Source organism: Ambystoma mexicanum, chromosome 4p (assembly GCF_040938575.1).
Source record: "Ambystoma mexicanum isolate Mex_15411 chromosome 4p, UKY_AmexF1_1, whole genome shotgun sequence".
Classification (NCBI taxonomy): Eukaryota; Metazoa; Chordata; class Amphibia; order Caudata; family Ambystomatidae; genus Ambystoma; species Ambystoma mexicanum.
Window position 1 is genome coordinate 306,413,996 of NC_090927.1, and position 576,716 is coordinate 306,990,711.

The following is a 576,716-nucleotide window of genomic DNA, read 5'->3' on the forward strand; positions in this document are numbered from 1 at the left end:
GACAGCCCAGGCTGGTTACAACTCAGCAGTGATCGCTGGTGCCTGGCGTCCCTCACACGCCGGGTCCGCTCTGCTGTTTATTCAAGGCCACCAGCGTGTTACTGTGCCGGCAGCAGATCCAGCTCCTCCCCGCCTCCTCTGTCTTTTTCAGCCGGCCCCCTGCAGATCACTGCATGGCGAGGCGTATCCGCCGGGCATCCGCGGCGACCCGGCCCGCCCACGCCGCAATTGCTGGGCAGGCTGCGTGCAGTTTGCGCAATCCTGGTAGGGAGGAAAAGAGGATCAATCTGGCTGCAAGCGGGTGGGTCAGGCTACCAGCATATGGGCTCCGGACACTGCCCTGCCTCTGGGCCATTGCCCTGATGCGTCTGTTCACCTTCTCAACTTCCATTTGAAGAGCCCTATTCATGCCACAATGCCATCATTTTTTCATTAATTCCTCCGCCGGGAGGTGATTTCACCTACCCACATTTCCTCCGGCAAATCTCTCTGTGTTCCGCTCCAGGAGGCTGTATTTATTTCCGCACTCTGCCTTATCTTATAGAACAGGATTTTTGCACAGGATATTGCCGGCGGCCACAGGATCTCTCGAGGCTCACGTCCTCATCGCTCACCTGCTGGCCACGCCCCATATCAGGTCTCACTTAACGCTCTTTTAATTATTCCACAGACAGCGCACCCATTTATGGACATTCCTCTGTATGCATGTGGCATCTACTACTCAACGCGGTCTGCGAACTGTCATGATTCCTGCCCCTCATGTCCCCAGCCCTCCAAGATGTCAGGCTGGAGCAAGGCCACGATCACCTACATGGCCCTCAAGGGCCTCTCCATCCCTCCAAAGACCCACTTGGAGTCAGACTTGGCGCTTGTGGCACCAGACTCACTCACTCCCATAGGATAACATTGGGGATTGGGCTTGTAATGCATTGATGGGGACAAGATGGATGCCCCCACATATTTTAGTTCCAGAACTGCATGTGCAGTCTAGTCTTTTGGGTGTGGTTCAGCCCAGAGACACCTGGGATATCTAGAGACTATTTAAACCACACCCAGGCTGAGAAGCATGCTTTGTGTTTTCTGCACCTGCAGCGGGACACACACCGTGTTCGGATCAGTCTCCACTGGGCATGCATCTTTCTTCTGCACTCAGCAACTGCAAGAACAAGAACATCGTTAGGAACAGCCTTACCTTGCAACGCTTCTCCCCTTCATTCAACGCTCCTTCTGTTCTGCGGGCATCTTCGGCGGTGTCATTCCCATCCCGGCACGCCGCTTCCTAAGGAAGAGGAAAAGAACAGAAAAAGGCATAAGTAACCATTCTACAGATCTTCGCTTATTTTTTCAAATACTGTACAAGCTTCAAACGCTTACCTGAATCCCAGCCGCTCTGTGGGAACTTTGTCTCCGGAACTTCTCATCCATCTGCGAAGGGGGGAAAAGACACTCCAGGTTAGCATGGAAACATCTAGAGGCGCCGCATACCGAACTTACTCACTGCATTTGTTCCTCATAACCGGCATCCACGCGGAAAACGTTGTGGCACCTAAAAGTCACAGAAAAAGAACTCACTTCAATACAAATACGAAAAAGGTGCATCGCGCATTGCGCTCTCACTCACCTTCAGTGCCACTAATCTCAGCAGCACGCTGCCACCCCCGGACGCCGGCCATCATCTAAAGGAGGAAAGGAACAAAGTCAGAGAACTGTTCAAAGACTCGTTATGCTTACCAGTCGGACTCTTGCCAGTGAAGTAAATAGGCACCAACGAGTCTACATCAATCAACGCACCCCTGCGCTGAAAGCAGGATGGAGAGCACACCATCCAAGAAAACAAGGTGAGCTATGGATCAAAGGGAAGGGTTGGACCCCGGGGAAGAAGGGGTTCAAGCACACAGAGACAATAGGGGGTTAAACTTTACCAATCCTGTGTTTCAGGCCCAGTCGCCAGTCGAATAACCTCCATGGAAGGGTTCGAGGTCGTAAGAGGCCAGGACAGGCTGAGTGACGTCCCCGTGGATACCAGGTGAGCGTTACACGATACCTGTCACCACATGCATCCCCAAACGTCATCATGTAATCGCTCCCCTGCAACGTGACTGAGTGTCTGCAGACAGTGTCCATCACCGTGGACAGTTTGAAACTGCATTTTCAGCCAACCTCCAATATTTCAAATTCATAGTTTACCCCTCCACAGCTCCTAGACCCATTCTTACTTGATCTGTCAACTTTGTACAACTTTCCAAGGCCTACCTTTGGCTCAGTAGTTAGTCAGCAGATGGTTCCTCTAAAGGGACCCACCCACTACATTTAGTCATTCATTATCTGGCACACCAGCAGACAGAATCTTCCAAGAGAGCTACTTCCAACAGACATCCAGAAGTTTAACAATAGTATCTCTCATGACCATCCTTCCTTCCCAGGGGCCACCACGACCACCACTACCACCAAGTGAAAGGCCTGAGAACGGCAAAAGGCATGGTGATGTGGACGAGGATAACGAGGAACAAGAAGAGTAGGTAGAGGAAGTGCCGACCTCCAGCGCCAGGATAGAGTCATGGGTCTAGCAGTTTTTTACCACCAGTGTGGGAGTACCAAGTCTCAGGCTGCCCAGGTGAATTGCATTCAGTGTGGGGTCGTACTCATTCACGAACAACCTCAGCAGTACTTCTTCGGTGTCACCTCCATCCAATGCCACACCAAATCTAACCACTCAGGTGCACAGAAAAGCAGTTAACTCCCTCTACTCCATCTTCCTCAACCACTTCTGCCACCACACAAGGTCCTCATGGGGAGCAGAGGATCCCGCCAGTTCCTTTGCAGGCCATACAGGAGGCTGTTGATCTTTACCTTTCAAGGGTCACAGTTCTCTGTATATCCTGCAACACACCACTCTTCAGGGGAGCAGTTTTAAAGTGCTTTCGAAGCCACAGTCAAGGAACACGAGAAACACTGCTCCTACCTTATGTTTAAGGCCCACCCAACATATTCCCCTGTCCACCTGCCCCCCTGCATCTGTGGTTGCTACCCCTTCCCTCTGCCACTTTACCTCCTCACCTCTCCGACAAAAACTCACTGCATTTGTTCCTCATAACCGGCATCCACGCTGAAAACATTGCGGCACCTAAAAGACACTGAAAAAGAACTCAGTTCAATACAAATACGAAAAGGGTGCATCGCGCATCGCGTTCTCACTCACCTTCAGCGCCACTCATCTCAGCAGCACGCCGCCATCCCCGGATGCCGGCCATCATCGAAAGAAGGAAAGGAACAAAGTCAGAGAACTGTTCAAAGATTCATTATACTTACCAGTCGGACTCTTGCCAGTGAAGTAACTAGGCACCAACGAGCCCGCATCAATCAACTCACCCCTGCGCTGAAAGCAGGACGGAGAGCACACCATCCAAGAAAACAAGGTGAGCTGTGGATCAAAGGGAAGGGTTGGACCCCGGAGAAGAAGGGGTTCAAGCACACAGAGACAATAGGGGGTTAAACTTTACCAATCCTGTGTTTCAGGTCCAGTCGCCAGTCGAATAACATCCAGGGAAGGGTTTGAGGTCGTAAGAGGCCAGGACAGGCTGAGTGACGTCCCCGTGGATACCAGGTGAGCGTTACATGAACACCCATCACCACATGCATCCCCAGACGTCATCATGTAATCGCTCCCCTGCAGCGTGACTGAGTGTCTGCAGACATTGTCCATCACCATGGACAGTTTGAAACTGCATTTTCAGCCAACCTCCAATATTTCAAATTCATAGTTTACCCCTCCACAGCTCCTAGACCGGGCCTCATTTGAATGACAGCTCGTACCAAAAGTATCTTTGAAAAAGCAACCCAGGGACTGTATTTTTCATTTCCACTGGAAACGCAGCTATTTCTTTGCAACAAGCATCTAAAGAATCAGCTGTCCAGAGAAAGACTCTAAGCAGATGCTTGATAGATTTATCCATGCTGCAAACAATCCCAGCACTCAAGGGAAGAATTAGAGCAGTCTAAAATGTGTATTTGCTGCAGATGAAAACCGAATTTAAAGAAATAACTTTAATGTGCTTTTTCCTGAACGTTAATTATTAAAGAATGTAGAAGTATTTGCTGCTGTTAAAAATCCACTTATAAACTGTTTAATTCCATAGATTTAAAGTAAAGATTTAAAAGGTGACACGCAAAGCTCAACCCAGTCTGAGTTGGTAAACTGTATAAAAAAAAACCTGCTCTGCAAGTTGCTAGTCCTGAGAAACAGTGACACCTCAACTGCTGGAACAGGAAAAGGCTAATTTCTAGATTGGGGCTTTGAATCCCCAGGACAATGGGGCTTTTCAAGTCACATTAGACATTTGTCTTTTCCCCAGGCTAAGACAATAGCAGGGTAAGACACTCGCCCTTCCAGTGGGAGGGGCAGGAAGCTTCAATCACAAGGGAGGGGCCCTTCATTCTGCTTCAAAGGATTAACATTTGCTAACACTTGGGAAAAAGAAAAAAAACTAACAAGTGACATTTGGTGTTTAAAATGCCTATTTTGCAACTGAACTTTCAAGACATTTAACTTTGCCACAGAAATGAGGAAAAATCTGAAAGTGGGTAGTTTTAAACATCCTTTTATGCTGTTCATTTGAAGACTTGGTAGGACTCGGTACTGCATAAGGAACAGAAGTTATGAAGAATGACCGATTGTGCAGAAAGTATTAATGTTGCAAACATAACATTATGCACACATATCCCAGGGGTAAATGTGCATCTATGTACAAATTTGGGAAATGTTAGGCCAAATCTTTCATGGTTAAAATTGCCAAAATGTCGCATAAAGACTAAACCAGGTCCTACAGACTTGGGATTTGGATCGAAATGTAACCCACAAAATATGTAACCTGTGCATTCAATTTTCTTAGAGGTCATAACTACATAAATATGTATTTGTGGGAAAGTTAGATTTTGGTCCCAATAGCTAGGGGAGGTTTCCAGACATTGTAAAAATCATCCCATAAACATGACATCCTTTTCTGTCATCCAATCAGTGAAAAGCAAGGCGGAGATCATGCTTTTGCCCAATCCTAGCATTAGGGGTGTGGACAGTAAGACTTCCCCTGCCATATACTTTAGTGATGTCATTTGGCAGGATAAATAAGGGAACCTCACAGCACACAGGGACACTGATTCCTGACTTCTTCCTGATTTTCGGCGTGACGTATTATTCCTGCTTTCTCCATCCTTGCTCCTGTATCCTGATTTTCCTTAAAAAGCTAAGGCCTCAGCATTGCTGAACTCCTTTTCAGCTAGGCCTCAACATTCTGAAACAAATCCCAAAACCCAAGGGAAGCATTTTGATCCAGTCTGGCCTGCTACTACTAAATGCATGCCTACTGAAAAAATCGCCATCCCACTGATCTCCAGTCTCCAGTAACCAGTGTAGTCCAGTGCAGTCTCCAGTCCAGAGCAGTCCGGTGACCAGAACCAGCCACCTGATCCTGTTCTACCCGAGTAGCCCAGCTGTCCTTGGTTAGATCTGATCCGTGTGATGACCAGAACCCTAGACGGTCAAAAATCCTAAAGTGGACTGTAAGTATTAATCGGAAGGATAGAAAATCATAGCAAACCTTACCTTGTTTTGTTCCATCCCAATCATTAAACAATTCTATCCTTACCTTAAGAACTTGTAATATTGTCACATCCATTCTTGAAACCTTGACTTTGATTCTTTGTGCTAGTGCTAACTCCTTTAAATATTTTTGTCTTGTGAAATCCCAAACCCTCATCCTCCCTCGGGTAATCGGACTGAGTCTGCCAGGGTGGACACAGAGGTGCTGGGGTTGGTTCCACGGATAAACTCTAGAGCTTAGAACATAACTATCCTTGTAAAAGTTGATTACTGTTTTCTTTTTCTCGCCTTTATTTTCCAAAAACACCTCTCATTCAACATTGTTTAACTCACTCAATTTAATAGCTAGAGACTTAATTTCAACTCTGGAGTATACCTAAGACCTGTAGCTACATCCCAACCAAAGAAACCACACTCAGAATAAGTGTATGTCACCCGTATTTCTTAAAAATCGTTTGGTTAAATTTAGGCGGGAATCTGCATTTCTGCAAAGTTCTACACGTGCGATTTTTGTTTTAAATGATTTCCAAACTTCCATTTGGATTCAAAGTGTTTACTTTTGTTCAAACCATGGCTCATGATTGTTAGTATCTTTTCAATGAGGCTCCCATAGAAATATATACTGATTTAAGGATTTTTGCACACTTTTCATTGTTTTGCTAAGCCATTTTTGAATGTCATTTTAAAAGTGTAAGATTTCAAATCCGTGTTTCTCTCTTGTTTGGGGAGGGAAGGTAGTATTAAAATTCTGTCTACTGTTCTTTATTCCTGACTACTTGCTGCTTCCTTATATCTATTCAGAATTGCTTATTTGTGTGTTGAGGATTATTTCAGGAGGAAATCCTAACATAAGTGCTATCTTTCTAAAAAAGCCAAAAGTGTTCTATTTTTCTGGTGTTTTCCTTCTGTGTTGCTAAAAGTGAATTTACCTGCCTTATTGTCACTACATTGGTGATTGCTGCTCCCTATTCAAAAATATATGTTTGATTTGAATTTTAAATAAATAAATAAATATTACCTTTACTAACCAGCCTGATTCCTGGTCCATTGTGCCCTGGGGTATTTTGAGAAGGGGTGTGATATGAGTGGTATAACACTCAGAATATTGAACCTATAGACATAATAAAATAAGCATTTCAGATGTGCGCTGCATACTAGGCTGAGACCAGGGTGTACCGCCTGATTGAAATACTTAACAAGACAAAACAAATTTGAACGCTGTCACATTTGTCTTTCAGCTATCCGAGGTAAAACAATCTTCAAATGTGGAAACAGTTCCATCAACTATGAAAATGTATCCTTCATTGCAAACTGTAATGAAATTCCAATGACATAACCCAAACTATTGCCACCACAGTGAACTAAAATGACGTCCGGATGCTTTAAAGAAACCATACTCTCATAAAACGGGAGCAATTCCACCCACTTAATTCCTCAAACTCCAAACCAGGAAACTTCAAATTCTTAAAATCCAAGATTCCCAGGCAATTTACACTGCTCACAGTACACCTTAACCCAATGGACCCAAGAATCGCCCACCAATCAGACACTCTGCTTTCTTAAAGCCATATCCATAGTCCCTGCACACAATAAAGATAGCTCTTGCTGCCTAGTCTTCCTGTACACCACACCCACAAAACCAGTAGTCCCTTTCATGTATAGCATCCTTAAAATTCCCGGATTGCACAAATAGTGTCCGTGGACTACCATGTTTTCCACAGACGGCATGACCAATTGAAGGGATCGGAAGGTTTAAACTGAATTTAAAGCATTTATTTTACAATGATGGCTCTTAAAATAGCCTTTTTTGGGGGTGGGGTTCAATATTATTTTGTTTTTCTCATTTTGATATCCTACACCTAGGAGATTCTTTAGTATACACTCCACATCTTCTTTTCTAACTGTACACATGAACTTTTTCAATACATTTGTAACATTCCAAAGAAAAATTGGATTTGCCGACATCAGTTGAATGCACTCAATCGCTCTGAAAAGTATTTACACCATCCAACTTACCATTTTCATTCTCAGAAGCCCTAAACCATATATAAAAGCACATACACCTTTATTGAGAAGGTGCCTGCCTTCTTCCATTTGTGGAGAAAACAAAAGTGGACATCTCAATATTTTCCTTGGATTCATTTGAGAAAAATAATCTTTGCAACTGGATACAGTTCCATTAGACTTCTCAGCATATTCTTTATGGCAAGCTGCAAAGATTTTGGGCTTATGTAGCCCAAACTGTTGCCTCCATAATGCACAACAATAATATTTGGACGTTTAAAGTGAGCCATACTCTTACAGAATGGCAATAAGGTCACCCAGTTTAACCCACAAACTGCATACCACAAAACTTCCACTTCTTCCAATCCAATAGTACCAGAGAGGCCACAAAATTCAGTGTAACCCTTTAATGTAAGCATCCAATCCAAAGAAAGCATTCTGCCATTGTTTAACTTGAACATGCCTTCCTTCCTTATTGTCAATGTTGATACACCTTACTGAAAGATGTGTTACCTCTATTACAACTTCCAGCAGTTGATGCATTTTAAAGGAATCTACAGTTTAAGTGTGGTACAACATAGCATTGTATAGATTTGCCATTACAGAATTATCAGAGTACAAAGTGTGTTATTGAAATGTGTATATATATCTGAACCTTATTTTTATATAAAGAACTGTGTTAGCACATAACACAGTGTGTGGACATTCCTTTGTGGGGGCTTGGGGACTAAATGTACTTAAGAGCCATTCTGATCGCCTCATGAGAGCTTAAGCCTTGGTTGCTCGTCCATAACTACCATATAGATAACCTTGGCTGGGTGCTCTGTGTCTCTACCCCACCATATAGCGGGCAGGAATACAAATACCCCCTCCAGTCTATACACTGGTGGAAGCAGTGGGCTACTAATGGTTTTAAGACTCAGTATGTAACCTTCCACCTACAAAATATCCACACTTTGTTGATTTGAGGTTTAGTTGTGTATACTAATATAACTACATTACAAGCAACGGAATCTTTTGCAAATGGCAGATTGACCAGGATGAGCTTAGACACTCGCCAGAGTGCTTGTCAAGAAAGAGACATCGATTTTACTGATAAATCTAGGGCAGAGTATATAGCTGCCCTTGTTGATTACCAGGCAGATTGTGACACACATGATGTAAATGGGGTAGGCTCTGATGGGGTCTTTAGCCCTCGTGAAGTCACAGATGTTGCCACTTGGATTGCCACCTCTCCTGTCACTTCTATTCTGAACCCCATCATTGTTTTTTCAGGGAATACCATGGAACTTGAGTTATTAGAGATGAAATTGGCCTTTGAATACATAAAGCTGGAAACTGAAGCTGAATTGAAGAAAGAGGAGTTGGCACAGCAAGTGATACTCAAAGATAGTGTTACGTATTCCACGCAGAATGACAGCGCTGGTTCGTCCGTGGCGTTCACTCGAAGAAGAGCACACTCACGAGCTCCCCTCTGGAATCGATACAGGTTGCCATGGCGCTTGTTTGCACGCCGGCGCGTCTTGTGTCAGCTGACACCTTGCAGGCGTAAGGAACGTGCACCTAAAGCACGCCCCTCTGTACTTTAAAGCACCGCTACTCGTACAGCTCTCTGCTGCTAATTGTAGCGTTACTCTCCTTGCGGTTACGTTCCGTATTCCCTTCTGACTTTCAATTAGTGCTCTATTTTTTGATCTTCTGGTTCCCGACGTTTGGCTATTCAATTTGGACTGCATTTGGATACTCCTTTGGTTTGGTTACGCCCGCTCCTTCACTGACCCGGACTTCTTCACAGACTGCCTGCCTTTTTTCCTCAGTGACTTCCTGGTACTACGGTCCACTAAAGTAATTGGTTGTCCTCTGTTCTCATCCACGGCCTCTTTCTGGTTCCTGAGGCCATTTCACTTGCTGCTATCCTGAACTGTGCAGTCTAGTAAAAAAACACTCTGCTGGATTTTTCTGTCATCCTTGACTTTGGAACCTGGTTTCTACATCCTCTGGGACTTCAATATTCTACAGTGATCTACTCTCCAAGTGCATATTGACGCTTTCCGGTACACGTACCAACCCATCACTAGTGCGTCCCTCGTGCCGCCCTGGTTACTCTCCTGTACTAACCTACCTTTTTATTATTTTGTCCTTTCGTTGTTTTCCCTCTATTCGGACTTCATTCAATCCTGCCAATTTCCCTTCAGGTCTGTGTTTGAATTATTTATCTATTTATTTCTGGGATGCTGTGGTGTATTACATTTATGTAGAGGGTAATAGTTTATTTCTTTTGTAGGTTAATCCTATAGCAGAGTCCACTCCTCAAATCCTATCTAGGTACTCCTTAGTACTATTTGTTTTCTTGCATTCCTTCATACCTTGGCTCCTCTAACCATCTTTGTATTTCTTTGCAGCATTGGTTGGCGGTGTGTGTTCTCCCCCCTCTTTTAGGTGATTGGCAATTCTGCCTGTTCAGGTTGAAACAGCAGAAGGGCACATCGCAGAAAAGAGCCCCTCCTTGAGGAAGCCTGAATCTTAGAATTCAGGGGGTGTCTGGTTACCAGAGACTGTCTTGTGAATATCTGTGGAAACTACCGTCTCCAAGGTCGCCTATCTACAGGCAGTGATCAATTACCGGAGCGGTGAGTAACAGAATTAGCAGCCTTATAATGTCCACAGAGGCTAGCGATGCCTTAACACAAATAGTGCAAATGGTCACGGATCTGAGAACCGATCTGACCAATGCTCAAGAGGCATTACGCCAGTGCATGGACGCTATCCAGGCCTTGGTGACCACTCCGGCTCTGCAGGCAACCAGAGCTGGGGCTATGCCTTCGGGATCTGGTTTTCCTGAGCTCCTACTCAGGACTCGGCACCCATCATGCTTACCACACAATTCCCTCTGGCAACGCTTTCTGGGAGATCCTAAACAATACAGGACTTTCATTAATCAGTGTAAATTACACTTCTTGTGCCGTCCTGCTTCTTTTCCCACTTCTAACACTAAGGCTGCGTTTGTCTTGTCACATTTGGGTGGCACTATTAGAATCCAACAGTCATGTGCTTTACAATTGTGACGCCCTTCTTACTATGATGAATAAAGTATTTGACACGTTACACTACTCAAGCTACTGATCTGGAGTTACTAAAGCATAGACAAGGGAACAATTCCCTCTTGGTTTATTTAGCTCACTTTAATCAGTTGGCAGCTGAGACAGATTGGCCCGAAGAGAAGAAGACTGCAGTCTTTTATCAGGGTCTCTCCGACGAATTGAAGGACATACTCTCTTCTGTTCCTATCATTCCTACTGTTTTCGGAGAATTCCTTGATTTAGTCTTCCAAATTGACACTCGCAAAGCTGAACGACAAGCCGAGAAGAAATCTACCCTGTTTGTCTCAGCACCTGCAGAAACTTCTTCCTCTACACTACCTGCACCTGAACCAATGCAGGTTGGTGTTGTCAGGGGTCCGCTGACCCTCGCACAACATGAACATCGCAGGTCTAATAATCTGTGCATGTATTGCGGGGCCTCTGATCATTTGTTGCCGAGTGTCCTAAAAAACCCAAAAGAAAGGCGGGAAACGCCAAATCCCGACAGTAGACGGAGTCCCTACGTCGGGAAAAGCCACTCTGGACTCTCCTTTGTCTAGTTCAACTCAGTTGATTCAGCTCCCTGTCCGTTTTACCGTGAACCAGGGAGGAACATTCAAAGCAATGGCAGTGATAGATTCGGGAGCAATGGGTAATTATGTGGACCAATGCTTTGCTTCTATGTCTGGAATACCACTAATTCGCAAAACTACTCCTGAACTCGTTAATGCAGTTGACGGGTCGATTCTTGTCTCCGGTATGGTGACACATCAGACAGTCCCTTTGGTCATGTGTACCGAAGAAGGCCATACAGAAGAGATAACTTTTGATGTTATTAAAGCCCCTGCTTATAAGGTCATTCTGGGTATTCCATGGCTACATTACCACAATCCTGCTATTGACTGGTCAACCCACTTGATCCAGTTTCCATCTACTGTCTGCAATACTCGCTGCACTTCATTGCATGGAATCAGTCAGGACAGCCCAGCTAGAGAGCTAGTGTCCTCTACTATGCATGTCGGGGCAATTTCTAACACGATTACCTCAGTGGTCCCCACTCAATATGCAGAATTCGCAGACGTCTTTGACAAAGGGATGGCGGAGGTACTACCTCCACATCGGATCTATGATTGCCCAATAGACCTGATACCGGGAGTGAAAATACCCACAGGTAGAGTGTACTCGCTCACCCTAAAGAAAGATGCTGTATTGAAGGAGTACATCGACAAGGCACTTACTATGGGCTTTATCCGCCCTTCGAAGTCTCCAATGGCGTCTCCGCTTTTCTTCGTCCCGAAAAAAGAAGGGGATTTACATCCTTGTATTGATTATCGTGCACTAAATGCAGCTACCATTAAAAATCAGTATCCTCTTCCTCTGATTTCGGTCCTCCTCAATCAACTGGGCTCGTCAAAAATCTTCACTAAGTTAGACCTCCGAGGGACCTACAATCTAGTGCGCATGAGAGAGGGGGACGAATGGAAAACTGCATTTAAAACACGATACGGCCTATTTGAATACCTGGTGATGCCATTTGGTCTCTGTAATGCCCCGGCTACCTTCCAGGCATTCATGAATTACCTATTTCATGACATCTTAGATCAATATGTAGTTGTTTATCTGGATGGCATATTGATCTATTCACAGAATCTGAAGGATCATATCCAACACGTCAAGACAGTTCTTCAGCATCTAAGAGACCATCATTTATTTGTAAAGGCTGAAAAATGCATTTTTCATGCATCTGAAGTTGAATTCTTAGGATACGACCTTACTGATCAGGGAGTTCGTATGAGTGAGTGTAAGATTAAAGCTGTCTTGGAGTGGCCGGTGCCCAAGAATATCAAAGCTTTGCAATCGTTTCTGGGTTTCTCCAACCTTTACCGGCGTTTCATCAATAACTTTTTAACATCTCTGCACCTCTCACCTCTTTGACCAGTGCTAAGATGCCCTATGTTTGGACACCAGAGGCTCAAAAGGCGTTCGATCAGCTGAAGTCTGCCTTTACTACAGCTCCGGTTCTTAAGCATCCTGAACCGGATTTTGCTTTCTTTGTGGCAGCGGACGCTTCAGGCTACGCGATGGGCGCTGTTTTATCACAACAATGCCCACATTAAGGCAAAGTGCATCCCATCGCCTATTATTCCCGCAAGCTGACGCCCTATGAAAGGAACTATTCTATCACGGAACGTGAACTTCTAGCCATTAGAGATGTCTTCCTGGAATTGAGACACCATCTTCTGGGGGCTAAACACCCTGTTACGGTCTACTCTGATCACAGAAGTCTTCTGGCCTTCAAGTCAAGGAAGTGTCTCACTGCCAGACAAGCGCGTTGGCACTTGTTCTTTTCACAATACTGTTTTGTTATCACTTATCGTCCTGCTAACGCTCAGATATCCGCTGATGCTCTTTCCCGTCTTCCTACGGGGAACCATTGCCCGCGGCCCGAGCCAATGCTTCTACTGCCAAACAAAGTCATCTGTGGGTGTTCAGTTCAACCTTCCTTGCGTTCTATCATAACTGATTGGGTTTCTGCTCATCCTTCGGAGGTCAATGACCTCAACTTGGAACTGGTGCAAGGAATGCCCTTTATTCAGGGGCGCGTCTTTATCCCACTGGGACAGGCCCAGACCTTGGCTCTTCAGTGGTCCCATGATTCTCTGATTGCAGCGCATCCAGGGGCTCAGAAAACCTTGGAGGCATTACGGCGTTGGGCCTGGTGGTCCACCATGTCTAGAGACTTACAAGACTACATCACAACTTGTGCCATCTGTGCTCAATGCAAGTCTTCGAGAGCTAAACCTATGGGTTTGTTACAACCTTTACCGATTCCATACAAACCCTGGCAGATGGTGTCAATGGATTTCATTGTTGATCTGCCGGATATACAAGGACTCAACACCATATGGGTAGTTGTTGACTATTTTACTAAGTATGCCTTGTTCGTGCCTTGTTCCGGATTACCGTCTGCACCTGGGTTGGCTAGATTGTTCATGATGAATGTATTTCGTTTTTTTGGACTGCCTTCTGTCATCGTCTCTGACCGGGTTACGAAATTCACCTCGCGGTTCTGGAAAGCTCTTACTGCTTCCCTTGGTATTGAGGATAGGTATTCGTCAGCGTACCATCCTCAAACGGACGGGCAGACTGAAAGAACCAATTCCACCATTGAGCAATATCTGCATTGTTTATGTCTACAGTTTCAGCAGTCTTGGCTCACGTCCCTGCCACAAGCGGAATTTGCTTATAATAACTCTATGCACAAGTCCACTGGGGTCTCTCAATTTTTTGCTCTGTATGGGTGTCATCCTAGGACGCTTCCTCTTGAGCTGACCCTGCCTGGTTCCAATCCCGCGGCACGTGACTGTGTACGTGATCTGGACCAAATACATTGTGATGTCCGATTACATTTGCTTCGTGCTCAGGACCATGCCAAAAAAATCTGCGGACCTGCATCGTTCTCCAGCACCGGCCTACCAGATCGGCTCAAAGGTGTGTCTTTCCTCTCGTAATTTGCGGATAGCAGGGAGGCGTTCTCTACTGCCTCGATTTGTGGGTCCTTTTGTTGTCTCTGCGGTCATCAACCCTGTTGCGGTCCGATTGTCTCTGCCTCCTTCCTGGCGCATTCACCCTGTTTTTCATGTCTCTCTACTCAAGCCCTTCATCCGCTCTACTAGATTGCGTAAACGGCCTCTTCCCATTCTGGTGGATGGTGAAGAGGAGTATGAGGTCTCCCGCATACTGGACTGCCGGTTTTCGGGGGGTACTGTGCGGTACTTGGTGGATTGGAAGGGTTTCGGTCCTGAGGATCGCACTTGGGAACCTTTGGCCAACTTGTATTGTCCTGATCTTTTGAGAGAGTTCCACTCCGCCAGGGGGTTGCCGGTGCCTTTGGGGACAGATACTGTTACGTATTCCACGCGGAATGACAGCGCTGGTTCATCCGCGGTGTTCACGCGAAGAAGAGCACACTCACGAGCTCCCCTCTGGAATCGATACAGGTTGCCATGGCGCTTGTTTGCACACTGGCGCGTCTCGTGTCAGCTGACACCTTGCAGGGGTAAGGAACGTGCACCTAAACCACGCCCCTCTGTACTTTAAAGCACCGCTACTCGTACAGCTCTCTGCTGGTAATTGTAGCGTTACTCTCCTTGCGGTTACGTTCCGTATTCCCTTCTGACTTTCAGTCAGTGCTCTATTTTTTGATCTTCTGGTTCCTGACGTTTGGCTATTCAATTTGGACTGCATTTGGATACTCCTTTGGTTTGGTTACGCCCGCTCCTTCACTGACCCGGACTTCTTCACGGACTGCCTGCCTTTTTTCCTCAGTGACTTCCTGGTACTATGGCCCACTAAGGTAATTGGTTGTCCTCTGTTCCCATCCAAAAAAAAACACTCTGCTGGATTTTTCCGTTATCCTTAACTTTGGAACTTGGTTTCTACATCCTCTGGGACTTCAACATTCTACAGTGAACTACTCTACAAGTGCATATTGACGCTTTCCGGTACATGCACCAACCCGTCACTAGTGCGTCCCTCATGCCGCCCGGGTTACTCTCCTGTACTAACCTACCTTTTTATTATTTTGTCCTTTCGTTGTTTTCCCTCTATTTAGACTTCATTCAATCCTGCCAGTTTCCCTTCAGGTCTGTGTTTGAATTATTTATCCATTTATTTCTGGGATGCTCTGGTGTATTACATTTATGTAGAGGGTAATAGTTTATTTCTTTTGTAGGTTAATCCTATAGCAGAGTCCACTCCTCAAATCCTATCTAGGTACTCCTTGGTACTATTTGTTTTCTTGCATTCCTTCATACCTTGGCTCCTCTAACCATCTTGGTATTTCTTTGCAGCATTGGTTGGCGGTGTGTGTTCTCCCCGCTCTTTTAGGTGATTGGCAATTCTGCCTGTTCAGGTTCAAACAGCAGAAGGGCACAGTGCAGAAAAGAGCCCCTCCTTGAGGAAGCCTGAATCTTAGAATTTAGGGGGTGTCGGGTTACCAGCGTCTGTCTTGTGAATATCTGTGGAAACTCCCATCTCCAAGGTCGCCTATCTACAGGCAGTGATCAATTACGGGAGCGGTGAGTAACAGATAGGGACCTTGAACCCAAAAACAAAGACACTGAATGTCAGAGGATACAACTAGAGAAAGCTAGAATGGAGAGTTTAGCCAAACCAGTTGAGAGTGGCAGGTCCCCTGCCACCAAGTTTATGAAAGATTTGTTTGGTGGGTATGTGGAGGGTTCTGATATCCTCCAATGGATAGAAGCATTTGAGAAGGCTTGTGGTATCCCTGATGTTGATAAAAGAGATTGGGCTAAGTGTTTGTTAAGTAGAGTACCTCAGACTGGTTATGACTGTATTCTGAAACTGAGTGTGGAAGAAATGGGCCAGTATGAGTGTATGAAAGCTACTGTGATTGCCAGGTTTGGTAAGACACCTACGCAATAACTTAAAAGGTTCAGGAAATGTAGCAAGAGAGAGAATGTGTCTTAGGTTGACTGGGTGAGTGCTGTGCATATGAACATGATGGGGTGGATTGATGGATAAATGGTGAAAACCTTTGTTGAATTGTCCCACCTTTTGTTTTTTGAGCATTTTTCTGAAGCCTGTTCACCAGAGCTGCATCGGTACATTGCTGACCAGAAAATTTTGGATCCCTTTAAGCGGGCCCGGCTGGCTGACAAGTGAGTCTCCCACCGGGTGTCCCCTAAGGATCCCGGTGGGAAGGAAAAGGACAAAGAGAAAGGGACCTTCCAGAAGGCCGAGGAGTCCCATAAGCCATCACAGGCGAATAAGCCTAAACATCCCTCTCCCTAAACCTAAAAATCTAGTGGGGATAAGTCTCATGGGGGTGGGAGCAAGAGTAATGGTTCTCCTGCTGTAAAGCAGGCTCTCAGTGGATTCAGTACCGTACCCCACATTCCTGGCACTTGTTGGGACTGTGGGGCTCTGGACAACAAGAAGAGTGAGGTCAAGTGTAAAGGTAAGGCACTTGGAGTCTAGGCTGTCAGCCTGACCTAGCCATGCTTCATGGTTAAGGTGGAGGCCACTGTCCTCCCCTCTCTACAGGAATCATCTTTGGTGCTCCTGCAGATATTTCCATAGTGTCCCTTGTGGCCTGGGACCAGTACACAGAAGTACTGGCTACTATCCCACAGAATACTCACAGATTTTTGCAAAGTGTCCTCCTTAATGGCCAGCCTTCCATTGGTTTGAGAGACACTGGGGCGAGCAGGACAGTGGTGGACAGGACCCTGCTCATGCCAAAGGATATTGTAGGTGCTCCTCTGAGAACTACCAGGTTAGCTGGTGGGCCTCCTAAATTATCTCCTGTGGCCCTAGCCATCATCCAGATGGAGGACAAGACAGCAAAGCTTCCCGTCCTGGTTAAGGACAATGTGCCTGCCCACATATTGTTGGGGAATGACTTAGTGGAGTTAGGGTTGATATCTGATGGACTACCCCTCACTGCTGCAGCAGTCACTAGGTCTCAGGTCACTCAGGGTCTGAATGCTAGTCCGTTACCCATGCCAAAGGGGAGATCCAAGGAAAAACAGAAAAGCAAGAGGACCACCTCTGTGAAGGGGGCTCCTTCTCTTCCTGCTGTTTCAGCAACACCCACAGGGGTCCACGCTCTGGAAGGCCTAGGCCCAGTGGTAACCCTAGACTCAACTCCTGAAGGAGAAGAGCCAGAAGACCTACCTCAGGGAGAGGTGTTCAACCCAGAGGATCACCCTGACCTTCAGTGCCTGCTGGCTGAAGCTGGGCCCTCTAGGGGAGACTTTTGTAAGGGTCAGAGAGAGTGCCACTCTCTTGAGCATCTAGGAAAACAGGCCCAGGCACAAGGTTAAGCGCCTAGGTCATTCAAGATCTATTGAGAGGGTGAGCTCCTTTGTAGTGAGCCCACTAAGCCTGAATCTGGTGCCCTCAAAAGGTTGGTGGTACCCAAGGTTTACAGGCCCTTCCTTCTGCAGTTGGTGCATGAGGTGCCCTTAGCTGGTGATCTTGGCAGTAAGAAGACCAAGTAAATGCTCTCTGCACATTTCTACCGGCTCAGGATGGGAGTAGAAGTGGAGTCCCCCTGACGGACCTGTCCCACTTGTCAGTAGTCTGGCAAGGAGAGGGTAGGCATTGACATTGCCGGTCCCTTGGACCCTCCCACATCAGGTGGACACAGGTTCATCCTGGTACTGGTTCATCATGCCACCAGGTACCCTGAGGCTATATCCCTTCAGACCATAACTGCCAAGGTGGTTGCCAGGGCTCTCCTGGGCATTTTCTTCAGAGTTGGTTTCCCTAAAGAGGTGGTCTCTGACAGAGGATCCAACTTCATGTCTGGTTACATGCAAGCGATGTGGAAGGAATGTGGGGTAACATAGAAGTTCTCCACCTCCTACCATCCCCAGAGCAATGGTCTGGTTGAGAGGTTTAAAAAGACTCTCAAGGGCATGCTGGGTGCTTTGGAAGAGCCCCTAAGGAGGAAATGGGATCTCCTACTACCATGGCTGCTGATTGGCGATAGAGAGGTGCCTCAAGAGGGTGTTGGTTTCAGCCCCTTTGAGCTTCCCTTTGGACATCCAGTGAGGGGGCCCCTTGCCTTAAGCAAAGAAGGTTTGAAAGCCACCCTTCCAGGTTCTGCCAAGCAGGTGGGGGACTATGTTTTAGGCCTCAGAAGGAGGATGGCAAAGATGATGGGCCAGGCATCAGCAAATCTTAAGGCAAGTCAAGAATTAAATAAGTACTGGCATGACCTTAAGGCCTCACAAGTGGATTGGACTCCAGGATAGGAGATCCTTGTGATGGAGCCTACCATGGCTAGAGCTCTGGCAGATAAGTGGACTGGGCCCTTCAGGATAATCTCCAACTATCTGGTTGACATGGGAGTCCCTGGGGTAGTCCCTCAGGTATTCCATGTTAACAGGCTCAAGCCTTTCCACAGAAGAGAGGAAGTCTCATGTCTTCTACTAGCTTCAGAGCAAGAGGAGGATGAGTGTGTGTCCCTTCCAGATTTGCTGCATAGCAACCCTCAGGATGGCTCAGTGGAGGGAGTACATCACTCTCCTGATATGACACCAGAGCAGCAGAGAGCCTGCAGGTATTTGCTCAGGCAGTATGCCCCTCTGTTTTCACTGACACCAGGCCTCACCCACGAAGTTGACACTGGTGACAGTGTACCTGTCAAAAGCAGATGCTATAGGATGTCAGACACGGTTAAGAACCACATCCAGGCAGAGGTCGCCAAGATGTTGTATCTGGGTGTAATTGAACCCTCAACCAGTCCCTGGTCCAGCCGTGTGGTCTCTGTCCCAAAGCAAGTTCCCAGGCAGGTACCAAGGATTGGAGGTTCTGTGTGGACTACAGAGGAGTCAATGCAGTGACCAAGACTGATGCACACCCATTGCCCAGGGCTGATGAGCTCATGGATACCATAGGTGATGCCAAGTTTGTAAGCACCTTTGATCTCACATCAGGCTATTGGCAAATAGCTCTGATGGACCATGCCAAAGAAAAAACTGCATTCTCAACACCTGAGGGGCTCTACCAGTTTAGATTCATGCCTTTTGGGTTGAAGAATGCACCTGCCACCTTCCAGAGGTTGGTCAATCAGGCACCCAGTAGACTGGAGGCCTTTTGTGTGGTCTATCTAGACGACATTGCTGTCTACAGTTCCAACTGGGATGAGCATTTGACTCATTTGATTGGATAACGTGTTGCAGGCCTTGAAAAGGGCTAACCTCACTATCAAGGCCACCAAGTGCCAGATAGCTCAGGGGAAGGTCACTTACCTTGGTCATGAGGTAGGAGGGGGTTGAATCCAGCCACTCCCCAGTAAGGTACAGGTACTCAAACACAAGTGAGAGCTTTTTTGGGCCTCACTGTGTACTACCTAAACTTCATGGCAGACTATGGCACCATAGCTGCCCCTCTGAAAGCTCTGACATCGCCCAAGCAACCTAGGAAGGTTAATTGGACTGAAGACTGTCAGATGGCCTTTGCTGGTTTGAAGAAAAGTCTGTGTAGGGCACCTGTGTTGTGCGTTCCTGAGTACAGCAAACCCTTTATTGTTCAAACTGATGCCTGTGACACTGGAATTGGAGCTGTCTTGTCCCAGTTAGACAAAAAAGGGAGGGAACATCCTATCATCTTCATCAGTAGGCAAGTCAAAGGTAGAGAATGTAGGTGCGCTTCTGTTGAAAAGGAATGTGTCAGTATAGTTTGTAGCCTTAGGTGTTTTAGGTCTTACCTTACTGGGTCTACCCTCAAGAATCCAAACTAATCATAAGCCCTTAAAGTGGCGTATGCAGATGAAGGGTGAAAACCATAACTGCTCAGTTGGTCCATTAGCTTGCAAGGGCTAGACTTCACTATTGAGCATAGACCCGGGAAGCGTCATGATAATGCAGATGGCCTTTCCAGAAGATATGTTGACTGTCTGGATGGGGGTGTCAATCTCGTGGTGGATTAGACCACCCCAACCTCAGTCTTGGGGTGGGGGGCGACTGTGATGCTGGAAATGCAATGGATGGATAGGACTTCCATGTCCTTGTCCTGTATCCTTGTCCTGTACTCCCTTACCATGTGTGCTCTGTGTTATTTTCTGCGCAGGAATCCAGTTAGGACACTTGGCAGTGCAGCTCTTCCTCTTTTTGTTTGTGGTGAACAGAGTGTCAGATTCCATCGGCACTGATGGTCTCTTTGGCACAGGTGGCGCCATATCTCTGCACTTCACAGCTGTTCCCCCAAGATGGCGTTGCAAGCCACAGGCACCACTCTAGGCTTCTGCAAGGGTGACGTGGTCTGGTCTCCGCCCCGGCTGCTTGCAGTGTTTATCTGGGTCCCGTGTCCGGGACTGCGGTGCATTGCTACTCCGCTTTTCCCGGTGGCTGTGCTATGTAAGTTCGTGCCTCTCTCTCTCTCAGAATATGGCTGATTCCTGAACTTCTATTCACATTTACCTTTGTTTCCTTCTTTCATTAGCTCATCAGCACACCCTGCGGAAGAACTCTCTCTTTCAGCCTTTGCTCGCAGCTAGCAGTTCCCAGCTTGGAAACCACGCCCTCTGTGGTACGTTTTCTTCATCATTCCCGCGATCCCTCTCTGAACTTCTCCCAGGTCTAACGGCTTATTTTCCCATTACCGTTGGTCTACTTTCTGAGGTATTGACAGATCATTCACTACCGGTTCGGAAATCGCCTAAGCCACTCCCCATTCCGGCAAGCAGTTCTCGGTCACCCGACTACATCTCTGATAGTATGTCCTGACTCCCTTCGCCTTGATTCTTATTTTCGATTCCTCCTCAAGTTAACTCTTGACTTCACTCGTCCCCTATTACCAAGGGGATCAGATACAAGCTACAAAGCCCACTGCGCTTCCCTTCTCCTCCTGGGACAGATATTTAAATCGCAGTTAGGAAAACCTCTCACACTTGGTAGGCAAGCTTCCCTTCACATATTACCCTTACTCAGGTTCTGGTACAAACCATTTCACTGCAGTCCTTAATTGTTATCATCCAAGTACAATTCATCTAGCCTCCAGATCCCATATCGAGCTGGAGCATAGCTTGACCCATACCTCGGTACCTGGTAATCTTCCTTTCATCTCTGGTATCAATTCCCCCGTGCCCAGTTCTCTGTACTAACTCTCGTCTTCTCATTACAGAACCATCAGAAGGGATTTCCAGACCTTCGCAGCTACAGTCATCTCAGCGTCTGACATATCTCCAGCTGAACACAAGAACAGAGTTTTCTTCCCCACAAGGGTTTCCCTGGAATCTCTGTCCAGCCCTGGCTTTAGTCTGGGGTTGGATAGGGAAACCAGGTAGATTCTCATATCTACAGGTTGCTCTACCTATCTAAGGTTGGTGCCATTTTATTCTTCACGATACTCATCTGTTATCAGCAGAGTACAAAGTATATACGGTATCACACAGAAACCCTTGGGATACCCTTATGGCACACATGAAGTCCTGCCCCTTTCCCTGATTGGCTGTTGGGTGGAAGACCCATATATGGTATTGTGGGGAAGTCTAGGCCAGACTGACTGGAGCCTTCCCAGTGACTGTATATTGTGGGTACACCCTTGGGGTGGGACCTGTGTGAATAGAGTGTGTGAACAATATGCATTCTGTGTTATGGGTTTCTGGTTTCTGTGTGTGTGACACAATGGGCCTCATCAAGAGTTGGGCAGTAACGCCGGCGGTATTACTGCTGGCGGTATTAGCCCTTCCGCAAAAACCCCCGGCGCTATTAGCGCCGGATCACGGGTTTGGCGGTAATGGAATTCCCCATTCCCCACTGGGCCCATTCGGGAATGCCCCTTTCCCCATTGGGCTCAATGGGAAATTTTCACGCTCTTACTGCCGGCGGATTTCCCGCCGGTGGTAATAGCACGAATTTTCGGCGGATTTCCCCCCAGCTCAGAGTTCTGGAGAAATCCGCCGAAGCCCTGATTTGGCGGATCCTTAAATCCGGCGGTAATAGCGTGACCGCCGGATTTAAGGGTTACCGCCAAACTCGTGATGATGCCCAATGAATGAGACAGCCCTGCCTGAAACTGACAAGAATGCAGTATAGTGTGTTGAAAGGCTGGGTACTTGCCCCAATCCACATTCCTTGTTATGGGTGTCTGGGTGGAAGCAAATGGCCTGAATGCCTGTGAGCTGGATTGGCTGCCTGCCTGCATGAATGCCCTTCTATGTGATTGGCTGACTGAGCCTGGCACAGCCTGAATGAATGAAGGACAAATGTGTATATCTGGGGACCTCTCACTTACCAATTTGTTCAGAAGCTGTAGTCGAAACTTGAAGCCCAGCTGGAAAAAGAAGATTGCTGCTGTATTTTCTTCAAAGTAATTGAAAAGCTGTCGAGTCTGTCAAGAACTGATCCGAGAGAGGACCTGGCTAGGAGTACTCTCCCCGAGCTGCAAGGGATAATCGTGCAAAACTGCTGTTCTTCATCGAGGCACACTGGTAGCCAGTTCTGCAAGTCTGACGTCTGGAGAAGGGGTCTGCTGAGAATCCTGAAGAGAGCACCTGGACATCGAAGTCCATTGATGTCGACCAGGGTTTGGAAGATTTCCGTGACCACTGGAAGCCAGTTGAATCATGTCGAACAGAGCAGGGACATATTGACGCTGTGCTGCTTGATGCCCGAAGCCGAGAAAGATCCACTTTTGCCTAAGAACATTTGACAGAGGGATCCCTTGCCTTCAATGTCGACCACTTTGTACTGCCGGAGAAATTCGAGGTGGCCGGCCGCCGAGGAAAGTTCGCCGGTGGGTTTCCCACCACCAGAAGCCAGTAAAGCTGTCCCGAGGACACTGACGGAGTGAAGATCTGAGGCCCAGCCTGTGGTCGAGTCCCAATTGCCGAAGCTATCCAGAGGTAGGTGCTGCGGCTGAAGCACCGATGGGCCAGAGGACCGCTGAAGCAACTCCCGACGCCGCTGCCGGGCCTGCATCCATCACTGAGTCTTATTTGCAGCACTGAACACTTCGCATCTAGGTTTACCACACGCTTCATCTTCCCAGGACTTCCATGATTGATCGTTGAAGAGCACAGCGAAGGTCGAAGCTGCAGCATCATCGCAAGTCCTCCACTTTTCCTTGAGGTTGCCCAGTGGCTCCTGCTTGAAAGGGAGTCCATGCTAGAAACACTTCCACTTTAGGTTACATTGGGGTGGTTGAACTGTTTAACCCATAAGCAAGGCTTACTGAGCATTTTAAGGACTAGGCTTGTTAATTCTCTTATTACAGGTTGCCCAGGTGGGGAATCCCCATTCAGAATTGTGCATCCATATCCAAAGAAAGCATTCTGCCATTGCTCAACTTTAACCCACCTTCCTTCCTTACTGTCTATGTCGATACACCATACTGAAAGATTTGTATGCTCTATTATAACTGCCAGCAGTTGATGCATTTTAAAGGAATCTACAGTTTAAGTGTGGTACCACATAGCTTGGGCACTCACTGTACTTAAGAACCAGTTTGCATCACCTCCTGAGAGCTTAAGCCTTTGTTGCTGGTCCATAGCTACCACACAGAGAACCTTGGCCGGGTGCTCTGTGTCTGTAGCGCACCATATAGGGGGCAGGAATACCCCTCTCCAGTCTTTACAAAGACGTTATAGATGTCACATGCTTTTAACAGCTGATGAACTTGAGCTATGGCTGGCCGAAATTGCACACAGAATAGGAATTGCTAAGGGCAGCCTTTTTGTTTCTTAGGATAAGACGTCTTGCCATTCCTTTGACCCAGCTGTTCAGAAGGCAAAGTGGAAATTGCATAGAGAGTTAAGGCACATTGGTAAAAATAATGATTCTGTATTGTTAAAACTAGCTGAGGCAAAGAGAATAAAAAATAAATACCGAAACTGGGTGAAAAGAACACACATGCAGGGCCTTAAGGAAAAATTGCAATGTATGATTAATGCTATGAGAAGCGGTAACTCAAGATCTATTTGGAAGGTGTCAAAGCTAGCTATGGGTGAATCGGCTCTCAGGGTCTTAAATCCAATTGATGATGATACCTGGGTGTCGTACATTGAGTGTAGAATATTTGAGCCATGTAGGGAGGAGTCAATGACAGTTGAAGGAATACAAGCATGGCCTTTGTAATTTAGTTAAGACAGTGCGAGGAAACTCATTATGAAGTTGAAAAACTCTAGGGCGCCTGGGTCAAATGGGTCGGCCTCCGTGGTGCTGAAAGAAGACACAGCACTATGTTCAAGAGCACTCGTAACATTATTCAATAAAGTATGACACAGGCCGGGTTCCGGCATCGTGGAGGCGGTCAATTGTGGTCCCTGTTTAAAAGGGGGTGATCGGTTACTCCTGGAGAACTATCGATTGTTGTAAACTTCTAGACACCAGTGGTAAGATATTTACCTTTTGTGTTTAGACCATCTTCAAGTCTTGGTCACTTACAGCAATATTCTTTACCCATTTCAAACTGGTTTCCGCCCAGGCTCTAGCACCACACAGAGTATCAGACTCTTGGACATCTTTATATCACATGCAAGGTCAAGCTTGGGGCCATCACTATATATTGTGCTTATCGACTTCAGGGCAGTGTTTGACCAGGTGGACCGCAACATTCTTTGCTTAAAATTAAGGAAGATGGGCTGCTCACATTGGTTGTTAGAGATAATCATAGCTATATACTCTGACACAACTACACTGCTTTGATTGAATGATGAGGGGCTGCTTTCCAACTCAAATAAATAGAGGCTTAAAGCAAGGGTGCATGCTTGCACCACTGCTTTTTAACCTGTATGTTGCAGATCTACCTGCACGTCTGGCAGTGAAGTCAAAATGTCCCCCAAAAATTGCTCGGACACTATGATTGCGCGATCTGAATGACACCTGGCCTATTAGGATCATTGTCTGTCTCCCCTTGTTCCCCCTCCTGCCTCGTCGCGCCTTGAAACACTTGTGTATAGGCGCATTACAAATGCCATATCATATCATATCACTAGTATCATCTATGCTCTACGCCGATGACTTGTTTTTTTTTTACCAATTATTTGTGGGAATTAAAGCAATGTGAGAGGAACTGGGTCATTATGCAGAGGAAAATGGACTAACAATAAATTTGTCAAAAACCAAAAGCATGTTGGTATCTCCAAAAAAGATAAATAGGCCTACGTTAAATACTACTTGCTGTACGATCGAATATACAGACACCTACATGTACCTGGGGCTTCAGATGTCCAACGGTTTGGGACATAAAAATATAAAAGGGGAATAAAGCAAGGAGGGCTAAACAGATCACATTGCTAGTTCGAAGATTTGCAAATAAATATGCTGGCTTTTCATTCTGCGGTATACTAGTCCTATATCGACATTGGTTTTGCCTGTCCATGCTGTACGGTTTGGAGGCACTTGATTTAAAAGACGTGAAATGACTTAATGTTATTGAGAATTTTCTTTTGGCATACTGTTTTATGCTTACCTAATTCTACCACGATAGAGTACATTCGTCTTGAGCTGGGCCTGCTTTCTTTAAGACTCAGCTGCTGAAACGTATAGGCACATTTGTTCTGAAACATTCAGAGCCTCCCAAAGAATGATCGTATGGTGTGAAGGGTGAATCACTGCCATATGTGAGCAGCTTAAGATCATTGCCAGGAAGGAGGTGATCAGGGACTATTGTCCCCACTATGGATAGGCAGATGATCGGAGCCGATTGTGGGTCAGGATTTACGCAGTTTCCCTTATTGGAAAAAGGAGGAGCGAGACCACAGTATATTCCATGGCCGCAGATGGATAAGGATAATTCAAGATGCAAACTCCCCAGTTTAACAGCAGGTGCAGTAAAATGGATTTATGAATTAGAAAAGATGACAGGAGGAAATACTCTGGCAATAGGGGACATTAAGGGTCTCCTGGCAGCCATTATTGGGGAACGAGCTGATGACATTTGGAAGAGAGCAGGCTATTCAAGTTTGACAGCAGAGAATACAATGCACAATGGAGCGCCGTATAATAATTGTAGGGCAGATGTCTGGAGAGCTCTTAGGGTGCAGTATCCTGACACATCAGACATGGGTGCAATCGTGACACATAAGATGAAAGAAGACGAGGATCTGCTAGCTTACATTCAGGACATTCAGGAACACTGGACTCTTGAAACGCAGGAGCCGTGGGGAAAAACAGTGGCAGTATTTTACCACATTTTTATGTCAAGTATTGCCCGAGCAGGTACAGAGGCAACTCAAGAAGTTAGTGGGAATAGAAGCACCGCCATGTGCAGAAATACAGTCGACTATAGTGCATCACTGTCGACTGTTGCAAGAGAAGAATAAAAAGAAGGACGAGGCTAGAAAGCTTGAGGAAGCCTAGCTAGTTTAGAAGAAATTGTCAAAATATGCGGCGATAGAAGCGGCGGTATTGCCAAGTGGAGAAAGGCTGGGAGTACAGCAAGCAAAGGGTACATCACAGGCGAGTAATCAGCACCCAATGGACCAATGAGGTTATGGGTTTGTGCCACGAGGTAGAGGCATGGGTTATAGAGGAAGGGGTGGATCCCAAAATAATCTAGGTGGGTTTCAGAAGGTGCAGAATGAGAATCAGAATCAGGAGGTTCAACCAAGGGGGATTAGTCAGATGGGCTCCTCCTATATGTTGGACATGTGGGATTACAGGGCACATTGCGCGCACATGCTGGAGTCAAGGGTACATACAGAATGGTCAATTCTCAAAGAGGGGGGACAGCTTATCCTCCAGCATATAGCTCACAAGCTAGGGAAGGGTTTGCCCAGGATCAAACAGTGTATCAGGCACAAGCGCTGCAAATGCAACAGGTACAGCAGCCACAGAAATTACAGCAAGCACCATTGAATCCACCGCAAGGACAGTCGCAGCATGCCCCCATGCAGATACAGCAGAATACAAACACAGGACAATTATTGACACCTAGAATAGGGGTTGCCACTGTGGTAGGAGAAATTCCTTTCACGGGTACAGGGGTATGTATGTATCCAGTTCAGGACAGCTCACAGGACGACTTGATGTGTTCATGTATACTACAGGGAAAATACCCAATGTCGGGAGATGCCATGAATGCTCAAGGATTCTCTGGAGCGACGAGTTGAGTTCCTTTTACTGATGAAATAGAGTGTGATATGTCTGTTCCATTTTTGTATTCACGATAGACGCCAGTTAAAATTTTAGGAAGAGACTTAATGACAAAGCTTAACATGAAGATTTCTTTTACTAATGAAGGGATAGTATGTTCCACTCCTGGAATACACTACATAAATGTGGGCAAATTTATATTGCCATTTACAGGGCAAATGGCTCTGCTAGGTGTACCGATAGAGCCAGAGGTTTTCCTTTATGGAGTAAGCATTCTGTTAACATGGCTACCTGGCTTAGTGGGAAAGACTAAGAGGATAGCTGATTAATTTTTGTTTAGGCCACAGATACCTATGGATGAAGAGGGGGGACAAACTATCCCCCTAGAGTTAGATGCAACCATAGTACGAGGGGAAATGGCGATGCTCGAAGGAACAGATGGCGAGGGTAGACCATGGAAAACAGTGATTGCTATTGGGGAAGGGTGTAGGTTGACTGATGTCACTGACGATGACATGTTTAGATATGATCCATCAGATGATGAAGTAGTGATGTTTATGAGCATCACATATTGTATTAGAATAGAGAACAGATCCCACAGCGCATGGCGATAATGTGGCAGAGCCCAACATTTTTTGATGAACACTTGGAAAAGGTGCCGAGCGCCTTATGGACTACAGGCCCTTATGACATAGGCCTATTTAAGGGGGTAGGAGAGGGGCAGGAGAATAAAGCTGAAACCAGGTGCAATTTTACCTCGAGTAAGACAGTACCCAATGTCTCAAGAGGCAGATGAATGTATTTTTAAAAACTTTCTCAGCACTGATGGAACAAGGTATCCTGGTGCCATAAGGATCATTGTGTAATACCACGGTGTATCCGATCAAGAAATCAAAGGGAGGGTCGTGGAGATATATACAAGATATGAGACTGATTAACCAGATTGTAGAGGAAGAGTTTCCTTAAGTTCCTAACCCAGCGATGATACTATGCAGTATCCCAGTAGAAGCGCAATATTTCACAGTGATTAATTTGAACATTTTGTTTTTCTCAATTCCTCACAAGACTTGACTACATTTTCGTTCTGCCAAATCATATGAAACATGCTCGTTTGCCTCAAGGGTACTGTGAGTCCCATTGATCTTTAATAGGGTCCTGCAGATGGACATAGGCAATATTGATTTTAAGAGAGTGTTGTGATACAGTACGTTGATGACATTTTGATTTGCAGCACTACAGAAGATGAATGCAGGCAAGACTTGATTCAGTTAATGACTATCCTAGCAGACAAGGGATACAAAGTAGACAAAGAGAAGTTACAGTATTGTCAAGAAGAGGTGTTGTACAAAGGCCAGTTGATCTCGTATGAGGGAAAGAAGGTAACACCTGAAAGAGTTGAGGCGATCATGAAAACTGCAAAATCTGCATCAGTGAAGCAGATGCAACAGTTTTTGGGACTATGTAATTATGTTAGAGCACGGGTGTTTGACTATAGTTTATACACAAGACCCCTTTTGCAGGTTCTAAAGAAAGTACAGGTGAAAAAGGAGAAAATAGAATGGACTGAGGAAATGGAGGGGGGATTTGAAGAGTTGGAAAATGCAATTTGTACATCTCTTGTTTTAGGAATTCCCAATTATGCTGAGGGTTTTTTCTTATTTTCACACACAAATGGGACAGTCATGACAGCAGTGCTTACGCAGAGGACTACACTAGGATACAAGCCTCTGGCATATTATAGTGGGATTTTAGATCCAGTTATGAAAGGGCACTTCCCTTGCGAACAGTCATTGACAGCCGCCGCGTTCGCAATTGAGAAATCCACGAGTATTATACTGGGTTGCTCTTTGACACTTTTTGTGGAATATGCATCCCAGAGAGCTTCGGCATACGAAGTAGTGATATCAAACCCAGCAATTAAAATTGTCAGATGTAAAATAGTGAACCCTGCCACCTTTGTAGCTGAGCCAGTGGCAGAGGGCGAGCATGTGCATGTCTGTGTAAATTATATAGAGTTTTATGATGTTATACGGCGCGTAAAAGAAAACGTATTGTCAGGAGGGAAAATTCTCTTTATTGATGGTTCTTCGAGAATTGATCAAACAAGTGGGGAAAGGCATTCTGGCACATCTGTAGTGAGACACAGAGCAAATGGTGAGTTTGAGGTTGTAGCAAGTGCAAGACTACTGTCTCACTTTTCAGCGCAAGCAGCAGAATTGGTAGCGCTTATCGTCACGCTAGAGAATCATGCAGGGCAGGAGGTGACGGTGTACAGTGACTCTGTCTATGCGATTTCAACCGTACACGCAGGGCTAGCACGTTGGAAAAGGAGAGGCTACCTCCGTGCGGACGGCACTCCAGTGCAACACTCGTCTTTATTGGACAGGCTTATTAAGGCACTACAACTCCCAGTAGCCATAACAATAGTTAAAAGCGCAGCGCATACTAAACAAACTGATTTTATCTCTTGCTGGAACAAAGCCGCAGATGCAGAAGCCAAAAAGGTTGCATATTCCCGAGTAGTCACGATTATGGTAGTGAATGAAGGATTTAAGCATTTACCAAGAGCGCAATTAATGGAGATCCACAGTAGTGCACAACAGGAAGAGCAGGAATTGTGGAAGTGAAGGGGGTGTTCTTTGGCCCCCACAGAAGCATTATGGTGACAGGATAGCACTGGAAAGCCAGTGATGCCAGTAGCATTGCTCAAGGTAGCGCTTGAACAGCTGCACTACCCTGCGCAAGTAACTAGGGAGAGTCTTGCTGCAACAATTGTAGAAGACTGTTTTGCACCAATCCTGTTAGAACACGGTGCATTTTATGTAGTAAATTGCATCGTATGTCAAATGTTTACTGCTGGGCATGCACTGCGAACGATTAGAGGAGTAATTCCTCAACCTAATGGTCCTTTTCAGCATTTACATATCGATTATGTTGATATGCTGCAGGTGTGTAATGGATACAGGCATTTAATAGTGGTGGTGTGTCCCTTCTCTAGGTGGATAGAAGCAGGTCCGTGTACACACCGTGTTGCCACTTGCACAGTGAAGTTTTTAGTACATGAGGTCTTTCCAATATGAGGAGTTTGTGAGGTGCTGAGATCCGATAATGGGTCACATTTTGTCAATTAAGTATTTGAACAGATAACTCTGTTACTGAACGTTAAGGATGACAACCTCACACCCCATGAGCTAGTGACAGGAAGGCAAATGAGAATGCCTTCAACTCCTCCATCGAGGAGTAGAAGTGATGCCCAGAGTACAGCAAAAATGTTAGGAATGAATTGAATGAATATTTGACATGTATGACCGCTAGTATCTCTGTCATTTCAGAACAACTCAAGCGCCAGGGGGGTCGGTCACAGAACATACATAAAAACCATTCAACAACCGGCTCTTCAAAAATATTATCAGTACCTAGACTGTTTCTTGGTGGCACCGTGCTGTTCAGAAACTTCACTAGGAAGTGGCACGGGCCAAGGTTCGATGGACCTTTTGTAGTTGAAAACGTTAATCCTTCAGCAGTGAAAGTTCAAGGCAGACGAGCTTCGATCCATCTGAACAATGTGAGCTACATATTGGTGAGGCTGTCGGACCCCCAATGATGGATTCAGAAGCAAGACAAGAAGATTTTCAACGTGTGCAGACTCGATCGATAAGAAAGAACAAGGACGATAAACCAACAAATTGAACAATAAATGCAGATTGCATTTGGACTGTAGCTTGGACACTCCTTATAGATATTATAGCAGGCATGCAAACTCATTGCTTGAGCCACAGCAATATTTGAAAGTGAACTTTAGAAAGTTGTTGATGCATCAGAAATATGCCTGAACTGGATTTCAAGTTCGGATTTCATAATTGGAAACCTGAGCAGTACCCCGATTCATTTTTCACTGAGCGTTTACTTGGCTAGCCCTATGATCCTGACAACGGAGATGTCCATAGACTTCTACTTCCTCCTGTTTTTGTGTTTATTCTTCAAGCTTATCCTACCCTTGTTAGAAGAGATGTGGACATTCACACTTTCTTATATGATCCTAAGAATAGCCCAGTGATTAGAAGGCTGCATGACATACGTATGTGCCACCATGCTTAGTGCCTTTCATTTTCTTTTCTTTAGCATTCCCTATTACATTGACGCTCCTGTTAAGATAGGGACTACTATGATTCCTCCTCCTACTACAAGTACTGTTCCTGATTTATTTACTGCCACTAATGTAGAGACTCCTATGGTTCTCCCCAGGGAGAGAGCTCTGTTTGATACACTTCATGATTATTTTATGAGCACTGATTTAGAAGTAGTGAGAAGCAAGAGAAATGCAGAGGAAGATAACAAAGGCATAAACACATATTTAGACAGTACAGCACACTTGGGTAAAAACATGTGATATCAACACATGAAAAAGGTGGGAGGGAAAACATCTAAGGAGAGTTGATATGCTTGCACTCTCATACCTTATGCACCATGGATGCCACACAAACTTTAATTTCTAGAGAAATCCCGGAGTATGATGCCAGATGGATTGTTCATCTTGCAGCATGTATGACTAGAGGACAGTTCCAAAGATGTTGGGCTACTGTGCGATGGAGATCAAAATGGTCATTTCCATTCCAGGATGATTATATCAAAACTACACAGACGGAAAAGGAACCTGTGTGGAAAAGTAAGATGCTTACCTATCCTGAGAAAGGACATGAAGAGGTAGTAGTTGCGGAGATGAAGAGACTGAATTGCCCGAATAAAGCAGAAGTAGCAGGATGGCCTGGATGCTGGGAATGAACACATGTCTTAGTTTATGGACAAGTGATATCCACAAAAGGGTGGGAAGGAGGCCTGATGTCCTGCACAGCTCATCTATTAAAGTCAGAATATTTGCCAGAAGTACAGAGAGTGAACGATGCTTGTTTAAAGTCATGGGCTAACCATGCCAGACTGTTGACATGGAAGATGAATCAGGCACATTATGCTTTCAGAGAAAGGGAAAGAATTATGTTGGAAGAAATAAAGGCTGAAAGACTACAGTTGATGTTATAAGAAATGGAGCAGGAACAGCCATCCTGAAGGATTGATACTGGGCTTGTGAATCAACCATTAGTGATTATTAAAAGTGGCCTGAACATTAGAGAATTTCCAAAAGCAGATGCCCATTTGAGGAAGAGAAGATCATTCGAATTCCTCAACCGGACAAAGAGGGAGAATTACTTTTCAGCAAAATCAATAGAAGCCTTCAATTCCATTCCATAAACAGGTTGTTTAGCCAGACTTCTGCAGTATTCCCGACTATCTTTATGGCAGGGATCCAGACGATGGCCAATGCAAAGTGGTTGCAAATCACTTGCTGGGAGCTCCTGCTGATTATCAACATTACCATAAAGGGATTCATCACTATCAGGGAAGAATTGAGGGCCATACGGCTGATGACCCTCTAGAATAGATATGAGCTTTATATGATCACATCAATGGATGGAGGAGTTTATGACAAAATCAGGCCATCATGTTGCACGTTCATACCTTCTCATGATGACTAGAATGGGACCTTGACAGAGGCCATAACTTTGCTGACGAACATTGCACGATCAGATGGAAGATTAGACAGAAGATATTGCAGATGACAGTTGGTTTGCGTCGATCTTCTCATGGGTTCCACAATGGATGACAAAGATATTCAAGTTTCTTGCAGCAGTATTAGTGATGATAATGTTTGGATTCTGAGTGATCAGGATAATAATTACACAGTGAAAGAAGACAGAAAAGAGGGCCATAGGAATGTAGATCATGATCGATGTTGAATCAGGGTTTGGACCCAAGGAGTTGACAGATGAAGACATCTGAAAATATGCAGAGGCCAGCATTGTAGCACCTGAGGGAACAAAATTCCTGTATCCAAGGAATCACAAGAAATATGTAGGCCGTTGGGTCTACTGTAATCCAAATGGCCAGTGCAGCTACATGACCTGGAGCGTTGATGAGCATGTGAAATCAGCAGGATCCCTGAAGGGTGTAGGAAAGATCTGGACCCCGGAGGAGCACTTCTTCAAGAGAGGACGTCTAGATGTGAAGATTGGTGAAGGTGTGGTTGATAGATCAACCAGAGGTGGGAGTGTAGAGGAGGTGCCAAATGCCTCTACAGGAAGTCCCACCCCGATGCTACCTACATGTTGGGAACCAGAAGTTGCAACATACACAATACCAGTGACTGTGGCTATTCCAAAGAGAGTCTTCGAGACAAGCTATCCACTGAGAAAACCCTATCTGATGTATCCTCTGAGAACTGACAATCTCCTGGAAGAGGTCCCCAAAGGAATATGAAAATAAGAGGAAAAGAGGCTGGTGATGTCACAGGAAGTGAGCGTGACGCACTGAGAAGAATGGTCGAAGAAGAGAATGTATAGACCTTATAGAATCTGATGATGAAGTAAAGAATCATGAAGACTTCCCTATGCGAATTGGAGATTGCAAGTGTGAAGAAGCACCGCAGAAAATGCAAGCTGTTTTATAACTGGACAGATGCAGCAACGCATGTAGACTAAGTAATCATAAGGCTGGCAATATCTAGTAAATAGACTGCAGGTGGTGCCGCCATTATGTAGAATCTGGATGTTCAATGTCACCATTTCTAGTAATATCAAACCCATGGAGAAAGAAGGATGGATAGCTATGTGTGTGTCGCAGCAAGGAAATAAACAGAAGCTCGAAGGTAGACCGAGAGAGGCTGTTTTGCCTGATGTCAAAGGATTAAGCAGCCGAAACTGGTTATCAGTCCTTGAAGAACAGTGAATGTGAGACGCTGAGGCATCCCTTGTTAAGTTGCGAAGAAAGAACACTATGAGTGCCAAGTTTGTTTATTAAAGACAATTATATGCTATACCAGGGGCAGATTCACGGTCTCCTGTCACATGAGTTCAGAATGGAAATAGAAGTGGGCATGCAGACCTGAACCTTGATAAGAACATGCTCACACTCCCTTATATTCCCAGAGAAGAAAAGCTACTACAAGGCTGAGTTCAAAGACAATCTTCATGGCAGAAGGCACGATAGTTGAAAGATATGAGGCTAATTGGGTGGGGAGACATAGTCAAGTCCACCCACTGACACCTAGGGTACCAGTTTACGTGCTGCTAGTGAATCTAATATTCCAGAGGGTACAAGTGTGACAACCAATTGTAGAAGGCCATATAACAAAGGGCCTTATAGTTTTAGAGCCACTGATGTACTGTGTATCTAGTAACTGATGAAGATGACTTGCACTAGGGGTGGGCATAAGTTTTCCACCTGACTGTAGAGACCCAATCACAATCAAATCCGTTATAGAAAGTATACTTAGATGTTCCCCTTGAGCCAACCACAATCCCACGTAGATCTTTTCTAGGCTGCCACGTAGTATGACGTCACATATGATGGGTTTTTCCTATAAAAGTAATGTTTTTTATGCAATGCATTGAGATCATGCTGTGCGACGTCCATTGATGTCCGTTGTAACTCCCTGTTTTAGACAATTGAAAATAAAACAGTCAAGAGACAGACATTTTGCCAACTTCCTGAGTCGATCTTGTTATTTGGTGTAAAAGTTATTCTACATCCCTTCCATTGTTAGATGTGTTACCTCAGTTAAAAGGACCATACGGGTTCACTCTGTTAATGGATAACTACTCAAATATTATTACTGTGTATTACTTTAGAAGAGTTTTAGACAAACATGATGTAATGAATTGAAAGTTGTAATGAGCTGAAGGAAGTAAGTGTAAAAATATGTTATATGTAACTGTGTGATATGAATGAAATGTTGTTTGTTTCAGTTTGCATTGTAAATGTTTCTTTGACACTAAACACAGTGTAATACATAAATTAAATAAATAAATAACAACATCCCTAAAGAACACCATGGGCCTCATTATAGGTTTGTCGGCCTGGAAACAATGGTGCAGGTAAACATACTGGCACTGTTGTTTACGGACCGTCAAACTACAAGTCTGTCTGCCGCAGCCGCTGTGCCCGACAGGTCTGAACCTGCCGGGTGCAGCGGCCACGGTAGGCAGATTTGTCACAGCAGCACCGGCACCATTGTTAACGCTGCCGGTACTCCCGTGTCCCAATTTCCATAGAGTGCCATAGGACTCTATGGCAATGGGGATTAACAAAATTGCCAGTGCCTGACTTCCCGGCCGCCAGACTTGGAAAAGCCGTGTGGCACCGGGAAGTCAGGCGCCGGTAATTCATTTCGAGTCTGGCCACCGGCAGGGTTACCGCCGGACTCAGAATGAGGCCCATGGTGTTGTTGTAAAGTCCAGGCCAGACTGGCTGGAGCCTTCCCAGTGACTGTATGTTGTGGGTACACCCTGTGGGTGGGACTTGGGTGAATGGAGTGTGTGACGAATATGCACTTCTTCTTGTGGATGTCTAGTTTCTGGTGTTTGACACAATGACTGAGACAGCCCTGCCCGAAACTGGTATGAAGTATTGTGCAGTGTTGAAGGGCTGGGTACTTGTCCAAATACACATAACTTGTTACGAGTGTCTGGAGAGAAGTGAATAGCCTGAATGCACTGTGCACCTGATTGGCTGCCTGCATGAATGCCCTTCTGAACTATTGGTTGCCTGAGTGTGACCCAGCAGAGTGAATGGGAGAACACTGCTAAAAATTCTAGCAGTGAGAAGTTCCCAGATATACTAGTTGTTCAAACTAGTATATCTGGGAACTTCTAACTGCTAGAATTTGTGTTCAGAAGCTTCCCACTACAAAGGGAACACATCAGGAGTGGCTGAGGGATGGGGCAGTGACAAAACAGGTGGAGAAGGGGTTTGGATGGTCTGGGTCTCATTTCTGTTTTCTAGTTAAAGCATTTTATTTACTTCTGAAAAATATTCTCATTGGGAATGGGGATTTAGTCCCTAAAAAAAATCAGTTTGCTCTAAATAAATAGGGAGAACAATACTCCAACTGCAAAATCTTATGTGGAGCACAGGGTCTACTCCAGGATTGGTTTAAGCAGGCAGCAATGACTTTCTTTGTAGCACCATATGGGTCAAATATGTGGCTGATTAAGTTTAGGGAGAATTGCATTTCTAGGGCTGGAGAAGTGATAAGGAGCTACCATAGTCTAGTGGTATGGCAAACGTGTACCAATTTCCTTTGCAGACCTAAAAGCAATGGTTAGTGTAGCTTAATGATACCAACACGTTTGCGTATACACAAACACACCATAAATGATGCATACATACGAGATATACACACACACACCTTTTATCAGTCGCTCAGTCATTTACTTCAAGACTTCCCCTAGAATCTATTGAACACATTGTAAGATGGCAACGAAAGCAAGAAAGTTGCCAAATTGAGCGTTACATCCTGGGGCGAAGAATTTTTGGGACTCGCTTTTACGGAAGCAAAGCAAGCCTCTGAAACATGGCAGAAACCTAGCTGAATTTCATGTAGACAACTTGTGGCGCCTTTGCTCGTGGGGAATTGTTCCACACTGACATGTTTGCATGACCTATCTCACGCAGAGGCAACTATAAATTACTTTCAGTCATTGTCGTCGCCCCGCATTCAGCTTTATGTACCCTGCGCTTTCTAATCGCCCACCTTTCACACCACTTAAGTCACATCTTCAATAATGATGCACCTCCTACCCACCCATTACCTACACACACAGCTTTGCCTGCAGCAAATTTATGTTACTCGTCCTTAAAGGCAGAGGACAAACCGTGGCTAGAGCATGGAAATGTGGTGACTTGGCAATGGGTGTTATACCCCAAGCATGCTATTGAAATAAACAAACACAAACCAGCACCTGCAAGTTAGGTCAGAAAGATGTAGGGCTGTACCGAATAGCATATTTAGTATTCGGCAGAATAGTTTGTCAACTATTCGGCTGAAGCCGAATATGAAGCCGAATAGTTGCTTTATTTAATAAATCATGTTCCAAACTTTAAAAAACACACTTATTAAAAAACAAATAAAGCACCATTTTAAATGCATTCTATACTTTTATTTCTCTTCATTGTAATTAATGTAGCATCTTTAATTAAAGTATAAAAGCCAGAAATAAAGCAGATTTAACCAAAATGAAGGGACCAAATGTACAGAAGATTGTTGCATATTCAGTGCCGAGGCTTGACAAATGCAAAAGGACTGCCTTTGTGAATCAGATGCATTGCATTCTCTATCCAGTTGCAAAGTCGATGTGGTCGAGTTTCGAAACTTCTTTGCAGCTAACATAGAAATGTATAAAATGGTTCATGTCGGCTCATGCAGGACACAAGTCAAGAGGAAATCTGAAATGCGTGAACTCCATCTCACAACTATTCACCCCACCCAAACAAATGCTGCTCACTTTTCACTTATCCTAGCCACTCTTTCTCGTAAATACACAAACACATGATAAAATATCAGATTATGTTAAACTCAGGACTCAAGTCCTTAAAAAAAGAAAAGGGGGGACTATGACGTACGTAATGGGAAGTGACATAACAGGAAATGAAAGTATCTATGCACATTTTTTCAGTTTGTTTTTTCCAACTGAAAAAAGTGCACATTGCATAGAAACATTTGCCAAAAGAAAATATGTTCCTGTATTGTTGCAGGCTAAGTATAAAAGATGAGAAGGTTTTTTTGTCTAAGAATCTGTAACAAAACATGCCCTAAAGAGCAGATTACAATATAAGATATTTTTTCAGCTGTGTGATAGCAGTTTGTCTGGTCTAATTCTATTCAGTTTTGCAAACTGAATCTATATTTGCCTTTCTGAGTTCATGTTGCATTGTAGTCAAATGAGAATGTCAAAGTATTCGGCAAGAGCCGAATAGTTAGGAACTATTCGGCCGGAGCCAAATAGCTTTTTTTAGCCGGAATTCGGCCGAATACTTACTCGAAGCCGAAGTTCGGTACACCCCTAGAAAGATGTGAAACTAGAGCATTCCCAATGGGGCCCAGGTCTGAACCCAGAAGGTGGGGGAAGGAAAACAAATGTGCCTTTTTCTTGCTGTGTGGGAACGATGCCAGGATAAGAAAAAGGGGACGATTGTGAATGTTCCACAAACTAGAGTAATGTTGTAACATATAGTTACTGCCGGAATACCGTGAATTGAACGAATTAGAAATGTTTGAGGGAGAAAAAAACGAAAGTCATTGGAATGAAAATGACTTTCGGTTTTCACTCCTCTGTACATTTCTGACAACCCACTGCCCCCCACCCTCTTACTTACCTCTTGACGGCACACCTCCTTGTGTGCCACCGTCTCCTGCTTCCTTCTGCAACGGTGGTTCCCTTCACTTAGGTGAATGGGAGCCGGCGCTGCAGGGTTCTCTTTTTCCCAAATTTTATTGAATTGGGAACGGGGAACACCGCCGCAATTCTCAATGGCATTATAGTGAACAAGGGTGCAGGGGACACCCCCACATCCGCTGCGGCTCTTTATTCAAAATGGTTTGCTGTAGTAATTTTTGTACAGTGGATTTTTGAATAAATCTCCCATTCATTTTTTTTTATTCGATTAAATCTGCCGATACCATTACTGCCCACTTTGACCTCTGCTCCTTACTGTAGCATGTCTCCAAAATAGCAGCAGTATCCGAAATATTTTGGTAGTGACTGAAGAAAATGCCAGCAGCTTGAAAATAATACATGCTAACGGACACACTTTACGTATATCATTTGCAAGCAATTTGAGAGCCTTATCAGCAATTACAGAGTGTCCGGTGTTTAGGGACATTTCCTGCTAAGGTTAGAATTTCCGGATTTGGGCACATGCACACACAGAACACAGTGCTTTGTACTGACTCTTTCATTTCAAGGACTCACACAACCTCTTCCACTGCAAGGTTTGAATGTGTGGTGCGTGAACCATCTCAGTAGCGACCCCAATGTTTTATTCAGCATTGGCACCTATGGTGATCTGTGTTAGGCAGAATTATATGCAGTACCCTTTGGGAACACCACACACAATTAAGACTACAAGTGACAGTACAAATTCACCTTTGGTACAAGCCTGTACTATACAGTAAAGTGGTAGTGATGACTCAGCAGCCAGACTTATCTCAAGAGTAAGTGAGCAGTATCAATAGTTACACAAAGGATAGCAATTACTATGATTCAAACAAACACTGACTCAAGGTTTCTGAGTAAAAGAATATACTTTTATTTACACATCACTTGTAAAATATTTCACTAAAGTAAAGCAGTTTAGAAATCACACTCTTAATACACCACACCACTCCCAATAGATTCTGGACAAGCTAAGCTCAAAAATGAAGTGTGAGCAAAATGGCACTCCAATAATTTAAAAGGGAGGGAAAGACAAAGTTAGACAGAAATTGGGCAGCACGAACAGGTAAGTAAGCAGGGCAATCTAGAAAGAGGAACTACAGTGATGGAATCAAATCAAAAAGGCTCAGGGCCAAAGTCAATAGGACAAAAGTTTTTTGCTCAAGATCACACAGTTCAGGGTAGTTCGCAGTTAAGTCTTTGCCAAGAGTTCCAGAAGAGGTTGGTCGGCAGAAACGTTAGTTTAAAGAGTAGAGAAGGACAAGCCCTCAGATTGCCGAAAGGTTTAACACACCTTCACTGCGGCTGGACGAAACGAACAACCGGATTCAAACAGTACCTTAAAAATGGAGAAGAAGCTGTAGCTGAGGCGGACGTTATTGGCAGGTCCTGCAGGCTCACAGTTCCTGAAGCGATTGTCGGGCTGACACAAAGTAGGAAGACTGGAGGGGCATGCACTGCCCAGGGAAGAAACCAGCAGCAGAGCAAAGCAACAAAGAAAAAGGTGCGCTCCTTAAAACCCAAGCTGGGTCCGACCTTCCTGGCTATCTGGTTCACTGTAGCTCTGCACAGCAAATTCTACCAGAGGAGGGAGGCCTGGCTTGGAGTTTGGTGAACTGGTTGGTCCCACCAGCTCAAGGGGAGAAGATTCCTAGACGATCTTCCCGTTGTTGGAGTATGAAGATACGGACCTGCAGCAGGGGTCGTTGTAGGGGTCCTCTTCTGTCAGCTCCTCTTCGGTTCTTTCATTCCAGTGGCGACGCTGCCTTTCCAGTCCCAGAGACCTGCTTTTTATGCAGTTTTCCCCCATTCACACAGCCTGGCTGTCATTCACACAGCAGGGTGGCTGTCCTGCCAGGACAGTAACCACAACCAATCGGATCAGTGTGCGACATGGGTCTCCAAGGACACCCTGTGCAGGTAGTCCTAAACCCCTCCCTCACATCCTGTCCCCCCCCAGACATACAGGCACCTAAGGAGGGCTTCTGTGTGGAAGCCCGTGAAAGGACCGTGAACAAAGGAACCAAACCTGCTTTGGCGCGCAGAGAAAAACACGAGAAAGACATTTTCAAAAAGAAATGGCGAATAAACCCAGCCTGAACCGTATAAATATGTATATTGTCTAGCGGGTTTAAGTTCGAGGCTACCAAGATTGCCTAAAACAATACCAAGGTTATTTAAGATAACCGCGGTAGGAAAAATAGGGTAGTTACCACTGCCACCAGCCAAGTCTTAATGAAAAGGGAGCGAAACAATGCTCCAAGAAAAACAGACAAAAAGGGATAAGTATTAACCCTTTTCAGTACTCTATGTAAGGTAGTTTGTACTGGGTCTGTGGATTTTAGAGAGACTAATAAAGTCAATGGCAGCTTTACATGTTCTGGGAGAGAGTAGTCAGTTCCAGAAAATGGAGTCTGAGTTGGGAAGTCTAAAAGACAACCCTGTGTCACTGCACTGAAGGTGCTGTGTAACACACAGTAAAAAGATGATGCATGTGGAGTAGGTGAGGCTCCACAGTCTATGAACACAGGGAAATGTTAGACACACAGCAAAACACATGTAAGAGTTGGAAAAAAAGGCTCACACTCTTGCCAGGTGGGAAAAATAAATCTTAGAAATCCAGCAAAGCTGCTGAGGGACTCAGTGGGTAAGGGAAATTAGCCATGCTGGAGAATTCTCCCTAACAATCCTGCAGAGTCCAGTGACTGAATGAGCACCTGCCTGAGCAGTTTTCTTGTACACCAACGAGCACTGTGAGGTCTTTCAAGAGTATTCAATTCACAAAAATCTCTAAGGGCAAGTTAATCTGTAGTGTACATTCTACAAAAATAATCAATTTAATTTGCAATAAATACATACAACCCCGAAAATAAACATAAGCCTATCAGACTGACAAACACTTCGTTTTGTGTCATTTAAGTGCCCGAAAGCAGTGTAATTGTGAGGGAGGTTATATGCAGTACATGTCACTGAGGGCATAGTTATTCCCAATTAAATAAGACCCGCCACTGAAGTAACTATCCCTTAGCTTACTCAATCGGGGTGGTCACCAACATGAGTATCTTCACAGGGGGAAGGTGCAGTAATTTATGAATAAATCACTGTGGAATTAATCGTCCTGTGGAACTGTCATGAAGTTTAAAAGGCACAATGCTAACTCGTTTTGAGGAAGCTTAAAACATGCACTCCTCAGTCTTCCTTGCTAAGGCATGCCCACGCATTGTGCCCTTTTGTAACTTACCAGGATGGCTGTTGAACATTTCCTGAACGGGGCACTGCAGTCTTTTTTTAAAATGTGTGATTGTGTTTTTGTTTACAGGACACTTTTCACAAATTTACAAAGCATAAAAAGGACAAAACAAGAACAAAATCTCAATTTACAGAAAACACACAGTAAAAATAGAAAACAAATTAACATTTCCTCAAGTTCATAGAAGATAAAAGGTACAAAGTAATCATAAATTCCGCAGTACATTAAAGAAAACAGATGATTATCAATTAACAACATTTAAAATCTATACCGTTCAGAAAATGTACTAGTGCAACACTCAATTATATATTTGTTCCCCACATCAGTCTAGACCAAAGCAATTCTCTGGAATATTCGGAGCAAAAACTCTCCTTTTCCTTAACAAAAGCAGTCAGTCTAATTGTACGTAGATCTTCGTAGTCCAATATCCAATGTTTCAGAGTTTCAATGACAACTTGACATTTGCAGAAACAACAATTTTGTAGAGGCCCGACACCCTGAATTGGCGTAGTCCAGTACCTAGTTCTCTCCCTAGTGTGGAATTGATTGAGCTTAAAGCATAAGAAAACCTATCGGGTTCTATGACAAGGAAAACACATATATAGGTAGATCCCCCCTTTTTTCTGGGGAACTTCGCATATTCTCTATGAAGTGAATAGTTAGACAAGGCCTTGCTAGTCAGCTTTCAGTCATCCTGGAAAAGTTTAAATTTCACTTTATCTGGATTCAACTTAAATTATATGTCTGATGTACCGATTTGTTCCAATAATTCCCTCATGCAAATCCTAAACATATTCACAGAGGGAACTGAACCACATTCTGCCAAAAGTTGAAAATCCACAAATAAGTAGTTTTCTGGAGGCCTCAAGAACTGGGAGTAGACCAAGAATTGTTTCCATTGCTGTCGAGCATGAAGTGATACAAGTTGGCGAATTACTGGATTAGGGATCGATGATGTCACCCCTAGTACATTCTTCCACAAAAGTCCTTGCAAGGTATCAAGAACAGGCCACCCAGAAAATATTTGAGTGCTGGTAGAAGAGAGAAACCACACACTCCCCTTCTAATGGGAGCTCAATTGGATTAGTTTGGCCTTTAGAGTATGTTTCCACATCTTAACTGAAGATGCATAGGTCATATTATACCTGAGATAACGGATAGAGGCCACCCTCTCCACTTGACCAGTTCCCAGTAACCGCCGTTTGACCACAGATTTGATAAGGCTAGAGAAAACAACCACCTTGGACTTGTCCCCATTTACCACCAGATTGTTAGACAGGGCAAACTCATAACAAATATTAAGCTTGTATTGGAGTCCTCGCGCCGTTCTGTCAAAAATGAGTCTATTTATGGCCCGTACTGTGTCCTCCATAGTCCATGGGCAGGGCTCATCAAAGATAGGTCATTCAAAGACTACGATAGGGGACAGCCAAGAGGGGAAGAGTACCAAATGTATTAGCATAAAAACAGACCCATATGCTTTCTTGTCTAGATTCCACCCTAGAATCATAGGCATAATCCCGTATTTTGTTTATACAAGACCAGAATTGTCTATTATCGGAATGAAAAATAATCTTCATCATAAACGGATTGTCTTGCCGCTACAGGTCATATTAGAGTACTTTAAACAGATTCCTGTGTCTAGTAGCCTCTGCAGTCCTACGTTTGCGAATGTCTATGAAATTCACATTCGGAAAGTCCCAAACCCCTCAGATGCTTAATAGCCTGTCTCTTATGTCTCTTGAAGTCCCTAATTCTAGGGTCAAATTGGTGAGTGTGGGTACTGAGGGGAGGAGAATCCTACCACTTGCGGCCAAACTAATGCCCTCAACAACGCATCTGTCCAGGGGCCTATTGCCAATAGTTGGCAAGGAATCATAACAAATGGAGTTTATATCCCCTATATTGCAGGCCTGCCTCAAGTAGCCCATAAGGCGACCATAGGTCCTACTATCCCATCTACAAGATAGACCACTCCTAGATTGTTTTACAGGAATCAACAAGGGCAGACCATCACACCTGTATGCAGATGCCAGCATGATAAAGTGAATAATAAGATGATCACTAATTCCTGGATCCAGCAAACACATAGGGGTACACCTAGACTTCATAGAAGAAGACACAAAAAAGTAATCAATCTGACAAGTATTAACAGGAGTGATAAGTGAGGAGGCGGCTTCAATTTGCAAAAGATCCCAAGAGGTCATAAATGAATCCCAGTCCATACCCCGCTTGGGATTAGCAGAGCATTTACGAGGTATGGCAGATTTGCCATTATGTATCTGCCCTTCTGCACAAAAGGCATTAAAGGAATAGTGCGTTCAGAAATATTATTGTCCCGAGGGTTTGGGCATGTGTTTTTAAGCATACGTTCATCGATCGCACAAAATTTCCAATGCACCTTACTGTAGTTTTCCTCTTTTGTACACATGCAAAATCAGGCAGCAGGGCGCAGCCATCTTGTGATAATCTTATCCATTGCCGCATCGCCCACGGTGGACTGCCCTGGCGGCACTAAATCATATCCCCCGCCCCTGAGCCTGACATCACCTAGTGACAAACCTAGTGATATTCTCCGCCTTTCTCCGTGACATTACTGGGCATCGTAGCCAAATGCGCCCAGTCATCACCTAAGTGACGGACGTGACGCAGAACCCGGAAATCAACACACATCGTCTCACAACACAGTGCGTCACTATTCGGAATATAAAACTGTACTTTAAAAGGAAACAGCAAGACTGTACAATTTGTAAAGTACTTTTATTTCACAATAAACGCTCCGAGAACATCCGGCTATTGCCATATTCAATCAAATTGGATTTTTTTTTCTTTGCTCTCGATCCGAAAATGTTTATCGTGAGTCACGCAGTGTTCCTTTTGGGTACACAAGGTGTTCGTTTTGGGTAAAAGAAGTGCTTTGGTCGAACGGTGAATTGCAGGTCTTGTGCATCAACTTGGGGCTAGACCACCGTAAAGGATGTTATGGCTCCTAATGGCTGGTACCGGGTAAGGGCGATTGTCCCAAAACAGAGTCACATATATCCAGTTATTGACATGTAACTGCAGCTGCTGGTTGAAGAAACCATCAGTTGGTATCTGGAATCGATGACAATCGCAGAATGGCAGGATGTACCTGTTTGGAAAACATAATAGAAATGTGTCTCAGTAGTCGATCTTTATTACAATTTATCATTTTACTTATTAATTTGGCATCGAGTTAAAACTAACGATTAGCACAGACGTGAAACAATGTGAACAGAGAGAAAACAATGTGGAAAGTACTACACAATTTGCTTCCGAGGATAGTGCTATGGAGTATGTTCAGCTCTAAACGGGATAGGGAAGCTGATGCTACAATTCGAGGTGCACATAGATGGCATTTTAATTAAATATTAGCGTTGAACCTGGGGGAACCGAGTGGTGGTCTACATGCATCTCAATGCTGGACTGCCCATGTGCCCGGTAGAAAGACCAGTACACACAAAGGTTGTACTAGTGTTTCATTGCAATATGCCACACAGAACAAACGAGTACAATGTAACCCAGCAATAATGGTCAGCTAATGATAAGTTGATGCTCTTTCGGGTATAAAATCGTTAAAAGTCAAACTTACATTATATTAGGCATTTCCATTCTCTTGGCGTAACGCAGACCGTAACGCAGACTCCGTTTGCATCAACGATTTTTCATGAACTGAACTTACATGTTCCTTAGTCCAGTTTTGGAATGGAGAACCTTATCATATCTTACATTATTACACCCCTCCTTTGATTCATTTCCTTTCGGAATGGCCCCTTTCTCTTAAGGTCAAAAAACGATTGAACCTTATACTGTGTGTGCAATTCATGGGCGTCCTCAGCTCGCAAGCAAAAATTAAAAGCTGGTGACCTTCACTCAGGATGAAGATACATTCTTAGTTTGCAACATCTTGGTTCACTGCATCCATGAGAACTGGAATTGTGATGCAGGGGCACAGGAGGAAAAATGTGGGGGCTGTCCTTGTGGGATGTATTAACCCACTCATCCGAGCCCTGCAACAGTATTGTGCATTGCTGGCAGCAGAAACATCAGAATGGCCACTGGAAAGCATGCTGCTCGCTCAAAACCAGCCAAAAATTTGCAGTGAAAATCTGAAAGATAGGCTGCCATCCCCTTTTGCCTATATTAGTGAGCACAGGAGACCACTGCCACAAACCACCATTGGGCTACCCACAAAGTAGCCTGAAACCACTTGGAAAAAGCAATGCTGATTGCCAAAAGCAACACAGAGCTGTTTGGGAATCAGTTTCTTGATTGTCAAAAATGTGCTAAAATCATGGCTCACAAATCACCAAACAGATCCAACCTTTTTGTTGGGTGTTCCACATTATTCTACTGCAAGAATCCACATCAATACAATCTCAGCAAGGATCATATGCTATCAAGCTAAATCTCCTTTTAAAGATACTGATGTAAAGACAGCTGTCAATAATGGGTGTAGTACTGTTGCTCACCACTGCCAGAAGCCGGCGTTTTAAACTATTTCTTTGTAAAAGTTAAACATGGAACCCCAAACAAGGCCAAATAAATACTGGCTATCAGAAGCCTAAGGGGTAGAGACAATGTAAAACTATATTCTGAAATGACTTGAAGGAAGCAATTGTTTAATATATGTATTAAAAATGTGGGTTATATTGTAAGAAAAGACAAATTGTAGACATTGGTTTCAGAGTTAAAATGTGTTCCCACACTGGGATCTAACAGAGTCCACACCTCACCCCTGGACAAAATAAGCTTCTTTCTGTCCATTGGAATCCTTCATACCTGGCCTTCCTACCAACAGGAGAGGAGGAGATTTCCCCTGCTGGCAGGAAAAAGAGACAATGGATTCTTTCAGCTGAATAGAATATGCTGATTTGGGTGTGCCTGGTCAACAGTTGCTCTAGCAAGAAGGCAGGCCATGTGACCATCTGACTCACCAAGCTTCTGGGGGCAGACCAGACTGAGGTATGAATTCAATTGAGAGCCAATGTATGTTTTATAAAATTGATTATAACAAATGTTACCGAGCTGACAAAAATATGAAACTTTGGGATTCTTAAAATGACAAATTCACTCACGGTTCAAGACTAAGCTGGACGCCGTACGATGTTCTGAGACCAAACCCAGGGATTTATTAATATTGTAGATACAGTGTTTATGCTAGAAACATAAGAACTTACAGTAATATGCTCAGAGAGGGTGTGTATGTCTGTGTAAAATTTAGTGCAGAACCAATATTGGGAAATTCACCAAAAAACGAAATTAAGTCATCATTTCTGAACCCAAGCTCGTAGGAACATGGGGCTTGAACAGAGACCTGCCTTAATTCATCTGTGAGGTGCATATGTATTCTCAACAACTTGTGTATCTGGGAAATATGTTTTTGGGGAAAAATTGATTTTCTAAGTAAAGCAAAGGGGAGTTTCTTCACTAGATTGTAAAACACAGCATCACTCTGACTGATTCTGACACGCTAATCCTTTCTCCAGTCCGGTCACAGGGAATCCTCTAACCTATCAAATCATTAGGGGGTTGGGCATGTAGAATCAGCCTTCCCACCCACTTTGGAAACACATAAAAAAGAGACTGCTTAGGACAGGCAAGCACACTCATTTTTCCACTTCAACTGATTCTTGCGCAGCACCCTGCCGGAAGACTCCAGATCCAGACAATATCCAGACTCCAGACTCCAGATAGATCCAGAGACCAGACTCTAGAACCAAGCTCTAGAACCTGAAGCAGAGGCCTAACCCAAAAGCTGAACTCTTCTCAGCAGGCCTGTAGAATCTAGCAACTTGATTCTCACATTCAACAGCCGGGCTGAGCTGTTCTATTCTAGCCAAAAACCCTGTGCTAGGACCGAGGTCCAGACCCAGAAAGCGGCGCTGTATAAAGAACCCGTCAGACCCCGACCAGAGGCTGTGCTGTGAGCAGAACCAGTGCCTGAGACAGTCCGGTGGCGAGTGAAGTCCAAACCTGACCAGATCGGTGACGAGGCCCATTTCCATTCCATTCCAAAACTAGGAGTGAGTATCTAGTCTAGAACTGTACAGAACCAATCTCTTAGTTTAAAGTAATCTTATCCCATCCATTTCAACCTGTCCAGAACTGCATTAGAATTTTGTGTCCATCCTGTGATTTCGCATCTGTAAAAGCGCCATCTGTCATTCTGAAATCTTGACTTTATTTCTGAAAATCTACCTTCACAAAAACGTCCGTATCTTTTGAACCGCACGTCCTAGGATCCTCAACTTTCCAACAAACCTAAAACGACATTCCAATTCCTTATAGTTTTTCCGTAATCGCGATATACGCACGCGGAAAAAGTGCCGCGAAATTGCAATTTAGCTCAATTTCACCACATGTTAAAAATCGCTGCATCTTGCTTTCAACTGCTTAGAGTCGTTTTCAACCTGGTAATCACTCCTGAATCATTGCTAGTGTTGACCTGAACCAATCTCAAGTAACTTTCACTCAACCTAAATCTCTTTTAGTGAATTAAAATCAATTTAGTAGATTTCCTTTTCATTGCAATCACATTTAAAAGTATTTTTGCCTGTTTTAAAATCATACCTGTTTCTCTAAGCTTGCTGGGGGGAACTGGAATTGAACTGCATTCTTGATTGTATTCCAGAAACCTGTGTGCCCTCATTTCCATCTCTTCATATTGCATAGGGGGAGAGTGAGTAGTCACAGGGGAAAAAGTGACCATATTATCTTTTGATTGAAATCATATCAAGCCTATTTCTGTGTTGCTTTATTTCTCATTATTGCATTTCCTTGAATCACATAAGTATTCTCTGCTACAGTATCTTCCATATTCATACTCCTAAGTGATTTAAAGAGAGTGTCAATTTTATAATATTACCCATTGTTGATTACCGTCCTTATTCATAAGTGTGCTATTCAAATATTATTTTATTCATAAAAGTGTGATATATATATTGTTTAATTCTTCAAATAAATATTTTAATTTGCAAAACAAACCTACTCCTTGGCTCAGTGAGGTCAGGGGGATTCAAAAAGAGGGGCGTTATATAATGGTTCATCATCCAGATTTAAGAACTATGACATAAAAATATATAAATAAGGGCTTCCATTGGGCATCCTATCCTAAGCATTGACTTAGTTGGATTGCTGGATTGAAGTCCCTTACAGATTGGGGGCTCGTTGAGGGACTTCTGGATTTGATCTACCACTTGTGCAGCTCAATACAGTGTGCTAACTGACAGGATACATAAATCCTGTTGGGCTACCATGCTGTGTTAGGCTGTAAAAGCACCCCTCAAAAAGGAACGCTCTCAGGAAACGGTCTGTTTTGCAAAATAAAATAATAAACTTCTGTAAGTCAGGAAGGAAATCAATTTCCGGAATGGCGACATTGGTAGATATCAAGATATCGAGAGAGCACCTCTTACATAAGCTATTTGTAAGAGGTGAGTAGACTGAGCAGGACCAGAATGTGTGGTTGCAGGCAATCACACAACAGGTCACTGCAACAGGGTTAGATATCTGGAAAGATCAGGGTCCCTTACATGTGGCCCTGAGTGAACTATATATGGCTCCGAAGGCCAAATATGAGCATGACAAGATTGTCAGGATAGCAGCATATTTATATATGGGAGCCATACAGGACAAATGTGCTGAAGGCCAAGATCTAGCAAATAGGCAACTGATGGCATTAGAGAAGGCCCAATCTGACCTGGACTCTTCTGAGCAGAGGCTGCAGAGGAGCCAGGAGTCAGAAAATGATAGTAGACAGTATATCATTAAAATCAAAGAGGACATGGGTATCCTGCAACAGGAAAGGGCAGACCAGGATACCAGAATTCTGGCCTTGCAGAACCTAGCCACCTAGATAGAGAAAAGGCAGAGAGCAACAAATTGATTTTGAAAGACCTGGACACCCAGGCAGAGTTTGATGAGGAGCGCCAGAGAGCTGGTGCCCTTCAAAGGCAGAGGGACGACCTGGCGGCACAGATGCAGGCTCTTACTCAGGAAAGGGACACTTTAGGCCAGGAAATCTGCCACTTAAAAAGGAAACTGGAAGAAAATCACCTGGCCCTCCAGGGACTGGGTGACCTCCAAAAAGAGCATCAAAACCTGTTGGAGCACACCAGGAGGGTGGAAGATTCTCTGGCAAGAAAAGAGCAGGCCAGTAGGGATGGGACTCAGGAGGTAACCCTCCTGCAGCAAAGACTGGCCCAGCACTCCAGGACCAACCAGGAAGCACAGAGGGAAAATGGGGCTCTCTGTCAGCACAATGATAGGCTCCAGCAACAGATAGCCATGCAGGAGAGACTGATAGAGTCTAGTAAGGCCTTGATTGAGGAACTGAAAGCACAGGCTCTTGCAGGGCAACAGGGAGCAGGGGCTGATAGAGATGAGGTTTGGTGGTAAAGGGAAACACCTGAGCATAACTTCAGGAGCCCTAAAACCAGAGGCCTTCACCTCTCCCAGTCCCTGGACTCTGTCACCCCATGTTCCCTGGTGCACATGAGCCCAGGGCCACGGGGCTGGCAGATTACTATCCAGCCAGAAGTATGGGGCTCATAGGCCAGTACCTCCCAGGAATGGATGGGCAGGCATCCGGGTATGGGCACCCAAGTGCAGTGCAATTTAGTGGGGAACCCCGGGAGAGTAGGCCCTCTAAGGGCATTCTGAAAACCTCTGCCCAGTTAGGTCAGTGGGGGGGTACCCATCAAATCCGGGCAGCAAGGAGGAATCTGAAGACTCCTCTGAGCGTCCCAGGACACAAGAGACTAGATCCCCACATTCTGCCAGCCATTCTCAGGCTCGCAGAATCTGGAAAAACCTGGAAGATCAGACAGGCACCTCTGGGAGCAGTGCTTCTGAGTCAGAGGATGAATGGACCAGGGTTACCCGAACCAAGAAGGCCAATAAGGCAAAAAGGGCCTTGCTTAAGGACCCCTTAAAACAGATCAAAGCAATAAGGAGCGTCATCACTCCTTACCATAAGAACTCCAAGTATTCTGTTTGGGTATACTTGGAGCTCTTTGAGCAAATGATGGAGACTTTCCATTTGAAGGACAGCAGTAGCTGCATTCAGTATGTAAAATGGACATTCTCCCCAGAATACTCCAGTTTCTTTTTGGGACTGGAGGACCAAAATCATTCAAGATGGTCCACATATAGGGCGGCCATCTTGAAACAATTTTCTGTTCACCGAAATCCCCAAGAGGCTCACAAGGCAGCCTACAATTTGCAATGTGGGGAGGATCAGGCCCCACAAGAATTTGTGCAGGAGTTGAAGCATGCCTTTGCACAGACTACCAAAAGGGTGCGCACGGACAGTAAAGAATTTGTAAATTCGTTTTTCCATGCCTTACCCAAATACATCATGACCTAGCTAGTAAGAGATTTTCATGAGAAAAGGTCACTAGACTGGGTCATTGAACAGGCCACCCGAATCTATGAGGTGCAGAAGCCCATAGAAAATATAAATAATGCCCAGAAATGCCCCAAACCAACCAGCACCCCTGCTGCTGCAAAGGTGGCAGAGGTAAAGGTTGCCCCCATTTTGGATTTGGAGATGGGGGGGCCTAAAAACTTGCCTGCACAGAATAATTCCAAGCCCAGAAGGCCCTCGGGCCAGTCACAGACAGGGAGTCAAGGAGGTAGTCCCACAAATGGGGTCCCTCACTCCCCTGACTATGTAAGGCCCTGCTACAAGGGAAACCGACCCATCCTGGGTTATGTGTGGACTCCTCCAGCCCAAGGGGGGGTCCAGCCAAGCACCTAACCCAGGGAACTTCCCTCCTAACTTTCCCCAGGAGGGCAAAAATTCACCAAATACTGGGCAGAACTTTTTCCCCAGGTACCCACAGAACTTCCAACCCCAAAGTCATCCATCCTTCTTTCCCCACTTCCCTGAGCCCAGACCACCTAATCCGGGAGAGAGGAGGCCAAGGGTGGAGGGGTACCCAAATCTTCCCAACCCAGGGTACTACCAGAGAAGGGATAGCTAACCTTCCCGGGATCAGCCCAGGGGAGAAAACAGAACCCTGTATCAGCCTGAGCGGGTTTCACAGCTCGAGCGCCAGGTCCAAAACATGGCACAGGATCTGGGTCGCATGCTGAGGGCTCAGCAGAACCCTCTGATGAGCATGCCGGCACAGAATGCCCCAAACTCTGACCTGGTGCTCAAGAACAATGACGGGGGAAGCACCCTGACAACCCACTGGTTCCCGGGAAGGGGGGTGTAAAGCCTTGGAGGAAGCTTCCTTCCCCACTTGCAAACAGCCCCTGGAAACCCAGGAAGCGGAAACAAAATCTCCTACCCCTGAGAGTCTGTCACCCAAGGAGCAGAGGGGGGGAGGAGACCCAAACAGACCCACTTTGTGGAGGAGATACAGATCTTCCAATTTGAGGGAGAGGGATCCTCAGAGGATCCTGGGAAAAGGATCTTCTCCTTCAGAGATGGGGGAACTCCTCCCAAAGAAAAATGGGTCCCAAGGGATTCAAATCCATACTGGGTAGATGTGGGGACTGAGCTAGCGCCGCCCATCATCCCATCCCATCCCAGAACCAACAACATCAAAATCCCCTGGTTCAAACCCATCCTGGTGACTGCCTCCGAAAAGGGGGTGGCAGCCCAGAACCGTAACCAGGGGAACTCAAAACGTCCCCTATCTCCAGTTGACAACTTTTTCTTTCATATTCCCAAGACTCCCCACAGAATACTGCCCAAATCTCTTCTTGCTCAATGTCCAAAACCAGAAAATTAGCCCATCAGTTGTCCAAAAATGTGCATTATCTGTGCCCCCTTGCGGAGAAGGAGGGAAGATACTATGCCCTGGTACAAGTACAGGGGCAGGGAACAATTTTGGCACTGGTGGACACTGGATCCCAAGCTACCCTTCTGTCCAAAAAGGCCTTTGATGAACTAAATTCAGGAAGGGGAGAGAAATACCAAATTCCTCTCACCCCTCTTCCTGGACAACTTCAGAACTTTGACGGGAAGGAAATTCCCGTCGAGGGGACCGCGAATTTGGACATTAAAATTGGGCGACACAAGGTGAAACACCCGGTCATAGTAGTGGCTCCAGAGGGCACCCCCTGTTTACTAGGGAATTACCTCCTGAGAAGGTTGTCACCCCTAATAGATTGCGTAAACAAGGTCCTCTGGACCCAGACTAGCCGACCAATAAAGTTAAAACAGAGTGTCAACCATGTTAGTCTAAACGGCACATGCCACATGGTTAAACAAAAATCTGACCAAGTAGAATTTCACTTCCAGAACAACCAAATTCCAGACCTGACAGTAATAGCAATAGGACAACAGACTGGCGATGGGGGGGGTCCTCTCTATTTCTGAAGATCAACCTTCCTTCCAGTTTAAGGTGGTATTCCACACTGGAAGGAAACACTCTGAAATTCTTTACCAATCCACAATCAGACATTCCCACTCCTATAGTCCAGAAAGATGTGAAATCAGCTCAGAGCCTGGCTGATATTCAGCAAATTGGAGAGCAGTTGTTCATCCCTGTTCAGTTAAATGAAGAGAAGGACTCTGTTCTCGCCCGAGTGTGTGTGAACAACGGTAAGAGCTTCATCAGCGAAGCCATGTTACGCCAACTCCAAAAAGATCCAGCCATTCCCAAACTGATAATTCAAACTGATAGACAAATGGGAAATGGATCTGGAAGCACCCAATTCCAAACACCTCCTACCAAGCAGGTGTATGCTCAAAATCTCCATTGGTAACAAGAGCATAGTCCATAATTGTTGGGTCGTGCGAGACGTCACTGCCGCCTTTTACTTAGGCAGTGACACTCTCAATCGCTTTGCCATTAGTTTGGACCTAATAAACTTCAAAGCTTGGTCTGGATTAGCGGATAATCCCATGGGCTTTGATGACCAAGAAAAAGCATTTAGGTCAGCTCAACTGATGCCTTATGCAGTTGAAATTCAGATTGGAGAGGAAGTCACCATCCCAGAAAGGACCCGACAATTCTCCCTGGAAGTGAAAGTTAAAAGAGGACAAAAATTGAAAAACCCTGATGCTTATATTCATCTTAATACTTCTCTTCAACAGCAAGGGTTGGGGGTAAACCCAACACCATTAGTCAATATAGAACATGGCACCATCCCAGTAGAGGTGGATAACAGCGAGTTAAGGAGTATCACTCTAGCCGCAGGCACCATTATTGGAATGGCGGTTGATGACCGACATTTTTCCATTGATTTAGGAAATGAACTGTTAGGACCAATTCCCAAGGACTGTTTTGACAGTGACAGTGATGACAATATAACACCAGACAGGATCTTTACCCGGCATGGGGGGAACTTCCTGGTGTATACTTCCTTCCCTTATGGTAAGGAAGATGTGACTTGTGACTTCAGGAGGGATGAGGTGATTTTTCAGGTCCATGAGGGCTGCCCTTCCCACCTGAAGCCACCAGTCCAAATCAGCACTCTGACCAGGGACTTCTCCACCCAGCTGGAGGAGGCCGCTGAGATAGCGAAACCAGAAGTCTTTCCAGGCTTCAGGCAGATGGTTGAAGAGAGAGTCAACCTAGCTGATGCCTATGTGACTCTGGAGCAGAAGCAAAAGTTGAAACGAGTGTTCTTGGATTTTCAAGATCTCTTTGCGGTGGACTCATATGACTGTGGTCGCACCGACATCCACACAACAACAATTCCCATGGACCCTGGCATGACTCCAGTGTTTGTAAAATAGGCTATACTGTATAATACTTACCTCCTGATGAATGTTCCACACTTTGTCCTATGGAACAGAAACATGTCGAGACACATCTCTGGATTGTAAACAGGGATTATATTTCATGACATATTGATCCATATGTGGATGGGTACCGCACTTTTTGCTTGACAAGTACCCACAGTGGTCGTATTTTTCTGGTAACATTTCTGTAAAATGGCCATATAAGCCTGTTACGTATTCCCTATTGTTGTTTTTGCACATTGGAAGTTATATATATCTTTTGTCACTTGGACCAATTTATTTAATTGGATGTTTTAAACTTGACGATTTCTTCGTTATTATTAAAATTTGATACTATTTTTTAACTATATCTGGTCCCTCCTATTGTCTTGCTTAGAGTGTTAATGCAAGGCACCTCCAGTACCTGACTTTTAACTTTGTCTCCTTATACATTGACTATTATCCTCCCGGATATAGACAAAGCATACACTGCTAATTTTTTTATTAGTCAGTAGTATACCGGGTTTCCTCCCTTTATAAGTAATACCTCAATTCCCCACACAAAGTCTTTGAAGAAGACAAGTGTGAGGGAATGCCCACTGTTTATGTGGATGGATGCTCTTACCATGTTGATAACAACGGGGAAAAAGAACTTGTGGCCGGCGTAGGGAATGCATGGGTGAATGAGTCCCCAGAACCCTCCGCTGGGTACAAGATTGTCCCTCGAAGTAGTCAAGTGGCAGAGTTGATGGCTGTGCATCACGCCATCCTCACTGCTGTCCAACATCAACTCCACGAACTGGTCATAATCACAGATTCTGATTATGTACGGAACGGGTTAGTGGAGCACCTGGTTAATTGGAAAACCAGAGGCATGTTATGTGCTAATAACAAACCCTTGAAACATGGGAAGTTAATCCAAAATATTGATGATCTGGTCACCTTGAATGGGATGACCATCTACAGGAAGAAGATCAAGGGTCATTCCAAGGTAGAGGGACCAGACAAAACTGGAAATGACTTAGCTGATCAGCTGGCCAAAACCGGGGCCATCCAAGGGGAACTAATAGAGATCGAGTCCCTGTTGGGGGAAATCCAGGTCACTGCCATCACTAGGTCCCAGACAAATGCTCACAATGATCTTTCAACTGCACAATGGAGTAAGGAAACCCCAGATGCTGATTTGATTACGGCTCAGAAAGTGGATCCAATAATTGATAAGTTTTACCAACACATTGACGACCATGAGAACTTTCCCCTGACGGATACCGATTACATTGGGAAAGAGGACATCAGAGTGTTGATGAAATGTCCAATAATGTTCCAAATCCAAGACGGTCTGTTGGTAAGGAAATTCCTAGCTGGCCATGATCAGTGGGTGGTTCCTACCTCATTCCGAAGCCTGATGTTAAGTCACGCCCATGATGTGGCCACAGCCGGTCATAGGGGGTTTCATACAACACATGAAATCTTAAGAGAGGTTGCATACTCGCCACACATGGGGCGGGACCTTGACCAATACTTGAAGGGGTGTCTTGTGTGTGCACAATTTCAGCCAACATCCCTCACACACCGTGCGCCTCTCCAAAAGAGGGGGATGACACTGCCATGGTCAGATTTACAAGTCGACTTTATAGGGCCCGTGATTCGCTCCTCTAGGGGGAACAAGTACATGCTGACGGTGACATGCCTGTTTACTAAATGGGTGCAATGTCTCCCGGCCCCAAACTGCAAGGCAGAAACAGCAGCTGTCCTGATGATCAATCACATCTTTTCGCGTTTTGGACTACCCCAAAGGATTGAGTCAGACAGAGGTAGCCATTTCACCAACAAAGTAATGACAGAGGTGTGGGAGATACTTGGGGTTAAAAGGAAGCTACATATTGCTTATCGGCTAGCCTCTAGTGGAGTAGTAGAACGTTACAACAAAACTATTGTGAGCATCTTAAAAAGTTTGTGGCAGATTCTGGGCCAAGTTGGGATATCCGATTGCCTCTTGTCCTAATGGCCATCAGATCTACCCCTTCATCTGCAACTAAAATGTCACCATTTGAGCTGATGACTGGACGCAGGATGGTGCTTCCCCGGCATCTGCTTTACAGGACCCTAGAGCAGACATTGATCAATGCCTCCACAACTCATGAGTTTGTTGAAAATTTAAGAAAACACCTTCAACATGCTTTTGCCTATGCTCAGCGAAATCTAGAAAGATCAGCCGATAGCATGAAGACCCACTATGACTTGAAGACTACTAGGAAAGAATACAATGTAGGAGACCGGATTTATCTATAGAATTTCCAAAGGAACCAGGCCAAACAGTGGACATTTCTGCCTACCTGGAAGGAACCTTTTGAAATTGTAGACAAGATCTCACCAGTTGACTACAAGATCTGCATCCCCAAAGGCAGTTTGGCGGAGGGGCAACACAAGTGGGTCCATATTAATCAACAAAAGTGTTGCCACCACAGGCACACTCTGCAGCAACTGGAGGAGTCCTCTGGAACCCCAGAGGGGGTCGCTCCAGATCAATAAAATTCCAAATCTAAAACCATTCCACACATAGGGCCTCATTACACGGTATGCGGTAAGGGTTTACCGGTACCGGTAAGGGCACCGGTAACGGTAAACCCTTAATGCCTTACTACGAGGTCCCTTTGCCGGACCCGACCTCAACGGCTGGTTTTACCAGCCATTAAGGAACAGGCCCGCAAAGGGACCTTGGTGCTAATTACGGTACTGTATTTTGCGGTACCGTAATTTCCTCCTTCCCCATTCCCATTGAGCCCTATGGGGGCAAAAATGGGAATGGGGAAGTGCCTTGGTGAATGGGGAATTACCGGCCCCGCTCACCTTGGAGTAGGCTGGTAATTCCGCCATCCACCAAGGCGGACACAGTAAAATACCGGCGGCATCCATGGCGCTAATGGCGCCATGGTTACCGCATACCGTGTAATGAGGCTCCTAGTCTGTAAAATACAATAACACGAATGTAAATGTCTCCTGATTTATAAAATGTATATGTTCACCCCACTACAATAATAGTGGTGGGGAAATATCTACAAATATGTTTCTGCCTTTTGCTTTGTCATCCTAGGTGAGGAGAGAGAGAGAAACCATGGAGACTGACCAAGGAGGACGATCCGGGGACCGGGAGCAAAGATCCGAGGGGCCCAGGCTATCACTCGATACTCCCATCAGGACTGGCGAGGAGAACCGATCGATCGACCCCTGATGGAGGAAAAGATGCTGAACTGTGCTATTCAGACATCCCAGTCTTGCGAAGTTCCATCAATGAAAGAGTGACAGCCATCGCAAGAGGGGGGCTTGTGGGATGTATTAACCCACTCATCCGAGCCCTGCAACAGTGCTGTGCATTGCTGGCAGCAGAAACATCAGAATAGCCACTGGAAAGCATGCTGCTTGCTCAAAACCAGCCAAAAATGCGCAGTAGAATTCTGAAAGATAGGCTGCCATCCACTTTTGCCTATATTAGTGAGCACAGGAGGCCACTGCCAAAAACCACCATTGGGCTACCCACACAGTAGCCTGAAACCACTTGGAAAAAGCAATGCTGATTGCCAAAAGCAACACAGAGCTGTGTGGGAATCCGTTTCTTGATTGTCAAAAATGTGCTAAAATCATGGCTCACAAATCACCAAAAAGATCCAACCTTCTTGTTGGGTGTTCCACATTACTCTACTGCAAGAATCCACATCATTACAATGTCAGCAAGAATCATATGCTATCAAGCTAAATCTCCTTTTAAAGATACTTATGTAAAGACAGCTGTCAAAAATGGGTGTAGTAATGTTGCTCACCACTACCAGAAGCCAGCTGTCACGACCCTAGCCCAAACCCCCCTCTGGAAAACCAATTGGCCAGGTGGAGTCAGGACTCGGGCCTCTAGAGCCTGGCATCCTCTTCAAAAGCCCTCATGGGGCCAGCCCTGGCACCTATGGCGCCAGGCTCATACACCATGAACAACAATGTTCTTGGGAACTACTTTATTGTATTGTCAGCTAACATGGAGGCATCCACATAGCTTGGTTCCTGAGAACCAATCTATGCGGTCTAGTGTTTTGGGTGTGGCAGGCCTGGAACTACTTTCCCTGGTACTACTTTACCTGGGCTATATAAACCACACCCTGACTGCAGAACATGCTTGTGTAACTTTGCAGCTTGCAACGTGACGCTCACCGTGTCCAGCTATTCCCTCGAACCTCGGAGAAGCAGAATCTGCAAGGAGACAAAGGGAACATCATTAGCAGCAGCATCTTACCTGCAGTCTTCATCTTTAAAACACTCGCAGCTACTGAGAACAGCTTCCTCGAATCTGCACGCCTCCCGGACAGAACGACCTGAAAGAGGAAGATAGAGGCAAGAGACATTTACAAATTATGAACTGCTCAAAAAGCTTACCTGGGGGGTCGCCTCTTGGCTGGCACCACTACGGACATTCCACTCGCGCTGAAGAACACAGCGACCTACAAGGAAGGAAAACACAGGTTAGCAAAGGCAAGACTTTGCAGCGCTGCGCATAGCGCTTACTTACTGCATCATAGCGCTCTTAATGCGCCATCATTTACCAGCGGGGCTCAACCAAGCCAGTTCGCCGCGCTGAAGCTCTGCATACCTAAGGGAGAAAAAAGAGACATTTTAAACCAAGAAATGCATGCAGGATAGCAACAAAACTAAAGAACAGCAGTAAGACCTACCTGAACAATTTCAAACGTGCCAGCGTCAGTGAAGTAACTGGACCGCACTCGCCCATGAAAGATAACGCGCCCCTGCAAAGAAGGCAGGACGGAGAGCAGGCCTAATTCTACCACAAGGTGAGGAGAGGGCACCAGAGGGACTGAAAGCATACAGGGTTGGAGGGAGGATATTTTTCCCCAGTCGGTCAGTCTTGAACACAGTCCTCCTGTATTTTCAGGCAGAACCTTCCCCGCAGACCACATCAGGGCAAAGCTGAGAAGCATACCAGCGAGTAACCCAGCTGGGTGGCGTCCCTGTGGATACCAGATGAGCGTAACAGAACACGAAACCCACCATAACAAATCCACCTGGGCGCCATGGAGACATCAGAAATGGACCAATTGGCCCAATTACTAAGAGGGCTTTGTGCTGAGGTTCATTCTGCCCGACAAGAGACTAATGCCCTCCGGAGAGACCTAATAGTGACCAAAGAACGCACTGAAGAGATTAGCAGGCAATACTTGCAATCACAGGCAGGACAGACACCTCTACCTTGAAGCAATCCAACGATGCAAAACCCCGCTATACCAACCACTCCGGTACAGATCACGTTACCTGGAACAGTGCCCCTGGCACCACCAGAAAGGTTCTCATGCGACCCATGGAAGTATGCGGCATTCATCAATCAGTGCCGCCTTCATTTTCTTTGTAGGCCTGGAGCATTTACAAATGACCAAGCTCGGGTAGCTTTTGTCTTATCATACCTGAGCGGTAGTGCAGCAGATTGGTCAGTGCCGTTGGTAACCCATGACAATCCTCTATTACATGACTTTGGGGGGTTCCAGAGAGAAATGGAAAAACTTTTTGCTCGCCATACCCAGGAACAAGCAGTAGACAATGAACTCTTGTCCCTCCAACAGGGGAATCAGGACTTGTTAACGTACATTGCGACCTTTAACAGAGTGCTTGCCGAAGATAGGTGGCCAGAAAACAAAAGAATCACGTTATTCCATCGAGGCTTATGAGGCGAATTAAAGGACGTCTTAGCACAGGTGGTTGATCCACCTAGAGACTGTGCAGAATTCATAAATCTGATCGCGCAGCTAGACCATCGTTTGCAGGACCGAAAGGCAGACCGTTCTAAGACGGACCCTCGGACCGTGTATGTTCAACCAAGGGAAAACACACCCCGTGTATCCGAAAATGCTGTAGAACTCATGCAGATTGGAGGGATACGGCCTCCATTAACAAAACAAGAGCGAGACAAAACAAGAGAACAACAGCTTTGTTTGTATTGTGGGAAACCAGGACATTTCCTGAAGGACTGTTCAGTAAAACCCCCAAGAAGAACAGTCGGGGCCACAGAGAAGGATGAAGCTAAGGAATCTGGAAACTACCAAGCTCGACAAACGTAGAGGTCAGTTTGTCGAGTGAGAAGAAAGAGTTGCTGACCTCACACTTTGCAATACCAGTGATCTTAATTAACCAACAACAGTCGTCAAGAATGCATGACGTTGAAGCATACATCGATAGCGGAGCAGTTGGAAATTATATTTTAGATCAAGAACTGGCAGCAGAGATGGGGCTTCCTTTGTGTTCTGAGCCAACTATGGACAAGGTAACCACTGTGGATAGGACAGAAATCACTTCCGGACCAGTAACCCAGTGCACAGCCAGGGTAACTTTGCTGTGTCAGGACGGACATCGGGAGTCTATTTCATTCGATCTCATCAAGGCACCACAGTTCAGACTAATAATAGGGATGCCATGGTTGGTTGCTCACAACCCTTTGATAGACTGGCGGGCACGAAAATTAACCTTCCCCGGTGAGTGCTCCCCGGCCTGCTATTACCAAGAGGAGAAACCCGACGTCTGTATCCCCATGACTCCCGGAGCGACAGTATCAACCCTGGGAGCAACTAATACCTTGCCAAGTGAATACCATGATTTCCAGGATGTTTTCCGAAAGGACCAAGCCAATACATTGGCGCCGCACAGGCCCTATTACTGTCAGATCGACCTTGTTCCTGGTGCACAAATCCCTTGCGGCAGGATCTACGCTCTCAAAGAACCAGAAAACCTTCATTTGAAATCCTATTTAGACCAGTACCTTGCAAACGGGTTTATCAGTCCTTCGAAGTCCCCCGCAGCCAGTCCTTTGTTCTTCATACCGAAAAAGGAAGGAGACTTGAGAACCTGTATTGAATACCGCGCATGGAACCAGATCACCGTGAAGAACCGCTACCCCTTGCCACTTATCCCTGAGATGCTAGACCAAGTTAAAGATGCCCAGATTTATACCAAATTGGAACTTCGAGGAGCGTACCACCTGGTCCGAGTCAGAAAAGGAGATGAATGGAAAACCGCCTTCTGTACTAAGTACGGCTTGTTTGAATATCAAGTCATGCCCTTTGGGTTATGCAACGCTCCTGCGGCATTCAAATATTTCATGAATGACGTCTTAAGGGAGTTAATTGATGTGTGCGCCTTAGTGTACATAGACGACATCTTAGTATACTCAGCCTCGGAACAAGATCATGTCAGGCACGTTCGTTCAGTCCTCACCAAGCTCCGTCAACATCGCTTGTTTGCAAAGCTTAAAAAATGCTTTTTTCACGTCACCGAAGTAGAATTTCTTGGTTTTATCCTTACTCCAGGAGGCATCAGAATGGACGTGCATAAGGTAGATGCCATTCTGAAATGGCCTCCACCGACATCTCTGAAAGGGGTACAAAGCATGCTGGGCTTTGCGAACTTCTACCGCCGGTTCATCCCAGACTTCTCTCAGGTTGTGCACCCAATCACAGTACTATTACGAAAAAACAATAAAAAGTTTGCTTGGACCGAAGAAGCAGAAAAAGCCTTTCAGGAACTTAAACGAAGGTTTACCTCCGTTCCAATCCTGCGACATCCTCGTCCAGACCTCCCTTATGTCGTTGAAACTGATGCGTCCAGTCTCGCAATGGGGGCTGTCCTTTCAGAGAGAGACCCGGAAACCGGCTAACTACATCCTGTGGCCTTCTGGTCGAAAAGGTTCTCACCTCCAGAGATTAATTATGCCATCACGGACAAGGAACTCCTGGCTATCAAATCCGCCTTTAAAGCCTGGAGGCACAACCTTCTGGGGGCCAGACACACCATTACAGTCATCACAGACCACCGAAACCTGCAATATCTCAAAACAGCCAAGGCCCAGTCCTCGCGCCAATTACAGTGGGCCCTTTTCTTTGCCGAATATGATTATGTAATCACATTTTGACCAGGAGTCAGAAACGGAAAGGCGGATGCCTTATCTCACATGGGCATAGATGAAATAGTATATACAACTCCAGACCCAGTACCTATTATACCTGAAGACAAACTCTTGGGTATCACGACAGTCTTAACACAAGCAGAACTACGAAAAGAAATCCAACGGACAATGAATCCTGATGCCTACCTTGCATGGCAAACTCAAGGAGAACAATATACCATCAAGGACCACCTACCCTTTTTTAAGGATCACCTATGTGTACCCAAGAAGGAATTACAACAGCATATTATTTCAAACTATCACAATTCACTGATCGAAGGGCATCCGGGGATCGCCAAAACCCTAGCTAAGGTGAAAGAGAACTTTTGGTGGCCTACCTGGTGTAAATAAATCACAGAAACAAAAACCATCTGGTCTCCTACAACCATTGGACATTCCTCCAGTTCCATGGCACACTCTTTCCCTTGACTTCATCACTGATCTACCTCCAAGCCAGGGGTTCAACACCATCCTTGTAGTTGTGGATTTATTCTCGAAGATGGCCCATTTTATTCCTCTCAAAGGCCTCCCAGACGCAGCCACTTTAGCAAAAGTGTTCCTGGAGGGCGTGGTTAAGCTACATGGCTTCCCTTCGGTTCTGGTCTCTGATCGAGGCAGCCAGTTTGTTCCAAACTTCTGGAAAAAATGCTGTGCAATGGCGCAGATCGACGTTCGGCAATCTACCAGTCACCATCCCCAAACGGACGGCCAAACCGAGAGAACCAATCAGACACTCGAGCAATATTTACGGTGCATGCTGCACCACGAACAAAGGAATTGGAAAGACCTACTATGGATAGCCGAATATGCATATAACAATTCTTTGCATTCAAGCACAGGACAAACACCCTTCTATTTCCTTCATGGCAGACATCCACGTACCTCTGAACTAGACCTTCCAGCCGGCTTGGAAATGCCAGTGGTAAAGACTCTACACGCAACCATTACTCAGGCTTTCAAAAGGGCAAAGGAACACCTTATTCATGCCAAAGAAAAACAAAAGAGATTCACCGACCAACACCGGAAAAGGGCCCCTGATTATCAAGTAGGAGACAAAGTTTGGTTAGCTGCTAAATTCATACCCATCAAGGGAACCCGGACCTTTCATCCCAGATTCCTAGGACCCTATACCATTAAGGCAATTATCAACCCAGCAGTCGTGAAACTGGATTTACCACCTAATCAACACATCCACCCGGTATTCCATGTGTCCCTCCTGAAACCAATGCAACCCGGCACACGGATTGGGACACCACCTAAACCCATACTTGTTGACGGAGAACCAGAATTCAAAGTCAAATATATCTTGGACTCTAAATACTCTAGGACCAAGCTATATTATCTCGTCGATTGGAAAGGATTTGGACCACAAGATAGATCCGGGGAGCCCAGTGAGAATATCCACGCACCACGTCTAATCAGGAAATTCCATCATAACGCCCCAACCAAACCTGGGCCAGACAGAAGGAACACCATGGGAGGGGCCTTAGGGGGGAGTGCTGTCATGACCCTCGCCCAAAACCCCCTCTGGCAAACCCATTGGCCAGGTGGAGTCAGGACTCGGGCCTCTAGAACCTGGCATCCTCTTCAAAAGCCCTCATGGGGCCAGTCCTGGCGCCTATGGCGCCAGGCTCATACACCATGAACAACAATGTGCTTGGGAACTACTTTATTGTATTGTCAGCCAACATGGAGGCATCCACATAGCTTGGTTCCTAAGAACCAAGCTATGCGGTCTAGTGTTTTGGGTGTGGCAGGCCTGGAACTACTTTCCCTGGTACTACTTTACCTGGGCTATATAAACCACACCCTAACTGAAGAACATGCTTCATGTTACTTTGCAGCTTGCAACGTGACGCACAGCGTGTCCAGCTATTCCCTCGAACCTCGGAGAAGCAGAACCTGCAAGGAGACAAAAGGAACATCATTAGCAGCAGCATCTTACCTGCAGTCTTCATCTTTAAAACATTCGCAGCTACTGAGAACAGCTTCCTCGAATCTGCACGCCTCCCGGACAGAACGACCTGAAAGAGGAAGATAGAAGCAAGAGACATTTACAAATTACGAACTGCTCAAAAGGCTTACCTGGGTGGTTGCATCTTGGCTGGCACCACTACGGACATTCCACTCGCGCTGAAGAACACCGTGACCTACAAGGAAGGAAAACACAGGTTAGCAAAGGCAAGACTTTGCAGCGCTGTGCATAGTGCTTACTTACCGCATCATAGCGCTCTTAATGCGCCATCATTTACCAGCGGGGCTCAACCAAGCCAGTTCGCCGCGCTGAATCGCTGCATACCTAAGGGGGACATTTTAAACAAAGAAAGGCATGCAGGATAGCAACAAAACTAAAGAACAGCAATAAGACCTACTGTCAGGATTAGTCAGGCGAGTACAAAGGCAGCAAATATGGCAAGGGAAATGTGCACCCAGGAACAACGACGCAGGTATGCTAGAACCCAGGAGTGCAAATAGAGTGTGACATCAAAACCAATATATGAAAAGGGATGTGGGGTAAGCACCTGACCGCGAGGAAAGTCGGCAAGCACCTTACCCCCAATTGCTGTTACAGGTACTGACAGCGCTAAACCCACGTGGAGGGCCAGCAATGACAGGATCTGTGTACTAACACTCTTGATGGTATTACATAAGGGAACTTAAGAACTGTACTCACGAGGACGAGATACACCTCTTGAATGTCAGCTAGCCCACGAATCCTGTTGATGAATCTGGGACCCAGAAAAGGCTATAACAGCAATGGGAGAAGTAGGGAGGTCCAGAGGACAAGGACTGAAGGCAGCCGGGATGAGGCAGGCTGCCGGGCAGGGAGCCCAGAGGACAAGGGCTGAGGCTGGGAATCAGCAGAGCGAGATCCGCTGCAATGTAGAGAGCCCGGCAGGGCAAGGGCGGAGACTGGAAGGCAGCAGAGCGTGATCCGCTGCTATGTGGAGAGCCCGCAGGGCAAGGGCGGAGGCAGGAAGGCAGCAGAGTGAGATCCGCTGCAATGTGGAGAGCCCGGCAGGGCAAGGGCGGAGACTGGAAGACAGCAGAGCGTGATCCGCTGCAGAAAACTAAATACCTAAGTTGGAATAGGGATTACCAATTAGTGGGGAAAACATAAGCATTCACACAGGAGCTAGCTACCACCGCACACCACACCTAATGATCAAATGGGAAATGGATGCAGAAGTGAAATGGAAAACATGGAATGGATCCTCTAGAAAGTAAGGATCAGGAGCAGGGAAAAAACGAAATAACCTATGCAAACTTCTCCCTACCCCTCCAAGGAAAAGACAGGAAACTAAACTAAGAGGAAGGCTAAGGCAAATGGGTAACAGCAGCAAAGGACAGAGTCAAAGAAATATAGAACACAGACAAACTGGGCTGCATCTAAAAGGGGAAAGCACTGAAAATTGCTGCCTGCAAACAGGGGAAGACAAAAAGGGAAATCAAGGGAGCAGAAATCAATTAGCGCATGAATCCGAAATTCAGGGCGGAGGAAACAAGAGAACGGGAACAAGGAAGTAGGTACAAAGGCAAGGAACCAGGGACCAGGGACTAGTCAAAAACAGGAACACTGCAAACGATGACCAGCGCTGGACTGAAGTGAGACTGAGGCTTTTAAAGCTGTTTAACGAGCACACGCCTCAGGTGTGCTGACTGCTGCACCTGCAGCCACAGGTGTTGCCTATCCTCCACCCAACCTTGTCCTGCAAGGGTGGAGGTGGAGCAGTGGGCCAGGCATTCTGGGAAGCACAGTCATTTGGTTAAAGAAGCATGCTGGCTGCCAAAAACCTGGAATGGATCCGGAAGGGAAGTAGTTTGGAAAATAGGGATTTAGCGCTCCCAATTCATTACAGCACTGTGGCATTAGGTTCGGAGGAAATGTCCAGCAAGGAATAAGCCCCAAAACATGCCCCCAAGTGGCGGGAACGGGAGCGAAGGGAGCGAGTCGTGACAGTATACCCCCTCCTACGGCCCTCTTCGGGTGCCCGCCACCCGTACGAGACTTCTTCTTTCCATGATGGGAGTGCTTTTTCTTTGGAGGTGGCACTGATGGAAATGGTGACTTCTGGTGAGGAAGAGACTCATGGTTCGAAGAAAGGCATGAAGAACTTGCAGGACCTGGAGCAGAGTTGGAAGGTCCAGGAAGCTCAGTCACTGGGATTGGACCCTTGTAAGTCTTTGAGGAGGGAGGCAGGCTGGTGCAACTTGCCTTAGACGATGGTAGAAGTTCTGTTAGCCTTTCCGCCGAGAGCGGACATGCGGGAGGTGAGGAAGTTGCTGGCTTCAGGAAATGTTCATGTTCAGCCATTAGAGAAGGTGGCGGCTGAGGTAGAGGTTCAGATCTTTTTCTGTCATCCATCTGGGGAAAGGCTTGTGGTTGAAAATGATTAAGGTTTGACTGCACATATTCTACGCCTTGGATGCCTGGAAGTCCCATGGGTTGTACGAGGCTGGTACTCCTGGTGACAGTCGTGTAGCCACCTTGTTTCACGTGGGATACCACAGCAGGGATGTTTGGCATCCTGATAGGAGTGATAGACGCAGTACTTGGTATTTCAGGCAGACTCGCAGAAGGAGTAATAACAGACGCATCTTGAACTGCAGCAGTCATTCCCTTCCTTTGGCTACTAGCACCCGACTGGTGCTTCTTGGCGGAATTCTGTTGCACAAGTCCTGTAGGTAATACGCCGGTCTGTACCACCCCTTGTGCACACCCAAGTGAGTGGTTCTGACTCACCACTTGGTCCAGCTTGATGACTCTGAAGCGGGAGCTGGCAAAAGTCTCAAACTCTGATGCTGCATCTTTAGGAGGCACTGATGCTAAAATGAAGCAGTTGGAAGAATCGTCTTGTGGAAAAGGCAGGCATTCTGGTGCTCCTCCTGAAGCAAAAGAAAGGCAGGCTAGACGTTCATCGACTGTAAATGGTAGGGATTCAGGAGGAATCGCTGGCGCAGAAGAAAACACAGCCGAATCTTTTGATGTAGACAGGTATGCCTCTGATATTGGCAGCGAGGCTATGCAGGATACAGGTGTCTCATGATCTGAAGGCAAATACTCTGTATACTCCGGGACTGAAGACATGCTCTTTTGATGGACTACCGGAGGCTCTAAAGCTGAAGGATGATCTGCAGGATGAGTCACTGTAGCTGAAGACAGGCAGGTCAGGGGAAACCTTGAGGCTGAAGGCATGCAAGCTGGAGCAATCTCGGTTGCTGGATACAAACATGTCCAGGTCTTTGGGACTGGCTCTTGAGTAAATGGCAGACATGGCTGCGGTTCATTGGTTGAAGACAGGTGTGCCAAAGATGACGGCAGGGCTGTGGATTGAATTATAGAAGAGTCAATGGTTGTAGGAGGACACACAGAAGTCTCAGAAGTTGATAGACACATCAGTGGCTCAGGAATGGAGGGCACCTTTAGGGCATTAGACTCCTTGGCTCCAGTAACCAAGGACTGAACCGTACCCTTGCAGTCCTTTTCTTTAGTGGGTGACACAGAGTCTCTTTCTTTGTGGAAGTCAAATTCAACCAGTGGAATCACCATAGTAAAGTCTCTGTTAATCAGGATTTCGTCAATTGTCCATTCCTCTGTCTTAGCTTCTGAAAGAGGCAGATTAACAATCAACAGTTCAGGAATCGCCTGCTGGTCTTTTGGTTCTGTATCCTGTGGAATGAGTTCATCAGAACATGAAATCTGTACTGTCTCTGACTGTTCGTATTGATCAGAATTGGCAGAAGGAAGAGTGAACCCAGAGGTAACGTTGTTTTCCACATCAGCTTTAACATCTACTTCAGTCTCAGCAGCTGTATCAAGAGCAGGGCCTAAGCCTAGGGTAGTGACTGAATCTGTGTATGCCACCATTGTGGATTGTGTTTGGGAATCAGAGGCTTGTATGTGTGCTAGCTCAGAATTATGAAAAACTGCTACACAGGGTATTTTTGGTAAAGGAGTGGCTTGTAACTCTTCGGCTAACTGCAATCCCTGATAAACAGCAGAACAATTGTTAGAACCCGTGCCTAGATTAAGCGCTGTGCTAGACGAAAGACCTTCACTCCCAATAGATCTAACATATCGACAAATATCATGGTTTACCAAAGTCTCTACACTCAGGGGCTGAACAGTGTTCACTTCCTCCACATCAACAGATAAAGTCTGAGGTGTATTCAGTAAAGAGTGTAAGGTTTTATTTTCCTCTTGTGCAGAAATGAGTTTTTGTCTTAACTCCTCAAGTTTAGCTCTTAGCATGCCCTGCATTAACTGTACATCACTATCAGTAGGCACAGGGGGAAGCATAGTGGCATCAGGACTGGATCCTGCACTAGCAATCTGAATATGCATCGATTGTACATTGTCCTCTACTGCTTGCAGGTTCTGTGATTTATAGTTTGTCTTTCCAACTTGGTCTGTGTTTCCCTTAAACAAACTATTGACTTTAGACCTCTTGGCATTAGGGACTACAGTCTGTACCTGTGCAACAGAGTATGCGTTAGACTGAGGGTAGAAAACAGAAGTTATGCAAGAAATCCCTCCATTCTTTATGTTGGTATCATGAAACTGTTCTATCTGAGGTGAAGCACAACTGGAATCATGGGGTTCAACAACAGAGGTACTCTTGTATAATAAGTCTAACAGTGTGTTGTTTTCTGCGGCTAAGGCTTGTGCTGACATAGAATCGGGATCAAAACCAAAGATAGAACTAGGAGCAGGCCATGTAGGATGTGCCATCCTATGGGAAAAATACTTTGCACGTAAATGCCCATTCGTGACAAGGAGTTCATTGGAGTCAGGACTAGTGATTTGATTGTCACAGGTAAATGTAGGGGAAGCTTTCTGTACAAACTTGTTAGAGGCCTTGCTGCCTTTCTTTCTTAAACTTGCCATATTCAATGGGAATTTTGGGCTGGTCATACTGTCAGGATTAGTCAGGCGAGTACAAAGGCAGCAAATATGGCAAGGGAAATGTGCACCCAGGAACAACGACTCAGGTATGCTAGAACCCAGGAGTGCAAATAGAGTGTGACATCAAAACCAATATATGAAAAGGGATGTGGGGTAAGCACCTGACCGCGAGGAAAGTCGGCAAGCACCTTACCCCCAATTGCTGTTACAGGTACTGACAGCGCTAAACCCACGTGGAGGGCCAGCAATGACAGGATCTGTGTACTAACACTCTTGATGGTATTACATAAGGGAACTTAAGAACTGTACTCACGAGGACGAGATACACCTCTTGAATGTCAGCTAGCCCACGAATCCTGTTGATGAATCTGGGACCCAGAAAAGGCTATAACAGCAATGGGAGAAGTAGGGAGGTCCAGAGGACAAGGACTGAAGGCAGCCGGGATGAGGCAGGCTGCCGGGCAGGGAGCCCAGAGGACAAGGGCTGAGGCTGGGAATCAGCAGAGCGAGATCCGCTGCAATGTAGAGAGCCCGGCAGGGCAAGGGCGGAGACTGGAAGGCAGCAGAGCGTGATCCGCTGCTATGTGGAGAGCCCGCAGGGCAAGGGCGGAGGCAGGAAGGCAGCAGAGTGAGATCCGCTGCAATGTGGAGAGCCCGGCAGGGCAAGGGCGGAGACTGGAAGACAGCAGAGCGTGATCCGCTGCAGAAAACTAAATACCTAAGTTGGAATAGGGATTACCAATTAGTGGGGAAAACATAAGCATTCACACAGGAGCTAGCTACCACCGCACACCACACCTAATGATCAAATGGGAAATGGATGCAGAAGTGAAATGGAAAACATGGAATGGATCCTCTAGAAAGTAAGGATCAGGAGCAGGGAAAAAACGAAATAACCTATGCAAACTTCTCCCTACCCCTCCAAGGAAAAGACAGGAAACTAAACTAAGAGGAAGGCTAAGGCAAATGGGTAACAGCAGCAAAGGACAGAGTCAAAGAAATATAGAACACAGACAAACTGGGCTGCATCTAAAAGGGGAAAGCACTGAGAATTGCTGCCTGCAAACAGGGGAAGACAAAAAGGGAAATCAAGGGAGCAGAAATCAATTAGCGCATGAATCCGAAATTCAGGGCGGAGGAAACAAGAGAACAGGAACAAGGAAGTAGGTACAAAGGCAAGGAACCAGGGACCAGGGACTAGTCAAAAACAGGAACACTGCAAACGATGACCAGCGCTGGACTGAAGTGAGACTGAGGCTTTTAAAGCTGTTTAACGAGCACACGCCTCAGGTGTGCTGACTGCTGCACCTGCAGCCACAGGTGTTGCCTATCCTCCACCCAACCTTGTCCTGCAAGGGTGGAGGTGGAGCAGTGGGCCAGGCATTCTGGGAAGCACAGTCATTTGGTTAAAGAAGCATGCTGGCTGCCAAAAACCTGGAATGGATCCGGAAGGGAAGTAGTTTGGAAAATAGGGATTTAGCGCTCCCAATTCATTACAGCACTGTGGCATTAGGTTCGGAGGAAATGTCCAGCAAGGAATAAGCCCCAAAACATGCCCCCAAGTGGCGGGAACGGGAGCGAAGGGAGCGAGTCGTGACACCTACCTGAACAATATCAAACGGGCCGGCATCAGTGAAGTAACTGGACCGCACTCGCCCATGAAAGACAACGTGCCCCTGTACAGAAGGCAGGACAGAGAGCACGCCTAATTCTACCACATGGTGAGGAGAGGGCGCCAGAGGGACTGAAAGCATACGGGGTGGAGGGAGGATACTTTCCCCAGTCGGTCAGTCTTGAACACAGTCCTCCTGTATTTTCAGGCAGAACCTTCCCCGCAGGCCACATCAGGGCAAAGCTGAGAAGCATACCAGCGAGTAACCCAGCTGGTGGCGTCCCTGTGGATACCAGGTGAGCGTAATACCGGCGTTTTAAATCATTTCTCTGTAAAAGTTAAACATGGAACCCCAAACTAGGCCAAAGAAATACTGGCTATCAGAAGCCTAAGGGATGGAGACAATGTAAAACTATATTCTGAAATGACTTGAAGGAAGCAATTGTTTAATGTATGTATTAAAAATGTGGGTTATATTGTAAGAAAAGACACATTGTAGACATTGGTTGCAGAGTTAAAAAGTGTTCCCACACTGGGATCAAACAGAGTCCACACCTCCTCCCTGGACAAAAGAAGCTTCCATCTGTCCATGGGAACCCTTCACACCTGGCCTTCCTACCAACAGGAGAGGAGGAGATTTCCCCTGCTGGCAGGAAAGAGACAATGGATTCTTTCAGCTGAATAGAATATGCTGATTTGGGTGTGCCTGGTCAACAGCTGCTCTAGCAGGAAGGCAGGCCATGTGACCATCTGACTCACCAAGCTTCTGGGGGACGGACCAGACTGAGATGTGAATTCAATTGAGAGCCAATGTATGTTTTATAAAATTGCTTATAACAAATTTTACCGAGCTGACAAAAATATGAAACTTTGGGATTCTTAAAATGACAAATTCACTCACGGTTCAAGACTAAGCTGGACGCCGTACGATGTTCTGAGAGCAAACACCAGGATTTATTAATATTGTAGATACAGTGTTTATGCTAGAAATATTAGAACTTACAGTAATATGCTCAGAGAGGGTGTGTATGTCTGTGTAAAATTTGGTGCAGAACCAATATTGGGAAATTCACCAAAAACGAAAATAAGTTGTCATTTCTGAGCCCAAGTTCGTAGGAACACAGGGCTTGAACAGAGACCTGCCTTAATTCATCTGCGGGGTGTATATGTATTCTCAACAACTTGTGTATCTGGGAAATATGTTTTTGGGGAAAAATTGATTTTCTAAGTAAAAGCAAAGGGGAGTTTTTTCACTAGATTGTAAAACACAGCATCACTCTGACTCATTCTGACACGCTAATTCTTTCTCCAGTCAGGTCACAGGGAATCCTCTAACCTATCAAATCCTTAGGGGGTTGAGCATGCAGAATCAGCCTTCCCACCCACTTTGGAAACACATAAAAAGAGATTGCTTAGGACAGGCAAGCACACTCATGTTTCCACTTCAACTGATTCTTGCGCAGCACCCTGCCAGAAGACTCCAGATCCAGACAATATCCAGACTCCAGATAGATCCAGAGACCAGACTCTAGAACCAAGCTCTAGAACCTGAAGCGGAGGCCTAACCCAAAAGCTGAACTCTCAGCAGGCCTGTAGAATCTAGCAACTTGATTCTCACATTCAACAGCCGGGCTGAGCTGTTCGATTATAGCCAAGAACCCTGTGCTAGGACCGAGGTCCAGACCCAGAAAGCGGCGCTGTATAAAGAACCCGTCAGAACCCGACCAGAGGACGTGCTGTGAGCAGAACCAGTGCCTGAGACCGTCCGGTGGCGAGTGAAGTCTAAACCTGACCAGATCTGTGACGAGGCCCCTTTCCATTCCATTCCAAAACTAGGAGTGAGTATCTAATCTATAACTGTACAGAACCAATCTCTTAGTTTAAAGTAATCGTATCCCATCCATTTCAACCTGTCCAGAACTGCATTAGAATTTTGTGTCCATCCTGTGATTTCAAATCTGTAAAAGCGCCATCTGTCATTCTGAAATCTTGACTTTATTTCTGAAAATCTACCTTCACAAAAACGTCTGTATCTTTTGAACCGCATGTCCTAGAAACGAAATTTAACTTATTCTTATGTCATTTTAAAGCTAATATCCTCAGCTTTCCAACAAACCTAAAACGACATTCCAATTCCTTATAGTTTTTCCGTAATCGCGATTTAAGCACACGGAAAAAGTGCAGCGAATTGCAATTTAGCTCAATTTCACCACATGTTAAAAATCGCTGCTTCTTGCTTTCAACTGCTTAGAGTCGTTTTCAACCTGGTAATCACTCCTGAATCATTGCTAGTGTTGACCTGAACCAATCTCAAGTAACTTTCACTCATCCTAAATCTCTTTTAGTGAATTAAAATCAATTTAGTAGATTTCCTTTTCATTGCAATCACATTTTAAAGTATTTTTGCCTGTTTTAAAATCATACCTGTTTCTCTAAGCTTGCTGGGGGGAACTGGAATTGAACTGCTTTCTTGATTGTAATCCTGAAACCTGTGTGCCCTCGTTTTCATCTCTTCATATTGCATAGGGGGTGAGTGAGTAGTCACAGGGGAAAAAGTGACCATATTATCTTTTGATTGAAATCATATCAAGTCTATTTCTGTGTTGCATTATTTCTCATTATTGCATTTCCTTGAATCACATAAGTATTCTCTGCTACAGTATCTTCCATATTCATACTCCTAAGTGATTAAAGAGAGTGTCAATTTTGTAATATTACCCATTGTTGATTACCGTCCATATTCATAAGTGTGCTATTCAAATATTATTTTATTCATAAATGTGTGATATATATATTGTTTAATTCTTCAAATAAATCTTTTAATTTGCAAAACAAACCTACTTCTTGGCACACTGAGGTCAGGGGGATTCAAAGAGAGGGGCGTTATATAAGGGTTCATCATCCAGATTTAAGAACTTTGACATAAAAATATATAAATAAGGGCTTCCATTGAGAATCCCGTCCTAAGCATTTATTTAGTTGGATTGCTGGATTGAAGTCCCTTACATCCTTGCTCGATGATCGTGGCGCTGCTGAGGGGTAGGGGAAACTTGGCAATGACAGAATACACCCTACTCCAAAATTGGAGTTGAGGGTACACAAAAAGGAGTCAAAGTGTGTCTAGCAATAGCCCCACCTCTGCTTATGTCACGGCCTCGTTCCCTTATGTAGCTTAGGTCTCATCCCTTGTGTGGGACGAGCAGTTATTCAGCTATTTGGGCAACTATATGGTAATGCAAGTTCCGACCCGCAAAGTTTCTTTCACACTATTATCCATCTGGCCCTCCCACGATCAGTGAAAGTCCCACAGTAGCTTGACGAAACTGTGAACTGTGAAAGCAGTGTTACATTGTAAGGCAATTGTAAAAACTGCACTAGTTGAAAAAAGAAATTAACAAAGAGTATACATTTTAACAGACAAATTGGATGCTTTATTTGGACACTTCATAAAAACATTGTTGATCAAAAAAACAGATGGTAATCATTTGTACCTGGATTTGAACTGTTCCACAAGCTCTGCTTTAGGTGGACAGGGCACGTTGGCAATGTTTTGTGGCAATGTATGTGTACTCGGAACAAAATCGCACGCAATTCCATGATTATGCATCTCCAAAACATTAATAATAAGATCTTTCACAAAATCAAATTCCATTTCCTCACATACTGGCTTGACCACCCATTTTTTGCTTCTTTTTGTAAAGGCCATAGTGTAGCGATGCATCGCAAGGTTTCCCGCAGTCCTCGATTGTTCACGGCCTACATTCCCGTTATGCGCTAATAACGCTAGTAATGTCCTATATTTCATCCCTTGAATGCCGAAATGCAATCTCTTTGGCCTGTACTTTAGGCACATATGGTGGAACACCTCCAAATCTCCCATGTGACAGAATGCTGTGAGTCCCTTCAGATCGCTTGATAGAGTTTGATCAAACACAATCTTCTCAAGGGCTTTGTGTGGAGGCAAAGATGGAATCAACCACTTCTTCTTCCGGTCCTGCTCCGGCGTCAAAGGGCCATGTTCACATTGGTTGAAATGTTGGTTTTCTGTCCAAGAGTGAATGTTGGAACAGTGGTGCATCAGTGACTGCCATTTTTCTAGTAGAATTTCCACAGACCCATCACAAGTTTTGGAGCTCCACCAAAGATGGTTGCTGAAAGACTGGGACCACTGTGAAATACTTTCGGAACCTTTTTTTTCCCTGCAGCTGAGATTTTTTTATTGATGGATTTGGCAACGTGCCATACATCAAATTGATGGTGAATATTTGGAAACTGCTCTCTCATTGTCTTGGCTATTGAAACATATCTGTCTGTGGCTATGAGGGCGATTTGCATTCCCCTCGATTGTAGATCTTCCAGTGATTTCTGAATACAAGTTTCTCCATGGCCACTGAGGATTTACATTCGGTCACCTGCACGACCACCAAACTCACAATTCTTTTACTTTCCATGTACTGAAAGTGGCATGTGCAGTACTTTGCTGAAAATCCGGGGCTGTCCCACTGTCCATCGGCAGCTAGCCTGAACCGTTTTTCGGAGCATGTACTTTAAATAGACAATTGCTCAATTTCCAAGCTTCACTAATGGCAGGGAATAGATATTGATGTTGATATTTGTAGTACTGCACTTTAGAAATGAAATGGAGTCCCACAAATTGACAGAAACTGGAAACTTAATGAAACTAGAGCCACTGAAAAGTAAAGCTGCTACACACAGTAGAATGCCAGCTAGCAGTTTCCCCAGTATTGGTTGAGCGGACCATGAACATTTCTCATGGAACATTTCACAGGTGGCATGTATTTTGAGGTTACTGCCTTGTGATACACGAGTCACATTCACTAATGGCTTCCCACATATTTCCCCTCTCACTGAATGTACACATTTCAGCATCTTTATAATCTCCATCAAGCTTCTGTCGAATACTATGTATTTGGACTCCTTTATTAGACTGTCATCCGGCATTAATGTTGTTTCTCACTGAACTGTGGTTGACAAATCAGCCAAACTGGACATACTGTAGTCAAGATCTTTGTCTAGTTCCTCGGTCAATTGTATTGATGCTTCAGTCTCTGTCATTTCAGCGTCTGTTGCTTGAACCTGAATCGGAGAAGAAATCAATGTCGACTGGTTTTTGGGTGGCCCTTTTTTGGCAGGTGTGGATTGTGTCAAGTGGTATGCGACTAATTCAAAAGCATCTTCAATACATTCAGTTTCATCTTCATCTGGTGGAGCAGACGCATTGTCCAAAAACACTTTGCTGGCTTCGCTGGTCACATTAAATTCATTTTCTGGCCATTGGGCAAATGCATCTCGAGTCTGAACATGCCGCACCTCAATTAATAGTTGCTCCATGGTGAAATCAGTTTGGCAAGCAGCATCTCTCATTTGTGTCGCTGTCTGTGTCTGCATAGTCCGTACACCATTGGGCAAAAAAAAGCATATTATGAAGGCCCCAGCACAAAACACTGGTTAAAAATTGAAATTGTTTATAAATTACCTTATTTTTCTTGCTTTTCTTTGAAACATTCTTTACTGTAACGTCAGCAACTGCAAGCTGGTCCACCAACCCGGATCCACGTGCCTCCTCTTCTATATCTGGATCTTTTATACATCCCTAGAAAAGAGTATCCATTTAAAATAAGTCATTTGTTAAGTCATTTGTATTCAAAATCAAATTATTCCTTCGCACACATGGCTTGCACAGATAAACCCGTACATCGTGTACGTCATTTAGTCAAAATATACATTTGGGATTTCACCTGCTTGATGGCTAGTTTACTCGATCAAAGTTGACTGTCCGAAGCGCACTCTTCGAAATGTTGCACTCAAGCAATTTGCAAAATAATACTAATACTGTCACAGTCTAATAGTATCAGATCTAGGACCGACTTTCTATCATTCGAGGGAAATGTCAGTACGCATACGTCTGGCCCTGGATCAACTACAAGGGATGATGTAATTGTTGTCAAAGCTTCATCATCTACTTGTAACACAGTACTTGTATTAGAATGGTTGAAAAAATGTGAATTTTAACACACACAATGTGACAGAGACAATGGTACATATCTATAAAAAACACAAATGAAACATTGTGTAAACGAATGACACGATATGTAAATATGATGAGATTATCTCATTCGATGGAACTGTCAGTACGCATACATCTGGCTCTGGATCAACTACAAGGGATGATGTAATTGTAGTCGAAGCTTCAGCATCTCCCTGAAACACAGTACTTGTATTAGTATGGATGAAACAATTGAAATTGAACACACACATTGTGACACAGGCATTGGTACATGTCAATAGCAATCCACGAATGAAACATTGTGTAAATGAATGACACAGTACGTAAATATGATCAGATTATCTCAAATTCCATGCATAAAACAATTCCGGGACTTAAAAGTTCGAAGTGGTTGTTGACTCCAGGCAAGACATGGATGCTGAATTTTGCTCCTTCATATTCAGTGCATAGTCATGGAGTTGTAAAGGGAAAATATTATTTGATTTAGAAATGCTAATCTTAAAAATTGGCATGTAAGTAGACAGATTACGAAAACATTATGCTTATTTCAAAGGACACTATAGCATAGTTATCTGTGCCCATAAATCAATTTTCTATGAGGCTTCTAAAACCAAGGACAGATGTTTAGCAAAATGGTCTTTATTTAAAAAGCAATATAATCTTACTAATATGAAAAGTATTATAAGGGACAAAAACACCTAAAACACCAATCTGTCCATTTAGTTACCTGTTCATGACCCCAAGGGCTACAGCTAAATCCGGAACCGTGACTCACCTGAGGGTGCATGTGAACGAATAGAGTCGATATTGCATTTGGAAGCAATTTTCGAGTCGTTCTGAGTGAGTTGATTCTTCTTTGTGTACATGGATGGGTCGTACATATTCTGGGTAAAGTGCAGGCTGCAGATGCAGAATCGATCACCCCTCTTGTCCTCCAAGACAACTTTGACTGTACTTTCAAGCTCTTCCAGCGCATACCCGCAATATCTGACCCATTCTCTTATTCGATCTACAGTCTTTGGGAATACATGCATTGTAGTGCCTTCAGATTTCTCATGGGTCTGAGAAGGGCAACCGAAAATCGCACATGCAGGCATTGTAAATTCTGCAACAACAAAAAAAGGTCAACATTATTCGAAAATTACTTTGCATAAAAATGTGAGAAAGAAGGATAATACCATACATTCTTCTAAGCAAGGTATGTGTTGGTCACCACAGCAAAACCAGTGTAGCGTGGGCAGCTGTATTATAGGATACCTTTCATAAACAATTCTTTGAGGGTGACGAAAATCAGAACATGTTACTCGTCCCTTGAATGTACTATCGTGCCTCAAAAGGAAACATGCTTACAATATTGACAAGGTCCGCTAAGGATGCAATTTGATGCCAATTGACACTGATGACAATTGATATATCGATAACATAACAAATTAAACTCAAGTCAATGGCAATGAGACAAATGAACATAACACTACTGGGTACGTTCGCTTGAAAAAGATAGAAATTTAGAGATCAAGGAGATATGATTAGGAGACATGCCCTTACCTTGACCAACAAACAGTTAGATTCAGCAAGCAGGGTAGTTAGTGGCAGGAGAACAGGGAGGTGTTCACAGGTTGCACGACGACGAGTAGAGTCGCAGTGGTCACAGAAGTTCTCAGGCAGCACGACGACAAGCAGATTTGCAGTGGTCACAGAAGTTCTCAGGTAGCCCGTTCACAAGTTGACTTGCAGTAGTACTGAAAGATGCTCTCATTATAAATATCAAGTGGTTTATAAAGAATTAGAAAAGAGGGTGTGTATGTGAATGAATGACATGTGTATGGATCCTGCCTGGAGACACGGGGTCTGTATAGGCCATGTGTAGAATGGCGCCTGTGCGGCAGATACCTTTGAAGTGCTCATGCTGTTTGGCACCTTGGCCGTTCCCGCCCCTGCCAGCCCCCTTTGGCAGCGCAAATCCACTGGTGCCAACTGCCTTTGATAATGGAGGGGGGATGGATGGGCCTGAGGCATGCAGACAAGGGCCGGAACACTGCTGAATGGAGACACACTTGATTCACTGAAAAACTGAAACAACCATTGATAAAAATTCTGTAGTGCTTTATTTTGTTTCTTAGTTTTATGGCACAAATGTATTACACATTATAAAGTTCAGGTTGCAGCACAGTGAGGGAAAATCCCCTGTATTGACCGCTGTCACTGGGGAATATGTCTCTAATGGCACCAACGGAACAGGGGGGTATTACTCGTCGAACGCGGTGTCCAAGCCTCCCATGATGCCACCATGTGTATGAACAATAGGCCACCAGCCTGTACCACCTGTGAAAGAGAAAGATACAAACTGTTTTTAAATGACCAAGATAAGTGTATTAAACCTTAGTTGCCAATGACAATTCTTGTATCCAATGGCATTGTTGCCAGTGCAAATGCTACCTAGACACTGTACAATATTGAACGACTATTATACGGATATTACTAGAGAATTGCAAGACTAAATTGGTTTGACAATGATATATTGAAGTTACGACAATATAGGAGACAACATTGAAATAGTAGTGGCCTAAGTGACATCACAACCAGAATATACTTACTTGTTACTTGGATTCCGAGGGCGAACTGTTGCGCGAAGTTTGTGCATAGGCACCATCAAAATCCTCAACACGGAACGTGTGAGACAGGCTACCCTGAAGTCTGGCAGCTCGGTAATGCATTGCGGCCGTGGCTCGCCTTGCGATATTTAGGACAAGCATCCAGAGTTTTCTCGGCAGCAGCAGTTCTCGTCCTCTGTTGGCATTAGCGCACACCAATTGCAGGTACACCAGGTGGAAACCCCGTCCATGCGGCTAGGACGAGGCTCTTCATCTGTTGAATCGACCTCCCAACTGTCGTCCTAAGCCCCATCATTTCCGCATCTTTCTCTTTCGAGTAATTCCGCCTCAGAATACTCCGGCTCGTACTGGTAGGGCTGTATTGTTGCCATTGTGGGGGAAACAAACAAAAATAATTTATAGTAATGGTACTGGTATCTGTTTGCACGAGCTTCAAGAAATGAAGGTAGTTGACCAGAGCACAGAAACGAGACACAGAATACTCAAAGAAATACAGTGAGAGGAATGGAAAAGAAAATCTGATGTTGTCTGTTGTGAAGCGATCTGTTTAGACTTATTGAGGAAAGAGGCGTCCTGCCATTTCCATGGCGACACGTCATTAGCTGAGGCGCAGAGAATGTTGACACGAGACGTGCTTTGGCGTCGTGAAATGGCCGGTACGCGTCTAGTGATGTCAGGCTCAGGGGCGGGGGATATGATTTAGTGCCGCCAGGTCAGTCCACCCTGGGTGATGCGGCAACGGATAAGATTATCTCAAGATGGCAGCGCCCTGCTGCCTCATTTTGCATGCGTACAAAAGACGAAAACTACGGTAAGGTGCATTGGAAATGTTTGTGCAATCGATCAACGTATGCTTAAAAACACATGCCCGAACCCCCGGGACAATAATATTTCTGAGCGCACTATTCCTTTAAAATCACCTTCAACAATCGTAGCATGCTGGTATCCATCGGCCAGCCAACCATCAAATAAACTAGTCAATAGCTCCAGAAAATCCTGGATAGGATGTTTAGTAGGATTCCAATAGACATTGACCAGCGGTACATCTCCTATGTCACCCAAGAATCAAGCATGAACTGCCTGGATGCCCTTAGACATATACCACACTGAGGAAGAGGCTGACATATTAACATCAATTGCAACAGCCATACCCCCACACGAACACCCTATCCCAAAGGAGGTGGCCGGACAGGAGAAAGTGGAATAGCCATCCATGTCAAAGTTTCCCAGACACATGGTTCCAAGACAGCAGCCTAAGATTACTTATGCCAGGATTGTGTTGGTCTAGCACCATAGCTACAAAGGTCTTAATAGCAGCCTCAGTCCAAGGCCAATCTTGATTTTCCATGGATCTGTTTGTTGTGGCTAATTCTGACTGCGTCGTGGCCGACATTCATGAAGCAATACCATCAGGAACAGATGTAGACAGCCGGACAGATTCAGGTGGGGACAAGTATAGTTTAACCATTTCATCATTTGCAAGTTGGCATATGTCATAGACAAGAGTGTGAAATATGGCTCTCTGTTCCCATACTAAGTTAGAAACTATTTCTGAAAAGAATTTGGAGACCATCCAGGTGTTACCATTTATCGACAGGGAGATTAAATCACTATCCCCAGAGTGAAGTGATCTAAGCGATGGAATTTGTATAAATAGATCTAGGACACCAGTCCTATTCAACCTCTTAGGACCATGTTTGTGTTTGTCACGATGCCTGCCCCCGGAAAGCCAGACCAGGCCCAGCAACCCCGGAAGCAGGCATCATGCCACGTGAAGCATGCCCAAAAACCCCAGTTAGGGGCTCTTTGGCTACAGTCCTGGCGCCTATGGCGCCAGGCTCATAAGAATAAAGTCAGTCCTGGCGCCATGGGCGCCAGGCTCTTTACAGAAATCTTACCTGTTGCAGACCATGCTGCATACCTACCTGATGCAGACCATGCTGCACGAAGCCACAAGCCAAATGAGGCTTAAAGGGACTACTTTACCTCAGGGACTCCTTTCCTCTCGGGTGGGGCTGTGGAAGAATACTTACCTGGGACTTCTTCCAAGGCTATTTAAGCCACACCCGGACAGCCACACATGCTTCGCGTTATTCTGCTTGCTGCAGCGTAACGCTCACCGTGTCTTCAGCAGCTCCAGTCTTCAGCCACGCCCGCTTCAGCCCTGGAACACCTGGAACAAGAAAAGGAGAAGGAGAAGAGGTCAGAACAAAACCCTTACCTAAATCCTTGATCCAGCACATCGTCGATCTGGAAGAGAGAAGCCTTGTCAGGTGCATTGCCACGCACCTCGCAGAGCCGCGCTGAACTCACCAACCGGGGCTGCATTCCTTTACTCCATCGCGAATCCAGCATCTCCAGGCCATTCTTCAACACCTGGGGGAGACAAGAACAGATAGGTGAGCAAGGGCAATACAAACCACCCCCAAAGACTTACCTGATTACCACAGGGGGGTACTCACCTCATCTCGGGTCGGCGCAGTCAATTCCGCATCACCGCCGCACCCCGGCCTCTAAGGGGAAAAAACAAGGACAATACAACCTAACCCCAAAGACTTACCTGATTTACCACAGGGGGGTAGTCACCTCATTTCGGGTCGGCGCAGTTAATTCTGCATCATCGCTGTACCCCGGCCCCAAAGGGGAGAACCACAATAGACTTACCAGGATCTTACCAATTGCCACTTGGAACTCTTCTGGTAGTTTAAACCCGCAACCTGCAAGGAATCTGGCAGAGTGAAGATCAGACTTTTGAACTCTTACGAACAATTGGACTTAGAGTCAATACTGGAACTCACCAATTCCTCCACGCCAGTGAAGTAACTGGTCGTCTACGCGCCCCTGCGCTCGACGCAGGATGGAGAGCTCATCTTTCCAAATCTTCAGGTGAGATTAAACAGGAACTTCAGGAGTGTTCTGTGGGCAGACAAGGGTAGTGGGAAGGCGGGTTAACGCTCAGATTACGGGAGGTTAATTTCCTTTCGCCTTTGCAGAAAGATATTAGTACGAGTCCAACAAACGAAGCTAAGTGGGTCTGTCCAGTCTGTCATCTCGGCTCTATGTGTTACTCTGGTGGAAGCAACAGCGGGCCAGTCCAGATCGACGCCCCCGTAGGAATCAGGTGAGCGTAACAGAACGCGAAGCCTACCCACAAATACCCACCTGGGCGTCATGGAGACCTTGGAAACCGATCAGTTGGCCCAATTATTAGGGGAACTAAGGGCCGAAGTGCATTCCGCCCGCCAGGAAACCTGTCATGATCTCTGCTTCCAAAAGGTCAGGGTTTTCCCAACTCCCTTGGAAGCAGATCCATAACCCGGGTTCTGAGTGCCAACCAGTCCCAATTGGGACCTTTTGGACCCAGTCCTGGCGCCAGTGGCACCAGGCTCATAAATATGCCCAGTCCCAGCGCTGGAAGCGCCGGGCTCATAATGCTTGGGTGGACTTACCTGCAGCAGACCATGCTGCTTACTTGCCTGCCAGTTGAGTCTCTGATCCTCTTCTGTTTGGAACTACTTTTCCTGTTGGGTGGGGCTGGAGCCACTCCCTAGATTCAGAACACTGGAACTCTTCTGGAAGGCAGGAACTCTTTTCTTACCAGGAACTCTTTTCTTACCTAGGCGTGGCTGTGGAAGGAGACACCTAAGCACTACAGGAGGCTATTTAAACCACACCCGGTGGATGAATCTTGCTTTGCGTTATTCTGCAACCTCTGCAGCAGAACGCTCATCGTGTCTTCTGCATCCGGTCCTGGGCCTAAGGGAAAAGGCTTACCATCCTGAATCCAGTCTTCAGCAACACCTATAAAGACAAGAAAGAACAGGTTAGCATTCCGGCATCTGAAAGGCAAAGGAAGGCAAAGGCTTACCTACTCTTCGTGCGCTCCGGAGGTCTTCACACTGCATTCCGGCATCTGAAAGACAAAAGCTTACCATCTCTTTGCACGCTCCGGAGGCCTTCGGCGCTGCATCCCGCATCTGAAAGACAAAACAAGGTGCGTTTAAAGACATTGGGGAACTTTAATACTCACGTGCCATTACTCCTTTCCACATCTAATCCAGTGGGTATTTCGGCACCCTGCAGCCGCTCCGAACTCGTACCTGCAAAATAAAAAGACAGTTAGAGCGCATCGTGAAGCAGGCAACAAGCGCTTACTTACGTGCTTCCAGGCGCTTCTATTCATCACACGGGCTCCATCTTCAACTCACTTCAGCCCGTCATCCGCCATCGCCGGAACCCTGCAAAACAAGAGACATCATTACTAAAGACTTTAAAGACATTTGAATGACTCGAAACTTACCGTTCGTGCAGTAAACGACGGACAGCAGTCCTCTGAAGTCAAGAGGCCTGCGCTACCTATTCAGTGAAGAAACTGGTTACAGCACCCTGCCCCGAGGCAGATGGAGAGCTCGGCATTCACTTACCTAAGGTGAGAGCGTTAACCTTTGGGGGTCTACAGGAGAGGAGAAGAGGAAAGAGATAGGGACACCCCAATAACCCCAGTTCATTAACCCCATATTTTCTATCTGCAGACATCTTACTCTACACGTCAGGCATACAGTGCACAGAGGTCCAGCCCAAAGAGCCAACCGGGTGCTACACATCACCTTTGAAGATACGGTAGTCGCCCAGTCAAGACCGGCGCCTCTGCGAGAATCAGGTGAGCGTTACAGAACGCAAAGCCTACCGCAAAACTCTCGCCCAGGCGCTATGGAAACCTCGGATACTGATCCCCTAGCCCGGTTACTTGGGGAACTAAGGGCAGAAGTGCATGCAGCTCGTCAGGAAACGAATGCTCTAAGAAGGGAACTAATTATTTCCAAGGAGAGAACAGACAATCTTGCTAGACAAGTGCTACAGTCACAAGCCGGACAGACCCCGTTACCCGCATCAGGGGCAAATCTTCCTTCAACAGCCTCTATGAATCCAGTGCAGATCAACCTACCTGGGAATGTACCTCTGGCTCTGCCCGAACGATTTTCTGGTAACCCAAAGAGGTTTGCAGTATTTATCAATCAGTGCCGGTTGCACTTCTTATGCCGGCCAGCAGCCTTTCCAACTGATCAAGCTAAAGTAGCTTTTGTACTTTCGTACCTTAGTGGCAATGCGGCAGACTGGTCAATCCCTCTAGTTAATCAAGATGATCCGGTTCTCCATGATTTTCAAGCCTTTCAGCTTAGTATGGAAAAACTGTTCGCAAGACATTCACAGGGGCAGGCCTTGGACAATGAGCTTCTTTCGTTGCGACAGGGTAATCAAGACCTTTTGGCTTATATTGCATCTTTCAATAGACTAATAGTGGAAACTCAATGGCCTGAGGACAAAAGGATTACGCTGTTTTATAGAGGTCTACGTGGAGAGCTCAAAGACGTTTTAGCCCAAGTAGTGAATCCCCCACAAGACTGTTCGGATTATATAGACTTGGTCGTTCAAATAGATCACAGGCTGCAGAACAGGAAGGCCGATCGTTCCAAGTTTGATGCTCGAGTACTTTCCAAACCGCCAGCTCCTTCCAAAGGAGTAGACTCCGGGGAACCCATGCAAATAGGGGGTCTGAAAGGTCCTCTAACACAAAGGGAGCGGGAAAGGAGGAAACAGTTGAAATTATGCCTATATTGTGGAAACTCAGGGCACTTTCTTCGAGACTGTCCGGTGAAACCTGCCAAGAAGGCAGTAGGAGCTGCAGTTACCAAAGTTACAAACTCTGAGCAGGGAAACGACCTCGCCCGACAAGAATAGAGGTCCTCTTGCCGAGCGTGAAAACCAGTTCCGTGACCTCGCATTTCGTGATACCTATGGTCCTCATTAGCCCTGATAATCCGGATCGATTACATGCAATTGAAGCTTACGTCGACAGCGGTGCCATCGGCAATTATGTGGATCATGAAATGGTTTTGAGGATGAATCTAACTCTTTGTCCCAAGGCTGTAAAGGACGTCATTACTACGGTGGATGGTACGGAGATAGCCTCCGGGCCAGTAACGCATACCACTCAAGAGGTGACGCTAGTAAGTCAAATGGACACCATGAGAAGATCGTGTTCGATGTGATCAAGGCCCCTCAGTTTCAGATTATTCTAGGAATACCTTGGTTAGAGAAACACAATCCTCTGATCGATTGGCGAGCAAGAACGGTCCAGTTTCCAGAATGTGTCTCAACTTGTCACCCTCCACCTGGTGTTGCACTGGCCGCAATTTCTTCAGAGACTTCCCAGTTACCTCCCGAATACCTAGAATACCAAGATGTTTTCCGGAAGGATCAGGCTAACTCTCTACCTCCTCATAGGTCTTATGACTGCCAGATAGACCTGATACCTGGATCTACTCCTCCTTGTAGTAGAATTTATGCCCTCACCGAGCCTGAGAACCTTCACCTTCGACAATACCTGGATCAATACCTGGCAAACGGGTTTATTCGTCCTTCCAAGTCCCCTGCTTCTTCAGCTTTGTTCTTCGTTCCAAAAAAGGAAGGAGACCTTAGAACTTGTATCGATTATCGCTCCCTGAACCAGATCACCGTTAAGAATAGATATCCGTTACCTTTGATCCCTGAACTCCTGGACCAAGTCAGAAAAGCATGCATATATACAAAGCTGGATCTTAGAGGAGCTTACCACTTGGTACGAGTAAAAGAGGGCGATGAATGGAAGACGGCCTTCCGCACCAAGTACGGGCTATTTGAATATCAGGTCATGCCCTTCGGACTTTGCAATGCCCCGGCCGCCTTTCAATATTTTATGAACGATGTCCTCAGAGAGCTCAAAGATGTATGTGTTGTTGTTTACATTGACGACATCCTCGTTTATTCTTCATCGGAATCTGAACATCGGAAACACGTGAAAATGGTCCTCGAAAGATTGCGTCAACACAAACTTTTCGCTAAGTTGGAAAAATGTGTTTTCAACGTGACTGAAGTTGAATTCTTGGGATTCATATTATCACCTGGCGGAGTGCGTATGGATTCAAAGAAGGTCGATGCAGTTCTCAAATGGCCATCACCATCCTCCGTAAAAGGTGTGCAAAGCATGTTAGGCTTCGCTAACTTTTATCGCAGGTTTATCCCCGAATTCTCTCGAATAGTCCAGCCCATCACTGCCTTGTTAAAGAAAAACAAACGTTTTGAATGGTCTACCGAGGCGGAACAAGCTTTCCAGGATTTGAAGACTAAATTTATCTCTGCACCAATCTTAAAACACCCTCGCCCCGAACTCCCCTACATCGTGGAAACTGATGCTTCAAGCCTTGCCATGGGGGCAGTTCTATCACAAAAGGACCCGGTAACCAATCAGTTGCATCCCGTGGCATTTTGGTCCCGCAAATTCTCGCCTCCTGAAATCAATTACACGATTACTGACAAGGAACTTCTGGCTATCAAGTCTGCCTTTAAGGCTTGGCGGCATTATCTGCTGGGGGCCCGACACACCGTTACTGTGATTACGGATCACCGAAACCTGCAATATTTGAAAACCGCAAAAGCCCAATCCTCTAGACAACTCCGTTGGGCATTATTCTTTGCCGAGTTTGACTTCATAATTACCTATCGACCTGGTACAAAGAACGGTAAAGCTGATGCCCTTTCTCGGATGGGAGTGGAAGAACACTTGATCAACCCTAAACCTGTACCAGTCATTCCCGAACAAAGAATTCTGGGTGTAATCGCCACCGAATCCATAGAGGAAGTTAAGGATAAAGCCAGGCAACTTGTAACTCCAGCAGACATACAGAATTGGCATCTGCAGGGAAAGGACTTTGCAGTAAAGGACAACTTATTGTATTTCCAAGAACGATTATACCTACCCAGCACAGATTTACAGAAAAAGGTAATCTCTTGTTATCACGACTCTTTAATGGAAGGTCATCCCGGTATGGCCAAGACCTCAGAAAAGATCAAGCGCTACTTCTGGTGGCCGTCTTGGAAGAAAGATATCAGAGACTTTATAATGTCCTGTGGAGTATGCGCCCAAAACAAGAGTCAAAAGGAAAGACCAGCCGGCCTCTTACGCCCTATTGACATCCCACCTCGCCCTTGGCATACGCTTTCTATGGACTTCATCACCGATCTACCTCCATGCTCCGGATACAATACGATTCTAGTAATCGTGGACTTATTCTCCAAGATGGCGCATTTCATTCCGCTCAAAGGCTTGCCAACAGCAGCAACTCTGGCCCGAGAATTTCTCGAAAACATCGTCCGACTGCACGGTTTTCCTTCGGTTCTAATTTCGGATCGAGGTAGTCAATTTATTTCTCATTTTTGGCGAAGTTGCTGTCGGTCGGCTCAAATTGATGTGAGACTATCGACCAGTCACCACCCTCAGACCGACGGACAAACCGAGAGGACCAATCAAACTCTGGAACAGTATTTACGCTGCATGCTGCAACAAACTGAAAAAACTTGGAAAGATATCCTTTGGATAGCCGAATATGCCTACAATAACTCTGTCCATTCGGGAACTGGGAAAACCCCGTTTTTTCTTTTGTACGGCAGTCACCCCCGGACCTCGGAGTTGGATCCCCTCCAAGATCTTGAAACACCAGCAGTAGACTACCTGCATTCTACAATCACCCAAGCCTTTAAGGAAGCTGTTTCTCACCTTCAAAGGGCTAAAGAACAATACAAGAAAGGAGCAGATCAACATCGGAAGGAAGCCCCTCACTATCAAGTAGGGGATCAAGTCTGGTTATCCACCAAATATCTATCTCTAAAAGGGCCACGCACATTCAACCCAAGATACCTTGGTCCCTATTCCATCACTACCATAGTAAACCCAGTAGCGGTCAAGTTGGACTTGCCCCCGCACATGAAGATACATCCGGTCTTCCACGTCTCTCTATTAAAACCTGTGCAACCTCAAACCCGACTAACCAAATCTCCAAAACCTATCCTAGTTAATGGAGAACTCGAGTTTGAAGTCAAAAGCATTCTAGACTCCAAGATCTCCAAATCTAAACTATTCTACCTAATTGACTGGAAAGGCTACGGCCCCCAAGAGAGATCCTGGGAACCTGCTGAATATGTCCACGCTCCTCGCCTAATCAAAAGATTTCATCGAACATTTCCTGACAAGCCAAAACCCCCGGAGAAGCCCAGTTTGGGAGGGGCCTTGAGGGGGGGTACTATCATGATCTCTGCTTCCAAAAGGTCAGGGTTTTCCCAACTCCCTTGGAAGCAGATCCATAACCCGGGTTCTGAGTGCCAACCAGTCCCAATTGGGACCTTTTGGACCCAGTCCTGGCGCCAGTGGCACCAGGCTCATAAATATGCCCAGTCCCAGCGCTGGAAGCGCCGGGCTCATAATGCTTGGGTGGACTTACCTGCAGCAGACCATGCTGCTTACTTGCCTGCCAGTTGAGTCTCTGATCCTCTTCTGTTTGGAACTACTTTTCCTGTTGGGTGGGGCTGGAGCCACTCCCTAGATTCAGAACACTGGAACTCTTCTGGAAGGCAGGAACTCTTTTCTTACCAGGAACTCTTTTCTTACCTAGGCGTGGCTGTGGAAGGAGACACCTAAGCACTACAGGAGGCTATTTAAACCACACCCGGTGGATGAATCTTGCTTTGCGTTATTCTGCAACCTCTGCAGCAGAACGCTCATCGTGTCTTCTGCATCCGGTCCTGGGCCTAAGGAAAAAGGCTTACCATCCTGAATCCAGTCTTCAGCAACACCTATAAAGACAAGAAAGAACAGGTTAGCATTCCGGCATCTGAAAGGCAAAGGAAGGCAAAGGCTTACCTACTCTTCGTGCGCTCCGGAGGTCTTCACACTGCATTCCGGCATCTGAAAGACAAAAGCTTACCATCTCTTTGCACGCTCCGGAGGCCTTCGGCGCTGCATCCCGCATCTGAAAGACAAAACAAGGTGCGTTTAAAGACATTGGGGAACTTTAATACTCACGTGCCATTACTCCTTTCCACATCTAATCCAGTGGGTATTTCGGCACCCTGCAGCCACTCCGAACTCGTACCTGCAAAATAAAAAGACAGTTAGAGCGCATCGTGAAGCAGGCAACAAGCGCTTACTTACGTGCTTCCAGGCGCTTCTATTCATCACACGGGCTCCATCTTCAACTCACTTCAGCCCGTCATCCGCCATCGCCGGAACCCTGCAAAACAAGAGACATCATTACTAAAGACTTTAAAGACATTTGAATGACTCGAAACTTACCGTTCGTGCAGTAAACGACGGACAGCAGTCCTCTGAAGTCAAGAGGCCTGCGCTACCTATCCAGTGAAGAAACTGGTTACAGCACCCTGCCCCGAGGCAGATGGAGAGCTCGCATTCACTTACCTAAGGTGAGAGCGTTAACCTTTGGGGGTCTACAGGAGAGGAGAAGAGGAAAGAGATAGGGACACCCCAATAACCCCAGTTCATTAACCCCATATTTTCTATCTGCAGACATCTTACTCTACACGTCAGGCATACAGTGCACAGAGGTCCAGCCCAAAGAGCCAACCGGGTGCTACACATCACCTTTGAAGATACGGTAGTCGCCCAGTCAAGACCGGCGCCTCTGCGAGAATCAGGTGAGCGTTACAAAACCAATGCCCTCAGGAGGGAATTGATAGTGTCAAAAGAACAAACTGATGATTTGGCCAGACAGCTATTACAAAGCCAGGCTGGACAAACACCTCTACCTGGACTCGGGGCCAGCCCAGCTCTGGTGCCACCGAGTAACCCGGTGCAGAAAAACCTTCCTGGAGCCGTTCCCTTGGCTCCGCCTGAAAGCTTTGCCGGAGACCCTAAAAGGTTTGCTATGTTCATGAATCAATGTCGCTTACACTTTTTATGTAGACCTGGAGCTTTCCCAAACGATCAAGCCAAGGTAGCTTTTGTACTGTCATATCTCAGCGGCAGTGCAGCGGACTGGTTCATTCCGCTAGTAAATCAAGATGACCCGATTCTTCGAGATTTCCAAGGTTTTCGAACTAGCATGGAAAGACTGTTCGCCCGACATTCCCAAGGACAGGCTTTGGATAACGAACTTTTATCCTTACGGCAAGGTAATCAGGATCTTTTATCTTACATTGCAACTTTCAATAGATTAGTTGTGGAAACCGAATGGCCTGAAGCCAAGCGAATTACATTATTCCATCGAGGGCTTCGGGGAGAACTCAAGGATGTTTTAGCCCAAGTCGTGAACCCAACTTTAGACTGTGCTGAATATATAGATTTTGTGGTCCAGTTAGATCACAGACCTCAAACCAGAAAGGCTGATCGAACCAAGTTTGAAAACAAGGTCTTGGTTAAAACCTACGTACCCTCGAAGGGGGTAGATGCCTCAGAACCCATGCAAATCGGGGGGGGTTAGAGGAAAGGGAAAGAAGACGGCAACAGCAATTATGTTTATATTGCGGAGCTACTGGTCATTTCCTTCGGAACTGCCCTGTAAAACCACCCAAGAAAACTATAGGAGCAGCAGACGAAAACCACTTGAAACCTGACTCGGGAAACGATCAAGCCCGGCAAGCGTAGAGGTCAGCTTGCCGAGCTTAAAGAAGGACACTCTGACCTCGAATTTCACCATACCCATGGTCCTTATAGATCCAGAGCAGCCATCACGCATGCACGCGGTAAAGGCGTACGTAGATAGTGGAGCCATAGGAAACTATTTGGACTACGGATTGGCTTCCAGGATGAATCTACCTCTCACCCGAAAGACCACTACCGATGTCGTCACCACTGTTGATGGAACTGAAATTGCCTCTGGGCCCGTAACTCATTCCACTGCAGAGATAACTTTGCTGGGTCACGATGGACACCGAGAGGTTATGGTGTTTGATTTAATCAAGGCTCCACAGTTTCAACTGATACTGGGAATCCCTTGGTTGGAAAAAACACAATCCCTGTATTGATTGGCGAGAGAAGAGACTATCCTTCCCAGAATGTGCTAACACCTGTTACCCAAAGAGAACTCTAAATTCAGTACTGGCCCCAATAATCCCAGCTGCCATACAATTACCTGCTGAATACCAAGACTTTCAGGATGTCTTTCAAAAGGAGCAGGCAAACACCTTACCACTGCACAGATCGTATGATTGTCAAATAGATCTCATACCAGGAGCACAACCACCTTGCAGCAGAATCTATGCCCTCACGGAACCTGAAAATCTCCACTTGCGCCAGTACCTAGACCAGTATCTTGCTAATGGCTTCATCCGCCCGTCCAAGTCCCCTGCATCTTCCGCTTTGTTCTTCGTGCCAAAAAAGGAAGGCGACCTTAGAAAATGCATTGACTACCGCGCGCTGAATCAGATAACTATCAAGAATCGGTACCCATTGCCTTTGATCCCTGAACTACTAGTAAAGAACGCTTGTATATACACAAAACTAGACCTTCGGGGGGCATATCATCTGGTACGCGTCAAAGAGGGTGACGAATGGAAGACTGCTTTTCGCACCAAGTACGGATTATTTGAGTACCAGGTGATGCCTTTCGGACTGTGTAACGCACCAGCAGCCTTCCAGTTCTTCATGAACGATGTCTTCCGAGAGCTCATCGATGTTTGTGTAGTCGTTTACATCGACGATATCTTAGTATACTCCCTATCAGAATCTGATCATGTAAAGCACGTCCGAGCAGTCCTAGAAAAGTTACGCCAGTATAAGTTATACGCTAAACTGGAAAAGTGCATCTTTCACACTACGGAAGTAGAGTTTCTTGGATTTATTCTGACCCCGAAAGGAATCCGGATGGATACACGGAAGGTGGACGCAATTCTTAATTGGCCTTCGCCAAGCTCAGTCAAAGGAGTTCAAAGCATGCTCGGCTTTGCCAATTTCTATCGCAGGTTTATCCCGGACTTCTCACACATTGTACATCCCATTACAACACTATTGCGAAAGAATAAACGCTTTACATGGACAGAAGAAGCCGAGAACGCCTTCCAAGAGTTAAAAAAGAAATTCACGTCCGCTCCTGTATTACGACACCCGCACCCAGAGCTTCCCTACATAGTGAAAACAGATGCATCCAGTTCAGCTATGGGAGCAGTGCTCTCCCAAAAGGATCCCGAAACTAACCAGCTGCACCCAGTGGCGTTTTGGTCAAGAAAGTTTTCGGCTCCCGAATTAAATTATGCTATAACCGACAAGGAACTGTTGGCCATCAAGTCCGCCTTCAATATTGGCGGCACTATCTGCTGGCCGCCAGGCATACCATTACGGTTATCACTGATCACCGCAACTTACAATACCTAAAGGTAGCCAAGGCCCAATCTTCACGCCAACTCCGTTGGGCATTGTTCTTCGCCGAGTTTGATTTTGTAATAACCTATCGACCAGGTTGTAAAAATGGAAAAGCTGACGCCCTGTCCCGAATAGGAATGGGAGAAACAGAAAGAGCTTTAGAACCTGTACCCATAATTCCTGAACAGAGGATCCTTGGTCTGACATCCATACACTCTCTGGAGGACATTCAAGAAAAGGTCCATCAACTCTTTGATTCCGATGCCTTACAGGGCTGGGCAAGGAAAGGCCCAGAGTATTCTGTCACCAACAATCTACCTTATTACCAAGGCCGGCTATTTTTGCCACTAGAGGAACTACAGAAACTAGTAATTTCTCATTACCACGACACCTTGATGGAAGGACATCCTGGCATTGCTAAAACTGAAGCCAAAATCAAGAAACATTTTGGTGGCCCACCTGGCGAAAAGATGTCAAGTTGTTTGTCATGTCTTGTTGCATTTGCGCTCAAAATAAAGGGGAAAAGAAAAAACCCGCTGGATTATTACAACCGTTAGACATACCACCTACTCCTTGGCATACCTTGTCATTAGACTTTATCACGGATTTACCCCCGTGCAAAGGTTATAACACCATTCTAGTTATTGTAGATCTTTTTTCTAAAATGGCCCATTTCATTCCTTTAAAAGGAATACCTTCAGCTTCAATCCTGGCCAAGGAGTTCCTTGAAAATGTTGTCCGTCTACATGGCTTTCCTTCTGTGTTAATTTCAGACCGGGGAAGTCAATTTATTTCACATTTTTGGAGGAAGTGCTGCCAGCTGGCACAAATTGATGTTAGGCTTTCAACCAGCCACCATCCCCAGACCGACGGTCAAACTGAGAGAACCAACCAGACTCTTGAGCAATACCTACGTTGTATGCTACATCAATCTGAGGAGGATTGGAAGGACATTCTTTGGATCGCCGAGTATGCATACAATAATTCTGTACACTCAGGAACTAAACAAAGCCCTTTTTTTTACCATATATGGTCACCATCCTCGAACCTCAGACTTAGATTCTCCCCAGCATTTAGAGATGCCTGCGGTGGACCATCTCCACGCTGTTATCACACAAGCCTTTATAGAGGCGACTGCACATTTACAAAAGGCTAAGGATAAATACAAGAAGGATGCTGATCAACACAGGAGTGAAGCACCGCAATACCAAGTAGGGGACCAAGTATGGTTAGCCACCAAGTACTTACCACTCAAGGGAACACAGACTTTTAACCCCAGGTACTTGGGACCTTATTCTATTAAGGCTATTATTAACCCAGTGGCCGTCAAGTTGGACCTGCCTGGTCATATGCGTGTTCATCCTGTTTTTCACGTGTCTCTTTTGAAGCCTGTGCAACCAGGAACTAGACTAACCACCCCACCTGAACCAATCCTCATAGACGGGGAACCCGAATTCGAAGTCAAGAATATTTTGGACTCTAAAAGGGTGAGATCAAAACTCTTCTATCTCATTGATTGGAAAGGTTATGGTCCACAAGAAAGATCTTGGGAGCCTAGTGACCATGTGCATGCAGCTCAATTAGTGAAAAGGTTCCACCAAGAATTTCCAAACAAACCAAGGCCGAGAGGGAGAACAGCTTTAGGAGGGGCCTTGAAGGGGAGTGCTGTCACTATGCCTGCCCCCGGAAAGCCAGACCAGGCCCAGCAACCCTGGAAGCAGGCATCATGCCACTTGAAGCATGCCCAAAAACCCCAGTTAGGGGCTCTTTGGCTACAGTCCTGGCGCCTATGGTGCCAGGCTCATAAGAATAAAGTCAGTCCTGGCGCCATGGGCGCCAGGCTCATTACAGAAATCTTACCTGTTGCAGACCATGCTGCATACCAACCTGATGCAGACCATGCTGCACGAAGCCACAAGCCAAATGAGGCTTAAAGGGACTACTTTACCTCAGGGACTCCTTTCCTCTCGGGTGGGGCTGTGGAAGAATACTTACCTGGGACTTCTTCCAAGGCTATTTAAGCCACACCCGGACAGCCACACGTGCTTCGCGTTATTCTGCTTGCTGCAGCGTAACGCTCCCCGTGTCTTCAGCAGCTCCAGTCTTCACCCACGCCCGCTTCAGCCCTGGAACACCTGGAACAAGAAAAGGAGAAGGAGAAGAGGTCAGAACAAAACCCTTACCTGAATCCTTGATCCAGCACATCGTCGATCTGGAAGAGAGAAGCCTTGTCAAGTGCATTGCCACGCACCTCGCAGAGCCGTGCTGAACTCACCAACCGGGGCTTTATTCCTTTACTCCATCGCGAATCCAGCATCTCCAGGCCATTCTTCAACACCTGGGGGAGACAAGAACAGATAGGTGAGCAAGGGCAATACAAACCACCCCCAAAGACTTACCTGATTACCACAGGGGGGTACTCACCTCATCTCGGGTCGGCGCAGTCAATTCCGCATCACCGCTGCACCCCGGCCCCTAAGGGGAAAAAACAAGGACAATACAACCTAACCCCAAAGACTTACCTGATTTACCAAAGGGGGGTACTCACCTCATTTCGGGTCGGCGCAGTTAATTCTGCATCATCGCTGTACCCCGGCCCCAAAGGGGAGAACCACAATAGACTTACCAGGATCTTACCAATTGCCACTTGGAACTCTTCTGGTAGTTTAAATCCGCAACCTGCAAGGAATCTGGCAGAGTGAAGATCAGACTTTTGAACTCTTACGAACAATTGGACTTAGAGTCAATACTGGAACTCACCAATTCCTCCACGCCATGAAGTAACTGGTCGTCTACGCGCCCCTGCGCTCGACGCAGGATGGAGAGCTCATCTTTCCAAATCTTCAGGTGAGATTAAGAGGGAACTTCAGGAGTATTCTGTGGGCAGACAAGGGGAGTGGGAAGGCGGTTAACGCTCAGATTACGGGAGGTTAATTCCCTTTCTCCATTGCAGAAAGATATTCGTACGAGTCCAACAAACGAAGCTAAGTGGGTCTGTCCAGTCTGTCATCTCGGCTCTACGTGTTACTCTGGTGGAAGCAACAGCAGGCCAGTCCAGATCGATGCCCCCGTGGGAATCAGGTGAGCGTAACAGTGTTGGTAAACCTCCCTCCCGATAAGCCTGTGAGATGCAGATTCCACTTGATTAATGATTGTCTCGTTGTGTTTTGAGGCTACACAACCTATCCCCAATTCAGAGATTGACTGAGTTGATACCTCGCTGAGGGCAGACATAGAAGACACTCGAGGTGGCTGCACAATGAACCCCGACCCGAGCCCCTCCACAGAGTGGTTCAATACCACTGGAGCTGACTCCGCCACATGTACTGTTGGCAGAGGTGGATTATTACCCGCAAGGTCATTGGGGTTTATATTCCATAATGAGGACAACTTGGACTGGACCTCATTGACCATTGCCTCAATACGACCAGGATCAGGGTTAGCTAGATTACTGTGAAACAACACATTTAGCGGGTTGGATACCAAGTTACTGTGCGCTATTCACCATACCTTTGTTTAGATTTGAATTTGCCTAATACCAGCTGCGAAAATCCCAAAACCTGAGAACCACCCACTAGGGTTCTTAATGAGTAAACGTATAAGTATAGGTCATTTGAGACAATAATCGCGCTTGGTGCTGCTTTAGATTAGACAGGTTTTCAGAAAAAAGAACATATCATAGTGTAAGACCAATGTTAAATTTCATTTGCAATTCGGAAGTCAGAATAAGTCTATCAATATTCGAATCCGTTGTGGTTAGGTAAATGATATTTATTTCCAAAGTCTCTGGGCAAACAGCCGACACGTGTTTCGACTAGCTTGGCCGTTCTCAAGGCTGTACATTTTCAAGAATTTATGAAAGACAAAGACATATTGGTTGTATGATATCCACAATATAAACAAATAAAATGATATGCAATCCCCACATAGAGAGAAAAAAGAGAAGAAAAAGTGTCACATACCACACAGGATGTTCGGGTTATGGGAAAACAAATGTCATGGTCAATAATTAGAGAGAAAAGATAACCAATAAAATATAAATAAATAGTACAAAACATAAACATTGTTCATTATCTCATTTTCTAATAATAGCATGGTATTGTTTAATGATTGTTGGTAAGTAGCTTGAGGGAGTTTCCGTGTGCGGAGGCAAAGAACCATTTACCAAAAGGTAGATCATGAACAATGGTGCTAACCAGTTGTGTGTTTATTGCGATCACCAAGGGTGAATAATGTATTGGTAATGCATGCAATACCATGCTAATGTACACATTCACCCACTGGGGCCTGTGTTATCCATGAGATTATTGATCTGGTGGATGCTAGTGCTAGAGTTAAGTATAACCAGGTGCCCTAAAATGAAAAATGTTAATAATATGATTAAAAGATGAAGGGGCTTACCCTGTCCATTCCGTTTTATCTCCTATCTGGAAATAAAATATGAGGCATTCATTGAGCATGTTGTACGGCTATCAATACAAGTTGGTGTCACAAAACAAATTGTTTGTTAATGATCAGGTCTGTAAATAAACACATACCTCAGGGATCAATCCATCCCATTCAGTTACTTCTGTTCCTAATTTGCGAATACCGTCTTATTAGGAGGGTACTGAAGATTTGCCGTTATATATATGCAGTCGATTTATCTTCAGATTGCCAGACGGTATTCGCAAATATCCGCAACCACCAGCAAGTTACAGGGCTTCAGGTAATGAGGATCCACTGCTCCAGACTCTCAGTCCCATTTCTCATGTATAACTGCTAATGTCGCAGTATTGGCCCTCACCACAGTGGAAAACTAGCTCTTGCTGTTCATTCAATACCATAAGCTCTTTGTTCATGTTGGAGGAAAATTGGCCCCAGGTTTCATTTTTTGTGGGCATAAAACACTCAACCGGTGGAGGTTTTGTCCAAAAATCCCCTGTCAGGCATGATGGAGACCTCTGTTGAACAGGTGCCCTAATCAGGGGTAACCCAACAGTTGCAGAATCCAGAGACTCAGGGGCCACATTTCGGCCAGCATGTAATCCATCATTAGCCACAATATAGCAACCCAAACCCATGGTTTCGGTCAATAAAGCTTGGCACTGTACACCCTTGCACCCTTGCAGCCAGAACCGGTCCCCAAATCCAATAAACCAGTATTGATCACACCATCCCCACCCAGATGGTACTTATTGCCCGCATCTATAGCGGTCCGGTGGATTACTATTACATTGGACTCCAATTGCCCCTGCCATATATTTCCCCTTTGCATACTAGCGACAGACAGCTTGGTACCCTCACAGCCTGATAATAGTTCACAATCTGTAATTTCTTTGCAGTTTGTAGGTCTCCCAACATGCAGGCACCTGTAAGAATCATCATTGTACTTGTCCTGGACAGAGTCACTAGGCACCTCATCCAGATCAAATTGTTCCATTCTCACACCATCATTCAAGTGGTCGTCAGCAGAGTTTGAGGAACCATTATAATGCAACAAATGGGATTCTCTCGATCCAAAAACAAACAGCTAATCAGAGGAATGACTTCACCACCCAGATGGCCACTACACCTGGCCACCCGTTGTTTAGGTGTCAAAGCAGGAACGGCCACATGGAACCATTCCCGCTTACATAGTGGCGAATTGTTAGGGCCACTTAAAATAGATTGCAATGTTTTAGGAAGAATATTCACCTGGCCAGATGCACCAGAACGACCGCCCCCCTTTCATCTGTCAAGATCTCCTCTGGGGCATCCATTACAACCATAGGTTTAGACATAGTTTTATGTCGATCATTCAGTTTTGTTCCAGAATTGAGCGTGGAAGTAGTTTGAGGTGGTGGAACGGAGATGGTCACTAGCCCCGACCTAAAAGTACGTTGGGCCATATTTGCTTCAATCAGGTCAAAGGTACCCTACATCCCGCAGTCACTGATTACAAGCTTAGCTGCATACATTAAGGGCTATAAGATATTTAAACCAGCCCTGGGCCTAAAAGAATATTCATTCTTTAATTGGCTCAAAGGCACTCCAAGGCCCACAGTCACTGATTATTATTCAAAAAAGAAGAAGGAGAAGAAAGAGGACAGAGGTGTTACCACTGCATGTGTTACCAAAGTTTAAAAAGCTCCTGTATCAGCCTTCAATCCTTCAAACACAGAACACACTAGGCGTGTGTCACAGTCACTTATGCGTCCCCCCAAAACACTCGGCTCAAACGGCTAGAAGAGTCACAGTTGCCAACCCCACAGACACCGAGTGCTTGAAAGAGGTATTCCAATAGCCGTACACAAAGCAATTGAGGATCAGTTCGCGGTTGTAGAGCAATCGCATAGAACAGAACGGTGCAGATAACCATGAGCAGAGTTCTGAATTCGTAGGATCCCATATTTGCTATAATCGTTGGACAAAGACCGATCTTCGAGGGGAAACAGAGTGTAGCTGGAGATCCGGGTGTCTCCACTCTCCTTCCTGACACACCTGAACACCGGAACACTTTGCCACACTTTCCTTTTTCTTTTTCCTCAGGTGAAAATACAGCATGTAGCAGCCAGAAAGAAAAGGGTAATTTTAGTGTCAGAAAGCAGTAGCTTGGAGAGAAAGTGTTAAACCAATATTGCAGTGTTCAGGGCTACGTAGAGTGTTCAAGGTAACAAATGTATATTTGGGTGAAAAGAAATGACTAATTCTATGGCATGACAGGAGGCTTCATACTATGCATTATAATCTTTACTTCTGAACCACAGCAGCAAAGAAAAAACTTTTACAAACAAAAAAGATTAAATAATAGAACTAAATAAAGTTCATAGTAACTGAAGGGGAGATCCCCAACCCAACATGGAGGACAGGTCATGCCCTGCAGATGACCAATAAGCAAGGACCCTCCTCTGTATATGTCCTTTACTCAAATACCAACTCCTCTTTCTATGCTGCTGACACCACAGCTAAGTCACTCCTTCTAGTTGTGCCTTGCATGCTAGTCAGTAGTTGGCATCATATATTGTGTTTTATATACATTTTATATATAATATAGTGTGTAGAGTGTAGTGTTTACCTTTAGTAACACTTTACTGCTTTAGTATAATTAATTTTGTTTTATTTAGGAGTGTTGAGGTCGCGTGGGGCTGCCGCTTTATTATTAGCGGTTTTCATTGGGTGGCAAGTGCAGCTCCGCTCCGACAGAGTTTTTCTTCATGGGTTCTTCAAACCCGACGCGCGCTGGCCTGCTAGAAACCTTTGCTTCAGGCCCGGCTCATGTTGGTCTTCTGCGCTGAGTAGCGCTGGTCAGCCAGCCCACTCCAGGCCCACACACACACGGGTCTGTCTGCAGTTTTTCACTTCAGACCCGACGTGTGTGGGCCTTTCTGCCGTGCCGCAGCGCTGGTTGGCCCGCACCTTTGCAGGCCTGCATGCGTGGGTGTCTCAGAAGCTTTCGCTTCAGACCTGACGCATGTACGTGTTTCCTGCAAACTATTTCCTTGGGATTTTTTCAGCCTGGTAGGCCCTCCCATTACATTTTGCAATGCACACGGGCCAGACAGAAGCTTTTGCTTTAGGCCCGACGTGCGCACGGCATTTAATATATATTTTAATTTATTTTAATATTTTTAGGTGTTATTATATAGTTATATATTTTAATATATATATTTATGGGTTTTGATATGTTTTGTAAGATTGTCTTCAACAAATTCACTAGGTCGCCTACCCCTGCCCACGTGCAAGCCCGACAGGCGGAGGGGGAAAGCCATGATTGTGGCTCTCCATTGTAAGGCATGGTCGCCCTGGTGCTGCAGCCTTTTGAGCCCGGGACTCCTGGAACATAACTGTTAAGAAATAGTGACAGGCCACGCACTCTGTTGCCAGTCAAGTTTTCCTGCTTTTACTTCTCCTCTAAAGACTGGTAACAGAGCGCCTGCCTTCACATCTTTAAAGATTGTTCTGGGAATTTTTGGCACAGCTACTTCGCCTTGCTATAGGCATTCCAATGCCTGCTCAGCTTCAGGCTTTGCCTGAATTCTAGTGCGAAGTTACCCCCTTGTATGCTGCTGGGTGCCACACCCTGCTAGGTTGAGCAGCTTGGATGTGCGCTTGTGCATTTTGTTTCTCTGTAGCGGCGATAATATGAGCCGTGTTTAAAGAGTTTAACCCTTACCTGCTGGGTTTGCGGTTATATTAGATACAAATAAAGATTACATTTGATTTTTTCTTATAACAAAAGTGAAATGTTGGAGAAAAGGTTGTTTTAGACCTGTAAAGGGTTTTCCCTGCCTAACCAACCATTAGTACATTTAATAGACCTATAAAGGAGTTCTCTGACTCTCATCCTTCCCGTTAAGTGTTTTTTCTTCTTCCCAGTTCAAGCTCCCTGTAGATGCATTAGTGTATCCAATAAAGGTATAGGACAAATCAGTCCTCCCCTTCCCCCCTGGTCCCCATTCCCCACCATAGTAAGGGGTCAGTATAGTGAATAGGAGAAGTACCGACTGTTCCTCCTTGGATCTGATGGTTGCTTCCTGCAATCCCTTTTTTCTTCTACTGATAGCCCAGTATGGGATTAGCCTCCAGTAAGGCGCAAGAGTAACTTGGACCCTATTTATTCTCCACAAAATGGGTCAGTTTTTCCTTGTTGGGGGGGTTTACAATATTTCATCCTTTTTTCTTAAAAGGTGGTTTTCTCTCCAGAAATAGATCACTTCATGGTATTCTTTTGGTCCTGTACAAAGGGACAGACCCCAAGTAAAAGGGGGTAGATAAGTACTTGACGCAAGGAAAGTTATTAGATGTGTTGAGTCAGGTCCCCCGGACTTGGGATTGGCAGTTTGCCTCTTGTTGTTGTACAAGTACTGCAAGCTGGATTTGGGAAAAGATTTGCCTGCTCGGCATCACTAGCGCCTACATTTCCACAGGATGGCGTAAGTTCTTTCTCATATCTCTCCATCCCAAATTGTCATTAGGAAAGGATACTGTTTAAGATTTTTGCCCCTCAGGGGAATAGAGCATGCTCCTTTGGCTGTTTCTTCCAGGGCTCTACCCATTCCAGGTAAGGCGCATCAAGGGGTGCGCACATTTACTCCTCTGCTCGAGGGGCACAAACCCAGTTTTACCCTTGAAGGAGTTGGAGCTCCATTAGGGAGGTTGTACCGGTAAGGGTGCTGCTAAGCCTAGGTTACCTCCAGTAATACCTTATATGCTAGAGGTTTTTTCTCTTTCCTCACAGGTTTAAGAGGCAGGCTAGTCAGGTTTTTCTTCAGGTGGGAGGTGTTCACCTTAGATCTTCGGGGGTTGCAGTGAGTAAAAGGGGGTTGTTTTCATTTTCTTCCTCGCCTCTTCCCCTAGTGTCCAATAAGGTCAAGCATGATTGATAGTTGTGGAGGTCAGTGACCTCATTTCTTGAAGGAAAGGTGGTACCAGCGTCGTTCACAGCTTTCGGTTTCTAATGAAATAGATATGGTCCCATTACCTGAAAGGGTTCGGGGGTGTTTTTTCAACCAGTTATTAACTTGCAAGTCCTAACTTCTATTTTTAGTCTTTCATCTCTTCAAAATGGAAGGGGTTCATCTGCTCGTTGACTCCCTTCTCCCGGCGGATTGTATGATCAAGTTAGTCCTCAAGGATGAGTGCCGGACGTTTCCTGTTTCTCCTCTTTGTCAAGAGTTTTTTCTTCAGCTCCATTGTGGAGCTCGCACTTGCCAATGTCCCTCCCTTTGGTTTGGCAATTTCTTCCATGTTTCACAGAGTTAATGGAAAGAGTGATGGCTCACCTGAAGTCCTAGGGGTTTCGGATAGTATCTCTTTGGCATAATTCTTGGTTTTAACTTATAGATCTAAGTCTATTTAGAATATGGTGGAGTTAGCAGTGTCCCTTCTACAATCATGGTGTTGTTTTTGTTATAAATACAAGAGATTTAGAGGGTAATTCATAGAATTCAGCGCACAAGTGGCGCATGCGGCTGGCGCACAGTGTGCGCATGCGAATTTCTGCGCCAGCCGCGTGCGCTAAAATCCATTTCCGCGCACAGCGTATTCATGGATATTTCCAAAACCAGCCGTGGTTCAGAGTGGCGCAGCGACCCTGCAGCAGCGCCAGTTACGCCCCCAACCCCTCCCCGTGCGCCATGCACAGCGCACAAATCCCGTCCATGGCGTACAGGCCCCCAACCATGAAAACGCCTGTAAAACTCCCCGTGCACCCCTCCGAATACATGTACCCCGCTGCACGGGGAGTGTCACACGCAATTGGAGCGGGGTAAGTGTATAACAGGGGTTTGCGGTAAGTTTCACACGCGAAATGCCCCGTGCGAGTGGGGTACGTGTATTCCTGGAGTGCGCAGGAATTTTCACACGCGATAGGCCCTGTGCCAGTGGGGTACGTGTATTCCTGGGGTGCGCGTGAAGTTTCACAGGCGAAATGCCCTGTGCGAGTGGGGTACGTGTATTCCTGGGGTGCGCTGGAAGTTTCACACGAGATTGGAGCAGGGTACGTGTATTTCGGGGGTGCGTGGGAAGTTTTACACGCGAAATGCCCTGTGCGAGTGGGGTACGTGTATTCCTGGGGTGCGCGGGAAGTTTCACACATGATTGGTGCGGGGTACGTGTATTTCGGGGGTGCGTGGGAATTTGCTCACGCGATTGGAGAGGGGAGCATGTATTTCGGGGGTGCACGGGAAGTTTCACATGCGAAATACCCTGTGCGAGTGGGGTACATGTATTCCTGGGGTGCATGGGAAGTTTCACACGCGATTGGAGAGGGGTATGTGTATTTTGGGGGTGTGCAGGAAGTTTCACATGCGATTGGAGAGGGGAACGTGTATTTCGGGGGTGCGCGGGAAGTTTCACACGTAAAATGCCCTGCGCGAGTAGGGTACGTGTATTCCTGGGGTGTGCGGGAAGTTTCACACACGATTGGAGCGGGGTACATCTATTTCGGCGGTGCGCAGGAAGTTTCACACGCGAAATGCCCTGTGCGAGTGGGGTACGTGTATTCCTGGGGTGCGCGGGAAGTTTCACACGCGATTTTGCTGTCAGAGCGGGGTATGTGATTTTCGGGGGTTCACAGAGAGTCCTACACGTGAATTGGCAGTGTGGGTCCTCCCAGGTGTTCCCTCTACACCCTCAACGTCCCTGCAGGCAGCCCACACCACAGGGGACTACCCTGCACCCCTGGTCATGTCCCGCAGGCATCCCATCCACCATGGGCATGCCCCCCAGCCAAGCCACATGTCACCTTGCACTACTGATCACCAACTCATGTTCCCCAGCACCCCCACCCCCCAGCAGTCAGGGGCACCTGCCAGCAGGCCCCCACACATGTTCCCCAGCACCCCCACCCCCCAGCAGTCAGGGGCACCTGCCAGCAGGCCCCCACTCATGTCCCCCAGCACCCCCACCGCCCAGCAGTCAGGGGCACCTGCCAGCAGGCCCCCACTCATGTCCCACACATGTCCCCCAGCACCCCCACCCCCCAGCAGTCAGGGGCACCTGCCAGCAGGCCCCCACTCATGTTCCCCAGCACCCCCACCCACCAGCAGTCAGGGGCACCTGCCAGCAGGCCCCAACTCATGTCCCCCAGCACCCCGACCCCCCAGCAGTCAGGGGCACCTGCCAGCAGGCCCCTACTCATGTCCCCCAGCTCCCCCACCCCCGAGCAGTCAGGGGCACCTGCCAGCAGGCCCCCACTCATGTCCCACACATGTCCCCCAGCACCCCCACCCCCCAGCAGTCAGGGGCACCTGCCAGCAGGCCCCCACACATGTCCCACAGCACCCCCACCCCCCAGCCGTCAGGGGCACCTGCCAGCAGGCCCCCACACATGGCCCGCAGCACCCCCACCCCCCTCCCCACCCCCCAGCCATCAGGGGCACCTGCCAGCAGGCCCCCACACATGGCCCGCAGCACCCCCACCCCCCAGCAGTCAGGGGTACCAGCCAGCAGGCCCCCACACATGTCCCCCAGCACCCCCACCACCCAGCAGTCAGGGGCACCTGCCAGCAGGCCCCCACTCATGTCCCCCATCACCCCCCACCCCCAGCAGTCAGGGGCACCTGCCAGCAGGCCCCCACTCATGTCCCCCAGCACCCCCACCCCCCAGCAGTCTGGGGCACCTGCCAGCAGGCCTCCACACATGTCCCCCAGCACCCCTACCCCCCAGCAGTCAGGGGCACCTGCCAGCAGGCCCCCACACATGTCCCCCAGCACCCCCACCCCCCAGCAGTCAGGGGCACCTGCCAGCAGGCCCCCACACATGTCCCCCAGCACCCCCACCCCCTGCAGTCAGGGGTACCTGCCAGCAGGCCCCTACTCATGTCCCACACATGTCCCCCAGCACCCACGTCATGACGATCCACCATCATGGCCCTCATGGCCACCCACACCACACCCCACGCCACCCCAGCCCAAATACCCAAACAAGTATTACATCCACCCACAGAGAAATGGCCATTACATGATACAACCCGAATGGAAAGTATGTACATGAACACATGTCCGTCACACACACACAATGGGTGCAAGTGAATGTGAAAAGCCATATCATGACATGCATGAAACCAATGAGAGAATACCACACATCGAAGTATGAAACAAAAATGTATTGAACACAACATGAATGTAATGAAAAAAAAAATTCAATAATGGGAATAAGAAATAAAATGCAGCATGTCCGGAAAAAAAAAAAAATGAAATCAGAATCCAAAGAACTCCAAATGAAAATTTGTCCAAAGTCTCAATCCAACAAAGCAAATCCAAGGGAAAAAAATATATGAAATCCATTGCGCCATGGTGAAATAAAAATAAAAACGAGAAACATCCACTGTTCAACTATATACAAATCACCAATCCAGGGTCCATGAGCCCAACAAACGAAATGAAACCTACAAAAAAACCTACCTAATAATGAACTATATACAAAAATGTGGTGCATTGTCCAAGCGGCCCAAAATAAACAAAAACAGAAAGGAAACCTAACACTATCTAACTATTTACAATGGCAGCGGGCTAGTCCGACGTCTCACTTATTGATGTCCCGGGCCAGGGCATCATCGAACTCCCGCTCAATGTCCTGGAGGCAGTCCTTTTCCATGGCCCCAAGTGTTCGCAGGGACGACGACATGTTCACCTCGAACTCCCTGCGAATTGCCTCGAGGCACTCGGCCCGCCTCAGGACCCTCCACATGGAGTTCTCCGCCCTGACCATTGTGACCCGTGCCTCTTCCGCCCGCTGCTGCTCCGCATCTATGGCGTGGCCCAACCGCTGCCACACAGAAGACACTTGAAATCCGGGGTCCTCCTGCCCTATGGCCGATGCCTGCCCCTCCGATGTTGAAGGCCCCGAGCCATCATTGCTCCCACCATGTTGCTGCTGCTGTGCCTGTGCCTGCGCCCTGGCTCTTGCTGCCTGCACATCCTCCTCCGGCTGGGGTGAAGTTGTCGTGGTGGCCACCCCTGCTGGACGTTCGACTCCCGACTGTGGCAGGGATGTGTCCTCCACCAGCCTGGCTGCTGGGTCAGGGGCAGCTCCACAGAGTACCCAGGTGACACATGGGTCGGAAGATGGCATGGAGGACGACTGGCGCGTAGGGGGTTCAGGTGAGAAGGGAGTCGCAAGAAGGTCCAGCACACAGAGGAATCCAGCACCAGTGACCCGTCCCAGTAGGTCAACGTGGTCAAAGAGGCATGCGAGACGACGTGCAGTCTCTCCACGAAAAGACTGCAGGTCACCTTGCATGCCCCGTTGACGCAATGCTATCCCACTGTAACGCTCACCTGGTTCCCACGGGGGCGCTGGTCTAGTCTGGATTGCTGTGGCCTCTTCTAGCGTGATGCGCAGGACCCGGAACACCGATTGGACAGGACCTCCAAATCGTGCTTGCCTGGCCCGTAGGAATATCCTTCTGCAGATGAGAAAGGGGATTAACAGTCTGCAGAATAGTGTGCTAGCTCCCCCCTTTCCCTCTTCCCCCTACGTTCCTCTCTAACTTCCTCCAAACCCCGGTTTAAGCTCACCTTATGGTTTGGAAGGATGAACTCTCCATCCTGCTTCTGGTGCAGGGGCGCGTGTTCGTCCAGTTACTTCACTGGTTTTCAGAATGGCGCTGGCAAAATCCACTTGACTTTCCTGAGCGATGCGCCGTAAGTATGAAAGTTCAAAGTTCAAGTGAGGCCCCCTTTATGTTGTCTTTCTAACCTGTGATCTGTCCTTTATTTCAGGTGCAGAATGAAGGCGATGCGTCGAGGGGTTAAACTGCCGAGGTGAGTAGTGATGAGGGCGATCCCTCTAAATGTCCTTATCATTCCCCAGAAATGTCTCTTGTCCTTTCCCCATAGGGGCCGGGGTACGGTACCTGCCAACGGGGCGGCACCGACCCTAAATGTGGAAGAAAAGCCGGTAAGTATTATGGCTGTTAATCAGGCTTTCCTTCTGTGTTCCTTCTGATCACCTTTTGTTTCTTCCTCTCTCCCCTAGGTGCAGAGATGTGGCGTCCGATGCTGACAGCCTCGATGGAGCCAGGAGATGTCTCGAGGACAGGTGAGTTAAGCGTGGCGCTGCAGCGAGCAACGCAATGCTTTTAAATGGAAGTCTTTCTTCAGGGATGCTGGCGAGAAGATTCCGGATGCAGGTAAGAAGTTTGAAATAGTCCTTGGTTTTTACCTTTCTCTTCTCTTCCTTCCTTGCAGGTCTTCCAGGTTCGAGGCGGGCGTGGCTGGAGTCCAGGAGCAGGAGCAGACACGGTGAGCGTTAAGCTGCAGGAAGCAGAACAACGCGAAGCATGAGCTGCTGTCTGGGCGTGGCTTAAATAGCCTCCAAAGAAGTCCCAGGTATGTATCCTTCCCCAACTAGGTATGTATCCTTCCCTGGCCACGCCCGAGTGAAAAAATAGTCCCTATGAAAAAATAGTCCCTTTCAGGTCTCAGGGAGGCCTGAAGCGTGCAGCATGGTCTGCATCAGGTAAGTGCACAAAACACCTCCCTTTATGAGCCTGGTGCCTATGGCGCCAGGACTGATGTCCAACATGAGCCTGGCGCCAAAGGCGCCAGGACTGAGTCCAAAGAGCCCCTATAAGGGGCCGCTGGGCTTTTACCCGAGGGCATGATGCCTGCTTCCGGGGGTGCTGGGCCTGGCCTGGTGCTCCGGGGGTAGGCATCATGACAGCACTCCCCCCCAAGGCCCCTCCCAAGGTCGTTCCTTCTGGAGGTTTCGGTTTGTTTGGGAAATTCCGATGGAACTTTTTTACCAGCCGAGGTGCATGTACGTGATCACTGGGTTCCCAAGACCTTTCCTGAGGCCCGTACCCTTTCCAATCAATTAGATAGAAAAGTTTTGATTTTGAGATCTTAGAATCCAAAATGTTCTTCACCTCAAATTCAGGCTCCCCATCTATCTGAATCGGTTCTGGTGGCTTTGTTAATCTGGTTCCTGGGTGCACTGGTTTCAAAAGTGACACATGAAAAACGGGGTGAATCCGCATGTTAGCTGGTAGATCGAGCTTGACTGCCACTGGGTTGATTATAGCTTTGATCGAGTAAGGGCCTAAATACCTTGGATTAAAAGTTCGAGGCCCCTTGAGTGATAGGTGTTTGGTAGCCAACCATACTTGATCCCCTATTTGGTATGGAGGCGCCTCTCTTCGATGCAGATCCGCATTCTTTTTGTATTTACCTTTCGCATGTTGCAAATGTGCAGTTGCATCCTTGAAGGCTTGAGTAATCGTAGAATGCAAATGGTCCACTGCGGGCATTTCAAGGCTCAGAGGTGAGTCCAAGTCTGAAGTACGAGGGTGATGTCCATATAGGGTATAAAAGGGGCTCTGACCAGTTCCAGAGTGTATCGAGTTATTGTATGCATATTCTGCCACCCATAAAATGTCCTTCCAATTACCCACCGATTGGTGCAACATACATCGTAGATATTGTTCAAGGGTCTGGTTCGTTCTCTCCGTCTGACCATCGGTCTGTGGGTGGTGGCTGGTCGAGAGTCTTACGTCGATTTGTGCCAGTTGACAACACTTTCTCCAAAAATGAGAAATAAACTGGCTTCCCCGATCGGAGACTAGTATGGACGGGAATCCATGCAAACGGATGATATTTTCGAGGAATTCTTTAGCAAGAACAAAGGCTGAAGGTAATCCTTTCAACGGAATAAAGTGGGCCATTTTGGAAAATAAATCCACCACGACCAGAATAGTATTGTAACCATTACAAGAGGGCATGTCCGTGATAAAATCTAGTGACAGGGTGTGCCAAGGTGCTGGTGGAATGTCTAAGGGCTGAAGAAGACCGGCGGGTCTTGTCTTTTGACCTTTGTTTTGGGCACAAACTCCACAGGACATCACAAAAGATTTAATATCCTTTCGCCAGGAAGACCACCAGAATTGTTGTTTAACCTTTTCCTCTGTTTTGGCAATGCCAGGATGTCCTTCCATCAGGGTATCATGATGATGGGAAATAACCAGTTCTTGCAATTCCTTTTCTGGCAAAAATAAGCGTCTTTGGAAGTAAGGTAAGCCATCCTTGACTGAAAAGTTAGACCCCCTTTTGATCCAATCCTGCAAGGCTGAAGAGTCCAGGAATTGTTTCACTCGTGCTTGAATGTCTTCAAGGGTTTGTAAAGTGGTTATCCCCAAAATTCTTTGTTCGGGAATTATCGGCACAGGTTCTCAGTTTGTGTCTATTTCTTCCATTCCAATTCGGGATAGAGCGTCCGCCTTACCATTCTTATAGCCGGGGCGGTAGGTGATTACAAAATCGAACTCAGCAAAGAACAAAGCCCATCGGAGCTGTCGAGACGATTGAGCCTTGGCAGTTTTTAAATATTGTAAATTTCGGTGATCAGTGATCACGGTGATGGTATGCCGGGCGCCGAGGAGATAATGCCGCCAAGCCTTGAAGGCGGACTTAATGGCTAATAGTTCCTTATCGGTGATCGCATAATTTATCTCCGGCGGCGAGAACTTTCTGGACCAAAATGCTACGGGGTGCAGTTGGTTGGTTTCAGGGTCTCTCTGAGACAGGACAGCTCCCATGGCTAAGCTGGACGCGTCAGTTTCGACTATGTATGGGAGATCGGGACGCGGGTGCTTCAAAATAGGTGCGGACGTGAACTTAGCTTTCAACTCCTGAAAGGCCTGTTCGGCTTCCTCGGTCCATTCAAAACGTTTATTTTTTCGCAAGAGTGCAGTGATGGGTTGCACCACATGTGAAAACTCCGGGATAAACCTGCAATAAAAGTTGGCAAAACCAAGCATGCTTTGGACACCTTTCACCGAACTAGGGGATGGCCATTTGAGGATGGCATCCACTTTCCGTGAATCCATTCGGACCCCTTTAGGTGTCAGGATGAATCCGAGAAACTCAACCTCGGTGGTATGGAAAACACATTTTTCCAGCTTGGCAAACAGTTTGTGCTGGCGCAGTTTTTCTAGGACGGCCCTGACATGCTTTCTGTGATCAGATTCCGAAGAGGAGTACACAAGAATGTCATCGATATACACGACAACACAGACATCGATGAGTTCCCGAAGGACATCGTTCATGAAGAATTGGAAGGCTGCAGGCGCGTTGCACAACCCGAAAGGCATCACCTGGTATTCGAATAGTCCATATTTTGTACGGAAGGCCGTTTTCCATTCGTCGCCTTCTTTTACTCGTACCAGATGATAAGCCCCCCGGAGATCTAACTTGGTGTATACGCAAGCGTCCTTCACCTGGTCAAGGAGTTCAGGGATCAGAGGCAGAGGGTAATGATTTTTAACAGTTATCTGGTTCAATGCGCGGTAATCGATACAAGTTCTAAGGTCGCCTTCTTTTCTAGGCACGAAGAACAAAGCTGAGGATGCCGGGGACTTTGACGGGCGAATGAAACCATTGGCGAGGTATTGATCTAAATATTGTCTCAAATGCAGATTCTCTGGTTCAGTAAGGGCGTAAATCCTGCTACAAGGGGATTGTGCACCGGGCACCAGATCGATTTGGCAATCGTACGATCTGTGGGGAGGTAACGTGTTGGCCTGTTCCTTTTGGAAGACGTCCTGAAAGTCTTGGTACTCTGGAGGTAGTTGCACGGGGACAGAGGTTACTGATGCTAGATTAATCTTTGGATTTTCTGGGTAGCAGGTTTGTGCACAATCCGGGAAGGTTATTCTCTTCGCTCGCCAATCAATTAGAGGATTATGTGTTGATTCCTAGAATAAGCTGAAACTGTGGAGCCTTGATTACATCAAACACAACTGCCTCCCGATGGCCATCCGGACCTACAAGTGTCACCTCAGCTGTGGAATGTGTTACCGGTCCAGAGGCAATTTCGGTTCCATCTACTGTGGTGATGATATCTTTGTTGGTTTTAGGACGCAGAGGGAGGTTTATCCTAGAGACCAATTCTCGATCCACATAGTTTCCTATAGCCCCGCTATCGATGTATGCCTTTATAGCATGGAACCGTTTAGGCTGTTCCGGATCTACGAGGACCATTGGCACAATGAAATGCGAGGTCTGAGAGTTAGTTTTCAAGCTCGGCAAGCGGACCCCTACGCTTGCCGGGCGTGGTCGTTTCCCGATACAGAGTTTCCATAGATTTTATCAGCGGCTCCTACCCCCTTCTTGGGCGGCTTAACAGGGCAATCTCGTAGAAAGTGTCCAGAGGACCCACAATAAAGGCATAATTGCATCTGTCATCTTCTTTCCCGTTCTTTTTGAGTTAGGGGTCCTTTAACACCTCCGATTTGCATAGGCTCCGAGGCATCAGCCCCCTTGGGGTTAGCGTGGGTCTTGGCCAACACCCGGGTTTCAAACTTGGACCGATCTGCTTTTCTGTTTTGCAGCCTGTGATCCAATTGGACCACTAAGTCTAAATATTCAGTGCATTCTTGGGGCGGATTTACAACTTGTGCCAGGACATCTTTAAGTTCTCTGCGTAGACCTCGATAGAATAACGTGATTCTTTTATCCTCTGGCCAACCAGTTTCCACAATTAGTCTATTGAAGGTTGCAATGTAGGATAGAAGGTCTTGATTGCCCTGTCGCAGAGATAGAAGTTCGTCATCCAGAGCCTGTCCCTGGGAGTGTTGAGCAAATAACCTTTCCATGCTTGTTTGAAATCCTTGAAAATCACGAAGAATCGGGTCATCTTGAGTTACCAGTGGGACTGACCAATCGGCAGCACAGCCGCTGAGATATGACAACACAAAGGCTACCTTGGTCTGATCATTAGGGAAGGCCCCAGGTCTGCATAGGAAGTGCAAACGACACTGATTCATGAATACGGCGAATCGTTTGGGGTCCCCAGCAAAGCGTTCAGGTGGGGCCAGCAGCATGTTTCCAGGTAGATTAATCTGCACCGGGTTACTGGAAACCACAGGAGCGGGGTTCCCCCCGGAACCGGGTAAAGGAGTTTGTCCAGCTTGACCTTACAAAAGCTGTCTAGCCAGGTCATCAGCTCTATCCTTTATTACAATCACTTCCCTCCTGAGGGCACTAGTCTCTTGATGAGCGGCGTGTACTTCGGCCCGTAATTCCCCCAGTAATTGGGCCAACTGGTCAGTTTCGGAAGTTTCCATAGCGCCTGGGTGGGAATTTGTAGGAAGGCTTCGCGTTCTGTAACGCTCACCTGGTTCCCACGGGGGAGCTGGTCTAGTCTGGATTGCTGTGGTCTCTTCTAGCGTGATGCGCAGGACCCGGAACAGCGATTGGACAGGACCTCCAAATCGTGCTTGCCTGGCCTGTAGGAATATCCTTCTGCAGATGAGAAAGGGGATTAACAGTCTGCAGAATAGTGCGCTAGCTCCCCCCTTTCCCCCTTCCCCCTTCGTTCCTCTCTAACTTCCTCCAAACCCCGGTTTAAGCTCACCTTATGGTTTGGAAGGATGAACTCTCCATCCTGCTTCTGGTGCAGGGGCGCGTGTTCGTCCAGTTACTTCACTGGTTTTCAGAATGGCGCTGGCAAAATCCACTTGACTTTCCTGAGCGATGCGCCGTAAGTATGAAAGTTCAAAGTTCAAGTGAGGCCCCCTTTATGTTGTCTTTCTAACCTGTGATCTGTCCTTTATTTCAGGTGCAGAATGAAGGCGATGCGTCGAGGGGTTAAACTGCCGAGGTGAGTAGTGATGAGGGCGATCCCTCTAAATGTCCTTATCATTCCCCAGAAATGTCTCTTGTCCTTTCCCCATAGGGGCCGGGGTACGGTACCTGCCAACGGGGCGGCGCCGACCCGAAATGTGGAAGAAAAGCCGGTAAGTATTATGGCTGTTAATCAGGCTTTCCTTCTGTGTTCCTTCTGCTCACCTTTTGTTTCTTCCTCTCTCCCTTAGGTGCAGAGATGTGGCGTCCGATGCTGACAGCCGCGATGGAGCCGGGAGATGTCTCGAGGACAGGTGAGTGAAGCGTGGCGCTGCAGCGAGCAACGCGATGCTTTTAAATGGAAGTCTTTCTTCAGGGATGCTGGCGAGAAGATTCCGGATGCAGGTAAGAAGTTTGAAATAGTACTTGGTTTTCACCTTTCTCTTCTCTTCCTTCCTTGCAGGTCTTCCAGGTTTGAGGCGGGCATGGCTGGAGTCCAGGAGCGGGAGCAGACACGGTGAGCGTTAAGCTGCAGGAAGCAGAACAACGCGAAGCATGAGCTGCTGTCTGGGCGTGGCTTAAATAGCCTCCAAAGAAGTCCCAGGTATGTATCCTTCCCCAACTAGGTATGTATCCTTCCCTGGCCACGCCCGAGTGAAAAAATAGTCCCTATGAAAAAATAGTCCCTTTCAGGTCTCAGGGAGGCCTGAAGCGTGCAGCATGGTCTGCATCAGGTAAGTGCACAAAACACCTCCCTTTATGAGCCTGGCGCCTATGGCGCCAGGACTGATGTCCAACATGAGCCTGGCGCCAAAGGCGCCAGGACTGAGTCCAAAGAGCCCCTATAAGGGGCCGCTGGGCTTTTACCCGAGGGCATGATGCCTGCTTCTGGGGGTGCTGGGCCTGGCCTGGTGCTCCGGGGGTAGGCATCATGACACCCACTCAGGACAGACTCAACACGGTCCCGGATAGCCACGTCCGCAGGGAGAGGAAGGCCAGTTGTCGTGCGCTCATCCCCTCCCTGAAAACGGGTCTGGACGTAGGCATCCCTGCTGGTACCAGATGATGCAGTGACAGGATCAGGCACAGGATTACACACAGGCACCTCCGCGGCGGCCTGTGCTGCCTCCTGTCCCTGCCCCTGCACTGCACCACTAGCACCAGTAGAATCCCCACCTCCAGACCCCATGTGTGTCCCTTCCGCGGCCTCCTCCTCCACCAAACCCCCCCACCAACCTGGATGACTCCGTGCCATCTTCCTCCGTTGGACTCTGTGGGGTCTCAGCTGCCCCTTCTGCTGAAGAGGAGTCCGCCTCCGACCTCTGCCTCTTGGACCTACCCTCGGCAGCTGTGGCCTGGAACTCCCCGACGAGATGACAATCTGGGAGGGGAGCCGGGCCTTGTGTCTCCGGCTGGTGGTGCGATCCCTGCCGCTGTGCTCCACAGCACCCTCTCTGCCCTCTTCATCAGTTGACGCTGCAGACAGGGAGAGATAAAACACAGACATCAGGGCACTGTACAATGGGCTGATGCACACATGACAGTTGCACATGAGTGGCAGTGTCAAACTTCAGACATGGCATCACACTCCACGACACACATGTCATTTCAAGTCACACACATGAGCATTTCCACAGCAATATTGCACCAGGCAGCAACATCCATACACATACAACAGCATGAACAGCCGAAGGTGAGCCTGACATCACATGAAACACAGGGAGTGCACTAGACACGCACACACGCCACCACACTTACATGCATGTCTACATCTCCTCCAACTGTCGTAGTGATGCGATCGCCATACATGTTACATCTGGCATTCAGCCTTCTACATATCAGTGTCACGTGCATCCATGTTGCATCACAGTTGCACACTTGTCAAATACACACACATGCACATGTACACAGTGCAGATACATGCAGCAGGAACCACCATCCATGTGTGACACCACAACCATGCCAACGTACATACACAGAAATTCAAACCTGTGTGCTACCACACCTGCATTTGCACAGCATGCTCACCAACACATACACCATAGATGTGTCTCACACCTAAGAGGACTCACATGTGGCAGCCTCACGCCCCTGTTCATACACATCCCTACATGGCCCTACGAAAACACATGTGCAACCGGCACACTACTGGCACACCACCACACGCACAGCATCCAATCAGTATGCATGTATACTTACCGCTCGACTCCAGATGGGTCTGCCTCTCAAGGACCTGGACGTGGAGCGCTGGACATATGTGTTCCAGGACCCTCATCTGGTGGTCGGACAGGTGGCCCCGGCACCCCTTGGCATCCTCTGCCTTCAAGAGGCGCTGGGCCTTGTTGAGGGTCCTGGACCTGAAGTCCTCCCAGCGCTTCTTGACATGGTGTAAGTCGCGGACTGCCACCCCCTCCGCGTTGATGGCAGTCACGATGTCCATCCAGATCCTGGTCCGTCCTTCATTGTCAGCATGCAAACTTCCAAAGATGGCATCATACTGCCCCAGGACTTGCTCCACCAGGACACCAACTTCCCTGGCACTGAAGCTGGTGGCCCTCTGCCTCTCTGGCTGGGGGTTGCCAGTGGTGCCAGATGGTGGTGTGCCCGACATGGCAACCCCAGAGGCAGGAGTGGGTGGGCAACTGGGTCCTAGGGCTGGGCTGTGGAGCGATGGTATCCCAGTCGGGAGTCTTCGGTATCAGCAGGGGTGGTCACAGCAACTGCACCGCTGGCTGACGTGCAGGCAGCAAATAGCAGGGCACATGGGCAGCAGGCAGTCAGGCAGCGGCAGATGGCAGGTGGGAGCATGCTCGGGCTCTGGGGGGATGTAATTCGGCCTTCTGGGCAGGAGCGTTATCTTCCATGTGTGACGCTGTACGTGTGGGCCGCTTTAAAAGTTACATGTAGGACCCCATTCCCTTGTACGTGCTTTTCGTGGAGAGGGAGTGGGTGAATTCTGTACTTCTTGTCGGTTCACACGCGATTACTTCACAGCGTTTCAAGTTCATACTCCCGGTTACCTCTGACAGCATTCTTTATTTTTTTTGGGCTTGTTCCGTCAAACAGCGTTCACTTCTTCTTTTGTCCTGTCTCCTCAGACAGCGTACAGTTCTTTTTTTGGCGGGGGTGTTGCCTAAGCGCACAGACGTGTTTTTTTCACGTTATTTTTCCAGGCAGACGGTGAGTCGCACACGCATTTACCAACTGTGCTTGTCCCGTGTGTTGCGTACCCCTTCAGAGGTCATTGTAGGCTGCGTGTAACACGTGTACGCTTGTTTTTGTGTTTCTGGGTGCCACAGCGTAGTGCGGGTTCATTTTTCCACGCACGTGGTCTACGAGGGGTTGCGTGCATGTTACTTTTTGTTTTTGGGGTGCCTGTGCGTTGCGTGACCCATCATCTTCCCCCAGGGGTCACAGACAGCCTTGCTAGAGCACTAGGGTACGAATTCCATCTAGTACCCTACCCCTTTCACCCCCAATTGCCCAGGACAATTGTTTACTGCAACTCCCATACACACAACAACATCAGTGCCATGGTTAGAAGGCGACCTAGCGGTAAGGGAGCAAAGGTGGCCGACCTCCAAAAGGTGGGCGTGGTAGGCGCGGTAGGGGAAGTGGCCAGGATTTGCAGGGTGCCCCTAGACCCCCATGTGTGGAGGACCAATCAAGGACACCCATGCCCCCCCCTGGTTGAGGGAAACGTGGCTGACACCATCCCAGCTCAGCCCTTGTTGGACCAGCCCATTGTGGCACCTGAGCCGGCACAGGATGACTCCTAGGCTGACTTCCAGGTCAGCAAGTCTAAGCCACGTGTGTCGGTGCAAGTTGGTGTCACCAGGCCACATGGATCTGGGGCAGCGATGTCATCTGGTGCCCCAAGTATGCAGGGTGGGGAGGCTGCAGGGGCAGCTGCAGCTCTATCCACCCCAGCTCTGAGTCTCCCAGCCGGGACAGTGTCGGTCCTGGTCCATCAAACTGACGTTGCCCCTGCCAACATCACACTTCAGCCAATGCCTGCACCAAGACCTATGGTCATTGTGCCTTTGCACACTCCCAGTACCCAGTCCACCTGCGGTTCTGCCCCTATTGACCAGAGCGACGCAAGCCACTCAGGCTCAGCTCCACCTTTGAAGAAGAGGAAGAAGGATACTCTGGCACTACAGGCTGAGACCCCAGGCACGGCTACACAGTCCAGCACGTCAAGGAAGCCTAGCTTTAATGACCCCAAACTTGATGCACTTGTGAGCTATGTGTCGGCACATAGCCGCGAAATGTTGGTGACTGCAGGGTGCAAGACCACACCTGGTCAACGTAGGGCACACTGGCAGACCACCGCGGACCACATAAGTGCCCTTGGATTTGTGAGGCGCACAGCTGATGATTGCTACAAGCGGTGGAATGACCTGAAACGCAGAGCACAGAACAAGCTGGCCGCAAATCATGCCGCTACTCTGGTGACTGGCGGTGGGTCTCCACAAGAGGACAACAAACTCACTGAACATGAGTCTGTTGCTGGGACCTTCGTCACAGAGGAACAGATCCAAGGTGTGGGAGAACTACCTGATTACGACGCATTGTCCGGTGAGTGCCCATGCGTGTGTGTGTAATCCATGTGTATGTTGTTTGGGTGACGGGTTCTGATTGAGTGCCAGGTGAGGGTGTGTAGTCCTGAGTGTTATGGGTCACCCATTTGCTTCCTCCCATACATTCACGTGCCTTGGATTTGGGTATGACTGTATCCCTTCTGCCCACATTTGCCAATTAGGCCCACATTAGTGCACTTTACCTTGAACTGTCATCTTGCAACTACATAGTTCAGATTTTGTAAGTGTCATTCAGGCTGATTGTTTCTACTCTACATTGGAACCCTCCCGTCCCCTGCACACTTTCAGGTGTTTGGACAAAGTCCACTACTGTATTTTGGTGTTAATACAAAGAAAATGTAAACCAGGAAACCCAGTTGTGTGATTTTCGAGTAAAATTTATATCTTGAATATCAAATGCATATTATTTCAAAAGAAGAAACATTACAGATTCAAGAAGCAAACAGTGCAAAAATAGGTCACAACAAATTTGAGGAGATAGTGGAATCCAATTCATGTGGCGACGCGTTTCGAGGATACTTTCCTCTTCTTCATATAGCCAAGATTGAATTCTTAATACAAAAAAGAGAAAAAGAGGAGAACATTTGTACAGGTTTTTTACCTTAGAATAGTTCATATTATTCATACTACACATTTCGATGTCATCTGTTAACAAAATCAGTGTCATTGTTTGAATATAAACATACTGAAGTAAATGCAATCAACCCTGTATCCCCAGGGCACATTCATTTATGTTTCAATTCTGGGTGATGGGGGAACTTTTCAAACCGACGATTCGATAACAGTGTGGGAAGGCTGGTAACTCAAAGTGTTTAAAAAGAATAAAGTTTGGTATAAGAAGCCATACGAGGCACAATATAGAAGAATAAATCTGAGTAAAGTAAATTACCAGAGAGCAGTGTGTTCAAGAACACCGGGTACAAATAGGATCATGGATAATGAATCAGGCAATGTGTAGACCCTCCGCGGGTAAGTTGAATCACTACAGTCAAAGGAGACACAGGCAGAGATGTAAAAAAAACATGTAAGTCTAAAGAAAACGGAATTAAATGAGCATTAAACAATTAGCACTTGTTAGAATATTATACCTGTGAAGTGCGCAGGAAAAAGGTAGCAAATGGGAAGAACCCAATATTCAAAGAACGTGAGAGTCAGATGGTCTCGGGATCATTCACGCGTGAAACTATGCAATTCTAATTAGCGATCTACATAGATAGGCACAAAACTCTAGAAAAAATAATAACAGACATCGAAGATATAAATGAACGGCATGTACTTAATCAATACTATCCGAATCTAGGATAATAGCTGGCCAGTGAAATACCTTAAAGTTTTTGCATTGAAGCTACAATGCGCATACTGTCATGCAAAACGGGCTGACAACGCAGATTCTCGGATGTGCGGATCAGAAAGTGTCAATCAGGATGAAAAGTGGCTCTAGCGTAAAGAGGTTAGATGCAATTGTTCACGACAAGCCCAAGTATACGAGTGGAAGTCTGTAAAAGATGAGGCGAAAAATTAACCCGGCTCGAGGGTAAGTTCATAAGTCAAAGTAATATCCCAGGAGGATAGAAGATAAACTGCTGTAAGCGCTTACCTGCATGGGGGGAGACAGTTCAGAACGACTGCTGCCGCCGGTCAACGCGTCCTACCATTACAACAATGGAAACGGCGCAAGTTCTAAGGGATCTTGTTTACGGCATGGACATAGAAAAGGGACTGATAAAGTCACCTCAAAGGTCGGCCATCTTAGAATGGACTATGTGCTCAATGGTTGAACCTTCAATGATTAACTAAAACGTAACAAAAAGTGATATTGGTAGAGGGGGTAAAAAAGGATGGTCCACAAAGGTGTGACCTAAGTAAAATTCAAATAGCGATGTAGAAAATACTACAGAGTGAGGGAAAAACTACCCAATAAAGATAGGGATAGGTGAGGATGTGTCACTGTAATTCGGGACATCGGAATGAAAGGAACTTAACCCACCAGTACCCCAATGAGAGGGTGTTTTAATAGCTCACAAGGCTAATCTGCATAATATATGACTTAAAGATTAACAAAATAGACACGATTTTAGTACATGGAATATCATATGAAGTATAACACAAAGAATTATTTGTATATATGCATATATACATTCAGTGCAACCTTTGGTAAAGCATATATCAAAGGGATATCAAGGAAATCATACAAATCAATTCAAATTTCAATCAAATGTTACTTATTAACAGTTAAAATTTCCAAAAAGAATGAACTCAGCATGGTTTGGTCATTACAAAAATCATCACGCTAGTACTGAAGGTCTAATATTCCCTGTTCACAGGAAACAGTTTAGAGTAAAGTCTTCATTAAGGCCCCAAGGTTGTAGGGAGCCCATTCTTTCAATCCAATAGGCCTCTCTCTGTAGTAGAAGGGTTTGCAAATCACCGCCCCTTGTCGGGTGTTTGACGACTTCAAGTATCTGAAATTTGATTTGGGCAATAGAATGTTTCTCGGAATTGAAGTGCCGGGCTACTGGTGAGTATTGGTTCTTACATCGTATATTTGATTTGTGTTCTGTTAATCTTAATTTTATGGGTCTTTTTGTCTGGCCAATATACACCTTTCCACAGGGACATTTCAGCAAGTATATCACACCTGATGATAAACAGGTGGAGTAATCTCTAAGTTTAATTTTTTGTCCAGTTCTCGGGTGGGTTACCACATCATCTTTAATAACGTTGTTACAGTGTGTGCATCCCAAACAAGGGAAGGTGCCTAACTTTTTGGTAGTTAAAAAAAAGTTGCTTGTCCTTAGGTATTTTCTCTGCCTTTACTAATTTATCTATGATATTTCTGCCCCTTTTGTAACACATCATCGGTGGGGTCGGGAATAGTTTCAGTAGAGTCTGGTCATTATGAAGGATGTTCCAATGTTTCTTTATACTCCTTGAGATCTGAAAATTCTGTCTTGAGAATTTTGATACGAATAACAATGGGGTGTCCTTTCCACTGGGTTTTGTGTTTAACAAATCGGTGCGTGTAATCTCTGACGCTCTGTTTTTAGCAACTTCTAAAACATCTGGAGGGTAACCTCTGTTCTGAAATGTATTCACAATGTTAGTACATTCCTGTGTTAGAACTTCTGGATCGGAAATAATCCTCTTGAGTCTTAAGATTTGACAGTACGGTAAGCTTTGAAGCATAGCTCTAGGATGGAAGCTAGAGTAGTGCAACAGATTATTTGCGTCCGTTGGTTTGTGGTATATGGATGTTGTAACTACGTTGTTACTAATTCTCAAATTAACATCCAAGAAGTGAAGGTATGGGTTACCGATTTCCATGGTGAACTTGATTCGAGGGTGCACTGAGTTGATGTTTTCAAAAAATAGGTCCAATTCTTCACGTGTACCACACCATATGCCGAAAATGTCGTCTATGAATCTGTTCCATGTCAGGATGTAAGGGGACCATGTGGGGTGTTCCAAGACATTTTGGCTTTCAAACTGAAACATAAACGTATTTGCATAGACGGGTGCCGTCGATGATCCCATCGAGGTCCCGGAGGTCTGCAAGAAGTATTTGCCCTGATACCTGAAATAACTGTTGAATAGGATAAGTTTGAGCAACTCCAAAAGGAATTGTGGGTTGCCCTGAATCTCTGGGTTGTTAAGTAATAGCCATTCAACAGACTCTAAACCTTCGCCATGGGGGATCGAAGTGTATAGGCTGCAGACATCAAGGCTAAAAAGAATACAATCTTCACTGATGACTGAAAAATCTTTAAGACCGTTCAAAAAATCCGTTGTATCCTTTAAGTAGGTAGATGTTGCCTGTATAATCGGTTGAAGTAGTTTGTCAATGTAGATGGCCAAGGGGTCGAATACACTCTCCGTTCCTGCTACAATTGGTCTGAGGGGAGGATTATGTTTGTCCTTATGTATCTTGGGGAGTCCGTAAAAGACTGGAGTGATCGGATGGGAGTTGGTTAGAAATTGATATGTCTTATCACTAATCCACTCGTTTTCCTTTGCATCAAGTAACGTTCTGTTTACCAATGTTCTAATTTCCGGTAGTGGATCTCTATCCAGTACAGCATAAGTATCTGTATCATTAAGAAGTTCAATGCATTTCTTATTGTAGAAGGATGTATCCATAATCACTATTGCACCACCCTTATCTGCTGGTTTGATGGTGATCTCCTCAATTTTAGCTAAATCATCAATTAAATCCAATTGACGATTCTTAATATTGATAGGCATTTTTCTCTTGTAGTTAATTTTGCTTAAATCTTGAAGGACACTTTTCTCAAACAAGTTCAGAATTGAATTTTGAACATGAGGATCAAATGTGCTTTTTGGGCGAATTTCCAACAGGTCATCATGGGTCGGTTCAGGTATTATTTCTGGTTGAGTATCGAAAAAGATTTTAAGCCGTAGTTTTCTCAGCAGTCTATGTAAACAGATTTTCTCCTGAAATAGCGAGGTATTTCAAGTGGGCACAAAGGAGAGTCCTTTATTAAGTAAGTTAAGTTGTTCTGTTGTTAGAGACTTACTGGAGATATTTACTACCAAGTTGTTAGTCCCTATTTGGTTTTCTTTTTTGCTTGTGGCTTTCTTCCCTCTCCTGGTTTTTCTCTTAGGCCTAAAAAAGCCCCAGTAGAAGAATTAGGATCAGTTTCTTTGTTTGTCGGGGAACTTGGTATTCTTAGTGCTCTAGACCTGTTAGTATCCTCAGATAAGTCTCGTTGATTGGTTTCTTCCGATGTAGGCCTCTGTATAGGTTCGCCAACGCTGCTGTCACTACTGTTGCCAGAGTTTGTTGAGCCTGTATTATGTTGTCTATTGCGGTTGAAGTTCCTTTGTTGGTAATATTCCTGCCAATTGTAGACTATATCATTTAGACAGTCAAAAGTATCTCTCTTAAATTTACGCAATTTTCTTTGTTCAATTTCTGTTTTGTAGTTGACCAATTTTAAATTAATGTCCTCCAAAATTTCTGTCAGATCTTTTGCTGTTTTGAGTTTGGATATTTGTTCTTGGACAGTCTTAATTTCAGAGTCGATAGTTTCAAGGGATTTAGATAATTCTTCTATTGTTAAGAGAATAAGGTCCAAGGAACACTTGTTTAGGATTTGATCCCACTTCTGTACAAATGCTTTATTTTCACTACACAGCGTTGGGCTCAAGTAGACTCTCAGGCCTCTGGGGATTTTTTTAGCTTTATAGTATTCAACCAGTGTACTAGCATGCAGTTTTTGGGATATTTCCAGTCTGATAAGTTTTTCAAGTTTTTGTATTGATTTTTCTGGATTATCCTCACTTTGTAATGTTTTTTCTGTGGTTTTATGAGACCTAAGATACGTTTTGCTTCTTCCGCACTAAAAGCTAGTGTGGTAGCATGCTTATCAGTTAGCTCATTCAGTCTGGAAAAAGACATTCTAGGTAGGGAAAATAGTAAACAATGGGTGCAACCAATATTTTGTGCCACACTAGATGACTAGTGAACAAAATGACAAAAAGGTTGATTATTGATGCACACCTCAAAATCAATGGTAATTATAAACTCATTCAAAAAATGTTAGAAGTTGATTTTAGATCGGGGGAGGAACTGGGGCCATGGCACCATAGGATGAGGATTCAACATTGGAACCCTCCCGTCCCCTGCACACTTTCAGGTGTTTGGACAAAGTCCACTACTGTATTTTGGTGTTAATACAAAGAAAATGTAAACCAGGAAACCCAGTTGTGTGATTTTTGAGTAAAATGTATATCTTGAATATCAAATGCATATTATTGCAAAAGAAGAAACATTACAGATTCAAGAAGCAAACAGTGCAAAAATAGGTCACTACAAATTTGAGGAGATAGTGGAATCCAATTCATGTGGCGACGCGTTTCGAGGATACTTTCCTCTTCTCCAAAATCAGTGTCATTGTTTGAATATAAACATACTGAAGTAAATGCAATCAACCCTGTATCCCCAGGGCACATTCATTCATGTTTCAATTCTGGGTGATGGGGGAACTTTTCAAACCGACGATTCGATAACAGTGTGGGAAGGCTAGTAACTCAACGTGTTTAAAAAGAATAAAGTTTCGTATAAGAAGCCATATGAGGCTCAATACAGAAGAATAAATCTGAGTAAAGTAAATTACCAGAGAGCAGTGTGTTCAAGAACACTGGGTACAAATAGGATCGTGGATAATGAATCAGGCAATGTGTAGACCCTCCGCGGGTAAGTTAAATCACTACAGTCAAAGGAGACACAGGCAGAGATGTAAAAAAAATATGTAAGTCTAAAGAAAACGGAATTAAATGAGCATTCAACAATTAGAACTTGTTAGAATATTATACCTGTGAAGTGCGCAGGAAAAAGGTAGCAAATGGGAAGAACCCAATATTCAAAGAACGTGAGAGTCAGATGGTCTCGGGATTATTCACGCGTGAAACTATGCAATTCTGATCAGCGATCTACATAGATAGGCACAGAACTCTAGAAAATATGATAACAGACATCGAAGATATAAATGAACGGCATGTACTTAATCAATACTATCCGAATCTAGGATAATAGCTGGCCAGTGAAATCCCTTAAAGTTTTTGCATTGAAGCTACAATGCGCATACTGTCATGCACAACGGGCTGACAACGCAGATTCTCGGACGTGCGGCTCAGAAAGTGTCAATCAGGATGAAAAGTGGCTCGAGCGTAAAGAGGTTAGATGCAATTGTTCATGGCAATCCCAAGTATACGAGTGGAAGTCTGTAAAAGATGAGGCGAAAAATTAACCCGGCTCGAGGGTAAATTCATAAGTCAAAGTAATATCCCAGCAGGATAGAAGATAAACTGCTGTAAGCGCTTACCTGCATGGGGGGAGACAGTTCAGAACGACTGCTGCTGCCGGTCAAAGCGTCCTACCATTACAACAATGGAAACGGCGCGAGTTCTAAGGGATCTTGTTTACGGGCATGGAAATAGAAAAGGGACTGATAAAGTCACCTCAAAGGTCGGCCATCTTAGAATGGACTATGTACTCAATGGTTGAACCTTCAATGATTAACTAAAACGTAACAAAAAGTGATATTGGTAGAGGGGGTAAAAAAGGATGGTCCACAAAGGTGTGACTTAAGTAAAATTCAAATAGCGATGTAGAAAATACTACAGAGTGAGGGAAAAACTACCCAATAAAGATAAGGATAGGTGAGGATGTGTCACTGTAATTCGGGACGTCGGAATGCAAGGAACTTAACCCACCAGTACCCCAATGAGAGGGTGTTTTAATAGCTCACAGGGCTAATCTGTATAATATATGACTTAAAGATTAACAAAATAGACACGATTTTAGTACATGGAATATCATATGAAGTATAACACAAAGAATTCTTTGTCATTGATTGTCACCTGGTATGTGCCAGGGCTGTGTGTACTCCACAGGGGTGTGATTTTATGTGAAGTAATTAGCCACCAGCTGTGTACGGGCTGCCTCACCACGTGCCCTTTCCCCTCCCATGCGCAGCGGGTGTGCATGTGGTTGGGGATGTGGGGGCACCACCATGTCCACCGGCAGGCCCCGGCGTGTTGCTACGTTGTGCAGGACACATGCTGCCACTATGATCCTGCACACTACTGGGGGAGCATATAACAGCTGCCCACCAGAGCGGTCAAGGGAGCGAAATCATGACTTGAGCACTCTGAATGTGCCCTCCACTATGCCCCGGGTTGCAATGTGGGCTGTATTGTACCTCGGGTGGCGTGGTGGGGTTCCGAATTGGTGTCATCATGTGGGTGCTCAGAGGGTAGGCACTGTCCCCTGGGGAGGTGGTGATGGGTATCATTAGTGGGGTTGTGACATTAGTCAGTATCTGACATATCTGACATGCATGCATGTGCAGTGGCATTTATACTCACCAAGCAGCCATGTATCGCCATGCCGCCCAGCTACTAGGTCCCGGTTTAGGGTTGACATTCTGTAAATGAAACTGTCGTGGGTGGACCCTGGATAGTTGGCATATACTGAGGTGATGATTCCAGTGCACGTTGATGGAATGCCAGTGCTTGTGGTTTCTATAGATGTGCTCAGATGCCCTGGGGGGACGTAGAGCCACATGGGTGCAATCAATGGCACCTAGCACTTTGGGGAATTGTGCCACCCCATAGAAATCCTGGACGGAAGCCTGCCTTTCTGCAGGTGTTCTGGGCAGGTATATGTGCCTGCAGACTGATGGGCGTGCAGTCATGATGGCCAACACCTGGTGTAGGCAGCGTGACTGTGTGGCCTGTGACACCCCCCCCACTATAGCACTTATCTGCTGGAATGATCCAGTGGCCAAGAAGTGCAGTACATTGAGGACCTTCTCCAGGGGGCTGAGTGCTTGGGAGCACAGGGTGGGTGATGTGAGGTCATCCTCCCACTCACTCACCAGGTTGAGTATTATGTGAGGTGGAAACCTGTACCTCCCATACACCTGGTCATCAGGCATCCCAAAAAGGCTGGTTCTGGGTGTAAAAATTCTGGGCCTGACTATCCTCCTCCTCCTCCTGCGGTATCCCACGACCACTGCTGCTAGGAACGGTATATTCATCTTGGCGTCTGAGCTTGTTTGTTGTTTGCATGTACTTTTATGCTGCGCAGGTCCACGTTCACCTGCTTCCTGCTGGCGTACGTGTTTCCGGATTAGCGCGTCTTTTTTGGCATTATCCCTGTTTGATTCCATGAATACGTGTTGTAGAGGCGCGTGTGGGCGTTCCGCGCATTTGCCTCCTGTACTTCCCCCGTGACGCCCACATTTTCACGCGTTGTTCCCCATTCTGCGTGTTACGCCCCCTGTTCCGCCTACTTTTGTTGTGTGCGCTGCGCTATGTCCGCTTTCGCTGTGCGCTTAGCGCACGCTGTTTGGAGACGTGTGTGTCAGCGTGCGCCACGCAGAATTTTAGCGCACATCCAGGGATTTACACGCGCACGGACTCGCTGCGATGTTCGCACTTGCACTGCGATTCGCACGCTTGCGCCGAAAATTTCAGCGCACATTAATTCCATGAATCGGCCTCTAAAGCTCCACATCTTTATCCTTCCGGATGACAGACTCTCCTTCGTAAGGGAGTAATCTCTTCTCCTCTTGAAAGGGAGGTTTTCCCTCAAATAGCTATCTGGATGGGCAGATGGTCAGTTCCATCTGAGTCATTGTTCCAAACATCTTCGCAAGAATCTGTTTTTTCTCACAGTGAGGTTTCTGTTCCCTGAAGTCACATTGGAGCTCCTTCAGTGGCTCAGGCTCATGAGTGCCTGGAATGACACAGCTCTTTTTCCTTTCCCTCTTCGGGTGTCTTCCGGGGTCAGATACCAGCAGACTGGGCTTAGGGTGCCTTGATAGGAGGTTTTCACAGGCAGAGGTGGCCCACTTTAGTGAAGAAGCTGCATGTCAGCCTTCTGGAGTTGTTAGCGAACTCTGTTGCAGTCAAGAGCCTTTCTCTCGGATCAATGCCAGACATCTCCGATACAGGAGCAACATAATATTAGACAGAACTCTCTCTTTGCCAAGATCTTGTACTTTTGGGTTCCGATTTAGTGGTTCTCTTTCCCTTGTGCCTTATATGCTGGGTTCCACGGCTCTACAGTTAGAATGTGGATCCCAGCGCACTCCTTTCAGACTGTTTCCTCCGGGATTGGTTGGTTCCTTTTTGGTATGGTTTTCCTCCTTTGCCATGAAAGCACGAGTTCCTGGTTCAGCGGCGCAAGCAGATGACAAAGCTAGTGTTGGCCTTCTCGGCGGTGATCCCCAACCCTTTAGGAATTGATGGTGGATATTACTAGTATCGTCCATCTCCACCTGTGTCCTATCTCTCTCCCGACAGTTTTCTCTTATGAGCGGTTCCTTCAGGGTCTTCTCTCTCTTGTTTATTAGAACATGTGTCATCTTCCTGGTGCTTCCAAGGGCTTTCGCAGGACTCTATCTGTGTAATCAAGGACTTCGGTCAGCCTTTAATAAGTAAGAGTACCTTTCAGCTTGCAACCGCTGGGTTAGTGGGTGTGCGGCTCCATTTTTTCAATTCCGTTTCTCCCTTACAGACAGTAGAAATAGGTATCTTCTGGTGGAGTTGTTTAGAAAGGTTAACATTACATGTCAATGAATGCATTTAACTGCCACTTTCTCAACGAGATATAGGGACATTAAGGGTGAAAACAGTGGATAGGCAGTGTTTGGTGCGCAGGGCCTTCAAGTCTATTGTCATTGGGGTTCCACCTAAGCTGGGTGTTTTTTCTTCTAGGGTGTATTAGTTCGTTTTGTATTTTCTAATGAAAGATTGCCTGTACTACAACTATTTTTCCAAGTTATCCATGTGGGGTTTTTTCTTTTCCTGTTAAGATGTTTTTTCCGGTATCAGTCCATTAGATATGGACAATATAATGTTTTCTCCCCGGGGGAATCACTTTCTTTATTGCCAGAAGGTGTAAGCATGTGGTTTCCTCCATCTCTTATCCAGGATTTTCCGGAACATTTTAATGTATGAGTTATTAAGTCTTTCTAAAAATGCTTAAGTTGAAATACAGAGGCTCTTAGCCTCCTAATACCTCTCAGCTGCTATTCCTGTGGGAACATTATTGCGGGGTCCTTCCCCCCTTTTTTGACCAGATAGATCAAGTAAGTTATGCGGAATGAGGGAGTTAATTACTCCTTTGGTTCTTCAGTTAAAGGTGCTATGATGTTTAGGATGTTCTCCTGGGGGGGGAAGAAAGTATCAAAGCAGCTGATTGGTCAAGGGAATTATCATTAGAATCATTTTATTTTATCACAAGTGTATTGATCATGTTGGGTTTAATGTGATGCCAGGGCTTGAAACTTGCATAATACTAAGCCTCCTTTCATGCCATAGAATGGGTAATTCCCCTCACTAACGTGAGAGGGGGTTTAGATTCTATTAAAGACAGGAGGTGGGTATTATCCCACCCACCCTTTTTCTGTTTCTTATTAGACCCACCCACCCTTTTCTGTTTCAGTTTGTTTCAGCTTTCGGGTGAGAGGTCCTATCAAGAGGAGTTTCGTCGCAGTTTCAGGTGCTGGACAGGTTGAGATCCCTCCAGTGTCGCTGGATGCTTTTTCTCCGCACTACGCAGTTGGATCATTGCGGTGGGCGTCTGGTGCAAGACAGCGGCAGAAAGAGGAGTTGGGATTTGAGTAAAGGACATATATAGAGGAGGGTCCCTGCTTATTGGTCATCTGCAGGGCATGACCTGTCCTCCATGTTGGGTTGGTGAGCTCCCCTTCAGTGACTGTGAACTTTATTTAGTTCTGTTATTTAAACTTTTTTGTTTGTAAAAGTTTTTCCTTTGCTGCTGTGGTTCAGAAGTAAAGATTGTAATGCATAATACTCGCCTCCTGTCTTTAATAGAATCTAAACCCCCTCTCACATTAGTGAGGGGGATTAGCCATTATGCCATCACAGAAGCCCAGAACAATCGCGACGTTCATTTCTTCATGAACCAGTGCAACAAAGTAATTCAGAAGCTCCATGCTCCCCGCGGCACAGTTCAAAAGTGAAGGATTGTAACATGCCTCTGTTCACAAGTCTTTGGTTGATTAACCGCTCCAGCGCACTGCAGTCCTTAACTCAGAAGCTGCCGTGCCGCCAGTCTCCTCCTCGGAATGCGCCCTCTACCCGCCTGCCCGGGCTTCATGCTTCATGCTCTGATAGGGCACCTGATCGAGATCTCAGGCAAACATACCCTCTGAGCCATGCCCCACAGCTCCCAGACAAGCCTGTCCCCAGCTCTGTGTCATATTAACTTCAGTAAGGAAGGGAAGTTACATTGCCAGGCTCTGTTCAATCACAGAACAAGCACTGTCTGGAATTCAGCCTCACCCCGGAAAAAACACAACATTCAGGAAACACTGCCACCGCGCGCGGACTGTACCATTCAGCACTGACAGTTTCACAAGAACCAATGAAGATAATGCAAAACAGAAAGAACACGCTCTCGCCCAGAGTTAAAAAATAAATGTACAGTAGCTATTTGAAAAAAGATTATGCTCACATGCTTCAAAGTATCATCTTATTTGGAAGATGCATGGCATATTTACCATTCAAAGATGGCCAGCATGTTTTCAGAGAGCTTCCTTAAAGACAGTCATCCAAGATGGTTGCCCCCCTGGAAGAGCTCACACAAAATGAAAGAGTTCCGAGATGGGCAGGAATGCTCTGATTACTTACTTACCTGTAATCTGCATTACTCCTAGCCTACTCTTCCTCATCACAGTACATACCTCATGAGGTCCCGCCTCTGATACAGGACCTTCTTTATTTCTTTCATCATATACCTTCTCCCCTTACTGAGTACTCCAGTTCATTAGAGCATGGGCCTCTCCCCGCAGTGAGGGAGAGGAGGGTTGTCCAGTACTGTGGTGAGGAAGAGTAGGAGTAGGAGTAATGAAGAGTACCAGTAAGTAATCAGAGCATTAAATCCACGTGCACTCTTCCTCGTCCCAGTACTTACCTCATGAGGAATACCAGAGCAGCAACAGAGTGAGGTCCCAAAGAGACATACAGAGACAGAAGTGCAGTAACAAAAAGCACAACTTTAATGACCCCAAACTTACACACCAACAGACAAAACTCCAACCCTAGCAGATCCATCAGCGGAGTGGGAGACATTCAACCGATAGTGGTTGATAAAGGTATCCTGATCAGCCCACGTAGCAGCCTTACATATTTCTTGCAGGGAAACCCCTTGCGATTTTGCACGGGAAGCAGCCACACCCCTGGTATAACGTCTCTGAACATGGTTGGGCACAGGCAAACCACAAGCCAAGTATGCCATGGAAATGACTGTACAGATCCACTTGCTAATGGATACCACACCCTGCAGAGCCAAATGTAACCAAGAGGCTTTCAGACTGCCGACATGGGGAAGTCCGAGCCAAGAACTCCAGAACTGACTTCCGCACACCAATGGAATGCCAGGGCACCTCCTCCGGAGGATCTGCGGATCCTGAAAAATCGCCAGAAAAACCAGATCTTGCAACATGTGAAATTTAGACACAACCTTGGGAAAAAACCTAGGATCACATCGCAACACAACAGAGTCAAGAAGAATTCTCAAAAAAGGGGCCTGACACAACAAACCCCCAAGCTCCCCCAACCTTCGGGCAGATGTAATCGCTATCAGAAAAGCAGTCTTCAACCTGAGGTGCTTGAGATCAATCTCAGACATGGGCTCAAAAGCACGCCCTTGAACGGCCTGTAAGACAAGAGGAAGATCCCAGGGGGGCAGACCCTTATAGGCACACAGCCGGGCGACAGAGAGACCCCTTAGAAACGTACCCACCAAGACCTCCCCCTTCAGACGGCTATCAGGACACCCCCCCCCAAGAGGACTTTTATGGAGGCCCATTGGGAGTGAAGAGTGGAGACAGCCATGCCTTTGTCAAAACCCTTCTGGAGGAATTGGAGAACCGCCGGCAACCCACACTGGAGGGGTCCAGAGTGACCACACCAAGCCCTAAAATAATTGCAATGCCTCCCATAGGCTTTCAGAGTCGAAGGCCTCCGAGCTTTAAGGATTGAGTCCACCACAGGACCCGAGAAACCTTGGGCAACTAACCGGGACCTTGCATTCACCAAACTGCCCATTGAATCTGCCTGGCCTTGAACCCCAAACCCGCCTGCAGTGGACAAGGCCACTTTGGAATCAACCAAGGAGCCTGGGACCACAGTTCTAGAAGGGAGGCAAACCAGCTGCCCTGAGACCAATTAGGAGCAACCAACAGCACTGTCGGCCCACTGTCCCTGATGCGCTGAACCATCTGGGGAAGGAGTGGAAGAGGAGGAAAAGCTTAAAGGAGACCCCGAGGCCACGCAATATTCAGGGCATCCACACCCCACGTACCCCTGGTCGGAAATCGGGAGCAGAAGAGAGGGACTTTCGCCAAGACCTGAGAAGCAAAGAGATCCAGTACTGGGTGCCCGACCCTGTTGTAGATCTTGGCAAATGTCCATATCTAGCCTATGTCCATGAGCTTACTGTACTGAACCTGTGCTCTATGCTATTTTTCATCTAGCCTATGTCCATGAGCATACTGTACTGAACCTGTGCCTACTTGATTACCGCTCTGCGACAGCACATGATTACTACAATTAGCCTGTGTCACTGTGACTAGCAATTTACTATTACACTGCCTTAAGCGCACAGATACTGACTACCACCGCAAGCACTCGCCACTCCTCTACCTCTTGCTTACACAAACCAATGCATCACGCTACACTAGCACATATAACAGAAACATTACAGTGCTCACCAAATGGCCCTTTAAACATCACGCCCTAACCCTGCTTTAGCAACCAGAACCTAGCCATGCCACAACTCACATTAAGTCTCACAAGTTTACTACTCAACCTGGCTGCATTTACCTCACACACAATGGCTACACCTACTGGTGGCACCAATGGACCTGTCCACAACAAACACCCACAATCTTAACACCCAAACCTTGCCACAGAGACATATTCTTAAATTTATCCATGGCTGCCAGACTACCTCTATCAGACAGCATCATGCCTACTACTTTCTTGCCCCAGCTAGACAAAATAGCCACTAAACTCAACAACTTCACCTCACCTACTCCTACACATGCCACGTTACCGACTCCAGCAAAATGGATCAAACTATATGCCTCCAGACCCACACCCAACCAACCTTGCTCTACCAAATCTAGACATTCCAGACTTGGCTACAGACTTACCAGAGTCAACCACTCTTTATCCAAAAGCACCAATAAAAACCTTACCAAAGCCTCACCTATATTCCCTAAACTAGCATACATACCTAACAAGATTGCCTCACCATGCAACAATAACATGACAACTAAAACAGCGTCTGAGAGCATAACCTCCCTTAAAGGGGGACTCATCAACACCAGATTTCTAACAGCCCACGCACTTGACATCTGCGACCTCATAACTTCAAACAAGCCTGACTTCCTAGCTATTTCAGAGACTTGGCTCCAGCCCACAGCTGGTCCTTTGCTCTCCCTGGCCATGTTACGCTCACCTGGACCCCACAGGGGTTTCGATCAGACCCGGACAGCTGCGGTCTCCTTCAACGTAATGCGTAGTGCAGAGATGACTGTCCGGACTGGCCCGCCTAGTCTTGTCTGCTGGACCCGAAGAAGTATTTTCCTGCAAGTGGAGACAGGGATTAACCACCTGTGGGTTTTAGTGATGGCCTCCCAACTGTTCTCACTCTCCCCCACTAATCACCTCCGATATCCCCTTAGTAACCTCACCTTATGTTCGTAAAAGATGAGCTCTCCATCCTGCGTGTCTTGCAGGGGCGCGTAGATACCAGTTACTTCACTGGTTTGAAGGCGTTGGGAGAGTTCTGGTAAGTATTGACTCTGAAGTCCCTGGCGGGATTGGTAAGTATCAAGTTCAAAGAGTTCAATGTGCCCGATGTTCACTCTTGTCCCCTTCCTTCCTTAAGTTGCAACTGGGTTCGTGAGAAGAAGGTCTCGTAGCTGCTGCTGGCGTTCAGGTAAGTGTCTGTGTTACCCAACGCTGTCCGGTAACTATTGCATGCGTTAACGTGTTGTTTTTCTTCCTCTTTACAGATGCGGCATATGAAAATGTGAGGAGTTATGGAATAATACCGCCGGTGGTAAGTCTATGGTGGTAAGAGGTTGTATTTGTTGATTCCCTTGGCTCACCTTGTTTTTTCTTGTGTCCCCTAGGTGCCAGTTTACGGCGAAGAAATGATGGAGACAGTGCCGGATCGAAAGATGCTGTGAGAACTGGTGAGTATGGTGCCATGCTGTAGCTGGCGAAGCGATGCTTGCAGGACTGATGTACTTTCCAGGTCCGTAGATGAAATGGTTCTGGAATTAGGTGAGGAATTTGAAATAAGTTTGTTTTCTAACCTTGTCCTTTTCTTCTTCCTTATTCTAGGAGCTCCGGATTCGAGGCGGGCGTGGCAGAAGACTAGATGCTGGCTGCAGGCACGCAGGCGTGGCAGAAGACTGGATGCTGGCTGCAGGCACGGTGAGCGTCGCGCTGCTGGATGCAGAATAACGCGAAGCATGTGCTGCTGTTCGGGTGTGGTTTAAATAGCCTCCAAAGTAGTTCCAGGTAAGAAGTTCCCTAGAGCCACGCCCGAGTAAAAAATAGTCCCTGTAACAAAATAGTCCCATCCAGGCCTCATGTAGGCTTAGTTTTACAAAGGTAGCGGCCGCCCCTCTCTCGCAAGAACAGACATGATAACCTGTTCAGTGGTTATTAACCACTTGAGAGTTCGCAGCCACTGCTTTTACTCACTGTGCCTTTCACAGATGGGTAATATCCATTTGCATATCAGTCTTTGTCCTGCCCAGGGGCAGTCCAGCACCGAAATACAATGGCAATTCCAATCTGAACGAGAGTACCACCAGCAACCCCATACACGTGTTTCACCCTTGTTGGGGATCATCAGTGAGGTGAAGCTGATGCCTCTCTAAGCACAGTGAGAGGGAGACCACGTCTGGTTGCCCCCAGGAGACCTAGGGTTACCAATCCCAGGTTCCTTATAAAATAGTTTTACAAAGGTAGCGGGCGCCCCTCTCTCGCAAGAACAGACATGATAACCTGTTCAGTGGTTATTAACCACTTGAGAGTTCGCAGCCACTGCTTTTACTCACTGTGCCTTTCACAGATGGGTAATATCCATTTGCATATCAGTCTTTGTCCTGCCCAGGGGCAGTCCAGCACCGAAATACAATGGCAATTCCAATCTGAACGAGAGTACCACCAGCAACCCCATACACGTGTTTCACCCTTGTTGGGGATCATCAGTGAGGTGAAGCTGATGCCTCTCTAAGCACAGTGAGAGGGAGACCACGTCTGGTTGCCCCCAGGAGACCTAGGGTTACCAATCCCAGGTTCCTTATGAAATAGTTTTACAAAGGTAGCGGGCGCCCCTCTCTCGCAAGAACAGACATGATAACCTGTTCAGTGGTTATTAACCACTTGAGAGTTCGCAGCCACTGCTTTTACTCACTGTGCCTTTCACAGATGGGTAATATCCATTTGCATATCAGTCTTTGTCCTGCCCAGGGGCAGTCCAGCACCGAAATACAATGGCAATTCCAATCTGAACGAGAGTACCACCAGCAACCCCATACACGTGTTTCACCCTTGTTGGGGATCATCAGTGAGGTGAAGCTGATGCCTCTCTAAGCACAGTGAGAGGGAGACCACGTCTGGTTGCCCCCAGGAGACCTAGGGTTACCAATCCCAGGTTCCTTATAAAATAGTTTTACAAAGGTAGCGGGCGCCCCTCTCTCGCAAGAACAGACATGATAACCTGTTCAGTGGTTATTAACCACTTGAGAGTTCGCAGCCACTGCTTTTACTCACTGTGCCTTTCACAGATGGGTAATATCCATTTGCATATCAGTCTTTGTCCTGCCCAGGGGCAGTCCAGCACCGAAATACAATGGCAATTCCAATCTGAACGAGAGTACCACCAGCAACCCCATACACGTGTTTCACCCTTGTTGGGGATCATCAGTGAGGTGAAGCTGATGCCTCTCTAAGCACAGTGAGAGGGAGACCACGTCTGGTTGCCCCCAGGAGACCTAGGGTTACCAATCCCAGGTTCCTTATAAAATAGTTTTACAAAGGTAGCGGGCGCCCCTCTCTCGCAAGAACAGACATGATAACCTGTTCAGTGGTTATTAACCACTTGAGAGTTCGCAGCCACTGCTTTTACTCACTGTGCCTTTCACAGATGGGTAATATCCATTTGCATATCAGTCTTTGTCCTGCCCAGGGGCAGTCCAGCACCGAAATACAATGGCAATTCCAATCTGAACGAGAGTACCACCAGCAACCCCATACACGTGTTTCACCCTTGTTGGGGATCATCAGTGAGGTGAAGCTGATGCCTCTCTAAGCACAGTGAGAGGGAGACCACGTCTGGTTGCCCCCAGGAGACCTAGGGTTACCAATCCCAGGTTCCTTATAAAATAGTTTTACAAAGGTAGCGGGCGCCCCTCTCTCGCAAGAACAGACATGATAACCTGTTCAGTGGTTATTAACCACTTGAGAGTTCGCAGCCACTGCTTTTACTCACTGTGCCTTTCACAGATGGGTAATATCCATTTGCATATCAGTCTTTGTCCTGCCCAGGGGCAGTCCAGCACCGAAATACAATGGCAATTCCAATCTGAACGAGAGTACCACCAGCAACCCCATACACGTGTTTCACCCTTGTTGGGGATCATCAGTGAGGTGAAGCTGATGCCTCTCTAAGCACAGTGAGAGGGAGACCACGTCTGGTTGCCCCCAGGAGACCTAGGGTTACCAATCCCAGGTTCCTTATAAAATAGTTTTACAAAGGTAGCGGGCGCCCCTCTCTCGCAAGAACAGACATGATAACCTGTTCAGTGGTTATTAACCACTTGAGAGTTCGCAGCCACTGCTTGTAGGCTTAGACTCTTTTGCAGCATGGTCTGCATCAGGTAAGTAAAGTCTATGAGCCTGGCGCCGACTGATTTCTATGATGAGCCTGGCGCCTAAGGCGCCACGACTGAACCCAGACAGCCCCTAGCCGGGGCTGCTGAGGTTTAAACAAATGTCTGGATGCCTGCTCCCGGAGCTGAGGGCCTTGGGCCTGATGCCCGGGGGTAGGCATCATGACAGCACTCCCCCCCAAGGCCCCTCCTAAAGTTGTTCTTCCCCCTGGCTCCGGTTTGTCTGGGAAGTTCCGATGGAATCTTTTCACCAACTGAGGTGCATGAATGTGGTCGCTAGGTTCCCATGATCTTTCTTGTGGTCCGTAGCCCTTCCAATCGATCAAATAAAAAAGTTTTGATTTAATCATCTTGGAGTCCAGGATATTTTTTACCTTGAATTCAGGTTCTCCAACTATCAAGATAGGGTCAGGTGGTTTGGTTAATCTTGTCCCTGGTTGAACTGGTTTTAGAAGTGAAACATGAAAGACAGGATGAATTCGCATATTAGAGGGTAATTCCAATTTGACGGCCACTGGGTTGATAATGGCCTTAATGGTGTAAGGTCCCAAATATCTAGGATTAAAAGTCTGAGTTCCCTTCAGAGGTATGTGTTTTGTAGCCAGCCAAACTTGATCCCCAATCTGGTATTGTGGAGTTTCACTTCTATGTTGATCAGCATTTTTCTTGTATTTCTCTTTTGCTTGTTTCAAATGTTCTGTGGCTTCCTTAAATGCTTGTGTAATAGTAGAGTGCAAATGACTGTCAGGCTGAGATCCTGGTGTCTGCAGAAGCTGCTGAGCCCCCGACAATCCACCCAAAATGTGGCACTCTGAGCTGATACTATAAACTGCTCAGTTTACCTCACTTCCAGGGGAAAGGGGGAAGGGACAAATTAACAAACACCAGGCTGGAAGCTAAGACTAGCTGGTTCTTCACCTGTGGTAAAACATAAACATATAATACACCTTGTTATTCATGAGGCACTATACTAACCTTAAGTATCAATATCCTTTACCAAATAAAGTAAAAACCATACCTGGAACTTCTCTACAATATGCCCAGAGAAGTGATAAGCTGACTAGACTTCCTTACTAGTTGACTTGAATCTCAACGATCATTCAGCCTTCTTAGTAGGTCCATGAATGTGAAATTAACTTTGCAGGTACTCTTCTTTAAACTCAAGAAGCTTGAACAAAGTCTTAAGTTCATTAAAAGTAAATGGAAGTTCTAGTGTTCATGGAAAGTATTTATATTTCTTCTTATAAATTTCTTTTTAGAGTGTTTTTACTTAAATTAACAGTTCTTGAAACTTGCGTCAAAAATCTCACGTGGAAATCTCTTGAACTCCAAACTGAGTGAAGATCGTTGAAGCGCTGTAGATTAAACCGCAGGAAAAAACCACACGCGCTAAATCGAAACCACAGAAAAAATCCACACGCGATTAAACGAAAGCACGCACACGCGCTGAAGTTCAACCGCGGGTAAAAATCCACACGCGCTTAGTCCAGGATGCGAACACACGCGCTGACGACAAACCGCGGGTAAAAATACACACGCGCTTAGTCCAAGATGCGAGCACACGCGCTGACGAAAAACCGCGGGTAAAAATCCACACGCGCTTAGTCCAATATGCGAGCACACGCGCTGACGACAAACCGCGGGTAAAAATCCACACGCGCTTAATCCAATATGCGAGCACACGCGCTGACGACAAACCGCGGGTAAAAATCCACACGCGCTTAGTCCAAGATGCGATCACACGCACACGCGCTAAAGTCGGAAAAACGGGAAAAATCCACACGCGCTTAAAACAAGATGCACACGTGCTGAAGTTCAACCGCGGGTAGAAAAAACACACGCACAAGAGTATCACGCGACACCAAAGAGCTCGCGCTAGATACTCAAGCGAAGTCTCTCACGCGCAGGCTTCTGTTAACGGAAAAACCACGCGCTTGATAGAAAACATAGCGTAACAAAGCCAAACATGCGACAGCAATAAAGTTCTTAGTAAATATTTTTCATATGAACTTGAAAATCAGATTAAATCTTCTACAATGACATTATAGAAAGAGTCTTGAGTTTTAAAAGGACTTATCTTGTGAAGAGTCTTTGAAACCTTTCCTTTTTCTTGGATAACTCGAAATCTTCTTACTCCTGTTCAGTGCCAAAATGAATCTCCGCAAGATTCCTGTTTGCTTTTCCAAATAAGCCACTCGACCGCTTGAAACTTGAAACCCCTGAACAAGTTAAGCAGGAGCAGCTTAATACGCGACCTCTCAGCTGGGCAAAGACGATGAAAGGCAGTTTAGAATGTTCATTGTCTTCCCTATAAACAATCACCAGCCAATCAGAACTTAGACTGAGGACCTCCATCTTGGCTTGGGGCATTCTCCATAGACTGCAATGAATGTTAAGGGCAAAATTGGCTGTTTTAAAATTAAACTCATAATAACTTCCAAAAACCTTTCTATACTAATTTTCCCCAGACCTAATGTCTCAGATTATGTCACTGTATCCTAACAGTACCTGACAGTACCCCCCTTCTAACGCCCAGTCCCTGGGCCTTTTTTCAATGGAAATTTCTTATGGAATTTTTTAACCAAATGAGGAGCATGTACATCACTTGCTTTCTCCCAAGTGCGTTCTTCAGGACCAAAACCCTCCCAATCAAGGAGATACTGTAGCTTTCCTCTCACTATTCTAGAGTCCAGAATTTTCTTAACTACAAATTCTTCTGAATCATCTTCCTCAAATACAACTGGTGAAGGAGTAGGTGTCAATCTAGTTCCTTTAACCACTGGTTTCAACAAGCTAACATGAAAAGTTGGATGAGTTTTCATATGTCTTGGTAATCTAAGGCGAACAGCCACTGGATTTATCACCCTTTCAACCACAAACGGCCCTACAAAACGAGGGCAAAACTTATTTCTTCCCTTAATTCTCAAAAATTTGGTTGATAACCATACCAAATCTCCCTCCCTATACTGGGGACTAGTCTTTCTTTTAAGGTCCGCAAATCTTTTATATTTTTGTTTACTCTCCACCAACACCCCTTTTGCCTTCTCCAAATTTCTTTTCATGATCTCTAGTCTCTTTTCCACTTCCGGGTTTTCAGCATCATAATCGATCTCTATACTAAGAAAACGAGGATGAAAACCTCGTCCCAAATAAAATGGAGACATTGAGGTGGCATCCTTACTACAGTTGTTATATGCAAATTCTGCCACCCACAACATATCTACCCACTCTTCCCCTGTCTGTAGATAACATCTCAAATATTTCTCCAACTCCTGATTTATCCTTTCCACTTGCCCATTGGTTTCGGGATGGTAACCGGATGATAGGCATACCTCAACTCCCAATCTCTTACAGAAAGCTCTCCAAAATTTAGAAATAAATTGAGACCCTCTGTCTGAGATGACCTGACTGGGAATTCCATGCAGTTTAACTACTTCTTGTAAGAAACTGTGAGCTAAACTATCAGCGGTAACCTCTCCCTTCATTGGAATGAAATGTGCTTCTTTAGTGAGTAAATCCACTACAACCAATACTGATGTACACCCCTTATCTAGTGGTAGATCCGTGATGAAATCTAAAGACACTGAATACCAAGGCCGCGGTGGAACTGGCAACGGTTCCAATAACCCAGAAGGCTTTCCGATGAGGTTCTTAGATCTAGCACAAACTTCACAGGTCTTAACAAAATTAAGAGTATCTTGTCGAATTTTCTCCCACCAAAAATGTCTTCTGACCAACTCCAGTGTTTTTCGATATCCTGGATGTCCTGCCAGAACTGAATCGTGACATTCCTTCAAAATCTTTTCTCTAAGTTCAATAGATGGTAAATAGAGTCTGTCGTCCAGATAAGGTAAACCATCTTTAATCTTGCGAGCTGGATCCAAACGAACCCAATGTTCAAGTTGTCTCTCAGATATGGATTCTCGTACTTGTTTAAAGATTTCGTTTTCTTTCTCAATTCCAGCAAGAACAAAACGTTCTGGAGCGATCAGAGGAAGTGACTCACAAACCGACTTAACTTCACTTTCTGGAAATTGTCGTGACAGAGCATCTGCTTTTTTATTTTGATTTCCTGGCTTAAAAGTAACTATAAAATCATAATCTGCAAAAAATAAAGACCACCTTAGTTGTCGAGGTGTCAGAGTTCTTGCTGTCTTCAAAAAGAGTAAGTTTCGGCGATCGGTTAATACTGTCACAGTGTGACGTGCTCCTTTTAAAAAATGTCGCCATTCTTCAAATGCTGCTTTGATAGCAAGAAGCTCGCAATCTGAAATGGTATAATTTTCTTCCGCTGGTGAGAACCTCTGAGAAAAGTAGGCCACAGGATGCAATTGTCCAGTAACATTATGCCTCTGCGACAACACTGCTCCCATTGCCACATTGGAAGCATCAGCCTTAACGTCCCAAACAAAAGGAACTCCTTTCTTCAAAAGTCGAGTAATTGGAGTCACCAAACTGGAGAAGCCTTCAATGAATCTTCGGTAAAAGTTGGCAAATCCCAAAAAACTCTGGATCTCCTTCACCTTCGTTGGAATAGGCCAATAACGAACCGCTTCCACCTTTTTCGGATTCATTTCCAGACCACTAGGAGTGATCACAAAACCTAAAAATTCCACCGAATTCGTATGGAACTGACTCTTCTCCAATTTAGCGTAAAGATTATTCTCTCTCAATTTTCTCAAGACCTGTCGAACGTGAATTTTGTGTTTCTCCAAACTTTGGGAAAAAATCAAAATATCGTCAATATAAACAATAACAAAAATATCAAGAAATTCCCGAAGAACCTCATCGATAAAAAATTGAAAAGCCGCTGGGGCATTGCAAAGACCGAATGGCATCACTTGGTACTCGTACAGGCCAAATCTGGTCTTAAATGCCGTCTTCCACTCATCCCCCTCTTGAACTCGTACCAGATGATAAGCCCCCCTTAAATCCAATTTAGAAAAAATGGTGGCACCTTGAATTTGATTTAACATCTCAGAGATGAGAGGGAGCGGATACCTATTTTTTACTGTCATTCTATTTACCGCCCTATAATCTATACAAGTTCTGAGGGAACCGTCAGATTTTGGCACAAAAAACAATGGTGAGGCAGCCGGCGATTGAGAGTGCCGAATAAAACCCTTAGCCAAATTTTCCTTTAAGTATTCTTTCAAATAGTCATTCTCTTTTTCTGTCAGGGCATAAACCCTACTGCTAGGTAAAATAGCTCCAGGCTCCAAATCTATCCTGCAGTCAAACAGTCTATGAGGAGGCAACTCTCCAGCTTCCTTTTCATCAAATACATCCCAAAAATCTTGATAACAAGTAGGAAGTTCACCCACTACTGCTCCAACATCAAAACCTACTGCCCCTCTTTCTGCAAGTGAAAACGAAACAGAATTCACAAATCTTTCTTCCTCTCCATGACTTTTCTCTAAGAAACAATGTTCCTTACAAAAAGTTGATTCTAGGGATACAATTCTTGCACTCCAATCAATTCTAGGATTATGCAGAGTAAGCCAGGGCATACCCAAGATTATTTTCAAGATTGGAGCATCAATTAATTCAAAAGAGATAGTTTCCTTATGACCTCCAGTTAACTCCATCTCAAGTACCTCTGTATTATGAGTGATTGGACCTGAAGAAAGAGATGTACCATCAACTGCCCTTACCTGCTCAACTTCTTTCTTAGCCACTAAAGGAACACCTAAACTCTTTGCCAATCCTCTGTCCATAAAATTTCCTGTAGCCCCTGAATCAATAATAATTGGCCCAGAACCTAAGATTTTCTTTTCAAACATTAAGGATACGTTCACAGTTATATGAGGAACAGCTGACTGTATCGTGTTAGCAACTTGTTGTACTCTGCCTGAAGAATTGAAGATCTTCTTGGAGGTAAAAGGACAGTTTTCAAGGAAATGACCACTCCTACCGCAGTATAGGCACAAATTATTCTCCCTTCTTCTTGTCTTCTCTTCCTTTGACAACGGACCTCTCACCCGACTCTGCAGCTCATTTCCCTTTGTCTTAACTTCCCTGTTCACCACCTCAACCTTAGATCTCTCTACTCTTCCTGGAAACCTAACTTCCCCCTGAGAACGTCTACGCTCTAAACGTCTTTCTGTTAAACGAAAATCTAACCGAACCACCAAATCAATTAGAGCATCTAAAGTAGTTGGTCGTTCCAAAACACCAGCCAAAGCATCTTTCAATTCATCTTTTAAGCCCCGATAAAATAAGGAAGCCCTCTTCTCCTCTGGCCATCTACTCTCTAAAATTAAAGTTCTAAATTGAGTGATATAAGAAATCAACTCCTTTCCTCCCTGACGCAACTCCAGTAGTTCTCCATCTACCTCTAGAGATACCTGTCTCTTATCAAACATCTTTTTAAATTCGGCCTGGAACAGGGAATAATTATTCAAAGCCAAACTCTTTTGACTCACCAAGAGACTTCCACACGCAGATGCTTCTCCTGATAAATAAGATAATGTAAATGTGACCTTGGAAGCATCCGTTGAAAATAACTCGGGACGACTTAAGAAATGTAATTCGCACTGAGTCTGAAAAATTTGAAACTTTCTCGGATCTCCCAAAAAACGCTCAGGAGCAGCCAAAGGAACAGGCATAACTAAAGTTCCTAAACCACCCACCACTTCCCTTGAAAGTCTATGTTCTTGTTCTTCCCCTACTCTCACCAGCTCAGGTGGGTTTCCTGCACCTTCCGAAACTTCCTTTTCTTGTATTTGTGTTACCTTTAAATTTAACTCATCTATTCTTTTATTAAGATTTGAGTATTCTCGATGAGCCACCCGTAACTCTTCTCTAATTTCCCTAACCATTTCTCCCAACGCCTCCATGGCTGTCTCGTCGGGGTTCATACAGCTTGGGCAGACTTTTTCTTTTTTATTGGCCTTTCATTCTGTCAGGCTGAGATCCTGGTGTCTGCAGAAGCTGCTGAGCCCCCGACAATCCACCCAAAATGTGGCACTCTGAGCTGATACTATAAACTGCTCAGTTTACCTCACTTCCAGGGGAAAGGGGGAAGGGACAAATTAACAAACACCAGGCTGGAAGCTAAGACTAGCTGGTTCTTCACCTGTGGTAAAACATAAACATATAATACACCTTGTTATTCATGAGGCACTATACTAACCTTAAGTATCAATATCCTTTACCAAATAAAGTAAAAACCATACCTGGAACTTCTCTACAATATGCCCAGAGAAGTGATAAGCTGACTAGACTTCCTTACTAGTTGACTTGAATCTCAACGATCATTCAGCCTTCTTAGTAGGTCCATGAATGTGAAATTAACTTTGCAGGTACTCTTCTTTAAACTCAAGAAGCTTGAACAAAGTCTTAAGTTCATTAAAAGTAAATGGAAGTTCTAGTGTTTATGGAAAGTATTTATATTTCTTCTTATAAATTTCTTTTTAGAGTGTTTTTACTTAAATTAACAGTTCTTGAAACTTGCGTCAAAAATCTCACGTGGAAATCTCTTGAACTCGCATAGGGATCCAAACTGAGTGAAGATCGTTGAAGCGCTGTAGATTAAACCGCAGGAAAAAACCACACGCGCTAAATCGAAACCACAGAAAAAATCCACACGCGATTAAACGAAAGCACGCACACGCGCTGAAGTTCAACCGCGGGTAAAAATCCACACGCGCTTAGTCCAGGATGCGAACACACGCGCTGACGACAAACCGCGGGTAAAAATCCACACGCGCTTAGTCCAAGATGCGAGCACACGCGCTGACGACAAACCGCGGGTAAAAATCCACACGCGCTTAGTCCAATATGCGAGCACACGCGCTGACGACAAACCGCGGGTAAAAATCCACACGCGCTTAATCCAATATGCGAGCACACGCGCTGACGACAAACCGCGGGTAAAAATCCACACGCGCTTAGTCCAAGATGCGATCACACGCACACGCGCTAAAGTCGGAAAAACGGGAAAAATCCACACGCGCTTAAAACAAGATGCACACGTGCTGAAGTTCAACCGCGGGTAGAAAAAACACACGCACAAGAGTATCACGCGACACCAAAGAGCTCGCGCTAGATACTCAAGCGAAGTCTCTCACGCGCAGGCTTCTGTTAACGGAAAAACCACGCGCTTGATAGAAAACGTAGCGTAACAAAGCCAAACATGCGACAGCAATAAAGTTCTTAGTAAATATTTTTCATATGAACTTGAAAATCAGATTAAATCTTCTACAATGACATTATAGAAAGAGTCTTGAGTTTTAAAAGGACTTATCTTGTGAAGAGTCTTTGAAACCTTTCCTTTTTCTTGGATAACTCGAAATCTTCTTACTCCTGTTCAGTGCCAAAATGAATCTCCGCAAGACTCCTGTTTGCTTTTCCAAATAAGCCGCTCGACCGCTTGAAACTTGAAACCCCTGAATAAGTTAAGCAGGAGCAGCTTAATACGCGACCTCTCAGCTGGGCAAAGACGATGAAAGGCAGTTTAGAATGTTCATTGTCTTCCCTATAAACAATCACCAGCCAATCAGAACTTAGACTGAGGACCTCCATCTTGGCTTGGGGCATTCTCCATAGACTGCAATGAATGTTAAGGGCAAAATTGGCTGTTTTAAAATTAAACTCATAATAACTTCCAAAAACCTTTCTATACTAATTTTCCCCAGACCTAATGTCTCAGATTATGTCACTGTATCCTAACAGTACCTGACAATGACTAACTGCGGGCATTTCTAAGTGCTGAGGCAAATCGAGTTCTGAGGTTCGAGGGTGATGTCCATATATGGTATAAAAAGGGCTTTGTCCGGTTCCTGAATGTACAGAGTTATTGTATGCATACTCAGAAATCCATAAAATATCTTTCCAATTGCTTTCGTTCTGGTGTAGCATGCAGCGTAGGTACTGTTCAAGGGTCTGGTTGGTCCTTTCCGTCTGACCATCGGTCTGGGGATGGTGACTTGTTGATAGCCTCACGTCGATTTGTGCCAGTTGACAATATTTCTTTCAAAAATGCGAGATAAATTGACTACCTCGGTCAGAAACCAATACGGAAAGGAATCCGTGTAATCAAACAATGTTTTCGAGGAACTCCTTGGCCAGAATCGAAGCAGAAGGTAACCCCCTTAAAGGAATAAAGTGGGCCATCTTGGAAAAAAGATCCACAATAACTAGGATGGTGTTAAATCCATTACATGGAGGTAGATCTGTAATAAAGTCTAAAGACAAGGTGTGCCATGGTGTAGGTGGAATATCCAAAGGATGTAAAAGGCCAGCGGGTTTTTTCTTCTGGCTTTTGTTTTGGGCGCAAATGCCACAAGACATCACAAATGACTTTACATCTTTTCGCCAAGTGGGCCACCAGACTGTCTCTTAATTTTCGCTTCAGTTTTTGCGATACCTGGGTGCCCTTCCATCAGGGTGTCATGGTAATTGCAGATGACTAGTTCTTGTATTTCCTTGTGTGGTAGAAATAGTCGTTCTTGATAGTAAGGTAGAACATTGACGACTGAGTAGTCCGGGCCTTTCTTTACCCAGTCCTACAGGGTTGCTGGATCGAAGAGTTGTTGGATTTCTGAATGAATATCTTCTAGTGTCTGTATAGTAGTTATGCCAAGAATTCTTTGCTCGGGAATTATTGGCACCGGTTCCGGGTTTGCATATGCTTCTCCCATCCCTATTCGGGATAAGGCATCTGCTTTGCCATTTTTGCAGCCTGGTCGATAAGTGATCACGAAATCGAATTCGGCAAAGAACAATGCCCATCAAAGTTGTCGCAATGATTGGGCTTTGGCTGTTTTTAAATACTGCAGGTTCCGGTGATCGGTGATTACGGTAATAGTATGCCTGGCACCAAGAAGATAGTGCCGCCAAGCATTAAAGGCGGATTTGATGGCTAATAGCTCTTTATCGGTAACCGCATAGTTTAACTCAGGTGCTGAGAACTTTCTGGACCAAAACGCTACTGGGTGAAGTTGACCGGTTTCAGGATCCTTCTGGGACAGGACAGCTCCCATGGCTAAACTGGATGCATCAGTTTCTACTATGTATGGAAGCTCAGGGCGTGGATGCTTTAAAACAGGTGCTAATGTGAATTTCGCTTTCAGCTTTTGAAAGGCCTTTTCAGCCTCTTCGGTCCACAAGAAGCGTTTGTTTTTTCGCAAAAGTGCTGTGATGGGGTGTACAACATGGGAGAAGTCCGGAATGAATCTGCGGTAGAAATTAGCAAATCCGAGCATGCTTTAACTGGGTGATGGCCACTTGAGAATTGCGTCCACCTTTCGAGAGTCCATTCGGACTCCTTTTGGAGTCAGGATAAATCCAAGAAATTCAACTTCCCTAGCATGAAAAACACATTTTGCCAATTTTGCATATAACTTGTGCTGGCGTAGTTTCTCAAGGACTGCACGCACGTGCTTAACATGGTCTGATTCTGAGGAGGGGTACACTAGAATATCATCTATGTATACAACGACACAGACATCAATGAGTTCACGAAGGACATCGTTCATAAAGTACTGGAAGGCTGCTGGTGCATTGCACAACCCGAAGGGCATCACCTGATATTCGAATAATCTGTACTTGGTGCGAAAGGCAGTCTTCCATTCGTCGCCTTTCTTGACACGTACCAGATGATATGCCCCTCGGAGATCTAACTTAGTGTAGATACAAGCATCCTTTCTTGGTCTAGTAATTCGGGGATCAGAGGCAATGGGTATCGTTTTTTTACCGTAATCTGATTTATTGTGCGGTAATCTATGCATGTTCTAAGGTCACCTTCCTTTTTTGGCACGAAGAATAAAGCTGAGGATGCAGGAGGCTTGGAAGGACGAATAAAGCCATTAGCAAGGTATTGGTCCAAGTATTGCCGTAGGTGACGATTTTCAGGTTCCGTGAGGGCGTAGATTCTACTGCATGGGGGTTGTGCACCGGGTAGGAGGTCGATTTGACAATCGTATGATCTGTGTGGAGGTAATGTATTGGCCTGTTCTTTTTGAAAAACATCCTGAAATTCTTAGTATTCCTGAGGTAACTGCACGATTGGGTTAACGACTGTAGCCAGGCCTTTGTTCAAAGTTTTCTCCGGGTAACAGGTGTGTGCACAATCCGAGAAGGTTATTCTCTTCTCTCGCCAATCTATACAAGGATTATGTGTTTCCAACCATGGCATCCCCAGTATTATCTGGAACTGTGGGGCTTTGATTAGATCAAACACAATAGTCTCTCGGTGCCCATCTTGACCCAACAGCGTCAGCTCTGTAGTGGAATGAGTTACAGGCCCTGAGGTAATCTCAGTTCCATCAACTGTGGTGATGACATCCGAAGTGGTCTTTTTGCAAAGAGGTAGATTCATCCTTGACACCAATTCGTGGTCCATATAGTTTCCTACGGCCCCTCTATCTATGTATGCCCTTACTGCGTGCATACGTGATGGCTGCCTGGGATCAAGTAGGACCAATGGGATGATCAGATGCGAGGTCTGAGTGTCCTTTTTTAAGCTCGGCAAGCGGACCTCTACGCTTGTCGGGCGTGGTCGTTTCCCGAATCAGGCTCTATGTGGCTTTTATCAGCAACTCCTACCACCTTCTTGGGTGGTTTTGTAGGGCAATCCCGTAGAAAATGTCCTGAGGTTCCACAGTACAGACACAACTGCATCTGTCGTCTTCTTTCTCTTTCCTTTTGAGTTAAGGGTCCTTTAACCCCCCCGATCTGCATAGGTTCAGATGCATCTGTTCCTTTGGGGCCAACGTTGGGTTTAACCAATACCCGGTTCTCGAACTTAGCTCGATCAGTCTTTCGGTTCTGAAGTCGGTGGTCTAGCTGGACCACTAAGTCTATAAATTCTGTGCAATCCTGAGGTGGGTTCACAACTTGAGCCAAGACATCTTTGAGTTCTCCCCGAAGTCCACAATGAGACAATGTAATTCTTTTTTCCTCCGGCTACCCGGTTTCTACCACCAACCTATTGAAGGTTGCAATATAGGTTAGCAGATCCTGGTTACCTTGTCGTAAGGATAAAAGTGTGTTGTCCAGGGCTTGACCCTGTGAGTGTCTGGCGAATAGTTTTTCCATGCCCCTTTGAAAACCCTGAAAATCCCGGAGAAGAGGATCACCCTGGTTGACTAATGGAATGGACCAATCCGCTGCGCTGCCACTAATATATGACAATACAAAGGCTACTTTGGCTTGGTCATTTGGAAAGGCTCCTGGTCTGCATAAAAAGTGCAAGTGGCATTGGTTCATAAACACGGCGAACCTTTTGGGGTCCCCAGCAAAGCGTTCGGGTGGAGCTAACGGAATATTTCCTGGTAAAACCAGTTGCACTGGATTGCTTGATGAAACGGGGGTTGGGTTTCCCCCATATCCAGGTAGGGGCGTTTGCCCAGCTTGGTTTTGCAGTAGTTGCCTAGCCAGATCATCCGTGCGCTCCTTTCAGACAATCAGTTCTCTCCTGAGGGCATTAGTCTCTTGGCGAGCGGCATGTACTTCCGCCCTAAGTTCCCCCAATAATTGGGCCAGTTGGTCGGTTTCCGAGGTTTCCATAACACCCGGGTGGGTATTTGTAGAGAGGCTTCACGTTCTGTTACGCTCACCTGGAACCCACAGGGGTGTCGATTGGACCCGGACAGCTGCGGTCTCCTTCAACGTGATGCGTAGTGCAGGGATGGCTGTCTGGACTGGCCCGCCTAGTCTTGTCTGCTGGACCCGAAGAAGTATTTTCCTGCAAGTGGAGACAGGATTAACCACCTGTGGGTTTTAGTGATGGCCTCCCAACTGTTCTCGCTCTCCCCCACTAATCACGTCTGATATCCCCTTAATAACCTCACCTTATGTTCGTAAAAGATGAGCTCTCCATCCTGCGTGTCTTGCAGGGGCGCGTAGATACCAGTTACTTCACTGGTTTGAAGGCGTTGGGAGAGTTCCGGTAAGTATTGACTCTGAAGTCCCTGGCGGGATTGGTAAGTATCAAGTTCAAAGAGTTCAATGTGCCCGATGTTCACTCTTGTCCCCTTCCTTCCTTAAGTTGCAACTGAGTTTGTGAGAAGAAGGTCTCGTAGCTGCTGCTGGCGTTCAGGTAAGAGTCTGTGTTACCCAACGCTGTCCGGTAACTATTGCATGCGTTAACGTGTTGTTTTTCTCCTTCTTTACAGATGCGGCATATGAAAATGTGGAGAGTTATGGAACAATACCGCCGGTGGTAAGTCTATGGTGGTAAGAGGTTGTATTTGTTGATTCCCTTGGCTCACCTTGTTTTTTCTTGTGTCCCCTAGGAGCCGGATTACGGCGAAGAAATGATGGAGACAGTGCTGGATCGAAAGATGCTGTGAGAACTGGTGAGTATGGCGCCGTGCTGTAGCTGGCGAAGCGACGCTTGCAGGACTGATGTACTTTCCAGGTCCAGAGATGAAATGGTTCCTTAATTAGGTGAGGAATTTGATATAAGTTCGTTTTCTAACCTTGTCCTTTTCTTCTTCTTTATTCTAGGAGCTCCGGATTCGAGGCGGGTGTGGCAGAAGACTGGATGCTGGCTGCAGGCACGCGGGCATGGCAGAAGACTGGATGCTGGCTGCAGGCACGGTGAGCGCCACGCTGCTGGATGCAGAATAACGCGAAGCATGTGCTGCTGTTCGGGTGTGGTTTAAATAGCCTCCAAAGTAGTTCCAGGTAAGAAGTTCCCTAGAGCCACACCCGAGTAAAAAATAGTCCCTGTAACAAAATAGTCCCATCCAGGCCTCATGTAGTCTTGGACTCTTTTGCAGCATGGTCTGCATCAGGTAAGTAAAGTCTATGATGAGCCTGGCGCCTAAGGTGCCAGGACTGAACCCAGACAGCCCCTAGCCGGGGCTGCTGAGGTTTAAACAAATGTCTGGATGCCTGCTCCCGGAGCTGAGGGCCTTGGTCCTGATGCCCGGGGGTAGGCATCATGACAGGCCATCCTGGATAAATACACTATTATCAGGCAGGATAGGACATCCGCAAAAGGCTGAGGCGTCGCCTTTATTGCTAAAACAGCACTAGGACTAAAGCCCAGCCCTAATCAAACATTCCCATCTGGAGAACTCCTTTCGACCAAAGTACCTATGTCGCCCACGCAAACCAAAACTATTCACCTGATGTATAGACCACCAGGTCCCCTATCTTCCTTCGAGGAAGACACGACCCTACGCCTCACAGCCAACACCAAGGCAGGATCTCAAGTGATGTTTCTGGGAGACCTCAACATAGGTCTACATGACCCCAAAGATGCCAACGCACTAACCATTGCCAACAGTATCTGAGCTAGGCATTACACAACAAATTTCCCAACCTACTCATAACAAAGGCAGACTACTACATTGGATCACTGACATCAACATCCTCTCCAATCAGCCATGTGCTTAGTCTGACCATCACGCTATTCTCTTTACTCTACAGGAGGTCAACCACTCTAATTTTGACAGGTCTGTGGCACCTCCTAGACTCTCAAGGAATATGCGCAACATAACTGCTGAAAAGTTACTCCCGCTTCTTTAACCCCTCATTACCCTCTCCACCACAAACGTTGACCCAACCTCTTTAGTGAATTCCTATAACACTACTATCCTGAATGCCATTAACAAGATCGCTCCCTTAAAAATGCGGAAAGCTAAACTGCGCTCGCATCTGAACACATGGTTTACTCCACTCCTCAAAACCTTGCATAAGAACAAAAGAACTGGAGAAGCCTTATGGAAAAGTCTCCCCTCAGCTTCTCACAAAGATAACTTCTCTATAGCTTCAACCAACTATAAAACATCAGTCATTCAAGCAAAAAGTGACTCCTACCAGACCGCTGACATCTTTTGAGAAATTCTTGACGACCAATGATGGTTCAAAGGGCCTCATCTCGCAACTGTATAAGATCCTAGATGGGGCGATTCCGAGGCCGCATTGAGCGTTTATGGGCAGGTGGGAAGGCATCGTGGGCAGGGAATTGGAGCAGTCGGATTGGGAAAGGTTATGGGGGAAGATCCCTAAACTGGTGAGAGCCTCACAAACCCGGGAAACTTGGTATAAGATATTGTACGGGTGGCATTATACCCCAGCTCATCTGTGTAGGATCTACCCAGGGTCATCGGGGAAATGCTGGAGGGGATGTGGTCAGGAGGGCACTGTGGAACACATCTGGTGGGGTTGCCCGAAATCAGCCCTGTTCTGGGAGGACGTTAAACGAGCGATGGAACAAGTGTTTGGATCGGAGGGAAGCATACCCCCGGAATGGTCTCTATTAGGGCTGAAGCCAACAGTAGCAATGAGTGGTCCAGGGGGCAATGACAATTATCGCTCAGAGATGGAAAAGTCCAGATGGCCCTCTGTTCCAAGATTGATTGCGTAAAATTTGGGAGATGGTGGCGTTGGAATGGGCCTCATACGCAATCAATAATGCAACACAGAATTTTGCGAGTGAGTGGGGAGAGGTCCTCAGCTTTCTGAGGGACGACTTCAGGATTGGCTGGTGCCCACAACGTTTGAGGCTCCTGGACTTGGAATAATCCTGCACGACCATTTAGAAGGGGTATTGAACTGCGCACTCTTTGAGGCAGCACCAAGGGGAGGGGGGCAGGTAGGGAGGGGGGAGTTTTGGGGCTTGTTATACTTGTTGAAAACTTCAATAAAGAGAATTAAAAAAAAAAAGTGACTCCTACAATGACCGAATCTCTAATGCCAAATCCAATACAAAAGAACTATTCAGCATCCTTAGAGAGCTAGAATTGCCCGCCGCTCCACCTGTAACTTGCACTAACGATTTCACATGGTGCACCAATATTCAGAAAGCTCTCTCTGACAAAATTGAGCTTCTATAAAATAAAATTGAGACAAAGAAAACGAGTCTGGCCACTAATACACCCCTTCTCGCAACTCAAGTACACCTACCTGACAAACAAGACTTGTTCAAGTTCTCCCCCCTCATCACCAAGGATGTTGAGGACTTAATCATGATCCTGAAAGCTTCTAGATGCCTGGGCGCAGGCCTCCAGATAAGGTGGGTACTGGGCCTTTTTACGCATGAAACTCCTGCAAATACGCCAGCTTTTTTATTTTCCTGGGTACATTTACACACAGGTTTAGAGCAGAGGGCAGTGCAAAGGTCAGGTTACTTGGCAGAACCCAGAAGGCTTCTTTTGATTTTTATCTACATGGATGTAATTGCAAGCCACCTCTGAAACAGAATGTATTTCTCTGAAGCCTTTCAAAAATGACCATGCACACTGTGACAAAAGGAATGGTTTCTTTCCATTCAGCTTTAGAAGCACTGTGCATAATTTCCTAGAATTCTAGGATTGTATAATTAATAAGATTGAAAATTAATATTTTGTAAAAAATTATGCTTTTTTTCCAGTGAAAGCAAACCAGTATTGCACAATTGTATTTTTCAGAGTTCGGGTGCTCTGTGCATAATCATGCAGATGCAGATCATTTTTACACTGATAATTTAATTTACACTCTAATTATAAGTGTGTAAAATGATGACTATGCACAGTCTAGATTATATCCATTCAACCTTGTAGTCAATGGGGTACATTACTATACATGGTCAGTGGCAGCAGAGTCTTTGCTCAAGGGTGAATGATTGTCATTACACCAATCACATGTGTTCTAGCCTCTCAAACCTTCAAGACTACAATTAAAACATCCAAAACCTGACTCTCCAGGGAGTGCAAGCGCTGTTCAAAAACAAACTAATGGAAGTAACAAAACCTGTCTCTGTGATAATCCAGATAGGTGTTTAACTTCATGTAGTGCTTCATGAATGGTTCGTCCAACATCTAGTTACTGTGATTATTATATCTCAGTCGATACTTAGTTAACCGACCTCTAAAGGATGTTAGCAAATAAGATAGCTCAGCCGGTTGAGCACCCATTGCTGCAATCTGTGCGTGATCTGTAGGTTGCAGGCTCGAATACCGGCAAGTCCAACTCAGCCTTTCATCCTTTCGAGGTCGATAAAGGAGTAGCGATTTTGGTGATAATTATGATAAATATGTTCTATGTACAGCGCTTGCCCAAAAGCGCTATATAAATAACCATTTGACCATTAGATTAGATGTAGAATTTAGCATGGAGTCATTGCCTCTCTGCACTGTTATATCATAACATTGGCATAATATTAGGTAGTAATAGCTCCAGAAAATGAGGACTCATTAAACATCAAATGAAAATTCTGCTATCAAACCTCAAAACACACAATGCAATTCATGTTTGCTTTACTGTGTAATTGGCTAGGTTTTGGTGATTTCAACATTTAAATATATACAGGAGAGATCAAATGGCCAGACCTTAGAGAAAAATTGAAAGGTGTATTCTGTCACAATGCAGAAAGCTGCCGTACGGTAATGATTTCCATACAGTTTGTGCATGCGTCGGGAGGATGTCGCATACATTTTACTCTCTTGCAAAGGAGAAAAGTCATTTTTACTCTCTTAAAATCACATTTACTCTCAAAGTTTAAAAACAGGGAGTAAAATACTCTCACCTCAAAATCTTATCTGGAGCACTGCCTGGGCGATGCCTGCCCAGCATCAATTATTAAAGAGTCAGCGAAAGATCTTATGCCTTTTATCACAGCTCTAATCAATGCCTCCTTTCCAACTGCTTACCTACAGATTCAGCATCATTTGGAAAGCAAACACTTCCTAGGACTCCATCAATCAGGTATCCGACCTCGATATGGCACGGAGACAGCCTTATTAGACCTAGTAACACAAATGGAGATCATTAAATACAAAGGCAATTTAGCACTCCTTTTGTTACTAGACCAGCTGCCTTTGACTTGGTGGACCACAAGGTTTTATGTAATCACCTTTTATCTGCAGCCCATTTCTCTGACGAAGCCACCACCTGGATTCAAACTTTCCTTAACAATAGAACTACCAGAGTATTCTCACCCACTACATCTGCGACATCAGTCCCTGTCACCTGTGGAGTCCTCCAGGGATCATGCACACCCCCCCACACTCTACAACATGTTCACCAAGCCCTTCTTTGATGACTTAGACCATTTGGGTGTCTCCTACACAAATTACACAGACGACACCCAAATCCTTATCCCTATCTCTGGTGACTATACCATTGACTCCAATCACCTTAATGACGTCTACTTAATCATCCAAGCTTGGATTGCCAAACATGGACTATGGGCCTCATTCCGAGTATGGCGGTAAGGGATAGCGGCCACCGGTAACGAGACCGGTGGCGGTAATCCCTTACCGCCATACTCCGAGTTCCCTTTGCGCCCTCGCCCGTAACGCCTGCTTTGAAAGGGGTTAAAGTCGAGGGCGCAAAGGGGCCTCCAAGCCAATAACGGTGACCGTAATGAACGGTCACCGTTATTTGCATCTTCCCGATTCCCATTGAGCCCTATGGGGCTCATTTGGGAATGGGGAAGAGCCTTGGTGAATGGGGAATTACCGCCCCCGCCAACCTTGGAATGGGGCGGTAATTCCGCCATCCACCAAGGCGCTGCCGGTCCGGGTACGGCGTCAACCAAGGTGTTAATAGCGCCATTGGTTAGCGCCGTACTCGGAATGAGGCCCTATGTCTTAATGACGACAGGACAGAGTTTCTTCTTATAGGTACCCAAACCAGACTCAACAGACTTGACAAACAATTCAATGTATTCAATATTGACTGCAACAATATCACGGTCTTCAAGTATGTAAAAACCTTAGGCATCTAGATTGACTCCTCCATCTCACTGACAGCGCGACTGCCTCCACCAGTGCTTACACGTGCAAGTTAATCAATGCCTGCAGACCATTTCTGACCACCCACAAGTAATTGCATCACCTTAGCCAGGGCCCTCGTCCTATCCAAGATAGACTACTGTAATGCACTCTTTCTAGGTACTAGCCTTCACAACCTAGAAAAGTTACAAATCTTATAGAACAACGCACTTAGATCAGCGTCTAACCACCCTAGATCACACCACATCTCTGCGATGAGACGCAGTGTACAGAGGTTATCTGTCTCTCAAAGAATCAGACTTAAAACTCTATCTCTTACCTTCAAATGCCTACACAACCTAGCACCTAAGTACTTGTGTGATAAATTCATACAGAAATCCTCGGACCGACCTACTAGATCCTCATATGCCAATTGCCTGATCATTCCGAGGTTCAAGCTCCAAAAGCAAGGCATAAAATAAGCGGTGTTGCATAGCAATTTGGTATGCGATTCTCTAAGTTTGCTAATCAAATAGACACTTGTGTAGCAAAGATAGCTATTTAAGTTGCCCTCTTCAATGAAAGCACAGCAAGCCCTGCATTCCTCTCTTGCCCTCTGTGCTCGCTTCCCCCTCTTTTCTCTGCTCTCTTCAAGTCCTAATGGAGAGGAAGTGCAGCAGTAATCATCTCCTCCAGTCTTAAGTGCCGAAGGCATATGTGGGAGTGCTAGGCAAGAATTTATTTATCAAATAATTGCAAACCAGAAATATTCAGGATGCTACTTTTATTAAGCTTTCTATATACTGTCTGGCAAAGACCAGTATGTGTCAACTTTATATATTTTTAAAGGACAGTCCTGCAATTTCATTCCTAAAATGTAAGTTGTTACATAATGCATGATTGGAGTATTGATACTGTAAAACACTGATCATCTCCATGCTTTAGAGTAAAGTTTAGGTTAGTGTATCTAAATTTAATTGTCAACTACATTTCATTTTGTTGGGGAAGGTGCAACATATTGACGAGTGAACACCTTTGAAAATGTACATGATCGAATGCTTTTGAGGGCAAACTTAGTTCTGTAACCTGCAGGTTGCATACATCTTGCAATTGGTGATCATTATGCTCCTTTACATACTCCTTGACATTTTATATTATCACCCAGTTGTTTTATACCAGGTGCCCTGAAATTGAGATGACCGCAAACTACAATATTCCATCTAGTTTGCCCAGTTATCGGCCTACTACGCAATCCACTCTGCTAAGTCTTACATAATGAATAAACAAAGCGAACAAAATGCTTACGCAAAGTAGTGATCAATAGTTCCATCCAATCTGTACATCTACAGATCTATTGCAATACCAAACACTGTAGTTAGCCTCCAGAGCTTGCTTTGCTTTATGATTATGAATGTATTATATATTATCACCTGCAGGAGACAGCTGGCCAAACTGTTTTCAGAGCCTTTTTATCATATCTATGTATTTGTGTCCATTCATGCAGCTAACCGTTAACATTTTATAGACACTCAGCTGTGGCTCACAAAGTCTTTTCGCCCCTACTCGCATAGTCGAGCACCTTTTATGATGGGCCAGTAGCATTTGCAAGAGATGTTTGAAACATTTATGTAACATTTACTTTGTTTGCAGTAAATGTCAAACAAAAGTTTCACTGTGCATGGCTGGCCTCTGGGTGGCATTGGTGTGCCAAACAAAGGGGGTTTGTAGTGACATGCACCTTTGTACACTAATCACATTTTAAATTTGTTGTCCTCCATTGCTATGGGTGGAGTGTGGGTCATAGGTTAAATGGGGAAACTAAGTTAGCCAACCTGCAGGTCTAGCTGAATTTGATAGAATCTGCAAGGCCTGCCTCCGCTAGCTAATGTGTTATTTCAGCGGTATGCAAAACTGCTGTATTGGTGCTCATTTCATGTCTTGGGTACTAATAACTTCTGATGACATTAACAATATTAGTACAAAATTGCTAATGAAATGGGTCTGATTGCTAATCAAAAAAATGTTAGTTAGCAAACTCTGCTAATCAATTTTGGAAAACTAATTTATGCCTTGAAAAGGCAGGAGGCAGAAGTTTCCCAGTCCTTGCATCTAAAATATGGGATTCCCATCCAGCAACCCTCAGAGCCGAACCTTCCTTCAGTAAATTCAGAAATAATGTAAAAACCTGGCTCGCACTGAATGAACCCTAAAAATGGTGTACTAAAGGCACTACCACCCGCCGCCTCTATGACCCTGTGAGAGAATTCCCCACACCTTGCCTAACTTGCATTTCTCTCTGTATTTTATGTTACACTCTGCCTCACCTGCATTTAAACCTGCAATGTTCGTGTTCGTGTTCCTTGTGAAACACATTGTATACTGGCATGGGTATCAGGCAAATAGTTGGGGCAAGCTGGGTGGAAGCTTGGCAGGCCTGGCGTAGACACACAAAGAACCCATAGCAGATCCATCCTTTACTTCCTTCCTAGTGTTTGTAGTAACTTCATGGTTACCACTTTCTGTTGCCAAACAGGAAGTGCATGACAAACCATGAGCTCTCTAGTGTTTGGGTGTGGCTGGCTATATAAGCCACACCCATGAATCTTCCAGTGCTTCGTGTTGCTTACTGTGAGCTGCATCAGCAACACACTCGCCGTGCTCTGGATCAGCCAGCTTCTGCTTACCTGCTCCGGATCATCCTGCTTCAGCTTACCTGCTCCGGATCATCCTGCTTCAGCTTACCTGCTCCGGAACATCCTAATTCTGTTTACCTGCTTCGGATTCTTCTGCTTCAGCTTACAGGTACTCTGTGTTTTCTCCACGCCGCGGCTATCTCCGGTCAAGAGGGGACTTCAACACCGTCATCTATAAGAACAAATAAGAACAGCGTTAGCACGCGCACTGCAATAACGCTGCACATACTCACCAAATCTTCCTGCGACGCTGGTATCCAGGTCAGTTGTGCGAGCGCACAAACCCCTGCAAAAGAAAGAAGAGACATTAGTCATTGTGCTCACCCTAATAACGCAGTATATACTTACCAATATCTCTGTGCAAACTTACCAGACCGCCAAGTCTCCGGTAGCGCTGAACCTGGACTCGAGGCGCTAATATCACGTAATCCACTCCTGCAAGGGAGGAAAAAGGAGACATTACCAGGCACACTCGAATTTAAGGCGCTGCGCTTACCTACCAGCAGCTGACTTCAGCATGCAGAGCTACTCACCCAGAAAATACCTAGGCAAACAAAGAGAATACGAACAATTCAGGACACTAAACAGTCTCTGCGCAACTTTCACTTGGAAAAGACTTTCTAGCTGGCGCCTTGAACACTCAGTCTCGCTGTGAAGGCATATAACAGCGTGTGGCATCTGAACTCAGCCAACAGACATTGGCATCATCCATATGAGCGAATCGCGCCCCTGCGAATGCAGGCTGGAGGGCGCACCTTACTAAATATCAAGGTAAGCCCTTAGGGGACATCACAGCACACCTTAAAGTAAAGGGAAAGGCCCATGGGAATCAGGTGAATTCAGGTCTGAGTGTTTACCTTGTATTTGACAGGAATCCCTCCTGGTGAAAACAGGGGAAGTGAGAACTCAGGGGTCAAGGGAGGCTCATCCATCGCTCCTGCAGAGACACAGGTGAGTGTGACAGAACATGAAGCCATCCTCAATACCTCTGCCCGAGCGATGGAAACCTCAGAGGTAGACCAGCTTTCCCGATTGTTAGGTGAACTATGGGCCGAGGTGCATGCAGCCCGCTCTGAGACAAATGCACTAAGGCTTGAACTGGTAGTCAACAGGGATAAAACAGATGACTTGGCAAGACAGCTCTTACAGACCCACGCTGGTCTAGCACCCCTACCAAGTGGAGTCCCTCAGGGACAGTCTACCGTGGCACCTATAGCCACACCCGTTCAAGTATTGCTTCCAGGCAACATCCCTTTAGCACTCCCGGAACGCTTCTCTGGAGATCCCAGCAAATTTGGAGCATTCATGAATCAATGCCGCCTACAATTCATATGCAAACCAGACACTTTTCTGAATGGCCAAGCTAAAGTAGCTTTCGTCCTCTCTTATTTAGGAGGGCACGCGGCAGACTGGTCTGTCCCGTTAGTGCTTAGGTACAACCCTTTACTGAGAAATTACCCAGGTTTTCAGCGTGAACTGGAAAAACTATTTGCCCATCGGACTGGAGGTCAGGCCCTGGATGATGAGCTACTCTCTCTGCGACAGGGTGGTCAGGATCTTGCTTCATATGTCGCCACATTCAACCGCCTAATAGCCGAATCAGGTTGGCTGGAGGAGAAATGAATAATGTTATTTTATCGAGGAATGAGAGGAGAATTAAAAGATGTCTGGGGGCAAGTAGTTAATCCTCCCGAAGATTGCAGTGAATACATCGGCCTAACTATGCAACTAGACCACCGGTTACAGGATCGCAAGGCCGACCGAACCAGATCAGAGCATAGACCAGTGTATGTCCGACCAAAGGAAATGCCCCATCGACAGGCCTCAGAAACACACTCAGAGCCCATGCAATTGGGTGTTCTCAGGGGACCACTCACCAAGGCAGAGAGAGAACGGAGGAGTCAGGAAAAATGTTGCTTATATTGCGGCCAATCTGGACACTTCCTCCAGAACTGCATGGTTAAACCTCCGCGGAAGACAATGGGGGTACTAGATAACACAAGGGAAGAGGCAGGCGTGGTAGCGGAAAACTCCAACGCCCGGCAGATGTAGAGGTTGGTATATTGAGCCAGGAACAGAGCACTCAGATCTCACATTTCAGTATTCCTGTGGTTTTGGTAGACCCTGCAAAACCCACCTGAATGCATGCCCTCAAGGCTTTCATAGACAGTGTGGCTATTGGGAACTACCTGGACATAAACACCGCAAGGACCTTGGAATTGGCATTCCACCGTAAGGACACCGTTGAAAGCGTGACAGCTGTGGATGGCACACAGCTCCTTTCGGGACAAGTAACACAGTGTACTTCCATCATCACGTTAATCTGCCAAGATGGACACAGGGAGAGCATTCGATTCCACCTTATCACTGCACCCCAATTCCAATTCGTTCTTGGGATACCGTGGTTAGAGACGCACAACCCAAAGATAGATTGGCGAGCTCGAACCTTACTCTTTTCCACAGAGTGCGCCTCTTGCTACGACAACTAAGGAATCCAAGGAAGCCCACTGCTAGCTACACAGGAAAAGATAGCAGGTTTAGGCTTGGTGGCCACTTTACCAAAGGAATACCAGGAGTTCCAGGATGTGATCGCGAAGGAGCAAGCTAAGACATTACCACCACATCGAGTTTACGACTGCCAGATCAATCTGCAGCCAGGAGCACAAGTACCGTGCAGCCGCATTTATGCCTTAACCGAGGAAGAAAACGCTCATCTACGGACCTACTTGGACCAATACCTGGCCAATGGCTTCATTAGACCATCTAAGTCACCAGCCGGCTCCCCACTCTTCTTCGTACTGAAGAAAGAGGGGGATTTAAGAATGTGTATTGATTACCGGGCCCTAAATCAAGTCACCATAAAAAATAAGTACCCGTTACCTCTGATACCAGTACTCATAGACCAGGTGAAACAAGCAAAGATTTTCACCAAGCTAGACTTACGTGGCGTATATCACCTGGTACGCATGAAGTAAGGGGATGAGTGGAAAACTGCGTTCTGTACCCGCTATGGCTTGTATGAATACCAGGTTATGCCCTTTGGGCTTTGCAATGCCCTAGAGGAGAGGCGTTCCAGCATTTTATGAATGATGTGTTACGGGAACTCCTCGATGTCTGCGCAGTCGTCTACATTGATGACATTCTGATCTACTCCCCCACTCCCCAAGAACATGTAACCCACGTGCGGGCTGTACTCCACAAACTGCGTGAAAACCAACTCTACGCAAAGCTAGAAAAATGCTCCTTCCATGTCACTGAGGTAGAGTTTCTGGGATATGTATTGACACCGCAAGGGATGAAGATGGACAATAGAAAGGTGGAGGCAATCCTCACTTGCGCCTCACCCACGTCTGTAAAGGGAGTACAAAGTTTCCTAGGGTTTCCTAGGGTAGCGCTACTCACCCACAAAATACCTAGGCAAACAAAGACAATACAAACAATTCAGGACACTAAACAGTCTCTGCGCAACGTTCACTTGGAAAAGACTTTCTAGCCAGTGAAGAAACTGGCGCCTTGAACACTCTGCCTCACTGTGAAGGCATACAACAGCGTGTGGCATCTGAACTCAGCCAACAGACATTGGCATCATCCATATGAGGGAATCGCACCCCTGCGAATGCAGGATGGAGTGCACACCTTACTAAAGATCAAGGTAAGCCCTTAGGGGACATCACAGCACACCTTAAAGTAAAGGGAAGGGCCCAGGGGAATCAGGTGAATTCAGGTCTGAGTGTTTACCTTGTATTTGACAGGAATCCCTCCGGGTGAAAACAGGAGAAGGGAGAACTCAGGGGTCAAGGGAGGCTCATCCATCGCTCCTCCAGAGACACAGGTGAGTGTGACATATACCTTGCTAATTGACTTTACTCTCACCATGTAAAAACATATTCTATGTCACCTGTATATACCCTTTTCCTTGTATGCAATTGTAAATTACCTATTTTATGTAACTGGAAGATATGCGCCCAGATGCCTAAGGGTTTGGCGTGCTATATAAATAAAATACAAAATACAAATACAAACACTGGGCCCGACAGAACCAATTCCACTGAGGAGGGGAAATGACATCTGAGCCGGTCCACCCAGAGATTGTCCACCCCTCTAACATGAGTGGCCCTCAGGGACAGCAGGTGTGCTTGCCCCCCATGCTGCAATCTGGGCAGACAGAGCATTCAAGCAGCGGCCAGACCCACCCTGGTGGTTGACATAGACCAATGCTGTGGTATTGTCCGTCCGGACCACCACTGCATGACCCTCCAGGAACTGCAGAATGGCAAACAACTCTTTCCAGTTGGTGGACCGATGAAGATCCTCCCAAGCCCACAAACCCTCAGCCGAGAGGAAACCCATCAGAGCAGCCCAACCCCACCCGCTGGCGTCTGTAGTAAGAATGGTCTGCATGGGCCGAACAAGGGCCAAAATCCCGCCCAGAGATTCTGAACCTGCAACCACCATAGCAAGTCGGCTCTCAGACCCTGCAACACCGGAATCATGGCCTCGTAAGCCTGAGCCACCTGACGCCAATGGGCCAGTAGGTAAGAAACCAGGGGACGGAATGAAGACAAACCCAAGTGACTAGAAACATGCAAGAGGCCATGTGCCCCTGCAGCATTAGCAACAGGCGACCTGAGACCCACCGCCGCCAGAGAACCCTGTCCAGGACGCAGGACCCTCTCCGGAGACAGAAACACCCGCCCCAACCTGGTACAGATCCTAGACCCGATGAATACCAGATCCTGGGACGGCTCCAGGTGGGATATCTGCCAATTCACCAGAAACCCCCAGTCTTGCAATGCCTGGCAAACTAACCAGAGATGTGCCAGGACCATCGGCCGGAGGTCGACCTTGATTAACCAATCGTCTAGGTAGGGAAAAATCTGGATGCCCCTCAGTTGGAGGTGTGCCACCAGCTTGGTGAAGACTCCAGGGGCAGATCGCACCCCACACGGGAGCACTCTGAGCTGAAATTGCTGAGTGCCCACAGCAAACCAGAAGAACTTCACATGGCAAGTCAGGAGAGACATGTGGTAATAGGCATCCTGGAGATCCAGGGACGCCATCCAGTCCCCTCTGTGCAACATCGGAAGAATGTTCTGCAAAGTCTCCATCTTGAACCGCTCCTTTCAGACAAAACAATTCAAAGACTTGAGATCCAGGATGAGACGAAACTTCCCTGAAGGTTTTGGCACCAGAAACAGCCTCGGATAAAAACCCTGGCCCTGCTGTTGAAGAGGAACAGGAACGACCGCCTCATTGAGCAACAATTCTAACAGAGCCGATGCCATTGCCAACTTCTTTCTCCGGGAGCGGGGAACAGCAGTCCATACCATACAAGGCAGAGGGGGGGGGGCAGAAGACCTGCACCAATAAGGGAGACCAACCAATCAATCCCCAGGCAACCAGCATATGCACTTCGAGGCACCAGGAGGTGGTCCCAACCTGCCCCTGGGAGCCACGTGCACAAGCAACAAGTCACCATTTAAAACCAGAAGCGACAGCCACCAGGGAGTGAGCCCCTTTCCGTAGCCCCGGTCTCATTAGACCCGGGGCAGTAACACTAATCTCACCAGGCCTTCATGCCCCGTATGAGCCCAGGAGAGATGGCTCGCACTTCACCGGCATCCAAGCCCTGCAGGGAAGCCAGGAGAAGGCCACCCCGTACAGGTCACCGAAGCCCCATGATCTAGACTGACAGGGGGCCAGCATCCGAAAGAGTAAAGGACTGGACTACTGAGTGAGGGGAGGAGTTATATGAAGAAAGAAATAAAGAAGGTCCTGTATAGGAGGAGGGCCTCATGAGGTAAGTACTGGGACGAGGAAGAGTGGACAGGGAGGTAGTGGGTGGGATTAGCCATAGGGATTACATTGGCTATGGGAGGGATTACAACTGTGTATCCCTCCTCAAATATCATCTTCTTTGGAAAGCATTACAGACCCTCATTCAAAGCCCATATTTGAAGCTCTTAAATTAATGAGAATAGTTTCAGTTTTATAGGTATTGCATTCAGCGCCACCTAATAGCCCAAACTAAAGATAGAAAAGGGATTGCCTGGTAATGGCAACACCTTCTGATAAAGTGCACCAGTTTCCTCTGCGACAATTTGGGTAAATAGAAAATGTGTGTATTTTACTAGAAGGTATTGCTGTGCCCGCTCCCACATTCCAACCTGTTTGCTTTGACTTTACACCAGCTGAAGCACGACTTCTCCATGTCACTTTTTCCAAGCACGTCATAGAATGGTGTTGATGAATATTGGCGGGGAGCACGTCACTCAGGCCAGATCTGAAAAGCGCTCAGACTCAGGCTCTAGGTGTACTTCATTTTCACACTTTATATGTGAATTTAAACTAGGTATGGTCAATCCCTATGCTAGTACCATTCTAGCAGGTGCCGCAAGGCAGATTAGTTTTGTGGTGTTCCTCGGGGAACCAGGGAGTAGAGTTTGTGATTTACAGGGGGCATAAGGTCTGTCAACCAATAATTTGATTTCCCCTAATGTATTAAATGTTTTTTCTGTGCATTTGCTACGCTCACCTGGTCTCTGCGGAGGCGTTGGGGCACGGTTGCAGCCCTCCCGGGGGTGAGGTCGCTCGGGTCCGACTTCGGCCTCTGCACTTATGTGGTGACTGGTGGTAATAGGTGATGCTGCTCAGAACTGCGCCTGCGTGGAGAATAGGGGGCGTGAGTGTGCCAGCTTGTGCGCCTGATCCCCTTCCAGACCCCTTCTCCCAAACCGTGGTACCCGTGGGATGTGCTGTCCCGGGAAAGCTCACCTGATGATTCGTTTTGGCGAGCACTCCATCCTGCTGCTTCTGGCAGGGGCGCTTGTATGATCTGGACCGAGTTCCTTCACTGGAACCTTGCACGTGGTAGTCCAGTCATGCTGCGACTAAGCCACTATACTTCAGGTAAGTGTTCCTGTTTGCCTTTGTCTTTCCTCGTCTGTTTTTGTTGTATTGTAAAGTTTGTTGTCTTGTATTGCTGACCATTCCACTTTTGATGTTTGCTCTTTTGCTTTCTTCCCTTGCAGGTGATGTTGCCGGCCCGGCAGAAGCTGCGGAGCTCGAGGCAGCAGCCGGAGGGAATGAGGAACAAAGCTGCAGCGGTACCATAGCTGGTAAATTGTTAACTAGGGGGCGTGCGGGGTTCAAATATGGTGCGGCCCTAGGACAGATGTTCTAACCTTGTCTTTCTTCTTCTTCACAGGGTCCGAGTTCGTGGATGTGGAGTGCGGTGCTGCAGCGTCGGGATCAAGTTCACTGGATGTCAGGAGATGAGTCTGCAGATGAAGCGATGAAGCACCAGTTTCCTGGAGTTGAGTATGCAGGAGAACGCCTGGTTTCAAAGGTAAGTAAACTGGTCCAAGCGGCAGCGAGCGTCACATTGCACACGAGTGCACAGTAACACGAAGCACCAGCCTTAAGGATGGAGCAGCTTATTTAGCTGAGCTTCTGAAGCCACGCCCACCAGGTTCAGCCTGCCTGTCACACCCTGCCACACCCGATGAGTCAGCACATGAAGACCAGGCCTAGGGAGCCACACCCAATGAGTCAGCACATGAGGATGTTCTCTGGAATAAAGGCTTTCAGCTCCTGGAAAGTTCTTGTAAAATAAAAGCACTCCTGCACTGAAATAAAGTAAAAGTACTCCTGCACTGAAATAAAGTGTTCCTGCTCACATCTATATATGAGTATGGCACCAAAGGCGCCAGGACTGAGTCCAGCCAGGGCCCCTGTGTGTATGGCTCCCAAAGGGACATAAGTGAGTCAAGTGACGCATTGCCCCCATCACTAGATGGTGTGTTTTTTGTGTTCTGGGGCCTGTGGCCATGACAGCACTCCCCCTCAAAGCCCTTCTCATGGGTGGTTCCCCCCTGTCCCTGTTTTAGTGGGGTTATTGTGGTGGAACTGCCTGATTAATCGCGGAGCGTGGACATGCTCACTGGGTTCACAGGTTCGATCTTGGGTTCCATAACCTTTCCAGTCTATAAGGTAGTATAACTTGGACCGTACCATCTTAAAGTCTAGGATCCTTTTAACTTCATATTCTGGTTCTCCTTCAACTATTTTGGGATCCAGTGGAGTATCGATCCGCGTACCTGGTCTCAATGGTGGGAGACATGAAACACTGGGTGGATCCACATGTGGGCCAGTAATTCTAATTTCATGGCCGTAGGGTTAATCACAGCCTTGATAGTGTAGGGTCCCAGATATCTGGGACGGAACTCCAGTGGTCCTTTCAGGGGGATGATTTTGGATGCTAACCAAACCTTGTCTCTGACTTGGTAGTTGGGAGCTTCCCTTCGGTGTCCATCGCAAACTGCTTCTGTTTCTCTTTTGCTATGGCTAGATGCTCTGCTGCTTCCTTAAAAACCTGGGTGATGGTTTTGTGTAAGGACGTTACAGCGAGCATTTCTAATGATTCGAGTGGGTCAAAAACGGATGTCCGTGGATGTCGACCGTACACTACGTAGAATGGGCTTTGTCCCGTACTGGTGTGAATGGAGTTGTTATATGCATATTCTGCTAACCAAAGTATGTCCTTCCAGGTATCCTTGGTTTGTTGCAGCATACACCTTATGTATTGCTCAAGGGTCTGGTTAGTCCGTTTGGTCTGGCCGTCAGTTTGGGGGTGATGGCTTGTAGATAACCAGAGGTCGATTTTGGCAATTTTACAACACATTTTCCAGAATGCAGAGACAAACTGAGTTCCTCGGTCTGATATCAATATGGATGGGAACCCGTGTAGCCAGACAATCTGTTACAAAAACACGGTAGCCAGAGTAGAAGCAGTTGGGAGACCTTTCAGGGGAATAAAGTGGGCTGTTTTGGAAAACAGATCTACGACGACTAAGATGGTATTGTATCTGTTACAGGAGGGAAGGTCTGTAATAAAATCCATTGATAGCGTATGCCAAGGTGCTGGGGGTACTTCTAAAGAACGTAGCAGACCTGCAGGACTTTGTTTTTGGGACTTGTGTTGTGCACAGGTGCCACAGGTTGCGATGATCTGGACAATGTCCTTTCGCCAAGTAAGCCACCAGTAATTTTTCTTTATTTTAGCTTGGGTTTTGGCTATTCCCGGATGCCCTTCTATTAATGAATTGTGATAGTTTGCGATGATTTGTTTCTGTAATTTCTTATCCAGGATGTACAATCGTCCTTGGTAGTATTGATATGCAAGTGATTTCAATCAGGCACACACCCAAGTCTCGCCCAGCATGTAGTGCGCAAATGAAACCCTTATTTATTTTTATCTATAAGTTCAGTATTCTAAGCGATATACCACTCATTTTGTCAATCTGGAAAAATGAAATACCCTTCATTTGGATGATAGACGTATCTTGATGGCCGAAGGCCAACCGTCTTATGCACAGAATTATAGAAATACAGACTGCTATGCTTGACCAACAAGCGGCCATTTTAAACGTAGCAAGAATCGCCATTTTGTTTGTTAACCATTGCTCATTGCTTTCTGTCTAAACTGCTTTGCAGCCCGCAATTCTTGCGAATTCTGCTTATTCTGCTCAACTGTTAACATTGTTGTCTGAATATGAAAGGGCAAGGCCGCGGACTGAGGCGTTCGTTGAAACATCTCATGAGCAGCCCAGGAAGGAATGCCCACGCTCCCGCTCTGTAGCCTTGAGGGAGAGCTGCAGGGCATTTAATCATTTCACAGCTGCCAGCCAGTCTCGTACTGTGGTAGAATATGTCGAATAAAGCAGCTAAAGGCTTGAATTATGCTCTTCTTACGGCCCCCCTTCACAAAACCCTTTAGAGCGTGTCGGCTACCAGGACACGAATAGCATCTCATAGATAGCAAAGCTTGGAATGTGACTCTTCCCCCGTGTGCAGCTTGCTTCCAAGAACAGAAGCACCATGTTCTGTTCAACAACTAGAAGATGCCTCCGCACTTTCTAAATTGCACATTGTTACTAGAATAGACATCGAAAGTGTCATAATTGTCATACTCGTCGGAAATGTCCATCATCATCCCGAGTTCAAAGAAACTCAATAGAAGGGGAGTGTTAAACATGACATAGCTGATTGTATGATATGCATTTTGTATATATGTAACTGATGTACGTAATTCGCTCTCTTGCGTCCCTTGAGGTCTAGAGAATACACGTCGCGGGGCGTGAGACCACAGTTGGCCAATTGGGACTATTTTGCTTGCAATAAACCCTAGTATTGGGAATTTAAACCTCGTGTCTGGCGCATCCTTTTGTGTATGGTTATTGCCTTGTTTCCATATCACGAGGGACCCCTAAGGGCCCCTTTCAAGGTGGCGCCCGAATAGGGACCCTCCCCCACTTGCCCCATCGTATACGTTGTAACGGAGTAAAGGCGGAGAATGGCGAGGACGGGACGATCGAGCCGGGATCAAGAGGTGTACGGGGTGCCCTGTAGAAGTGAGGAGAGATTCCTTCGCAGATCTGCACACATCTGATCCCTGATTGACGTACTGGGCCAGAGGGCAAAGGAGGCGAGGGTCCCGAAACGAGGCAAAAGCCAAAGAAGCACAGACACGACGTTGGGAGAGGTTGCGTCAGGACACAGGCGACTTGTTTTATCAGGTGAGTCATTCCCCGATTCAAACGAAACCCTGATTATTGGTAGAGTGTTGATTTTGCAAATTCAAACATCCAGTGTAAGGTTGGTTTACCAAGGGGAAGGTTAAAAACATGCCTGGAGTACTGTCCACTTTAGCGAGGCTTTTCCGCTGCGGTAGACAGTCCTTGGAAAATGGCCAAAGTGCACTGCCGGTGGAACGCCGGCTTATGACATGTATGCAAAATATGGTCTGGGTGCGATAATATTTTGTGAAATTTGGCATAGGCAAACTAGAAAGCAACAGGACCATCAGTGGCCGATTAATGGTAGCTTTGAGATTGCGAGGATAGATAACTTAGAAAGGGTGTTGATAAGGGAAAAAGCGCGACCCGCAGCTTTTGAGACTATCAAAGATTGGAGGAGGGAAGCAATGCTCTGACTTAGGAGTAGAGAGAAGCATGCGCGTAGGCACAAATCGAAGCTTGAGGTCGCAGAAGAAAAGGAGGAGGAGGAGTGGACGGCAAGTCTAAGACGGGAAGGGAGACGTGAGCAAATGAACATAGAAGGAATATACCCGCAGCAGGAACTACACATAGCAGACGAATTAATGCAACATTTGTTAACCCATACGGGTCGAGGCCCAAAACCAGGATCAAAACCAAACACGCCAGTCGTGACTGCGCAGGCCCAACGAGTAGCTCTCATATCCCCTCCCGCAGCTCAAGCACTTCCCCTCACGCAAGCATTAACCCACGCCCCACCCACAGCTCGAGCCCTCCCACAAGCGCAGACCACAGACGCGCAATTTCCCAGCACCCACCAAGGCCCTTCACAGATGCCACCTGTGTCACTTGTCCCATCCGCACCTCCCGCTCCAGAGATTCAGCACCATCCGCCCCTCCTGAAGTCGAAATTGACACCGGGGAGGCGAGAGGCGGGGTTGAAGGAACAGGATTTGGACGGGTAACTCGCAGCGCGATCAGCAAAGAAAAAAAGGTTTAATTACAGCAAAAGGCAGAAATGTACATAGAAAGAAATGATGGGACGGCAGCATTGGCCTCATTACATGGGTACCGAAGAAGCAACGAGAGACAGGTAGTGTTGGAATACCTGGGTGAATTTTTGGTGGGAAAATGGAAAAAGATACTTGGGAATTTACCGCCACAGCGATTGTTAGATTTGAACAAGTTAGCACGCAGTGAGCAAAGAGATGAAGATGTAAGAAAACATGTGTACAAACTCATTGAACTGAAAAATGAAATGGAAGATAGATATGCTGAAATGTTTGCTACACCTGAATATAGTCATGAGTGTATTAAGAAAGGTAGGAAGGAGGCGTCGAGGTTGTATATGCAAAAATCGAGGCCGACAGTTTTTCCAGGTGGTGCAAAGCATATGCCGGCACCAGGACAAATAGGTGATAAACAAAGATTGCAGGCATGGGTGGGGGAAACAATGCGATGGATGTCGAACAAAAGAACGTCAGTGGAGGAAGTAAGTGAGATGTGTAATGAGTACCCATTGGAGATGAGAAAAGAAGCGATGCGAACGATGGTAGGGGTGTTACTACAGCAGGTAATTGGATACAATAGAGGTAGAGGAAATGCACAAGGCAGGGGAAATTTGAATAATATGCATGGGGTGTCATTGGGATTAAATCAATGTGCGTACTGTAAAGAGGACGGACACTGGCGAGCGCAATGCCCGCACCTACAGAATAGAGGTGGGTTTGGCCAGAGAAGGCCTCATAGAGGACATCAGGGGTCAAATGGCCCAAGCAGAAATAGCATGCTGAAGCAGCAGGGATATACCAACGGAGGTAATCAAAACCAATCCTATGGTCAAAACCAAGCTCAACAGAACCAGGCATTGAACCAAAGTGTTCCGAACCAAAATCAGGGCGGGCAGGGCCAAGAGAGAAATGATCAGAGTGGAGGACACCAAGGGGGAAATGGGAATATTTTTGATACACAGCCAAACACGTATTATAGCAGCAGCGGTGACTACACATCGGACGATGTGTTATTTTCGCAATAGGACAGCCCACAGCAGGGGTCGGAACCAATGTCTATTCCCGTGAATCAGAGAGGACCCTATGTAGAAATGAGAGTCGGGAATAAGGAGCACCGTTTAAAGTGTTCGATAGACCACCACTTGGTTCCGGAGATCCCACTGTCGGGGCAAAAAAAAAGTGTTTCTGTAGGGTTTCTGTAGGGTTCGCAGGTACACCAGTAATTAACCCCGTGTCCGAAGCTGTCCCAATTACAATAGGACCATTTATGGAACAGTGTCCATTTCTTCTGACAGAAAATTGTGGGGAGAACTTGCTAGGATTGAACTTGTTGAGAAAATTGGGGGCAGTTATACATTGTACGGCAGATGGGGTGTTCCTCACGATTTGGCCTCACGATGCACCGGTGACGGAATTTATGTCAAAAGCGTTACCAGAAGAGCTAAGTAGAGTACCAACCTGTCTGCGGTCAATGCATGATAACGATGTAGGATGCTTGAAAATAGAGCCAGCAAAAATAACTTTGAAAGAAGGTGTTACATTACCACGAATTCCCCAGTATAAAATTGCTGTTAAAGGTGAGAAGGGATTAAAGAGTATTGTTACTGACCTGGTGAGATTGGGGGTGGTTGAAGAAATTGCAGGTAGCACGTGCAGCAGCCCGATTCTTCCAGTTTACAAGAAAGGATGCAATAAAGTACCATATTGTTTCATAATTGATCTGCGCGCATTGAACAAAGTGGTAGACCCACAATTCCCTTTGGTCCCAGATGTCACAACAATACTGACAATGATACCGGCCACTGCAGAATACTTTAGTGTAGTTGATTTGTTGCGTTCTTTAGCATTCCAGTGGATAAAAGCAGTAGATATCTGTTCGCGTTCACTCTAGGAGGTCGATCATTCACATTCACACTCATTCCACAAGGATACACAGAAAGCCCGAGCATTTACAGCAGAGCACTAAATGAACAGCTAGATATGCTAGAACTACCAACAGGTTGTGCACTCTTGCAGTACATAGATGACTTGTTACTAGCTGCTGACACAAAAGAGATCTGCAAAGAAAGTACTATATTACTATTGACACACCTAGCGACCCATGGTCACAAGGCAAGTTTGAAGAAATTCCAGTATAATCAAAAGGAGGTGTCTTATTTGGGTTACCTACTTTCGAAAGAAGGGAGAAGATTAACACCAGAACGCATAGAAAGTATTTCTAGTATGCCTATTCCAAAAACTCAAAAAGGAGTGAGAGCTGTAAATAGGCATGGCCTCTTATTGTCGGCAGTGGATCAGTAATTTTGCATTGATTGTGAAGCCGATGATAAAATTAACTAAAAAGGATGCAGTGATGCCATTACAGTGGGATGAGGAATGTCAGAAAGCGTTTGAACAATTGAAAGTTGCATTATGTTCCGCGCCAGTTTTAGGCACACCAAACTACAAGAAAATATTTAGACTATTTGTGAGCGAGAGTGAAGGATGTGCATTGGCGGTTTTGACACAGGAACAAGGTGGAAGAAATAGGCCGTGCGGCTATTATTCTTCCACGCTGGACCCTGTAGCGCGCGCACTACCACGATGTTTGCGATCTGTTGCAGCGGCTGCTGCGTCAGTGAAACAAATGGAAGGATTGGTATTGGGGCATACTTTAATTCTGATGGTGCCACATGCCATAGACGTTCTATTAAACAGAACACTGACGCAACACCTCACCTCTGCTAGACTAACAAGATATGAGCTCATCTTGTTTGCACCCCATATCCAAATTATGAGGTGTAGCGCATTGAATCCTGCAGAATTAATGCCACTGCCCATAGCAGAAATTGGTGACAACGAATCACCACCCCATGATTGTTTAATGGTCACTGAAGAAGAGACAATGGGAAGAGTTGATTTGAGCGACACCCCTCAGAAAGAGCCAGATGGAGAGTTGTTCTGCGATGGCTCTTGTTTTAAATTACCTGATGGCACATCAACTGCCGCATATGCAATTACTACCCTAGAGAGTGTTGTAGAAAGCAGAAGAATCCCCTACAATTCGGCACAACCCGCAGAAATAATAGCACTGACCCGAGCCTGTGAACTCTCTGAAAATTTGAATGTAAACATATATACTGACAGTCAGTACTCATTCGGGGTGGTTCATAACTTTGGTCGACTCTGGGCTGAGAGGGGTTTCTTGACATCACATGGGGCCAGGATTCAGCGTGGGCCTTTGATTGTACGATTGTTGTCTGCACTCACATTTCCAAAGCGCCTAGCTATAGTGAAATGCGAGGCGCATAAAAAAGTAACATGTAAAGTGGGAGAGGGAAACGCATTTGCAGACATGATTGCGAAACAAACAGCCACTGATTTGGGAAATAAAATGATGACAGTACAGACTGAGGAAGTACCTTGTATGATAGAGAATGGAGTTGCCATAGTCAAAGAAATGCAGGCTGAGGCCACGACCGAAGAGATTCAGGGGTGGGCTGAGGGCTCTGCTGAGTTAGATTTGGAAGGATGTTGGGTGGACAAAGAGACCAAGAACAGGATGTTGCCAAATTGTTACGTAACCGCAATGGTTACAATGGCGCATAGCCCTACCCACATTTGCGCGAAGAAGATGGTACAGCATTTATCCACAGTATGGAAAAAATGAGCACATAAAAAAGAATGCAGAAAGGCTAGTGCAGAATTGTATTACGTGCCTGCAACACAATGTAGGGAAGGGAACCGTGACTCCAGTAGGTAGGTTTGGCCCACCCTCTATGCCATTCGAGGTGATCTATTTTGATTTCATAGAAATGGAAAGGTGCCAGAACTACAAATATGTGTTAGTGGTGATTTGTGCATTTAGTAAGTGGGTGGAGGCATATCCTTTAAAAGACTGTACTGCCATGTCAACGGCAAAAGTAATGTTGAAGGACTATTTCTCCCGGTTCGGGCTGCCCCGTGTCCTGTGGTCAGATAACGGCCCACACTTTGTGGGCGCAGTAGTACTACAGATCTGTGCCGGTCTATGGATTGACAAGCAATTCCACAGCTCCAGGCATCCCAGTTCTGCCAGGCTTGTTGAGAGACATAACAGTATCTTAAAGTCAAAGATAGCTAAAAATTGTGCTGGGAGCAAGTTGAGTTGGTTGGATGCATTACCCCTAGCGCTATTGTGCATGCGCACGTCTGTGCAGGCTAAAACTGGGCTCTCCCCCTATGAAATTATCACGGGGAGACCGGCAAATGTATGGTGCGCACCGCAGCCCAAAAGATTATGTGAGGTCGAGCATCCTGTGTTAAGCACATACTTTGGCCTTTTAATGCAGAAATTGCGTTTGATTCATCAGCAGGTGCAGGAGGCGTTACCAGTGAGGTACACAGGCCCGGGGCACGCGCTGGAGCCAGGAGACTGGGTGCTGCTGAAAAATTTTGAACGGAAGGAGTCATTAGCACCCAGGTGGCGTGGCGTGGCCCCTACCAAGTACTTTTGGTGACACAGACGGCCATTCGAGTGGACGGTCGCAAGGCATGGATCCATGTGACACATGCCAAAAGATTCCCAGGACTGCTGACGGAAACAAAAGAAACTGTTGCCAGTCCACTGCCACAGCATCAGCCCGAGCGAGAAGTGAAAATTGAAACAAAGCCTAAGCGAGAAGTGAAACTCGAAACAGAGCCTGAGGAGGCTGCCAGGAAGGGGAAAGGGTGAAAAGCGCCCCAACGTTGCTCAGCAGAAACAACATCACTGCCGAGCGACACAAACTCTGCATTGCAAACACGAGCAGAAACAACGCGTGTACCCCTTTGGCGCCCACCAGTTTCTGCAAACGCACCAAGGCCAGAGAAAGAAACTACATCATTGCCACAGCGCTCATCGCTGCCCATCATTGTGCCGCAGGCTGACACTGAGCCTGATACTGGAAGTGCAATGGCACTATTCACGGATCATATAATACCAGGAGTGAAAAGGTATAATTTGCGGCCTCGACAGGCAAAGTGATCCACAGATCATTGGTGTTTTTCTTTTGCCTTCGGTTCCACTCACAGATGGAGTAGGAACCAGGAGCGCAGAGGAGAGAAGTGTGAGAGTTGTGCAAATCGGACAATTCAAGACTCACGGCTCCTCAGTGCGCTCATAATAAAGTACATGTGTCAGGAGTCAGAGCAGGACAAGCTGGACGCACATAAGTACTAAGGCTGATAGAGTACATGTGTCCTAAGCCAGAGCGGGACAAGCTGGATGCACATAGTACTCTGTCAATAAAGAACTGTTCAGAAATCGTCTGAGCAGTGGGAGAAAGAACAATTAATCTTGCTCGGAGGGGATAAGTGATCTAGGCTGTGAAAGGGCTGGCAGAATTGAACTGTGACATTTTCATTGAACTTTTGGCATCAAGAACGAGAGACATTTGCAACGAACTTTGCCAGCAAGAAGAAGGACGATGAAGAATAAGTCAAGATCGGTTTCAGCCTCCTCCTGCACCCCTGCTGAAAAGATGATAGTTTTAGAGACTGTAAATTTAGGAAAAAAGCATGGTAAAAGGAATAAGGTGCTGATTTGGACATTGGTCCTGTGTTCTCTAAGTATGGTAGTACCAACAATAATAGCTATTACACTATGGTTCCTGGAGTCTGCGCACCCATTAGAAACACTTTTGCTAAAAGCAGCTACTGAAAGCCCGGTTCATGTAATCACTGGTACTTTTTTTTTTTTTTTTTTATTGTTATAACTGAACTGAATCAGCTTTACAATATTTCAACATTATCAATTCTACATTTCCATATTTCTAAACAAAAAAAATATATAAAAGGTATAAAGAAAAAAAAACAAAAAGGTACACATATACCTGCATACATTCAATAGGGTTAAATTGACTATCACCGTTAGACCATACATTAGAAGGGGTCATCTAATCAAACATTGTAAACATTGCAAACACTGCCGTAAGGATTTTAGTAAAGTAAAATAAGTAAAATAAGAGAAGGGGAGATGACATAGTTTTTAAAATTAAAAACACTTGAAATAGTTACACTTAAGTCGCAACGGAATAGAGGTCAGAGACACCTCATGCCCCTTTAGCACTTCACTTTAAAAACCAATAAAATTGCTCCAAGCTGCCTTACAATTTGATTCTTTACAAAAACCTTTCAATTCTTAGGTTCTGATTGGTAGGATCATGCCCATCTCTGCAGGATCAACATCTGTTGGTGTATATGTACTTAACATTTCAGATATGCGGACAATAGGTCATCTTTTAATCAGTTTCCTAATAAACATCAGCTTTACTAAAGTGTGCTCATCTAACTATTTCCTCATTATTCTCTTCAATCGGGGTTTTCTCCCTCATTTTATCTTTCTTCCTGATTACTTGTCATCTAATCTTAAATCATTTAAGAAAGAAATAGTAGCAAGCGTTAAAGTGGTTGTACGTCCACAATAAATTAGCCACCAACGGGATTCTGTTGTAATTTGTGTATATTCATACAGCAGTGGTTTAAAATACAGCTCCTGTTTTTGTTTAAGAGCTACACATTCTGTGAGAAGATGGCATAAAGTTTCCGGTATATCATTAATCTTACAGAACCGGCATACATTTCTCTCATTTGTTATCAGTTTGCATTTGGCTTCCAAATTTCTTGTCTCATATAAGTTAAACCTCAATCTCATGAATTTCTTTCTGTGTTCATACGTCGGAGATCTGAGTAGGTACGGTTCCACTACAGCACACCTTTTATGTAAGAAGGCGTTTTTCGGGAAGTCGAGATAACTCATACATGTCTCTCGGGTGCGAGACCAATCTTGAATAAATATCTTAGTTTTTACTCTGCCTGGGTTCATAATAAGATCGTCTAGAGAGAGTTCAGCTTCCGCAAGAGCTTCAATTGTGATATGGCGCCATTTCATCATAAACTGATCGTTGGTTGTAAATACATAATCGGCAAGCGTGTTTAACAGTTTATGTCTACCAGAGGCTAAAATGCATTTCCTGAATAGTGATATCATTTGCCAGGTGTAACGCGCATATAGAGATATCAGCCCTATTTCAGTCCTAATCCAAGCTATAGGTACACATTTTGGTAGACCTAGAATTCGTTTCCAGAATTTACTCTCATAGCGCTGCCATATATTTCTTACTATATAAGGCTTTGTTTCTGATCCATAGAGTAACACTGGGGTTACTTTCTGCTTAAAGTATGTTAGCGCCGGGATAATAGTGAATTTACCATATTTGCCCTGAATAATTAGGGCCTGTGAGATCATCATATCCAATTTCATATTAAGGTTCTGCAAGAATATTTTGCTACTTGGACCATCAATAACAACTCCTAGATATGTATATTGCGTTACTCTTTCTAGAGCCTGGTCTTGTAAGCTCCACTTAAGTGTTTTTTGTTTCTTATTTCTAGGTCTTCTTATAGTTGGATTACAGATCATTACTTTAGTTTTATTCATGTTTACAGTTAGCATGTTCTTAGTAACATATCTTGCAAGTGCATCAAGCAGGTTTTGTAGGCCGCGGGGTGTCTTTGATATTAGTACCAGATCATCTGCATACAGCAAAGCGGCAATTGGTTTCCCTGCCAATTTTGGAGCATCGGACATTACTTCCTTAAAGGCTTTGCATATATCCGAGATAAAAAAATTAAACAGGGTTGCTGCCAATATGCAGCCTTGTCTTAGCCCTCTATAAGTTGTAATATCCGAGGTAAGCAGGCCTTGTAAATTCAGTCTCACTCTTATGGTGGTTTCAGAGTGTAGCATATTAATCAGATTGATTAGGTACAAGGGACATTCTTCACGGTCTAATTTATCCATTAGTATAGATCTTACCACTGAATCAAATGCCGCTCTAAAATCGACAAACACAAAGTAAAGCGGTTGTTTTTGCATACTGTGATGTTGAATTAGAGCAGTAATTGTCATCAGATTTATTGACGTCCCCATACCTGGTACAAATCCTGTTTGATGCGGATCTTGTTTCTCGCATGCTTTAACCCAATTGTTAAAGTCTCTCAGGATAAACCTACAAAAGATTTTACCCGGTATGTCCAAAAGTGCTATGGGTCTATAGTTAACAGGTTTGGATCTATCGCCTTTTTTAAAAATAGGAACCACCACGGACGATTTCCAGGATTTTGGAATACAGTTGGTTTGTTGTACGTGTGTAAAGATATTATATAGTATCATGGCCCAAATCTCAGGGTGCTGTTTCATCATACAATTGGTTAGGCCATCAGGGCCCGGAGCTCTTGAATTGGTGGCTTTTAAGATATACATCAATATATCTTCTCTAGTTATTTGTAATAACTTCATATTATCGTTTGCTAACACAGGGCTATTTTGCTTGACCTTTGGATCAGCATAGAGCTCTGTGTAGTATTGAACCCACACTATTTCAGGTACCCCATTGATCTGTACCGGGCCCTGTTTCAAATCTGTAGCCGCATTAAGAAGGGCCCAAATTTGGGCTATATTTTTAGTCATAATTTCTTTAAGAATTTCTTCCCCATCAGTCTGGTATAAAATGCATCTATGTAGGCGTACCCATGCTGTATATGCACGTTGAAGCTTACGAATTGTATCGAACCTTATACTTATTGGCAGTAATAGTGCTACTTTCTTATCTCGTCTCAATGTTGCTTTCCGTTTTTGCACCTGTTCATTTGGACAATGTCTGGGCGCAAAATACGTATGCGTACGTGTCGTCGCGTGCACTCTAAACATTTGGAGTGTAACATTATATGGCTCTTTAGTCCACAAGTTACCCATCTGTTTTCCCAATAGTTCTTTGTTCAATTCAGTCAGCGAGAGGTCATTCCACTTAAATCGTGTTCTAGAGTTGTTTGCTGTTAGATGAGTTACATAGCGTTCTGTTTCTGTAATTAAAGGTTCTTTTATACAATTCCATTGGACAGTTAACATGAAGTGATCACTCACTTTCTGTGGTATCACTTTAAATGTAACAATATTTTGGAACATAGTTTTATCAGTATAAATGTAATCAATAGTAGAGCCACTAGACCCCCTACGCCAAGTTTGACTAAAAGGTATATCATCAGGTATAGCGCCATTAAGCATCATCATATTTCGATTGCACATCACATTCGCCCATGTTTCATACATTGGTCCTTTTTTCATATTGGGTACTTCCATACATTGCATATTTAGGTCACCTACGAGAATAACATTCGTTATTTCTGGGGCCATGGAGATTAGATTAAAGAGATTCTCCAGTTCTTTAATGAACGTCTTATCAGTTATTGCAACTGGATTCCGGTAAATATTAATAATAGCAAAACACCCACCAGCGTATGAGATTTTAACTAGTTGCATAAATATATTAGGGGCCGCCCATGGGGTGATAGATAGTCCTCTTCCCATTTTAGTGGCAATCAACAGCCCAGCCGATGGTCGTCCTTTTTTATTTGCTTTGGCAGCCACAAAGGCTATTTCGTGATTGTTCCATACTGGACAATCCACCAGCCAAGTCTCTTGTAGAGCCACTATATCGTAATCATTCAGTGTGTTGCCATCTTCTACCAGGAGATGGGTATGACCACAGGAATTCCAGCTAGCTAATGTCAACATGACAACTTGTCGCTCCTTGCATTATGATCTTTGGTGATCATTTCTATATCCATTATTCTCTGGTCTTTTTATCATCCTATTTGGATCTCCTATACTTTGCTTGTTGTAAATATTTAGAGTTTTAGTTGTTACAGTATCATTTGGAGCTTGTATTTGTTCAGAGTTCATTTTAGTTGATAGGGTTGTAGGGTCAACTGCTAACAGAAATCCCATGGTAAACAGTTCCATCCTTGCTTGCCAAATGGTATTTCTTACAAGATTGGATGAAATCCATAAACGTACGGCATCTAGCTTCTCCTCATTTAAAAATTCAACTTGTTGTATATCAGTTGATGAGACGTCTCTCAGCTCTTCAATGTCTTCAAATATTGTTAACACACTTGTTCTATTTAGGTCATACGATATATAAGGCGCAGGGCAACATTTAAGAATGAATCTATGAAATAGTTTAGGATCGAGTGCGTGTTTTAGTTTCCTTTCTACCTCTCCATTCCCGCGTTCTATCTCAAATCGTGAGTTGGATCCAACTTTCTTCTCACTAATTTGTGTTACGTTTGGTTGAAATGTTGGGATATTGTTAGTAAATTGCACTTGACCCTTCTCCACTCTGGTGTTTATTAAAGGAACTTGTTCTTGTTTCCATCTTAGATATTCATCGATCGATCTTTGAATCGTCTCTCTAATATCTTTCATAATATCTACAGGCAGTTCTTTAGTTAATATAATGCTTGGATTTTCAGTCGTTGTTATATCACTGCTCTTTAAAGGATTTTCTTGAGCAGCTCCCACCAGGTCTGCTGTAGGTGTAGCATTAATTGCCGGGTTACTCACAATTCGTTGTGCTTGCAGTTGTTCCTCAATCCCTTTTTTAGCTAGTAACGACACTAAGTGATCTAATGGTGCATAGTCATTGGAGGGTGCAGCATTGAGAAGTTGACTGGATACCGGTTCTCTAGTCTGTCTTAAGTTAGTACGATTAACATTTGACCCTTTCGTACCAGCGGCTCTAGTTTGAGTGTCAATTTGCAGTCGCTTCAAAAATTGGTTAGTGGCGGCTTTCGTAGGTCTTGAGGTATTATTTTGATTCTTAGTTTTTTTTTTGGTATTATTAGTTTTAGAGACAGCTTTCTCATTTTGCTTAAATCTAGAATCAAATATGTTGTAAACGCCGTTCCCGTCACCAATAAAACTCACGGCAGTTTTGTCTACATTCGTTTTAGCAGATGTAGGGTAATCTACTGAGACCAATTTGCTGTTAACATAAGAAGGATTTTCTGTTGATACCCGTTCTTTGTTGGCGAATGCAGAGTGCTCTACTAATGTTGGAGCACACTTAGCTGAACCACTGGGAACTTCTACATCTTCGGTTGTAACTGGACATATGATAGCATCAAATAAGGGCAAGGCCATTATTACATTGGCAGATTTGTCATTCCCAGTTATCTCAGGTGTCACTGGCATACATTCACACATTCTCTCATCTTTCGAAATCTTGCATAATTCCTGAGCACCCTTATCTATGTAGCTAGACATTTTGTCTAAATTCTTAGTGATCACTTCTAGTTGTTCAGCCTGCCGATTTAATTTTGTGTCTAGGGTCTCAAATAATTTAAATAAAGACATGATCGATACATTTATGGCATTCAGTGTTATTTCGACCAGCGAGACATTGTTGTTTTGTCTGGCATTAGTGTCTTCTATTTTCCCCAGGTTCATATTTACTTTCTTGTAGGGGGCACGTGGGGTTGGGTACACAAAGGATGATGTCAGATCTCTTGGACACTGTGTATGTTGATCGAAAAGACACGGCGAACCATAGAGACTACCATCATTTCCTTTAGTTCTGTCATTAACAATGGGGGATTCAGACCTCTCCATACAAGTTCCCTCTTCATTGCTGTTGGAATCATCTACATTAGGACTATTTGACCCAATGGGACTTTCAATAACTTCCTGCGTCTCTTCGTTCGCATTGCCACAACCAACCCCCATTGTGTGAGGCTGTGACTCCAAATGGCACAGAACACTGGGGTTTTGTGTGGTTAAATCAATCAGGGGACATTCCACTGTTCCATTAGACTCTTGTTGGGTTATGCATATCTCCTCTGCAATAATAGTGTCTGAAATAGAGGCGTTGAGATTTATAAGTTTCGGGTGAGGTACCGGAGCTTCACTTCCCGTTTTAGTAGACCACTCAAGTCGAGTGTCAATACACATAGGGGAAGGTTGCTCCAGATCATCTCTGAGTGAACAAAACCCTCTTATATCACCACTACGGTTCCTTTGCTCTGGTAACGTGGTAGGCATGCCTCCTATTTTCTTTTTAAGGGCGATGGTCGGAGAGGATTTGGGGGTTACAGCCTTAAGATTTACAGAGGCTCTTGTAACAACAATGTTAGCAGGCATCCCAGACGTCAGGGTGTATGTGATTCCTTTCATTCCAACAGTTATCAGGTTATTGATAATCGGCAAATAAACAAAACCGCTCAATATTTGATCTAAGTTGGCAGCTCTCGTCCAATCACAATCGTCTTCACAGTGGTAGTAACAATCTCAAATATGAATTACCAGGGCACGTATGAAATATCCGTTTACACAGTTACCTGGAGAATAACACGGGGAGTTACTTTTGCAGCCCTGCGTTACCTCATAAGGGCCCTAGCTAAGTTGGCTCACTGTTCAATCATGGATGATAGCGATCCAAGCAGTCACCAACTTCCTCCCACCGGGGCAGTCTCCAATGTTAGATCAAGTTGCTTACCGCATACCAGCAGTCAAACAGCGTAAAACAGCGTTCTAATGCGCCCTTCACTCCAACGGGCTTAACGCCACAAGGGCGCTCAGGTCAGCCTTTTAACCTGCTTCCGGGAGGGCGTGGCTTGATGACGTGGGTCGTTAGGGACGCTCTCCTCAACTGCTACAGCTCCAGCTGTAGTCTTACGCGAATCGGCGCGTCTCCGCAAGGAAAGTGTGATGGCTCAGGTCAATTTCAAACAAGCTCGGGATGAGCTGCAATGGCACCAGGCAGCGTAAAACAGCGTTCTAATGCGCCCTTCACCCCAACAGGCTTTGGGCTTTGTCCCCAATGGAAAAAAGACATAGAGAAGGATATGGCAACAATACATTGTTGCTCATCATGAACATGACCCATGTGGTTTTAAAGAAAAAAGATTGCTGGGTTTGTGCCCATTTACCACAGCACGGTGGGAAAGGGATAGGCTGGTATGTACAACCGTTATCATTGGTTTATTCATGTGAAGTATTGTTGAGTGCAATGTTCTTTGGGAAATGGAACAAGAGCAATACGGGTCAGCTAGATGAGACCAATATGAATGAATTTGAGGAAGTGATCATGAGACCTGTGGGTTGTTCCATATTTCACAAAGCTCAAGTGTTTTCACCAGATCCCATGAGGAAAAATACACAAAAGACAACAAGACTAGATAGATTACATAGGCAGAATAGACCGACCCCGCCAGCAGAAGAAACATCAGTAATGACATTTCGAATAAGGGATGAATGGAATAAAGATGCTGTGCCCCCTGCCTATACAGTAGATTACAGCCCAAAAACTTCTCCCCTATGTTTAAAGAAAAAAGGTTCCTATAAAGTAGGAGCGTTTAGCAGCTGCCTGAACACAGTGGTTTTAAAGCACGAAATAGAACCCGTGTACGTAGGGGACCCTGTTTACTTTATATGTGGGGAAAAAGCATATCCATGGTTACCTAGAAACTGGGGAGGTACGTGTTACTTGGGTCTACTATTCCCAGGAGTGTTCCTCTTAGAAACTGCAGAAGTAGTGAGGCGGTTAAGAGGTAGAACCCGAAGGGGTAGTGAAGATGGAATGATAGCAATGGATGTAGCCAAATCGTTTATACCATTCTTGGCCCAAATAGAAAACTCCTATAACATAAGGAAACTGTCCAGAATACTAAAAAATACAATAGATACAACAACGAATATCTTATACAACATGACGTTGGAAGAAAAAGGAATTAGGTTAATGGCACTACAAAACAGAATGGCTCTTGATATAATATTAGTTGATCGTGGGGGAGTTTGCAAACTCGTAAAAACTGCATGCTGTGTGTTTATAGATGATTACTCCCCTACGACATTTAAAGCAATCCGGAAATTACATGTCCTAAGTTCCACACTCTCTACTGAAGAAGGGGGTTTGGGGATAGGATCCTGGTTTTGGGGACTATTGCGGCCCTGGGATGGAAGCTAATTTCGATACTAGTGGTGGTGCTTGGTATATTCATAACATGTTGCTGTTGCATACAATGCCTACCAATAGTTTGCACTGAGATAACTGAGGAATGTACTAAGGGATGTATGCACATGGTGTAGAGAGGAAAACAAACGCATGGCCGAAATAACAGAGACACTGATGAGACAAAAACAATAAAACAATGCATGGCTATAGACATTAATGATGAAGATGATGCTTATGATAGCATGAAAGGTTCAGACATAGATACCCCAGACTTATCCTCATCAGAGGAGGATACGATGAATGAATAAGACGTTTGGCATACGGCCAAAAGGAGGGTTTGTCAATCTGGAAAAATGAAATACCCTTCATTTGGATGATAGACGTATCTTGATGGCCGAAGGCCAACTGTTTTATGCACAGAATTATAGAAATACAGACTGCTATGCTTGACCAACAAGCGGCCATTTTAAAAGTAGCAAGAATCGCCATTTTGTTTGTTAACCATTGCTCATTGCTTTCTGTCTAAACTGCTTTGCAGCCTGCAATTCTTGCGAATTCTGCTTACTCTGCTCAACTGTTAACATTGTTGTCTAAATATGAAAGGGCAAGGCCGCGGGACTGAGGAGTTTGTTGAAACATCTCATGAGCAGCCCAGGAAGGAATGCCCACGCTCCCTCTCTGTAGCCTTGAGGGAGAGCTGCAGGGCATTTAATATTTTCACAGCTGCCAGCCAGTCTCGTACTGTGGTAGAATATGTTAGAATAAAGCAGCTAAAGGCTTGAACTATGCTCTTCTTACGGCCCCACTTCACAAAACCCTCTAGAGCGTGTCAGCTCCCAGGACACGAATAGCACCTCATAGATAGCAAAGCTTGGAATGTGACTCTTCCCCCGTGTGCAGCTTGCATCCAAGAACAGAAGCACCATGTTCTGTTCAACAACTAGAAGATGCCTCTGCACTTTATAAATTGCACATTGTTAATAGAATAGACATTGAAAGTGTCATAATTGTCATACTCGTCGGAAATGTCCATCATCATCCCGAGTTCAAAGAAACTCAATAAAAGGGGGGTGTTAAACATGACATAGCTGATTGTATGATATGCATTTTGTATATATGTAACTGATGTACGTAATTCGCTCTCTTGCGTCCCTCGAGGTCTAGAGAATACACGTCGCGGGGCGTGAGACCACAGTTGGCCAATTGGGACTATTTTGCTTGCAATAAACCCTAGCATTGTGAATTTGAACCTCATGTCTGGCGCATCCTTTCGTGTATGGTTTTTGCCTTGTTTCCATATCGCGAGGGACCCCTAAGGGCTCCTTTCAATATCACACCCTTCTCAAAATACCCCCCCCCCCGTCCACCCCGGTCACACTGAACCAGGAATCAGGCTAATTTGTAACAGTGTATTAGCAAATAAGGCCAAAACCCAATATTTTTTGTTTTCGGGGGAGCAAACTCGCAATCGGGTTAAATGAACACAAAGCAGAGAAAGAAAGTACCAGAGACCTGGTGCTTAGGAGTTACTTACCCCTCACTACCCTCATTCAGAGCGAGGTTGGATACAATGTTAGTCACACATACATATGGTTATATAACAGCAAAAGAATTTTTGTCAATAGCACAAAAAACGAAGGGTAGAAGAGAGAGAGGCATACAAGCGAATAATTTTAATTCACAATCTAAAACATTAAAAAACTACAAATAAGCACATCAATCACATACAAGTCAAGTGAAAAGACACAAATAGAAAAAATATAAAATTAGTGTCAAACAATTATATAAGGCAAGGCTCCAGGTGACAAAAAGCCTTAAGGAGAACAAACACAGGCGAGATGAAATAATACACCTTCACTTCCTGGTACAAAAATGTTGCAAAATAGCGAGAAATTTAGCATTTGCTGAGATTCAAAGTGTCGACATGTTTCGGCCAATGCTCATATGGGACAGTTTCTCAAGTGTCCATATAGAATACAGTTGCAGTGGCCATCACCAGGACAAGACATTTCTTCAAACACAGCCTTATAAATGATTCGATATTGGCATCACACAGATCTAGAAAAATGCACATATATATACAATTAATCATACAGCATAGACACACTTACATCTATATTGAAACTAAATGACAATGACAATGTGGCCTCTAGTATTTGGACATACCCTATGTCGGCTGATGGAATAGCCTGACAATCTTTTAAATCCTTCAATTGTGCCACATAAACCAACCAAATTCGAATACATGCTGAGCATCATGCCCAGAACGTTTTACGATAGAAACATAACATTATATGACATAAAAAAGTGTGTGGATCCAACCCTTACCACTAGCTACTGTATAGGGTGTGATAAAGAAAAGAGACAAACAATGACTCTTGCGCAAACAGAAATGTAGCACAGTATGATTACTTCAATAATCGTTAGGAGGATTCATAGTGTGCTCTAGATGAGTGGAAGATAACAGGACAATAATTCCATTTTGCAGGTCTCTGGTACTTTCTTTCTCTAATTTGTAACAGTAAATATTTATTTATGTATTTAAAATTTAAATCACAATATATTTTTAATAGGTAACAACAATTGCCAATGGGTGACAAGAACAATGAATAATATCTTTAATGCACTGGGAATCAGGTAAGGAACACAAAAAGAATGCAGAACAGAAAAGAATACTTTTGGGTTGGTTTGTAACAGATAGCACTGTGGTTAGAGGTTCCCCCTGCAACACCCCTCAACCCACCAATAGGCAATTTAAATAGATGTGAGGAGAGAGCAGGTACTCTGGAATAATACGGAACAAACAGAATATCACTCCCACCTTTCCCCCTTAAACACAAGAGAAAAACGGATTTGACTTTTCAACTTTGAAACTGGCTGAGCAAAAACACTAAATTTGGTCAAAAATGCTTAAATTATTATAAATTTCTACGGCAGCCACTTTGAACATATGTACACAATCATAAGCAATGATTTAATCAAAAGAAAACATTTGGAATCTCAAAAGCAAAGTGGGAAATAATTTAAAGGCGATTCACACATGTAAAACTTTTGCAAAACATAAATTTGCGGCAAACCTTTACTTATGCGATTTTTGATATAACGGGTCAATCGCACAGCGGTTTTGGGTTGTGGATGTAGCTAAGGATGTTAGGTATCAGTGGGAATTGAAATGTCCGTTCTATCTTTAAAACTGGGGGAGTTATGGAGGATTTAGTGAGAGTTGTTTTCAGGAAATAAAGACACGAATTTGGACAAAAACTTCAGTTCAAAATCAGAAAATATGGCTTATGCTTCTACTCAAGACTAGAGCATGCAGACTAGACAACAAGGTTGGGCCGCAGTAAGCTCTGAGACTGATTCATGACTTCAGTAACAGATCCCCAGCACCTCCCCTGGCGGAACCAGTCCACACACTCGAAGTGCGATTTTTGGATGAGAGTTACACAAATAAAAATGACTATGAAAATTACACTTTAGCAAATAGACAGAATACGATAGCACTAAAGATTTTGAAACTGTTACTGGTCATGGAGGTAAGGATAGTTCAGAGATTGGCGTGGAACAAGATCAGACAAGGTATACAATAGTTCTCTAGCATCCTATTAATACTCACAATCCACTGGGATTTAAGATTTTAGGCCCGTCAAGATTCTGGTCAATGGATCGGGTCTAACAGGGAAAGACAGCACATCAGGCGCGGGACTGGATCCGCTAGGCCGGTCACCGGAACTGCACAGGATCTTCCCTTCTTGTTTCTGGATATTTCAATTCAGTGGGATTGCGAGTTCATCAGGCAAGCATTTATGGTAGCAAGCCAGATAGTTTCAGGATGCTTCCCTACACCACAGCGCTCCACTGGATTATACGGATTAGTCCAGGATTAAGTGAGGCCTAGCTGAAAATGGTTCAGCTACTGCTTGGCCTGGTGATTAGCATCTGGATCTGGAAGGATGTTGAAAGCTGGATGTTGAATGCTGGATCAGAGAGCTTTGCTGGAATCAGAAGAGAGCTTATGTGTTGTCGGATGTCTCTATTTATCCTTTCAAATGACATCACAAAAATGGGTGTATGGGCCAGTTTAACTGAGCTTTCCCCTTTGAACTGGGATTGGATCAAAGCCTCATCTCCGCCTTGCACCCGAGTGATTGGATCAAGGACAGATGATGTCAGGTTTTATGGTTTGGTTTTTACAATCCTTAGAAACCTCCCCTAGCCACTAGTATCAAAATCAAATTTTGTCCTAAATACATATTTATACATTTGTAACCTCTATGAAAATCACATACAAGGATCACCTATTTTATGGAGTATCTGTTTGTCAAAATCCCACAGCTGTGAGACCTTGTTTCGCCTTTCTGCAGCTTTTGTCCATTTCTCCATGAAAACATTTTCCAAACTTTCTCCAAATTTACACAAATATGTGTGTTTACCATAGGAATGTGTGAGCAAAGTTTAACAATTCTAGCCTAAATACAGTTCCCATAAAACCACATGTATTGCCATTCCTGTTCAGAATATGCAACACAGTTCCACTACGTTTGGCAATGTAGGGCCATAACTTAGAGTAACAATTTTGCCCTTTTTACATTTTTCACCACTTCTGACAGCGAGTTATAACTCTCTAAAAATTGTTCATTACAGATTCTTAGCAGCAAATGGTCCGCCTTTTGTCTGTCTCTAGAGCAAGGAGTAGGCCCACCTTTTTGGGATTTCCTTCTGCAGCCCTAGTTTACGACCCTTTCACACGTCCATTTCCTGGCCTGGAGAATCTGCCATTGTTCAGTCCTTGGGAGCAGACACAAGTCTATCCTACCCCACAATTATCATATGTCAGTGAGCATCTGCTGAGAGGAATGCCCTCCCCTTTGGTGGAACCTGTTTTTCAACTTCTTGCAGGCCCAGCCAGCCTCAGTTAATCTTTAATTTCTTGACTTAAAAATCAGCACAAAACAAACTTGTTGCATCAGATGACATAGCTAAATTACATTCTTAGATGTAAACCTGTGGGATCAAAACAACTGAGATCCATGTTCCTTTCATGCACAGTCCTTTTATATTTGCTAATCTGGCAGATCTTTAGTTTTAGACAACGTTAAGTTTAATCAGGAGAGCCCATTTGACAGGCGCTGTCGCTCACAGGTAGCCCAGTGTGGCTGCACACAGATTTTTGACAGGAACTGTCATTCACAGGCAATCCGGTTTTGCTGAGAAAATGTTTTGCTTTTAACTTTTCAGGAACTTGTACATTCACAGTGCTTCATCAGATTAAATGAATTTTAGCGCCAAGCAAGATTTTGAGTGTTGGACAGTGTTTTGTACAGGCATTTTGAAGTTTCAGCAACAATGTAAATGGCCCTCATTAGGACCCTGGCATTAAGGGGTTAACGGCGCCGTAAAAGGCTGCGGCGCCGTTAACCCCTTTACGCCTTACTACGAGGTCCCTTTGCGGCTCCCGACCTGAACGGCTGGTCTGGACCAGCCGTTAAAGTAGGGACCCGCAAAGGGACCTTGATGGCAATTACGGTACCGCATTGAGCCCTATGGGGCAAAAATGGGAATGGGGAAGGGCCATGGAGAAAGGGGGAATTACCGCCCCGCCAACCTTGGAATGGGGTGGTAATTCCCCCTTTCTCCATGGCGGACTCCGGCATGGACCATATTAGCACCATGGTTTAGCGCCGGAGTCCTAATGAGGGCCATTGTCATTTACAGGTGAATTTTGGAGTTTCACTTGCAAAGCGCTGCTTCTCCCTCTGCACTCTATGTTTACTTGTCATGGAGCCCACAGGCACTTTTTCTGCAGCGTGTGCTCTGTTCCACCACACATGCACCATGGGTAGCAGGTTGTGCAGCCATCTTTTTGTGTGTTGTAAAATGCGGTTTTGGAGGTTTTGGCGCGCACAAGTGTTTTGCCGCCATTTTGCTGTTTCTTGCACCATAGATAGCAGTGAGACCGCATAGTATAGCAGAATTGGTCAATACATCCCACAGATATTGATATTGATCTTTTATTTCTATTGCGCTGGTACACAAGTGTTTCAGAGAGCGACAACGCAAGGTAGGGGAACAGGGGAGAACAAAACAGCAATCTTACTAGGCCCAGTGACATTGAAAATGCGCAAGTGCATGAAAGAGTGGGAGGGGAAAAGTGCATGGAAGGGGGGAGAAGTGGAAAGTGCGAAGCAGAGGAAAAACAGATAAATAACAATAAATAAAAAATAAAGGCAACAAACAGTGGTGGTGAATCCAGCAATTTGCAAGTTACAAGGTTTAAGGCAGCATACAGGGCAGGTCTGATAAGTGCAGGAAGAAAAAGGGGGGGCTGTATGGGTATAGATACAGACCCCAATGGAAGGGGTGGCACGGAGGCAGTGCGGGAGGGTGGCATGGTGAGCAGGTACCTGGGCCCGGAGGACAGAGGGTGGCCCAGTGAATGGTGCCAAGAGAGAACAGATCAGCAGGGGAGAGGGGGAGCGAAGGCAGAAGAAAAGAGGATGGTCTTGCTTCCGGAAACGGAGATGGTTCTCCTCAAGTTTTAGAGTGGCAGGGAGGCTGTTCCAGAGGGAGGCCCCAGCCGAAGACAGATCTACCCCAAGCTCGTTTCCTTGAAAAATGACTGACCCTGAGGGAGTTAGAGGTAGAGGAGCAAAGAGCTCGAGAGGGGAGGTATTTGCGGAGGGATAGCTGAAGGTATTATGTACCCAGGCCCCAGAAAGCCTTGTGGACAATGCAGAGGGGTTTGAATTTAATCCTTGCATCCACTGGGAGCCAAATAGAGAGATTTCAGAGCTGGAGAGATACAACCCCAGGGCTTGAGGCCAAGGACAAGCCTTGCAGTCCTGTTCTGGATTAGCTGCAGAGGGCAGAGAGTATAGGCAGGTAGATTTAGAAAGTGGCTGTTACAATAGTCCAACCGAGAGAGAACCAGAGCTTGGGATACCATGAGCTTCTGGGGGAAGGAGAGGAAAGACAGAGTACCTCTGAGGAGGTGTAGTAGGACATTTGACTTTTTAGAGACCTCAGAGATGTGAGCAGAGAAGGAAAGGGTGGAGTCAAAGATGATCCTGAGGTTCTTAGCCTCGCAGGTGGGGGTAGTAGGAGGGCCAAGGGAAGCCGCCCAGAGAGTGAGGGGAAAGGATGCTGAAGGTGTGCCGATGAGGAGGATCTCTGTCTTGCTGGCATTCAGACAAAGATAATTGGCAGCACACCAATCTTGAATGGCAGTTAGGCAATCAGAGATGAGAGAGGGAGAGAAGGTGGCAGAGGGCAGCCTGAAAATGAGTTGAGTGTCGTCAGCGTAGCACTGGAAATTTGAGCAGAAAATGGCAATGCAGTGGGCAAGAGTTGCCAGGTATTGGTTGAAAAGCCAGGGCGAGAGGTTAGACCCCTGGGGATCACCACAAGTAGAGAGGAAGATAGATGATAGGAAGGACCCAAGTTAGACCTGGGAGGGTCGATCTGAGAGAAAAGAGGTCAGCCAGAGCCTGATCAGTGATACCCAGCTTTTCACAGAGACGGTTGAGCAGGATGGTATGGTTGACCGTGTCGAAGGCAGAAGAGAGATCGAGGAGGATGAGGATAGAGGGAATGTTAGAGTCAAGGTTGGAGAGCAGATCTTCATGGATGTTCAGGAGAGCAGTTTCCGTGCTTCTGAGAGCTCTGGAGCCAGACTGGTGGTCATGGAGACAGCCAACAGATTTGGAATGAAGGTTAAGCTGAGAGATGGCCAACTTTTTCAGGAGTTTGCCCAGAAAGGGAGTAAAGGAAATTGGGCAAGAGTTAGCTGGACAAGAAGGATCAGCTGTGGGTTTCCTGAGAGGAGGATGCACAAGGGAGTGCTTCACAGGGGAGGGGAAGGATCCTGAAGCAAAGGAGTGGTTGCAAACATCAGCAAGGGCCAGAGCGAGGGTGTCAATTTGGTCCTTTATGTTTTTAGAGGAACAGGGATGAACCTGTTTTGACGAGGCTTTCATAGATCGGACTTGTCTAGCGACCTTGTCAGGGGAGAAAAGATGAATGGACGAGAAGGATGGTGGGGGGTGGCTAAAGGAGGGTCAGCAAACACAGATGGAGAGGAGAGAGGAGAGGTGGGGGCGGAGAGGGTGGACAGGATGTCCTGTTTTTTTTAATGAAGTGAGAGGCAAGGGCATTGCAAAGAGCCTGGGAGGCAACATGAGGGGTAGATACTGCAGCAGGGTTGGCCAGCTCCTTGCAGATTTTAAAGAGTTCGACCAAGTTGTTAGATGCTGCAGAGACACAAGCTTGAATGTGGACTCTCTTCTTGGTGAGGATAGAGAGTTGGATTGCCTTTGTAGCAGGCAACAGGCCAGTTTGTCAGAGGATGAACAGGAAGCCCTCCATTTTTTTCTCAGCCGCCCTACACTTACGATTAAGTGTAGCTAGGTCAGAGTCATACCAGGAATTGCACTTGGCTTTGGACTTCAAACGGATCCTCATGACAGGGGCAAGAGCATCAAGAGTATCAGAAATTGAAGAGTAGACCAGAGGCAGGGCTGTGTCAGGATGTGAGACAGCCAAAGGTGGAAGGGGGAGAGAAAGTGGCGCAAAAGCCTCAACTGACACACGCTTCATGGGCCGGATGTCCGAGAAGGTAGGTGGCAGTATTGGGGTAGGCTCGGCTTGGGGGGAAGAGAGGGAGAGATGAAAGGAGAGGAGGGAGTGATTGCTCCAGGAGAGAGGAGTGGTCATAGGGATGGAGAGAGGGAGGTCAGAGTAGATCAAGATATCGAGTGTGTGCCCTGCAGTGTGAGTCAGGCCAGAGGGGAGGATGGACAAGGAGAGGGGGTCGCAGAGGTCACGGAACAGAGGAGGAACAAGGAGAGTCTAAATGTATATTGAGGTCACCGAGGAGGAGGAGTTGAGTGGTAGAGGCCAGGAGGGAAGAGGAGAGGTCCTCCCTCTAAGAGAGAAATGAGGTGATTTGACCAGGAGGCCGGTAGATGGTAGCCACAGTAAGAGAATGGGTAGGCGAGAGAGAAAGCCTACAGACAAGGCATTCAAAAGAGGAGTAGGTCTGAGTGTGATTGCTAGAGGCAGGAATCCACTCAGGAAAGATCAGGGCTACCCCCCCCCACCGGACCGCGAGGATCTGGGTGCAGAGAGGATCTTGTAGCCATCAGGGAGGAGAGTGTCAAAGCTTGTGGCAGAGCTGACCGTGAACCATGTCTCAGTAAGACCAGGTACATCAAGGTCTAGTTCTTCAATGAGGTGGCAGATGTCAGAAGAGTGTTTGACAGCAGAGCGAGAGTTGAGAGTGGCAATAAGAAGAACGTTGCCAGCCTTAAAGACCTTCCGGGGAGGGGTACAGATCAGAGGTATGCCCAGCGGAGGAGAAAGAGCCCTAGGAGGGGCAGAGGAGGAGGAGGAGGAGAGAGTGGACAAGGTAGCCAAGGGGGGAGAGGAGGAGACAGCAGGAGATGAGAGGAAATTGATGAGGCGAGGGAAGCGCCTATCAAAGAGGAGGAGATTGGCCTGAGGGCCTTGGACCATGACAGTGCCATTTAGGTAGACATTAATGATGACTTTAGAGGTCTCGAAGGAAGCCATGAGAACTTCCCAGCGAGTGCCACCATTAATGGAAGAGGGGGAGATAGGGCAGAGCACAGAGATCATATGAGGAGTCCATAGATCTGGCGAAGGAACGACAAAGAGGATGTCGGTGAGGGTCTGTCTAGTGGAAACATTGGAGTAGGTGTTGGCGATAGGAGGACCAGGGTTAGAGGCCAAGATATCCTTTTTGAACTTTTTCCTACCAGACTTAGTGAGAAGGGAAGGATAGTCAATGGAGAAGCAGTTGGCAAAGATAGGAGAAACAGAAAGCGCCACGGGGTGAAAGTGGGGAGAGGTTGGAGAAACTGGGGGGGGCTAAGGCAGGTAGGTGTGGGACAAAAGAGTGGTACGGTCACTGGCCTGGCAAGTTACAGAGAAGCATCAGTATACAAGCAAAATACAGAGAATTTTGCAAGGGGCATCAAGATTTGACTTTTTAACACAAATCAAAAACAGCAAGATTTGACTTTTTAGCACAAAGCAAAAACAGCAAGATTTTACTTTTCAATCTTGAAATCAGATGTTAGCAAAGGGTTTTAGGAAGCACTGCACATCAGGATGACAACATGGGAGTAACAAGCAGAAAGAACAGTGATAGTCAAAGGTGGTAGGAGTGAGTCCATAAGGAGGGAACTAACCCATAGTTCTGGAGAAGGCAAAGTCAAGGCAGTCCGGATTTCTTAGAGGAGTTAGGTGGCATCATCATTGCGGCTAAGGTGCAGGGAGGACCCCAATTAGCATTTCGGAAGCGGACAAGGAGCAGACAGGAGCCTTAGAAGTGAGCCTTCACTGAGAGGGCCGGCTAAAGTCTGCCGGTCCCTGATTGGATGCAAAAAAACACTCAGTAACCAATGGGAGTGCTGCACAGGGAGAGGTGGTTCAGCACAGCCTGCCTACACAACAAAGAAAACCACTGCGGCCATCTTGGAAGGGCCAAAAAACAGTCAAATAAGCAGGCAATAGTGTGAAAGACTTGTGCTTTCAAAATAGCAAGGCAGCGCCAGGTATTAAAAAGCTCAAAAAATGGCAGCACAATGAAAATGCTAAATAAAACAGTCCTTTACAACAATTTTCCGCAAATTTCTTTTTTTTCAAATTTTGATTTTTCAGGTTCAATAATTCCCCTGGAAGTGCCGTAATGCACAGAAGGTGCACCTACCTAAAAGAATGGTCAGCAGCCAGGCACAAACTCCACATGTGCAGGAAAACAACAGATGGCCAGGAGGGTGGAAAAAGGACCTCACTCTTAGTGAAAAGCAGATGTAAAGAAACCAGTTCCAGGCAGTGGGCCTTGCTGAGAGGGCCGGATAAAGCCTGCCCGTCCCTGATTGGATGCAAGAAAACACTCAGCAACCAATGGGAGTGCTGCACAGGGAGAGGTGTTTCAGCACAGCCTGCCTACACAACAAAGAAAACCACGGTGGCCATCTTGGAAGGTCCAAAAAACAGTCAAATAAGCAGGCAATTATGGGAAAAACTTGTGGTTTCAAAATAGCAAGGCAGCTCCAGGTATTAAAAAGCTCAAAAAATGGCAGCACGATGAAAATGCCAAATAAAACAGTATTTACAACAATGATATGCAAATTTCATTTTTTTCTTCATTTTTTTCAAATTTTGATTTTTCAGGTTCAATAATTCCCCTGGAGGTGCAGTAATGCACAGAAAGTGCACCTACCTAGTGGAATGGTCAGCAGCCAGGCACAAACTCCACATGTGCAGGAAAACAACAGATGGCCAGGAGGATGGAAACAGGACCTCACTCTCAGTGAAAAGCAGATGAAAGGTATGGTAGGTTGTACACAATCGTATACCCGTCTCCCTTCCCTAGCTATTCCTATTGCGCTGGTGGACTCATTAAGTGTTGCAGGTCAGATTTTAAGTTGTCTAGAGTGGTCGAGAGACAGCGCGTCCGCTTTTCCATTGCGTACTCTGGGTCTATAGGTGATAACAAAGTCATATTCCGCAAAGAAGCGAGCCCAGCGGAGTTGGCATGATGGTTGCGCTTTAGCGGTCTTCAGATATTGTAGATTGTAATGATCCGACAGTGACTGTATGTCTAGCTCCAAGAAGATAATGGCCCTCATCAGGAGGTTGGAGGTAACCATGATGCTTTTAGCAGCATGGTTGCCTCCTATCTGCATTCAGGGCCCGGGTTCCTCAAATGAGGACTTACCGGGCCATCGCAACCTTGGCGGACCCAGTAATTCCCTGTCCGAGGAACCCGGACCCGGTCCATCCCCATTCCCATTTGAGCCCCAATAGGGCTCAATGGGAATGGGGATGGAGCTAACAATGGGCCCATAGCTCCCTGGTGGCCTCGCGGGACCCGAAATGGACGCCTGGTTTTTCCAGGCACCCATTGCGGGTCCCGCGAAGAGACCTCGTCGTAGGGCGGAATGGGTTTACCGGCACCGGTACCTTTACCGGTGCCGGTAAACCCATTCCGCCAACCTTGTGATGAGGGCCAATGTCTCCAGGCTTTGAACGCTGCCTTAATTGATAGCAGTTCTTTATCAGTGATTGCATAATTCAATTCAGGGGCTGAAAACTTGCGAGACCAGAATGCCACAGGATGCAACTGACCTGTTTCAGGGTCTCGTTGTGACAGGACTGCTCCCATTGCTATGTTGGAAGCATCAGTTTTGATTACATATGGTAGTTCTGGTCGAGGATGCCCTAGAATTGGTGCTGTGGTAAATGCTTGTTTTAGCTCCTGGAAGGCTTTCTCTGCCTCTGCGGACCAATTAAATTGTTTATTTTTCCATAGTAAAGAGGTGATTGGGTGGACGATCTGGGAGAACCTGGAAATGAACTGGTGATAAAAGTTGGCGAACCCAAGTACACTCTGTACTCCCTTTATGGATGTCGGTGAGGGCCAGTTAAGGATAGCGTCTACCTTGCGCGTGTCCATGCGTACGGCCCCGTGGTGTGAGAATAAAGCCGAGGAATTCTACCTCTGTCACATAAAAGAAGCATTTCTCCAATTTGGCATATTGCCGGTGTTGTCGCAGTTTGCTAAAACTGCCCGGACATGATTGACGTGGTCCTCCTTGGTGGTCGAATAAATAAGAATATCATCAATATAGACAAAAGCGCAGGCGTCCAACAGTTTGCGGAGCACGTCATTCATGAAAAATTGGAACGCCGCCAGGGCATTACATAGTCCAAAGGGCATAACCTGATATTCATAAAGGCCATATTTTGTGCGAAAGGCCGTCTTCCACTCGTCTCCTTTTTTGACTCTTACTAGATGGTAGGCCCCTCGTAAGTCTAGTTTTGTATATATCTGAGCGTTTTTGACTTGATCCAAGAGCTCGGGGATAAGTGGTAACGGGTACTGTTATTTTACTGTGTTCTGGTTAAGTGTTCTGTAGTCAATGCAAGTTCTCAGGTCTCCTTCCTTTTTAGGCACAAAAAAGAGGGTCGAGGATGCAGGGGACTTGGACGGACGAATGAAGCCATTTGACAACTACTGATCGAGGTAGGTTTTTAGATGCTGGTTTTCCTGTTCTGTTAGGGTGTAAATCTAGCTGCAGGGAACTTGAGCTCCAGGTACCAGATCAATTTGGCAGTCATACGGTCTTTGCTGAGGTAAGGTGTTTGCTTGCTCTTTTTGAAAGACATCTTGGTAATCCAGGTATTCCGATGGTAGTGAACTGGTGAGGCCCAGTATGGTTTCTTTCTTCGACGTACCTGGATTGGTAAGACATTTTAATGAGAATCCCTTGCTATAACAGGTGTCGGCACAGTCTTGGGGAAAGGTCAGGACCCGTTTATGCCAGTCAATCCTGGGATTGTGGGTCTCCATCCAGGGCATTCCCAATATCATCTGGAAATGAGGAGCGCCGATGAGATCGAAGGTGATGTCCACTTGGTGACCGTCCTGACACAGAAGCGTGACCTTCTCGGTGTAATGCGTCACTGGGCCGGATGATAGCTGAGATCCATCAACTGCTGTGACATTTTCCGAAACCTGCTTCTGTCGGAGAGCAAGGCATATCCGGGCAGCCAGATCTTGGTCCATGTAATTTCCCAACACCCCACTGTCAATGTATGCCTCCAAGGCATGTATTTTCGATAGTTGCTTGTAGTTTACCAGGAGCACAGGCATGACTAGATATGAAGTCTGTATAGGTTCCTTTTCACCGCTCAACAAGTGGACCCCTAGGTTTGCCGGGCTTTGGAGTTTCCCGAGTCCTGTTCTTCTTCTTCACCCGTGTCAGTTGCTCCAACTGCTTTCCTGGGTGGTTTCACTGGGCATTCTCGGAGATAGTGACCTGCCTTACCACAATACAAACAATGCTGCTGCTGTCTCCTTTTCTCCCTTTCTGCCTTGGTGAGTGGGCTACGCAAGCCTCTGATTTGCATTGGCTCGGACTGATCGTGTGATTTGGTTTGATTCTCACAGGGTCGCATGTAGACCGACTGCCCCTCGGCCTTGGCCCGATCCATCTTCCGATCCTGCAATCTGTGATTGAGCTGCACTGTCAGGTCAATGTATTCAGCACATCTTTCCGAGGGATTTACTACTTGGGCTAATACGTCCTTAATTTCCCCTTGCAAGCCTTGGTAAAAGAGCGTAGTTCTTTTCTCCTCTGGCCAGTTAGTTTGTGCTATCAGACGATTGAAGGAAGTGATATATGTTAGTAAGTTTTGATTACCCTGCCGTAGTGTTAACAGTTCATTGTCCAGAGCCCGCCATTGAGTATGCCGGGCAAATAGTTTCTCCATTTCACGGTGGAAACCTCCAAAGTTTCGAAGCAAAGGATCATCCTGGTTTACCAAGGGTATTGACCAGTCAGCTGCACTACCTCCCAAATATGAGAGTACAAATGCCACTCTCGCTGATCGTCGGGGAATGCCCCAGGTCTGCACGTGAAATGTAGGCGACATTGATTCATAAAGATGGCGTACTTATTTGGATCGCCTGTGAAACGTTCTGGTGGGGTCAGGGGAACCCCCCTTGGAAGAACCACCTGTACTGGCGTGGGCTGTGGAGGCACGGCAGGAGGGGCCTACCCCGGCAGTGGGACCTGACCTGCCTGTGCCTGGAGCATTTGTCTTGCTAGTTCATCTGTCCGCTCCGGGTTCACAATTAGATCCCTCCTTTGGGCATTGGTTCCCCAAGGTTTCTTGAGGCATGAACTTCGGCCGTAACTCTCCCAGTAATTGGGCCAACTGGTCAGTTTCAGAAGTTTCCATAACGCCCAGGCAGAGATTCAAAGAGGCTCTGCATTCTGTTACGCTCACCTGGTCTCTGCAGAGGTCGCTCAGGTCCGACTTCGCCCTCTGCTCTTATTTGGTGACTGGTGGTAATAGGTGATGCTGCTCGGGACTGCTCCTGCATGGAGAATAGGGGGCATGAGTATGCCAGCTTGTGCGCCTGATCCCCTTCCAGACCCCTTCTCCCAAACCGTGGTACCCATGGGGTGTGCTGCCCCTGGAAAGCTCACCTGTTGATTAGTTTTGGCGAGCACTCCGTCCTGCTGCTTCTGGCAGGGGCGCTTGTATGATCTGGACCAAGTTCCTTCACTGGTCCCTTGCACGTGGTAGTCCAGTCCTGCTGCGACTAAGACACTATACTTCAGGTAAGTGTTCCTGTTTGCCTTTGTCTTTCCTCATCTGTTTTTGTTGTATTGTAAAGTTTGTTGTCTTGTATTGCTGTCCGTTCCACTTTTGATGTTTGCTCTTTTGCTTTCTTCCCTTGCAGGTGATGTTGCCGGCCCGGCAGAGCTGCGGAGCTCAAGGCGGCAGCCGGAGGGAATGAGGAACGAAGCTGCAGCGGTACAGTAGCTGGTAAGTTGTTAACTAGGGGGCGCGCAGGGTTCAAATACGGCACGGCCCTAGGACAGATGTTCTAACCTTGTCTTTCTTCTTATTCACAGGGTCCGAGTTCGTGGATGCGGAGTGCGGTGCTGTGGCGTCGGGATCAAGATCACTGGAGGTCAGGACATGAGTCTGCAGATGGAGCGATGAAGCACCGGTTTCCTGGAGGTGAGTATGCAGGGGAACGCCTGGTTTCAAAGGTAAGTAAACTGGTCCAAGCAGCGGCGAGCGTCACATTGCACGCGAGTGCACAGTAACGTGAAGAACCGGCCTTAAGGATGGAGCAGCTTATATAGCTGAGCTTTTGAAGCCACGGCCACAAGGTTCAGCCTGCCTGCCACACCCTGCCACACCCGATGAGTCAGCCCATAAAGACCAGGCTTAGGGAGCCACTCCCGATGAGTCAGCACATGAGGATGTTCTCTGAAATAAAGGCTTTCAGCTCCTGGAAAGTTCTTGTAAAATAAAAGCACTCCTGCACTGAAATAAACTAAAAGCACTCCTGCACTGAAATGTTCCTGCACACATCTCTATATGAGCCTGGCGCCAAAGGCGCAAGGACTGAGTCCAGCTAGGGCCCCCATGTTTATGGGTCCCAAAAGGGACATAAGTGAGTCAAGTGACCCATTGCCCCATCACTAAATGGTGTGGTTTTTGTGTTCTGGGACCTGTGGCCATGATAGCATTGTGATTAAATGCAACCAACCTGCCACTTAAAACCCAAATTGAAGTAGAGATCAAAACAGATTTCCCACTCAACAGCCCAGGAAAATACCCACAAATACACTTGGGTTAAGGCCTGTGAACTCACAGTTATGCCTGCCCTGAGAGCCAGTGTTATATGCATGCTTTATTTGCACGCTGTATGTGCGAATCTAAACTAGGGTCTGATGGAAGGTGAGGCTACTTTCTCCCAGGCACTCCTCCCCTAACCCCCATTGAGTTATGCACTTGCACTATCTGAATGACACAAGGTCTACTAAGATTGTTTGTTTTGTCCTCCTTGTCTTCTCTCCTTGTATTGTCTCTCCTAGAAACACTTGTGTACAGGCGAGTTATAAATGACTTATGTCATACCCTGTGGGACACCCTACCTGTAGCCTCGCCCAGCAGGGGGCAGGGCGACTACCCTTTGGGCCGTGTCTACCTGGTCACCTCTCCCACCAGGGGCAGGGCGACTAGGTAGGCATGGGCCGAAGATTGCGAACACCAGATCCTTCATTCTGCCATGGGGGAGCAGAATATCATACAAGGTCAGTGTTGTGGGTCCGGCGGCAGTCACGCGGCCAGCCTCATTGGTGCTGGGGGGCCCAGCGCCATGCTGGGATGCCAGGATCACCCGGACTTAATTCGTGTTGCAGGGCAGGGCCCTGGTAGGCTGTGGGACACAGCTTGGGTGCCGGAGCACTGTAGATGCCTGGAGCATCCAGGATGGGGGGTGCCTGGGCTGGACCTAGGGCACCAGGCAGATCTGGGGGGCCCAGACCAGCAATGACCTCCAGGGCCGTGGTCACACGGCATGGGGCCTGCAGGCCAGGACCACAGGTCCGTGGTCACACGGTGTAGGCATGCAGGCCCACAATTAGAGACGGACACAGGAGTTCCATAGTTGGCGTCTGCAGCCATTCTGCTGCACGTGCCTGCAGGGGCTCCTTTTATTAGCTTGGGCCATGACACAGTCATGGCCCATCTTAAAGGGGCAATACACATGGGAGGGACTGTAACGCCTGGGAAATGCCTGGTGTGAATAATGATACTGAACATTGTCCTTAATAACAGTTCAACAACTCTTTATTTGATTATTATGAACATTATTGCCAACAGGGTCGCAACCTTAGGGTTATTAACTGTGTTTATTACACCTTTTCAGTGTATTCAGGTTTGCATACAGTCTTTAATATGGAAAGTGTTCACAATTGCCTAGGGATCCTTGGCAATAATACGGAGAACAATCTCTATCCTTCTTTCTCCGAGTTCTTTACAGTTATTATTAGGTTTACAATCATCTCCCTGTATGGTCTTTGTCTCTTGTCATTCGCCCCTGAGACCTTTATCTGAGTTTTAGTTCAATTTCCTTCCTTTTAGATCATGAAAGGCTCTATCTTAGAAACAACTGTCCACCTTTCTTTAATCTCTTTTATAGGGAATTCTTCCCCTTAAGTGTTTATAATGTTCTTGTTCAAAGGGAACTGTGACGGTGTATGTGCTTTCTCCTTATCTCACGGGTTATACAAACATGTATTCGCTGATTGAGTGGTCGAGATAACCTTTGTATTGAAAATATACATAAATCTGATTTGTAACACACTTAAAGGATACGTTTGTGGAATTCAGGATTTCGATATTACTCAGAGCTTGTGACCGTCTTTACTGCCATCTAGTGTTTTCTGTTTCCCTCATACCAGTCGTGCGAAGTGCAGCCAATATAACTCCTTTCTCACGCGCAATGTCAATATCGTACTGTTCGGGGAATTCGCATCTCGATCATCTGTTCCTTCATACGGGGCTGAGCGCAATGTGGCTTGGACGGAGTAGCTATGCGATCCGCATCTCTCTCTTGACAGATCTCCCGATCAGCTGCTGGTAGTTTCTGTCACGCCACTTACCTGTTCTGGGGGTCAGGGTCCTCTGCTCCGGCGGTCTCCCTCCTGGTCTTGGGGGTCCGCCTTCCCAACTCCTTCCTGACTATTACTGGTCTTGTGCCCTGCCGATATCAGAGCCTTTGACTTCACTTCAAGCAAATCCGAAGATCCGACCATCCTGTTCTGCAGCGGACTTCATCGGGCCTTCTCTGTCAGTGTTTACACTGTCCTGACGTCACGATAATCGGAGAAGTGCTGTCCCGTGGCATTGGGAGCTGGTCCTGCTCTGTCCTGTCGCATATTGTCAGGAGGGTGTTGGGTCGGTACCCCGCATCGTTCATTCAGCTGGTGAAGACTCACCGACAGACTGGCAGCCTCACTTCCTCGATACCCGGGAAAAAAAGGTAACCAGCAGTCTCGTGAGGCTTTGCATAACAGCGTCTCGCCTACTGCTCACCGGATTCCGGTTCTCGTCAGCCGTCGGCATTCAAATGTATGAACCTCCGCTGCCTTCTGCCAACATGCCCCCTCACAGCTGGGCTTCTACTATTCCACTCTGTTTCACAGAAATAACTGATAACTTTAACTGTTAATACGCTGAACGTGATGCTGTGCTTTTAACTGTTTTGAACGATCGTCTCTGAAGATTTTCTTTCTTCACAGGAGCGCTAGTACGCCCATTCGTAGCCTTCTTCCTGCAGCTCACCGGATTCCTGTCACGTCCATCACAAAACAAAAACAACAGACATCAACTACCTCAGATACTTATTTCAAAAAAGGTAGCAGGCGCTCTTCTCCAGAAAGAACATGGCATGATAACCTGTTCTGTGGTTTTAACCCACTTTGAGATGAGAGTTTGTAGCATACGCTTTTTGCTCACTGTACCTTTTGCAGATGGGAAATATCCATTTGCATATCAGTCTTTGTCCCGTCCACATGGGCAGTCCAGCACTGAAATGCTATGGCAATTCCCTTCCGAAAAAGAGTACCAACAGCAACCCCATACACGTGTTTCAGCCTTGTTGGGCCTCATCAGTGAGGTAGAGCTGTGCCTCTCTGAGCACAATGAGCAGGTAGTCCACATCTGTGTTCCCCCAGGTAACTCGGGGTGACCAACCCTAAGTCCCTTGCAAATATTTCAAAAAGGTAACAGCCGCTCCTCTCCAGAAAGAACATGGCATGATAACCTGTTCTGTGGTATTTTTCCCACTTTGAGATGAGAGTTTGAAGCACATGCTTTTTACTCACTGTACCTTTCACTGTACTTTTCACGGATGGGAAATATTCATTTGCATATCAGTCTTTGTCCCGCCCACATGGGCAGTCCAGTACCAAAATGCTATGGACATGTTCTTTCTGGAGAGAAGCGCCTGCTACCTTTTTTGAAATACCTCAGATAATTAGAATAAGGTACCCTCATCATCCTTGTTTCATGAGACATTTGTCATTTTATCTTTCAGTCAATTCATCAGGGCCCCTCCTCTCTGGCTAACCTCGCACGTTTTCATTGCCATGATTCTCTGTGCTACTCAAGCATTCCTCTTGGCATAGACCAGGTGAATTAACCCCTTCACAGGGACACATCCCATTAAAGAAGTAATACACATTGAGAGGGTCACACATTACACTCCTCCTTTTTCATAAGGAACAAAACAAACAGTGCTGAGACATACATGATTCCGCCCTGTTACAGAACTAGAAATACTTATCACTTGGAAATTGTGGGGTAGACAGACAATAGAATATGCCACTGACACATACGTAGCTACTCAGACAGTTACAGACATAACACATACTAGCCCATGCTACACATACTCAGCAGGTGACAGTCGTGGTCGGTGAACTGCCGGTGGAATCTAGGCAGTTCTACCACAGTTTACAAAACCCTTTTGCCCGTCCACCCCCCCCTCTGATTGGCTGTCCGGCTGCCTCCCTTCTGGGCTACTCGACGCCCGCTCCCCCTGCTCGCTTCTTTGTTGGGCTGAGCGTGGGAGAGCGGTCGCCGGTAGCCCTGCTGGAAGTACAGGCCTTGGAAGCCCTGCCCGGCCCTAGCGGGCCTCCGTGAGTTTGAACAAGTGTTTTCTTTTTCCATTGATGCTTTTTGCATCCGCGCTCTGAGCGCGTTGTTGTGCCTGCTCTCCCCTCCCCTCCCACTTCCTGGTCCTCCTCTCCCTCCCGCCTCCCTGCCCGCCCACACCCCCCCTCCCCTTCCTCTTCCTATAACCATTCCCTCCTGGGCAGCCCTCTGCGGCTAAGGGCCCCTAGGCCAAGGGCGACTCCTACAGCTGCGGCTCCCTGTGTGTCTGCAGGTGTCCGCAGGGGACGCCAGGCGCTAGCATCACTTGCTATCTCCACCTTCTCCCGGCCCACCCCACCTACACCGGGTCACTACATTCGCATTGGTGTCTCCACCTCACTGTGTTCAACAGTTGTGGTAAACTAGGGTTTTTTTCTCCCCTCGCAGGATTCTCAAACTTAGGTGGGCTCTCCTCTGTGTACCTAATACGCATTACTGTTGTTGTTCTGAAATGTGGTAAACTAGGGTTTTTCTCCCCTCGCAGGATTCTCAAACTTAGGTGGGCTCTCCTCTGTGTACCTAATACGCATTACTGTTGTTGTTCTGAAATGTGGTAAACTAGGGTTTTTCTCCCCTCGAGGATTCTCAAACTTAGGTGGGTTCTCCTCTGTGTACCTAATACGCATTACTGTTGTTGTTCTGAAATGTGGTAAACTAGGGTTTTTCTCCCCTCGCAGGATTCTCAAACTTAGGTGGGCTCTCCTCTGTGTACCTAATACGCATTACTGTTGTTGCGCAACCTGTGCTTGCCGCTCTATTCCTTGTCTGCGGGCGATCACATCGTCTGTCTCCCCCCCCCCACTCCCTCCTACTCCATGGTGCTCTCTATCTCGCCTATCTTCTCTAACTGCTTCTCCATTGACTATCCTGCTCTCCTCACTAAATCTGGTAGGAAAAAGTTTAAAAAGGACATCCTGGTCTCCAACCCAGGCCTCCCTATCGCTGACACCTACACTAGTGCCTGCTCTAAGGAAACTCTCACTGACATCCTCTTTTTCGTGCCTTCACCTGACCTATGGACCCTTCATATGGTCTCTGTGCTCTCTCCTTTTTCCTCTGCTCCCATTAATGGTGGCACCCGTTCGGATGTCCTCTTGGCCCCCTTCCGCTCCTCTAAGGCCATCATTAATGTCTACGCTAATGGGACAGTCTTGGTCCAAGGTCCTCAGGCCAACCTTCACCTCTTTGATAGACGCTTCCCTCGCCTCATCAACTTCCTTTCCTCTCCCGCTGTCCCCCCTCCGCTGTCCTCGGCTACCTTGCCTCTATCCTCCCTCCCTGCCCCCTCTCGTGCTCCTTCTTCACCTCCTTCTTCTACACCTCCGCAGGGCGTACCTCTGATCTGTACCCCTCCCCGGAAGTCCTTCAAGGCTGGCAACCTTCTCCACATTGCCACTCTTAACTCTCGCTCTGCCATCAAGCATTCCTCTGATATCTGTCGCCTTCTTGAGGAACTGGACCTTGACGTCCTCGGTCTCACTGAGACATGGTTCACAGCCAGCTCTGTCACCAGCTTTGACACACTCCTACCTGACGGTTACAAGATCTTCTCTGTGCCCAGGCCCAACCGCGCAGGTGGGGGTGTTGCCCTTATCTTCCCTGAGTGGATTCCTGCCACTGTCACTCCTACGCAGACCTACTCCTCTTTTGAATGTCTTGTCTGCCGACTCTCTCTCTCTCCTAGCCATTCCCTTACCGTGGCTACTATCTATCGGCCACCTGGTCAAATTTCCTCCTTCCTCTCTAAGTGGGCTGACCGCTCCTCCTCACTCCTGTCCTCAACCACTCAACTCCTCTTTCTTGGTGACTTCAACATCCACCTTGATGCCTCCTGTCCCCCCACTGGACTCTTTCGTGACCTCTGCGACTCTCTCTCACTCTCTATTCTCCCGTCTGGGCCTACTCACTCTGCAGGGCACACTCTTGATGCTCTGATCTCTTCTGACCTTCCCCTCTCTGTCCCTGTCTCCATTCCTCTCTCCTGGAGTGATCACTTTCTCCTAACCTCCCACCTCACCCTCCCTACCCCACAGGCAAAGCCACCCTCATCATTGCCACCCACCTTCTCGGTCATCCGACCCATGAAGCGCGTGTCAGTTGAGGCTTTCGCTGCCACCTTCTCGCCCCCCCTCCCTCTTCGGCTGACTCCCACCCTGACACAGCCCTCTCCATGCTCCACTCTGCTATATCTGATACTCTTGATATCCTTGCCCCTGTCATGAGAATCCGCCTGAAGCCCAAAGCCAAATGTAACTCCTGGTATGACTCGGATCTTGTCACCCTAAAACGCAAGTGCAGGGTGGCTGAGAGGAAATGGCGTGCTTCATGTTCATCCTCTGATAAACTGGCCTGCCGCCTGCTCCAAAGGCAATATCGTCTCTCCGTTCTCACCAAAAAGAGAGCCCTTATCCAAGCCCGCATCTCTGCGGCATCCAACAACTTGGCTGAAATCTTTAAAATCTGCATAGAGCTTACCAACCCTGCTGCAGTCTCTACCTCTCCTGTCCCCTCCCAGGCCCTCCGCACTGCACTGGCCTCTCACTTCATCTCAAAAACTCAGGACATCCTGTCCCCACTCTCCTCCTATCACCTCCCTCCCTCTCTTCCCGGCTCTTCCTCTGGCCCTTCTGCAGCCACCCCTCCTCCCTCATTCTCTGCCTTTCCACTTTTTTCTGCTGACGAGGTTTCCAGACAAGTCCGATCTATGAAAGTCTCGTCTAAACAGGTTCACCCCTGTTCCTCCAAAACTATCAAGGACCACATCGACTCCCTGGCTCCTGCCCTGGCTGACTTCTGCAACCACTCCTTCGCCTCTGGAGTCTTCCCATCCCCCCTCAAGCACTCCCTTGTGCACCCTCTTCTCAAGAAACCCTCTTCCGACCCCTCCTGCCTGCCTAACTATCACCCAATCTCAATCACTCCCTTCCTGGGCAAGCTCCTGGAGAAACTGGCCATCTCCCAGCTTAACCTCCATGCTGAAACTGTTGGTAGTCTCCATGACCATCAATCTGGCTTCAGAGCAGACAGAAGCACGGAAACTGCTCTTCTGAACATCCGTGAGGACCTGCTCTTGAACCTCGACTCCAACACTCTGTGTGTTCTCATTCTGCTCGATCTCTCTTCTGCCTTTGACACTGTCAACCATGCCATCCTGCTCAACCGTCTCCGTGATAACCTGGGTATCACTGGTCAGGCTCTGGCGTGGCTGACCTCTTTCCTTTCCAATCGACCCTCCCAGGTCCAACTTGGGTCCTTCCTCTCTGACATCTTTTTCTCCACCTGTGGTGTTCCCCAGGGATCTAATCTCTCTCCCTGGCTTTTCAACCAGTATCTGGCACTCCTTGCCCAACGCATCGCCGCTCTCTGCCCATACTTTCAGTGCTATTCGGACGACACCCAACTCATTTTCAGGCTACCCTCGGCCTCCTCCTCTCCTTCCCTCATCTCTGACTGTCTGTCTGCCATCCAGGAATGGTGTGCTGCCAATGACCTCTGCCTTAATGCTAGTAAGACTGAGATTCTACTCATCGGCACACCCACTCCCTCCTTCCCTGTAGCTCTACCTGCAAGGCAAAAAACCTCGGGGTCATCTTCGACTCCACACTCTCCTTCTCTCCTCATATATCTGACGTCTCTAAGAAGTCACACTACCAGCTGCACCTCCTCAGAGGTATTCTTCCCTTCCTCTCCTTCCCCCAGAAGCTCACTGTCTCCCGAGCCCTGGTTCTCTCGAAGCTGGACTACTGTAACAGCCTCTATCTTAATCTGCCTGCCTCCACTCTCCGCCCCCTGCAACTCATCCAGAACAGAACTGCGAGACTTGTCCTTGGCCTCAAGCCCAGGGACCGTATCTCTCCAGTACTGAAATCTCTACACTGGCTCCCAGTGGCTGCGAGGATTAAGTTCAAAATCCTCTGCATTGTCCACAAGGCCTTCTGGGGCCTGGGGCCTAAATACCTTCCACTCTCTCTTCCTAAATATCTTCCCTCCCGAGCCCTTCGCTCATCCATCTCCAACTCCCTCAGGGTCAGCCACTTCTCGAAGCAACGAGCTGGGGGTAGATCTCTCGCCGTGGCAGGGGCCTCCCTCTGGAACAGCCTTCCTGCCTCCCTGAAACTTGAGGAGAACCATCTCCGGTTCAGGAAGCACCTCAAAACCTTCCTCTTTGCTTCTGCTTTCTCTCTCCCTCTCCCCTGCTAAATTATCGACTGAATCTGCACCTAATCTGCAACTGGGCCACTCTCACCGACCTCGGTCCTGGGCCCAGCCACTCTCCTCTTGCACTGCCTCCCTGGCAACCCCTGCACTGAGGGACTGTTTCTGTATCCCTACAGCCCCCCCTTTCCCAGCACTTGTCTGCACTTACCTTGCACTTGCCACCAGCTGGCCCTATTTATTTACTTTATTCTACTTACTTGTACTGCACTTCCCCCCTCCCCTTCCCCTTGCACTTTTCCCTTCCCCCTCCCCCTGCACTTGCGCGGTCTGAATGACACCTGGCCTAGTAGGATCGTTGTCTGTCTTCCCCTTGTTCCCCCCTCCCTGCCTCGTCGCGCCTTGAAACACTTGTGTATAGACGCGTTACAAATGCCATATCATATCATATCATTAATCTGGGGTTCGGAGCTACAACCCCTGAAAGAGTAACCACGGTTGGCGGAAGGCACTATATGCGCACCTACCAACTGCGGGATCACAGCTTCACAATATGTTTTTTTTGCTGAGACCACTTTAAGCATGTAGCTTCTATGCAGGTTCACAGCATCAAAACACACATGTTTACTGAGTCCTCTTTAAGCAATTGAAGGACTGCAGGAGACCAATTCACTTCCCATTCGTGTCCATTCAGGAGTCACTCCCCCCGGTCCAGGTCCATTGATGGTACAGTTCACGGCTTGCAAAGCAGCACCTGGTGTGTACCAGGGGCCACATCGGCATAGTCCCTTGATGTTGTGGGTATGGCAGCGAGACGCAGATAACGGGGCGTCCAAGCTGCTTCACGTAATGTTGACAGAGCACGGGGTGACAGGCGATGTTCCACCAGTTATGAGTGTCTCTTTCCTCCAGGGGCACAGGAGGGCGCACAAGCACTCGCAATGAGCTGCAAACCATTGCTTGCCTTTGCACTGGTCCTTGGTGTTGGGGGCCAGGGCTGCATGGTTCGGTTGGTCAGACACAAGTTGTTGGTTTGGCTCAGGGTGCCGGCAGGTATCGCCCCCAAGCCCACGTTGGCCTTGTCGTCCGATGTCAAGGCATGCAGGGTGACATTAATGGCAGGCAGTCAGGGCCAATCGTAGGGCAGACTGGGTGACTGTAGTGGCTCGGTGTTGGGGCCGCCTACAGGGCAGGCAGGTCGACTGTGGTGGTACAGTGTGCTTACAGGGTAGGCAGGTTGGGAGGGGCGCCCACTCCCAGCCCTCCAGTTCCTGCACCGGTGTATCATGCAAGAATACCCTACTCTGCTCAACCTGCACCGCTACGTCCGGAAATCAGATAAGAAATTACACGTGCGGTAAGAACGCGACCCCCTACTCTAAGACTTGTTGACACTTACTCACCTATTCATTGAAAAAGGTTTTAACATTGTGCCTTTACTTACGAACTTCCTATGATCCAGACCTTGTACTTAAACGTATGCGTATATGCTTTCCGTGTTGCTTAGCCTTCACTCTTATGGCTGATCGTGCCTGTGTCATACTCTCTAATGTTCATTAAGTACAGTAGGGGCATACACATAATAGGATTTACTGTAAAACGTCCTCGCACCCATCTGTTTTGCACTGTGCTTCACCGTAGTACTGAGACGTCTACTATTGTTACTTGCGTTAGCTGTATTGCTTCACGATCCTGGCCTATACCTCAATCCATATAAAGCACCTTAGCTGCTTCCTCTGCTAGTACCATCTTTTGGTATGCCCGACACGCTGCATTACACTGTGCCCACTATCACCTGCAATTCACCCTGTTAGACTGTGATAGATCACTCTGCTATGATGTTTCTAGAGCAGCTTACGCAATTCAAGCCTTAACTTGAAGCCGCTCCACACATTGGAGCCTGGTAGCTCGTTGCGCGGTATTGCAAGCTCTACCGCTCAGATACCTATACGTGATCTGTCCTGTCACAAATGCGAGAGTCGAAATAGTCACTGCTCTGTGCCCTGCTTCCCATGTGCCGATTTATAGTGATAATGTAGAAAGACAAAATGTAGAAAGTCAAAATGTCGAAAAATAAATGTAGAAAAAAAAAATGTCGAATTTTATTTTATGATGTTTTTTATTCGAAATGGGGGGGTTCCCCCCAACCCCCCTTTTTTAATTTTTTTTTTTTGTTTTACCTATTTTTTTTATTCCCGGACCCCAAAATAAATATATAATTAAAAAAAAGGGAATTCGACATTTTTTTTTTCTACATTTATTTTTCGACATTATTGTCATTCTACATTTTATTTTCGACATTTTGACTGACCACCCCATGTGCCATGCCTGTTTTATACTATTGCATCTCATTAGTCTGTTATTAGCACCGCACTGCATGTTTGAACTACTAGGATGCCTCTCATTATGCTCATCAAGCAATACCCCTTACATAGTTTGTAAGTACTTAGCTCGCTATTACCCCTGTATTCTGACACTCTGATACTCTGATACTCAGTGTGACCTACTTGTATTGTGCTACCCTGTGTTGTCCTATACACCTTGGCAACCTGGGTAGCCATCACAGCCATGAAGGTACAACACTTAGCTTTCATTACCATTGCTTACGGCCTGGCCTATCTGAGCCTTCTACTCACAGTCCTCACTGTATCCGGGGTAGTCTCCGCACCCATGAAACCCTCCATCGACCACAATGTGCCTACCATTAGCCTATCTATGTCATCCAATCTTCCACCATCTACCTTCATAACTCCATCACACCCTTTACCACCCGCTCTTGATACTGCACCTGTGCAGCCGCAAATGATAACACTATTAGGATCCAACAGAAAACTGATAGCCCGGTACTTGACCAAAACCTTACCCCTCAACAACACAACTCGCACACATACTAGCTCTGACCCCACAGGTATCACGAATGCCATTGATCCTCCTGGCTTCTCCTACAATCCACCTCATCATCCCTCTACACTCACTGCATTTCCTACCCAGCCCTGCACCACACACCAAAGAAACCACAGACTTAGCGCAAGACTCACACGATCACTCTCCACTAACATGCAGAACACCATTACATCAACCTCCATAGTTAAATCTATAGCCTCACCTGCTGCTGAACTCAGTCTCAAATTAACAAACAGCAAACAAAATCTTAGCCTTCCTCCCATAAAAGCAGCCCTTATTAATGCTAGATCACTTCAGGCGCATGACTTAGACAGTGCTGATCTTATTATGTCACATGAACTGGTCTTCATCACCAGCATGGAGACCTGGCTGCATACAGCATCTGGACCCTCATTAGCACTTGCCATCCCAGACAATTTCTCAATCATCCGTGAAGATAGAGATGCTAATATCTCCAAAGGAGGAGGCATTGCATTTATTCAATAACTGGCTCTCAACCCAAAACAAAATTTTCCTAAAAATTGCTTCCCTCACCCATAAAGCACTCAACAATGCCGCCCCAGCTATCTCAGGGAAAGATTCCACAGGAGATCATCTATCAGACTTTTGAGACTTAGCAACAGGAAACTGCCTCACCATTCCAAGATTCAGACTCACTAAGGTAGGTGGCCACAGCTTTTCTGTGAAAGTGGCTAAACTCTGGAACTCTGCCATACCCACTCTGGGAAGATCAACCATACTTGAATTTTAGAAGTAATTACATCAACTTGCTCAAATCTACCGACCGTTAGGCCTGGCTACCTATTCCTCGGTAGTATGTATGTATAGTAAATCAAATATCTTTAACCTAAAGTCTACTGTATATAGATTTCACTCTGTGTATAAATTGATAATCTGCCGTACCCTTGCCTATCTCATGCAATACTGTTTAATTTGTACATATGATGTATCATTGCCTATGTTGTGTAACAATTATTTTAAGCTTTGCATCTGTCATAATCTGTTGCGCCCCAATACCCCTGGGTCGTCTGGTGCGCAATAAAAATGAATAAACAAACAAACAAACAAACCCTTTCCAATACTCCATGCGCTTGGACCGACCATCACCTCATTCTATTTAATATCAAAGAAACCGCCTCACCTACCACCAACACACAAGCACCAGCTACTATGACCAGGAACAAACACAACTTAACATTAGATAAACTCATCCCTTTGTTACAGCCTATCACCAAGGCTACCATGACCAGCTCAGACCCTACAGTTCTAGTCGATATTTACAATCACACTATTCTTAAAGCAATTCTTAAAGCAATCAACACACTAGCACCCATGAAACTACGTAAATCTAAACCACATACTCACTTAAACACTTGGTGCACCCCACACCTTAAATCTCTCAGGAAAATTAAAAGATCTGCAGAGTCATCTTGGAAAAATACCCCATCCTTATCGAATAAGGCCAACTTTACTGCAGCCTCTTTCAACTACAAAATAGCCATATTAAAAGCCAAAAAAGACAACTATAATGACTGTATCTCCAAAGCTGAATCCAATACAATGGAACTCTTTAAGTCCTTGAAGGAGTTAGAATCTCCTGTCCCACCTCCTGTCACTTGCATCAAAGACACCCAATGGTGTACTAATATACAGAATGCACTCCAGGAAAAAAATTCCCATGCTCCAAAAAAAACAATGCGGACCCTACCACTAATTCACACCCTACTAACAATAATTAACAACCTCAATTCAATTTCTGACCATTATCTATTAAAGAGGTAGAAACCATTATACTGAAACTCAAACCATCAAATTGCAAAGGAGACGCTTGTCCTGATCCTCTTGTCAAGGAAGCTGTCAAGGAACTAGCCCCTTTTATCACCAGTCATTAATGCCTCTTTCGAATCCAGCATAGTACCTAACAATATGAAGGATGCGTGGGTACTGCCGCTACTAAAAAAACCTTCACTACACCCTAACAACCCATCTAACTACAGACCGATCACAGCAGTCCCTTTTCTGTTAAAAATACTTGACTGTGATGCATATTTGCAAATACAACATCACTTAGAATCCAATAACTTACTAGGATTAAGGCTATCAGGATTCAGACCCAGACATGGAACTGAAACCGCCCTTATTGACCTCAAAACCCAAATCCAGTCGCTGAAAGACAAACGTAACTTGGCTTTGCTTCTTTTACTAGACTTATCTGCAGCCTTCGATTTGGTGGATCACAAAATTCTATGTAAACACCCCTCTACAGCTGCCCACTTTTCAGACCAAGCCAACACTTGGATTGAATCCTTCTTCAATAATAATAACAGATCTATGAGGGTCTTTGCACCTTCTGCCTCTGCTTCACCTACTCCTGTCACTTGTGGGGTGCCCCAAGGTTCTTGTGTGTCTCCTACTCTCTACAATGTATTCACCAAACCACTTTTTGATGAGCTTGACTATATGGGCGTCACTTACACCAACTACGCTGATGACACCCAAAATACTCATCCCCATCACTGGTGATCATACTGTGGATAGTAGGACACTCAACAACACTTACCTTATCATACAAGCTTGGATGGCGAAGCACGGGCTCTGTCTTAACGATGATAAGACAGAGCTGCTCCTCCTGGGCTCCCCTGCTAAACTGAGCAACCTGGATGCACTATTTTTCTCATTCAACATTGACGGCAAACCAATTAAAGTAGCCAATGTGGTGACAACTTTAGGAATTTACCTAGATTCTGCATTAACACTAACTAGACAAACCAACGTTATGGCCTCCTCATCCCCCTACACTTGTAAGCTTATTACAGCCTGCCGCCCGTACCTATCCCCAGCCAACTGCATTACAATAGCCAGAGCCTTAGTCCTCTCTAAGCTGGATTATTGTAATGCACTATACCTGGGGACTTCCAAACAGAACCTTAATAAAATGCAAGTTCTGCAAAATAACGCCATTCGGGCAGCTCTAAACATTCCAAGGAATTCCCACATATCGGAAACCAGACATTCACTAAAATGGCTCAACATTAACCAAATAATAACCTACAAAACACTCTCCCTCACTCGCAAATGCCTCTCCAACCAAGCCCCCTCCAATCTGTCTGACACCATTTCCCGCCACACATCCACACGCCCCATCAGTTCAGCCATGAGGCAGTGTGCCAAGGTTCCTCGCTTCAGGCAACAACGAGCAGGTGGGGCTAGCTTCCCTGTCCTTGCTGCCAAAACATGGAATGCCCTCCCTCTGTCCTTAAGAGACGAACCATCCTAACACCTATTCCGGCAAAAGACTAAGGTTAGGCTTCACGGGCAAGAATCCAGACCCACCGCTTAATGACGTACTAAACTTGCTGTTTATTCTTTGTATAGATGTCCACCCTGCACATTTGTATAGATTTCCACCCTGTCCTTCAGGATGGTTTTGTTATGTATATCTGGAAATTGCGTTGACTTGGTCATATTGCTGTATAGCTGTAAATTCTGTCACTTTGCTGCATATTTGTAAATCTTGTAAAATTGCTTTTATTTGTTTCTTCATAAACTGTCTATATTTTGACAACATGTATGATTAGTGCCCAGCTGCCTAAGGGCTTGGAGCGCTCTATAAATAAATAAACAAAACTAAACTAAGCAGGTTGACTTCCGTGACAGGGTGCTGAGGCTTGGTGAGCTCGGTGAGCACAGTGTCTTAACAAGTACTGCGCATGCAGCATCCCAGGCCTGATGACGCCAGTGTGATGTGGGGTGCACAGAGTGCAGGAGGCTCAAATGCACATGGCTTGGAATCCTGAGGAGCATGCTGGTGGGAGATCCACGTTAGAAACAGAGTGGCCATTGTTGGTGCAACACTCTGCTTTGTTAACACATTGCTGCATTCAGTGCACTGAGTCCTTCCCTTTCACCTCGGATGAAGCAGAAATGTCTGTGAATTGCTCCGATGACAGGAGCGCATCATTAGCCTGTACTGACATGGAGCACTTCTTCTTCGCTGAGTCATTTGGGGAGCCTTTCCTTTTTCCCCCCAAAAAAAACAAAACACTCAGACACCGGAGCATTTGAGATAATCACTGCCACGGTCCAGGCTTTTCAGAGGGCCCTCCGCTTCATTTGTTTTAGCTCAGGCAGTGAGCAAGCATTTTATATCACCGCCTGGTCACCCGGTGTGATGCTGGAAATGCATCGGAGGGACAGGGCCTCCGTATCCTTGTCCTTTACTGCCTTTTTATCGCGTGTTCTGTCATATTTTCCGCGCCGGAGTTCATGTGGGACTCCTGGCGGTGCAGCTCTCTCTCTTTTGGTTTGGTGAACAGACCCATAGGATACCCTTACGGCACCCATGGGTGGGGGGTACAACCCTGTGCCCCTAGTGTATGTTTTTGGGCACCTGTGGGTGGCCCGCAGAGCAGGGTATGGGCTGGTGGCAGCTCCATGCTGACTTTGACAGGTGCGCTGAGTATCCTCCATTTTGGGATCTCCAGGCCCTGCCATTGGAATCAGTTGATTCCTGATGGAAAACAAGATGGCCCCTGTGGCCTCTTGCTTTCTATTACCTGTTACCTTGTTTTCCCAAAGTCCTGGGAAGCCTGGACTCTGTCCCTTCCCCCTGACTGGCTGTTGGGTGGAAGTTTCATATATGGTGTTGTTGTGAAGTCCAGTCCAGACTGACTGGAGCCTTCCCAGTGACTGTATGTTGTGGGTACGCCCTGGGTGAATGAAGTGTGTGACCAATATGCACTTCTTGTTGTGGATGTCTGGTTTCTGGGATGAGAGACAAAGACTGAGACAGCCCTGTCTGAAACTGGCCTGAATGCAGTGTGTAGTGTTGAATGGCTGGGTACTTGTCCCAATCCGCATTCCTTGTTGTGAGTGTCTGAGAGGGAGGAGGATGGCCTGAATGCACTGTGTGCCTGATTGGCTGACTGACTGCATGAATGCCCTTCTGTATGATTGGCTGCTGACAATGACCCAGCAGTTTGGATGAGAGACAAGATGGTATATCTGGGGACCTCTCACCACTGGAAATTGTTCAGAAGCTGTGTCTACACTTGAAGAGTAACTGGAACTGCTGATCCCCGACGCCCAGCTGGAAGACGAAGACTTGCTGTTGCATTTGCTTCGACCTGATCTGAAAGCTACCGAACTCGTCAAGGACTGATCCGAGAGAGGACCTGGTAAGGAGCCCTCTTCCCATGCTCTGTGGGACCATCGAGCACCGCTAAACTTCACCGAAGCTCCCTGGAAGTCAGACCCTCGAAAGGCTGCCGACCCAAGATGGGACCGCTGAGGAGAACGAAGCAAAGCAGCCGGACATCGCCGCTGTCGAAGTCTATTGCCGTCAACCAGGGTTCGCAGGTTTGTGTAACCGCTGGAGGCCTGTCAAAGTTGTGTTGCCCAGCCGTGGGGACCACTTGGCGCCGTGCCGCCGACGACCGGAGCCACCCGTTCCTTTGCCTAAGAACATTTGAATCCAAGGACTCCCTTGTCTGCAACGTCGACCGCTTTGTCCCGCCGGAGAAAGTCGAGGACGACCAACGCGCCGAGGAGAATCCGCCGGTGGGTTTCCCGCCACCTGAAGGCCATAAAGACTTCGACGATTCGACGCCCTTGTTGGGCCACAGTTCTTCTGAAACTCTTTGCGGTCCTGAACAATCCATCGCCGAGGTGCTCCGCACACCTCATCCTCGCAGGACGTCGCTGACGAGCACCACCTGGATCAACATCGGGGTCTCAGCACCCTTGAACTTCTCATCGCCGCCGTCGACGACAAGTTCAACATCTTCGACGCCTCTCGACGATCCGCGGCTCCTGCTTTAAAGGGAGTCACTCAAGAAGGATCCTTCGACGTGTCTTCGAAGAACTCTACTCCACCAGGTGCATTGGGGGGGGGTAAAACCTTAATAGGAGGAAACAAGGCTATTGAACAATATATGGACTGGGCTTGTGCTATATATCTTTATTTTACAGGTTGCCCAGGTTGGGGGGGGGGGATCTCCACACAGAACTGTACCTAGTGGTAGAGGTCAGTAGTCTGCCTACCGTGTCAAACATCTTGCTTTCCTTCCTATCTATATTGCTGGTTTTCCACGTTATTGATCTGTGTGACATTTTAACTGTACAGTTGATGCACTTTAATGAGATTCGATAACATTGGTGGTACCACTTTAGAATTGTATATATTTATCATTGTTGATTTCCGAGTACAAAGTGCGTTATTGTGATCGTGTACATACCTTTGAATATTAATTATATAAAGACTTTGTTTTCAGTAATACAGTGTGTGGACATTCCTTTGTGGGGGTTCGGGGACTACACTGTACTTAAGAACCAGCCTGCATCACCTCCTGAGAAGCTAGGCCTTGATTGCTCGACTACGTTACCAATAATCGAAAATCTTGGCTGGGGTCCTCTGTGCCTCTCCTCTACCATATAGAGAGCGGAAGTGCAGACACCCCCCTCCAGTCTTTACACCCGGGATCTCGGGATGTGAGCATTGTTTTCACCGCCGGGACCAAGAATAGAAAGGCCCACCGGCGTGGAAGATATGTGCCTCATTCCCTCTGCTCCGATGACAGGAGCGCTACACTTTCACCGCCGGATGGACCATGGTCTTACGAGTGCTTCTCATTTACTCTGCTCCCGAGCGGAACCTTCCTTCATTACACCACCGGGCCCCGGATCACTGTTGGGGGCTCTGGCAGCGGCGCAACACAAAACTGCCGGCACAGCTGACAAGTGTTGTCGGCGCCTTTCTTCTCCACAGTGGGAGGTTGTTTTGTTGCGGCCGTGCATTTGCTTCCTTTCCCCAGCAGCGGATGCCACAGGGGGCTGCAGGCTGGGTCCTTCCCTGGCCGCACGAGCACCCTCCTTGCAGAGGGCTGCGGCCAGGGAGGACCCACGGCAAAGGCTGCCTCTTTGCCCTTCCGGTGGGCAACGCCACTCTTATTTTGGTCGCGGCAGCGACCACTCCATTTCTTCTCCCCTGGGGGGCAGCTCGACTCTTCTGCTTGCGGCAGAATGCTGCGGTGCGGGGGAGGGAGCGGGCAGCACGATACTCTCTCCCCGGCGGGACGTTCCTCATTCCTCGCGGCAGCGGCCGCTCATTACTTCTCCCCTGTGTGGGCGCACAGTTCTTTTCCTTACAGCATTCGGCGGAATACCGCGTGGGGGCAACGTGACTCTTCACTTCCGGCGGATGCTGCAGCAAGGGGGTTTGCAGGCATGCTTCGATCCCGGCCGCACAAGCACCCTCTTTACAGGGTGCTGCGGCCTGGGTGAAGTCATGCTGGGGCTTATCTCACTTCCCTGCGGCAGTGGCCTGCCGCTCCTTCTCCACTCTCCCTGGGGCATACCTCACTTCCCTGCGGCGGTTGCCTGCCGCTCCTTCTCCACTCTCCCTCCTCTTCTCTCCCATGGAGGGAACAAAAAAAAAAACACAAACAGAGGGAGAGGGATGGAGCGGAGGCATCTCGGGGGCACATCTTCACTTGTCGCCATTGTTGTGGGGCAGGCAGCGGTCACGCGGCCGGCCTCATTGGTGCTGGGGGGCCCAGCAACATGCTGGGATGCCGGCGTCACCCGAACTTAATTCTTGCTGCAGGGCAGGGCCCTGGTAGGCTGTGGGGCACAGCCTGGGTGCCGGAGCACCGTGGATGCCTGGAGCATCCAATGGTGGGTGTCTGGGCTGGACCCAGGGCACCAGGCTGGTATAGGGGGAACCAGACCAGCAAGGACTGCAGGGCCTTGATCACAGGGCGTGGGGCCTGCGGCCCTCAATGAGAGATGGACACAGGCGTTCCATAGTTGGAGTCTGCAGCCGTTCTGCAGTGCTGCAAGAGCCTGCAGATGCTCCTTTTATTAGCTTGGGCCAGGGGCAATACACGTGGAGGGACACATCCCATTAAAGGGGTAATACACATTGGGAGGGTCACACAATACAGCCGGCAACCCTGGCCCTTCATAACATTGTCTGGGCAAAGCGTTAAAAGAAGGACTAAATTAGCAAGTCTACTGGTGGTTCTTCCTGCCAACAAAGCGGCCATTAAAAAAAAGTAAACTATAGGTTCCTGTCTTCAATTGTTCCTTATGTGTATGCACATGCACACAACTCGACTTTTTAGGATTGACGTCGCTCCCCGTAGCCTTTGGTTGACCTATAATTTAAAATGTTATTGTTTGTAAGAATATCGTTATTTGTAATAGCTACATCCGTATAAATTACATTTCTGTATTTCATATAATGGAATGTCAGGAACACGTTAAATGTTTGGTGTTTTCAAGATATTGGTTGCTTTTATTTTCCACAGTGTGTATCGCACACGTAGTGACTCTCTCCAAGATGGCCGCATAGTTAGCAGAACGAGCCCTGGCTTATCTCCGTGATGCTGGATGTGTTAGTCCGGGGGCACTCCGGCTTGCATGCTTCTGCTGGTGACGCTAGGCGACTGGCCCTTGGTTACCGCTGGCAGAGATAGGCTACTGCATAGTCTACTGGACATCTTGAAATGTCGTCCTCTGGGCGGCGCCCGTTCTTGAAGTCGCGCGGGGTCCAGTGATTGCACAGCAGAGTGGGAGGGCTACCCTCAGGCAAGTACACACCCTAGAAAGTAAGCACGGTCCAGTGTTCTTCTTCTTCCTATTAGGAGTGGGTGACAACTGCCCACCTTCTCCTCCACACCACCCACCCTATCCCTCTCGTTAGCCGGGCATCAGCTGCAGACCAGTCCTGAAAATAGAAAACATTTACTCGGGAACCTTCTCCATGGAGGGGGCGGGGCCGAGACGCCTGGCCAGGTCACGCAATACAGCATCTCTTCATAGAACCCAATTCTGGCGATTTGCATAAAAGCAAAGAGTATTATTGGAACATAAGAATGTCCACAATTTTGTCTTAAGGAACTCTTTTGAGCAAATAATAGTAGGGCTGTACAGTTTTGATTGATCACAGAACTCAACCTAAGAAAAAGAATGTCTGCACATGCAGGATATATATAATATACCTGTTTGGACAGAGGCAACAAGTATGTGAGGCTTTGGATGTTTCTGTATTCAGTTAACCATGCCGAGTCTACTGAAAGTGTCTGCTTGTTGAAATGTGGGTTGCTTGTGCATGTGATAACTCTGCTTCCATGTTATTTTGTAAATCCATTTAACGGACGCCGGTGCTAGCAAGGATTATTTTCCTTTCTTCCCTAGGAAAATAATCCCATTCCGAGCACCGGCGGTAAGAAAGGAAAACAATAGTTAAAATCACCATCCGTTAAAACTGGAAACATAAGCACAAGATTGTCTTACCTAAAGTAGCAGGAACTATGGAACACTCAGCAGGGCTGAGCTCTCCAAGATGGCGACTTTGCTTCGGGTCAGAAGAGGATTGCATCACGGTTGTTATGGCATGGGCACAGCTCTTCCTCCTTATGATTGAAAGCTGAAGCTGCTATTCAGCTTCTGGGCAGTCATAAGGATTAGCAAGCAGCCAATCTTTGTTTTGGAATTGGAACATCTAGGCGGTGCTTAGTCCAACCGTAGTCTCCCAGTTCTCGGTGCTTACCATCGGGCTCCTCCGTAGACTCTGCAGCATTTTTGGGGAAAAAAATAAACAGCCCAGTGGCACAGAGGTGGTTTGAGCTACGAGTCTAGATGGAGCGTTGCTCCGTCAAGAATCTTTTTTGCCTGTGCGGAGCTCCGTCTTGTTTTGGCCCAAATCCTCCCCTGGCGCCTACCAACTCGCCACATCAAAACAGACCACTTCTCTTTTTTTATTTTGAAGTGCAACATGCTAAAAATTAATGCTGGGTTGCAGCTATAAACTTGAAATGCACCCTTTTCCTTATTTTACCATGCGACACTGAATCTCCGTATAACAAATGTGTAGCTGCAATTCATATAATAGGCATTGTAATATTTACGCAGCCCATCAGTAGTAATGTTAATGTTAAAGGATATTTGTACTGCACACTATCACCACCGGAGTGGTCGCCTGGCTCTCTGGCGGATCTGAAAAAAGGAAAGGGGGTGGGGGATGAGTTAGTGGGGCCGAGCAGAAGAAGTGCAAGAGAGCAGTGATGTGCTGTTGGCTGCTTCAGTTCGGTTTGTACCGTTCGCTGATCTTGGGGGTGTTTTCTGGTCGGTAGTCATTGTGTGCTGTTGTGTGAAGCTATGTGTTTTTTTGCTTTGTGATTGCGGTGTGTGAAGTTTGTGCGGTTTGTTGTCCTTTAGGGTTTTGGTTGTGTTTAGTTAGAGCTTGAGTGGTGTATGCAGAGGGGTGAGATTGTTGGTGGGTTGGTTATTGGCTTCGCTATCTAGATGTGAAATGTGTCAATTTACAAGTTCTTTCTAGATGTGGCGCATTCATATTTCTGCATTTTTCTCTAGATCCGGCACTGGCTAATATTCACAATCCTGTCTATATGTGACACAAGCCAATATTCGCAATTATATCTAAATGTTGCACTGGCCCACATTCACAAACCTGTCTACATCCGATAACAGCTAGCATTCACAATTATATCTAACTGTGGCACTGGCAATATTCCCTATGCAGTCTAGATGTGGCGGCAATGGCTAATATTCACTATTCTATACAAAAGTGGCACTTGCTGACATTCACAATTCTATCTAGATGTGATGCAGCTAATAATCTCAATTCTATCTAAGTGTGGCATTTGCTAACATTCACAGTCATATCTGGAAGGACCCAAGGCGACATTTACGATCCTGTCTAGATGTGACACAGGTCAATGTTCACAGTTCTAACTAAGTGTGGCACTTGCTAACATTCACAGTTCTATCTAGATGCGATGCAGGCTAATGTTCACAATTCTAAGTGTGGCACTTGCTAACATTCACAATTCTATTTTACTGTGGCACTTGCTAACATTCATAATCCTATCTAGATGTGACACAGGCTAATGTTCACAATTCTATGTAAATGTGGCCCTTGCCTACATTCACAATTCTAATTGTGGCACTTGCTAACATTCACAATTACATCCTACTGTGGAACTTGATAAGATTCACAATTCTATCTAAGTGTGGTACCTGCTGACATTCATAATCCATGGACACCGCTCAATGATGGCTTGCTCCGTCCGAGAAAGAGGGCTTGCAGCCCAGTCTGCCACCCAGAAAGGAGAGAGAATGCAAGTATACTTATATTCTGGGTTTAAAAACGTTTTACCGAACATTTTTATAAGACGGAGCAAGGAACACTACAACCTTTAACAAGACCCACCCAGAGGTTGACCGTCACGTATAAGAGAAGTTTTTGATGTACACATGGAACCTGGTACATAAGTAAAACCCAGTGCCATTGGTATACACGGAGAGCCACAATTTCTGAATCTCATGTATTTACAAAGCGTTTACTGTTTCAAAAGAAAATAACACAAGGAAGATTAATGTGATGGAGAATTCATAGTTACATAACCTAAACATTACTGATCAGCATTTTACTTGGACAGCCAAAGAAACAGTATTATTTCCCAATCTGTGTTCAAAGTTATCTGATTTGTTTATGAGCGGGTGAATACTCGATGAATACCTATAGACAGTGATTTAATTGGTGAGTATGAGCTGTAATGATTTCCATGATAAAGACATATGAGAAGAAGAGTTTGAAAGAAAATGGAAGATGAGTAAGCAGAGATTGAGAGTAAAAGTGGTATGCTGGGGGCAGAGAGAGATAGATGGAGATAAGTAGGGGAATCCAGCTACAAGACAATTGATGTAGTAGTATATGGGTAGAGACTAACAAATCAATTATGTAGTTTAATTTGAGAGAGAGTGAGAGTAGCATTTCTGTGCTACAGTTTAACTGGTGAGGGGATGTAATTAGTATGTCTTATGTAGCAATGTGAGAAGATAATGTGAGCAGCAGGATTTGGGGATTTGTGGATAGGCCAGCCAGACATGCCCAAGAATTAATGTTGTGCATTATTATATTTATTATATCATGTACTGGAAAGTTAGTGGGGATGTAGTAGTATACTATGAGGAGCATTTAGCATTTTTTGTGAGCAGAAAACTTTTGAATATAAAATATTCAGGGTGGTTTGCGGACTTCGGTAAGCTGTTTGTAGGATGGGATAATTGGTTGGGAGTTGTTAAGGAAGTTCTCTAAGGGGCTCCACGTAGATGATAATTTTTTTATTTCATGTATGTTATCACAAATCTTTTCCAGTTTTTTGAGTCAAACATATAGAATTCCACCATGTTCTGTGAGAGGGTGGTTCCTGGTGTTTCCAGTGGGATGTAATGCATTGGATGGCTGCTGATAGGAACTTATCTAGGAGCCTTGTCTGTTTGAAGGTGAGAATTGTTTTTTCTTTGTTGTCGTTGCAGTGTGTTGAGGCAAGTTCTTTTAGTGAGATATTTTGGTTCAGCTGTATGATTACTTTGACATTTTTTTCTATCTCACTCCAGAATTTGGATAATTGTGAGCATTCAAATAGCATATGTTCTAGTGTGCCTATAGCCTGTTTATGAATGCATCCCCAGCAGTATGCATTGGGGTAAATTTTGTTTTTATGTAGTCTTTTGTGAGTCCAAAGAGCTCAATGCAATACAAAAAAGAGAGTTTGAGATTTGCTAGCCGACCTTGATGCTTTATCTATCCTATTGAAGATTTGTTGCCATTGGGTGGGTTCTAAGTTGATATCGAAAGCTTCCTCCCATTTTTGTATAGTTGCAGAAATGCTAGTTTTAGTTTGTAATGGAGGGAATATTTTCTCTATAAAATGCACTGGCCTTGTTGAGTTTGCTATCCATCTTAATTCTATCTGCATTTTTTGACTTCTAACTGGGTATTTGTTTTGAGTTTGGTAATCGACTTTGTTAGCTTCAGATAATTCCCGAATTCTTTAGAGGGGAGCCCATATTTATCTTGGAGTTCTGCAAAGGTGATAGCTGAGTTATTGTCCCAGATTTGGTGAATGTAGAATATTGATCCATGTGTGCTAAAGTGCGTTATTTTATTTTTTTGGTGAATGTTTATACTGGCGTTGTGCCATAATGAAGAGAGGTGGCGAGCCGAGTAGTTCAACAGAGTATTTAGTGAATGATGACAGAGTCTTCATTGACGTGGTCAAAATTGGGCAAACTTCATGGTACTTTAACTTGCACATACTGAGTCTGCATTTTAATAGAATTGGGTATGAGAGGGCATCTTCTAATTGGAGTCACTTTGGAGGATCCCACTTATCAATTGGTGGCCAGTAGATTATTTGATTTATTTGTGCCAAAAGGCCGTGGTGATATGCCAGAAGAAAGTTCAGAAGTTTGAGTCCTCCCTGATCTTTGTCGACCTGTAGTTTCTTTATGGATATTTTCAGTGATTTGCCTTTTCACAAAGATTTGGAGGGAAAAGTGTTCACATCTTTGTTGAATTTGTTGTCAAAAGGAATTGGGATCATTGTAAGGGGATAGAGTATTAACAACATGATCATTAATTTTATTGTGTCCAGCCTGCCCCACCATGACATAGATAGCAGTGACCAAGAGTCGATTTTTCCTTTATTTTTTCTATCATGGCTTTTTGGACTTCGGAGATGGTTGAATTGATGATGGGGGCGAAATCAATGCCTAGGTATTTCATATGGGCTGATCTCCAACATAGGCCCAAATCATCAAGATCAGGCGTTATGCAGGTTTTTGAGAGTGGAAGGAGTTCTGTTTTATCTTTATTTAGTTTGTATCCTGAGACTTTTCCATAGTTCTCTATGGGCAATTGTGTCCTCTTTACTGTGGAATTAGGGTTGGAGAGAAAAATAATAATACAATCGGCATAGGCAGCCAATTTCATGTGGACATTTTGTGTCAGAATGCCGGTAATGTGTGTATCTCTTCTGATTGACTCCAGCAGTAGTTAAAGAGCCAGGATGTAGAGAAGAGGGGATAGTGTGCATCCCTGTCTTGTGCCTCGGTTCAGGGGGGAATAATGGACAGTGTGATTAACTGTCACAGAGGCTCTGGGGGTGTGGTAGAGGGTTTTGACCATATCTATAAAAGGATTGCCCATTCCATGCCATTTGAATGTTTCGAACATGAGATTCCAATCCAAGCGATTGAACGCTTTTTCTGCGTCTAGGGCCATCATGAGTCTGGGTTCTAAATTAGGGTTGGGACAGGTTGCAGGTGTGAGTCTTCAATTAGAATTGCCTGACTGCAATTAGAATGACATGCTTGACGGTCACAAAACTCTGTAGGCATCTTCTTTGTCCGAGTACTAGAGTGGTGAAATAGGTTACTAGTGTTCACTACTCCTAGTTGCTTCTTTATCATCAAAGTACTGTAGCTTGAATGAGGAAAATTGGGGGGAACTGTTGCACAATAGCCCACAAAGGTAGGGGGAGGGTTAAGTTGGCTTTCACAGGGAAAAGGAGTATACCATGTCTCGTATGGGGGCACCCTGCTGCCAATCCCCAAAAACCCTCCTCCCAGGTGATCCTCCCTCACTTCTCCACCTGAGGGTCGGAATCCAAGAGCAATGGCCTTTCCCTGGTCACATGAGCAGAACATTCAGGGAGAGTCAGAGTGAGGATACCCTCCGGTTTCTCACATCTAAATCCAAATTTCTAGACAGAATCAAAGATATAATAAACAGGTATCGGGAAGAGGAAGAAGAAAGTATGTCACCTTCTCAGATACCTCCAATAATTCAAGTGAAAGAACAGCAGAACAGTCAAGTGGAGAGGAGGCACCATCTACATCAACACCCAACCACACCAGTTTTTCGAGGGTGCAGGGGCAGACGAGGCAGGACCTGCTGTCTATATGGTCAGGGGGAATAGGGCATAAGGACCCGGCAGTGGAATAATCGCCAGGTGAATTCTCAGCAGAACTGGTGACCCCATTTTTTATTTGTCAGATTATGTGCTGTCATGGGGGGTGAAATCATTGTGCTACACAAAGGTCTTGAGTTTTCTGCATACTGCTAAAACGGAGAATTTTAACACCAAAATTGAGCTAAGGAAGTTTTTTTGGATAGTTGGGTTGCAGTAATTCTTTCGTGAACCCCATGAAGAACCAAAAAGTGTCACAGGCCTAAAGCCTCCATCCACCTTTTATCCCCGGCATTAGCAATGGCTTCAGAGATTTTGACAGTAGAAAATAAAATCATGACGGCGGTTATGAAATTGTTGCAGTCCAAATCATATAAGAAAACAACTTATGTTAATGTTAAAGGATATTTGTACCGCACACTATTACCACCGGAGTGGTCCCCTGGTGCTCTGGCGGCTCTGGAAAAACAAAGAAAGGGAAGGGGGGTGGGTGAGTTAGTGGGAGTAAGCTGGAGAAGTGCAAGAGAGCAGTGATGTGCTGTTGGTGCCTCAACCCGGTGGGTCCGTTGGTTGGGCTTGGGGTGTTTTACGGTCGGTAGTCGTCATGTGCTGTTGTGCAAGTCTATGTGTGGTTTGTTTTGTTGTTGCAGTGTAGTGAAGTTTGTGCGGATTGTTGTGTTGAAGGCTTGTGATTGTGTTTGGTTAGAGTTTGAGAGGTGTATGCAGAGGGTTTGAAATTGTTAGTGGATTGGTTAATTGGCATTGCTGTCTGGAAGTGAGGCGTTGATTTTTCGTATTCTCTCCCGGTGGGGTGTGGGAGCATCTCTGCGTCCTTGTCCTGATCTGGGCTGTCCGATCCTCACAGTCCCTTTCACACATTGCATCCACTCACATTCATAACCTTATCCACATTCGTCCTCGGCCATCTATGAGACACCTGTCTGTATGCGGGGCAGGCAGGCGTATGTGCATCCCTTCAAATCAGGCCCAGAGAGCAAGTAAAGGTGAAAGACACTTTCCAATCCCTCCAAGAAAATTCCAGATTTATTATCAAACTGGGTGACAATGAGGCAGGATTGTGTTGTTGTCCAGAACTGAACATAAGAAAGAGGTGTTGCGCCTTTTGGGCATCACAAATCATTATCAAAGGCTATTTAGTGATCCTACCCTTAGATTACAGGAGGAGATCCTTAGTTTGACCACCCATGCTGAAAGGGAAGGGTGGTTTGATCCAGATGAAAAGGCCTTTCTCAATACTGCACATCCAGTAACACTGGCATTTTTATATTCTGCCAAAAGTGCACAAAAACACTGCTTTCCCTCCAGGGAGACCGACTGTTTCAGCAATAGGCTTTATACTAGAACCTTTATCAACGGATGTCAATGTTTTCATGAAACCTTTTTTTCCTTAATATGTTGTCTTATATTCGGAACAATACAGACATCATTCACATCCTTTCTGAAATCACGGTGGCTCAATCAGACTGGCTGGTCACTCTAGATGTGGAAGCTTTATATACTAGCATCTTGCAGGGAGCTAGTCTGGTAGTAATCCAAAATTATCTGGATACTTGGTTGGATCCCTTGAATAAGGTACCGACAGAATTTATCTTAGAATGTACCAGACTAGCATTTTTTGAACATTTCTTCATGTTTGAAGATCAGTGGTTTAAACAAATTAACGGACAAGCATGGGTGCTACCTTTCCCCCTGATGTAGCAAATCTATACCTCAATGACTCTGAGCTTTCATTTATTTATTCTGAGGCCAACACAGTAAAGACATCTTTAGGGTGCTGGCACAGATTTATAGATGACTTCATGATCTGGACAGGCATGAGAGAATCGATGGATACTTTTTTGAATAGCTGCATAAGCATGACAAACGTTTATGATTTACCATGACTTGTGACCACAAAATGACATTTTCTGGACATATGGCTCATTAAGAATGCAAATGGGTCACTTGCCACTCCCTCTATAGGAAACCAACGGATAAGAATACTCTTCTTCATTTTTCTGGTTTTCACCTTAAAGCCCTAAGAGAAAACCTTGAATATGGTCAATTTCTACAACTCAAGTACAGTTGCACCATGGTGATGTCTCACAGACCAGAAAAGATCCTGCATACATACCACTCAGATGACGTGCGTGACCACATACAGTGCGATTAGCGACTATCTTTGAAAAATCATACTAAAAGATTCTAGTTTTTAAACCTCAGAAACCATGGTTCTCATTCAAACACCCTACCAACATAAAACAGCTGTTGATCCGCACTTACGAGAAAGTGCAACATCAAGACTCCACCAATATGAGATTATGGGGTTTAAACGTTGGTAATGGGCCACTTTAAATGTGAGCTTACTCAGAACATGAAATCGGTAGACTTGTATGGTGTACATTGGGAATTATACACACAAATTGTAAGAAAAGATGGGAAGTGTATCTGATCCAACGCCCATGTAAGTTGCTCTACATTGGAAAGACCATACGAGAGGTGCAACAACGTATATGTGAGCATCGTTCTTGTATAAAGAATAAGGTTCAGGACAAACCTTTAGTGGAGCATTTTGTGACAAAGCAACAAACACACTGACTTTTTGTGGTTTGTGATTGAGGTTATAAATCCACACCCTAGAGGTGGTGTTTGCAATAAAAAAATGAATTCAGATCAAACAAATGGATACGCAGATTTAACACAGTAGACAGAGTTCTGAAAGCCAGTTTAGACTGGCAAGTTTTCTTGGTTTCATTTGAGTTGTGCCCCTCAGGGAGTGCTAATACTGCACTGTACTCAGACATACATTTAGATTTTAACTGTATTAAATACAGAATAAGAAAAAGATTATTGTGCCATTTGGGTGGTTTGCATATTATTAAAACTCTTCCCAATGAAGGGGCATCAGCAATAAATGTCTTCATAAAATAGCATCTCTTTGGAAGATGTACTGGGACTCTTGCATAGTCTTGAACCATTCAAAAACGCTTTCGAACTAACATGTTCTTTGATTAGTATTGTTCACACAATACTTTGATGGATGGATTGAACTCTCTCCAAAATGGTGCTCAAAGTTTTAGTAGCTGGTATTGCATAGTCCTTCAACCATGTTACCTACGGGTGGCTGTTAAATTGCTATGATTGAAAAAGCACACCCTGCCAAAAGATGTCCACCAAGCTGATCGGCGGGCACAAGTGTGTTGATTTCTGCACTGATATATCAGATAATGGTTCAATTTTTGCCGGTAAACAAACTTTTATTGCAAGTACCCTGATTTCTTTGAAAATGTGGGATCTCGCCTTTTGGGCCATGCATCTGTCAATTGATCATGGCAGGATCATGGGTCCCTAAGAGGTAAGCTGCAACGTTGTGAGCATGTTACTATTTCAAAGCAAGTATGCAGTTACAGGAAATCCCATTAGTCGGGTAGTGGTTTTGCTAACCCACCGCACCGTAGTATGCTTTGTAAGCAGAGATGTGTGTGGAGATGTTGATTTATTAATGACCGGCTCAGAGCCTCATTAAAAATTTTTATTTTTTATTTTACATGTTGTTATCCGGTGCCTTTGTACCCTTTTGGGCTATCGCTTGCACAGTTCTTTTGCCTTGATTATTTCTGACGTGGAACTTGCAGACAGTGAATTTTATCCTAGGTTAGTGTATTCCCAAATATAATTAATTTGTGTTTTGATGAATTACACTTCTTGGCGGTCTGTAATATTAGGCAGACCTTGTAGGGAACTAGGAGGTAATAGACTAAATAATAATGTATTTTTATTCAGGTCCTGTGCTTTTGACCAAGAATACAGTTGTGGTCCTCCAATAATTTGTGCTTCAATGAAATTGCTGTGCATATAGCTCGTCAAACATCTTTAGCACATAATCGGGTCAGTCCTGTATAACATTTATTCACAGTGTGGTGTAAATGCGTTATTTTAGCATTCACTGGTTAGATTGTATGTCTTGGTTTCTAGGAATCTCAGTGATTATTGCAGAGACGAGTAACACCAAGAACACTACAAGACACGCGTGCTGCATATCAGACTTCCCAGTCCTGATGAAGGCTATGAAAATCTTTCCTGGGGAAACTAGGGATTTGGGTGTACCGTAGGATACTTGTAGGCTGAAACACCTGTGTCGACATGTTTTTTATGTTCAGTGATAAGTGAACTAGTAACTTTTTTTTAAACATCCGTAGGTGCTGGGAACATCTAAGGGAATACGATATTGACCACACGTTTGAACAGGTTGCTTTAATGGTGCATTTGGAATTAAGTACATCCGTTAGAGCTAGCATGGCTGAGCCTGTGCATTTATAGTGTAAAGGGGGGATAGTGAAATTGCGTATCCTTGTTTGTTCACTATTTTTAGCGACCTTGTTTGTATCGCTTTATTGATGCATTCTTTCTATGTATTATGTTTTTCTATTCAGTATTTGCACGATAATAGGTTACTAACCTCACACACGTGGATTTAGAAACTTTGCACATGAATGTTGTATTGTCAAAAAATAAAATTGCATTAAATGTTCTTTTGCATTGATATTTGTTTAGTTTATTTTTTTATTTTTTTAAGAATATTTTTATTGGCATTTCTTCAAACCTAAACATCGGGACACAACATAGTCCCACAATCCCCTCCACCCTACCCCCCTTTCTCCCCTCCGGTTAAACGTATTTGCAGTGTCTTTGCAACCCTTGGATGTGTTCATTTTAAGCTGTAAACATATCAAGAATGCGGATGTTGTGTGGGCACCATTGCAATATATAATCGCTTTGCAGGAAGTCTATGGCATCTCCCCAATCTGTGGTGAACTTCTGTCTGTCTCCTTGAAGATTATAGGTGATCCTCTCCATGGCTACATAGTTCCAGATCCTCCGGAGCCATTCTTGTGTAGTTGGAGGGGTCTTCTGTTTCCAGTTTTGCGCAATGGCTAGCCATGTTGCTATAAGGAATCCCATAAAGTTCAGTTTTTGAGTTTTCGTAAAAGACTTATCTCGGGGGGCCCACATACTGCACAGCCATATCTCTTCTTCTAGGTTGGCCGCGCCCTCGATAATGTTCTGCATCTGTGCTTTCACTTCCGTCCAAAATTCTTGCAGTACTATACAGTCCCTCCAGATGTGTCTCCAGGTTCCCAAGGAATCACATCCCCTCCAGCATTTCCCTTGCGTTGTTGGGAACAATTTATGAATTCTCTCCGGCGTATAGTGCCATTGGATCATCACTTTCGTCCAAGATTCCCTCGTTTTTACTGCACGTGTCCATTTTGGGATAATTAGCCAGAGGTATGTCCATTGGTCCTGAGCAATCTGTTTCCCTAAGGTTGCTTCCTACTTTTTCATGTACTGCCAAGTGATGTTTTCTTCTTGGGCGTTTATGAACTTGTAGAGTGCGGAGACACATTTTTTCAACCCCGTTTGGGTCAACATATATGTTTCGAATGGGGTGAGGTCCCTTATCCATGCTATTGTTATTCTTGGTGTTGAAAGCCAGTGGTGAAGCTGCTCGTACTGATATCTATCCCTTTCCGTGAGGCCCAGCAGCTCCTGGCAATCTGAAAAGGTTCTGATCTGATGGCCTCTATCATATCTCCCACCTTTGTGCAGTCAGCCTCGCGCCATTTCCTGAAGGATCCTTTCACCAGTCCGGGGGGGAAGTCTGGATTGTCGAACAGTGGCATAAAGGGGGCGGGATTCTTCGTTAGGGTTTCCTTCTTGGTTGCTCTGTTCCATATTTCCATGGTGGTGCTCATGACTTCGCTAAGTTTGATGTTGTGATGTCTGTTCTCGGGTCTCCTGCATAGGAGGTGGCGCAGATTTGATCTTGCGACGGCTTTGTCCTGTGCCTCCCACCATTTTTCTGAGTTGTCTGTGATCCATTCATGTAGGACCCACAGTTGTGCCGCCTCTTAGTATTTTTTGAAGTGGAGGAGCGCCATTCCTCCATCCGATTTAAGTGCAGTGAGCACCTGTTGGGACATTCTCTGTGTTTTGTTTTGCCATATATATTTTTTAATTATTTTGGAGAAGGTCTTGAAGAATGTTACCGGGATTCGGATGGGGAGAGCTTGGAAGTAATACAGGAGCCTGGGCAATATCGTCATTTTGATGACCGTTATTCTGCCCCACCATGATATTGATAGAGGTTCCATCTGTTTAGGTCGCGTCTTACGTCTTCTATAAGTTTAGGGTAGTTTCCGTTATAGAGGTCTTTTATCTTTGAGGTCAGGATTACTCCCAATTATTTCACTCCTTCTTCGGCCTTTAGTAGGTTTAGGTCTTTAGTTGTCTTGTATATTCCCTCTGTGTCTCCCGCCAGGGCCATTACCGACGATTTCTGCTTATTTATTTTCAGCCCCGATATCACTCCATAGTCGTCTATCTGCTGGATAAGGAGGGGAAGTGTGTTGCTTGGGTCTGATATGGTCAGCAACATGTCGTCTGCGTATTCCGCCGTTTTGTGCGTGTGCCCTCCCATTTCTATGTCCTTGATGTCCGGGGCCGCTCTGATCTTCGCTAGAAGGGGTTCCAAAAAGATTGCGTAGAGTAGGGGCGATAGGGGGCATCCCTGCTTTGTTCCCCTGCCTATTATGACTGGGTCGGAGAGTTCGCCGTTGACTGCAATCCTGGCCCTTGGTGAGTTGTAAGTTGCACGAATCATGCCGATAAAGTCCTCCCCCATGCCCATTTTTTCCGTAGTATAGCAAATAGCATCAACCACTCTACCCGGTCAAATGCTTTTTCAGCATCCAGTGCTATTATTGCCGAGGGGATTTCCATGATTCTGGTCTTTTCTATGAGGTGGATTATTCGTCTTATGTTGTCGTGGGTCTTTCTGTTGGGGATGAAGCCTGATTGTTCTTGGTGGATTAATTTAGGGAGCAGGGGTGCAAGCCTGTTGGCTAGGACTTTTGTATAGAGTTTGGCATCGACATTGATTAAGGTGATTGGTCGATATGAGCCCAGGCTTTCGGGATCTTTCCCTTTCTTATGGAAGACTAGAATCTTGGCGTCATTCATAGATGTGGCTATATTGCGCGTTGACTTGAAGGTGTTAAATAGCGTAGTTAGATAGGGCGATAATGTTTCTGCATATGTTTTGTAGAATGCTGCGATAAAGCCGTCCGACCCTGGAGCTTTATTCTTAGGAAGGTCTCTTATTGCCTTCAGCACCTCCTCTGTTGTGATTGGTTGGTCGAGAGCTTCCTTTTCTGCCGGTGCCACTGTTGGTAATGTTATCCCCGACAAAAATGCCACCTGTGCCTCTTCGCTCGGACGCTGTGACGTGTACAGATTCTGGTAGAATTCTCGGAATACCTCTTTCATGTCCTTCGTTTGTGTTCTCTTAACTTCTTGTCCGTCCGTCAGAGTTTTCACTATTTTTTCTTGCCGTTTGCCTTTTAGTTGTCGTGCTAGTAGCTTGTCTGCTTTATTTGATTTCATCGCGTACCAGTGTTTGGTGTGAAGTAGTTGCGTTTCGGCTCTCTTTGTCCTTATCGGGTCTATCAGACTCTGGATGTGACGGTATGCTCTCTTCATTTTCCTTGAGGTGTTCTTGGTCATTTCTTCCCTTAATTCTTCCAGTTTGACCCCCAACTCGTCTTCCCATTTGTGTAAAAGTTTATCTTTTTGAGCTTTTAACGCTATTAGATGCCCCCTTATCACCACTTTGAAGGCTTCCCACGTGGTGCTCGGGGAGACGTCCGGGGTGACATTATTCTCAAAGTATTCCTCAATTTTCTCTCTGATTATTTCTTTTGTCGATATATGTTGAATCATTTCTCTAGGGAATGTCCACCACCATAGGCCTGATTGTTTCCGCAATTTAGGAAGGGTAATCCATAGTGGGGCATGATCTGATAATGAGATTGCGGCTTTTTCTATGTCCTGTATTTCTCCGACTAGGCCTCCTGTGGCCCAAATGTAGTCGATCCTAGAGCTTGTATCATGTACGTGTGAGTGATACGTATATCCTTTAGTTGATCCTCTGAGTCTTCTCCACACGTCCTCTAATGCCAGGTTCTGCATTGTCTGTCTGAGTGCGTTCGATGGGGCCCCTTGCTGGGAGGTTTTGGGATTCGAACGATCTTCTGTCAGATTCCACACTAGGTTGAAGTCTCATGTCAGGATCACCTCTCCCTCTGCAGAATTTTCTAGTGTATTGATTGTTGCTTTGATGAATCCTTCCTGGCCCGTGTTCGGGGCGTATAGGGTTGCAATGGTTAGTTTACGGTTATCTATCTGGGCCTTCACAAATACGTATTGGCCGTTTTTGTCCGCTAGTGTCTCCTTGATTTGGACCTGCAGATGGTTGGCGAAGGCTAAGAGTACACCTTTTTTTTTCTCGTCATCGTTGGATTGGATAATTTGTTTGTAGCCTTTTATCCGGAGTAGACTTTTCCTCTTTTTCTGAATGTGGGTTTCTTGGAGCGATATTATGTCGAACTTTTCCCTTTGTAAGAAGTGTTCCGTTTTTTTTCCTCTTCACAGGTGTGTTCAGCCCTCGAATGTTAAACGTTAGGATTTTCAGGCCCATTCTTTCAAGTGAACTTGGGTTTTCTTGCTGGGATCATCCTGTGGGTTGCCATGGGATGCATGTGAACCGGAGTATGAGTCTTCCCCCCAACATTGTCCCTGAGGAGGGCTGTGGGCCCTATGGTTGCTCTGGCGTAGTGCCTTTGCTCCATGCCCTCTAAGGTCTCAGGGTAATTGTTTGCAGGGGATCCTAAACCCTGCTTGTGGTGCAGATTCCACTGGTGTCCCGTGGCTCTGCCGCGCCTACTTTTCGGCACTGGCCCTTGCTAGGATGTTTGTGCCAATGTTTATTCTCCCTCCTAGTCTGCATAGGAGCTACTGTTCCTGGTGCGTTAATTTTATTCTGGATTGCATGATTGGAGTCTTGTCCTTCTTTTCTCTGTTTGCCATCCCCTTGGCTGTCTCCGTTGTTTTGGGGGTCTTTCTTCCCATGAGAATAGAAGGCCAAAGGGGAATGTCCATTTATACCGGATTTGTTTTGCAGATAGGATTTTGGTCAGTTGACTCATTTCTCTTCTCTTTCTGAGCGTGGATTGTGCTAGGTCCTGGAACAGTAGTATTTCTCTGCCATTCATTCTTATTTGATCCAGTGTCCTGGCCTTTCTCAATATCTGTTCCTTTTGTGTGTAGCTAGTCATGGCCACTAGGACGTCTCTGGGACGGGATCCTGGATCCCCTGTTCTCCGGGGGCCTACCCTGTATATTCTATTGATGTATATGTCTTCCCCGGGATCGTCCCCCAAAATATCATGAAATACTTGTTGCACTACTGTGCGGAAATCTTTATCCTCTACTGTTTCCGGCATATTTTTGATGCAAATGTTTGATCTCCTCGATCTATTTTCCAAGTCCTCGCATTGTGATTCAAGTTCCAACGCCAGACGTGCGAGGCAGTCTTGTGCCTCAGCTTGTAGGGTCGCCTCGTCGTCCATGTTCTGGACCGTCTTTTCCATGTTGTCCGTCCTGTCCTCTAGGGATTCGATGTCTGTTTTTAGTTCCTGTACTGCCTGCTTCAGTTCCCCTTTCATTTTATCGAATTGTGACTGATTTGAGGAAATGAACTGGTCTTGGAATTCTTTAAACCATGTTTTCATGTCTTCCCGTGTGGCCATGTCTAGCTCTTCGCTCTATTGGGTCTACTTCTTTACTATTCTGTTTATTTTGTTGTCTTTGTCCTGCGTTTCCTATTCCCTAAATGTGTGTCAGATCTTGTACCTGCTTGGCTCCTCTTTTATTTGTCGTTGCAGCCTGTGACCCCAGCCTCGCCTTGGCTTTGGACATGTGTGTGAATTCTTTGCCCAGTGCGCTATCCCTGCGTCTTTCTCTCCTTGGGCCTCCCGGGTTCGGATATCTTTGTGTAGGGACGTTTTCGCCCCCGCTTGGCCTTGTGCCTCACCGTTTCTCAGGTGTGAGGTCTTTTTCTCGGGGGGCTGGTGGGGTTCCGCCTCTGTTATTGCTCTCAGTGTTGCGAGTCTCTTATGAGTGCCTGGGGGTCTGTTCCTCTGGGTGCCAATATGCTCCCCACTGGTCTGTTGTGTGGTAGTGTCTCCGGTCTTTTCCCAGTGTGGCCTGCTTTAGTGGGACCACCGTATGGGGGGACCTGTGTTTGTATCGATTCTGCCGGGGGGATGCAGTTTCCTGATCAGTTTCCTAATTTCGGCCCCTTATCTGCATGCTGGGGCCGCGTTGCTGAGTGCGCCGGGGGGCCCTCCCCGTTCGTCCCCGGAGCTCTGCCCTGCCTCGTACCTGCTTATCGCGCCGCCGGTTGGATCACTGAGTTCCATCTGCATCCGCCGCGGTGTGCTGGGCCTTGCCGTCTGCTCCCCGCCGGTGTGCTCTGGGGTGTGATTCCTTCCGCCTGGCGCTTCCCTCTCCCAGGCGGTCGCTCGCCCGTCCGCTCCCCTCCTTTTCCGCGCTGCTGCGGCCTCTGAGTCCGCCTGCTCCTCTCTCACTGCTTCCCTGTGGGGCGGGGACCGCGGCCTAGATTCTCGGTTCCCCTCGGGTGCACTCCGGCGGGGGTGAGAGTGTCCCCTCCAGGACTCGCTCCTCTGTTTCCGGCGTATTCACTGGCCCCGCGCCAGAGGCACCTCCCTCGACTGGGCAGCGCGGCATCTCAGGTCTGCACCGGCAGGAAGACAGTCCTGGGTCTGGACCGGGGAGCACTTCTCGATTGCCTGCAATCTGTTCGTCCCGGCTCCTCTTCGCCCCTTTTTCTCTACCCGATGAAGGAAGGTTCGTCTTGAAAGGCAGAGCGCCTGCTTATTTCATTTCTTATTGTCGCGGCCCGAGCTGGGGGATGGAGCTACGCTCACGCACGTCTACCCGGCTCGGCCGCCATCTTGGAATCTTGTTTAGTTTTTTAATACGTTGTGTGTGACTACAAAATAATATTGTCCAGTGTGTATATATATATATATATATATATATATGTATGTAAATAACCTTTGGTAGTAAGGACATAGTGAAAGAGTGGCTGTGACGAGCTGTGCCACCTACTGTCTGGTTCTAGAATGAGGAAAACGCCCATACTGGTGAGGGGCAGTGGGAGTTACTATGTGTGTAGATATCTGACTAGTGACTGTGGATGTGAAGTGGTGATGTGTGTCAGATTTGTTCCCTCTGTCGCCCACAGTGTTTTCTACATCCTTGAATATTGTCTGTAGTACTCTCCTCCAGACTTATCTGGAGGAGAACTCCATTCTTGATAATTTTCAATCCAGTTTTGGACCTGGACACGGAGCAGAGACGGCCCTGGTGGCTGTGGGCCACTGATGAAGGAGATATGAGCCTGTTAAATATGTTCGATTTATCAGTGGCCTTTGATACGGTTGACTTTGGTCTGCTGTTGACTAGACTTACTGAGGTTGTCCAGGTGTCAGAGGGTGCATTGAAGTGGTTCTCATCTTTTTTACAAGATCCAACTCAAGCAGTTAAACTGGGAACTTTTTATTCTGACTATCTCCCCGTTTTATACGGAGTGCCCTAGGGGTCAGCTTGGTCCCCAATGTTGTTCAATAAATACCATTGCCCATTAACGGATATCTTCGCTGAGTTCAATTTGAAGTATCCTTCCTGTGCGGATGATACACACATCTATGTTAGATCAAAATCTCCATTTGAAGCCATTGAACGTATATTGGCCTGTGCCAATGCAATAAAAAGTTGGATGCAAGCTCCAACTTAATCCTTCAAAAATGGAGGTTATTGTGTTTGGCACCCTAAAAATACTAAATGATTTCCATGGCACAACTTCTTGTCCAGCCATGTTTGATGCTGCAACCAAATTTTCCAGTAAGGTAAAAAAACCTGGTTGTATATGGCAGGCATATTTGGGTTGTAGTGCCCATGTCACTGAAGTTCCCAGATCTGTCTATTATCAACGTAGGCTTTTAAGACCATCTGCTATTGATTCCTGAACCCAATGGTTAAATCCAGGCTTGATTACTGCAGCACTCTACTTGTAGGAGCACCTACGGCCCAGCTTCATCGACTCCAAGTAGCTCAAAACGCTGCAGTTAGATTGGTACACAACCTTCCTAAAACAGTATCTGCCTCTGCGTATAGGAGGAAGCTACACTGGCTGCCTGTTCAGAAACTAATTGAATTTAAGCTTTATCATCCGTATCGCTCACTTCGATCTGGCAAAATCTTCTGGTCGTGCCATCCTCTCATTTTGTCTATCAGGGTGACCAATGTTTTTCAGTCGGGGGGGGGGGCCCTGACTCTGGAATGCACTGCCTGCGATCTTTGGAAAATATGCTCCGTTATTTTTTTATTTTTTATTTTAAAAGGTATCTGTTTCAATAATATATGTACTGTAATATTCTAAGTGGGGTGTAGGAATTGAACATCTGCACTTAGATGCAGGTTTCCTGCTTCATTCGAGAAGGATATGCGCAGTATACATTCTAAATCCTCATCGTCCTCCTCCCCTGTCTATTTCGCAATTGCTTCCCTTTATGTGTTGCTGATAAATGGGTGTACATGTGCTCCAATACGGTATTGTCGTTCGTGCCTTCTTCGGGCCAAGCTTTAAACAATTTGCCCTCTCTTCCCTTAACCCACTCCCTGGGGTACTTAATGATCTTTCCCTTGTATCGTGTCAGCGCTTTACGCATGTATGCTAGGGGAGTACTCATATTTGAGTATTATGCCTCACACACACCAGTGCCAAGGCGCCTCACCTGTAAGTTTCCATTCCACTTCTAAAGTCTCACCATGCCACTTCCTTGTTTTCCCTGCACCACCCCAAATGCTCCCACTATATTCACATACCTATAATCCACTAATGCACTTATTTACATACAGGTGTAAAGTCCCTGGCACCCCTCACCCCCTTCAGCCTCCTTCACTCGAGGTAGGAGAATTCCACTCTCCTCATGACACCCTCAATGGGACAGACAAAAATCGACACAAAAAATACTTGTACAACAATGTTGTAGACCCTCTGCCTCCTTCATTCGTGGCGAGGGAATTTTTACTCCTTCTCGTGTCTGCCTTACTGGACGGAGGGGTTACAGCTCCTGCCTAATAGAGTTTGCGCAGTCTAAACCTTCTTCCCACCGTTGTGGCGTTGAACATGCATCCCAACAAATATATATTGTAAAGCCTGTAACCCCAATTTCTAGAAAGAGACCGGCTATACATTATTTCTTATTATTTATAGTATTCAAGTTATATATATATCCCTCTCTCTAGCAATATCCCAGTTTAGCCATACTGTCCACTGATTTCTCCCTACATTAGGCTTCAGTTTGGCTTGGTACATGGGGAATGATATCCCCACACCATTATTCATTCAGTAATGTTATACCAAGCTATCCATCTTTCTTTCTTTCTCTGAAAAATAAAATTGGCCACACAATATAATTGCTTGTCAGAAACATGAAGGTTAAGGCCAACCTATTTCATCTGGGACACCTGGCTCATAGTGACAGGAGATTCAATAACTAGTATTGTTCAGTTACAGCTAAAACCTTGGCATAGTTCTGATCGACATCTAGTTGTGACGGGCATAGCAGGAAAGTTAACAACTGCAAACTATTTACACTCTGTCTCTGGAGAATAGCTCAGGGGCAACATGCTCGCCTTGGAAACAAGACGACACAGAGCACCACAGGTTCGATTCCCCATGTCCGCACTTAGAAACCTCTGGGTATTAAGCACGTTATAAATAACCTATCATATCATATCATACACTATGTAGCTGCCAGAATGAACCCTAATAACAGATCCACACTACAATGTTCAAACCCTCAGAAGCAGTTTCCCCCTTTCCAGAACGTACTAGTTATTTTCTTTTATCAAACGGTGCTCCGTAGTTCACATATAGTGATGCCATTTCTCAAATATTTGTTTGTAGTCTCCTGATCAAATGTACCAACTGTGCCAGATTGTCCCAATGTTCCTTTTGTATTAAGGAGGGTTGTGAAGTAAAAATGTCCCAATAGGGTAACTATCAACAGCCTGCTCCCCATTCTCTACTGTCGCCACTGGGTGTCCGGTCAAAGGTTCGACACCAAAAGGAGAGAATGACCAAAGGGTCGAGGTAATAGGACCGAAAACCAAAGGGTCGAATGTTTTTTTAATATATATATATATATATATTTTTTTTTTTGGTTTTCATATAGTAAAAAAAAAGTTTTTTGCACCAAAAACGGTGGTTTGTGGAGGAGACCCACCCCCCCCCCCCCCCCAAAAAAAAAAAAGAAAAATTCGACCCTTTGGTTTTCGGTCCTTTTGATTCGACCCTTTGGTCATTCGATCCTTTGCATTCGAACATTTGACCTAGAACCGTCGCAGATTCTATGCTGAGACAGGAGGCGTGCATTATGCTTAAACCTCTTTAATGCCACTCTTCAGCATGTTCTTTTGAACTTAAACTTTCACATACAAAAATCTTTCAAAATACGTTTATTTTATTTTGTTTACAAAAATCCAAACTGGAAAACTGTCCCAGGAAAACCATGAGTCCTTTTCTGTCCTAGTAGTTTTCGCTTTGAAAATCCAGCCAATCGGCACATCTGTATCTCCTCCATGTCATGTTCTGCCTAGGTACTTTATTTTCTTTCTGCTGCTTCCCACCAGATTGCTTCAGGGACTCCTCATGGAATGTGTTTATAGTGCATGTTTAGGAGCATACGCATATATTTAGCATGTAATGTTGAGTTTAAAGGGATGGTCTAGTAAAAATGTTTATTTAAAAAATAGATAGGCAACATAAAAAAAAAAAAATACTAGCATTCTCAGTTTTAAAACTTCCTATGTAAAATTTTGAGCTATTCAAGCTCAAAATTCGCAAAAGCAAGCACATGGGCGCATCCATTTTGTGAAATGGAGGTCCTCCTGTGCTGGCTTTTGCTTTTGCGGCACTAATGAAGGAAAAGCCAGCCAGCTGTAGTAAACAAAGGCTACCGCTGGGTGGCTTTCCCTTCATTAGTGCTGTAGGCGGAGGACGGGGACCGGAGACCAGAGCAGGAAAGCTGCAGCTGAATCTCGGTAAGTGCTATTTATTTATTTTTTTTAAAATAAGCACTAGCTGTGTTTTTTTTTCTAAGTTTTCTGGGCTGGAGGAGCCCGGAAAACTTAGAAATAAAACCGCAGCTTTAAAAACGTTGTATTTATGTTTGCGGTCGCTTTTGAAGCAGCCGCAAACATAAATACAACGTTATTGTGTTGGAAAACGCTGCGGTTTTTCTTTCCAAGTTTCTCAGGCTCCTCCGGCTCGGAGGAGCCTGAGAAACTTGGAAAGAAAAACCGCAGCGTTTTCCAACACAACCGCGTGTGTTTCTCCCTGCTGTGGCTATCACTTTGGGTCTCCGGTGCTCCCAGGGGAACACCGGAGACCCAAAGTGAAAGCCACAGCAGGCAGAAACACACGTGGTTATGTTTACATGCCGCGTAGTGTTTTTACCTGCAGCTGATTTCCCATTTTGGGTCTCTCGGGCTCCCCTTGGGGAGCCCGAGAGACCCAAATGGGAAATGCTAAATGCTGCGTTGTCTGCCTAAATCTGCTTTCCCATTTGGGGCTCTCGTGCTCCCCGTGGGGAGCCCGAAAGCCCCAAATTGGAAAGCAGATTCAGGTAGAAACAACGCGTTGTTTTCCGCAATGCCGCGTTGTTTCTGCCTGAATCTGCTTTACCATTTGGGGCTCTCGGGCTCCCGAGCCGGAGGAGCCTGAGAAACTTGGAAAGAAAAACCGCAGCGTTTTCCAACACAATAACGTTGTATTTATGTTTGCGGTCGCTTCAAAAGCGACCGCAAACATAAATACAACATTTTTAAAGCTGCGGTTTTATTTCTAGGTTTTCCGGGCTCCTCCAGCCCGGACAACTTAGAAAAAAAAACGCAGCTAGTGCTTATTTTTTTTAAAAAAAATAAATAGCACTTACCGAGATTCAGTTGCAGCTTTCCTGCTCTGGTCTCCGGTCCCCGTCCTCCGCCTACAGCACTAATGAAGGGAAAGCCACCCAGCGGTAGCCTTTGTTTACTACAGCTGGCTGGCTTTTCCTTCATTAGTGCCGCAAAAGCAAAAGCCAGCACAGGAGGGCCTCCATTTCACAAAATGGATGCGCCCATGTGCTTGCTTTTGCGAATTTTGAGCTTGACTAGCTCAAAATTTTACATAGGAAGTTTTAAAACGGAGAATGCTAGTATTTTTTTTTTTTATGTTGCCTATCTATTTTTTAAATAAACATTTTTACTAGACCATCCCTTTAATTCATGTTTTAAAGTAAAAAGCCTATTGCCTGCACTCATCCTGGTTTTTAGGCAGTATTGCATTTCGCCCATGCTTAGCAGCAGGAAGCGGTATGCGTGCGCGTTAGCACAACTTGTATTGCTGCAACCCGGTAACCGTGCTTTCGCTTCGCTTAGCTGAGCATCCGTCTTCACTACACGCCTCGGCGAGTGAAAACGGATTGAGAGTACTAGAGACACAAGCTTGGTCTGTGAGTGCTCTCACTCACGCAGAGACGCCGGCTTGTGTCTCCATTGGCAGGATAATCATTACTCAAGACCTTCCTTTTCGCTTCCACTTTCTCTCTCCTTCTCCCTTCCTGATGTTCCCGCCTGCTGCTCATTCTGGTTACCTGGCCACACACTGAACCTACGGGACCAGGCTCCTGCACGACTAGTTGTCCCTGCACTGCCTACGGGCCTCCCAACCGCTTAGGGACTGTATCTGCAACCCTAAAGTCCCCTGGCTATATGCACTTATGAGCCACCTCCCTGGCAGCACTTATGAATTCCTTTGCACTCTCCCCTCGCCCTCCCCCCTTGGCACTTCTCCCCCTAAACCAACCCCCTGCACTTGTGCAATCTGAATGAACAAGGCCTAGTAAGAACATTGTTTTCTTTTGTCTTCCCTTCCTTGTCTTGTCACCCCTAGAAACACTTGTGTATAGGTGTGTTATAAATTACTTCTATCATGTATCATTCATTATTTCGCCCACAGCCGTAGATTTTCAGCTACCGGGCAGATGCCTTCAGCGTGCTGGAGTACATCACCATAGTTATGCAGCTCGGCATGCTGATGCGCATTAAAGGAATTTAGATGAACCCACATTAGTGGGTCTGCACGAGCAGGCTCCGTCGAGACTCTGGCACGCATTTGCGGTCAGCATGAGTACGGAGTAGTTACAGGCTAGCGATACGGACCATAATCACAGCAGTTAGCTTGCAAATCACTTGGACATTTACCTGGTCCATACCCTGGAGAGTATTTGGGAATTCATTTGGTTCTGATTTAAAAAATATAATGGAAAACGAAATATAACTTTTCTACAATAAGCATTCGAGGTCCATTCTACAGGACACAGTTGCCTGACAGGAAGACTCCAGGAGTGAAGGCAGTCAGGAAGCTGAGAGCTAGGAGGAGTGTGAGGTGGAGCTCACAGCCCCAAAGGAAACGAGGAATTCCTGAACGAGGAAGATGCTGATCTTGCCCTCAGTTTCAAGCGAGTACTAGGGGACTCCCTAGTTCAAGCCTTATCACAGGGAGTCAAAGCTCTCCAAGACAGGCTGGAAGCCCTGGAAGCACTCCTGGGCAAGAAGGGCCCCATCAGGCACACATTGGGCAATGAAAAGGGAGAGGCAAGTCCCGGGGAAGGACCTTCCCACTTACACCCTCAAGACAGGTTTGAACAGCAGTGGAGTCAGCCAACCTGGAGAAGGAAGTCCTCTTCTACTCCCCCGGGTCATGATAAGGGAATGAGAGAGAAACCCCAGGAGGCAACCAATGCTTTTGAGATGCTTAGGGATGCATTCCTGCTAAAGTCGGCTGAGTCCAGCCTCTTACCCCCTACCCCAGGGGTGCATAATATAGGGGACAAGGCCACCGACCTCAGCTGTGATTAGCCAACAGAGCCAGGGCCCTCCAAGAGGTCTAAGAAACGAGAGGATCAGATCTCGGACATGTTCGAACCAGAGGCATTTAGGTATGCAAGATCATCAGAATGGTTGCCCTCCCCTAAAGTGACTCCATATATGGCCGATCGTTTACGTAAACCTTTGAATAAGGAAGCAAGATACCAAATGAAGGCAGAGTGCCCAAGACACGAGCTGCCGGGGAAAGTAGCAGAGGCGCCAGAGCTGGACCCCAGGATGCTCTGCTTCATTACCAAAACGTCTAAAGATTCACGTAAAGGCATGGACAGAATATGGAAGGGGTGTCGGGACAACCTCCTGGATCTGGCAGGTCAAATTGCAAAAAAACATGGACTTCGCAGAGAGAGCGAAAGAGATGGGAGAACCTATCAACATTCAGACACTCACCAACTGAGCTCAGAGGGCGGTTTGCATGCTGGGCAACATGAATTGGGCCCTCTCGGGAGAGAGGAGAATGCTGCTCAAAATAGAACATATTGGGGGATCTGACATTCTATGAGGCAGGTGACTAAGTACAAGGTTTGCTGTTCAGAGAGACATTTGCGAAAGAAATTAATACATTCGTAGGCACATTTACAGCGCTCGAGAACACAGTCTTAGATAAGGAATATATTCCCTAGTCCGGTCACTACAGAGGTCGAGCGACCAGTCGTTTCAATCGTAGAGAAGGCCTCAAGGGCTGAGGGCCCTGTATTGAAAGACGAGGCAGCAAGACACCTTCCCGTCCCATGGGAGAGGTTCCAGAGGTCGCACAGGCTTCTATCGACATCAGGGTGCAGGAATAGGTGAGACCAGTTCATCCTATGTTCCCTCCAGTGGGTGGGGGGGGAGGACAGACCAGCACTTAGAAAACTAACACAAACTATCAAGCAATGCTTGGGTTTTAAAGTCAGTAGCAGGGTTCAGGCTGGAGTTCCTGGGGTCCCCACTACAAGCAGCGCCTCAGTCAAATGAATTCCTCCCATGCAGAAGCAGCTCTGCTAGAGGCAAAGCTAGTACAGCTCAAGCTGAAGGGTGCATAGAGAGAGGCTTTCCCCAAGGGGAACATTTTTACAGCAATATGTTCCTGGTGCACAGGAAGGGAAAGGTGAGGGCAGTGATAAATCTCAAGGGCCTCAAAGGCTGGCTCGCATACCGCCATTTCAAGATTGAGGGGATACATCTCTTCTGAGATATACTCAGGAAAGGGGATTGGCTTGTGAGGCTCGATCTCAAAGATGTGTACCTCATCATTCCGGTGGTGTTCGAACATCGACCTTTCTTGTGTTTACTATGGAAGGGACAGATGTGGCAGTTCAAATGCCTGCCATTCGGGCTCTCTTCAGCTCCTCGTGCCTTTACCAAGCTCATGAGGTCAGTCGCAGCAGCGATCCGAGAAAGAAGAGTGAGGATGATAGTTTATCTGGACAACATTTTGTGGCGCACGACAGAGTGCAGCTATTGGAACAGGTATAGTGGGCAAACGATTTGCAAGCATCGCTATGCTTCCTCATAAATAGAGAGAAGTCAGACCTCGCCCCCAGCAAGCGTATGGAGTTCCCAGGATTTGTCATAGACACCATGAAAGTGACACTGGAGCTCCCTGCTCACGAAAGAAAGAGCTGAGCGGTGCGCTCAGGAAGCATGTTATTTAGCTTTGTAATCTAGCCAGAGTAGTGGGTCTGCTAGCATCCTCGATACAAGCGATTTTCCCTGGGACCTCTGCGCTACAGCGTTGCAGGGGCTGAAAATCTGGAATCTACAAGGGGGGACTGAGATATCATCAACTTGTGCCATTAGACGAGAAGGCCAGAGCAGAGTTGAGATGGTCACTCCACAATATGGAGGCATGTAGCGGTGGCGGCATCTTCAGTGACACTCCAGTGACACTCCAGACCTTATAATAGAATCAGACGCAAGCAGGTCAGGCAGTGGCGCAAGGTGCAGTCAGCTAGAGACTGGGGGGGATTGTCGCAGGCGGAGTTGGACCTGCACATCAATTGCCTAGAGCTGCTGGCAGGCTCTTTTACTGTCAGAGCTTTGAAGAAGGACAGGACAAGATGTTGCATCCTTCTCAGAATGGACAATATCTCAGTGGTTCACTACATCACCCACCTGGGGGAGATCAGATTGCGGATCGTTGTGGAATTAGCAAAAGATTTTTGCCACTATTGCCTAGACAGCCAGATCTTCATCACGTTTGAGTACTTACCAGGAACGCAGAATGTAGTGGTGAACTGGAACTCGCGTTACCTGTGGGATTCCAGTGATTGGAGATTACACAGGGGAGCGTTCAAGAGAATCCGAGACCTGTGGGATCCATTGAATACAGACATGTTCGCGTCCCACCTGAAAGCACAGCTACCCAGGTACTTCAGCTGGAGGTTGGGAGAGCAGGGTTACGGATGTGTTTCGGCAGAATTGGACCGGCGCGACCCACTATGCATTTCCCCCATTTATTATAATGGCCAGGACCCCAACGAAGATCCGCAGAGTGAACATGGCGAAAGTGGTGATAGCGCCCGAATGGAAATCACAAGCGTGGTTCCCAGTTGTGATGGAACTTTCCTCGGATTTCCAGAGGATGATCCCATCCCAGGAGTATCTGCTCACCGATCCCTCAGGGCAACCTCACCCACTGATTCAGACTCTGTGCCTTTTTTTGGTACAGGCTGCTCTCTCAGAGACCTGGACTCCATCCACCTTCAGGAGCTATACCACTACATTGGCAGTGTTGGGAGTCCTGTGCACACAGCGGAGTGTTCATCCCTTTTCTGCCTCTGTAGTTCAGGTTCTTAATTTCCTAGCGGCTCTATCACAAGAAGGCAAGGCATTTCGGACATTAGTAGTGTACAGGTCAGCCATCTTGGCCGAGCATGAGCAAGTGGACGGCGCTCCCGTCGGGGAGCACCCGGCCGTAGTCCAGCTTCTTAAAGGGGTGAAGAGGGATAAGCCACCGGCCCCAAAGTATACCGTGTTGTGGGAAGTTAATAACATTTTGGACTTGTTCTCCCAGTGACGTAAGGAACCCATGGTAGCAACACTAAAGACGGACACAAGTGATCACAGTTCAAGGGTGTTTATTAAACTGTATAGGTAGGTTGGAAAAATGCCTAATCTAAACCTAAATCTAAGATGGGAGCAGGCTGCCACCATTAAATAAATAATAAGGCAGTTCTATTGGCGTCTTTTCAAATAAAAGGGCCTATACTAAGAAAAGCCTATTGCCAATCCTTACAACTAAATAAAACAAGTGTCTGGGATAGGGTTCACAAAAAAGAAAGAAGTGTTCATAAATGATGTCCGGATGCGTTAGCCGGGGGGTCTTCTTTATTTTACTTTACTTTATTACATTTATATTACATTTATATTGCGCAGCCATAGACCCATGGGTGTGAGGGAGCAGACAAGACAGATAAAGACTTGGGGAACCGGGAGATCCGGAACCGAAAGAGTGGCACTAATAGGTTCGAAGACTATTATTTCAAAAGAAAGGTTTTGAGGCCCTTAGAAGTTACCTCTGTAACCCTGAGAAGTTACTCAGGGTTACAGAGTTTCTCAGCTGATCTGGCAGGGTGTTCCAGAGAGCCGGCGCTGCAAAAGCGAAGGCGCCCCATTGTGCTTTTTTGGTTTTAAATTTAGGCTGGTGAAGCAGGTTCTCATTATTTGAGCGAAGATTTCAAAGGCAGGGTTTTTTTCCTATATACATTTGTAGGTAGGTGGGCATAGTGCCCTTGAGGCATTTAAAGGTGATGACCATGAGTCTGAAGAATATTTGTGACTCCACGGGCAGCCAATGCAATGCTCGACGTGCCTCAGATACATGTGCCCTGTAGGCAAGTCCAGAAACCACTCTAACCGCTCCATTTTGAACCACCTGCAGACGGTTAATGGTCGTTTTGCTAGAACCTGCTAATAGGCTGCAGCAGTAATCTAGTTTAGAACCTATGATAGCACAAGCGATGGACTAGGCTGAGAAGTAAATAGTCGCAGGTGGGACAACAGTTTAATGTAGTAGGTGGCAGAGGAGACAGTACTGGCCACATAAGAATTCATGTTAAGCGATTGGTCCAGAACCACACCCAGAATCTTTACCTTGGGAAGAGTGGGGATTAGAACATCTCCCAGCTGAAAGTGTTTGTAAACTGGGTCTAGTTTGGCTAAAATGCTATCAGATCCCACAACCATAAGTTCCGTCTTTCCACGGTTGAATGCGAGATTGTTCAACATCATCCATTGTTCAATGATGGTAAATATACGATTAAGTTCTCTTTCGTCCTGGTCATGCTGGCTCGTAAGAGGAATGACACATTGTGTGTCATCTGCGTAGTTAGAGAAAAGTATGCCCTCCTGGTCAAGGTGGGCAAAAAAAGGGGTCATGAAGATATTATAAATGCAGGGTGACAAGCTGGCTCCTTGTGGCACTCCAAAAAGTATCTGGATTGCCGGTGCTTTAGCATTGTTGGCGCATACCCTACTGGATCTGTTAGATAGAAAGGAGAGCAGCCAATTAGTGGCGGCCCGCGAACAATTGGCTACCGTCATGAGCCTATCTGCCAGTATGGCATGATCGACCAGGTCTAACGCTGCCGATTGGTCCAAAGAAAGAACGAGAGAGACCTTCTGGGTATCCAGTCTTTGGAGCAGTTGTGACTTGAGGTCCAATAATGAGGTCTCAGTGCCAAAGCCTTGTCTGAACCCTGACTGGAAAGGATTGAGGATAGGGTAGGAGTTGAGCACGGGACAAGGCGGGACTCCTAATCACAGCACATGATCAAGCTTTCCCAGCATGAGACAACAGTTCTGTTTTCAGCTATCGGCACCTTCGGTGGTTAAGTCTCTTTTGTACAAAAAGTCTCTTGCCTCTGCAAACCTGATGTGCTCAAAATAACAAACAAAAAGTTCCTTTCTGTAGGCACGCCCCTGGATCCCTCTCTTCTGGGCTCAGCTCCACAAAAAGTTCTTAACGATATTAGGACTTTCGGTAGTTAAGGTTTCTTGCTTCTGAGGGCCTGACAGGTTAAAAATAATAAATACAAGTTCCTTTCTGGTTGCTGTTTGGGTGATGATTCCTCACCCTTGGGTTCCCCCTCTTCTGGGCTCAGACCCTTACTTGAATGTTTGCCTCCCTCCATCAGGTTTACTATGGCTTTTGTCACATCACTTTCACTTTGTGGCATTCACAAATCTTAATGTCGTTTTAAACAGTTCACTGTGGACATCGCTCTGTCAGCTTCACTATTGTCAACACACTGTTCTTTGGGGCCCCAGACTTCACCCTGTAGTTCCCTCGGCATCCCTCAGTCATGTTCACTCTTGCCAACGTTTGCCAAACACACAGTTCTTTCTCCTGAACTCACTATGAAGGATTCATCTCCCTTAGCTTTCCAATTACATGCAGGTCAAAGACTTTCAACTGTACAGGGGGTTTTGCTAGGCCCCTGTATGACCACTTTGACCTTTTCCTTGAGGCTCTCCTAGGGCCTTCTGGTTTCGGTAGTTCAACGATTGCAGGATCAACCAGAGTGTCTCGAGTGAGCACCCACGTGGTGCCGGACCCTTCTGCAGCTGGTTGTTCCTTAATGTTCTTTAAACTGTCCTTAATTTGCCACTTTGCAACTTTCATTCAACACAGTTTGGTTTCTAATCGGCTCTTCCCTCGACTCACCGGCTGTGATGAACCACTCAGCTTTTCTTGTATCTAGAGTCAAGGACAGTACCACGGTAGCAGGCGTCTCTCTCTCTCTCTTGCTTATCAGCGTAGGCATGCTCCGTGTACCGTTGACCTCTGCTGCAACACACACTGGCTATTGTTCGCCGTCTTATGATTCCTTCCACTGAGGCTTTTCAGGTGTGGGTCGGAAAGGGCAAGGTCGCTTCTCTCCTTGTCACCCTTTTGATCCTCACCGCCTTCCTCCTCATCTTGAACTGCCGTGCTTGGATAGCCCTTGCGTCGCGCCATCTGCCTTGCTCTTAGTGTGCTCTGCCTTTTATCCCTGTGGTGAAGGGAAAGGGCTTTCCGGTGTCTGTTGTTCTGGTCAATTGCCTGACTCTGCCTGACTCTTGTGTTGGGACATGTCAGGTAAACGGCGCTAGTGTTAGTTTGTTGTCTTTTGTGGTATTGCAAAGTGTTTGTGTCAGAAAAGGGGTGGGGGTTAACGTGTTTGAGTATCCTACGTGGTAGGATTGGAAAGGGGGTTTAAAATAAGGGGGATACAGCGTCCCACCAGTTGGTGTCCCACATCCACTCCCTGAGGGCCACCCATCCAGGTGATCCTCCCTCACTGGTCCACCCCAGGAACTGGATCCAACAGCGATGGCTGTGTCCTGGCCACCTGGATGACAGATCCTCTGGGACTAGTCAGGGAGACACCTTCAGGTTTCTCATAGTGGCCAGAGAACGACCACTTATCAGGCAAACCGCTGTTGGGGAAGTTAGCCAGGTTGCTCTGTCTGGTGTCTTGCAGGAGGGTTTCAGACATTGGAGCATTGGAGATTGACAACTTTTTTACCCGGGTGGCGTAGCATTCAGCATCACTGGCCGAATTAAGGGGAACTCGGACAAGATTTGCTATCCCTATTTTCCAGACAATGCTAAGCTGTACGTGGACGGTGTATTAAGGCCTATGAGCGATTCACTGCACAAGTCAGACCACAGGTAGTGTCACGCAGTAGCAGTGGCTACCATAGCTAGATGGGTGAGAAAAATCCTGGAGTTGGCAGATTTTTTGTTGTGTATGCCGTCATGGGAGCAATGGCTTCCAGGACATTCACGGCTGGGGTGTCTTTGGAGGACATTCTTAAGGCAACCGACTGGTCGAACAGCTCTACGTTTCAAACCTTTTATTTGAAGCCTGTGTCTTCATTAGCATTGGCAGTCGAAAGGAGCTTTGAACAACCATAATGTTCGCCTCCGGTCTTGACATAGAGTGACTCAGGGAGTCTTGATTCTATTAAAGACACAGAGACAAGCATTATCTCACCTGTTTAAATACGCAGAAAGTGGGGGAAGAGTGAAGGAGTGTACTGCATTCACAATGTTTTTTGACATATTTCCGTCCCTTTTGTGTGATCTCTGTCGCAGGAGATAAACAGAAGATGCAGGGAGGCCGTGTTCAGCGTGAGAGGCGCAACAGGATCATCAGTGGTTCGGTTTGCCTGTCTGGGGCATGTTGTTTCATTTTAATGGACAGATTTGACTGTTTAACGTGCTGTGATATTCATCAAAAAGAAGAGCGAAGGTCCTAGGCAGGGCATGACATGGAGGAGATAGAGAAGTCCAGATTGGCTGGATTTTCAAAAGGAAAACTACTAGGACAGAAAAGGACTCACAGGAGATAGTTTTCCTGGAACCGTTTTCCAGTTTGAGTGTTTTGTAAAAAATCTACATATTTTGAAAGATTTTTGTATGTGAACGTTTTAAGTTTTAAAGAACCTGCTGGAGAGTTTAAGCATTATACTCGCCTCTGTCTTAAATAGAATCGAGACTTCCTGAGGCTATCTCTCTAGCAGAAGTGCCTGTAAGGGCTCCCTTCTACCTGGGGGCCAACATGTAGTTCCTCTGGTGGATTTTACTCAGCACGTAATACCCAAACTGGATGAAATGCCAGGGTTCTGCTGGTCTCTTTGCCAGCACCTCTCATACGTGTGTGTGAAAACATATTAATAGATACAAAGCTCTACCAGTAATTTGGTATTACATCATCTGGAAGGTGAATACTAGATTAAGCACTTCGGGTGGCGATGATCGGGGTGGGGGGCGCATTGGATGGCCCATCAACACTTCATTAGGGCTCATTCCTGTTTTAAAGTCCTGCTACGCTTGCTGAAAGTATCAAGAGAAGGTCTTCTGGCCACTTCAAACCACTCTCTGATGTCTGCTTGGCAAACCTATTCTTCACTAGGCCATTCTGCCTCACCACTGTCCCCGCAGACTGTGGGTGGCTTGGGCAATACAATTCATGTTTTATTTGTAAAGCAACACATACTACTTCTACCAACTGTCTGGTGAATTGGGTTCCTCTTTCCCAGTTTAAAGTGCCGGCACCCCAAATCCTAACCGTCCTTTATGAAGAGCTTAGGAGTTTCGTGTTTGCCCTACGGCATGGGTATTCCTTTATCCACCCGGAGAAGGTGTCCACCATTATTAAAACATACTGATAAATGTTGCATTTTTGGAGCTAGATCAAATCTCTTTTTCTATAAATGGGCATCAAGGCTGTGGATGTGCTCCTGATGTTGTCTGTGCAGCTTTTCCAAAGTTGTTCTGCTGGCAGATTGTATACTGTTTACAGTACACCTCTGCTACAGCAGACTATTCTGGGACATACCAGTTTTGTCTCAATCCTACCCTGCTTTCCTATATATGCGAATTCATGATAAATGCGAGTCAAATAGGACAACAGCACCTTTGGTGTAAGAAGGTGACTATGTTCGCCTCACTAAAGGATATCTGAGTATAAACAACATGCTCTCTGTGACCAAAACTCTTGTTTTCTTATTCTGGAACTACATCTTGAATGTTCACTATCTCTTACAGTGTCATGATTACAGGAGTTTGTGTCTATCTCTTAATTCTTAAAGCATATTCATACCAGGAGTCTGAAATGGCCACCTGTTTAGCAGTATCATCTGCTGACACATTCCCTTGCATAATCTCGTAATTTGTCAGCTTGCGTGCTGATTAATGATAAGTTTGCTGACTGGGTAGCCTGATGATATCTGAAAGGGGTGCTAAATAGCTGTTTTTTTATCAGGGAAACTATTGACATGAGAAATCCTCTGTGCTTCCACAATTGCCCAAAATCACTACTTGTGCCAAGTGTATATATGTGGTAATTTTCCACTCTCTAAAACATCCTGTGGTGAACAAACCGAATAACCAGCCATCAGTTGTCCTTTCAGATACATCATCCATCAACGAAATGTACCAAGTCAAAGTTTTGTAATGGATTGTGAAATAGGCCCTGTCTGGTATGAAGAGATTCGTTGGTGATGGCAGCACCGTCATGTGGTTCTCCATCAACCAGTATGGGTATCGGTGAGGCTGGATTTGATACTTTTATGTGTTAGGAATTCAGTAGCAACATTTCTTATTTGGCAAGTCGCAATAAGGACAGAATTTGAGTTTTTGTTTTCAACAATGGTACTGATATGGCATTAGGGGCACCACTTCTGGTGGCATCCCCAATGCTATCTATTCACGTTGTACTGCAAGAGCAGCAGCTGCTACTGGCCTAAGACATGGGGACACTCCTGCTGCAACAGTGTCTAGGACTGTCTTATAATACGCAATTGGTCTGTTTGTCTCAATGTTTTTGTGCAATGATTGCTAAGGAAAATCCATGTTGTTTAAGACCGTACATTGTGAATTTGTTTTTGTATTATCTGGTACCTACAGTAATGCTGGCACGTTTGATGGCACCCGTTTAGTTGCAAGGAATGCTTTTTTTGTTTCTTCGGTACATTGTAATGCATTCAGTTTTGGTCAATTGTAGTAGCTTAACTAGTTCTGCATAACCTAGTAATCAAGTTATCCTAGGGGGAAAGCTCTCATCTGGGCAACTGGAGTTCACCCACCTTCAAAACCGCTTCTGTGCATGTGTTTTCTATGGCTCTGTGGCCTGAGATGATGTCCAGTCCTACACAATGGACTCTTTACCTAGACTCTGTGGCCTGCCATGATGACCAGTCCTACCTAATGTACTCTTTCCCTACACAGTTGTAGTTTCTATGTTTAGAGGCCTTATGTCCTTTTTAAACTTTGGTTTTATTAGCATTTTCATTTTGTTACAAACTGGGCTAAGCTAAGATCCATAAAATGAAATGAAATCAATCGGTCCATTCAACACCCTTAACCCCCTCCCTTTCCCCATCCCCAACTCTGGCCCTCCCCCTCCTCCCCTAAATCATGTCAAAGATTCAAACTCGAGAGACGTTAAATGTTCTCTTCATGTCCTGTACTGTGGAGATAATGTGGTTGGTGAACATTTTCACCGGCTGAATTACTATTGCCGCTCCCCGGGTCGTGAGCGCCCAGACTGTTTATGACACATCTCCAGTCCCCCCCCCCCGGCTTGGGCTCATGTTTGATATCAGTGGACGTCCCATCCCCAGGACTGCTGCACTCCATACCAGTTTGCCAGGAAGAACCCCAAGTCATTGTTCACCATTGCAGTTTGTCCATCAAGAACATGGTCTTGACCCTTTTCAACCAATCCTCCTTGGAGGGGGGTCTCCAGGCTTTTCCACTTCTGTGCCAGGGCCACCCTTCCCACCCTCAACATCGTTTCTGTCATCCTTGGATATCTATATATTTCCATATCCTCTGGGGGGAGGCCCAGCAGCATCGACAGGGGGTTCAGGGGAAGAGGGTCATCCGAAACCTCCATAATCCAAGTCCGAACCCTCTCCCAGAAATCTTGGACTTTAGGGCAAAGCCACCACATATGTTTCCTAGACCCCACCTGGCCACATCCCCTCGGACATCTCGGTGATATGCCCAAGAACATTTTTGACAGTTTCACTGGATCCCTGTGCCATCCCTGCGAGATCTTAAAATTGTGTTCCATGTCTGCGGTGAATAGGTTCCCATGGAAGGCAATTTTAAAAATCCTCGACCAGGCATCCTCTGAAATGGTCTCCCCAGCCAGATCGTTCCAGAATGCACGGAAGCTCCGCCTCTCGGGGAGGTCAATGGTGTTTAAAATTTTGTACATGTTCGATACCGCGCCCTTCCTTGAAGTTGCCGTGTCCAGGAACTTTTCAAAGGGGGTCAGCTGCCTCCTCAGATTTTGACCCCATAATTGGTCACCCAATATGCCCTTGAGGCAGAGGTATTCAAAGATGGTAAGGGACCCTTGGCCCAGTTCATCCCTCAGTTCCTCGTAAGGCAGGAAATCTCCTTCCCTAAACATCTGTCCCGCCCATTCCATTCCCACGTCTGACCAGATCTGAGAGTTCTTAAACCCTCTGTTCCCCAGGTTAAGGGGGGGGCCCCAAAGGGAGGACATCGGGGACGGCCATGAAGTAAGATAAGTCGTCTGTGGGCCCTCCTTCCAAATTTCCCAGATAACTCCCAAGGTCGGATGGGTTCTCAACTTTCCTGGAATAGACTTACGCGGGGCCCACAGGAGGTCCCTAACCTTCAGGGGGTGAGTGTCCATGTCCTCGAAGTACGACCAATGCATCCCCATCCCCTCTTTCATATGTTCCAGGAGGACTCTCAACTGGGCAGCTCGGAAGTAAAGGCGGAAATCAGGGAGCCCAAACCCCCCTCCTCCATTGGCAGCATCAGGGTCGCCCTCCCAGTCCTCGGGGTTCTCCCTTGCCATATGAATTCTCGGACTGCATGCTGTAGATCCCTAAAGGTCTGCTCTGGGACTATGGTGGGGAGCGCTGTGAATAGGTACAGAAGCCGTGGCAGGACATTCATCTTGACGGCTGTCATCCGGCCATACCAAGACAGGATCATCTTGCCCCATCTCCTCAGGTCCGATGTGATCCCTGCCATTATGGGGTCCTAGTTGGTGTTAGCCAGTTTAGCCAGGTCCCTGGTAAGCAGGACGCCCAGGTATCGTATGGAGACCTTACCCACTGCAATCCCTTCAAACCTATCCAACGGGTCCAATTCAGGGTCACAAACCCTCATTGGGAGCAGAACTGATTTCGTTGGGTTAATTTTCAGCCCAGAGAAGCGCCCAAACGTAGCTACCAGAGACAGGAAGGGGGGGAGCGAGGAGGCAGGGTTCACCATATAAGCTAGGATGTCGTCCGCAAACAGGGACAACTTAAATTCCACCTCACCTCTGCTAATCCCCCTGATGGTCGGATGTGCTCTGATCGCTATGGCTAGTGGTTCCATCGTGAGGACGTATATCAAAGGAGAGAGTGGGCAACCCTGTCTGGCCCCCCGCGAGAGAGGAAAGGACTCGGACAACCGCCCGTTCACCTGGACCCTTGCTGTAGGGGCTCTATAAAGTGCAGACACCCAGCTTCTAATATGTGCCCCAAAGCCCATTTTCTAGAGGAGGAGTTCCATATATCTCCATTCCACCCTATAAAAGGCCTTTTCCGAGTAGAGGGAAAGGACACATGCGTCCAGGTCCGATTCTTGTGCATAATGAAACAGGTCTATCATTTTGCGGATGTTGTCCGACCCCTGCCTCCCTCTAATGAAGCCCACCTGATCCCCATGGACCAACTTCAGCATTATCCCTTCCATCTGCTTCCCCACCACCCTGGCCAGGATCTTCACGTCCGTGTTTAGCAAAGATATTGGGCGGTAAGAGGAGCACTCTGCAGGGTCCTTGCCCTCCTTGGGCAACACTGCTATAATGGCTCCCATCATGGACTTGGGGAGAATGCCCCCCTCCAGTACTGAGTTGAAAACCCTCACCAGGTGCGGGGCTAGGGTGGAGCGGAACCTTTTGTAAAAGTACACCGTGAAACCATCTTCCCCAGGAGAGGTTCCCACCTTCATTCCACTGATTACCTTGTCTATCTCCTCCTCGGTGACTGGGCCCTCCAACCCCTTCGACATCTCTCTCGTTAAGGCCGGGACTTGAATGAATCCCAAAAAGTCCTCTATCTGAGAATCGCCCTCGTCATATTCTGACGTGTATAATTTTTTGTAGTATTGACGGAAAGCCTCCCCTATATGGGGAGCGTCGTAACCCATTGTCCCCTGAGCGTTCCTCATTGCCTTCACCATTCTACTACGCTGGACCTCCCTTAACTTCCAGGCTAGTATCCTGTCCGCCTTGTCCCCCTTTTCGTAATATTTTTGTTTGACCATCTGGGGACCTCTCTCTGTTTTGTGCAGGAGGAGGTGCTTCAGTTAGAGCCTGTAGTTCTCCAGGGCAGCGACCCGGTCACGCTCGAGAGGCCGCTCCGAAGAGCCAAAAGGCTGGAGTTGGGCTATCTTTTCCCTCAGGGTCCTTTCCCGAGCTTCCCGAGCTTCCCTTTCTCTTTTTTTCTGGGCTCCAATTTTGATGAGAACACCCCGTAGGGTAGCCTTGAAAGCATCCCACAATGTGCCAACCTCCCCATTATCATTTAGCTCAAAGAACTCCGTTATAGCCTCTAGTACTTCCTGAGCAAGGACCTCGTCCTTCAGTAGGGCATCGTTGCATTTCCAACGTCCTCTGCGTTCCTTGTGCCAACCCTCAGCAATAGTGACACGAACCAAGTCGTGGTCCGACCAGGGGACCGGGTCAACCCTGTGGCCAGAGATATAGGGGCGGAGGGTCTCGTCCACCAGGATGTAATCGATTCTAGAGTAGGAGGTATGTATGGCCGAGTAATATGTAAATAGGGGAACATCAGTCCTAGGGGTCGGGATTGTATCTACCAGGCCCAGCTCAAAATTAACCTTCTGGAAAGTACGCGCCATGGCCTCTTCCACAGGCCTAATGATTGGAGGACCTACACATTTTCTATCTGAGGACGGATCCAGAACCATGTTAAAGTCTTCCCCCACTACCACCGGGCCGTGCACAAAAAGTTTCAGCCTGTCCCTCGTTTCCTCCCAGAATTGGGCTTGACCCTCGTTTGGGCTGTATACAACCGCGAGAGTCAGGGGGGCGCCCTGTAAGGAACCCTTGACCAGTAGGTAGCGACCTTCGGGGTCCTTCAGTGTGGCCTCCCTCTCAAAGCCTACCCCCCTCTCTAGTAAAATAGCCACTCCCCTCTTCTTAGACCTGTGTGAAGCGCAGAGCATCTCGCCGATTCCTCCTCCCCTCATCTTGGGTTCCTTCCCCTGAGCCCAATGTGTCTCCTGCAAAAAAAGCGGGTCCAATTTGGCCCTCCTGAATTCTCTAGTTTGCAGAGAATTCAGATCTCTTGGCGGGGGTGTTCAGGCCTCGCACGTTCAAGGTGCCCACCCCCAGGGTCGGCAACCCTTCAGCCATATTCCTTGCAATTCTCCCACTTGGCCACTTGGCCACCCACATCACATCAGGACTCCCATTTCGCTTTTTTTGTCCCGCATTTTGATTGCTTGAATGCTCCCTTGAATGCTCCCTCCCACTCCCCCGAGGGGCCCTAAAACTGACCCCCACCTGCCCTCCCAACCCTCTCCCTACAAGGACAACCCCAACCAACTTAGAATGACCCCCCCGCCACCTTCCCGGCATCCAGCCAGGTAGTTCTGCCAGTTCTGGCATTTGGCCTGACCACCAGCCTGTCCCCCTCGGCCAGGCTCGTAGTACAATGCTCGTTTCCTTGAGCCCCACCTCCCCCCCCCCTGCTTCGTCCCCTCAGTTGCACCCATTATATTTGCTGTTCAGAGGGGCACTGTCCTCGTTGAAGCCTCACAAACTTCCATTCCTGCCCCGCCGCTGGAGGGCCCCCCCAGCCTCAGCCCTCAGAGTCCATGTGCCCTCCCTCCAGTGCGGGCGGTGGCGTATTCAGTTTCTTGTATTTCCGCAAACCGGTTTTCCTTCTCCTGGCGCTCGGCTGACCCGGGCCATCCATCGCCGCTGGGCCAATTGGGCCTCTTCGAGGGGTGGGTCCCACCACATAATCCCGGATGGCCCCTCTTATATCCTCTTCGGAAACCAGCATTGTCCGTTGGCCCATATTTTCAAAGGTGAGGGAGAAAGGATACCCCCACCTGTCTCGCACCCCCCTCTCCTTGAGTAGTTGCGTTAGGGGGCGACACATTCTGCGCTTGGCTAATGTATAAGCGGAGAGGTCCTGGAAAATGGTGATCCGGGCGTTGTTATATGTGACCACCCCCGCCTTCCCGCTTCCTCCAGGACCTTGGTCTTTTCCGTGTAGTAGTGAAACTGGGCGAGGACGGAACGGGGACTCCCGCCTTTCCTCCTGCTCTGTGCACCCTGTCGAACGTGAGTTCTGTGTTCATCTCCTTTGCGAACAGGAGGGTAATGATGTCTCTGACCACTCGGGTTAAGTCCCTCTCCGTTTCCCCCTCCGTTTCCGGAATCCCAAAAAATCTTAAGTTGTTCCTCTGCTCCCTGTTTTCAAAGTCATCCATCTGCCTGGCTCTCTCCTCGTCCCTTTTCTCCAGGGCCGATAGCCTCAGGTCTATTTGGACCTCCTGGGCTACTGACGAGGACTGGTTGGTTTCCACTTGTAGGAGCCTATCTTCTACCTTGTCCACCCTTTGGTCCATCTTTTCAAACTTCTGGGCGATGTCGGACCGCATTTCCCTAATTTCTTGTAGGATGGAGGAAAAGCCCCTTTCCATCGCCACCGTGGACTCCTTCGCGGTCTCCGGGTGAGCCATGCCACCAGAGCTAGAGAAGCTGCCACTAGGACTCCTTGTCTCCCTGTAGCGGAATGCCTGCAGGGTCTCTTGCCAGTGCATACAGTCCTCTATTTGCGCACCCTGCAGGGACCTCCGCTGACCCGGTGCTGTGGGGGGTTTCCCCGGGGCCCCTCCCTGCGGTGCCGGGTTGAGGTTTTCTGGGGTAGTCCGTGGGGGAACAGGCGCCCTCGAGCAGGGAGGGACGGCCTCCAGGCGGGCACCCGCCCCACCAGCATCAGGTGGGGGCCTCACACCCGTGCCTCTCCTCGTCTAGTTGTAGTCTTGCAGGGCGGTGTGGCCTCCGGCGTCGTTTACCCGTCTTCTTCCGTTGCTTCTAATCCCCTCCCGCGAAGAGACCAGCCGGCACACCCTGGGGGCAAACCCAGGGGCCACCACCTGTCTGGGCTGGGCCGGGGGAGATGGATTTTGTCTCTTCACTGGGCCGATGTGGGCCGAAGGGATCTCGGGAGCCCTCGGGGGAGGGGGAGGCGCAATCCCGCCTCAGCAGGGAGTCCACTCCGGGCTTGGATTCACTGTGGGGGGCCTCGGCTGGCCCGTGCTGCTGGGGTTGGGCCCGTTGCAAAATGGGGGGGGGGAGCTGCCCCCTCACTGTGCTTGGCTCCGGGAGACGTCAGGGCCTGCAACCGCAATCTCCAGAGCCCGGGGGCCGGGACCAGGGCCGCCACACTGTTCCCCCCCACTGGGCCCGCTCTGCCGCCGATATGCGCCGGGGCCGGTGAGACCGGTGCTGACAGGGGCCGGCCCCTCCAATAGGCCTCCTCGCCTCCGCAGACCGCCTCCTCCTCCCCCCGCGTCCCAAGGCTCGATAGGGGCGGCTCCTGCCAGTGGCCTTCCTTGCTCCGGCAGGGTGACTCTTCTTCCCGAGGCCCCTTGGGGGCCGGATCCACCCGCCGACTTCCCTCTCATCGGCGGGCCGCCCTGCCTTCACGGGCTCCGCGGCCTTTCAGGAGCGGGGCTCGCCGGCTGATCCCCTCTCCCCGGCGGGCCGCCCCTCCCCCCGGTCAATGAGCCGAATGCTCTCTCTCGGCCGCACCTTCGACGTGGCCCATTCTCAGGTCTCCCGGGGACCTCAAGCTCCGCTCTTTCGGGCAGGGGCGGCACGGGGGTGTCCCCGACACAAACAGGCCCTGCAGATCCGCCTGGGGGATCTTGGGGGGGGGGGGGCACAATCCCCGTGAAAGTCCCAGCCTCGGCGGGAGCACGGCGCCTTAGGCAGCCATCACCTCTGCGCCCCCTGGTGGCCTTCTTATGTCCTTTTTAGAGAAAAAAAAGTGTACTTGTATGTCTTGTTTAATTATGTTGTTTGAATTGTTTGAAGGGGACACTAACAAGATGTTGTCTATATACTTTACTGTAACAGAATGACCAGGAAATGTAACGCTGTCTAAGTCCTTCAATTGTTGGGAGAATAATGTGGGTGACTCGGTGTACCCCGTGGGTGGCGTGATCATGTACATTTTACTCCTCAGTATGAAAAGGCAAACAATGTACATGAATGGACAAAAAGTAAGTGTGTTGTTGTCTGAGGAATTGAAGATAGTATGGTATCTGGATTCGGGACCACCAGGAAGGATAGTAACACAACAGCATTCACAGCTCCAAGGCCTTGGACAAATCTGGCTTTTTCATAGGCAGTATCTGGTTATTACATGGCCTGCTCGCTGGAACTATTATTGCTTGATCAGAAGGGATTAGGTTACTGGAGAAGCCCCTTCTTCAGCCTCTGGGTGCAGCTGATACTGGGGAGTATTGGATAATCGTCTTGACTGTAGTGTCCTGATTCTCACTTGTCATGCATTGCAGATACAGCCCAGCTCATTGTCCTGCGTTAACCAAATGGATCTTAGAACTTGGGCCAATAAGTCTTTAAGTTCTGGGGATAACTGCGTGTCTTTGGCGTCTGAGCTGGTACTGCTTCAGTGTTTTTGTCAGCGGTATCCAAGTACACCCAGTCAGTGGTACAATAAATGGTACAGTTAAATTTGCAGAGTTTAAAGGTGAAGCTAACGTTATTTTAGCTAGCCAGCCTTTCATTTACTGCTTAGCCATGTAACAGGGGAGGGAAATGGGATGCAACAATCCTCTTGGGACTTGCCTTACTGCAATTGTAGTAAAAGCTGTGTTATTTAAAAAAAAAATATCCAACTTAACTTTGAATAGAGGTTCCACATGGGTTTCAAGGTTTCAAACAGGTTCATTTAGCTGGCACTAGCATCATTATATTAGTCAAGTTTATGGTAACTACATAAACCACTCTTATAGGTTGCATATTTTCAAAATGTGACCCACTTTAAGTATTCAGGTAGCAAGTTCACATTGTTTTTTAAAAAATGTTGTTGCATGTGCATCCTGGAGCCGGTCTTATGCATGAAATCCCTTCACAAGTTAACAGTGTAGGCTACAGTGCAAACTTAGAATGCAAGGTTCGGGCGGATATCTTGCGCTGAAACCATATATTTTTTAACTTTAGTTTCAGAAATTATTTTTACAAGTCCATCCTTTTTATCCATAGATTACTTCCAAATCAATCCCAAAATCAGCTGGCATACTATATCTCCAAAATGATTAATTTTATTCTTCAAGCAAACACACAGCCGACACGTGTTTCGACCTCAGGTCGTTTTCAAGGCTGTATCAAGTTACATATTCATCAGGTATATACATTTTGTATAAGTTTTTTTAAAAAGATCCATACCATACAGTGTCACATACCAGGGCAGGATAATGGGAAAGTCACATCATATTCAAGTAAGTAAATTCTAATTTCAAAGAAAAACAAATAAAAAACATAAATTAGTGTCAAATTTAGGTTCAAATAAACATCATTATATAAGCCTCATGTATGGTTGATTATTATTTGTCAATTTATAACCCACACACCATGTGACCCATTCCAGCAAACCCATAATGTGAGTACCCAATTAGAAACTAGAAATATATTTAAATATCATATTAATGCATTATTAAACACAGAATTCAAGGGTTTTGTGGGATTTATGCTTACCCCAAATGTCCTCCCTATATCTTTTTGATTTCGGTTGTCAATGCCCGTCAATTTCATTTGACAATTCCTTTCAAGCCTACATAGAAAAACTCTGATGTATTATATAATATTATGAGCAGTATCTACAGTTCCATAAATTGGTTCTTGAGTAATTGAAAAATTGAAAAATTCACCGACCTGGGCGGATGATTATGTTGGAGTATTATATCGGTGAGTATTTGTAAATTCCAGTAGTCTTAAATATCGTTATTTTTAATGCTCCAAGGTTCATGGACCAACTATAAAATATAAAATTTCATCTTAGTAAAATCATACATAAATTGTAACCTTTCAAGATTATAGAAAATGTATTTCTCCTTAACTAAGCTTCCCCATCTCTCTTTAAATCTTTTTCCTGTCAATTCCCATTGTCCCATATCTTTCTATATTCCTCAGTTTCTCGTTAGTAAATAGGACCACAATAGACTAACTTTGTCCCATAGAGATTCTATATTGGTACGAACTCGCCATGTCACAGGCTCAATCCCAGATTCAATTCTTTAATGGATGCTCCAAAGGGGAGTCACACGAGACTGTGCTTTCTTTATAAACACCAGAGACAATCAGGAATGAGAACCGCATCGCGATGACGTCACGCGTACGCGATGACGTCACACATACGTAACGCGATGACGTCATGCGGGCACGAACGCAGCAACGCCACAGGCGCATGCAGTGTAAACAAAGTACTATAAATTAATAAAACACTGTTTATCACTCGGTGATCCCGAAAAAGACTTTTATGATTTACTTATATATGCTAGTATCGTGTTTGATGCCCTTATTTCAAATATTTCCATGTGGATTATGCATTACACTCCAGTGCATCTCCATGTCTATTTGTAATGTGATATGTTTAATTACTATTTAGGTGATCCGATCCTAATCATTCCTTTTCTATATTAAATCTTAGGTATATTGTGCTATATATTATATCTCACATGTGATACAACCTAATATATGATCCACCGAGGTTTACTCTATATTATAAAATCTACGTATCAGAATCCCATTCTATAGTAATAACTTGGTATATACAATACCCCTCACGTGTAACATACAATTTATAATTGTGAATACATTACTAGATTATAATCTCCCAACAAAGTTGTGTTTTTGCGTTCCCATATGTCATTGTCACGTGTTTGAACCTTATACTAGGTTTATGGGTGGGATTAGACAGAAGGTTACTGTGTCTTACTCCATTGTGGTAGGGCTGGAAGGGAATCACAAATGGTAATTATTTAGAGTTTTGCCAATTAGTATTATTCATAAATATTTCATAAGAATACATGCATCTCATGGTCCTGATTAAGTCCCACTATGGTACTTCTTAAATAGCAGATTCATTTGCATTCTTGTTGTCTGAGTTTAAGCCTAAGATTACGCCCTTGTTTCCCCAGCTTGATTTGCATGAGTCCAATAAATCTTAAATCTTCTTGATTATCAAGCTGATGATGTTGCTGCCAATGTATGGCCAATGGTGACTATGGGTCAACATTTCTTAAACAAGCTAAATGCTCTCTTATTCGTATTCTTAGTTGCTGTATGGTACTACCAATGTACAGTTTACCACATTTACAAATAATCACATATATAACATAGCATGTTTTGCAGTTGATAAACTCCTTAATCTCAATTGTCATTCCATTTGCATCAGTAAAAGAATCGCAATTAGCATAAGCATATTTACACTGATTACAATTTCCACATTTAAAAAATCCCTTATTTCTTTTTAGCCAAGTTTCTTTAATATTGTCTTCCTTAACATTCAGGAAAGATGGGCTCAATTTTTGTTTAATAGTATTTGCCCTTGTAAAAGTGAACTTTGGTTTCTCAGTCAAGAAAGGAGACAGATCCTTATCTAGTCTTAAAATGTGCCAGTATTTGGAAACCATTTTATAGAGTAAAGAGGAATCCTGTGAGAACTTAGTTATTATAGAAATATGGTCTTTCCCAGTTCTTTCTTTAACATGGTCAGATAAGAGTTCCACTTGGCTGCATTCTTTATACTTGTCTGCCGCTTTCTTTATACATCTCTGATTATATCCTCTCTTTTTGAATCTGTCTCTAAGTAGATCGGTCTCCCTGAAATAGTCCTCATCTAAACTACAGTTTCTTCTGGCACGATAGTATTCTCCAGCTGGAATGTTGTCTATCGTAGATCTCTGGTGACTACTCTGTGCATAGAGTACAGGATTGACCTCCGTTGGCTTCCGATATGTTTTGGTTTCTATCTGCCCATTCTTTACAAAGATATGTAAGTCAAGGAAATCCACACACTGCGAGCTTGCTGAACCAGTAAAACTGATCCCAAATCTGTTATTATTAGCATGTGTCACAAAGCTTTCAAATGATTCAAGCGACCCTTTCCATACAATTAAAACATCATCTATGAATCTCCTCCATAAAATTAAATTTGTTTTAAAAATGTTGTGATCATAAATATGTGTTTCTTCATATTGCGCCATAAATAGGTTGGCCAAAGATGGTGCAAATTTGGCACCCATGGCTACCCCTTTGGCTTGTGCGTAGTATTTGTCATTGAAAATGAATACATTATTGTCTAGAGTGAATTTAAGGAAAGTCTAAAGCATATGAATATGTTGCATATAGGAAGCAGATGAATCCCTGAAAGTGTAGTCTAATGTATGAACTGCTAAGTCATGGTCTATACTAGTGTAAAGTGCTGAGACGTCTAGAGTGGTCAAGAGATAATCTGACTCCCATTTCAAAGTCTTAAAGAATTGCAAAACAGTGCAAACTTGTTATCATGTATACTGCAGCATGCCTTTGATCTCTGTGTTCCAGATATGAATTTGAGTTAAGAGTACCACAACACATTTAACAAAACTTAACTTACTTGGGCAGGGTTTGCCTTTATACAGACAGGGTGCTGTGCTCTGCATACAAGTGCCACGCAGATCACTGAAGTTGGGATGAAATGATTTTTTTTAATGGAGTAAAAATATAGTTGCCACTCCTGATTGGTGTATTTTTAGGTAAGTAAGAATACATGTTAATTTAAAAAACATTGATTTTTTCTTGTAATACATGTAGTTTTTGTAACTTGTAATTATGTAAATGAAAAGAAGCCTTTTGAGCCTGTCATTCTCACATAATGCAGGACTAAAGAAGAGGATATTTTTATGCAGTTTACTGCTCAGGTCACTCATCGGAACACATCACCTCAGCAGTGCAGGTTGCATTTCTTTTTTTAAAAATTGTTATTGAAATGTGTTTAGTACACATAGTACTTTTACATAATAATGCATACACAAATAAATGCGAATGCAATAAAATACATAAGCTCACAATAGGCAAAAAGAATGAGAACAAGTACAAAAGGAAACAAAATAGGGATGCAGTAGGTCAATATCACATCCTGCTCAGAACAGCCGGACAGCCGATAAAATTTGCGACCCTCCACTTAAATTTGGACAACAGTTATGCAATTCAGAGTTCGACTTTAGACACTACCGCAAAACCCAAAACCACTCTTTAGAGCCTCTGAATGTGTTGAGGCACAGGTGGATAGGAGAAACCACTCTATCTAGTTTTAGGTGAGCTTCTCGAGTTCAGCTTGAGCTCCATACATTACCTCCTCAAGCCTATTGAAAATTAGCACCAGGAATTTTACTAGTGCTAACATGAGTGACGGGTGGGAGGTCGTCATCAGTTGATGCCATAGGTCAGTAGATATTATCTCAGCCGGGGAATTGATAAATGGTCCAACGGTTGTTATCCTCCTATCCAACAGCATAGGGCAGAAAAGCGCCAGATGCTTCAGTGACTCAATTTCCTCTCTGCACAATCTGCAAATCCGTAATTCCATGGGAATCCCCAGTTTGGGCCCAATTAACTCTAGTGTCAGTAAGCAGTTAATTCTAAATTTCAGGTACCAATCTCTAAATTTAGCAGGGTGGATTTTTTTCAAATACAATCTAACCTCCCCAGTGGGTAGGTACAATAATTCTTGCCCGCTATACAATTTTAATCAACCCAGATCTTGCGTGTCTGCTGTAATGTCCCATCTTTTTACCTTAATTTTCAGTATCTCTTCAGATGCCGGCGCAGAGAATTCTAGGTGCTCTGTGACTTGCCCACATTTTTTCTTAAATTTGAGTAGGAAAGGATTCTGTCCCTTACCCATCATACTGTGCAGATAATATTTGATGTGTGGTTTCTCTGCTCTTGACATTTTGAAAAAAAGGGAGAGACTACGTTTCATCAACTGAGCCCACCAGGAAACTAGGCCTAATTCTAATCTGATGGCACTCACCATCACTGACATTGACAGAGACCTGATACTCTCTTCATAATTCTGCCTTGAACCTCCTACTTGTCCATTTGCAGCCATACAAGACAATCACAGATATTACTGCCCTGTAGGACTCAATTAGGGGTAGGAAGTCAAATGCACACAGGCTATTTTTAACTGACTTTAATAATGAGACAAGCTCACACTTTCTCTTTCATCTTAGATTGCTCAGTTCTTGCTTTCTGTTTAAAGGAAACAAAAAAGCCCAGGTAACATATGCAGTCAACCTTGTCAATAGTTGCATCATTTATTTTCCAGGTGTAGTTTAGCGATTTTCTTTTCCTCTTACTGCAAGTTCTAACATAGGATTTGGCAGGGTTTACTTTTAGGTGATTCTGTGACAGGTAGTTCATTATTCCTGTTAGGCATCGCTGCAGGCCTGAAGGGGTGTAATCCGGCAGGACTAAATAATCGGCGCATGCGATGCACCCCACTTTCAAGTCCAGCCAGTGTGGAGCATTCTCTTCCCACTTCCTAGACTCCTACCACAAGTCAGAAAGATACAGATTGAAAAGAGTGGGTGCGACTAGGCACCCTTGTCGGACACCCCCTGTAACAGAGATGTCCCTTGACAAGTCGCCTATAATATTGAGCCTCACTTTGGTGGTATTGTCAGTATACAACATCCAAATCATTCCCAGTAAGCCCGGATCGATGCCCCAACTTGCTAACTTCTTCCAGAAGTCCAAAAGATCCAGATTATCAAAGGCTGCGGATAAATCGATGGCAGCTACATGTACATTTTTCAGTGCTCTGCCATCAATTTCCGAAAGGCAGGCATGAAGAGTCATTCCACTCTGTATCGTGCCGACTCCCCTCCTGAACCCTTTTTGTAGTGGGTGAAGTCGATTTGACGTCCCCGTCCAATTTCTCAACTCTCGCAGTATCATTGTGACGAAGACCTTGGATGTTATGTCTAAGAGGGAGATTTTGTATATAGGGATCACTGTGGAGTTAGGCCAAGAATTGGGGCAGGTCCCCGTTTTACCTTCATGCTCGAAAAAGGTTACTCAAGATGGCAGCTCAGAGACTGGGATTGTTTTTCAGAACCCTGTACGGACCACTGGCTTGAGAGTTGTTTAGATTATTGATCACCAATTCTATGTCCTCTGTCGAATTGGTAGTCCCAGATTACAGCCTTCCCCATGGCAGCCCCTCCTGGACTAGGCATCTCAATGCCCCCACTTAACCTATTCTGGAGGAAGTTTACCCACTCTTCCTCCGAGACACCCAACGCCTGTGCAGATGATTGTAGTAGGCTCCTTTTGTTTAGTGTCCACCATGTAGCTCGCATATCTTTTTTGACTGAGAGAGTATCTCCCGATTCTTGTGCACATATTGCTATGCATTTCGGTGTCTAATCCAAGGTCTATACTTCTGCTTAAGGGATTTTATCGCAATACTCTTCCTGTCCCTGGTCTTCAGATTGCACTTCCCAGCCAATCCAATTTCAAGTCTCAACAGGCGTCTTCTCTCGACTACATCCCTGTTGAAAGTGTGCTGTTTGTCATTCAGCAGTGATCTAGATGGACGCACCTGACCCTCCTTCCTGCCTCTTCCCAGTTTGGTTAGCTTGTCAGGGAAAATGGCAGAGAGGCCACCCCCCTCCTGTCTCCCAAGGTTAGGCCATACCACCAACTAGCCAGCCTCATAGTTAATTCCCCAGCATTTCGAATAAGCTGGACCAATCTACCCTTCATTCCTAATATGACCAGATATCTACTACCCATGAACTCCACCTCATCCTGCAAAGCTCCTGACAATAGGGTCAATAGGAGGATTGAGTGGTCGCTCAAATTGTCTTTATTTAGCTCTTTCACCCTTGCCAGATCTATGTTTTTAATGAAAATGTAGTCAATTGTTGATGAAGTGATAGCATTGAACCATGTGGGCCCATCTTTTAACTGGGCATCCCCCAACAGATTAGACAGAACCTAACCACATCTAGACCGGAATTGAGACCACTTACTCCCACTATTAGCCCTTCTGGAAGTTACAACCCTCTCCCCACCAAAGTCAAAACCTTCCAGCTCTTCAAATTCAGGTGGAGACACCAAACATTTGCAATTGAAATTACCCCCATGACAATCGCACCCCCCACTCCTTTGTTTGCCATTGAAATAGGACATTCTCCACCTCATTCACCATTCTCTCGAAGTCCCCTGTAAGAGGATTATAATAAATGTTAATCAGGTGAGTATTAACCGGATCACCGTTGATCTTATCTGCCAACTTTGTTATCAGTAGGCCACATGAGCTGGTTTTTACGTGATGAATCATGCGCGAACTCCAATTCTCAAAGCAGTTAAAAGCCCTCCCACTGGTCGCCCTTTTGAGATTTTTGTTGCGTTTTTACAAATAAGCAAGTATCCATCAAATACAGTGGACTCCATAAGCCAAGTTTCTTGAAGAAAAATGATATCGGCAGCCTGGACAATAAGTTCAAAAAGGAGTTGTGACCTCTTGAGTTACAGCTGCCAATTGTGAAACCCTGGTCGCTTTCTCATTGTTGCTGGGAGGGAACTGGTAAGCCAACCCCAGCATTGAGGGTCTGAAGCATGGTCGACCTACCTGCGTTGGTCAAGATCGAAGAGCATGTCACCGTGAGATTCACTTGCCCCTTGCATTGGCAGTCAAACTCTGTGCCTTTGGCATAGTATGTCTCAAACCCATTCAGCAGCAAATCTTCCTGGAACTCACTAACCAAAGTTTCGACGAAGTGGACTGTGCATTAACGGTCAAATAAGTGCACACATTTAAGTCTGCCGACGAAATGGCCTTTAAGAGTGGAATAAAGGCGAGCAATACTAATATGCTGTGTCTGTTGAGTGGCACGTTCTTGTTTTCCTCAAATACAGATTCAAAGATGATGGGGCAAATTCCAGGCATCTGGGGCGGAAAGGCCGGTGGGGACCCCGACCATCCTTCCGACTAAATGTATCCCAGACTACCGGGGTGGCAGTAGCCATTCTCAGATTGGTTGGAGATTTCCTTTCCTGTCTGAGAGCGTGTTGTGAGGTATTGCTACCTGTTTGCAGCAGTCTTGTTGCTCACAAGGCGCCCAAGGCCATTGTGCTGTGTGGCACTGCATTTGCAGGTCCACCTGTACGCTCTGTATGCACTGAGACAGCTATATCCATAGTAGAATGCCTCTTTTTAGGAGCCACCTTCTTTACTTTATTGCCTTGTTGAAAACCATGAGCCTCTTCGCTGTAAGGTGGATTTGTGGCATCATGGCAGTTCCTAGTCAGGCCCTCAAGTGACGCCGCGGTGGAAGTGGAATTAGAATTGCATCCTCTCCTTTGGTCTGCCCAATGTGCTGTTTGCGCCGTCGGTTGCTCCGTCGTAATATCCTCTGCATATTTCTTAGATCTCTTATTCGCAGCTAGTCCTAAGGAACTTGTGTGACCCCCTATTTGATGCTTTGGGCCCATTTTGTATATTTTTGAGCTTTTTGGTCAAAAGTCGTGTTAGACCCTTTCTTAAGGCCCCACTTTTCGTGTGAGGTGCAACCCTCCACACGTGGCTTCGATATCTGGGCACCGCAAAGTATCATGTTAGCCTCTTTGGAGGATGTGACTGATGACTCACATGATGCCACTTGACCCCGGGAAGAGGAGCCAGTATGCAGGGGCCAAGTTGTCAAGTGCGCTCCTATTGCAAGTTGTTTTTTGATGTCTGCCAGCAAGTTTGTTTGATTTAAAGCAAAGATGTTGTAAAGTCTGATGAATGACTGCGTGGAGGACAATGTTCAATGCTGCACGCGAGCTCAGACCTGCCTCAGGCGCCTCCCTGCTGATTGAATCATTGCCCTGGAAAGACAGTGAGGAGCTATTGGTTGCCACAAAAGAAAAGTCGTCTGGCCAATTTGTATCCGGCATGGTATCTGGAATAGCAATCGCCTCACCTTCTTGGGTCTTGAAGAGCCCTGGAGAGATGATTAGGCGCTCATGGGTGCTTTCTGCTGCTCTGATTTCGTTTTGCAGACTCATGCATACTTCTGTCAGGGGAATGTTCGCCTCCAATTTAGCAAGATCAAGCACACAGCCGAAAAGGGTTGCTCATTCCCGTTAGGAACCACATCCTCTGGCCTCATTTTAACCTCGGGCGGTCGGCTTGACTGTACGATTTTGCTGGTTTTTGGGGGGAAGAACACTGTATTTTTTGACTGAGCGGCTGAGCTCGGCATGAGCACTGCTTCTGGGACCTGGTTCCCCCTCCTAGTCTGAGGGTAAGAGTTCTGAGCTTCTTAGGTGGTAGCGTTTAAGTTTACGTATTCCTCGCATACTAGTGTGAGAGAATGCTTTGCCCGGGCCCACGTGGTTCAAAGGGAATACTACCTGCAGTTTCTAGTCTTGACAATGACAGTGGGGTTCAGAAGGCAAAAGCTTGTGAAACAATTTTTAGTAGTGCACCCAGTCAGTTTCTACAATCCACACCATATGCAACATGAAAAGAAGTACAAAAAGCACCAACCTCCTACAAGTGGGGCGTTGCAAAATTACACTCTGTTCTCTTTCTGCTCACCTTCCTAGCCCCATAACCTCGGAGCCACGGAACACAAAATACTGTTAACACTCCGCACTGCTCTGCTTTGACCCCGAGTCTATGTAGCAGAGCAGCTCCTTCAAAGTAGATAGTGATGAAAGACTCAATGAGACTCGTCCCATGAAGCAGGTGGCATTTCGGGTTTGGCCCAGAGTGCAAAAATTCAAGTAGCAAGGTACTAGCCAGCTAGAAAAAGTCACACTTTACCTCAACTCTGCAAATGCACACAGAACACCATTTCTTACTCGCCAAGAGCCAAATATCACTAGCCACTGGGTAGTTGTGAGTGCAAATTATCCACCCCAGGGTCAACCACATATATTCCTGTTACTCCCTATTTTTCTTTTCGCAGTATTGACCTGGTTTTTGGCTATAAAATAGACATCTACACCACTTTTATGAAGCACTGATCTCCCCTGACTCTTGGTTGAAAGATCTAGTATCTCTAGTGAACCTCCGATTATTTTATTTTAGACAATAGGCCAAAGAATTTAAAACGAGGACACTATGTAAAGATATATTTACGTTTCATCACGTTTTACCGATGTAACTGTTAATTAGGGGAGACCTCAATGGGTTTACTTCCATAGAAATGTTTTTATTGATCTTAACTCTTCCCGACATGTCATCTAACATTGTTTCATTTTTGTGAAACTTGTCTCCCTTAACATGTCCTGTCTCTCTTATCTTGTGTCTTCCCTCTCTCCTACTCCCATCTCTCACCTTGTTTGGTTAAAGGTGCCAATCCCTTTTGTTACCAAAATGGCAATCGGTTCTCTTCTATAAGCTTGTTAAAACATTGGGCTTGACTATTCTCTCTTTCTGATTCCCCTACTCCACGCCCTCCACCCCATCTTTCCCTTGGGTGCTTTTTCTTTTAAGACTACCCTTTCTTGGCATTACATTCCTGTATGTACGGGACTTTCGTTTGCACTATTTATTTTTTATTTTATTTTTATTTTGGGTCACTGGTACTGTGTTGGATGAATGTCACCTTACTAAATAGACCTTATATCCTATCTCGATATCTGTTACTGTTCCAAATGTTTAAAGAAGTGCAAATATGTGAAGTGTGTGTTCATTGCCTGAATCCCTGTTCTACCATGTTCACAATCCTTTGTCTGATGCTGACAGGCTTTGATGAGGAGCACCAGGAACTTTTAGTACATTGGAATCTCTTTCCAAACTAAAATGCTGTTTGCAACTTGAAGAAAACTGTGTGTGTATGAATCATGTATTCCTCTGCCAGAGAACAAGGCTGCCAACCTTTCCAGGCCCAAGGTGGACCCACCTGCGTTGGTATGCATGGAGGACCAAAATAAATAGTTGCACGCCAGGTGTTGGATGCAGTCCAGTTACATTCTCAAAATGCTTGTCAGAAAGTATTTTCCAATTGGATGGCGATGCTTCTAATCCCTTCAAGAAAATTGACTCTTCTTTTACCTCTGAGAGTTAGTGGCATATATGGGTCATTTCAACAGGGAAATATAGATAGAAAAAGGCAGGTATTCTTTGTGAATGGGAAACTGGTCCACCTGTCAAATGCTCTGCCTCCCTTGTTGGAATTGAATTCCCTCTAACCGCTACATAACTGGAAAATGCTAGCTCTCTGGCAACAATGATGCTATTTTAACCTTTTAATCACATCAAGACATACCTATGACTTCAAGTGGAGTGTGGTCTGATCACAGTTTTCTGAGTCACTTGCATGTTATGATCTGTATCTATTATAAGGCATTGGAAGAGCTCAATTAATCCTGGAAGGCATTGGGAAAATGTAGGTTATTTTGCAGAGACTGCATTGCACTATTGGGACTGCAGATTCTGGGCTATCCTCGGTTTTAAAGCACCCCCCATATTTTTCCATGTAGCATGAGAATCCGTCAGTTCTCGAGGGGATGGCTCAGTTTCTGTAAGCATTTAGTTAGACCACGTGAAAAAAGTCTGGGTTAGATCCATCCGTTCTTGTCTACCAATAGTATCAAAGTATTATTTAAAAGACCGGTATCCTACTTTTCAGCTGTTCTTTATGGACAGCACCACATTCTTTCATCAATCGCAATTGCCACCCTTGATGTGGGACAGAGATCTCATTATTTGTTATCTATAAACCTTTGCATAGAGCAGATAATGGGAAAGCATTGATATCACTATTACAGTACTTTCTCGCTCTCTCAGAATTGCAAAGTGAGTTCAGTATTGATGGATTCAGATTATCGGATTACAGGAAATTGAAGTTAGCAGTTGGTATAATTGATTTTCAGAATGGTCTAAACCTGGAATTTCTTACGAGGAAATCATTGGTGAATGAGGGCGGTTTGGCGAGCCGGTTGTATAGGCAGATTGTTAATAATTATAAAAGCAATGATAGCCTAAGAATTGAATGGGGTCAGAGAATTGGAGCGGACATTACTGAGGAAAGTTGATTACGGATGTGTGAGAATGTCAAATTGTGTTCCTTGGGACTGACTGAACGGGCAAGACAAATTAAGATCTTGAATAGGGTGTACTGGACCCCGGAAAAATTGTGGAGGAGAGGCTTGAAGGATGGACCGGAATGTTGGGCATGTGTTCAGGAGGATGGTACTATGGAACATATGTTGTGGGATTGTGTGAAGGTAAGGTCCGTGGGTTTTGGAATGATATCGGTGGTATCTGTGAGAATATCTTGGATGTGACAATTGATTTTAATTTTGAGACGTTAATTTTGGGGAATGATTCCATTTTGGAAGATCTCACTCTGTGCCAGAAAAAATGGTTATTCTGAGGAGCTGCAATGGGTAAAAAGATTATCCTCAGAAATTGGAAGTCGATTGCTACATTAGACAAAGAGCTGTGGCTGACGGAGATGGGGAACTTGGCGGCTATGGAGGAACGACTGTATAGAAAGCAAGGCAAAATAGGTTTGTTTCTTAAGATTTGGGGAACATTTTTAAAACTGTGTTGATCTGATCTTGTAGGTAACGAGATGTGAACATGGGTTTGGGTGGGTTTGGGTCCTGAAATTTTGTTGTTTATTTACTGTTTCTGTGACTTTGTATATAATGTTAAAGTATTGTGCGTTGGTGTATTCTTATTTGTATTGTAAATAAATTACCAAAAAAAAAAAAAAGCGAGAGAGAGATATCGTTCTTATGCTGAAGGATTTAAAGCCTTCATCACTGCGAGGCAATATGGTGCTGACTGGTACAAAACATCGGTGGAAATGCTACATGGAATAGAAATGTCTTTGTGGCAAAGCACCAGAAAATTAAGTCATTCAGAGGCAACGCATTCCAAAGAGTGTGTGCTAACATGGAAAATTATCTGCTGTCTTTCCGCAGGCAGAATTACTGAGAAATGTTAAAAACGGAAGAGTGACCAGATATATAAATTTTAATTTTGGCAGTCAGAAAGAATGAATCAGTTCAGTGAATGAGCTGCTACATAGAGGTGGGAATTCCTGAGGTGAATCCAGCAATCACTCTCTGAATTATCTGGAGACTATGTACCAGAAAATCTAGAAGGCCCAAGTAAAGGCATTTTCATAATCCGAACAGGAGTCTGTTAGAGCACACATGGTGTTAGCTGTATGGTCAAGAAAAACAATTGCTAACCATCACATTTACCTGCGGGACAACAGACACATTTCTATCAAAGTAAAAGCCTGTATTTTGAGGGTTTGAGAGCCATCTTTGGGCCGTACACGAGGAGCCCAGAGACACCCTCTACTTTCAGCACTTCAGTCTGTTTGGTTTTGGTCTTTATCCAATGACAAGTCATTTACTGGTGTATGGACTGCAACGACTCTACAAATGGTTGACTATGAGACTGTCACAAGATATTATGCAGCACAAGCAAGCCAGGGACCTTGCAATGAAGGTAGCACACAATAAAACGCCTTTTATTATTCTACCGAATTCGCCTCCACCCCGTCTCGCACCCAACCTCCACCAGCACCCGTTTTCCCAATAGACCAGGAACCAGGCTGGTGTGTTGTAAATTAATAATTTATTAATTTATTATTTTAATATTGAATCAGAAGCAATATATGACAGCAGCCACGGATGCTGTGGCAACACAATGCACAGGCTTCTAGAACATAACCTGGTGAAAAGATACTACAATACCACACCAATTGTATGTTGAGAAAATCAATGCCAAATAATTTCCCTCAACTGATTGCAGGAAGGTTAAGCGCTCCCCCCCCCTATGACAATGGAAAACTGAGTTTTCAATGAATTGATACTACTGGTATGGAACAGCACACAAGGGTACTTCGGGTGGCATACACTAGAGAACAAATAGGGCTTCAAAGCAGACTAGCTAGCACACATAGGGAATCCGATTTTAGCACATGAGAAGTAAAAGTCAAAAATAGAATTTGAATCCGTGATCAGAATATGATAGAGGAAGAAGGATAGAGTAGGAAAAACAATTTTTCAAAGGTGAAAAGAAATATTTAGAAAAAACAAAATTGAAAATCTCACTAAATTTAGCTGGAGCTGGAAATGACAGGCAAGCTCAAAACCATGAAAAATGAAAGAAAGGCAATACCAAATCCGAGGTCAGAGCATGATAGGGGAAGGGGAATCCTCTAGGAAAATCTCTTTTTAAAGAGGAAAAGAAAGTTTTAGAAAAAACTAAATTGTAAGTCACACTGAATTGGGCTGGAGCTAAAAATGACACGCGCGCTTTCAACACTGAGAAAGGCACAGAGGAACCATGCTTTTCAGTGAAAATGACAGGGGAAAAGGGATTTTTACAGTGGGAACAACAGTTTGGGTTTACTCTTACAGATGTAAATGGTGATTTCTTTTTAAACGCACACAATTTACGGACAAATTTGTTTTTAGCTCATAAAGGGAATAATTCTTTTGGGGCAACACTTTAATGACTTTAACAATTAATGAAAACACTGGGAACAAGATGGTTGATTTCGAATTAATTGAATTACTCAGCAAAATACTAGGGATCTACACAGACACTGGGAGTTCTTAATTGGGAAGTGGCAAAATTACAGACATTTGACGTACAAATGATTCTTCCACAGGAAACTAACTTAACTTTGCAAGCAAACAAAGGTCTTTTCAGGGGACAGAGAACTATAATCAACTGGTCAACAAGGGAGGATTTTGTTCCATTGGAAAAATGACTTAAATGCACAGATGAACACAGGATTTGTAAAGGGAGAGTTACCATAATGCACAGACTAATAAAATACTTTTCGATAGAAAATGACTAAATTTAACAAACAGAATAGTGGATTTTTCCTTATGGAGACACTCTAGGGTAGTGCTTAATCTATGGTTGGGGGTCTATACTTACAGAATAAATGTACTTTATGGTCATTAAGGGCTCCAGGGCTTCACTGCAAGGACCATCAAAGGGGTCAATCAAGGCCACACTCTGTCCTCCCAATCAGCTACTCCAGCTCCCTGCTTCACTTCCAGACTAGGCCCAATTTCTGCAAGGATAGCTCAAAATGTTCAGTCAGCTGCACACCTCGGATTATGTAGAGAGAATCTTCAGTTGAGTAGGAGTAACCTATTTATAAGCCAAAGGAATCACTGCTGTGTCATCTTCCTCGCACAACTGATTGGGCAGTGGTCAAGGGTTCCCTACCCCTCTGTGAGCTGGTAGGCCCAGGGAATGTAGGCGTGATTTGAGCAGTCAGAGGAGGATACCCCATCAGTCATATGACACAGGCAGGGGGTTGAATCTGGCTTTTGTGCCTGGGAATCTCACATTTTAATAAATACATTTTCTCATGTGTTTGTCACCTATGGCAGCATTTCTAAATACTATATTTTTCATGCAGTCGCCTAACCCTTGTTTGAGGACCGTGGGACCTATTGGTGCAAAGCTACAGTTTTCTGTCGTTTCTGCCCAAACGAAAAATCAGGCATTCAATGGGCAGAATACCTGTTACACATTTTCTCAAATTTTTATGATTGTCATATGTAGGCAGAGATCACAATTAATTTCTTTATTGTAACTTTTTGTTATGTTGGGGTTACCGGAATCATTTTTGGTTGATCAGATGCAGCTTGTGATCAGCTTTCCTGAAATCCACACATGAATATTCTGGGATGGATATTGTGGATATTACACGACAAAAAGCATATATCCCCATTGTGTGCAACGAGGCATCAACCACCTCTATGAACTGCCCCACCCTCTGCCATGTGGGACTGTGATGTCAAGAGGGTTGCTGTTCCTGCTTCAAATGGATAATTGCCAGCTACGGCAGATTTTATGATGGCCCTAAGTGCTTTTGGTCATAAAACTGTGAAGGCAGAGAATTCCTCAACCCATCCCCTTGACAATCAGGCTTGGACCCAGCTAGTATCACACCTAAGGAGCCCACAGCAGAAATTAAAGTGAAACTCTGGTATCCCCCCCCCCACTGCAAGCATTTTCTTAATCAACTATTAGAATGGCACAATTTCAATATGTAAAAACCCTTCGCACAGTTGTTGGCTGCAATCACTGATTATAGAAAGGCAACATAAGGTATTTTACAAGACTTTCCTGAACATGTGGACACTTCAAGTATTGGTGTTTAATAACACAATTACAATTCTACTGTAGAATGTTCCAGCTGTGACCCTTCATTTGTGGATTCTGTGAATAATGTCTTTTCATGATGGGCTCATGATGCACAAACGCACAGTTCCTTGATTATTCTTTTGCCCCCATTTTCAGGAGCATATCTTTATCTGAAAAGGAATAACGGCTTTTGAAGGCAATGATTTTGGTCAAAACTCCATTCTGCAGTGCAAGTTTGCACACAAATTTACACGCTGGGTGCTGCCGTTTTTTCCCAGATGGACTCAGCCTTTCTCAAACGTATCATGGGGTCTTGCCCTCATGTGTGGCAAGGAACATTTTCAGGCCTCACTAGGCATAGATGCCTAAATTTGCTCCTTTGTGTTTGGGCACGGGCCTCATTTTGCACGTATTCATGCGGAAGCCTTTTCCTGAGGGGCCCATCTCCCCCATGGACTCTGGCCTGTAGTTATGGCATTTTAGGGCTATTTCACCCCACAAGTCCCCCTCCGAGCTCTGAAGTAACTTCATTGAGAGCGAATAGCTAAGAGAGAGACTGCTGTGTTCATTCTGTGATGGCCTGGGTTTTCCCCAGGGGTCTCCTTTAGAGTGCGCGTCTGCTCCTGGGTTCATTCAAGGACTCTCTTTCGGAGTGCGTCAGTCAGCTCTATTCCTGGTCCTGATGGAGGGGTGCACTGGTTCGCACCCACTCTCTTCAGATTTGGATTTTTCCATTGGGTTGGTGTTCCTGGGCCTCTCCCTGTCTGGCGGCTCTCCTCTGTCCTGTAGAGGCAGGGAGTTAATAGATGTGCCAAGAAGAACAGAGAGATTAAGTATTTTACACAGTACCATTTTCGCAGGTAGGGACGTGAAAATAGATAACAAAACAGCAGGAGAGATGTATATAATGTACACATAGCAAGCATAAATATTCCTTATATAGAGCTTATAAATATGCATTTTGGGTTCTACATCCTTATTGCAAATATGTATTCAAAAGAAGAAGAGTTGTTCTACTCCCTGTTTAATGTATGATTTTCTTCATCCAGATTCCAATTCTTTACCTTTACTCCTCAGAGGATTCCTGGGCTCTACCCTCATTGGGTTATTCAATCAGTCGCATGTTTTGCCTCGGATGACAGCACTTCAACTGATTGATGTGCACCCATTTCTCTTCCGTTTGTTCTCCTTTAGCAATGCAGATCTTAAAGGTGACAGGTGAGATTTTGTCTACAATTTCAAAGGGGCCGCGCCAGGAGTGAAGGATTTCCGCTCCTTGGTCTGGTTCTTCTGAAAATTGTACAAGTAGACCCTGTCTCCTACTTGATATTCTTTTTTAGTGGTCTTTAAATCCTAGTGCGTTTTCATCCCCTCTGCCGATTTTTATTTTTTCTCCAGATTCCGCTGAGCATACATCAAGTATGCTGAAGGTGTTTCTCAGATTCTCAATATATTCATGTGTCGTGGACGCATTGATCAGGGTCTGCTCTTGCGTTCTGTAGAGCAGATGCTGTGGTAGCACCATTTTTCATCCAGTCATTAGCTGAAATGGAGATTTTTTTTTCGCAGAAGATGGTGTAAACCTGATGTCCATCAGGACAGGCAGTAGTTGGATGTCCCAACTAGGGCCAGAGTCTGCCACAAACATCTTTAGGATGCCCACAATCGTTTTATTGTACCTCTCAACTCCCCCACTAGAGGCTGGGCGGTAGGCAATATGGAGTTTTCTCTTTACCCCAAGTATCTCCCACATCCTTGTTATCACCTCGCTGGTGAAGTGACTTCCTTGGTTCGACTCAATCCTTTGGGGAGGGCCGAAACAGGTAGAAACGCGAGAAGATGTGGTTGATCATCAGGGTAGCAGCTGTTTCTGCCTTGCAATTTGGGGCCGGGAGACATTCCACCCATTTGGTAAAGAAGCATGTTACCGTTCGCATGTACTTGTTTCCGCTAGAGGAGCGAATCACAGGCCTGATTTAATCTACTTGTAAATCTGACAAGGCAGTGTCATACCCCTTTTCTGGTGGGGAGCTCGGTTTGTGAGGGAACTTTGCTGGAATTGCGCACACACAAGACAGCCCTTCAAGTATTGGTCAGCAACCTCGCACAAGATTTCCAAAGTAGGATGAAACCCTCGATGACTGGCTGGGGCCGTGTCATGGCCGTGACTTAGCATCAGGCTTCGGGATGAGGTAGGTACCACCCACTGGTCACATCCAGAGATGGATCTCCGTACCAACAAACCGTCTTGGATTCGGAACATTTTGGGAAACTTCATCAACACCCAGAGATCCTCTTTCCCAATGTAATCGGTTTCTGTGAGAGGAAAATTCACGGGGTGTTCAATGTGTTGATAACATTTCCCAATTATCGGATCCCCTTTTTGTGCCGTGATCAAATTAGCATCTGGGGTCTCCTTACTCCACTGGGCAGTTGAGTGTTCCTTTGGGCAAGTGTTTGGGACCTGGTGACGGCAGCGACCTGGATTTCCCCTAACAGGGACTCAATCTCAATGAGATCCCCATGGATGGCTCCAGTTTTGGCCAACTGGTCAGCCAGGTAATTTCCGGTTTTGTCTGGCCCCTCTATTCTGGAATGACCCTTGATCTTCTTCCAGTAGATGGTCATCTCATAAGAGGTGACCAGATCATCAATGGATTGTATTAGTTTGCCGTGCTTGAGTGGTTTATGATTTGCACACAGCATGCCTCTGGTTTTCCAATTTATCAGGTGCTCCACAAACCCGTTCCGGACATAATCTGAATCAGTGATTATGACCAGTTTGTGGAGCCGGTGATGCATGGCAGTGAGGATGGCCTGTTGAAGCACCATCAACTCCGCCACATGACTACTTCGGGGACCGATCTTGTAACCGGAGGGCTCCGGGGCATCATTCACCCAGGCATCCCCAACGCTGGCCACCGGTTCCTTTTCCCTGTTGTTTTCAACATGGTAGGAGCACCCGTCCACATAAACTGTGAGCATCCCCTGCCACATGTCTTTATCTTAGACTTTGTGCAGGGAAGTCAGGTACGCCTCCATGTTGTCTTGCTTTTTTTTTTAGACTTTTGTCCCCGAGACAGTTTTCTCTAGCCCAATCATGCTAGTCAGCCAAACCTTGCGCGAGGGGACTCTTCTTGTTTTGGCCATATCTGACCTTTACAGCAAAGCCTTGCATAGACAGAATCCAGGAAGTAATTCTGAAATTACTCGCGTCCCTGCCCGGATTCTGTCACTTTGGAGGTATTGAAAAGGCTGGTGAGGAGTCCCGACGATGATGTGCTCCCCCTGGATGAACGGACATTAATTTTTCAATGCCCACACCGTTGCCAGGAGTGCCTTCTCATAATCGTTGAATTTTTTCTCCACATAGGATAAAGTCTTACTCGCATAGGAGATTATTGACCTTGTCATGCTTCTGGTATAATACTGCTGTTAAGCACGCATTCGAGAACCCTGTCTCCAAGAAGGACTCCTTGTTTTTGACGGGGTAAGCTAGACAGGACGCTTGTGAGAGGCTTCTCTTCAGTTGTTTCACTGCCTTGGCTTGTTCCTGACCCCACTCCCACTTGACCCCAGCCTTTAGCAAATGGACCAAGGGTCATAGTCTTCTATTAACTTTCTATTGTAATTAGTCAGTCCAAGAAGGCTTCTCAGTTCACGCAGAGCTGTGGGGTATTTCAGTTTTAGTAATACTTCCACCTTTTTTTTAACCTGGGGACAGAGCCCCTCAGGGGTGATTTCATGCCATAAGAAGTTCACCTGGGTCTTACACCATTGAACCTTCTGGAGGGACAGTTTTGCTCCTGCTTCCTTCAACTGGGTCCGAACATAACAGATTTCCGCTATATGTTCCTACACGGGAGAGCTTTTTTTGTTTTGTTGTATATTGCCTTTTATTGGTTTTAAGCAAAGTCAGTCATTGAATATACAAAACAACATGAAGGAACAACCCTCCGGAAACACGTTTTCCAACATGACTTGCTATCCCATTATTTCCCCCCTAGCCCTCTGCCTTTGATTCAAATAACCTCCTCCAGTGGCAGCATAAGATCTTAACTGTAACCTTCCATTTTAGTCATGGACCGTGTGGGCTCTGATCGTTTCTACCTTGCCCCATGGTGCACTTCCTATGCGTATTATCCTGCTGGGCCAGTTCTTCTTTCTTAGCCACCTGCCCTCTCTACCCTCACCCGAATGCATTGACAAACTGGAGCCATTTAGTTTCCACTGATGAGCACCCCCCATGAATTGCTTCTGGGATCTTTTCCATTAAATATATCTCTTTTGCCGTGTTTGACCACTCTTTTACTGAGGGGAGGGACCCCCTTTTCCAGTATCTGGGCTGGCACACCTGTACCGCCAAGATGAGGAAGTGCGCCAAAGGTGGGAGTACACCCCATTGGTCCTCCAACCCAAACAATACCAACATAGGGTCCAATCTGTATACTCCCCCTCCTGCGTCTTTGATCCACCCCAAAACCTTGGACCAAAACACTTGTACCCTGGGGCAGGTCCACCACATGTGCCAGTAGTCCGCTCTGGCTCCACATCTATGCCAGCAATGGGGGTCCACCGGTGGAAAATTTTTGGACAGCCGCATTGGATCATATTGCCAACGATGTAGCAGCTTCATAGCATGGAGCTTGTTCTGGCATGAAATGGTCGTCTTGAAGGCCCTCCTTCACATCAGCTGCCATAGATTAACTCCAGTGCCATCCCCAGATCCCTCTCCCAACGTGTTCGGAGTCCCTGTACCACCCCGTCTCTGGGCTCTAAAAGTGCCCCGTAAAGGGGTGACATGAGGCCTTTCATATCCGCATGTCCAACCAGAACCCTGTCAACCGGCATAAGGTCCCTCTGGACCCGTTCCTTCCACCTTTCTGACATGAATATCCATTTTAACCTGAGATACAGCAGCACCGATAATTTGCCTATAGCCAGTGCTTTCTCCAAGTCCTGTATACTTATAAAACACCCCTCCCTTCACCAGTTGACCCACCCTAGTCAGTCCCCCCTCAAACCATGACTGGTACCGTCCAACCTCGGGTAACGCAATCCTGACCGGTGGTGCCCAAATATGGCTCATAGGGGAAGGCCAGGTAGTAATTCCTTCTCCCTTTCCCCCCATGCCCATTACTTCCCAATGCACTCCGAGGATTGGATGATCCCTAATTCCCCTTGGGAGTCTGCTCTTCGGGACCCAGAGCCACTCCCCCACTGTTGCCAGAGATAAATGTTGGTTCTCCTGGAATACCCACTGCTTACCCGGATCCTCTCTCAGGTGTGGGACCAATGCCCTAAGTTGCACTGCCCTGTAATATCTCATCAGATCTGGTAGTCCCACCCCTCCCCTTTCCTTTGGCAGCATCAGCGTCCCATAACCCACCCTGGGCTTCCAATCCTGCCAGAGGAACCTCATGATGCGTCACCTAGCCTCTCTACAGTGTGCTTCTGGTGCTTGGATCAGTAACATTTGGAACAGATATAGTACCCTCGGGAGGAGTTTCAAGCCTCCCCATCCATGACAACTGCCCCTTTTCCCGCAACATCCATTTCTGAGAACAACTTATCAAACGGGGGGGGGGGCGATAGTTTGCTTGGCCCAGGTCTTCTCCAGGTCTGACAATGTTGACCCCTAAGTATTTAACTCCATTCAATTGGACCGGCAATACCAGTGATTTCAACTCTTGTACCTCCCTAGTGCCGTCTGGGGGCGAATGGGAAGACCACTGATTTTTCCTTTATTCAACTTGAATCCCGAGAACCTCCCAAACTCCTCAATTACCACCATGGCCGCAGGGATGGTCTGGACTGGATTAATTAGGTGTAGCATGACATCATCTGCGTACAGCCCTAGTTAAAATTCTCTATTACCAACCCAAATACTCTCCACTTGTGGGGTTCTTCCCCGGTGCTCTGTCAGTATTTCCATCGTTAGGGCGAACGCGAGGGGTGACAGGGGACATCCCTGCCTCGTCCCCCTTTGTAGTGGAAAGGCCAGTGAGATCCTCACGTTGACTGTGATGTCTGGCTGCATATAATGCCTGAATACCCTTCCGGATATCCTTGCCGAAACCAAATCTTGAGTACCCTATAGAGGAAGCTCCAGTCCACCCTATCAAAGAACTTCTCAGCGTCTGGGGCCACCAGAACTGGATTCCCCTCCTCCCCCGCGGCAGCCCCCATACGATTTAACATTTTATGCATGGTGTCTGTCCCTTGTCAGCCTTGAATAAATTCCACCTGGTCTGAATGGATTTGTTTCGGCATAAGGCCCTCCATTTGTGTGGCGAGCACCTTAGTAGAGAATTTTGCGTCCACATTGAGAAGGGAGATGGGACGGATTGATCTGGAGCTCTCCGGGTTCTTGTCCGTCTTCGGTATAACTGTAACCAATGCTTTACCAATTGATGGGGGGGGCCTTACCGGTGGACATGATATTAGTGAATAGGACTGCCATATGTCGCACCTTGGGCCCCCCAAATGTCTTATAGAACTCCGCTGTATAACCGTCCTCCCCAGGTGCTTTCCCCAGCTTTAACCCTGCAATGGCTTTCAACATCTCCTCTTGATTGATTGGCTTGTCTAATTCAGCGACCTCCCCGCTCTGGAGGCCCGGCAGGGGCACCTTTGCCAAAAATGCCTCCTTTAAGACCTCATCAGCCCCCTTCCCCCTCATATACAGATGCCCATAGAATGCGGCAAATTCTCGAGTCACTTCCCCTGCTCCGGAACATAACTGTCCTTTATTGTCCCAAACCGTTGCCACCCATCTCTCCGCCCTCTGGCCTCGGAGTCTTGCCGCCAATAATGCATCAGCCTTATCCCCCTTTTCATAATATCTGTATTTTAAATACTGTAAACTAGCCAACACCTTTCCCACCTCTATGCCCTTTAACTTCTGACGCTTTTCCCTTGCCGACTTGAGATCCTCCTCCCTCTCTCCTTCCCCCTTACCTTCTGCCCTTTCTAGGTGACAGATCTCTCCCCTAAGGTTCTGAGCCAATAAGGCCCCGATTCTCTTTTTAGAGGCACCCTCCTTGAGAAGTAGGCCCCGCCAAGTTGCTTTCGCTACATCCCACACCATGCCCCTCTCCAATTCCCCTGTGTCATTGAGTTGGAAGAAGTCCTCAATCGCACCCCTCATTTCATTTGCAATGATGGCATCCCTCAGAAGGAGCTCATTACACCTCCAGAGGGATTCCCGGGGTCTGAAACCTGTCAGGGCCACGTCCATCTCCACCATGTCATGATCAGACCAGCTGATCGGGAGGTGTTCGCATTGAATAACCCTATTAACGTGCTGATGTTGCATGAGCAGGTAGTCCATCCTTGTGCTGGATCCATGGACCGACGGGAAGGTGGTGTAAACCCTCGTGGTTGAGTGACCGTCCCGCCACACATCTATCAACCCCTGGTCCCAGAGATAATCCACCAATCCTCTTTCTACCGACCCACCTCCACCCCCTGTGAGTGTTTGTCTGCCATTGTGGTCCATTTCTCTGTCTGCCCACATATTAAAATCCCCTCCTATGACTAGAAGGCCCTCCATCCTGTCCAGTATCTCTCTAATAGCTGCTCTCCGAAATTGCATTTGACCAACGTTAGGGCAATATATGGATGCTATGGTCAACTGTGAGTTCTCTATGGTCCCCGAAACCACCAAAGCCCTCCCATCGGTTCGACGCCAGACCACTGGGTCCACCATTCTTATTCTCCGATTCCGTATGACCCCCACCACTCCCCTCTTACGAGGCCCTGAAGTCCAGAAGACCTGCTCAATAAGGGCCCCTGGGATGCGTCTTACCTCCCCATATACCATCCGAGTTTCCTGTACTAGGAGTACGTCTAGGTCACAATTCCACATTTCTTTCCCTAACGGGTAACGTTTTGTGGGGGAGTGCAGGCCTTTAACATTCAAAGTTCCCATCTTGAGAACCTCTAATCGGCCCCGTTCTCGTGGTACGCCATATGGAACTATGATTTCCCCTCCTGCCCACTCGGTTGCAACCAATACAGAATTCTCCATGTCCACTTCTGGTCTGCCTCTCCAATTAGAACATACTGAATCCTCCTTGCCCCTTTCCCCCTCCCGCTCCCCTGCCCCTGAAGTTTGTCTTGAACGAGGCGCCCACCCTAATTTGTGCCACTAAGGATGAAGTCTCGCGTCTCCTGTTGTCCCCAATACCCCCTCATTTCCCCACAGTGGTAGTTTTGAACACTTAGCTTCCCCCCTTTCTCCAGCCGGTCTGCAGGCTGCTTTCCTTCATCTGTTGTCTCCATTCTCCTTCTGTGTGTATTTGGGGCGTGGGGGGTGTTTAGCTTCTTGAATTTCCTGCCTCCTTACATCTTCTTTTTCGTGCTCTGCGGGCCCAGTGGCCCTCGTTGTTCCCGTGGAGCCATCTCTGCCCTCTTTTGACCCACGGCCATATCTTCGCTCTTCAGAACCTGGAGCACCTGGAGTGCCTCCTGCCCACTGGTCACTCGGTAGTCCATTTCTCCACGTTCAAATGTCCTAGCAAAAGGAAACAACTAACAATATTGAATGCCCTTACCAGTCAGCCATTGCGTGAGAGGGCGGCAGTCTCTGCGGCGGGCCAGCGTCAGCCCAGCCAGATCCTGGAACACCTTAACCGTGTCGCTCCCCAGGCGCTATGCTCCTTTTCGAGAACTTCCATCTTCTCCCTGTATCTGAGGAAACTGACTGCTATGGACCTTGTGCCTTTACTACCTCCACCTCCGCCTCTATGGGCTCTTTCCAGCTGCACCTCTTTACCCACTTCCAGGGCAAACAGTTGATTTATCAGGCCTTGCACCTTCCGTCCCACTTCTGTTGCTGACTCTCCTCTCTGCTCTTTCATTCCCAGGATGCGTAGGCTGTTGCGCCTCTCTCTGTTCTGTAAATCGTCCAGCTTCAACAATGTTTCTTCCTCCCGCATTTTGAGGTCTGCCAAGCGCGCTTAGTATTTCATGTTGAGAATGTCCACCTGTAAATGGTTGTTCTCCATTCCCTCCACCTTTTCCTCTAACTTATCCACTGTGCCCCTGAGGTCGCAGATCGATGCTTGGATGTCCATCCTGATTGCTTTGATTTCCTGAAATATGTCCTTCAGGTCTTCTCTGGTCAGGATCGGCACCCTTTCCAGTTGCCATCTTGTGCGGGTCAGCAGGGGTTCCCTCCTGGATGCTCCCTGGCTCTCTCCGAAAGCATTGCTGTGACAGAACCCCCGTGGGAACCCCCCTGTGGTTGCAATCCGCTCATGTGTCTCCTCCAGGGTGATTATCCGCTCTCACAGCCAGGTGCGGCCACCTTTCTGGCGTCGTTGGGGGTGATGTTATGTGTGTGACTCTGTCCACTACCCTACAGGCTCCAAGTCCACCTTCTGCCTCTTCAGCTACTCCCACTCCTACTCTGTGGGTATGTGCCCCTGTGTATCAGGGCTCCTTAACCCCTAAGGGGGCTTAGCACTCCTGCACCTTCTATATTGTTTCACAGGCTCTGGGCACCTATCGTGCCTTTTTGCTGTCTCATCAAGGGTTCCTCCCTCCTTCCATGTGGATGTGCTTGTGTCCGGAACCTGGGAGTGTCCCGATGTAGAGTCTGGGCCTGGCCCTCCCTTGCCGTCTCCAGTTATAGCACCCTGGTCCGATTGCCTCACTGCAGCTCGGTCTGGGGGCGTCCCATGGCTCTTTTTATTGGCCTCTTCTTCTTTTACTCCTGGCTGTGTCCCACACGTGTTCCACATGGTCCCCTCTGCAAGGTGTTGTGCAGATTGGAATCCCCAGATTCACCTCCTGGGCCCGGGTTTCCGCTGTTCTAGGGGTCACGCCCTCTGAATCCCTCCTCGGGTCCTCCCGCTGCGTGTTGTGCTCCACGGGCACTCTCACCTCGTGGCACCACGTGGGCACGTGCTGATAGTCCCGCAACACTATTTTCTCCCCTTCTCCTGGTGTCCCTCAGCTCTCAGGACCTGGCTGCTTCTCCTCGGCTGGCTTGCGTTACCTGCTGGGTGGTTGTTCCTCTCTCTCCTGGACTCTGATCCTTGGGGGCTCTGCTTGCACTCCTGGGTTGATTCTCATGCCTGCGTCAGTGCGAGGCATCACCAGCATTCAGCCACTCCTCCTGTCGCTGGTATCTTCGGTCCTCCGCACTTCAGCAAGCCAGGGGTTAGCCCGAGATGGCCCGTACCCCTCCAACACCCCAGTAACTGTACCGCTGGTCCGCTTCCCGCTCCCATCCGCCGGGAACACCTCTTCCTGTCCACGCCGTCTCACGCTTATTTCCTGTGGCACTTCAATCGGCCATTTCAGGGCTTATGTTTGTCCGTGGGGAGGCAGCAAATGGTGCCGCCATCTGCTGCTGAGGCCCCCGGTCATTGTTCCGACCCCTTCCTCGACTTGCTCGCTGCTCCTGGACTTCACTGACGGATGAGGGAGTACCACGACCCTTCGCACCCCCTCACGTGGGGCCCAGCTCTCCTCCAGGCTCTGACTCTCTGGTGTATGTTCGGCTCGTGGCAAGGGTCCTCCACGGCCCCTGACCCCTCCTGGGTTGTCGGTGGTCCAGGCAGGCGCTGGACAGCCTTATGCTCCACCGGGGGAGGATCGATTTCGTGGGCCCAACGGCTCGAAGCGGAGCAGCTGCCTCACGCGATCATCCTGGTCCGCGCCCCCTAGTGGTCTCAACGGTTGAGCTTTTAATTAGGACATCATCCACATAGGCCAGGTTTCCCCTTTCACTCAAGTCGGCATGGCCTTGTGCAGAAAGCTGTTAAATTAATCCACAGGTACTGCTGCCCCCCGAAGGTAAAGGCGTGCTTGTACTGGTCTTCCCTGCTCATGGGTACTGTCCAGTATCCACTGGTTAGGTCAATGGCGGTATGCACCTTTGACCCTTGGATCTGGGCCAGTCCCTAGTCCATGTAGGGAAGAGGCCATTGGGACATGTGGACCCGTTTGTTCAACTCCCTAAGGTCTGTGCATAGTCTCCATTGACCATTAGGCTTTAGTATCCCCAGTACCGGATTATTAAAGGTATTGTGGACTGGATGAATTATCCCACAGCACTCTAGTTTATGATCTCCGTGAGAGACTCCAGAGACGCGAGAGGAAACCGATATTGCTTCACGAATACAGGAGTCATCCCAGGGTCCGTGGGGATTGATGTAGAATGATCTTGGTGCGGCCACAGTCATACGAGTCAACGGCCAAGATTTCTTGAAAATCCAGAAACGCCTGTTTCAGCTTTTGCTCCTCGGTCTCACAGGCATCAGCGAGGTCAATCCGTTCCTCAACCATCTGCCTGAAGCCTGGAAAGACCTTTAGTTTAGCAATCTCTGCGGTATCCTCCAGCTGCGTGGAGAGATCTCTGGTTATGGTCTTGGCCTGGACAGGAGGTTTCAGCTAGGAGAGGCAGTCACTGTTGACCTGAAATACCACCTCATCCTTCCTGATGTCGCAGGTCACCACTACCCCCCGTGAGGGCAGGAAGAGTACACCAAGAAATTCCCCCCTTGCCGAAAATCTTTTCTGGAGGTAAGTCGTCGTCACAGTTGTAGCAGTCATTGGGGATCTGGCCCATGATTTCATTCCTTAAGTCAATGGAAAAATGTTCAGCATCAACCGCCATTCCAATAAAGGTGTCTGCGCCCAGAGTAATACTGCTAGGGTTGCTGTTATCCACCAATATTGGAATGGTATTGTGTTCCATGGTAACGAATGGCGTTGAGTTAAAATACAACCCCTGCTTTTGGAGATGATGATTTAAATTTACATAAGCATCTGGGTTTTTAAGTTTCTGTCCTCTCTTAATTTTTAGGAGGATAATGAATTGTCGGGCCAGTCCTGGGACGGTGACCTCTTCTCCAGTTTGAACTTCAACTGCATACGGTAGCAATTGAGCTGACCGAAATACCTTTTCAGGATTGTCAAAGCCCATGGGGTTACCCCCCAGTCTGGACCAGACTTTGATTAATTTGGACCTCATTAATTACAATCGATTGAGAATGTTACTGCCTAAGTAGAAGGCAAAGGGGACATCCCGCACAACCCAACAATTATGCTCTATGCTTTAATCACCAATGGACATTTTGAGCATGCACCTGCTAGGCAGGAGATGTTTGGAATTGGGAGTTTCCAGGCCCATTACCCACTTATCAATTTAAATGTGGGAATGGTCTGATCTTTTGAGAGTTTCCTGAATAACGCTTCGCTGATTAAGCTTTTTCCATTATTCAGCATACTCTGGCGAGAACAGGCTTCCCCAACCCCCTTGTTTACCTGCATGGGGAAGCACAGCTCTTCACCCCTTTTCTGAATATCAGCCAAGCTTTAAGCTGGTTTTTCATCACTTTTTATCATGGGATTTGGGTTTTCCTCAAATTGTGGATCAGTGTCCATTACAGGGTATTTCCTTCCAGTGTGGAATGCCACTTAAAACTGGGAGGAATGTGGATTTTCAAGAATGGAAAAGAGTTCCCATCACCAGTTTGTTCTCCTACAGCAATTAGTTATGTCAGGGACTTGAGTGTTCCTAAAGTGGAACTCCATTTTGTCAGACCACTGCTCAACCATGTGGCATGTGCCGTTTAGACTTACATAGTTGGCACTTGTTTTAATTTTATTGGCCGGTTAGTCTGTGTCCGGAGGACCTTGTTTACACCATCTATTAAGGGTGACAACCTCCAAAGGAGGTAATTCCCTAAGAGACAGGGTGTTTCCTCTGGAGTAACGCTTATAACCGGGTGCTTCATCTTGTCGCCAAATTTTAATCTCCAGAGCCTCAGTCCCCTCGACTGGAATGTAATTTCCATCGAAGTTCTGGAGTTGTACAGGAAGAGGTGTGAGGGGATTGATTTTCTCAAAGGCCTTTTTGGACAGGAGGATGGCTTGGCATCCTGTATCCACCAGCGCTGAAAATGCACACTCGCCTTGCACCCTGACGAGGGCATAAAACCTGCCTTCTTTCTCCAGGGGGCAAAGGAAATGGGCATTTTGGGCCAGCTGGGCGGTTAACTTTTTTATTTTGAACTCTGATACTGTGTGACCTTGGCCAATTTTCTGTGTCAGAGTTCGCGACTTCCTCCACAAAATGGGTCTTCTTGATCCCCTGGTTCTACTACTTACCCTCTGTTCCCTAGGTTGCAGTTTTTCAGGGGTAGGAGTTTTGGGTTCAGGTGCAGAGGTTTCTAGGGGCTTTTCATGGGTGAGGAAGGAAGCTTCCTCTAGGGCTTTGCACCCCCCTTCCTCCCGAGCCTTCTCCCCTAGAACCTGTTGGTTGTCGGGGTTTTCTTCCTGTCATTGTTCCGGGGTGCCAGACCCTTGGTTTCAGCTGTTCTGGGCAGCCAGGTTCATTTGAGGGCTCTGCTGAGCCCTCAACATGTGGCTCAGCTCTTAGGTCAAGCTCTGGACCTGGAGCTCCAGTTGTGACACCCTCTCTGGCTGATACGGGGCTCTTGGGTCAAATCTTTGCTGCTCTTTAGAAGGGTAACTGTCCCTTCTCACAGAGTAGCTTGGGTATTGGGGGTTTCCCGGGTAGACCTCCATCCTTGATCTCCCTTCTCCCTGATTTGGGGGTCTAGGCTCCTGAAAGCGGGGAGAGAGAGAAGGATTATTCTGGTAGTTGGGATTTGGAGGGTACCTAGGGAAGAAGCTTAAATTGGAGGGTGGAACATTACTGCCCTCCCAAGGGAAGTTTTGTGGGAAATTTTGGGAAAGGTTGGGAGTTACATTACCTGGGGCCATACTTAACTGGTTGGATTCCCCCCCTTGAGCCAGGGGAGTCTACGTACGCCAAGATGGGTCTGTTCCCCTTGTGCCTCGGGCTTATGTAGGTGGCATAGTCAGGTGACACATTTGTGGGGTACCCTGCCTGGCTACCACCTGCTTGGGAGATATCAGGTAATAATATCCCCAACAAAAATATCGCCGTAAATATGGCCGTTTGGTTCGCCACAGGTGATATTTTTATTGGGGATATGATGTGTGAGCAGGGGTTGCGGCGGTGTCCCCCGCGCATTAAAAAATGATGCAGGGGTGGCCCCCGCAGGGTCCATTGTGAATTTCGCCGCAAAAATATGGCGATATATTTTTATCGCCATATTTTTGCGGCGGAATTATCACATGGAACCGCTTGGGACTGGTCAGAGGGTCTTCTCTGCCTCTTGGTTGGTTTGTTAGCAGGAGGTGTATTTTTAGGCCCCCCCCCACTTCTAAGTCCAAAAAGGGGGTATTCTTCACCTCCGACACCTTGGCAGCAGCGGGGGTGTTGGTCGGTTGGGATTTTTGGGGGAATTCTTATTTTCCACAGGCTTTTGGACCTCATAGATCCAGGTAGCTTGCTCTATTACCCAGTCCAGGGTCCTTTCTTTGTGCAAGTCCCTAACCAGTTGTGTCATTATGTACTTAGGGAGGGCATGAAAATAGGTATTGATGAACTCCCTACTGTTGGTGCACACCCGTCTAGCAGTTTGGGCAAATGCCTGCTTCAGTTCTTGGACAAACTCTCTCAGTAGATGGTCCTCTCCGCACTGCAGGTTGAAGGCCGCCTTGCGAGCCTCTTGGGGGTTTCGGTGCATGGAGAAGTGCTTCAAGATGGCCGCTTTATAGGACCACCATGAATGATTCTGATCCTCCAGCCCAGCAAAGAAGCTGGAGTTTTCTGGGGATAATGTCAACTTGGCAAACTTCATAGAATTACGGTCATTTTTTGATGCCAAATGACCTCATCATTTGGTCATACAGCTCCAGATGCTCCCAGACTCAGTATTTGGCATTTTTATGGTAAAGAGTCATGAAGTTTTTAATGGATTTTATTTGTCAATGAAGTCCTTTACCAGAGTTCTCTTTTGTTTGGCAGCCTTCTTTTTCCGCTGTCCATTTGCCCTCAGACTGAGCTGCTGCTGTTTGAGGTCCCTTCCCTATCGTCTAGGCACTGCCTGATTCTTTGAGACTGGGAATGTCTCCCAAAATGACAGGGCATAGTCTCTTCTCCCCTGTTGTATTGTGGGATATCTGGGTCGCTTCCCTTGGACTCCTTCTTTCGCACAGGGGAGTACTCATCTGATTCCTCCCTGTTGCTGTGGTTGGTTGAGAACTCCCCCCACCTCCCTGAACAAGTGGAGGTTTTCAAGATGCTCTTTTGGGGCCTAAACTCACTCATTTTTTTTAAATCTGCAAAGTGGACCAAGTGGTTCCTTTGAAGCTGATGTCTCTGCCATTCAAACTCCCTGATCTTCTCTTCATAGGAGTCCTCTTTGTCAGATATATTTGCCAGAATATTTTTAAACCTAAGCAATGAGGCACGTTCATTTCTCTCTGATGGGGGCTGGCCTTCCCGCTCAGTCATGCAAGGCCTGCTTGGGTCCAGCTGCCTCATATTTCCTGGTTCTTGTTGATTAATAGATAAGAAGCTTGCAGCGCCTTGCTCATGCAAGGTGGTGTACTGGCTTGAGGTGCCCGGGACAGGGGGCATCCCACCATAATCGGGGGTCATCCATCCATTCCCTGACTGTTCGGGGTCCCTCAAGGCCTGATTAAATCTAGCACGTTCTTTTTCCGCTCAATCTATTTTTCACAGCCCCTATTTCTTGGTAATATGCAGAGGCATGAGCTTTGTACTCAACTACCAGGGCTTCACTGGCTTCTATAACCTTACCGTGGGCCTCTACTTGGCCCTGATGCCCCTTGTTCTCTTCTCTCAGGGCCTCTCTTTTTGTAACTCTTGTAGGATCTGGGAATACTCGGATCTCTCTTTTGCAGGAGGTTAATCTCCTCACTCTGTGCAATTTTGGCCTGTGTTGTCTGCTCCAGATCAAATTCTATCCGACTCATATGTCCCATTAATTTTTCATATTACACTTTTATGTCAGCCAGTTCCTGAAGACCTGACTCTCCTTTATTCAGGTCTGCCTTCAACTGGCACACTTCCTGGCACAGGGCATCTTTTTCCTAACCTAGACTACTATTCTGTTCACTGAAGTGATCTCTCTGTTGTGTCATAGCGCCCACCTTCTCGCTCTCTTGGTCAGAATCCGCTTGGGAATGGACCTCCTTTATAACCCACTGATTATTCTCCTCTTTCAATTGCTCGATCTGATTTTGATATGCACACATATCCTCTAAGCAGGCTCTATTGTATGTCACTTGTTGGTTCAAACTTGTCACTCCTCTTTCAGTGCAGGTAATTGGGACTCGCGCTCTGAATTAGTTTGTGGATGAACTGCCAACTCCTCCTTGTGCTGCTGAATGATGTTTCCTAATTCTAACTCAGAATTTTGGCTCTCTCGCACTTTCTCCTCTACCTGCCTTAACTCCCCTTTTACTTGCTCCAATAACTCAGATTGATTTTGCCCAGAGGTTACACTCTCCTGGTACCTTTCTTCCATAACTATCATGTGGAAGTACATGTATGCAGTGAGTTGGACCATTTTGCTTTGCTTGTCTTTGGTGGTCTGCCTCATATAGAATTTCATCAGGGCTTGATGTAACAAGCCACCGTCCAGCCACACATCCAGATTTGTAGAGGTTACCTGTTGCATCATCCTAGATTGCCAGGCCTTATGTCTCTGCTCTGCCCATTCCCCTTTAATGAACAATTTGGACAGAAGGTGCTTCCTAGCCATGTTAATTTCCACAGTGCTCATTATGAAAAGTGTTCTGCACCTGGTGGGTTATCTATGCAAGGGCAAAATCTCCACCCTGCTCCTTCCTAGTTTATGCTTATGCTATTTTGTTTGGCCACACAGCTCTGATACCTAGGGTACAAGTTTGGCTGGCGCCTTCACAGTGTAACCCAGCCTACCATCCACTAAATGTAACAATACTTCAATGGGCTAGTATGCTGTGCTACCCTGTCACGGGTGGGAACACTCTGTCAATCCCGGACTCGAGCCCCCAAGTTGTTGAAAGATATTATGCAGCACAAGCAAGTCCGGGACCTTTTCCCTTGCAATGAAAGTAGTGCACACTAAAACGCTTTTTATTATTCTACCGAATTCTTTTGAGGAGGCCTCCACCCCGTCTTGCACCCAACCTCCACCAGCACCCCCTTTCCCAATAAACCAGGTACCAGTCCGGTGTGTTGTAAATTAATAATTTATTATTGTAATATTCAATCGGAACAAAAATATGACAGCAGCCACGGATTTGTGGCAACACAATGCACAGGCTTCTAGAAAATAACCAGGTGAAAAGATACTTCAATACCACACCAATTTTGTGTTGAGAAAAGCAATGCGAAATAATTTCCCTCAACTGATTGCAGGATAGTTAAGCGCGCCCCCTGTGGCAATGGAAATCTGAGTTTTCAATGATTTGATACAACAGCTATGGAACAGCACACAAGGGTACTTCGGGCTGCTTACACTAAAGAACAAATAGGGCTTCAAAACAGACTAGCTAGCACACATAGGGAATCTGATTTTAACACAGGCAGGACATGAGAAGTAAAAGTCAAAAATATAATTCAAATCTGTGATCAGGGTATGATAGAGGAAGAAGGTTAGAATAGGAAAAACGTTGTTTCAAAGGTGAAAAGAAATATTTAGAAAAACAAAATTGAAATTCTCACTAAATTTTGCTGGAAATGACAGGCAAGCTCAAAACCCTGAAAAATGAAAGAAAGGCAATACCAAACCCTACCTCAGAGCATAATAGAGGAAGGGGAATCCTCTAGGAAAATCCTTTTTTAAAGGATGAAAAGCAATTTTTGGAAAAACGAAATTGTAAATCGCACTGAATTGGCCTGGAGCTAAAAATGAGACACACGCTTTCAACACTGAGAAAGGCACAGAGAAACCACGGTTTTTATTGAAAATGACAGGGCAAAGGGATTCTCACAGTGGGAACAACGGTTTGGGTTTACTCTGACAGATGCAAATGGGGATTTGTTTTTAAACACACAATTTACGGATAAATTCGGTTTTAGCTCATAAAGGGAATAATTCTTTTCAGGCAACACTATAACAATTAATGAAAACACTGGGACAAGATGGTTGATTTCGAATTGCAAAAATCTTGAACCGTGAATTTCAATGGGGGAATTTATTGAATTACTCAGCAAAATACTAGGGATACAGACACTGGGAGTTCTTAATTGGGAAGTGGATAAATTACACCAACATACAAGGGATTCTTCCACAGGAATACAACATAACCATGCAAGCAAACAAAGGACATTTCAGGGGACAGAGAACTATAATCAATGGCTCAACAAGGGAGGTTTCTGTTCCATTAGAAACATGACTTAAATGCACAGATGAACACAGGCAGGGCTTTAAGTGGGCCGGGGCCTGCCGGGGCTGGGCCCCGGCAGGCTCCGAAATTTCATTTTGAGGCGGGGCTCTGCCGGGGCCCACTAATCTCCCCTGGCAGCCCCGGCCACAACACGAAAAGGCTTTTTTTTCTATAGCCTGAAGCTCTCGCTCGTGTGCGAGAGCTTCAGGCTTCAGAAAAAAATGCCTTTCAGCCATAATGGTGGCGCTGCACCTGCGAGGCATCCCTTTAATCAAGTGATGCCCGTGGGCCGGCGCCACCATTAAGGAGATAACGTGAGGCCGCTGGAAGCAGAGGCTTTGCTTTCTAAATACTGAAGCTCCCATGGATTCGCGGGAGTTTCAGTCTTTAGGAAAAAGGCCTCAGCTTCCAGCAGCCTGACCCTTTCAGCCTTAATGGTGACGCTGCCCCTCCCCAGCTGGCGAGGGGCAGTGCCACCATTAAGGCTGAATAGGCGAGGCGCTGTCCCCTGCCAGGCAAGCCTATAAAAAATAAATGCAGAGATCAGCATCCTCTCCCTAATGGGGAGAGGGTGCTGATCTCCACAAAAGGCTGCCTGGCAGGGGTGCCAGTAGCCCATTGAGCCGAGGCTCGTCAAGGGGACGTGGCCTAACGGGCCAGCAGGACCCTCGCTGTTAGGCCACGTCCCCTCGATGAGCCCCGGATCGATTTCTAGTGCCACTTAAGGCACTGAACACAGGATTTGTCAAGAGAGAGTTAAACTAATGCACAGACTAATAAAATAATTTTCAATAGAAAAATTACTACATTTCACAAACAGAATAGAGAATTTTTCCTTATGGAGACACTCTAGGGTAGTGCTTAAATAAATATGACTTGTTTAATCTATGGCTGGGGGTCTATACTTGCAGATAAAAAATTACTTTATGGTCATCAAGGGAGCCAGGGCTTCACTGCAAGGCCAATCAAAGGGGTCAATGAAGGCCTCACTCTGTCCTCCCAATCAGTTACTCCAGCTCACTGCTTCACTACCAGACTAGGCCCAATTTCTGCAAGGATAACTCAACATTTTCAGTCAGCTGCACACCTCGGATTTTGTAGAGAGAATCTTCAGTTGAGGAGGAGTAACCTATTTATAAGCCAAATGACATCACTGCTGTGTCGTCCTCCTCGCACAACTGATTGCGCAGTGGTCAAGGGTTCCCTCCCCCTCTGTGAGCCTGTAGGCCCAGGGAATGTAGGTGTGATTTGAGCAGTCAGAGCAGGATACCCCTCAATTATATGACAAATGCAGGGGGTTGGATCTGGCGTTTGTACCCGGAAATCTCACATTTTAATAAATACCTTTTCTCATGTTATGTCACCAATGGCAGCATTTCTAAATACTATATTTTTCAGGCAGTCGCCTAACCCTTGTTTCAGGACCATGTGACCTATTGGTGCAAAGCTACAGTTTTCCCTCATTCCGCCCAAACTATTTTACTGAAAGATCAGGCATTTGATGGGCAGAATACCTAGCACCTGTTACACATTTTCTCAATTTTTTATGATTTTCATATGTAGGCAGAGATCACAATTATTTTTTCTTATCACTTTTGTTATGTTGACACATGAATATTCTGGGATGGATATTGTGGATATTACACGACAAAAAGCATATATCCCCATTGTGTGCAACGAGGCATCAACCCCCTCTATGAACTGCCCCACCCTCTGCCATGTGGGACTGTGATGTCAAGAGGGTTGCTGTTCCTGCTTCAAAGGGATAATTGCCAGCTACGGCAGATTTTATGATGGCCCTAAGTGCTTTTGGTCATAAAACTGTGAAGGCAGAGAATTCCTCAACCCATCCCCTTGACAATCAGGCTTGGACCCAGCCAGTATCACACCTAAGGAGCCCACAGCAGAAATTAAAGTGAAACTCTGGTATCCCCCCCCACTGCAACCATTTTCTTAATCAACTATTAGAATGTCACAGTTTCAATATGCAATAACCCTCGCACAGTGGTTGCCTGCAATCACTGATTATAGAAAGGCAGCACAAGGTATTTTACAAGACTTTAGCTGAACATGTGGACATTTCAAGTGTTGGTGTTTAAAAACACAATTACAGTTCTCCTGCAGAAAGTTCCAGCTGTAACCCTTCATTCTGTGGCAGTTTCACTTTACTCCACATGGATTCTGCGAATTATGTCTTTTCATGATGGGCTCATGATGCACAAATGCACAGTTCCTTGATTATACGTTTGCCACCATTTTCAGGATCATATCTTTAACTGAAAAGGAAAAACGGCTTTTGAAGGCCATGATTTTGGTCAAAGTACAAAACTCCATTCTGCAGTGCAAGTTTACACACAAAATTGCACGCTGGATGCTGCAGTTTTTTTCCCAGATGGTCTCGGACTTTCCGGATCTTTCTCAAACGTATCATGGGTCTTCCCCTCATGTGTAGCAAGGAACATTTTCAGGCCTCACTAGGCTTAGATGGCTAAATGTGCTCCTTCGTGTTTGGGCACGGGTCCCATTTTGCACATACTCATACGCAGGCCTTTTGCTGAGGGACTTATCCCCCCAGGGACTCCGGCCTGTAGTTTTGGCATTTTAGGGTTATTTCACCCCACAAGACCCCCAGACCCGGTATACCCAGAGCATTCTCTTTTTTAACAGTGAACACTGAAGCAATAACCATCACACAGTTGGGGCAGGGAACAGAGGTAAACATTTAAAAAGGAGTAGGGGGCCATAGCCAAGTCCTGGGGACACCACATAGCAAAGGGATAGAAGGTGGAGAGGAAGAGACCATGGTCCCTGACTGGTCTCATCCCAATGGAAAGACCGGGTCCAGGACAGCACCACCCACTTCCTCCAGAATTATATGGTTCAAGGCTGGTGATAAAAGGATTCCATGTAGAGCCAGGACAGTTGTCATCTGAAGCTAGATGAATTTCACCAATTCATGCCCCTGACAGAGTTCAAACCCTGTTTGGAAGGAGTGAGGAGTTCAGGTTTCTGCAAGTGAGTTGTAAAGGCATAGCTAGCCATTCCAAGGAACTAAGCAGTGGCTAGCAGAAGAGAGATGAGCTTAAAATAAGTAGGAACAGAGGTGGCTCGAGAATGGATTCTTTTTAAACAATTTATTTTTTAAACCTGCACTAGTTTGCTGTGGGGACACAGCCCTCACCGAGAGAACCATTATCTGAGATCCCTGCTTCTGACTGCAGTACAAAATGGTATCCAAAGGTGGGCCAGATTTGAGGCGGGAGCCAAGATTTAAGACCTCATCCCAAGTAGACAGAGTATATTTGGACAAGCTACTAAAGAATAGAGAACACAATAGGCCTAGCAATACCAAGAAATGTATCTTGGTGTTCCGGGTGGCTAGCGACGCTAGTATGATTTGTTTTCTTTTTTCTGCCCAAAAATGATATTGATTGCCCAGCGTCTGAGAGAGGAAGTTCATATAGGTGTAGAGATTGAGAGTTTCATAATTACTTTAAAGATCTTTTCATTATATGAGGCAAAAGTAATACTGGTACTGTAAAAAGTGTTTTTCGCTTTAGATATAACTGGCGATCTGCAGGAAGAAATGCTTTTGTTGCATGTTTTATCATTTGATGTCGTATTCTCGATGCCAGTCCCATTAAAGGTGTTTAACCTTCAATCTGGAAGCAGGCGACTAACGGCTCATTTTAAGTGGGGCTAACTAATCAATGTCACATTCAAACCAAAGGAGGATCTAAATTACTTGGGGCTCGTACATCAGTGGGGCCCAACTGTTCTAAAAATATTGATAGAATAAGCTTTTTTTAACTCAAGCCATACATTGGTGGTAGTCAAGGGTTGGAGAAAGTCAAATTAAACTCAATCATGCAACAATTTAGATTAAACTCCTGGAAAAAGAGAACCTTAATAACCCCATGTCACAATGTCAGTCTACATACAGTGATGAATCCTTGGATGTCGTCGCTTCTTCCCGAGAGGGAGCCCCCTTCCCATGATGCCAAGGAGGTGAGACTGCTACCCGATAGTCCCAGTGGGGGTGGTATACAGTGGGAGGATCTCATGGGGAGAGACGCCCCCCTCTGGGGACAAGGACGACCATCTAGAGAGAACGCAGTATGACATCCCTCACCCTATACACCTCCATACCCCCAATATCATCCCTAAGCATCCCATGTATGTGTGTGGGGCCATTGAGTTGAACTCCACTGAGACGAAGAAGAACATGGACTACCTTATGGAGGCGTGTCTAATAAATACTGCGACAAGGTGGAGATGCAAAGTAATGAAGAACACCCTATGGAACAAAAATGAACGTTCTAGTCTTCCGCGGTAGAGTGTGCAAACAAGTAACCAGTTGTTCAACAATAAAAGGGAAGAAGGTCTAAGGGAAGGAGTGCGTGGTTCGGGAAGGAGCACGTGGACTGATACGCTGCAAAGAAGCAGTCGGCAAGGAAGTGTCCTGTCCTGTTGCAGAGAGCAGCCGGTATGCAGTGTGAGAGAGGAAAGCGCGGAACAGGAACCGGGAGAAGCTGATCAAGGCAGGAGTTCTCTGTTCGCCATGAAGAATACTGACGCCACGAAGGCATACCAGCACCACGATTGCAGCGGAAACTAGCCAGCGGAGCTGCATAGGCGAAAACTGAGCCATGGAAGTCCCGGCGAAATATCTAAACCCTGTAAGAGGTGACAGGAGATATTAAAGGGACGTAGGGGGCAACGCCCAGTCTAGGGTGGTTATCTCCGGACCCAGTGACGACAGGAAAGTTATTGGGAACAACCAGAGACTGGCCTGCAACCCACACCCACAAAAAAGTGGTAATGTAAGCCATCTTCTTTGTGGCAGTACCTGGCAGGAGAGTGAACCTGGTCTGCCCAATTCTAAAGAGGGTGAAGCCAGATTCTGAGACCCTCAAAGTAAAGTCAAGAAAGGCCAGGGGAAGGGAGTCATTCCCCCTGGTGGTGTGAACTCTGTAACTGAAGTGAGAGAGAGGTCAGGGGGAAGGGAGTCGTTCCCCCTGGAGTTGTGAACTGTGAACCACGATACCAAGAGAAGGGAGGCATTCTTCAGGTAAAAAAGAAAGACATGGGGAAGGGAGTCATTCCCCCAGGTGAAGAACTTGCAACCAGAAACTGTACCACTCAGTCCTGGAGGAGGGAGTCATTTTCATGGACCAAGAACATTGTTGCAACCTTTAGTTTAGTTAGAAGTGTAAAAGACCGAGATGGGGACGTTTTGACACAGGAGGGTGGACTTTAAAAGTTACTAGGACATTCTGACAAACCCATTAGTACTTTAATGAAGCTCGGGGAACTTTTTGTGCAGTCACTCTTGGACCTCCGCGACATGATGCAGCATAAAAGTGTTACAGTGTCGCACCAGTGGGAGCAGAGAACAGAGACATAGAGTTCCCTCACTCCATTTGCAAAAAGTGAAAAAGGGTTTCTGCGCCCATCTATTACTGCGCCACAGTGAAGTTCAGGTATCGACCAAAACCAGTTTTTCTTAATTCATCTTATATTTATTGATAGCCCATGAGGATGACACGTGTTTCGGCACCCTAAGTGTGCCTTTTTCAAATCTGGTCATTAAGGGTTGCTTGATATACTATATACAAAATAGCAGAATTTAAATAAAATTAAAGTTTAAGAGGCAATTTTTGTGATGTATAGATAGAACAGATTCCCAGGGGTTCCCAAAAGACCAAATGAATATCAATCATATTATCCAACATATGACCCGAACAGACCAGCATTTTTGTTAAAAACACAAAACAAAATATATCACCAGTTTGTTTCCACACCATTATGATTCAGAGAAAACATGTATGAATACATAAAAACATAGAACATACCATCATGGCGCCCAAAAGTGGTGACGGGACATGAGAAAAAGTCGTGGCTTGAGCGATCACCGTGGTAGAGGAAGGGGAGGGAGGGAAACATCATTGGTAGAACAGGAAAAAAAAATAACAGAAAAGAACTAGAGATTAGTTTATATTTCACTTGCTAGTTAAATTTGAAATAGATCTGTCTCCAGATAGGGCTTACCTATCGTCGGAATGCATGCACTGATCTCGTATTGTCAGAGAGAGTCCCATCAGACTCATAAGCGCTGCGAGCACTTCAACAAGGAAAAAGAGCACAGTGGGAGAATATGTTAATTTCTCCTGCTTGATACAGTGTCGAAGTTTTATTTTTGTGTTAGAATTTTATTTCTATCAGGATTCGGGTATCTAACAATCCTCCTGTTTATTATAAAATGATTAATTAATCATACTAAAGTCCCCGACCTGGAGATGTTGCATTTAAATCTTGACTGGGTTACGTTTTCTCCAGGTTTCTAATAGGAGCAGAAACTCCAGCATAAAGATTAAACTTGGTCATTAAAAGAGACGTATATTCGTAAAGCATGCTTGTCTTGTATTCCTCATTCAGATGGATGAGCGTTCGTGAAGTAAATGAACGCCAGGACTTTTAAAGAGTGTTCCGTGCGTATGCATATAGTATCGCCCACAAAACAAAGCGGCATTTGTAAACCCGCCTGTTTAATTGCAGACCTTTTTGTGATTGGGAGGCTATTTGGGTGGGCTTCCGCTGCCCTTCAGCGCTTACCTTAACAATCTGGTTTCCTGCTTCACGCATCGGGTTCTACTAAGAGCCCTTACTGCAGCCGCGGAGCGTATATGTAGTGTTGCCTAGGCAACTGAGTTGTCCTACTTTCATTTCTGTCTCGGTAGGTCTGTCGGCCATGTTTTGGGATAAAAGGCTCTGTGAGAGTCAAAAATAGGTTAAGTCACAATCTATTCTTTACCATTTGAGCATACACTTGTCCTTTTGATATTTAAAGGAAAAAGATGAACTATAGGTGCACGGGTGTGAAATGGGCTCCCGTAATTTTACTGCCAGTGCCACGTGTATTTAGGAAGACATGCTCCCAGAGATACATGGGAAATGTAGTTTTCCACCGAGGGGGAGACAAATTAAGCCGATAACAAACCGTATATCTGACTCTAGATATGTCCTCTAAGTCTACTTAACATTTATTATGTGTGCTCCTTTCTCAGGTTTTGTATCTACTTTTTCATATTTAATTCATTTAAATGTGCACATTATGTGCGTTGTCCTACTAGTCATTGCTCCATGCCTTGTGGGAGATGTAGTGTCATATATATAAATGCAGGCAAGGCTAGTACCCCCTTGGGGCACTTGGGTTTTTATCAGATGACGAATTGGTGGTTCTAATATTATTGCCTAATGCCGTCTGGGAAACGGTAAATTACAGAATTAACCCCAACTAACGGGGTACCTTCCAAACGTGTCAGATTATTATTTCCATATTTTAAGTCACAATCTTTAAATGCATGTCATGTCATGTGTATGTATATTAATGCAAATATAACCATGTGGTACTTGTATTCTCATATGTACATTACAGTTAGTGCAAAATCAGTTTGGACATTCCATTTCATAGTTCAAAACAATTTTTACAGAAAATTGGACAATTCATTGTCTGTGTTCAAACCAGTTTCTATACATCTAAAATAGTTTGAGTTTAGCTTCTTCCTGACAAAGTCGCAATTCTTGATTTCCCCCCCCCCCCGCCTCCCAGGGTCACCTTTTTGAGTCCAATAAATTTAACGTTTTGCTTAAGTTCCATCTGGTGATGCCTCTGCCAGTGTTCAGCTAGTGGTATATTTCTGTCTTGGCTTCCGATAGCTGCTAAGTGTTCCCTAATCCTGGTATGGAGTTCTCGAATCGTACTTCCAATGTACATTTTCCCGCAGGTGCATATGATAGCATATGTCACGTATCTAGTACAACAATTGATATGTTCTCTTATTTGCATCTGAATTCCATTCTTGTTTTTGAAGTTATCTGTCATAGTAACCGCATGTTTACACATAGAGCACGTTCCACATTTCCTGAAACCCGGTCGAGATTCCTGAAGCCAGGTACCTGGCGTTTATTTGTTGTCGTCGGGTAATAATGAAGGGCTAGGGCTCCTCTTCAAAGTTCTTGCCCTTCTGTAAACTAATGAAGGATAGTCATGGATAAATGGTCCTATATAAGGATCCAGTTTAAGCAGATCCCAATGTCTTTTAAGGGTTTTCCTAATCACATGGTTATTAGCACAGTAGGTTGTAATGAATTGAACCTTGTTTTCTTGGGTTGGTCTGTCTTGCTGGCTAAGTGACCCGACGACAACAAAGAAACGCCAGGTACCTGGCTTCAGGAACATGCGGTTACTATGACAGATAACTTCAAAAACAAGAATGGAATTCAGATGCAAATAATAGAACAGATCAGTTGTCGTACTAGATACGTGATATATGCTATCATATGCACCTGCGGGAAAATGTACATTGGAAGTACGATTCGAGAACTCCGTACCAGGATTCGGGAACACTTAGCAGCTATCGGAAGCCAAGACAGAAATATGCCACTAGCTGAACACTGGCAGAGGCATCACCAGATGGAACTCATGCAAAACGTTAAATTTATTGGACTCAAAAAGGTGACCCTGGGACGCAGGGGGGGAATCAAGAATTGCGACTTCGTCAGGAAGAAGCTAAACTCATAAACTATTTTAGATGTATAGAAACTGGTTTGAACACGGACAATGAAATGTCCAATTTTCTGTAAAAATTAGAAACTGGTTTAAACACGGACAATGAATTGTCCAATTTTCTGTAAAAATTGTTTTGAACTATGAAATGGAATGTCCAAACTGATTTTGCACCAACTGTAATGTACATATGAGAATACAAGTACCACATGGTTATATTTGCATTAATATACATACACATGTCATAACATGCATTTCAAGATTTTGATTTAAAATATGGAAATAATAATCTGACACGTTTGGAAGGTACCCCGTTTTTGGGGTTAATTCTGTAATTTACCGTTTCCCAGAAGGCATTAGGCAATACTATTAGAACCACGAATTCGTCATCTGATAAAAACCCAAGTGCCCCAAGGGGGTACTAGCCTTGCCTGCATTTATATATATGACACTACATCTCCCACAAGGCATGGAGCAATGACTAGTGTGCACATTTAAATGAATTAAATATGAAAAAGTAGATAAAAAACCTCAGAAAGGAGCACACATAATAAATGTTAAGTAGACTTAGAGGACATATCTAGAGTCAGATATACGGTTTATTTGCTTAATTTGTCTCCCCCTCAGTGGAAAACTACATTTCCCATGTATCTCTGGGAGCATGTCTTCCTAAATACACGTGGCACTGGCAGTAAAATTACGGGAGCCCATTTCTCACCCGTGCACCTATGGTTCATCTTTTTCCTTTAAATATCAAAAGGACAAGTGTATGCTCAAATGGTAAAGAATAGATTGTGACTTAACGTAATTTAGACTCTCACTGAGCCTTTTATCCCAAAACATGGCCCACAGACCTACCGAGACAGAAATGAAAGTAGGACAACTCAGTTGCCTAGGCAACACTACATATACGCTCCGCGGCTGCCGTAAAGGGCTCTTAGTAGAACCCGACGCGTGAAGCAGGAAACCAGATTGTTAAGGTAAGCGCTGAAGGGCAGCGGAAGCACACCCAAATAGCCTCCCAACCACAAACAGGTCCGCACTTAAACAGGCGGGTTTACAAATGCTGCTTTGTTTTGTGGGCGAAACGATATGCACACCCACGGAACACTCTTTAAAAGTCCTGGCTTCATTTACTTCACGAACGCTCATCCATCTGAATGAGGAATACAAGACAAGCATGCTTTACGAATATATGTCTCTTTTAATGACCAAGTTTAATCTTTATGCTGGAGTTTCTGCTCCTATTAGAAACCTGGAGAAAACGTAACCCAGTCAAGATTTAAATGCAACATCTCCAGGTCGGGTACTTTAGTATGATTAATTAATCATTTTATAATAAACGGGAGGATTGTTAGATACCCGAATCCTGATAGAAATAAAATTCTAACACAAAAATAAAACTTCGACACTCTATCAAGCAGGGGAAATTAAAATATTCTCCCACTGTGCTCTTTTTCCTTGTTGAAGTGCTCATAGCGCTTATGAGTCTGATGGGACTCTCTCTGACAACACGAGATCAGTGCGCGCATTCCGACGATAGGCTTATCTGGAGACAGATCTATTTCAAATTTAACTAGCAAGTGAAATATAAACTAATCTCTAGTTCTTTTCTGTTATTTTTTTTTCCTGTTCTACCAATGATGTTTCCCTCCCTCCCCTTCCTCTACCACGGTGATCGTTCATGCCACGACTTTTTCTCATGTCCCGTCACCACCTTTGGGCGCCATGATGGTATGTTCTATGTTTTTATGTTTTGATGGATTTATACATGTTTTCTCGGAATCATAATGGTGTGGAAACAAATTGGTGATATGTTTTGTTTTGTGTTTTTAACAAAAATGCTGATCTGTTCGGGTCATATGTTGGATAATATGATTGATATTCATTTGGTCTTTTGGGAACCCCTGGGAATCTGTTTTTTCTATACATCACAAAAATTGCCACCTAACTTTAATTTTAGTTAAATTCTGCTATCTTGTATATAGTATATCATGCAACCTTTAATGCCCGGATTTGAAAAAGGCAGACTTTGGGTGCAGAAACACGTGTCATCCTCATGGGCTATCAATAAATAAAAGATGAATTAAGAAAAAACGGTTTTGGTTGATACCTGAACTTCACTGTGGCGCAGTAATAGATGGATGCAGAAACCCTTTTTCACCATTAGTACTTTAGTTGAGGCAGGGAAACCCCTCAAAGATGTAGGGAAAGATGGGTTTTCTCTTTATTTGTATACTGAATAAAAGTATATAGCAATCACTATGTCACCTGTGTGCCGGTCTCCTCCCCCTGCACCCTTAAAAGACCCTCCCTAATTGATAGGACGCTTTGAAAGCAAAAATCAGACAAATCTGGATGTTGGGCTGGATTACAACGGAACTGGGACGTCCAAATATTCAGCACTTTTAAACATGTTTGTTCATGTCCCTTTTGGCTATATTGGGAAGTGCTGGGAACTGCAGCATTGATTAATGTAATACTCCAACTGTTTAGTTCTTCTCAAATGCTTTCTTGTCTTAAGCAATCCGTGAAACGTTTGTTGTTGGCGAGTTACTAATATCATTGCCTAGTGACTTCTGAGACAATTTAGCTTGCTTAATAGGTTTGTTCTTGATAGTTCTGTGCTTAATAGTGCAAACTCCACTAGGTTAAAGTGTTCATAACTGAAAAACAGAGGAAACCATTGAGTGAGTGAATAGCTCTTCATAGTTCAGTTGAGTGGCCTGTTAATGAAGGCAGCAAAGAGAGTAAATGCTTAATTTATGTAGTAATCGTGCAAGTAGTTATTTTGAATTAGTGATACTTTCAATGTTGCAGTCTAACAAGTCGTTCTTGGGGGTCATTGGTTGATTAGGCAAAGAACGTTTCAGAGCCCTGTAACCAATACAATACCCCCAAACATTTGTAATGTACAGTGGTATCTCCATGTTTGCAAGACAGTGTAGTTAGGCCCAAAAACCGATCGATTAATACTCCACGGGGTCAACCTCTTTCGAAGAAAAAACAGTTTTATTACATACAATTACACCCGGGAGGATCAGCCAGCTCTCTATAATTAGGAAACTGAAAACACACTTGACACGCCAATTTCAGTTAGAGGTTTTTATAGCTGTAAACCACAAAATCTACATGTGCAGTGTTTATCAACTACAAGTCAAACCCACATTTCCCATTGGCTAGCCCCTATACAAAAAACTAAACATCACCTGGATTTCATCACCCTACGATCAGTGGAGTATCCTTGCTCTCCTAAAGACAACCTTTGTGAATGTCCTAATTGTTTACTCAGCAGAAATCACCAGATCCTGATTGGAGAATTATGTTCAGGTAATGTATTGCAACAATGGATTTTCCTTATTGGTCAAAATAACTTCACATAATTTGTGATGTGCATGCCCCTCAAAGAGACCCAATCAAGGGTGAGTGTGAACAAAGAAGTCAATACCCTGAGCCAATTAAGTAGGCTTTCTCATGAGCTCTGCGGTGCGTGGGAGAGCGGTCGCCGGTAGCCCAGAAGGAACAGCAGGCTAGGTAGCCCTGCCTGGGCCCTGTGAGTGAATTGCCGACTTTTTTGTTTTCATAAATTTGATTTCGCGCTCCGAGCGCGTTGTGTGCCTGCTCCTGCTGCCCCCCCTCCCACTTCCTGGTCCTCCTCTCCTCCCGCCTCCCTGCCCGTCCACCCCCCCCTCTGATTGGCTGCCTGACTGTCCCCTTCTGGCCTACTCGACGGCCGTTCCCCCCCGCCCGCTTTCTTAGCTCTGCGGTGCGTGGGAGAGCGGTCGCCGGTAGCCCAGAAGGAACAGCAGGCTAGGTAGCCCTGCCTGGGCCCTGTGAGTGAATTGCCGACTTTTTTGTTTTCATAAATTTGATTTCGCGCTCCGAGCGCGTTGTGTGCCTGCTCCTGCTGCCCCCCCTCCCACTTCCTGGTCCTCCTCTCCTCCCGCCTCCCTGCCCGCCCACCCCCCCCTCTGATTGGCTGCCTGACTGTCCCCTTCTGGCCTACTCGACGGCCGTTCCCCCCCACCCGCTTTCTTAGCTCTGCGGTGCGTGGGAGAGCGGTCGCCGGTAGCCCAGAAGGAACAGCAGGCTAGGTAGCCCTGCCTGGGCCCTGTGAGTGAATTGCCGACTTTTTTGTTTCCATAAATTTGATTTCGCGCTCCGAGCGCGTTGTGTGCCTGCTCCTGCTGCCCCCCCTCCCACTTCCTGGTCCTCCTCTCCTCCCGCCTCCCTGCCCGCCCACACCCCCCCTCCCCTTCCTCTCCCTCTGCCTATAACCTCCCCCCTCCTGGGCAGCCCCCTGCGGCTAAGGGCCCTAGGACAAGGGCGACTCCTCAGCTGCAGCTCCCTGTGTGTCTGCAGGTGTCCGCAGGGGACGCCAGGCGCCAGCTCCTCTGCTCTCCGGCACACCCCTCCTCACCTTGCTCACCGCATCAGCATGATGCCCCCCCCCCTCTTTCTCCAATTTACTGTTATACTAGGGTGCTTTTTCTCCCCTCGCAGGATTCTCAAACTTAGGTGGCCCTGACCTACTACGCATTACTGTTTGCTCTGCATTGTGTTATACTAGGGTGCTTTTCTCCCCTCGCAGGATTCTCAAACTTAGGTGGCCCTGACCTACTACGCATTACTGTTTGCTCTGCATTGTGTTATACTAGGGTGTTTTTTCTCCCCTCGCAGGATTCTCAAACTTAGGTGGCCCTGACCTACTACACATTACTGTTTGCTCTGTATCGTGTTAAACTAGTGCCCTCCACTCAATTCCTGTCTACATACTCGTGTCGTCCGCCTCCCCTCCTACTCCATGGTGCTCTCTATTTCGCCTATCTACTCTAATTGCTTCTCTATTGACTATCCTGCTCTCCTCACTAAATCTGGCAGGAAAAAGTTTAAAAAGGACATCCTGGTCTCCAACCCAGGCCTCCCTATTGCTGACACCTACACGAGCGCCTGCTCCAAGGAAACTCTCACTGACATTCTCTTTTTCGTGCCTTCACCTGACCTATGGACCCTTCACATGCTCTCTGTGCTCTCTCCTTTCTCCTCCTCTCCCATTAATGGTGGCACCCGCTGGGATGTCCTCCTGGCCCCTTTCCACTCCTCTAAGGCCATCATTAATGTCTATGCTAACGGGACCGTCTTGGTCCAAGGCCCTCAGGCCAACCTTCACCTCTTTGATAGACGCCTCCCACGCCTCATCAACTTCCTCTCCTCTCCCACTGTCCCCCTTCCTCTGTCCTCGGCTACCTTGCCTCTCCCCTCCCTCCCTGCCCCTTCTCTTGCTCCCTCTTCAACTTCCTTTCTAACACCTCCGCAGGACATACCTCTGATCTGCACCCCTCCCCGGAGGTTTTTCAAAGGTGGCAACCTTCTCCACATTGCCACTCTAAATGCTCGCTCTGCCATCAAGCACTCCTCTGATATCTGTCGCCTTCTTGAGGAACTGGACCTGGACGTCCTCGGTCTCACTGAGACATGGTTCACAGCCAGCTCTGCCACCAGCTTCGACACACTCCTACCTGACGGTTACAAGATCCTCTCCGTGCCCAGGCCCAACCGTTCAGGGGGTGGTGTTGCCCTTATCTTCCCTGAGTGGATTCCTGCCACTGTCACTCCTATGCAGACCTACTCCTCTTTTGAATGCCTTGTCTGCCGACTCTCTCTCTCTCCTAGCCATTCCCTTACCGTGGCTACTATCTATCGGCCACCTGGTCAAATTTCCTCCTTCCTCTCTGAATGGGCTGACCTCTCCTCCTCACTCCTGTCCTCAACCACCCAACTCCTCTTTCTCGGTGACTTCAACATCCACCTCGATGCCTCCTGCCCCCCCACTGGTCTCTTTCGCGAACTCTGTAACTCTCTCTCACTCTCTATTCTCCCGTCTGGGCCTACTCACTCTGCAGGGCACACTCTTGATGCTCTGATCTCTTCTGACCTTCCCCTCTCCCTTCCTCTCTCCACTCCTCTCTCTTGGAGTGATCACTTTCTCCTATCCTCCCACCTCTCCCTCCCTACCCCACAGGCAAAGCCACCCTCTTCACTGCCACCCACCTTCTCGGTCATCCGACCCATGAAGCGCGTGTCAGTTGAGGCTTTTGCTGTTACCTTCTCGCCCCCTCCTCCCCCCTCGGCTGACTCCCACCCTGACACAGCCCTCTCCATGCTCTATTCCTCTATATCTGATACTCTCGATATCCTTGCCCCTGTCATGAGAATCCGCCTGAAGCCCAAAGCCAAATGTAACTCCTGGTATGACTCGGATCTCGTCACCCTAAAACGCAAGTGTAGGGTGGCAGAGAGGAAATGGCGTGCTTCATGTTCATCCTCTGACAAACTGGCCTGTCGCCTGCTCCAAAGGCAATACCGGCTCTCCGTTCTCACCAAGAAGAGAGCCCTTATCCAAGCCCGCATCTCTGAGGCATCAAACAACTCGGCCGAACTCTTTAAAATCTGCAAGGAGCTGGCCAACCCTGCTGCAGTCTCTACCTCTCCTGTCCCCTCCCAGGCCCTCTGCACTGCACTGGCCTCGCACTTCACCTCAAAAACTCAGGACATCCTGTCCTCGCTCTCCTCCTCTCTCCTCCCTCCCTCTCTTCCCAGCTCTTCCTCTTGCTCTCTTGCAGCCACCCCTCCACCCTCCTTCTCTGCTTTCCCACCTTTTTCTGCTGATTAGGTCTCCAGACAAGTCCGATCTATGAAAGCCTCGTCTAAACAGGTTCACGCCTGTTCCTCCAAAACCATCAAGGACCACATCGACTCCCTGGCTCCTGTCCTGGCTGACTTCTGCAACCACTCATTCGCCTCTGGAGTCTTCCCATCCCCCCTCAAGCACTCCCTTGTGCACCCCCTCCTCAAGAAACCCTCTGCCGACCCCTCCTGCCCGGCCAATTATCGCCCAATCTCCATTACTCCCTTCCTGGGTAAGCTCCTGGAGAAACTGGCCATCTCCCAGCTTAACCCCCATGCTGACTCTGTTGGTAATCTTCATGACCATCAATCTGGCTTCAGAGCTGCCAGAAGCACGGAAACTGCTCTCCTGAACATCCGTGAGGACCTGCTCCTGAACCTCGATACCAACACTCCCTGTGTTCTCATTCTGCTCGATCTCTCCTCTGCCTTTGACACTGTCAACCATGCCATCCTGCTCAACTGTCTCCGTGATAACCTGGGTATCACTGGTCAGGCTCTGGCCTGGCTGACTTCTTTCCTCTCCGATCGACCCTCCCAGGTCCAAATGGGCTCCTTCCTCTCTGACATCTTTTTCTCCACCTGTGGTGTCCCCCAGGGATCCAACCTCTCTCCCTGGCTTTTCAACCAGTATCTGGCACTCCTTGCCCACCGCATCGCCGCTCTCTGCCCCCACTTCCAGTGCTATGCAGACGATACCCAGCTCATTTTCAGGCTACCCTCAGCCTCCTCCTCTCCTTCCCTCATCTCCGACTGTCTGTCTGCTATCCATGAATGGTGCGCCGCCAATGACCTCTGCCTCAACGCCAGTAAGACTGAGATTCTACTCATCGGCACACCCACTCCCTCCTTCCCTGCAGCTCTCTGGCCGGCCTCCCTTGGCCCCCTTCCTGCCCCTACCTGCAAGGCTAAAAACCTTGGGGTCATCTTCGACTCCACACTCTCCTTCTCTCCTCATATATCTGACGTCTCTAAGAAGTCACACTACCAGCTGCACCTCCTCAGAGGTATTCTTCCCTTCCTCTCCTTCCCCCAGAAGCTCACTGTCTCTCGAGCCCTGGTTCTCTCAAGGCTGGACTACTGTAACAGCCTCTATCTTAATCTGCCTGCCTCCACTCTCCACCCTCTGCAACTTATCCAGAACAGAACTGCGAGACTTGTCCTTGGCCTCAAGCCCAGGGACCGTATCTCTCCAGGACTGAAATCTCTTCACTGGCTCCCAGTGGCTGCGAGGATTAAGTTCAAAACCCTCTGCATTGTCCACAAGGCCTTCTGGGGCCTGGGACCTAAATACCTCCAACTCTCTCTTCCTAAATATCTTCCTTCACGAGCCCTTCGCTCATCCGTCTCCAACTTCCTCATGGTCAGCCGCTTCTCGAAGCAACGAGCTGGGGGTAGATCTCTCTCCGCAGCTGGGGCCTCCCTCTGGAACAGCCTTCCTGCCTCCCTGAAACTTGAGGAGAACCATCTCCGGTTCCGGAAGCACCTCAAAACCTTCCTCTTCGCTTCTGCCTTCTCTCTCCCTCTCCCCTGCTAATCCTGCTTAACTCCCCACTGAATTCAGCACTAAACCTGCATCTGGGCCACTCTCAGCAACCTCGGTCCAGGGCCCAGCCACTCTCCACTTGCACTGCCTCCCCGGCTCCCCCTGCACTGTGGGACTGTCACTGTATCCCTACAGCCCCTTTCCCAGCACTTGCTCTGCACTTACCTCGCACTTGCCACCAGCTGGCCCTTTCTATTTATTATTTATTATTATTTTCTACGCTACTTACCTTGTACTGCACTTCCCCCCCCACCTCCTCCCCCCTGCACTTCCTCCTTTTCCCCTTACCTCTGCACTTGCGCGATCTGAATGACACCTGGCCTAGTAGGATCGTTTGTCTGTTTTCCCCTTGTTTCCCTCCCTCGCTGCCTCGTCGCACCTTGAAACACTTGTGTATAGGCGCGTTACAAATACCATATCATATCATATCATGAGACCAGACAACTTAGCAACCTCAAACGGCTTCTTTGACCTTGCAGCTGTACTCTTTGGCAACACCTTTTGCGACTATCATCTTGAAACATGTTGCTTAACTAGCACGCATCTTCCCTATCTCTCTTGGGAACCAGGTGGTCTTATAAAAAATGCACATGAGACACTGCTCTTCAGATTTATTTGCCCTATTCACTGTGTTGCAGTTCCAACTGTGGTGTCTCCTTGCATTGGGGCAGTATAACTCCAACCTATTTTTCTGCCTTGGCAATGCGTGAACACTAAGCTTTGTTCCCAGTAATATTCATCCTTCATAGCAGCTGCACTACTCTTATCGCTGGGAATGTTCTCCATTCACAGCTCCTGTGGACTGCTCGGAGTTGCTATCTCCCGCAGCGCCCATTTCGGCTGCCGGAAATGCGAATAAACCTCAAATTAAATCAACAGAAGCTATAAAATACAGCCTAATATTCTTACAAAAGCTGCAACTTCTAACTGAGCCTACTTCTAAACCTCCTCCCACGTTTGGGATGTTACATCTGCATCCATACATTCCCTCCTTTAGTTAATTCATTAACTAATCAAGCTTCTCTCTCTCTGTCCAAATCATCCTTGGACACTCAGAGTTTGCACACCTCACACAGGTTTCCTCCGCTCATGGCATATTCTTACAGAGTGCATGTAAGAAACAGCACCCCCTGTCCACTGTGGGATCTACCCAATGCTCTGAATAGTTTTCACATCGAGTAGGGGAATAAGAAAGTGTTCTTGGGGGACCATTTGGCTCCCCTATTTTTCATAATCCAGGGCATCATGTTGCTGTACCCTTTGCCTGTCTGTGCACATGTTTCAAGAGGGAGGAGTGGCCTCCCCATTTTTAAATGTCAAGGACATCATAGTTGTTCCTCTGGTCAGCGTCTTTGTTCAGCACCTTAGAACCAGCTGACCGGAGAAAAATATGACAAGTAAAAGGACGATTGGTACCTGCACTTTTTACATCTATGCGCATACAGGCGGGGACCCACGAAAACCATGGCATTTAGCCAATCCTTGTCACCACCCCACCTTCTCTTTCCATTGCAGCACATAAATTGTGAAGGGCCCCAATGGCATTATCGGAATCATGGGATGTGCCATAGGTGCAACAAGCACTGCCTTCTTTTTAGCACAAACACCCCCCCCAGCCCATGGCGGTGAGGTCTAATATATACCTATTCTGGAGAGTCATTAGCCTTATGGGCCTCAACTCTTCTTTGATGGCATTGAGGCCATGCTCAATGTGGTTAGCTGTCTGGATCAGCTTCCCACACATTATTTGCAGCGTATGTGAGTTGGCAGCTGTCTGCATTCCTGGAATGAGTAGAGATGTAGAGAATATCTGTCTTACTAAACAGTCTATATTGTTGTGGATTGTCCTTACGCTTTTTTTCCGAGTATTCAGAAAAATAATTTGAAAACCTATAGCGGCGGGGGCCCATAGAACTGCAGGCCTGTTGGTGAGCAGGGGGCACAGGTGCTACTGGGTGGGGCACATTTAGGACTGTAAAATGGGCGTCGGGTACCAAAAGGACCAGGGAATGCAAAGTTGTCAGGGAGCACACTCCCTTCAAAAATGGCAGAAGCTGGAGGTAGGCAAAGCTCCCAGAAGTCCAGACCATTTCCATGAGAGCTGAAGTTCCTCCATTGAGATCTGCAAAGAACCGTGTTCTGTTCCATCACTCATTTGTGCTAACGGGCACACTGCCATTGCCCCTGAAACACAAAGATAATCATGTAAGTATCTTTACTTTATTTGGATGTTCACATTGCTTGATCCAGGTCAGTTTTATTATATATATATATCATTGTTAAATTATGACTCATTAAGTTCAGTACCGACTATTGTCATATTTATGGAATGGTTTTGCAGTTTGGCAATTTAGTCTATGCAAAGCTATGTAGTGAATGTGACAAACAATGTGATACCTGTGGCTGATCACTAGATGGCGCTGTTCAGGTGCGCATGTCAATATACGTGCCTTGCAATGATTGAGAAGCTACTCTGCTAGTGCATTAATAGGGACGTAAGCACGTTTTCTAAGGACATAGTCCGAGATGGAATGGCTGGAAGGGCATTCATGCAGTTCTCACAACACCACTGAGGATGCTTCCCTTCCCTTGGCCTCTTCTTCACAACACCAGGGAGACGACTCACCTTCCCCTGGTCTCTTCTTCTCTCACCTTGCTTTCAAGTCTCTAAGGTACAGGTCTGAAACCCGTAAGGTTCTTTTGTGATAGTGTGGCAGACCTGGTTCACTAGCCTGCTAGGTACTGCAACTGTGAAGATGACCGACGATGGTAATCTTCATTAGGCACAGCTTCCAGACCATTCTTTCTTGGTTACTTTCTTAGGGGCTCGCAAAGGTTACTTTGCTTCCCCGAGTTTCCCTTCTTCCCCTGTTTAGCTGGGTCCGGGTATGGTATCCCACTTCGCCCTTGTTCCCCCTACCAACTGTCCTGGCCTGCCCTGTACCTTTACGGTTTCTCCCGATAGTCTTTGGTCCATCTCAGAGTCTTTCTACTTTAGTTTTAGGCTTCTGCAGTCTTCTCTCCTTCTCTGGTGTGCTGCAGCAGTCCCAAAGCTTGTGGTTCCCCTGCCTCCCCCAGGGAGGGTTGGGCTCTCTGTGAGGTCCTTTTGAAAAGTGATTCTCCGGGGCTCCCCCCATTCCTCAGCACTTTGTCGACGCGTAAAGGCTCCCCCTCCTTCCGCCAGAGCCTCTGGTTCACAGCTTCTTCTGCTTCTACGCCTGCTTCAGCGCAGCATTCTTGCTCCTCCAGGGAGGGCTTCTCTCATACTTCTGAGTCTGTCTTCCCTTTTATACTGGCTCTGGCCAATAGGATTGGGGAAAACATTAGACGACTCAACAGGGTTCCTATATGTAATCCTCATGCCTCCACACTTCATCCTCGTCTCAGTGCTGATCTTGAGGACTCCTAGTTAGTCATTTGGATTCTTCCTCATCTCATTACTGATCCACAGGACTCCTAGTGAGTCAGTTGAACTCTTCTTCGTCCCAGTATTTTTAAAGGGGACTGAATTCTTATGCAAAGGGTCTCACTCCAGTGAAAAGGGGGCGACATCCACGGATTTGTCACAAACCGTACTATCTATCTTAAAAAGTATCTGACCCGCCCTCCACTCGTCAGTGCTGATCGCTGTGCTCTGCCCCCCGCTTGTCCCTGTGTCACTTTGCTAGCTCCTCCTCAGCTCTCTTTAGCACTGCTTCTAGTTCTACATGCTTTTATCTCTACTTTCATAACTAATCTGTCGTGTGGTTTATCTTTATGTTCTTTTGACCCTTCTTGGGGTCTTTGGGGGGCATATACCGGGAATTTGTGTACCTTCAGCGGGCTGTATAGGAAAGCATCCATAAGGAGGTGGGGCCGTGGACTGTATGTATGCCTGATTGGTTCCCTCAGTGTAGACATTGGGGCCATTATCTACATCTTCAAACATTCTCCATAATTCAAGATTACTCTCCTTATTTTTGAACTGTTTTCTTTTATACCAAATATGTATACATATGTTCCAATATAGCTTTATCATTGTGCATTTGTGCCTTCCTTGGGCCAAGATTTAAACATCCTGCCTTCAGTCCCCTGAACCCAGCCAGGGTGTAACTTCCGGATTTTCTCTTGATACTGCAGGAGATCCTCAGACATGTGTTCAAGCGGAGTACTTCCTAAATCCAACCTAGTTAAACAAGAAATCTCACGGACACCAATCCCGCAGCATCCTTATCTCAACTTCTCCAACCGCTAACTAAAACCGGTCCACATCCATAAAAAAAAAAATCAAACTCCCTCCCCCAACTCACTTCTACTCATACAACCACTCCAAGAAAACCCTGTCCACCCAACCGTCTACCAACGCCCCACACCAAACACTTTTATATACACAACCGTTACCAAAGACAAAAATAAAAACACATATATTTACACAAGGGTGTAGACCCTTCCTCTGTCTCCATCTCTCGAGAAGAGGGAACTCAACCCTCTGCACATCCCTTACACTCTGGGACGGAGGGATACCGGGTCCTTTCTATTCAGGACTGTCACTTCTACAGTGCTGTCTTTGATATCCCACATAATTTGTTCCACTTTACTACTACTACTACTTCTGATGCTATCTTTACCCACGGCGGAGCTTCACCTACCTACTAGTCAAAACGCATGCACTATTTTGTAAAGATGCCTCCCCTCATCTTTGAGGGGTTTCCCCTTCCTCTTCTCTGCGCACTCCTACTCTACACAATAACTACCCACCAAAAAATGACACATCCCCCCCTTGTCTTATCCTGCAAGATTGCACTCACGTTCAAGGCGTTCTTCGGAGGTCCTCCGATGCTGCATCCCCTTCAATTGCCTGCACAGCTGAGCACAGCGTCCAGCACCAGGTATCAGGCAGGCCTTCAGAGAAACACAGCGCATGTGAATCTCTTCGCAGTGTGAACGTGGACTGGTCACCATGTGCTGCAAAGCTTACTACAAATAACATATGTGCAGAAATTCTGAACAAAAATGGCCACAATGCTGACGCTAAATATCAAGCTTCTTATGCTAAATAAAATGTACGCACTCCAAACCTCATCCCACGTTTGGGACATTGCATCTGCATCCCTACAACATCATGGATAATTCTAAGGATTATTTAGACTTGTGTGTTTTTTTGTTTGTTAATCAATGAGTCTCATATTTCACACTTCCTCTAAACTCCTTTTTAACTTCCTATTTTTTATTTTCCCAGGTTTATCGATTAATAGAAAATGGAGCTGGGAAAAGGAAAACTTCTAAGAACTGGACTTAATGCCCTATGCCAAGCAATACATCCTGTGCATGGTTTAGCTTGGACTGATGGCAGGCTAGTGGTGCTGACTTCTCTATATCTTCACAAGGATGAGCCAAGATTTGGTGATTCAACGGTTATCGGACAGTTTGAGCATGTTCATGGACTTTACTGGGGATCAGTCTTTTCTACAGATACACCAGCTCTGCTTGCTGTTCAGCATAAGAAACATGTTACTATTTGGCAGCTTTTTTTTAACTCCATCGAAAATAACAAGCTTGTGGTTTCGCAAACCTGTGAAGTGAGTGAAACGTTTCAAATTTTACCCCAGGGTTGTTTATGGCATCCAAAGAAAGATATCTTGGCTGTAATGACTAAACGAGATGCTTCAGTTTTACACACTGTGCGTTCCGATAATGCCAGTATTCGAGCAGAACTCAAAAGTAGTGGTTTTATCCACTGTGCTTGTTGGACTAAAGAAGGCAACCGCCTGGTAGTTGCCATAGGTAGCACACTTTATTCTTACATGTGGGATGATGCAAAGAAAACTCTAAACGCATGTTCTTTTTGTCCGATATTTGATGTAGGAGGTTACGTTTGCTCCATTGAAGCAACAGTGGATATTCAAGTTGCTGTGGCGACTGAGCTTCCTCTAGATCGGATCTGTGGCCTAAATTCTGGCCTTACTTTTGATGTTTCACCAGGTGTGAAAATGAGCTCCTTTCCTGTTCCGCCTACTGTGCTACTTGGGGAAGAGGAGTATTCCATGGATGGCGGAAGAAAATATTCAGATCTAGAGAAATTTAAAACACTGGATGCATTAGCTTCGACTTCATCTGGTCCAATTAACCTAACTCATCTCCTCGCAAGTCATCGGAAATCTGAATCAAGTCCCCTAATTCATCTTAGACAGAAGGACTTTATTACTGGATCAGGCCAAGATTCATCTCACTTAATCCTAGTGACATTTGAGAGGAAAGTTACTTCTACCAGAAAGGTTAGCATTCCAGGTATTCTGGTTCCTGACATACTGGCATTTGATCCTAGAGCTCACATTATGGCAGTGGCTTCAAATACATACAACACTGTGCTGGTCTATTCATTGACCTCCTCTAGCATGCCTAATATTCAACAAATCCACCTGGAAAAAAATGAAAGACCAAAGGGCTTGTGCTTCCTAACTGATAAAATGTTACTCGTTTTGGTGGGAAAGCAGAAGTTGAGCAATCCAGCATTTCTCCCTTCTTCAAACTCAGACAAGTATGTCATAGGTTTAATGGTCAAAGAAGTCCTATTTGAAGATGATTCTTCAGCGTCATCTGCTGGAAGTCCACTTTCACCTTTTGATTCCTATGCAAGTATAGTTGCAAAAAAGCAGCTTTTTGAAAATTGCTCCAGAGACCATCATGATGTGAGCAAAGAGCTCTTATTGCCAGGTGCCACTGTGGTTCATCCTTTCCTGGGCCGGAAGAGGCTTATAGAAGAAGTTAGGAGCACAAGCTGTAATCACAGTCCGATATCAAATGCCAGTGATTTTGATGATAAAACTTCTTTCTTGCCCTTAAATGCTTTAGACTCTGAACCAACAAATCGGCAATTGACATTGCATAGCTTAGGAATGCCGACCAGTCCTTCTAGCAGGTCAACTTCTCCTAAAATACAACCAAATGTGGATCATGAAACCTCTAGTTTACATGCAAATAAATCCCCTATTGATAAAGGTACAAGTCTTGTGTATAGAAATCTGGAACGCTTAAGTGATTGCTTTGTTGAATTGCAGAAGGCTCTTGTTGAGGTGTCGGACCATACAAGAAACGGAAAGAAACTGCCAACAATCTATCCTTGTTCCCAGGAGCCTTCTTATATTTACATCAGTTGTCAGGTAAAAGTGGTGTTTACGTTTATTAACCTGTTTACACCGATTTTTTGGGATTTTCTGTCTTTAGAATTCATGTGTTAGCATGTCAATCCGGCGAACTAAAAAGTAATTCCCCACTTGGTTGATATAGAGCACAACCTGCTACTAGAAGTACCCCAGTGTTCTCCCCGAAATGTATGGCAGCACAGCAGACAATTACAATTTGATTTTATTCACGACAGGTGTGTTTATTATTTTCTATTTATTTATTGAAAATGAAAAGTGGTAATTTATAGCTTGCATACTCCCATAACTTGGTACTTGATTTATTTTTTACAGATATAGTAGTTAATGCATTAAACCAGCATGTTCTGGGGAAGGGGCTGGAAATAGTAAATGTGAGCAGCACACTGAGTGGCTGAGCAAGAACCCAACACTTGTTGGCTTGTTATGTGTTGGCCCATGCTCCCACGTCTCCCTTATGAGGTGCAGGACATTTGCAGAACCCAGAGAGCTTTCCACTGTGATTGGGCCCGAGAGCAGCACCGCCAGCATTCAGTCGAGCACTTGCACTGAGAAACACTGAAAGCTGCAGGGGACTTACATTGGCAACCATCTGCTGGCGTATATATGTGGTGTCACATCACCCAAAAATCAGCACCCAGAGGCAGCTGCTGCACCGGGGACAGTGTTGCTAATTCAGATATTGCCTTCAGTGACCACTTTGTAACCAACGATATGAGCTGCCAAAGTAGCTTAATCATCCTCACTTTGAACCCCAGACAGTGGTGTTGGTGAACTGACTGTGCAGTAACAAATGTGCTGGCTCTATGCACCAGTCTCCCAGGTGGTCAGATTTGCACTGGTTCATATCAGTGGTGAGGCCACCAAGAGCAGACCACTCTTTGCCAAGAGGGCAGGTGGGGAGTCCCGGTCCCGCTGTCTTGCATTAGTGTGTTCTCTCTACATGGCCCAGTTTTGTTAACCTTGTGGTAATAGGGGGCCCAGCAGAGTTGCTTCTCACCTCATTGTGGCACTTAGTAGGACATGCAATGGGCCTGTCTCCACGATACGAGGCACTGCTGGTTGGCTTATGTGCTGAGTTCAACATCAGTACCACTAGGAATGTTATAAGCCAAAAGTAATTTTTAATGTGAAAATATATGGAAGAGCACACACTGGCCGTAGCATGGGGTGCACTGCCTTTACACCATACCAGTAGGCCTGAATGGGAGCAGCTGCTCTGAGTTCCTGAACATAGCAAGAAGACCTCTGCTGATCAGCATGAGTTTCCAGGGAACTCTCATCATTGGGGAGGGTCTAAAGGAACTCTGGAGCTCAGAGCAGCAGTTTGGGTTACTTGCTGGGGCCCACTAATTCCTGATCGTCGAGTGCAAGAGGAGCAGTGGATGGTGCTCACTGACAGTCATACAAATCTTTCTCTTTGAGCTGCCTACAGCTTGGACACCTGACAGCTTAGGTACCTGACCCTACCACTAAGATAAACAACTTGGACACATCCAAGAGAAGATCCTTATTCTCTTGGGTTGCTGATTTCTTTAATAGTCTCTGGAGGAAATGTCTGTTTCACCCGTTTCCTCTTATTATAATCTTCAATAAAGCCGAGATTTATGGAAGCTAGTGAATTTGATGAACCATATACAAACTAACGCTGTGTTAGAATCCCAGTGGGCTCTGCACTTTTCACAACTGTATGCGTAGGACCAGACATCCTCCTTTGTTTTCCCGAATGCACATTTTTTGGAGGTTAATTACAACAACCCATTAATAGATTTTTCTCCCCAAATTGTGCATGATGCAATTGTTAGAGCTAGTGATTCCATAGCTCTGGGTCCCAATAACCTTTCCAATTGACTTTTTGAAGGTAATCCGTGTGGTTGGGCGGCCACTCTATTGTTTCTTTTTAATGATATAATGAAGATTGGCTGTTTTCCTTCGACGTGGAACTTATCTTATATAATACTGATTATAAACAAGGCCCCCGTAGTGACCCAAAGAACCATCGCCCCATCTCAATAATGAAGGCTGAAAGTAAAATCTTTGCTGCTATATTACTTAAACAACTTGAGTCTTGGGCTAAGGAAGTGGGGCGGTTAAAGAAATGGCAGGTAGGTTTTAGAAGGTTCCATGGGACATTTCTGAACGTATACCTTCTTAGATGCCTCAAGGACTCTGTAGTGAAAGTTGCCTATAAAGCAATCCACGTAGCATCAATTGACCCAAGTGTTGCCTTCGATTTAGTGAGTCGTAATCGATTACGGTGGAAACTTAATAACTGGGGCATTCCCCTGGGTTTGTTGAAATTAATTATTCAATTAAATCAATCCACCCAGGTACAGGTTCGATTGAACAACTTGGGTGCCTTGACCAAAGAAATCCCAGTAAAAATTGGTTTGAGACAGGGCTGTATATTAGCCCACAACCTTTTTAACCTTTACGACTCAGATGATGGAGAGGAGATTGAAAGTGCAGCGTGTCATGATCCCAGTAAGTGAGCACAGTTTCCATTCAGGCCTGCAGGAGAAGCAAGGTACATAACATCAGTCAGCAGGTCAAAAGTATGTACAAGCCTGGCAAACATGGCATTTGTACCATTCATAGCATATGCTCCCATAGTCTTTCATAGTACTTATAGTGGTCTCATACGCTAAACATGGCAGCCGTCAGATCCATTGATAACTTACAGCACGCTTTATACTTATTGCAGAGGGAGCTACTTAAGCCCCGCCTCCGCCGGAGCGCTCGCTTCGCGTCTTCTACGCTGACAGCGGGTAACGCTACCGGCATCTCTCCTCGCAGAACCTGTCAAAGGAAAAATCTGAGACATTAGTTTTCACAGAAAAAACAGAATTGCATAGTTATTGAAAAGACTTACCGAACCGAAGTTATCTCCGAAGTAGTTTTTCAGTCAGCTGTGTTCGTTCGTAGCCGCAGCATCTTCTTTCAGATGTTCTCTCACACTGCAGCATCTTCAAGCAGAATTCATCGTTCGCAGTCGCAGTACCTTCATTCAGAAGTTTCCTCAGCAGCCACTGCATCTTCCGAAGGTATTTTTCCTCAGCTTTCCGAAAACCTGCAGACAAATAAGGTATTTAATTAACGAACAAACTTAATAGAAAATAAGAAAGAAGAAGTTTAATTAAGTTTATGTACCTGAGGTTTCTTGAAGTTTTCACTGCTCCGTTATTGCTGCCCTCTTCCCCAAAAGGCTGCAGTTACTCTGCATAGACGAACTTACACTAGTTGAACGTTTCTCCATCCCGAGTAACATCGCAGTCATCCCGCAGCCATTAGACAGTCCGAATTCCGAGAACCTGCAAGAAAAAGGGAAAATATTCGAAAGAGAGATCTCTCCAACGTAGGGACTATTCCAAATCTAAAAGACTATAGTATTTTCTCCGGATACTTACCCAAGACAAATTCTGTAAAAGCAAAGCTGTTATAAAGGCAAGAGACTATTGAACACGTCAGCCTTCCAAGTTAAAGTTTCTTCATTCCAACACGCCCATGTGGAATAACAGAAAGGAGAGCTCCACAAAACATAAACACAGGTGAGAAGGGAGGGATTACCAAAAGCACACAGTTATATAGTAACTTCTCAGAAATCAGGTATTATAGCAGTTCTATTGTTATATTTGTTCTTTATACAGAAAAGGAATCTTAAAAGTGCTCAAGTAACTGGTCCACAGGCTGAGAAGGCATTACGCTCCCGAGGAGTCCAGGTAAGCGTTACACGTTGTCCTCCCCAACGTTTCAACATCTCAGACATTCCTGGGTCACCTACGTTGATGACTTTGTCTTGTTCCACACTACTGTCATGGGCTTACAAAGACTGCTTACTGCCTTTGAAGGGTACGCAGGAAAAAACTATTTGAGAATGACTGCCCAAAAACCAAATGTAATAACCTTTAGGCAAATAAATAGTGTGGCGAAAGAAAATTGTCATATGGGTGGTTGTCAATTAGGAAAAGTAAGGGAGCTTGTTTACCTAGGGTTTTACATTTCAGGTGCCCCTAACAAAGAAAGTATGACCAATTCTTCCAACCGTTGATGTGACTTATTAATTAGATTAAATTAAATATAAATATTGCAAACATTCGTTGATACCAATGCTGCAATACTGGCCTATCCAGTTTGCGTTTTGCTGATTCTACAGAAAATCAAAAGCAAACTATTGCAAAGAGTATTGGGAATTCCCAATGCTGTTCCTACGATAGCAATTTTATTTGATCTTGGAATTTGTGGCATCCGGTCCATGGTTGGGTGGAAGTGGTTGGCTTTTTTTTTTTTACAAACTGCTTCTGCCTTGTGCTGATTCACTACATGAGGATATGAATATAACTCTAATATCTAAAAAGGTGAAATCACTTATGAATTTTGAACTTCAATGTGAAAGCATTTTGGATGAAATTGGCTATACAATTGAAGATCTGAAGTGTACCCCGATAAAGCTTAAAGGTAACCTGTGAAAGCTTGACTGGAGCACTTTAATGATTTTCATGGTCAGAAGAGCAAGAGCCACCTTTGTCATATAGAGTATAAGGTTCTCGGCACGTTGACTGCCCACTGTAGTTTATTCCCTTGCCGAAAGTCAGAAAAGACTTGATTCAGATGGAATATTTACATAACTCGAGAAATACAGAAGCGTTTTACTCTTGATGTCTTTGATTTCCTGTTGTTTCTCCGGAGACCTAGATATGATTGAAAACTTTTGGACACCCAATTGATTATTGCGATAATTTCTTTTTGAAACACTTAGGTAAAATGAAATCTTTGCATTTTGAATATATTTGGAAGCTGTGCTTGAGCGGTGTGAATAGGTCATTGTCTATTGCAATTATCAAGGTTAACTATTCTATATCTAGGGGCATGACTGTAACGGAACCTCTAGAATTATATCACAGCTCCAGGACTCATTTCCAATTGAGTGGTCCAAAGACCGAAGGGAATATATTTTTTTTTTTATACAGTATTTTATTGTTATTAACATAATACAGTGGTCATAATAACAAAGCAACAAGCAAACAAAAACAACTCCAGACTGTCATAGTCGTTCACAATCAGAAAAGGTACCCAGAACATCAACAGTTGAGCGATCATCTCATCACATTCAATAATGTATAGTATGGTACAAGCACAAAACAAAACACCCAGTGCACATTCCCCCGCCTGTACATGGGACCCTCAGGCCACACCTTCCTCCCACCTGTCCCATATTTTCGACGCTTTGTTGGGACAGCCTCGTGCCGAGTAAATCCTACGCTCCATCATAGCGCATATGTCCATATCCAATTTCCATTGTTCCAGCGTTGGGGGGTCAGGGGCACCCCATTTCTGCGCTATATTGCGCTTAATCAGCCCCATCGCCGTGTGTAGGAGCAATCTTTCCCACTTATTAGCTTCTATCTCATCGGGCACGCCCAGAAGCAAAGCCCTTGGGTCCAGTGGTATGGTACGAGTCAGGACTCGGGAAAGTTCCCTACAGCATGCGTTCCAAAAAGTTTGTATCTGGGGGCACAGCCACAAAATGTGAATAAAGGTCCCCTCCCCATCCCCACACCGCAAACAGTTTGGGTTAGAAGCCCGTTTCCAGCCATATAGACGTGTCCTAGGGTAATAGACCCGGTGTAGTATTTTCAACTGCACTAGTCGAAGCCTAGAGGAAATGGCGATTTCCCGGGGATGCATAAGGACTTGTATCCAATCCTCAGGATCTATCACCCCCACATCTACTTCCCACTTTGCCTTTAGTTCATTCAGTTCGGGGGTAGCAAAGGAGGATATAGCATTATAAAGGATGGAAGTGCATTTGGTAGGGATATGCGCCGGAAGGATGTTACGCTCTATGGGGGTATAGTCCGGTAGCTGTGTATCTGCTGTCAGGTAGGGTCTCAGAGCATGGGCGAGGCGAATGTAATGGTAATGTTCCGTATTCGGAATCTGGAATCGCGATTGTAGGTCGTCAAATGAGGCCAAACACTCCTGTGTAAGCATATCCCCAATCCTGGCAATCCCCGCGTTCACCCACCTAGGCCACGGTTCCAACTTCTGGGTCTCAGCTAGGTTGTTGTTCCGCCAGAGGGGTTGTGCTCTAGTAGCTTTATTTTCCCACCCAATGAATCGGTGTGCCTGTCTCCACACTGTGATCATATGCGTAGTGGTTGTGGGCGGAGAGGTTCTCGAGAGGGGCTGATAGAGGAGAAGCAGCGGGTCAGTGTTGCGCATAGTGGCTATCTCAGCCCGTATATGGGGCAGGTCTCGGTCCCCGTGGAGAAGGTCATTAACCACCACCAGTTGTGATGCCCAGTAATACGTTTGAAGGCGGGGAACTCCTATTCCTCCCTCCCAAATAGATCTTTGGAGTGTAGTTAACGCAATTCGTGACTGGCCTCCCCCCCATATGAGGTCTCTGAGAAGTGTCTCCACTTGGTGGAACTCTGAGTCGGGGACTTTAAGTGGGGCATTTTGAAGGACATAGAGGAATCTAGGGAGGGTCATCATTTTAAAAAGTGCCGCTCTTCCCATAAGTGTCAGGGGGAGGAGTTTCCAATGCCGGACATCAATAATAAAGCGATCTGTGATTGGTCGGAGATTGTTCCTTATATAGCTTGTTAAATCCCCGGATATCCATATTCCCAGGTAACGAAACCCCTGTCGTTCCACCCAGTACGGGCAGTCCTGGGGGACTGCCTGTTCCCCCCCCTTCACCGGAAAGAGGACTGATTTCCCCCAGTTGATTCTGAGTCCGCTGAGTTCCCCAAAGCGGACTAACATTTGCGTTACAATGGCAGAGGATGTTAGTGGGTCACCCAGGTACACAAGGAGGTCGTCCGCATACAGGGATGTACGATCCTCGTGTCCCTCCGGCCATCTGAATCCTCTCCAGGCGGTGTTTTGGCGAAGCCAAAGAGCTAATGGCTCGATAGCAAGAGCGAACAAAAGAGGGGACAATGGGCATCCCTGTCGCGTACCACGGCCCAGGGGAAAGGACCCAGAAGACCAGCCATTCACTCTCATTTCCGCCTTGATGTTAGTATAAAGTAGCTGCACCCAGCCTAAATAGGCCTCTCCGAACCCCATGCGGCGCATTATTTCCCAAAGGTAGTCCCAACGAATGGAGTCGAACGCCTTTTCAAAATCGATTGCCAACAAGGCCAAGGGTTCGTTTATAATCGGGGATCTCTCCAATGCTAAATGGAGGCGGCGCAGATTCATCCGAGTCGATTTGCCAGGCATAAAACCACATTGATCCGGATGGATCAAGGAGGATGTGACTAACTGCAACCGATTCGCTAATAGCTTAGCAAGGACCTTAGCTTCCCCGTTAATCAGCGATATAGGTCTATAAGAAGCACAATCATGTGGAGGTTTGCCAGGCTTGGGAATGACCACAATAGTGGCCTTGCAAAGATCTGGTGGGAGGGTGCCCTGTTCCCGGGCAGCAAGAAACATCCTATGTAGAGGAGCGGCCATTTTGTCTACTCCTAGCTTCTGCCAAGTTTCAACTGGGAATCCATTCGGGCCCGATGCCTTCCCCGACTGGAGCTGAGACAGTGCCTCTGCAATCTCAGCCTCTGATAAAGCAGAGTCCAGCTGGTCCCTCTGTTGCCCCGAGAGGGTCGGCAGCGTCACCTCTCCTAGGAGGCAGGGGTTTAGCGGTGAGATCGGAGCCCGATACAAATCTGCGTAAAACTCTGTGAAGGCCTCGGCAATCCCAGAGTCCGAATGTTGGGTGTCGCCCTGTGCCGTGACAATTTCCCGGACATAGCACTGCCCCTCGTCTCTCCTCTGCAACCAAGCAAGCAGTTTACCCGACTTATCCCCAAGTTCATACACTCTCGCCCTAGCCTGCCAATGGGCCTGCTTGGCGTCATCCATCGTTCTGTTACGGAGGCACTCCTGGGCGCGCTGGAGGGATCGGTGGGTCTCGGGCGTAGGATCGGATATATGCTCAATCTCCCTGTTTCTCACTTCCTCCTCGGCCTTTAATATTTCCCGGAACCGGGTGTTTCTTTTATGTGTCGTCCAAGAAAGGATTTCACCCCTTAACACTGTTTTATAGGCCTCCCATAATATCACGGGGCTGTCCACCGACTTCTCGTTAATTTCGAAATATTCACCAGAAACTTCCTCCAGGCGATCTATCAGTTCCGGGGACCCCAGATAATAATTGTTAAGTCTCCACGTTCTAGGGGGAAGGGGACCCTGCATACGCAATTCAACTAAGAGGGGGGAGTGGTCCGAAATGCCCCGGGGGAGTAAATCTGCGGACTTTGCCCTATGGAGGTCGGTATGTGGCAAGAAGAAGTAGTCCAGTCTGGACATGGAGCCGTGAGCGCCGGAATGGAAGGAGTACTCCCTGTCAGTCGGGTGTAACTCTCTCCATACATCTCGGAGCCCAAGGGCCGATGCAAAATTGGCCAATCTAGTCGAGGTGTCAGGGTTGCGATTTCGGAGATGGGAACGGTCAAAGTTATCATTCATGGTATCATTAAAATCACCCCCCAGGATGAACGTATCAGGATGGTGTTTCCCTATAAGGGTAGTAAGATCGTCCAGTAATTCCTGTCCCAACCCGGGTGGGGAATAAATTGCGGCAATGGCCATCGTCTGACCCCAGATGGTCCCCATGACGAACACGTATCGACCCCTTGGGTCGCGCTCAACCAATTGCTGAGTAAATGGAATGCGCTTGTGTATCAGGATGAGGGTGCCCCTGGAGCCCATTGTGTACCCCGCCTGAAGGGCAAGGTGGTAATTAGTCCTCTGAAAAAAGGTACAGTGTGATCCGGCCAGGTGGGTTTCTGTCAAAAGGGCCACATCAGGGGAGTGTCTATTTAGAAATTGCCTAACCAGGCGCCGTTTAATCCCGGACCCCATCCCATTCACGTTCCAGGTGAGGAACTTCAGGGATTTGGTGTGTTGCATGGGTGTCTCGTGAGTCTGTGCACAGGATATCTATCACACATGATGGGGGTCTGTACTATTGTAGCAATCAGTGAGAGATGGTGGAGTGGTAGCTTCGACCAAAGACAGTGGTTCGTGTCCCTTATAAACATATGACAGTCTTGAAGTAACAAACATCCTTTCAAACATTCCCAACTTGCCCCCACCCTATACTCCACCCCAACACGAAGTACCTGTCGCCCAAACATAGCTGGACCTTCAACTTAAGGTAGCAGCTTAAAAACCCAGACCCTAGAGCCGGGTCTAGATGAACAAGAAAGAGGGGGGGGGGAGGGGAAAAAGGAGAAGGAAAGAAGGAAGTTCGGCTAGGGGGGGGGGGGGGGTTTCAGAGGCTCCTCCAGAGTCCCCTCCCATGCGCCAATGTCAACATCTTCCGTGGTGGACTACTCATGCGTCCGGCTCAAGAGTACAAAGAAAGATTACTTCAGAGCGCTATTACTAGGCCAGAGGGGCGACAGTCCGGTCAATGTTCTCGCTGATCTGCATCGGGGTCCAGGACCCCCTGTTCATTCCTCTCCGGGTTTCCCCTCGGGGAGGCGTACCTGGGCCTCTGTCTTCCTCTCGGTCTCCTCGGTCTCGCAGTCCAATCACCTTCTAAATGGGCCTCCGCCCATTTCCATGCCTCTTGCGGGTCGTTGAAATGAACCGTGGTTCCACCATGATATATCTTCAATTGGGCCGGGAAGAGCAGGCCATATTTCACATTTAGTTGGGCCAGCTGTCTCTTGAGTGGCTCAAACGATTGTCGTGCCCGCTGCACTTCTCGGGTGTAGTCCGGAAAAAAGGCGATTCGGGAGCCGTTATGGGTAATCGAGCCTTGTGTCCGCGACAGTTGCAGGAGGGCATCCCTATCTCGGTAGTTGAGTAAGCGGGCGATGATAGTACGTGGCGGGGCACCCGGGGGTGGTCTACCCGCCGGCATTCTGTGAGCCCTCTCCACTGAGAAGAACTTTGAAAAGGATGTGGCCTCGAAGATGTCTACAAGCCACTGCTCCAAGAACAGCTCCATACACTGTCCCTCCTCCCCTTCTGGCAGACCCAGGATACGGACATTATTGCGACGGGATCGCCCCTCTCCATCCTCCACTCTTGATTCAAGGGTCTTAAGGCGGTTTAAGGCCTGGGACAGTTGGCGGTTAATCCCGCCTATGTTGTCTTCCACTTCAGAAATACGGTGTTCCGCCTCTCCCGTTCTGGAGGTTAGCTTCTGTAGATCGTGGCGTAGGAAGGAGACGTCTGCCGCCATGCTATCTATTTTGGTCTCCATGGAGGATCGGGAGTTAGCAATGGCCGCCATTACATCATGGAGAGAAAGAGGGCCCTCCCCATTAGGGGAGTTCGGTCGCGTTGCTGGGGCCGCCGGGGCCGGGGTGGTGGCGACGGCAAATTGGTCCATGCTGCTCTGTGTGGAGGGTTTCTTCTGCCTTTCTTTCCCCATAATTCCGGGGAGGCGTGGGGCGTCCGGCACGGTAGGTCGAACAGTGCTAATTACGCCCTTCTGGATCTACTCCGGTGTACTGTGTCGCAGCCCCGCAACAGGCCAGGTGGAAGGCCTCGGGGTCCTCCAAGCACTTTCCAACACGCAGGTTCCACGAATCCACCGTCTGTATGGAGCAGGGGGGGGGGAGGGTTAATCCCACCTACCTTCTAGCACCGTCGGGCCAGGCCGCTGCCGTCCTCCACCACTCGGGGCTTGGTCGAGACAGCCCAAGCAGGGGCCGTTTGTCCGGCCGACCTCCGGTTATAAGAAAAGTCAGTGTCCACTGCGTGTGCCGTACCACACCAGGCCGCTTCAAGCCCCAATCAGATAGGAGGTGGTCTGCCCTCAAGCTCCGGCGGCCATCTTGGTTTCGCAGTTCGGGGCCCCCGGCCTTCGGTAAATTGCAGATTATGGCCCTTTAAACGGGCAGACGACAGCCCGGATTTCAGCCAGTCGTAGCCCACAGCTTCACGGGCACAATCGTGGCGTTGATGTCGCTCGATGTCCCCAGGAATCAGGATAAAAGTTCAGGATTGTGTCGGCGCTTACGGGAGCTCACTCGGCTCACGTCCGCATCGCTTGCGCGCTAGCCACGCCCCCCCGAAGGGAATATATTGATGTAACAATTACACCATGTGTGACTCAATGTACGAAGCCAATATGTAGCATTCTAGAAAGCCAGCAAAGAAGACCAAGTCTGCTAGGACGCCCAAGAAATCTCTTGGCTTTGCTGGCTGTGAAAATGACCGTACTCCCCATACTGCTTGGCTCTTCCAATTCAGATCCTAATTGCAATGACCAATCATTTGCAGGGGGAAGGCATTTGGAGCAAAATCACTTGCAGAATCCTGTGTGTTATTCTCATCCCTGCCTCTCTCTTAGAATGCCAGGAAGTTTCTTTTTTCAATAATTTGATTAGCACACAAATAAGCCCCTTTTCGAAGCAGGCTCTCGCTTCTGCGAGAAATATTGGAAACGCGTCAAACAATGTTCTACTGTGCTCTCCCATCCCAGCCTCCCTTTCTTATCAGGAAAAACCGGAATGGAGGGTAGTCACTTGTTCTAAATTATGACACTCCCTAAAATACTAGAATAAGGCGATTGGATCGATCGATGGGGCCTAAGCACCAGTTCACAAGTATAGCAATGACCCAGAGCTCTCACCTGGGATGGTTGTCGGGCCATATGGGAACATTAGGAACCTTGTGTACTATGCAGACTTTATAAGCTAACGGGAAACTTCCCATGTTTGTGGAATATAAAACAGATTTTCAACTGTTCAGGATAAATGCTTGTATATGGCAAGTTCTGTCACTGGAGTTCTATATGTATGTTCTTAAGCTTATAAAGGGCTTATCATTAAAATGCTGAACAACAACGGATCTCTTGTAATGAGTTCATTATTCTGGGAATTAGTACACCAAGGGTTGTGGATTTGTCGGTGCCAGGGAGAATCTCTAAGGGTAGAATCTCCCAGCTTAATAAGCTCCTTGACTGGTGGCCCAGTGTCGACCGACTCGCAGATTTCTATGTCAAGGTGAGAACACAACCTTGGGATCTGATTTCAGAGGAACCCTTGTTACATATATGGGAAAGGAATCCCAGATCCTCTGAATGTGTCATGATTCCCAGGGGAGGGCCAGGCAAGTGTCTTCATTGTGGCTGTCCTGTTAATACCACTAGGGCATTTGGTCTAATTCCCAACACTCATAGTATTTGTAGGGTTTGGGTGTGTAGAGTGGATGGCTGGCGTAGGCAGCAGTACAGTAAACCCGAAAGCCTGCTTCAAGATAGCCGCTGCCAAATCGGGCCAGTCGATGATATTCAAGATGGCACCCAAGTAACCAGTATTGAAATCATCCGTGGGGGTCTAGTGTTCAAGGGTGCAGCCCAGGGCTATATAACCAGGGCCGCACCCCGTGCTTAGCACTTTTCCTGCTTCAGTGCGAGCAATGCAACGCTTATCCTCTGCATCCTTCATGAACACCCACCGGAGCTCCATACTTACCAGCATGTGATTCCATATGCTCTCCGCTTCTGCCTGATGCTCGCTCTGCATACTCGCCAACGTGTGATTCCTTCTGCTCTCCGCTTCTGGCGCATGCTCCGCTCTGCATACTTACCAGCGTGTGATTCCATCTGCTATGCGCTTCTGCTGGGTGCTCCGCTCTTCAATACCTACCTGTTGGGGCCCGATCCGCTCTCTCCACCGCCACCGTGAACCTGTAAAAGAGGAAACAACTCAGGTTAGAACTCGGACTTGCATCGCGGGCCGCCCCGCTTCAAAGACTGTTTACCTTAGCAACCTCAAACGCAGTTCCTGACTCAGCAAATCCATCGGCAGCATTTCGGACGCATTCCAGCCTGCAGGAGAGGGAGAAGAAGGCAAGATATTAATACCATAATCGTGTAGCGTGTACATTTCGCAACGCTGCACAGCTATTACTAACATTGACAAGCAGTTAGCGCTTCATGCTAAACTTTCAACACTGCTAACTGCATTGGGAGGCTTGTGCTTAGCAGCTGTCCTGAGACTTACTTACCTGGGCATCGCTACCCACCGGAGCCGTGAGTCACAGCCGGCCTGGACCACAGCAACCCAGTGAAGTAACTGGACCCAGTGGTTGCAAGCAGGGATTTCTGTCACAATTGAAGGTGAGCCTGCGCCATTGCCAGCCAGCAGCCCTAGGGGGGAAAGGTAGAGGAGGTTGGGAGAGGGGGAAAAGCACCACGCTCCTACTAAGGTGTGTCCACTTATTGCCCCTCAGTCACACAGCAACCCATTTGTCAGTGCAGTCAGCGACCAACCTTCATTACATCAGCCAGGGTGAACATCAATCCCAAAACACTCCTGCCCACACCGTGTGCCGGGCCAAGGTGCCAGTCGGTGAACTTGGTGGGGACGGAGTGTTGTTGGGCCTTTCATCACACCTGTTCTCGAGAGGGGAGCAGCACATACTCGGCCAACCTCCAACGACGGGCATCCCCACAAGACATCTAAAGGTAAGCGTTACAGAAGGCGAAGCCCACGCAAAAGTCTTGCCTGGGCATCATGTCGGAGGTAGACCAGTTAGCCGCCCTGCTAGGGGAATTGAGGGCAGAGGTGCAGGCTGTCCGCTCAGAAACTAACGCAATGAGGAAAGAGCTGGTAGTGAACCGGGAAAGAACGGAAGAACTTGCAAAGCGTTTAACCCAAACCCAAGCTGGTCAAGTAGCATTACCAGGACCGCAAGACGGCGCTGCAGCCACACCAGCCCAAATACAGGTCACCACTCCTGTGTCTTTCCCGCTTGCTTCACCAGAACGTTTTGTGGGAGACCCACAAAAATATGCAGTATTTATGAACCAATGTCGGCTCCACTTTTTGTGTTGGTCCGGGGCGTTTCCTACAGATCAAACTAAGGTTGCTTTAGTCTTGTTGTACTTGAGAGGGGGTGGGGGGGAGGGGGACATGCAGCCAGCTGGTCGGTGCCGTTAGTTAACAGAGACAATACCATCCTGCACAACCTCCAGGGCTTTCAACAGGAATTGGACAAGCTCTTCGCCCGGAGGACACAGGGGCCTGCCCTGGATGGGGAATTGCTATCTTTAAGGCAAGGTGCACAATATCTCCTTGTATATATCACCACCTTTAACAGTTTGGTAGCTGAAACCAACTGGCCCGAAGACAAAAGGACTACCTTGTTTTATCGGGGCCTCTGTGGCAAACTTAAGCACGTTTTGGAGCAGATGGTCAATCCGCTGGAACGGTGCTCTGAATACATCGATCTTGTAGTGCAGCTCGATCATCGGTTACAGGAGAGAAGAATGGACTGGTCACATTCCGAGGGACGTCCATTGTACGTACCCCAAGAGACGCCCAATCACGCCCAACTGAGAACCCCCTTTAACCAATGCAAATAGGAAGTGTCGGGGGCCATCTGACCAAAGAAGAAAGGGAGAGACTGAGGCGCCAGCAACTTTGCCTATATTGCAGAAAAGCCAGACCTTTCCTAAGAGACTGCCCAAGTAAACTACCCCGAAAACAATTGGGGGTAACATCCGGTATAGGAATTGAGGATAATGTGCTAAAGCCTTTGAAAAACACTCCATGACTCGACAAGAGTAGAGACCGGCTTGTCGAGGAAGGAGAAGACGTCAACGGTCTCGCACCTCACAACACCAGTAATACTTCTCTGCCCAGAACAGCCACAGAGGATGCACGCTCTTGAGGAGCACGTGGACTGTGGAGCAGTTGGAAACTATATAGATTCCACTCTGGCCCAACGGATAGGCGTTCCAATGCAGCAAAGAGATTAGGTTGAGAACATAGTCTCTGTAGACGGAACATAGTTATCGTCGGGTCCTGTGAATCAATGTACCAGGGAAGTCGAGTTGTTATGTAACAATGGTTTGTTTGTTTATTGATTTGTAGGGCGCACCGGACCTGCAGGTAACTGGGCGCAACATGGTATAAGAATACTTGAAGCTTGTTACATAGGATGAAATTACAGAGAAGAGTAGTTACAGTGGCATGACAGTTGTACATACATGAGGCTTGTTACAAGAGATATAGTACATAGTGGGGAAGCTATAATGGCATGACAGACAATAAGGATAGGCAAAATAAGGATACTGCAGTGGAGTAGGACTGTACAGAAAGCAAGGATCGTAAAGGGTCCAGAGTGGTCAATTGTCATTTGAACGCAGCCACTTCAGTGTGTTGCGCCTGAAGCGCAGGTAAGATTGGTCAACTCTAAGTGTTAGTGATAGGGAATTCCAAGATTGGGCAGCTTTCACCGCGAAGCAGTTGCCTCCGGATTTCTTCAGCTTGAATCTAGGTATCTCAAGGCACATAGTGTTGGCAGTTCTAGTGGGACAGGTAGATGTTCTCCTGATCATCCTCTCTGTTGGGTAAGGTGGTGCTGTATTGTTTAGGCATTTATAGGTCAGGGAGATAGTTTTGAGTAGGATTCTATCATTAATCTTTAGCTAGTGGTGGTCGCTTCTGATTTTGGAAACATCTTCTCTATTCGGGATGTTCAGGGCCGTTCGAAGAGCATTGTTTTGTAGGATTTGTATTTTGTCCAGGATATACTTGTTGGCTCCTAAGTACAGGGCATTGCAATAGTCTAATTTTGACATTATTAAGGCGTTTGCAAGGGTCATGCAACTTAATATAGATAAAAATGGCCTGCAAGCTCTAATAAGTTTGCGTGTAGGCTGTGGATGACGCCATGGAGTTCACCTGTTTTTGTAGGGTAAGGGTAGAATTAAGGTAAAACCCTAAGGTTTTGACTTCCCTGGCTACCTTAATAATATTTCCATCTGTGTTGAAGGAGGAATAGATAGGGTTCTGTTTTTTTAGACTAGAGGTTGAACCGAGGATTAGGATTTCTGTTTTGTCATCATTTAGGTAGAGGCTGTGGGATGCCATCGATGCCTGAATGAGGAGATAAATTTTATTTACCAAGGCCGTATCTGTCATAATTGCCCGAAAGGGGAATAAGGATCTGAGTGTCATCTGCATAATTAGTGTAGATGACACCCAGCCTGTCCATTATACATGGTTGGCGAAACACAGGAGCCCTGTGGAACACTGCATGTGGTTTTGATAGGGTCAGCTGATGCAGATGGAGAGGAAACTTGCATTGTTCTATTATCAAGGAAGGACTGAACCCATGCTATCACGCCTGTAGAGAAGTGAGCTGCTGTTGCCAGGTGTTTGCATAGGACTCCATGGCCCACCAGGTCAAATGCCGCCGACAAGTCAAGTAGTAGTAGTAGCAGTTTTCCCTTGGTTCCCAAGTTCATCAATTTGCGTTTTTAGGTCAATAAGTGCCGTTTCCGTGCCATGTTTGGGCCTAAAGCCGGATTGGCGTGAGCCAAGCAGGTGGTTGGTTTTATAGGTATTTCTGAATTTGCAGGTATGCAACTCTGTCAATGATTTTAAGGAGGAAGAGCACCGTGGTAATGGGCCTGTAATCAGTAAGAATTGATGGGTCCAGTGATTGTTTTATTAGTAGAGGTAGTACCCATGATTGTTTAAGGTTGATTGGGACCATATTTGTTGTGAATGAGGCATTGATCAATTTTTAATACAGGGTGCTAAGTCTCTAGATGCATCTTTAATCATTTGGGCAAGGCAGCTGTCCCCATGACAGTTAGAAGGTTTCAAGGATAGAATGATTTTGGAGACTTTGGTGAAGCTGAAGGGTGCAGGACAGCTAGTGGACTCTAAGGACTCTAGGGGGTTAGAGAGTTGAGGTGTGGAGTGTTGAAGAGAGGCTTTTTTATTGCCAATCTTAGTTTGGAGATTGGAGATTTTGTTGTTTAGCGCATTCTGAATGCTGGTGCACCAGAGTTTATTCTTAGGTACGGTGTCTGGTGGAGGATTAGGGGATTCCAATTCCCGGAGGATCAGGAACAGTTCCTTGGTATTGGAACTGGCATTGGAAATTCTCATATTGTATAGGTCTTTTTTAGTGCGGATAACTTCTTTTCTGTATTTGTTAGCAAAACTCGACAATAGTGTCTTATTTTCCTCTGTCGGGGTGTGGTGCCATAAGGTTTCAAATTTCCTTTTCTGTAGTCTGAGGTCTTTTAGGTGGAGGGTGAACCAAGTATTGAGGTGTGCTCGTTGTTTGGTATTACGCAGTTTAAGTGGCGCAATAGCGTCTAATGCTTTAAATCAGTGTTGTTGAACACTTCCACTAGGATGGTGGGCTCAGTGTTATTAGGGAGGGAGTTCAGTGATGGAAGGATGAGGGGGAGTAACTTATCTGGCATGATCTTCTTTTTACTTCTGGTAGGAAGTGGTGGGGCCATAATGGTATCTTTCTCTGCTTGTTTATCTAGTGTGAGCGAGAAATCAATCAAGTGATGGTCAGTCCAGGATTGTTGGGTTACTTTGGTGATCTTGGTCTCACAATTCAGGTCGGCCACCCAGTCGAGAGTCCTGCCTTTTGGTATGGTTGGTACAAGGACTTTTTGGAAAAGTGCAAGTTCGGATAGCATCAAAGCAAGTGCCTGGGCATGTTTGTCCTCAGAATCATTGAGCCCCAAGTTAAAATCTCCTAGGATTAATAATTGCAAGGAGTCTTTAGCGTTATTGGCAATAAGGCTGGACATGTCCTCTTCAAAGGTGCTGATAGCACCTGGGGGTCTTTATATCAGAAAGATCGTAAGGGTGCGGTGGTTGGAGATAGGCAATTTTGCCATGAGTAGTTCGCAAGATTTAACTGGAGGTGGGGGACGGAGTCTCATTTCAAGATTAGTTTTTGCTATGATTTCTAGGCCACCTCCTCTAGAGTTGGGTCTGTCTATTCTAAGGATTTGGTAGTTCTCAGGGATTGCCAGTGAAGGGGCAGGGCCTGATGCATCATGCAACCAGGATTCGGTGACTGCAAGGAAGTCAAGGTTATCTGTGGATAGCAGGCCTGCTATTTCAGTGGAGTGTGCCACAATGGATCTTGCATTAATTAGAGCTCCAGTTAAAGTGGATATATTGTTAAGCTCCTGGGGTTTGGTGTGATTAGGTTTAGGCAATTACTTTTTGCATGAGGAAGTTTGTGAGGAACATGGAATGGGATTTTAGTCATGGTCTCATGGTCTGGTGTATCACATGAGATTTGATGCTTGGCATTATTCTTGTCACTGGGATCGTAGTTGTGGCTGGATTTAGGTTCTTAGAGCCGAGGTAGTCTAGCTCTAAATCTATTATTTCTATCAGGAGGCTGACATGGGAGATGTGGGTTGAATAGCATATTTGTGGTTAGGCTTAGCTTATAAGTGATAAGTAGTGTCAGTAGTAGAAATAGTGTTAGAAACATGCTAAAGGGCATAATTCTGGGCTGTCAAAGGGGTGCTATATGGGTAGCTGTGCAGGCGTGGCCTGAGTCTGGGTAGGTTGGCAGGTGGGGCGTGGGTCCTACTAAAGGTGGTTGTATAATGGTCTAATAGAGGCTGTTTGACTAGGCTAATACAGTCAAGGTGGGCTGCTATAGGCTATTCGACCAAAGGAGATAGTCGCAAGTCGGACAAAGCACCCATAGGCTGCTTAGGGCTGCTCAGTCCTTAGTTATGGGTACTTGGGACAGGGCATGTGCGTAAGCTAATTAGGCAAGGATTCTAGGGCATAGATGGCTGGTACTGAAGTGAGTACAAGGCTACACAGTTATGGACATTTAGCGTAGATGTAATCTGGTTAAACAACTTCAGGCAGCAGCATAGAAGGCTCAAGTGTAGATAAGGGCTGCTCAAGACATGCACAGGTACATAGGCAAAGGCTAAACCGGCATATTCTTGTAGGGCTATTCAGCAAAGGACGTAGACAAGGCTGCCTATACCACTCCTACTTGAGTGTTAGTATGGTGTGTGCTAATCATACAGGTACATAAGCTACTCAATCATATACAGAAAGGCAGATTTAAGGCAATATCTACAGGTATATACGCTACTCTATCCTTTACAGAACGGCAAATTTAAGACAAGATCAGGCATAGGCATGTGCATAGGTAACGGGCATATTCCGGGAGTGCTATTCAGCGAAGGACATAGACACGGCTGCCTAGACCACTCCTACTTGAGTGTTGGTATGGCGGGTGCTACTCATACAGGTACATAGGCTGCTCAATCACCAAATGTAGTACACTAGTAGGTAAGTTAATGTAGAGCACTAGAAAGTTGGGCAATGACCAGTTTAGGACCCAAGCAGGGATTACGGGCGGGTGTTTGCACATACAATGTTGATGATTTTGCTAGTTGATGGCGATAGTATACTTGCAAAATGGAATACATTTATATAGTGTTTTAGAACAAGTGTAGGGCACTAGGCATGTAGGCAGAGTTAAGTGTACTCACTCGCGTGTTTACCAGAAGTGTTCAGGAAGTCCAACGTAATGTTCCGAGTTATTCGTTTATTTGTTTATTAATTTGATAATGCGCAACCAAGCCCTTGGGCAGCCGGGCGCAGCAGTACAAGTCTCGAAGCTTAGTTACAGTGCCTGTCACAGGCCGGTACATACAAGTGAATACAATAAAGCATACCGTGGGTAATACAGTGCAAACAATTGCCAATTGTATAGTTGATATATACATGAACAAGGATCAGGTTTAACATTGTGTATATTTGGGAGTATTTGCATCTGAAGGCAGCTACGTCTGATGTTGCGTGCAGTAGAGTAGTGTCAGGAGGGTAGGGGGGGAGGGTGAGGTTATAGGTCATTCGTGCGAAGCCATTTGAGGGCATTACTTCCAAATCTGGCGTAGGGTAGGGGGCTTCTGAGATCAATTGGGAGTGTGTTCCATGATTGTGCAGCTTTGACTGGAAGCTGGTTACTCCAGCCGTGGTCATTTTAAATCTAGGGGTTTCGAGCATGAATGTGTTGGCAGATCTCGTGGGTCTGGTTGTGGATCTCATGGAGATTATTTCCGATAAGTAGGTAGGTGCTAGGTTGTTTAGGCATTTGGAGGCGATAGAGATGGTTTTGAGGAGGATTCTATCCTTTATTTTTAGCCAATGGGCCTCTTTTCCGGAATTTGGAGATATGCTCTCTATAAGGGATGTTCAACGCAGCTCTTAGGGTGTTGTTTTGCAACCTTTGAAGTTTGTCAGTGACATACTTGGTGGCTCCTGAGTACAGAGTGTTGCAATAGTCTAGTCTAGACATGATAAGCGCGTTGGCCAGGGTGACACAGCTGGTACTAGAGAGGGATGGTCTGGCACCTCGGATTAATTTGCAGGTGTAGGCTGTTGTGGAGGAGAGGGAGTTGATTTGCTTCTTAAGGGTGAGAGAGGTGTCCAGGTAGAATCCTAGGGTTTTTACTTCAGGCATAATCTTAATGTTATTGTTGTTAATATTAAAGGATGTGTAGTTTGGAGATAGTTTTTTAAAGTTAGGGCCAGATCCAAGGCGGAGTATCTCGGTTTTATCGTCATTCAGGCAGAGGCCATGGGTCGCCATCCATGCCTGAATGAGGATGTATATCTTATTCACCAAGGCCAAGTCCATGTCATAGTTGCCCGAAAGGGGTATGAGGATCTGGGTGTCGTCTGCATAGTTAGTGTAGGTGACGCCCAGTCTGTCCAATTTGTCAAACAATGGCTTGGTAAAAATGTTATACATGGTGGGGGAGACACAGGATCCCTGTGGGAGTCTGCATGTTATTTGTATAGGATCAGCGCAGGTGGAGGTAGAGAAGACTCTCATAGTGCGGTTGGCTAGAAAGGATTGAACCCAGGCTATAGCGTCCCCTGTGAAATTGGCAGCAAGCCTAAGGTGACTGCATAACTCTGCGTGATCCACCAAGTCAAAGGTTGCTGACAAGTCCAGTAGAAGTAGCAAAGCTGTTTTTCCGCTATCCTTCAGTTCCTCGATTTTTGTCTTGAGGTCTAGCAAGGCTGTTTCGGTGCCATGGAGGGGGCGGAAGCCCGATTGCCGAGAGCCTAGCATATGGTTGGCTTCCAGGTAGTCTTGGATTTGTAAGTAGGCTACTCTGTCAATAATTTTAAGAAGGAAGGGCACGGTGGTGATGGGTCTATAGTTGGTTGTGATGGATGGATCAAGGGTTTGTTTTTTTAGTAGAGGGAGGACCCAATATTCTTTCAGGTTGGTGGGTACTGTGTTAGATTTAAAGGAGGAGTTTATAAGCTTCGAGATAAAAGGGGCTAAGTCCTGAGCTGCATCCTTTATTATTTGCGCTGGGCAGCTGTCGCCCTTACGGTTTGAAGGTTTCAGGGAGAGAATGACCTTTTCAGTATCAATGATTGAAATTGTTTTGAAACTGAATGGCGGGGTAGTATTAGGCTCAGAAGGCAGTGGTGTTTGTTGATCAGAGAGGGGCAGAGAGTCTTTTTTTTGTTATTTTAAGTTGGAGGTTGGAGATTTTATTTGATGGGGCGTTTTGTATGTTAGTGCACCATATCTTGTCCTTGGGGACAGTGTCTACTGGTTGAAGGGTGGATTCCATTTCCCGGAGGATGGAGAAGAGTGCCTTAGTGTTTGATTTGGCTTTTGTAATTCTATCGTTAAATAGATTTTTTTTGTGTTGATAATTTCTTTCTTATAGAGTTTGGATAGTTGGGCTAATTTAGCTTTATTGTTGTCGGTGTGCGAGTTGCGCCAAATAGTTTGAAGCTTTCTTTTCTGCATTCTTAGATCCTTAAATTGAGATGTGAACCAAGCATTCAAGTGCGCTTCCTGCTTGCCTTTGCGCAATTTGGTTGGTGCAATGGTATCTAGGGCACAGGTCGTAGCTTTGTTAAAGGTGTCCATTAAGCTGTCAGGGTTGGTGGTCTTCTCCAGGCCATTAATGGCAGGGAGGAGGAGAGGGATGAGTTTTTCGGCAGTGATGTCTTTTTTGTTTTTAGTCGGGAGGGGGGGTATCATGCTGATGGATTTGGGGCTGAGGAGATCAAGTGTGGCGGTGAAATTTATTAAGTAGTGGTCCGTCCAGGGTTGTGGGACGATGTCAGTAATGACAATGTTGCAATTGAGTTTGGAAACCCAGTCAAGGGTTCTGCCTTTGATGTGTGTAGGGGAGAGGACTTTTTGGGTAAGCCTGTGGTCATTAAGTAAGGCTGTTATAGCGGGGGCATGTTTGTTGTCTGGGTCATTGAGGCCAATGTTGAAGTCGCCCAACAGCAAGGTTTGTGAGTGGTTTTGAGTATTACTCGCTATGAGGCTAGTGAGGTCATCTTCAAAAGTTCCTAGAGGACCTGGGGGCCTATAGATCAAGTGGATGGTCAGTGTGCGGTTATTGGATAACAGCAGTTTAGCTGTGAGTATTTCGCAGGATGCGCAGGGGGGTGAGGTGGCAAGGCTCATGGGTAAGGTAGTTTTATGGATAATGGCTAGGCCACCACCTTTGGTATTGGGTCTATCTACTCTAAGGATCTGGTTGCTGTCAGGTACCGCTAACATCAGAGTAGGTCCTGCTGACTCGTGAAGCCAGGTCTCTGTTATGGCAAGTAGGTCCAGACTCCCGTTACTTAAAATCTGCAATTTCAGTGGAATGGGCTACCATAGATCTGGCGTTGATAAGCAACCCAGGAAGCGTCATAGTGCACTTAGGCATAGGATTGTGTGTGGGTTTGATGGTATGTCGGCTCGAGCTTGGGTGCTTTTTTGTGTGAAGTTGGGTGGGCACAGGGTTGGGGGTGTCTGTTTTAGTTGCCTGTGCTTGCTTAGCCAGGTGGTCGTGGGTAGACCGTAGTCCAGAGGTAGTGTTTATGTTATTGCTTTTGGGTTCATAGATGCACGGTAGTCTTGCCCTAAGTCTCAAGTTTCTGTCTGTGGGTGGGCTGGTGCTGTAGGTAACAGAGCCCACCTCGTAGTACTTCATGCTGAAGTTCATCTCGGGGGAAGGTGCCAACAAAAGGTAGTTCTGGCTGCCAACATGGGCGAACAGGGCCTTGTCCTGGCCTTTGCCGTGTGCCGCCTGCGTATCTGCCTGCCGGCAGAAGTTAAAGCAATTAAAAAGCGTCTCTGTTGCTTAGCAACAGGGCTCAGCCATTCTGTGCCGCCGCGTTGTGCCCGCCATTTTTGGGGCAGGCGAGGTGCTGCAGCGGGCTGTGGATGGTCCAAATCAGGATACAGTCCTCAGATTCGGCGGAATGAGCAAACGTGTGGGCAGTTAGTCGGGCTCATCATCTGGATGTCAGCGGCTATTAATTGTGAGCAGTTGGGTGGGTCAGAGTGGGGTGGTGCAAGCCGGCATCGCAGGATCGTCACTGGAGACCTCTGGCTGCAGAGGGTAAGGGGCTCCAGCCCTCTTCACCCTTGAAGAACGAGGAACCTACTGGTAATGGTCACCGAGAATGGATAGTCTTTGACCTGATCAATGCTCCCCAGTTCCAACTCATCATAGGAATGCCTTGGTTGGAATGTCACAATCCAAACATAGACTGGAGGAAGCATACAATGACCTTCCCAGCTGAGTGTCTCTGAACCTGCTACGCTTCTATGCCCAAGCCTGAACAGAGAACTTCTACTGAAAGTTCGGTCCAGGAAGGTGGCAGGGAATTGACAGGTGGCAAACCTACCCCATGATGGATACAACAGTTCCCACACAGCTGTACTGGAGGGCAGAGCGACCTCTGACGGGCCCATGGGATCAGAGCTCACCCTCGAGTACCTTAAAACGAGATAGCTGCACCTTCAGGGGGATGGGGTGCTGGATTCACATACTCCAATACCAATAAATAAGGACAACTCAATGATTTGGCAAAGAGACTGTAACGTTCATCAAGTTTTATTTCATGCAATCTAACACAGAGCACAAACAGCATTGTGGTCAAGTACACAGACTCCTCCATCCCAGGCTCAAAATGGAGCTCCTTCTTATAGCTCTCAGAGGGAGCCTCCTGCTCCCACTCTCCCTACACAAGTCTAGGCAAACTCATTGTTAAGCATTCACTCACCGGGCAATTATTTTTTATCTCAGTAACCCTTCAACAATGAAATACAATCTGGCGCACATTCTTACTTTTTCCCGGTGCTCTGCCCAATTATGGTTGATGCAGCTGGAACCCTTAGATACATTTCCAGACACGGCCCAATTAAATGTCTGGTTTCTGCCTATTTGTCAAATTTCTGAATGCCCGGCATCCTTGAAGCTTTCAACCTTAGAATTACCTCATTCTACACACTCTGAATCATTACTTAATTTCACTTATTTTAGCAACAATTTTAGTTACATGCATTACCAGTAAAAGGCATTTGTCAGAGCTCTTTTCTGTCTGTGTACAGAAAACCTTATTTATCCATTCTGTGCCTTGTCACCTTACCACATCATGATAAAGACATTTTAGACCTTATAAAAACGACACCCTTTAGACTACTAGTGTATACTAAAATTATAAATACCATTTTCACATAATTTCAACACCAAATCAGTCCATATGAATTTCTCTGTTTAGCTTTAAATGGGCGGGAGCTGCCCCCTACTGCACTCAGTTGTTGGTACCCTATCGTCATCTCAGCTCCTCCATTACATTCCCCCGTCTTCAAAGTGCTTTGTTTGTAAAACAATAACCTTTAACCACATCCGTGTTTACTCTCCTTAATTACTTATCTAAACACATCCTATCACAATCTTACAATTTGTCACATACTAACATATTGTTATTCTTAAAACAAAACATGTGTGTCATCTTCTTCCATTTAAGCCCCACTTCCTGTAATCATCTGCCTTAAACTAACTGTATGCCTTAGATAATTTCACAGCCATTGTGAGACTCGAGAGGTTGGTCAAGCTTTAAGGTAACCCATTAGCCCATTGTCTCTTTGTATGTCATACTTTGTCTGCAACTCCCACCCCAACAAAATACAATCTCTCCTTGAGCTTCGTCTTCTGCCCATGCATATAGATCTATCGTTTTCACTGCGTCCTTCCCTCTTTTTCACACTCTTTCTTCTTCCATATTTTCCGCTTTACTCGTCTTTAGTTTGGCGTTGGTGGACCGTCGGGTGTCCTGTCGACTTTGTCCTTTCTTTTGAGCTGTTTTCACAGTCAGTCTCCCAGGTTCCTTTGATGCTTAGACCAGGAGTCCATTGTTTTTTTTTTCTTTTCACAAGAAGTTTTTACCAGAGTGTCTCTCATTCAAAAGGGTTCATTGTTCAATGAGTCCAAAGGAGGGGACGTTTCAGCATGGGGACGCAGGGTTGGGGGGAGTCCTTTTCAGACATAATTCAGCGTCAGGCTTTCACTGGGTTTTTCTATGACCTCCCTCATTCCTCAAGCGGTTCAACGTTAATTTCCCAAGGCATACAGGTCCCTCGACGCATACCTGTAATATAAAACGGAATGAGTTTCTTTTGTAAATTAAACATGTCTCTTCTATTCAACACATTTCCTACCAACCCATTTCCTTAACCTCTCTTTTACGCATTCGCTCTTATACCTTAGTCTCTAGAAATTGGGAGACATTCCCTCTTATGTGACACCCCTGCCTTCTAGACAAAGCTACAAAACATTTTCATTTAAATATTGGCTTTTTGTGGGTCATTTTCACATTACAACCAAAATACCCCCCATTCCTAGCTCTGCGTGAGCCGGCTACAACCGGAATTTGTTTTCAATAACATATACGCTGTCCTTCAAGGGACACATTTTTTCCCTTCCGGGTGCCACATGCAACCCTAAGCAGACAAAACAATTAAAGAAAGATGTCGTCTTCTTATCTGGTCTTCTAGGCACTTCCGTAGTAGTTGATGGGAACGTCCTTGGGGATCCCCGTCGTCTGTAGAAAGTTAAAAATAGGGATAAAAGTCATTCAGGCACTGGCAAGGGGTCAGGTTTTCTTTCCAACTTCAACCCTTTACTCATTTTCTGCTATCAAAAATATATTCTCGATGAATTTCCCCTATTCGCTGGTGCACATAAACAACTATTTTCCAACCACCCCGCGGGATACTTAGTTTAGGCTTGGTTCTTTGCTCAGCCTAGCTGCACATTCTTGCTGGTTAGCCGCACATTCTTCCTCAGCTCAGCAGCCATTCTTCTTATTCTTTTCTTATCGTTGGTTGGACCATGGTCTTTGCTTGTGCTTTGTGTTCATCCTATGAAGACAGAACAGAGGCGTTTCGCTGCACACTGTCCCTGTCTAACTTGATCTAGCCTACCCCTGTTTTCCAAGACTATTGCACTGTTTCTTACTGCGTGCCTCCATTTTTTATCTTACCCACCAATGTTTGCCTCTTCTAATGATTACATACCCCTATCACAACAATCTTTTTTGACATTATGAACACGAAAATGATTACTCACCTTCAATTTTACTTCTGTTTTCTGTGGTTGTCTGAAATGGTCATGTTATCTATTTTCTACTCTTTCCACACCTGATTGCACCTATCTTGGGAAAAACAGCTAACCTTTGAAGACATTGTGTCTCTTACTATCTTTTTCCTGTTACTCACCTGGATCCTCTTACCTTTAGTGCTGATCGATTGTGTGTCCACACCCTTGTAGCGTGAACTAGTACTTACCTTTTTCTTTTTCTCCCTAATCTTGAGGCCATGCAGACAATTTCTTGTGCTTCCACACAAGAGGTCCATATCTTTTATCTGTAAAGTAAATCAAAATCATTACAGGCACTTAAAGTTGTTTTTTACTTACCTCACTATATTTTCTTAAAATGGCTTGTGTGATTTTCCTTTGTTTAACTGACCCAATTTTTGTTGGCCATACTCCTTTTCTTGGTCTTCATGGTTTCTGATATCTTTTATTGCCCAACGCTCCTTTATCCGGTTTGGCCAGGAAACCTCATAAGTGCTATTTGTTTTCCAACTTTCTGATTTTCTTTTTTTGTCCGTTTTATGCTTTTGAGTTATCCCCTATCCTTTTATTCATTTGCCCAATTGTGCCCTTTCTCAATTTTTCTTTTATTCATTTTTTATTCAAGATAACCAATCATTTTCATCTTTTCCTGACTTATTTATTTATTTATTTTTCCCGATCCTGTGTAACAGAGGCACAAATTCTCCCTAACGCGTTTAATCCTTTATTCCAATCATCACTTGTTTACTACTTGCATCTCCATTGTTCCTATTTATAGTTCCATATTCCCACTACCTCGGGTGAAATCCTCAGTGTCATAGCGCTGGGTGCTTTCTGGACGCTTAAGTTCACTATCATCATCAAATTCTTTGCGCTTCCTCGCCTCTTCTCTGACCTCATCTACTTCCCTTCTCCCTTCATTTCTACATTCATTTGCCCTTCGAACTTCCTCATCTTCTCGTTCTATCCTTTTTTTTTCACGTACTCTTTGCTCTTCTTCTAACCTTTTCTGATTCTGTCTGTACCTGTCATAGGCTGCGTTCTGTTTGTGATCGAGCTGCTTTTCTTGCTCCTCCCGATATATCTGTTCTCGCCTCAGCCTATCTTTCCTTCTTATCCTTCTGTCCCTTACTTCTTTTTCCTTCTCCTTCTCCCTTCTCTGTGCCTCATCAGATTTCTCTCTTGGTCTCACATCATCACTTCTTTTTCCATCGAGTTTCAACAATATCTGTCCTCCCATCCATTTGTCTTTTGCGAATGCTATCTCATCAGTTCTGTCTTCCCTTCCTTTTCATTTCTTTCCCTCTCTCTGTTTATCGAGAGATGCACTTGTCTGTGCGTGATCCCTTCCTTCATTATCGCATCATTGCGTCTCCCCTTGCCCCTCGGGACGAGGGATGTGAGATTCTTGTCCTTATCCTTCCCTTGATTTTTTTTTTTCACTACTGTATGTAGGTGACACATAAGCGGGGTTGCTGTACCCTGTGGCTGCTTTAAGCTTCCTTAACGGGTAGAGTCCCTCAGGCTTACTTCCCTCGGTTCCTGTTTCAGGCGGGGCAGGCGTCGCGTTTAGCGTCTCACCCCCTTCCGTGCACACATTTAGTATGCAAGCTGCTGGAGGCTCTTCCTCCTTTCCTTGTTCCTATATTTTTCACAATTTGAGAACAGCACAGCGTTTTCTAACTTCTTGCTTGTATATGTTACTTGCAAGTAAGTTGCCACGTGTTGTAAAACGGCTTTAGACAAGGACCTGTTCTGTGGCCACGGCATAAACATCTTGTGGGCGGTACCCTTAACCCACTAGGTACTGTATTTCTTAAGCTTTGGTGCATGTTTAGGCAATTGCTTATATACATGTGCTAGTGGAATAAGATCTTCCATGCTGAAATTCTGTTTCTAACAATATTTTCATGTAACTTCACCACTCCCAACAATATGCGCGAGCACCAAATACCGCAAGCTCCAATCCAATCTTTCCTGCCAAAATTTTTTTATATCACCAATTTACTCAAGAACATCAACCCATGTGCGATTCCCTCTCAACGATAGAATCGCGTAAGGCCCTTACTTCGTTTCAAAATACAGAACAGATTTTCTTACATGTGACATACAATGGACCACATATAACACACACTTAACAGACTAGAGAAACACCAGCTGGACACAAATATCTCTGCCTTCTAATATGTACCCCGGCATGGAGTCTAAACAAACCCACTTAACAACGTCTTTAAACGTGGTCGTAGCCTAGTCGTCCCCTATTATGTGGGCTCTGAGTTCACGTTTCTTCTGACCGCTGTATTAAAGCGCAGGAATAAGGCGAATCCTCTTTTTTTCTCAGGTGCCTGCCCTGGTATCCTCTGCTTTCTCTCGGGTGTCTATCCCGGTAACCTCTGTTTTCTCTCGGGTGTCTACCCCGGTAACCTCTAACTTCTTTTATCATTTTTGAGTCGCTATCCCCTTATGTATTCTATGATGTTGTTTAACCTAAATCTTTTTATCTGAACCATTACTGTCCTTCATGATTCTTATTTCATTCTGTTTTTTTCTTAATCCTTTGCCATATTTCCCTACGTTATGGCTGCCTTTAGTTTCCTGGAGGTCATCTGTCTCTACCTCTTGTTTGCAAATGTTCATAAAATTCACGGCCTGCGCCTGAATTTCTAAAATCTTTTTTTTTCCCCGTTATTTCTTCCCCAGGTCATACAGCTAGCTGTACTTTACCATGCTGCCATGATAATAAAATCTTTTAATTTTTACCCAAACATTCTCATTGGCCTTCTGCCGCTTTCATGCCTCAAAATTCTGCTTGTGTTTAAATGGGGCATGTCCTACATAAACAAGCTTTCCTTGGTAACCTAAACGCTATCATCATGCTTTCACGCTTTGTCATTCAAACCTTTCTACATCCATCTAAATACTATGATACCAGAATCTCAACTGCTCGTCTCAAATCAAAAAGGTTTTTTAAAAATAAATGTTCTCCACTCCGGCCGTCAAGGCCTCAAAATTGTAAACTACCACCCCTGGTATAACACCATTCAAACTGTCCTATCACTCACGGTGGAGCTCCTGAAAGAAGGACCTTTAGGGGCACCCCAAAAACCCCTTTCAATACATTTGTGCTATCCTCGAAATCCTCGAAAGAGTAGGTCACAGAGGACCCAGGTACCCCCTTCAACATCAGAGGGTATTCTAAGTCAAAATGATAGAAAACATGAATGGCAATGGACCATTCAGCTACAGGGCGATGCCTGTTCCTGCCCGCATGTTAGTAAAAAACCCCATGTAAAATCAAACCACTTGCTCCTCATCTCATGACGTTCATCAATACCTCCTTTAATTTCAACACTATTTCTGTAGCTGTGAAACAACCCTTTTGAGCGTTGCCTCCACTCACCCTTCTTCATGCCATGCCAGATTACATGCTACAATCTGTTTTGTTGCACTTATCATTTGAGTGCCATTGCTTCCTTTTCACTATCACATCTACTAATGCCACCGGCCCTTTCCTTTCATCGCAATACTTACAAAACCTGCTCATTCATTTCCAGTGTCATTATCAGTGTTAAATTGTATTACTACACTGCCATCCGTGCAGGCATTTTACAAAAATCTCCACAGGCTCTAAAAGTGCGGATTGATGCTGTGGGCAACTCTCTGTATTCTGCAAAAGAATATACATTATTCACGCCATGCGAGCTGCTCACTGCCTACCCATGGAGGAAAGGTTAATTTTAAAATCACAAATGTATGTCCCACACAGCACCAGTATATCTAACTGATGCTGTTACTAGGGTCAGTTCAGCTTGACCCAAACAAAGTCACCATGTCACTCAACTACCATTAACCAAAAGAGCGAATGCCAAAGGGCTAAGCTCCCCTGTCTTGTCCCCAGACCATGGAATGCTTTCTCTAGCGTACTTAGAGCAGAACCATCCCTCCTCATTTCTCACAAAAACCCTCAACCCTCCTTTGGGAACCTACCCCTATCAGTTCCCCTAGCGGTGTCTATACTCATCCCCCTGTTGCTAAATTAACCTCTATGCTCTGTTTTACTCAATCTCTACTCTATCCAGTGTGAGCTAAGCATGCAGCTCATTCATTGTAAATACAATATATATGTATCTGTCCTATACCTACAGGCAAAGCTTTGCCACGCAACCCCTAGTGTATGCCTTTTTATTGTAATCTGCAAACCCCTTCTTTGTAATAGCACCACAATGTCTACGGGCTTCTGTGTGCTCCTTTCTAAGAATCGCTCAATCCTTGCCAAACTACAGTAGGCACCAGAGACGTTTTTATGGGAGGGCAAACGGGGCACCTGCCCAGGGCCCCCACAAGGCTGCCTGATCTAAAGTAAGATTCCAATTTTCACCAGGCTTAATAGCATGCTGCTGAGGCTCTAAACCCATTGCCTGGCTGTTTTGACAAGTACATTCTGCCTTGATCAATTAATCATGTAATGCTTTTTGTTTTCACTGTGGAATACATAGTTTGGGTAGCACAATCTCTGTTTTTATTTCCTTCCTGTGGGAATATTGCTGATCTCGTGCAATAACCAAAGTTAAAATCCATATTCATCCACGATGGTTCAGAAGTTAGCTCAGTGTGTTCAGCACTTATTGCAGAGATTTGTGTTCATATGAAAGATTAGAAGGGCACATTCCAGCAAGGCTGGCTGAACCGTCCCTAAGTCTGAAGTTTATAAACATACCTGCATATTTACTTGGGTTTGCAGCGCAAGAGGTGCTATTAACAGCACTGCTCCTGCACCAGATAGGGTTTGCTATAAAACTAAAATGTCATTCGTATGGTGAAGGTCCAGAAATTAGTTCGGTCAGATGGGGCATTCTCAAAACCTAAGCAATCCATTCCAAGGATGTGCATAACCTATTAGTCCAAGAGGTAAATAAGTATGCGAATTCAAGGCTGTGCAGCCAAAGTGGTCATGCTTGTATCCTGGCTTTGCCAGAAGACGGTACAGTGATCCTGGTCAATTCAAATAGGACCCCTTGCATTACTGTGCTGTCTTCTTTAAGGTTTGCCTATTTGTGTGCTGGTACTTCCCTTGATAATGGAGAGAATGATGCTAGAATCATTCCCACGGTGTGTAACACCCTTCTGTAGTAGTTTGGTTTTTAAAAATTGTCAGGTTTGGAAATGTGATTTGCGTACTTTGCAAGTCAGTTTTATAAACTTAGATTGTTTTAGTACATGTTAAGGGCTGGAAGAGAAACTGTTGAAATGCAGGAATTGCTTAGTTGGCACAATTCCCAGCTTCACCCCTTTAAACACTGTGTGATCCTGGGCATCTCATGTAATCTTTTATTGCCTAATATATCAGAATTGCCAGTCCCTAAACCTTTCAAAACCGTCAGCCCTTCAGGGTGATTTTAATTCTCAGGGTATGTTCTTCATAAAAGCATCGCTCATAGTTTCAATGGCTATAGGGTTGTTTCCACTACGATAGTGAGCATTAATATACTGCACACTACAGGCACTTGTTCCCTTGATCTCTAATGGCAACGCAATTTGAAAACCATGTCCCACTCCTACTCTGTCTGTCTGGATAGTGACCCCTTCCTGGCAGCTTCTAATCTGCCTTCACTATCTATGCTATGCTAGGTGCAGCTTTCTCCTTCCTAATGGTCTACTCTATCCATGCTTGAGCAATTTTGCATTCTCTGATGCAGCTAATGTGAGTTCTCTGCCTATTCTGGGTTACATGTACCCTTTTACATACAGTCCTACATTAATACTACAGGCTGCATAACTTCCCGGATGCTATTGATAAAGGTATCTTATTTCTATACTAGAAGAGAAGTTACCTCTTCGTAGATTGCCAATGTTGGCCTTCAAAAGCCGCTTGTTTATTATTCTGATTAGAGCAAGAATGGAAAGTGTCAGGGGACTTTAAAGGGCGAAAACATGCTTATTTTGAATTCAGCAAGGCAGCATGTGAACCTAAGGGTTATGATCATGGTGGGGGGAGGGTGTTGCCAGATATTCTTGATCACTTCATTCCTTTGGTTTGATGGGGGGGGGTCCCTAAAGGCGTCCACGCCCAGGGCCCCAAAAATGCTTAAGATGGCCCTGGTAGGCGCTACTGTTGGATCACTACAATACCCCTTCTCTGGGCACTCATGGACAACTTTTCAAATAAAATAAAAGTGTGCATCACAAAGGAAAATGCCTTTAGGCAACACTGAATATTCCCATATAGAAACCTCTCATAAGCCAAGGGAAAAGCGCACTGGCTATCGGTAAAACAAATGCATCCCTTTATTAAACTCGTGGGCAGCACACAAAAGATGTCTTTTTCTCCGCGCCCTTTCAATCTTATCAGAATGAATCACTCTTATTAGTCCACCAGACCCTCCAGGTCAGACCAATATCTATATTCGCCTATCTTTAAAACTCCACAACTGGGGGCCTAGCTTTAATCATCCGGCTCCTAAAGCTGGAATGCCCGCCCACCAGTACTACAGAATGAAAGAATTTTGCATTGCTTTCCTCAACAGGCTGGAAGCATTGATATGCAATCGAGCCCCTTCCTAATTTCCTCATGTTAAATAGCTAGGCTGGCTCTAGAAATGCCATCCATGTGCTAATTCTTCTCTTGTTCAATGTATTCCTGTACTAGCACCATTGCATCCTCTGCACTTGCGCCAAAATGCCACTCGGCTAATGTACGCCTACACGCTTAAATGACTATCACTGAAAGGTGCCTATTAAAATCACACCACAGCTGACCTATTTCGCTCAAGAGACTGCTAAACCAATGCCACATCTATAGTCCAAAAAGCCGCCTTTGCAACATGAACATACAGCCTCATTGTCTTATCATTTAGACCAACAAATCGTTTATCTAGGCATTTTCTCCTTGCATTCCAAAACCACATCCGGACAACTTCTGAGGCTGTCCTACTGTGATACACATTCATTTTCCTGTTTGCTAAATAGTAATTTGCAACAATGCTCAGAATGCTTCTCTGCCTTTCACACCTTGTTTCCACATGAAAATAAAAGCCTTTTACAGTACTCATTTAGGTGCGATAACTACAACCTTGCAAGGCGCGATCATTTGTTTTTCTTTCAACTTGGTGCGATCGTTAAGTTTGGCAGAGCTTATTTTACAGAACTGCAAATGCACATTCCATTCTTCATAAATCGCTGCATTAATTCTCGTGGGCCAGAATGAAAGCATGTTTCCTTTCTCTTGTCATCCTCTTACACATTAGTTTTCAACTGTGCGTTTTTTCAAACAGCTGCTTCTGATATTAAAATATAAAACCCACTATCTTTTAAACCACGACATGAGCGGTTTATACACATTTTCAGCATAACATTCTTATCAACATCCTTTGAATTTAGGCGCGAAGACAACCACTACTTATATTTCACTAGGCTCTGTTTTTGCTTAAAAACCTCTTCAAAGGGACACTTTTGCATAGTGCATTCCTGGCTAGAGCCCTCTCATTTGAGCTCTTGCCTTGCTAAAAAACAAAAAAACACAATTGCTATTCATGTGCCGTTCTGCCCACTTCAATTTGCTCATAGTAACATTGTTTTAAATCTCAGATGGTTCTTAACTATGCGCTAACAAATTTCTCTAATTTTATATTCTACAATGTTTGAATTCATTTTCTAAAGATGCGCTTAGTTTCAAATTCACACACAGACTGAAATTCCACACTACTGCCCTTCTTATCTCCCCTCATCAAATCCTTTTTACACAGGCACCGTACTCATTAATCACTGTACACTCAATGCGATTTTCTGTTCTTTCAACTCTGTGCAGTTTCAGTGCCCACACACAATGAACAGCCCCTTTAAATCACTTATAAGTTTGTCATTTAAATGCGAAAACCTATTGTTCTTAGCACGATTCATCAGTTATCTTATTTATTTATTTATTGCATTTGTTACTCGCCCAAACCCTTGGGTACCACGGCGATGTTACAGACAGCTTGGTTAAAACATTACTTAGAACTTGCCAATCGGGCGCAGTGCATGTGAATACAAAATAATCATACACGAAGACATTTAATGCAGGGCTTCAGTACAGTGATATTTCCTGAAGCATGGAAGGAGATTTTAGTCTTGGTTAAATAGCCACGTTTTCAGGGATTTCTTGAAGCCTGAGAACGTTTGCTCATTTTTGATGGGGAGAGGAAGAGTGTTCCAATATGTGGGTGCGAGGTATTGGAAACTACTGCCTCCTGCCTTGGTTGTTTTGTAGCGGGGGATGGTTAGGAGTAGTTGACTGTTAGATCTGAGGGGCCTCTTTGATACTTTTTTGGTGATGGCGTGGTTGAGGTAGATGGGGACACAAGAGTGGATGCATTTGAATGTGACGCACAGGGCTTTGAATGTGACCCTGGCTTTGATGGGGAGCCAGTGATGGTTTCTTCTAATATTTGAGATGTGATCTGACTTCCTTAATCCAAGGGCCGCCCGAAGGGCTTTATTTTGAATAAGCTGTAGTTTGTTTAGATTGGCTTTTGAGGTACCCAGGTAGAGTACGTTGCAGTAGTCGAGCCTGGATAAGATTAAAGCTCTTGCCAGCGTGATACAGTTGGTGGGTGTCAAGAATTGGCGACTGAGAGCAATAAGTTTTGCGGTGTAGGAGGTAGAGGAAGAGAGGGCGTTAATGTGCTTAGTCATGGTGAGGTTGGCATCTAGGTAGACACCTAGTGTTTTTACTTGTTTGAGTACTGATATGTTTGTGCCATTGATGTTGATGGATGAGTAATCAGCATGTAATGCTTCTATTTTGGATTGGGAGCCCACAATGGGAACCTCAGTCTTCTCATCATTGAGACAGAGGCTATTTAGTGCCATCCAATTTTGGATTATGGCATATATTTTGTTGATAGTGTCGGTGTCTTGAGTGTAGTCTCCCGATAGAGGGATGAGGATCTGGGTGTCGTCTGCAAAGTTGGTGTAGATGACACCCATGTCGTCTAGCGCTGAGAAGAGGAGTTTAGTGTATGCATTGTATAAGGTTGGAGCGAGACAGGAACCTTGGGGGACACCAATGGGTACTATGATGGGGTTGGCGGCTTCTTTACCTATGGCGACCCTGGAGGTGCGGTCAGCAAGAAAAGATTTGATCCAGGTAGTAGCTTCGGTGGAGAAGTTGAAGTCTTTCGCTAGTGTGGCGCACAGTTTATTATGGTCTACTAAATCAAACGCTGCGGAGAGATCGAGTAGGAGGAGGATGCAGAGTTTTCCTGAGTCTCTGATGGTATCCATCTGGATTTTTAAGTCAAGGAGTGCCGTTTCTGTGCTATGGTTGGGGCGGAAGCCTGATTGCCTCGTGCCAAGGAGGTGGTTTTGTTCAAGGTGAGTTTGGACTTGGTTGTATGCTAATTTATCCAATATTTTGAGGAGAAATGGGACAGTTGTTACTGGCCTGTAATTGGTGGGCACAGTAGGGCCTAGGGTAGGTTTTTTCAGGAGAGGGGTGACCCAGGCTTCTTTGATGCTAGCTGGTACTAGGTTAGTATTGAAGGATGCGTTCACGAAGTTGGTGATAATGGGGGTGAGGGTGTGGGCGCAGGATTTGACTACTGATGCGGGGACAGAATCTCCTTTGCAGTTGGAGGCTTTAAGTTTGGCGATGGTGTCAAACACTACATTTTGGGATACTGGTGTGAAGTGGAATGGGGAGCTGGTGAATTCCTGATGTGGTCGATTTAGATTAAGGAGGGCAGGTTTGTTGGCTAGTGATTGTTTTTTGGATGTGATTTTTATTTGGAGTAGTTCAATTTTGTCTACTACGAGGAAATCACAAATTGAACTCCATAGCTGCTGGTTTCATTTTTTTGTGATGGCTTACAGTGCAGCAGCTTTTTACACTTATCTCGGAACTGTTTCACTCTTTTGAGATTAAATCACCACAAATTTGTATGCTTTAACTCATAGCATCTGATCATCTATCTTAATGTAATTTTTTCGCAATTTCAAAACCTTGGCTTGACGCCAATTTTTAATTTAGCTTAAAATATAATTTTTATACTAGTTCCAATGTTTTTACAGTGCACACAGACAGTTATGCCATAAAATGAACCACATGAACAGCCATTACATACAAAATTAGACACACAACATAATATGACATGTAACAAAGTCAGACACAATTCTGGCTGGCTGCATGCATGTCTGCCCCTCATTAATACTTTACTCTTGTTATTGATTTTTAAATGCTGTTAATGTTTTGGTTTGTTCCCAAGTCTGGACTGCCATTGTTCTTTGTCCCTGAAAAATTACTATATATTCCCCTTTCTGCCATATTGTTCTTCCTCCCTGTGTCCCTGTCTCTATCGGCTAGGGCAGTTGCAGTCTGCCCCATCCCCATCTTATTTTCCATCCTCTTTACTCCAATTTTATCTTGGGCAGAACAGTATGGCTCACCTTAGTCTCTTAGTCTTGATCGTCCTGTTCTGGCTCTTTTAAGATGCTTAAATCATTGCAATTTTTCTGTTTCTTCACTCGCCATTCCCACCATTCGTCTCCCGACCCTTGTGATCACCGCCTTCTTCAGGTTTTCGTCTGGTCAGCTGCCCATAGGAATGAGAAGGGATATGTTTATAAAACGGGTCCCTTCAGGCCCCGACTGCAGTCTCAATTACACTACCATTGTCTATGGGGAGCTTCAGTCTACTCCGCCGAAATGGCGAAGGACTTGCGATATTGCGAAGACCTAGAGTTAAGTTTGTGTCAACGGCCAATAGGTATCTTATCAATAATCAATATTCAATAGTTGAGGGTCAAAACCATCCTCCTCGCTACCAAATGTACTGGAGGACGGAGCAACCTCTGACGGGCCCATGGGATCAGAGCTCACCCTCGAGTACCTTAAAACAAGATAACTGCATCTTAAGGTGGATGGGGTGCTGGATTCACATACTCCAACGCCAATAAATAAGGACCACTCAATGATTTGGCAAAGAGACTGTAAAGTTCATCAATTTTTATTTCATGCAATGCTGACACAGAGCAAAAACAGCATCGTGGTCAAGTACACAGACTCCACCACCCCAGGCTCAAAACAGAGCTCCTTCTTATAGCTCTCAGAGGGAGCATCCTGCCCCCACTCTCCCTACACAAGTCTAGGCAAACTCATCGTTAAGCATTCGCTGACCTGGCAATTATTTTTTTATCTCAGTAACCCTTCAACAATGAAATACAATCTGGCGCATATTCTTACTTTTCCCCGGTGCTCTGCCCAATTATGGTTGATGCAGCTGGAACCCTTAGATACATATCAAGACACGGCCCAATTAAATGTCTGGTTTCTGCCTATATGTCAAATTTCTGAATGCCCGGCATCCTTGAAGGTTTCAACTTTAGAATTACCTCATTCTACACACTCTGAATCATTACTTCATTTCACTTATTTTAGCAACAATTTTAAGTTACATGCATTTCCAGTAAAAGGCATTTGTCAGAGCTCTTTTCTGTCTGTGTACAAAAAACCTTATTTATCCATTCTGCGCCTTGTCACCTTACCACATCATGATAAAGACATTTTCGACCTTATAAACACGACACCTTTTAAACTACTAGTGTATACTAACATTATAAATACCATTTTCACATAATTACAACACCAAATCAGTCCATACAAATTTCTCTGTTAAGCTTTAAGTGGGGGGGGTTGCCCCCTATTGCACTCAGTTGTTGGTACCCTATCTACATCTCAGCTCCTCCATTACACAGCTGTTCCAGGGTCCAGAGGGGCTGGTGACAGGAAGAGGGGGCAGGTAGGCACATCTAGGCACGCCCCCCCTGGGAGGGGAGAAAACTATTCCGAGGAGGGCTGCAGTAGATTCCATGATGAACACAGCTGTCCAAGTAGGAAGGGGGGAGGAGGTTGCATGATGGGGGGAGGTGGGTACACATGCAGGGACTTGGGAGGCTCCAGCAGGAGGGGAAGAGTTTCTCAGGCAGAGGTGATTCACTGGCTGTAAAACTGGCAGCTGTTATCTATGCCTGTTGTGGGAACAAGTGTCATCTAATACATTGAAATGCAACAATCCCCTGTGTCTGGGGCAGTGCAGTTACATACAGTGAAATACATTTGTGGAGATGAAGACCTGAAATACATTAAAATGCAACAAGTGACATCTATGAGAAACGCAGGTGTCGATCGACCTGTGGAGACTGCCATTTCCATAGCCGCCCGTCTAGTCCCGAAAGGGGCCCTATTAACTGGGCTGAGGACCAGCATCACACCTCAATCCGGGCCAGTCTGTAAAGTTCTTGGTTTAGTGAGTCTGAATTCCAGGATGTGAGGGGGGTGGTGAAGTAGGGTTCAGGGGTCTGGCAACAGATATGAGGCAGCAGAGCGGTTTTCAGATAACGGGTGCAAGCAACCTCCCAACAGCATACGGGACATATAAACGCATTTTCCCCAGAAGGAACTGAACCAGTCTCTTATTCCATCCAGAAAGTCTTTGGATGTATACTTGGGGGGAGGGCCCAAGGAAGGTGATGTGAGAGGCGTGGTGAAAGATTTCACTGGAGGAGTCTGGAATAAATGCACAATGCTCTTTAATCCAACAAATGGACGCGCTCTGCCATGGGAAGCCAATATCAGGTTGTTGTTTTTGGGCCAGTTTTCTCAACTCTGTGCTCGGTGGCTAATGTTCCCAGTGAGACAGCAGCCTCATTTGTCAATACTTCCAGATTTGTCTGCAACCAGTATACAGCTCAATCTACTCTCATGAAACCCATTTGGGGTATTAATGCGGTGCCATACAGCTGTGTGTCCTTCAGAGGTGTGTAGGTTTTCTGTGTCATGGACTTGTTGTCAGTTAGGCATTTTTTATCTTGCCAGGAGGTCTTTCCATGGTGACCCTGATGGTGGGCTCCACGTGGCCCAGGGAGCAGCTGCCGCTCCAGACATTAGGCAGCTGCTGGTACTTGCTACCGCAGATCCAGAAGAGTTCTGTTGACTGGTCCTCTGGCAATGGTATCGTCAATCCCCGACAGGCAAAGTGGTCTTACAGGAAGAGGATGACCAGTTTACTGGATCTTCAGGGCATTCCATGTTAGATGCTGCCTATTATTTTCTGGCAGGGTTTGTAGATTTGGCTTTTTCTTTCTTTTTATACTCCCGATTTACCCTTCTTTGTTTATCTGGTACACAGTCTCTGGTTGGCACTCTGGTGGTAGGGATCTTTTCTTTGGCTCTGCTGTTTCTGGCCTCTTTTGAGTTGGGCAGTGTTTGTTTCTCGCGCCACATTGGCGCATGTTTTATTATAAATGTATGTGTATCTTGTAGTGTTTTCTTTCTCTTAAGGCATGTTTTTTCTAAAAAAACAATTGGCATTATTTGTAATTAAACCAATTAAAAAAAAAGTCATGTGCGTTTCATAAACTGTTATTTTGAGACTATTCTATACCTGTGCCGAACATCCAGTCGAAAGAATGTTACCAGTTGGGAAGTAACTTGTTCTTCTGCCTTATCAGGTTTGCTTGGTTTCACTTCGGGCAGGTGTTCCTGCACATGTTTAAAAATTCACCATGTGCAACTACAATCAAGATTACTTTACTCACCCGAAAAATCAAGCCCTTGAGTGAATGAATTGGCTTCTGACCAGGATTTGAATATACTTCTCAGTGTACTTAAGTAAAACCCATTTGAGCCAGTAGCTCTTCCAGTGAGCTGACGTCACGTTGATGCACTCTAGATGGATCCTCATTAAGTGCCAAATTACCATTTGTGTGTAACTATTTTTGCCTTTTGTCTTTGCCCCTAAATTGAAATGAAATCTTTTTCAGGAGGCCTTTGTCACTGAATAACAAAATTACAATGTTGTGATGCGTTTTGGGTTAAAATATGTTAGTTCACAGTGTTGAGTTCAGACTGATTTTTCATTATCTTTTGGGGCTGAAAACTACTACACTGCTATTTGTAAGAAAAGGGCCTTTTGTGAAATTCTGTACCGATCATCTCATGTCAATTCAACACTTTCTGAAAGCACAGATTGGTGTATATTGAAGGGTCTCTTATTAGGAACGAGTGAATACCCGATAATCCACTTGTATTACTAATATATGTTGACACCCACTAAGTATTTTGGAGTGCTAATAGTGTATGGGTTGCACGTTGGGCCAAGCCTACCCAAGGACCTCGAATTATTGGAAGACAAAAGTATGTGTTCTTTGGCTACAACTACCAATTCTAAAATATTTTCTCAAATCTCTTCTCAAAGTGAAGTTTTGCTTAAGTAATACAGTGGAAAAGGTGAGCTAAGACTAGCCATAGAAAGGCTGATAGCAATGGAGGACATCCTAGGGAGAGTGAAAAGATGAAACGTTCTGGCAGTGAAGTCTTGTTTCAGAGGAGGTGGACCAATTGGGAGAGGAAAACCATACAGGACAGGCACATTATTGATGGGAACCGAAAAGGAGCAAAATCCTCTACATAAGGAAGAAGCTGGGTCAGGATATAGTTTGGCATAGTTTGGCTTTAACTTTAAGGATCACACAGGATAGCAAGTCACAAGCTTGAAGAGAGCTGGGAGCAAGGGCTGTAAATTAATATAAAGTGTCCGATATAGTGAGTAAGATCCAATTGCAAGTTGAAGAGCATGCAGAGTTGTTAGGAGCCAAGAGTCAACTAAAATATCAATGATTAATACTTCTCTAGCTGACATGCCACCTCCATATTCTGACTGTGCCACTGGTAGGTGGTGAGTGAAAGTTCTGCAACACAAAAGGTGCTTCAACCTGCGGAATGTATCTCAGAAATGCAGAACATGAGTTGGTGCTAGACCCAAGGTTTCTAATGGTCAGAACCACTGATTTTCAGTCAGAACATTATATTAAATATGGGCACAGGAACGCTCTGTGCACCCTGACTAGGGAGTGAGCAACCTCCTTTCCAGCAACTTAGGTGGTCAGAACACTAGACTGCAATGCATAACATTCCAGTCTGTCCTTGTCCTACGACCACCCCCTGCACTATCTGGCATTAAAGACAAACAAAATTGTTAGAATTTGGCATGCAACTTGGCGATATTATGCATGTTTCCGCTTCTCCATGGACTGGGCTATCCACTCCCTGTTTCCACAGTAACGGAAGGTTTGGCTGCGGAAGAATTGGTGCAAAGGAAATTTGCAATGGTTTTTAACTTCATTTGACATTAATTGTTTTACAGGAAATGTTAGTTGGACATTTGTAGACAGATGGGGCCAGGAAAGTTTTTTCAAAAATATAGTAGGACTAAATGAGCATTACGAGAGGCTTCGGGTTCTTGCGCAAAATAGTTTCATGAAGTTTAGTGCAAATGTTTGTTCAGTAAAATTGGTTACAAATGGGGCACCGATTTTCACGTGTACCCTGGAGTTCTGCCTGAGGAACCTCTGGGAACGTTAGTGTCAATGGTGCATTCTTAAGCATACAAGACCAGTAATACTGGACCTTAATCATAGATTAATGCATTGTGAACGTTTTTTTTTTACTTCAAGAATGTTATGAACAGTTGCATTTCTGATTGAACAGAGAGCCATTACCATCCTCTTGAGTTAATTTTCCAATGGCCAGGAGTCAGCAACACGAAGATGTCTGACTGCCAGAGGGGCTGGTTGGCGATGCCCAAGCTTGACAAGGAGGCATTGGAAAGAACTACTAATTCACAAGAAATTAAACATTCTCCTAAAACGGTAAAGCAGTACAGAGGCCCCAAAGGAAAGTGTCCCTTTCTTTGAGGCTCTGGTTGAAACTATCCAGGATGGAGATATTGGAAAATGGCAGCCCCCAGTTTAGGAGGTTTAGGTTATAGAAAGGGATGCCCCATTGTTCCATGCAGAATTTTGAAATAGAAGATTGACTTAATAAGTGGTGTCTGGATGGCTGGCCAGATTTATAGATTCAAAAGGGCATAAAAAGACAAAAAAACGGAAACAATGAGAGCTTTTTGAGGGGGCCGTAATTTTGAATGACACCAACTTATTTTGAAAATTCACTCGGTTCACATAATGGTGGTCCCCTTTATTGGGAAACCTGTTTAATGCAATTGGCCAAACAAGCGTTATGCCATTATTCAGACATTGAATCGACATGTGTCCTATGACTGGTCTCACATGATTCATTTGTTACACCACCATCACCGGTGAGACTGGACTCATGGAACACGCGTGGTTTCACACATCTTTGCTCTAATATTAAACTTTGGTTGGACGCTGACCCCATCTGTGTTCAAGAGTCTCTCTTGCTTGATACCCCTCTGGTAGATGGGTTTACGTTAATTCACGAGCCAGCGATGAAGGGCTTAAAAGGGCGGCCATATGGTTGCTTATTTTGTACTTGGCGTATCTCGCCTGATTCAAAGATTGAGGCCATACATGTAGGCCGGTCAGATGTGCTTGGCTGCAAAATATCATGGTCTGATCCAACGAGGCAAATTGTTTCCATCTTGATTGTTGTAAATGTGTATTTTAACCCTGCAGCAAGCATTTTAACTGATTTTGTTTTTAACTGCCATCACCAGTGTATTTGAAGATCATGCTCTTTGCTGTTTGTTTTATAATTTTGGGCGATTTTAATTCAGAATGTCTTGATTTTAAATTATATCTCCTGGGTTCCTTAAGGTGCTTCTCCCAATATGCCAGAGCATGTGGGATCACATTACGCGCCTGCTTTGATAGTTTGGACCTACTTCCTTTAAATGGTAATTTTTGTAATGAAAACCCCACCTGCTATACTTAGTCAAGTGCTCAGTTGCAGTCTACTTTAGATTTTGTTTTTGTGTCCTCTTCCATCCTCCCTTTTATAGATTACTTCACTGTTTAATCCAACAATGACAGTGATCACTCGCGTCTCATGGCTGGTTTTGGTGGTATCTACAAGGTTACTTCTCCAGACCTGCTTTCTGAAGTACTGGAAATCAACCCTTGCAACCATGCAGTTGTATGGAATCCCAACTATGCATATAGATGTTATGTCTATGTTAACAAGGATTTTGGGGGAGGGGGCTAGTTGCAGATTTGTGTCCTTGCCTTTTCTCTCATCACCTTCAGAGTACACTGTCTGTGCTCATCCCACTTCAAATCTCACAAGCAAACGTGCTTAGGTGGACAATAAGGAAGTGCAGTGAATTAACTCGGCTATGGGTGTGACTGCTCTTACAGTCAGAGAAATGGTTTGGAAGTTTCAATAATAAAACGTATTTTTGAGTTTCACGCCCACTTGCAGACTTTCAGATTACCAGCGGACTCGATTTTCTGTAATGCTTTTGATATGATATGGTTCAAAGGCCATGCTTTCTGCTGGCTGGCTAACTGTGCGGCTGCTGGTGTAGGGGGCGGCTGTTGTTGAACATGTGAAAGGAGGATGTTTAACATTTGATTACTGAATTTGGAAGAAGTGTTTGTCTATGAACCCCCAGTACTGACAATGAAATGTCAGTTCGTGGAGGTGCTTTAAATTGAATGATATAAACTATTTTTGACTTACTAGAATGGGGTCAGGACTCTTTAAATAGTACATCTGACTGAAGTCTAAGCCATCATTGCATTCATTCAAATGAGCATATTGTTACTGGTGGGGGTCGGAAGGGGAGATGATCGTTCTCAAAAACGCTTCCGCCATTGTAAAGGCAAGTGAAACTTGCAAATTTGACTGGGCATTACAAATCACGGTGGTTAGCGCTTACATTAATATAATGTTCATATTCTTGATGTTATGTCTAGAACAATTAGGGCTACCTGGACAAGAATACCACGTTATCGGTTTCAAGGGTCATATATTACGCTTTGGCACTGAATGTGCACACAAAATAGAAGGGGTTACTATTTATGCCATTACGTGCTGTTTCATTGGTGGGTCTTGGAGGTAAATGGTCACTAAACTGCGCACGTGTTTAACTGTGTTATGGAGTTATGATTATCTTTGGAACATATTTAAGTGCTGCCCACACCTCAAGATTTTTTATGAGGTGTATTACCGTGCATAGTGTGATAAGTATTGCTCTCATGTTACACACTATGCAATTCTATCCAGTCTGATTCAAAGAGTAACTAGGGATCTAATGTTACATGAATCTGTATAATGCTTTGAGTCTTGCACTATTTCGGTATTTGTTGATGATGTCCTAGGTTTTTTACCATGCTTTTGAAGCAATGAAAGTTTTAAAAGGTGTGTTCTTCATTATTATACGCTGGCATTGCTTTGCTGGGTTATTTCTTTGATAGAAACACTTAAACATTTTTTTTTTTTAAAGACAACTTTGGGCATACCTTCAGAGGATGAGTTAGAAATGTGCAGGATGGATGGGGTTTTGGGAATGTATGAGAGCTTGATGCGTTTTCAAGGAATATGATTTTTGCATAAGAATGGGAGTAATGTGTATATATGGTTCATTGAGTGATCGGGGCATGAGGGGGCTAATGAGGTGCCTTGGATTTCAGACATATTAGCATGTACTCTCATAGTCCAGAAAGGGTGCTGGTGCTAATTGGTCCTGGGGTGTCGCTGGTATACACTTGGGTTGGGTTTTGTCTCAGGTACGGCGAGTGAGGTTTTAGGGATGTTTGGATGTTGGCGGCTTTCTCATTGTGCTTAGTCATTAATAAGAAAATGAGGGATTTGTTACTGTCTCATATGCGGGTCCATGGTTTATTTTTTTATTTTTAATTTTTTTAAATGGTTCACCACATTTAGAGATATAGCATGTGTTTGTTTACTTCGAAAATGAGTAGAGGTCAGCTGGCCCATGGGGACCAGGGCTATTTGTAAAGGATGCGGGGCGGGGAAGGATGGTGTTAACAGTTAATTTATGTACTTAGGCCGCTTATAGATGTGTTTTGTCCAGGGATGAGGATTAATATTAGTAGGATGTCGGTTAGGAGTTTTCAGGGCATTTTTTTAGATACTTTTAAATCCGTTGAAACTGTATCTTTGAGTTCTATAGGGATTGGGGGGGGGGGTCCTGGGACTTGGGTTTGTCAGATGTTTTTCTTTTCCTATTCTATTGGGTTGCTTTGGCTTCTGGGCTACAACTTTCACTTAAGAGGGTGGAACATTTTTCTATTTTGTATAGTGTTGAGATTGGTATTCTGTTGTGACGGGGAGGAAATGACAGCGAGAGTCAATAAGATTTCTGGTGGGAACTTGTGTGTGGTATCTTGGAATGTAAATGGGATTAACAATCTGATTAAGAGAAAGAAAATCTTGAATTGTTTAGAGGACATGAAAGCTGATATTTGCTTTTTACAGGAGACCCACATAATGAATGACAAAATTAAAGGTCTTGAGAAGGAATGGGTTGGACATCCTTTTGGGTCGTCTTTCACATCCAGATCCAGAGGGGTTGCAATTCTTGTTTGTAAAAGGATTCCATTCCGTCTCCGTGATAACCTCGGTATCACTGGTCAGGCTCTGGCGTGGCTGACCTCTTTCCTCTCAAATCGACCCTCCCAGGTCCAACTGGGGTCTTTCCTCTCTGACATCTTCTTCTCTGCCTGTGGTGTCCCCCAGGGATCTAACCTCTCTCCCTGGCTGTTCAACCAGTATCTGGCACTTCTCGCCCACCACATCGCCGCTCTCTGCCCCTACTTTCAGTGCTATGCGGATGATGCCCAACTCATTTTCAGGCTACCCTCGGCCTCCTCTTCTCCTTCCCTCATCTCTGACTGTCTTTCTGCTATCCAGGAATGGTGTGCCGCCAACGACCTCAGCCTTAATGCCAGTAAGACTGAGATTCTACTCATCGGCACTCCCACTCCCTCCTTCCCTGCTGCTTTCTGGCCGGCCTCTCTGGGCCCTCTTCCTACTCCTACCTGCAAGGCAAAAAACCTTGGGGTCATCTTCGACTCCACACTCTCCTTCTCTCCTCACATATCCGACGTATCTAAGAAGTCACACTACCAGCTACACCTCCTCAGAGGTATCCTTCCTTTCCTCTCCTTCCCCCAGAAGCTCACTGTCTCTAGAGCCCTGGTTCTCTCTAAGCTGGACTACTGTAACAGCCTCTATCTTAATCTGCCCGCCTCTACTCTCCGCCCTTTGCAACTCATCCAGAACAGGACTGCAAGACTTGTCCTTGGCCTCAAGCCCAGGGACCGTATCTCTCCAGGACTGAAATCACTACACTGGCTCCCAGTGACTGCGAGGATCAAGTTCAAAACCCTCTGCATTGTCCACAAGGCCGTCTGGGGCCTTGGGCCAAAATACCTTCAACTCTCTCTTCCTAAATATCTTCCTTCTCGAGCTCTTCGCTCATCCGCCTCCAACTCCCTCAGGGTCAGCCGCTTCTCCAAACAACGAGTTGGGGGCAGATCTCTTTCCACTGCAGGGGCCTCCCTCTGGAACAGCCTTCCTACCTCCCTGAAACTTGAGGAGAACCACCTCCGGTTCCGGAAGCACCTCAAAACCTTCCTCTTTGCCTCCGCTTTCTCTCCCCCTCTCTCCTGCTAATACTACTGAAACTGCACTGAATCTGCAACTGGGCCATTCACCGTTCTCGGCCCAGCCACTCTCCCCTGCACTGCCTCCACGGCAACCCCTGCACTACGGGACTGTGTCTGTATCCATACAGCCCCCCTTCCCAGCACTTGTTTGCACTTACCTCGCACTTGCCACCAGCTGGCCCTTGTTATTTATCCTGTATGCTGTATGCTTATAACCCTGTACTGCACTTTCCCCTCTCCCTTTCCCCCATGCACTTTTCCCTTCCCCTCTACCCTTGCACTTGCGCGATCTGAATGACACCTGGCCTAGTAAGATCGTTGTCTGTCTCCCCTTGTTCCCCCCCCTGCCTCGTCGCGCCTTGAAACACTTGTGTATAGGCGCGTTACAAATGCCATATCATATCATATCATAAAGATCTTGAAAGAATGCTCGGATAAGGAAGGACGGCTGGCTACTATGTTGGTTGAGATTCAGGGGGAATGTGTGGTTCTTTACAATCTTTACGCCCCCACTGTGGATGATGGTTCTTTTTATAGACGTGCCTCACAGATGATTCAAGACCTAGAGTCACCAAATATTCTACTTGGGGGGCGGGGCGGTGATTTTAATACAATGTTGGACCCCATTATGGATAGGAGTAAAGCTAGACGGGGTGAAAAGAATGACCCAAATCGCCTTGCTCTGAAAGCTCTTATGGAAGAACACAATTTAAAAGACAACTGGAGACTGATGAACCCAAATGTGTGTGAATATAGTTTCTTTTCTGGGGCTCATGGTACATATTCGAGGCTGGATATGATATTAACTGGTGGGGTGTTGACGGAGAATCATGTTTTCAGTAATATCGGAAATATCTTCTTGGCCGACCATGCCCCGGTCACTATACATCTAAAAACCAAGTTTGATCAATGTAGGTCATTTAATTGGAAAATGAATACCTCCATACTGTCTGATGGAGATATACTGGAAAGAATTGTTTCAGAGGCAAATCATTTTGTAAATGAGAATCGTTCTGACAAGACTAGTTTGCAGAATGTGTGGGAGGCATTTAAATGCACAATGCGGGGGATGCTTTTGGGCCTGTCATGCGGGAAACGAAAAAAAGATGAGGGTATTAGATTAGATCTGGATATAAGAATTAGAAATTTGTCTAGAGATTTGTTGATTGACCAGACAGACTCTGCAAAGAAAATAGAACTGCGGAAGCTGAAAAGGGATATGGAAAATATCCTGTCTGAAAAGGCGGAACGTTCCATATATTATTCAAAGTGTACCTACTTTGAATGTGGTGAGAAATGTGATAGGTGGCTGGCATATAGATTAAGAAAAAGAAATTCAGATGCAGAAATTAGTTCTATCTTGAATGCTGATGGTAAAATTACATTTAATCTGAGAGGAATTAATGAGACGTTTAGACAGTACTATATGAACCTATATCATAATGAGACTGACATCTCGTGTAGAGGGAGGGATTTTTTTCACAATTTAAACATTCCAAAGCTGTCAGAAGAAGACTGCTCGACCCTTGGAAAAGAACTGACGATAGATGAATTGTGAGTGGCGATACAAAAATCGAACACTGGTAGGGCTCCAGGGCCCGGCGGGCTTCCGGTTGAATTTTACAAAGTACTACCTGATTCCGCACTAGAATTGTTGAAGAATGTGTATGTGGCGTCTAGAAGAGACGGGTTGTTGCCTGAGAGTACTAGTCATGCATCAATTTCTGTGTTTCTTAAGAGGGAAGGGGGAAAATGTAACATCTAGTGACCGCCCAATCAGTCTTATCAATACAGATTAAAAAATCCTATCTAAGGTCCTTGCCCTGAGGATTGATAAGTTTCTGCCAATTCTGGTTCATAGTGATCAATCGGGTTTTATCAAGAACAGGCGTACATCGAGCAACATCCGCAAACTGTTACTGACTATGGCTCTAGATGCCGAAAAGGCATTAGATCGAGTTAATTGGGAGTATTTATATTTGGTTTTAGAGGAGGTGAATAGAAGTAGAGACTATATCTTGTGGATTAAGTTGTATGCAAAACCGACAGCAGACGTGAAAACTAACGGTTTGTGTTCAGAACCATTACATCTAGAAAGGGGTACCAGGCAGGGGTGCCCGCTCTCACCACTTTTATTTATCATCTCCATTGAGCCGCTGGCAATTGCACTTAGGAGTAATCCGGATTTACGTGGTGTGAGTGCTGGGGTGTTATGTCTGTTGCTTGACCTACAAGATTTGAGTAATTCACTTCCTGCTTTAATGCAAATTTTAACGAGCTTCTATGAGACTTCTGGTTACAAAATTAATTGGATAAAATCTGAGGTCTTGCCTCTCACATTTACATGCGATAAGGCTTTGGTCATGTCCATGGGTTTCAGGTCGTGTGAAAAGAAAATGCGTTACTTGGGTATCTGGTTGACGCTGCAAGTAGATGACATGATTGATGTAAACTTCAAGGAGTTTTGCAATGGCTTTAAGGTGGATTTGAAGAGGTGGTCATTTTTGAATTTGTCTCTATGGGGTAAGGTGAATGCTCTTAAAATGGTTTCAGCCCCAAAAATGTATTATACTCTTAGCATGTTGCCTCTGAAGGTCAGACCACACTACTGGGAGGAGTTTGAATGATCAATGCAGGAGTTTCTTTGGGATCGCAAACCTCCAAGGCCTAAAATTTGGAAACTTCAGCTGCCAGTGGATCGTGGTGGGCTGGGGGTCCCAAATTTTAGAGCCTACCACTTGGCATTTTCGGCCCAATTGTTTATTCCGTTTTTGGATAGTGATCAGGGTGTCTAGCCTATTGCGGAGTCAAGTTATTCTGGTCCGTTGACCCCGAGAGCTCTCCTGACTACTCAATCTAAGTCAGGCTGGGGGAAGAATTCTGCCACAGAATTTCTGAGGGAATCTTGGCGTAAGCTGCTGGAATTATTGGGTTTTGAAGCTCTAAAATCACTGCATGTGTTTATTTGGTTAAATCCGAAAATAAGGGACAATTGAAGAATTTTGTTCTGGCCAGAATGGTTTTTAGGAGGTGTGGAATTGACTGGAGATCTTGGGAGTGAGGGGAGGTGGATGACTGCTGGTGAAGTGCGAGATAATTGGAACATTTCAGGTTTTGCAAATGCAGACTACAGGTGTCTGAAGAATTTGATTGGTGAAATTGATTGGACAAACAAAGTGGATTTGAAAATTTTTCTGGCCAAACCATAACCAGGGAAAGGAGGGCTGGCTAGTAAAATATATAAATTAATTGTTGAGAATTACAAGAATAATGATAAACTCTGTGATGAATGGAGCAGGAGGATTAACTACGATATTTCTCAGGAAGTTTGGCAGAATATGTGTGGGAATGTAATGCTCTGCTCACTGAATCTTGGGGAGAGATCTAGGCAAATAAAGATCTTGAATAGAGTTTATTGGTGCCTGGAACGTTTGAAGAAATCTGGTATTTCACACTCAGATGAATGTTGGGGCTGTGTCCAGGAGGTTGTAACGTTTGAGCATATGTTATGGAGCTGTGTATGAGTTGGTAGTTTTTGGACAAAAGTGTGTGAGATTTGTGGAGATGTTTTGGTTGAGAGCATTGACTTAGATTTCAAGACCATGTTTTTAGGCGATGATGGATTGCTAACTGATCTGACTCTACCCCAGAATAAATGGCTGTTTAGATGTGCAATTGTTGGCAAAAGACTGATCCTGAGGGGTTGGAAGTCTAAAGTTGTCCCGCGTATTGAGGACTGGATTGATGAGATGCACAGGCTTGCAAAGGTGGAATTGGTGATTTACAGGAGAAATGACAAAGTGGCTTCTTATGAGAGGATTTGGGGGAAATTTACAGATATATACTGATCTCACTGTATAATTTGTGTTTACTACTGTTGGGGGGGTTTTGTATTTAGTGTATATATATGAAAAAATAAAGGAGGGCGAGGCGCGCATCTTTGGGATTTGCAGCAGATGGGATTTAACCCTGGTGAATACTTGTCCATTTTGGGATTTAACCCAGATATATATTTTTTGCAACAGGTTTAATTGACCAGGACCTGGAGTGCGCGCCTCGCTCTCCTTCATTTTTTCACTTTTGTGTATATATATATATATATATATATATATATATATATATATATATATATATATATATATTTATATGATTGTATATATGTTCATCAATGGTGTTCTTTTATACTTTTACCATGTTATGTAATTCTGTTTCTAAGAATTTGGTTGGTTGATTATTCTGTGTGCTCTATGCGGAAATTATAAATAAAGTTTTTTAAAAAAAGGAAGTGCGTGAAAGGATGAGAATGTTGGGAAGGGCGATAAGGGAAACTTTAAAAATCAGGCTTGCATGTGGTACATACTATTGCTAGGCTCAAGCAATCGTATAGTAATTAGGCCAAGGGCCAGGGAGACTTACTTTTGCAAGCTGACGCAGAGACTATGCTTTGGGCTTTGGCTTCTTGACAGACGACTAATTCTTGGAGACTTATTCAAGGGGGGAAGGTGCAGTCGTCACTTCAGCACCTCACAATCACTTCTCTAAAGTGAGAGGCTTACTTTACTAGTCTGTACTCCTTTGATGGCTCCATAATGGGGCTCTTACCCACTCAACCTTTCTGCTGAAGTTGTCTGCGCCCTTTTGGACGTTGATCTAGAAGGAATTTTGTTGGCGATCAATAGGGCCAAGTCTTCTCACGCTCCGGGGCCTGATGGCTTGTCCAATTTGATGCTTAAATCCGATCCACCCTTGTGGGCAGCTGTTTTATTACAGCTCTTTCAAAATGTGGTGGGACGGATCCTGTGCCCAGATATGTGGAGAGCGGCTATTGTAATCTTAATATACAAGAAGGGGGACAGGGCAGATCCAGTGAATTATCGCCCCATTTCTCTGCTGGATGCCTAATACATGTCTTTTCGGTCTTCTTACTCCGTGATTTGTAAAGATGGGAATCCTCTGCTAATAAATTGGACTGTAATCAGTCCGGCTACCACAAAGGGACGAATGCCGCTCTTAATTACCTGATTCTTCAGCTCTTAAAAAATCAGACCAAAAGGACCATCAACCTTTCCTTTCCAAGGACTTTGATTGAGTTGATCGCAATAAGTTATAGGGGATGCTGAGGACATGGGGTTGCCTTGATGACTTGGTTTCTTAATTGGAATTCTTGCATAGGGATCTGAAGATTAAGGTCCGTTTGGATAAGCGGGGTACCTATTCAAGGTGGATCTCTGCTGACCGTGGTCAGTGACAAGGTTGTGTTTTGGCCCGGTTCCTTTTTAATCTATACATTCTGCGTATCAGGGCTGCATTGGAGGGCCCATGGGTCAATCCTCCAAGGTTGGGCCAGGTGGTCATCCAATATCTCCTCTATGCAAATAACCTCGTCTTGATCAACTGCACAGCAGTTGCTTTGCAGAAGTCCATTCTGAGGGCACACAACTTTTTTGGAGACTTGGGCCTTGCGTTAAATGTCCCAAAATCTAAAATCTTGATCTTTAATCACAGAAAGATCTTTTCTGGGAGATGTTATTTTGGCTGGCACATTGATGGTACCAGATTACAAGTAGTATCTGAATTTAAATATCTGGGCATCACTATTGGGTCTAAACAAGCTTTGTCACCTGCAACTGATGAACGAAGAATTGGGGCTATTTCAGCAGCAGCCAACTTAGTGTAATCGATGAGAAATACAGTCGCTTTTCATTGTTACCAGTCCTAAAACTGTATAACTAGGTGATCATGCCGAAAATATCTTATGGGGCTGAGGTAAAGGAGGCCAACCTTGATTGGGCTAGGCTGGAGGCTTTCGTGTGGAAAAGATTGTTGAAGCTTCCCTGTGGCACTCCGTTTGCCCCTGTCAAGCACATCTTAGGTCTCACCTCACTGTGTACGAGGGTTGATTGGAGAAGAGTACTTCTCCTTCGCTCCATATTGTTTCCTCCCAAGTTTACCCTGTTTGTTCATCTTAATATCCTGCTTAAGCTGGGTAATTGTGTAAGTCTCGCAAAATGGGTTAATTCAGTGCGGTCAACAATGGCTGACAAACCTATTCCTTTGAAGGAACTTGAGCGTATTCCTGGTAGGGTGAAGACGCTCCTTTATGAGGCTGATTCGATTAAAAATAGGGAGATTCTTTGTTCCTATAAAGTATATGACCACCTTTCTATGGATATTAAGCCTCTGAATGTTCTGCAGAAATACCTATGTCAGCATGCTTCTCTTTATATTCGAACCCTTTGGCTACATATTTGTGGTGGGCTCTGCTAAACAATCCTAATGATAGGCTGATAATAACAGTAATTAATTTTTTGAAGCTTTTAACATTGAACGAAATTAATTTGTTAGATATGTTTGTTTTACTCTGTACTTCAATTGATTGTGTAACTGTGTGTAAAGTCTGTTTTAACTGATCCGCACAATAAATAAATAATAATAAAAAAATGAATTATGCAATCTTCATGGAAAGTAGTCTTATTGTGCCTGCATTTAAAAAGGGTTCCACCGCTGACCTCCACTGTTTTAGGTCAATTTCCTTGCGGGACGTTGCCAGGCAAACGGTAACGTGTAGAAATTAGGTATTCTAGTATGTTCTTTCAATACACAAAAATTTCTCTTAAAAAAAAATTCTCTTAAGATTTCTCTTGAAAGAACATCCTAGAATACCTAATTTCTACACGTTACCGAAGATCCATAAAGATGCTACGAAACCACCAGGTAGACCAATTGTTGCAGGTATAGAAAGTATTAACCAACCTCTAGGCATCTACATTGACTTCTTCCTACAGCCGCTAATGCAAGAAACCAGTACCTACACTAGGGATACCAACCATTTCCTACAGAAACTTAACTCCTTGACACCTCTGCTAGAAGATTTGATGTTCACTATAGACGTCAAAAGCTAGTACACCTCTATACCCCACGATTTAGGGATAGAAGCTGTTGAGTGGCTTTTATTGAAAGCACCAGAGATACGTGACCAGAAAGAATTCATACTGGTACTGTTACAATTTATTGCAGAGAATTCCTACTTTCAATATGGCAACCAGTTTTTTCTACAGACTGCAGGAACATCAATTGGGGCCACCATGGCACCCTCATATGCCAATAGCTTCATGCATAAATTTGAGACAGATTTTGTACTGGATAGACATGAATGGAATAAGGATATCCGTATATGGACGAGATACATAGATGACATCTTTGGGGTTTGGAAGGGGACCAGAGAGTCCTTCGAGATATTTTTTGGATATCTTAACAACATTGACCAAAGGATACAGTTCACTAGAGAGCTCTCGTATGACACTATAACTTTCCTGGATGTCCAAGTTAGGAAGCAACTGACCAACTACAGTACCTCACTGTTTCGAAAAACAACGGATCGCAATAATCTCCTGCACCGTCTCAGCTTCCATCAGCCGAGCCTGCTTAAGAACCTGCCATACAGTCAATTACTAAGAGTCAAAAAGATAGTGAGTGACCCTGAAGACTATAGGATGCAACAGATGGAGATGAAAGGAAAATTTCTGGCCCGTGGATACAAAATGAACTGGACCTAGCATCCGACAAAGTTGATGCCGTGTCACGAGAGACTCTATTGTCAGGACAGAATCCTAAGGACAAGAGAGAGCTTAAGTCACTGGTATATGTGTCCAAGTTTTCCACGCAAAGTAATAAAATCAAGAGAACCATCGTGAAACACCGGGAGGTCTTCAAGAATGACATCCGAGTACAAGATCTATTTAGCGAGAAACCTGTCTTTGCTTACCAACGCAGTAGGAATCTCAGAGATGAACTGGTGCAAACCAGTCCCACAACAAAAGAACTCATGACACAGCGTACTGGGACTTATCCTTGTCTTCATTGTGTCAACTGCAACTTTGTTATCAAAGGGAACATCATTAACCATCCAAGAACAGGGCAGAAAATTATGCTTAAAACTTTTGGCACCTGTGACAGCAGTAACGTCATCCATGGTATTAAGTGCCCATGTGGGAAATTCTATGTTGGACAGTCGACACGAACAGCTAAGTTGAGGTGGGGTGAACACCGGTCCTGTATTCGTAATGCAAACACTAATTCTGCCATGGCACGTCATTGGATGGCCAATGGACATAACGTGTCACAGATAAGATTTGTGATTTTGGAAGTGCTAACCAAGAATAGTCCTCATGAGGATTTATGCCAACGTTTGAACTGCAGAGAAACATACTGGATTGACAAACTTGACAGTTTGGTACCTAATGGACTAAATGAAGAGATTAACTTTCACTGTTTTCTCTAAATGTTTTCTCTGATTGTATGTTGCAATCTCTTGTTTTCTTTTAGTATATGTCACAATCTTCTGTTTGGATCAGATGGCACCTAGGTGCAGATGGCACCACTACACACATGACCTGAATGTTGATGGTCATTTGGAATGGATATAACTTCTCACATACACATGTAAATGATTCTCATATAGTGACCTACAGGCTGCGCATCCTGGAGTCTCTTCCAGCACCCAAGGTGCCGTCTTCCTGGACGACACCACTAGCAGCATGAAGGAACACGCATATATTACATAATATAGCCACGAGTTTTGGTTTTAAGGGGTGGTTGATTGTACAATTACATTTAGGTACACATAAATACTGTGCTACATTTTCGCCCGACCTGTGTTCAACGAACAACAATTACTGTTAACACTTTATTTTATTTTGTTTTATTCTATTTTTCCCTCTGATTATCTCCATTTATTTTGATGTCCCCATTGATTAACCGGCATGGTAACTTTTGGTATTTTTTTCTATTTCCATGAATTACATAATTTTCTTTGCTTTTTAATTTTTGTGATCACTTTTTCTATAATATGCCCAGGATGTCCTACAATTATTTGTTTTCATGATTTTCAAGCCCATTGGCTTGCTTGCAGACAAGGATCGTGGCTCACGCTCTCTAGCGAGGAGCCGTGATCACGTGTCACATAAAATGAGGTTGCTCGGCAACGCGCCGATGCAACAAGGACAGTCTGCTTTCGGCAGACACGGAGAGAACAGCTCTGCACCGTTTACTCTAAGCGGTAAGGCAGTTTCCACGCTCGCCACTACTCGATGCGTTACTATATGCTTGAAAGGCTCCTTATACACACCTTCTTGTTTGCAGCCACTGCTCATCGAGCCTGGTGCTGCGGTCTGTTTTTTTGAAGCTTAGAAAACGCCACTATTTACCTACACAAGGTAATGGACCATTCTCCCTTCTTAATTGGTAACTGGACACCACTTCTAACCGTGGTAATGATCTGTTTTCTGTATTTTCTTTATTTTTCCGTCCTTTCCTGCCTTCTGATTCTGCATACGATACTACCGGGTATGTGCAATCTTTCACATGTTACTTTGTCATTTTATTTAACCATTTGAATGATGACTGTTCATGTTTATGTTTACATACACATGCTTTGTTGGATATGGGATTGATTATATATGGACACTATCTATGTTATGGCTATATTATATGTTATGAATTTCATGCATATTATGTTTAAATGGATTAGACTTGCCCTGATGAAGGAATTGTTTTATTCCGAAATGCATTGGCACAGTATAGGTCTACAGATAGTGACTTGTGCCAAATTCCTCCTCACTAAGGACAATATTAGTGATTACTCGTTACTTTTTTACAAAAAACTTTGGTTTGAAGGATAAAACCAACATTGAAAACTACGACAAGGTTGTAAGGCACTGCCTGTTTTGAGACGGGCAGAGTGGAATATAACAACAATGTACACATTAAGTCAACTCTCCGTTTTTATATATAGCTTGTTTGAATATGTTAAAGCTGCTCTTTTATTCCGGGCTTGTTCGGAGTGAATTTGCTGAAATGCTTTCAAAAAGTGTCCATACTCCTCCTGGGTTCTGTAGACAGACTAGATAACACTGAGTTACTTATTGCTTGATGATGTGCTTTGTACTCTGAAGTTGTACACGTGTGGCTGGCAGGCTGACATACCAAGGAGCAGGCGTGGAGGGGAGGCGAGAGTTGGCGTGCTACAGCATACTGGGACCTTCTGTGAGATCTCCTCACCCGTCGCCTCACCCTAGTGCAGTGCTTTGCGGTGAAAATATCTCGGAACTGTGGTTTGCAATGTCCTTCTACGACCACATTGATGCTACGCTTATTTCAAGCAAACCATCTCATGTGTGAAGGTGCTGCAATCTGGGGAAAGTGGTGGGATGTTCCAAATGTCATGTAGCCAGTAATGCCCGGAGGGTCCCTACGGGTAACTATGCAAAAGTTTGTGCAGATTGGTGGAATGGTGTGGAATTGTATAAGGAACAAACTAACAGATATTCTGATTTACTATATAAATGCCTTGAAAGCACATAGCACTTTGCTGTAATATTATGCAGTACCAATTTATCCACCCACTTGGGAAGATGAATACTTGATCGGCACAAATGAAAATGCCAAAAAGAAAATGCTGAATAATCAACCTGATGTGCAAATTTCAGAATGTCGGACCTTGGAATGGATGACACATGTTTAGTTTTTATTTAAAAAAAACACTTGGGACAACTAAGTTCTGCGATGATTCTAAGATTACCTATAATAGTGAACTGTCAGTACCTTACAGAAACACAGACATTGACAGAGAACAGAGGCAACACTCACTATGTTCCAACATGGCCACCTGTTTGTTTGTTTGTCTGGTGTTTTCTAATGAGCTAATTTACTTAAGTACCAAATATTGAAGATGGACTCACACATATTTGTCTATAATACAGCAGTCCTCTCTCCATGTCACATACCAGACGAAGCCCGAGCAGGGTGAAACACGTCGTTCCTTTTTTGTTTTAAACTGCTCATGCCTTCCTTTGTCCATGTACTTTTTCTAATAAAGGACGCCTTTGGCTGCACTGAAAAACACCGACTGGCAGTGGATTTGTGAAAAGATGGTTGTTTTTGCTTACGAGCACAGCCGGAGTGCCTTTGCGCCCAGGACTGGATTCCAGTCCCTCTTTCTGTTTAATATATATATATATATATATATATATGTGTGTTTTTTTAAATGTTGTAGACTGTTAATGGAATAATAAAAATAAATAAATGTTGATTGAGTAATACTGGTCAGAACATGGTAGGCTTTACAGATCATTTCACTGGAGCTTCGAGGGCAAACCTCAAGAATTCCTTTGGCATGAAATGGCAAATAGTGCATTCTAAAGCACCTGGGGCCTGTTGCATTGGTTAAAACATGGTTATGAATACAAATACTATTTCAAGGATTTGGGGCCTCTTTTCCCTGCACAAAAGGGATTTGTCACAAAATTTAGTGGCAAACATTGGTCAAAACTTTGAGCATTTGAAGACCACTTCATAAAGGGGTGTGGTGGTGTTAACTAGGTATTTAGATTATTCAATTGCTTATTAACTTGAGCTTATTAACACTAAATTCATTGATTTGGATGTAAGGCAAATTATTTAATTATGAAACATGTGTCATGAATTTGCCTTATCTGCACAATATCCACGTGCCAGATGGACAGAGTATCAAATGATTGTTCCACCATGTAAGAATAAATGTAGGTGACACCCAAGTGTAACATTTCTGATAAGTGTAATACATGGTGGTATCAAACATAAACCTTGCTTGTACAAAAAGCAGCATATGCAAATTATTCAATAAAGCGAAGTTGGGTATGAATGCCACCCACTTGTCCATTTTGCTTTCACTATTTGTACAAAGAAACAGAAGATGACCATTTTCTCCAGGACACAAACGTGGGCACATGGGTGAAATATTTTGCTCATTTAATGCATTTGCGAGCTGGACAAAGTATCCGAACATGACAACCTTTTAACAATAACATTGCGATGAGTAAGGACTTTTTCTGAAAAATAATTTGCATGGTGGCAATAAATAATTTCTTTAATCAACAAAACTGAGCCAACTGGAACCTCAGCAGTCTCATTGGCCAATATTCCAGTAAAGGTTAGAGCTATTTCCTGGCTATAATTCTACCATCCCTTCAGCACCTCCATCCTGACCATGGCCCACAGTGACTACCGAGCAACATTTTAGGGTGCCACAAGCAACATGTTGCTCCCGAGCTACACGTTGGGGATCACTGTTGTAGGAGCTCAAGGTAGCATGACACCCCATCATGATGCTAAAGGCTGAGGCACCGTTTGGCCTGTGTGTGATGTAAAATGTCTGCCTAATGAATCATTACTGCATATCACCAGTCTTCATTGGCTACTTCTTAGAGATCTGTTCTAAGAAAGTAGAAAGATTAAAAGAATGTCATTGGAGAAACTGTTCACTTGTCTAGTTATGAGTACTCCCAGTAGCTATATACACTGAACTATCTTCTTCATGGCCTCTAAGCCGGACTGAAACACATGAATACTGAATAAATGAAATGTTGTAGGTGCTTGGCCTCTGGAAAGTAAACAAAGGATATGCATCTTAGAGGTTTGATATTGTGGAAACTACTAATAACAATTAAGTAGCTAATTTGCCTGCTCTGTAGACCCCATCAGTATTTTCTACATCTTTGTTGATGCTACCGTAGGCTGCATGACACACATTTCACAGGTTCAGAAACTCAACGTCCTGAGGACCTGAAAACTAACTACACTTTGCAGATACGGACATCAGTCTGAAACAAATCTCCAAAGTAGCTAATATTTTGGGGTTGGTTATACATTAATGATTTTGCAAAATGATCCCTATGTATGTAGAACGCAAGGGCCGTTTCTGCTCCTTCTCCGACTGTGTACTACAGCGTTTTCGTTTTTTTTGCCACATCAAGTACTTGCATTGTGGTATTCTTACAACTGGACCTCTACCGAATAGCATTCCTTGCAGGAAAGAAATATATTTTGATTAGTTGTGCCTTAATCTCTTTTAGTGTTGGTTGATTTATCTGTACAATACTACATCTCCTGTCTTAAAATTCAAAGATTTCAAAGTCTGTAACGAAATATTTTATTTCTTACAATTAAAGAGACCACTTTCTGGAGGTGATGGAGCAAATGAAAAGAAATTGTTTCTTCTGTGTGAGGGGAAGCTGCAGCTGAGTGTAGTTCAAGGTGTTTTCAATATGTCCCTTGTTGAAATGCAGCATGGTAAGTTCTGTTTATTTTTTCCTTGTTTGTTACTTAAGCATTATACACTTCATTCCACTAAAGATCGTTCAATTAGAGCATCATGAGCTAGAGTTGTTTATTAACTAATGTACCATTAGCTAATGCATGTTAATCAGAAACTTGGAGTTCTGTGTGTATGTTGATAAAACAAATTACTACATAGACCAGGAGTCTGCAACCTTTGGCTCTCCACATGTTTTGGTCTACAATTGTCATCAGCCCTACCGAGCGTATACAATGGTGCAGGATCATTGGAGCTGTACTCTAAACATCTGGAGAGCAGCAGGTTGCCGACCAGGAGTAGACATTCAGATCTGATTCACAATTACGAGAGCCATTGCTAAATATCCCATTTTATACCGCTAAGATCAGACCCCCTCCATCAGTTTGAATACTTCTTGCTATCTTGCATGTCATTCTAAAATTGATTCCCACATTGAAAAATGAAAATGTTACTTCCCATCCATCTGTGGGGGATTTGTGCATGTGCTGTAAGGTGTCTGGAGATTTTGGAGGGGAGTCTGCTATTTGGGGGGTTGGAGGGGAGTAGGCCTCAGAAAGCAAATCAACCTGGTGTGCTCCCTGCACTCTGTTAGGACAGTTTTTCTGAAGTCCGACTAAGGGCTTAGTAAAACCATTCAACTGAGACAGTACAAGACTCAACTAGGGTGTACCACCTGAGTTCATGGTAGCGTAGACAGAGCAGCCAGACTCATCTTAGGAGGGAGTGGGGGCTGTAGAATCAGTAAATAATTGTATTATACATATGGTCCAAAGAAACACTGACATACTATGCATTGTAAAAATAAAGGGTTTATTGTATATAGAAGCAGACCAAGAGATTCTTGAATACATCGTATCATAAAGCATATTAACACATTATAAAAACACAACACTACGCTTTAAATACACAACCCAAAGCATACACCTTATTTAGAAATCTAACAATATTTCTAAGTAATTATACCTTTTGTATACACATTCAGTGTAGGGCACACCTATTCTTGGGGAGCAAAACCATAAGTTACTTTCAGATTACTTTACAGTAATACAAGGGTAGTAGACCCTGTCATTTATGCAGTGACACTCAACAATGAAATCATATAGTCAACCAACTTGCAAATATACTTGTCTGAATAGTGGAACACAGATTCAAGGAACAGTATATACCTCTACTACTTTTGTGTTAACACACAGTTGTACTAGGTGAGTAAGACCTTTCTGGTGTAATCTACAATTACAGTTGTTTTTCAGCACAGTGGAACAAAGTGTAATGTTTATTTATTTTATTTATTTATTGCATTTAGTTACACGCCCAGACCCTTGGGTATAACGGCGTACATACATCATGGACATACATTTTCAGAATTATACGTTTGGAAGGATACATTTCAATGACACGGTTATTTACTTCATATTCATACATTGTGGTTGGCATAGTCATGTTACAGTAGCGTGCGTGTTGAGTTGCAGCTGTGGTTTGCTAGGTAGATTAGTATTTATTGAAAAGCAAGGTTTTAGTTGTTTCTTGAATTTGTAAAAGGAAGACTCGTTAGTGAGGTGTGTAGGGAGTGTGTTCCAAATGCGCGGTGCTGCGAATGGGCAGCTGGACCTGCCTGCTCTGGTGGTATGAGGTATTTATATAGCGCACCGTCACCAACAGAGTTGGTCTCCAGGCGGATCTGTAGAGAAAGGTGGACAGGGTGGGTGAAGAGGGCGTAGGAAACTGAGAGATGATGTACTGTTGGCAGCTTCAGTTCGGTTTTCACTGTGCACTGAGCTTGGATGTGCAAATTGTATCGAAGCATGACGTCGCGTGCTGTTGTTGCAAACTAGTGTTGCGGTGTGGTGAAGTCTGTGCGGTTTGCTGTGAGAGAGGTGGTTTTGTTGGTTTTGTGTGAATTAAGTAAGCAGAAATTAGAGGTTGTGGTTAGTGGGTTGTATGTCTCATAATCCCTGTAGTTTAGTTTATGTATCAGGTAGTTAAAGTGGGTTGGGATATTCTCTCTAGGTATAATGATTGTCTAGTTTCTGTGGTGATACTGTGGCTACTTCAGCAGATAAAATGGCATAGAACCCCAGATTCGGTGAGCATTGTCCCTAGAAGGATAGTGGGGTTTTGTTAACATTACCAAGCTTCTTTCTATCTATTTACTGTCGATAGTCCTTTGGGTGGTATAAAACTTCTCTTCCCTTTCCTGACTGTCTAGTTTCAGGGCCCGAGAAGAGGTTGGCCCCCAGCTAAATTGTTGAGCTTGGTGCATCCAGGGTGCGGGCATAAGTCCTGCCTAGGTGGTGGAGTTATATTATCTCTCCCCGTTCTTTCCTATGCATTGCAGTCTATGTTCCATTGCTGCCTGTGCCCCCGAGTTGCCAGGTGCCATTGCTGGGTGATACCTTGCTCTCCCTTCCAATTGAAGCGGTGGGAGTTCTAGTTATAATTGGTGAAGATTGTTTTAATTGATAAGTGAATGTTACATGGCCATATATCCTTATTTATAAGGGTTGATGATTTAGATAGAGTAGGCTTTCTCTCGGCCTACTTCCTCAGTGAATGTCCTTATGGGCATTCTTTCTGGTTATAGGGTGAAGAGCCATGATTTAAGGAGTTTCCTAAATTGTAGGTGATCTCTTGTGTTCCTTATGTTCTTTGGTAATTCGTTACAGGTTTTAGGGGCGAGGTGAGAAAAGGAAGATCCTCAGAGTTTTCTCTTGTTGTATGATTTGGGTTTCAAACGGATGTCGCTGCTGGACCTGAGTGGTCTTGCAGTCTGATGTACGTTTAGTTTTCTTCTGATGAACTCTGCACCTTGTTGTGGATTGCTCTGTGGGTTATGCACATTGATTTGAAGTTAATTTGCTGTTTGATGGGTAGCCAGTGTAGCATTTTCAGCGCTGGTGTGATGTGTTCTCTTCGGGATAGTCTGGCTGCCGCATTTTGTATGCTTTGGAGTTTATTTAGGAGTCGTTCAGGCAAGCCTAGACAAAGGCTGTTGGCGTAGTCTAGTCTGGACATGATGCGGGCGATGACGGAAGTTGTTTTGTTGGTGAACGAGAGGAATGGTAGGATCCTTTTAACCGATAGCAGGAAAAAGAAGGATTTCTTGATTAGGGCGTTTACTTGTGGCTCTAGAGTGAGTTTGTTGTCCAACAGGACTCCCAGGTTTTTTACTGTTGATGATGGGGTTGGGGTTACACCAATCCAGTCGGCTATGGGATGTAGAGGTTGTCTTCTCTGTTTTTGGTGATAATCTTTATTTCTGTTTTGCCTGAGTTGAGTTTGAGGTAGTTTAAGTTCATCCAGTTGTATATTTCACGAAGGCAGTTCTCTAGTGTTGCGTTGTCTTCTTGTAAGTCTTGAATTTTGTAGATTTGTGTGTCGTCAGCGTAGTTGTAGCAGGTGAGGCCATGTCTTTCGATGATGTTAATTAGCTGTGACAGGTAGATGTTGAATAGAAGTGGCGAGAAGGATGTTCCTTATGGGACTCTGCATGATGATTCTCGAGGGCTTGATTTGTATGTTTCATCGTTTCTGTTCTATTCGTTAGGAAAGATCTGACCCAAAGTAAGGCATTATCAGTGATTCCGAATTCTTCCAGTCTCATGATGAGGATGTTGTGGTCGACTGTGTCGAATGCTGCAGAGAGATCTAGAAGTATCAGAGCGGTGCTGTTGTTTGTGTCTGCGTTCGCCTTTAGATCATCCCAGATTGAAATATAAGTGCTGTTTCTGTTCCTCTCATTGGTCTGAAGCCTACTTGTGCCTGGTTTAATAGGCGATGTTCTTCTATGAAGTTTTGGGTTGTTCTGTATATGTGCGTTTCCAGAAGTTTAGCCTGGTAGGGGATGTTGGAGATCGGTCTGTAGTTGGAGAGGTCGTCTACGTTTCCTGGTTGGGTCCTTGATGAGTGATTTGATGATGTATGCTGTTTTGAATGCTTGAGGCTCTCTTCCTGTTGAGATTGATTGATTGGTTGAGTACGTTCCTGTAATATTGCATTGTTGTTCCTTGTGCGAAGATTGATTTGTAGATGTCAGGCGGGCAGGGATCCGCATGGGAGCCAGATTTGTTGCTTTGGTTTACGAGTTTGAGGAAAGTCTCCACTGATATGTGTGGGAAGTTTCGGAGTTTGTTCTGGTGTTCCTTGCATCGGTGTCTTCAGTGTAGTGGTTGCATGGGCTGTTTTTGTATGGTCTGTTGGATGGTCATGATTTTATTTTTGAAGTGGTCTGCGAGGTCATTGCATAATTTCTTCGATGGTACTGGAGTGTTGTTGCAGCCGGGTGGGTTTTTTATTTTGTTTATGATTTTAAACAGTTCTTTTTGGGTGTTTGGTGCTTTGAGGATTCTGTTGTCGTAATATTTTCTTTTTGCTTTTTGTAATTCCTTTTTGTATGAATGGGTATGTTGTTGAAGTTTGAATTATTTTCCACTTTCTTTATTGTTCCTCCATTCTAGTTCTAGTTTTCGTTTTTTCTTTTTCATTGCGCCTTAGTAGTGGGGTGAACCATTTTGCAGTTGCTCGGTTGCGGGATGGATTGAAGGGTTTTTCTTTTGCAATCTCGTTGATTGTTGTGGTGATCCAGTTGTGAAGTATATCTATTTTAGTATCTAGGTCAGCATCGCTCATGGTCGTTGATTGTTGTTTGGTGATCTCCAGTCGTTCCCTTAAATTGGAATTTTTTATGGTTCTCCAGTTTCTTTTCATGATGGTTGGTAGTTTTTCTTGTTTCTTGGTAATTGGGGAGTGCAGTGTGATTACAAATGGGATGATGAGGTGGTCGCTCCAGAGGATCTGAATCGGTGATGCTGTGGTAATTAGTTTTCTGTTGGCAAAGATTGCGTCTAGTGTATGTCCTGCTGTGTGGGTTGCTCCTTTGACCAGCTGAGTCAGTTCTATTCTTGTTAGTTAGCCGGTTAGTGATTTTTGTGAGGTTGTGGTTTCTTCATCGAACCAGATGTTGAAGTCTCTGAGGATAATCAGTTGGTTACGCTCGATGGCCAGGTTAGTGATTGCTTCTATGAAGTTGTCTATGAAGGCTGCATCGTATGTTAGTGATCAGTATGAATTTCAGGTTTGTTTTGGGATCAGTTGATAGACGTATGATTAGGGATTCACATTTGTTGATGTTTAATGGGTCTTCTGCTTTAATTTCCAGGTGTTCCTTATGGCTGATTGCTAGTCCACCACCTCTTTTGGTTTTCCTGTTTACTTGGATGCACTTGAAGGTATCGGGCAGGCAGTTATTGAGGCTGATCTTGTAGTTGTCATCTAGCCATGTTTCTGTTACGAAAACGATGTAGATGCCTCCATCACTTAAGAGATCGTAGATTTCGGTGGCGTGTTTGGGCATTGATCTTGCATTGATTAGATTGCTCATTTGGTGTCATTTGTTTTTGTTTCCGGTTTTGGTTTGTGGGTGTTCACTCGGGTGTATTTATGTTGCCTCTGAGCGGTAGAGGTTCCGTGAAGGCGGCTTTGTCGTTGATTCGCTCTGTGAGATTGATAATTGGATTGCTGGCTTCTATTGTATCGTCATCTCTTGTCATTTGTTGTGGGTATCGATAGTGCCCATCTGTTCGTGTAATTTAGGGAGTAAGGGGGTTGGTGTCATCCCATTCTCTTCTCTGGTCCTCTCTTCTTTTGTTCCATTGTTATGGTGTTTTATTTATCCCTCTGGTAGTGTTGGTGTCGTTTGAGTATCCAGGTTCTTTGGTTGGTATGAGGTGCGGTGTAGGTATAAGAATTTTTCTCTTGTGAAGTTTGTTCTGTCGATCATATTGTTTTGTGGGGTGTGTTCTGTATTGAAGACATCTTCTGCTGGGGCCGGCTGAGCTTGTGTATCCGTGTTGCTTGTACCATGTTCCTTTTCTCTTGGTCTGCGTCCAATTCTGCGTCGGGTCATTTTGGTCTTAGTTGGGAGGAATAGGTCTAGGTGTTAGGTTTATAGGGGCAGTTTCCAATTGTGGTTTCTCGTGCCAGGATAGTGTAGATTTTAATCTTCAATTGTTCTGTCTGATAGTTTCCGAGGGTGTGTCTTTCTGGTCAGTTGGGTATTGGGTCAGTCGGACTTTGTTCTGTCAGTTGTTTCCAATCCTTAAGTTGTTCTGTCTGGAGGTTTTCGAGGGATTGTCTTTGTTCAGTCAGTTGGATAAGTTGTTCCTATTACAATTAGAGGGCTGTCCTAGGGTATTGTATGTATGAGGGACGGTGTATGGATTAGGCTGAGGGTGCAGGTAACAGTGGAGGGGATTATGGTACTAGTAACAGGCTTTGGTGCTTCCTGGAAGTCCTGGGGGGGTCAGGTTCCTAGGATTCAGTAGTAGCAGCTACTGATAGTACCTAGACGACTAACAGACAAGAGGTTCAGAACATTTTACAGGTGGATTACAATGAGATTGTATTCTGGGAGAGGGTTATCAGTCCAAAGTGAAGTGGGTTTCGGTGGGATCCAAAGTTGCTTGAACGGTTTGATTCTGATCCTTGGACAGCAGTGGGTAGGTTGAGTTCTGCAAGGCAGGCTGTGATCAAGATTGGGACCTTAATCTATCGGGAGGGGGGTTGGCTTTTCAGATGGCAGGGGTGGTCAAGTATCAGGTAGGATATGCCTGGGTGAAAGGGGAGGTTTAGGTATGAAAGGAGGGTGGTGGTAATGAAGGCCAAATTGACGTATAGATATCGGGAGGAAGGTTCAAGGGTCTAAGTGGCCAGCAGCAATTAAACCTAGGCTGGGAGACCCAGGCAGCAATTCAAGTGTGTAGACTGGAGTACCTGGATAGCAGGAGAGGCTCCGGCCTCTCAATGTGGCAGGTTTAAGTGATGAGGTGGAGGTGGGCACACCTAGAGTAGTCTTTCACATTATGCTTTGAGGCAGGAGGGAAATTGTACCCAAGGTTCTAGTAGTGAGGTGGAGAGGCCTAGGTTTCAGGTTATAGGTTTTAGCAGTATAAAAGCAGTTACAGTGCACTCCCAAATACAGAGGGCACACTAGGAGGGGTCCTGTGTAGTGGGAGAGAGGCCTAAGTGGAAATGCAATTTTAGATGTGATACCAACTGCAGTTCAAATGCAGTATAAAGATTAGTTTCAGCGCACTTTCAAATACAGGGGGCACATTAGGAGGGGTCCTGTAAGTGGGAGAGAGGCCTAAGTAGAAAAGCGAATTCCAAATGCAGTTCAGATGCAGTATAAAAGCAGTTTCAGTGCACTTTAAAATACAGGGGCCCACCTGGAAGGATCCTGTATAGTATAGTGGGAGAGAGGCCTAAGTAGAAGTGCAATTTCAGATGTAAGATAAGCAAGAACTCTTTACACTAATTCTAGATGCTCCAGGCAACCCACGGTCAGCTACACCTAAAGAAACACTTTTCAGGAATGACACACAGCTATTCTAGGCAGGTACGACCCGATGTTGTAACATCCTATTACAGTTTGCTTTTCAGATCAATTCAACACAGATTAAGGTAAGCAATAACTCCAACTTGTTTTAGGATGGCACACAGCTAACACAAGGTAAGTAAAATCTATATACTTTTTGAAGGGGCTATCAGCAACTTAAAGGTAAGTATAACCTTACGCTGACTTATTCTGGACAGGCTAACAGCAAATCAGGGGAAGCAAGACCCAATTGGGGACACTCATACATCTATCCTAACAGGAATAGTAAAGTGAAGCCAACAGCATTACTTTTGGGGAAGAGGCACAGTCAATTCAAAGGTGAGTAACTTAACCTTCTATATACTTTTCAGAATAGTGCAACACACATTCAAGGCAAGTAAGAACTTTTGTAACTGTGCACTCTCAGAGTTACAGTTACCAACCAACTTCTTTTACAAGTAAGTTACTTTTGCACACTTGTTATTCTTTTCAAGGCAGAACCATTTTCTTGTCCAGTCCTTCCCGTATTCCATAGCATGAGTTCACTCAGAGACTGTAGAGAGTCCCTAGTAGTCTAGGTGCCAGCTGTAGGCAGGGTGAGATAGGCCTCAGTGGCAGGCAAAGTCACTGTTCCAGAGGAAGACTGTTCAAACAAGTAAGTACCAGTCCATCCAAGAGTTCTGAGGTTGACAGAGGTCAGGAACATTATCATTGATTTACAATACCTAACACACTCCCTGTGCCAACAACCGCTCAGTCCCACCCCCCCCAGTCATGTGCATGCTCTGTAACCCACCACCTGTGCATGTGCACCGCCACCCACATGCTCTGTACCCCCCCATGTGGCCTTGCGCTACGATTTCCCCACCCCCGCTCTGTGTCCCCCGCCAATCCAGCCGTGCATGCACTCTGTGATTTCCCTCCCGCTGCACGTGGGCTCTATGTCTCACGTATGTGCTCTGTGCAACATACACCCACCCCCATTGGCCGTGCGTGCACTCTGTGGTCCCCACAACCACTCCCACACCAAGCCCCCCACCACCTGTCACACATGCGCTCTGCGCACCCCCCGGCCGTGCGAACACTCTGTGCCCCCCTTACTTTGGTGTTCTCTGTGACACCGCCCTCCCCCCCGGCCGTGCATGCACTCTCTAATCTCTAACTACCCCTTCCCAACCGCCATTTAAATTGAGTAATAGCAACACTTGGCATTTGCTGCAATATCAAATGGCAAAATAAACTAAACTATCATAACCTCTGTATATAAACGTGCATTGGCAAAGCCAGTAAATATTTTTTTTTATAGGTGCGAGTGTTCATGAATAGAAGTGTGGCGAGTGCCAATTTTGCGCTACGCTAAACGTATAACTATTACCTGGAAGTAAATTTAATACCTATATTTTAAGGGGTGTGAAGAAAAGAGGATCCTGACAGAACAATACTAATTCATTCACATAGTTAAAATCAGTATCCAAAATGACACTAATTCCCAAACTTCAAAATCATAGTAAAAATAATGAATATACATGTTGATCATGTATAGTAAAAGCTTGCTCATCTGGCAGGGACCACACTTACATCCAGTAAGATGGAAAGGGGAATCTGTAAGGCAGGATCCTGTGCAGTTTCCTTAGGGAACACTGCACAATGATTAAGACTACAGGAGTAAGCAGTAAACCCAATTGGTAGCAGTCTGTACCACCCAGATTTACCTGGTAGCTGTGGCTGAGCAGTCAGACTTCTCTCAAGAAGATTAGGGCAGTATGCAGAGTATACACAATAGGGCCAAAATACAGTAGAGCAAACAAACACTGACCAGAGCTTTGTATAAAAAGTATATAATTATTTATTTAAAACACACTTTAGGCAATACACTAGCACTCTCAGTGAAAAGTAATCTAAAACACAGTCAGGTACGTATACCCACCTCCCTTGATAACTATCAGACAAGTCAGGGTTAAAGCACAACTATTTGTTAAGATAGAAGTGAGCGCTTAACCTCGATGGCACTCCAATAGTTTAGGTTAAAAAGGGAGAGAAAAGGCAGAGCATAAAATAAAACAGTTCCCAACACTTTTAAGAGTTCAGAGCAAGGGGAGAAAGGCAGGTTATACTGTAGAGCCAAAGTTCATAGGCCAGGCCCACTTTAAATGGAGCAAAGCAAAATGTGCCCAGGATCACACGGTTTAAAGTGAACTGAAAGTCTTTGCAGAGTGTTCAAAAGAGGTTGGGGTGATTCAAAAGATATAGTTAGAAGGCCTGGAGCCAACCCAGTTTAGAAGCCAAGGATTTAAGGGTCACCTTTAGCAATCTGTAGAAAGGGAGGCCAGGCAGGACACAGTACCTTAAAGAGAAAGGAAGTTCCAGCGGGGGCAGTTGTTCCTGGCAGTGGTTGAAGTTCGTGGTTCCGACCAGGGGAAGAGAAGATCTCGTCGAGGAGGAACCGTGGAGTCGTTGCACTGCACAGGGATGAAACCAGCCGCGCAGTTCCCGGTTAAAAGGTGCGGTCCTTTTATTTGCGGTCAAAAGTGGTGAGCTTGGCTATCCTGCCGCCGGGGTGCTTGGCATGAGCGATTAGACCATGGGCCGTCTTTGGAAGGCGAAAAGGGCGAACTGGTTGGTCCCACCAGCTCAGAGGAAGAAGACTCGTCCAGCAGAAGATCTTCTCTTGTCGTCGGGAAAGTGGTGAGGTAGCTGCAGGAGGGCTTCACCGGTGGTGTCGTCGTTGCAGATGGCTCAGCTTCGTCCCTCTTCAGATTATTAGGTCCTGTGTCGACTTCTGAAGTTCCAGTCCCAAAGGCCCTGCTTTTATGCAGAAAACCCCCCATTCATCAGCCTAGCTGTCAATCACACATGCGAAGTGGGCCAATCAGAGTAGAGTGCGACTTGGGTTGCTAAGGCAACGCAGTCCACGGTGCCAATTCCCCCCTCCACCCTTCCTGTGGAACCCAGACAGAGTGGCACCATTTGGAGGGCTTCTGTGGAGAAGCCTGCCAAAAAGTGGAACAAAGGGCTTGACCTTGGTCAGAGTTACAGAGACGGACACAAACGCCATTTTAGAATTGAGTTCTGACAAAAAGACCCAACCGGTGATTTAATATTAAATAAATAAACTGGCGGTATCTTTAACATTGCACCAAAAAGTGGTGCGTTTAAAATGAATGGGAAAATCCCATAGAAAATATTCCGGTGGAATATTTCGCGTGGTAACCACTGCCACCAGCCAGAAACTCGACAAGGGGGGACTGGACTGTGCCCCCTTGAAAACAGACCCAGGAGCAATATAATTAACCCCTTCCAGTACTTCCACAATATATGATGGTTTGTACTGGTTCTGATCACAATTTAAGACTAGTAAAGTCAATGGTGACTTTACATGCCCTGGGAGACAGTAGTCAGTCCCAGGGTATGGAGTCTGTTTGGGGGGTCACTGTGACACCCCTGTGGTACTGCACTGAGGGTGCTGTGTACCACACATACAGAAAAACAGATGATACCCTATGGAGTAAAAAGGAAGCCCATAAGCACATAACAAGTCAAAGACATACCTCAAATCATGCCTAAGAGTGGGAGTAAAAGAGTCACTCTTAGCAGGAGAAAAAGACAAACCCCAAAAATCCAGCAAAGCCACTGGGGGACTCGCTAGGTTTGGGAAATTAGCCTTATAAGAGAATTCTCCCTAACACTCGCCCTTAAACCCCCCCCCCCCCCCAGACTAAGGGACAGGAGGATTGAATCCACTCCTGGATGAATCTCATACCTCTAGTCAGTTAAAACCATCCTAGAGAGACCATCAGCATTTTGGTTGTGACACCTTGACCTGTGTTCAATGGATAACTCAAAGGTTTTCCTTTGTAAGTTATATGACCTACAAACCCTTTGATGAACATCTTCCTTTTTAAATCTATAGGGGATCTGGTTGACCAGTCCCTCAGAAGTTGGTACAACCTCTGAACCTGTGTTAGGCTTTTTCAAGGGGTCCTTATAAAGGATTCCCTTAGATCTAGAGGGGCCTCCAAGGTTCCTCACCACCTCTGTTGGGAGCAGGTTGGATCTCAGGCCTCTTGGTTGGAGGGGTTGGGTTTAGGCAATGTACCTGCTTCCCATTCCTCTTAGATCTTACCTCACCTACTTTAGGAGTTTCCCTCCCAATACTAGGATTTGAGTTGGAGTTTTCAGTAGAAGGTCCAACAGTATGAAGGTTTTTGGCCTTAGACTTTTCTTTTCTGGTTTTCCACCAGCACTGAGAATTACCAGTTCTCTTAGGCCTAGGTAGGGGTCCAGTTGGTCTATCCTCCTCTTCCTCAGAAGCAGGGGGAGTCAGAGACTCTAAAACTGGGGGAATAATGATGGAGCTTGGTTCGGGCTCCAATTTCCCTAACATTTTAGCCTAAAATGTGCCTGGGTTAGAGGTCAATTTACTAACACCAGGGCTTGTAGTGGGGTTCAGTAGAGGTTCCCACAGGCTTAGAGTGGTCCCTTAAGGGGGCCTCTCTAGCCAATTTGGTTAGGTTCTGCTGCTCCATACTGGGAGGCCTGGTGGCACTGGACACTACTCCTAAAGTTATTAGGTCATTCCCCAACAGGACTCTCCCAGGCACCTCAGTCTTAACACTGACAGGAATCCTCACTGTCATGTTATTACACTGAATGAGGGCTGGTAGAATAGGAACCATCTGGACAGGGCCTCCAGAATTTCTAGTGGGACCTTAGGGTGCCTTAGCCACATCCTCAGGTTTGAAAAAGCTTTCATCCACTACTGTTCTGCTAGCCCCAGTGTCTCTCCTGGCAGGAGTATCCTGGCCATTGACAAGAACACTGTCCATATAATATATTTTAGAGTTTGCTGGTAGGGAGTCATAGATTTCCCTATTCTGGCTGCTAATCAGACCCATAAGCTCTAAAGATACTCTTGCTTGAAGACTCAAAGGGTCTTCAGCAAAGACTTCAAAGTGAGCACTAGCCACTTGTACTTCCTCCTCAGGAGTGAAGGCTAAGGAGACTGTGCTGATCCCTGTAGGTCTACCCTTACATTTGGGATCTCCTTTGACATGGTCAGTTGCCTTACAGACATAGCATATTCCAAATGCTCTCTGGAATGGTGGCTTGTTCTGACGACCTCCTGGTTGGCGACCAGAAGGTACACTAGACTGATGGGGTTTCCCTGGTGGCTTACCCTGGTTATTTTAATGTTTGTGGCCCTCTTTGGTATGGGAGGTATTAGATTTCTCTGGATTCTCTTTGGGTGGCTACTTTCCCTCATACTTTTTCTGAGTGACCCCTGAATCCTTGTGAGTAGCCCTGTTGGCAACCCACAAGTCAGCAGCCTTAGCTAGCTTTCTAGGATCTATTTCCTTTGAATCAGCCAAGTGTTGTCTGAGCTCAGGAGAGCAGGCATCATAAATTGACTCCGAAATCACAAGATTTCTCATTCCCTCATAAGTGTTCACTCTCTAACCCTTAATCCATCCCTCTAAGTTCTTAAAACTTTCATTCACCCAGGTAACCCAAGGGGTACCATCATGCTTTTTGAGGGTCCTAAACCTCTTAAGGTACTGGGAAGGGGTCTTCCCAAATCTAGCTATTAAAGCTAGCTTCACACATCCATAGTCCATCCTATCCACTACCCCCAACTCCATTACCACATCAGATGCAACAGGGGGGAGCCTAGAGAACAACCAAGGAAGCAACTGATTCCCTGTGATGTCCTGGAGCCCATGATTATACTCAAACATAGACAACCAATCCAACACATCCAACAAGTTCATACATACCCACAATCTCTTTAGGCATTCGGGGTCTTTTGGGACTGGAACTCCTAGAGGACTTGGGGAGAGAAGTATTTTCAACAGACAATTTCTTCATCTCTAGCTCATGCTTGAGCTCCATTTCTCTGAGCCTTAGTTCTTGGTGCTTTTGTTCAGATTGGGTACTAAGTCTTTTGAACTCTAATTCAAGTCTCATTCTTTCTAGTTCAATGAATTCAGGACTTAATGTGGGACCTAACAAAGGTCCAGTATACATAGCTTGAGGTGGTAGAGCAGGCAGAGGGGCAGTGGGGACAGTTACATTATTCTCACTTTCCTCTTCTGAATCTACAACAATATTATCAATACTTTGATCCATATTACCATCATTACCGTTGTCTACATTTGCTGGGGAGGTAGGTTCCTCTGAACCACTACCCAGACTTTGGTTTTCTAACAATCTTTCTATTAGTTCCATTTTCTTGCCTTTAACAGGAAGATCCTTATGTCTACAAAGAACTCTTAAACAATCAGCAGTTTTTGCAGAAAGGGACTCCTGGCTGTAACTTTCCATAGTTGACTTGTTAAAGAAATAGCTTTTGCAGTGCTAAGCTTTGTGGTTAGTTGCACTAAGGTATTTAGACACTCTAAAATGTATACTCAATACAAATCCCACCGCTGTACACCAGTGTTAGGCAGAATCCTGTGCAGTTCCCTTAGGGAACACTGCAACAAGATTAAGACTACAGGAGTAAGCAGTAAACCCAATTGGTAGCAGTCTGTACCACCCAGATTTACCTGGTAGCTGTGGCTGAGCAGTCAGACTTCTCTCAAGAAGAGTAGGTCAGTATGCAGAGTATACACAATAGGGCCAAAACACAATAGAGCAAACAAATACTGACCAGAGCTTTGTATAAAAAGTATATAATTATTTATTTAAAACACACTTTAGGCAAAACACTAGCACTCTCAGTGAAAAGTAATCTAAAACACAGTCAGGTAAGTATACACACAAACCGCCTTGATAACTATCAGACAAGTCAGGGTTAAAGTACAACTATTTGTTAAGACAGAAGTGAGCGCTTAACCTAGATGGCACTCCAATAGTTTACGTCAAAAAGGGAGAGAAAAGGCAGAGCATAAAATAAAACAGTTCCCAACACTTTTAAGAGTTCAGAGCAAGGGGAGAAAGGCAGGTTATACTGTAGAGCCAAAGTTCATAGGCCAGGCCCACTTTAAATGGAGCAAAGTGAAATGTGCCCAGGATCACACGGTTTAAAGTGCACTGAAAGTCTTTGCAGAGTGTTCAAAAGAGGTTGGGGTGATTCAAAAGATATAGTTAGAAGGCCTGGAGCCAACCCAGTTTAGAAGCCAAGGATTTAAGGGTCACCTTTAGCAATCTGTAGAAAGGGAGGCCAGGCAGGACACAGTACCTTAAAGAGAAAGGAAGTTCCAGCGGGGGCAGTTGTTCCTGGCAGTGGTTGAAGTTCGTGGTTCCGACCAGGGGAAGAGAAGATCTCGTCGAGGAGGAACCGTGGAGTCGTTGCACTGCACAGGTATGAAACCAGCCGCGGAGTTCCCGGTTAAAAGGTGCAGTCCTTTTATTCGCGGTCAAAAGTGGTGAGCTTGGCTATCCGGCCACCGGGGTGCTTGGCACGGGCGATTCGACCATGGGCCGTCTTTGGAAGGCGAAAAGGGCGAACTGGTTGGTCCCACCAGCTCAGAGGAAGAAGACTCGTCAGCAGAAGATCTTCTCTTGTCGTCGGGAAAGTGGTGAGGTAGCTGCAGCAGGGCTTCACCGGTGGTGTCGTTGTTGCAGATGGCTCAGCTTCGTCCCTCTTCGGATTCTTAGGTCCTGTGGCGGCGACATCTGAAGTTCCAGTCCCAAAGGCCCTGCTTTTATGCAGAAAAACCCCCATTCATCAGCCTAGCTGTCAATCACACATGCTAAGTGGTGAGCCGGGCGGCTCACCACTGGGCCAATCAGAGTACAGTGCGACTTGGGTTGCTAAGGCAACGCAGTCCAGGGTGCCAATTCCCCCCTCCACCCTTCCTGTGGAACCCAGACAGAGTGGCACCATTTGGAGGGCTTCTGTGGAGAGGCCCGTCAAAAAGTGGAGCAAAGGGCTCGACCTTGGTCAGAGTTACAGAGACGGACACAAACGCCATTTTAGAATTGAGTTCTAGCAAAAAGACCCAACCGGTGATTTAATATTAAATAAATAAACTGGCGGTATCTTTAACATTGCACCAAAAAGTGGTGGTTTAAAATGAATGGGAAAATTCCATAGAAAATATTCCAGTGGAATATTTTGCGTGGTAACCACTGCCACCAGCCAGAAACTCGACAAGGGGGGACTGGACAGTGTCCCCTTGAAAACAGACCCAGGGGCAGTATAATTAACCCCTCCCAGTACTTCCACAATATGATGGTTTGTACTGGTTCTGTTCACAATTTAAGACTAGTAAAGTCAATGGTGACTTTACATGCCCTGGGAGACAGTAGTCAGTCCCAGGGTATGGAGTCTATGTTTGGGGGGGCCACTGTGACACCCCTGTGGTACTGCACTCAGGGTGCTGTGTACCACACATACAGAAAAACAGATAATACCCTATGGAGTAAAAAGGAACCCCATAGCCCATAAGCACATAACAAGTCAAAGACATACCTCAAATCATGCCTAAGAGTGGGAGTAAAAGAGTCTCACTCTTAGCAGGAGAAAAAAAAAAATCCAGCAAAGCCGCTGGGGGACTCATTAGGTTTGGGAAATTAGCCTTATAAGAGAATTCTCCCTAACAGAATCAGCCACATTTAAATAGCCTGAGATGTTTTGATTTTTAGAAATAAAATGAAGGTTAATTCTGTATCTGAAAGGGAGGCCTACTAATCTGACCTCTTTTAATTTTGCTCCATGCCAAAATCATATGTCGCACATGCCTGTTCTGTGGCCATCTACTGGCATCTCTAGCAGATGCCCTGCACCGGCAGCAGGGTAGCGACAAAGGTCATATGTATTCCTGACAGCTGATAGAACACAATATTTCAACAGACGGAGGTGGCAGCTTTTTTAATCATCTGCACCTCTGATTTAAAACGAAGTAAATGTGTACCCTAATCAGGATGGTGGGATGTTAAATTGTAAATATAAACCATGCCTGGATATTCAGTGGTGAATACGGAGATCACACAGTTCTACAACCCTCAGCATTTGGATGTCGTATGTTCAGCTTGGAGAACTGTGCTTCAGTCATGACTGGGCTGGTGAATATTAGCGATATAGCTTGGGTGACTCCACAGAAAGCATGTGGAACAGAGCCACAGAAAGCTGCTCTTTTCATCCCCCTATTGAAGGCAACACTTCCTTCAGGGCAAAGGAACTCTCCCAAGGATGTCTCATTGGAATGAGTGCTTCAAAGACAGTCCTGACATAACCAAGCCACTCTCACACCACAGTGCTGATCTTTGGCGTCCTTTTAAAGTCAGCAGACATGAGGAAGGGGTAGAGTTGGCGTAGCCCTATGCCCAGAGAGGGATTCCACCATTTGGATTCTGCTGGGGCTCCCTAATGTCTTCCTGCCCCTCCCATCTTCCTGCTGGCAAGCCTCTCTGCGTATGATATCAGAAGGGAAAAAACACTTGTTACAGCACCCTCTATTCGATAGCCGGGTTGCTTTGGACCAATCTGCTGTAGCATGTATCCTTGATAAGGTGGTAACCCTGCCCTCATGGGATTCATCTTTGGACTTTAAGACAAGAAAGAATAACCTGGTACTTTGCTGCGGATACATTCTGTTTCAAATTTCTCCACAATAGAAGTGAAAACTGAAGCTTCCAAAGCGGAGGAATGCTATTCTACATACTCAATGGCACATTTGAGGTGACACTTTCTTTGGAGCAAGGCCTCTCTGCTGCCTCAGTGCTGGTACCAGGATCCTGCTCACTGGTGGTGAAAGACTCATGTGGGTGCCAGACAATATTCCTGGAGTTGAAGTGCAGAACAAAGGTCTCTGAAGACCCTGTATTGGCTCCCAGCAACTCAGAAGTCCCGAAGCATTTCTGAACACTGTTTACCATCACAAGACGTCTTTCAGCAGGCTCGACCTCTTTCAACTCACTTTGAGCTACTACTGGACATGCAGTGCTGCTTGTCGCACTCAATGAACTTCGAACGGCTTGCCGGCTTCTTTGAGCAGTCTCAACGCCAACTCGCCCCAGTGAAGCGCATTGCTGCAGTGGCTTGATCACTGGCTCGCCGCTGTGGAGGTAAATGACTAGCTACATACCGAGTGCTGACTCAACCGAACAGAAGCATTGTTTTGACCCAACTCAAATGCCGACTTGACCCTCTGGACCCCACCACCTTGCGCGTTTCGAATGCTGACTCGATACAGGAGGTACATCATTTTGAGCCGTTTCCATCCGTCTTTAGTGCTGACTCGATATACAGACAACTTCGTCCCGATGCGGACTCTACCCACCCCAGGAACATTGCGACTCAACTGTTTCAACACCGACTAGACTGCAGAAAAGGAGCAAGAAACCTGTTTCAGTGCTGAGGAGCACACAAGACCAAAAATAAAGATATTTACAGTGGCCTTTAAAGGCCCATATGAATTAGAAGACCCCACATTTAGCTTTTCTAAGAGCCGTTCAAGTACCTTGGACATTTGGTGTGCAGATCAATTACCTGCACTCCTGTCTTCACCCACAGTGATACATTGCTCCCGAAATCTGCATTCAAAAAAACGAGCTGCGGAACTAAGAAAGGTTGATTGGGGAGATTGCGAGTAAACAGTAACAGTACTGGGATTGCTCTTTCCTAGTTTACTCTTAGCTGTGTTTAGTGTGTAGAGCGTTCTGGTGCTCGGGTGTACAGGAGTTGAAAGCTTCCTCCCTCCATTGCCGAGTTTGCTGTCTAGGACCGGCCTAGTACTGGGGGATTCACTTTTTCCATTGCCTGTTTCTCCTTGTGAGAGCCTCTGCAATATTACTGCCTTCCTTGGACTCGGTAGGCAGTTTGTGCAACTCTATAAACTGTTTTCTCTGCTTATAAAATGAAATCCATGCGGCAGCGTAGATACAGGCTCCACAGTGAGTCAGCCAATGTGGGTAAACGACCTTGCAGCCTGGTGAGACGCCACAATGTTCTCAAAGATGGTCTGCACTTGAAAAATTGAAAAAAGGAAGCATCTGGGAAACCCAATATGAACAGTGTATCTCAACCTAAAATAACCGATTCTGATGCTTGTTAATCTTCTTAGAATCACATGCTGTGCATATGGTCCGACATCCAGTGGTAACCGCAGAGTATTGCATCTTGTCTTTCGGGGACCGAAAGGGGACGTCGGCATAGGCGTGTCTGTAACACTATCCCTATCGTGACGTGTAGTGTACCCAAAATCCCTCATGCACCGAGGTTCCTCAGATTGTTTTTCTCCAGGCCTCAAAGCAAAAAACAGACCGCTAGGCCTTCTAACGCTGCGGAAGGCAATAAGTCTACCGATAGTCCTTCGGACCCACTAACTCACTCCGATTTGGCGATAATCAAACACAGCATCGCGAGAATTACTTCGGCGGTTGGGCTTATTCCTGTTCCGCTGAAAAACATGGGGCAGGTCGTGGACAAATCTTTGGATACACCATGGCGCCCCAATTCTCACGATACCTATGAGGACAGTCAAGAGCCTCTTTCTAACACCCTGAGAGATAATTTTCAGCGCCAAAGGGTGGAAGATTACACTTTTCCACCCGTAGGCCCTTCTTTGTCCTCTAAATGGACTAGGGAGAAATTTGAAGGGTGTATGGACCGTCTTGAAAGAAATATCAGTTTTTCTGAGCATCCTTCCCCGAAAAGATCTTGTGGAGAGCCTAATCTTCAATCTGCTTCACATTTCCAGGAAAATCAGCCTTCTGCCCCGTCCAGCATGAAGACATCGTCCAGATGGATACTTATAGGGACATGTACAGTGAAGATGAAGAACCTTCCTTCCTACAGAATTACGATGAGGACTAGGTGGATGCCACAGACAATTGGGAAGAAACCCAGCAAGTGGGAACGGACCCATGGACGCTGCCCCATCAAGATCAGAACACTGATGTATTGTGCCTGGATTCCCCTCCGTCCACCCCTGCTCGCCCGGCCTCGCCTGTAGACGACCAGATGGCCTTCAATACCATGTTAAAGAAGGCAGCTGAACATTTTCAAATCTCTACTCAAGAGGCAGTGTCTGAGCAGGACTTCGTTGAGGATATTCTTAAGGAGAAACCTCCCTCTAGCCAGGCCATTCACCTCCTTAATTCTATTAAGAAAAGATTGTCTCCCTCCCTGGGTCACCAGGTCAGACCCGGGCAGTGAATCCAAGAGTTGAAAAGTTATTTCGGCCAGCTCCTTCGGACCCTCAATACATTAAAGGGCACGCCACCCCCCGATTCCCTGGTAGTGACTACCACCCGGAAACGGGCAGGAGTACCCCTTGCTACGGAGGAGGCTCCTCCAGATAGGGAATCCAAGAGGCTATATGCCCTAGCTAAACGGGTTACCTCGGCTGCCGCAAATACCACGCGCATAGCAAATAACACTACACTATTGGCGAGTTATGCTGATGCTCAATGGAACCTAGTACAGGAAGGTCTCCAAGAGGTTCCAGATCCCGTCAGGTCCAAGCTTCTCACTATTGAGGCTGAAGGCAGGCAAGTGAACCAGAATGTAATAAAGAACTCTCTGGACACGGCTGAAACAGCAGGCAGGTCTCGGCCCAAGGAACCTTACTCAAAAGGCACGCTTGGCTGCGTACCTCAGGATTTAAACCTGAAACACAGGCCTTGCTCATCAATAAACCAATTGATGAAGCTAACCTCTTCGGAAAGGCGGTCAATGAGGCTCTAGAAACAGCCAAAAAGGAGCATGAGACTCTTAAGTCTCTGCAACAAATCACTCAAAGACCTACCCCCCAGAGAGGAAATAATTCTCGGCGGTCCTTTCGAGGGCAGTCCCGTGCAATTCAAAACAACTATGGCACGGGAAACTTGAATGCTGGATAAACATCAGGAAGCCCGCATAATACCCTCAAAGGGGTCAGCGATGCAGCAAAGCCAGAGGAAGAGGCCCCAATCCTAGAGGAGCTGCAGCCTCCGGTCAGAAATTATCATCAGATCCAGGTCCCCTCCCATGTCACCCCGGTCGGTGGGCGCTTAACATCTTTCCTCACGGCATGGGAGGGGATAACGTCAGACCAGTGGGTCATAAAGACGGTCGCCCACGGTACTGCGTGGAATTTACCCGACCTTCACAATTCAGACCACCGCGCTCACGGTGCCTTTCACCGGACCATCGGGAGATCGTGAATCAAGAAGTGGAAGCGCTGCTGGGAAAGGACGCGATAGAAGCCGTCCCTATTCTTCAGGTAAGCAAGGGTATTGATTCAGTGTACTTCCTTGTACCCAAAAAGGACCTCACCATGCGCCCTGTTCTAGACCTGCGCCCAGCGAACAAGTTCATAAAACCTCCAAAGTTTCGCATGGTAACGCTACAGGAGGTGATCCCACTGTTGAACATGGCAACATTGGACATGAAAGATGCATACTTTCATATTTCAATGTTGCCAGGGCACAGAAAATATCTAAGGTTCATGATAGAGGACAGGCATTACCAATTCAAGGTACTCCCCTTCTGCATCGCCTCGGCGCCAAGGATGTTTACGAAGGTCCTGGCAGTAGCTGCAGCTCACCTGCGCAGGTTAACCATCCCGGTTTACCCTTACCTCGACGACCGACTCAGAACAGGGGACTCGTACGACACATGTTTTTTTAACACCCAAAAGACCGTAGACCTTCTGTTCAGTGTGGGGTTCTCTATCAACGAGAAGAAATCAAGTCTAGTCCCCAGTCAAATAAAACCATTTTTTTCGGAGCTCTAATCCGGACGAAAGACGGCCTCGTCTTCCCCTCCAACGAGAGGGTTCAGAACATGCTTTTTCAGATCCCTTAATATGTAGCCAGTCGGGAGGTGACGGTGCGCAAAGCCATGCGTTTGCTAGGAATGATGGCGTTGTGCATATACTTCGTTCCCCACGGGCAGCTGTGCATGCGTTCCATGCAAGAGTGGCTCAACAGCCAGTGGTGTCAGGCCAGCAGACAATGGGAAGATCTGGTAGTTGTCTCACCAGCCCTCGTCCTCTTTCTGCAGTGGTGGTCAAGAGAAAACCTCTTGAAGGGGAAGACCTTCACCAACCCTGCATTGGAAGCCACTCTCACGACAGATGCATCTCTCACGGGGTGGGGGCCTCACCTGCTTCAGCCGACAGCACATGGAGTGTGATCCCCTCAAGTAGCGTCTAACCATATAAATTTACTGGAGCTATTAGCGGTGTTTAAGGCATTAAAGTCCTTTCAGATGCAAATACAAGGGAAGACAGTGCTGATTCTAACAGACAGCACTACAGCCATCTATTACCTGAACAAACAGGGGGGGCACTTACTCTCCAGGGCTATCCAAGCTGTCCCAAAACATTTGGATATGGGCTCTCAGACACAGGATGTTTCTGTTGTCCCAACATGTTCCAGGGGAACTTAATCTTCTGGCAGACGTGCTCAGCAGAGATTTTCCTCTGTCCGAAGAATACGAATGGCGTCTGCACGAAGACATCGTGTCCAACCTCTTTGAAGAATGGGGCTTCTCTGAGATCGACCTGCTCGCAACTCAGGAGAACGCCCAATGCCAGGATCACGCCTCCAGGTACCCCCAGAACTGCTCCAAGGGGAACAGTCTCTAGATAACATGGTCAGGGAAATTTGTCTACGCTTTCCCCCCCCCGACTCTCCTTCTCAACAAGATAGTGCACAAGATGCACCAGGAACCAGTTACCATGATACTGGTGGCCCCCATGTGGGCCCGCCAACCCTGGTTCGCTCATCTGATGGAAATGTCCCTCTCCCCACCAGTAAAACTACCCTGTTCATACAACATGTTGTCTCAGGACAGGGGGGAGACCCTACACCCATGCCAACAAACTCTGAATTTAGCCGCCTGGCTCCTGAGGTCATAGAGTTTGGACACCTACAGCTTGTAACGCTCACCTGATTCCCGCAGAGGCGCCGGTCTTGACTGGGCGAATACCGTATCTTCAAAGGTGATGTGTAACACACGGTTGGCTCTTTGGGCTGGACCTCTGTGCACTGTATGTCTGACTCGAAGAGTAAGATGTCTGCGGATAGAAAATATGGGATTAATGAACTGGGGTTATTGGGTGTCTCTCTCTTCTTCCCTTTCTCTTCTCCTGTAGAACCCCAAAGGTTAACGCTCTCACCTTAGGTAAGTGAACGCCGAGCTCTCCATCTGCCTCGGGGCAGGGTGCCGTAACCAGTTTCTTCACTGGATAAGGGTGCAGGCCTCTTGACCTCAGAGGACTGCTGTCCGTCGTTTACTGCACGAACGGTAAGTTCCGAGTATTTCAAATGTCTTTAAAAGTCTTTTGTAATGATGTCTCTTGTTTTGCAGGGTTCCGGCGATGGCGGATGACGGGCTGAAGTGAGTTGAGGATGGAACCCGTGTGAGGAATAGGAGCGCCTGGAAGCACGTAAGTAAGCGCTTGTTGCCTGCTTCACGATGCGCACTAACTGTCCTTTTATCTTGCAGGTACAAGTTCGGAGCTGCTGAAGGGTGCCGGAATACCCACTGGGTTCGGCGTGGGAAGGAGTAATGGCACGTGAGTAATAAAGTTACCCAATGTCTTTAAACGCACCTTCTTTTTTCTTTCAGATGCGGGATGCAGCGCCGAAGGCCTCCGGAGCGTGCGAAGAGTAGGTAAGCCTTTGTCTTTCAGATGCCGGAATGCAGTGCGAAGACCTCCGAAGCACGCGAAGAGTAGGTAAGCCTTTGTCTTTCAGATGCCGGAAAGCAGCGCGAGGCGTTGGTGACAGCCGATGGACCAGGTAAGAGAAGCGCTGTCACTGAAGACCGTAGTGCTAACCTGTTCTTTCTTGTCTTTATAGGTGTTGCTGAAGACTGGATTCAGGATGGTAAGCCTTTTTCCCTTAGGCCCAGGATCAGATGCAGAAGACACGATGAGCGTTCTGCTGCAGAGGATGCAGAATAACGCAAAGCAAGATTCATCCATCGGGTGTGGTTTAAATAGCCTCCTGTAGTGCTTAGGTGTCTCCTTCCACAGCCTCGCCTAGGTAAGAAAAGAGTTCCTGCTTTCCAGAAGAGTTCCAGTGTTCTGAACCTAGGGAGTGGCTCCTGCCCCACCCAACAGGAAAAGTAGTCCCAAACAGAAGAGGATTAGAGGCTCAACTGGCAGGTAAGTAAGCAGCATGGTCTGCTGCAGGTAAGTCCACCCAAGCATTATGAGCCCGGCGCTTCCAGCGCTGGGACTGGGCATATTTATGAGCCTGGTGCCACTGGCGCCAGGACAGGGTCCAAAAGGTCCCAATTGGGACTGGTTGGCACTCGGAACCTGGGTTATGGGTCTGCTTCCAAGGGAGTTGGGTAAGTCCTGACCTTTTGGAAGCAGAGATCATGACAGCACCCCCCCTCAAGGCCCCTCCCAAACCGGGCTTCTCCGGGGGTTTTGGCTTGTCAGGGAATGTTCGATGAAATCTTTTGATTAGACGAGGAGCGTGGACATATTCTGCAGGTTCCCAGGATCTTTCTTGGGGGCCGTAGCCTTTCCAGTCAATTAGGTAAAATAATTTAGACTTGGAGTCTAGGATGCTTTTGACTTCAAACTCGAGCTCTCCATCAACTAGGATAGGTTTTGGAGATTTAGTTAGTCGGGTTTGAGGTTGCACGGGTTTTAATAGAGAGACGTGGAAGACCGGATGTATCTTCATGTGAGGGGGCAAGTCCAACTTGACCGCTACTGGGTTTACTATGGTAGTGATGGAATAGGGACCAAGGTATCTTGGGTTGAATGTGCGTGGTCCTTTTAGAGGTAGATATTTGGTGGATAACCAGACTTGATCTCCTACTTGATATTGGGGGGCTTCCTTCCGATGTTGATCTGCTCCTTTCTTGTATTGTTCCTTAGCCCTTTGAAGGTGAGAAACGGCTTCCTTAAAGGCTTGGGTGATTGTTGAATGCAGGTAGTCTACTGCTGGTGTTCCAAGATCTTGGAGTGGATCCAACTCCGTGGTTCGAGGGTGACTGCCGTATAGAAGAAAAAACGGGGTTTTCCCAGTTCCCGAGTGGACAGAGTTATTGTAGGCATATTTGGCTATCCAAAGGATATCTTTCCAAGTTTTTTCAGTTTGTTGCAGCATGCAGCGTAAATACTGTTCCAGAGTTTGATTGGTCCTCTCGGTTTGTCCGTCGGTTTGAGGGTGGTGACTGGTCGATAGTCTCACATCAATTTGAGCCGACCGACAGCAACTTCGCCAAAAATGAGAGATAAATTGACTACCTCGATCCGAAATTAGAACTGAAGGAAAACCATGCAGTCGGATGATGTTTTCGAGAAATTCTCGGGCCAGAGTTGTTGCTGTTGGCAAGCCTTTGAGTGGAATGAAATGCGCCATCTTGGAGAATAAGTCCACGATTACTAGGATCGTATTGTATCCGGAGCATGGAGGTAGATCGGTGATGAAGTCCATAGAAAGCGTATGCCAAGGGCGAGGTGGGATGTCAATAGGGCGTAAGAGGCCGGCTGGTTTTTCCTTTTGACTCTTGTTTTGGGCGCATACTCCACAGGACGTTATAAAGTCTCTGATATCTTTTTTCCAAGACGGCCACCAGAAGTAGCGCTTGATCTTTTCTGAGGTTTTGGCCATACCGGGATGTCCTTCCATTAAGGAATCGTGATAACAAGAGATTACCTTTTTCTGTAAATCTGTGCTGGGCAGGTATAATCGTTCTTGGAAATACAATAAGTTGTCCTTCACTGCAAAGTCCTTTCCCTGCAGATGCCAATTCTGTATGTCTGCTGGAGTTACAAGTTGCCTGGCTTTATCCTTAACTTCCTCTAAGGATTGTGTGGCGATTACACCCAGAATTCTTTGTTCGGGAATGATAGGTACAGGTTTAGGGTTGATCAAGTGTTCTTCCACTCCCATCCGAGAAAGGGCATCAGCTTTACCGTTTTTTGTACCAGGTCGATAGGTAATTATGAAGTCAAACTCGGCAAAGAATAGTGCTAACGGAGTTGTCTAGAGGATTGGGCTTTTGCGGTTTTCAAATATTGCAGGTTTCGGTGATCCGTAATCACAGTAACGGTGTGTCGGGCCCCCAGAAGATAATGCCGCCAAGCCTTAAAGGCAGACTTGATAGCCAGGAGTTCCTTATCAGTTATAGTGTAATTGATTTCAGGAGGCGAGAATTTGCGGGACCAAAATGCCACGGGATGCAACTGATTGGTTACTGGGTCCTTTTGTGATAGAACTGCCCCCATGGCAAGGCTCGAAGCATCAGTTTCAACGATGTAGGGGAGTTCGGGGCGAGGATGTTTTAAAATTGGTGCAGAGATAAATTTAGTCTTCAAATTCTGGAAAGCTTGCTCCGCCTCGGTAGACCATTCAAAACGTTTGTTTTTCTTTAACAAGGCAGTGATGGGCTGGACTATTCGAGAGAATTCGGGGATGAACCTGCGGTAAAAGTTAGCGAAGCCTAACATGCTTTGAACACCTTTTACGGAGGATGGTGATGGCCATTTGAGAATTGCATCGACCTTCTTTGAATCCATACGCACTCCACTAGGTGATAATATGAATCCCAAGAACTCAACTTCAGTCACGTTGAAAACACATTTTTCCAACTTGGTGAAAAGTTTGTGTTGACGCAATCTCTCGAGGGCCATTTTCACGTGTTTCCGATGTTCAGATTCCGATGAAGAATAAACGAGGATGTCGTCAATGTAAACAACAACACATACATCTATGAGCTCTCTGAGGACATCGTTCATAAAATATTGAAAGGCGGCCGGGGCATTGCAAAGTCCGAAGGGCATGACCTGATATTCAAATAGCCCATACTTGGTGCGGAAGGCCGTCTTCCATTCATCGCCCTCTTTTACTCGTACCAAGTGGTAGGCTCCTCTAAGATCCAGCTTTGTATATATGCATGCTTTTCTGACTTGGTCCAGGAGTTCAGGGATCAAAGGTAACGGATATTTATTCTTACCGGTGATCTGGTTCAGGGCGCGATAATCTATACAAGTTCTAAGGTCCCCTTCTTTTTTTGGAACGAAGAACAAAGCTGAAGAAGCAGGGGACTTGGAAGGACGAATAAACCCATTCGCTAGGTATTGATCCAGGTATTGTCGGAGGTGAAGGTTCTCAGGCTCGGTGAGGGCATAAATTCTACTACAAGGAGGAGTAGATCCAGGTATCAGGTCTATCTGGCAGTCATAAGACCTATGAGGAGGTAGAGAGTTAGCCTGATCCTTCCGGAAAACATCTTGGAATTCTAGGTATTCGGGAGGTAACTGGGGAGTCTCCGAAGAAATTGCTGCCAGTGCAACACCAGGTGGAGGGTGACAAGTAGAGACACATTCTGGAAACTGAACCGTTCTTGGTCGCCTGAGGATTGTGTTTCTCTAACCAAGGTATTCCTAGAATAATCTGGAACTGAGGGGCCTTGATCACATCGAACACGATCTTCTCATGGTTCATCTTGACTTACTAGCGTCACTTCTTGAGTGGTATGCGTTACTGGTCCGGAGGCTATCTCCGTACCATCCACCGTAGTAATGACGTCCTTTACAGCCTTGGGACAAAGAGTTAGATTCATCCTCAAAACCATTTCATGATCCACATAATTGCCGATGGCACCGCTGTCGACGTAAGCTTCAATCGCATGTAATCGATCCGGATGATCAGGGCTAATGAGGACCATAGGTATCACGAAATGCGAGGTCACGGAACTGGTTTTAACGGTCGGCAAGAGGACCTCTATTCTTGTCGGGCAAGGGGTGTTTCCCTGCTCAGAGTTTGTGACCTTGGTAACTGCAGCTCCTACTGCCTTCTTGGCTGGTTTCACCGGACAGTCTCGAAGGAAGTGCCCTGAGTTTCCGCAATAGAGGCATAATTGCAACTGTTTTCTCCTTTCCCGCTCCTTTTGTGTTAGTGGTCCTTTCAGGCCCCCTATTTGCATGGGTTCCCCGGAGTCTACTCCTTTGGAAGGAGTTGGTGGTTTGGAAAATACTCGAGCATCAAACTTGGAACGATCGGCCTTCCTGTTCTGCAGTCTGTGATCTATTTGAACGACTAAGCCTATATAGTTCGAACAGTCTTGCAGGGGATTCACTACTTGGGCTAACACTTCTTTGAGCTCTCCACGTAGACCTCTATAAAACAGCGTAATCCTTTTGTCCTCAGGCCATTGAGTTTCCACTATCAGTCTGTTGAAAGACGCAATATAAGCCAAAAGGTCTTGATTACCCTGTCGCAACGAAAGAAGCTCATTGTCCAAGGCCTGCCCCTGTGAATGTCTTGCGAACAGTTTTTCCATACTGAGCTGAAAAGCTTGAAAATCATGGAGAACCGGATCATCTTGATTAACTAGAGGGATCGACCAGTCTGCCGCATTGCCACTAAGGTACGAAAGCACGAAAGCTACTTTAGCTTGATCAGTTGGAAAGGCTGCTGGCCGGCATAAGAAATGCAACCGGCACTGATTAATAAATACTGCAAACCTCTTTGGGTCACCAGAAAATCGTTCGGGCAGAGCCAGAGGTACATTCCCAGGTAGGTTGATTTGCACTGGATTCATAGAGGATGTTGAAGGAAGATTTGTCCCTGATGCGGGTAATGGGGTCTGTCCGGCTTGTGACTGTAGCAATTGTCTAGCGAGATCGTCTGTTCGCTCCTTGGAAATAATCAGTTCCCTTCTTAGAGCGTTCGTTTCCTGACGGGCTGCATGCACTTCTGCTCTTAGTTCCCCAAGTAACTGGGCTAGCTGGTCGGTATCCGAGGTTTCCATAGCGCCATGGCGGGAGTTTTGCGGTAGGCTTTGCGTTCTGTAAGGCTCACCTGATTCCCGCAGAGGCGCCGGTCTTGACTGGGCGAATACCGTATCTTCAAAGGTGATGTGTAACACACGGTTGGCTCTTTGGGCTGGACCTCTGTGCACTGTATGTCTGACTCGAAGAGTAAGATGTCTGCGGATAGAAAATATGGGATTAATGAACTGGGGTTATTGGGTGTCTCTCTCTTCTTCCCTTTCTCTTCTCCTGTAGAACCCCAAAGGTTAACGCTCTCACCTTAGGTAAGTGAACGCCGAGCTCTCCATCTGCCTCGGGGCAGGGTGCCGTAACCAGTTTCTTCACTGGATAAGGGTGCAGGCCTCTTGACCTCAGAGGACTGCTGTCCGTCGTTTACTGCACGAACGGTAAGTTCCGAGTATTTCAAATGTCTTTAAAAGTCTTTTGTAATGATGTCTCTTGTTTTGCAGGGTTCCGGCGATGGCGGATGACGGGCTGAAGTGAGTTGAGGATGGAACCCGTGTGAGGAATAGGAGCGCCTGGAAGCACGTAAGTAAGCGCTTGTTGCCTGCTTCACGATGCGCACTAACTGTCCTTTTATCTTGCAGGTACAAGTTCGGAGCTGCTGAAGGGTGCCGGAATACCCACTGGGTTCGGCGTGGGAAGGAGTAATGGCACGTGAGTAATAAAGTTACCCAATGTCTTTAAACGCACCTTCTTTTGTCTTTCAGATGCGGGATGCAGCGCCGAAGGCCTCCGGAGCGTGCGAAGAGTTGGTAAGCTTTTGTCTTTCAGATGCCGGAATGCAGTGCGAAGACCTCCGAAGCCCGCGAAGAGTAGGTAAGCCTTTGTCTTTCAGATGCCGGAATGCAGTGCGAAGACCTCCGAAGCACGCGAAGAGTAGGTAAGCCTTTGTCTTTCAGATGCCGGAATGCAGTGCGAAGACCTCCGAAGCACGCGAAGAGTAGGTAAGCCTTTGTCTTTCAGATGCCGGAATGCAGTGCGAGGCGTTGGTGACAGCCGATGGACCAGGTAAGAGAAGCGCTGTCACTGAAGACCGTAGTGCTAACCTGTTCTTTCTTGTCTTTATAGGTGTTGCTGAAGACTGGATTCAGGATGGTAAGCCTTTTTCCCTTAGGCCCAGGATCAGATGCAGAAGACACGATGAGCGTTCTGCTGCAGAGGATGCAGAATAACGCAAAGCAAGATTCATCCATCGGGTGTGGTTTAAATAGCCTCCTGTAGTGCTTAGGTGTCTCCTTCCACAGCCTCGCCTAGGTAAGAAAAGAGTTCCTGCTTTCCAGAAGAGTTCCAGTGTTCTGAACCTAGGGAGTGGCTCCTGCCCCACCCAACAGGAAAAGTAGTCCCAAACAGAAGAGGATTAGAGGCTCAACTGGCAGCTAAGTAAGCAGCATGGTCTGCTGCAGGTAAGTCCACCCAAGCATTATGAGCCCGGCGCTTCCAGCGCTGGGACTGGGCATATTTATGAGCCTGGTGCCACTGGCGCCAGGACAGGGTCCAAAAGGTCCAAATTGGGACTGGTTGGCACTCAGAACCTGGGTTATGGGTCTGCTTCCAAGGGAGTTGGGTAAGTCCTGACCTTTTGGAAGCAGGGATCATGACACAGCTCTCTTAGAGGTGCATGGACATACTCAGGGAAGCTAGAAAACCTAACACACGTTATTGCTATGCCAGCAAATGGAAACGTTTTGTCATCTGGTTTAATTCCAAGGGCGTCAATCCTATCGATTGCTCACCCACACACATTGTACTGTACCTTAACCATCTGTTAGACACTGGGTTGGTCTTCAATTCCCTAAAGGTTCATCTGGCTGCTCTCTCAGCCTACAACACATCACAACAAAAGGTGTTGTGGTGGAAGATACCGATGATTAAGGCCTTTATGGAAGGGGTTAAGAGGATTTATCCTCCCATTTCTCACCCAGCTCCTGGGTGGGACCTAAATGTGGTTTTGACCAGGCTCTTGGGAACTCCCTTTGAGCCAATGCATAAAGCAAGTCTAAAAGACCTAACTTATAAAACGGCCTTCCTAGTGGCTATCACTTCTATTAGAAGGGTTAGCGAACTACAGGCACTTTCTAGACCCCTTTGTTACAGTCCACAGGGAATAAGGTAGTTCTGCGCACTCACCCCATATTTGCGCCTAAATTCATCTCGAAGTTCCATGTGAACCAATCGATTGAACTACCTACCTTTTTCCAGAATCCCAATAGCATGGGCGAAAGAAGCCTACACACACTAGATGTGCGCAGAGAAGTCATGTTCTACCTGGAAAAAACTAAACCACTGAGGAAAATGAACCAATTTTTCGTTTCAGTGGCAGCTGGTAGAGAAGGGGGTCCTGTCTCTAAATCGGCTATCTCAATGTGGATTGGCAAATGCATCATACTATGTTACACTCTTGCTAAGAGAGAACTGCCCTTCAAGCCTAGAGCACATTCTACTCGGGGCACTGGGGCATCCATAGCATTCATTGCAAATGTTCCCCTTGAGTCCATTTGCGACGCTGCAACCTGGAGATCTGTACACACCTTTACAAAACACTATTGCCTTGACACTCATTCTAGGTCTGTTTCTCAGGTGGGACAAGCAGTGTTAAGACATCTTTTCTCTACTGTTCCTTCTCACAACCCACCTCCAACTCCGGGTACTGCTCGCTAGTCTATGCACAGCATGTGATTCTAAGCAGATTAACAGGCATCAGAAGACATGCATTACTTACCGTAATAGCATTTCTGATGATTGTATCTGCTTAGATTCACATGCGCCCTCCCTACCTCCACCCTCGGGGTGAAGGAACATAGACATCTTACTACTTCTCTCTTCTTCATGTACTCACTCAAAATAGCCTTGGGCTCCCTCATGGCAGAGAAAATACAATCGGAGGGACCTCGGCGCGTGAGGGAATTTGGGTACACTACACGTCACGATAGGGATAGTGTTACAGACACGCCTATGCCGACCTCCCCTTTCGGACCCCGAAAGACGAGATGCAATACTCTGCGGTTACCACTGGATGTCGGACCATATGCACAGCATGTGAATCTAAGCAGATACAATCATCAGAAATGCTATTACGGTAAGTAATGCATGTCCTTTGTAACTACTGCCACCCCCCTTTCTCCGGTTGGGGGGGGTTGGAGTCCCTTTCTCCGGTTGGGGGGGTTGGAGTCCGCATCGGGCACCTTTGTCTCCCATTCTAGCTGAACCTGTCATTGACTTTGAAGTCAATCATTCAGGACACTCATTTACCATCGAAAATGGTGGCTCTTTATTAAACTTATGTCTAGATTTGAAATGAAATTAATTGGGGCTGAGCTCGATCAATTACAATAACATTATTGGCACTCATTTGTCTGCTAGTCCTAATTTGGAAGATCTCATTTCCAGCTCTGAATTTTCGTATGAAGAAAGGCTTAGGTTGAAGAAGTTTGTTACATCTAAGAATCACTCCCCAACAGGAGCAGTGATTCCGCTGGTGTGCAGTCATAACAACGAAAAAAAAATGTTGCATTACACAAAAATCGAAAAAATAATGTCGAAAAAAAAGTCGAATGATTTATTTTTTTATTTATATTTATTTTTTGGGTCCCGCATGTAAAAGAAAAGGTAGAAACAAAATAAAAAAGGGGGTTTGGAGGGAACCCCCCCATTTCGAAGAAAAAATGTAATAAAAAAGAAATTCGACTTTTTTTTTAACATCATTTTTTCAATTTTTTGACTTTCGACATTTTGGTTTTCGATTTTATGACTATAAACCGATTCCGCTTACTTAAATCAGTGTTATTCTATCTAAAATTGATGCACTCTTCACACTTTGCACCAATCTGGCAGCAGAACATCATGAACTGAAGTGCATCATAGCCAAAGTGGTCGATGTACTTGATAGTAACTTAGAGCTTCACAAACGCACTGTTGATCCACAGAGGAAGAACATTTTAATAACTCAAAATCCTGCTCCACATGGTGACTTAGTACAGCCACTGGGTAATATGACTTCTGCTGGGATTTTCTGCTACAAGCGCTGAAGGCTCAGAGCCGAATCTCGTTTCTCCTTGCTCTGTGCTGCCACGGGATGACTCTCTAACCGTCATTGCAGAAACAGAACAAGATGCCACTGAGGCCCAAAGTAGCGAGATTTTGATGACTGCCCCTTCAAGGCACATAATGGGTGCCGGAAACTACTGCCTGCTAAGAAATCTGCTGGTGCCTTTATTAATGTACCATCTCAAGCAGCCAAATGCCATGGTGATGAACGCATAGCATCTTCCCCTGTATCCCAAACAACTATGTTCATCAAAGATCGGGGCAATGGGACATCAAGACAGGTCAAATTAAGAGGACCGTTGGATAAATGGATAGGTGTTAATGGTGCTGGTCCGGCTCCTATACAATCTTAACAAGTGGACAATCACTACTGCGATAAGGATGATGCCTGTCTGACTAATAACTTAAATACCTGCCTGATTGCAGAAGTAGCCTCCAAGGCACCCTATGGTTCGCTGTTGCTGGCTTAGCCAGCAACCAGGTCTTTGTAGTTCCATCTAGTAACCATTATCCTAATTTTGATCCCAAAATATCCACTTTACCAGGAAACATGGTCAAATTTGAATAAATATTTCCCAAAGCCGACAGCCCGTCTCTAAATCGATCATGTTTACTTGGTTCTATGTCATAATCACGCATTTTAAAGTCCAAACACAAAAAATACATTTTTATTTTGTGGCTGTTTTTGTGTAGGCTTTAAAATGCGATTTTATTACATAGAACCCCCTCCCTCTCCAACCTCACCTTTCCCCATCCACATCTAAGCACATATATATATATACACACACACACACACACACACGCACGCACGCTCTTTGGGCTCTCTGCAATCAGAGATCTATTGTACGTGGAGGTCCCTAAGTGGAACAGCCCTACTAACTGGGCGCTTATTGAATTTGCCTCACCTGCCATAGTATCTCTAATGTATAATTGTGCAGGGGCATTGTCAAAAATGGGGTTTAAATTCACTGTGTCCTGCAGTCAACCTATTTTGTCTCTACATGACCAAGTAGTTTTTCCGCCGCACCCTATATTGAATAAGGTAATGAAGCCCTCTAGGATCCAACCTGATGGTCGAAGGTGCATGCAAATGGTTTTGGCATTCCCGTCCATCAGCTCTACTGATAGGGAACTTAATTCACCTTGGATGCCAGAACAACTAGGATTGGACGATTGGCAGTATTACAATCTCAGCACTTTAAAGTGGACTTGTTGGAACACTCCAGGCTTCCGAACCTACTTGACTCAACCTCTGGGCATGAGTCATATAAAATCTAGCGATGTGTTTATATTACAGGAAACTTGGGCTGTTGAGGATTTTAATATTGATGGCTACAACATACTATATAGACACTCTGTGCGTGGCACCAGCAGCTGACCAACAGGTGGCCTTGCTATTGGAACCCCATTGTTTCTGTAGCCCTATTGTAAAGAAATTAAATTGCCATATGTCCTTCCTGCAATACTTAATGTACATTCATCAGGTATTCAAATACTGATTATTATCTATTCCCCTCCAGGGCTAAAAACAGGTCAAAGAAATTTGACATCACATTGACAAAATCCTCTGTAATTGGTTTGAAAGTTGCCCCGAAAGGCAATGTTATTGTAGCTGGTGACCTAAATGCTCCCCAACTCTCTGATTTCATTCGGTCCTCCCTTGAAGATTCTTATGTAGAGACATCAGCTAGCAGCAAGCAATGTAATCACGGGGAGATTCAGTGTGGGCTTTTTAATATGTATGATCTTTCTTGTTCAAACTATAAGCATAGGTGCGCTGAGTCCCCTTGTATACATGGACTAATGGAACCAGTTCTTCATGCCTTGACTATGTATTCCTGGATCGGAATTTCTGGGATAGTTGTGGGGCTCTCTTCGTTACATCTACTACTATTAGTGACCATGCCATATTAACTTGGTCCTATAATCTACCATCTATAAGAAAAACCTATTTTCTGAGCGCCCATGCTACCTCAAACAGCCTTGGAAATCATGTCATATGGAGCAGCAGAAATGTTGCCAAGATTAGTACATTCATTAAAACTAATGTCCATTCTCTCTATAAGGGGCTTGTAATGAATCATTGGGATCTTTTCAGCCTAATGATATCTATAAGGAAGCTATTCAAATGACAGCCTGGTGATCAGAAATCTCTTAAAAAATAGCCCTAACTGCTTTGATACATTGATACATCAAGCTAAGAAAACCGTTTGGAAAAGATTTACTCAGATAAATGAAATAATGAAACGATTGGAAGTACATGCTACCACTCAATATAAAAACTGGCTTGAAACCCGCAAATGCAAATCGGAAGTTCCTTTAATAACTATTAAAAAGTTATGACGAAAGGAAATTCTGGGCCTTGGCAAGAAGCTTTATAAATACTAAATCTAACTTACAGTTGAACCCTATATGTGAAACTGGATCATAACTATTAGGGAAGTTTATTTTGTCTTAGGTTGCCACCACACTGCAGATTACCTACCACCCAATTTTTAGAGAATTTTGAGCAAGATGACATTATTCTGATCATTAAAGCTCTTAATAATTCACAAGCACCTGGGCCTGACACCTTGGCAAATGCTGTTTTAAAGGAGAATCCTCTATTGTGGGCATTTGTGCTAGAGCAACTATTTTGGAAAATATTAAGAGGGTCTAATTCCCGCTAGTTGGTGCAGGTCAATTCTGATTCCTGTTTTTAAAAAGGGCGACTGAGCCAATCCCCTAAAATAATGCTTATTGGCAATGCTCGATGTCAGCCAAAAAATGTTTTCTACTATCTTGTTAAAAAAAACGTACGAAATGGGTGACGGATGCGGGATTGCTGTCTCGGTTCCAAACTGCCTTCCGAAAAGGCCATAGCACCCTCCATAATATCAGTGCCCTTCAGTTTATCATTTCTGCCTGTAAAGGTAGGTCATATATATATGCTTTATTGATTTCAGTAACGCTTTGGATACGGTGTCTAGACAACTGCAATGGACTAAACTGAGAAACTGGGGCATTGATCCTTCCTTATTGCATTTCCTCATTACCTTACATACTGATACTACTGTGGTTGTGCGTATGAACCAAGGGGGTGAGATTACATCTGAAATACCCACCAACACAGGAGTAAAACAGGGCTGCATTTTAGCCCCTTTACTCTACAATCTATATGAAAGATGTGGATCTTGCCTATAAGCCAGCTGGAATGATACCTGTCCCCTGGATAGGCTGTGCTGATGATACTATTTTGATGGACCGCACTCCAATAGGTCTACAACTTCTTTAGAACCATTATATGTATATGCTCAGGAAAATAAGCTCAAAGGTGATGCTTCAAAAACGAAAGTTCTAATTATTGGCGGTTAATCCAAAAAACCCTCCTTCCTTTGGGCAATTGACAAAATCCATCTTGAAGTAGTTGAAACGTATACATACCTTGGATTTCCGATATGCGATTCTCATCCCCAAGATTTCTACGGTAACTATGTTCAATTTAGAATATTGAAGACATTGTTTTATTAAAGTGTTTTATATATATGAGTGGGACTAATATTGAGGGCCTTATTTCCATTTACCATAAAAACATACTCCTGGGAATATTGTACAGACTTGCTGCTCTCCCTGCACACAGGCTGATTTGGATTGATAAATTGGAGGGCAAGATACTGCTAGCCATCCTGCTAGTTACTCACCCTGTGCCTGTAGCGGCTCTCCGCTGCGGCTTGGTGTCCCCTCTGTACGTACACTAATACTTGTGCAACGGTGTAATCTTTACCTCATTTGTATTCTCTCCCCGATGTCATCAAATATCTTGCTTAGTTACTTTGGCAAAACAATATGCCCATGATAGTAAAAATTAGTTTTTAGTACAACTATGGAAAACAGTATTGACGCACTTGGCACATCTCAATCTATCCATTGAGGACTTGATATTAACTCTAAACAGGACAATAATCTTAAAACATAAAACTAGAGATTTCGATATTATTAATAATGACAGCATGACTAAATTGAAATTGTATGCCTATTACAGCAAACAGGGATTTCGATATAGCCAACCATGTTAATATTTAACCAAATTATATTCAACTCAAATGTGAAGATTTGTTATCTACCTTCGACATAATAATCAGCCGACTCTTGAACACACTGGTCGGTGGTAAAATTGCCTCGAAATGAGAGGATCTATCGATTTATGTATGTCGGCTGTTGAGTCTGCTTGTCACCTCCTCATGCAATGCATGAAACAAACTTCATCATCTTTAAATGTTATTCAACTTTGTTATCAGCTATGATTCAACAGGAAGTGATCAGTTTTGGAGTGCCATATATGGGGCAAAGTCCATTGGGATCTCTGGCACTGCATTCCATGTTTGGAGGGAAGCCTTTCTCTAGATTACAAAATCTTTGAACATACCACCCAGGTGATTCTAACTCTCTAGTGATATTAATTTGATATTAATAGTTCTGCTTGATCAATGTATGACAGTGATATATTCCCTATTTTATCTAAATGTATTTATACAGACTTTTTATTAACACTTTTAATAGGGTCAATTTAACCTATTTAACTATGTTTATTGTGTAAAAGGTTTGTTTATAGCCATTAAGCACAATAAAAAAAGGTTCCTCTTTTATTTTTTATAGAACCTTGGTTAAATATTCCTTTTTTTGGGACCACTGTACTTTTGTTCTTTGTGTTGCAACTGTATAAGCTCACACCCCTCTTGAAGAGTACAACCTGACCCCATCGCACATCACCAAAATAGGCAAAGGAGATCTACCTGTTGGGCTGTGCCTGTTTTACATTTGATTGGAGATCAGTGCTGGTGTAGTACTATTATGCAGCTGAATAGGCGCTGTAGCCACCCCTCATCCCTGTACTCCTGCAGAGCTGTAGTAATTTCACCTTAATCAGATAATCAGAAATTATGCTTATCCGAATGTCGGTTGTTCAAGCCAGACAGCAAAGCAAAAAGGCTGGATATCCAAGCTTCTTGGCCTGCTTACTCTATCTGACTCCAAACATGTATCTTGCATTTCCTTAAGCAGAACAGTTACTTTTACTGTCAATGAAGGTGCATTTATTATACCATTCCAGTTAATTTGTTGTGGGTTAACAAAGCTTTTACTATAGTATCTAGAGGAAGTAAAGGGGGTCAACACTTTCCCAACAATGTACAGAAGGCCACCAAATTGTGCTCACACTACGAGACCAGAATAGTCCTATTACATTCCTAGAAAATCATTGATAGAATGTAATCGTAACCAGAAACAATATCCTAGTACAATTTAATAGCAGGAATGTAGTGCTGTGATTTTAATACAATTCCATCTGTATACAATTGGGGGTAATGACAAGCATTTCTGTATAAAATTAGGGGTAATTACTAAAATGTCAGTCTTTAACTAAAGACCCAATGGGGACCCAGGAACATTTTTCAGGGGAGGAACGATCACATAGCACAGCGAGTAGAGATCTCGCTTTGATATACGTGCAGAGCCTGCTGACGCAGGTTCGAATCCCGGCAGGGCCAAACTCAGCGCACCTTGGGTAATAATGAGCAGTGCTCAGATGCCTGAGGGTTTGTCGCGCTATATAAATGCAAAATTATTATTACTTTCAAAGTCAGGTTAAGAGAAGTAATGTAGTTGTAGAGGTGTCCTTATAGGATTAAGCTGAACTGATCCATTTAAAAGAGCTGTGTTATGGAGAAAAGGCAGAAAAATGACTGTTTTACCCCATAGGATTGAAAAAGAAACAACCAACCTAACACCAGAGGCAATCTGCCACATTCAAGTCCCAGATGACCAGAGAAAGATAAAAGCAGAGCATGATTTGGGCCAATGGATTTCACTGGAGAACCACAGAGCAGGGGGCCTGAAACACCCTACCACTCCAGGACCCAGTGAACCCTTGATGGGAAATCTGATGAGTAAACCAGGAGCAAGTACTTGCAGCACAAGATTTAGAGGACTTCGCTCAGAAACAGTGAACAATCTAAGGCTTCTTTCACAAATCAAGGTTGAGGGTCTGGTACCAGAGTCTAGTACCCTGGACCAGTGACGACCCAAAAGATGAATCCGCCTCCCAGAAAGATGACCAACTAACCAGGAGCAGAAGCAACAACGAGGATGGCACCTGGAAGGCAGAGATATCCGACCAAATGGATCAGGAGAGCTCCAAGGGTAGAACAGGGCAGCCAGCCAGCCACTAGATAACAGTCCAGTGTAGACAGCCCAAGACGGCCCAGGAAGGAGAAGTAGTAGAGTAGTGGTGTCCGACCCCTGCTTGACTATGGAGGCTCCCTACATCGAGGAGTAATGCCCAGCAGGATAACCTGGGGACCAATCCAAAAATGACCCAGAAACAGTCAGAGCACAGCACATCCAGTCCAGCCAGTGAGGATGACCAGAAGGAGGACGAAGAACAGCCCAGGAAGGACATCCAGCAGCCAAATGATGAAACTGTTAGGCAGAATCCTGTGCAGTTCCCTTGGGGAACACTGCAAGAAGATTAAGACTACAGGAGTAAGCAGTAAATCCAATTGGTAGCAGTCCGCACCACCCAGATTTACCTGGTAACTGTGGCTGAGCAGTCAGACTTCTCTCAAGATGAGTAGGGCAGTATACAGAGGATACACAATAGGGCTAAAAACACAGTAGAGCAAGCAAACACTGACCAGAGCTTGGTATCAAAAGTATATTATTATTTATTTAAAACACACTTTAGGAAATACACTAAGCACTCTAAATCCAAGCAAGTTCAAACACAGTCAGATAAAATATACACACCTCCCTTAATAATTATTAGACAAGTCTAGGTCAAAACACCACTATTTGTAAAAACAGATGTGAGCGGGTAACTTAGATGGCACTCCAATAATTAAGTTAAAGGGAGAGAAAAAGGCAGGTCATACAAATTAAACAGTTCCCAACACTTGTCTAAGACCACAGCAAGTTAGTGAAGGCAGAGTCTACTGTAGAGCCAAAGTTGAAAGGCCAGGCCCACTTTAAATGGAACAAGGCGAAATGTGCCCAAGATCGCACAGTTTAAAAAGCACTCAAGTCTTTGCAGAAATGTTCAAAGGGGGTTGGTTTGATGCGAAAGATAAAGTTAGAAAGTCTGGGGGCCAACCCAGCTAGAAAGCCAAGGATTTAAGCAATTAGCAAACTTTAGCAATCCGCAGAAAGGGAGGCCAGGCGGAACACAGTACCTTAAAGAGTGAGGAACCTCCAGTGGTGGCAGTTGTTCCTTGCAGCGGGTGCAGTTTGTGGTTTCGACCAGGGGAAGAGAAGATCTCGTCGAGAAGGAAACCTGGAGTCGTTGCACTGCCTAGGGAAGAGACCAGCCGCGCAGTTCGTTCGGTAAAAAAAAGGTGCGTTCCTTTTATTCACGGTCACAGTGGTGAAGCTTGGCTATCCGGCCGCCGGGGTGCTTGGCACTGGCGATTCGACCAAGGGACATCCTGGAAGGCGAATGGCGAACTGGTTGTCCCCACCAGCTCAAAGGGAGAAGACTCTTACAGCAGAAGATCTTCTCTTATCGTCGGAAAAGTGGTGAGGTTGTTGAAGCAGGGCTCCACCGGTGGTGTCGTCGTTGCAGATGGCTCAGCTTTTCCCCTCTTCAGATTTCTTAGGTCCTGTGGTGACTTCTTAAGTTCCAGTCCCCAAAGCCCTGCTTTTATGCAGAAAAACCCCCATTCAACAGCTTAGCTGTCACTCATACATGCTAAGTGGTGAACAGGGCGGCTCACCACTGGGCCAATCAGAACAGAGTGCAACTTGGGTTGCTAAGGCAACGCAGTCCAGGGTGCCAATTCCCCCACCCACACATCCTGTGGAACCAAGATAGAGTGGCACCAGTTGGAGGGCTTCTGTGGAGAAGCCTGCCAAAAAAGTGGAACAAAGGGCCCGACCTTGGTTGGAGTTACAGAGACGGACACAAACGCCATTTTGGACAAGAGTTCTGACAAAAAAGACCCAACCGGTGATTTTGTATTAAATAAATAAACCGGCGGTACCTTTAACATTGCACCAAAAAGTGGTGCATTTAAAATCAATGGGAAAATCCCATAGGAAATATTCCGGTGGAATATTTTGCGTGGTAACCACTGCCACCAGCACTGGACAGTGCCCCCTTGGAAACAGACCTAGGGGCAATCAAATTAACTCCTTCCAGTACTTGCACAATATGATGGTTTGTACTGGTTCTGTTCACAATTTTGGACTAGTAAAGCCAATGGTGACTTTACATGCCCTGGGAGACAGTAGTCAGTCCCAGGGTATGGAGTCTGTGTTTGGGGGTCACTGACACCCCTGTGTTACTGCACTGAGGGTGCTGTGTAACACATACACTAAAACAGATGATACCCTATGGAGTAAAAAGACCCCATAGCCCATAAGCACACAATAAGTCAAAGACATACCTCAAATCATGCCTAAGAGTGGGAGTAAAAGAGTCTCACTCTTAGCAGGAGAAAAAAACAAACCCCAAAAATCCAGCAAAGCTGCTGGGGGACTCACTAGGTTTGGGAAATTAGCCTTGTAAGAGAATTCTCCCTAACACCCCACCCCCCCATACTAAGGGACAGGAGGATTGAATCCACTCCTGGATGAATCTCATACCTCTAGTCGGTTACAAACATCCTAGAGAGACCATCAGCATTTTGGTGGTGACACCCTGACCTGTGCTCAATGGTGAAATCAAACCCCTGGAGGCAGATTGACCATCTCAATAGTTTTGGGTTCTCCCCTTTCATTTGCATCAACCATCTCAAGAGTTGGTGGTCGGTCTGAATAACAAAAGTAGAACCATACAAGTATGGCCTAAACTTCTTCAGAGCCCACGCAATAGCAAAACACTCTCTTTCAATGGTTGCCCACCTTGTCTCAGGTTCCTTCAGTTTTCTACTGATGAAGCAAATGGGGTGCTCCCTACCTTTCCCATCCAGTTGACTAAGGACTGCACCTATACCTGCATTTGAAGCATCTGTCTGTACAATGAAAGTTTGGTGGTAGTCAGGAGCTCTTAGTACTGGAGCTTGACAAAGGGCTTTCTTCAGGTTTTCAAAGGCCTGATTGCACTCCTCATTCCATCTGACCTTTTTAGGGAACTTAGGAGAGGAGATCACATTCAGTGGAGAGGCTATGGTCCCATAGTTCTCTATGAAATTCCTGTATTACCCAGTGAGACCTAAGAAGGCTCTCACCTAGGTCTGAGTAGTAGGTGTTGTCCAATTTTGCACAGCTTCAATCTTACTGGGCAAAGGCCTTATTTCTCCACCTCCTACCTCATGTCCAAAGTAGACCACTTAACTCTGTCCAATCTGGCATTTACTTGCCTTTATGGTCGGACTGGCCTTCTCAAGAGCCTGCAAAACATGTCCTAGGTGGTCAACATGCTCTTCCCAGGATTGGCTGAACACTGCAATGTCATCCAAGTATGCCATGCAGAAGTCCTCCATCCCAATCAGAACCTGATTTACCATCCTTTGGAATGTAGCAGGTGCATTCTTCAGTCCAAAAGGAATAACCTTAAATTGGTATAAGCCAACTGGGGTAGAAAATGCAGTTTTCTCGTTGGCATGGTCTGTCAGGGCTATTTGCCAATAGCCTGACGTCAGATCAAATGTGCTGAGGTACATGGCTGAACCAAGTCTATCCACCAACTCATCTGTCCTTGGCAAAGGATGGGCATCAGTCTTGGTGACTGCATTAAGAGCTCTATAGTCCACACAGAATCTCAACTCTTTGGATCCTGCCTTTGGTACTAACACAACTGGGCTAGACCATGGACTAGTAGAGGGCTCTATTACCCCGAGGTCAAGCATCTTGCTGACCTCTCCTTTGATGTGGGTTCTTACATTCTCTGACATTCTGTACCCTCTGCTTTTTACAGGCAGACAGTCACCAGTGAGTATGTCATGCTGGCCCCAAGGGGTCAAGCCTGGTGAAAGTGAGAACAGGGAGGCAAACTGATTTAACATAGATTTGCACTCCCCTTGTTGCTCAGGTGTCGGATTTGAAGAGAGATTAACTCCTTCAATGTTTTCATCAAAAGGTAAGCCTCTGAGGAGATCAGGGGGAGGTTCACTCTCTTCTTCCTCTTCTGCTGAAGCTAGAAGCAAAGCTCCTACTTCAGGCCTAGAGACATAATCCTTCAGTGTGTTGGTGTGGAAGCCTCTGGGAGCCTCCTTGGTATTGCCCAAGTCCACCAGATAGTTCACCTCTCCAGGTTTTCCCACAACCTTGAAGGGTCCCATCCATTTGTCCTGCAAAGCCCTCTGCCTTGTTGGTATCATAACGAGAACTAGCTGGTCTTGAGCGAACTCAACCATGTTAGCCTTTTGATCATGCCAATGCTTGACCAAAGCTTGACCAGCCTTCAGGTTATCACTAGCTTGGGGCATCATCTGTGACATTCTGCTCCGGAGTCCTATCACGTAGTCGGCCACTCTGACTGGCTTGGGGGAAGGAGCACTCTCCAAACCCTCTTTAATCAGGGCCAATGGACCTCTGACTGGATGGCCATAAAGAAGCTCAAAGGGACTATAACCTACTCCCTCCCGAGGGACTTCTCTATAAGCAAAGAGAAGGCATGGCAGTAGAAGATCTCACTTTCTCTTAAGGGGTTCTTCTAAAGCACCTATCATGCTCTTCATGGTCCTATTAAACCTTTTAACCAATCCATTTGTCTGAGTGTGGTAGGCGGTTGAGAACTTGTAGGTAACTCCACAGTTTTTTTCCACATGGCCTTCATGTAGTGGGACATAAAATGTGACCCCCTGTCAGAGATTACCACCTTAGGAAACCCAATCCTGGTAAAAATACCAAGGAGGGCCTTAGCCACAGCTTGTGCCGTAACAGTCCTCATAGGAATTGCCTCAGGGTACCTAGTAGCATGGTCTACTACAACAAGGATAAACCTGTTGCCTGAGTAGGTTGGAGAATCAAGGGGACCAACAATGTTGATTCCGACCCTCTCAAATGGGACTCCCACTACTGGGAGAGGCACTAAAGGTGCCACATTCTTGGAACCACTCTTACCAGAAGTGTGGCAGCTCTTGCAGAACTTATCTACCTCAGCCCCCATTTTTGGCCAATAAAAGTAGAGAGAGAGCCTTTTTTTGGTCTTCTTGAAACTCAAGTGACCAGCCAAAGGAATCTCAGGGGCTAGTTGCAAGAACTGGAGTCTGTTTTCTTGAGGCACTACCAGTCGCTTGTAGTCTCCAGGTGCAGACTCAGTCGGTTCACTGTAGAAGAGGCGATCTTCCCAGTGCAACCTATACTTCCCAGGCTCTTGCCCATCAGCCTGAGAAGCTGCCTGGTGGCGAAGACCTTGCAGAGTTGGACATTCTCTTTGTCCCTTACTGAAGTCTTCCCTGTTGGGTCCACCTTCTGCCAGTAAAGACTGCAGCTCAGGATGGTCAACAGGATCCGGATCTCCAATAAGTTCTTGGCCTTCTACTAGCTCTGTCTCTTCAGAGTCTAGTTCAACCACACAGGGTTGTACCTCCCTCTCAGCCTCAGCTGGAGGTGGAGTTACAGGTGTAACTTTGGACAACCTAGGGGAAGTCCTAGTTGGAAGCACTGGAGTGTTTGCTGCTGGTTTCCTTCTAGAAGTCTTGGGTTTCCCCTTTGCTTCTGGTTGCTCAGATATAGCAGGAAGTAGCTCCAGTGGAGTAGGAGTGATTTCTTTTCTCATCATCTCCTTGGGAGAACCTCTCATGGTTTTCTCCCTTGCAGGTCTGGTTAGCTCCTGTAACCTTTTACTAGGAGGTCTGGGGGTATGTGACACTACTCCCAAGAGTTTTCAGGTCATTTCCCAACAGAACCCTTCCTGGTACCTCACATTGTACACTGACAGGTATCTTCACAGTCATATCAGTGCACTGGATGAGAACTGGTAACTGGGGAAGCATCTGCACAGGCCCTCCAGCTAACTTGGTGAGGCGTGTGGGTGCCTTAGCAACATCCTCTGCCTTGAAAAAAGATTCATCCACCACAGTTATGCTGGCCTCAGTGGCCTCCTGACCATTCACTTGGACACTGTCCTTATAATACTCTTTAGTATTATCTGGGATAGAATTATATATATCTAGATTCCGTTGTTCCCACAACCCCAGGGACACTAAAGAAACACTGGCTGAGACTCCCATGGGTTCATCAGCCAATAATAGAAAGTTTCCACTTGCCATTTGTACTTCCTCCTCTGGAGCGAACGCTAAGGAGACAGTGTGGACCCCTGAAGGTTTACCCTTACATCTGGGATCCCCTTTCACATGGTCAGTAGAGCCACAAACAGCATTTCCCAAATGCCTTCATGAATGGTCACTTGTTCTGACCTCCTTCTGGTTTGGGGCCCTCTTTGGAACTGGAATTATTGGATTTCTCTTTGGAGTCCTTTTTAGGCTGTTGCCCCTCATCCTTTTTCTGAGTTGCCCATAATCCTTGTGAGTAGCCCTGTTGGCAACCCACAAGTCAGCAGCCTTAGCTAGCTTCTTGGAATCTATTTCCCTTGAATCAGCCAAGTGCTGTCTGAGCTCAGGAGAACAGACATCATAAACTAACTCCAACATCACAAGATTCTTCATTCCCTCATAAGTGTTAGCTCTGTAACCCTTAATCCATCCCTCTAAGTTCTTCAAACTTTCACTCACCCAGGTAGCCCAAGGGGTACCATCATGCTTTTTGAGGGTCCTAAACCTCTTAAGGTACTGGGAAGGGGTCTTCCCAAATCTAGCTATTAAAGCTAGCTTCACACATTCATAGTCCATCCTATCCGCCTCCCCCAACTCCATTACCACATCAGATGCAACAGGGGGGAGCCTAGAGAACAACCAAGGAAGCAACTGATTCCCTGTGATGTCCTGGAGCCCATGATTATACTCAAACATAGCCAACAAATCCAACACATCCAACTTAGGTTCATACATACTCACAATCTCTTTAGGCATCCGTGGTCTTTTAGGACTGGAACTCCGAGAGAAACCGGGGAGAGAAGCATTTTCCACAGACAATTTCTTCATCTCTAGCTCATGTTTGAGCTCCATTTCTCTGAGCCTTAGTTCTTGGTGCTTTTGTTCAGATTGGGCACTAATTCTTTTGAACTCTAATTCAAGCCTCATTTCTTCCAGTTCAATGAATGATGGACTTAATGTGGGACCTGACAAAGGTCCAGTAGACATAGCTTGAGGTGCTAGAGCAGGCAGAGGGCCAGTGGGTACAGTTACATTGGCCTCACCTTCCTCTTCCAACTCTACAACATTACTATCAAAACTTTGATTCATATTAGCTTCATTACTGTTGTCTACATTTGCTGGGGAGGTAGGCTCCTCTGAACCACTACCCAGACTTTGGTTTTCTAACAATCTTTCTATCAATTCTATGTTCTTGCCTTTTACAGGGAGATTCTTATGTCTACAACGGGCTCTTAAACAATCAGCTGTATTTGCAGTAAGAGACCCCTGGCTGTAACTTTCCATAGTTGACTTATTAGAAAATAAACTTTTCTAGTGCTAAGCTTTATGGTTAGTTGCACCAAAGTATCAGAAGCACTCTATAATGTATACTCAGTACAAATCCCACCGCTGTACACCAGTGTTAGGCAGAATACTGTGCAGTTCCCTTAGGGAACACTGCAAAAAGATTAAGACTACAGGAGTAAGCAGTAAACCCAATTGGTAGCAGTCCGCACCACCCAGATTTACCTGGTAGCTGTGGCTGAGCAGTCAGACTTCTCTCAAGATGAGTAGGGCAGTATACAGAGGATACACAATAGGGCTAAAAACACAGTAGAGCAAGCAAACACTGACCAGAGCTTGGTATCAAAAGTATATAATTATTTATTTAACACACACTTTAGGAAATACACTAAGCACTCTAAATCCAAGCAAGTTCAAACACAGTCAGATAAAGTATACACACCTCCCTTAATAATTATTAGACAAGTCTAGGTCAAAACACCACTATTTGTACAAATAGATGTGAGTGGGTAACTTAGATGGCACTCCAATAATTAAGTTAAAGGGAGAGAAAAAGGCAGGTCAAGAAAATTAAACCGTTCCCAACACTTTTCTAAGACCACAGCAAGTTAGTGAAGGCAGAGTCTACTGTAGAGCCAAAGTTTATAGGCCAGGCCCACTTTAAATGGAACAAGACGAAATGTGCGCAAGATCACACAGTTTAAAAAGCACTCAAGTCTTTGCAGAAATGTTTAAAGGAGGTTGGTTTGATGGGAAAGATAAAGTTAGAAGGTCTGGGGGCCAACCCAGTTGGAAAGCCAAGGATTTAAGGGTCACCTTTAGCAATCCGCAGAAAGGGAGGCCAGGCGGAACACAGTACCTTAAAGAGTGAGGAAGCTCCAACGGTGGCAGTTGTTCCTTGCAGCTGGTGCAGTTCGTGGTTTCGACCAGGGGAAGAGAAGATCTCGTCGAGGAGGAAACTGGAGTCGTTGCACTGCCCAGGGAAGAGACCAGCCGCGGAGTTTGTTCCGTAAAAAAAAGGTGCGTTCCTTTTATTCGCGGTCACAGTGGTGAAGCTTGGCTATCCAGCCACCGGGGTGCTTGGCACTGGCGATTCGACCAAGGGACGTCCTGGAAGGCGAATGGCGAACTGGTTGTCCCCACCAGCTCAAAGGGAGAAGACTCTTCTCTTGTCGTCGGGAAAGTGGTGAGGTCGTTGCAGAAGGGTTCCACCGGTGGTGTCGTTGTTGCAGATGGCTCAGCTTCTCCCCTCTTTGGATTTCTTAGGTCCTGTGGCGACTTCTGAAGTTCCAGTCCCCAAAGCAATGCTTTTATGCAGAAAAACCCCCATTCAACAGCCTAGCTGTCACTCATACATGCTAAGTGGTGAGCCGGGCGGCTCACCACTGGGCCAATCAGAACAGAGTGTGACTTGAGTTGCTAAGGCAACTCAGTCCAGGGTGCCAATTCCCCCACCCACACATCCTGTGGAACCCTGACAGAGTGGCACCAGTTGGAGGGCTTCTGTGGAGAAGCCCGCCAAAAAGTGGAACAAAGGGACCGACCTTGGTTGGAGTTAGAGACGGACACAAACGCCATTTTGGAAAAGAGTTCTGGCGAAAAGACCCAACTGGTGATTTTGTATTAAATAAATAAACCAGCGGTATCTTTAACATTGCACCAAAAAGTGGTGCGTTTAAAATCAATGGGAAAATCCCATAGGAAATATTCCGGTGGAATATTTTGCGTGGTAACCACTGCCACCAGTACTGGACAGTGCCCCCTTGGAAACAGACCCAGGAGCAATCGAATTAACCCCTTCCAGTACTTCCACAATATGATGGTTTCTACTGGTTCTGTTCACAATTTTGGACCAGTATAGCCAATGGTGACTTTACATGCCCTGGGAGACAGTAGTCAGTCCCAGGGTATGGAGTCTGTGTTTGGGGGTCACTGACACCCCTGTGTTACTGCACTGAGGGTGCTGTGTAACACATACACTAAAACAGATGATACCCTATGGAGTAAAAAGACCCCATAGCTCATAAGCACACAATAAGTCAAAGACATACCTCAAATCATGCCTAAGAGTGGGAGGAAAAGAGTCTCACTCTTAGCAGGAGAAAAAAAACAAACCCCAAAAATCCAGCAAAGCTGCTGGGGGACTCACTAGGTTTGGGAAATTAGCCTTGTAAGAGAATTCTCCCTAACAGAAACCAAAGCCAAGGACATTGGAGACCGGGCCCAGATTCAACATCCCATCTTTATGGCAAGTCTTCCCAGAATTCAGGTAAATATCGGCAGACTTGAGGAATGCACGGTGTCTCCAATAGATATACCCATTCACTCATGGCCGGCCTCATTCAGCCCTCCGATCACACACCAGGCAGGCTCACAAAGGTTGTGGCAACCAGCTAATCAGTGTAGTCCTAAACATCATCAAACACTCTGGTCCACCCATACAGTTTGTGTTGGGACTGCCTGGGACTAGGGACTAGTCTGAAACAGTTCAAACCACTACTAAGGGTAAAATACTGGGTTCAGAGTGAGCACATGTGTTCTCAACGCCATTTATGCTTGCCTCAGGCTTCCTACAAACAAGGGGATGGGCCAAACAAAATGGCTGAGAGTAGGACTTAAAAAACGCACTAGTACCGCCAATGGCTACCATTGTAGGGTGTTATGTTATGTTGCATTTATATAGCACCTTATGTATCATTGGTATGATCTCAAGGTGCTGGTAGGTTGAACGCCCTCGGGAACCATAGTTCAAGTCACTAGAGAGAGAGAGAGAGAGAGAGAGAGAGAGAGAGAGAGAGAGAGAGAGAGAGAGAGAGAGAGAGAGAGAGAGAGAGAGTCATAAGGTGCGTGTGAGCACCGGATATGTGTGCAGCTGGTGTGGCACTCATCTGATAGCTGCTTCTTAGCGGTAGGAGTGGTGGTTGGGAGATCAGGAGTATGTGTTCGTTCTGGCAGGGTGATACCCAGACTGATTCTGGCTGCGTTAGGCCTGAGGAGAACACCTAGGCTGGCGGGTGTGCAGCCAGCTGTGTTTAGTTAGGGTGATGGGGAGTATGTGGCAGGTATTGGTATGAGAACAGCTATACCGAATGTGTCATAGTATCGCTGTGTTCGAGTTGAGTGGTGGTGTATAGAAGAGAGTAAGCGTGTTGATGTGATATGGTGGTTTTCAGTAGGCCATCTCCATCCGGTTCTGCCCACTCTATCGGTTTGGCCCATTCCATCTCTTCTATCCACTCCATCAGTTCCGCCATCTCGATTTGATCGTTCCATCTGCCCCATCCGCTCCATCTGCCCCATCTGCCCCATCTGCCCCATCTGCCCCATCCGCTCCATCTGCACCATCCGCTCCATTAGTTCCATGCACTCCGTCCGATGCACTCCATCCGTCTCATGCACTTCATCCGTCACATGCACTCCATCGGTTCTATGTACTCGTAATTTCCATGCACTTTATCTGCCTCATGCATTCCATCCGTTCCATGATCGCCCTCCATTTTATGCACTCCATCAGTTCCTTCCGTAACATCCACTCTATCGTTCCATCCACTCCATTTGTTCCTATCATTCCATGCGCTCAATCCATTCCATGGACTCCATCTGCTCCATGCACTTTATTGGTACCAAACATTTTATCCGTTCCGTGCACTCCATCGGTTCCATGCATTCGATATAATGAACTTGGGGCCTGATTGGGGTGCTTAAAAAGCAACCTTGACATAGAAGCCATATAGGCTACCAAAGGACATCCCCATCAGGAAAGGGCTACAGTGGTAGGCTGACTTGAGTAGATTTTCCTCTGACAAAATAAATGAGGTCAAATATCCAAGAAAGGGGAAAAAAAGCAAAAACCTTTGGGGTCCTATTAAATGTGATAGCAGAAACGCCAACAATAGAATTGTGCCCTAACAACTGTGATCAGTTGGGTGTATGTATGTGTGTGCATATCGATGTATGGGTGCGCTTATCTGATGGATGCACTGTTGTGAATGTGGGATGGGGGGACCATTGGATGAGTGAAAAAAGTTTTGACTTGTGAGTTATCCATACTCCCACGCCTAACAGGGCTTGTAATCCCCCTCCACCCCGATGCTTGTGGGAGTGTTGGTGGTGGACTTAACCAAGACTGGTAGACCACCTCTCATTCCAAACCCCTTGTAATGTACTTTAAAATGTGACATGTCGGTGATAAGAAACAGCCAGTTTTGAGCAGATGCCCATGGATTGAAATTGCAGTACCGTTTGGTCACACCAGTTGCATCCTGCAGTTGGCACTCTCAGTAAAGATATAAGAAATGGAATGGACACACACACTTAAATGCCCACCTGAGCCAGATACCACTGGAGGCTCATGGATACGTTGAGGTGACCAACATTGTGCTACGACTCATTTTTCGGCTGTGTGAAGGAAGTTTGTTTTGCTCCTGCTTGTCATATGTGTCTCCCTGTAAATTATCCTGTCTGAAATGCTATAAACAGGATTGGTAATCCTGCTGTTGGACAGAATTCAATTGTTGTGAGCCCTGCTTTGCCTCATTAGAGATCCTCAAACTGTTTGCTTTTTTTCCCATTATTTTTCGGGATCTTAGATCTATTTATGTGACTATTCTATTTATTAATTGGACATTTGTATGCCCCTTATACAGAAGAACGTGGACGGGACCTGTACTGAATCCTCGCTGCCACTGCAACCCTTTTAGAGTATATAGTCCCATGGTAGCCCATTTAGCTCCTGGGACAGGGGTGCTCTTTAAGCACCCCATTTTGTTGTTATGGGGATTTTATTACCGTACATTGGTTTTGGGGTGTAAGCTTGTGTGGGCTTCACCAGCTTTACACAATTAGTAACCCAATGTAACATTCGAAGGGATTGTGTCCTCCGACGTATTTCTTATCTATGATATTTGTATCTCCAGCTTGCTGGCCTCGGAAATTTTTTTTCCCAGTAGAGGGCGCTGTGCGTCGACGTCCGTCGAGTAGGTGCTCCTCGACGGCCACCGTATCGACGCCGACGTCATCATGCCTATAAATAGCCACGCGCAGCGTCCGTTGCTCAGTTCCGTTTTTCTGGCTTCATGTGCCTCGGAATACCGTTGCTCAGTTCATCAGTCGATATATATTCATATTTACTCGAGAAAACCGACTCGTACTCGATGGCTTCCTCCTCCGACCCGACGACTCCTCGGTCCGGTTTCAAAAAATGCCGAGACTGGGAAGAAAATGTCATTGACGGATCCTCACAGGATCTGTTTGTGGTGTCTGGGAATCGAACACCAGTGTTCGGAGTGTGAGGAATGCCTATCCATGATGGCGAAAGCCTTGAAGGAGCGTAAGGGGAAGCTCGAGAGAGGTAAGTCAATTTTAACTTCCTCGAAAGTTTCCACGGTAGAGTCGAGACATTCGTCTCCTCACCGTCGAAAGCATTCTCGGTCTAGGTCTCGAAGTGGCTCCCACCACTCGTCGAGGTCTAGACACTCGAAAAAAAGATGAAGAAGATCCCCTTTATCGTCGTCTTCTAGTTCCCCTGAAAGAGTAAATTGCCCCACTAAACACAGCTGTCAGGCTGAGTGGGAGGAATTCAGAAAAAAGATGCTAAGCGTCTTTGAGAAAGCGGCGTCGTCCCCCTCGAAGTCAGCTGAGGGTGATACCCCGGGTGAAAAGCCCAAAAAATCTAAACGCTGCGAGTCGAAGCACCCGGCGAAAGAGTCGACCCGAAAGCGCCATTAGCCATCGGGAAGTAAAGCATCTTCGACGCCATCGTCGAAAGCCCCTTCGAAGCATAGATCGGCGCCATCGACGCCGTTATCGAAGGGTTCTTCGACGCATCCGTCGATCGAGTCGACGCCGGCATCGACGCCGACATCGACGCCGATAAAAGAAAGACGCACGGCTACTCCACAGCCAACGGTTACTTCGAGAGCCTCTGACACGACGTCGAGAATGTCGTCGACCTCCTCGAGCAGGATTCCAATCCTCTCGAGTTCATCGAGGCCTCTTCCAGTTTTCTCGACGCCTTTGTCGGCGCCTTCAAGGATTTTTACATCGGCGTCGACGACATCAACCTTTTCAAGGCCACTGATGATGGCTCCCTCTGCCTTAGAGATGGGTTTTATACCATTTCACAGACCAGAGCATCCCCCCCTTAACTTCAATTTTTGAAGAAAGGGAAGATTCTGATCAGGAAAGGCCTTTTGGGCTGCAGAGGACCACATTACCTGAACCAGAGACTTTTGCCTCTGAGGAAAGAAGGTTGAAAGACCTTCAGGATGCATTACAGGAAGCAAGTGGCCTAGACACTTTGCCAGAAGTGGAATTTGTCAAACCAGACCCAGGGGAACATGCTGATACCCCTTATAGAACCCTAATGTCTAGAATTATGGAGTTCATGGGTTGGTCTGCGCCTTCACCTGTTTTTCAACAGGATGACCTCACAGATATTCTGGATAAAGGTCCACAGGAGGATCCTGTGGTTCCCTTTCATTCTGCTTTACAAAGAAAGATTTTGACTAACTGGGAAACTCCTGAAGTTGTCCCTGCGGTTAACAAGAAGTTGTCAGCGAAATATAGAGTATCTGCTGCTGACCCTGAATACCTATCTAAGCACCCTACTCCAGAGAGTCTTGTGGTCCAGGCTGCAACTTCATCAGGCAGTACTTCTGCTTACCCTACTGCTCCTCAGGATAGGATGATAAAAAATATGATGCCATGGCTAAGAAAGTCTTCTCAGCCTGTAGCATGGCTTTAAAATCTATTAATGCAACTTGTACGCTCGCTAGGTTCAGCCACACCCTTTGGGAGTGTGCTTCATCGGCGGCTGACTGCATTCCGGAAGGAGAAGAAAGGGACGCATTTTTAAATATCATCAGAGATGGTAAAGATGCAATGTGTGAGTCCCTTCAAACTGGCATTGATTCTGCTGACAGTATCAGCAGGGCCATGGCGGCAAGCACCACAATCCGCAGGCATGCGTGGTTGAGAAAGTCCGGCTTTGCTTCTGACGTACAGGCCAGACTTTTAAATATGCCCTTTGACGGTTCTTCCCTATTTGGTAAAAAGGCGGATGACAGTTTGGAAAAACTACAAACATCTAAAGCAGCAGCTAAGTCACTAGGAGCTGCTATCCGACAAACTAATTTTTGTCCCTCAGGATCCTCTTGGAGAGGAAGGTCCTTTCGCTATTATTCCTCATATGGAAGAGGCAGAGGACGACCGACTCAAAGAGACCAGGAAAATTTACCCGTGGTGGACGGGGTAAAGGAAAGAAAGCTGCATCAGCAGGAGCAGGAGCCGCTTTACCTTCGGCAACTGCATCAGCCGCTCTCAAACCACTCTGAGGTCTCCCATCACAAGACACCTGTAGGGGGCAGGTTAACTCACCATCTGACGGAATGGCAGGCTATTACGTCAGATGCTTGGGCATTGGAGACAGTTGCCCAAGGTTACTGCCTGCCTTTTCTACGCATCCCTCAGAGACATCCACCGGGGAACAGCCCTCTGAAAGTGCCGGATCCGCTCCTCTTGCAGGAAGTTGTAGACCTGCTAGAGAAAGGTGCCATAGAACCGGTACCTGTAGCGGACAGGAACAAGGGCTGGTACTCCCCCTACTTTCTCATACCAAAGAAAGACGGAGGACTGAGACCCATCCTGGACTTACGAGAATTTAACAAGTTACTCAGGAAGGACAAGTTCAAGATGGTAGCCCTCTCTCAGATCCTTCAGGCCCTCCAGCTTCAGGACTGGTTGGTATCTCTGGACCTTCAGGATGCTTATTTCCATGTGCCTATCCATCCCAAGCACAGGAAGTACCTGAGGTTCACAATTGGCAACTCTCATTATCAATTTCGAGTTCTGCCATTTGGGCTGACCTCCGCCCCGAGGGTCTTCACCAAGCTAATGTCGGTTGTGGCTGCAAGTCTAAGGAGGGAAGGGATTCACGTCTACCCCTACCTGGACGATTGGTTGATCAGAGCAGTTTCTTCGGAACAAGCTCGGATCCAACTAGATTATGTCTGCCACTCCCTTCACAGGCTGGGCTTCTCCCTCAATTTAAAGAAGTCACAGATGATACCATCACAGAGACTCCAATTCATTGGAGCAGTCCTGGACACGTCCCTGGGAAAAGCCTCGCCACCAGAGGTGAGGGCTCAAGATATTCTGCAGATGGTCACCAGGTTTCAAAATGCCCAACGTCTCCCAGCCTATGACTTTTTGAGGTTGCTAGGCCTCATGGCATCCTGCATATTCCTTGTGCCAGAGGCCCGCCTGAGAATGAGATCCCTTCAGTGGGCACTGAGGACTCATTGGTCACAATTCTCAGGGAGGATGACAGATCTCCTCCGGATTCCGGACAAGGTAGCCCACGACCTTATATGGTGGGCCTCTCCAGAGAACATCTTGAAAGGAGAACTGTTTTGGCAACCATGGCCGGAGATAACAGTAGTCACAGACGCCTCACTCACGGGGTGGGGAGCCCATGCCAACGACTTGACCATCAGCGGTCGTTGGTCTCCATCGGAGTCCAGACTACACATCAACCTGTTGGAGCTGAGAGCCATCAGACTGGCACTGAAGGCTTTTCTGCCGTCTGTACGGGGGAGAAACGTCCTGATAATGACGGACAATACAGTGGCCATGCACTACCTCAACAAAAGAGGAGGCGTAGGGTCACTGCCACTGTGCAGAGAGGCGATGCAGCTCTGGTTTTGGGCAATTCAGGAAGGAATCTCTCTATCGGCAATTCACCTACCCGGAGAGAAGAACTTGACAGCGGACGCTCTGAGCAGGCAGAACACAGTCTCCCACGAATGCGAGATAGCTCAGAAAGTCCTTCAAGAGATCTTCGCCCTTTGGGGAACCCCTCAAGTGGATCTGTTCGCCACCAGTATCAACAGGAAGTGCGACAGATTTTGCTCAAGGGAATTTCCCCCGAGAGGAGCTCTAGGAGACGCGTTCGTAGTGGACTGGGAGTTCCCACTTCTGTACGCGTTTCCTCCGGTCCCTGCCATTCCTCAAATGATCAGGAGGTTGAGAAGGTTTCGGAAGACCATGATCCTGATTGCCCCGGATTGGGCCAGGAGAACGTGGTACCCGGACCTTCTGGACATGTCCATCTGTCCTCCAATTTGTCTACCGTACAGAGAGGATCTTCTCTCGCAGAAGGGAGGTCAGGTTCTCCATCCAGCCATCAAGACCCTCAACCTTCACGCTTGGTATCTGAAAGGTTGAGGTACAAGGATTGGGACCTTCCAGATGATGTCATGGAGGTGTTGCTTTTGGCCAGAAGACCAGCAACTAAGACTCTATACCGCTCCCGTTGGAATAAATTTTGCAGCTGGTGCAGAGAGAAGAATATCGAACCCTTTTCATGTGGTAGACCTGCGGTGTTATCCTTCTTACTTTATTTGGCAAATTCGGGCCTTCAAATTGGCACTATTAAGGGCTATCTCGCAGCACTATCGATCTTTAAGCGCACTGCAGAGGAGCCATCGTATTTCAAAATTCCATTGGTGATACAATACCTGAAAGGTCTAACTAATGTTTACCCACCAAGACCATTCCAAGTTCCCTTATGGGACTTAAATCTAGTTTTAAACTTCCTAAAAGGTGCTCCTTTTGAACCACTCCACTCTTGTTCATTGAAGTTTCTCACCCTCAAAACTGTTTTATTGGTAGCATTAACATCTGCTAGAAGGGTTAGCGAGATACAAGCCCTGTCTTGTAAACCTCCTCATACAACTTTTCACAAGGACAAAGTAGTGCTACAGGTGAAGCCTAACTTCCTCCCAAAGGTAGTTTCGGAATTTCACATTACTCAGAAGATTACTCTATCTTCATTCTATCCTCCTCCCCATCCGGGGAAAGAGGAAGAGAGACTAGACAGGCTGGACCCTAAGCGAGCCTTGAATTTTTACATCAGTAGACTTGCTAAAATTAGACAGGCAGACCAACTCTTTGTAGGTTACGCAGGACATAAGTTGGGATTACCAATAACCAAACAAACCATCTCCAGATGGATTATTTTAGCCATTCTGGAATGCTACAAATTGGCAGGGAAAGAGCCCCCTCAAAATCTAAGGGCTCATTCCACCAGAGGTATCGCAACATCCTCAGCTCTTCAAAGAGGGGTACCAATTAGAGGCATATGTGCGGCTGCCACATGGTCGTCCGCACATACCTTTATCAAATTTTATAGCCTGGATTCCTCCTCTAGTCAAGAGACTAGATTTGGCAAAGCTGTGTTACATGCTGTTCATTCTTAAAGGGTAATATGGCATCTCTTACTCCCGCCTCCAATCACATACCACTGCTATGGATGTCTATCATAGATAAGGAATACGTCGGAGTACACAATCCCTTCGAAGAACAAGTTACTTCTTACCTTGTAACGTTCTTTCGATGGGATGTTCCTCCGACGTATTCCTTATCGCCCCTCCCATCCATCCCTGCAGTAACATTTCCCTTGTGGTTGCAGCTTACGCTCCTTCAAGGGTAGTAACCATTCATACAATAACTACTTAACTCTACAAAACGGAACTGAGCAACGTACGCTGCGCGTGGCCATTTATAGGCATGATGACGTCAGCGTCGATACGGTGGCCGTCGAGGAGCACCTACTCGACGGACGTCGACGCACAGCGCCCTCTACTGGGAAAAAAAATTTCTGAGGCCAGCAAGCTGGAGATACAAATATCATCGATAAGGAATACGTCGGAGGAACATCCCATCAAAAGAACGTTACAAGGTAAGAAGTAACTTGTTCTTCTGTTTACCACTGCAGTAGTAGTGTATTTTTATTAAGCCCTGCACTCAGCCATTTACTTTGGCTCTGTCTGATCTCTGATACCAGCCTTGCTCCCATTGTAGTGGTTTGGAGTGGTTTAGACCATCCGCTGGTCCTTGGCCAGCCATTACACAGCCTGTCGGATGGTACCGAACTGTTTGGCAGTCTTTGTTGCCAACCTTATTGGCTGGCCCCCAACACCTCTGGTTGTCATATTTTAAGACAAGTTTTGGCCATACTGGCTGTGCTTGTGTCTTTACTTAAAGTCAGGTTCTGATTTTTAGCATCTAGACATCCTCCCTGGACTGTTCTCCACCTGGTGCCCCTTGTTTGCTGGACTGGGATTTTTGTGCTTGGAACGTCAATGTGCCATTTTACTGCTGTTTTACTGCCTTGGTCATCTCCAGTCTTCTAGGTCCAATGCTCGTTGTTACCTACTGGTGGGTCTCACTACTGTGAAGGCTGTTTTTTCTTCTTTTCCCACATCTGGGTTGTCGTTAGACCGAGGTTCAAATCCCTAGGTGATCAGTTTCAATAAACTGCATCCAAAAATAAGAGTTGTATATACACACCAAGTTGTGTCGGCTTCCCTCAATAGTCTTTTTGGGAACCACCACCATGAGATGTGTGTGTACACCACCTGCAACCTTGGTTGGTGGATTATTTAAGATATTTGCCCTCTGGCGTCCCAGTGGTCTGTGATTGTTGTTATTTGTCTATTGGCCCGAATTGTGCTATACTGCATCACTTCCTGGGGCTGCTGGGTCTCAAACCTGGCACTGGACCTCTTAAAGATGGCTTCCTCATATGTCCCAGGGGGCTCATTGCTGTCTTCCCTGCACCTGAGGTGTAGACCCGGTATTTCCCTTACTTTTCCCCATGACTATATCTGTGCCTACTGACGTTGTCGCATTTAGTCCTATGGTGGACTTTTGACTTACCTGGAATTCTCCCAAAGTGATTCGTGAGGTAAGTACCTGCCTCTGGACCCACCCCTTGGATCCCTGGAGTTCTAGGGTAAATGGTAGAATTTTTGTGTAGCCCTCCGTCTTTATATGCATTTTTGAAGTCTTGCATTACTCTTGCCTGTGAGAAATGTATTGATGCAAAATATTACTGCAAAGTGTTACTTTAATAGTATGATCCTAAATGTGTTCAGAATTTTGGTGGCCTCTGGCTTCATGTTGTGTGCTCACCTTTTTTCCTTGTTAGTTCCTGCATTGAATGTGTAAGGTGCACATTTGAATTATTCTTAAATACTATGTCCTAGAGATTTAGTGACTGTATTCACTGTTGGCATATGGGGCACTGTTAATGATGTTAATAATGCGTGTTCTATGATCTATGGTTCCTCCCCGTTTGACTATATGTACTGTGCCTATTTCCAGATAGTGGGCTTGTTTTCTAGTATAAGTGTGGGTGGTGTCTTAATTGCCCTTCACTGTTTTTCCACCACCTCACCACCAAACCTACAGTGCAGTGATGCATTGATAGCGGAATTACTTTTCCATTACTGCAGTTTTTCAGTTTTTACTGCACCATCATACTTGTAATGAGGCCCTGTTTATTTGTACTATGTGTTATGTCGAACGTAAGTATGTATTTTAACTAAGTGTGTGTGTGAGTGTGAGAGAGAGAGAGAGAGAGATCGTGATCTAAGAAGTGTATACTTTTCTGTATGTTTTCTTTGGTTAACTGCATGGACTAATTGCACTTTAGTTTGGAAAATTACAACCCCTCGCCAGAGGATTGTCCAAAAATCTCCCTAAAAGCTACTTTTTCGTTGGTTTCTACACCATGATGTCCGTGGGGTGGTTAATGCTACCCTTTCTTTGATCTGGCATTTTTATTGTTCACACTGCATTTGCTGCTTCCTGCTGTTAGATTAATAGTATTCTTAAACCTGTCCATTTTGTTTTGTGGTGTCACCAGTTTTGCCATTGTTATTGCTTTGATGCCACCAGCACCATGAATGTGACTCCCTTAAAAGTTTGTGCACTCGTAACCGACCAGAAACGTCAGTTAAAATTCTGCACAATAACGTTTTCTCTACTGCTGGACTGTCCTAATGTAGCTTAACTTTGACACAAAGTCTCCAATGAAATGGGCAGCAACATAAGCGCTATGGACCCTGAATTGATTTTGCTATACTCTACCATAAACCTTCTCCTGCAGCAAACTAATTGTTTGAGGCCTACAAAAGTACTTGCTAAAACAGACCCTCCTCCCTCAGGAGTTTGTGGCACTAATGCAGAATTATTGCTAGAGGACAATCCAAGTTTTATGACACAAAAATGCTTTTTGGCAACAAATTCTGTTGCTTTTACTTCTAGCAAATGAACTTCAAGTAGACCTTGGAAAGAAAAAATAGAATTAGGCCAGCCATAGAAACCAAGCCACAACTGTCCCCCCATGGACTTTTTCCCCTGTTTCTGTCAAGCCGAGTAGAATTTTCCTTCAATATTATTATTAAGAGAACTGGAAAGGAATTGCATAAGGTAATATCCTTAACCTCATCTTCACTGCCATGCCCAGCCCCCTTTCGCAGCTCTCCAATCCCGTTCAACCAGTCGGACTATATGCCAACCTCCACCCCACATGGGCCGATCTACCTCAGAGAAGCAGGACTGAGACTCCCTTCTGCCAGAACTCAGCACCACCCTCACAATCAACATCAACTGCCATGTCCCAGAGAAAATCGAAAAAAACTGTTTTTTTGGGGGGGTACCCGCCAAAACCACCCCCTTTTTTTTTTTTAATTATTCTCTTTCACCCACAAATATTTATTTAATTTTTAAACCCACCCCAAAATAAAAAAACGATTTTTCGATAAAAAAAAGGCGATGAAAAGTTCCACGATGAAAAATCCTGCGGCAAAAGAACGGTATACCTCTTGAGGGCGCCTGGACCAGACAGTCTGTCAAATGTGATTTTAAAACAGGAACCCAAAATGTGGGCCACATTGATATGCCTAATCTTGGAGGGTCTTGCCACCATCCTGGAGATGAGCGACTGTGGTGCCCATATTCAAGAGTGGCAATAGGGACGACCCAAACAACTACCGCCCTAGTTCCCTCTTGGACGTCCTGGGGAAAATCTACACCTCTATCCTTTTAAAGAGACTGAACAATTGGGTCAAAAGTGAAGCCCGCCAGGACCTATTTCAGATGGGTTTTGTTAGGGGTCTGGGAACATCATCCTCCATCTTTCTGTGCTGCAAGACAAGGCTGCTACAAAGAAGTGTAAAATCTGGTATGCAGAGTTAATAATGAAAAGAAAATAACGACACACATTTTAAACGACACCTGAATAACGACAACATTTCCATTTTTGGGGGGGGGGGAGTATATATGGGGGTAAGGGATTAACATGGGTCGGGGTAGTTAGGGGGGGGGTTAAAAGGCTGTAGAAACCGGGGGTTTGGATGGCCCAAATTAAACAACAAAAAATCTACTTTTTTTGTTATTCAGGTGCCATTTAAAATGTATGTCGAAATCTAGGGTGTCGTTATAAAGACATGGAACCGTAAAATCCATCTGGCATTTGTTGATCTAGCAAAGGCATTTGACAGTATTAACAGACGACGTCTTTTGCTCAAACTGTCAGCTTGACTTGCCCAGACGATCTGATTGAGCAACTCCAAACCTTGCATACAACAACATCTCTGAGAGTGCGGCTGAACCTAGGGAGCCTGCTGACTGAGGAAATGTCTACATGTCGAGGTGTCAAACAAGGCTACCCACTGGCCCCGGCACTTTTTCATTGAGCTGTTTCCGGAACTTCAGGTAGTCCGGCTCAAGTTTGAGAGGGGCAGGGAGGCCAAGGGCAGCAACAGCACTGTGCATAATTAAATCAAATAGCAGTACATGAAAGGCTGAAATTGGCAAATTCGTGGTCTCTTCACACATGACTCAGAAGTTGAAAACAAAGGCTATTTTTTATTTTTTTTATTTTATTTGATATGGTTAAATAGTATCAACCTTTCAAAATGTAATACAAAAGTTTAAAACCTTAATATGAAGGTTAATACAATTCTTACAGTGGAATGATTATCATGAACAAAGTGTTGAAAAAAGTTCAAAAAAGTTCAAAAAATGAATTAAAAATGAAAAGAAGAAACAATTGAATAAATTGTGAAAGTGTTCAACATCGCAAATGTTAAAGGCAATACCAGCATATGCTCATTATATATTCCATGAAAAGGTACAATTTATCATCAAATATGCTATTAGTTAGATTCACAGTTTTCGGAGATTTAAGCAAGCTGGTTGACAGGAAATATTACTGGAAATTCAATCAAGGCATAAAGAAATTATGAAATTAGAAATCAAAACACGACTTGAATCAATGGATATATTATCACATGTTCCATTCTCAAAGAATAATAAAATCATGAATCTAAACTCAAGGCTTCTAAAAATTGGATATTTGCTATTCTAACGGTGATACGGATTCCATAGCGTATTTGGATCAAGAATTATCAATTCACTGAAACATTTTAAATGGAAATTGCGTATTTCCGCTAGCGTGGAGCATTCTACCAATAGCTGTCGCAGGCTTTCAGGATATTTTTCTAAATTGCATAAACGACACTTAGTTTTACTTTTTTCAATAAAGCCACGTCTAGCCAATATTTCTCTGCAAGGCCATAAATTGAGTTTAAACCATAAATAGGATTCCTAAAGTTCACTGATGTACTTTTAACGAGGTAGGTGGCAATTGTATGAAGTTTTTTTTAGCAGTGAATGGATTGGATCTAAAGTCAACATATGAAGTGCATTGTTGCTGTGTAATGATCCAATCATATTGGTGGAGTTTGACTTTAGCTTGTGATGGATTGTTCAATAAGAGCTCCTCTGAGATATCCGCTGCAACCAGGGCATTAAGGGCAGAAGAATGCCAATTAACTACAAAAACATGATAAGAAGTCAATATGTGAGAAGCTAAATTGCCAAGTATTGTTTAAGTTTTAGGCTCCATTAAACATTTTCTGTAGAGGCTGCATAATTTCCACAGATAGCAAGAATTCAAAGAGGTTAGACCTAATTCATGGTGAATTATTGCTACTGGTACACAATCTGGAAGCCGTAAAACACACCTCCAAAAATGACCTTCCAACTTGTGCCAGAACATTTTCTGGAGGGTCTTTTTGCACTCAGCACTACACAGTACAATAGGAACAGTCTTCTGATTGTAGTAAGTAACTACAGGAAGACAAGACAATTTGGCAAATCTGGTCAAAATAAGTTTTGCTTGTGGGATAGCAGTATCTAATTTCGAGTAAATGGTAGCAAGGTAGTAGTCATCAATAGGGCGATCGTTGAAATTAATGCCATGAAAAGTATACTTGTGCACCACCTGAAGAGGTTCGGCATCTAAAGTCCAAGTCAATGTCCACTCAACAAAGGCTATTCATTAGAGCCTTAAGCTAAGATAATGGTGTGCTCACACTCCTTTGAATGTTCCAGAACAGTGAGCAGACACAAGGTCAACTTCCATCAGAAGACTTTGGCTGATGGCCTAGCGATGAGATGGTGGACTAATTTGGAAAATAGGGAGTGGTCAGACGGGTTTCAAACATCTAGGTTTTGGTTCACGTACATGCTGCTAAGGGGCCAAAAGTCCAAGGTTGGGATACTATGCCAACCAATCAGTGGAGTTGAGGGACAACCTAACGTTCAATATAGCATAGACCAATCCACTGTTATTTTGTCCGCTATAATCAGTTCTATACGTATTTAGAGGTAATTCAAGGCATGCCATACAGATAAGGGGTAGCCAATGATGTACTAATCCTTATATGCTCTATGTGGATATGTTCCTTTTACCAATCCCTTCCCTTGCTAGGTTTTGTATTTTGCCCCGTAGAATGACGTCCTAGATGATGCATATTGAGGTATAAGACCTCCATGCAATCAAGTTTGTGAGTGTGCATGCATCAGTCCGATGTCTGCCAGCTGACCCTTCTTTATTCAATTGATAATAAAGTAGTACTTTTCCACATTCTTTGAGTGTGTCTGATTATTTGGTCTGAGATCATTATTGTAATTCCATCTAGCACAAAAGACGCTTCAAGGTGCTAGAACACGTTTTGGTAGCAGAGGATGGTTATGGTCTGGTCGACCTAGGCCAGATCCAGACCCCCGGACGCTTGACTACTCCTGCCGTTAGACAGAAAACCGCAGAGCTTCCTGTGGAGATAGGCGTGCAAAGTCACGTGCAAGAAGAGTTGGCCAGCAGGTCCCCTCTTTGACGAAATTCCTGTCCGGTTCCTGCCGGAGGACTCGAACTGAGGCACGGATGTAAGTAGAACAATGAAGGTGGCAAAAATAGGGGGAGAGATTGTGCTGTAAATAATAAGTATAAAAAGTAACAGGATTTTTTAGGGAGATTCTAAAGAGAAATAGATACCTTGATTCCTGGTTCCAAGAGGACAGAAGGGTACGCACTAAAGTAAAGGGTATTAAGGATTCCTGAGGCAAGGCCAGCAGAAGAGTGCGTATCAAACTCCAGAATGGAGTAAAATAGAGGAGAAATACATTTACTGAGACAGCAAAGGAAGGCATACGCAGTAAAAAAAAAAAAAAAAGTGAACGGGTGGGGTAATAAAGCTGTTAATATAAACCTGTTGTTGTGTCTAGACCGATGAATATAAAACAATAGTAAAACATTTAAGAGATTGGTGAAAAATTTGGACCAAGACATTGACGACAATCAGGATGGGAAAAATCAAAGGAAAGTAATATATAAATAAAGAAGAGACTCTTAATAATAAAAGAACAATATAATAAAAATTGATAGAAAGTGTAAACGAAGGAGGAATAAAATATTGCATAGATTTTAAAAATAAAAAAGTGACCAGTCAAAATATATCCCGATTGGTATTATAAACAGTGATTGATGGTGCCTGGGCCAATTGATCTGCATGGTATATATGATAAAATAAGCAATTGAATAAAAAATCTGGTAATTATTGACGATCAAAACCGATCAAAAATAAGGAAATACCATTCAGAATGGGTTTGAGGCACGACCAATAAGAAACTCATGCCGTGGCCTCAGGAGGCTTCGCTGTCGAAAGAGGTATTGTGGCATATAACGCATGCCATATATAAAGGAAATATATAAAGGAAACAAGTTGCAGAAGAGGCTAGCCATTTTAGAGCTTTGGAAAAATGTACCAGAGTGAAAAAGAAGATCCAGCCTATAGGGAGTGGATGCTCAATCAGCATAAGGGGGCGGATAAAGCACCTTCGGCTCCCCTTTCCCCCCCTGAAGAGAAGTGCAGATACAGAGGCGCAGGGATTTTACCTTTTAAAAGAATTAAAAGCAGCGGCAGGGTATGTTAATCCAAAGTATGCGACCCCCCTCCCCCCCGCTTATAGCAGTGAGGATAATGTGGAGAAGAGCTAGAGCAGAGAACGCAAACATATATTAATACGCAATGAAAGTAAACCGCGTGATGAGAGAAAGGACAGACAAGAAAGATGAATAGAAGCAGAGGAAGAAGCAGGGAAACAGAAAGAAATAAAAGATAAAGTTAAGGGAATAACAATAGTACAGAATTAATGGATGGGAGGACAAATATTGCTTAAGCTAGGCGATAAGGGCATTGATGGGGTTCGAGAAAGCGGAGAGAGAAAAGCAGGAATAGAAAGAGAAGGAAGAAGAGAGCATATAAGGAAAAGAGGGATAAAGAATACAAGCAAAGGGAAGAACGAAGAAATGAGGCAAGAAAAGAAAGATTAGAAGAGAAGAAACAAGAAGAGATAGAAGCTCAAAGAATGAAAGTACGTAGGTTGCAATGAAGGCGAGTGGAAGATTAATTGACGGAGATGAGGAGAAGAGAAGAAGAAGAAATGAACAAGAGTAGGGGATTAAAAGATGATGAAATATAATATTTATGCCATAGGAGCATAGTGCCGATTGACACACACTAACGACTGGAGGAAGAGAGACGGTCACAACAGCTCAGTACGGAGCTGCAGTTAATGCCAAGATCAGGCTGGGATGGTGGGCAAGATACAGAAGACATAGAGCAAAGGCTTGGGAAATGATATTGACAAATGAGGGACAGAGGAAGGTACAAAACACAAGAGAATATAGAAGCATCCCTATTAAAGGGAACTGAAGGTAGATCAGGAGACGTCCTAACAGATGAGTGAGGAACATTGTCTTTAAACAGATTAGATGACGACTCAGAAGGGGACAATAGTCGCACGTGCTGGGGAATAATGGTGTTGGAGGAAGAGAAGGAGTAGGATGGGGGGGCACATGCAGGTTTTCAAAAGAATCGAGCGCAGAACAAGTGGCAAAATGGTCCGATTTAGAGGACCCGAAAGAGATGTCATGATCTCTGCTTCCAAAAGGTCAGGGTTTTCCCAACTCCCTTGGAAGCAGATCCATAACCCAGGTTCCGAGTGCCAACCAGTCCCAATTGGGACCTTTTGGACCCAGTCCTGGCGCCAGTGGCACCAGGCTCATAAATATGCCCAGTCCCAGTGCTGGAAGCGCCGGGCTCATAATGCTTGGGTGGACTTACCTGCAGCAGACCATGCTGCTTACTTGCCTGCCAGTTGAGCCTCTGATCCTCTTCTGTTTGGAACTACTTTTCCTGTTGGGTGGGGCAGGAGCCACTCCCTAGATTCAGAACACTGGAACTCTTCTGGCGTGGCCGTGGAAGGAGACACCTAAGCACTACAGGAGGCTATTTAAACCACACCCGATGGATGAATCTTGCTTTGCGTTATTCTGCATACTCAGCAGCAGAACGCTCATCGTGTCTTCTGCATCTGATCCTGGGCCTAAGGAAAAAGGCTTACCATCCTGAATCCAGTCTTCAGCAACACCTATAAAGACAAGAAAGAACAGGTTAGCATTACGGTCTTCAGTGACAGCTCTTCACTTACCTGGTCCATCGGCTGTCACCAACGCCTCGCGCTGCATTCCGGCATCTGAAAGACAAAGGCTTACCTACTCTTCGTGCGCTCCGGAGGTCTTCATATTGCATTCCGGCATCTGAAAGACAAAAGCTTGCCAACTCTTCGCACGCTCCAGAGGCCTTCGGCGCTGCATCCCGCATCTGAAAGACAAAACAAGGTGCGTTTAAAGACATTGGGGAACTTTAATACTCACGTGCCATTACTCCTTTCCACATCTAACCCAGTGGGTATTCCGGCACCCTGCAGCCGCTCCGAACTTGTACCTGCAAAATAAAAAGACAGTTAGAGCGCATCGTGAAGCAGGCAACAAGCGCTTACTTACACGCTTCGAGGCGCTTCTATTCATCACACGGGCTCCATCTTCAACTCACTTCAGCCCCTCATCCGCCATCGCCGGAACCCTGCAAAACAAGAGACATCATTACTAAAGACTTTAAAGACATTAGAATTACTCGAAACTTACCGTTCGTGCAGTAAACGACGGACAGCAGTCCTCTGAAGTCAAGAGGCCTGCTCCCCTTATCCAGTGAAGAAACTGGTTACAGCACCCTGCCTCGAGGCAGATGGAGAGCACGGCGTTCACTTACCTAAGGTGAGAGCGTTAACCTTTGGGGTTCTACAGGAGAAGAGAAAGGGAAGAAGAGAGAGACATTCAATAACCCAGTTCATTAATCCCATATTTTCTATCTGCAGACATCTTACCCTTCGAGTCAGACATACAGTGCACAGAGGTCCAGCCCAAAGAGCCAGCCGTGTGTTACACATCACCTTTGAAGATACGGTATACGCCCAGTCAAGACCGGCGCCTCTACGGGAATCAGGTGAGCGGTACAGAACGCAAAGCCTACCACAAAACTCCCGTCCAGGCGCTATGGAAACCTCGGATACCGACCAGCTAGCCCAGTTACTTGGGGAACTAAGGGCAGAAGTGCATGCAGCCCGTCAGGAAACAAACGCTCTAAGAAGGGAACTGATTATTTCCAAGGAGCGAACAGATGATCTCGCTAGACAATTGCTACAGTCACAAGCCGGACAGACCCCGTTACCCGCATCTGGGGGAAATCTTCCTTCTACATCCTCTATGAATCCAGTGCAGATCAACCTACCTGGGAATGTACCTCTGGCTCCGCCCGAATGAATTTCTGGTGACCCAAAGAGGTTTGCAGTATTTATCAATCAGTGCCGGTTGCATTTCTTATGCCGGCCAGCAGCCTTTCCAACTGATCAAGCTAAAGTAGCTTTCGTGCTTTCGTACCTTAGTGGCAATGCGGCAGACTGGTCGATCCCTCTAGTAAATCAAGATGATCCGGTCCTCCATGATTTTCAAGCTTTTCAGCTCAGTATGGAAAAACTGTTCGCAAGACATTCACAGGGGCAGGCCTTGGACAATGAGCTTCTTTCGTTGCGACAAGGTAATCAAGACCTTTTGGCTTATATTGCGTCTTTCAACAGACTGATAGTGGAAACTCAATGGCCTGAGGACAAAAGGATTACGCTGTTTTATAGAGGTCTACGTGGAGAGCTCAAAGATGTGTTAGCCCAAGTAGTGAACCCCCCACAAGATTGTTCGGACTATATAGACTTAGTCGTTCAAATAGATCACAGACTGCAGAACAGGAAGGCCGATCGTTCCAAGTTTGATGCTCGAGTATTTTCCAAACCGCCAACTCCTTCCAAAGGAGTAGACTCCGGGGAACCCATGCAAATAGGGGGTCTGAAAGGTCCTCTAACACAAAAGGAGCGGGAAAGGAGAAAACAGTTGCAATTATGCCTCTATTGCGGAAACTCAGGGCACTTTCTTCGAGACTGTCCGGTGAAACCTGCCAAGAAGGCAGTAGGAGCTGCAGTTACCAAAGTTACAAACTCTGAGCAGGGAAACAACCTCGCCCGACAAGAATAGAGGTCCTCTTGCCGAGCGTGAAAACCAGTTCCGTGACCTCGCATTTCGTGATACCTATGGTCCTCATTAGCCCTGATAATCCGGATCGATTACATGCAATTGAAGCTTACGTCGACAGCGGTGCCATCGGCAATTATGTGGATCATGAAATGGTTTTGAGGATGAATCTAACTCTTTGTCCCAAGGCTGTAAAGGACGTCATTACTACGGTGGATGGTACGGAGATAGCCTCCGGGCCAGTAACGCATACCACTCAAGAAGTGACGCTAGTAAGTCAAGATGGACACCATGAGAAGATCGTGTTCGATGTGATCAAGGCCCCTCAGTTTCAGATTATTCTAGGAATACCTTGGTTAGAGAAACACAATCCTCTGATCGATTGGCGAGCAAGAACGATCCAGTTTCCAGAATGTGTCTCTACTTGTCACCCTCCACCTGGTGTTGCACTGGCAGCAATTTCTTCAGAGACTCCCCAGTTACCTCCCGAATACCTAGAATACCAAGATGTTTTCCGGAAGGATCAGGCTAACTCTCTACCTCCTCATAGGTCTTATGTCTGCCAGATAGACCTGATACCTGGATCTACTCCTCCTTGTAGTAGAATTTATGCCCTCACCGAGCCTGAGAACCTTCACCTTCGACAATACCTGGATCAATACCTGGCAAATGGGTTTATTCGTCCTTCCAAGTCCCCTGCTTCTTCAGCTTTGTTCTTCGTTCCAAAAAAGGAAGGAGACCTTAGAACTTGTATAGATTATCGCTCCCTGAACCAGATCACCGTTAAGAATAGATATCCGTTACCTTTGATCCCTGAACTCCTGGACCAAGTCAGAAAAGCATGCATATATACAAAGCTGGATCTTAGAGGAGCTTACCACTTGGTACGAGTAAAAGAGGGCGATGAATGGAAGACGGCCTTCCGCACCAAGTATGGGCTATTTGAATATCAGGTCATGCCCTTCGGACTTTGCAATGCCCCGGCCGCCTTTCAATATTTTATGAACGATGTCCTCAGAGAGCTCATAGATGTGTGTGTTGTTGTTTACATTGACGACATCCTCGTTTATTCTTCATCGGAATCTGAACATCGGAAACACGTGAAAATGGTCCTTTTCGCTAAGTTGGAAAAATGTGTTTTCAACGTGACTGAAGTTGAATTCTTGGGATTCATATTATCACCTGGCGGAGTGCGTATGGATTCAAAGAAGGTCGATGCAGTTCTCAAATGGCCATCACCATCCTCCGTAAAAGGTGTGCAAAGCATGTTAGGCTTCGCTAACTTTTACCGCAGGTTTATCCCCGAATTCTCTCGAATAGTCCAGCCCATCACTGCCTTGTTAAAGAAAAACAAACGTTTTGAATGGTCTACCGAGGCGGAACAAGCTTTCCAGGATTTGAAGACTAAATTTATCTCTGCACCAATCTTAAAACACCCTCGCCCCGAACTCCCCTACATCGTGGAAACTGATGCTTCAAGCCTTGCCATGGGGGCAGTTCTATCACAAAAGGACCCGGTAACCAATCAGTTGCATCCCGTGGCATTTTGGTCCCGCAAATTCTCGCCTCCTGAAATCAATTACACGATTACTGACAAGGAACTTCTGGCTATCAAGTCTGCCTTTAAGGCTTGGCGGCATTATCTGCTGGGGGCCCGACACACCGTTACTGTGATTACGGATCACCGAAACCTGCAATATTTGAAAACCGCAAAAGCCCAATCCTCTAGACAACTCCGTTGGGCATTATTCTTTGCCGAGTTTGACTTCATAATTACCTATCGTCCTGGTACAAAAAACGGTAAAGCTGATGCCCTTTCTCGGATGGGAGTGGAAGAACACTTGATCAACCCTAAACCTGTACCAATCATTCCCGAACAAAGAATTCTGGGTGTAATCGCCACAGAATCCATAGAGGAAGTTAAGGATAAAGCCAGGCAACTTGTAACTCCAGCAGACATACAGAATTGGCATCTGCAGGGAAAGGACTTTGCAGTAAAGGACAATTTATTGTATTTCCAAGAACAATTATACCTACCCAGCACAAATTTACAGAAAAAAGTAATCTCTTGTTATCACGATTCTTTAATGGAAGGACATCCCGGTATGGCCAAGACCTCAGAAAAGATCAAGCGCTACTTCTGGTGGCCGTCTTGGAAAAAAGATATCAGAGACTTTATAATGTCCTGTGGAGTATGCGCCCAAAACAAGAGTCAAAAGGAAAGACCAGCAGGCCTCTTACGCCCTATTGACATCCCACCTCGCCCTTGGCATACGCTTTCTATGGACTTCATCACCGATCTACCTCCATGCTCCGGATACAATACGATTCTAGTAATCGTGGACTTATTCTCCAAGATGGCGCATTTCATTCCGCTCAAAGGCTTGCCAACAGCAGCAACTCTGGCCCAAGAATTTCTCGAAAACATCGTCCGACTGCACGGTTTTCCTTCGGTTCTAATTTCGGATCGAGGTAGTCAATTTATTTCTCATTTTTGGCGAAGTTGCTGTCGGTCGGCTCAAATTGATGTGAGACTATCGACCAGTCACCACCCTCAGACCGACGGACAAACCGAGAGGACCAATCAGACTCTGGAACAGTATTTACGCTGCATGCTGCAACAAACTGAAAAAACTTGGAAAGACATCCTTTGGATAGCCGAATATGCCTACAATAACTCTGTCCATTCGGGAACTGGGAAAACCCCGTTTTTTCTTTTGTACGGCAGTCACCCTCGAACCTCGGAGTTGGATCCCCTCCAAGATCTTGAAACACCAGCAGTAGACTACCTGCATTCTACAATCACCCAAGCCTTTAAGGAAGCTGTTTCTCACCTTCAAAGGGCTAAAGAACAATACAAGAAAGGAGCAGATCAACATCGGAAGGAAGCCCCTCAATATCAAGTAGGGGATCAAGTCTGGTTATCCACCAAATATCTACCTCTAAAAGGGCCACGCACATTCAACCCAAGATACCTTGGTCCCTATTCCATCACTACCATAGTAAACCCAGTAGCGGTCAAGTTGGACTTGCCCCCGCACATGAAGATACATCCGGTCTTCCACGTCTCTCTATTAAAACCCGTGCAACCTCAAACCCGACTAACCAAATCTCCAAAACCTATCCTAGTTGATGGAGAACTCGAGTTTGAAGTCAAAAGCATTCTGGACTCCAAGATCTCCAAATCTAAACAGTTTTACCTAATTGACTGGAAAGGCTACGGCCCCCAAGAGAGATCCTGGGAACCTGCTGAATATGTCCACGCTCCTCGCCTAATCAAAAGATTTCACCGAACATTTCCTGACAAGCCAAAACCCCCGGAGAAGCCCGGTTTGGGAGGGGCCTTGAGGGGGGGTACTGTCATGATCTCTGCTTCCAAAAGGTCAGGGTTTTCCCAACTCCCTTGGAAGCAGATCCATAACCCAGGTTCCGAGTGCCAACCAGTCCCAATTGGGACCTTTTGGACCCAGTCCTGGCGCCAGTGGCACCAGGCTCATAAATATGCCCAGTCCCAGCGCTGGAAGCCCCGGGCTCATAATGCTTGGGTGGACTTACCTGCAGCAGACCATGCTGCTTACTTGCCTGCCAGTTGAGCCTCTGATCCTCTTCTGTTTGGAACTACTTTTCCTGTTGGGTGGGGCAGGAGCTACTCCCTAGATTCAGAACACTGGAACTCTTCTGGAAAGCAAGAACTCTTTTCTTACCTAGGCGTGGCCGTGGAAGGAGACACCTAAGCACTACAGGAGGCTATTTAAACCACACCCGATGGATGAATCTTGCTTTGCGTTATTCTGCATCCTCAGCAGCAGAACGCTCATCGTGTCTTCTGCATCTGATCCTGGGCCTAAGGAAAAAGGCTTACCATCCTGAATCCAGTCTTCAGCAACACCTATAAAGACAAGAAAGAACAGGTTAGCATTACGGTCTTCAGTGACAGCTCTTCACTTACCTGGTCCATCGGCTGTCACCAACGCCTCGCGCTGCATTCCGGCATCTGAAAGACAAAGGCTTACCTACTCTTCGTGCGCTCCGGAGGTCTTCACACTGCATTCCGGCATCTGAAAGACAAAAGCTTACCAACTCTTCGCACGCTCCGGAGGCCTTCGGCGCTGCATCCCGCATCTGAAAGACAAAACAAGGTGCGTTTAAAGACATTGGGGAACTTTAATACTCATGTGCCATTACTCCTTTCCACATCTAACCCAGTGGGTATTCCGGCACCCTGCAGCCGCTCCGAACTTGTACCTGCAAAATAAAAAGACAGTTAGAGCGCATCGTGAAGCAGGCAACAAGCGCTTACTTACGTGCTTCCAGGCGCTTCTATTCATCACACGGGCTCCATCTTCAACTCACTTCAGCCCGTCATCCGCCATCGCCGGAACCCTGCAAAACAAGAGACATCATTACTAAAGACTTTTAAAGACATTAGAATTACTCGAAACTTACCGTTCGTGCAGTAAACGATGGATAGCAGTCCTCTGAAGTCAAGAGGCCTGCTCCCCTTATCCAGTGAAGAAACTGGTTACAGCACCCTGCCCCGAGGCAGATGGAGAGCACGGCGTTCACTTACCTAAGGTGAGAGCGTTAACCTTTGGGGTTCTACAGGAGAAGAGAAAGGGAAGAAGAGAGAGACATTCAATAACCCAGTTCATTAATCCCATATTTTCTATCTGCAGAAATCTTACCCTTCGAGTCAGACATACAGTGCACAGAGGTCCAGCCCAAAGAGCCAGCCGTGTGTTATACATCACCTTTGAAGATACGGTATACGCCCAGTCAAGACCGGCGCCTCTACGGGAATCAGGTGAGCGTAACGGCAACAAGCGCTTACTTACGTGCTTCCAGGCGCTTCTATTCATCACACGGGCTCCATCTTCAACTCACTTCAGCCCGTCATCCGCCATCGCCGGAACCCTGCAAAACAAGAGACATCATTACTAAAGACTTTAAAGACATTAGAATTACTCGAAACTTACCGTTCGTGCAGTAAACGACGGACAGCAGTCCTCTGAAGTCAAGAGGCCTGCTCCCCTTATCCAGTGAAGAAACTGGTTACAGCACCCTGCCTCGGGGCAGATGGAGAGCACGGCGTTCACTTACCTAAGGTGAGAGCGTTAACCTTTGGGGTTCTACAGGAGAAGAGAAAGGGAAGAAGAGAGAGACATTCAATAACCCAGTTCATTAATCCCATATTTTCTATCTGCAGACATCTTACCCTTCGAGTCAGACATACAGTGCACAGAGGTCCAGCCCAAAGAGCCAGCCGTGTGTTACACATCACCTTTGAAGATACGGTATACGCCCAGTCAAGACCGGCGCCTCTACGGGAATCAGGTGAGCGTTACAAGAGAAGACCTCAGAATCAACACCATATGCTGAGCAACTAGAGGCACGATCACGAAGTACAAGGGATATCCCTGCCATATATAAGCAGGTTCAGACCAATACCAGGAAGGAAACAAATGGACGAGGCTAGCTCTGCCTTGAAGACCAGGGGTGTAGATAAATATGATTCTGAATTGGGATGTTCACAATTCCCATTATTGGAGAAGGGGGAGGACGACCACAATGTAAACTGTGGCCGCAGGTGGATAAAGACAATTAAAGGTGTAAATTGAAGAGTTTAACTTCTGGTGTGGGAAAATGTATTTGAGTTAGAGAGGATGACATCAGGAATGACGTTCGCTATAGGTGACATAAAAGGGCTGCTAGAGAGTTGACATTTGAAAACGAGCAGGATACGCAGGTGTGACTGTGCAAAACAGGACATACGATGAAACGCCATTTAATAATTGCAGAGTGGACGTATGGCGAGCGGAGTGCAATACCACCAACCCCATGTTTTTCATCCTTAGAACCCCACCCCAATGAAAAATAACCTTTGACCCCATCCATATATGCATTCGATGCAAACAAAATGTGCATTCGATGCAAAAGAATTTGATGCAAAATTTTCATTGGCAAGATTTTCGATGGAAACCCTTTCGATGGAAAGACCAGATACCAGTAGAGTCTATACCAGCCTTTGCAGGCCAGAAAGTATTACGAGGAGTGCCTTTAGATCCAGAAGTAGTTTTGTATGGTGTGACTATTCTATTATCATGGTTACCCAGGTTTATACGTAAAGTATTAAGAATACCTGATGAATATTTGTTCAGACCAGAAATCCCTATGAACGATGAGAAAGGACAGATCATTCCCTTAGAATTAGAAGCAGCAGTGGTCAGAGAAGAAAGGGTGATGCTGCATGGGACAGACGAAGAAGGAAGTAGAGGGAGAACAGTGATGGCCCTCAGTGAAGGATACAGATTGACAGTTTTGACAAACGTAGAACTGTTTAGAGAAGACTACTCTGGCAATGAACTAGTGTTTTTTATAAGTATCACTTATTGGTTTAAAGTGAAGAATATGGAAATACTGCAGAGAATGGCATTGGTAAAAAAAAAAGACTGCCATTCTTTCAGGAAGATTTAGAGAAAGTGCCAGAAATGTTATGGACTACAAGCCCGTATGATATGGGTTTATTAAAAGGGATTGGGGTAGTTAAAATTAAATTAAAAACAGCTGCACTTTTGCCATAAGGAAAACAATACCCCATGTCCAGAGGGGTGGATGAAGGTATATTTGAGACCATTTCCACTTTAATGTAGCACAGCATATTACTACCATCAGGTTCATCATATATCCCGGCTGTGTACCCTGTGAAAAAATCAAAGAGGGGGGGGTTGTGGAGATTTATACAGGACCTATGCCCTCTAAACAATATAGTCAAAGCTGAGTTTCCTTTAGTTCCAAATCATGCAACGATACTGTGTAACATCCCCTCCACGGCCAAATATTTCACAGTTGTTGTTTTGAATGCCTTCTTTATGATTCCCCTTCATGAAGACTCACAAGATTTGACCTCATTTTCATATAGAAATACGCACCTGAAACATACTCGATTGCCCCAGGGGTATCGTGAGTCCCCTTCGATCTTTAGATGGACTTGGGTAATGGCCAATTTGAAAGTGCAATAATTCAATATGTGGATGAGATTTTGGTGTGTAGTGAGACAGAAGAAAGATGTAGAGAAGACTCAGTTAATCTTGTGACTATACTCTCAGAGAAAGAATATAAGGTATATAAGGAGAAATTACAATGTTGTCAAGAAGAAGTCTTGTATGATAACACTAACTACCAAAGACGCTCCGACCACAGATACTAGAGAGAAATGGGAATATGATTTGGGCCACACCTTCACGGACAAACAATGGACACAACTGTGTGGGTTGACGAAGAGTATATCCTGCAGTTCACGGTATCGTCTGATACATTATAAGATGCTACACAGAACCCATTACACCTTGGCTAGACTCAAAAGAATATATCTTAACATCGACAGGAGGTGCCCCAGGTGTGGGAGTGAAGAAGCAGACCTATTAGACATGCTCTGGGCGTGCACGTGGTTGACTGAGTATTGGATTGAAGTGTGGCGCATTAGATGAGCTGTCTGACCAGCCAATTGTGTGGAAGCCAGAGGTGTGCATGCTAGGAACAGTGGGTAAAATGAACCCCATATGGCGCAAGCTGTTCAATCTCGGGTTATTGCTAGCGAAGCGCGCAATTCTGATGCAATGGAAAGGCAGGAAACACCAACGAAGAGTGATTGGGAGAGTGATATGACATGGGCAAATGATTGCGAGGAGTTATATACTGGACTGCTACCCATGCAAAGTCGCCCCAGGGATGTATGGGGCAAGTACAGGCAATACTTATCCGACAAAAGCAAACAGGTAGAAGATTCAGGAGGATTGTAATCATTGAAGGAAAGTGATCCCAATATGTAACATGTGGAATACTGGAAATATTAACGATGTGAAGTATATGAAACAATTTCTTCTTTGTGTGACTGTGCAAGTTAAAATAAAGTTAAAAAAAAAGTCTTGTATACAGGACAGTTGATCTCTCACGAATGGAGAAAAGTGACACCTGAAAGAGCAGATGTTATCCTGAAAATCATAGCACCTAAAACCAGAGAGGGAAATGCTACAGTTTCTAGGTTTATGCATGTATTGCAGAACCTGGGTTTTCAATTACAGTACATATATTCGACCACTTTTAAAGGGACTCAAAGAAGCACAGGTAGATAAGAGCACAATACCATGGACAGATGAGATGACTGAAGGGTTTGAAGAATTCAAAAAGGCAATCAGTACAACCCCTGAATTGGGGATCCCAGACTACAATGAAAAACTTTATTTATTCCCCCATTTAAATGGAGAAGTCATGACAGCAGTTCTTACACAGAGGGCGACATTAGGACATCGGCACAAACCATTGGCATAATCATGAGTGTGTTCATTTGTTTCTCCACAACTGATTGTATCAGGTTCTCCTATTGTTTATGACTCATCAGCAGCGCACTCACATGACCTTTGATATAATGTGACCCTTCAATCCTTCTTTTCTTTTATGTTGTGACCCTTTTGTTATTGTTTTTGTTGTTTATTATGCCATATGGCAAAATTATCTACCTATACCTTTTGTTTGCCTCTGTGTTTTTTGCCTCTTGCCTTGTTTTTGAATTTACACAATGCATGGTTTTTATACCAAAATTATTTGTTTATTGGTGCATAATTGTCTATGATTTTGTTGTGTATTATGTTTAGCCTCGGATGAAGAGAGACTTATTACCACAACTCTCTTCAATGGTGTCCAGTCAAAGGATCGAATACAAAGGGTCGAATGGTCAAAGGAGCGACACCAAAGGATCACATTTTTTCTTAATTATATATTTTGTGGGGGGTTTTCGTTTAGTGAAAAAAGTGGTTTTTACCATAAAAACGGGTGTTGCCCCCCCCCCCCCAAAAATAAAAATGTAAAAAAAAGAAAATTCGATCCTTTGGTTTTCGGTTCTTTGGTGTTGATCCTTTGACCATTCGACCCTTTGGTTGTCGATCCTTTGTCCTCCAACCCTCTTCAATTACTTGCAACACATGCCTATATTGCACTCTTGGGCGCAGTGCGAATGAGAATTGCCCGTGCTCTTAATTGTTCCCACAACAGTGGGTTGTACTTGGCAGTACTCCCACACCTCTCAGGCACCTGCAGCCTATGTGCACTCCTAACATTTATTCATACAAGCGATGTGGTTTTGTGACTTTTTCTGCCAAACCTGTGTTTTTCGTATTGCAGACTTATCCAGCCCTGATACGCAGAGGAATACATATCATGTTTTTGGAGGACCCCAAGAATAATTGTATTGTCTGGAGAGTGATAATTGCAATAATATAGAAGTGATTAAAAAGGAGATAACAAATTTGAATATTAAAGTAAATACAAAATGGAGAGGCTTCAACATTTTAGAGATTCATTGCCATCCAGAAAGTCAATAGGTTTTCATGTAACATTGATGGTGATCTCAGCCGGTATTATGATTTGTGTTTTTCTCATTATTATGGCATTATGAAATGTTGCAAAAAGGGCACTGATAGGAAGGGTATTGATAAAATATCTACTTTTGTCCCCACTGTTATGTTATGTTAATGAAATTTGTAGAGCGCAACATTCACCCAGAGGTATCTTGGTGCTAGAGAGGGGAGACTACCAAATATGCCAAAGGAGAAGAGACCTAAAACAAGCATGTTTTGAGTGCTCTCCTGAACTGCAGGTGATTTGACAAGTTCTTAACTGTCCCAGGTAAATCGTTGCACATTTGAGCAGCGACAACTGAGAAGGCACGACCTCCAATACGTGACCTGCTGAACGTCAGAACCACTAGAAGGCCAGCCGAGGCTGAGCGAAGATGGCGAGTGGGGAGGTACAGAGTGAATTTAGACTGGAGGTACTCGGCCCCCTGCCCATGCAGCCTTGAACCTAATCTGCTGCATGACAGGAAGCCAGTGGTGTGTATTTAGCACAGGGGAAATATGGGTCCCATACTGAGACCCTGAGGCCACCCGGGCGGCTAAATTCTGTAGACTTAGCCGTTGGATAGTGCCCTTGGGCTGTGCCAGATAGTGAGAATTACAATAATCAAGTCTGCTCAACACCAAGGCAGCAACCATCGGCGGATGGAGAGTAGCAGGTAACAAAGGGAGGACCTTTTTTAAGAGTTTAAGGTGGTATTGACCAGCTTTGCATACCGTAGGCACTTGGTCTTTCATTGAAAGAATGACTCCCAGATTCCTCACCTTAGACACAGGGACAGGAAGGATACCAAGTGAAGAAGGCCAGAAAGAAGACACCCAAAGAGTGAGGTCAGGAGGAGCCCCTACCACCATCACCTCCGTCTTGTCCCCATTCAATCTCAACCAGCTGCGGCTCATCCACTTACCCCCAGCGGTCAGGCACTTATGAAGGCACAACGACACCTCCGTCTGATCAAGATCTAACCGTATCAGGATCTGGGTGTTGTCGGCATAAGAGTAGCACCTGATGCCGAGGGAGCGGATGAGACAGATCAAAGGCGAGATGTAAATGTTGAAAAGAATGGGTGACAAGGTGCAGCCTTGCGGAACACCGCAAGAGAGGCGGCACGAGCTCAAAAGAAAGGAAGCAAGAGACATTACCTGAGTGTGATCAGCCAGAAAAGAAGAGAACCATGACAGTAACTGGCCCGAGATGCTAATTTTAGCCAGGCGAGTAAGCAGGGTGGGATGGTCTATGGTGTCAAAAGCCGCTGACCGATTCAAAAGAATCGGGGCACCCACCCTACCTGCATCCACTAGTCTAACCATGTCATCAAAGACTGAGATTAAAGTATAAATAGCCCGTTTTACAATATAACTAGGAGTCTATTTTGATTTAAAAGGAATGCTGAGGAAAACCAGGAAGATATAAATACATATCTTGATAACTTGGCTCTTTTAAAAAATAACCTATGGTATCAGGATATGAAGGAAGTGGGAGAGAGAACATCAGATGAAAGCTGCAATGTCTTTTCCTTAATACTGTATGCCATGAATGCAGCATGAACATTTATTGCCAAAGAGATGACTGCACATGATGCAATATGTCTGTCATCGAGCAGTATGTATGACCAGAGGGCAATTTGAAGGAAAATGGCAACTTTACGATGGCGATCAAGAGGAACATTCCCATATGAAGATACTTATCTAAAGACAAAAAGGATGGAAAGTGGGATGGGGTGGACAAGCCAAAAACTAATTCATCCAGCCGAGATTGGAGAAAGAATAAAAGTTGATATGAAGAGGATGGACTGCTCAGACATCACTGAATGAGCAGGAGAGCCGGGATGCTGGGAGGGACCTCAGCTATTTGTATATGAGCATGCTGCCAGCAGTACCAGATGGGAAGTAGGACTATTATCTTGCCCTACACACCTGTTGAAGAAGGAACCAGTAGCCATTGTGCAAATGGTGAATGACAGATGCCTAAAATCATGGGCCAAGTATTGTAAGTTACTAACGTGGGTTGACAACAAAGCAGGACCAGTATCCATAATAACATTGAAGAATGCAACAACATGCTTAAAAAATTGAGGCTCAGTTCTGGTTGGAGATAACAAAGGATGTGGACAGACGATCGAGGTCCCAGGAAAGAATGGAGGAAATGTCGTACTGATGGACCAATACTGATCCTATGGATCCAGAGCATACATGCATTTGCCTATGACTTGGAGATGAATATACGCTATTGTAATGGTACAGCATTAGTGATTCCTCAAAGTGACCTTCATATTGATGAATTTCCAAAAATGGATGAGCATATGAGAAGGAAGAGGTTCGCTCAACCTCTACCGCAAGAAGAGAAGTAATTATTTCTCAGCAAAATCAATGGAGGCTTATGGCCTAAACTGTTCAGCAAGACGGCAATGATAATGGGCCTCATTACGACCTTGGCGGAGGTCCATGGCGCTATTGGCACCATGGACCATGGCGCTAAGTTGCCAACTCCGCCATGGGGGTTGGCGGACTTACCGCCCCATTCCGACCTTGGCGGGGCGGTAAGTCCCCAATCCCCATTTACCCTTCCCCATTCCCATTTTTTCCCCATAGGGCATAATGGGAGTGGGGAAGGCGTTAATTACGCCACCGTAAATTAACATCAAGGTCCCTTAGCGCCATGGATTTTTACACCTGCTAAAAGCAGGTGTTAGATCCGCCATGGCGCTAAGGGATCTCGTACTCAGGCGGTAAGGGTCGGCGATGTTTACGCTGGCGTAAACCCCTTACCGCCTGTGTCGTAATGAGGCCCAATGACATCTATATTCTTGCCAGTACTCCAGACTGCAGTGAACGCCAAGTGGCTGTAGATCACTAGATGAGAGCTGCCGCAGACAATCAATGCAACAATAAAAGGATTTAACACAATCAGAGAAGCATTGAGAGCCATCAGGTTGATGACCCTCCAGAATAGGTATGTTCTGGACTTAATTACAGCATTGGAAGGAGGCGTGTGCACCAAACTCGGGCCACCTTGCTGTACATTTAAACCTGCCCATGATGGAGGAAATGCAACTCTGACAGAGGCAATAGCTAACGACCCTGCACACGCTAATGGAGGATGAAGTTAACAAGACTACAGGAGATGATTGGTTTTCATCTTTATTGTCACGGATTCCAACCTGGCTGGCAAATGCTTTTAAAATACTTGGCGCAATACTAGCGTTGTTATTGCTAGGACTCTTTTTTTATAAGGATCATCTTAGGACAATGCCAGAGGACAGCTATTGGGATGAAGATAATGGTTTAGCAAAAACAAAGAGGTGATGGCTGGAAGGTTTAGACTTAATCTTAACCACTGGCAATGCTCTGGGCAACCCTCCAGACCACCGTTCTTCGCCTGCCAAGCCATTACAGAAGGGAAAGACCATATGCAAATCAGGCTTGGCCCCACCCCAAAAGGGGCAGTCCAGCCCGAACTGCTAGGCCACATCCCTTCTGCACGAGACCACAAGCATCCCCATTATGAAGATAATGGTTGACATTGACGCTGGATCGGGTGTGGAGATGCAAAATGAAGCCAGTGCCCGTGAGAATATAAAAAAAGTACCCTTGCACCTCCAGGAACCACGTTCCATTACCCCAAGGATTGGAAAAGATATGTTGGATGATGGATATTTTGTTCACCATCTGAAGAGTGCTGCCAAATGACCTGCAGTGCGGATGAACACATAAGAAAATGCAGGTCACTTGACGGGGGTGACAAAGATTTTGATCCCAAAGAAGTAGCAGGATGAAGAGAAGATGCTGACAAATGATTAAGAGGAGCTAAAGACTATGGAAGAAGAGAATTTGGTTGGAAATTCGAGAGGGGGGAATGTAGAGGAGCCGGTAGACTGTATCCTGCCAGATCCTGCCCCCCTCACTGCCGTCATATTGGAACAGTCAGTGAAAAGCAATAAATGGGTCCGCCTGCATCGTTCCTATACCGCATTGAGTGCATGGAAGACGATATGCACCCAGACAGCCATACAGAATGTACCCTTGCGCTGAAAGTGTGGAAGAATTTCACATGGAAGAATGCTACATGAAAGGATGTTGCCTACCAAGATGTCAGAATGCATCAATGAATATTATTGGTGGACGTTAAAGTGAAATCTGACGAAGACAAAGTGATGTCATGATGCAGATATATGAACTTATGCTGAAACAATATGAAAATACTTAGAAGTAATGATGTAACTGAAGCACTAAGAGTAATATGTACCTAAAGCTAAATTAATCATGGATCTAAAGATGTTCAAGTAACTTACTGACCAATAACTGTAAATGTGCAGTAACGCAAGGTAGAAAGAAAACATATAGAAGCTTGCTATAGAGGAATATATAACGTGGCAAGGACGGCCATATTAGGTTCACGTTGAATTTAACCAAGCTACCTCAGAGACAGGCCGAGCGGTAAGAATCAGGAGATGCAGGGAAACTGCTTCGTGTGCAGAGCCGACGATCAGTCAAGGTTGGCCATGAGTTAAGGATGCTATTTTTAAAGGATAAGCACAGAGCACAAAAGAGAGTACATGAATAAGCTCTGAATATGAGACATACTTCATAGATGGAAGAAGACGAAAACATCTGTGAGAGCCAAGGATAAGCACAGAGCACAAAAGAGAGTACATGAATAAGCTCTGAATATGAGACATACTTCATAGATGGAAGAAGACGAAAACATCTGTGAGAGCCAAACTGTTGGACAAAGTTCATGTGAGATAGTGAGCAAGTCTCTAGAGGCCAAGAGGAGCAACAGCACCTTGCATAATTAAATCAAATAGCAGTAAATGAAAGGCTAAACATGAAAATTTCGTGGTCTTTTCACACCTGACTCAGAAGTTGAAAACAAAGGCTATTCATTAGAGCCTTAAGCTAAGATAGTGGTGTGCTCACACTCCCTGGAATATTCCAGAACAGTGAGCAGACACAAGGTCAACTACAAACGGAAGACTTTGGCAGATGGCCTACCAATGAGAGATGATGGTCTAATTGGGAAAATAAGGCGTTGTCAGACAGGAATCAAACACCTAGGTTTCGTTTCAGGTAGGTGCTGCTAAGCAGCCAAAAGTCCAAGGTTGGGATAGTATGCCAACCAATCATTGGCGTTGAGGGACAACCTAACTTGCAATGTAGCAATTTATTGTCTACTATAATCAGTACTATATGTATTTAGTTGTTGTTCAAGGCGTGTCCTACAGATAAGGGGTAGCCAATGATGTACTAATCCTTATATTTTATATAAGTAAATATGTTCCTTTTACCAATCCCTTCCCTTAATTGGTTTTGTACTTTTCCACATAGAATGACGTCATGGATGACGCATATTGGGGTCTAAGACCTCCATGCAATCAAGTTTGTTTATGAGTGTGCATGCATCAGTCTGATGTCTGCCAGTGGACCCTGCTTTATTCAATTGACAATAAAGTAGTACTTTGCCATATTCTTTGAGTCTGTCCGATTGTTTGGTCTGAGATCATTATTGTAATTCCATCTAGCACAAAAGACACTTCAAGGTGCTAGAGCAGGAATGTGAAATTTCAGACTGTGGATCAATTAAAGGAGGTGTGCCATTTATATCTGAATTTAATCACACTGTGCTGCCGGAGCCTCGAAGCCACAGTGAGTGCCAGTGTGTGTCTTTTCGTGTTTGAAGGCTGGCATCATACAGGCTTGGGTCGGCCTCCCTGAGGCGTTGGTGCTTCCCCCAGCAGCTCCGCATAGAGGGCTGCATTTCTCACTTCAGAAAGCATTTCTATGTTAAATAGTTCAAGGCAGGAAGACTCGTAATTACTGTAGCCTCGTGGTGCAAGCAACATTTTTAAACATTTTGAGCCAGCCAGCGAGGCCCTCTGACATTGAATGTATTGGACAGTCATCCCCCACTACTCAAAGAACACACTCGGCTCATCCCGCATTGCACTATTACTCATTAGGCGACCAAAAGTGAAAGCGATAACCAGGCTTGAGAAACTGTCCCTTCGGTTGGGCCACCATTGGTTAAGGTTTCATTTTATTAACAAGTGATAAATCGGATGCCAACAAACCACAGGGGCGTATGCAACACATTGCATTCCACCCGTGCAAGAAAAGTAGTTTCAAAGATGGGCTGTTGGTGCCTCGAGGGGCACTTTTTCATTGATGCAGCTGAGCGCTTTAAGACTAAGAAAACTGTTACTGCCTGTCTTGCAGTACTTCAATGGCTGTCTTTTAGAACTTGCATTCCTTTCGTGGAAGTGTAAAGTGCCACAGTGTACCAGTGATTTTTACCCGTCCAACATCTCTCATTAATACACTAATTTCAAAACATGGAGACAGCGTACTCGCGCTGCACATACTACTCCAATTACTTAATTGATGTATGCCATGCCCAATGATAGGGGGACAAAAAGGCATGCCACAAATTTTGGGTGGACTTGTCCCCCCCGACCCTTCCTATAATTACGCCCATGGCTGCGTGAGTGACAGTCTAGCCCACATTTGAATAGCTTTGTCGGCAGATTACTGAGGAAGCATGCCAAGTTGTATCTGCACCCTAACAAGTGGCTATTTTAAGACTGCGTCTGTGATGGCTCGGGAAAATCAAAGATTAGCTGCTGTCATCAGTGTCTCCTGTATTTGGAAAGTATGTGTGAATGCGCCTGTGGCTCCTGCTGCAGTCCGATGGGATATGTGCGTTCCAGTGTCGGGTGGCCTGGCTTGGGACGGGCCAAGTCTGTTTCTCCGCCACTGATAAGTGCCTGTGTTGTTTAGTTTTTCCCTGGTTACTTTTAAGTTTCTGCGAAAGGGTTGCTCTTCATGAAACCACTACTGATTGGGTAACACAGAAACACCTATGAAGCAAGGCCTGCACACAAAATGATTATTGCATGTCTTAAAGGTCTATATCGGTTGGTAATTCCTAGAGTCAATCCTGTCCCTCTTCTTAAATATCGGAATTACCACTGATCTCTACCAGGAAGGGGGCGTAGGTCCCTGTGACTTAATATTGGTCATTAAAAAGGCTAAACGTATAGGTAACTGTCTTCTTTTGAAATTGAAAGGCATATTTTTTATCAGATGGAATAAGAGGTATAAGGAATAAGATGTATAAGTTCCATCGATTACAAAGGCCTCTATGATGTGTCTTTGTAGATGCATAATTGTCCCTGTGATGGCATAAGATTGATGCATGATATTACCATAGTACCAGGAGTGTGGCGAGGAGTGTTTTTTTCCTGGTGTCTAAGGCTGCAGGAGAGTCTGTCTACTCTCTCTACAACATTGCTGTGACTCACTTCTCAAAAACCATAGCCGGATGCGGAGCGTCGCAGAGTGTGGAGAGGAGTGTGTTTTCCATGTTCTCTGTGTCTCCCTCTGGATTGGGCTACTGCGAGAAGGCGAGACAGGGATTCTGCTGGGTGGGCACTGTGAGAAACCAGAAGGTGTCTCACCCGCTAGTCCCCAGGGATCTCTCATCCAGGTGGCCAGGACACGGCCAACGCTTTTCGATCCAGTTCCTGGGGGTGGACCAGTGTGGGAGGATCACCTGGGTGAGGGGTCTTCGAGGAGTGGGACACCTGATAGTGAGAAGCGGTATCCTTCTCTTCCCTGTAACATCTTTACCCCATCCTACCAGGTAGGATATATGGAAATTCCCCCCTCCCCCCAACTCTTTCCTTGCACAAACACTTTTAAACTGACTGCCCGCTCTGGGAGAAAACAGACTTGCACCCGAGCCGTGTACCTGACATGTTCCACTACTGTGGTCAGGCAATTACTAAATATCAATCACACCTGACTGCCATTAAACTTCCCCACACAGATAAAAGGCAGAGCACGAGAGCACACTGAGCGAGGCAAAGCACATGAAGGTACAGCAGTTTCGAAATTGGCAGATGAACTTGGGGAGAAAGACGGCATACCCAGGAGGGTTTGAAAGGAGGAAAGCACCCTTGACCTTTTTAGCAAGACGCGGTTACTTTCAAGAATCGTTCAAGGCAGAAGGCAAAGGCCGGCAAACCAGACAGACGAATCCTCCATTGTGTGTCGGAGGTACCGGGGGCCCTCCCGCGTAACTGCTCCACGAACAAAGAAGCGACAAAGAGATCAACACAGCTGGTGAGTTGGGGAGAACGACGCAAGACTGGTCTGTGTTGAAGTCAAGGTTACAAGCGACAACATTGTATAACGAGCACTTGAATGAACATTGTTAAACGTGTGTGATGAAAGACGCGAGTAAAGCTAAACTGCTGATCAATGTTTAAACTTGAGGAGGAAAGAAACAATACCGTTGACAGAGTGTCTGTCACCGTGTGGGTGCGCAATCAAAAGTCTCTGTAAGGTATCTCACCAAGAGAAATGAAAGTAGAAGATTGATGAGAACAATTCTGTGAAGTGAATCGAAGTGGTCCTGCAACTGTCTCAGCAAAACCATTGCACATTCGAAAGTCTTTCATTCTGATATCCAGAGGATCTGAGTCTGAACGAGGAGGATCCATGGTCCAAGCCCGAACGAGGGAGACCAATTGTGAACATTGTGGAAAAAGGGGTCTGAGCCCGAACGAGGGGGACCCACAAGAGGATCTGAGCCCGAATGAGGTGGACCCGTGGTCCGAGCCCGAACGAGGGAGACCACTGGTCCGAGCCCAAACAAATGTGAAAATCCTGACAAATGAAATTAACTTTTGTGTTTTGTTTGTTAAATCGGGGCCTCTGCAATTAGAAACTGTCATTGGGAAAGAGACTTTGACAGAAGGCCATGATGCCTTTATTTTGAACTGTTATCTCGAGGCCAAAAAGCCAAGAGTGTGTGCGAAGCTCACACGTGCCGCCTTACCCCATGCTGAAAACGTGGGGAAAGGTAGCCAACGTCTCAACCGTCCTGACATATACTTTCTTGAACACTTTTCTTTTGCATACGTTGTTATCCCACACCATTTGTATTTAGAAGTAAGGGCTGGCAATAGGTTTATTAGTATAGGCCCTTTCATTTTGACAGACTCCACTAGGACTGCTTTGTTTATTATTTGATGGTTGTAGCTTACTCGCATCCTTAGATTTAGGTTTGGATAGGCGTTCAACCATCCCTTGTTGTTCAATAAACACCCTTGAACTGTGATCACTTGTGTCCGTCTTCACTGTTTGATACCATGCCTTCCTTGCAGGCACCCATCATCATAAATTGTTTGTATAACTTGTTATTGCGAGGGAATGATATGATATGATTGTTTATTTATATAGCGCCTATACACAATGTGTTTCAAAGCGCTTCAAGGCAAGGGAGGGAACAACGGAAAATACAACCACATTCTTACAGGCCATGAACAGTAAGGATGTGAAATTAACTATCATACTCGGCCTGACGACATTTCAGATAGTGCAAGAGCTAAGACATAGATAAGGAAGGGAGGGAGAGAGTGGGAAGGAAATGGAAACAGACAGGCGACTACCGTACTAGGCCTGACGACATTTCTGGTCGTCAGGCCCACAGAACCTCTTCAATTGTGCCGGGTAAAGCACCATACAAACGAAGGACTTATGATCACTGTAAGAGTAAACCCCATGGAAAAATAAATGGGTACAAGCGACCCCAGGCGAGGCTACTGAAAAATCGGCCACTGAAATTCAAGGTATTTCTCGGGCTGGATATATAACTGATTGTTTCAAACCAAACATCATTAAACCTGCAACTGTGAACCTATGGTGATGATTTCATCGGCGGAAAATCTGAATGTCTCTTTGGGGGTGGGGGAGGGCTGATTGAAATACTTCTTTCGGAGACACAGATGATAACTCCTTGCTGCAGTTGTGCTATTCGTTATGTAATAGTGCTTGTGTACCAGACACAACTGGCTTTACACCTTCGGGGAATTTGAAGATAATAGAAGATTTAACTGGCATAACACACGGCCCACTTGAAACAGTCACTACTTCTCAGTGCCTATCAGTATCCCCTAAATGATTTGCCTCACACCAATTCTCTTCAGAGGAGGGCACTTGCGCAAATGGGGATCGGTCTTCTCATGAAGAGAGGTGTGTTTATTACGGACGACAAATTTAATCAGTCTCACAGTGATAAATTGGCCCTTTCGGATGTGGGTTCCTCACGTGACGTTTTACACTTCGCTGTGAAAATTCTTTTAAAGTTGTGTGGTCGCATCCACAAAGACGTGCAAAAACAAAATGGATATATGTTGTAGTTGCAATCCTGTCTTGTGACAAACAATGTTACTGCCACAGAGCGAGTTATCACCAGCATTCAACCTGGGCAAGTAAGTCAACAACGCCATGGTATTATAATAAAATCTCAAGACTCTGAGGAAGGGAGAGATCGAATTGAGACATCCCTACAATCCTCTTTTTGCTACTTAACCCACAAACAATTTTGGTGGAGGGAAAAACAAGAAGGGCTGCTGCATGTAAAGCTAGTTCAGAGGTTGCTCTTAGTGACAATCTTAATCAAACTCTGAATTCAACGATTGTTACGTTGCAAAATCAGAGAAATAAGAACAAGCAAATAAGGAAAAGAGCTGCACGGAAAAAGAAAAGACAACAACTAAGTGTGGGCTCATTGACAAGCTGGCTCATGATGGATAACCTTGTAGGTACAACTGAGTTGCCAACATTACACTTGGGTCAGAATATGCATTCAGTCAATGTATGGGAGCCAAATCCTATTAGCCCACAAACAGTAGTTGGAGGCCCAGTGATTGTAACAGGCCTAGAGATCTCACGTTGGGAAGGAGTTTTGGCTCCTTCGCAAATCATTTACACGAATGCCCCGATTTTGGATTCTTTAACCATTGCAAAAATATGCAGAAAAGTAATGTGTCTGTGGTAACATATAAGAACAAAGCTGTCCTTGAAGGTTCTGATAATGTGCAAGGCTGGTTATAGTTGAAAAGTATGCTACCAGGGATCAACAGCATGGCAATGTGAGAATTTACGCTGGCCTTGTGGTACACCAAAGGCCACTCTCACTTTTTACGGAAGGGTCCCTCCCTTAATTTCTTACTCGACCACTCAGTGTTTATGCTGTAGGAAACCTGGTAATGACCAATGTGTTTGTTGATGATTTCATTATACGTTTGGTGATGGCTAAGAAAGGTGTTATGGGGTGACCGTTTGGAGGATTATTAATAGGAGTTCAAATCCGGCATGTTACCCCCTATTGATCATGACGGTAATGTACTGGCAGTTGAAGTACTAACAGAGGGGGAAACCTAAATTAAAACATTGCTGTTGAATAATATCTATGACCCCCCCCATGGAGCATGCGACTGGGGACATATTTGTCTATGGAGATGCAATGATCGCAAAATGGATAAAGGCTCCAGCTGAAGATTGTCATACTGGGGGGGGGGGAACTGACAGATGCAGTGATCATTATAGTGCAGGTAAACATCTGAATGTCTTTTCTGGCAGTAAAATGGTATTAAAATATGCAAATGCGAGCAGTAAAAGATGACTGTGATTTTTGAGGAACTGGGACCTGGTAATTCTAAATGGGAGATTGATTGGTGATATTCCAGGGGAACCCACCTTGTATTTGTGAGCAAAGAGGGCTACCCTGGATTATCTCTCTTGTAATACCACACTAACTGAAAGAGTGAGTACTTTAAAAATCTGCCGGGTGCCTGCCAGTGTCCCTGCAGTACTTGCCTCAGGTGGCATCCAGAGATGTATGAACAAGTGAACAGGGGTCCGGCTGATTTAATTCCAACTCGGGCAGGAAGCGGGTTGACCTGGTCGGAACGTAATATTCAAAAAGCATGCACCATCTTGAGGCTTGAACTGAAAGAGGCTAAATTCATATTGAAACGGCTAACAGCCGAAAAATTGAACAATGGTTGGCTAGTCTCGCCCTTTAGAGCAGGTATGAGGAGGAGGTAAATCTATCATAACATCTGTGAAAAAGGCTGCACACCTTTATGACGCAGAAATCCATAAAGCCAAGGGACTCCTGCAGAAAGATTGGTGAGATCTAAAAATGACCTCTTAACTCTGTATATGTATTGCAGAGGGACTCGCATAGGCTAAATAATAACTATCGAAACTGGCTTGAAAGGAGACATCTTCAGGGCTTAACGGCAAATTGGCAGTGTATGATACAAGCTCTGAATAGTGGAAATTATAGGAACATGTTCAGAGTATTAACTTTAGCTAGGGCCTCCTTAAATCCAATTATGGAAGGGGTATGGGTTACTTACATCGAGGATAGAATGTTCCACTTGGGTGACATTGCAGATGCATTGGTACCTAGTAATCAGGAATGGCCCATTGACTTTAATATTGACAACTTGTGTACCCATATAAAGAAATGGAAACATTCTAGGACACCAGGGCTGAATGGGCTGTCGGCTGCAGTCTTGAATGGGGAGGACTATTATCCCTGGGCAGTTGTACTATGTATTCTATTTCAAAATGTTTGCAATGCTCTTGAGGTACCAGGGTCCTGGAAAAGATTGATCCTGTTCCCTGTTTTTAAATCTGGCGATCGACTACTCCCTGGAAATTGCAAGCTATTGTCTCTTTTAGACACATCTGGGAAAGTTTTTGCAACCTATGTGTTAGAACATATACAGACCTGGGTCACTAGTAATAACATTTTGCATCCGTTTCAGACAGAATTTCGACCTGGGTCTAGTACGACTCACAACATTCGATTGTTGGACACAATAATTACTCAGGCGACACAGTACCGTAGTCCTTCAGTATATATTACATTAGTGGACTTCCGGTCTGCTTTCGACCAAGTACACCGTAGAAACCTATGGAACAAAATGAGATCGTGGGGTTGTCCTAGTTGGACACTAGAGATAATTGTGGCACTGCACTCTGATACTAAAGCTCAGATTCCATTGGGAAACAATGGACTATTGTCCAAAGAAATGAGAATAAATAGAGGAGTAAAGCAGGCCTTCATCATTGCTCCTCTGCTCTTTAACATTTATATTTCCAACTTGCTGGGCTGTCTGATCGGTAGGGCTAAGTCTCCTCCACAAATCGGGAAATGTCTAGTTTCGATGATGCTTTATGCAGACGACCTAGTAATATTCAACCAGCTCCTGACAGGGATGAAATCAATGCTGAATGAGCTGGGTCGGTATGTGAAAGAAAATGGGTTAATAGTGAATTTAAATAAAACAAAATGCCATGCTGGTCTCCGCTAAGAAGATTAATAGACAAATGTTATATACCAGTCTGGGCCCTATTGACTTCGCCGATTCATATACATACTTGGGACTCAAGATGTCGTCTAGTCTTGGGTAGAGTGACATAATTGAAATTAAATCCAGAAGTGCCAAACAAATCACCTATTTGGTGAGTAAGTTTGAGTGGTGCGTTTGCTCTTTACAAGCAGTGGTTCTGTCCTGCGGCCTTGTATGGCCTGGATGCTTTGATGTTAAAGGACCTGATTGGTTCGACGTACTAGAGGCTTTCGTTGGTTGAAATCTATTGGTGCTATCCCAGTCTGCCTCGATCGAATATGTGAGTCTTGAATTAGGCCTGGTTTCATTAAAAACACAGCTGTTGAGAGGAGACCTTCTTCTGAAGGCAACCATTTCTCCACAGTGCCCTTTACTGGCTAAACTTGGGGATAGTTATAGTCTTGATCCTGGTGCTGGCACAGTAAGGCCATTTGTGGCCCATTTTAGGGAGTTGTGTGTTTGGCTAGATTGGTTTCCCGATTTTAAGCCATGTGTGGATTTCCACACACTGAAAGGGGCCTTTACTCGAAGGTTGATAAAGTGGGACTGGCAATGTAATTATGACAACCTTTCGAAGTTACATGGATATACATATGTAACTCGGGTAGTTATATGAAGCCTCAACTTTACTTGGTACTGTGTCCATATCGGGCTGTGCGTAGGTTCCGTTTAAAAATGCGTACTAACCATCTCCCTGTTTGTGCTGCATGTGGAGCCAAATGGAAACTAATGCAGGAAGCCAGATTCTGTGCAATATGTAAGATTCCAACAAATCGAGAGACTATTTGGAGACCAACTCCGTTGGTGACCGTGCGCTATATAAATACCTTTAACATTAACTATTAAGCATGTGCTTACTGATTGCCCTCGATCATGTTCCTTATAGATGACAACATTGGGATGTTTTGTTCATGACTATAATGCTATTAAATCTTCTGAGTTTTCGGCTTCCTGTTTAAATACGGAATCCGTTGCAATGCACATGGTGCTTTATAGGGTCTGGAAAGGTGCCCAACAATACCTACATGATTATTAATCATAGGAAAGTAATCTAAAACACAGGGGCGTGATCACATTGTATGATATGAATTGTTTTATATTAATATTTATATGATGTATTGTTGATGTATGATGTATTCATTTGTTTAATTGAGTATGATTAATGCACTTGTAAAGACGCTGGTAGGTTTGTATGCTTGAAAGTGTGAACATTGTAAAAGTTCTTGTTAGAACTAAATACAATAAATAAATAATAATAATAGTACCATCAATTTTATGGTGCTCCATAAATCGATTTAGCTCCTTTTCTTATATTCAGTTTACATTAAAATGTGAGTTTCATCCTGTTCAACTTGTTTTTTGTTGTCTCACATGTCTTTTATTTATTATTTTTGTAGGTGCCTCCTGGATTGTCCTCACAACAGATAGTGAGGGCTTTGTTCCATTGACATTTAGAGCTGCCCAGGAGATTCTAATCCGCGATGCAAGTGTCCGTTCTAAAATCACGGTGCACAGATCGGAGAGGAGCATGGACACCAGCATCTATTCAGAGCCTGTGACATAACCAGCCTTTAAATTGAGCCATGCTACCACTAGAAGACAATGTACCGACAGTGCGGGCTGCACACTGGTTACCTTTGTGTTTGTGTTGCAGTTCGTCAGTAGATCGGGCAAATAGACATTTTGTTTAGAACGTTTCCTAATGGACTGTGTGCTCATGAAAAATGTAGATGCAGAACTTTAATACCCCATGAAGAGGCTTCGGATTAATGCTTTTTGTGGTTACTTGAACGACAGTATGGATGTTGCTGACATGTGTCTACCAGTCCCCTGAAGTAAGCAATTATCAGTCAGAATACTCAGTGATGATGGTTTTTTTTTGTGCAGCAGTGGTACAGGGAAGCCAGCAGAAAACGAGAAAGTGATCTGTTTGAAACTTATCTCAATGTTGGTACACGAAACGGAGCCTCTTTTTAACTGGCTGAAACTGGCAGATGTTTGGTGAAGACGTGACTCAATGGTTTAGCACTCTACAGAATCTTAATGGTGCAGTTCTACAGGGAAGGCACACTAAACTTGTCTTAACAAGTAGTGGGAGAAGAAGGGGGTCACAGAAGCCCCTGCGCCTCAGATAGTGTAAAAATGCAGAGGGAGACTGTGTATGGAAAGGTCAACATGAATACTTCAACAGATAGAATTATATTTTTGGGGAATTCCTCATTTAAGTATTCTTCTTTCATTTTACCACTCAGTTCTTTAAAATTGTAAATGTTATTTTGATTGAAAGTGCTGAGAGTTACAGTTCTAAAACTGCAAATACGCATATTGTTACAACTATCAAATAAAAAATGCTGTTTTCTTATAATAATTTTGTTTTAATTCTCTCGTAACATTTCAGTTCAACCTTTCTATTTAGAGTAAATCTCATTTTGAATGGATTTTGTCCACCCACGTATTCCTCCTCTTTTTTTTTTGTTGATGAACCATTTTATTGTATTTTGTAACACAAACAAGGCAGCCATCAAATCGGGGGCCGAGAACAACAAAACAGTGAAGAAAGGGGACAACAAAAAATTAAGAGCACCCCACGACAACACCATCAGTCATGAATCCACATAGCATTATTAATATCTTCCATCACCTTGGGTCACGATCTCCCCTTCCCACCCTCCATCCATACATGCAGAAATCACCACTGTCCCTGGGTGTCAAGGTCCAGTTTCTTCCCATTTCCCCCATATTCTAGATGCTTTATTCGGGCCTGGTGTTCCATCATGGCACATGAGGCCATGTCGAGTATCCACTGTTCCAGTGTCGGGGGGTCAGGTACTCCCCATTTTTGCACAATATTGCGTTTCACCAGGGCCATTGCATTGTTCAATAGCAGTTTTTCCCATTTATTCAAGTCAGACATATCCGGGACACCCAGAATTAGGACCCTCGGATCTAGTTCAATACGATAAGTAAGTGCCCTGGACAACTCCGTACAGCATGCATTTCAGTAAACACGGATCCGGGGGCATGACCAAAGTATATGGTAAAAGGTGCCTTCCTCCTCTCCACAGCGGAGACAGTTCGGACTTGATGCCCTCTTCCAGCCATGTAAGATAGTACAAGATAGTACAAGGGTAGTACACCCTATGCAGGATTTTGAGTTGCACTAATCTAAGTCTGGAGGACTTCCCGCGGATGCATTAGGACCTGGATCCAGTCCTCAGGGTCTATTTCCCCCACATCTCTTTCCCATTTGACCTTTAATCCTGATAGCTCGGGGGTTGCAAAGGAGGTGATAGCGTTGTAATGAGTGGATGTACATTTGCTGGGAATATACGCAGGCAGCATATTGCATTCTATCGGACTGTAGTCGGGGACCGTGTCACCTGAAGGTATATGGGCTCGAAGGGCATGGGTTAGCTGAGCAAAGTGATATCGTTGGGTGCTGGGCAGTTGAAACCGACACTGCACGTCTTCAAATGAAGTTAGTTTCCCATCTTTAAGGATATCTTCAACCCTCAGAATTCCCGCTCTCACCCAGCGTGGCCATGGTTCGAGTTTCTCGATTTCCCTCAAATTACTATTTTGCCATAAGGGTTGTGCTGCTGTTATTTTATTCCCCCACCCGACAAACTCATGTGCCTGTTTCCAGATAGTGGCGGTGTGAGCCCTGGTCGTGAGCGGGGGGGCCTTCCTAAAGAATGGTATAGCGCCTGCAGTGGGTCCGTACCTCGCATGGGTTCCACTTCTGCCCTAATATGAGGCAGCGCCCGGTCCCCATGGAGTAGGTCGTTGACCACCGAGAGTTGTGAAGCCCAGTAGTAGGTCTGGAGCCGGGGTACGCCAATCCCACCCTCCCAGACTGACCTCTTCAGGGTACTTAATGCAATATGTGTACGGCCTCCCCCCCAGAAGAGTTCCCTGAGAAGGGTTTCTATATGATTAAATTCAGGGGCAGGGATCATAAGCGGGGAAGAAATCTCGATAGGGACATCATTTTAAAGAGTGCAGCTCTTCCCATGAGAGTCAGAGGGAGGAGCTTCCAGTGGTGGACGTCGTTGACCAACCTATCTATGATCGGCTGGAGGTTGTGCATGATGTACCTAGTAAGATCTGGTGTTACCCAGATTCCTTGGTATTTAAAGCCCTGCCGTTCGAGCCTATATGGACAGTTCGGTAGCTCGGCCTGTTCCCCTCCCTTCACCGGAAACAGCACAGATTTCTTCCAGTTGATTTTCAACCCGCTGAATTCCCCGTAAGTGACAAGTATTTGAGTTACTATGGAGCAGCTCCGAGCTGGGTCAGCCAGGTAAAGTAATAGATCGTCAGCATAGAGGGATATGCGATCCTCATGTCCCTCGGGCCAGTTAAAACCCGTCCATGCCCCGCTCTGATGGAGCCACAGTGCAAGCGATTCAATGGCGAGGGCGAAGAGGAGGGGGGAAAGGGGACAGCCCTGTCGCATGCCTCTACCTAGGGAAAATGCTCGGGAAGTCCACCCGTTCACTTTAACCTCTGCCCGGATGTTCATATAGAGCAATTTTACCCAGCCAAGGAAGCCCTCTCCAAATCCCATACGGGTCATAATTACCCAGAGGCTATCCCAGCGGATGGAATCAAACGCCTTTTCAAAATCAATTGCCAAAAGGGCCAATGAGGTATCAAGGATGGGGGCTCGTTCTACCGCTAAGTGGAGTCGGTGTATATTCATCCGGGTTGATTTATGAGGCATGAAGCCACACTGGTCTGGATGTATGAGCGTGTCCGCCACTAGTTGGAGTCGGTTAGCCAGGAGCTTAGCCAAGACCTTGGCTACGCCATTAATTAACGGGATCGGCCTATAAGAGGCACATTGCTCTTGGGGTTTATCTGGTTTGGGGATAACCACTATAGTAGCTTTGCATAGGTCGTCCGGGAGGGAGCCCCGCTCTAGCGCGGCGAGCAGCATACGGTGCAGGGGGGGGGGGTGTTATTTTATTACTCCCCAGTTTCTGCCAAGTTTCTATCGGGAATCCATTTGGGCCTGGGGTCTTCCCCGGCTGCAAATGTCTGAGGGCTTCTACCAACTCAGCCTCCGACAGATCAGCATCTCTCGTTGCTGCACCGATAAAGTGGGGAGCACCACACCATCAAGGAGGGTCTGGTCCAACGGTAGATCTGGGCCCCGGTATAGTTCAGCATAGAATTGGGCAAAGGCCTCCGCTATTTCAGCGTCTGATCGACAGGTCTCGCCCTGTGGGGTAATAATCTCCCGGACCAGGCACTGCCCCTCGTCCTTCCTCTCCAGCCAAGCCAGCATTTTCCCGGCTTTGTCCCCCAACTCATATATCCTAGCTCTAGATTCCCAATGGGCCTTTTTGGCGCTGTCTAACAAGAGGTTTCGGAGATATTCACTGGCCCGTTGGAGGGACATGTGGGTCTGTGAGGTAGGGTCCAGGGTGTGTTCGTTCTCATGGTGGGTTACCTCTGGTTCTGCCTCTACTATCTTCCGGAGCCTCTCCCTTCTTCTATTTGCTGTCCAGGAGATTATCTCCCCCCGCAGCACGATCTTATAGGCCTCCCACAACACTATTGGGTCATTGCCACCGGTATCATTAATCTCAAAGTACTCAGTTGAGACTTCCGTGAGGTGGTCCACCAAGTCTGGGCAACCCAGATAATAAACATTCAATCGCCATGTTCTAGGGGGGGCTGCTCCTTCCAGCCGCAGCTCTACCAGGAGAGGTGAGTGATCTGAAACCCCCCGAGGGAGCCAGTCTGCTGAGAGTATTCTAAAGAGGTCTATGTGCGGAACAAATAGATAATCAAGCCGGGAGAGGGAACCATGGGCCCCGGAGTGGAACGAGAAACCTCTGATTCCCGGATGCAATTCCCGCCATACGTCACCAAGACCCAGGGCAGACACAAAGTTGGACAGCTTCATGGGGAGGTTCGGATTGCGTTGTCTAAGGTGGGAGCGATCTAGGGTGTTAGACATGACATCATTGAAATCACCCCCCAGAAACCACTTATCCGGCTGTTGCCTACCCATCAAAGAGGTCAGGTCATCAAGGAGTTCCTGTCCCAGCCCAGGCGGGGAGTAGATTGATACAAATCCAAATGTTCCCCCTGGAGCGTCCCAAGCGTCATCACATAACGTCCGCAGGGGGCCTGCTCTAGTGTCTGCAAGACAAACGGGACCCTTTTATGTATAAGAATGAGGGTGCCCCTGGATCCCATGGTATATCCTGCATGGAAGGCAGTCCTATAATTGGTGCGCAGAAAGAATTTACAGTGTGCCCCCGCAAGGTGTGTTTCAGAGAGTAAGGCCACGTCGGGGGAGTGTCTGGAGAGTAATTGCTTAATCAGACATCTTTTGATCGTGGAGCCCATCCCGTTCATGTTCCAGGTGAGGACCTTAAGGGAGCTGGGACGCGTAGAGACGGATGGATGAGATTGATCAAGTGGCATCTAGTAGAAGTATCAGAGGGATAGGCAAGCCGCCCGCAGAGGAGCAGTCTCGGTGTGTACGGTGTGTAACCGTGCGGTGTAAGAAGGACAGAGATTGAGGTCTGAGGCGCTGTCTGTGTGTGGTGCGGTCCCAACTGGACAGGAACTTCACCGTCCCCTCCCTCCCCCTCCCTATACTCCACCCCAACTTGAAGTACCTGTCGTCCCAACATTGCTGACAATCAAAGAAGATAGAGAGTCAGCATTAACAGCCCTTATTAGAGTTCAACTAGAAAAAGCCAGGGGTGGGGGGGTGGTGTGGTGACAATTTCCCCTTTCTCAAACCCCCAACTGGGAGGGTAGTAGCCCCCCGCTTACCGCAATGTAAATATGTGAGATTGCCTTAGTGGCCTCATGACTCCGTTATGTCGGCGACCCCATGTTGAGTGCCCGCCGATCATCGGGCGGGGCCCTCAGCACGGTTCAAGGCGGAGGCCCATCACCTCCATCCTCCGGCGGATCCGGCAGTAGTGGACGGTCCGGTCTGGGACGTTGCCCCGGCGGCGGCCTGGGGTTTCTATTTCTGTTGCCTCGGGGTGCAGACCAGTCCTCTTCAATGGGCTGTTCCACCCAGCACCATGCCTCCTCGGGATCGTTGAAATGGACCGTTGTGCCTTAATGGTACATTTTTAATTGTGCAGGGAATAAGAGACCATACTTGATGCCCAATACTTGCAGTTGTTTCTTGAGTTTCCTTCTGTACTTCCCTGGTGTAATTGGGGGAAAAAGGCCAGTTTGGATCCATTGAATGTGGTCGTGCCCTTGGTTCTTGCAAGTTGTAAAGGTGCATCCCGATCTCGGTAGTTTAAGAACCTCACGATCACCGTGCGTGGAGGAGCGCCAGGCAGCGGTCTACCCGCAGGCATTCGATGCGCTCTCTCGATTGAAAAGAATTTTGAGAAGGATTGCAAGTCGAACAGGTCTGCTAATAGCTGTTCCAGAAAGAGTTCCATGCAGGGCCCTTCCTCCTTTTCTGGGATGCCAAGGATGTGGACGTTATTACGCCTATACCTCCCTTTGCCCTCCTCCACCCTGGCCTCCAACATCTTGAGCTTAGCCGAGACTCCACGGAGTTGTTGTTGTACAGTGTGTAGCCCATCTTCTGTCATTGCAATCCTCTGTTCTGCCTCTCCATGCGCACTGACAACTTCTGGAGGTCGTGTCTAAGGAGGGAGACATCAAGGCTTATGCGGTCTTTCTTTTGCTCCATAGATGAGCGGGAGTCTGCAATGGCAGCCATGACATCTTTAAGTGAAAGCGTGTGTTCAACCTCCATCTCCTCAGAGTGCTGCGGTAGGGAGTCCGCCTGTTGTGACGAGGGCACTGTGTACTGTTCAATTCTGTTCTGCATGTTGGGCTTCTTCGTCTTTTCTTTTCCCATGGTCGCTCCTTGGTTTTTTCCAGAAGCTGTGGCTTGATTATCGTGTTCCTGTCAAGGACTTTGGCAATGTCCGCTGGGTGTCTCGCCGCAGCAGAGCCACAGAGCTAACTTATTATGACCACAGTGCCAGGGCCACCTCCTGTCTCACGCAATTTTGGAAGCACAAGGGGCGGCCCAGAAAGTCAATATTCACGTGTCTGGCTACCGCCTCCTCGGGAAGTTGTGGTGGAGGGTCAGCGTGTTGTAGCAATGACTCTGTGTCTTATCCAGACCTATTCAACAGGATGGGCTTCCTCGTTTATCTTTGCCCGAGGCAGCCCTGCAATCCAACATTTGCGACAGTGCCCCCAAGATACCCCCCCTCGTTCGAGCTGGGTCAATTCCGCCTTGTGACTATAAACCAGTGGGACTATCCCAGTCTCAGTAGGAGGGGGTTGTCGGGGGCACCAGGGAGCCCGATGGTTCTGTGCGCTCGCAAGTATTCCGTGGGTCCAGTCCCAAGCCGCTTCCTTCAACAACACCTGCAGGTGTTCCCCCACGACCGGCCTGTCAGTTCCTCAGGCTGCCCGTGTGTCGCCGCTGGGTACCCCCTTTTGGTTTTACACAATAGAAATGTTTTACAACATGTCCATCCACCAAGGCGAGCTGGGGCAAGTTTAGTTGATCAGATTCAGGCCCGGTTTCGCCCCGCACCGCACCAGGTAGTAAACAGTCTTGTATTACAACAATGCAGTGTCTGAACCCTCACCTGAATCAGTTCTGCAAGGTCTCAGGCGTGCGGGTTGGTCACCCCCCGTTATGAACTGCTTGAGGCCACACGTTATCTCCAGTGGTGGTCTCCGTTCCAGACCCACTCCATGCAGCTGGGCTGGAACCCAGAGGGGGGAGGGGGGAAAGGAACAGGGTGTGTGCTATGCCGTATCTTAGTGCTATGTTCTGCCACCACCCGTCCTGCTCCTGGGCCCCCTCCACTCGGGTCCGCACGGCCACCGGCAGTCCCCCACTGGCCAGCACCGGTGCAGCGTGTGATCCTGCCTTTGTTTATTCGCGTTTTCCTCGGTCCGCCGGGAGGGCTGGGACGCCGCCCACTCATAGTGGCACAGCCTCGTCGGGCGCCGCACCTCGCGCCCGCAGCCAGGACCAGAGTTCAAATTCCGGGCGCGGGGAAGGGCGCCGCTCCCCGCCCCTCCGAGGGCCCAGATGCCCGCAGCCACCACGAGCACCACCCGCAGGGCCGCTCAAAGCCACGGGTAGCCCCTCCTTGTTCCAGGGGAGACAGCGGTCCTCTCCGGCTCCGACAACCGCGCGGCAGGGTCGGCGCAGTAGGCGCGGTTGCCTCCTCGGTATCCAGACTGGGTATCAGACCCTACGTTTCTCGGGTCCCGCGGACGGCGCCGCCGCCTCCCACCGTTACACTCCAGGTCGTATTGCCAAGGATCTTACGGCAGTTAGTCAGGCGGACAAGGTCAGTCCCTATGCAGAGCACCCAGGTGGTCGCTGTCGGTGCCTCTCCCTCGCCTCCAGCCTCCGCACTAGAGCTGCTTCTCCAGCCCCCGCCGGCTCAGTCCCACAGCCACCGCCGTCGGCGCAAAGGTCCGTTGGCGGTCATCTTGCCCGCAAGGCCCCTTTCGCTTCGCCAATTTCAAAGTGCGACTATTCCGCCCAGTAGACGTCCACAGCTCCCCAGTTTCACCTAGACATGCCGCAGAAGTTCCTCTTTCGTGTGGTATCTTTTGGAGCCACTAGCGAACACATAACAGGCATTATCTTCAGGATATTTAGCGTGGCAGCGGGCGCCGAAGGGACTCACGTCTGCATCTCGCCGCAGTTGGCCACGCCCCCCTATTCCTCCTCTTTTGATCTTTGATATACTCTGATATCCGGCTTGCAGCTCGGAAACTTTTAACAGCAGAGGGTGCCATGCGTCATCGTCTGCAACAGACCGGCATCAAGTATGTCTTTTGGTGCTTGGGAACGGGCCACAAAGTCGATGACTGTGGCTCTTGCCAATCAATGAAGGTAAAGGCCTTAAAACACAATAAAGGCCTTAAAAGAGAGGAAGGGAACACTCCTTCTGGGTAGGCCTTCCCCCTCCCCCAAATCGGCTTCTACTTTTCCATTGAAGGTTAAATCGTCTGAAGACAAGAGCTCTAGAAAAGTTTATCCTCAACGATCCAAGAGACACAGCAAACATGCAAAGCATTCCAGGTCAAGGTCTTGTCACTCTTGGTTGTCCTCCTCGAGGAAACCAGAAATACGCCATTGTTCTCGATCGACCTCTTCTGATTCCTCAACCAAGGGAAAATGGGTAAGCTTCCCTAGGAAAATGGCATCTAAAGCCAAGTTGGAGGAATTCCGACTAAAAATACTCGAGCTATTTTCAAAGGCAGCAGCACCTCCCCCTTCGACATCCCCTTTGCGTTCATCAAAGGTTTTTAAACCTCAGACAAAGAAAGACTTCTTTAAGTCTTTGAGCTTGATCTGTGAGGAAGAGGAAGATGAGGAAAGCTCTCGTTTTTGGTTTGTTCTGGATTACGGCACTCCTGGTGTCCCAGAAGAGCTCATTTCTGAGGAATCTAAAATGAGGGACCTGGTAGTTACACTTGGAGATGCTAGTGGACTTGAAACTTCCCCCTCAAGTGGAATTTGGCAAACCTAAGGCATACCCAGATGCATCATATAGATCAGTGATGTCTAAAGTAATAGATTATTTGGGCTGGGGTAGGGCTGCAGTGGAGTATGAACAGGATGACCTAACTGACATACTGGACAAGGGACCGCCTAACGATCCCATTCTCCCATTACATGCAGCAGTCAAGGATACAGTCCTAGAAAATTGGAGAAATCCAGACTCCACCCCTGCAGTGAATAAAGACTGGAAAGCTTGGTGGTACAGGCAGCTTCTAAGGGGGCGGCGTATCCTATATTTCAGCCGGACAGAGACGATAAAAGGGTGGATACCCCGGGGAAGAGTCTTCTCAGCTATGAGCATCGCTCTTAAAGCGACCGAGTTCATTTATACCTTGTGGGATGTGATTGTTATGGCAGCACAACATGTCTCAGAGGGGGCAAAGGAGACAACCTTGTGGCTCCCGAGGACGTAGAGGCAGAGGTACTGCTACACACTCTGCCACTTTGCCATCTGCAACCTCCAAGGCTACAAAAACGACTTTGAAACCTTAAGTCACAGGACTGTGATAGGGGCATGTTAACCCAACATCTGGAAGAGTGGTGAAGTATTACTTCCAATACTTGGGCTCTGCAGACAGTTGCCCACGGGTACTGCCTTCCTTTTCTGGGAAAACCTCCAAACTGTCCCCCAAGTGGCCAGTCCTTGTAAGAACCAGATCTGCTTCTCTTACAGGAGGTTCTAGCCCTGTTGGAGAAAGGTGCAATCGAACCAGTAACTTCAGCGGACGAAATCCAGGGTTGGCACTCATCTTGGATTTGAGATGCTTGAACAAGTTCCTCAGGAAGGACAAGTTTAAGATCTCACTCCTCACCTCACTCCTCTAAGAAATATGGACTGCCTTGACTTTGCCACCTCCAGAACTATGGCTTAGTTCCCTCCTTATGGACTCACTCCTACCACATTTGACTATCACTGTTCTTTCTGCTTGTTACTCCCATGTTGTCATCCTGATGCTTCCTAAAACCCTTTGCTAACATCTGAATCCCTGATTGGAAAGTCAAATCTTGCTGTTTCTGCTAAAGAGTTGGACCTTGCTGTTTTTGCTTTTTTGCTTTTTGCTAAAAAGTCAGATCTTGCTGCCCATTGCTAAATTCTCTGTATTTTGCTTGTATACTGATGCTTCTCTGTAATTTGCCAGCCCAGTGACGTCACTACTCTCTTTTGTCCCACACCTACCTGCCTTAGCCCCCCCAGTTTCTCCATACTCTCCTTACGTCCACCTCCATGGTGCTTTCTGTTTCTCCTATCTTTTCCAACTGCTTCTCCATTGACTATCCTTCCCTTCTCACTAAGTCTGGTAGGAAGAAGTTCAAAAAGGACATCTTGCCCTCTAACCCTGATCTTCTATCGCCGACACCTACTCCAATACTTCCTCCAGACAGACCCTCACCAACATCCTCTTTGTCGTTGCTTCGCCAGATCTATGGACTCCTCATATGATCTCTGTGCTCTGTCCTATCTCCTCCTCTCCCATTAATGGTGGCACTCGCTGGGAAGTTGTCATGCCTCATCAATTTCCTCTCATCTCCTGCTGTCGCCTCCCCTCCTCCTCCTCTGCCCCTCCTAGGGCTCTTTCTCCTCTGCATGGCGTACCTCCGATCTGTACCCCTCCCCGGAAGGTTTTTAAGGCTGGCAATCTTCTTCATCTTGCCACTCTTAACTCTCACTCTGCTGTCAAACACTCCTCTGTCATCTGCCACCTCCTTGAAGAACTAGACCTTGATGTCCTTGGTCTTACTGAGACATGGTTCACGCCCAGCTCTCTCATGAGCTTTGACACTCTCCTCCCTGATGGCTACAAGATCCTTTCCGCACCCAGATCCTCCCGGTCTGGTGGGGGGGTAGCCCTGATCTTTCCTGAGTGGACTCCTGCCTCTATCATTCCCAATCAGACCTACTCCTCTATTTAATGCCTTGTCTGTAGGCTCTTTCTCTCACCTACCCATTCTCTTACTGTGGCTACCATCTACCGGCCTCCTGGTCAAATCACCTAATTTCTCTCGGAGTGGGTGGATCTCTCCTCCTCCCTCCTGTGTGGGATATATTTACCCACTCAGCAGTACTTCCCCACATCACGAAGCTGCACTTAAGCAGAACCAGCAAAATGGCTGTGCTGGCTCCTGTGAGCACCATTGCACCCAAACTGCATTTGCAGCGACAAAAAGGATGGCTGCACTGTTTTGCTAAAGCGCCATGGGCAAGATGGAACAGGGAGCACCCCGAGAAAGGTTACTAGGGTGTGTTCTTGTTTGTCTTAAAGAAATGGGGGGAAAAAGCAGAGCTGTTTTGCTGCAAGCCCAAAATTCCCATTGAAAAAGGAAATATTTCACCTTTAAAATGATGCCGCTCTGAAGCTATTTTTCCCTGTTTTCATCAAACTGCTTTTATCAAAAAGACCCCGACATGCCCAGCCATACACACATTGTGCTCCATCAGAAAAGAGCCTTATTCCTGATAGACAGGCTGTGCCAGCAAAACCTGAGAAAATCAACAAAAGCTTTCCTTCAGCTAAATGGAAAACGCTTACATTTTGCTACAAAATGTCAAAAAAATCACTGCTTGAAAAGAAAATCATAGCTTTCTGTGCACATGTCAATTTCATGAAGACTTTTGCCTTGTACAGACTGTTGTGTAAAATAAGCTGACTACAGCTACAAAGCCATGTGGGAATCCAGATGGTAGAGCAAAACCATTTGGGAATCCAGATGGAAGAGCAAAACTGAATTTGAAAGGAATATGCCAGCTTTCACCACGTGTCAGAATGGGCTTTTACAAACCAGAAAAATAAATGCCTGTTTATAAAAGTACAATGTTGAATGAAAGCTTGTCCGTGCCTAGCAATGTAAAGGGGTTTGTTGCTAGGGAAACAAATATGGGCTGTTTTATTCAACAGGTTTGTTTTGATTCAGGACAAAAGAAAAGAAAAAGAAAACTGTTAAACTGCAAGGGCAGGATTTTGCAAGCTCCCAAAACGGGTTATTCCAGTTGGTCAGCGCTAAGGCTTCCCCCAAAAGGGAACCACCATAAACTTCCAGGACACCTGGATGACAATTGCTAGTTTGGAAAAAGTTTATTGGCCAAGACAAAGAAACTTCACATACTAATCAGACTTGGGTCTGGGCTGAGCCATCTTACAATGTAGCTTCTAGGACACCAATGTGCGAATTGAAAAATCACCTGGGTTGAGGCGGTAGCCTTGGAAAGGTATGCCCATATATGGGGAACAATACTGACATTTGCCTCCAAGGACTATTTATTAATAAAAAAGTTGACTTTTATCTCTGCAGCAGGACTTTGCAAAAATGGTAAACGTTAACCGTTTAAATGTGATATTATGGGCTTTAATTTAAGATGTCATAGACTTAACTGACACTTGGGGAATCGAAATGGCAGAGAATTGGGTATTATAAGGGAAGTATCCATGATGCCATTACGAATTTTAATGCTTACATGCCTAACAATAATCCAGACACTTGTGTAAAGTTACAGAATGTTAGGCTGAATATTTCATCCTCAAAATGAACAAAAAGTATTAGAAGGGCGAAACAGATTGCACAGTTTGTCTGGTATGTTCTGCATAAAATATCTAACCTGCTTATGTGATTTGTTAATATTCTTCAACTGTATAAATGTACCATTTGTGGCAAAAATCGGATTTTAGCTAAAGTAACTGTGGGAGGTTTTGAACATTGTAAAACTCACATCATCAATCTGACATCCTGCCCTTGAAATCCAACCAGCTGAGAGCGAGGCGGGGAATATCACCCCTGACCAATCCAGTGGTTTAGAGGCATGTTTAGCTGAGCCTGCTTTAACATATACTTCTATGATATCACTATGCATTATAAATAAGAGTCCCTGACATGGCTCTATACACACACTCTCCTGAATTTCCTGCGGCTGCATTCCTGATCTGCTCCATTCATCTTGCTGATTCAAGATGTCGCTACAAGGCCAAAGCATTGCTGACCCTACTCCAGCAAGGCCAAAGCATTGCAGATTCTGTCCCGGCAAGGCTATTGATCCAGAAAAAAATCCACTAAAATCCCATTTAAAAAAGGGAAAAGCTGTGGTACCTTTTGCATCCTGAAATCAGACCAGCTTGCTGCCCACTACCTGCATGCCCTCTGCAACCCTGCCGTCCAGCTGTCCTTGCCATGCAGTGACCAGAATTGCCCAGCTGTTTGCTGTAAGGTGCGTCCGCCGTGTGGTGACCAGACCCAGTTGGCTGTTCCATAATTCCAAACCTAAGCGTGGAATGTGAGTATCTCCCCATCACAGAGAAACACATAGTCTCCCCATCTTGACCCTGTTGTCTGTATTACACTCTCTAAGCAACCCTATTTATACCCTGGTAACTTGTTAAAACTGTTAGAATTCTCTGTGCACCCTGTCCTTGATTTCTAAGTGCTAGCGCCATCTCTCTTTTCATTTCTGTCTGGTGTAAATCCTAAGCCTTTAGTTATATTTTGAGTAATCAAACTAATTTCCAGTTAAAGTCGAGCACTGGGGTGATAAGGTTGACCTTGTGAATCAACCTTGGAGCTTACTGTGTTCCTCCATAACAATATAGTCTAGATAATTTAGTTTGCCTTTCTTTCAAAACCAAAGTTTTCATTTTAACTGCTCTATTCTTCCTCAAACCGAACCCCATCCCACCCCGAAAATCTCATCCAAATCTTCAGCTACCACCATTCTTTCACTTTTATATTGTCCCTGTGATATACATGTCTTCCAGACCAAAAACCGCATTGCGATTTTCAGTATTTCACCCGTTTTTATAAAAAGCTGCTTCGGTCATTTTAAACGGGAATTGAGAAAATTGCAACTTTCCAACGTATCATTCGGCTGCAGCATGTTCTAATTTTCCACTCATTTTCGAAAATGCTTCTTGTTGATCCATTGCATTGTGATTGCTAGTGTTTCTGCATTCCTGTTGTTGAAATCATATTTGCCTCACACATTTAACCCCACATTAATTATTTATTTGTCCATTTCCGAGTGTCATTTCATGCCTTTGCAAAGGGTTTAAAATCTCCAACAGCAAAATAATGTAGACATAGTGACCCAACTAGAAGCAGTAAAACTAGAGTGTGAGCAAAAGGTTGACTCCCTGCAAGAGAGTCAACAGAAACGGACTCACCAATTAACGTATAACAGGAGCTGCTCAGGACAAATATCCATGCTGCAAGATCAGGTCAAAAGGTTGGAAGAGGAGAATAGCAAATACATTACACACATACACTTCCAAGCAGAATTTGATCAAGAGCGCCAAAAATTAAATACCATCAAGAAACAAAGGGGTGACCTGGCTGAACAGAGGGGTACCCTAAATCAGGAGAAAGACGCCCTATGCCAGGAAGTTAGCAATTTAAAAACAGAGTTCCAGTGAAGTGAGTTAGGCCTCCAGAAACTGAATGAACTCAAAACAGAATATGGGAATCTACTGGAGCACGCCAGACGGATAGAAGGTGCTCTGGAAGAGAATAGCTAAACCAAAATGCACAAACTCAGCAGGTGAGTCCCCTGCAACAAAAATTGGATCAGGGTGCCCAAACTATACAGGCAGTACAAAGAGATAACGAGGCCCTCTGTGAAGAGAATGATGGGCTCCACAAACAAGTGGCAGCGCAAGAGTGGGTTATAGAGGCTAGTAAAACCCTGATAGCTGTGCAAAAGGCTCAGATCTTTGCCTATCATCAAGAGGTAGGGGCTGAGAAACAAAAACTAGCTAGGTTGGAGAAGGAGTATCCTAGATCTAATACAAACTGGAGAAGAAGTAGAGAGTACAGGGCATCCCCTGATCATAGTATGATGACCTCTATACTAAGGGACTCTGACCCATTTAATCCTTTGCGCACTGCTGACTTCATGGCTACCGTTCACATGAGCCGGAAACCATGAGGCCATCAGAATTTAATAGGCCAAACATAATGGAGCTGACAGGTCAGCACCCCCCAGATATTGATAGAAGGGCGTTCCTATGCAGGTACAAAAATATAAAGTCTGATGTCTCTGACCATTAAACCTCCTATGAGGAGAGAGTCAGAGAATCAGACCTGCAGGAGCACTACCTCCAAAGGGACCAGTTGGTTCAATTTGCTCAGGAACAACATAAAAAGAGGCCCCATAAGAGCATCCTGAAGACCAACACCTAATCAGGGCAGTGGGGGGGACACTCTGCCAACCCTGCCAGCATGGGGGAGTCGGACGACTGCTCTCCTGTGCGCCGCAGGAGTGAAGAAACTAGGCCCCACCATTCTGCGAGCCCCTCTCAAGCTCACAGAATCAGGGAGCGCCTACATGATCATGAGGGTACCTCAAGTAGCAGCGCCTCTGAGTCTGAGGGCAAGTGGACTCGGTTGACTAAGCCAAAGAAGACAAACTCAAGAGAGTTATGACAAGGGACCCCATTAGGCAGATTAAGACCATTAGGAGTTTCATAGCCCCATACCAAAAAAACGCGAAATATTCTGTCCGGGAACACTTGGAACTCTATGAGCAGATGATAGACACTTTTCATCTTAAAGACAACCAGAACTACATAGAGTATGTTAAATGGACCTTCTCTCCAGAGTACTTCAGCTTCTTTGCTGGACTGGAGGACCAGAACCATTCAAGATGGTCCACCTACAGGGCGGCCATCTTGAAACACTTTTCTGCCCACAGAACCCCCCAAGAGGCTCGCAAAGCGGCCTACAATTTGTAGTGCGGGGAAGATCAGGCCCCACGAGAATTTGTGCAGGAGCTCAAATGCGCCTTTGCGCAAACCTATAGGAGGGTGCGCACGGATAGCAGGGAGTTTATAACTACCTTCTTTCATGCGCTCCCAAAGTATATCATGACCCAGCTGGTGAGGGATTTCCACGATAAAAGATCTCTGGACTGGGTCATAGAGCAAGCGACCCGCATTTATGAAGTCCAAAAACCTGCAGAAAATGAAAATCAGACTAAAAACCCCAAGCCAGCCAACACCTCTGCTGCTGCTAAGGTAGTGGAGGTGAAGGTTGCCCCTATTTTAGACCTAGAGATGGGAGAGCCAAAAAATTTACCTACACAAAATCAGCAAAATCAGAGATCCAGAAGGCCTTCAGGCCAATCACAAACAGGTGGCGGTCAGGGAGGTAATCCCACCAATGGGACCCCTAACTCCCCAGATTATATAAGTCCCAGATACAAAGGCAACCTACCAATCTTGGGGTATGTATGGACTCCCCCAGCCCAAGGGGCGGATCCAATCAGGTAAGTACTGCCCCAGGAAACTTCCCTCCTAACCACCCCCAGGAGGGTTCCATGTAATAATGTCGCCACAAAAATCTTGCCATGCAAAAATATCACCGAAAAATGGCAGTTTTTTTGTGGCGACATTATTGCATGGAACATGCGGGGGACACCCCTGCAACCCACAAACTTTTTTTTTTCTTTTTCTTTTTAGATTTTTTTTTCCCCTGTCCCCATATATATGGTCACCCAAATAATATCGCCACAACATTTTCCCGGCGATATTATTTACAGCAACCATATATATGGCGATATTATTACCTGATACCCCCAGGAGGGCAGTAATCCCCCAAATGCTGGGTTAAGTTTCTTTCCCCGGTACCCAGAAAACCCCAACCTGCAGGACAACCCTCCTTTCTTTATCTGCTTTCAGGAAACCAGACAAGGCCAAGGGTGGAGGGTTACCAAAATGTACAATATCCAGGGTACTACTGGAGAAGGGATAGTTACCCATCCTGTGATCCACCTAGATTTGAACAGAGACCCCTGTGCCAGCCGGAACGGGTGTCCCAACTGGAGCATCAGGTGCAGAACCTTACCCAGGATCTGGGTCGCATGTTGAGGGCTCAACAGAACCCTCAGATGAACATGGCGGCTCAGAACCTCACAAACCAGGGGTGTGGCACCCCAGAAAAATGAGGGGGATAGAACCATGACAACTCACCGGTTCCAGAGGAGGAGGCACGGGGGAGATGGGGGTGTAAAGCCCTAAAGGAAGCTTCCTTCCTCACTCGTGAAAAGCCCCTTGACACCCAGGAACCAGAAAAAAAATCTCCTGCCCCTGAAAATCTGCAGACCAGGGAACAGAGGGTGGGTAGGAGAAATAAAGACCTTAAAAAGGCCCATTTTGTGGAGGAAGTTAGTGTCCTCCAGTTTGAAGGGGAAGAATCCTTAGAGGATTCTGGGAAAAAGATCTTCTCCTTCAGGGACGGGGGAACTCCTTCCAAAGAAAAATGGGTCTCAAGAGATCTAAATGAAGACTTGGCGGTGTGGGGACTGATTCATAATCGCCCATCCTTGAACCCAAAAATGAACATCCAGGGAACTAAGTATTAAAAGAGGATTTCCAAACCTCCCAAATCAATTCTGGTGACTGCCTCCAAAAAGGGGAGGAGGACAACCCAGAATCAGAAAAAGGGGAGCCTGAAACTCCCCAAATATCAGACTGTCAAATTCTGCTTTCAGGTTCCCAAACTCCATCACAGAATTATGCCCAAACTACCTCTGTGTCGGAGTCCAAAATAAGGAAATTGACCAGCCAGCTTGCCCAAAATGCACATTACCATTGCCCACTTGAGGAGAAGGAGGGTAGATTTTAGGCACCGGTCCAAGTGCAAGGGCAATGTACGTTTGCAGCGCTGGTGGACACTGGCTACCAAGCCACTCTTCTATCAAAAAGGGCCTTTGAGCAGCTAAATGCAGGAAGGGGGGCGAGATTCCAGATTCCTCTCACCCCATTTCCTGGACAACTCCAGAACTTCGACGGGAATGAAATTCCTGTCGAGGGGACTGCGGATTTGGAAATAAAACATGGCCGACACAAAGTGAAACACCCGGTCATTAGTCGTGACTCCAGAGGGCAAACCCTGTCTACTAGGGAATGACATCCTGCGTAGGTTGTCCCCCCTAATAGACTTTGTTAACAAGGTCCTCTGGACTCAAACAGTCCAATAAAATTAAAACGGAGTGTCAACTATGTTAGTTTAAATGGCACATGCCACATGGTTGAACAAAAACCTGATCATATTGAGTTTCATTTCCACAACAATTAAATACCTGCCGTGACCATAATTGCTGTAGGATAACAAACTGGTGATGGGAACTCCTCTGCATTCCTGAAAATCAACCTTCCTTCTAGTATGAAGTGGCATTCCACACTGGAAGGAAATACTTCCTCAGCGAAGCCATGTTCCGAAAGCTCCGAAAAGATCCAGCCACTCCCAGATTTAAATTGATCAATAAGTGGGAAATGGGTCTGGAAACTCCCAATTCCAAACCTCTCCTGCATAGCAGGTGTACTCTCAAAACTTCTATAGGAAATAAAAGCATAGAACATAATTGTTGGGTCGTGCGAGATGTCCTTGCTGCATTCGATTTAGGCGGTGACATTCTCAATCATTTTGCCATTAATTTGGGCCTGATAAATTACAAAGCCTGGTCCCAACTAGGGGGCAATCCCATGGACTTTGATGATTGAGAAAAAACATTTCTGTCAGCCCAATTGCTGCCATATTCATTTGAAGTTCAAATTGGAGAGGAGGTCACCATCCCAGGATGGACCCGACTATTCCCACTTGAATTAAAAATTAAAAGAGGACAGAAACTGCAAAATCCTGCCGCATATGTACACCTCAACGCCCATTTCCAATAGCAGGGGTTGGGGTTAAACCCAACACCATTAATCAATGTAGAACATAACACCATTCCAATATTCATGGATAACAGCAACCTTAAGAGTATCACTCTGGGCGCAGGCACCATCATTGGAATGGCGGTTGATGACCGACATTTTTCCATGGATCTAGGAAATGAACTGATACGACCAATCCCCAATGACTGCTTTGACAATGATAGTGACAATGATTTACCACCAGACATGATCTTCACCCGGCAAGGGGGAATTTCCTTGTGTACTCTTCCTGCCCTTACGGTGAAGAAGAGATGACCTGTGACATCAGGCATGATGAGGTGATCTTCCTAGTCCACAATGACAGCCTCTCCTACCTGAACCCTCTGTTCCGGTCAATACTCTAACCAGGGACCTCTCCACCCAGCTGGAAGAGGCCACAGAGATAGCAAAACCCAAAGTCTTTCCAGGCTTCAGGCAAATGGTTGAATATCGAGTCAACCTAGCTGATGCCTGTGAGACTCTGGGGCAAAAGTTGAAACAGGTGTTCTTAGATTTTCAAGATCTCTTTGCGGTGGACTTGTATGACTGTGATCGCTCTGAAATCCACACTACAACAATTCCCACAGACTCTGGAATGACTCCAGTGTTTGTGAAGCAATACTACTTGCCTCTCGCATCCATGGAGTCCCTGACGGAAATCATCAAAAACCTTGAGTCCTGTGGGATAATTTGTCCAGTCCACAGCACCTTTAATAATCCGGTGCTGGGGATTTTAACGCCGAACGGGCAGTGGAGACTCTGTGCTAACCTTAGGGAGCTAAATAAACGGGTTCACCTGTCCCGATGGCCTCTTCCATACAGTGACCAAGGACTGGCCCAGATCCATGGGTCAAAGATATACACTGCCATTGACCTGACCAATGGGTACTGTAATGTGCCTGTCAATAGGGAGGACCAATACAAGCTGGCCTTTACCTTCGGGGGGCAGTAGTACACGTGGACCCGGACTCCCTTCGGATACATCAACCCGGCAACAAATTCAACATCTTCCTACATAAGGCCATGCCCGACTTGGGTGAAAGGTGTAACCTGGCCTATGTGGATGATGTCCTGATAAAAAGCTCAACTGTGGAGGAACACATAGTGGACATCCGTTATGTTCTGACCCAGTTGAGGATTGCCGGAGCAAAACTATCCTTCCAAAAGGCACAGTGGTGCAGGAGCCGTGTCAACTTCCTGGGTCACGAGATATCTCCTGAGGGACTCTGTCCCCAGGAGAAGAAAGTGGAAGCACTCCTAAAACTGAAAGACCCCACAACTCTGCGTGAGCTAAGGAGCCTCCTTGGACTGACTAATTACAGTAGGAAGTTCATTGAGGATTACGCAGAGATCACAAGACAACTGATCCATCTGTCGAAGGGGGGGTCAAGTGGGAGTGGGGTCCAGAACAAGCCGAGGCAGTAAAACAATTCAAAAGAAGCCTCTCACAAGCCCCTTGTCTAGCTTACCCTGTCAAAAACAAGGAGTTCTTCTTGGAGACAGGGTTCTCGAATACATGCTTGACAGCAGTATTATATCACAAGCATAACAAGGTCAATAAAGTCATCTCCTATGCAAGAAAGACTTTATCCTCTGTGGAGGAAAAATTCAACGATTGTGAGAAGGCACTCCTGGCAACGGTGTGAGCATTGAAAAATGACTGCCCGTTCATCCAGGGGGAATACAACATAGTGGAGACCCTGCACCAGGTTTTGCACTGCCTCCAAAGTGACAGAATCCGGGCCGGAAATCTGAGTAATTCCAGAATTACTTCCTGGATCCTGTCAATGCAAGGCTTTCCTGTGGAGGTCAGGTATGACCAAAACAAGAAGAGTCCCCTCGCGCGAGGTCTGGCTGCCTTGTATGATTGTGCCAGAGAAAACTGTCTCGAGGACGAAATTCCTAAAACCCAGCACAACATGGAGGCGTACCTGAATTCCCTGCACAAAATCTATGAAGAAGACAAGTGCGAGGGAATGCCCACAGTTTATGTGGACGGGTGCTCCTACCATGTTGACAACAACGGGGAAAAGGAACTGGTGGCCGGTGTTGGGAATGCCTGGGTGAATGATGCCCCGGAACCCGCTGCTGGGTACAAAATCTGTCCCCGTAGTAGTCAGGTGGCAGAGTTGATGGCAGTTCATCAGGCCATCCTCACTGCCGTCCAACACCAACTCCACAAACTGGTCATAATCACTTATCCAGATTATGTCCGGAACGGGTTAGTGGAGCACCTGGTTAATTGGAAAACCAGAGGCATGCAATGTGCTAATAACAAACCTTTCAAGCATGGCAAGCTAATCCAAAATATTGATGATCTGGTCACCTCTAGTGGTATGACCATCTATTGGAAGAAGATCAAGGATCATTCCAGAATAGAGGGGCCAGACAAAACTGGAAATGACCTAGCTGATCAGCCGGCCAAAACCAGAGCCATCGAGGGGGATCTCCTTGAGGTCGAGTCCCTGTTGGGGGAAATCCAGGTCACTGCTGTCACTAGGTCCCAGACAAATGCTCATAATGAACTCTCAACTACCCAATGGAGTAAGGAGACCCGAGTTTCTGATTTAATCACGGCACAAAAATGGGATCCGATTATTGGGAAATTTTACCAACACATTGAGGATCCTGAGAACTTTCCCCTGACGGATACCGATTACATTGGGAAAGAGGACCTCAGAGTGTTGATGAAGTGTCCAAAAATGTTCTGAATCCAAGACCGCTTGTTGGTAAGGAGATCCATATCTGACTGTGACCAGTGGGTGGTCCCTACCTCATTCCGAAGCCTGATGCTAAGTCACGCCCATGATGCGGCCACAGCCGGTCATCTGGGGTTTCACACTACTTTAGAAATCTTGCAAGAGGTTGCATACTGGCCACACATGGGGCAGGACCTCGACCAATATTTGAAGGGGTGTCTTGTGTGTGCACAATTTCAGCCAACTTCACTCACAAACGGCGCTCCCCTCCAGAAGAGGGGGATGACACTGCCTTGGTCTGATATACAAGTAGATTTCATCAGGCCCGTGATTCGCTCATCTAGGGGGAACAAGTACATGTTAACCGTAACATGCTTGTTTACCAAATGGATGGAATGTCTCCTAGCCCCAAATGGCAAGGCAGAAACAGCAGCTGCCCTGATGATCAACCACATCTTCTCACGTTTTGGACACCCCAAAGGACTGACTCAGACCGAGGTAGTCACTTCACCAGCGAAGTGATGACAAAGATGTTGGAGATACTTAGAGTAAAAAGGAAAATTCACATTTCATACCGCTGTCCTCTAGTGGTGGATTTGAGAGGTACAATAAAACAATTGTGAGCATTTAAAAAAAGGTTTGTGGCAGATTCTGAGCCAGGTTGGGACATCCGATTACCGCTTGTTCTTATGGCCATCAGATCTACACCTTTTTCTGCAACTAAGATGTCTCCATTTGAGCTGATGACTGGACGAAGGATGCTGCTACCTCAGCATCTGCTCTATAGAACCCAAGAGCAGACACTGATAAATGCCTCCACAACTCATGAGTATGTTGAGAACCTAAGAAAACCCCTTCAAAATGCTTTTGCGTATTGTCAGCGGAATCTAGAAAGATCTGCAGAGGGCATGAAGACTCAGTATGATTTAAAAACAACCAAAAAGGAATACCAAGTAGGAGACAGGGTCTACTTGTACAATCTCCAAAGGAACCAGACCAAAGAACGTACATTTTTGCCAAGCTGGCGGGGTCCTTTTGAAATTGTAGATACATTTTCACCTGTTTCCTACTGAATCCGCACCCCCAAAGGCGAACTGACAGAAGAGAAATGGGTCCATATTAATCAGCTAAAGAGTTGTCACCCTAGGCACACTTTGCAGCAAATTGAGGAGCCAAGGGAGAATCAAATAGAGGAGACATCTGAAGAACCAGACAAAGAAGAACGAGAAGGGAACAGATAGATTTATAGGTATAATTATGTAACAGGGTGTATTTTTCTTCATTGTCAATTGTCATTATTGAATGCACGTGTGTCCCACTGCTGTCATCCTTCCGGGGGGGTCAGTTAGTGGGAAAATGTAGTAACCAGTTCTTTATTTTATAGATTCGTATTGGTTGCGCCTATTCATAACCAAGGAGGACCTCCCAGGTGACCTGGAAAGGAGAAGTCGAAGAAGATCTGGGGGTTTCGCTCAACACCATAAAGGAAGATCCAAGAGAAAGCTGTGGGTGTCGCTCCATACTACAACGAGAGACAGCGGGAGGATTGTGGAGTACCGCTCACTGATGATGAAAGGACTACAATTGATGGACCCTGTTTTGCCCACCTGATGAACCCTGCTTTGCCCCATTGATGAATCCCACTTTCCCCTACTCTCCCTCAACAAGAAATCTCAGTAGAGTCGAGGGGGAGGGGAATTTGTGGGATATATTTACCTACTCAGCAGTACTTCCCCACATCACCAAGCTGCACTTCAGCAGAACCAGCAAAATGGCTGCACTGGCTCCTATGAGCACCATTGCACACAAACTGCATTTGCAGTGACAAAAGGATGGATGCACTGTTTTGCCAAAGCGCCATTGGGCAAGATGGACAGGGAGCACCCCGAGAAAGGTTACTAGGGTGTGTTCTTGTTTGTCTTAAAGAAATGGAGGGAAAAAGCAGCGCTGTTTTGCTGCAAGCCCAAAATTCCCATTGAAAAAGGGAATTGTTCACTTTTAAATTTATGCCGCTCTGATGCTATTTTTCCCTGTTTTCATCAAAAAGACCCTGTCATGGCCAGCCATATTCACATTGTGCTCCATCAGAAAAGAGCCTTATTCTTGAATGACAGGCTGTGCCAGCCAAACCTGAGAAAATCAACAAAAGCTTTCCTTCAGCTAAATGGGAAACGCTTACATTTTGCTACAAAATGTCAAAACATCACTGCTTGAAAAGAAAATCATAGCTTTTTGTGCACATGTCAATTTCATGAAGACTTTTGCCTTGTACGGAGTGTTGTGTAAAACAAGCTGACTACAGCTATAAAACCATGTGGGAATCCAGATGGAAGAGCAAAACCAAATGTGAAAGGAATATGGCAGCTTTCACCACATGTGTCAGAATGGGCTTTTACAAACCAGAAAAAAATGCCTGTTTTAAAAATTACAATGTTGAATGAAAGCTTGTCCGTGCCTAGCAATGTAAAGGGATGTGTTGCTGGGGAAACATATATGGGCTGTTTTATTCAACAGGCTTGTTTTTATTCAGGACAAAATAAAATAAAAATAAAACTGTTCAACTGCATGAGCTGGATTTTGCGATCTCCCAAAACAGGTTATTCCAGTTGGTCAGAGCTAAGGCTTCCCCCAAAAGGAAACCGCCATAAACTTCCAGGACACCTGGATGATAATTGCTAGGTTGAAAAACTTTAATTGACCAAGACAAAGAAACTTCACTTACTAATCAGACTTGGGTCTGGGCTGAGCCATCTTACAATAGAACCTCTAGGACACGGATGTGCGAAATGAAAAATCACACTTCCTTGTCACTTTTACCAGAAGCTTCAAAGGAAATCTCTGTGACAACCCTGGGTTGAGGGGGTAGCCTTGGAAAAGCATACCCATATAGGGGGAAAAATACTGACATTTGCCTCCAAGGAATATTTATTAATAAAAATGTTAAAGACCTTTATCTCTGCAGCAGGACTTTGCAAAAATGTGAAAAGGTAACCGTTTAAATGTGATTTTATGGGCTTTCATTTGAGATGTCATAGACTTCACTGACACATGGGGAATGTAAATGGCAGAGAATTGGGTATTATAAGGGAAGTATCCATGATGCCATTACGGATTTTAATACTTAGATGCCTGACGATAATCCAGACACGTGTGTAAAGTTACAGAATGTTAGGCTGAATATTTCATCCTCAAAATGACTAAAAAGTATTAGAAGGGCGAAATAATGTCTTACAGATTGCAGAGTTGGACTGGTATGTTCTGCATAAAATATGTAACCTGCTTATGCGATTTGTTAAGATACTTCAACTGTATAAATATACCATTTGTGTCAAAATTGGATTTGAGCTAAAGTAACTGTGGGAGGTTTTGAACATTGTAAAACTCACATCATGAATGTGACATCCTGCCCTTGAAATCCAACCACCTAAGAGCGGGGCGGGGACTATCACCCCTGACCAATCCAATGGTTTAGAGGCGTGTTTAGCTAATTCTGCCCAACCATATACCTCTATGATGTCACTATGCATTATAAATAAGAGTCCCTGACAAGACTATATACACTCTCTCTCCTGAATTTCCTGTGGCTGCGTTCCTGATCTGCTCCATTCATCTTGCCCATTCATCTTGCTGATTCCAGATTTCACTGCAAGGCCAAAGCATTGCTGACCCTACTCCAGCAAGGTCAAATCATTGATGATCCTGTCCCAGCAAGGCCATTGATCCAGAAAAAAAACTCTAAAATCCCAATAAAAAAGGGAAAAACTGTGGTACCTATTGCATCCTGAAATCAGACCAGCTTGCTGCCCACTACCTACATGCCCGCTGCAACCCTCCCATCCAGCTGTCCTTGCCATCCAGTGACCAGAATTGCCCAGCTGTTTGCTGTAAGGCGCGCGCGCCCTGTGGTGACCAGACCCAGTTAGCTGTTTCATAATTCCAAACCTAAGCGTGGAATGTGAGCATCTCCCCATCACAGAGAAACACCTAGTCTCCACATCTTGACCCTTTTGTCTGTATTACACTCTCTAAGCAATCCTATTTATACCCTACTAACTTGTTAAAACTGTTAGAATTCTCTGTGCACCCTGTCCTTGATTTCTAAGTACTAGCGCCATCTCTTTTCATTTCTGTCTGGTGTAAATCCTAAGCCCTTAGTTATATTTTTAATAATCAAACTAATTTCCAGTTAAAGTTGAGCACTGGGGTGATGAGGCTGACCTCACGAATCAACCTTGAAGCTTACTGTGTTCCTCTTTAACAATATAGTCTAGATAATTTAGTTTAAGTAACATTTGAAAACTGAAAGCTACCTCTCAATTACTAGTCCTGGGAGACTTCAATCTGGGCTTCAATGACCCTTTAGATAAACATGCCACTGCCAACATCCTAGCCGAACTTGGCATATGCCAAAAAAATCACTAAACCAACCCACAACAAAGGGAGAACCCTTGACTGGGTGGCAGAATACAACTGCGCTATTAACATCACTGCTATGTCTGCGCAACCCTGGTCAGACCACTTCCTCTTGTCCTTTGCACTTTTAACCACCCGACCCCTCCCTTCAGCTATGCCTATTGCCCCGCCCTGCCCAATGAGGAAAAAAAAAGAGCATTACAGTGGACAAAGTGATCCCTGCCATCCTCCCTACCCTCAACTCGCTTGAGGACGACCTAGACCCAGAAACGCTTGTTAGGGAGTATAACAAAATAATGCTAACCTCACTTGATATTATTGCTCCCATCAAACTCAGACCTAGCAAGCCCAAAAATCACTTGAAGAAATGGTTCACCTCCCAGTTTAAAGACCTACGGCTCCTTAGAGGAGCTGTGAATCTTCCTGGAGATCATTCCCATCAGTTGCCAATAGAAATAAACTCTCAGAAATGTCCTCCCAATACAAAAAGGGAATCTACCTGGCCAAACATGACTCTTACAACAAACGCATTGCTAGTGCTAATTCTAGCATGAGAAATTGTTGTTCATCATCCTAAAGGAGCTAGAGTCTCCTATCCCCACTCCCGACATCTGTACTAAGGATAAAACATGGTGTTCAGATATACAATAGGCCCTCTCCAATAAAGTTACTACCCTTCAAAACAAAATAGCCCCAAAAAAAGCATCCTTAAATCATCTCCCGTACCCTAACAACAATACTCCTGACCCCTATGCTATACAAACACCACCTTAGCCCACTGCCCGATTTAACCTCACCAAAACGTCAATTCATGAGGTAGACAAAGTCATTCTTTCTCTTAAACCATCCAATTGCCAGGGTGACCGCTGCCCAGCCCAGCCCATAAAAGACGCAGCAAGAGAACTTGCCCCTTTTATATCCAAACTTATCAACGCCTCATTTGCATCCGGCACTGTCCCATCCAATCTTAAACAATCGTGGGTGCTCCCACTACTAAAAAATCAAACCCTAGATCCACTTATACCCACTAACTACCATCCCATTACAACAGTATCCTTCTTGTTAAAAATGCTTGCTAAGATTGCTTATCTTCAAATCCAAAAATATTTGGAACTCCACAAACTCCTGGGAGCGTGACAATCAGGCTTCCGCCCCCAACATGGAACTGAGACCGCTCTTATCGACCCGAAGGCACAGGTTGATGAGTTAAGAGATAAAGGTAAAACAGCCCTCCTCCTACTTCTTGAACTCTCGGCTGCATTCAACCTTGTGGATCACAAGATCTTATGCAGGCACCTTGACTCAGCTGGCCACTTTTCTAAAGAGGGCATAATATGGATGGAGTCTTTCTTAAGTGACAGGACCATGAGGGTTTTCTCCACTTCAGCAGCAGCAGACCCCATTCCCATCACATGTGGAGTGCCCCAGGGCTCTTGTGTCTCCTACACCAACTATGCATATGATACTCCGATTCTCCTCCCACTTTCCGGGGATTACGTTAAGGATTTGGCCTTGGTGAATAAGGTGTATCTCAACATCCAGGCATGGATGGCTCCCATGGTCTATGCCTGAATGATGACAAAACAGGGCTTATCATCCTGGGTACCGACACCAATCTTAAACTAGGCCAGGAGTACTCATCTTTCATAATCGATGGTAACCTCATTAAGGTGGCCAAGGAGGTTAAGACCCTTGGCTTCTACCTCAACTCCTCCCTTTCCTTTACCAAACAGGTGAACACCATGGCCTCTGCCGCGTCATACACATGCAAGCTCATCAGAACTGGCAAACCTTTCCTTTCGGATGACAACTGCATTATCTTGGCCAGAGCCCTTATCCTCTCTAGGCTTGATTATTGTAATGCCCTATACATTGGTGCCAACAAATCAATAATCCAGAAGATACAAATTCTTCAAAATAATGCCCTAAGAGCCGCACGTGGTGTACCCAAAAGATCACATATCTCTTTGATAAGACGACAAAACAACTGGCTCTCTAACTACAACATAATTCAATTTAAAACTGCTTCCCTGACTCACAAAGCCTTGAACAATGCTGCCCCTAGCTATTTTACAGACAGAATCCACAGGAGAACCTCCACCCGACCTATGAGATTAACAAACAACAACTGCCTTACCATACCCAGATTTAGGCTTTCCAAGGTGGGTGGATGTAGCTTCCGTGTTAAAGCGGCCCAACTCTGGAACTCCCTGCCACACACCATCAGAGAAGACTAGCCTTATCGGAATTTCAGACTCAGCTACATCAACTTGCTCAAGTCTAACGATATCTAATGACTGCGGCTGTGCGACTTAATCCTGCTCCTTATGTATATATTCTTGTACTGTTGTATTATATTTGTATTCCTTGTATTGACACTGTCTCCCCATTCTGTAACATGTTAAATTAGCTTTGCATTTTCTGTATTTGCTGTGCCCTGATACCCTTGGGTCTGGTGCGCATTATAAATGAATAAACAAACAAACAAACATTTGCCTTTCTTTCCGAAGTTTCATTTTAACTGCTCTATTTTTCCTAAAACTGAATCCCATTCCACCCCGAAAATCTCATCCAAATCTCCAGCTACCACCATTCTTTCACTTTGATACTGTCCCTGTGATATACATCAGTGCCCCAGACCAAAAACCGCATTGCGATTTTTCAGTATTTCACCCGTTTTTATAAACAACTGTTTGGGTCATTTTAAACGGGAATTGAGAAAATTGCAACTTTCCAACGTGTCATTCGGCTGCAGCATTTTCAAATTTTCCACTCATTTTCGAATTGTATGATTCTTGTTGATCCATTGCATTGTGATTGCTAGTTTTTCTGCATTCCTGTTGTTGAGAGAAATCATATTTACCTCACACATTTAACCACACATTAATTATTTATTTGTCCATTTCCGAGTGTCATTTCATGCCTTTGCAAAGGGTTTAAAATCTGTTTTTGTGTGAGGGAAGGTCGGAATTTGATTGTTTCGGCCCCTTATTCCTGACTACCTGCAGCTTCTTTCTATCCAGAATCTGATTAATTGGGGGTTGAGGGAGTGTTGCAGGGGGAAACCTTACCTTGGGTGCTATCTATCCTAATTCAAAAAGTGCTCCTATTCACTTGTGCTTTGTATATGTTCTAGGAGAAGGTTAACCAAGTGCATTGCTTACATTTTCATTGTAATTATCATCCCATTGGTGATTGCTGCCCCATATTAAAATTGAATGATTTTCTTTGAATCTTAAAGTAAATAAATATAGCATTTTCACCAACCAGCCTGGTTCATGATCCATTGTGACCCGGGGTATTTTAAAAAGGGGGTGTGAGACAAGTTGTGTACCATCTCAAATTGAATCTGCATAAAATAATGAGAAAGGCATCTCAGTTGTGCGCTACATACTAGGCTGAGACCAAGGGGTGTGTCGCCCGATTGAAATTCTTAACACCTGGCTTCTACCTCTCAACTCCTCCTCCTCAGTGACCTCAATATACATTTAGACTCTCCTTGTTCCTCCTCTGAACTCTTCCGTGACCTCTGCAACACCCTCTCCCTGTCCATCCTCCCCTCTGGCCCAGCTCACTCTGTAGGGCACACAATCAATGTCTTGATCTCCTCTGACATCCCCCTCTCCATCCCTCTGACCACTCCTCTCTCCTAGGGCGATCACTCCCTCCTCTCATCTCTCCCTCTCTTACCCCCAAGCCTACCCCAACACTGCCACCTACCTTCTCGGACATTTGGCCCATGAAGCGTGTGTCAGTTGAGGCTTTTGCCGCCACTTTCTCTTCCCCCCTCCACCTCTGGCTGTCTCACATCCTGACACAGCCCTGTCTCTGTCTCTGCTCTACTCTTGAATTTCTGATACTCTTGATGCTCTTGCCCCTGTCATGAGGATCTGTTTGAAGTCCAAAGCCAAGTGCAATTCCTGGTATGACTCCGACATAGCTACACTTAAACGTAAGTGTAGGGTGGCTGAGAGGAAATGGAGGGCTTCTTGTTCATCCTCTGACAAACTGGCCTGTCGCCTGCTACAAATGCATAACCGACTCTCTGTCCTCACCAAGAAGAGAGTCCACATTCAAGCTCGTGCCTCTGCAGCATCTACCAACTCGGCCGAACTCTTTCCAACCTGCAAGGATCTGGCCAACCCTGCTACAGTCTCTACCCCTCCTGTTGCCTCCGGGGCTTTTTGCAATGCCCTTGACTCTCACTTTATCACAAAATTCCAGGACATCCTGTCCAACCTCTCCACCCCAACCCCTCCTCTCCCCTCTCCACCTGTGCTTGCTGACCCTCCTTTAGCCCCCCCCCACCATGCTTCTGATCCTCTCCCCTTTTCTCCCCTGACGAGGTCGCTAGACAAGTCTGATCTATGAAAGCCTCGTCAAACAGGTTCCTCCCTGTTCCTCTAAAACCATCAAGACCACATTGACACCCTCGCTCCAGCCCTTTGCCTCAGGATCCTCCCCCTCCCCTCTGAAGCACTTCCTTGTGCATCCTCTTCTCAAAAAGCCCACAGCTGATCCTTCTTGTCCAGCTAACTATCACCCAATTTCCATTACTCCCTTTCTTGTCAAACTCCTGGAAAGGTCGGCCATCTCTCAGCTTAACCTTCATTCCAATTCTGTTGGCTGTCTCCATGACCACCAGTCTGGCTTCAGAGCTGCCATTAGCACGGAAACTGCTTTCCTGAACATCGGTGAAGATCTGCTATCCAACCTTGACTCTAACATTCCCTCTGTCCTCATCCTCCTAGATCTCTCTTCTGCCTTTGACACGGTCAACCATACCATTCTGCTCAACCGTCTCCATGATAACCTGGGTATCACTGACCAGGCTCTGGCCTGGCTGACCTCTTTCCTCTCCGATCGACCCTCCCCGGTCCAACTTGGGTCCTCCCTATCATCTATCTTCCTCTCTACCTTTGGTGTTCCCCAGAGGTCTTACCTCTCGTCCTGGCTTTTCAACCAATACCTAGCAACTCTCGCCCACTGCATTGCCTTTTTCTGCTCAAAGGTCCAGTGCTACGCTGACGACACTCAACTCATTTTCAGGCTGCCCTCGGCCACCTCCTCTCCCTCTCTCATCCCTGATTGCCTAACTGCCATTCAAGATTGGTGTGCCGTCAATGATCTTTGTCTGAATGCCAGCAAGACGGAGATCCTCCTCATCGGCACACCTTCACCATCCTTTCCCCTCGCTCTCTGGCCAACTTCCCTTGGCCCTCCTCCTACCCCCACCTGTGAGGCTAAGAACCTTGGGGTCATCTTTGACTCCACACTTTCCTTCGCCGCCCACATCTCTGAGGTCTCTAAAAAGTCAAACTTCCTACTGCACCTCCTCAGAGGTAATATCCCTTTCCTCGCCTTCCCCCAGAAGTTCATGGTCTCCCAAGCTCTGGTTCTCTATAGGTTGGACTATTGTAACAGCCTCTTTCTAAATCTACCTGCCTCTACTCTCCGCCTTGTGCAACTAATCCAGAACAAGACTGCGAGACTTGTCCTTGGCCTCAAGCCCTGGGATCGTATCTCTCCAGCTCTGAAATCTCTCCTTTGGCTCCCAGTGGATGCAAGGATTAAATTTAAAACCCTCTGCATTGTCCACAAGGCTTTCTGGTGCCTGGGTCCAAAATACCTTCAGCTATCCCTCCGCAAATACCTCCCCTCTCGAGCTCTTCGCTTCTCTACCTCTAACTCCCTCAGGGTCAGTCGTTTTTCAAAGAAACAAGCTGGGGGTAGATCTGTCTTTGGCTGGGGCCTCCCTCTGGAACAGCCTCCCTGCCACTCTAAAATTTGAGGAGAACCATCTCCGGTTCCGGAAGCACCTCAAGACCTTCCTCTTTTCTTCTGCCTTCGCTCCCCCTCACCCCTGCTGATCTGTTCTCTCTTGGCACCGTGCACCTGGCCACCCTCCTTCCTCCGGCCCAGGTACCTGCTCACCCTGCCACCCTCCCGCACTGCCTCCGGCCCACCCCTTGTACTTGTATCTGTACCCATACAGCCCCCCCTTTTTCTTCCTGCACATATCAGACCTACCATGTCTGCTGCTTTAAACCTAGCACTTGCAAATTGCTGGCTGCACTACAACTGCCCCCCCCCCCCCGCCACCTCACCCTTCACCCTTCCCTCTTCCCCTCCATCTATGTAAATTGTTCTATATATGGTCTCACCGGTTTGTTTCATGATTGTATATATGCTTATTTCAGTATTGTATCTTGTTGTTATATTGTAAAGCGCTTTGGATTAAAGTGCTATATAAACCTAATAAACATAAACATATATCTGTTTCCCCTTTACATCGCACTTTCCATTTCTCCCCCCTTCCATGCACTTTTCCCCTCCCCCATGCACTTGCGCATTCTCAATGTCACTGGGCCCAGTAAGATCATTTATTTTGTTCTCCCCTGTTACCCCCCGTGCCTTGTCGCGCTCTGAAACACTTGTGTACGAGCGCAATAGAAATAAAATATCAATATCAATAACAAGAAACCGGATAAAGACTGAACCAGTATATTTAACAATAGGTATGGCCTTGTTACATGGGCCTTAGGCCATTCTGCGCCAGATCTCCCTTTCGTCGTTGGGATCAGGCCCCAGGCTTGGGACCGAATGCAGGTGCTGAATGGATGCGGGTGACACCAAGACTCTTAAGATAAGTTCCATCGTACAATAATCATTGTTTTGCCAAAGGTTACACAAGGGGCCTTTTGACCCCCAATAGGGTTGGTGGCAAGCCAGAGCCAGATACCCTGTTGGTTGAGGGCTGTACTCATCAATACGAGTTAAGGGGCGGGGGTTAAAAATGTATACAAGTACAGAGGTGAATAAACACAACAAACCATCAACAACACAAATAAACATTAGAGCAGACAATTAGGGCAAATTAAGGGATCTCACAAGGGATACTGGCTGACGGAGAAGGTCCACAATCGAGCGAAAAACACAACGGGGACCATGGCAGCTGACACGGCATGGAATTATGGTTAATAACGTGGAATGTTCTGGGCCTTAACTTCCTGGGAAAGAGGAAGTTTGTGGAGCAGAGACTAGCCCAAATATCCACAGACATTGTGTGTCCACAGGAGACTCATCTCCTGGAGGCAGATGAGAAACAAATTAACTTAATATATTTAAAAAGCGATACTTTGCCAATGCAGGTGAGAAAAAGCGAGGCGTACCCCTTCTGCTTAGCGACAATGTTCCTTTCACACAGGTTACTGTAAAACAGGATCCCATGGGTAGATATTTGATGGTAAATGGGTATCTTCTCGAGCAACCATTAACTATAACCTCCATTTACTGCCCGAATAACGCACAAGACCGGTTCTTAAATGACATGATGCCAATCATCCTAGCATTCACTGAAGGCCACCTTATGATCGGGGGCGATTTTAATCTAGTCCCAGACTCGCAAATCAATAGAACGATACCTCCAACGAGAGCAGACTTCTCCCGGGCCATAGGGCTCACCGAATTTCTTAGGGAGTTAGGAACAGTGGACATTTCGAGGCTCGGCAACATGGGCACACAGGACTTCACCTTCTATTCACACGGCTTCTCTAGGATAGATCTAATCTTGATGTCCAGTGTCCTTTTACCCTGTCTGGAGAGGGTACAAATTCTCCTGAGAGCACTATCAGACCATGCACCTGTCACGGCAGACTTGCGAATCCACAGCCTCCTGAATTCCCACCCCCCCAAGATATACTGGAAACTTCAGGACTCAATCTTGTTAGATCCCTCAATCAGAAATAAGTTAGCTGAGGCACTCACACATTATTTCAGGGAAAACATAACGGGGGAATGCCCTCTAGCCACAGTCTGGGACGCTATGAAGCCAGTGGTGCGAAGAGTCCTACTAAGTGGCCAAAGACGGAGTGGTCAACTCCAGCAGACTAAATTAGAGGAGAGAGAGGAGGAGCTAGAAAAGAACTTCAAAAAGCGCCAATCCACCAAGGGGGCTGGGACCTCAAAAAAGCAAAAACCGCTCTATAGATTTACTTAGCCCATAAATCAGCAAAGCTGCTAGAATACACCAAACAATACTATTACGTAAATGGTAATAAGGCCAACCGCCTGCTAGCCTATACATTGAAAAATGTCCACATGAGAAATAATATTCCAAAACTCAAGGCGGTGGACGGAGTAACCTGGTATGCAGAGGGGGAGAAAATAGAGATAATGGTCGGACATCATAGAGAAATCATGTCAGGGCCCCCTATAGAGCCTGAGACTCAAACCCACTACTTGCGATCTATCCAGCACGTTTCCCCCTCTACTCAGCTGGATGCCCTAGAGCTTCCGATCACAATAGAGGAAACTGCAGAGGCAATAAAATCTTTGAAGAGTTCTGTCCCGGGGCCCGACAGGCTCACGGCTCGGTTTTATGAGGCATTCACCCATATCCTAACCCCGCCGCTCTCCACCCTTTTCAACTCCTTCCTAACGACAGGGGGCATCACCTCATCTATGGAAGAATCACTGACAGTACTCATTCCCAAACCAGGCAAGGACTTTGAACAATGTGCCTCATACAGCCCGATCATGCTGATGAATAATGATGCGAAGATCTTTTCTAAGATCTTAGCAACCAGACTACGGACGGTTCTCCCTGAATTAATTCACCCAAATCAAACTGGGTTCATCCCCGGACGTAATACCCAAGGCAATATAAGGCGCACAATCAGTCTGAAAGAAAGTGCACCAGAACGGGCTCCGAACTGGTCATTATCTCTCTTGATGCACACAAAGCTTTCAGCCTGCTAGACTGGGGGTATATCAGCCAAACACTATCCCATTTTGAATTTGCCCCCAATTTTATAAAATGTTCCATGCCCAATTATCAGCATCCCACCACATCCCTAAGGATAAACGGCATAAGACCAGCCAAAATCAACATATCCAGAGGCACTCGCCAAGATTGCCCATTATCACCATTAATATTCACACTCTCTATGGAACCATTTGCCATCAAAATCTGAGAAAATATACGCATACAGGGCCTAAATGTGGGCGAGTGCACATACAAAGCTGCCAGCTACGCGGACAATGTCCTACTCACCCTAACTCAGGCAGACAGCTCGATGGAGGCCCTCTGGCAAGAAATTGAGGCATTTGGTAACCTTGCCAATTAACAGCCCATGAAAGCACTGGGAGGCTCTGGCAACCAAACACCCCATCCCCTGGGCTAAATCTTGTGTCAGCTATTTAGGTGTGCAAATCCCAAACAAACTAGAATATACCAATCTATTTTCCCACAGTTATTCAGCGAATTGCATAAAGACCTAGAGCGTTGGCACAGGCAAGAGGTCTCCTGGTCGGGGAGAATAACAGCGGTGAAAATGAACATTGTGCCAAGGCTAATTTACCATTGTACAGCCCCGCCCATCCACATACTTGAGGGGGACCTCCAAAAACTGCAAAAAAAGCATACTGAAGTTTGTTTGGAGGGGGAAAAACCATGCATAGCAAAACGGATCATGCTGCGAGGCACAAGCATGGGCTGGCTGGGGGTCCCGGACGTATCTAGATATTGCCGGGCGCAAAACTCTCTCACGCCTTCACGTGGCATGCGACCACTAACCCACCCTGATGGAAGCTATTAGAGGAAGCATGGAGCCTAACCTACTACGTATCACAGCCTCTCGAACCACCCCAAACTCAGGCCCACTGACATCTAATAAGAACACAACAGAAAGCTGGAGGAAAGCAGCCTGCAAATGCAGTTGCAGAGGCACTCTCGGGCCCCTAACCCCAATATGGAACAACCCCGAATTCACTCCTGGCTTGCACCCCCAAGGATTTGCCAGGTGGAGGGAGGGGGGGACTAACACGGGTATCAGATTTCCTGGTAAACGGGACGCCCTTAACATTCGTAGAGAAAGTTTCGCTGAAAGACTCCACTACACACAACTAAGGCACTGGTTATCGCATAGTACTCTTGGGGCCAATGGAGGGAGGGACCTAACTGCTTTAGAGTGCACACCAACCTGCAAAGGCAAAGTCTCAACCCTATACCGACTACTCGACAAAACTGATCCTAATAGGAAGGAAAACTACATGCTTAACTGGGAAAGGGATCTGGGACGAGTAGTAGAACTGGGGTCGTATTTGGGCTTGAATGTATAAACGTTCTAAATGTGTCACTAATAAGGAAGGGGGGCTGAAAGTTTGCTACAGGTGGTATTTGGCTCCCGAACTATTAAGCAAAAGTAACCCGGCAATCCCATCTCAATGCTGGAGAGGATGCTTGACCACCGGCTCTTTATTTCACCTACTATGGTCCTGCCCGAAAGCTACTCAATTCTGGTGGGAGGTGCTGGAACAAATTCGGCAGATCACGGGACTAACCATTCCATGGGACCTGGGCATAGTGCTATTGGTGGACACCGGAGAAGGAGCTTTCCCACTTACGGGGCACATATCAAACTTATGCACCCAATTGCTTACCGCGGCCAAAATCACCATAGCTCGCCTGTGGAAACACCCTGATGGCCCTGCACTCCCCATGTGGTGGCCGAAAATGCTGGGACATAGTAGTCGCTGAAAAAACCACGTCCATCCGCCTGGCGTACATGAACAAATTTCCCAGCACATGGGCCACCTCCTGGACTATTCAGAGAAATTCCCAGGGATAACTCGCCATCCCCCCATGACCAGATGGCTCAATTAGCACTAACAAAGGGGTTGATCCCAAATCACAGGCCCTATGGAAATTCCCAGAATGTAAGAACCCGCTTTGGCGCAACAAACTCATTGAAGTCCGGTAAACAGCCTATGAAGCAGGCCCAGTCTCAAATACAACAGGACTCTACACAGCACCGAACAATTAAACAGCACTACCCCTGAAACAAGTGCACTGGAATGGACAGCTGCACCCAACTGCACTCACCCTATCTGCATATATCTCTAAGAACTTTGTTGATGTATACAATGTGAAAATGCTTAATAAAATGTTTAGTTGAAAAAAAATGAAAAAAATAACTATATGCGATCAAAGATACTGGCAACTCAGTCCTCCTATTTTTGCTCAACTTGTCCGCAGCTTTTGACTTTGTCGCCCATCAAATTCTGTGCCAGCACCTTGCATCTGCAGCCCATTTTTCTACTGAAGCCATCGCATGGATCTCCTCCTTTCTAGCTGGCCGCTCCATATGGGTCAAAGCGCTATATAAACCTAATAAACATAAACATAAACATAAGAACTTGGGTGTTAACCTGGATGCTACCCTATTGTTCACGCGGCAGGTCAACACTATTGCATCTTCGGTTGCATACACCACTAAGTTAATCAACGTCAGCAGACCTTTCCTTTCCTCTGACAACTCCCTCACCATCGCCCGAGTGCTTATTGACTCCAAACTGGATAATAGTAATTTTCTCTTTGCTGGCACTTCCACTTGAAACTTCCAAGTCATTCAGAACAATGCACTCGGGGGCGCGCATAATAGCCCTAGGAGGGAGCACATCTCAGCGGGTGTGCAGTCAAAATATCGAGAAAAAAAATGTCGAAAGTCAAAAATATCAAAAAAATAATGCCGGAAAAAAAAAAGTCTAATTATTAATTTTTTTATTTATACAAAAAAAAAAAAGGGGTTGGGGAAACCTCCCCATTTCGGATAAAAAACGTAATAAAAAAGAAATTCGACTTTTTTTTTTCTACATTTTTTTCTCAATATTTTGACTTTCAACTTTTTTGTTTTCGATTTTATGACTATAAACCATCTCAGCGGCAAGAAGAAACGCTCACTGGCTACCTATACATTAGCGTATTATCTTCAAAACACTAGCCATTACCCACAAATGCCTTTCAAACTCCGCCTACCTATCTAACAAACTCAAAAAAGTGCAATCTTCATGCCCCTCCCGATCATCACTCCAAGATTCAGACTAAATAGAACAGGAAGACAAAGCTTTCTGGTCATTGCCTCCAAGAACTGGAACTCATTACCTCTGGCACTAAAATCAAAATAATCTTACTGGGTCTTCCGAAAACATCTTAAAACACTGTTATTCTCTCAGGGCACGACACTGTTCTGATTTACTCACCTGTGTTTTTGCTTCATATTTTAACTCGTACCTGTTTTAATTCTGTAACCAGCGCCTTGATGCCCCTGGGCTTAAAGCGCTCTATAAATGCAAAAATAAATAAATAACTAAAGAAATATATGACAGCATCACCGTTGGGCAATCCGCTAAAATAGATTGCTCGGACAGTCGTTCTAACATTGTTTTCCAAAAATGTTGGTTTTAAATATAACCTTCAATAATCCCTATGCATTGAACAAACCAACAGAACATGTATGCCATTTTCTACAAGGGTTATACAAAAAAATGCATTTATCTGAAAGCGTCACGTTCCATTTGTTCATCCGATAGGCAAGAGGCAAAGTGCCAGATTTTAACTTTAGATAGATAGAACCCATACAAGGTTCCAAGAAGTCTTAAGTACTTTTCATAGCCCAGTTTTATTTTAAGCGATCAGCAGGACAGCAAGATAACATGCTATGAATCATGGACATTTGATGCTCCTCTTCTTTGGCGAGAAAGCCTTTAACATTGCTTTTAGTCCTTACATTTATTTAGTTAGGTTTTGCTCACACATCGCCCTGGATAATTCTGTTCCGAGTGACTTTAACATAATTACACCAGGTGTAGCCACTGCCCCTTCTTTTGTGAGGAAATCTTTAAGGGGTATCCCTCTATTTGGTTAGAGCCGGTGTTCTCCAAATTCTCACCCAGTACAAGATCTGGTTGATAGCAAGGTCCCGAATCACCTGGGGTAAGTTTAGTTCCATGTGTAAAGAGATAGTTGGAGTACTGGATGGCAAACCTCATATATTCTCCACAGTGTCCGCCAACCTGCAATCCACATATCCCCAAACACGGATGCTGCCAAGTCTGGAAAAGATCCGGGGATACGCTAATGTCGGGACTGTAGGGACTCAGGGCAAGCTAGCCTTTTGGTTGTAGCCCCTGAGCTTCCCTCTGCGGCTACAACAAAAAAAAGACCCGGGGCTATAGCCCCATGAGCCCCCCTAGCAATGCCTCTGTCCCCAAAGCTCTGACCCGTATACAGCTGCCTGCAGCTTAGATGCCTCAAGGGAGACTTTTACTGCCGCATTTCCAGGTAGATTTGTAACTCTTGTGATAGCTCAACTATGACTTGGCAGGGTTGTCCTTGCTTTTTCTAATGGGTACTTCCAATTCCCCTGACTTGAGAACCTCTACTCTAAATAGTTGTATGTATTGACTTGCTAGATGTCCTCTTCGCCTATGGCCAGTGTAAATTTTGTCTCTTCTTCTTATCCCCCGAGAAGACCATATACTTTTGCCGTAATTGACACTCAGACCTTTTTGTTACAAAACTCCTTAAATATGGTAAACTGCTTTTTGAGTCCCATTGGTGTTAAAGATAAGAGGATGGTCTCATCTGCATATAATAGTATTTGGTACTTATCCGCCCCCCTCCAGAGATGGTGCATCTGTGCGAATGGGCAGAATCTATCTCTTACATTACTGATGAAGAGACAGAAGCTTGTAGGGGCTAGTACATAGCCTTGCCGCACACCCTGCTATACTTTGATTGGTTGGGAGAGTTTTTGTGTCCATTAATGGTGGTAGCCCAACCTGTGTTTTGTTGCTTCCACAGCTTTCTCAGGTGGTTAGTTTTTTGGCATATATGTATTTGGGCTATGTATTCAATGGTGATTGTGATTTCCTCAAACTTTCTGTTGGCTTTGTGAATTCCTCAAAATTTCTGTTGACATTCTGGTTTTGGGATCGATTGAAGAGCTGTCTTCATTTTCTTTATGTATTTATATTTAACACAGTTTCTTTCTGATGTCTGAAGTGCTACATGTTTCAGCACTGCATGTTGTCACTTTCAATAAAACGTGTAATTTACATCATATATCATGAACTGCCTAGGTGAATCTTAACGTAGTACTTCTTCATGAATATAGAAGGAATTTAATACCATTAGTATGATGGAGGGTACTGTGGCAGACCAGAAGTAGGACTCAGACTCTGGGACGTCATGTTCATGGATTTTTATTATATTCTTTTACAATTAGCCTGACCTCTTGGCCAGCTTCAAAGAAAATAAACTAAAATAATGAACATTATTAACTCGAAGTGTTGAGTTCCCTATTCTACAACTCAGGATGAATCTAAATCATTTCAGTTTTTTTATTGTGTTTTGGTTTACAAAAAACCTTCAAAATCATAAAGTCCCTAGCCCAAATCCTCTACAAGCCTACCACATTTATAGCAAAACTAACATACATAAATCTAAACGTTAAAACAACTAAAAGATGCTTGATTGCTGCTTCAGGTTTTTTCCCTTGGGGATAATATTCTTCAGGTGCCAGTGTTCCAAAAGTAGTTCCAAACAAAATCTTACTTGAGATAATCCAGTCTCTCTTTCTATTGGCACATCAGGGTGCCATTTACATTTGTTTACCCGACTCTGGAGTGTTTCTGTACCCCTGCAGGGCTTCACACACTATTTCACTCCATACGGTGTATTTTTCTCTTTTATCCCTGTTCCAGGATGTCTTCACTCTATCCACCTCTTCTAGGGTCTCTTGATTCTTGATCCCCTCTCTTGGGGTATCCTCACTCTCTTAGATTAGTTTCACTCAGAGTAAGGGAATACGTCTCTTACGTGACACCTTCGCAATGGGTTCGCCCTTTCTCACCCTCCAGGAGTAGTTAGGCGGCCAACAGTCCCTTCTTCACTGGGGAACTTTAGGTTGCCTAGCCTTCTACAGGGTAGCACAGACTGCCTTTCTTCCAGCTCTGCCTTTCTTCCAGCTCCTCTGGCTTCCTGGATCAGAGAGATGTCAGCCTCTTCTCCCCTTCTCCCCTTCTGGGTTCAGCTGGGCTCTCTCAGATTCTCTGTTGAGCATAGCATGGTAGCTACCAGGCATCCTTCCTTCCCCGGCTCCAGGCATCTTCTCCACTACTTTCCCTTAACCAGGGAACCGGTCCCCAGCTGAGGTAACTGAACTGGCTCTCCTTTTATTCAGTCCTTTCTCCCCTTAGCCAACTACTGATTGGCTGAACTATCTGGCTTCACCATTGGTGGAAGTAGTGCTTACATCATATCCTCCCAGGGTAGGTCACCCCCTATTGGTTAGTTCAACTAACAGTTGGATCAATTAGGAGTTCCAATTAACTCTCCTATATAAGAACTCTGCTCCAATTTATGGTAGATAAGGCTCTCTGTGTTCCTCTTGCTTGATGGAAGAAGGTTTTATTTTATTTCCCCATGCCTTTGTGGTGTTGTAGATGGTATTTCATGAATGTTGAAGAACTTTTCCCACAGTCCTTAATGGGGAATTGAACCCGGGTCATCTACATGGGAGCTATCAGTTCTACCACTGGCGCTGCTATTCAGTGCTGAGGGAGGCTGAAGTATTTTTCATACAGCTGAGAAGAGTTGTTCCTCTCTGCATGCTGGCAGCAAGGTTTGCTGCATGTTGCCAGCTGGATCAGCTGCTCCTCTCCCTTCGTCGACACAGGGTTTCAGAGATATATGTGACTCAAGGAAAAACGTAGATTCACCACAGTACCCATAAATACAAGGATACATATTTTACCACAATTTACATCAGTTAAGATTAAACAGAAAAACCTGTAAACCGTATTTCGTTCTTGTCCCTTAGAGTCTCCAGTTCATTAAACTACTGTCCAACTAAGCATGATCCTGGTCAGCGTAAACATTTAAGATTGAATAAAATACCTTTCAATTCAAAGTTCAAATTCTATCCAAAAAACAAAGACAAAGGAAACACTAACCATAAATGCCCCATCTAAACTATTAACAATTGCAGTGTGTCGCCAAAAGAGTATGAAGAAAATCCATTTGGGGTCCCAAAATAAAATAAATCTGGCATACGTGTCTCCTCGAGGGACTGCATGGCTGTGTCCTCATCACTGGCTGGGTGTTTTGAGAAGACATGCTGGCGCTGGCACAGGTGCCTTTTACTGGCCAGTAGGGCTAGGAAAGCTCCTTTACCTTTGTACCCCTTCTGTGAGGAAGTGCTGGGCCCTGTCCCTCTCTTTGCCTCTCTTGTTCTTCCTAGCCTCTGGTGGCCGATGAGGCAGGGATCCAGTGTTAGCAGGTTGCATTGCACTGCATGCTTACACACACAGCTGTCTCAGAGGACTCTTGAGGGTAAAGGCGGCCTGGGCTTCTTTCTTGCTTTGTAGCTTTTATCTCTAGAGGCCCTTTTCTGCCCCTATTCCTTGGAGCTTGCCTTAAAGAACGCAGATGTGTGGTCTATGAAATAGAAGGGATACAGAGAGGAAATAGCTTCCCCATCTATTTGAGCAGCAATCCAAAATCCTAGAGATGATGGTGGAATCTAGTAATCCACTGGAAAGTGCTTCAACTACCCTCAGATACATTGAAACGTCAAAGCTATTGTATGTCTTAAGAGCAGGAGTAAGGAAGTTTGTTTATTATGTTTTGCAAATACGGAATTGCGTTCTCGTGCTCAGCCCTGGCGCTGTCCCAGTGCACTTAACTGCACAGTTTTGCCACTCTTGATGTGACAACAGAGGAGCCCTCTTTCCTACTAATACAGGTCAGAGACCATTCCTTTCAAATATACGATCAATGAGGATTAATAAATGGAATTTCCAAGTTAACTGATACATGTTTGTATTGGTTATAGGATTGTATTCACCAGGTGTGTCCAAATATTTTGTCGCCCTGATGAAGGCTGGGTCTACTGTAAAATACCTATGCCCGTAAGCCGAAACTCGAGTAGGCCAACTACAAATATTACTTTTCACCAAGACTGAAAAGTAACAGAGCCTTAGCTACTCAGTTTGGAGCGCTGCATGTGCCAAAACAGCATTTTGGGGCAAATTGTTCCTAAATAATGTTGCCAGACTGGAGCAAATACAGTCACTGTTTTACATTGCTTGTAAACATTATTTTTGCACTACATTGTGTCATTTGCACATTAATGCTATTTTGCACATTTTTCTATTGAGATATGTTTTGTATGTGTAGTGAGTCTTCCAGGTTGCATCTATAAGTGGGAATGTGTGAGTTATGACTGAGGAGTATGAAATATGAGATTAATATCCAATTGAGTTTTACACTACAGGTGTTCTGTCACATTATGTATCCAAATGTGTACTGCAAAAATTACAAAAAAACATATCTTTAAATAATTTACTGTGTGATATAAATTTAGTATAAATGGAGTAATGGAACCAATTTAATTCTGTTAGAAGGACAATAAGGAAAAATGTACTTGTTGGATGAATATTTGAAACAAAAGTTTAAATTCTAATATTTTTGAACTGTAGTTTAAAAAAAAAAGATATATATTTCAAATGAACACAGTGACATCAGTACGGCATGGGAGATTTTCTTTGTAATAGATGGCAAGAGGGGGCAGAAATGAGTGGCGCCTGACCTTAGGTTTCTTGTCTTAAAGAACAAATACCTTGTTCCTCTAAATTCAGAAGATCATTGAAAGAAAAGGGAAACTAAGGGAGAAACTAATCATAGTCGACCCTGATACTTACTGTTCATTCTGTCATGGTTGAACCATGGCCACCTCCACTAAAAATACGCATTTAAAAAAAAAACATGTGTTTTGTTGTTATCCAAAACCTAAAAGTCCCTCTCCAAGGATTACTGGATTACCTCATCAGGTCCATTTTTGATTTTGATTGGCTGTGTACAAAGGTGGTATTGCCATTTCCTTCTTAGGGTTCTCTTTATCATTGTATTTGATAGGCGACACATCAACGTTTTCTAGGGCAAGACCCACGAATAGGGTCAGCGTAATGATCCCGGCTCCCCGTCAGATAAGCAATCATGGAAGTATATCGCCCTACACAATGGTCTCCATATTGTTTCTCCTTTAGACTGTGTTTACAATGAACAACAACTAAAAACAATTAAGAATGACATTTAAGCATATGGCTACCACTTGTACATTGACATGTTTACAGTTAAATATTATACAACAAGTGACTCACACTGACTTTAATTTTACTCTTTTCACAGTTTAATGCAGCATTTTCCCCTCTACTCCTGTGTCTGGTTGTTTATTGTACTTATTTTAACAGATTGTGTTTAGCACATTAGAAGCATCTCAATTAAATAAAATCAAATGTCTCCTGGTATTGGTCCAGAGGTAAACTGCGTCCATCCACATCCAGGCAGTTGAACCCAAACTGACAAAATGGCTGTGGCCATTTTGATATAAAGCATTAGTTCAGCCTTCCCTATGGCTCCTAGCCGGTGCCCGGTCACCTCGGCTTTAGGGCCTGCATGGCAGGACGGTCTCCACAGTGCTGCACGTGCATCCATGGTTCCCTGTGTCACTGCTCTCCACTCCACAGGGAAGCTCTCGAGATGAGGGCATCCTTCTCCATTTACCAGGAGGAATCTTCCTGGTTTGTTGTCTCCCGCTGAAGCCTCTTCCTCTGATTCGTCTCCAACTAACATGTAGCGGATTGAACGCTGGCCGCCAGTCTGCGAGTGACTCTGGTCTGCTCACTGCTTTCTACACCCGGGCCTCTTCTCTCACATGAGACTACCATTTTCCAGGGAACTTTGACATCACAGTCTTCAGGTTCGATAGCATAAAGAGTAAGGCTGTGCACCAGACGGGTAGTGATTGCGCTCATAGTGGCAACTTGTAGGGGGAGATGTAAGCTCGTTTTTTCTTCGAGCTGCTTATAGGGATTTATATATTGTCCCAATAGTAGTGATTATATATTAGCCCAATAGTAATGAAGGACTGACTGGCTTTACCTGAATGGATATGATGTAATTCAGATCCAGACAGAGTAGTCCTGTTCGACCCGCCACCCTTTGCAGCAGAGACCCCTCCAGGACCAGTCAGAAATTCGAGGATGCAACTTTGTCACACACTGCTACAGTTGATTGATAGCTTCCGGAAGCTGTAATGACCATAACGCCTGCAGTTGTGTGGGTAGTCCTGGGTTGCATCGGTGTCATGTCCCACGCTGGGGTCTATTCAGGGATGTCTTTTATGTGTTTGCTCCTGGTTAGCACCTGCCTTTGCACAGTTTAGCAAAGTCATAATTAATGTAATTTGCGAATGCACGATCACATTGTTCTGGATTCCATTGTGCCAGGCTATTTCCTATGCAGCACATATTTCATGCATTATAAAACATGTGTTGCAGTTTTGCAAAGTGACTTACACAATTTTTTGCGAATGCACTGTAAGTTTATAGCCCCCTATATCTTTAGCATATAAACCAAGCCCGTATAATGTTTTCTATTGGGAATACACACGCAATATCCTTTTGGTGCAATGTTGGTCTTGCTCGTGGCTACTGTAGATGTGGCCGGATTGACGTACATTGAAATTCCTTATTAAATTTCCCCCACACTTGCACGCTTCCCTCTGACGTGAATACAGCGGTCTGGACCTATGATGCATTACTGTGCAGGCACCGGGCTCTGCGTGCTGTGCCACGGCTAGATAATGAGATTTACAAGAAAAAGTACAAATCTCATTACTGTTCTATTTTGAGTATACAAATGGATTGTGAAGGCAGTAATGGCGAGCATCCCGATCTCTGTCTCCCAGCGCAGTCTAGTTTATAAAGATGGAGAGGTGATGGAGAATACAATTAGCATGTCTGTTCCCAGACGCATTAAATGAGAGAAGTGGGAAAAGTGTCGAGGTGTTGATCCTAGAAGCAAAAAGCCTGTTAAGGTTTGGAAGATTCTGGAAACAGTTCATGCCCATGCTGGTCGCGTATTAAAAATGCATGCATTTAACCGTATCGTCTCTTTTGAGAATCCTTCCCAGCACTTCTATGTGCATTTATTATAACATATTAGATTTCCTCCACACTTGCACAACAGTAGCCTCTGGCTTATCCCTAATAGCCAAACTTTCCAATTTGGCCCGCTCCCACAAAGAAGACTATGAGGTAAATCCTATCCAATTCTTATGCGCCTAACGCCTGCCCAGAACACAAGAACATAATGGGCCTCATCACGAGTTGGGCTGTATCCCGGCTGTAATACTGCCTGACTGTAATAGCCCTAGCACCGAACGGTCCGGCGGTATTACTGCCGGATCACGAGTTGGGTATTAACGGTAAATCCCCATTCCCCATTGGGTCCAATGGATCCAATGGGGCATTTTCAGCGCTAATTATGCGGGCTAATACAGCCGACGGTAATACAGCCAAAAACAGGGGATTTTCACCTTCAGAGAAAGGCTGGAGGTAAAACAGCCCATTTAGCGCCCATCTTGTGATAGGGCCAGCCCTAAATGCGGCTGTAATACCGTTACAACCACATTTAAGGGCTACAGCCCAACTCGTGATGAGGCCCATTATGTGCCCCAACTGCACCTCTAGGCTCATTAGAAGTTGCTAATTTTTTATGTTTGTTTCCTGACCTGCATTTTCTGCCCTTTCTGTATGAACTGAATATTTGAAACAATACAACTGTATGCAATGAAGATCACCCTGTAACCAACTTCTTCCTGTATGGACAGAATATTTGAAACAATGTAACTGTATATGATGAAGTTCACCCTGTAACCAACTTCTTAAGTTCTAACGCCTAGATGCATCTGGGCTCTGCGTGCTTTATAAATATCCACATAAATAAATAAATATTTTGGTGTAAGTGTTTCTTCCTTCTCCACTGTGTTATCTGGGATAGAGCTTTTAAACTTAAAGCGCACGACCTGAAGTACAAGGATTGTCAAGGCTACCCTGTTTCTGAGGTCTCATTCTCAGTCATTTCAGAGTCTACTCTCTGACTGTTGTTAGGACTGTAGTAATTTCTAGCCTTGTTAAGGTGATGGCTCCCTGGCACACACCACCTATAGCGTCATGTCTATCTCCTCCTTCAGTCCTAGCCCCTAAACATCTTCCCTGTCCTGAATACCGTTGGGCACCTCAAGGCTCACCCCCGTGAAGGGCAGCACATCCAATCTGCCCTCATTATAAAAGGGCAATGGGGGGAAAAATGGCCCTTGGGCTGATGTTCATACATCCTTGCACCAGCCCCGCTTCAATTGCCATCATCGTGCCCCATCAGTGGAATGCCTTCCCACTTTTTCATTTTTGTATTATAATTTGTAAACCATATTGCATTTATGTTTAGACTGTGGTAACAAAGTATCAGTTACAGAACATATACAATTATTATAAATAAATAAAATATATAAAGTAGCATGAGGGGAGGTGAAATAAGGAAGAGAGACAAAGAAAACAGGGGTGTCTGGTAAAATCACCCATGCAACACCACAGGTGTTTCGATATTCATCTAATGTATCCTTCCTCAGGAAGGATACTTTTTCTCTATCATCGATAACGCGCTCATGCCTTCTGCAACATGCCCTTCTATTTACATCTCTGACAGATCACGCAATCATAATAGGTGCATTGGTTAACTCAATATTAGATTATGGGAATGGCACTCTTTCTAGTATCCTGGTAAGACCAATCAATCACCTCCAGAGGGCTCAAAGTGCAGCAGGTCGCCCCAAGGCACCTAAAACCATGTCCATCTCGGCAATGCAGAGATCACTTCATTTGTCAAGTAGAGGACTGATTTTACTATCCTCTGCTTGGTGTTTACATGTTTCAACAAGCTGCCTCCAACCTATTTGTCTAGAAGAACGGTCTACTACCAGCCTACTCGCTCCCCTCGATCATCTGACAAGCGTTTACTTGTAGTTCCGCCATCTTGGTTAGTCCGTAGGGGTGACGGATGATTTTCAATTCATGAATCTAGGCTATGGAACTCACTACTGATGACCATTCGAGCCTGACATCAATCGTCGCTTTTCGAGGCTTTAAAAACTCTTCCATCCTGTTAAAAGGATATATTTTTTTAAAATATGTTTATTTTAAACCAAGGCATGGTGAAACAGTACAACATAAATCAAGACATGAAGATAATCATCCAATAATCCCCTCCAATCCCCCCACCGCCTCCCTCGATGGCTGTTGGTCAAGGGCCGCATCTCGTTGGTTTGTGTTCTCTGCGTCCAATTCGGCTGCACCTCCCTCTCAGGGAGTGTCCTGGTCCTCCAAATCCCACCGGACATTGCTGGGTTTATAAATCAAGGCTGGAAATTTCCGGTCATAGTCCAACAATGGGGCCCAAATGTTCTGGAAGCGATGGAGGAGCCCGGCCCTCGCCGCTGTTACCTTCTCTGCGATCAAAATGTTCCATATTTTCCCCCAACATCGGAACATGAAGGGGCCGTCCGGCGCTTTCCAGGTGCGGGCTAGCACTACTTTCCCCGCCAGAAGGCATTGGGTCAGCAGTTTGGCTTTATTTCCAAAGCGCGGATAAATCCTGCGGACCGGAAACCCCAGGAGGACAGGCTCAGGATCCAGAGGGAGTGCCGTCTGGGTGATCTGCTCAATGGTAGCTAAACATAGTTTCCAGAACTGTTGGATCCTTGTGCATGCCCACCACATGTGGAAAAAGGAACCTGGCCGGCCACACTCCCTCCAGCAGGCATGGTCGAGAGACTGGTTCATATGATGAAGCCTGAGGGGATAGTAGTACCAACGTAGCAGAATCTTGTAGGCACATTCTCTATTGGTGATGCAGGACGATGATATGTGCGTTCGGGTCCAGATATCCACCCAGACCTGGTCCTCAACAGGATGTCCCAGATCAGCCTCCCACTGGGCCATACACAGGGTTTTTGAAGCAAAAATCGTTTGTATAAGGTGGAGATCCTACCTTGGGCTGGGAGGTCCTTGAGAGTTAGTTCGAGGGGGTGAGGGTGCGAGTGGCTACCTGAAGAGTTTGAGGGTGGGAGCACCAGTGACGGAGCTGAATGTAAGTGAATCTGTCTCTTTCTTGAAGTCTCAAGAACTCCTTACATTGTTCAAAGGTGCGAGGTAGGCCCCCCACAAAAAGCTGATCCAAAGTGACAAGGCCCCCTGCTATCCAGTTCTCGAAGTTCCGGGGGTTTGCACCAGGTGAAAAGGTCGGATTGTGAAAGACTGGGGATAGGGGGCTCAATCCCCTCGGGATTCCCTTACGTTTCAGCGCCCAGTCCCAAGAGTTCAGGGTGTGCTTAGTCGCTAGCAAAAGTCCTTCTCATCGTCCTCTGAGAGGGGGCGAAATGTGTGGAAAAAACCAAAAGGGGAGAGAAAGCCATGATTTTTCTAGTCCCACCCATCTAGGGCGGTCAGTGGTTACTTGCCACACGCGGATGTGTGACAGTTGTGCTGCCACCCGATAGGTCTGCAGTTCGGGGACTCCCAGTCTGCCCAAAGTTGCATTGCCTAGCATTGTTTTCTGGGGAATCCTGGCTTTCTTTCCCCTCCAAATGAATCAGAACATTTTCCTCTGCAAGTCGCGGAGGGCGGGTGCCGGGATTGCGACAGGGAGGGAGGAGCAGGCGTATAGGAATCTTGGGAGGAAGTTAATTTTGAAGGCAGTGATGCATCCCATCAGTGAGATTTCTTGAGTCGCCCAGCATTTCAGATCGCCTTCCAAATCTTTGAAGAGCTGGGGAAAGTTAACGTGATATGTGTCCTTTGGATTCGCGGGCACTTGGACAAATGGGACACATCAGGACCAACGCTTCCCATTCATCCGGGGATAGGCCTACCCCCAAGGCTACAGATTTGTTGAAGTTGATAGAGAAGCCAGTGACCTCTCCATAACTTTTTATTTCAGAGAGGGCATGCCATAGTGAGGAGCAGGCCTCCGAGATAGTGAGCAAAACATCATCTGCATATAGGACGATTTTATGTTGAGACGGACCGACCTGGGGGCCCTTAATGTGGTTATTCAGTCTGATCTTCTGGGCAAAAGGTTCCATGATTAGTGCGAATAGCAGTGGGGATAGCGGGCAACCCTGTCTGGTACCGCAGGTATGGGGGATTGAAGATGAGAGGGAGCCATTAATCCTAAGGAAGGTCTTTGGTGACTTATAATTAGCCAGGACCATCCCCTGGAACGCCGGACCAAACCCAAAGGCCTCCAGGGTGAGACTTATGAAGGACCAGTCCACCCTATCAGACGCCTTGGTGGCATCTAGGACCATCAACACCAGCCCCTGGGAGCTGCGGAAGGCAAGATCTACCAGGTCTAGGGCTCTGCGGATGTTATCTCCTGCCGATCTGTTCATAATAAAGCCTGCCTAATCGGGGTGGATTATGTCGGGTAATATGCGTGATAGGCAGTTAACAAGAATTTTGGAGTAGATGTTGGCGTCAATATTCAACAGGGTGATTGGCCTATAGGAAGCAGGGTCTCTCGGGTCTTTCCCTGGTTTGGGCAAGAGGATGGTGGTTGATTCTTGCATCGAGGGGGTCACAATACCTGTTTCCCTAAAAGAGTTGAAGAGCACCACCAGGGGGAGAACCAGTTGGGGCCTAAAGATTTGTAGAACCTAGAGGGACTTAATGGTCTCATCGACCTCCTCACCTGTGATCGGAGCATCCAGGCTCTCCCTAGCCGGGTCTCGCAGTCGGGGGAGGGCTGCTTCCTGTAGACATTCTTTCTGTCTATTCAGATCCCGCGGTGGCGCAGTCATCACCTGGGCCAGGTGGTCAGCCACCAGCCCTTGCTTTTCTGACTCCACATATTGCATCTCTCCATGTGGGTCTCGCAGCCCGATAATGGTGTTGCTCCGCTTTGCTTTAGCCGGTTTAGATACGAGCAGCTTGTTCGCCTTGTTGTTCTTCACATAATAGAATTGCGTGGCTTTTTCCAAAAGCTGAGCAGTGTGTTCAGCGTAATGGGCCTCTAGCTTCTTTTTGGCAGTGTGGATGCCTCGCTGTGTTTTAGGGGACCAGCCTTTTTTCTTGTGAATTTCCTCCGCTGCTTTGAGTTCTTCCTCGAGGATCAAGTGAGCCTGTCGCCTATTCCGGTGGAATGCCACTCCCTGTGCGATCAGTTCCCCCCTGATCACTGCTTTCAGGGCATCCCAAGTGTTTGAGGGGGAGGTATCCTTGACAGGGTTTTCTCTGAGGACGTTTTTCATTACTGTCGCAATTGTGTCCCTTAACAGCATTTCATTAAGGATTGGGTCATAAAGAGTCCATCTACGTGCAGTGTTAGGCGGAGGCTCATGTGCTCGAATCTCCAGGATTACTGGGGCATGATCGGATAGGATCCGTGGTTCAATAGATACATCGTTGGTGTAGGAAAGCATCAGGGGGGGATGTCAGGAGGAGGTCAATCCTTGAGAAAGTTCTAAATAGGTGCAAAAGACTGAGCGCAAGAGTGAAGTCTCCAGAGGCGGGGGGGGGTATTAATCTATCTTTTGTAGGGTCTGGTACGCCATTAAAGTCTCCCCCAATTATGATTTGGCCTTCTGTGAAGAGAGAGAAGGAGGAGCCCAATGAGTCGTAGAAGGCGGATTGCCCGGAATTGGGGGCAAATACTGAAACAAACGTATATAAATCTCCCAGCAACAGACATTTGGCCGCCACAAATCGGTCTTCCGGGCATGTTTTTGTTTCCAGTTCAGACCCTTCCTGTGAGGATTGCAGTGCCTCCCTTCTTATAACCACTCTAGGCGAAAATTTGAAGCGGATAATATCGGGAGCGGAGTCTCCCAAAGTCCATTGGTAATAGGTGGGTCTCTTGGAGCAGAGCTACAGCCACATCTTCTTCCTGTAGCTTTTGTAGAATAGATTTACGTTTGGCGGGAGAGTTCAGTCCGTTGACATTGAGGGAGAGAAATTTCAGGGTTCGATGCTCCTGGGCTAGGTCCATCCCCACCGCAGCGTCTGAGGGGGAGAGGTAGGGAGGATGTGAGTTAGCCGTCATCTCGAAGAAACGCTAGGAATGTGTCAACCTGCTCTTGGGGTTTTAACACAGGCCCCCAACGGGAGTCCCGTAATTTTAACTGGCGGGGGGGCCACATTATGGGTTCGGTATCCCCCCTGGCCATTCGGGCCAAACGAACGAGTAAGAATAGTTTGACATTCCAAGGACTCGTAGGTGGAACACACCTTGGAAATGGGCATGGGCCGTGAGTGTAGCCCGCTGCATTGATTGTAGCTGTTCTTGCGCTAATTCAAGATCGATGAAGTTCCTTTCGGACAAAGGTGGGAACTCGGTGAGAAAGAGAGGTAGAACTCCGATGGTTGAGGTCCTGCAATGGTTTATCTTCTCCTGTTGCTCTGCGGCACCTTCGACCACGAAGACCGCATAGGTTTCGGCAGGGAGACAGCTCCCATGTCGGCAGTGCCCTCTGACAACGGCGATGCGGCCTCTTCGGGCGAGGGTGAGTGCATGATTTTATTGGCATCCTCAAGGTGGCTGATTCTACGTAAGGTGACATTGTAGGAAAACTGTATGGACGTCGGGATTAGCCATCTGTATCGGATCTGGCGATCCTGAAGAAAGAGAGTCAGAGGCTGGAGTGATTTCCTCTTCTGGAGTGTGAGAAGAGAGAGGTCTTGGTAGATATGGAGGGGTGAACCCTGGAAGGAAAGTTCGTCCTGAGAACGGCTGATTGCAGAGATAGCCTCCTTTGTGGTAAAGAAGTGCACTCTAGTTATAACGTCAGGGGGGGAATCTGAGTCCACTCCTCGGTGCGGGCGCAGCCTATGAGTTCCATCCAGAAGGAGTTGAGGTTTGTCCAGCTGTGGGAGCAGGGATTGAAAGAAGTCCCCCACGTATTCCACCAGGTTTTTGTCCAGGACAGAGGTTGGTATCCCTCGAATCCGGAGGTTATTGCGCCGGGCTCTATTTTCAAGATCCTCTTGTTTGAATTCGAGGATTTCACATTTATCTTGCAACGTTCTGATGAAGCGTTGGATTTCCCCCAATGTGGTTGCATGTTCCTGGGAGCGATCGTCTATAGCCCCCAGCCTCTGCTCCAACTCAGTTACCCTTTGGTCGGTATGCTCCAGATTTGTGGTAAGCTCTGTCATGCAAGACCTAAATTCAGATTTAATATCAGCCATAAAAGCCTGTATGTCATCTTTGGTAGCAAGGGCTCCTCTATCCTCTTGGGACTTCTGTCGGGTAAGCTTGGGAGGGTCGTGTTTCTTTTCCTTGTCAGTCGACATAAACATTGTGGCTATATACATACCAGCTTTTAATTGCTTAGCCATTGGGCCAGCCAAGGTGTAGAGTGAGCGACGCAGAAGTCTCCTGGGAACGTAGAGTAGGGGAGGCTATTGTCTGAGGTCAGAGCGTTGTAGGTTGCTAAGGTGAAGATCCAGGGGCCTCGGCTAGTACCTTGTTGGAGTAGATGTTTCTGTAGGTTATGGCCACCAAAAGTGCGGTAAGGAGGAAAGGGGGTCTTTGATCCCTAAAGTGATGTGTGGGATTGAGATGTCCTTCCTGGTTCAGATTGAAGAGGGGGGGTGGATGCGTGGGGGCCCAGGAAGTAAGTGGAGGCAGGTCAGGAGTGGATTAGCCACAGAAGCAGGGGGGGAGGGGAGGACTACACCTGTTCAATGGAGCCTCTTTGAGGAATAAGTTGTAGGCCCAATCCGTTTCAGGTGATGATAAGTCTCTGGTGGCAGTGAGGGTCCATTTATTATACGCCTTACGGTGACTTGATTGTTAAGGTCCAGGCTGGAGTAAGGCTTCAGGCTGTTCCCCTGCCTCCCAGGGCGGAGGATGGGGGAAGAAAGCTGCCACGAGTAGGAGGAGCAAAGAAGACACACTGTTCGTGGAAGAGTGCAGAACGTTACATTCCTCCACAGCCGGCAAGCAGCCCACCGCAGTCAGAAGGCAGGAGGAGAGGAGGGGCTCCACATCACGCCGCCCTGTCGCTCCAGCGGTCTAGCTCCTCCGCTGCTGAGTCCCACAGGCCAGGACCTGGGACGTTGCTGGGAGGGGCACCCCCCAGGTTGTAGCGCTGCGGATCGAATCCGCACCGAAGCCCCAGGAAGGCCGCCATGAGACAGGTGCATGGGCCGGGCGGGCCGACACCCGCAGTCGCACTGCAAAGTGCTGTTGGAGGTAGGCGGGGAGCCAAGCTGGGGGGTCACGATCCCTCCAGGTCGTCAGCTATGAGAGGGGCGCCGTGTCGCACAGCTCATCAGGGCCCAGAGGCTGTTAAAAGGATATTTTTCAAAAAGCACACTCTTTTTTTTTTCTCTGTCATCATTCAGTAAAGTACTATGGTTATTGGTGTGGTTGAAAATCTAGTAAGGTCTGCGCTTGGATGCACTTTATTCTGTCTTAAGTGTGATAGAAATACATCAAAATCAAAATCAAATCAAAATCCAATGTACGACTTGATCCATATGACGTATGCCGCTGCTCACCACAGTGCATCGCATGTGATGCAAGTTGCTGTAACAGAAATGTGTTTATCTCTGACATGTTAGGTGTGAAATGTCCCCTACATTTGGTATGCGCTTGCTGTTGTTGGTCTATGCTAGTTTGTTTTGTGTACATTGTTCCTACATTTGATACGCATATATTGTTGGCCTGTTGTACAGCATTGTATTCAGTGTTCTCCTTGGGTTCATTAGTTTGTTTTGTTGCGTATGTTTTTGCACATGTGCTATTAAGTCATTGATTGTCGGCTCATACATTTTGTTACCTGTGTGTGTGTGTGTGCGTGTGTGCACATGTGTGTGTAGAATGATACATCTGCAAAGGCACATGTTAGATAATACTGCACCCTTAATGTGTATGGTAGATACATTTTTCGATTTTACAAAACTGAATAGCTCCAGGATGGCTCAATCAGTTTTTGAACAATTCCAGGTAACACCTAGGTGAGTGCCTGAAATCAAGAAAATCAAAGTAGGTAATTTCGAGATATGCATCTGAAAACACTGTGTTTTAGGTTTATTAAAAACCCAAAGCAGAAAACCTTTTTTTCAACATTCTTTTTTTCCATGAATTTGTGCATACAGCTTTGCTAAATTTGGCGATAGTGTTTGAATGCAACCAGATCAGTTACTTCTCAATTTTGGTGAAGTTTCATGTAGGATGTCAAAGGTTTCTCGTTTTGCAATGTAAAGGGTCATGTAACCTTAACAGTAGCCTCTACCTCAGACTTAATGTTGAGTGCACTTTACAAAATATTGTAAAGTGCAGTCAATATTTTATTTATGAAACACCTTTAGTTATTAGTCCAAACAAAACATTCAATGTTGTATTTGTGAGAAGACATTGTATGTAAGATACATATAAGTGGGGTATAGAAAGTGATTTTTATTTATAAAGGACTATGGTGTTATATCAAATGTTTAATAATGAAATTTGATAATGCTTCATCTACTGCTGTGTTGAGAAGGCTCTTACAAAGAGCATTTTCTAGTTGCAAAGGTAACTATACCAATAGATAGAATGAATGACAATGGGCCACAGTAGCCCCTAGTGTAGATAATGTGTATGTTAACCACTTCAAAGAAAATGATGATATAATGCAATGTATTGAGGCAATATACTGACAATATCTCAGTGGTATGGCAAGGCACAGAGGAAGACACTCAAGCATCCGTAGATTCACTTAGCAATCAAGACAAAAAGCTCATTTTTACACCCAAAATAAGTACCAATCACTTTGACTTCCTAGGCTACTGTCACTGTTCGCCCCTCCTGGAGATTTTGGAAGAGGCGGTGCATGTGACACCATTGAAATCCTTCCACGTTCTACGCAGAGCGTTTTTTGCAGTCTAGTCTTTTTCAACATGGCGGACCGCTGCTTCCTTTATTATAAAGGACAACATTTTTGGAGCTGGCACATTTTTACCAAATATTTATACCAGATTGCTCAGCGACAGTCCTTCCTATTACAGCACTCATTAAGAAAAATACGCCATTCATCTGGGGTCCGACCGCAGAAACAGCCTTTTGTCATCTCAAGAGCTTGTTTTATTCTGACACCATCCTCAAGCAACTGGATCAAAGCTTTCCCTTTATAATGGAGACTGATGCCTCCGCCAGGGCTCTGGGAGCAGTATTGAAGCAAGAGTATGACGGTCAGGAACATTCGACTGCCTACCTCTCTAAGACTTTCAATCACAGCAAGTTAAACTACTCAGTTATCGAAAAGGAACTCATGGCAATGAAGCAAGCCTGCATCGAAAGGAGGCACCTGTTACAGGGGGCTACACGTCCGTTTGTCATAAGAACAGACCATAGGAACCTTCGGGTCCTACAGCATATGGAGTGTGGCAATGCGAGACAAGCACAATGGTCATACTTCTTCGCACAATTTGATTTCATGATCACCTATATTCTGGGTTCCGAGAATATGGTAGCTGATGGTCTATCACAGAGTACTACCAGAGAACCAGCAGTTTCTTCAACTGAACCTCTGTTTCCCAGGAACAAGCTTCTGTTTACCATCTCTTCCTTCCACCAAGAGGTCAAAGAAGCCACTGCCAAGATGGATCTGTGTTCAACTAAGGATGATTAGTCGAGAAGGGACGGACTTCTATTCCAACAGAATCTATTGGTGGTTCCTGCAGAGGCGCTCCAAAGGAGGGCCATGTCCTGGTGCCATGAAGGTAAGACCGCAGGACACAGAGGTTATGAGGCTATTTTGGACTCGATTCGTTGTTCTTTTTGGTGGCACACCATGTGCAAGGAAGTCAAGTTGTTTGTCAGTTCTCCCCCTGTGTGCTCTCAAAGCAAATACCGGACCAGCAAACCTATTGGGTACATGGAGCAAAGCCCGACTTCCATTAGACCCTGGAGCCATGCTTCCACTGACTTTGTAGTGGATCTCCTGCCCTCTGGAGGATTTCAGCTATTATAATAGTAGTGAACCCGTTTAGCAAGATGGCGCATTTTGTGCCTCTTTTGGGTGTTCCCACAGCCTCTAAAACAGCGAAGGATTTTCTTTGAGAGATTTTTCTCCGGCACTGTATTCCAGAGTCAGTTACCTCGGATACAGGTACGCAATTCACCTCAGTATTCTGGAAGACATTGTGCAATCTGCTCAGTATTGAGAGGGCCCTGTCATCGGGCTACCCCCCTCTAAACTAACAGGCAGACTTAGAGGTTGAATAGTACCATGGAACAGTACCTGCAATGTTTTATAAATCCCTGACAAGATAACTGGGTAGATCTGTTACCAACAGCAGAATGTGCAAACAATAACACCATCCACATTGCGATAGGTATGAGCCCTTTTTTCTGCAAGTACGGCCTCCATCCTATGTCCTTTCCCAGCTTGGCTCTTCCAGCTACCGCAGTCCCTTCTATAGACTGTAATTTGGAGGATATTTCTCAAGCTTACAAGGATGCATATGAACATCTAAAAGAAAGGAGAGAAGATTATAAGAAACAAACTAATGAACACAGGAACCCCACTCCAGAGTGGGAGGTTTGTTCCAACTTTTGACTGTCCACAAAATACCTGCCCAGATAGGTTTGGCCCTCTTAACTGTCTCCCAGGTACATAGGCCAATTCGGGATTCTCACTAAAATCAATCCTGTGGCTTTTAGGTTATAACTGCCTCCTTCTTTGCATAGACTACTCCCAGACTACACCCGGTGTTCCATTCCTCAATGAAGAACCCTTTCATACTGGACCCATAAAACAGAAGAAGAAGAAGGTGCAACTTTTTACAACCAAGGAACAGAGGAATATGAGTCACATCTGTGACTGCCATTTACATAGAGGAAGACTTCAGTATCTGGTACAATGAAAGGGGTACCCGACATCGAAAAGCAATTGGCAACCTATGTCCCACATCAAGTCTCCTGCTTTCTTGCAAAGGTTTCATCTTAGGCACCCAGGTAAACCTGGTACCTCCAGATATAAGAGGGGGCATACTGTCACTGTTTGCTCTCCTGGAGATTGTGGAAGAGGTGGTGCATGCGACACCATTAAATTCCCTCCACGTTCTACACAGAGCGTCTTTTGCAGTCTAGAATTTTTCAACATGGCGGACCGCTTCTTCCTTTATTATACTGCTCAGCATTTTGCACTGCATGTTGCAACCAGTTACTCAGCTCTGTGTGTAAGACGTTTGTACTCTGCCCAGTGGTCTTTGTTCCATTTCTCCTGTTTGCCTCTCATGCCTGTTTCCTCTATCTACCTTCCATCACTCACTACCTGAACTCCCCCGCTCAGATCGCCTTGGCTTTCCCTCCTCCTACTCTCTGCTGAGTGGATTTCAGATCACTATGGGAAGTCCGGGTCTCCTTGTTGCTATCGGTTGGGGTTGCGCTCTTTCCATCGCACACTACCAGTCCAGAGTTTTCCTCCGTTACACGGAGGAAGTTACTTCTGAACTCATCACCACTCTACCTATAACTCTGGACCATATACTCTGGAGCTGTTGTTGTTTTCTCTGGTGTGGCTGTCTGCACTGTCCGATCCATGGATCTTCCTCTACTTACGTGTACTTGGACTTGCCACTGACATAAGGTTTTCTTTAGCCGTTCAGGCTTTTTCCCTTCTTTTGGTCATATCAGGCAGAAGTCTATTGCCCGGGCTGCTAACACTGCAGGCATAGTGGCTTCCTCCCAAGAGTATCTCTTCAAAGACCGGAGATCCACGAGGAAGAAGGGAAGACACTCCCGACCTATCGAGTGAAGAAGAATCATGTGAAGAATGGGCACCCATAGCTAACATTGACAGCTACACAGTTTTCTATGAGGCAGCAGTACCTTTGGCTAACCCTTTCCTCAACCCAAAGGACAGATTTATTTTTGGAATATGATAACCATCATCATAAGTTCTCTTGAGACAACTTGCCATTTGAACAATTCCTATTCTGATTGACACCCCGATGGTCATTATGGTGACCTCAATTTCTATAACATCACTAAGGCCAGCTTCAGCTGTAATGAGGAGACATTATTACAACGTGAAGATAATCACCCTGTGAGCAACGTCTTCATTTTGTGGTGTGCAGAAACAGCGTTGATGAACAATTTTTTCCAATTTTTGGGGCAATTCTATCTACAGGTAGAGGGCACGGCCATGGGTGCAGCTATGGCTCCAAATTTGGCTAATTTGTATGTGAATATGGTAGAACAAACAGTGATCTATTCGGAAATCAATCCTTTTAAACATCAAATAACACAATGGTTAAGATACATCGACAATGTGCTTATGGTATGGCATGGTTCTATTGATGAAGCTAACAACTTTCTGGTATGGTTGAATAATCAGAATAGATATCTGAAATTTACAGCCTCCATGAGTTCTATAGAGGTGAACTATCTGGATTTGACAATTTACCATCAGAACAACCAACTATGGGTGAAACCGTTTGTAAAAAGTACTGACAAAAAAGCGCTTCTTCATTATAAAAGCCATCATGCCAAGCATGTCCGTGACAACTTGCCCTTCGGGCAATTTTTACGGCTGAAACGTAACAGCAGTACAAAACATGATTATGAGGTAGGCGCCAATATGTTAATGGACAAACTGATTGATAGAGGCTACCTTGCCAAAATTGTTAGACATCAGCTAAACGAGCTTTCAATAACAATCGGGAAGCTCTTTTTGAAAAGAAAAAGAAAAATACCGATAACCATGATACCCCATTGGTGTTTGTCAATACCTTCAGTAACATGTCCTACAAAGTTAAGAACATCATTCGTAGGAATTGGAAAAAGACCATGAATAGCCCACTGCCTTTGATAGCTTTCAAAAAAAGCACCAATATCCGCAATCTTGTCATGAAGAATGATGTAGTTTCGAAGGCGCCCAAAGCACGTTGTGGGGTCTGCCCCGAGTGGTGGGACACCATCCCTGTGGAGAATGCATCATGTGTCCTTTTACATGGAAAATGACTTCTGTTAACCTTGGTCTAACTTCAGAATGGACATTAAAAGAACATACGAACTGTAAAACTGAAAATGTAATTTACATGATCAAATGTCCATGTGATTTGTTGTATAGAGGTAAGACCAACAGAAAGTGCAAGACTCGTATGATCGAGCATAGGAGCTGTTTGAAAAACCGTATTGAGAAAGCACCTCTAGTTAAACATTTTGAAGAGAAAGGACATACATTTTTGGACTTTTAATGGTGCATCTTAAAAAAGATTAAAGGGAGATCCCAAGAAGAAATCAACAGGAAATTGATCAATCTGGAACAGAAGCTTATCTTCCTTACTAATAGTCATGTTACAGGACTTAATGAAAATATTGAGTGGCATAATATCAGATAACTTAGCCATCAGTTTTGGCTCTGAGCTCTGAGGTCAATAGAGTGTTGCACTTACTGTTGCTACCTATTGAGGGAGACACCAGCATCAATTTTTCGAAATACAGAACCTTGGAAAAAGATGTATGACATTGTTTGTTGTTCTAATACATGATGTGCATATGTATAAGAGAGGTCTTTGTACATCATTACTCGTCCTCTAAATAGGAAGAACCCACATTGTTAGGTGCGGTTTGCTTTCCTTTTACATTTCTCTGACATGATCAGGGGCAGAGAGCCTCGTTGTGTTGCTTTGGGCCGAGGTCTCATTCTGATTCATAGCACTTGGAAGTGGCCTACGAGTTTACTAGGGTGCACTTGTGCCATTTTAAGATCGCAGTTTTTTCCCCCCTTTTTACTTCCAGTGTGGGGAGTACTTTTTTCTTACCTGGTATGGTTGCTTAGCAACAACGTAATAATTGTGGTGTTGCAGCCTGGTAGTAGTGGTTGCCTATGTCCGGCTTGTTGCGGTGACGTATGATGTCATCACGCAACGTTCAGAGTGGTGACATCATCACGCAGCATTATTGATGCATAGTAAGGGTTTTTCTAATGGTTGGCAGCCGCGGCGAGAGTGTGGATGTCGCCGACTCCAGGTCTGGACCTTTGTACCCTTCCTTCCTTCCTTCCTTCCTTCCTTCCTTCCTTCCTTCCTTCCTTCCTTCCTTCCTTCCTTCCTTCCTGGAGAGCACCAGCCCCTGACTAGGTAAGAGCTTGAACGTGGGGGAATGAGTAAGTAGAGTCCCAAGATGTGGGTATTTGGATATAGATGATTTGTGCTTATATAGTGACTTTTACTTACAGAGCGAGAGGCGTGATACCCCGTTCTTGGAACACCCCTTTTTTGAGGAGGAGGAGGCTCCTTTCCTTCATGCTTCTATTCTAATGCTCATTGGATGTGGCCGCCTGAGGTGTGGATTGTCAACAGCAACATGAGAAAGGTGAGGGTCCTCTTTGTAGGTTCTTTATGGGTAGACCATTTATTCCATTGAGATATGGAACTTACCGTGACCTCCTCTTACTTTAGACATCAGATGGCCTGTTGGAAGTTGAAAGGTACGTATTTTTGAAGCTTCTACTTTGATAGAGTCACGTTGAGGAGAAGAACAGCATTTTACATCCTAGGGTGAGCCTTTTTCACTATATGGGGTGTGTTTACTCATGGGCACGCTAAAGCCCTTTGTTGAGATGAAATGGCATGACTCCCAAATTTTATTGACTAAAGAACAGTCTTTATAATTGGTTCTAGGTACTCTATTTGAATCTTATCCGCTGAATTAGTGAAGAGCAAGAATTGGTTTTGCTATCAAGGTCGAAGACACTTACCTCTTCTGACTACTGGTTCAGGTATATGAGATACTGTATACCTTCCACCCTATTGGTGATTAGGGATTGGCTAGGTTAATTAATCAGACCCATTATGCCCGTGTAGTAATACGTTCTTGTTTTGTACCCTCAGACATAGGAATCTGGTGTATGAATAGGAGAGATCTACCTGAAGCACAGGACTACCTCTGCCCCTGATGAATGTCCAGTTACCTGCAACACAGAGGACAGAAACTTATATAAGTTGGGCTTGTTTACACAATGGAGAATAAGAATAATTAAGTTGCCATTGTTATTTTTGTTGATCGAGTATTTGGCAACTTTTGATACTGCTAGGTGGAATGATTTTAACATGTATATGACTATGTGATGTGTATATGTTTTTTTAAATGTTTGTATTACTTGTGCTTGAAAGAGAATAATATATTAAAAATGATATTTTTTTAACACTGTTATTGAATACATAGAACACAGAATGCAGCCCATATTTGCTAAGTGGCTGTTTTGAGATTCCGCTATCTGAGGGTACACCAACTGTTTGATACAGATCGTTGTTTATGTTCCTTCCTTTTGTTGAAGTACAGATCTCAATTTCTCTAACATCACTAAGGCCAGCTTCAGCTTTATAATACTCTCTCTGACCACTGCACAACCTCAGTATAACTCTCTCAATCTCATGTTTCTTTCCTCCTCTCTAAACTCCTTTGCTCTCTATTGATACCTCACTCTCTGGCCACTTATACATTCAATGGATCCTATCCCTTGCACCACTCCCTTTGTCGTCCATCACTAAAAGAAAGTTCACACCTAAATCTACGGCCCCCCACCTGGACAAAGTCAAGTCCTGTCTTCAAACCTTTGCTTTTTCTCTTGTCTACTTCTTTGAACTTGCCTTTGCAGCATTTAATAAAGTACTTAGCACCTCGCTTGACTGTCACTCGCTTCCTAGCTCCTTCACCACTACCACGCTCACCTTCAACCTTGGATCGCCCAACCATCCAACAGCTAAAGACAACCATTCATCTCCACCTGTCACTGGTGGAAAGATTGCTACCACCGTCATCTCATCACTTAAATCCTCTGCTTGCCCTCACTAATGCACTTGACTGTGCCAAACCCCCTACATCCTCTCTTCTTCCAAAACATATTATTTGCTGCCAAACAAATATTGTCTGTTGCTTTTTATCATAATTAACTGAATTGCTGTGTTCTATCATGTTTTGCTTAGCATTAGATCCTAATTTTGTACTGTACTTATTCTATTGTAAAGTGTGTGGGGCTACATAAAAAGCAATGAATCAGATATTAAGAAAGCACTAATGAACATAAGAAGCTTTCCGGCCAAACTAGCTTGCTTCCCTCTCCATAGGCATCTCTATGCAGACGATTTGGTCCTTATTTATTCGACCCAGGTGGGCTTGCAAAGACAACTGTATGCCTTACAAGTCTATGTCAATGGAAATGGGCTGAATATAAACACAAAAAAATCCTGAATCCTGACCATGTAATCAGTGAGAAGGAGAGGCAAGAGGAAATTCTCCTGGTTCCTAAACAGTGAAAAGCGTGCTCAGGTAAGCTGTATGACCTATTTGGGGATGTGTGTCAACAGCAGTATGGTTGATGCCCCCAGACTAGCAATCCTATAGAGCAAAATGAAGACTTTGGCCTCAAAGGCCAGGATTATTAAAAGGAAAATATTGCAACTTCGCTTTGAAGCCCCTAATTCAATTTTATGAAATTAAGGTTGTTACAATCATCACCATTGGCACGCAGGCCTTTTCCGATCTTCTGGCCAACATCTGTCCCCACCTGGAGGGTCTATTCTGGAATATGGTGCTGAATCTGCAGCAGGGAATGCCAATCCAAGCACTTAGAATGGAACTAGGTCTAAATTCCCTCTATGCTATGGTGGTGTGGAACTCCTTGGCTCTCTACCAGAAATGCATAACTCCCTCTCCTCCGAGAGGTTCTGAACTTGTACAAAAGGCCATCCTGAAAGGATCTGAGGACGTGCTGCGAGAATGGGTGTAAATCTGCAAGGACATCTTAAAGAGTCTTGATGCCATAGTTGATCTGCTCGTAACGAACCCATGCAATATAAAAAGAAAGCTGTGGGAAAGAGACTGGATCCAATCACAATAGGAAAGATCATCACGTAAACTTTACGGGTGATCCTCCTCAGAAGTATGAGCTCTTAACTCCTTGCCAAAGTATCTGGTTAGATTTCCGAGCAGCTACTTTCGCAACCAATTTATGCGTTTCTGCTTAAACAACTTTCCAACCAGAGAAATTACCAGCACAAGGAGCTCCAAAGATGGTGAAAAGATGGATTGTATATGCAGACTATGTACCTCCGAATTGGGAATTGAAACTCCGCAGCACCTGGTTCTTAATTGCCCTGCTCTAACGAAACTAAGGACGAAGTGGCTGTCCTTTATCCACGACCTTCCATCACTGTCAGTGGTTCAATGGTGGGACCGACTGATTCTGGGGGAGAGCTTATCATTAACTTTGCCACTATTAAACTACATAGGAGAAGTCTTTGCCTGTTTGGGACAAATGTAGCTGTCAGGTGTGTATAGTGATACTGGTTTTACGATAATCTTATGATGGCCCATAACAAGGTGGAAACGGAAGTGAAGCCAGGGACTTTAGTGATGGTATCAAGGAAAATAATTGTGTAAAAAATAATTCCTTTTTTAGTTTATGGAAATGATGTATTAATTGGATGAATGGAATTTGGTAAAAGGTTGTGTTTTAACCTAATGCTAATTAAAAGATAAAAAATAAATAAATAAAAATAAATAAAAGGAAAGTAAAGTAATTTCCGATCTCAACAAATTTGTCACAGACCAACAGATACTTTCCTTCAAATGCTTCCTATCCTCTACTTTCTCCACTGACGACTGTGCCTCCTGCTTCTCCTCCAAAATCACTAAAATACATGACACCTTTTTCACCCTCTTCTTTCTCACAGCTCCTCCCTCCTCTCCACTGCCTGTGACTCTTACCCTTTATTCATTCTCCCACTCCTCTCCCACCTCACCCAAAGGACTCATGCCGATCCTCCACACCGCTAATCTTTCCTATGATTCGCTTGACCCTTTTGCACTGTAAACCCTTGAAGAGATCACACCAGTCGCCTTGTCCTACCTCATTTCCCTCTTAAATCCTTCTGTCTCCAGTGGCTTTTTGACTACCTTCCCTGCTTACAAGAGCAACTGTCATCCTCACAATTAAGAAGCACACAGTCAACCCAAATGACCCCTTTTTAGTCAGGGCAGTCTATCTCCTCCCCCACCATTTCAAAATCCTTGAGAGAGCTGGCTTTAACCGTATTGTCAACCATTTTGACGTTTACTCAATCTGTGATTCCTACCAATCATGCTTCGGCAGAAAACACTCCATGGAAGTGGCTCTCGTCCACATATCAGCTTTATAACCACTGCTCACCATACTCAAATCTCCTACATCCTCATATGACTTGACCTCTCTGCAGTCTTTTATACATTGAATCATCCATTGATCTTTCAATGCCTCTACTCCCTTGGCTTCAAGGACACCACACTTAACGGGGTGGCCTCTTATCTCTCTGATCGCGCCTTCTCCATTTCCTGGAACTCTAACACCTTTTCTCCCATACCCCACCTTGTTGGAGTCCCACATAGTTCAGTACTTGGCCTACTCCTCGTTATCTTCTATACCTCTTCATAAGGCAAACTCTTCTCATCGTTTGGTTATCATAAGGATAGGCTAAATTCAAATTCAGCCCATTAAAATGTGTGTATTTTACAGTTTCATACTTCACTAAACTGCAAAATGTTCCCTTTTGTATTGCATCAAAATATGTTAATTTATTTGATTGTGTTAGTCTCGATTCCTGTGTCTGGGTAAGGGGGGTTCGTCGTTTTTCAGTAAGGTTGGCTGTCTGTCTGCTGACTTGTTTACTGAAACTGGTGGAAGAGGGCCATGAAAGGAGATTGGCCAATGACCAGGTGGCCTGGTTTGAGCCACAGTACTTAATTTGAATGATGAGGTAGAGCATTTGACAAATGGAGTCATTTGTGAGCAAATCAAGTTAAGGCTTAGAATTGTAGCAGGGAGTGAATCACAAAATGTTTGACAAACATGTTTTCATTCTTTCAGGAAAGAAAGGGGTGGGAAAGTTTTACTTCACTCACTTTCCTGAGAAATTCTCAAGAACATGTTAATTTCTTTTATTTTTTCTAAAATAACTGTGGACTGTTAAGTACAAATCATCATGCAAAAGAGGTTTTTCCCTGCATAAGTTAATTTGTTTTCCGGCAAAAATGTATTTTCTAATGGTTTTTCCAGCAAAACTACTTTGGCGATGTTTTAATTCATCGAAGGGATATTTGCCAATTCGTTTGCGCGCAAATATCAAATTGTGTGTTTGTTTTCCAGCAAAGTTAATTTGATTTTTTGTTACCAGAAAAATAAGTGGACCATTCAGTCGTCAGCTTTCAACTTAGTTTGTTGTATTTGATGACAAATACTGCAGTAAAAGGTAATACGCAGATTTTTAAAGCTGCAACCCCTATTTTGTGGATTTCGTTTCCTGCCAATGACCTGATTACGTATATTCACCTAATGTAGCAATATGTACGATATATGCAGAATTGAGTGCACACATATGTGAAATTGGAGAAAGCAACATTTTCCACACCCCTACTTTTGATTAAAACCTCTTCACTGATGATATCCAAATAACGTCTCCTTTCCCTCCTTCGCCCCTGCTATCTCTGACCCCATTGCTAGCTGCATCACAGTCATCCTTCACTGGATGGCTTTATGCTTCCTGATGCTTTGTTCCACCAAGATTCAGGTTATTTTTCATGTTGCCGCCAATGCCAATCCTGCTTTCCCATCCTCCATATCCTTCCCTCCATATGTCCATCACCCAAGGCCTGCAACATTAACGACCTATTGACAGCATCCTGAGACTTCAGCAATTCATCACATATACTGCCACTGCTACCAGCATTAACCTTTTCATTTATTTTATTGTATTGTTATTAGTCAATTGACTTTTCACAAATTAATACTTAAACCACAATAAACATATAATGAAACAAAACAATAAATAAACATATACAAAGTTCATATCATGCAAATAAACTCATTACATTTCATATAATAAGATTCTAAAATTGCAGAAATTCCTTTTACAGACCCAAAAAATCATCCCAGGTTAACAGCAATGCTGTATCAAATGATATTTCTGGGCTAGGACACAGTACCAAGTACAGCAGAGGGTTCTTATATCTGTGGACTACATTGGAAACGTTATTTAAGCTTTTTAAAGCAGAACTGTGGTCATAGTTCTTATTCCAGTCTTGCAAGTCGAATTTGGAATTGAAAGATGCTTTTAACTGCTGGTATCCACACTTGATGGACCAGTTTGGATACCAGCGTATAGCCTGGAAGGTACTTAATGCCAGATCGTCATCTTTATAATGATCAACTCTTCCACAGTTTGAGTCCAACATTTTAGGATAGGGCAGAAGGGTGTCATTTTAGCCTTCAGCTATAACTCCACCATTTTTCTTTCAACGTGTCCCCCCAGTGAGATTAGGCCTAACTAGAGGTGTAATGCCTCAATCGGGACTGAATGTCTCACTCCTTGTAGCTTTCTCCAGAACACTCCCTCTAAGCAATCCAACCATCTTAAATCCTTTATAGTCAGAGCCTCAAGGCCAAATAAAATCACAGGACAGAAGCACTGCCTACAAAGGATTCATATGCCCCCGAGGGAGTAGCCTGCGGACTGTCGGGCAAAGCTATGGAAGAGGTAAGTCAACTGTACTGCCTTGTCCTTTTTATTTGCAATGATATGAGAGTAAGTGGTCTTCGCACTCATCTATAGACTGAGGTAAGGACAATGATCCATGTACTCTACACAACCAATGGAAGAATGCAGTTTCACCCTGTTCACCCTTTTCCCAGATATTAGGAGAATCTTAGTTTTTTGCAGATCAATCTCAAGGACGTTTTCTTTAGCGTATCTGGCCAGTTCGTTCAGCTTTGCTCTGCAACCACTCAAAATGTGGTCAACAATGACGAGGTAATCTGCATATAACATGCATGCAATTTGCATTTGACCAATCTTAAGGGGGCACCCAACAACCTTCAGCATTCTCTCAGGGAGGTCAGAGATGTACATGTTGAATAAAAAGGGGGCAATCACACAACCCTGCTTGACCCCCCTACCAATCAGTGCAGATGCAGATAGACCGCAGTTGCTGTCCAGCCTAATTATTGCCCCTGTCCCTTCATGAAGCTTTTCAATACAATGAAAATCCATCCCCATCTCACTTTCCAGTCAGAACCCTTTAGATTCTTGTGCTTAGCAAAACAGACTACTGCTCGAGCCAACTCCTGTGTCTACCCCTCTACCTCTTCCCTTCTTGCACTCTCTACAACCTACCGAGATCCTCTACACACCAGCACCATACTGGAATTCTCTGTATGCAAAATCACCCTCTTTAAAGGCTTTCAGGATTGCCACCAGGATCAACAGACAGATGAGTCACCAAGATATATTTTAAATAATGAATTAAAGTAATTCCACTAAATATTTCCTTATTCTGTGGGTAAAACTTAAAGAACATAATACAGTAGAGTTCACAGACTAAGAATAGGCCCACTTCAGTAGTTGAATGCCTTAACGCCAGGATATCACAGCAGTCTTTGCCACACTAAAGTTGCGAGGTGCAGGAATCCTTGAGCAGGTCCCAAATCCCCTGCTCAGCCCTACTGCAAGCTCGAAAAGTTGGGTCACTACCCTGTTCCATGGCAGGACCGTATTGTGTAGTTCAAGTCTTTCTTCTTAAGACAACGGCAGACCTTTCCCATTCCTTTGCCATGTTGTTGTCTTCTCAGCTGCCACACTATGTGTTCATACCTCCTCCCGCCTTTTGGTCCATCAATTCTGATTGAAGCATCTCCATCAACTCTACCCCTGCCCACTGAGGTCTCTCCTACCTTCTTCAGGTATTTAGCTCCCTACCCTCCTCTGCCACTGAGGCTTAACCTTCTCCCCATCTACCACTCTTTGGTGTACCACCTCTAAATTCTTCCTTGGATAGTATTTCCTCTCTCCCAACTTCCTCCCCTTTCCACACTAGTCCCTTCTGCTCTGTACCTTCTCCTCTCATTGCTGGGGTCGCTTCCTCCCCCTAACGTCCTCCTCTGCGTTCTCCCTAGCACTCCTTCTGAAGCTCCTTACTTTCTCCTTCCTTCTTCCGATGCTTCACCGCCTTCTCTTCAACTATAACTATCTGCTTCCTGATACTTGACCCCTTCTTCTGTTCACACGCCTTCTGATCTTCTACCACCTCGTCCTTATCTGTACTTTTAACTGTTTTCTGTTGCTTCAACACTGACTTTTTGATATTCTCAGCCTCCCCCTTGGCTTCTTCCTATCCACTAAATCTGCTCATCTCCTGGGCTTCTCCAATCTGTTTATTAACAACCTTTTTGACTCCATCTCCCCCGTGACTTTAACCCAGCTCTTCCTTAAATACCTTTCCAGCACAACCACTTTCCTTCTACCAACTCTGATAATTCTTCAGATTTTACTTCTTTTAATTCCCTTAGGGATATAGTGCCATGTTCACTGTACTGGCTTGGGTATGTAGTGTGCCCTGCTCACTAAACTCTGCTGCCACCTCTACACTCTTACCAACCGCCACTCTCGTCCTTCTCTCCAGCTCTCCTTTCAACTGCTCTCCTCACTAGCTCTCCGCCAACTGACTGTGTTGGTAGCTGCCTTTATGCTGTTTTAACCTCTCCCCTGGATTGGCTTCCAGCATAACAGGCAGCAGTTCTGACCGCAGGAGAGTGCTCTATTCGGATCTGTTTGTGGGATGTATTGACCCACTCTGCTATACTATGTGGCATCACTCTGCTATTTATGGTTAGAAAACAGCAACAATGGCGGCAAATCTCTTGTGCATGCCAAAAACCTCCAAAACTGCGTTCTTCAACACACAAAAAGATGGCTACACAACCTGCCACCCATGGTGCATGTGTGGTGGAATAGAGCTCACACTGCAGAAAATGTACCAGTGGGCTCCATGACAAGCAAACATAGAGTGCAGAGGGAAAAGCAGCACTTTGCAAGTGAAACTTCAAAATTTTCCTGGAAATGACATTTACTTTGTTGCTAAAAACTCCAAAATGCCTGTACACAACACTTCTCAACATTCAAAATCTTGCTTGGCGCTAAATTTCAGTTAATCTAATGAAGCATTGTGAATGTACAAGGTCCTAAAATATGAACAGCAAAACATTTTCTCAGAAGAACTGGATTGCCTGCGGATGACAGCTCCTGTCAAAATCTGTGTGCAGCACCTGTGAATGGCAGCCCTGTCAGATGGGCTCTCCTGATGAAACTTCAAAATGATCTAAACTAAACGTCTGCCAGATTAGCAAACATAAAAGGATTTGTTGCTGAAAAGAATACATATCTCAGTTGTTTTTGATCCCACAGGTTTAAAGCTAAGAAAGTAACTTATCCATGTCATTTGATGCAACTAGTCTGGTTTCTGCTGGATTTTAAGAAATTAAGAATAAATTAGCCTGCTGGGTCTGCAAGGAGTGGAAAAACAGGTTTCTCCCAAGGGGAGGGAAATCCTCTCAGCAGAAACTCACTGATAGATGATAATTGTGGGTTAGGCCAGACTTTCATCTACAGCCAGGGAATGAACAATGGCAGATCCTCCAGCCCAGGAAATGGACGTGAGAAGGGGTCATAAACTGCTCCTTGAAGGATTCCCCAAAGGAGGGGGCTACTCCTTGAGCTACAGGGAGAGACAAAGGGCGGACCATTTGCTGCTAAGAATAAATAATGAACAATTTATAGAGACTCATAACTTGTTATCCAAAGTGGTGAAAAATATAAAAAGGACAGATTTGTTAGTCTAATTTTTGGCTTTACGTTTGAAGAGGCGGTGGAACTGTGTAACATATTCTGGACAGGAATGGCAATATTTGTGGTTTCATGTGAACTGTCTTAATGCTAGAATTGTGAAACTTTACACACACATCCCTATGGTAAACACACATCCCTATGGTAAACACACATATTTGTGGAAATGTGCATAAAGTTTGGAAAATGTGTTCATGGCGAAATTGACAAAATTCTGCAGAAATGTTAAACAAGATCCCACAGCTGCGGGATTTTAATGAACAGATGCTACATAAAATACGGAATCTTTGTGTGTGATTTTTGTAGAGGTTACCAATGTATAAATAGGTATTTAGGACAACATTCGATTTTGATACTACTGACTAGGGGAGGTTTCTAAGAACTGTCAAAGCCAAATCACAAAGGTGACATCATCCGTCCATGATCCAATCACTCAGGTGCAAGGTGGAGATGAGGTTCTGATCCAATCCCAGTTCACAGGGGCAAGCTTAGTTAAGCCCACCCATACACCTATTTTTGTGATGTCATTTGCAAGGATAAATAGAGACAGCTGACAACACATAGGGACTCACTCACCCACTCACTCACTCTCCTGATTTCAGCGAAGCACTTTGTTCCAGCATTCAACATCCAGCCTTTAACATCCTTCCAGATCCAGATGCCAAGAATCTTGCCAAGTAGTAGCTAAATCATTTTCAGCAAGGCCTCAATCCTCAAACTTATTCTCACAACCCAGTGGAGCGCCGTGGTGTGGGAAAGCATCCTGAACTAGTATCCTGAAACTATCTGGCTTGCTACCATAAGGCTTGCCTGATGAACTCGCTATCCTGCTGATTGAAATACCCAGAAACAAGAAGGGCAGATCCTGTGGAATCCAGTGACCGGCCTAGCTGATCCAGTCCCGCGCCTGATGTGCTATCCTTCCTTGATAGACCCAATCTATTGACCAGAACTGTGACTGTCCAAAATCTTAACTCCCAGTGGATTGTGAGTATTAATAGGATGCTAGAGAACTATTGTATACCTTGCTTATCTTGTTGTACTCTAATCTCTGAACTATCCCTAGTTTCAGTGTCAAATATTTAGTGCTATTTTCTTGTGTCTAGTTGCTAAAGCACCACTTTCATAGTCATTTTAATTTGTGTAACTCTGATCCGTAAGTCCCACTTTGAGTCTTTTGACTGGTGCAGCTGGGAAAGCGATGGGGATTTGTTACTGAAGACATGAATCAGTCTCAGAACTTACTGAGTCATGACTTGGTTGCCTAGCCAAATGCTCTAGCCTTGAGTTAAAGCATAAGTCATATTTTCCGATTTTAAAATTTCGGGTTTTTATTTTCGAAAAACACCTCTTACTAAAACCTCCATAAATCCCGCAATTTTTAAGATAGAAGCGAAATTTCAACTCCCACTTGTACCTAACATCCTTAGCTATCCATAGAACCCAATCCGCAGTGCGAATTGACCCATTATATCAAAAATCGCATAAGGAAAGGTTTGCCGCAAATTGACATTTTGAAAGTTTTACACGTGTGAATTAGCTTTAAATTATTTCCCACTTTGACTTAGTCCAATTGTTTCCTTTTGATTAAATCATTGCTTTTGTTTGCTTGCATCTGTTCAAAACGGCTGCCCTAGAAATGTATAATAATTTAAGCATTTTTAGGCAACATTTGGTGTTTTTGCTCAGCCAATTTCAAAGCCATCTGACAGTTGAAAAGTCAATTCCGTTTTTCTCTTGTGTTTAAAGGGGGAAGGTGGGAGTGATATTCTGTTTGATCTGTGTTTTTTCCCGATTACCTGCTCTCTCCTCACATCTATTTAAATTGCCTATTGGGGGGTTGAGGGATGTTGCAGGGGGGACCCTTAACCATAGTGCTATCTGTTCTAAACCAATCCAAAAGTATTCTTTTCTTTGCTGCATTTGTTGTTGTGCTCATTACTTGATTACTAGTGCATTAAAGATATTATTCAGTGTTTTGTCACCCCATTGGTGATTGTTGTTACCTATTAAAATATATTGTGATATAAATTCTAAATACATAAATAAATATTTATCTTTGCAAACTAGCCTGATTCCTGGTTCAGTGTGACCTGGGGGTGGAGGGGGTGGCGGTTTCAGGAGAAGGGTGTGATATGAGTGGTATATCATTCGCAATATTGAACTTATAGATACAAATAAATAAGGGTTTCATTTGCACACTACATGCTGGGCGAGACTTAAGTGTGTGCCAGATTAAAATCACTTACATGTTGTTTGCACTTCCTTTCTATGCCTGTGTGGTGGCGGGTCTCAATGGAACAGTGGCTACAAGGGGTGGGGCGGTTATCTTTGATTCCTTTACAGAGCATGACATTCCCCTGTCTTCTGCTCGTCACCTCCTCTTACTGAAAACACAGTAAGTCCTGGCTTCCAGCTTTACATTCTGGGCACCCTTGGCCAGAATGCCTTACCCTGGGGCTTGGTGGGACCATGGTTGGTTCGGTTATGGGTTTCCCAGTGGTTTGGTATTTTCCTGCTTTCAGCAGGGTAGACTGGGTGTTACAAACTGCTGGAGGGGTAGGGAGAGGCTGCATTTTCTTCTTCTCTTTTATGTGACAGGGTGTGTGTTCTGTGCTATCTTTTGGGGAACTTGGAAAGCTCTGAGGGTTAGCCCACTGCCTCCTCCGATCCCTGTGACTGTGATTTTAGCTTCCTGGTCTAGTCTTGGTTTTCATTGAGCAACCCAGAGGGAATATGAGAATTGTGGTCCTTTTCTTTATGCCTTATGGAAACACCCCGGTTTACTATGTTTGGGCCCTTGCTATTATGCAAGTCATGTGACCGTTCCCTGCTATTTGTGGCTGCTGTGGAAGTGAACCAGAGGCTTTTACAGTTGCCCTGCTAGGTACGCTCAAATCCTAGCAAGTGACCGATTTATCAATACATGGTTTTCCCCTTACACCATTATAAACGTATCTCTCTCTGTTTTCCCTCTCAAATTCTGTGATCCGCCTCTTTCTAAAACCTTCCTTCCTCTGCACCCTAGCGCCTCCTCTCGCTTCCGCTCTTTCTCTCCAATGACCCCTCTCCACTGGAATTCCCTCCTCCCTGATATGAAACCTAGCCCATGGGCAGACATAAAATTCACTTGTTAGCCTGCCAATTGGGCCCTCCCACCTCTTCACCACCACCCACCTCTTCACCACCACCCACTAAGGCACCTCAGTCGACACCTCTGGATAATATCACATTGGTTTGGTATCTATGTATATTACTTGCATGTTCAGTCTCTAGGCCCTTAGTCTACATTGTATTTGTATCTGTTCATTATTTCCATCCCTAGTTTATGAATTAATATACAACCCCTTTGTCACATGGTCATTTGGTCACTCAGACATCCACCCCCTTATTGGAAAAGCACCCTACAGAGGGACTGACTCTTGTATCTGTACTGCCTTATATGTATATCCTTTGTGTGAAAAATAATTTCACAAACATTCAATAAATACAAAATAAAAAGTTTAAAAACAGGCAGAAACAAAACAGAATATTATGAGGAAGAAGCCAACAATCACATTGATAACTTTTGAAACAAGAAGTTGTATGGCCTCGAATAACAACGGGCAAACAGTATTGGACCCTAAACAGAAACAGGGAAAAAACAAAATAGAGAATGTGTAGGAAGGTTCACCTATCTATCCTATAAAATCAAGTACATTATACTAAGAAACTGACATATCCTACATAGTGCATCTTCTCCTTAAAAAGCCCCCCTCAGCCCCCCATGCCCGCTAACTATCGCCCTATCTCCATTACCCCCTTGCTGTGCAAACTCCTGGAGAAGCTTGCCCTCTCCCAACTTACCCAACATACCGAATCTGTCGGCTGTCTCCACAACCACCAGTCTGGCTTCAGAGCTACCAGAGGCATGGAAACTGCTCTACTGAACACCTGTGACGTCTTGCTCTCTGATCTTGAACTCTTCTTCCGTTCTTATCCTCCTAGATCTTTCCTCCACCTTCGACACGGTCAATCATGCCAACCTGGTAAATCGGCTCTGTGAGAATCTTAGCATCACGGCCCTGACACTGGACTGGTTGACCTCTTTCCGCTCCAACTCACCTTCCCATGTTCAAATGGGCCCTTTTCTCTTCCTTATCACACTCTCCACCTGCGGCGTCCCTCAAGACTCTATCCTCTCGCTGTGCGTTTTCAACATTTACCTTGCCCACTTAATCTCCTCCTTCTCTCCTCACTTCCAGTGTCATGTAGACTACATGCATCTCTCCTTCAAGCTTCCCTCTCCCTCCTCATGTTCGTCCTCTCTCATCCCTAACTGTCTGACAGCCATTCAGTCATGGTGCACTGCCAATGATCTCTGCCTTAATGCCAGTAAGACTGAGATCCCTTTCATTGGGACCCCAGCTCCTCCCTTCCTCCCACTCTCTGGGCGCACTCTATGGGCCCCCTCCCCTCGCCCCCTTGTGAGGCAAAAAAATTGGTTTAATCTTTTATTCCTCTCTCTCCTTCGCTCCTCACATCGAGGACCTTGCCAAGAAGGCCTGCTATCATCTCTGCCTCCTCAGAGCTATTCTCTCTTTCCTCACCTTCACCCAGAAACTCAATGTCTTCAGAGCTCTGGTCCTCTCTGGGCTTGACTACTGCAACAGGCTCTTCTTTAATCTTCCTTCATCCTTCCTTCATCCCCTTCAACTAATCCAGAATAGGACTGCAAGACATATTCTTGGCCTCAAGCCCAGAGACTGCATCTCTCTTTCCCTAATTCCTTTCCACTGGCTCCCGGTTGCTCGTAGGATCAAATTTAAGACCATCTGCATCACCCATAAGGCTTTCTGGGGCCTGGCACCCGGCTACACCCAACTCGCTCTCCCTAAATACCTCCCTGCTAGAGCCCTTCGATCCGCTTGCTCCAACTGTCTGTGAATCAGGTGCTTTTCTAAGCAAAGAGTGGGTGGTAGATGTTTCTCCTCCGCAGGAGCCTCCCTCTGGAATGGTCTCCTTGCCTCTCTCAGGCTTGAGCCGGATCTCTTTAAGCTTCTGGAAGCTCCTGAAGACCCTTCTTTTTTCCTCCTCCTTCACTCTCCCCATCCCCTGCTAAGACCTTTCTTCTGCCTCAGTGACAGGCTGCCTGGTTCCCTCTGAGAACTACAGGGCCCCAAGTCCCCCATCCCAGCCCCCCCACTTCCCTGCATTCCCTGGAACTTGCCGTCCGGCTTCCACTTAGCACTTGCACTTCACCCTTTTCCCTTCCCACCTTAGCTCTTCGTTTTTCACAGACCAGTACTCCCCCACCCCCTCACACTTCTTGTTCTAAACTTGCACGGTCTGAATGTCACAAGGCTTAGTAGGAACGTTATTGTATCTTTCTCCCTTGTTCCCCCACACTTTTTTTGTCTTGTGGCACCTTGAAACACCCCTTGTTGTATAGGTGCCTTACAAATATCCAATAAATAAAATAAATAGTGCCGGCAGCCAGTGTCCTCCTCCTATGTTTGCCTGCAATCTGAGAGCAAAAATTAGAGGTCACGTCGTCAGGAATATCTGCAACGAAAGTGAGAGATCTTTACCAGGGACCATCAGTGAGTTGTGGTGTCTACCTAAACATATTATCCCTGTGAAAACTGCACAGGCGGTCATAGTTTTGCTCTTCCCCTGTCCTGTTGTCTACACCCTTCCTGTTCTGCCACCATTTCCCCTGGCCTGTAGCAGTTCCCAGACAATGGGCCTCATTATATGTTTGCCCGTCCGGGAACTACGGTACCAGTAATCATGCCGGCAAAGTACGAGTTGTGCTCGCGCGTGCCTTTCTGCCCACCAGGTCGGACCTGGCGGGGAGAAAGGCACGAGCGAGCACAGCATGTAGGATGCACTGGCACCGTTATATCCAATCTGCCCATTCCCATTGAGCCCTATGGGGCTTGAATGGGAATGGGGAGTAATGGATTCTGGCCCCTGGAAATGGGGACAAACAAGGTCCGCCAAAGTCGAAATGGCCCTGTACGTTCCCATAGCCAATAAACTCGACCAAATCACCAAGACCCTTCTTTTGCAGGCCCTTTACCATTGCCCTATCTTGATTTCTGGACCCAGTTCCATCTTGTACCCTCCTGCGTACCTTGCCATGTTAGTCTCCTTGTTAGTGGTGTCGCCCACCAGACCTTCCTGCTGGGTGAGCCATATCCCTGACATGTAGAAGGGAGGCACTGGAAGAAATCCACATGGGGCCCCACTAACCATCCATTTCTTACCTTCACAGCCTCACTAACTTGCTGACTGCTCTTCCACCCAGCCCACATTTTGATTCCTCTTAGCTCTCCAGCTTCTCGGATGTTTTTGTAGGCTGCTCCGTTCCACGGGTGGATCTTACCCCTCTGTACCCTGAGAGGGAGCGGAGCTGCCCGGGAGGGTGCCTCATGCTGTACTCAATCCCTGTGTGAACTGCAGTGAGTCTGTTCCGTACAGAAGATGAGTACAAATGAGAACGTGAATGTATGCATAGGAGAAAAGGAATGATTCATACAGAGTATAAGAGATTTGAGATGACATTGATGGAATACATGTGTAATAGTAAAAATGTAAATATGAATGGTTCAGCGGTTGTGCACAAACGCTGATGTGCAGAAAGATAAGGAAAATACATGCATTGTATTCATCGAAGGAAATAAATACATTGCAATAATCAGACTGTGTATTGCAATCTATGCTAGTGGCGTCAGGGCGAAGAAGAGAATTTGGAGTAGTCAATGCTTTTGGAGGAAGCCCTGTGGCATGGTTGGCCTTTTATATGGGTAAATCTCAAGTCAAGAAAAAATATTCTTTTATTATCTTCCCTAGAAACTGATCCAGCATTCCATGAAAAAAATTGCACTCATGTTTCTGTAGGGTAAAACTGTATTTTCATATTGCATATAGTCTTGCAGTGGGTTTTATAGTGAAAAATGTTTTTTATGAATTTAGACTAACGAGATAGCAGATTAGTTAGCAGCTCTGCGTGTAGTTCATCCCCTTGGGGTGCTATCTAGTGGGTTTATTCTCCTGTCTTAATTACCTATAATAACATTTGCAAACATTGTCGAGCAAATTACATCTGGACGACATATTGGCTAAGTTCCTGATGCCGATTATTTATTTACTTATGTATTTGTTTATTTGTGTTTTGCATGATGCTATCTGTGAAGGTAGTCGCTTCATAGCACCCAAAGAGGGAGAGGATGGGGAGGAGGTTGGAGAGAGAGGTGGAAGAGGATCTGACCATTCAAAGCCTTAGTATATTGGCATATTCGAGATCAGTCACATTTTGGGGTCGGGGAAGGTTTGCAGTGCATGGATTACAGGGTAAGTGACAATAATACCCCAGAAACTGCCAGTGGTGGAAGTCATTACAATAGTACAAAACAAGGGCAATGATGTACTACGCCCTGGCTTGCCAGCCTCTGCTGCAGAGTAACGTGCATGCAAATTAGTCAAAAATGGTCCATGGTCCATAGCAGGTATCAATGATCATAGTTGTTAAGCACATCATCTAACTACCCTGTCTGCATCGTATTCAGTACTGTGCCAAAAGGCCTAAAATGCTGGCCTTTCTTTCTTTTTCAAATGTATTTTGTCTTCTCTGTGTTCTTCCCATTATTTAGATCTTGTGATGTGCATATACATTCTGCCTACTTTGCCTGAAGCAACTACATCATGGGTTTGTGCCCATTAGGAAATTGTACCTTGAGATATTTACAATATCCTTTCACTCTAGGTCTGAAGTTAATTCACCATCCCTTTCTAGCTGAATGAACCCACTAATGAACAAACAGCATATTAAAGACAGTGGAGAGAGGAGAACAGGGAGCTGCACTCGAAATGCTTCTCAACTGTAATTATTATATCAAACGAACAAATCAACAGATAAATGAAACTCATCCAAACACATACTCCGCCAAACATACCGAACAGAACTGTTGGTATGGTCGGTAATCTTTATTTATAAAGCACCTATACACAAGGCAAGTGTTTCAAAGCGCTCAAGGAGGGTGGGAACATGGGGAAAAAACAACAGTCGTTCAGAGCCCTTGAAATTCTTAGACGATAATAGTCTGCACAGGCAGAGTAAGTGCATATAATACAAATGAACAGTTGAGGCACAGCAAGTAGGACTGACGGTGATTGAGGGGCGAAGACAGGGGACAACAGACACACGATCTTCAGGCACGGTACATTCGGATCGTGCAAGTGCACAGAAGGTAACAGGGAAGGGGAGGTCCAAGTGCACCCAGTCGGTGGAGACTGGGGTAAGTGCAGAGAGAGCCACTCTCTTGGGTCATTTCTGAAGTGCAGTGAGGGTGTTGTTCCGTCGCAGTGTTTTGTGGAGAAGAAGCGTTAGCCGTTCATCCAATGGATGGAGTTTAAGGAATATTGGGGAAATTATCTCATATTTTTCAAAAATGATGACGCTTAGGGTTTCGCCCTAAGTTATTAAGCGCAGTCCAGATGTTGACCCCTCGCTTTCTGTGCGCACAGAGCACTGCATTTCAGTTGCATCTCATTGGTGATGTCCAGCATTTCAGAAACACATGTCTGGGGTTGCTGTTGATACCGTTGGAGGGAAATTGCCTGGCATTTCTGTGTTGAACAGTCCTTGTGGACAGGACAAGGCTGATATGTAAATGGTTATTTCTACTCTCTGTAAGGTGCAGGGAGCTAAAACGCAGCGGGAGGCTTCCTGAGTGGGAACTATGCCAGTGGAAAGGTTATTTGGGTGTGTTTGCTCTCAGTACAGGGGTTACCACCATTCTTGCACACTTCAAATTGGACTTTATCCCACACTACACCACTGCTCCATCAAGCCCCCAGGGACTGCTTCATCATACCCCATGTGATCCCCAGAAGCCCCGGAATGAACAGGAACTGGGGCTGATACAAAATCCATGGGGTATGGCAATAAAGCATGTGCATGGCCCTGAGACTTTGGGTTATCTGATGGACACTGTCCTGGGGTGCACTCCTGGAGCTTTGGTTTTGGAATAAGTCACGGACTCAGGACATTATGTCCTCTTAGGTTAAGTAACTTGATTTAGTTAAGGTCTCATTCAGACACCTTTCCTCACATATGCTTCTCTGTTGTGCTATTTATTTTTGTCCCTTATGTTCTGTGGTCTTTTGTCTCACGCTGAACCATATACCTTAGGAGGAGGCAAAACAGGGTGTAGGAGGTTTGTAGGTTTCTAGCCAGGAATATCAGACCTATTTCAAGTGAAAGAAGAGAGACCTACCCTAATGATACTAGTGTGGACTCTCCTACTCGTAGACACCAGAAAACATTTAGTGAAACCATTCTGAGGTTCTTCTGTCGTTCCAACTACAATGGTTGCTTCCTTTGTCAATACTACCCTGTGTTATTTTATTTCCAAATACATCTGATTGTAAGTCATTTTCCTTTTGTACAATCGTTCTGACCCTCCCTCCAAATGGCAAATGCTGTTAGAGGGTGAATGGGACAGGACATGTAAAGCGAGGTGTGACTTACACGCATGACCCAATGGAGAGACAACTCACTGCAGACAGGAGGCCGGAAAGGAAGACTACACACATGACCCTCCCAATTGGAAAGGCTGGCTGCTGTCTTGCCTGAGCTATCTTTATTGACGAGGAGCTCCATCTGTGAATATGGATATGTTCCCCAACATGCCAGCCTCATCCAGGGTGCCCAGTGGTGTCTGTAGCCCGCTTCATTATCTTGGTTCCCCACTAGGGCACAGGGCGTAGTATGCTGACTTTAGGCTGTTTGGAGGTTGTGGCAGAGGGTATGCCCATAGACTCTGGAGCTGTGCCCACTGACCTTAAGATGGTATGAACCTGTAGCTGGAAGTATCGTTTCCTGGAACTGAAGCTGCCAAGGTATTGGCAGTAACAGCAGAGGTGGTGGTTGATTAAGCTACAGAAATGGCAGTGCTGTTTTGTAATTTCCTTTGTATGAGTCTTCGCTGACTCGAAAATGCTGCTGTGCAACAGCGCACCAAAATGAGGGACGCAGAGACAGGTAGGAAAGAGTCTTGCTTTATTGACAATCTCCCTTATTCTGCTGCAAATGCGGCAAAACACTATTACTCATGCGCGAGCGCATGCATTCCTATTGGTCCAGATCTGCGTGACAAGGATCCTTATCCCGCTGCATTAACCGTGTCTTTGCTGGACACAACATATTCCCCTCTTTGGCAAAACAAAATCCACATCACTCAAAGTTAGTTTCTCATTTCTTCAATCAGCCCCGCAATCCTGGTGATGCATCGCTTTGGTCTTGCAGGCATCCCCACTGCAGGTGCAGGTTCCATTGACCGGGCATCATCATTTCTTGACCTTTCTTGACCGCCTTCTTCACTGCTCTTCTCCTTGTTGTGCTTCTCTCCCTCGCGGTAAAGCTTAAATAGTGACACATTTAATGCGATCACCCTTCCCAGGGATTGGGCAGGCACCATGAATCCCTTGATCTGCGTGATGACTAAATGAGCCGAATCAAAACATTGACTCTGATTTCGGTTCTTGCTTCCGACACACAAGAACCTTGTCCCCTGTTTGAACAGTGGACGACTTTGCTCTCCACTTCTCGTAAGCGTATCTTTTCATCTCACCTTTCCTGACCACATCCTCAGCCTGCATAGCCATGAGGTCACTTTCCCGATGCTCTTCTCTGTGGGGAAGTCTCATTTTCACTTTCCTTGGAAACAGAAGCTCTGATTGACATCTTCCCATCGTACTTTGCGGCACATTTCTATAATCCCTGAGTATGTTGCATACTCCTTGATTTAGCTACATCTGGCTCAGCTAATTTTGTTGGAGTACTTTCTTGAGACTTCCCATCCATTTCTCAATTATTCTGCTGTCTTGCGGCCATAACAGTGTGATTTTCCGGTGACGTATGCCCATATGACTCATAAACGATGCAAACTCCAGGCTGCTGAAATGCAGCCCATTCTCAGATTTTAATATCTCAGGAATGCCCCAAGCTGACAAGATATTATCTAATTCAGGAATAACTGTGCTAGCTGTAATGGATGAGATCATCTGTACAAGAAGGAAACAAGAGAATTCATCCATTACCACCATCCAGTTGTTACTCACCACACCAAGATTCGGAGGACTGAAGTGGTGGAACTCTCAGATCAACCAGTCTCGACCTCAGCTACCCTGATAAATTAATTGGTTGGAATAGCAGAGCAGATACAGAGCCTAAAGGAACAATGCAAAGAACAGTAAGGAACTAACTACTGAGTTAACGAATCCCCTTGAACCTCTAGGGAATGCACAACTGACCTGGAAGGAGATGGTAGAGGAGCCAAGAGGGAAATCCAGTTCCAAGGACACAACTACAGTAGAAAATAATAAACAGGAAGGTTAGTTAGGGAGGAAACACCCGAACGGTACGAGGGACGCACTAGATACGGGTTGGTGCAGGTAACTGGAAAGCGTTGTGAACTGCACTTGCAATGTAAAAATACAAATCCAGCACAATGTCCAAGGAGGGTAATTTCTTCACAGCGGGAGTAGACAGTCTTTATCAAAGAAGCAAAACACAGGAAGTTATGACAATGAAAATACACTTACTGAAAGCAAGTAGTGTCAGACGATGATTGTTTTAATGTAGCCCTTGTGGAAGGAACCAAAAGGCTACAAAGCATAGGAAAACGACTTCTAACAGCCATCGGCAATCCAGGAAACGTTCCGAGTCGTAACAGCGTGTAGAACCAAAATCAGCTGGGCAATCCGTGAACAGTCCAAAGTGGAAAGCAAGGTCGAAAACCAGGAATTCTAAGCTGGAAGGTTTGAAGAAGGAATTAGCTTGAGGGCTAAACATGTAAGAGTATGTGTAGACTACAATTAGCAGCACCGAGCCCCGAGTGGAACCGGATTAAGAAGGCAAAGGGCGGGGCATCGGTGTACGCGTAGTGCGTGTGTCAGCTGACGCAGTCGATACTGATACCGACGTCCATACAGTCTCCATGGAAACCGATAACGCTGCCAGAGCGATGTCTTTCCCCGGACGGTGTAAGCCGGTGTGACTGCCGAGGGAGGTTGGCGAGAACCGAGCTGTCGGAGCGTAACAGCATCCGCCCCCAAAGACGCCGGCAACCCCCGGGAGGCATGGAATTCTCTAAGGAGATCAGGACAATGCAAATTATCAAGGGGTTCCCAAGTCCGATCCTCGGGACCAAAACCTTTCCAGTCAACGAAGTAGAAAGCAGTACCCCTAGTTATTCGACAATCCAGAATACTTGATACCTCATACTCCTCCTCTCCATCCACCAAAACAGGAGGTGGTCGAGCCAATAAACGTGTGGAAGGAGGACAGGGTTTCAGTAAGGAAACATGGAAGACAGGATGGATACGCCATGACTTCGGCAAAGCCAACTTCACAGTGACAGGATTGATCATAGAGATGATAGGAAAAGGACCCACGAATCTTGGCAACAAAGATCTTTTACCTGCCATTCGCAGGTTCCGTGAAGACAACCAGACCTTCATACCGACCCGATAGTCAGTGCCAGGCACACGGCGAGCATCCGCAGTCCTTTTGGCATGCTCTTGGGCCCGGAGTAAATGGCAACGGATGTCCCGATGCAACTGGTCCAGATCACAAACACAATCCGAAGCAGCTGGATTTGTTGTAGGCAAGGATGGATCGAGAGGCAAAGACCGTGGATGAGATCCATAAAGAGCAAAAAATGGTGACACTCCTGTGGCTGAATGCATAGAGTTATTATAAGCAAATTCCGCTTGGGGTAATGCAGTAAACCAAGATTGTTGAAATTGAAGGCACAAACAACGTAAATGCTGTTCTATGGTAGCGTTTGCCCTTTCAGTTTGGCCGTCCGTCTGAGGATGATATGACGAGGAGTATCTGTCATCGATGCCAAAAGAATCAGTGAGTGCCCTCCAGAAACGAGATGTGAACTGCGTTCCTTGATCAGACACAATGATGGACGGTAATCCAAAAAACCTGAAAACATTAGCCATAAACAATCTGGCCAACTGAGGAGCAGAAGGCAAACCTGCACAGGGCACAAAAATGGCGTATTTGGTGAAATAATCAATCAAAACCCAAATGGTATCATATCCACTCACTTCAGGTAGATTGACTATGAAATCCATTGAGACCATGTGCCAAGGTTTGTAAGGGACTGGTAATGGACGTAATAGTCCTACAGGTTTAGATCTGGAAGTTTTGCATTGTGCACATATTGCACAAGAGGAAACATAATCTTGGATGTCCCTAGACATGTTAGGCCACCAAACCCAGCGACGTAAGGCCTCTACTGTCTTCTTGTGACCGGGATGTGCCGCAATAACAGAATCATGGGACCACTGTAAGGCCAAGGTACGAGCATGACCCGGTGGTATGAAGATGTGTCCTTGTATGTAAGGGAGACCCTGAACCATGTCTAGGTTTAGATCAGCGACTTCCGTAGGATGGGAAGAAACCCATTTCCCAATGACGGAGCGTAGAGTGGGTTTCACAGCACACGCACAGATAACCTTATTAGGTAGCAGTGGAAGAGGTTCTGTCTTTGACGGCCGCTCCTCAACATGAAGGCGAGATAGAGCATCAGCAGACACCTGAGCTCTGGCAGGACGATAAGTAATAAGAAAATCGTACTGCGAAAAGAACAGATGCCAACGGGCCTGCCTGGCAGTCAGGCATTTCATGGTCTTAAAAGCGAGTAAACTCCTGTGATCAGAAAAAACTGTGACAGGATGACGAGCCCCTAATAAATGATGCCTCCACTCGGAAAAGGTGTCTCGGATGGCCAAGAGTTCACGTTCAGTGATGGAATAGTTCTTTTCATATGTTGAAAGTTTACGAGAAAAGAAAGCAGTAGGATGTATTTCACCAGTAAGAGGACACTTCTGCGATAGAACCGCACCAATAGCAAAACCAGAGGCATCAGCTTCCACATAGAATGGTAACTCCGGATCGGGATGTTTTAGAACAGGAGCTGACGTGAAGGCCAATTTTAGTTGTTCAAATGAATCTTGAGCCGTCTTAGACCAGACAAATGGAACCTTAGCACTGGTCAAGGAAATGAGAGGTGCAGAAAGCCTCGAAAACCCATGTATGAAACGCCGATAAAAATTGGCGAATCCCAAAATGATTGGAGTGATTTCACTGTTTTCGGGCTAGGCCATTCCAAAATATCCTTCACTTTGGATTTGCTCATGCAAACTCCCTGATTGGTCAAATCATATCCCAAGAATTCAACCTCCAGGGTATGAAAAATACATTTCTCAATTTTGACATATAAGTGATTTTCTCGCAAACGCTGAAGTACAGTTCTGACATGTTGGATATGTTCTGGTAGTGTCCTGGAATAAATCAGAATGTCATCTAAATAGACAATGACATACTGATCTAATATATCATGAAAAAGGTCATTCATAAAAGCCTGAAAGGTGGCTGGAGCATTGCAGAGACCAAACGGCATCACAAGGTATTCATAGAGACCATAGCATGTCTTGAATGCGGTTTTCAACTCTATCTCCAGCTCTCATACGTACCAAATTGTACGCTCCTCGGAGATCCAGTTTCGTAAAAACTTGTGAGGAACCCAATTGGTCGAGAAGGACCAATATTAACGGGAGTGGATATTGATTTTTAATGGTCACAGCATTCAATGCACGATAATCTATGCATGGACGAAGATCTCCTTCTTTTTTGGGAACGAAAAAAAAGTGGAGATGCTGCTGGCGATTTGGATGGACGGATGAAACCCATCGCAAGTGCTTTATCGATGTACTCCTTTAACACTTGGTCTTCTTTGAGCATTAGCGAATATACCCTGCCAGTAGGTGTCTTAGCCCCTGGTATCAGATCTATTGGGCAATCATAGATCTGGTGAGGTGGAAGAGTTTCTGCCATACCCTTGTCAAAAACATCTGAGTAATCCATATATTCAGGCGGAACTGAAGGTATCGCAGTGGCAGAGATAGCTCCTATATGCAAAGAGGAGACAAGTGCTTGAGTTGGTCTATTCTGATTGATAGTATGCAAGGAAGTGCATGACGTATTGCATACAGATGATGGAAACTGCACCAGTTGGGAAGACCAATCGATGGCGGGATTGTGGTATTGAAGCCACGGAATGCCCAAAATGACTTTGTAAGCAGGCGCCTTGATAACGTCAAAGGATATCTCCTCGGTATGGCCTTCTTTAGTAGACATGAGCAACAGTACTGTCTGGTGAGTAGCCATTCCTGAAATCAAGGTAGATCTATCGACAGCATTCACCATTTCAGGTTGTCTTTTGGGTACTAAGGGAACCCTAGATACAGATGCAAAAGACTGGTCAATATAATTACCTGTGGCTCCGGAATCAATAATGGCATTTGCCTCAAATGTTTCTTCATGGGCTACCGAAAAGGTAACAGGAAGATGAACCAATTGGAATTGGCCAAGTTTACAAGAGTCCTTGTTTGAATCTCCCAACGTAGGGACTCCTTCTACTGTCGGGGTTTGGCGTTTCCCGCCTTCTTTTTGGGCTTTTTGGGACACTCGGGCAACAAATGATCGGCTGCTCCACAATACATACAAAGATTGTGGGACCGGCAGTGTTCACGTTGAGCCGGAGTTAGCGGGCTTCTCACCGCGCCGATCTGCATAGGCTCATGGGTTGGCAGTTGAGCAGGGGTATCAGAAGGTACCGACATGAATGAAGGCGACCTCTTTTCCCCACGACGTTCAGCCTTTCGAGCGTCTATTTGGAGGACTAAGTTGAGGAGCTCAGAAAAAGCGGTAGGAACCACAGGAACTGTGGATAGTATGTCTTTCAGTTCCTCAGAAAGGCCCTGATAAAATAAAGTGGCTTTTTTCTCTTCTGGCCAGTCCGTCTCCGCTGCCAATTGATTGAATTTTGCTAAATAAACCAATAGAGAGTTGTTCCCCTGTCTATGTTTAAGGAACTCAAGATCTGTGGCTTGGGTGGTGTATCTAGTGTCAAACACCTTGCTCATCATTGAAAGAAGAGCGTCACAATTATATAATACATGGCTGTTGGATTCAAGCAATGGATTAGCCCATGCTGCTGCCGTACCCCCTAAATGGGACAAGACAAAGGCTGCCTTAGTGGTGGAGGTAGGAAAGGACGTAGGACGGCATTAAAAATGCAATTTACACTGATTTATAAACGTCCTATACTGTTTCGGATCGCCTAGAAAGCGTTCTGGAGGGGCCAAAGGAAACTGAGTAGTAAGCATCATGGGAGCTGGTTCTGAATTAGGTAAAGGAAAACCAGATCCTGAAGCCATAGCTCCAGCTCCTGCTTGGGATGCTGGTGAGGTTACTAGAGACTGGATTGCATCCATGCGTTGACGCAAGGCCTCCTGAGCTGTGGTTAATTCAGAACATAACTCAGTGACCATTTGCACTATTTGCGCTAATGCGTCGGTTGTCTCTGTAGACATCACAAAGGCTGCTAATTCTGTTACTCACCACACCAAGATTCGGAGGACTGAAGTGGTGGAAATCTCAAGATCAACCAGTCTCGACCTCAGCTACCCTGATAAATAAATTGGTTGGAATAGCAGAGCAGATACAGAGCCTAAAAGAACAATGCAAAGGACAATAAGGAACTAACTACTGAGTTAACAAATCCCCTTGAACCCCTAGGGAATGCACAACTGACCTGGAAGGAGATGGTAGAGGAGCCAAGAGGGAAATCCAGTTCCAAGGACACAACGACAGGAGAAAATAATAAACAGGAAGGTTAGTTAGGGAGGAAACACCCGAACGGCACGAGGGACGCACTAGATACGGGTTGGTGCAGGTAACTGGAAAGCGCCCTGAACTGCACTTGCAATGTAAAAATACAAATCCAGCACAATGTCCAAGGAGGGTAATTTCTTCACAGCGGGAGTAGACAGTCTTTATCCAAGATGCAAAACACAGGAAGTTATGACAATGAAAATACACTTACTGAAAGCAAGTAGTGTCAGACGATGATTGTTTTAATGTAGCCCTTGTGGAAGGAACCAAAAGGCTACAAAGCATAGGAAAACGACTTCTAACAGCCGTCGGCAATCCAGGAAACGTTCCGAGTCGTAACAGTGTGTAGAACCAAAATCAGCAGGGCAATCCGTGAACAGTCCAAAGTGGAAAGCAAGGTCGAAAACCAGGAATTATAAGCTGGAAGGTTTGAAGAAGGAATTAGCTCGAGGGCTAAACACGTAAGAGTACATGTAGACTACAATTAGCAGCACCGAGCCCCGAGCGGAACCGGATTAAGAAGGCAAAGGGCGGGGCATCGGTGTACGCGTAGTGCGTAATGCGCGTGTCAGCTGACGCGGTCGATACTGATACCGACGTCCATACAGTCTCCATGGAAACCGATAACGCTGCCACAGCGATGTCTTTCGCCGGACGGTGTAAGCCGGTGTGACTGCCGAGGGAGGCTGGCGAGAACCGAGCTCTCGGAGCGTAACACCAGTATTTTCCACCTCTAAACGGTCCAAGGAAGTCAACCGCTCCATGTGTTCACTTGTGCCGTTTCCTGCTGAATCCCGGGAACACTCTCATTCCCAGTGATGGTTGAGGTTTGTTTCGCCCCTGAGAGGCCCAGGCCGCTGAATCCCGGGGACTCTCTCATTCCCTGTGATGGTTGAGGTTTGTTTCGCCCCTGAGAGGCCCAGACCAGCACAAATATCATTCAGGGGGCAATTTTCTTGCTGAAGTGTAGATGGTACAGTAGTCAAAGAATCCGCTAGGCAAATCAGATCCCCCGACATCACCTCTCAATCTTCTTGGGGTTGCGTTACTATTTCTGGTGATTGAGCCTTAGGACGTGTTTTCTGTTTATTTGTCTGTTTAGGTAAGACTATAACGGTCAGCGTAGATTGTTTCCTTCTTGTTTGAACAGGCGGCATCATGGATTTTACCAGCCTGTAATATGCCAATGCTATTTTTCCAATATGTAAATTTCAATCCTTATACCGATAGTTAAGCAGCTAAAAGACTGTACCCACAGTCACTCCTCCCCCAGGCTACTTTGAACGTGTTGGCTGTAGTAAAAGCTGTCTTCGCTTGATTGCCTAATGCGGTCCAAGGCGGCTCAATGTAACTGTTCCACACCTTGGCACCCACTAGGCTCCACTTTTAGATTTCCCACCTGCTGCGGCTATTGTTTAGTCTGGGTTTCGTAGGAAGGAGAGACCAAGTTAAAGAAAGCTAAAAGCCTCTGATGGCCCGCAGTCACTTCCTCTCTCGCCCCCCGATATGAACACCCAGTGAGAAGGTTGATTTTATGGCTGCTAGGTGCGCAGCAAGAATCAGGGCTGGAGAACGCTCAAAGGCTCTAATGGCACGCAGTCACTTCCTCTCACTCCCCCTGATATGAATTCCCGGAGAAGAGACAGTTCATGATTGTTTTTATCAGAGGAAGACCATGGTGACTGACGGACTTCAAGCAAAGTGCACAGTGTGAAAAAGTTAATATCTCCGGCCCACAGTAGAGCAAAGATTCTAATTCTGTTGGTAATCGTTGATAATCAAGGGAAACTTGGGAGAATCTTTATGAGGCAGCACGTGTAACGTGTAATTCGTAACTCGTATCATCTCCACAGGGCTTGCCAGGGCTTTAGTAGAAATGTCTGTGTAACACGGAGCACGGAGACACGAAGTCGAGTCACGGCAGATATAATTCTCCAGGCTTACATCACTTATACCTTGCAGCTCCTTGCAACTCTGCGCCTCCGCACCCCGAACACCAAACACACTGCAGCACACCACTGCGCGTCCACTTTCTGCCAAGCCTTTGAAGGCTACTGATGAAAGAAACTGTGGAAAGACTTCCGCATCGAGTTTTAAACTGATTTTCAAACGTGAAATACCACTGCAGCACACCGCTGCACGTCCGCTTTCTGCCAAGCCTTTGAAGGCTACTGATGAAAGAAATTGTGGAAAGTCTTCAGAAAAGAGTTTTCAACCGAGTTTCAAACATGAAATGCCACTGCAGCACACCACACTTCTTTCTAGTCCCAGTGGTTGTAAGCAGTATATCTTTCAACTCCTCCCTATTCTTCCTTGTCTCCGTTTCCTCTACTTCGTTGGTTTTACAGAAGTATGTAGGATAGGAGGGTAGGGGTGGAGAGAGAGGAGGTGAGGTGGCGGGTGTTGTAGTGATACTGCATTTTCCCAATATGGTCGTCACTGGTCCCAAAGGGGGGTTACCCTCACATGAGATCCACCCGCTGAGTATCACCCCCAGGGGCACTCTCGGGTAGTGGCCTTACCTCCCTGGCCTCATGGGAAGGGTCTCCCCCGATGGAAGCAGTAATTGCATCCTGGGATTCGTCACACTACCCACCAGTAATATTTCTATTTTTCCTCCATTAAGCCTTAGAGATCTATCTTTCAGCTATCTCTGTATAGCACCTAGACATTCCACCACTTTCACACCTGTAGCATGGCTGTTATGTAAGTCCATTAGAAACTGTGTATCATTAGCATATAGCGTACAGTCAAACGGGCATTAAAAAGATTGGGGGAAAGTGCTGAACCCTGAAGTACTCTGCAAGTCAGCCACTTCCTAGAAGACTTAACATTTCCAGGTTGGACCCTCTGACTTCTGCCAGCTAAATACGATTTCAATTAAGTCAGCGCTGATCCAGATTAGGAAAGGCTTGCTGTTATTGATCATTGCGTCAGAGAGCTTGCCAGTCTGTTACGGTCAGCTTGGCTGCATACAAGAGGAATGACATTCTCCTCAGCTAGTTATGACTTGCACACGAGTAATTTCAAAGTAATGCTATTACTGCTTCTCAGTTTTAATCTTGTGCTTATTTGGAAAATGAAAACAGTCCACTGCGAGGCTGCAGGTCTCTTGCAAACCAGCATTCTGAATGAGCGCTTCGGTCCTGTATATCACAAAGTATATAGTGTGCAGTGCAAGCACTATGGTCTTGTACATTAGAAATGTAACATATAACATACCATAAGGATGACAGGATAAAGTAAGCATGTTGCATCAAGAAGTTTACAAAATCTGATAGCTAATACCAAATAGCATTTGGTGTAATGTTCAGCCAGAGCATTAATGCAGATCTACTGGCTTATCAACTTAACCGGTGCAGCATCAACTGATGAAGGCACTGGTAGCGACAGAGAGGACTCTCAGCAGGATGCTGGTACCACCTCTGTTACCACCACTACTTCTGTAACCACCCCTTTTGTGGCTCCAGCACTGTCGGGTCCAGCAAGGACACGGCTAATGCAGCGGGGTGAGGAACCTCATCATGCAAGTCTGGACCAATAGGAATGCACACGCTCGCACACGGGAAATAGTGTTTTGCTGCTTTTGTGGCAGAAAAAAGGAGACAGTCAATAAAGCAACTAAACTACAAAGGGTGACAAGCCATGGCAGAGTTGCATGTCCTTCAAGGAGATGTGACAGGAAGTAATCTTTTAGGCAGACCAACGGCTCTTGAGATTAGGATCGCTGCAGTGCTGTATACCTTGCAACATGGGTGTTCAGTGATGCAACGTTTTCCAGAACTGTTCAAAGGAATTGGATGCTTGAAAGGAAACCAGGTCACCCTTCACATAGATGGGTCAGTACCTCCAGTGACTCAACACCTTCGACGAATACCCATTCACCTACAACCACAAGTAGAGAAGGAGATTCAGTGCCTGCTGAGGGAGGACATCCTAGAACTTGCCTGTGGTCCCACCCCATGGGTCTCACATGTGGTGGCAGTACCCAAGCAAGGATCATTCAAAACAATTAGTCTGTGTGGGGACATGCTTCGGTGTGACAAAGCAATTGAACGAGAACGGCATCCTGGTATGCACCTGAATGACATGATTAGTCTACTCAATGGAGTTACGATATTCAATATGCTTGATCTATACAAAGGGTACGACCAGATACAGTTAGATGAACGATCATGGTACATAACATTTGTGACCCATGAGAGCCTATTTCAATACAAGTGATTAAGTTTCGTGATATCGTCGGATGCAGAAATCTTTCAGAAGAGCATCAGGAGAGTAATTCGTCACATAAAAAACTGCTTCAATTACAGCAACGATATTTTAGTTTTTGGTGTAAACCTTGAACAACAAGATCGTGCAGTGCATCAGATGTTTCTGGTGCTCTCTCATTCAGGGCTAAACGTTAACAGCAGAAAAGTGTGCATTCCACAAGAAACACCAAGTTCTTTGGACACGTGTTCTCCAACGATGGAATGAGTCCTGACCCTGGAAAAGTAAATGCAATTGTTGACATTTCACCCCCACAAGATGTGAGTAAGGTAAGGTCATTTCTGGGTATGGCCAGCTACTGGAGTAGGTAATTGAAGGACTATGTTACCATCAGCATGCCATTAAGGGAGCTCACCAAGCAAGCAAGGAAAAGAATTTCAGTGGGACCGATCCTGTGGAGAAGCGTTTACACAGATAAAGAAAGACAGTGGTTCGGCTGAGTGCATGGCCTATTTTGACCCAGATAAATGCACCGAATTAACAGTGGGTGCCAGCCTGGTAGACCTGGGTGTCATTCTGGCACAACACAGACCAGACAGAGACAGCCCAAGAGCCATTGTCACCTATGCCTCCAAAAGTCTGACTGACTTAGAATGAAAGTACTCACAACTGGAAAAAGAGGGGCTGGCGGTCGTCTGGGCGTGTGAACACTTTCAGATGTTCTTGCTAGGAAAACCATTCACAGTCGTTACTGACACCAAGCCCAGGTCACTATTTATGGAAGCCCTCAGTGTAGGATGCCTACTAGAATTGAGAGGTGGGGGCTAAGATTGCAACATTTCAACTTCACAATCATCCACAAGCCAGGAAAAGAGTACAACCCGGCAGACTTCATGCCTCAGCACCCACGTATGAAACAAGACCACAAACCGTCCATTGAAAAGGAATACATTACTCAGCAAGGACCTCCGGAGCCACTTACAACGAAGATGGTGAGAGATCACACCAAGAGTGACAAAATATTACAAAAAGTGCTAGAACTTATTACATATCGAAGATGGAGGGATAGTGATCTGGAATTCACACGTGGAAACCAAGAGACGTTGAAGCAAGAAATACAAGCATTCAAACAGGGGAAGGAGGGGCTGTCAGTGACTGCAGAAGGTCTTGTGATGCGTGGGAGGCGTATAATCATACCTACAAACCTATTTAGTGGATTTGGTACATAAAGGGTATCGAGGCATGGTGGCCAGTAAGCAATAAATAAGAGATACCATGTGGTTCCCAGGGATTGACTCTATGGTGGAAAGCACAGTAAAAAGATGTCACCTGTGACAGTGCACGTCAAAACCCAACAACCCAGAACCACTCAGAAAACACGTCCTAAGGCTCAATCACCAGAAATAGTAACGCAACCCCAAGAAGATTGAGAGGTGATGTCGGGGGATCTGATTTGCCTAGCGGATTCTTTGACTACTGTACCATCTACACTTCAGCAAGAAAATTGCCCCCTGAATGATATTTGTGCTGGTCTGGGCCTCTCAGGGGCGAAACAAACCTCAACCATCACAGGGAATGAGAGAGTCCCCGGGATTCAGCGGCCTGGGCCTCTCAGGGGCGTACAAGTTATACCAACTAGAGATGGTAATGTGGGGAAAAGTAATTCAACCCCCCGGAGTGTCTCAAAAGCAACAAAGCTTTTGAGACACTCCTGGCCTGTGGGGGCCTGTGGGGGCGAGCACGATGGCAACGAACATCTGTCCACCTACTCAATTGAACCTATACTGAGGCAATATGAGCGACATTAGCTTTTTGGAGGGTGTTGGAGAGTTGGGCTGTGTAGAAGGAGAAACCTCTGTCAACAAGGACACGTGCCTCCCAGAATACATGAAGAAGGAGGGGCAGCTGATGGTTATATTAGCCCTGAGGAACAGTCTTACAGAGACAACGGTCCTTTGAGAGGATCACCATCAGAGCTAGTGGAATTAATGTCATTAAAAAATTTCGGAAAAAGCCCTGAAACAAGTAGAAAAAACATACTTCATCACACCTTACGTGAGGCAGATGAATGCATAAAATTGTCATCACCATCAATTTCAGCACTCAATTCCATACTGAGTGCTCAAGTTGCCCTATATTAGGGATGAGGTAAGAGCTCTTACCCTCATATTGGCGGAGCTAAATGTAAAAATTGACATACCAAGTACCAGCTACTTCAACACACAAAAACCTACAAAGAGCACACGCGAGAAAGCAATAGGAACTAACAATAGCACTGAGGAAACAACACAAGCACACCAGGAGAAAACAAGATCTTCATTAAAGAATTCAAGAAAAGCAAAGAAAAAATCATTGACTGGTAGGAGGAATCAATTGAAGAAAGATTCAAGAAAATACTTAAGAGATGTGTTGTGGCAGTCAAATAAGGATGAGGCTCAAAAAACCAGTGGTGAAGAACATAGTAAACTAAGAAAGTTACCAGTAATAGAGACCATTGTAGAAAAAGAGATCTCTATAGATAGGTACAAAGAAAGAGACTCAATAAGCCTAATAGAAGTGGGGGAATATATTACATCGGAAAGTGATTTGTCAGATACCCCGCAAAATATTGAATTGGGAAAGAAAGAGAGATCAACGGCTAATAAGCAGTTCGCATCAAAGATGAAGACAATTGGTCTAAGTGTTGCTAGATCAGCATCACCAGTTTGAGAGAAAGACAGTATGGATCAGGGGAAATGAAGCCCTCCAAAAGAACGGGTGAAAGAAAGGATGACAGTGGTAGATGCAAAGAAACAATGGGCCTCGCTTTTTGCAATACCTACGACTTGCCAGGAATGTCACAAACAAGGGCAAGTGAGGAGTCTGCCCACACATGGTTCTATCCCGGAACACTTGATGACAGGGGTAGAACAATTGAGCGAGCTAAATAGGGACAGCGAGGTCCAGGACAGGATGGAGGAAGTAGGGGGGAAAGTTGAAGATCAGCCCAGGGTGTGCCCAATGGATCGCTCAAGGAACCTGTTCTGTACAACAAAGACAATGCAGGAGGCAGACAATTATAATACCATGAAGAACACGTTAAAAAAAGTAATGAAAACCAACAAACTGACAAGAGGCACGATGGTGATTGAGGGTCAAAGTCAGCACAAGACCCGAATATTATGTACTTTGAAATGTGTCAATATGTTGATTTGAATATCATGCTCAATAGATCTACTATCCTCACTATATTGAGGCAGGCAAGTAGTCTGGCAAAGCTATCAACTCGTGATATAATATATGTTAGTTTCCCATTTGAGGATAGATGCGATCTTGCAGAAGTAGCCTGGAGGTCGCCATTTGTTAAGCGTATGGTTCTGGAGGAAAGAGACGAAATAATGAAGTATAGATGTGTGGTGTATGAAGAGCATCAGGAGGACAGAAGTATGCTGTTTGAACCTATGCGAGGAGTGACCTAGAGTGACATTAGTCGGCCAAAGCCCAGTGTATGGAAAACCTTTGCTTACAAGTAGTGTAATAGCCAAGGAGGGGATAACTAATACCCCATTTAGCAAGCAACACGGATTGGCCCTATCTGTTCTCCAGTTATTGAAAGATGAATTATTAGGAGCAAGGTGTGGCCAGGCAAATCTCTGACCAATGAGAATATATGTTGCCGAAATTGGAACACAAGAGGTTATTATAGCTTTTAAAAGCTTTTTAGGCTTTGAGGATGCAAACGACATTTTTGAGGAGTATGACATTATTACCTTTCAGGAAACCTGGCTCCGTACTAAGCTCTGCCGGGATGGGTTTACCATATTACAGAAAGATACTAAGAAACAAAAGAGAGGTAGACAAGAAACTCCAAAATAATGTCATCCCGTATTATATCCAATGTAATAGAAGGTATCTTGGTTGTGGAAATAGAGATGGCATGCATGGGGTTAAGTAGAAAGGTGTTGTAGTTAACATATACTGGAATAATCAGTTAGACACCTTAGATAGATATATTGATCACATCTCTCAATAAGTGGGTGAATGGCTGAGTGAGGCTGATTCGCTGGTGACGATTGCTGGAGATTTAAATACTAATTATGGGAATGAAGGGCTTAGATTGAAAGCTATCTGCCAGACTGAATAGGGATAATCTCGGCACTACTTGGGACATCCATATTTTGAACAAAGCAATGGCCAACAATCAAACAATGGCTAGCACATGGAAGCAAGGGGAATCACTGTTAGGGAGAATTCTCTGTTTAGGCTGAATTTCCTAACCTAGTGAGTCCCCCAGCAGCTTTGCTGGATTTCTGGAGTTTGTTTTTGTCCATCCTGCCAAGAGTGAGACTCTTTTCTCCCCCTCTTGGACACAAATGTGGTTGATTCCTGTGAATCTCAATGTGTTCTATGGGCTATGGGGTCTTTTACTCCATAGGGTCTCATGTGTTTTACTATGTGTGTTACACCGCACCCTCCGTGCCGTAACACTGGGGCATCCTAGAGGATCCCCACCATAGACTCCATACCCTGGGACTGACTACTGTCTCCCAGGGCATGTAAAGTCACCATTGGCTTTACTAGACCTAAATTTACTAACAGAACTAGTACAAACCACCCTATTGTGGACGTACTAGTAGGGGTAATTCGATTACCCCTGGGTCTGTTATTCGAGGGGGCACTGTCCCGTCCCCCCTCGTCGAGTTTTGGTTGGTGGCAGTGGAAACTACTTGTTATATTCGACCCCGAATATAACTCTATGGGATTCTTCCCATTGTTGGAGGCTAATACTTTTTCCCGTTAGTCTCTAACCTACCGCCGGTTTATTTGTCTTAAAGAAATCTAGCGGTTGGTATTTTCTGCCAGAACTCGGTTTTTAAAATGGCGTCTGTGTTCACCTCTGTAACTCCGAACCAAAGGTTGAGCCCTTTGTTCCACTTTTGGCGGGCTTCTGCACAGAAGCCCTCCAAAGTGGTGCCATTCTGTTTGGGTACCAAGGGGGTGTGGGAGGGGGTTTAGGCACCCTGGACTGAGTTGCCTTGCCAACTCAAGTTGCACTCTGGTGTGATTGGCCCAAGTGGTGAGCCACCCCGCTCACCACTTAGCGTGTTTTGATTGACAGTTAGGCTGAATGAATGGGGGTTTTCTGCATAAAAGCAGGGCTTTTGGGACTGAATCTTCAGAAGTCGCCACAGGGCCTAAGAATCCGACAAGGGTAAAGATGAGCTGACCTGCAACGACGACACCTCTGGTGGAGCCCTGCTGAACCGACTCACCACTTCCCAACGACAGAGGAGATCTCCCGGCTGGAGAGTCTTCTTCCCCTGACTGGTGGGAACAACCAGTCCCTTTGCTTTTTCTTCGCTTCCAGGGCATAGTGGTCGAATTGCCCGTGCTGAGCACCCCGGCATCCGTATAGCCACTAGCCCATACCGCGACCAAAAGGTGGTGCCTTGTGACGGAGCACTCCGCGGCTGGTCTCTTCCCTGGTGGTGCAGCGATCTTCAACTTTCCTTCGACGACGAGATCATCTCATCTCTTGGCAAAGCCCCGACTTGCATCCACCATCAGGAACAACTGCCCCCGCCAGAGCTGTCTCTTCACTTACAAGGTACTGTGTCCGCCTGGCTTCCCTTGTGACGGTTAGCGTGAGGTGTCTTAAATCCTTACCTTTCCATTGGGTCGCCTCCAGACCTTCTTAACTTTTTGTTCTAAACTGGTCCAACCTTTCTGTGAGAATTTGCTACAAAGACTCGAATTGCATTTCCACTGTGATACTTTTTGGGACATATCGCCTTGCCTCTCTCCGAGTGGGCCTGGCCTCTGATCCACAGTAGACCCTGCCTTACTTGCCTTGCATTTGCTTCGTAAAAGAGTTGGTACCGAGTTGGTTTCATACCCTGCCTTTTCTCTCCCGTTCTAACGAATATTAGAGTGCCATCTAGGTTAAAGCATTGACCTCTGTCTGCAAATAAGTGGTGCCGTTGAACCTAGACTTGTCGAAATATTGTTAGAGGAGTGAGATACTTATAGTAATTGTAATTGAAGTTGTTTGCCGTATTAGTGCCAGTGTGTTTTTCATAGATGTGTTTTTATAAATAAATAACTATATGGGCCTCATTACACGGATGGCGGTAGGGATTTACCGGTACCGGTAAAATACCGGTACCGGTAAATCCCTACCGCCTTACTACGAGGTCCCTTTGCGGGTTGGGGGATTTAACGCCTGCTTTTTGCAGGTGTTAAAATCCAACCCGCTAAGGGACCTCAGAGCTAATTACGGCACCGCAAAATTGCGGTGCTGTAATTAGCGCCTTCCCCATTCCCATAGAGCCCTATGGGGCAGAAATGGGAATGGGGAAGGGCAATGGCGGAAGGGGGATTTACCGCCCCTCCAACCTTGGAATGGGGTGGTAAATCCCCTTTCCGCCAAGGCGGTGCCGGTATTTTACCGGCATGAGCCATGGCGCTAATAGCACCATGGCTCACCGCCTACCGGGTAATGAGGCCCTATATCTTTACACCCATGCTCTGTTCCATGTCTGCTTGTTCTACTGTGTAAATTGCCCTATTTTGTATACTCCACATACTGCCTAACTCTTCTTGAGGGAAGTCTGACTGCTCAGCCACAGCTACCAAGTGAATCTGTGTGGTACAGACTGCTACCAAGTGGGTTTACTGCCAAACACCTGTACGCCTAAATCTTTTGCAGTGGTCCCAGAGGGAGCTGCACAGGTTTCCGCTTAACAATCACAAACTACAATTGATTATGTTTTGGTTTCCAGAGCGCTGTTAGACATGCGTAGCCATTTTGCAGTGAAGAAAACAACATTGAGTGATCAGAACATGCTAGTTACTCACTTATCAGTGAAGACAAATGAATCAGGCACCAAAGGCCCTATAGATCTGCTGTTGAATCATGCAGGAAACCGTATACGGAAATATAGGCATATGGGCAGGACATTAAATGAAAGCTGACTAATTATGTGGAGTATTTTAGTAGAGAGACACTAGTAGGTAAATGCTCAGTTGAAGGCTTTAAAGGAATGGTTCGGTCAAAATTTTTTATTGCCCCTACGGGTCGCTCGATTTTAGAAAAATTTCCTATGGATCTTACCCGAATTTTCGTCAATTAATCTCACGCGAAAACAGGCACCAGGGAGCTGCCATTTTGTGATAATCCTATCATTTCCCCCATCGCCCTGGATGACCTGCTTTTGCGGCACTAAATCATATCCCCCGCCCCTGAGACTGACATTATCAAAACATTTGTATTCCCCGCCTCTCTCTGTGACGTTACTGTGCTGCGTAGGCAAACGCACCCAGTCGTCTTCTACGCGACTTCACACAGAACCCGGAAACCAACACAGATGAGCTCACAACACAGCGCGCCACAATTCGGAATATCAAACTGTACTTTAAAATCAAACAGCAACACGGTAAATTTGGTAAAGTACATTTATGTGACATTAAATGTTTATAGAATATTCATCAATTGCCATATGAACTCCGAAAGTCATTTATTTTCTTTTATCTCTATCCGCAAATCTGTAAAATTTTATTGTGAGTCACGCGCTGTTCCTTTATGGTACACAGGGTGTTGGTTTTCGTTCAAAGAAGCACTTTTGTCGCACGTTGAACCGCAAGGCTGTTCCATCAAGTAGGCACTAGGCCAGCGTAAAGGTTGATATGTTGCTTCTAGCCGCTAGTACCGCGTAAGGGCATATGGGCCCTTGGCGATCGCCCCATAAGATCATCAGAATGGTGCAGTTGTTTACATTAAGCTGCAGCTGGCGGCTGAAGAAACCGTCTGCCGGTGTCTGAAACTGGTGGCAGTGGCAAAAGGGGAGTATATACCTGTTTTGAAAACATAAAATTAATAATTAGTCTCGCCAGCCGATCTTTAATAATATTATTCATTTTATTTATTACGGCCGAGCTGAAACTATTTGCTTTCAAGGATAGTGCAATGGAGTATGTTCGGCTCTAAAATCAATGCGAAATAAATCGAGGTTAGTACACAATGAGAAACAACTTTTTGTCTACATGCGTGTGGAAGTGGACCTGCATGCCCATGTGCCCGCTACAAGGACGATCCCACAAACGTTTTCAAAGCTCTTCATTCATTCATTTATTCATGCATCCATTCATTAATTCTTCATTCCGGTATAAAAGCGTCTAAAGAGTTACTTACATTATATTTGCAATTTCCATTGTTTCTCTGCGTAATGCAGTCCGTAAATCCCACTGTGCTCTTGACAACGATTTTTCGTATACTGAACTAACATGAAACTCGGTCTAGTTTAAGAATTTTCTGCCTTATCGTCTCTTACGTTATTGCACCCCCCCAAACCCCCCTTCAAATGAAGTTCTTTCTGCATGGTCCCTGTCTCTCAAGGTCAAAAAACAATAGAACCTTATACTGCCAGTGCGAGTTGTGGGCCTCTTCAGGGCGCGAGCTGAAAATCAAAGCCGCTGACCTTCACTAGAAATGAGCATACATTCTTTCTTTGCAACATCCCGTAGTAAAGCCATCTGTGAGAACTTGAAGTTCCGAATCCATCTATGTAGTGCGCCTCAATGTGCAAATGCAAACTGGCTTCTCTCCCATCTGGAACGGCTTGCTTGGCGCGTTCTAAGGCCCCCAATTTTGTCCTCGTTGTCTGCGAGCTTTGAAGCCCCAAAGAACCATAACTATTTAGACTTTTAATTTTTTGGGGAAGGTCAGGGAAAGTATAAAGTACCCGAGGAGTTGAGTTGAAAGTGAGATTTATTGTTTGTTTGTTTTATTATTTGCAATACGCAAGCCTCCCCTCGGTTAACAGTGCCCAGCATGTATAAGAGATTGCGAAAATTAGTTACATCAACAAAAATATATACATACACATATAGACAAGGTCAGCAATATGAGGTGAATAGAGAGAGAATTCAAAGATGACACCCAGGTAGTTCGGCACCCAGGATGGTGAAGGTAGGGGTTAGGGTTAGCGTACTTTGTATGCACACTGTACAATAAAATGTATTTACAAAAAGACAATCGTATTACAATTATTTAAACCGGGATTTGTACTTCACAACCAGCTCTCCTTTGCGTGGACATGGCACAGTGGCAATGTTGGGTGACAATGGATCAGTGCTCTGCACAGAAACGTTCAAAATTCCATATCTGTGCTTCTCTAATACAGCAACAATAAGGCTTTTGACAAAGTCGAACTCCATTTCCTCATAGACTGGTTTGATCACCCATTGCTTACTTATTTTTGAAAAGGCCTTAGTGTAGCGAGGCATCCTTACATTACCCTTAGTCCTAGATTGTTCACGGCCGACATTCTCATTATGGGCCAAGACGGCAAGTAGAGTCCTATGTCTCATGCCCTGTATGCTGAAATGCAAGCGCTTTGGCCTGTACTTTAGGTACATATTGTGGAACACCTCCAAACCTCCTGTGTGACAGAATTCTGTCAGTCCCCTCCAATCTCTTGATAGAGTTTAGCGCTTTGGCCTGTACTTTAGGCACATATTGTGGAACACCTCCAAACCTCCTGTGTGACAGAATTCTGTCAGTCCCCTCAAATCTCTTGATAGAGTTTTATCGAAAACAATCTTCTCAATGGCTTTGTGTGTCGGTGAAGATGGATTCAACCACTTCTTCTTCCGTGCCTCCACTGGGGATAAAGGGCTATGTTCACATTGGTGGAAATGTAGGTTTTCTGACCAGCGGTGCACGTTGGTAAAGTGGTGCATCAGTGACCGCCATTTTTCAAGTACTATTTCCACTGACCCTTCACAAGTTTTGGAGCTCCACCAAAGATGGTTGCTGATAGACTGGGACCACTCTGAAATACTTTCCAAACCTTTTTTTTCCCCTGCAGCCGAGATTTTCTTATTAATTGATTTAGCAAGATGCCATACGTCAAATTGATGTTTAATATGTGGGAACTGCTCTCTCATTGTCTTGGCAATTGAAACATGTCTGTCCGTGGCTATGAGGTCGATGTGCATTCCCCTCGATTGTAGATATTCCACTGATTTTATAAATCCTAGTTTCTCCATGGCCACTGAGGATGTACATTGTGTTACCTGCACGACCACGGAACTCACAATTTTCTTACTATCCATGTCCTGAAACTGGTAGGTGCAGTACTTGGCAGAAAATCCAGGGCTGTCGCACTGTCCATCGCCAGATATCCTGAATCGTTTGCCTTCGAATATACTTGCTAGAGACAATTGTTCAATTTTCCAAGCATCACTAATGGCCGGAAACAGATAATCATGTTGGTATTTGTAGTACTGCGTTTTTTAAATGAAATGGAGTCCCACAAACTGAAAGAAAGACTCTAACTTTCTAAAACTGGAGCCACTAAAAAGTGATGCAGCTGCACACAGTAGATTGCCTGCTGGCAGTTTCCCTAGCATCAGTAGTGCAGACCGTGAGAACGTATGATGTAATCTACATGCGGCATGTATTGTGACGTTACTGCCTTGTTTTTGACAAGTCACATGAATCAATGGCTTCCCACATACTATCCCTCTGACGGAATGCCCACATTTAAGCATACTTATAATATCCATTAAACAACTGTCGAATACTATGTATTTGCCCTCTTTCATTAGACGGTCATCCTGCGTCAAAGTTGTTTCGGCCTGTTACGTTGAGGACATATCACCACATTTTAAAGAAATATCGCTGCAATCAAGTTCTGATGCGTCGGTGAATGCTGCTGCTGGTTCATTCTCTGTCATTTCAACATCTGCTACCTCAACATTGATGGGAGAACACAACAATGTCGACAGCTTTTTTGGTGGCAATTTTTTGGCGGGTGTAGATTGTGTGAATTGATCTGCGACTACTTCAGAGCTATCTTCAATACATCCAGTATCATGTTGTTGCGGCGGTGCGGTCGTACTGTAGCAATGGTCCTATACAACTTTACTGGATTCTCCGGACACATTCATTTCATGTTCTGGCCATTGGACATGAGCATCCCGAGTCTCAACATGCCGCGTCTGAATTAATAGTTCCTCCATAGTGTAAATGGTCTGGCAAGCAACATCTCTCATTCGCTTCACTGTCTGTGTATGTATAGTTCGTAGACCCACGGGTAACCAGAGGACAGATTGGAAAAGGGATGTTCAGTTTAAACACAAGATAAAGTATAGTACAATTGACTGGAAAAAAAAACATAAAATAGTCACCAGCACAAAAAAATTTCTAAAGTTATGAACTGTTTGTAACTAACCTTATTTTTGTTTCTTTTCTTTGCAACTTTTTTGACTCGACCTTCAACATCTGCACGCTGTTGCTCCGATACGTATCCGCATGTCTCCCCTTCCTTCCTCCCCTGCAACAACTATATTTTCTGTATCCGCATAGACAGCACGGAATGAGGCTCCATCGACTCCCTGAAACATAGTATTTTCATTACTGTGTATCAAAATATTGTTAGCATAAAACGCACGTGAGGACGAACACACATGTACATCCCAATAGCCAAACACGATTTAAACATTGTGTGGAACAATCAAACGACAAGTATTCGAGCTCTGATGACCTAGTTCGATGGAGCTGTCAGTATCCATACCTATGGCTCTACATAGACTGCCACGAATGATTGTATTGAAGAGGAGGCATTAGCAACTCCCTGAAACACAGTACTTGCGTTAGTATGGTTTTCAATATCGTAAACCTAACACACACTTGGGGTCGATGGCACAGCTACATATAAAGAGATAACCACAAATGTTGCATTGTCTAAAAGAATCAAGGAATATTTAAAAATGATCAGATTTAATCGACTTATTTCTCCGATTTCTTTACATCTGCATCATCTAAATGGGATCTTGTGATTGTAGTGGAAGCTCCATCATCTCCCTGAAACACAGTACTTGCGTTAATAGGGAAGAAAGTAAAGCAAATGGAATCACGTTATATGATCACGCTCAGTATCCATACCTCATGCTGCTGAAGAATATCTAGGGCTGTTGTCAATGTGGCGCGCACTTCCGAAAGCTGTTGCGCCGATTCGTATCCGCATGGTCCCGCTTCCACCGGATTTACTTGAATGTCAGGCTCCGCATCAAGTGCGTGGGTTGACGATTCAACAACTGCCTGAAACATAGTATTTGCATTAGTAAGGATTACAATATTGAAAACACAACACACGCTTGGGGTCGACCGTACAGGTACATATCAACGGCTAACCACAAATGAAACATGGTGTAGAACAATCAAACGACAAGTGTTCCAGTCCTGATGATCACAGTCAGTTGAGCTGTCAGTATGCATACCTCGGGCTGCTGAAGAACATCTAGGGCTGTTGTCAATGTGGTGGATGCTTCAGCATCTCCCTGAAAGACAGTATTTGCATTAGTATGGATAACACTAATTATAACTGAAAACAAACACCAGGGGACGACAACTAAGGTGTATATCAATTGGAAAGCACTAACCAAACAATTGGTAAAATAATCACACGATACATACAAACTATTACTTGACATGCATAAAACAAGTCTGTAGCAGAATAGCCAAGTATGATTACCTGATACGCGCTAGAAGTGGTTGATAACTGCGAGCACGTGACGGAAGTAGAATGTTCTTGCTTCAGATTCAAGGGATAGTCAAGAAGTTGTAAAGGTAAATTATTGTTTGATAATGAAATGCCAATATTTAAAATTGCCATGTAAGGAGACAGAATACTTGAGTAATGCGCAATATAGCACAGTTCCCTGTGCCCATATATAGATTTCGTTTGTGGGTTATGAAATCTAAAAATAATATATTGATAAATGTCATTATTCAAAAAGCCATACACTCATATCAATGTCGAAAGTATTACAAATTGGGCGTGGGATACCTTTTGAAGTGTACATGCTGTTTGGCACCTTGGCCGTTTGCGCCCGTCACAGCCCCCCATGCCAGCGCTCATCCCTGGGTGCGAATCGCCTTTGATAGAGGGGGTGGGATGGATGGGCCTGGGGCGTGCAGATAAGGCACAGGAAGACTGCTGAATAGAGACACACTTATGTGGATTGCAGGGGGGTGGCCTGCCTCAGGGGAGGCCTGCCTGGAGACACGGGGTCTGAGGAGGCCATGTGAGCGATGGCCCCTGGGCGTGGGATACCTTTTGAAGTGTACATGCTGTTTGGCACCTTGGCCGTTTGCGCCCGTCACAGCCCCCCATGCCAGCGCTCATCCCCGGGTGCGAACCGCCTTTTGGCGTGCAGGCAAGTGTGTGGGAGCGAGGGGCCATCAGGCCCCTCTCATCCTTTACTTCTCAGTAGAAACTCGTACCAAGTGCCTCCAGTAGTGGGTTCGCCCCTTGCCCTTATGTGATGTTAACTTTGCATGACATTTGCGTAGATGGGAACACTGAGCAGGACACGGGCCAAACATTTTTGTACCCCCTTTCCACTCCATTTTGGTGACCAGACCTCACTGCGATAGTACAGCGCGCAGAGCACATGGCCCACAGCCTCGTTCCCACTCTGACTGGAAAACTCCAGAGGTATTTGCAACAGCTAATAAATGTAACACATCCCTCTCTTAGATCACGGTCCTGCATGTGAACCGGCCTGAACCAAGCACATGGCTCGGTTATCTCCACAAACGTGTCCTTGCCACGCACCCTTGCCAGTGGAAAGTTACTGCTATTCTGACCCTGTGTCCCTGCAAGGTATTCTCTTCATGTGCCAGACCACTGACCATGCCATGATGCCCACCTAGCAGATCCCCAACTAACATTAGACCCCTACTGCAGTATATCGTTGCCTATCAATAACAAATGCCACATATCGGAGATTCTTGTGAGCACAGACCAACAATTCAAACAGTGTATTATAGTGGTCAAGACCCTTGACCTAAGGCCTGTATAATCCAATGTTAATTGATAGTATTGATATATGTGCGACTTTTATAGAGACATAACCGACTGAAAGACTTTGAACAAGTGTTATTTAGTGCATGCATTATTGATAATATATTATGTTAGCTTGGATAGTGACCACCCCGCTTCACAGCGACCTGAACTTCACCCATTCCGAGCACAGGTGTCTGATGTCCATCCTTGAATGGAGACACACTTGATTGATTTAAAAAATCGAAACAACCGTTGTTAGAATTTATGTGGTGTATTATTTTGTAGCTTATTTTGATGACACAAAAATACAAAACTTTACACATTGTACAGTTCAGGTTGCAGCACAGCGAGAGAAAATCCCCTGTACTGGCCGCTGTCACTCGAGAACGTTTCTCTTATGGCACGAACGGCACAGGCGGGTATCACTCTTCGAACGCGGTATCCAAGCCTCCCGTGAAGCCACCATGTAAAGGAACGATAGGCCACCAGCCTGTACCACCTGTGAAAAGGAATGAAACAAACTGTTTTTAAATGACCAAGATAAGTTTAATAAACGTTTGTTGTCAATGACAATTCTTGGAACTAATGGTATTCTGCTCGGACAAATGCTATCTAGAGACTGCACACTATTGAACGATTTTCGTGCGTTACAATGATATGTATATGTAATTTTGGATATAGTAGAAGACCATGAAATAGGAGTGGCATCACAAGCAGAGTATACTTACTTGTTACTCGGATTACGAGGACGACCAGTTGCGCGAAGTTCGTGCATAAGCACCATCATTATCCTCAACACGGACCGTGTGAGGCAGGCTGCCCTGAAGTCTGGCAGCTCGGTGATGCATTGCGGTCGTGGCTCGCCTTCCGAAATGTAGGCCACGCATCCCGAGTTTTCACAGCAGCAGCAGTTCTCCTCGGTTGGCATTAGCTTGCACCGATTGCATGTGCACCAGGTGGAAACACCGTCCATGCGACTAGGTCCAGGCTCTTCAGCTGTTGAATCGTCCTCCCAACTGCCGTCCGAAGCCCCATCGTTTTCACGTGTTTCCCTTTCCAGTAGTTCCTCCTCGGTATACTCGGGCTCGTACATGTAGGGCATTATTGTATCCATTGTGTGTTACACAAACTAAAATAATTGATAGCGGTGGTACTGGTATCTGTTCACACGGGCTACAAGCAACGAAGGTAGCTGACCAGGGCACAGAAACGAGTCACAGAATACTCAAAGCAGCACAGAGAGTGGAATGGAATCGGAAATCTGCTGCTGTGTGTTGTGAAACGGTCTGTTTATACTTATTGAGGAAAGAGGCGTCCTGCCATTTCCATGGCGATCCGTCATTAGCTGAAGCACAGCGAATGTTGACACGAGACGTGCTTTGGCGTTGTGAAATGGGCGGTACGCGTCTGCTGATGACAGGCTCAGGGGCGGGGGATGTGATTTAGTGCCGCAAAAGCAGGTCAGCCAGGGCGATGGGGGAAATGATAGGATTATCACAAAATGGCAGCTCCCTGGTGCCTGTTTCGTGTGTGTTTAATGGATGAAAACTCAGGTAAGGTCCATAGGAAATTTTTCTAAAATTGAGCGACTTAGGCTTAAAAACACATGGCCAACCCGTAGGGGCAATAAAAAATGTTGACCGAACCATTCCTTTAACAAGTTTCTTCTGGATCAGGAAACTCCAAAAACCATATGCGTACCTAACAACTGCCATAAATACTCCTTTGACAAAGAAGTCTGGCTAAAAAAAGGTGTGTGAATTACCAACTGACACAACTCAGAATTAATGAAAATGGTACAGGAAACTATACAATTAAAAAAAAGGAAATTCAACTAACCTATAAGCGCTAGCTAAGGGGCCATAGACACCTTATGAATAATAAAACTGGGGAGAAGATGTTGGAGGTAGTCAGAAAAAAAAGATACAAGGCAATTTTGGTCTATAATAAATGACAATGAACATCCACAACGAGCATTGCAATTGAAAGGTGTGTCTGAGGATTCGTTGATTAAACATTCGGAAAACATTCATGGTATGGACTCTGAAGGCTTCAGCAAGGTTGCTAATGGTAACTAACCATGGATAATAGAAATGAATTTGAAGCAGCAGACATTGAAACAATAATAGTAAAAGCATCTATGTCCGCTGCATGTGGCCCGAATTGTTTATCTAACGCAGTGCTAAAAAATCATGTAAAACTATGGGCTGTGTTACTGGACCTATTATTTAAGGATATTCTTTAGAAATGCAAGATCCCTCA

At 45.6% G+C, this 576,716-nt stretch overlaps 1 protein-coding gene across 1 annotated transcript; it reads left to right on the forward strand.

Moving 5' to 3' along the window:
* Positions 1 to 218,160: 218,160 nt before the first annotated feature.
* Positions 218,161 to 470,302, forward strand: LOC138453224 (WD repeat and coiled-coil-containing protein-like). The gene is made up of 4 exons (XM_069605871.1): positions 218,161 to 218,337; positions 316,428 to 318,348; positions 377,968 to 378,088; positions 469,332 to 470,302. The coding sequence occupies exons 2-4, from the start codon at positions 316,447 to 316,449 to the stop codon at positions 469,496 to 469,498; spliced, it is 2,190 nt and encodes a 729-aa protein (XP_069461972.1). The 5' UTR covers positions 218,161 to 218,337; positions 316,428 to 316,446; the 3' UTR covers positions 469,499 to 470,302.
* Positions 470,303 to 576,716: the final 106,414 nt, after the last annotated feature.

What these genes read in the sequence shown, in the direction of transcription:
- LOC138453224 (XM_069605871.1), top strand. Translation starts at nt 316,447, where the DNA reads ATGGAGCTGGGAAAAGGAAAACTTCTAAGAACTGGACTTAATGCCCTA. An exon ending in ATATTTACATCAGTTGTCAG is followed by an intron (nt 318,349 to 377,967) that starts GTAAAAGTGGTG and finishes TTACAATTAAAG; the next exon opens with AGACCACTTTCTGGAGGTGA. An exon ending in CCTTGTTGAAATGCAGCATG is followed by an intron (nt 378,089 to 469,331) that starts GTAAGTTCTGTT and finishes TTATTTTTGTAG; the next exon opens with GTGCCTCCTGGATTGTCCTC.